The following is a 553,379-nucleotide window of genomic DNA, read 5'->3' on the forward strand; positions in this document are numbered from 1 at the left end:
TGACTAAATAGTGTGTACTTTACTTTGATGAGGAGCTTAACTTTATATGTGGAATCATGCTCTCACCACCGACGCATATTATCTTGCTTTGAGAGGTTCAAACTCACAGTAAATTGGAAAAGATTTGATTTCCGCTTTACGGTGCCGGCGGCATCTTCAATGAGACACGAAAACCCTTCTGGGAATACTTACAGTAAGAGTCTTAGATCATGGTGTGGTCTTCAACCCTAGTGTTCAGCTATATGTGATGTCTTTTGGTTGCTTGTGTTGTGGGTTTGAGTGAATGAGCAAGAGTGAGTGAATGTTTATTAGTAATTCTGAGTGGTTATTGAATACGTCTTTAATGCTTATGTTTATCATGTTTGTTCTGGGTCTCATGCCATGGCTGCGATATTACCCTTTTGCGGGTAAACCTTTGGTTTGTTCATTCCATTGTGTGATGCACAGTATGTAATGAGGCTATTGTAATGCGTAGTTCTGAGCCCCTGTGCACCATTTGCATTGTGGATATTTATTCATGCCTCTGTCTGTGTGTTTATGTCCCTTCCCAACACCGGAATAGTGGATTAGTAGAAATTTTATTGTATGTTTTTTTACCACTAGAGAAAAAAATAACACTCCAGAATATACAACAGTTATGATCAGTCCAGCATTATGCAACGTGAAGAAGTGGTGCCTAATTTTAATATTGCGATTAGCATTGAGATATACAGTATATAGTCCATGTGGAGATCCCAACCTTGATAGCCTGCGGTGGAACTGTCACTTCGCCCATCAAAAGAAGAGCCACAGATGCGGAAGCCGGAACACTGTGTACCATAACATATCGACTGTTGAAGCTTTTGTTCGGACTGTTATGGAGGCAATGCACCGCTAGCATGGGGGTGCATAAAGAACCTGCTGATGGGCTGTCCAATTTGGATGGATTCAAAGAATATTCAGGATATACTCAAGGAAAAAATATCAGACACTAACGGGTAATATGTATGTTTTTCGGCAGTCTCCGTTTGAACAGGGAATATTCTACAGTCATATCTGGGTTGCGGTTGTCTTGAGTTCTATATTTATGAGACACTGCAGCCCTCTGCTGGCTTGTTGGAGCAACAAGCCACGCTTAACTGATTTGTCAACATCCCGAACATAAGTGTGCGCCACGGCAAAATCTCTTATGTCTATATTGATTTGTCACTGACCGTAGTCATTTGATGCTCTCAGCTGCCTTTGGAGCTCAGCTTTCCGTCTCTCCAGGTGACAGATGTCTCTGGACATTTGCCTGCAAAGATCAGGGATAGACATTTCTTCAGGAGGCCATCAGTTAAACCCCACTTCATCACTGATAGACAAAGACAATAGAGTGGAACTCTGCCATTCGCACGGGATGAGACTGGGACTGGGACTGGGACTGGGACGGATAAACCCCCGACCACCTCCAATTTGCATTTTCGATGAAAACCAGTTGTGAAGTAGGGAGCCAAAAAGAGAAAACTAAATCCATGACCAGGTGAAATTGAACCAGTATAGGCCTACATGTTTCATTTGATACAACATGTGCTTTATTGACCTTTTCTACATGTCACATGTACTTTCCGGACAGGAGTTGTCACTGATGTTTCCACTATTTAACTAGCCTTTGTTTACACAAAATATGAAAGGGTCTATTAATGAGTCCTTACCTGTGGGCAGCCTGGGCCTTGCTGATTTGACAGTGAAGATTCTTGCTGATGGCTTCAAATTGCTTGTTTTGTTCCTAAGGCAGTGCGTTTGGAACATTGAATACACATTGATTCGCCTTGAAAATGTAATTTGCCATACCTCAATGTCTTCCTTTATCAGGCCGTGGGTCTTCAACTCTATCTGAAGATTTTTCCATTTCTGCACTGTATTTTTCATAGTCTCTCTGATCTCCCCAGTCAGGCCATCAATCTCTCTCTGTAGAAATAAAATCTAGTCTTTTGTACCTCTGTGTGGAACTTGGTGGTCAAGACACGGAATTTACCCATTTACCTTTGCCAACTGGAAATTGAATCCATGTGGTCTTTTTAAATCCTCCTTCAGCCTCTCCTTGTCAATCCTCAGCTTGTGAACAAGTGCCCTCTTCTCCTTACAAGCATCTGTCTGGACGACCATGCTTGAAACCGCCTGTCTGTGGCTCTCCATTTTTCTTCGATACATGTCGAACTGAGCACGTGAGATGCAGGCCTTCTCTTCCTCCTCTCTTATTTGCTTCAGGAGTTTTAGATTGTCCACTGTGATGGAGGTGCACTGGTCATATCCATCATGTATTTGCTGCTTTAAAAGTATCATGTCACCCCACATGATAAGAAAGTCTCTGTTTTTGTGCCTTAGCTGTTTCTCAGCCTCATTGCTGCTCTTCATCACACCCAATAGAGTCATCTAATAAAGGCGTTGATTGATTTAAGTACTGTACATCCATATAGATACTTTCATTGAAACTACTAAAATTAGTAATTACTATGATGAGATTAATACAAATATTTAGGGGAGTAAAAAAAAGTTTAATATTTTATAAAAAAAAATAAATAAATAAAAGGCGAACCTGCAGGGAGCTGAGGGTCTTCTGGTATTTTTGTAGTGTTTCAGTCTCAGTGTTGTCATGTTGTCTAACGTTTTCCAAGGCTCGGCTTACTGATGATTCATTCACATCGCCTGAAAGTCCCGAACAAAAGAGCAAATTCGTTGTAAATTGAAACAAAATGGACAACTTTACTCCCGTCAAACAGCCTTGTAATTAGAGGGAACCTGTTCGCGCTCGATAGCGATGTTAGCATTGAAAACCTAGTTATAAGAGGAATATTGTTAACATGCTCAAAATGTGTATGTCAACGTGTTATTGTTCAACCTACCAGTACAAGCAGGGGGATTTGACATTTTCCAACCAGCTAAGTGATTTTTTTTTTTCTTTCGGTGAATTATATGAGCTCAAAAGTCAGAAATTGCCGATGACGTGTACTGTCCGCAAGATAATGAACGACTCTCGTAATAAAACTACAACTCCCAGAGTGCTTGGCGAGAGCATCGCACTGATCCTTGGAAACCACTTCCGGGTTTCAAACTACAGTATGTTGTGGAGGTTATTTCCCAGGCCGTAGGTTGTTTTGATTTTACTCATCGATTTAATCTGATAATGTACATTATCAAATGTTTTCTTGTAGTTTGTTTCGCTTGCGTATCGTCCTTCCCTGCGTGGTTTACAACAACCTAAAACTTGGACGGTGGAGTATATTTTCGGAACAGACTGGTGCAGAGCATGCGACAATACCACTGGCACAACGCCGTGGTACATTGGCCTTAAGCCGCCTCCTTCACAGTGATTCTGAAGGCTTGTACAAAAATGATTCAGTCCAAAAATACCTTCTGCAGCTCATGGACAATCACAAAGCTCTTGGTCAGAAGTTGCACCGTTCAAACCTGAGCGAAGCTGACAGGAAAGTGATAGTTAAGAAATACAGTGAGTTGTTGCCTTTGGCAAATGTGTTTTATAATGTTGAACAGGCGCTGAAAGATCTTGATGAAGTTCAGTCCATTTTGCGTTGTAAGTATATTTTCTCTTTTTACCGTTTTGGACAGTCTGTTAATGTTTGCCTATTGAACCACATTCATCTCATTCTAATGCCTATGCCTGTCAGGAATCTTACTAGTTGACGTTTATTTTACAGGGGTGTCAAACTCATTTTAGCTTAGGGGCCGCATGGAGGAAAATGTGTTCTCAAGTGGGCCAGCCTGGAAAAAAAAAAACCAAACAAACCAAAAAAACATCCCCAACTATACATGTATCTTAAAAAGAATTAGTGTCACTTACTGTATATGCAGAGCGGTGGTCAACTATCAAAACACAGTGATGCATCGCTACTTCACGCCTCCCCTATCGTGCCATCAGTGCATCGCGGATTTATGTTTACATTAAAAATAAGCTATACCGTATTGCAGAGGAACGTGCTGTGAAGGTTTCCTGCATGCTAGACAGACGAGTTAACTATAAATGCACTCGCCATTGGCACTCCTCGTTGAACTACTGCAGTCCACATCTTTACCTAAATCTTAAATGATTAAACCTTATACACTAACTGTACTGTTGTCCCTTCCCATTCTTTTGGCTGTAATCTCACGACGACCTGCGGTTATATTAGCGGCACTTGGAAGTCTAATTAGAGTGATGCCTGTAGACCAAACATTCAAATTTCAAATATACTTCAAATGCTCTGCTGCGGCGTGCTCTCTTCTGCTCTCCCTTTGCATCTACAGCGTCTATGAGTTTCATAAGGGAGACGGGTCTCATACAAGACACGTGGTTGGCTCCCAGCATGACCATTGACCAATGAGGGCAGGAGTTGTAATCTACTCCCGCCCTGGATTTGTATCTACTCCTGCCTTCATTCGTGGCTGATGGTCCCTACAAGGTCCATCCTTTCCCTTGTAGTAGGAAAAAATAAAAATTGTAATTCCCCAAATACAGGACACGCCTGTGTATAGGACGGACCCTTAATTTTAGGGGCACGTTTTCTATGTTACCGTGTATAGGACGCACCAACAGTTTATGACAATGTAAAAACTAGCAAAACAATAAATGTCAAATTTGTCAATTCTTCATATTTTCTTGTGTTTAAGTCTGTAAGTTATATATTTATGGTTTCAGTGAGTTTCAGAGTTCCCACATTGTAAGCGGTCGGTGAACGTCGCGCTAGTGCAATATTGAATGTGCTCAACGCAGTTGTTTTTTTTCTTTTCATGACGGTAGCCCCAGCTGGCTCGACAGAAGAAGATGAACAGTTTGCTCAGTTGCTGAAAGAAGAGGAAATGCTTATCACAGACAGGATTTCAGTCTTAAAGAAAGAGGTAAAGATGCAGCATGACCAATGTATCGTCGAATATTCTCTCTCTGTATTTCTTTCCTTCTCTCATTCCCTTTTCTCTCTCTCTCTCTCTAGTTAATCAAAGCTCTCTTGCCGACTGACCCCCTGGACTCTAGTAATGTTCTTTTGGAGCTTGTTTCAGGACGGACAACAGGAGGTTTGTCAATTTTAGCGAAGTCTTATCTGCATTAAACATGTATACACTTGAGAGAAGACTTTAAGGGCATCTGAGTTTTTGGTGGAAACATTTTAGGTGTGTCTTGGAATTTCACCCAAAACCTGAATACAGTATTCTTAACATGTTTGGAGTGGCTTTTATTGATTTATATTCTGTATTTTTTTAGGTGATATATGTCAGCAATTCACCAGAGAAATGTTTGACATGTACCAGGGTTTTGCCACTTACAAGAACTGGGATTTTGAGATTTTGAACTACACTCCTGCCGAATATGGTTTGTGTGTATTCTGCATGCTAAGATACGATGGAGCTTTGAGCTTTTTCTCATATTCTTCTCAGGGGGTTTGCATCACGCGGCCGTGCGGATAGCCGGGGAGAATGTCTACAGGAATCTGAAAAATGAGAGCGGAACTCACCGGGTGCAGAGAATACCTGAAGTGGGCCTTTCTTCCAGGATGCAGCGCATCCACACTGGAACCATGACTGTGATCATCCTGGCTCAACCTGCTGAGGCAACTCTTCAACAGCTCTCTATTTCAATTACTGCTGTCCATTCATATACAGTAAATTGAGTTGAGTGCTAATGGTGTGCTCTATAGGTGAATTTCAGCATCGACCCTAAAGAATTGCGCGTTGACACATTCAGATCTCGAGGTGCTGGGGGTCAAAGTGTCAACACAACCGATAGCGCAGTGCGCATTGTTCACCTTCCCACAGGTATCAATTTCCAACAGCTGTCAAGCTTCTCCAGACTTTCACTTACTCCTGTTGTAACAGCGATATTTCCCTCTCAGGGATCTCGGCAGAGTGTCAACAAACCCGCTCTCAACTGCAGAACAGAGAGACGGCCATGCGTATGCTAAAGGCCCGCCTCTACCAGAGCGTGACGAGTAAAGAGATTGAGCAGAAGAATTTGGCGCGTAAGCAGCAGGTAAGCCGCCTGACCGGGGGGTGGGGCAATTTGACATTTTCATACTTTTGGGTCTGTGGGAGGAAACTGGAGAAAACCTATGCAGGCATGGGCAGAACATGCAGTAAAGGAAGGCTGGAACCGTAAGCGAAACAGCCACCTCTGCACCGGGAGGCAGACGTGCTAACCAATCTGCCCAACGTGGCGCGCTAAAAATATAGTATCGGAAAAAAAACAACGATACTCTTTAGCCACCAACTTGTGCTGTCATCAAATGGCAGCCCTGCAACATGGCCCCTTTCAAGTTTGTGCTACCAAAGCTGATGGCATTTTTTTTTGACACTGGTTTTAGAGACCTGCTGATACAGAGTCCTGATCCGATACCTGGACAATTAAAAAACAAACATTCCATTGGTCTAGGAATTCTCAAATCAACATAGAAATGTGCATACAGATGTCATGAGGGTTCATAAATTTATGTTGTTGTATCTGTTTTCGTTTCTGTATAATGAGTCAATGCAACAAACAGTGCCAATTGCTTTTGCTTTCAAAATGAACTGATGTTCTACTTTTTTAAGCTCTAAAATTAATGAACACTTTGATCAACTCAAATGTGCAGTGTCAGTCTTGGACATGCTTTATGTTAGTGGATTTTTAACATAAAAGTAGCAATTTTTGAACGACTGCATAACCATGACATTTATACTAAAATAATGCTCATAATGGCAATACAGTGGTACCTCGGTACTCGACCATAATCCGTTCTGAGGTGGTGGTCGAGCACCGATTTGTTCGAACACCGAAAGCAATTTTCCCATAAGTAATAATGGAAAGTATGTGTGCACAAGTAAATGTGCACAAGCAGTACATGATAAAGATAAAGATAAATAAAGCATTATAAACCATTTTGTATAATTTACTTACGTTTTGGAGAGTGGTTGATGGCATACAGGAATGGATGTGGAGAGGACGGGAGGGAGTTACTCCTTCCATGATGACGCTAGCTAACTGCGACGCGAGGTACACCGCGTTCATATTTTGCTATAATTTCCTTCTTGGGTTCAATAGTGGTCCTCATTGTTTTCCTCTTTGCCTTCCCCTTATCACTGTCTTTCTTTGGACCCATTATTAAGGGCTAGAGCAACACGAAAAAGTTTAAATCCGGGAAGAAATACTCGAACAAACGTCTTACTCCGCTGGCGGTCTGAGTTGAACTGGCGCTTACCCGCTGGCCGAGAAGGGCCGAGGAGCGCGTTCGGGTCGGCTCGGCTCGGCTCGGCTAGGCTCGGCTAGTCGAGCACCGAAAATCTGATCGAGGTCCGATGCATTACCTACTTGATTTTTTTGGTCGAGCACCGATTTGGTCGAGTATAGAGGCGTTCGAGGACCGAGGTACCACTGTAATGGCAAAAACTTGGCTTACAGGGCAACACAGCTAACTTACTTGAGTGCAAACCAATGAAGATAATGAACCCAAGTTCGAACGAAGCAGATTATTTACTTTTAAGCAAATTTGAATCGATGAGCAGTCAACATTTCATTTTCTGTCATTTCAAACAATGTATTCCAATTTTTTGCCGGATTTTACGAAATGGGTCTCAAATGACAGCTACATTGTATATATTATAGGAATCAGGTAAGAAACTCAACGCCAATTCACACTGGTAAATAATAAATGAGGACGGGAAAAGCTGACGGGTTGTGGGAAACATTGCCCCCTTGCGGTAGGATGACAGTGCTTGATTTGACTTGTAATCAAAAAAGGTCCTTGCCTTTTTAAAGTGATGATCATGGTGTGTTTTCAGTGCCCGTGGCATGGGCATCTTACACATCTGTGATGGCATGATCAATGCTGAAAGCTACATTGAGGTTTTGGAAGAACACATGCTGCCATCCAAACAATGTTTTTCCCCACATCCTTGTTCATTTCAGCAAGTCAATGCCAAGCCACGTTGTGCATGTTACAACATTGTGCTTTCACAGTAAGAGTGCAGGTACCAGACTGGCTGGCCTGCAGTCCAGACCTGTCCCATTCCGAATGTGTGCCGCATTAAAAACTGCAAAATCTGACAATGACCCTGGACTGTTGAATAACTGAATGTACAATACATTAGGCAGGAATGGGAAAGAGTTCCACCTACAGTATGAATCTTCAACAACTAGCGAGTGTCCTTAGTTCCCGAAACACTATTTGAGTTTGTGTCATGAGGAAAAGGTGATGTAACCAACTTGTCCTCTTTCCAACTTCATCGGAACGCGTTGCAGGAATCAAATTCAAAATAAGTGAACATTTGCCAAAAACATTCACATTTATCCACGAATCGTGCTTGTTTATTTCCATTTTACACAACGTCCCGACTTCATTGGAAATGGGATCGTAAAAGGCAATTGTAAGTTGTTTATTCCGATCAATTCCTTTGGAAAGTTCCCAACATTTTGAAGGAATTTCGAAAGGTTTTATGAAGATCCAGCCGTTTCTCTTCACGCCAGGTTGGAACACGTGCTCAGTCGGAGAGGATTCGCACCTACAACTTCAGCCAAGATCGCATCACAGACCACCGAAATGGCCACATTTGCAGAGATATTAAGGTTAGCTCCTGAAACGGAATTCTAAAAGTGAGCCAAGCTAGCCTACGGCATCTGTCACGCTTACGTATGTTCTTTTAATCCATGTCAGGAGTTTATGCGAGGAGGGGAGGCGCTGGATGATCTTATTACTGGTGTACTTGAACACACGGAAAAGGCGGCGCTTCTGGACCTTGTGGAGAACAACAGAAGCCGTGTGGACTGACTCTCTCCACAGCTGACTGTCAAATTTGTGGTATGCTAGTTCTCGCCAACAGTATGGGAATAGTGGAGGTGAGACTTGTCACAGTGCAAATATTTGTTACCTAGCAATTGCAGGTTTTGCTTGTGTGAATATTTCTCGTGTTATTTGCCCTTTACTGTACAATCACTATATTTGCCTTGTCTTTTTTACTATTGACAAGAAACGTTTTTTTCTCCCTCAATAAACATTGAAAACTGATCTTTGGGAACCACTCTAGAGACTGTTTAAAAAGTACCTCATTTATTGGATCATGACATGACATAAGTCTGTGAGGGCACCTATTGGCTTTATTTTCACACATTAGCACCAGCTGGGCACAAGCTGCCAGCTGATCATTAACATCCTGTACATGTTCAATAACAATAGTAATTGGGGGAAATAAACATGGCTAGTCATCATTGTCTCTCTGTCGAAGGCTTCTGGATTTTCCGTTGTGTGTTTTGCTTTTCTTGAACGAAGTGCATCCGCCTCCCACTCCCAGTGAGGTGATGATGCGCTCCTTGAACTTGGGTTTCGGTTCAGGCGGCAACTCCGTCAGAGCAACCTCTTCGTCTACTACTTGGGGCAACTGTAGGTCCACGTTGGCGCTGAGGAGCAAAAGACAAGACGTGTCACTGAAACGAGTTATCTCAAAGTTGAACATCTCCAGCTGCCGCATGTATGAGGGGCTCACGTACTATGGATCTTTCTCCTCCTTGATCTGTTCCCAAGCCCCATACGGGTTCAGTGATTTTGGCCTCTTAGCTTTCGCCACCTCCTGTTTTCTCACTTCAGGTTCAGCGGTTATGCTTTGGACGTCATCCTTAACATCATCTTGACGCAGACCGTTGCTTGATATGTCTTCTTCATCCGCTTTCCTTTTCTGAAACAGTCCATTTGGAAGTTTGAATACAGGAGTAAGGCGATTGAACTCATTCCCTGCCATAGATGGCTATAGATGCCAAAAATCCATTTGAACGCGTCTCAATTGTGCTTACGCTTGAGCCATTCTCTGGGACAACAGAGGGCAGGCTCGATTGTCCGGACATTTCTGGACCCCGTGACAACCGAGTCCCATCGCCGCCGTTGTCTCCTCCTGAAGTCTGCTTCTCCGGAAGTGCTGTCTCATTGCCAGATGCCAAGCTGGATTTAGGGGCTTCGTTGGTGGGTATGCCGGTTGGCTTTTCCCACCGGGACTCTGACCAATAAGGCGAATGTGACTTGAGATGACAACGAACAAGACTGCTTGCCAAGACGACAAGATGTGAAATGTGTGTTTGCCTATCATAAGAGATCGAACCTCCCGTTTCTGCGTTGTACCAATACGCATATCCTTCCGGGCTGACAGCTTCCATCCAAGCGCTACCTGAAGACTTTTAGGTTAAAAAGAAAGCCAGTTCAGGTAGAGTTGCACTATTTGAAGCGAATATCATACCGGATAGAAACCTTGTGCTGTTCGGACTGTACAAAGTCTGAGACACCCTGGAAGCCTTCAGGTTTGTCCCACCGAGATTCTGCGTCAAACAATATACGGATGGAAGTGGTGACTTTGTCAGAGATGTTGCGGCGATACAACTTTTGAGTTGTCTCACCTCCGGTTACTGTGTTGTAATAGTATGTGTGTCCATCGCCCGTCCATCCTTCAACCCAAGACGGAGTCTGGTTTTTGTTTTGTTTCCCAGATGACTTCTTATGTTTCTCTGTTTTCTTTGGATATTTGCAGTGTGGCGGTGGCTCGCACAATACCAGAGGTGGTGGTTTAGGTTGTGGCAGTACTGCGGTTTGGCCACAAGGACCAGTTCCTAACACAAGGAAACGAATAGAGATGAGAAAAGAGAGAAGTCTGAATTTGCAACGTCACATTGCCACACACACACTTACCCGATTCCATTTCCATCCTTTTCAGGTCTTCCTGATATGCCTTCAGCGCAGCCTCCTCCATTGCCGCAAATTGTTTTGACATACGGTCCTCTTGCTTTGCTTTTTGGACGCTCTTCTTTTTGATCTGTGGGGACCGACAGATAATGTGACGAATGACAACCGCGGGTAGCCAATAAGACGTTCGACCACTCGAGTCTGATTTTTATGTCTCGTCTCGGTGTTGCTCTTCAACTGGCTCCCGATTCCGGATGCGGGTTGGATTGTTGACATGTTTGTGTTTCCTGACAGGTAATTGTTGACGTGTCGAACTGTTCGTCAATAAACACGTACAACAAAGCGACTCCTTTTTCATGAATGAAAATAACGTTGCTCGTGAACTTACTCTAGTCCAGTTGTCTCAAAGTGGTGTTAGCGGACCTGCGGGGGTTCGTGGCCTGACATAATTTGAGTGTTTTGGAATTGATTTACCATAGTTTATCTTCTAATCGTATCACAAATGGGTGCCTAGTTTGGCTTAGTCTGTTTTTTGGCGCCGCCTCCCGGCCGCTGTTGATGGTGCACTATGTCTACCTACAGTAGGTATAAGCCATTGTAACATCTGGGAAGGACAGAACATTGGTTCATCAATCAAAAACAGGTACTGTATATGTTAGTTTCATTTTATATTCAATTGTGAAAGTATTTATGACTCTCAAAAAGGAACCAATTCAACCATTTTAATATATTTTTTAAAAATGTAATAATTGTTTTAATTTGTCGAAATGCATTTTGTGTCTACAATTGCTTGCTAAAGGGGCGATGAAGCCAGCAAAGCTAATGCTGTTTTTGACTAAATAATTGGCAGCAACCTTTGTGGGTGAAACTGACCTGGTTTCATACAAGGAAGCGTGCAATTTGCAATTTTTATTTTCCAAACTTCAGTATAGCTGAAAAGTAACAAACATACTTATAAAATTGAATATGTTGCCGAATGAAAAGAGCATTTATGATTGGCCCAAATGCTTTTTTTTCTTCAAACATTTGCAATGGGGTCCCTGGAAAATTTGCTTTCCAAAAGGGGTTCCTGATTCCAAAATGTTTGCGAACCCACGGGCTAGTCCACTCATTGTTCCATGTGATTATGAATGTGGTGTGATTATGTGTTTTTTTTGTTGTTTTTTTACATTAATTCTTTTGCATGTATGCATACTTGTAAAAGGGCCATCTTAGAATTTGGCGCATAAGGGTCTGGGTGTGACATATGAATTTGAATTGACGTGAATACAGGACGGTAGCAGTGTGGCAGACTGGTTAGCATGTCTGCCTCACAGGTCCCGGATTAAATTCCAACACACCGCACCATTCTGTGTGGACTTTACATGTTCTCCTCGAGCTTGACTCCGGGCACTCTGGCCTCATTCCGCATTCCAAAAACATGCATGGCAGGTGTATTGGACATACAAAATTGCGTTTAGTAGTGATTGTGAGTGGTTGTTTGTTTCTGTGTGCCGTTCAATTGGCTGGCAACCAGTCCAGGGTGTCCCCCATCTACCACCCAAAGACAGCTGGGATAGGCACCAGCAAGTCAGCGATCCTCGTGAGAATAAGCGGGTATAGAAAACGAATGGACGTTGAATACAGAATAATCTGAACCCTGTCAAATTGCTTCTGAGAACCCCGTTAACATGAACGCATTCAAAAAGAGCACCAGATTAAATTGAGCAATTGTGCCCTTGCCAATGTATCTGTTTTCGTTTTTCAGGTATTGTTTTGGAGCATAGAAAACGTGCTCCCGAGTAGAGTAGTGGTTAACGCGGCCGATTCTACTCCTGCTCATGACAAGTATTTTTTTTTTTAAATCAGTTTTGTTGTTGAACATTCCTTACAATCGGGAGTTTAAAAGGAGCTGCTTTGTTTCGCGTGTAAGTATTTTTTTTTATCAGTTTTGTTGTTGAACATTTCTTACAATCGGGAGTTTAAAAGGAGCTGCTTTGTTTCGCGTGTTAAACAATGAATAGTACAGTTCAACAATGTCCTTTAGTTTTGTGAAGAATATGCAGTCAGGAACCAAAAACATGTCAATAATCGACCCACGTCTGGAATCGAGAGGTAGTTAATCATATAGCCAGTTCAACTGCAACATTAGTATGGAAAGTGATGCCACAATATATGTATTTTTCTTAGCCGTAAGTAGGCTAACAAGTTAACGCGTGAGTAATATATTGATCCAGTTATTTCTACAATACAAGAAGAAAAAGTAATACCTCGGATATTTTGGCTGCCACATTTTCTTTGTGATTCTTCCCTCTTTCGTGAAATTCGATGCTCTGTAAAGCAAACAAACACGAAGGCTTGTAAGAATAACTCGGACACGTACTACGGCATAATAGATCTTACTCACGGGTTTATTATCTGCAATCCAACACTTGCAGTATTGGCAGAATTTTCTCGGTTGGGACTTCCAGTAGTCCGCCCTGAAATGAAAAAGAAAATGATTACTAACTAATGCGCTGTGGTACCATTGACAGCGATGTAGCAATTCGGTAAGCTTATTGGCGAGTATGCTTCGCTGAAAAGTACACCTAACCCAGTGAAAATTTTTTTATACATGTCAGGTATTGAAGCGTACGTACTTACATTTCTTGTTTTTGAATATGATAAGGATGAGTTAAAACGAAGAAAACCAGACCTGGGCTGCCCACATTACAGTAACAAAATACTGTCCATTTTTGATGACGTAATCACATTGACGCATGCATCCCTATTTAAACAGTAACGCAGTGGATAAATAAAACACAATAGTAATGTCTTTTCTTTTTAAATTTTGCAGAGCACATGGAAACATTATGGTCCCTTTTCCCATATGGTTTGGTGGTTAAGATTCCTGGTTTGCACGCCCCAAGTGGACGTGCCCGAACCATCGCGATAAAAGAAGACATCGCGAGAGGAAGTTTGCCCCCCCCCCCCCTTTTTTTTTTAAGGCCTAATTTGAATTCCTAACGACGGGTTAATAAATGTCACGCCCGAAGTGTTCCCATGGTGATCACTGAACATTCTAAATTCAATTAAGGAAGGAATCGAAGTCGTAAAGTGACCAAAGTGGTCTTGTTTTTGTATCTAATATTTTGTAATAATCTTACCATCCATGAAAGTCATTGGAAATCTAAAGGAGTAATTTTCATTATACAATGTTTGCATTTATTGTTAGGGTGTTCGAGGGTTAAATTACCCCCCCCCCCCCCCCCCTTCCAAATCCAGTCCTTTCAGTGGATTTGAATGTTATTAAAACCCTAGAACACTTTCGCTATAAAAAGTAACACCATCACTCTTGCCGGGTAATTTTTACCCGATATTATATACCCCCAAAACACTTCTTGTTGTAAAAAAATAAATTGAAAACATGATAAATTAGAGTGGTTTTCTTTAATTTTCAACTAAAGTATGAGTAGCAAAATGGAACAGGAAAACACAGGAACAACCTAAAAACATGCTCCAAAATTGCTGAAAAATTAGACGTTTTAGGTTAAAAAATTCCTAAAAAAACAAAAAACAAACAAAAAAATTGAAACATGGTCTTTGCTCCACCCATTCCTGGGACCTGTGAGACTTCCCTTCCCTGGTGAAGGCACAGACTCCTAGACATACCTACAGCTGCAGGAGAGAGGCACAGAAAACACCTTTTTTTTAGTAAGTAAAAATGACCAATTGACTAAAATATTGTCTTCCCCATAAGAATTACCTTTGAAATCAACCTTGATAAATTAAGTACATCTAAAGAAAAAGTAGTATACACATCCAGAGCCACTCTTGCTTGCCTATTATTTAAATGCAATCAGTACACAGGGTAGTAATGGCGTAAAACACCAGTCGATGGCAGACAAGATACCTGTGTCGTGTCTGAGCCTGTGGGGCAGTCAGCACACCTTTAAGGGGCTTTTGCCTTCTGCTATCACTGGTCCTGCCTCATTTGGAAGCGTGCCAGGGCTAGGGATGTCAAACACACTACAGATCAGGACTCTGAGTTGATGTGAGAGATTTGAAAAAGAAAGTCTCTGCTCTGCCCATGGTTTGATGAGTGCCAGTGCCAAAGCCTGCATATAAGGCCTCCTCTGCATTGGGTTGGCACCTCTCTTCATCAAACTCATTGTGAATGATCCTGAAGTTAATCAAACCAGCATTGATCATTCCATAGTGGCCATCTCTGGTTATCCTTCTGCAGCCATAGTGACCACACATTTGGTCAAAAGTGAATGTTGTCACCCTTGACATGCATCAGGATTGCCTGATTTTATACACTAAGACTATCCCTGGGTGAAATCCACCCAAAACACACTTTACCTTATTTCACTATTGCCGAGAGAAAATCACCCGAAAACATGCCTGTAGGAAAAAGTGGGCATTGGGGTAGGCAAATGGCCACACCTTCAAAGATGTCTAAAAGATTGGTGAAGCTACCCAGGGACCCATGATAATCAGAAAAATGCAACATATTGAAAATCATGTAAGGATGTTTGCTCGGGTGAAAATCACCCGGCGATAGTGCTCTAGGGTTAAATCTGTTATATCTTGCTTTCATTAGGCCTTAGTCAAATTAATAGACTTTATTTGAGGGTTTGTTGTAATTAATAGCATATATGTCGGACTCTATTGCATTTAGTGTAATTAATGTCCATCCATCCATTGCCCTTTTCTATTTAGTGTAATAAATTTCCATACATCCATTTTCTAGAAGTTATCCTAAGCCGTAGTGCCCGGAGAGAGCCCACGCGGGCTCGGGGAGATCATGCAAACTCCACACAGGAAGGCCTGAGCCAGCTGAATTCAAACTCAGGTCTCTTTAACTGTGAGTCGGACGTGCTATTCACTGCTCCACTGCCTGTATTTAATGTAACACTGTAAAAAGTAAACAGATAGTAAAGTATGTACTTCATATTTAAATGCATCTTTATTCACACAGAACAGTCACTAAATCTTCAGAGGTTAAAAAAAGATAAAGATGTTAAGTTTAAAAATATATCCACAACTTGCAAAGGCAGTCGTTTTATTAAAAAAAATGACACCTTCATATTGAGAATGAACAGGAACAATAGTAGAACAATACAATACAATCCAATTAAAAAGGAAAATCTCACCCATACAGAATGCACAGTATTATGCGCACAATATTTTACATTAATGTCCAGGACCGCTACACGACGTCTCGGCTGGGCTAGCACAAGTTTCATGAAAAAATTCAATGTCTAAAATTTTTGATACCAAATGTTTTCACTTGAGTTTCTTTCAATTCAATGGCTCAAATCTGGATAGATCTTGCTACATTTCTTGTGTGAGTGTGTGCGCGTGTACAGTATGTCTGGGTATTTTTTATTTTTATTTTTTTTACAGACGGACTGCTGTAAGGGGAGGGAGTGAGTGACAGCTGTGAGTGAGACGACCTGTGAAGAAGATGGCTTCACAGTGCTGACAGCAGCAGCAATACCAGGAGTTGCAAGGATATCAGCGACAACAAAAGGATCTCAACTGCAGATGCCCTGCCAGATATCATTATAAAGTTTGTGTATATAAACATCTTTTTGAAACTAGTTTAGATGTTATATACGTGCACACAGACAAGCTAGGGTATTGATAAACATGGATGTGATTCTACATATTTTTAAAAATTTCGTTTTAAAAAATAGTTGACAATCACACCCAAAATAGAAGACTGTCAAGTCACAAATGTAGATGTCGTACCGCCACAACTGATAGACATTGTTAAGTATATGAATACTAACCCTTTAGAATAAGCACTCATGCGATCCAAAACACAGGCTGAAATTTCAAAAGAGTCGCGGGCTCAGCCTACAGACGTAGAGGATTATCAACTCATGATATCATCACAATCACTAACCGCACAACCTAGTGTGGAGGGTGCCTTATCATTCCTCAGATACAATTGTGCAAAGGGGGACGGAAGGTATCAAAAAGAAAACCAATTTCAACAATATCAAAATCAGGAGACATTTAAACAATTCGCTGCCAGAGGGCAGAAAAGATTTTGCTGCTTTTTACACATCCATCGAAAATAATATCAACAAAGTGGTTCGTGTGGTAATCCGAATGTCAACCAGAGCCGAAACAGAGCATAACCGTCAAAAGGTTAGGGAAGACCCCTCTGTTATCGCGAATATCAGGTAGCCCAATCCAACATGCAAGCCTTGACCAATGTCAGCCTCACGCTCGTTGTACAAATTGTATCTGATATCAACAGGAGTGGTGTAGGAATCAGGTGTAAAGTAACCACAGTCACAAATGCTAAGACGGTACGCTGACAATGGATCAAGCCAAACAGAGAGCTATCCATTTCCAAGAACGTGTCGGGCTGAGCTGTCAAACGCCAGTCAGCTGGAGGGACATAGACACATTCGAAAAGCTAAATCGAACACAAAATTGTGATTGTGTACAGATCGGATGAAGATCAACCCATGTAATATTTTTGAAACACACTACACCAAAATATCTTACCTGTTGTTGGTCACTATTACGGGATAAAAACGATCAGCACATTTTTCAATTTCACCTACTTCTGTAAATATTGTTACAGAGGGCACAAACAAACAATGGGACACCGGTCCTGGGCATTGTTCCATATGCCTAGATCCTACATGCAGACAACAGCCTTTAACATGAATTTGTTGTTAAGACTGTAACAAAGTATGTCAGAATGAGACCTGCTTCGCAAAGCATAAAGGGGGTGACTGACATTCCAAACAGAAACTGTGAGACATACTAAAAAAAGGTGCAGATTGCCATTTGTCCCCGGGCTCCTGCCCGAAGCCAGCTGAGATAGGCGCCAGCAAGCTTGCGACCCTTGTGAGGACAAGCGGCTCCAGAAAATGGATGGATGGATGGGATTGTCCTTAGGGGTGATTTAGTGTGTGAATAGTTGTTCTTCTCTGTGTGCTTTGTGATTGGTTTGCAACCAATTCGGGGTGTCCAAAGCCCAAAGTCAGCTGGGATAGGCACCAGCAAGCCTGCGACCTTTGTGAGGATAGGCCCCTTTAGAAAATGGATGGATGGATGAATGTTTGAAAAAAAAAGACCTTACATTCAATTCTTGATAGTTACAAAGAGAATCAGAAGACGTCAGAACGTCAATTGAAGTACTAACTCAATGCACCAAACAGCAATGACTTATTTGAACGTGTTGTGTTGCGGGGGTCACGTGGAAACATTTGCTTATTTTTTGACAGAGCAAATTCAGACAAACCACATGTCAATTAGTTGCAGGGGCCGGATCCAAATTTTACAACACGGGCCCAACAATGGGACCAAGCAAAAAGGTCGGATCATTGCAAGTGCATTGGCCAGTTTAGCGCTGTCGAATCGTCATTCAAGATATGAATTTAGCATAAGCTGAATTCATAATATAATCACCCATCACGGGACTGACTCGTGATTACATTTGCTACAAATAGTTCCCGGTGAAAATTCATTGCATGTTTCAGTACCCATGTTTTCATGTTGGAAACAGGAAATGGAATCTGCTCACGCCAGTTAATACCCTTATGATGTGTTATTGAGTGGACATTACTTCTCTAAGTGTCGTCCGGCCAAAACAACAACAAAAAATAATTACATTGCTCTTTGGTGTGGAGCAATAACATCATCCTGGCTTTCAGTATACAGTAGTTCATATGGAAAACAAGACAGCTATTGATTTGTCCGCTGGGGAAACAAGTATTGCCTCATGTGTTGTTGCGTTATCTTCACACCTCTGATTGCAAGCGACTGTCATCATCACATACTAATGGGCCAAGGTGTCAAAAACATGGCTGACTGAAAGCTCCAAGGACCTCCCTCCGGGGACATGCCCGGTTTATTTGAAAATCCTTTTTTCAGAGTGGCATAAATCAATGATATCTCAAAGATTTAAATGGATTACAAAATGTTTGATAAGCTAAACGCTTGACCAAGAAGCTACCTGGGAGCGTACGGGACCAGCGCATCCTGGAACGTCGGCCCACTCGGGAACTGTCAAATCGACGTGCCATGTTTGTGACTAGGTCATGGCTGGCAGGCCTTCGAAGTGGAAATTGATAAGAATTTATAAATTTCGACTCCATTGTCGATTTCGCATAATCTTTCGGATGTTTATTGATTCTCTTAACAATTCTTCCAAGGAAAAACAATGGGAGAATAAAGAGGTAGACGGGATCCACTTTGTTTCATGACTGTGATTTAGAGCAACCCGCCCGTGTTGATTGATTCAGTTTGCTATCAAAAGCATACTGGACATCTGCCCTATATGTACGGTGGCCAGTCTAGCCGTGACTTTATCTGTACATTAAGATACACGTTCATAAGCAACATAATGTTACAAACCCAAACGTAAGGTCTGAAGGCTGTTAGTATCAATTGATCAAAGCAGCATTTGAGTTTATGCAACAAATTTGATGCGCATAGAACTCACTGAAACCCGTAGTATGTATTCCTGTGTTGCTGTTGGTCTGTTCAGGAGGAAATCATGTCATTTGGAAATTGTAGTTTACAGAGGTGGGCAGTCTATGGGAACGACGGACTTTCCTGCGGTCTCTCGCCGACAGATCGCCCCAATGACAAGAAACCTTACAGAAAGGGTGAACTAAGGCTGACAGATTTCTGAGAAATGTTAGGGCTGTGTTATACTGTAATTGAGAGTGTGGGAGAATTAAACTGTCACAAGCTAACAAACATGCACCCAGGAATAACTGGCGAGTACTGAAGCGAAAGAATACCGCAGGTTCAGTTTCGAAAGAAACGGACAAAAATTCATTGCCGTGGGCACTACAACATCAAACGGTGCTACACATATTAGTTGCCAGCGACTAATGGTGGGGACAAGCAGCTAGTGGACATGCTGAAGTTTTTGTTGCATTATTAAGGACTGTTTGCTTTCTGTTCTATATCATTATTTGTTCCTGCTTAGTGCATTGAATTCAACACCATCACAAGCAACACCACAAAGAGGGATAACAGTTGGCTTGTATTTCCATCGGCAAAAGGGGGGCGTCAGGCCGACGGAGATTTGACGGAATGTCTATCCTGATTACAACAATGGACGAAACTCACCCGTTCAAACATTCTTATTCTGTCATTTTATAGCGTTTCTGCAAGTCATTGGTTTGATGACAAAACAGGAGTCTGTCAGTGACTGAGAGCAAACAGTCCGTTGGTGCCGATGGACTGCCCACCTGTCCAAAAATGAGCGTGGCAAAATGATTTTGCACATTCGGTCTGAACGTAGCAATGAAAAGAGAAAGACTGACAACAGCATCGTGAATAAAACTGCTGTGTGTTTTAACTGCAAACAAACTGTATGTTCAAGCGGTGGAATGACCAATTTGACAACACACATGCAACGTCACCATCCAACTAAGGATGCATGAAAAGCATATATGAAGGTAGGGTCCAGCAAGGCAGACCATGTATGAAAATGAAAAAACGTGCTACACAGTCAGCCATTCATAATTGACTTGTTTTAAAACAACTTAACAAACAAGTATGATTGCACGCCAGCAAAAGCCCTGGAGCTGATTGACAAGGTAAACAAAATTATACGTTCCATAGTCTCTCATATCTATCCATCTGTGTGTGTGTATATATATATATATATATATATATATATATATATATATATATATATATATATATATATATATATATATATATATATATATATATATATACTTGCCATAGAAGGGTTTATTTACTTTCTTTATATTACAAACTATGCCCGTTACATTGCAACTCGTATTGCATTATTACTTTGCTATAGCGAAGCTTATCTCAATACGCTGTCAAGCCACAATACCCAGCACTAAATGTGTTTTTTCAGCATCCTCTATATGCAATTGAGTGATTCTTGAACGGTGGTGTGTTGTGAGTAGGTATGCAATGTGATGGCAATATTTTGGGGAAAAGGAATCATGAGGACGTGTTAGGCGAATCAGAACGCAACAACCGTTCTGAGGAAAAACTTCAAAATGAGAAACTGATACGGCTATTGCATTGACATCACCACGGCTGGAAAAAATCATTTACACACATAGCACACATATGCATAATTCGGCGTTGCATCACCATAATCATGTACAATACAGGTTATTTTTGAGAGCATTTAAAATCAACAAACCCCCATCAGCAATTCAAATGTACCACTACACATGAAAAGTGATATCCATTGATTGAATATGAATGAAATAAAATGCAAACAATGTATTAAACTTAAAATAATTCATAAAATGCTTGCACTCACCAAAAGGGCTATCCCCTAAAACACATATATCAACACAAAAAGCATTCTTTTTTTTTCAGTATACATGGCAAAACACTAACTAAACGCGAAAGCATTCCAATGAATGCCCTCACGGGGACGGACGCTAACCCTAAACCCAAAATGGGCCCTCTTGTTGATATCAATGATATGGGAATGAAAGCATTGGTGTTTAATGTGATACAAGGTGAGCTATCTACTAGCTATCTACTACGTTTGTATTAATGTTGATAATTACCATAGTTGTCATGATGATGTCATACTTGGGCAACTTTGTCAAACTTTGATCCAATAGAAATTTCTTGTGGGAGGAACCAGAACACTTAAATGAAGCGGTCAACCGAGAGGTTTAGACAGACTGCTGTCTTAGCTCCTGCCTCCTTGATGGAATCAGAGCTCTGCTTTCCACAGCTGGTCAACCTCTCCTGCAGGAAGTCCTCATCTGGTGGTCGTATTTCTACATTTGTTTCAGGTTTTCTGCTGCCTCTCGCCTGTATCCTCACTGTGCTGCTCAACATGCTAGTCATCATAGCGATCTCCCACTTTAGGTACATGTTCTTCTCTCTTGCTTTGCAGCTCCAATTCATAGATCGGTGTTCTGCGATTATGATGTCGTTAAGGTCTACCTTCTTTTTTGTTTGGTCCTGGATGCCATGCATCATGCACCATGTTGCCTTTTTTTCCCCTTTCTTGTGCCCAGGCAGCTTCATACTCCCACCAACTTCCTCCTCCTCTCTCTGGCTGTAGCTGACTTACTTGTAGGTCTGCTGATGATGCCCGTGCAGCTCTACATTTCAGCATCGTGCTGGATGCATGGTGACATTCTGTGTTCTCTCTTTATTCTTATGTTTACCAATGTGTCATATGCCTCAGTAGGACACATGGTGCTGATATCCTCTGATCGTTATATGGCAATATGTGATCCTTTGCATTATAATGTCAAAGTCACTGTGAAAAGAATGAAGATGTGTATTTATCTCTGTTGGTTATCATCTCTTCTCTTTTCTTGCGTCATTTTGAACGAACAGCTGATGTATCCAGGAAAGTTCAATTCCTGCTATGGGGAGTGTGTCGTCTTTATTGACTTAACTATGTCTGTCATTGACTTGATTGTGACTTTCTGCAGTCCTCTCTGCATCATTGTCGCTCTCTACACAAGAGTGTTTGTGGTAGCTTTGTCTCAGGGGCGAGCCTTGCGCGCTCATGTGAAAGGTGTCCAAATGAATAACTGTGTTCCTAAGAGAGCAAAAAAATCCGAGTTGAAGGCGGCCCGGACCCTTGGTGTTCTTGTTCTCGTCTTCCTTGCATGCTTCTGTCCATATTACAGCATCTCTCTCACTAATAAAAGCCAAATAATGTCTCCATTTAGGATTTATGTTATTTCTTTACTAGCTTTCAATTCATGTGTAAACCCCTTGATTTATGCCATGTTTTACCCGTGGTTTCGAAGAGCCATTCGACGCATTGCCACTCTGCACATACTGCAGCCTGGCTCCCAAGAGCTCAGCATGCAATAGAGCAATGAGTCTAACAACTGTATACACATGTACTGTTTTCTTTTCTTCTTTTTTTCAGGAATCATTAAAAGGCAAAAAGCAATCATTGATGATGGGATTACGAACAACCTTCTGGGGGTTCTTCTGGTTCATGTTATATGCTTTTTCATGTTGTGTTAGGTTTGACAAATTTATCCTGTTAATGTTGATTGTGAAGAAGAGGAAACAACACGTCTCAAGCAGCTGCAAGAAAGAGACAGGCCCACTACCCGACCATCTGGGGTTTTGTGACTCGACCCGTCGCGCATCCCGTTCCTGAGGAAGAAGATAACAGCACAAACACTGCATAAACTGCATTCCTCACCATCATAAACCAATTGTTTACATTATTGCCAAATGACTCTCCCAATCTTTCTGGGCAGCAACGACTTTTGTATCTAGGGCTAATCCAAATGAATAAAAGAGGGACAGACAGAATTTGTAACTGGACTGGAAGGAGGTTTTTTGTCTTCTCTTTGCTTTGTTGCTCATTAAATGTTTTAGATTACTTGAATCTCACATTATTTTGGTCCTTCAAGTCGGAAGCCAAGATACCTGAGTATTCCAACAGGTGTGGCAGACACCAAAAACACCGTGGACACAGCAGGCTACCTAGAGTGAGCCTAAGATCCTTTTCCAGGACTGGACCTCAGCCTCTCAGCTGAGATCTGATGGTTAATGGCATTCCGCCCCCTTATCTGCAAACAAGTACAGAGGAATAGGTACATTAGGTTTATCTACTCCACCTCCAGCGTTGCTGGGGAAGACCCCGGCAATCTGGCGGCTCAGAGGCAATTGGCGTGGCAGAAGGAACTCCCAATTAATAATCGTGGTCTTAGTTCAATCTATCTTCGGATTATGTAACATAAAACCATGGGAGTCCTAGAACCACTGGGGTGCAATGCGAGGGCATACCAAGAAAACTGATGTCCTCTCTGTGGTTCCCTGAAAGGAGGAGGGAGAGAACCCCAGTCTGGTGGGTAGACAATGCTAGGGGTCGCCCGTCCAAGTCACCGGTTTGCTCAGGATCTGGTAAAGTCTCAAGCGGACACCCGAGACCGCACTATCAAAAAAATTGTCGTCGGCCCCAGAGTCAACGAGTGCATTGACAATAACGTGCTTAACCCCGTAACTGACCTCCCCCGTGAAATGGAGCCTCTTGCATGGTGATAGTTGAGAGTTGTACCCCAGGTTTCTTCTCCCCAGAGAAGCACTCACGTTCATTGTCTGAGTTCTGGACGGAAGCCGCCCGTCGGTCGGGGGGGGGGGGGGGGGGGGGGGGGTGGTCTGGCGAGCTTGGCCCTGAGTCGGACGTGCCTGGCAGGCAGCTATCCTGTGTCCGGCCAGTCCACTTTACAAGTAGAGCCCCAGTCTCATGTGCTTCTCGCGCTCAGTGGGGATCAGCTTGCCCCCCTCAATTTGCATTGGCCCACCTCGACTTGGTGATGCTGGGACAGTGTGGGCTGGCGACGAATCAGCTTTTGTGGTGATTGGTTGGTGCGTGAAAAGCTGCAGCCTGGGTTGCTGTTCCCCGGCGCGCTCCCTCCCCCGCTCTCTCAACTGGTTATCCAGCCGGATGGCCATGCTAATGAGCTCTTCCAACAAGGAAGTCTTGTCCTTGGCCGCCAACTCGTGTTTGATGCGTGGGTGTAGACTTTCAGCGACCAGGATGCAAAAGGGGTCCGAATATTCAGCCACTGACTGGTAGGCCTGCTTGCTGTCCAGCAATCTGTCCCTAGCCTCTTGGCCTCAGAAAGGATGATCGAAAACGTTCTTCATCTCCCGGATAAAATGTGAGCCGCGAAGACGGGGGTTCAATGTCCTCACAGCCGTGGCCCGTGCGGCGGCCTTGTCCGCCAGGAGGCTCTTAATGAATGCAATCTTCGATCGTTCGTTTCGGTATGCTAGAGGCTGTTGCTCGAACACCAGTGTGCACTGACGGATAAATTGGCCGCTGGTGCCGAGGTTTTCTGCGTAACGGGAAGGATGCGGAATTTGGGGTTTCCAAAAAGATGACCCCGGACCTCCCCGTGATGCCCACTCCTGGTCCGCTTGCTCGATGCTGGTTGACGCAGCCGCACAACCCGCTGTGTCCACACGAGTGGTCAGCTGCTCCACTGCGATTACCGGTGTGGCTACTGCACCCATGACCTCCTTCGGAGACTACTCATGCTCGCACACAAACTGTCATTGGCTGGCCATTGCCGAGCACAGCCGTTCAGGGTCCACAGGGTTCATGTAAAGCCGGATTATTCTGTCACGGCGCGTGACTCGGACGAGCAAGAAGTGAACCCTGGAACACCCTGAGAATGGCTCGGGTGGGACATAATGGTTTATAACACGTGAAGTAACAATGGAAATTCTTCAAAGTACAACACAAAGGTGAAAAAGGTACAAAAGTACAAATAAAGAGGACAATGCAAAAAGGCATGTAACTCACTAGACTCGGGGGCAGAACCAGCAGGAGGACGTGTCAGAGATGTCGACATGTCGATTTTAATGTTCCTATAAACAACATTTTCATATATGTAGTAACGACATGCCCCAGCCTGTTGCAGCCGTCTTACCCTTTGCAAGCTAAACCGTCAACAAAAACAACTTCTCCAGTGGGGAGAGGGGTGTCAGTCAGGTCAGGTCATGAGGAAATTTGGACGTGGCTTCCCCAGTCGTGGGGGGTTCCGTCTACAGGTGTGGGCAAAAAGTGTCGCTGGGTTCAATGCTCCACATCTAACAATTACAATGTATCCCTGTGATAAAAGTAACGCGGTGCAATATAAATGTCATGCAGGCGATAAGAGTGTCATTTTTTTTGTTTCCAACAACAAAACAAATACGTAGGCAATCCTCAACGTGAGGGAGTGAAACAACACAACCTCCACTGAAGCCTCCACAGCCAATGCTGCGGCCAGCACCACCTAAACACATTCAAGGGTTGCCCCAGCAACTGCATCCAATTCCTTTGAATAAAATTCGACTGGCCTCCATTTCCCGCCATGCTTCTGCAACAAGACTGATGTTGTGAATCCCTGTTTAGTTGTCACTCTTTGCTCAAATGCTTCGCTGTAATCAGGTATTGCCAATACGGATGAATTAATCAATTCCTATTTCACACTTTCAAATGCATCATCAGCTTTTTTATTATTTATTTATTTATTTATTTTATGATATCCAACAGTGACCTAGTCATTATGGTAGATAATGGAAAACACACAGTTAATCAATTCAGCTGGTCAATCCAAAATAATTTTGGAATCCATGCGCTACAATCATTGCACAGCCTCGAAATGACATCATTTGTCTTTTGGTCTATGATTTTCGGGCCTTTCTGCCAACCTTCTTCCATTTGTTTTCACTTGCCCAAAATCTTTCTTGCCACAACGCCAACATTCTTATGCATTCAATTTTGTCTTTCAACTCTCTCTTACATCCTTCTTTTCCGCTACCACAATTCCTGTTTCCAACACAATTCACTTCCTCTTCTCCATCACACCAGAATGCCTGCTTTCTTCCCTACATTCTTCTACCTTTTTTCTACTACTCTACTCTCAGCTGAATAGTGAATTTATCTAATCTCTGAGTGTTGGATTTCACTCACGTCCACACTTTTATGTTTATTGTTCACTGCTTCCTAGTGAACTATGCAGTGTAGGAACATTATCTCTTGAGCATTCCGATGTTTTTCCTGTCAGATTTGGTGATCCATTTGTGATAACGTTGACGAGCATACTCCAAGGTAACTTGCACCTTGACCATTGATACATTGTTAAGATGTCCTTGTTTTCCCAGGGGATTCCATATCCAAAAAGTCCTCCATTATCCAAACAATTTTGCTTGCTATGGGATACACCTGCTAAATGGGGTTTCTTACCTAGGTGGAAGATAAAACCAATGAGAATATAGACATTTGTAAAAAATAATAAATAAAAAAAGTTAGCTAACCCTTTGCCATTATCTTTATTAGCGTAGCTAGCTAACATTAGCCACATTGCTAACGTATCCAAGCTTGCTAGCGAATAACCAACGTTATAACGGCACATCATTTAGGTCACTTACCTCATTGTGGTTTCTGAGATTTGATGGAGAGTTCGTGGAGGCAAACACGCAAAGATGTTTTGGCTTGCAGAGTAAAAGATATAATCCGTGCAAAGATGCTGAAAGAAAAGTCACAAGGCCTTTTATGGTGATTTTTTTTTTTTTTTAATCTATCAAGTAAAAAGTATGATACAGTATTTGTGGTTTAAATGTAGGCAGTAAAATTTAAAAAATCAGAAAAAATACTTCTAAAAGTACAAAGTACAGGCAAAATTTACTTACGTACAGTAACAAAGTATTTGTACTTCGTTACTTCCTATCACTGCTGTAGGGTGGGCGCGGATGAGCCCAAGGAAATGGCTTTGTTTTTGTCAAGTGAAGTAATTGGAATAAGATAACAGCAAATTAGTATACAAGTAATTGACTGTATGAGCTCGTAACTTTCTAAAATGGCGACAATCAACAAAAGGAGGAAATTTGACTGTGAGGGCCGACAGTACACGGATGAGTGGAAATTGGACTATTTCTTCACTGAAATACGGAACAACTGTGTCTGCTTCATTTGTAAAGAGACAGCAGCTGTTTTTAAAGTGTTCAATGTGAAGCGACATTACCAAACAAAACATGTTGACGCAAATGGCAAGATCACAGGTAATGAACGCAGCGAGAAACTGAAACATCTTGAAGCTAATTTAATCTCACAGCAGCAATATTTTACAACTTTTTCCAACAGCTGGATAAGGACAGGTTCCGAGAGATTCGACGTATTTGTGTGAGAAGACATTCTCGGTTATGAACTTAAATAAGCCGTGTGAGGACACGGCTATCGGGCTCTCACTTACAAGACACTTGGTGCATCCAGACTACTGCCAAAGAGCCACACCTGGCCTTTGGCCCGCACTCCAGATCTCACTTTCACCCATCACACTCATGCGGACAAGTCATTTTTCCTTCACGATCATTCTGAAAACGTTTTGTTTTTCAAGTTTTCACTCCAGAATAATAACCCTTTAAAAATCCAATTAACATTTATAATTACCGATGTCATATTTTAAATGAGCCCTGCACTTGTTGATATGACTATTACTTGTTCATTTCTCTGTTATTGTGTTTAAATTTTTCATAAATATTAAACTGCCATGGTGAGATATATGTTCTTGTTTCAAATGTAATTTGCACCCAAGAGTACAATTACTTCTGGTCAACTGTTACAAAAAAGTTGAAGTGTCAAAAAAAAAGCTAAGTGGATATTCAATTTCAATATTTAATGTCAATTCAATTTTGATATGCACGTTTCAAATGAACCAAAACACATGCTTAAGATAGCTGAAATTAAAATAAAAAAGCAAATGTGAAATACAGAACGGCTCACTGAAATATATTTAAATTAATTGCTGTTATATGTAAAGAACGCCCGCCAAGGTTGGCCCCCCTACATTTTTAACACAAATCTGGCCCCCTTTGCAAAACGTTTGGATCCCCCTGTGATACGCAGAAGAAAATTCGTACCTTAATTATTGTTCAATGTGTTCTTGCTACACAGTAAACCGCTGCCATTGTTTGAATATTCAAAGGATCTCTTACAGAACAGTGCAATGGTGGCCTGCAGACTACTGATGTGGCCCTTGGAGGCTCCCAGCTGCCACGGGCACTATATTGGCGACCCCTGGCCTGATAGCTCAGACCCCAAGCCAATCAGCAACCCTGCCCCCTCAGGTCTTCAAGCTGGCTGTCGCAAGTTTGCATGAAACCCCAGTGGTACGCTTGGTACGTTCCCGAAACATACCAAGGAACCTTGTGAGCATTAGAATCCATTAGTACAGTATCCAATTGGATGGGATGGAGATTAACGCGTGCTGCATGGACGAAGTGTTTACTGTTGTCCCCAACATGAGGAGGCAGCGCATTTATGACAAGCATTTTTGTCAGATACAGTATTTGATGGATTCGGATCCAAGCAAGCAGTTGCTGACAGCGATACCTCAGAGCCATCAAATAGAGCAAGGTGACTTGTCATTCAACATTCAACACGAACCTGGCACCTTTGCAATATTTGTAAGATATACTCAGCACAAACCCAAACTGGGCCCTCTTGTTGACTTTGAATAAGATAAAGATTTTGGAATGATAACACTAAGATTTATTTCGTATAATGTAAGCTGCTCTATGTATATTCATATTAGTGTTGAGAGATAATAGTTGTCATAGTTGCGATGATGTCATACTTGGAGGACTTTGGCTAACTTTGAGCCAATGGCTTTTCTTGGGGGAGGAACCAGACCACATAAATGAGGCGGTCAACAGAGACGTTTGGACAGACTGCTGTCTCAGCTCCTTGATGGAATCAGAGCTGTGCTTTCCACATCTGGGCAACCTCTCCTGCAGGAAAACCTCATCTGATAGTCTTGTGTTGAGAGTTCTTACAGATGTGCTGCTGCCCTTCGCCTGCACCCTCGCTCTGCTGCTTAACTTGGTTGTCATCGTAGCAATCTCCCATTTCAGGCACATTTTCTTTTTCCATCCTCGCGCCTCCATTTCACATCAACGCTCTGTGATTCTGATGTGATGAATGTTTTTATATTTTTGGTTCAGTTTGCTACATCTTGTATCATGATGTTGTTTTTTTCTTTCTTGTGTGCAGGCAGCTCCACTCTCCCACAAACCTCCTCCTCCTCTCTCTGGCTGTAGCAGACTTTCTTGTAGGTCTCATGATGATACCTGGACAGCTCTACATATTAGCAACCTGCTGGATGCTTGGCGACACTCAGTGTTCTCTCTTTGCTCTAATTTTTACCATTGTGTCTTACACCTCAGTAGGAAATATGGTGCTGATATCGGTTGAACGTCATGCGGCAATTTGTGACCCTCTGCGTTATGTCGACAGAGTCACTGTGAAAAGAATGAGGATGTGTATTTGTCTCTGTTGGTTCTCATCGCTATGCTACGCTTGCATCATTTTGAACAAACAGCTGATGCATCCAAGAAAGTTGCATTCTTGCTATGGACAGTGTCCAATCATTACTGAATCAGGCACAGCTATTATCGATTTGGTTGTGACATTCTGCATTCCTCTCTGTATGATCGTGTGACTGTACTCTAGGGTCTTTGTAGTCGCTGTGTCCCAAGTGCGAGCCATGCGCTCACATGCGAAGCGTGCCCAATTACAACGTTGCGTACCTTCAAGAGCAAAGAAATCAGAATTGAAGGCGGCCAGGACTCTTGGTGTTCTCGTTCTAGTCTTCCTCATGTGCTTCTGTCCGTATTATGGAGTCTCGCTCACTAATGACAGCCAAATGTCTCCACTTAGGATCTATGTCATGTTTTTTTTTTCTTTCAACTCGTGTGTGAACCCCTTGATATATGCCTTGTTTTATCCCTGGTTTCAAAGAGCCGTTCGACACATTGTCACTCTGCGCATACTGGAGCCCGGCTCCAGGGATTTCCGCATGCAGTAGCAAGATGACTGTGTACAGGTGTGTTTTTGTTCTCAGAAATATTCAAAAGGGATTGTAAACGATGATGGTATGAGGAATATTGTTCCGAAAGTTCTTCTGTGCAATGTCATATTCTTGTTCACGTTGCCTCCATGACAATGTCCATTATGTATGTCCACTATACTAAACATATGGGCTTGACTTGATTTTTTTTTTTCCCACAGAATTGAGCCAACATATTTGAAGAAAAATGACAACCTGTTTACATTTAATGTGGATGTTTTTTTTAAATCAACTCAAAAAAGAGTGATTCCCCCTACAAATCCAGATATGTTTTAATGTTTTACTCTTCTTTCACAGCCAGTCAAGAAATTATCCATCCATCCATCCATCCATCCATCCATCCATCCATCCATCCATCCATCCATCGGCGCGGGTGCAGCAGCTTGAGCAGGGAAGCCCAGACTTCCCTCTCCTCAGCCATTTTGTCCAGCTCTCCGGGAGGGTCCCCTGGCATTCCCAGGCCTGCCGAGCGAGGTAGTCCTGGGTCGTCCTCGGGACCTCTTTCCTGTGGGACATGCACGGAACACTTCACCAGGGATAAGGCCGGGTCAAGAAATAATAAATATATATGATTTTATATATAATAATAATAATAATAATAATAATAATAATAATAATAATAATAATAATAATAATAATAATAATAATAATAAAATATTTTAAATATATGTAAATGTTTTTAGGAAATGGTTTATTCCATAAGTTTTGAGAATGAAAAAAAAATACATGGCTTTTTATGTTTGTACCACTTAAAACAATATGACGATAATGTAGTTATTTGGTCAAAGTGATCAATCATGTTGAAAAACAGAAACAGCACGTAAAAATGCAAACAATATAAAAAAAATCTTAAGAAAGCCAGGAATAAGTCAAAGTCTGGCTTCCAAAAAATGTTTGGATTATCCATCCATCCATTTTTTATAACCGCTTATACTCATTAAAAAAAAAATGTTATTGAAATGTGTTATCTGAATGTTATTGAAAAAAATAGGGTTAGGTATTCAATGTAAGGTTTCAATCTTGGGTGAGGGTTTCAAAGTTGGGTTTTAAACTAGTAGTTAGGATTTTAATAACAGTTTTTATACAAGGTGAGCGTTTTATAGAAAGTTAGGGCATGGGTGCCCGTCGGTGGCTGCTGGAGTTGCGCCGCCCGAGCTTGGATGAATAATGCCCACTGGAGTTGCGTCACCTGAGCGTGCGCAGATGGCAGCCACAGGGCCTCCAAACCAGAGTTTGGTCAGAAGGCAGACACTGGACCTGTGCCGCTCAAGCAAGGATGGGAGGCAGCTGCTGGACTTGTGCCGCCGGGGTTAGGACAGGAGGTGGCTGTTGGACTCGGCTGCTAGACGATTATTATTATTATTATTATTATTATTATTATTATTATTATTATTATTATTATTATTATTATTATTATTATTATTTTATTATTATTATTATTATTATTATTATTATCCATCCATCTTTTACTGCTGGGTTCCGGGGTTGGGTCGTGGGGACAGCAGCTTGAGCAAGGAAGCCCAGACTTCCCTCTCCTCGGCCACTACATTCAGTTCCGCCGAAAGGCTCCCCAGGCCCTCCCAAGCCAGCTGAGAGACATAGTACCCCCAGCGTGTCCTGGGTCGTCCCCGTTCCCGAAACGCCTCACCAGGGAGGTGTCCAGGGGACATCTTAACCAGATGCCTGAACCACCTCAACTAGCTCCCCTAACAGCGAAGGAGCAGCGGCTCGACTCTGAGCCCCTCCCGGATGACTGAGCTTCTCACCCTATCTCTAAGGGAGAGCCCAGACACCCTGCGGACGAAATTCATTTCGGCCGCTTGTATCCAGGATCTTGTTCTTTCGGTCACGACCCACAGCTCATGGCTATAGGTGGGGGAAGGAATGTAGATCGACTGGTAAATAGAGAGCTTCGCCCTTCGGCTCAGCTCTTTCTTCACCACGACAGACCGGTGCAGAGTCCGCATTACAGCAAATGCCGCACTGAGTCGCCTGCTGATCTCACGTTCTGTCCTACCCTCACTCGTGAACAAGATCCCAAGATACTTGAACTCCTCCACTTGGGGCAGGACCTCATACTGTACCTGACCTTGAGAGGGCATTCCACCCTTTTCCGACTGAGGACCATGGTCTCAGATTTGGAAGTGCTGATCTTCATCCCAGCCGCTTCACACTCGGCTGCGAACCGTTCCAGTGAGAGTTGGAGGTCACAGCCTGTAGAAGCCATCAGCACCACATCAATCGCAAAAAGCAAAGATGCAATGCTGAGGCTCCCAAACCGGACCCCCTCAACGCTCTGTCCATGAAGGTAATGAACAGAATCAGTGACATAGGGCAGCCTTGGCAGAGTCCAAGCCTCACTGGAAATGATTTCGACTTACTGCCGGCAATGGGAACCAAACTCTGACATCATTGGTACAGGGACCGAACAGCCCGTATCCCACCCCATACTCCCAGAGCACCCCCCCCCCCCCCCCCCCACAGACCTCCCCGAGGGACACGATCGAACACCTTCTGGAAGTCTACAAAGCACATGTAGACTAGTTGGGCAAACTCCCATGCACCCTTGAGGACCCTGCCGAGGGTGTAAGGCTGGTCCACTTTTCCATGGCCGGTACGACACCGCTCCTGAATCCGAGATTCGACTTCCTGACTGACCCTCCTCTCCAGCACCCCTGAATGGACCTTACTGGGAGGCTGAGCAGCGTGATTCCTCTGTAGTTTGAACACACCTTCTTAAGAAGAGGGACCACCAACCCAGTCTGCCAATCCAGGGGCACTGTCCCCGATTTCCATGCGATGTTGCAGGGCCGTGTCAGCCAAGACAGCCTTTAATAACCAGAGCCTTCAGGAACTCCGGGCGGATCTCATCCACCCCCGGGGCCTTGCCACCAAGGAGTTTTTTGACCACCTCGGTGACTTCAGCCCCAGAGATGGGAAAGTGCACTTCGGAGCCCGAAGACTCTGTTTCCTCAGAGGAAGACGTGCCGGTGGGATTGAGGAGGTCTTTGAAGTATTCTGCCCACCGGTTTATAACGTTCCGAGTTGAGGTCAGCAGTGCCCCATCTCCACTGTGTACACTGTGTTAATGGTGCACTGCTTCCTCCTTCTGAGACGCCGGATGGTGGACCACAATTTCCTCGAAGCCGTCCGGATGTCGCTTTCCATAGCCTCACCAAATTCCTCCCACATTTAAGTTTTTGCTTTGGCGACAGCTGAAGCTGCATTCCGCTTGGCCAGCCGGTACCTGTAAGCTGCCTCTGGAGTCCCACAGGCCAAAAAGGCCCAATAGGACTCCTTGTTCAGCTTGACGGCATCCCTTCGGGGATTGCTGCCACAACAGGCACCGACCACCTTACCGCCACAACTCCGATCAGCTGCCTCGACAATGGAGGCAAGGAACATGGTCCACTTGGACTCAATGTCCTCGTCTCCCCCGGGACGTGGGAGAAATTCTGCCGCAGGTGGGAGTTGAAATTCCTTGTGAAAGGGGTTGGACTTTCCCAGCAGACCCTCACGATACGTTTGGTCTGCCAGGTCTGGCCAGCATCCTCCCCCACCATCGGAGCCAACACACCACTAGATGGTGATCAGTTGACAGCTCTGCCCCTCTCTTCACCCGAGTGTCCAAAACATGCGGCCACAAATCCGATGATAGAACCACAAAGTGGTTTGTGGTGTTCGTTATGGACAATCCGTGAAGTCCAATAAAAAAGCACCACTTGGGTTCAGATCGTGGGGGGGGGGGGGGGCGTTCCTCCCAATCACGGCCTTCCAGGTCTCACTGTCATTTCCCACGTGAGCATTAAAATCCCCCAGCAGAACGAGGGAGTCCTCGGAGGGAGCGCTCTCCAGCACACCCTCCAAGGACTCCAAAAAGAGTGGGTACTCTGAACTGCTGTTTGGTGCATAGGCACAAACAATTGTCAGGACCCGTCCCCCCACCCGAAGGTGGAGGAAGGCTACCCTCTCGTCCACTGGGTTAAACACCAATATACAGGCGCTGAGCTGGGGGGCAATAAAAATGTCCACACCTGCTCTGCGCCTCTCACCGCGGGCAACTCCAGAGTGGAAGAGAGCCCAACCCCTTCCGAGAGCACAGGTACCAGAGCCCAAGCTGTGTGTGGAGGCGAGGCCGACTATATCTAGTCGGAACTTCTCGGCCTCGCACACCAGCTCAGACTCCTTCCCCGCCAGAGAGGTGACATTCCATGTCCCAAGAGCTAGCTTCTATAGCTGGGGTTTGGTGCGCCAAGGTCCTCTCCTTTGGCCGCCACCCAGCTCACTTCTCACCCGACCTCTATGGCCCCTCCCACAGGTGGTGAGCCCATGGGAGGGGGGACCCACGACATTCCTTCGGGCTAAGCCGGGCCGGGCTCCATGGATGCAGGCGTGCAGTGGGTGGGTGACATCCTGAACTGTTTGATAGTCAACCGCAGGGCACATAGGGATTAACAACCATTCACATTTAAAGACAATTTAGTGAGTCCAATACTCCTTTGTGGAGTGTGGGAGGAAGCCGGAATGCCCATAGAGAACCCATACGGGCTTGGGGAGAGCATGCAAACTCTTCACAGGAAGGCCAGAGGCTGCTGGAATTGAACTCGGGTCGCTCAGCTGTGAGGCGGACGTGCTAACCCATAGGTGTCAAACTCCAGTCCTCGAGGGCCGCAAACCTGCATGTTTTCCATACTGCTCTCTTAAACACACCTGATTCAAATGATTAGGATCATTTTCAAGCTCCTGCAGAGCTAATAATTTGATTCAGGTGAGTTAATGACAAGAAGCATCAAAAACATGCAGGATTGCGGCCCTCAAGGACTGGAGTTTGACACCTATGTCAGCTAACCAATCTACCACCGAGCCACCCAAATTGGAATGTGAATGTTGGTATACAAATTCACAGTACACATCAGGGGTTACAAAGGATATAAAAGCCAAATAAAATAAAGTCTGTGCTAACTGCTACGTTTTTTTTCTTCCAATAATTCCAAGAGAGTAACAAATGTATGAACTCTGAACAATAAGCAAGCAATACTGTAATGAGAACGTATCAAAGAATAATGCAGAGACAATGAATAAAAAACATAAAAAAATAAAAAAAATATTAAAATAAATAAATACATATGCTAAGGGTGTAAGATTTTTTTAACATTAGAAGGTCCAGCATTTCGCTCTACTACCTATCCCTGGTGCTGAATGGCACCAAGGTTTTAATGAACACCCTAAATGACCTGTGAACGGCTAACTGTGTTTTGTAAATTGAACAAAAGAGAAGTTGCACACTCACTTTATCTTGTTGGGGGAGCATCAGACATGCAAATATAGTCATTATGTGGGAGTGGAAGAGCTTGCATGGACCCATCTTTTGAAAACTTCATTTAAGATAAGAAAGGCTGATGTTTCAACACAATTTTATCTTGCTCAAATAGGAACACTTGAGTTTTTCAGCAGTCCACTCAGCAGTCATTCACAATCCAGTCGACCAGGGTTGTGCCATCTGATGCAGTTGGTGACAAATGACCCCCACACATTAGAATTTGCAGCAAACATATTCGTTTTTGCTCGTTCACTGGGGCGGACATGTCATTAAATTGTGGATGTTGCATGATCTGTGGATTTCCAAAGTTTGCTGACCAACAGTAATTTAGTGATGGTACCCTCGTGACTCGCAAGAGTCCTCCCCCATAAACAAAATGGAGGCTGCAAGAAGGCCTAAAACTCTTTACATGGTGCTAAGCAAACAAATAAACAAGTTAAAAAAAAAACAACAACTGAAAAACACTCTACTTTTCCTTTTTTGCATTTTTCACCTTGTTGGAAAAGAAATATGAAAAAGGGAATCATATGAAACAGAATCTTACCTGAAGACAGTAGAAGGTTTATGTCTTCTCCATCTGAGTCACTGTGATTTACTTCACTCAAGATCAGTTCCAATGCCTGTTGAGCATTGAGTCTGCATGTTTGTTCTTTAGGGGTTTGCACTCCATAGAATTCTTGAGAATTCCCAATAGTAATGCAATTTGCATCCAAAAGGCCATTTCAATAGATAGGTCAATTTGCATTGTTTACACCTGGTTGCAAATGTGAACAAGTCGTCTGCTTGTTACATGAACAACCCCCAACAATCTTGTTTTTATGTCTCTTACTGTGCCACAGTTAGTCTCAAGCAAGGGGAATCTGCATTTGTACAAACATATGGAATGATAATGGGAATCATTCTAGCATCATACAAAGGCAACCTTATCCAGATGCAAACATGACCTAAAACAAAAGTCACTAAGAGAATTTTTTTATTGAATCTGCATCTATGCTATTTATGGATGTTTATGACACATTGTGATTGAAACCACGTTTGCCTGGGTGTGTGGATTTGAAAAAGCCTCATTGGCTTCTGACACACCCATGCACATTTTTTTTTACTGCTTTTGTTTTTTGTTTTTCTACTCATGCATTATTTTACATCTCGTGTATTTGTAACGAACTGGATGTTTTGTGTACAATAAACTAAATAAATCTTATCTTGAATGAAGTTTTCAAAAGAGAGGTCTGTGCAAGCTCTTCATCCGCCAATCAAAAACACATCTCAGAAACCCCACACAGGATGCTCCAGATAACGACCATATTTGGATGCGTGATGCTCCCCCCAGCAAGATAAAGTTGGGGTGCAACTTCTCTTCTGTTCAATTTACATTCAAAGTTAGCCATTCACAGGCGATTCAGGATGCGAGCTATTATCTTTGGTGCCATTTGCCACTCCGGTGGTCTCTATAGGTAGAAGTTCCAAATGGCACCTCTCTGGTCTTTCTAGAGTTAATAAATACAGTGGGCCCCCGTGTTACGAACTTAATCCGTTCAGCGGCTATGCTCGTACCTCGAATTGCTCGTATGACGGGCAGTCCAAAGCTATGTTAATTGGTGAATGCGCGCAACGCGTGCAAAAACCTTAGGTAAAAACATCACGACTTTATACACATATTAAAAATTAGTAAAATAATCTGCTGTACAGTTAAATTAAATAACATGAATATAGAAAGGAAAAATGACATCCACCTTTGGGGCGACGTGACTTGAGCTGGTGGTGGGTGGAGGCGGAGGGAAGCAGAGACCAACCCGCAGAATTTACTCATTTTTTTCTTAAACGAGAACTGTTCTCAAACGAGAACATGTCACCGCCGATCTCCTTCTCTTTAATCCATAATAGAAGAAGCCTCTCCATTTTGTTGTTGACCGACGTCGTCCCCTGGCAAGGAAAGTCTTGCCCTTAGAAGATTGCCGAGCGGTTACGGCCATACTTACTAGCAAGGTTAACTATGCGTGCGCCTCCTCCGTATTTTTTTATTATCTCCTGCTTGGTTTCTATTGTCATCATCCTCTTACTTCTCCCTTTACCGCCACTTGCAATTTTAGAAGCCATGTCTAACAGATAAAGTTTGCAAAGTCGTCACAACACACTGACCGGCTGTGCCATCAAGCTAGATGAAGGCGTTCGGCCAATAGCATATCGGCATTTCTGTGATTGACGTGACGCCGGCCAATAGCATATCCGCATGTCCGTGACTGAGACCGTGACTGTGGCCTTAATCGACCAATAGCATATCGGCATCTCCGTGACTGAGACCATGACTGAGACCGTGACTGTGACCTTATATAACCAATAGCATATCGGCGTTTCTGTGACATACGAGAATAGTTATTTTTGTTGATGCAGCAAAGCGAAAAAAATAGTGCGGACACACTGACCGGCATCTTGGATTGTTCGTAAGACGAAGCGTTTGTGCGTAAGAGGGGGACAAAAAAACGCCGCGGTCCACGTTCGTAAGATGAAAAATACGTAAAACAGGGAGTTTGTAAACCGGGGACCCACTGTACATCAAATCACTTTTTTTCCAAAGAACATTGGTTTACAACTTGGTATACCATGAAATTGCTTGTTATGTTCACCCCGGGTGAAGCAAGCAATCTCATTGGATACTAAGCTGTCAATCAATGTAGGGTAACTTGTGAGCAGAACTGAGCTCACGCAGAGAGCTGGCTGTTGACCAAACGCAATGTTGAGCGAGCGAGGGAGGGAGGAGTAAAAAGGAATTTTGAGCGAGCAACTTCTTTTCAATCTTTTTTTTTCCTGCGCTCAAAATCTGTTTTCGCTCGCTCAGTTTTATTTGCTCCGCTCAAATATTTTTTTTCGCCCTCGCAATCAGATAATCATAACATCTATACAATGAAGCAAACTGATACGCTGAGCTGTGCGGACTCATACGTCATCAGCAAGCGCCCATTAGAACACGTGTACGCACAAAATAAGCGCCTGACATCGCGCACTGCTTTCTCCCTATCTTGTTTGAAATTTCTTGTAGTTGCAACTGGTTTTTCACCCAACGGTGCTGCGGGGCTCCCCATGATCAGCGCCATGGCTGGGTCCTCACACCACGTAACGCTCGGGCCACTGGTTGCTGCCATCGACCAGGGCACCAGCTCCACACGATTCTTGGTGAGACGCAGCGGTCAATACTTGCGAACTAGCACTGTTTTTGTGCTCGCATTAGCCATTTCTAAATCTTGTCCATACCAGCCGTCACTTGAAAGTCTCTAAAGCTATATCCGTCTAGTCTTCGCATTGACCCAAGTTCATTCAATGTCATACAAATATGATAAAATACTGTAATTAAACACGATGGGACGTTTCTGAGGGATCCTACACAGAACATGATGGAACAAAATTATGACGCCCTCACACTCAACTCAGTAATCATCAACCTTTTTGTAACTATATGAGGTACTTGGGTACTGATTAATGTGAACAACCACTACATACCTGCTGCACTTTATATTTCTTCATCTCTGCCAGCGTTCACGTTTTCAAACGACCACGTCTACATGCAAAAGTCACAGAGAATCACAGACTCCCATCGCTGGTGAAGTCGTTTTAGAACAAGCCCGTCTGCTGCTCATGTGGCGCTTGGAAACTACTACTTGTTGCAGGCGGGCGCGCCAAGATGCTATGACGCTTTGAGACTGATTTTGTCCGTTCTTATAAAAGATAACTTTAAAAGTGTTCCTGTTTACACAAAATTTGAGCAGTTGAGCATTTTTTTCCCATTGTACTGGAATCAATGTTATCCACACTTAAGCGCAACCACAACGAGCTACAATACAGCCCATCGTGAAAACAAATTTGATGCTCGTACATGTGATTTGCAGTATACATTCATGCAACATGTAACTTGCTTTTTTGTTAGGTGTTCAATTCCAAAACGGCTGAACTCCTCAGCCATCACCAGGTGGAAATAAAACAGAGCTTCCCCAAAGAAGGGTCAGTGTGTGGTTAGGTTATTCGCGTATGTAAATTCCACCTGCTGTGCAAGATCTGATTTGTGTTTTGCGTCTCTCAGATGGGTGGAAGAGGATCCCAAAGAAATCTTGCAATCTGTTTATGAGTGCATGGAGCGCACCTGTGAAAAACTCACACAACTCAATATTGATATTGCGAATATTAAAGGTAGGGAACATTGAGATATTTGCTTTTATCTTTTATGCGTTTCTTGAGGTTTTTAATGTGTTACTTTCCAGCAATTGGAGTGACCAACCAAAGGGAAACTACTCTTGTTTGGGACAAAGAAACCGGGGAGCCGCTGTACAATGCTATAGGTAATTTTTCTGTTGTGACTGTAACGTGTGCCCTTAACAAGAAAACATATTTCCATCTTTTTTTCCAGTTTGGCTTGATCTGCGGACTCAATCCACCGTTGAGAGTCTGATCAACAAAACTCCAGGGAGGAATAAAAACCACTTGAAGGTGAAACACTCATTGATTTTGCAACATTTTCTCTACCGGTTTCCTTTTTGCGATCGGGCAGAGAGGCCGTGCATGCATTTCAATAAAGTAACAATTCAACAGACTTGTTTGACCCTGTGGGCTTTCACACCTGGAAAGGTTAAATACCGCGACCCGAAATGACTCCTTGCACCCTTTTTAAAAATAATCAGCATAAAACAGGCCTCCCCATCAGCACTTACTTCAGTGCAGTGAAACTTCGCTGGTTGATGGACAATGTGGACGAGGTTCACAAAGCCGTTCTTTCGCACCGCGCCATGTTTGGCACCGTGGACTCTTGGCTCATTTGGGTAAGACGTCTGTTACCGGTTGACTTTTTTTTTTTTCTGGTTAAAAGAGGTTATGCATGACTGGTTGAAAATATTCTCCAGTGTTTAACAGGGGGGAAGTCTGGAGGGGTCCACTGTACAGATGTGACCAATGCCAGTCGAACCATGTTGTTCAACATTCACACCATGGACTGGGACCCCGAGCTCTGCAAGTATGGCATCTAGCCGTCACGCGATCACATTCCCGACGGGCTAATGCTTTTTGTTGATCACAATCAGATACTTTGGGATTCCGATGGAGATTCTGCCCCGAGTGAGAAGTTCTTCTGAGATCTACGGACTTATGGTAAGTGCTGGTTACTAATCTTTTTTTTTAAATGATGCCATGCCGCTTCAAAAATACCCAAAGCTTTTCTGAGTGCATGCACATTGACAGAGAAACTCTTTTAGGCATTATTTTGTGTGCCATTGTGTCTCCTCTCTCACGGGTAGAAAATAAGTTCTAGCTGGGTAAGTCACATTGTAACTCGCCTCTTTCCTCATCGCGCTCAAGTTACCCACCCCGCTTCTTCTGTGTGATTGCTCATACTTTTTTCAACAAGCTCATTTCCAACTTCTTAAGCGGAGTTGTTCAGTGACTGAGCTAGTTTGACAATATTGCGAAATATACAAAAACACAATATTCCATTTGGACACACTCTATTGCTTTTACACATACGTAGAGTCGATATGCTGTCATTTGGAAATGGGCTGGTTGGCTCTGCTTTTCATGTGACTTTGCACTTATCAGCTTCTGCTCCACCGATCGCACGAAAGCCTCGAAATCTCTTCACTCCTTGCGCACACCTTCAATATTCTCGCAAAGGAGTGAAGTTATCGTCCAAACAAATACTGGTGTATCTTAAACAATTTTTATCTATGTAATTTGATGTTTTGCCTACTGAGTTTATATATTTGTCAATTTTGTTAAAATTGAACATTGTAGTGTATGTATAGAAAGCCAGAGCCCATATCACCTTCACTGTTTTAGTCACCATAACTATAAGGTGCTTTAGGACTTTCCTAATTCAGCAGAACAAAAAACAAGCAACCAAAAAATTATTATATAATATTATTACACTATTGAACGTGGTTTCCATTCTGCAAAGTATGTCTTATGTCGTTCTCCCTCAAAATATAATTAAAGTGGCCCTATCATTAAAAGTCAACTTTTGGAGCTTTTAACTCATTCGATGCCAGTGACATAGTTCTTTAAAAGCCCAGACATTCAATCCCAGATAAGTCAGTAACTTGTTTTAAGTATCTGGGATTGAATGTCTGAACTCTTAAAAAAAAAAAGTTCAAATACGTCCCTGGCATTGAACGTCGATGTCTCAGCCTCAACACCTCCAAAGTGTTATTTGATTTAATTTCACGGCATTTCTAGGGGTTCCTTGCTTATTCTCACACCAGCCCCGCCCAAGCAAATAAATCAGATGAATCAAGAGCAACTGGGGGTTCATTGTCTTGTCGGGAATCGAACCCAGAGTTATGACTGAGTGATTCTGATGAGAACACCTAGGCACCTTATAGTAATATTAACGTGTTTAGTATTGCTAGGTCACAGCTGTTATTTGACTTTAAATAGTCAAATAATGTTTCCGTTGTAATCTGGGCAAAGTGTTTCACATAAGTGCTATAGTTTTATGTTTTACTTGTTCAGCATTGATTTTACCTGGGTGGTTCGGTCGACATAATATCGATTGCGGTTTACTATATCATTAGTGACCAATTTCAATAAATGGCAGTCCAATAAATAAACTCATGTGCTCATTTGGCAGAAATCAGGAGCACTCTCTGGGATTCCCATTTCTGGGGTAAGTATTGATCATTTTATCGGGTGATTTAAATTGCTGCATAGCCAACGCTTGTGCATTTTCTCCTTTCTTCAGTGTCTTGGAGATCAGTCGGCAGCGTTAGTTGGACAGATGTGTTTCCAGGATGGGCAAGCCAAAAACACGTAAGTGCGTGCATGCCCTGTGGCCGGGCGGGGAAAAAAAAAAAGCTTAGTCAAGTAGTAGACTGTCACTAATCCTTGTTTTGTTTTTCAGTTATGGAACAGGCTGCTTTTTGCTGCGCAACACTGGACCCAAGGTGCTGCCGCTGTTCTGCTTGTGACTGGAGCTTGTAACGTTTCCCCAATAGTTAACTGCTGTTGTCTTTTACAGCCAGTCATGTCTGACCATGGGCTTCTGACCACTGTGGCCTATAAACTGGGCCGAGACAAACCACCCTGCTATGCATTAGAGGTACAGCACCAGGAATAGAATTTTTATCTTTGCATAGAACTTGTCCAACACTGGGTTTTCGCCAGGGTTCTGTGGCCATCGCGGGAGCTGTGGTCCGTTGGCTGCAGGACAATCTTGGAATTATCGCAACTTCCGAAGAGCTTGGTACGGCACGCGATCTCATATGAACGCTCAAAATCTCCGATAATTTACCCTCATATCCGTGTGTTCTTTTTCTTGACAGAGAAGTTGGCCGCATCAGTCGGGACATCCTATGGTTGCTATTTTGTTCCTGCCTTTTCGGGTCTTTATGCACCATACTGGGAGCCCAGCGCGAGAGGGTAGGAGGCGGTTAGGAATGCATTGTGACCGGACAGGTACTTTTGACGGCTGCTTTCTTTGTGTCAAAGGGTCATTTGCGGGTTGACGCAGTTTACCAACAAGAGTCACCTTGCATTTGCTGCGTTAGAAGCGGTCTGCTTCCAGACGCGAGAGGTACTCGCTCGCTCGCTCGCTCGCTCGCTCACTCACTCACTCACTCACTCACTCACTCACTCACTCACTCACTCACTCACTCACTCACTCACTCACTCACTCACTCTCAGTCAGACTCATACACGCAGACACACATTCTTTCCTGTAGTGCAAAGTTGAGCTTGAAATTTGTGCTTTGTTTGCAGATCCTGGATGCCATGAATCAGGATAGCGGCATTCCACTCACTCAGCTTCAGGTGGACGGCGGTATGACATCCAACAGGTTGCTAATGCAGCTGCAGGCAGACATACTGTGCATCCCTGTTGGTAGGCCTTCTTTTCACTTTCTTCACTTGCGTTTTTTGATGGCATCCATGTATGTCACGTTGTTTTTTTTGTAGGATACTGTTAAAAAACAGTATCCTACAAAAAAAAACAACAATGTGACAATTTTTTGTTGGATACTGTTTTTTGGTTGTTTTTTTTTTTAAGCATTTTACAAGCAGCATTAAAATACACAACAAAGAACATTGTCAGACAAACTTTCATCATCACCCAGTCTATGATAAATGACAAAGTGGCATGCAATGTTTTTTTATTTTTTTTTTTTTTAGCGACAGACACCATTTAGACCACAGGTGTCAAAGTCAAGGCCCGGGGGCCAGATCCGGCCTGCCACCTCACTTTTTGTGGCCCTTGAAATGCTGATGTGACTTCAGGTTTCTGACTAAAAGACCAAAATTGCAAGTTGTCTTTAACTTTTAAAAATTTGGGGGAAGAAAAACAAACATTTTCTTATTCTCCAAATCTCTTTTGAACAGTTTTTGCCAGCTTCTGAGATCAAATCTTGGTAAATGTGTGATCAACACATTTAAAATGTATTTGAATTCACAGTCATTCCAGCAGAATTTCTGACAGAAACTATCACTACAATGCGGCCCAAAATAAAAATTTGTTTGACACCACTGTTTAGACCATGAGACAAAAGATCATTATAATAGCATTACACCGTATGTTAAAGAGTTCATTCTAATTGTACCATATGTTTATTTGATAGGTTTAGAACTACAGTATTATTCTAGGTTCCTACCAGATACAAAATATGAAGTAGCTTCCTTTTTTATGGGGGGGTTCGAAATCCTCCCCAGAACACCAAACCTCGACAGAATTTTGGGCAGTCGCTTTTCTGAAAGAAGTTGTCAAGAGAATTGTTATGGTTCGGGTTTGTCGCTGTTGGATTTGTTTACAGTTATATTTGTTGATATTTTGTTGTTTCCCTGTGTTACGGATCAATGACTCTCTTTTCGTTTGACATACCCATGCCCACTTAGCCCACACTTAACCCACGCAGGACCCAGTTTTAACCTATAACCGCTCACCCAGCCCGTATTCAGCCCACATGAGACCCAGACGTGAAGGGCTAGTTCTAACCCATACCCACTGAGTTTTATACTATATTTTTAAAACTCATTTTGAACACATTCTTTGATTCTTTTCAGTTCTATTTTATAGTTGTTCCAAAAATTCACACCTCGAACAGATACTCACATTTGTTTTACCAGTGGATTGTTTGCCGCTAGGTCCAGTAAAATATGGTATACACATACCAGTTAAACAAGTCTGTATCTTTTCGAATGCATATTGTGTGAAGGAAGGTCGGAAATGTCTCTTCTCCTCATTTTCCTCAGTGAAACCGTCCATGCCAGAGACCACCGCATTGGGGGCAGCGATGGCTGCCGGCGCAGCAGAGGGGGTGAGCGTGTGGAGTTTGAACCCGGACGACCTGAGTGAAGTGACCTCAGAGAAGTTTGAGCCTCAGATCAACCCAGAAGGTATATTTGAAATGGCCCACTCCACTTTGCGCTCGTCTGATTTTCTCTGGGTGTCTGACAGAGAGCGAGTTCAGATATGCCCGGTGGAAGAAAGCCGTTCAGAAGTCAATGAATTGGGAGACCACGGAGCAGGCTTCTAATGGAAATGGTAGGCTGCTTCAATTTGATTATTAATCTCGAATCTCCTCTCTCGGGCTTGAAATGTTTTGATTTGGGATCAGGTGAAAGCAGCATCTTCTGCAGTGTCCCACTGGGCTTCTACATCATGGGCAGCATGCTGATGCTGATCGGAGCCAATTATATTGCAGGTTGGTGTTTGCCTGACTGATGACGAGGGGACTGAAATAGTCTGTGAAATTCACAAAGACTTGTTTTGTGTCACCTCAAGGTCACAGCTAGTGTCTTGGCAGCCTCCAATGAGAAAACGTCTTTTCTGGCCTCCGATACGTCATTCCAGAGGACCAAAGACTGATTGAACTGACGATTTTTGGGACCTTCCCTTCTGATTAATTGGTCTTGATAAACATGAACTATAGCAGGGATATCAATGCCGTGTCAAAATTTTGTATTGATATATGAACCTTACTGTGAGGTTGTAGTGATCTTTGAGTGAGTTTTTGTACATAGTGCTCTATGCTTCTTCGTTGTTACCCTTCCCGAAAATCTCACATTACTGGAAGTTCCTTTTGGTGCACTTTCTATGGTTTATTACTTTATGGGTACTGAAAATATTTTCTTCTCTTGGGGAAAAAAAAGGAAACGATCCAAGAACATACATCGATGTGCAATCCCGATACGGCACGCATTTGCTTTCGTGATCGTAATCCAAGATTGGGGAAGAAATTAGTTCATTTGCAGACCAAGAATCCAAATAGAAAGCACTTCTTGTATTAATAGGTCAATATTTATTGTTCTGTTTGTGTACCTCAAAGCAAAACCTAAACACTGTATTCTGGGCCCAAATATTGGTCAGATTTCAGACGAAAGCAACCTGTCCTGGGGAGGTTCACAGTGTAGTTCTTTGCCACTTTTCATTTTTTCCACCCTGTGCTCCTAAATAATAAATTTGGCTCTGCCATACCTTCTTTCCCTTAAATCTTGTCTGTCTCATGTCAAGTCAGTTGGTCAGAGAACTATCACAGGTAAATAAAATCATATTCAGAAAAAAATGGATGTCTTTTAAAAATTATACACACCCGTGAAGAACAAAGTGTCTTAATGTAATCGTGACTTTTGTTTGCTTTTGTTTTTCTTCAAAATACAATCCATTTTCCTATGTGATTATCCTGCACGTCATCATTTGCATCCATGTAATTGTCCGGGCCGAGATAGGCATCGGCTCACTTGCGACCCCGAACAAGTGAAACCGTACAAAATCATGATTGGATGGACGGATTCCTCAAACGCACAGTCAACTCCAAGTTGCGATGTCTGTCGATCATTTGCATGAACCGGAAATGAGTTACTAATTAGTTACTAACTTGCTTATGTATTGGCCTCAGACAAATGCTGTACACTTCTTTCGCCACTTGAAAAACATAAAACAAAAAAGAACCTAGTGACTTCAGTACCAATGGCGCAGGAAGTGATGCTTTTTTTTTTGAGAGAGATAAAATGTTTAATCAAATGGACAGATTGAAAACCTTTCGTTACTTAAAAAAAAAAACTTCTGCATACCATGGGTGTAATATTGCTGGGCTGCACATGCAGGCAGTGGGCTACTGAGAGACGTTTACAGTACAATGTTGAGAAAAGGCTTTATTTTTGTCATGTGAAGTATAATTGCAATAAAATAAGATTTTTCTTTTTCCAGACACTTTAATACACATGGTCATTTTGTTGTAACCTGTATAAATGCTGCAACAAATAATTAACAGTTCTTTAAAGCTTTATATTGCCTTTTTTTCTTTTGCTAATGTTCAAAAGGACACCCGTTTTGGGGGGGAGGGTGCTAATAGAATGGAATTGAGAAGCACTGGACTAGGCTCATGTTCCTTCAAAAACCGAAACAGGGCAGCAATTCGTGAGTACGAGACAAAACAGGATTGGCCCTGTTTTGTGGCTGGGCACTTGCACTTGGAACTCGCCCAGAGCATTCATAAACAAGGAAGTTTAGCCTGGTGTGGCTTACTTTTAAGGTAGTTCCTCATTTCTTGTCTCATTGTGACCTGGGATAGACACAAGGGACTGCTTGACCGCAAGGTAGGCACAGAAGGGGGAAAAAAAAAATCAATTTTGTGTCTCAATTGTGTACATTATCTTTATATTCATGTTTATTTTGTTTTGGTTGGTAAGGAAGCTTCCAGGTTAGTTTGCCAGAGAGCTGCAGATGAGTAACCAACTCAGTCAGGTACTTCCACGCAATCTACACTGCTATTTTTTTTTTTTTTAACATTACATTTATTGATTTTCGGTGAAATACTGTCTTGTAAAATTGAATTACTAATCGCAATTTTCTTGTTTTGAAATATACAATTTGTGTTCATTAAAGTACTTTTTGGAGGAATTTGACATTTATTCACATTTATACACACTGCTATTGTTTTGCATATTTATTTTGAAACTTTTTCATCGGCAGCTTTCTATAGAGCAATATTTTACAATATTTCGCAGGCTTTTTTAAAAAACTTTAAACCAGCCACCAAGAAGTACCAAAAAAGAGGCACAAGGAGGCCAGATTGAATTTATTATGTCAAATAACTGATACGGTAATAGCAACAGATACAAATATCTAATCCGGGAACTCTTGGATACAATTACATGAATAAATTCCTAAAACGACAAACACATCTGGTCAACCTTTACCAAGGTTGCAAAACATCTGACAAAGATTCTTCAAACTTACTATTTTAGGTAGGAAATCCCCCCTATGTGGTGTCTGGGGCTCACCTCCAGAAGAGGAAACGTTTGCCGGATGAAAGCCCTGACAATACAGCTGAGATGCTTCCTTATGCATACCTGCCTGGTTCTGAGTCACGCCCAGCCCCGGAGTGTACCTTCACATTATTTCAGTGGCAAATCGAACAGGAAGGCCGTAGGTATGAAGGTGTTGCCCCCGAGTTGCTGAAACTGCAAGACGTAGACGGTGACACGTAAGTATCAAGGACAAGTTTCCTTCCACTTAAAAAACAAAAAGACACAATGACCAATATCACCAAACACAAATGTCACAAAAATAAATATACAGTACAGTATGTGTTTCTTTACATGCTCTACAGAGACCAGTTTTATCCCATGTCAGACATGCTTGTAACACATTTAAACCTAAAACACAATCTTAAATCCATTCTAACAGCAAAAAAATCAAATTGCAAGGATGAAATGTATCGAATAATAATGATGAATGGAAAGATAATGTCTTGACCTGCTTATGCCTTTAAGAGGCGGGGCCTGGTTTGGTGCTGTGCAGGTTCCGTGCAAGTATGACCCTTACTCTGCTTGCACATGCTCTGATACATAAAGTCAAACAAAAGAGAATTAAACATAACGACCAACGTGTTCAACTAACACCAAATATTTGTTATTTTTTAGTCTACCACCAATACTGTAGTTCCCCAAATACAAAACGCACCTGTGTGTAGGACACATCCTTAATTTTAGGGTGAACATCTGTCATCTACGTTAATGTGTGTAAGGCGCACCAAACTTTGGCAACGATGGAAGAACTATAGCAAAATAAATAAATCTCATCTTTATAAATTCTTCATGTTGTGTTTATATCCATAAATTATATATTTGTTGGGGGTTAAATTAAGTGTTCTTCCCACATTGTGAGCGATCAGTGAACGCAGCGCCGGTGTAAGGAGCTCCAAGCTGTTGTTTTTCCTTTTCCTCGAACGCAGTTTATTTTGTCATAAATATTCGAAGTTGCGGGCCGTCCTTGTTCCATTAAGTTCATGATTGTGTGTATATGCCAAAAGACCACGATTAATAAATGAGTCAAATGGAATGTTCACTTAACCCAGTTTTTCTCAGCTATATTTTGCCAGGCCCCCTCCTGGAAAAGAGAAAACTCCCCCCCGCCCCTCAGTCGATGAATATAAATAAGATTATTATTGATGAAAATTGTTTATGTCTACCTACACATGTATCCTTTTTAACATTAACAACAGAAAAACTCAATATAAATCAACTTTCAACAACTGTTGATTATTTTTATCGTGTTAATACGGGTTATAGCTTAGTCTAAAACGGAAAAAAAGAGAAGCAAGTGCACCAAAGTGCCCGAAACAAAAAGAAAATGATGAAAATTATTACTGTATTGCAATTACATTCCACATTACAAAAACAAAGCCTTTTTCCTGGGATCATCCGCGCGCCCCCTGGCATCACCTCGCGCCCCCCCAGGGGGGCCCGCCCCACTATTTTAGAAGCACCGGCTTTACCGGAGGACTCTTCTCCAGCTGGTTCAATTAGTGGCAGGGTATGGAGACGTCATGCATTTTACATGGTCCTCTCCGTTTTAGTAGTTTTCCTGTGCGTTAACAAGGTTGGTTCAGTTCCCTAGCTTTTTTTTTTAAAAAAATGCCCTAACAACCTCAGCTAACACGAGCTGCTCTTAACGGCAACAGGCACTAGCTGCTAACAGCCACCTGACATCCGCCCTCTAGCTTGTCCCATTATGGTAATTATTGTAAGTAAGAATACGGCTGATATAAAAATGCACGTGGTACACGGACTTTCACTGATATAGTGCTTTTCTACCTTGAGTACTCAAAACGCTTACACTAACTAGTCATTCACCCAATGACGACGCAGTATCAGGAGCAATTAGGGGTTCAGTGTGTTGCTCAAGGACACTTCGACATGGTCTTGATGGTCAGGGGATCAAACCAACAGCCTCTCGGCTGGGAGATGACCACTCTTTCACCAAGCCATGCCCTATCACCCACATCTATGCCTCAAAACTCAGCTCATATGTGGATGACATATCAATCTTCCTTGAATGGTGTTGAATAATAGTTTGTGTTACTGTTTATGTAATGCACCCATAATTCCGGCCTTCATTTTTGGGAAAAAGTGAGTCTTTTTTGGGGGAATCACGGTAAATAATTTGAACTACCCTAAACGGGCTAACACAAGTTAGCATAAACTGCATAAACTTAGTATAAACTGCTACTTTGGCAGACTTTTAAACAGAGCATACAGTGGCAACACTCGTGTGCATATGCTGTATTCCAGTGGTGGACCCAAGGCCAGCAAGGCCCTCTCTGCTGGCCTGAACATACTCAGAAACACACATTTATTCATAAATATTTTTAAATAAAATTGTTCTCCATGGTCTGTATGACATATTTGCCTTTTTGCACTCTGTCCAGTGTTATACATTATACTAGAGATTTTCCATTTCAAAAGTTGGGTAATAATATTTTATCCAATCATATTTCAGTGAGTTAGTGTCAGGCTCCCCGAAATCTGCCAGAGCCTTCAGACTGAAAAGAGAAGGCCCTGCCCACGCCGAGTGAATGGACCAAAGCCTTTTAAGTTTACAATGCTTGAACCAATCAAGGCAAGGTAGCTAGGCTCACATAGAAAGCTAAATGTAGGTGTCCTTGAATGAATAAGCTCTCCCAGGGGACCGATAGTGTAGTTTTTCTGCTCCAATGCTGTGAATTTGAACCAGGAAACTTAATTGTCCTGACACATTTTTTTAATTAATTCTTTTAATCTCTCCAACAGATGTCTTCACATTGCTGTGGCTCAAGGCAAAAGAGCTCTGGTCTACATGCTTGCTTCCAAGTTATCAAACTATGGGGCTTTAGAAGTGAAGGAGCATAATGGACAGGTAGCAGAGCTCTCCTTTGTTTGCATGGTGACCATCAACTCACGTTTCATATGAACAAATGCATAGCTTTTCCTAAACAAATGAACACACTGTTCAACTTGTTTCGGGGGGGGGGGCTGACATTACTGACATTTATGGCAACAATGTTAGCATAGCAGAGTAAGCAGGTTATTTACTCCAACACACTTTGCTGGGTTGATATTATAAATATCTTAAAGTTGGGAATAAAAAGGGAAACTCAAGTTTGTCGCTTGGAATTCAGTTCTTTTTTTTAACGATGCTGAGTGAACAAAGTACAAAAGAACAAGTATCATTTTTTTTTTTTAGATATGAGGACTAAATCCAATCAAGCTCTCAACTTTTATGTATAAATTAACCAACTTAAAAAAAACAAAACTAAAATTGTTTAGCTGATTGCCTTATTTGAGGAAAACCGTATTGTATGTACTATGTAAGTTATGTACAGTATGTATGTAGGCTTGTGCATGTTACATACGCCACCTTGATTTCTGATTCCCGTCCCCTTGTGTACAGACGCCGCTTCAGATCGCCGTGGCGGCCAATCAGCACCTAATTGTAGGCGACCTCCTCCTGCATGGAGCGAACATCAACACCACAGACGCGTGGGGCCGCTCGCCTCTACATGTGTGTGCAGAGAAAGGATTCTACCTCTGTCTACAGGTTGGGAGATGACATATTTGTTTCTTTGCTGGAGTCAAAACAGCCACGTTATTATAGTTAGCAAACTCTAGCGAAAGGTCTAAAAGTAAAACTGAAAGAAAGAAAAAGATTTTCATTCATGAAATAAGATCACGATTAAAATACTTTTTGAAGCATGAAGACGAACAGAAACCACGTCTTGCAGAGCCAAGCAATCTGTCGCCAAAGCGATGAGCCGCTGATGGAGCTCTGCGTTTTCAGCACGTGCTACTCGTCACTTTTGCCGAAGGATTGCCCAGCTCGCTTACATTTGTAAAACTAACCATAATTGTCGCAAAAGGCCTCTGTTTTTTTAAGTTTTAAAGACTGACTTAAATGTACTCTTGTATCACTGATTTAAAAATGCAACGGGCTCCTTCCAACAAGACGTTCCGTGCCGTGATATGTCAGTCATCTGGGGGTGGCACCTGAGGGGTCCAATCAGATTTCAGTTCAGGTGCATCCCTTGCTACAGAAATTGATTGTTCGAGAACTGTAGTGGACTGCACAACCCTTGGTGAGCTTTTAATTTGAAATAGCACTCAACCAATACTTTACATATTAAAAAAAATGTAAAACTAGTATTAATCCTAATTTCTAAAACTAATCAAATCCAAACTAAACCAAAGCATTAAAACAAGAACTAACAAAAGTAACAAACCTTTACTCTAAAAACAAATGAAATATAACTGAATGAAAAAGTAATGGGGAAAAAAAAGCTGTCATTAAAAGTTAAAAACCTGTGTTCAGGTGAATTGACGACCACGAAAAGCACTACAAAAATGTTTGCTTTCCTCATTAGACTGGAATGCACAGCCAAAATATTATTTGTTAATTTGTTATCAAGTTTTAGAAGTTTATTTTCTTGAATTGATGATTCATTCAACGTTGTCATTCAGTTTGTTTTCATAATTGTGATATTGTTTGCACATTATGACGGTTGGGGACATGTTTCGGCATTGCACTTCCTGTTTTTGTCGCACGATAGTCAGGTGCTGAAGTGAAGGAAAAGCAAGTGGCAGCCGGCTCTTTTGGCAAAGCTGCTCATTGGACATCAACCTATTTTTGACTGGAAGTGACTTTGTGATGATGTTTGGACTTAGATCCCCCAAGAATTTGTATGCAATCATCGAGTTTGACGGCAGCGAATTAATAAACGTCAGCTATGCATGAAAGTATGGTAGCGTTGCGATTGAACGGGAGGAAATGACACTGAAACAGATTAAGAATGCTTGTATTGATATTGTCATGCAGTGGCATATGGAGGATTGAAAGTGCCAAAATTAAATGTTTCATAAGAGTGTCAATAATTAACTGTTTTATTATTTATTTATGGAATTAAATAATGTCATTTAATGTCTCGTCGTTTAATTGAGTTAGCATTGATTATATATATATATATATATATATATATATATATATATATATATATATATATATATATATATATATTGTGGCGAACACTAGGACCATGTCTCTCACCCAGTAGGCATGTCGCTCTGATCCTTTGATGCTTTGAACCTGTTGGCTTTGTCTTTGCTGTTTTGGACTTTGTTGTATCAGTTTTGTGATGGCATGCGAAGAGTAAAGATCTCCACTAGCACAGCAACGTGTGGTTTCTTCGCCTCGCCACAATATATATATATATATATATATATATATATATATATATATATATATATATATATATATATATATATATATATATATATATATATATATAATTATTTTGTGGTCCACTTTTGCGGTTAATTAATTTTATCTGTCAAACTCGCTCATCAAAGTTAGTGGGCGGGGCCAAAGCCTGTTAAACTAAAATATTGTCCAATCCATTGCTATTAACTGTAAGTGGTTGTAAACATGATGGTGACAATGACCTTCATGAGCTTTCAAGAAAGTTAGGTAGAGATATTTTAGATCTTGCTGAGTACATGGCACCAGGGCCTATAGAATACGGTTATACAAAGTATGTGAAGTGATTGGAGTCCTTTCCGCACTTTGCAATCACATTGACCCATTGGTTACCATAATCTGGCTTGCCTTGAAAAGCAGGGTAACAATTCAGGTCCAAGGACCCGCCCATCAAACTTTGACTCGAGAGTGGACCAGAATTTCCTTGAAACCTTCCTGGAGTCGTTTTCCATAGCCTCACCGAACTCATCCCACAGTTTTTTTTTCCCCTCCAATTTATGAAATTGTTTAAAGGGACATTTAAATTCTGGAATCTTGACTTTGTTTTACCCTTAGAACACAAAACAAGTTACCTATTTTTGATACTTGGTGTCCCCACAGAGCATCTGGAACACTTTCTCAGGAAGTTTACAGATGATTAACACAGAGGTGTTCAATTTTGACGGTAGGTGCCTTAGTTTTCACCACTTTGCTTGAACAGTACAAGTGTACGCTTCAAATATAACTTTCTTCCTTGAGGTCTAACTCCCCTTCACGTTGCGGTGCTGTCTCACAATGCGGCTGAAAATGAGTGGAGAAATCTGGCGCATGATTGCACCAGGGACCAGCATCAGTTCCAGTACCAGCAAAGGGAGCTACTTGAGAGAAAGCAAATTTATGTTAAGTGTGTGGAGGCTCTTTTGCGGATGGGCGCCTCCTGTGGGACACAGGTAATAACTACAACCCTCACTTGAGTCGCGTGGCACCGGGTAGCAATAAAGCAAATTATTAAAGTTTCACTTGCGTGTACATACTTCCTTTTGTTGCTAGCAGCGTGGGCACTCATGACTGACTTATTTTGCGGGGCGGTAAATGCAACGTGTCATTTAATCAGCGCTGTCCCATGAAAGGATGATCTTGTTCAAGTCAATACACGGGCCATTTCCCTTCCTGCAGGACTTAAAAAGCGGACGGACATGCTTGCACATGGCGGCTGAGGAGGCCAACTGTCAGCTGTTGAACATCTGCCTCAAGCTGCCTTCTGCATGGAGCAGTGTTAACCGCAAGGTGACAGGAGAAAATATGAGAGCGCCACAAAATGTGACGAGTATGAGTAGCCAAAATTATGCATGTTGCAGACATTCAGCGGAAACACGGCCTTGCACATTGTCAGCTCCTTACAAAAGCGTCCCTCTCACCTTGAAGCGGTGAAGATGCTGATGGCAGGAGGAGCCGATCCCACGGCCAGAAACTTGGACAACGAGCTCCCCTGGCAACTAGCACCCGGAGGACCCACTGGTGAGAGGGTAAGGTTGAGGGTGAAAAAATATGAAACATATTCGGGCTCGTGTCTGATCTGCAATTTCAATAGTTGGGCACGTTTATGCCAATCAGCACCGAGCCCCCATTTTCTGATATGTTTGTTATCAGGCACAAAACAGATTCATGTCAAAACTATGTTGCGCTCATGCCTTCATTCCAGCTCAATTCTGTTCTTTGATTTTCTATGTCAAACTCCAGGTGCGTCAGATCCTGAGAGGCCAATTTGTTGATGGTTAAAAGTATTCCAGAACAGAACGCTGTCAGTTAGACAGCCTATCATGGAGATATTTGCCTGCCCTGTCAGGCAGATGTTTGTCGTTTCAATGAAACAAACCATTGTGATGTAATACTCAATGAGCAAACATACAGACCAACGCGCGCGGGCCAACGTGTGTGTGTGTGTGTGTGTGTGTATATATATATATATATATATATATATATATATATATATATATATATATATATACAGTGGGCCCCCGGGTTACGAACTTAATCCGTTCAGCGGCTACGCTCGTATCTCGAATTGCTCGTATAGCGGGCAATCCAAACCCATGTTAATTCGTGAGTGCGTGCAACGCGCGCAGAAGCCTTAGGTAAAATCATCACGCTGTATACATAAATTAATATTAAGTGACACAATCTACTGTACAGTTGCATTAAATAACAAATACAAAGGATAAATGACTTTTACCTTTGGAAAGACGTGACTTGTGCTGAGATAAGCAGAGATGAGCAGAGATGAATGCTCTAAGTCAATACGGTAAATCAGATATGCTATTGGTCTTACAGTGTCAAAGTAACTTTTTCAGTCAGGGTTTTCTCTACTTCCTTCCATCCCAACCAGCTGTGCCATCAAGCTAGATAAAGGCGTTCGGCCAATAGCATATCGGCACTTCTGTGATTGACGTGTGACACCGGCCAATAGCATCTCCGTGAGTGAGACCGGGTGACCTTAATCGACCAATAGCATATTGGCGTCTCCTTGACTGACTGATAATTATTTGCACTTTTTTTTTAAACGGTTGGAATGTATTGACATCTTATTGATTAAAACACATTTAAATCTGTGACGATTTTTTGTCCTGCAATCGGCACACTTAATTTCATGTCAACTGATTTTCCCGACGTGAATTGAGCACGGTGGAAGCGGAGAGGTGGTTGTGTGTGTTGCATTTACTAGGCAGCACACTTATGGCTTGTTCGAGCGTCAGTTCACCTTTGGTTACAACTCACAAAATTGCAACAATGACGCTGTCCCAATGCATATTGGAAGATCGCCGATTAACCTGACATGCAATCTTGTCAGGTAACCATTATATGGCGCTGTAAAATCACCCGTAATAGGGTGCAGAGATTAACCTCTTGAGTTAATACGGCAACGCATATAGGCTATTGGTCTTACAGTGTTACAGTAACTCTTTCAGTCATGGTGCAAATCACGGAGATACTAAAACATCATCCTCTTATTTCTTCCTTTACCGCTGCTAGTAATTTTAGAAGCTATGTCTAACAGATAAAGTTTGCAAAGTCTTCAAAACATTCCGTTTTTCACTCATTTTGTCTACTTCCTTCCATCCTGTCCCATCAAGCTAGATAAAGGCGTTCGGCCAATAGCATATCGGCATTTCTGTGATTGACGTGTGACGCCGGCCAATAGCATCTCCGTGAGTGAGACCGGGTGACCTTAATCGACCAATAGCATATTGGCGTCTCCTTGACTGACTGATAATTATTTGCACTTTTTTTTAAACGGTTGGAATGTATTGACAATTAATTAAAAAAAAAACACACATTTAAACCAATGACAATTCTTTGTCCTGCAATCGGCACATTTAATTTCATGTCAGCTGTTTTTCCCTTTAGCTGTACAAACACTACACTTAAATGGTAATATATTTAGACACCGTGAGTGAGACAGTCAGTGTGAGATTGTAAGACCAATAGCGTTCACGTTACCGCCATAAGTATCTATTAATGATTGTAGATGGCGCAACTGCTGAATATATTGACGCAGTTAGGCGAGAACATTTCTACATACTCAATGGCTGGTTTGTCGGAATGCTCGCAAGACGAGAGCAAGGTTTGCTCGTAAGCGGAGGACAAAATTCTCCCTGATCCACGCTCGTAAGGCGGAATGTTCGCAAATCGGGATGCTCGTAAGCAGGGGGCTGACTGTATATATACACATACACATACATACACATACATACAAGCTCCCATTTTGTTCCAATGATTGATTATGATGTAATTCTGGTAGTTTATGCATGTGCATAACCCCATATGAATTTTAGGTCAATAATGCTGAATTATTATTATCTAAAAGTCCACATAAAGTCATCAGGATACATTTGCAATGTATTTACTTGTACTGTATATTTGTTGTACATACATTAAAAGTCAATGACACAAATATTGCTTGGTCTTAGGCCAGAACAAGAAACACATACCAATTGTGGCAATACACATCTGAAGTTGCAAAAAGGAATCGGACAATGACAGTGGTTGGTTCGTTGGACATACTGTATGGCACTATCCTAATATTTATGGTTCTGAGGTATTTTACTGCACTCTCAATAAAGCTATCTTGACATTGACTGTTTTTTTTCCATTAAGGCATGAAACGAGCAATGACTACTACTACAACAGACAACAGTGACACACCTGTTACATAAATATTCAATATTTCAAAATAAAATTGTATATTATTGATCATACTTAAATAAAAAGCTGTCGTATAACAGCCTCCATTAAACTTACCCTCAGATTTTCTTTATATTATCGTAGATTTTCTGATATAGTTTGTGAATGCAGTAGCAAAAGCTCTGCCAAAATGTACATTCACTTATACAAGAGTAGAATAGCACGTGACTGCCACAGTGCTCTGGAGCAGAGGTCCTCAACTGCAGGTCTGCTGCCCCCCCAGTAAAATTCTCAAGCATTGACCGGCCCGTGGTGGGGATCCCTGCTCTCGTGCGACGCCTATGTGGAATTCAATAGTTTTTCTGTAATGTTTGAAACGTGTGGTTATTGACCTGTTAAATGCGGAAAGTAGTTTGCAGTCACTGAAAACCGGGGATGTGTAAAATCGAAATTGACTTCACACGTGTGACTCATCGGAGTCCAGGTCAACGGGGCAAAGGGGAAGAGGTCTGTGAGGTGAATGCCGAGGTGAGGATGCTGAGAGGAGCGGGGTGAGGAGGGGGTTTTCGGTGCCCTCGTCCTCGCTGAGTTGCAGCAGCTTGTTGCTTTGCGGCAGGAGAGCGGCGGTGTCCGCGTCCCCGGGGCTCTCTTGGATGCGGGACGCTGTTGGCGGAGGAACTACTGGGCTTGATGGGAGGGCGTGTGGGTGCGGCGGAAGAGCCGGGCCGGGGCCTGGTGTTGCACCCAGCACCGGGAGAGGCGGGGGAAGGGGCGAGGAAGTGCGGGACAAAGGGGAGTTGGTTCTGGAGAGGGTTAGAGGTGAGCAGGGGTGGGGAGGCGGTGGTGGGGTGGAGGTGCGGGAGATGGAGGGAGGTGGCGAAAGGCTGCTGCGGAGGCCCCACTGCTCTCGTTTCTCCTTGGTACTCATGGTAGGAGCAACCTACGGACAAATACGTTTCATAAGTATCTATCTGTCCAACCATCCATGAGTGCACGCTGTGTGGCATCTACGGACAATTGAAGTGGGTTAGCGGAAAAAAAAAACACGGAGGATTGAGAGTGGTGGTAAAACAAAGCAGGCAAAATTAGCGATCTCTCCTGCAGGGATGCCCCTTCGACCTCAAGAGGTTAGAAGACTCGCGGCGCAGTACGTCAAACGTAGAAGATATACTGCTGCTTTACACAGTGGCTTGCCAACATTTCGAGACCTTGTCAGCGAGATCTCTGTCGCAAGTAACAATAATGACAAGGTAAGCTAACACTAATTTTCACTGTACAGTTGCTAATAATAATACTTGTTAAATAGTTCTGGTCAATGTGTATCAAGATGAAGCATACAAAAACTCATGTTAAACACAATAACGGTGTAGGCCGGCTGCTAATGTAAGCCTCACTCAAATCATGTACTTTGGACATGTCTGTCCCTAACCTAGCCGACTGAATTTCTATTTGAATATTACCATTGAAATTGTGGAATGCACTAACTGTTTCTGCCTAAAGCATAAATAATGCATCACTGCTGCGAAGCTACGTAATAAAGGGATTAAAAAAATATTTTGTTTCTCATCTTTAAATGTTTACAACACAACGCAGATTAAATGATTGGTACTGTTTTTAGGCTGAAGCCAACCATCCCCTGGATGTGTAATGAGCGTATTGAGCTACATTTAGAATGGCAAATCCATATTTCCAGTTACGTTGGTGAGAGTAATATTAAAGTAATGCAGTATAATAGTAATAGTAACAATGCCTTACCTTTCAAATACAGTAATATTATAATGTAACTAATTACTTTGAACTGACTGTAATAAGAAGTAAATAATGCATTACAGTTTTGAAGTAACTTGCCCAACATTGATCAGTTCACAGCCATGTTGTTAGTGGAAGCAGTACAGTACACAGCTACTGGTAACATTGGGTAATCATTCAATTCATTTGAATTTGATTCTTTCTTTTGTGAAACGTGTTGTTGAATTGTTTTAAATTGGAAAACAAACAAACCTGATGCTAGAAATTATCGCTGGTCCTTGGACCCCTAATTTGAGAACCCCCCCAAAAAAGTAGAGGCATTGTCACCTGTGTTTTTGCTGGGGTGTGCAGATCGGCCATAATGGTGGCTGACGAAGCATGGGGCACTTCCAGCGTCGGGGGCCTGAACGCGGCATGATCGGTCTTCCTGTCCTCAGTGGGAACATCGGCGCCGCTGGGACTCAAAGCCTTGCTGCCTCCCACGGACGTTTGCTCCCCTTGTATTTCCGTGAAGGTGACTGACCTCTTTTGGTCTCCTTGCGCTGCTAATGGTACACAAGCATTTGTACAAGGTCAAGATCTTGAAAGTCTTCCGACAGTCAAGAACATCAGCATCACTAAAGGAGGCAGGGGCGGTAGGCGGGGACTTCGGAAGGGGTGCAAGACAGACATGCAGAGCGCCCTACTGGGTGAGGTTGCAGAGAGAGGGGTGAGCCATTGCGGGGTGGAGAGAAAAGGTTAAGGGGGGCGTCTCACCTTCACAGTCCACTAAAGTTTCTTTATTTTGAAACAAAAAAGCATGGGACAGAACAGAGTGAGAATGTCAGTTTGGTAACCGGGGATACATGAAACATTGGAACAGACACGGGGTGTGAAAGGGAAGACAGGAGTGCCCACTGTGGCTATGTTCACACCGCGGCCTTAAGTGACCCAATTAGGTTTTTTTTGCCCCTATCCGACCTGTATTTAAATTTTGATGGCAGATCTGACACAGATCTGGTTTTTTTCAACTGCGACCCAGGCCACTTGGGTATGTGGTACTAAATCCCATACGTATCCCATATTTTGACATGCGCTTTCAGTCTGAACGGCCAGGTCGCATTCATCCGACTTGCACATAACAAACAAGAAACAAATGTCAAAATTGTGACCTAAAAAAGGCAATGTGTGTTTTGTCTCTTTCCCGCTCTCGTTCTTACCCGCTCGGAGCGAGCAAATTTAACAGATTGAAAATATTCTGTCTCCGCTATGACAGCCATTTCAACATCGCCAGGCTTGCAGTGCGGGAAACTTTTAGGCTGTTTTGCCTTCAAACACTGGACACATACAGGTCACATTTATTGCCAAATGTGAACAACCTCACACCAACAAACAAACGGAATTGAGCATTAAGCCCTGCAGTGTGAACCTAGCCACATGATACCTATTCAAATTTGGGCCACAGTAAGTTTGACCACTAATTTGAGCTGATTCATTGCCTCTGTACAGCGTTTACCTCTGGAGAGGGGTGCTCTTACCCAGTGGTTTATTTTTGGGTTGGATGCTCCTGCGAGTTGTAGAGAGACGAGCCCCAGACCGACCACGGGGTTCATTCTTTGGAATGGACAACAGGGGGCGCCGCAACTAGAAGATATAACGAGAAAAAGAAAAGGCTATCGTAGCAAAGTGCAACAGGTGATCACATCACACCTCCTTTGCCATGCAAAGGGTTCGAATGAGTCATAGGTCCAACGATTAAGCCTTGTTTGAAAGAATCGGTTGAAATTTTACTGGAAAACTTTGACCTAGACTAAATTCCTTAAGAGGCAGTTAAAGCTGCAAAGAGTTCTGTCCTTGCCTCATTTGTCTAACATGGAGCTTTGAATCCATCCGATCCAAAACACGCCTTTCCAGAAATATCTGCATACTCTTGCCAAACACCGCCACTATTTACAACAACACCATGTTATGTTGGTGTTGCTGGAGCACCTGAGCATGATTTTGCTTTTACAGTCAAACCATCTGCTCCTCCGCTATCGCCGTAAGCAACAAGAGGAAATGCAAAACACTGCGTTAAAAAGCTTTTATCCAAATCCTTCCCACGGAACAATGAGCAGGGTAAATTTGACCAATCAATTTTTAGAGCAAACCCCCCAAAAGTTTCAAAACTGTTTACCTGTCTCAGGCCTCGCTTCCTCCCCAGCGGAGGCTGGATGAGTAGGTTTTGCTGACCGGGCTCACTCTGGACACTGGCAACCCTAGTAACAAACGTAACACACACATGCACACACGTATAACACGCGTGTGACTGACATGCAATCAGAGCAAAAACAAACAAATAAAGAAACAAACCAACAAACAAACAGCGCCCGGCCACCTTTGCAGCAACTCTCGTCAGCCGCTATTCTACTCAGACACTACACGACACACATAGTTTGCTATGATTCAAACACAACAGGGGAGGGAGGGGGGCTGAAGTAGCAACCTCATATGCACTTGACCTAATGAATAAGGAAATAGTTCAAATAAAAAGAGAAAAAGGCCAACACGTGCTGGGGTTGCTACCGCAGTTCGCCCCCTTGCCCCGACAGATTGGTATCCACAGCTGGACGCCCAATTTGATCAGCGGGAAGCCTGATAGACATGTAAACAATGTGACACAACATGGCACCGATGATGGCTCGAAAGACCCACAGCTTAACAGAAAAAGGAAAAGAGCACCTTGACCCCAGGCCAGGACCCGCAAACGTTAGGATTGTATTTGGTGGGGGAGGGGAAGCCTGGTTAGAATAGCGCAGCCGATGAGCCGAGAAGATGAGGGTCAGTGCAGAGCTCGGGGATTTGGGGTGAAGGGACAAGGGACAGAGACAAACTCACACTTTACCGACAGAGAAAGAAACGGGTAAGTGGGCGGGAGGAGTGTGACGGGCCGAGGTGACTGGATTGGATGTGCATGAGTGATCGAACGGAAAGGCAGCCAATAGAGGAGGGCCGTCTGGAGGCCAAGACCCTCCCACTGCTGGACAGATGAACCGGACACACACAGAAAGAGGGTGGGGGGGGCACTGTACCTAGAGAGGTTACCCTCTTGAAGAAGACCCTGGGACTCATCTAGCACATTGGGTTCACTGTAAAAAGGGGGAGGCGGAGGGGGAGAGCGGGAGTTGACGTTGTTAAGTCCACATCCATCAGCACCCACATCACCTCCTGGTGGCTAGGGAGACCTGTAGCTTTTTAACCCCTGGGGGAAATTATGACCCAACTCGGGCTTTTAAATGTTTTTGATGTGTGATACCAAAGGAAAAACATACCAAAAAAACAAACAAAACAAAAACACTCGGAGGCTAAAATATTGCATAGATTGTCAAAACATGTCTACTTTCAATATGCCGTCCTGCTGTCCCTTCTAAATGCTTGCAAACGGAAGGTCGAGAGGTACACCTTATAGGTGTCAAATTTAGGGCTCATTTACTGCCATTCAAAATTGGAAATATTGTCCGTTTTGGATATGTTGAAATCCTGATGTCTTATCTTGCATTTTTCCTTTGAGCCTTTCAATGGCAACTCGCGAACAGGGCGCAATGGAAATGTTTGTGTTGAGACCCTCAAACCACCGGAGGGCGCTAGTGGACAACTTATAACTTTTGCAAGCCTTTCAATTACTTTATTGAATGGCTTAGCCTGACTTCCACCTGACTACTACTTTTTTTTTTTTTTTTTTTTTTTTATAATATAGGCTGGCTGGTCCTGCAATTTCTACTCAGGTTGCTGGCTGGTCCTGCAATTTCTACTCAGGTTGTACCAATTAAAATTACTGTAGAGCTTGGACTGGCACAAAAACTCCCTGCTCCCGATGTAGTGTTCTGAAATTCCTTCATTTGCCCAAACAACTCTCTGAGCGTGCATGTGTTCGGAATGACTTTCCTAGTGTGCACTATTTCACTCCAGAAACTCTGAGAGTTGTTCTAATGTTCAGTTATTCAGAGTGTTCCAAAATGACGTAGTTCAGCGCAACAGGCAGGACTAGGTGAGCTGTTGATCGCTTCATTATAAGAAAGGTCGCATTTGGAAAATAATGCAACAAACGCACCCAAAATGAGGATGAGGATTTGGAGGGGATGAGCTTTATAGTTCTTAGTCTTGTATTTTTGTGTAATAAAAGCCAACCTCGGGCGCGAAACTGACTTAAAACACCCGACCCGATATTATTTTTTCCCCCACTTTCATAATACTGTATAAGTTTTGACTGTTCCGACTGATAATAGGGAATGATTCATATTCCCAGCTTGTTTTTTTTTTTTCTCCACTTTTATATACTGGTAATTACAGGATAGGCTATATACAGTATATATATATATATATATATATATATATATATATATATATATATATATATATATATATATATTTTTTTTTTTTTCAAACGCTCCTTTTTTACTTAAATACACAATGTAAGTTCTTCATCTAAGTCTGACCGACTCGGCCTCTACAACAGCACAAGATTCATTCCAATTGTTACCTGTGGCTGGGCAGCATGGTGCTCCGAGGAGCCTCAGGTTGCAGAGCGGCCGAGCCAGTGGCATGGCTGGAAAATCGGCGCTCTGATATAAGCCTTGGCAAGAAGGCCTCATGCTCACTCACGACACTGGGGATACTTATGGAATCGTCTGGAGGGAGAGCATACCAGAGGTCAAGCCATACGTGCGTGCAGTGAGACCTACGGCACTAACAAGTGTAATACTGAATATGCAATTAAAGGTCAAATGTCTCCGACTTTCTTCATCGTCCTCATCAGTGCGGCTGAGCGTGTCCTGCGAAGGCTGGCGGGAGGGTTGGCTGTCCTGCTCCCAAACAGTGCCCGTGCCTGTGTTGGAGCGCGACATCGTGGCCAAACTGAGGCGGTAGGCCGACGTGGAGGTGCCCACTGTGCTGATAGACGTTTTGCCCTGGTATGCTACGGGAACACGGCATGAGTTGGATTTATGCTCAGAGAATACCAGTCGAACCATTGCGGTGAAAGATTCTGACCAGAGCCGCTATGGACAGCCTCCTTGAGGATTTTGAGTTCATTGTTGAATTCGGCAAAAAGGGAGCTCTTGCAAAGAGGGCGCGGGATAAAACGCCGCTCAAGCTGGTCGGCGATGTGGTGACGTGCTGTGATCTCTTCCTGGGAGTCAGCGGGTTGCGTCAGTAACTAGAAAGAATAGGATATAAGACCGCGGGGACATGCGAGTGTCTGAAACGAATGAAGGAAATCCGGCAGTGGTCCTTCACCTTGCACTGTATGAAGGGCCTCAACAGGACAAAGATGGGGATGCGGGTTCGCACAATAAAGTCAATGAAGTCCCAGAAGGCAAGGCCGCCCACCTTCCTGAGGGCCATTTCTTTCACCTGCAGGCTCAGCCGATACCACTGGTTCCCAAGAGTGCGCTCGAAGCACACCAATACGACTTTCAGAGCTGTGGATAAAAGAAAGGGGGATGAAGACTACAAACACGCTATACCGGAGGTTCTCAAATTTCTAAATAAATGATACCAAATCGTTTCATATGCATATCCACAAATTGATAGACCTAAGATATATAAGTGCCGGGCATACGAGAACTATTAATACATCAATGAAAAAAAAAAAAAGAAATTGTGACACTCTTTCTAAAAATGTCTTTGTGGATGATCATTCAAGTGCGTCATTATCATCCATAAAGATACAGACAAATGGACTGATTTTTTTCTAAACTCTTGTTTTCAAAAACTGGTCAACTACAACCAAGTAACGGTGCTATTATGCTGATTGTAGTTTTTGGCCAATCAAAAGCTATATTTTTCTAAAATAGTCAAAAACAAAAAAGAATGGTCCCCCCCAAATTATACTCCCCCTCCCAAAAATAAAGACATTCTTAAAGAACTATAGCGAACTATTACAAGAATACCGTTTTTCACTGTCACTAGATAAAATATGACCCCCTCCACTCCCTAAACATCAACTTTAACCCCTGGGTGTCCAGGAAATTTTCACTAGCCTGGCCTTATTATCACCCAAATTGGGCTGACTTAGAAAGCCTCATAACATTGTTAAAAAAAAAAAAAAAAAAAAATATATATATATATATATATATATATATATATATATATATATATATATATATATATATATATATATATATATATATATATATATATATATATTTTTTTTTTTTTTTTTTAATTTTTGTTCTTTTTAACGTGAACTGACTTTTGAAGACTTTTGCATTATGGGAGTCCAGGCTAAGCCAATCATCAAAGTCATTGAAAGACTTGCAAATGTCATAAGTTGGCCGTTAGCGCTGCCTGGTGATTTTGGGGTGTCAACACAAAAAATTCTATTGTGCCCCATTCACGAGACGCCGTTGAAAGAATTGATGCAAAAATCGGGGGAAACATATAATAAAACATTGGGTTTTGAATATGTCCAAAATTGACAATACAGTATTTCAAATTTTGAATGGCCGTAAATGAGCCCTAAATTTTACACTTATAGGATGTACCGCAAGACCTCCCGTTTGCAAGCATTTATAAGGGAAGGCAGCGTGGCATATTGAAAGTCATCATGTTTTGACAATCTATGCCTTATTTTAGCCTCCGAGTGTTTTTTTTGTATGCTTTTCCTTTGAAATCACAAGTCAAAAAGCCAGAGTAGGGTCAAAATTTCCCTCAGGGGTTAATATCATATTATTACTCATATTTTTGAATAATAATATGTTTTTTCTTTAAATATATTCATCGGTTATTGTGATTTTTTTTTTTTTGTTTCAACTGAGATGGCTGCGTTATGTTTAATGGCTAGAAGAATTATTGAAGGCCCTTAGGACAATATTTCCTTGCTAAACACAGAGAACCGGTGCAATACACCATCAGTCAACAAGTACCCAGATACGCCGCTTGGCTAGTGGACTCAGCCAAACCCTCTCTACGGAGATCCTTCCCTGTGTCACCAGGGGTGGAGCAGTGAGCCGGTGAAGCGTCTAACATGAAGTTCTTGGTGCGAGACGTGGAGATAATGCGAGGTGGTAGAAGAATATTGATAACTGTCTGCAGGAGCAGGAATATCTCCGGCTGCTCAAGGTGGGGGCTGTCTATAAAGAACACGTTTACATTTTGAATAGACTCATCATTTTTCTGTTGTAGGGTATTGACAAATTGCGAAATTAAGAATTATGAAAACAAAGATGATGAGAAAATTATACCTTTGCTTCCAGACCCAACAGTGAGCACAAAAGGAATCAGCAAGTTTAGTAACATCCCCTCTCGTCTCTCCTGATTGGTAAATGGTGAGATCACATGGCCCAGAGGGAAGTCTTCCTTCAATGCCTGTGCAGAAAACCAAAACCAAGAGCTGCTTTAAAATCTCTAGTTTAAGAGAGCATGAGTCACAATGACACCACTGAGAGTTAAGCTATATTACCTTTATGATCCTTATGACTAAGAAAATCACAATTGTTCTCATTTTTAAACCTATTCTTGGGGATAAAACCCAAAACAACAATAAAAACCACAATAACAAATCAAATGACTCGATTTGGTGCGTTGGTAGAAAAAAGGAAACCACCTAGCCTTGAACTCAACGACTATGCACCGAAAGATCAGTCTCTCACATGTAAATATGTGAAACAAAAACAATGATGTTTAAACATTGAGATTTAGGTTCACAATGCTTTCTCCGCATTTACATGCCGGTACTAGTCTGAGGGCTACAAGGGGGGAGAGACTTGAAAACTTCCAAAGCTGGGTGAGACAGGGTTAGCTAGCTAAAGTTTACTAAATCATTTTTAAAGGTGTATCCTCAAATTATAATGTGATACATGTGAAAACTGTTTAGAAGCTGCAACGATAAACAGGCTTGATTAGTTAGCAACCAGCGAGCAGTTGTAGCCACTACCCTCATAGTATCAATTTAGTCTACGGTTTAGTTGGTCTTCCCTATGAATGCAGGCCTAAATTATCAGGGCGTCCTCCTTTTATGCACAAACACATGCAACTGAGAGCTGCTTGCTGGTGTGCACCATGCATTGATTGAACACATTTTGAGGCAAGTGATGATGGTCGTGCAAGACTTATTTTGGAAAAAATCTTGTTTATATAGCTCTGTTTGTATTCAATATGGATTGAACACTAAAATGTATCATTCAACTTTATGCAATCTGTAACAATCTTATTTTCCGTCTTTGTAGAATCATCATTTGTACTATTAATCATTATCTAACTGAGGAGGGCAACTTACATTTTTTTTTTTTTTTTTTGCTGTTGCGACATTCTTCATTCGTCCCCTTTCCGTCACCGTCGGTCTGTCATTATTAGTCAGAAAAAATTGTAATCGTCCATCCGTAAGTCCATCGGTGTATTCTTACCCAACCTTTCGCCACCACTAGAGGACATTTGATTTTTGTTTTTTTCTGGTCCGTCATTCGTCAGGTGCTGCTATACTTCTGTCTGCACTCATATCAATTTGTTTTTCTCTAGTACTTACACATAAAGTTAACATTATGTCTATGGTTTTGCATTTGAAACAAAACACAGTAATATAAGTGTAACACGAAAGCAAAGCCAGCTAAGGGGTTTAACCATGGACTATAATACACCATCATGTTTAATGCAGGGCACGAGAGTACAACTGCCCTAACAGCAAAAAAAGACAGTTTCATTAACATTTGAGTAAATTTGTTGTTAAAGTTTCATCTGTCACATACACTACAAAAACAAGACTAACCCTAAGCAAACCCTTACGAAAAAATGTCTTTCATTAGTTGAGTTAGTTTATTAAAAAACTTCAATCTTGCTTTTCCTGGCCAAGAGCCAATCAGAGAAAGAATGCAAATTTGTTCTGCATTCATGGGTTATTTGAAACCCATCCCAGGATGCTCTTAGCAGTAAGAAACCTGAAACCGGGACTAAGATTGGGAGCAAATACAAACACTGTAAATCTCAGATAAAGTCAGCTGTGTATGACAAGTAGTGAACTGAACTAACCCAGTTTAATCACCCAATTGAATATATTTCTCCACTGCTTAGTGATACAGTAAAGTGAATATTGTCACATTGACCGTATGTTGATTGCAGTTTGCACTATAAAGGTGCAGCAATACAGCAGATAAATATCAGTTAAGTAAAAAGGGACGTGGTAAACTGACGGACAGATATCTGATGTAATGTGTATTGCGACAATTATGACGATGGATGAAAATTGCAATGCAGACATTTTAAATTTGCCATTTTTTTTAGCATTCCTGTCATTCGTCGGTCCGTCGGCAAACCGAGCAATACATCTGGCAACTTTGCTCAAACTTATATCTTGTGTGTTATGTGTACGTTGCGAACCCTACCTGGATTTGTAAGGCGACCAACCGCACCACCGCTGTACTGAAAGGGAGTGGCGGGGAGAGATAAGGGCTGAGGTGGAGCAGAGGTAAGCCATCTGCAACACTGGATGGGCCCACCACCCCCATAACCTGTACGCAAGAATCCAAATGCTCGTCATTGTAGTTCAGGGGCCAGGCCAGTAAGAACATGATATACTCAATGTACTGTTAATAACACCGAGTTGGATGTTTTTCCATTAACATGTTCATTGCCAGCCCAGTAAAGATTGATTTTATTTATTTTATTTTTTTTTTTACATCTTTCGCCATTGATGGCAGTTAATGTGGCAAATTAGAAGTAACTTATTTTGAACTGAAAATCACGGTAAAAAGAAAGCAAGAAGAATTATTGTTACCCCATTTTCTACATGTACATAATAATTCTCAAAGCCTAAATACACTCTTGAGCGTTGACCTGTACAAAATAAATTGAGAATGATTTAAAATGTAAAAATAAGAAAGTCAACTTCTGCCTTGAACTGCACGAACTTTAAAAGATCAAAATAAATACAGTATAAGTCATGTTTATTTGTATAGGCCTGAATGACCACAGTCTGAAAGGGCTTCACAGGTGAAGAAAAATCAAAGGTATTGTAAAGACATATAAAGTACCGCATATCAAAATGTATAAAGACGTGATAGCATCACACAGAAGTATGTATACGTATCAGGTACGTAGATTCAGCCTATACACATTCATGGCCTCAAAGGCAGTGTGAAATGTTCAACTTATGGACACAACTGATAAGCAAAGTTACTAATATGTTTTCACATCAAATACATCCTGCAAGCCAGAGCTATATCCCCCCAAAAAACGACAACAGGAATAAAAAAAACGCCTAGTGCTTTTCATACCAGGTTGACACAGACGTTGATGAGTGAACGGAGGTGAGGGAGGAAAGAGATGATTGGCTGTCGCTGGAGTGTAAGGCAAATGCCCTCAATCAGGTTGCTGGCCGCTTCCCACTCCACCTGTCTCCTGGAAACCACAGAAGCAAGCAGCACAGGCCGCCACAATCCCCACCACCCACCATACACATAGTCAGGCCAGACAAATGCTGAAAGATGCTCACCGATTCCAAAATTCCCTCTCACAATCCAATTCACACTGGCGGCATAGACTGAAAAGCTCACAAATGTAGCGCACAGTGCAGCAACAGGCCCTGATGTGATGCACACGACATGTGGGTCTAGTCTCAGTCATGGAACTGTACTGGTAGCCATCTCAAATTTTGCGTTTTAGTATGTTCCTCCTCTTTTACGTCTTTGTTCGCGCAGCTGCCAAGGGAAGCTATGCCACGGATTTGAACAACTGAACCAAGTCATCAAAGTACTTTTGTGTGTCATATTGTTAATTGTCAATTATTGTTAATTGTGTCATATCAGATAATTGATCATAATATACTGTCCAACGTATTGGAAAGTTGGGTGGGATTCAATAGGACAGTCCTAAAATCTTTCAGGTCCTATTAAAAGGAAAGAAGTTAGTTTGTCTCCATTCATTTACAAATTTTGAATCTGATCAAATGGTCATGACATGCAGAGTCTTCGGAAGCCTTTTGTTCAATCCGTACTTGTTACCTTAGAGTCAGTTGCTTTAGAATGCCCGTCATGGTTATGCAAATACCACTGTTCCTTCTAATTTTCGATACGTCTGAGCATTCACACAAACTCCCTGAGCAGCATCACACATACACCTAGAGCTGCATGATTATGGCCAAAATAATAATCAGGATTATTTTGGTCAATATTGAAATCATAATTATTAATCACGGTTAATCGTCATGTTATTCATCAACATGTCTATTTAGTGCCGTTTTTAAAACAAGCAGTATATAAACAAGGCTTTCTAGGCTTGACACTTACAAATATAATAATAATAAACTCAAATAAATAAATAAAAGTAAGTCAAAAGACATGATTAAAAACTTGGCACACAGGGCAACACAGCTAACTTACTTGAGTGCAAACCAATGAAAAGAATGAAGCCTACTTAAAACCAAGCACATTATTTACTTTTAAGCAAATTTGAATCAATTAGCTGTCAAAATGTCATTTTCGGTCATTTCAAAGCAAATTTATTCCGATTTTTCACCAATGGGATATTTCAAAAGGGGGCTCAATATACAGCTATAATCTATTAGGGTGAGAAAAGTAGATTCTTTTGTCATGGAAACATGTGGAGAACATTGCCCCCTAGTGGTAGGATGCCAAAGTGCTTGATTTGACTTGTAATCAGAAGTGCTTGACTTTTTAAATGTTAATATTGCCGAGCATCAGCTTAAATAATCGTGGCAGCCTATATCGTGATCGCGATTAAAATTCGATCAAATGTACAGCCCTACATACACCTGTAACCAAACCAGTATCACACCGAAGATCATAATGAGTTACATAATGTAATTACAACTACAAAATAAAACAATCAAACCTTCTAAAACTGCATGCATATCAAAACAGAACGGTTAGATATGTACCATGAAGAAAATATGAGCTGAAAATTAGACCAGCCAGTTTTGGAACTATGATTGTGTAACTTTGTATGTTGCAGACTTTAATGGTCTAGTCAACAATATATGTAAATAAAACCTAATAATGCTTAAATAAATAAGGGCTTCAGTTTTTGCTTCTTTATAATACAAAGTAGACCTAAATGAAGTGCAAAGTGACACGAGTGATGCTTTTCATCAACAATATATGAATATAAAAATAGTTGAACACTTAAAACTATAATAAATGTTCTATTATGTTCTTAATTATTGTAAAAGTGTTACGATGCTTCACTTGCCAGATAATAATCCCCCCCAAAAGATTGTAAAGTCAGTGTGTATTCCAGGTCTTTGGTGATGAACTAATTTGAACTGGCAGATGATTGTAACAGATTTAAAAAGCAGCACATTTGTGACCTAAATTGCACAACTCACAATTTGTCAAAAACCGGATGCAGCTGACGTTAGTACGAACCAGAAAATGATTGCGGAAAACAAGCAAATATGAAATAATATAGTAAAGTTTGGACGGGGGTAAGCAAACCAGGCACAACCTGCACAATCTAATAACGTCCATTCCAAATACGCATATTTATTATCACGGTTGTTGCTAAGTGGGTTCAGCTCTACATATTACTGAAAGCTGTCACAAATAGTTGAACTCCTCACGGAGCTAAATAGGGAGACCAAAAAACCTAGACGAGCTGTAAACTGTAGGCGTACTTAATATCGTGCCGGACGTTGTTTATTCCTGCTGCCGTGTTGCGTATGGGCTCCTTTTGTAAAGCAAGTTAACCACCCCTGATCAAAATTGGTAATCTGGTCAAAATGCGCTGTGGTCTAGTTAGTTTCATGGCGGAAGACTTGACCCGGGTGGCTAACACATATGGGACAACGCATACGGGACAGCACCCACGGAGGCAGCGCAACAAGGCAAGTGCCAAGAAGCCGCATACTGTATCTACTGTACACACCACGGCACTGGCACAGCACGATACACTCACGTGGAGACAGAGAGAGTAAAAGTAGGATTGAACAGACCTGGTGCATAATGCCTGTGGGCGAGCGCACCTGAGCGTGGGCATTTTGTGGATTTTGTTGAACATGCGGTCGAGCCTCTTGAGGATGAGGATGAGAGCGGGACGCACGGCTTCAGAAGACCAGTCGGTGATGGGAAGCATCTCCATGATGTAGCGGCGTAGGCCTCGGCTCTCCATGGTCAGGGTGTCGTATGGCGCCAGCTTCAGTAGGGCGTGGCCGATCTCGGCCAGCCTGGGAAGGATACGCATAAGTTAAGTGCTTTTTTTTCTTTACATATGTTGCACAAATTCTTGACAGAAGTTATCTTCATTTCTACAGAAGAAAGCCGGCTCTGTGTCTTCCTTTGGGGTTTGGGGTTGAGATGGAGACGCTAGCCGGACAGAGTAGATAGAAAAAGGTACACAGAAAGAGGGGAGCGACGCATGTAGATGGATGTAATTATCATAAGCGTATATTTTATTATGACTATATGATGCATTTTAATAGGGAAAGCTGACTTGAGATATGATTGTCTTGACTTGTGTGAGTGGTCCTCTCCGGTGATTAAATTGTATCTTAAAGGCAGTGGTTCTCAAAAGGGAGTAAGTGTACCACTGGAGGTACATGGAGGCAGACCCGGTGTTACGTGAGATTTTAACATGGTTTAACATGGTATCAGCAATTGAATTGAGTGTGTTTTAATACCATGCCAGGAAGAGTACATTTTTTATTCTCATTTTAAGAGTAAATGAACTGGAACATCGAGTAACTTACAGTGTTGCTAAATTGTGTTGTAGTGACTTTTGCCAAAATGTGTCTGCTTTTCTTTCATTAAGCTGTAATTGAGTTAGGCGGTACTTGGCTGAAAAAACATTTCACATTATTGAATAAGAGTTGAGAACCACTATCTCAAAGCACTGCAGTAATCTCAAGATGAAATCAACTGGCCTCACCGCTGACAATCAAAGACACCGCATAGGGAGACAGCACCAATCCCACACAGAGCAAGCACTCAATCAAAAAGTTTCTAAATTTCATTATGGGAGTTGGGGTCCTCATCACCTCATATGGGACTTGATGTCAAGCAGCTCCAGCGCCGTCACCCGCGGCTCACCAGCTACATTCTGCAGGATTTTCAGACGCGGCCCGCAGTGCTTGTAGAATTCCGTGCAAATGTTTAGGAGGGACTCTCGAGGTCGGCGGAACTCCTCCCTTGCGATTCGCTCATCAAGCTCCTCCCTCGGCATGCCCTGGCCCTCCTCCAGCAGGTGGAGATTGTCCCTGAGCGAAAGCCAATGTACAAGACCACACTCCTCAATAAATGTTTCCCTTTTGTGCATCTTTGTCCACACATTTAGCAGCTTCTACAGCTTTTGACATTAGTCAACTGCTTTAAATGAGTTTGACGCCCGTGGCTGACATTACAACCTTTATTGACTCCTTTTGGACCACTACTGTACATACCACAGAAGATTGCTTTGCCAACTTGATCACACGCACACCCTATTCATTTTCTATCATTAAATTAATTACTTGTTCTCACAACTCACTCTCCACAAGAGTAGAAAAAGATCAAATGGAAAAAACGGAGCCCAAAAAAATCATGACATTAACTTTTCAAAACAGATGGGGAGCAGATTTATAGCTTGTGACAACAATCTAGGGGCAGGGAGGCTGAAGCTAAATTGCATGTCTTTTTTTTTTTTCTTCTGCTTTCCACGCAAAGCAAAACAATCACAGCACAACAAGGTCCTTATATCTTACAAAGTCTGTAGATTGTGGCACTTATTGGTCACAGTACCGCCCTAATTAACATACAAACAAACAGCTTCTGACCTTGTGTTGACTCCTCCTGACATGGTATGGTTGGCAGCAGTTCCGCTTTTATGGCCTTGGTCACAGCGAGACATCTGAGGTGCAGTCATGGGCCTGTGAACGCACGTAACATTAATTAAACGAGGGACTAAGTCATACAAACCACGGGTCTTAACCTTTTTCAAGCAAGTCCCAAGTGACTGTGCCAAACCGGTCAAGTCCAGTCCTCATTGAATTTCAAGCCAATTGAGTCAAGACATCACTTACTGTAAGTCAAATGATTTGTAAATCAAGAAACACAATTCACATTTTTTTTTTTTTCACAAAACAAGCATCCATTTATCTTTTTTTTCATATAGTTTGATTCGGTCACGTGAATCCCAAGACAATTTAAGTCATCTTTCACAATTGTTGGCCAAGACACCCTAAAATTGACTGCTTAAGTCCGACTCCAGCCAAGTCATGACATTCAAGTGCGGCACCTTGTCAGGGCCTCTGAGCTGTAGAGCAGGGCCTGCAGGGATGTGGCCAGAGCGGCAATGGCTGCGATCTCATCCCTGGCGGCAGATGCTGACTCCATGGTCATTGTGTTACTTTTTAGCTTTTGGAGGTAACACGGAACCAGGGCCTCCAACACCATCAGCATTTGCAGGCTAGGCAAAAGCAGACATTCGAGTCAGAGATTAAGTGATATAAACAACCGGAATATTCAACAGGGCGGAATGCTTTACCTTCTGAAGGACTCGGGCGCATAGGCTACCACAGTAACGCACAGCTTGATGGCTTCACTAATAGAAAAGGCCAAATCCTCATTGCCGTAGCAGAAATCTGCAACAAAACATACACTGGTAGTAGTACAATAAAACTATTTCCACTCAATGATCAAATGTGACTAAAAAAATACAACGAAGTGATGACATTTACATTTTAATGTTTGAATGTTGTTAACTTTCGTCATGGATCAATGTGCATTGAAATACAATGCCCATCCATCCATCCATCCATCCATCCATCCATCCATCCATCCAGTTATCATTAGCATCCATCCAGTATCCATCCATTCGAGTCCCAGTTTACCCAGAGAACGCAGTGGTTTCTCAGCCCTGACCAGCTCCAATGCATCTAGGGCATCCTGAGTCTCGCCTTCCAGAGACACCAAAAGGTCAAACAGACACTGAGCTGATACTCCCTTGGAAAGGCCACTACTGGTGCTAGTCTAGAGTCAGGAAAGTTGTATTAAGATATCCGATATTCGAAAGTATTCAGAAGCATTTGTTTTGGACTCAGGTCGCCCGTGGTCTTACAGTGAATTCTAGCAGAGGCGCCACACTGGCAAACAACTGGAGGATGAAAGGCTTGCGGTGGAGGATGTAGAACTGACGGCAGCAGAACTCGATTCCCTGCCTCAGTAGAGGGTTGCCTTCATAGTCCGCATAAACCTGCCACGATAGAAATAACACATTTGAATTGATTTCAAACCATTATTACAATTTCGTGAGGGTAGTCCCTTACTTTCAACGATGTCAAGAGGAGCAAACATTACTCAAAACAGTTAAAAAAAAAGTTTGTGATTTTTTTTTATTGAAACTATTCTTGGTAACAACTCTGTTGAGTTTGAATGGTTGAATGGTTGTTGAAGACTCAGTTTTTGTACGGGGTACTTTGCGCAGTACACATTCACATTGTGGCTTCGTTTAGTGGTTATGACACTTCATCACGTCAAGATTTGTTGAGCGGTAGGTAGCATGTTGCCTTTTAAGGCTGCAAACCTAGACAAGCCATTACATACAGTATCTAATCGAACAAATAAAGGTGCCCATTCCACCTTCTGTTTTAAAAGGCAATTTTGGGAGAAGTATCATTTACTGTTACTGAATCCAAGCGCAGTGTACTCGCTGTTTTCGTGTCGTTGCCTTTGGTCTACTTTGTGAGTGTGCCAATGATTTTTACATGCACGTTTTGGTATAACCAGATTCACAGATGTATCTCGTCCATGTCCGTTGTAGTTGTGTTTTCAGATTTCCGTTCCATCACGTCAGACTCGCATACCTGTAGCATGGTTGGTAGAATCCATTGATAGCCGCTCAGTGAGAACAGGTGATTAAAATGCACCGCAGTGTTGATGGCGGTCGCCGTGTGCTGCCTGAGAAGAGCACTATCCTCCGGGTGTAGTAGCAATGCCCCGTTATAAACATTGAGGAACAGCATCATCTCATCCCCCCATGGGTATTCGCTGGGCATTCCCAGAAACATCTCCTCAAGGAGTTTGATCCACAGCACCTTGTGAAGGGTGTCTAATCCAAATAGCTCCTTACCTGGCAGATAAAGAGACAGATGGTACAAACACTCCATTTTATGGCACACTAATGATAAAAAACAAACAAAAACAAAAAATCATTTTGCTTTTAACCCATTCAACCATTCCTCAGCTATACACACAAAAACACTCCTCACTAATTCTCATTCTTTCTGCGCTTTTCTGTAAGATGCCAGAAGATGGCACCAACGCCCCGACTGAATAAGACAGTCATTGCTGTCGATTGGTAAGAGGTTGTGGAAGTGGTTAAATTAAGTCCACTACGATCTTTGTATATCTGGAGGAGCTATAATTATCCTGGATTCTTAGCGGATGTAATGGAGCCAAATGTATTTTTGTTCTGCTCAGAATCATTGCCTAAGTACAGTTCAGTTGTATTTAACTTCAATTTCAATGCATTTGCATTTCATCCCCAAGAATTGGTTCATGCAGTTTTAATAGTATATATAAATTAATCAATTATTATTGAAATATTATTATTATATTATATATAATATATTATTATTATATATATTATTATTGAAACCCTATTTCAAACTTTCAACAATTAACAATAGGCATGGGTTTATGATTATACGTCAGATTTGGTGCAATGGCTATACAATTTCTTATGAAATATGAATTATTTTTGCTGCCATATTTCTGAAAGGTGGCTCCTTTAAACCCTGCCGCTGTGTGTGCAGCTTTCTTTTCAAATAATGTGCAGGGGCGGTACTCAGTTGTTGACGTAACAAAGTGAGGACTCTGTTGTTTTCTCTGATCAGGGCGGGGCTGCTACAGAGAGTGGAGCAAGAGATGGGTGAAAGGAGGGAAAAAAAAGTTTTTTTCTTTTTTGGGTGAGGAAATAGCATTCTAACATAGTTAAAAGCTCCAAAAGGTATAACTTGTTTGATACAGGCCCTTCAAGTGCGGCTTCAAGTTGCATGTTTCATTGGCTTCCTTAAATGTAAACTTTAGGACACCACGGTATTTCAAGACTTAGCCATTACGGTGGTTCTTTTTGTGTAATTGTGAAGTTATTGGATGGGATTTTTGTAAGTAGATTATTGGGGAGTAACTGTTTGAGAACCACAGACATAGGGACTTAAAGTACTGTAATTACAAGGCAGGCATTACATGTACCCTGTGGCTCATTAAACAGAGAGAACTCAGCATCAATGGCGGTCCTCGGAAAGGATGGTAGGCGGAGCAAGTCTTCCTGGAGTAGTGAGACATGGGACTGCTTGTGCACAGCGGGCATGTGCTGAGTGAGGGAAATGAGGAAGAGCACACGGCCGACCTCCTCCAGTTTGCGGGAAAACACCTTAAAAACAGTCGACGGAGATGGACCAGGATAAGAGGAAGTCAGTGGGAAGACTCCCCAATGAAGTCAATTCACGGATGTCTCACTGAACCTGTTTCTGGATCAGCTCCTGTCCTTTCTCGGGCAGCATGTGGACAAGGTTTAGCTGCGGTGAGACCGACCTCCGAAAGGGGTAAATGTCTCTTACATATGTCTGGAAGAGATTCAAATGACATATGAGCACACTGAAAGAATACCCAAATCAAATTCTAATATAATTAACAAAAGATCTGCAGTTGTTAATGGCATTTCTGCGGTACCTTGGAATAATGGATGAGGTTCCACCGCTTGTCCATCAGGAAATAATGAGCCGATCTGGCTTCTGGAATGTTGAAAAACTCCAAACATTCCTAGTGGGCAGGAGGAAGATGAATGTATTTTGAAAACTGCTCATCATCTGGGGCAGTCTGGCTTCAAAGTCATACCTTAAGTAGTGCTTCGAACTGTGTGTCTTCATGGACCGGTAGCTGTGTTGGGATGTCACACTCGTTTTGCCCATGCACCACGAGGGTCTTGGTTCCTGCACCAAAAATGTCAAAAGGCTTTGGCTTTATTGGAATTATTGGAATTGCTCCATGTCGCTTCTCTGCGTCTCACCTGGCATAGACGCTGTGACCAACAGCTTAACCTCACACTGCTCTTTCTTCATTGTCTGCTTAAGATCTTTGAAGAATAGTCCTTCTACATAGCCCACCACCTCCCACAAGAAGGTGAGTGTCGCCGAAATAGCATCCATCCCCCACTCGCACGGGGTCCGGACAAAATACATGATCAGGCCCACCTGGAAGAAAATGCTCGACTAGAAAGAAGCCGAAAATCAATGATAGCCGCATTTATCCACTCACCAGGTAGTTGAAAAGGATGTGTGAAGTCTGCGCCGGAAGGTCTCCAATATTAAGTAGCAGCTTCCTCAACATGTACATCAACTCATCCTGGTGAAGGAAAAGGAGCAGTCATACCTGGCGGCTGTCACACCTGAAAAGATGTGTCTTGTAAGGCTGCTGTCGTACCTGCCGGTTGCTCACAGTGAGTTTCTCAAGGAAATGGCGCAGGACAAGGGCAGGATCCTCGATCAAGCAGTTCCACAAAATTTGCTGGGCGACTGCACTCACTGATGCCCCCCAAAAAATAAATAAATAAAAATAAAAATATTACAGTGAACACTGGCACACTTGTGGTTTAGCATATGCAAATTTGCACATTTGCATATTTTTTTTCAATATTTTTATATTTCAACATATTTTTAAATGTTTTTTTTCAAGTCTCCCACCATTTTTAGCAGACAATTTTTTCAGAGAAAAATTTGCATTTAAAAAAAAGGTATACGGTATTTATTTTCCATAATGCAATGGGCCTCAATTATGTTGAGCAGGGCATGTTCCTCTTTCCAGAGGGCATATACAAAGTGAATAACTGATGGCCCCACAAAGGATATTTAGAATAAATTACTTTTAATAGCTATGAACTTGGGTCCCTAACATTTAACCCTTTACTGGGCACAGCGGACGCTTTTGGTTGATAGTCTAAACAGGCAAAACGTCTGAAAGCGTCAAGAGAGCCATTGTTATAATTCTAACGTACCCCTAAATTTCTCTAAAATGCTGAAAATTCTTGCCTGTTTAGGACTTAGAAATAGAAAAACGGGTGCCTAATAAAGGCCGTTTTTGCCTGTTTAGACTATCGGCCAAAAGCGCTCGCCTAAGGGTTAAAGTTCTGAGGTCTGCTATTGGCAGCCTTACTTAACAATACTTTCTTCACACACTTCCTATGCCAAGGCCATCTTAGGGTGCTACAGAAAGAGCACAAAAATAAGCAAATTATTTCTTTACTCAGCAAATGGCTGAGGATAGGTTTTACTGAAAAAAGAGATGCACTGTACCTGCGATATAGAAAGCAAGTGACAGAACAAGAGGGCTCACCTGCTACGCCATCCTCTCGAACTTCCCCGTCTTCCATGAGATGCACGATGGGCAGCACGGCAGCACAGATGCACGCTGGGAATACCGCTTGTGGTGGCTGTAGCATATGGTGTGTGGGTGTGTGTTCTGTCGTGTTCTCTTCATCTGGAAAAATAAAACACCATGTACAAAGTCAACTGACTGGTCAGTCACAGTGATTTTACACAAAAAAACTCAGCTGTGAAGTTTTTCCAATGCATATGTGCCTTGGGCCTATGAAGGTACCATATTTCTCTAAGTACAGGTCGAGTTTTTACTCCTCATTTTCAACTCCCATATTCGAGGGGTCGACTTAGAACCTCATTACTCCAAACATACCAATTTTTTTCTAATATCTGAAAAGATGACTAACATTAATTCAAATGAAAAAAAAAAGAGTAATATCATGCCATTTACAAGGATTAAAATGATTATATATACCACTAATACGATATAGTATGCATCCATTTTAGACTGCAATTTCAAACTCATTGCCTCTGTTGTCAACAATGAGGCTGCGCTGACTTTGACACATTATGAAAAGGAAAAGATGACTTGACTTGTCTCCTTCAGCCCTTGGACGTCTACTCTAATAAGCCGGCATGAATGTCGGCTGGTGAGCGGGTGGGGGTGGGCGGGGCAGTGAAGGTTAACGATCCACGCTCTGATCTCACAACAGTTGTCACTTGGATAAAGAAAAGTTGGGATAATATCCCAAGTAAGATGATCAGCAAATCTGAAGACCGAAGACCTCTTTTTAAACAAATTGGACGGGTTCGAAGATAATTACCCGCGGAAGACTAACGAGGATGTTTGAAATAATGACGTCTGGTAGTTAAATGGGAGAAGTTATTTGGCGTGTAAGACAGTGATGATGACTTTTAGGGCTGGTAGATAATTTGCTGTGTCCAAAAAAATAAAGCATTGAAACTTCAAATTATTTTGTTGTTGACACAGTAGTTTCAGCATTTGCGTCCAGGTGCACACATACATTCCCTCACAGTCTTGTCTGTTTCTGCCTCACCCCCTTTCCCCATAACCGCAACAATGTTACTTGATATACAATGCTGAGATGCCTCTAAATATAATTTAATTTCATCATCTTAATAACACACGTCATGCCTTTTAATTAGACAGCTGTAATCTATGTAACCAGTAAAGTCAGGGGTAGACTTGTACTCATGTTTTTGTAAAATTCATCCAATTTGCACTACAAAGGGGGGGGGGGTCGTTAAAATGTGTCCACACTGTACTTCCAAAACACAGTGCACGTTGTAAGTAAGCCATACCTTCAGCGCTAGCTAATGAGCGGACTGACCACACAGATCCTCGGCGGAAAGAATAATTCCTGTGGGAGTTACTGGAGGCGCAGGACGGACTAACGGACAGACGACGAGATGCCAGGTTCACCACTTCTTCTGCTGGCAGCATCAAAGTCAAATATGGACCGGTTAGCAGCGAGGAAAAAAACCTAGCAGATTAATCTTGCAGCGCAGCAAGCGTATCCGACAAATGCCCCACCTTCTTCCTCTTGCTCGGACGGAGGGCTGCACGTGGGTTCATAGCACGCCTCCTGAGCCACAGGGATGGCAGTGATGATGCTGGCCTCACGGCCCAGACGTCGTTTCTCTTCCTCCTGCTGCAAGTTCTTCAGGATGTGCTCAGCTCGCTGATGAGAGCGTGACACTGCCCGTGCTGAGAAGGATTTCTGGGGGGGGGGGGGGGGGGGGGGGGGGAGGGGGGGGGGCAGGATTGTGCCACTTGGATTTGCTACTAGTGTACATATCTCGACAATGGCTCAGTCGCGCTCTGTGGTGATCCCGGGCAGAAATAGAAAAACTTGCTGCATATCATAGCATTGGCACACGTGCTCGTCCACATACATGAAAACATACATGGCAAAGTTTGTCTCACCATGACCATGCATACACAGCACAACACAATGTCTGATGCATGCTGTTGTTTTCCCAAAGCTAGTTCTCATTTCTGATCAAGATGCAACTGCCCCAATTCTGGAAATCTCTGGAAAAAAGTTCATTACAGTTGACCCCAATCGACTAACAATTGTTTTTATTTCCTGACATTTATGACTTAAAGGTGAAAAAAAAGATGCATCAGCACAAAGATCTCGACAGAAAACTTACTATGGCATGGACTGACTGAATTAATGCAGGGAACTAAAAACAAAGACAGATAAAATGGTAGAGGAAGGTCTTCATCAAAATCTGTAACACTTAAAATAACCATGCAAAATAACTATCATGAAGAGAACAGTCCAAGTGAAAATAAATGCAGATTTTATTACACTAAAATAAAGAAGAAGATGGTCATAATCTGCCATTGTTTTTTTTTTTCTATGGAAACTGTTCATTCTGAATTTTTGCTCACATGTACGTCTACACCTTCAAAACACTACAAAGTGTGTTTCAATTCTTCAACCATATTATGGCAACTCGTGCAATAATATGGTGAACTCGTTCCCGAGAAATTTGAAAAAAAAAGATGAAATTTCATTAAGTTTGGGGATTTCATCCATTCCTAATGTACTTTGTCTCTGTGAAATGATTTGCAAGAAACTGAAGCCAAGGACAACCATACTGTGAACACACCTATGAGAAACTTGACGACGGATTGGCTTGCGAAACCAAATCGAAAATACCTATAAGAAAATCTTTTTGAAAATGTGCAGGTAAGTGATAACCTAACGTGTGTGTGTGTGTGTGTGCACGTGCGTATTGAAATCACAGCCGTAGCAATTGATTATCGGTATGTAAAGATTTCTGTGGTAAACTTAAAGAAAGTCCTTGAATAATTTTAGTTCTCACCCATGCGATGATTTTGTATTCATTTGGAAGATGAGGCTTCAAATTGCATGTCATTTACTTTACTTGGGGGAAAGAGGCACTCTTCATTATATGAAAAAAAGAAAAAAGGGCATTGTAAATGAATTCTCTCAAATTTCACGGTAACGAAAAAGAAAATAAGTACATTTTCATATGGATAGTGAGGACTGTTCACTGCATGCTCATGAGGGAATTACTTCTGATGCACGCACACTTTTATCTTGTCAGCTATCCATCCACAATTAAATACAGAATATCAACCAGCTAGATGAACTACCACATAATAATACCATTATTTTTACCATTATTACCAAAAAGTATTCATGTAATAAAATGAACATTTCGGTCAAACCAAAATAATACCTCATGTGAACTTAGTTTTTAGAATATTGAATTCCAGTCTATATTTCAGAAATGTAGCTAGTGGTAACCAATTTAAACTGACATCTGAACGATCCTTAAAAAATAAGAAAATATCCTTCTCTTATGTATTTGCAAGAATTTAAAAGGATGATTTTGAAAGCTTCAAAACCCTTTGAGAGAGAAAACCCTGAAAAGGACGTGTGTAAAATTGACTGTGCCAATGACCATTTGGGGCCAATTTAATTCTTGTAACACATATTTTCCACTTGAAATAAATTTGCATAATACCCTCGGTATTTGAACTTTAGTATGTAACATTGAAAGAGCTATTACTATACAGCGTTGACACAAAACAACAAATACAGCATAGAGTAGTATGCATGCACTTACAGACTGGTCCTCATTGATAGGGTCTTGGACACTTCCGGTGTTCTGAGGAACCCATGGGGGATCAAAAATAGGGACACAAGGCATGCCCAGTATTGGAGATGGCAGGGTGAAATTTATGCTGGGCGGAGGAATCTACGAGAAACGTAAGTGAAGTCACACCCCTCCTCGCGTTCAAAAGTGCCTTTACGTTTGCTTGAAAAAAAGAAAAAAAGAAAAAAAAAAGCGTACTTTGAAGATCTGCTGGGCTCCTTCCTCCATGCGAGGCCACACCTGGTAGCGGAAACGCCAAAGTGTGTAAAACTTGAGGATGGAATTGATGCGCTGGCAGGCCTCGTGATGCTGGAACTCAGCCATCATCATCTCAGTCACGGCATCGGGGACCTTCACAGCACACAGGAGGAACATGGCAGCTGGGGGCAAAGAAGAGCACAAAGGAGAAGAATATAATTGAGTTAAAATTATTCAATGCTGTCATCGGGCCTCTTTTTCATAGGACAATTTATGTCTTGAGTAAATCATGGTCATGCTGAGAAAACGAGTAACAATAGCTAACGTAAGAGTTGTTTCCATCTACTATACCGCCTGTAGTGTCAAAGATTTTTCCTGATTTGGTAATATAGCTAAAATGAACATTAGCATGGTTCGTTGAACATTTTTCTTGAAAACAGAACCACGTAAGCTGCAAGTACAAAGCTTTCACCGGCAGCAGCTGCCATGTGCTCATCCACACTGAGCAGCAGCTCCCAGGCTGCAGGCTGAATGTCTCCATACATGTCATCAGTCAAAATGGGAGCAGCTTTGATGAGCAGCGACAAGGGAGCCGGCGACAAGCTCATCACCTGCGGGAGACAAAGGTCCAATGTGAATTCCACCTGCAAATGCACCGAGTAAAAGGCAAAGTACAGAAACCGTTAAAAAAAATCAACTCAAGTCATAAAACGTTTATACTTTATAACATCCCACTACTAGCGCAATTAGCAATAGAACCAAATGCCATACCTGGTTTCTGATGTACTTTAACATTCCAGTGTCTTTCTTCCCTTCTGCGTTGCTGTCATTGGGCCTCTTTTTCATGGACGGCGTCCTCAGACACGACTTGTCAGAGCACTGAAGACAAACAGACTGTCAGAGAATAAAATGTTATAATAGTCAAGGTTATGAACCCTACCTCCTTGCTCTTCTGAGCGCGAGCGCTGATGACGCCGGTGGCGGTGGCCGCGCTGTCCTCTCTCAGGCTGTCCACCGTCTCGCCGTAGACGAGCTTGATGGCGCGCACCAGACGGGCACAAGAGCGGTTGTGGTGCTGGTAGCATCGCGGGTGGCAGAAGTCAATGTGAGTGCAGATGAAACTCTGCTGGTTGCACAGCAAGATCATGATCTGGGCCCGGAAGGAGGAGGCACGTCAGAGCGAACACACAAAACATTTGCACTCCAAGTACTTATGGTCTGAACTGTATACAGTTTCTTCTCATTCTAGTTGGCGTACATGAAGCCAAGACATGTTGCGGTGGTAGTTGTCCTCTGTTCCACTTGAGCTTTGGCCTTCAGGCTCTATGCTGGGTTCACTGGTACTGCAAGGACTACCTTTATGAGGCAAAAAAACAAAGAAAAAAAAACAAATAGAATTGTAGATATATGGCGTCAGAAGACCATGTTGTACCTTCGATTGGTAAGTGTTCACCAATAATGAGGCATGTGGAAACGTGAACTACAGTCTTTTAAACAAGGTCAGAAAAAACTGACCTCTTAAAACTGAAAGTCAGCCTCCCAAAATGTTTTAATATATTTTAAACGGCCCCACTATTTTAATCACAGTATTGTGATTAGTATCGCATTTGCGGAACATGAAATTGACAGCAAAATCCACCTGTTTTTAGCCATCTCTGGGGGAAGCCATTTTGTCACTCGCTGTCGACTCAAGGCGACATCACAGTTGCTCAGGACTCCGGTATTAACCAAATACTACTCAGCTTGCAAACATCACACGAGCAAACTCAGAAAAGAGGGTGAGCCGTGATTGGTCGTTACCCAAGCCACAGGTAACTGTGACGTCATATTCATTTGACGGCAAGTGGAAACATCCTGTTCCGCCTCAACCGTAAAGTGTTCCGCAGTCGTGCTCGTAGCTACAAATCCAGTGCGGCGCCTGAGGGTCCCATGGAAATATTCATTGTAAAAACGGCACGTCGTCTTGGACTTACCGATATCTGTGACAGTATCTCTGCTGTTCGTTTGTGACAGTACCCCCTCTTCGTTCTCAGACTCTGAATCCTGTCTGGACAGTTTGGTGCTCTTCAGGCTGCCTGCCCTCCGTATAGAAGACAAAGACCCCCCTTTTTTTACGCGGAAACTGCGGGCTCCTTTGATCTGAAGCAGCCGTGAACCGCCGATACGAATCTTCCGTATGGGTGCTGGAAAGATGTTGTCAGGGGGTAAATGAATAAAGAGGAAAAAAGGACGGTAAGCAATGAACCCATTCCAACAACAGCTCACCTGCGGCCTCCTGCGCCTTCTTGTCGTCACACACGGTGTCCGACTTCAGGGTGTGGCTGCTACTGTTAAGAGAGTCATGGCCATCCTCATCGTCCAGGATGCCTGCGAAACTGATTTTCCTCTCGTAGCGATGTCGGCCAAGCTCAGGATCCAGACGCAGGCGGCAGCTTTCCAAATCCTACAAATGATGAAATAAAACATCCCGTCAGGACTAGCACACATTTCTCTAACACCAAAGTCGATGTTCCACCGTACGTATTATTTTATTGCAATTACATTTCACGTGACATTAGACAAAGCCTTTTTCCTGGGGTCATCTGCATCCCCCCGGCATCAATTCGCACCCTCCCAGGGGAAACACTAATTTAACTATTAACTCACTATTAGTTGCTGATAGAGGATTATTACTATTGCTGTACATAAAAGGGGTATAGTTTACTTGAATGCCCTCACAAGAATAACAAAGATGTATAATAATATGGATGGAAAAAATTGAATAAAGACAAAAAGGGGCCAACAGAAATGTACATTTTGTACACAGTCAACCGTTAGAACTTTTGGGAGAAGAGCAACAATCTGACTAGATGTGCTTGGTGAAAGCAGACAAAAATCATCCATAAAAGTACCACAAGTGGTTCTGTGCGTGGTCGTGGCAAACAAGGGAATGTCTCGCGCAGAAAGGTGGTGATTTCCAACAGCAGCTGGCAAGCAGCCATCTTGAGAGCAAATGGGCAGCCGCATTTCGTTGGATTGACTGTGTCTTGGGGGAAAGAAAAGGGCGAGTAAGAGATAAAAAAAAAACAAAAAAAAAACTCAGGAACCAGCATCTGACTTACTGTCATCTAAATAGTCCTCTTCTTCATCCTCCTTCCTCATTCTTCGTTTAGCCTCTTCGTCGTAGATGTACCCCAGAATGTTGGCAGGACTCTCACTGTCGCAGTGGCACAGTTCACTCAGCCGCGTGCCAATCGCCTAGTTTGAGAAACACGAGGGCGTACAGTGGCACTTTTGGGATACATAATATACAGTAGCTATGTTTTATTGATGTTACGATTATTTGGGGGTGTTTGTAAAAACCTCTCCCCACTAAAGGAACACCAAGCGGACCCAAGTTATTTTAGAATCCCGGATTTAGTCACCTTGAACATGAACCTAAACAGACAGAACCAACTCACATCCCCCCACTGGCAGAAATATTTGGCTGCATTCCACTGGAGTTTCTGATTCCTTTTATTGCCTACTATAGGCGATCGTCCCCTGGACAGGCCTCTCTTGGTGATGTTAACGTGGTGGCCCTTCATCCACTCTGGCCAGTTGCCACGGTTACAGCGATGGACAAATCGAGCGCATTCAAGAAAGAGGGATGCCCGGGCCACGATGGGTGCTTCCTGAGAAGCGCAGAGGACAAAAAAGTCAAACGGGAAGATGGGTAAAAGAGATGCACGAGGGGACTGATGGCGAGTACCAGGTCCAGAGCAGCAGCAAGGATAGAAGCGTCAGGTATGGTCCCCGGCTCGCAGCAGTTGAGTAGAAACTGGAAGCGTTTCATGCCCTGTCGAATTGCACCTAAATTGACCACATTTTTGTTTTTGATGGCTTCCTGACTAGCAGCAAGACGCTCCTGGAAACCATGAGGACCTGGACAAAACAGGACATGGATTTTTGATAATAGGATGCACTTGTGTCTATGTCCCAGCGCACGCTTGATAGCCACTGACAAATGATGCAGATATGCAAAGTGGGCGCTGGCGGTAGTAAATTGTTGACATTCATTGTGTGATCACTGCATTAAAATGCTTCAGAGGCAATTTTCTTTACAACAGCACTCTCACAGAGAAAAGCTGACCCTTTTGCATTTGAGACTGCCACTAAATATATCAGCAAGTATATACATCTGAAGCAAAAAATGTACTAAAAGCAACATGTATGAACCACACCACAGCAGAAAGATGGTTGAAAGATACCAAGAAGAAGAAAGAACTCCAAACTACAGTAACCAGCAAATGAGGAAGGGTTGGGGTGTTTTTTGATGGCATGGGACATGCAACAAAACATCACACAACACAACACAACACATATTTACAGGAGCAACCTGAAAAAGAGCCCTTCCTAAAAAGACACTAAGAGAAGAGTGCAGGAGATACCAGATGAAATGTCATATAAGATATAAGGTGCGCGCAGACAGAGTAGGGGTTGGAAGGGGGTCGGGGGGTTAGTATGAAGGCAGCGAGCAGGCGAGGGGCAGCCAGGATTTTGGGGGAGGTCTACCATCTTTCTCTTCTGTGTGGTGAAGCTTGGATGGATTCCTCCTGCCAGACCTCCATTTACCGAGCCGCTTGAAGAAATTCTCTTCCTCATCTCTGCTGTATTCTGGTCCAGTGGCAACCCCCTCTGACAGCTTGACTGCGCTGGTGAACTTCACCTATTCAAGCATGGCCAAATACAACATCAGCTAATGTAAGACTTTGTTGATTCCAAAACAGGAAAATTCATGTTACAGCAGAAAAAAAAAAGTCAAGTGCAGGAGATTTCAAAGACATACTACAAGGGTCGGCAACCTTTAACTTTTAACCAGCCATTTTGACCCGGTTTTCTTGGATAAGAAACACTGGGAGCCGCAAACACTTTGTTACATCTGAAATGAAGATGTACATTAATATATACCGTATTTTTCGAACTATAAGCCTCATGATTCCTCGTTTTCCTCCTGATTTGAGCACTGCGGCTTATCTGTTGTTGTTTTTTGTTCGTTTGTTTTGTTTTTTTACTAGCCACCAACAAGCAAATGTGTGTCACATGTGTCTGTTTGAGGTTTCAATTTATGGAACAACTATGAAATAGAACTGAAAAGATGTGAATCAAAAAGAGTTTTAAAAATGTATTATTAAAAAAATAGATGTCTAAATTGAATAAGAGAATTAATACAATACTGGGTAAATTTGTGACGTGTAAATTTTATATACAGTACACAGGATATATATGATTTTATTTATGTATTTATGATTGTATATATGAATTATGTGCAATATGTTTTTATGCACTAAACTAATTGATCAAAAAAAATATGCTATTGAAGAATTGATTTCGATTTTGAACTGCTATTTAACTAACAGTGTTCTGTTAGAGTTGAAAATATCCGTCCGTCCATCCATTTTCTATGTTGGGACTAAACATGCAGGCATGTTCAGTCTGTTAAAAAGAGGATGTTGCTGTTGGCAGACAATTACCAAAAAAAAAAAAAAAAATTATAAACTTCCATGTATCATCTTTTTGCAGAAATATCACATTTTATTACCAGTGCCTCATAGTCGGCTTATCCGTGACAAAAAAAACCATTTTTTTTCTTGTATTTTGCTGCTGTGGCTTATATACCGGTGCGGCTTATAGTCCGGAAAATACGGTATGTATATCAAATGTACTGTATACTTACGATAATGGAGCGAACGGGAGGGGGCAAGAGGACGGAAACAGTCGGATAGCAGCCAGAGGAGCTGCTTACAGCAGCTTTTGTTAACCAAGGTTGCACCACATTGTTTTCATTAAAAGAAGGAAGCAGACCGAACCTACGTCTGAATCCATGCGTGTTCACAAACAGGGGCATTGAGATGGGATTTAGTCTATGTCAAGAATTCTTCAAGTGCTCCAGTTTGTATTGTACCTGTCTTGAGAAAATAACTGCTTTTAATCTGGAAGGCCGCGCTGTATTTCCAGTTTACATTCTCCATTTGTCATTTCTCTCTCAATGGTGTTCGTGTTAACAAAGGTTGTTACATTCTTGGTTTCAAGAAAATAACTAGCAGACTGAACCTACATTTGAGTCCATCTTTGCTCACACCCAGGGGTATTTTGTGTTAAGAATTCTTCTAGTGTTTTAGTTTTTAATGTTCAGTTATATCTTCCTCTGAAAATATAATAAGAAAGAAGCAGTATCAACCCTCCTGACCTTCGAACTCTGTCGTATAAAGGAGAGTCGATCTACAGAACTGATATCCAACAAGTCCTCCACACCATCAGTAAGACCAGAGAGAGAGGAACGTTTCAGCCAGTTGCCTGGAAACAGCATTGATAAAGTATATTCACACACCAATGAGAGAGGGCAGGTGGAACTGAGAAAGCAGACATGTTGGGTTACACAGGCGGTAGCGACAAACCGGGGAGACAAACTGGACAGCATTCATTCACAACAATGTGCAAGCAAGTAAATGTAGAAAAGGAAGATGTCACATACATGAAATCAAACTAGTGAAGTCCTTCTGAATTCCGGCATCATTGGCAAAATAGCCTAGTTGACGTAAGTAATCGATTAATTGACAATTGATGTTGAAAGGTGGATGTCGGTTCTCATTTATAACAGCCTGGCCTACAACTATAGGAGACGGTTTCAGTAACGTGTCTCTTATCTGTCACATACACTTCAAGTAAAACAAAGTGTTGCTGAGGTTGAATTGACTAAAAACGTCTCTAATTAGGGAAAATTTCATCTTGCATTTCCTGGTCAAGGGCCAATCCGAGAAAGAATGCAAATTTGTTCTGCACCCATTGGTTACTTGAAAGAGTGACCGCCGCGCAGTAGAAATACTACTCGATGCTCAACAAGGCTCCAATTTGTGTCTAAGATGTCCACAGCAAACCTCCTACATATTGTCTTGTGCATCTTGCAAATCACAACTGGAGCGCAGTCAGTGCATGCACAACAGGAGGGGCGATGCAACACAAACACAGAAGACAGGAAGATGAGAACATGAAGATGGATCCACTTTCACATACGTAAGACAGAGAAGGTGAGTGGTAGGTGAGCGGTCCTGCGGTATGCTGAAGTGCAAAAACGGAACAGATAAGGTGGGAGGATGCAGTGAAGTACAAGGACGTGGAGCGATATTACTGGATCTGATGTGAAATGTGAGGATTTGGTATTTCTTAAACACTGAGAAACAGAGGAGGCAGGATTGTTGGGACAGCTATACATGGGGACTTCGTTTCTAAGTTAACTTTCTTTCCTGAAAATTGCTGGGTGGCTGCGCTTACCTATGGGCAGTTTTAGTTTCTTGCGAAGTGAAATACGGCGGGATCTGGATCGGGAGCGACGGTCCGTGGTGGTCCCAGAATGGGCGGTGGTGCATTCTGAGGTGTCCTGCTCAGACTGGCTGCTGGTGTCACTGGCAGCACTCTGCGACTTAAACATCTTCCTCCAAAAGTCTTTCCTGCCCAGCAGAGCTCCTGGGATCTGCTCCTCGCTGGGGACACAGACACATAGAGTAGTGGATATACAGTATAATTAAACTTCCAAAAGAGAAATTCTTCCTCTATTCATAGCAGAGAGATGGCGGCCAGCGTGACATGGATGAGACACAACAGTGGAGATGTGATGATGTGAAGACTCACTGTTCGGGGGTCTGGGGGGGTCTGCTGGAAATGTAACTGCGACACTCATCTGCAGCACTGGACACCTGACCCTTCTCCCCGGACACACCCGCCTCTGACCTGCACGCACACACCCCGATGAACAAACAGCGCCTGGGCTGCTCATCCATTTGAAAAGGCTAATAACTGGTATACAAGCAGTGCTACCGCCTGCGATGCTAGCATCCAGGGGAAGGATTAGCGCTCCCTTGGCTGGGCACTCCTCTCCATTCAGTTTTGAGCCTTTTTAACTCTGACTGAGGTGCAGTTCTTCGTCCGCGTGTTTGGAAGTGGCGGAACACACCAAAAAGTCTGAGTCTGCATCTTTAACGAGTCACATCATGTTTGGAGAATAGTGCATCACTTTTTCACATACACTATTGCAAATTTTAGCCTATGGCAAATACTGACACGACAGAACCCGGAAAATAGTGTCAAGGTGCCCATTACACCTTTACTTCTTTGAATTCATTAGTCATTAGTCTGAGCAAAGGGTTCTACTGCCTCTCCTTATTTTTTTGCTGCATATTATTACTTTCACCAGGAGAAATACTTCACACAGATCACTAGAACTGTGCATTTCTCAAAAGGCCTCAGATAAATTACTAATGAATGAAATACTTCTGTGACTTGACAAGGACAAATACACAAACATGTCGCCCCACAAAGTGTCACTTGATCTCATGCAAGGAGGAACAAATGCAAACAACATGGAAAACAAAGTGATGGGATGCTCAGGAGTGGATGAGAGATTTTTACAAATTTTTCTGTAGATTTAAGACAACTAATATCTAAAGATTAGTCCCGACAAAGAATTTCTTTCCAGTACCTTCTTGGACCTTGCAGTTTGGTCTCTTCTTTCTCATCAGGTTTTTTGGTGGCTGTGACCTTCTCAGCGCTGTCCAGAAGTGCGCTCAGAGCCACTCGACGAAAAACATTTCCGTGGGCTTCCTTGATGAACTGCACCAGCTGGCGGATGTCACAGTACAGGCCCTGTGAAGGAGGGTGACAAGCGCAGATGGGCAACTTACAGTTCTTTGCTGGTCTGACAGTCCTCAGTGCCCCGAACCCTCCCCGTCACCGTCGGCTGCCATTTTGTCACGTTGAAAATTGTAATGGTCAGACAACGGCCGGTCCATCGCAAACTTCTGTCGCCTGCGGTCTACCGGTCGACCGCCTAGCAATTTAAGAAGCCCGCATGGCATTGCAGAAAAAAACCCCTAAAAAATTAACATCAATCAAGAATTTTTTTTAAAGCGTCAGTTGAAAAAAAAAAAAAGTCATCCATCGCCGGATTGTTGTTTTTTTTAGTGCCCTGAGAGTTTGAACTTCATTTAATATACACATTTACAGTATATATATATATATATATATATATATATATATATATATATATATATATATATATATATATATATATATATATATATACACACACACACATTACCTAGCCCCAATTTTCCAAATAGATTTCCTATAAGACCTTACAGTATTTATCAGTATTTAAAATGCTTTTTCTTATTTATATTCTTCGTAGAAGTGAAAGGAAACTTGCAAAGACAGCATTTCATTGCTTACTACAGCTGTTGAGTTTTTACGTAATGTCAGGGGCGTATCCAAGAATTTTTCAGTGGGGAGGCCAAGGTGACACAACAACCCAGTGAGGGGTGCCTGCGTGTGTTTCCATCGTTCCTTATTATACAATTCAAAACCAAACAAATTACTCTTGTTTGCATTCGAATTATCCACCCATCCATCCATCCATCCATCCATCCATCCATCCATCCATCCATCCATCCCTAAGTGATGTCAGTAGTCTCAGCTCATCTATTGAGAACAATTAGTTAAATTGGAGTTACCCCACGGTTTTTACATGCAACAAAACATGCAATAAAATGTCAAACTAATGACCAAACTATATTTGTAGACACAGTCTATTAGCCCCCCAAAACGTTTATTGAACTCTATTGGAAAAATAAAATTTAAGGGGTTAAAGCTTTTGATTTAGATGCAAAGATTTGTGAAACCAATTAAGGCAGACTAAATTACAAGCACCCACCAAGTTCTCAGGACTGTGAAGCTCATGTGTTGTGGAGGCACAGCGTGTGATCAGCGACTTGAACATGCAACCCACCACCACCGCCTCCATGTTTTGCGCAAGGGACTTGTTGTCCCCGGTGGTGAAATTGTTCCCGAAGCCAGCTTTGTCTGGACAAAAAAATTAGGGAAGGCGCAAAGACCACGGATCACACGGGGTTGGTTTAGTCAGCAGAACATTACAAGAAAACAGTTATGCCGTACAAGACGTTGGTGTAAATGGGGGCAAAGAAAACAGGTCTGTGTAGCATATGGGGGGAGGGGGAGGGGGGGGGGGGGCAAACTGAAAAGGATTCTGGGGAGGGAACAAGGAATACATGCAAGTGACTAAGGCCTGCTTTTGAACTGCATTGAGGTAATCATTATTTTGGCCTAAAGAATACAGATTCGTAAATCTGCAGCTGCAGGCGAGGATTGGACAGAGCGAGAGGGGTGGCGATGGAAGCAGTGCCTAAGGTGGGTCCTGCTCTGTGGGTAAGTTGATCACATCTCTAATATAAAGGTTCTATTGATTATACATCATGTGTATCTACCGATGTTTCGTTTTTTCGCCCTCCTGGACCTCTCACCTGCACTGCCGTACTCTGCAAGAGAAAAGAGGCGGGGCACAGGTTGTGATTGACATCAGGCCAGCACAGACATGTACGTGGTTTCAGGAAAGGACCTCCTCAGAGAGGTTAACCCAAGAAACACACATAGGCAAAAGTAACACACATATACACACACACACACGTTTATAAAGGAAAATTTGCAAGGCTTTCATCATCAAAACACTCATCAGTTCGATCACTTGCCATGATATTTTGCTCAATTTTGTACAACGTCATAAAGCAGAGACAAAAACGATGCCAGTGCAACACTGAATTGGCATGTAGAGCACGGCTCAAATCTCAGCAGCAGAGCCAGAGACTGAACAGAGATGTAACGGGCAAAGCTTTGGATTGGCAAGTGTACGAAAATGGATGAGCGAGAAAGGGAAGAAGGAAGGATGCAAGGAGGGACTGAAGGGAGGATGCCATGTTATGCTGTCGGAGGAGGAGGAAGTGTGGAAGAACGGAGAGAAGCAGGAAGGCTGTGACAGACAGGGACGAGCAGGGTTGGGAGGGAAACCAACTGGTAGAAATAGAAAGCACTGGAAGGGAAAAATATTCTGTTCCATCGACCACACATTCCAGATTCTTCACACACTAGACAGTGGTGTCTTGATGGATAACCCAGAGCAAAGTTTGCAGCAATAGTATTTGCAAAATGGATGAATACATAGATAAATAAATTCCTGGTCAAACTAATTTGATTGTGGCCTTTACAATGGTTGTCTGTTTTTTGTTTTTTTTTAAACTCTTATACAATTACTACTAAATTAAATACTTAGCTCTCCAATTAAATACTTAGTTCTCCAAGTACCACCAACATAGCCAATTAAATACAGGAGCATAGTGAGCCTAAATGCTTATCGATTAAGAGACATTTATTATTTCTATTTGTTTTTCACACAAAAGTTAAATAAAAATTGTGCTTAGGTACCGCCAGAGCAAATTTTTCATGCCCCTACCACTAGACGCACTGACTATAAATAAGAATATTAGCAATACAAATTCAAAAGAAAAAAAGCAATATAAATCAACTTTCAACAACTGTTAATTTTTCTTTTTTTTTTTTACAGCGTTTATACGAGTTACAGCTTATTCTAAAACTGATAAAAATAACCAAGTGCATCAAAGTGCCTGAAATTTAGAAAAAAATATACATTCTTATTTTATTCTGATGACACTTTAGATGACAAAAACAAAGCCGTTTCTATGGGGTCATCTGCACCTCCCCCCTAGCATCACCTCACGCCCCCCAACTCACCTTGAATTTAAGTTACTTTTTTTTGGTGGGGGGTGCACAATTAAAAAAAGAAAACAAATTAGAAAATAATTAAATTGAAAAAAAATGGCTGGTTGACTGAAAATATGTCCTCCACTTGCAGCTCTCACACACTATCCTGAGCATGTCTGTGGCAGCCTCACATGAAGGCACATACTCACTGTCTGTGATAGGCTCCATGCAGAAGCCCAGCAGAGCGTGGAGGAAGTCCACAATGTTATTCAGGGAATCTTTGTTGACATAGTCTCGCATTGTTTGGCGAAACTGCAGCTTATCCAGCTTGTAAAGGTTGGTGAGGCAGTTTTGGGCCTGACAGGGCACAGGTGTAAAATATTGCAACATAACCATAGCAACATAAAGGCCATTATGGTCAAATAAATAAAGAAATGAATAAATAAAAAGGTCCATTTTGCTGGATTGTAAGAAAAGTAAGTTAGAAAAGAGGTGTTTCTTACCTGCATCCTCAGGCGATCTCCTGAAAGGCCACGGTGCCCCTCACCACATCCATAAGCACAGCCCAGAGACTTTACAATCTTGATAAGCATGGAAAGGGCCAGGCGATGAGTGGTGAGGGAATAACTCTCCTCCTGTTTATTATATTAAAAAAAAAATATATATATATATATGAACACATTTAAAAAATGTATGAACCAATGTGCTTAACATGCTGAGAGAGCAATGCTGTAAAGGTTTACCATTTGATTTGAAGCAGCATTATAAACAAAAGAAGTTTGAACATTGCATTTCTTTCTGTCTTTTTTCAAACTACATTATACTCCTTTTCAGACAGGCCATAGATAATGTTTCAGTTATTTATACTGAAGATTTTTTTATGCAGCCATCCATTTCCAAGAGTCTCACAAGGGTCGCAAGCTAGGTGGGGGACACCCTGAATTGGTTACCAGCCGATCACAAGGCAAACAAAAACAAACAACCATTCACACATCCGATACACCTGCCGTGCATGTTTTTGGAGTGTGGGAGGAAGCCGGAGTGCCCAGACAGAACCCATGTCATTACCTGCAATATAAGGCAATGAAATTTTGAGCTCTAACTGTCCAAGATACATTCAACACAATTTACTGCTAGAGGAAGACATGAAAATTGTTACATAAGGAAAAGTAAATGGGGGGGGAATAAAATAACTAAATAAATAAATAAATAAGAAAAGAAACGAGTCTTCGGCCATGCCCCAAAATGAAGACCATGGCTAAAGTCCTGGCAAAAAAAAAAAAAAAAAATCCCCCATGTGCGGCAACAGAACAGGACACAGCGACATATCTCGCACAACAAGAGGACAAGGACATGGGACAGTCGAGGGCCGTGACGCGGCCGGCTGGAAGCAGCCAGTGATCCCAGCGCATTTGCAGCAAAGTCATGTCACATGGGTGGAAATTATAACCATCGGCGACATTGAAAAGTAGGGGAGTCTGCGTTTGATATTTGTGAATGTGTGTGTAAAAGAGTGTCTTTGAGCTGCCGGTCCAACCAAAAGTCTTAAGGCCACCTGATAGGGGGGAGAGGAAAGTGTATCTTGAGAACTCCTTGTCCTCCTTGAGCAAGCTGGATTTGAACTCAGGACTCTGAACAGTGAGGTGGGCATGCTAACCGCTCTTCCACCAAGCCACCCAAGATTTTTTATTTCTTAGTTTTTATATCCTGTCCATTCAAAATGAAAGGTTTAATCTATAAAACCAAACTAACCTTTTTGTCATTGTCTTTGTTATTCTTCACGTCATCCTTGCTCCCTTGTCCACTTCCTCCGCCGCTACCACCACCGCCACCACCCCCACTGCCACCATCTCCGCCACCTCCACCACCACCTCCTCCCCCTCCAAGGCTGTGGCCAACTGTGTCTTTGGCTCGCACCTCTTCATTCTCCTTGTTGTCAGGCTTGGACAGCTTTTTGCCCATCCCAGGCACCACGCCCAGCTGCAGCAGGCACTCGATGATGTTAAGGGCCACATCACAGATCCTGGAGCTGATGTCATGGCTGAGGACTGCGTAGAGGGCACGCAGCACAGCCTGACACAGTCAGAGGAGGACTATGTCAAAAACGAGCGAGATTCTCTTTGATGAAATAAAAGAAATGGTTAGTAAATTTGCTGGTGTTGAGTTTAAACAAACATGTATTCTCACAAATAAGCATTCATTCCCAAATTCGCATGACTTCTGCAATCTTAGGTGTCACTCACTGTTAAGTCTAACATTCCACTCTTCAGCACAAAATTATTAGTGCCTTCAATGTTGTCGCCCTCCTCCTGGCAGGAGTAGTTGATGCAGGAATCAGTCAGGCTGCGAGGAAGGTTGGCACAGGCCAGCGGCTCTACGGGCATCTCCGGGACGACTACGGGGTTGCAGAGTCTTTTCATATGCTCGGTGAAGAAGTCGGCATAGCCCACATTAAAGGAAGCTACAGTTGTGTTGAACGCGGCCATGGTGATTGTGGAGATCTGGGATCGAACTGTAGTTAAAAGAAGAAAAGTCTATTACTCTCAAAACACTCTTTTCCCTCATTTGTTATTCAATGATGCCACCAGAGATGAGCACGTTCTCAGCGCTGATGAACTGTCCGTCAGTCCGTCGCCGACGGCTGCGCGTTTTGCAGACGGACCAACAAATGAGGGGAATTCTAAAAAAATAATGGTGAATTACAAATGTCTGTCGTAATAATCATCGGGATAAACATTACGTCAGACGACTGTTAGACGTCCGCCAGTCCGCCACGCTCCTTTTTGTTTGCTGTAATATAATTCAACTGACTTAGATCGTTATCTGCTATATTACTGCATCTTTACAGTACAAACTGCAATCAGACTGCAGTCAATGTGACAATAGTCAGAGCATTGGAGAAATGGAGTGGAGAAATATGGATGAATGCAGACAGGAGTAGACCAGCGCCTGACGAATGACGGACGAGAAAAAAAATAAAATAAATCAAAGGTCGGCCTCTAGTGGTGGCGGAGGTATTTTCAAAAACACACAGATGGACTGACAGACTGATGATTACAATTTTGTACGGCTTGAAAAAATGAAAGGGATTCACAAGTCAAAAAAAGGTCATACAGAACATAAATAGACAACAGCATCTTTTAAACAAAGCTCCCAGAAGGAAAACTCCGACCCGGGGAAAATATGAAACCGTCAGAAGGGACTGCAGGTGGGAAGAGCCAATGCTTATTTTTTTTTTTTTTTGGTCTCATTTTAGCACTGCATTCCCATTTCCATTAAAATAAAAATACAAAACAAAAAACAAAACAAAACAGCAGCATTTTAAACAAACTCTAAGAACTTGACCTTCAGGACTTGAGTTCTGCTGAAATGCACTAAACACCCTTCAAAGTCGTTTGGGGGGATGACAGTCATTATACATTATTAAATGATTATATTAATGTTACATACTTATACATTGTAATATTAAATATACATTATATTGTGGCGGACACTAGGACCATGTCTCTCACCCAGTAGGCATGTTGCTATGATCCTTTGATGCTTTGAACCTGTTGGCTTTGTCTTTGCTGTTTTGGACTTTGTTGTATCAGTTTTGTGATGGCATGCGAAGAGTAAAGATCTCCACTAGCACAGCAACGTGTGGTTTCTTCGCTTCGCCACAATATATTATATAATATCTTTGTATATAAATGAATGAGAGACATTATTGACCAAACAAAAAACGTAATGTATGTCATACGAAAACAAACAAAAAAAAAAAGCTCGATTTCAGATGTTGAGCACATGGCACACAAGGTCCTTACCCTCTTTGACAGTGTTCTCACTGTGACTGTTGGAGTGGTCGGGCATGTCTCGCAAAAGCGAATGGTGGGAATGCGAGTGCTTGGTGCTCAAGCTGTCGGCATCTGTGGCTGTGTCTGTGCTGCCCCGACGCGTGAATTTACCTGCAACACGGAGGCCATATTACTGTATTTATGTTTTTAAAAAATTCTGGTAAATTCTTGTCGGAAGGAGAGCAATCTCCTTTGGGTGATTCATCCTATCAGAAATACAATGACTATCAATGAATAATCATTAAATGTTTGTTTGTTTTTTTAATTTAAGTGGCTATTTTTATTGCACATCCATGCACACATTTTAGGACAATTAGACAAGTACATGTAGAACACAATAAAATTCGGCTCAGTTCTGGACAAATTGTATAAATAAGAACCAAATGTTGGTGCAATGTGTGATATTATTGGTGATAGTAAATACCGTATTTTTTTTTACTAGAAGCCGCGACTTTTTCCTCATGTCTTGAGCCCTGCGGCTTATAGTCCAGTGTTATTTATCTGTGTTATTTATTTATTTTTGCTAGGCACCAGCAAGCAAATGTGTGTATCTGTTCGAGGTGTCAATTTATGGAACAACTATCAAATAGAACTGAAAAGATGTGAATCAATGGCTGTGTTTATAAAGAGTTAAAACAATATATTATGAAGAAAATATATATATCTAAATTGAATAAGAGAATGTATAAAATTTTGGTTAAATTTGTGATGTGTAAATTTTATATATAGTACACAGTATATGTGATTTTATTTACATATGTAAATGAATTATGTAGATTGTGTTATGTTCACTAAAATAAACTATCAAACAAAGGGGAGACAAAAAAGAGATGCTGTAAGATATCCATCCATCCATCCATTTTCTATAAATAAGTTGGGACTAAACATGCAGGCATGTTCAGTCTGTTAAAGCGAGGATGTCGCTGTTGGCAGACAATTACTAAAAAATTAAATAACTAAAATAAATTATAAACTTCACATACTATCTTTTTTAAGTAAAGATATGATGTTATTGCCCGCGGCTTAGAGTCCAGCGCGGCTTATCCGTGACAAAAATTGTTTTTTTGCTCATATTTTGCGGCTGCGGCGTATATAACAGTGCACTTTTAGTCCGGAAAATACGTTAAATGAAATTTTGATTGTCCATTGAGCAGGTGGTAGAAATGTCTCAGTGCTCCTTTTTTTCGACAGAGTGAAACAATTTTCGGGGGGTCAAAACCTTTGAGACTGGAGTGAATATTTGACAACAGTTTGAGGCTGACGAGGGCTTGAGATGCTGAGGTTGAGGATTTTACATTCTCTGTTCAATTGTATTCCACTGTCAATATTAAGAGCTCCATATACCCATGATGGTGGCTTGCCAGCCCCCGCGGTCCAGAGTACGCCGATCATCACCCAGGCCAGAGAAGCTCCCGAAGGAGAATGTGCTCCTAGTGGGTGAGACATCGAGGTGATCCTCATGGAGCAGAAAGGGGACGCCCATGCGACGCTGGCGCTTCTTTCCTGTGTGATGGAAGGGGATGGATCCCTTCCTTTCACGGTCCTCGCGTCGGTTCTTAAACTGAAAAAGATGGATGTCCTACTAAGTGCCACTCTTGATTTTTTTTTTTGCTGGGATTGATTAAAAGTTAAACTCGCCGCTTGCCTGACCTTTTTAAAGATGTTCATGCCAAGGTCAGAAGAAAGGTCAGGTACAGCTTGGCGCCGAAGGTTTGTTAGGGAAACCTTTGTGAACGTCTCAGTGCTCAGAGATTTGCCCTCCTCATTGCATTTTAGAGTCATATCCTGCCAATGTGAAACATACTACACATTTGAAAACTTACTTTGAATGTTCCCATGGGAGAATGCACAAGGACTTTGTTTATATATACAGTACAATATATACATACAGTATAAGCATATATATTTAAATAGAAAGACAACTGTATGCATGAATTACATTAGTTTATTTATATTAACGTTTTGTGATGTGAAACAATATTAGTATCTCAGTAAATAGAGTACAAGAAGTTGGACTAGATACGGTTTATACTTCTTCCTACTTCCTTTTGAACATACGCAGCAAATCTAATTGAACTGAACATATTCCGGACTGACAATTTCTTTTATCTGCTTCTTTTTTGTGTTTTTTTGCTCCCAATTTTTTTTTTTTTAAATGTGTTTATGTGAAGGGAATCATATATTAGGTTGTTATCATTAAGTGCGTATTTCTTGTCTAGAATAGTGTGCATTGCTATCCATGTGTGCAGTCCGAGTTCATCTCGCCCCAGTCCTTAGATAAAGCTGTTGACGCAGGAAAGCGTGAGCTGGGACCTTGGCCCAGCTGTTGGTGGCGCCCGACTGGCTCTTTTTGTTATGTCTTGTAATCTGCAATGCTTTGCTGAATTCATAAAAAGCAGGCAGGGACGCTTGAGCGATGAAAAGGTGCTATTAGCAACGCATGAGTACGTACTCCAAGCTCTTCTCCCTTTGCCTGGGCAGAGAAAAGTCAATCTTGGCTGGTCTGACTTACTCTTTTTGCTGCTTAGCAGCTCGGCTTGTCCTAGTCTTCTTTTAGAGATTTCTCTGACAGTTTATTATTCAATCAATAAATAAGTTAGCTAACCATATTCCTTTGCTGTACAAGCTTGGTCATTGCTACTGTGTTAACCCCACTTATACAATGCACACATTGCAAATTAATATTGTTTGTTTTTTAAATAATGTTACAATTTTGACTGATAGTTCTGTCATATGCTCAGAGATGAACAAACTGACACAGGTTTCATGCTTTGCACACACAATTTAGCTCCTCACTTGAAAACATTTATTTTCATCTCTCGTTTGTCATAAATGTAGAAATATTCATAGTTTTAATATGGGCAACAGTTTTTCACATAACATTTGTTGTAAATGTATCTTGTTCTACCTTTTTTAAAAAAAATGTGTTTCATATTTTTTTAATAATATAACATCTTGTATAGTTTATATCTAGCTTCAAAGCGGTTAACCACTAGGTTGCTCACATGTTATTTGGGGGGGAAATAGGCATGTTACAAATAAAAACTTAGTAAATGTAAAAAAAAACAAAAAAAAAAACAAAACCTGTTTTCCTTTTTTACTCTGTCTTGCAAAGCAGACTGGTTGTATGATGATTCCTTGCAAGTCTATATATTCAAGCAGAATTTTTTTTTTTTATTGAATCAAATCAATTTGAATCGGAGACCCCAAAATTGGAATCTAAGCGTGAAACAGTCAAAGATTCCCACCCACAATTTTTGGGACAAACATTTCTGGGACAAACATTTCTGATGGAACCCCTAGTTTTTTTAGTATTGCGAGTTCCGGGAACCCAACACTTTTCAGAGGTAAAATGAGCACTGTGAATGCTCCTTTTTTACCCTATCAGGACATTCAACTGTTTCCAAATAATCTGTCAGTGGAATGTTCCAAAGACCTGTTCTTTGCGCATTTATCAACGTTCCTCTTCTTATGTTGCCCCTGTCCCAGTTTTTTTTTTAACCATGTTGCAGGCATCTATTTATAAATTTGCAACTATTTGCCCCAAACAATAATACTCATCATTTTAATCATTTAATCGCCCCTGCTATAAACTAATGACAACAATGCCAAATTTGGATGTGTTTTTTTCCAGTAGATCATTTATTTGTTGAAAAGTGTAAATGTCGATAAAAGTTAAGTGTGTGTTTTTTTTTCCTTTTTCAAGAATTGCTGGATGCATAAAATGTACAATGTTTGAGTTTGCATATTTTATTTTTACTTTGAAGAACTTTTTGACTCCCCTCCATAGAAAAACAATGTAGCTACTTACAAACAGACATTAAATTAAATGATGCCTTGAGAACAACACAGTGTGGATGGGAATGGCAGGAGACATCTATTTTTGGCTCTATTACCTGGGATTTGTGAGTATTGACCAGCGAGGGTGTGGCAGCCACCATGGAGCTGCTGCGCGGGCGTGGCAGAGGAGCGACCAGTGGTTCAGGGACACGTTCAGGCCTTTCCTCCAGAATCTGTCTCAACCGCTGAAGGTAGTACATCAGTGCCCAGTGCACGCCCTCCTCTGTCCAGTGGGGCTGCAGAAGGCAACGCAGCACCGCAACATCAAAATAGGTGGCATAGCGAGCTCGCTGAGACACGGAGGCTGGCACGCCGGCGGGGGCTGACGTCCTGGAGATAAAGCAATTAGAAGAGAAAAATGGAATTTATTAGAACCTTCATGGATGTAAGCGAGGCAAGCGACTTGCTGCATCCGTTTCTCTGCAGTTTTTCAATTTACAACATAACCGGTGCCTTCGATTCATTATTTTCTCACTATACTTAAAACACAAAACATCTCCACATCATATTAATCACACAAAGCAGAGCAAAAGGCATCACTGGTTCATCACATTCCATTATTTAATCGAATTTTAATCGCGATCATGATATTGGCTCGCCATGATTAATTAAGCTGAGCCTCTGCGATATCAACATTTAAAAAGCCGGCTAAACATGTCAAATCAAGCATTTTTTCATTGTAGCGCTAGAGGGCAATATTTTCCACATTTGCATGAGAAAAGTCTCTGCTTTTCTCACCCTAACATATTATTTGCCAGTGTAAAATGGCGTTGAGTTTTTCACCTGATTCCTAACATATACTGTGCTAACTGTCAATTGGGACCCAAAATTGGAATACATTTGGTTTGAAATGACTGAAATGACATTTTGAATGCGATTTGATTAAAATTTGCATAATGTAGGCTTCATTTTCTTCAGAGGTTTGCACTCAGCAAGTAAGTTAGCTGTGTTGCCCTGTGTGCCAAGTTTTTGCCATGTCTTGGGTACATTTCTTTCAATTCTTATTTACTTTATGTATTTATTTTAGTTTATTATTATTATTTGAAGGTATCACACCTTGTTTATATACTGCTTGTTTAAAAAAAAGGGCAATAAATAGACATGTTTGACCAAACATGATGAATAATCCTGATTTCAATGTTGATCAAAATAATCGTGATTATTATGTTGGACATAATCATGCAGCCCGAGATCATAGATTTTGAAAGGCCAAAGCATTAGGTTGAAAAAAAAAAAATCACACTGATGCATAATTTAACAATAATGATTTCATTAATTGCTCTGTGATACACTCTTCTCCAAAAGTAGCTAAGACATGACAGAGTCATCGTGTCTCTTACTGTATGTGCTGGAGATGTCATGTACAAGCATAGAGAAGTATACACAAGTATACACCCACAGATGTGAACCAAGTGTTCAAAAGGAAATCCAGCGGTGAATTTTGAGACATGGTTCAAAAACCATCTTATGGTTGAATGAGATAAAGATACTTTTTTTCAAAGGAGATGAAATGGCTGAAACTTCAAAGGATTTTCTTATGATGCCAAACACACAGGTAATATCATGCCTTGGCTTTACTTTAGATGGGCATACTATTCTTCATTGGTGTAACACACGCAGGCAGCAAAATGACCACGTTACATTTGTCCACCAATTTAAATAAACACCTAATTCTACCTGATAAAGAGAATACTGAAGCGAGAACCCTCCCCAGAGCAAACAACTGAAAAAGAATGTGGTGAAAGCATGAAAACGCATCACAAAAGAAGATGTGTGAGGTCCAGTGATGTCAGCGGGCCACAGACGTAATGCAAAGTCTGGCAAGTCACGCCACTAAGCTTGTCTCTTTCACTAATAAATAAAATCTACAAAATAATAAAATAAACCATAAAGCGCATCAGTGGAACTTTGACGAGGCACCATGTTAATCCACAGAAGTTTCTTGTTTTAGCCCATTGTCAGAGCATTTATAGGAAAATAATACATTACTGGAGGATTTTAAATAAGAGCCAACCTCCCTCCAGCATCATCAGTTCAACCTACGTGAGTCGTTTATTAATAAGCCAAGATGAAGGTCAGCAGTCGGTGAGCTGCAAGGCGTACTGAGAATCGCTCACTGAGGCCAAACATATTGATATCATGAGAAGGAGGCCGAAAGATGGAGGATGGCGTTTAATCTTGCCGGGTACGATAAATGGAGCGGACAGAAATGGTCGATATCTACATGAATCACTTTAGGAGCAGACAGCGGAAGGAGCCTGCGTCATGTTTCACCGTCTGGCCCACTGCTGTGTGCTGGGTTGCCAGGGAAACATGTTGTCAACACCCACCCCGCGGGCCCACTTGAGACACAAGAACAGTCCCCGATTTGGTGCAAGCAAAAGCAGTGCGTCAGCCTCAGGTTGCCATGGAAACTGCCTCAGCATCAGCAGGCACTCTGCGCGAGAGATGTGTGGTGCTGCATTAATCACAGGGGCTGCGATGACGGCACAGCACAGAGGTGCGTGCATAAATGTGTGCATGGCACGTACAAAAAATATTCTCTTTTGGTTTTCATCCCAAAAAGTCCTGGGTAGACCTATAGTGTAAACATGTTGGTAATTCATTCATTTGTTGACTTCAGTTAAGCTGTGTTTTTCATGTAGAATCAATCCTCAGCGATTAACTGCACCAAGATGCTTACATTGGTGACAAGCAGCTGTTGATGTATGCAGAAAGATCGCCGTCAACAAGACGTATGCACGTTGACTAATGGCGACGCGGATGAGTTGCAGAACAACTGACTTTGCCTGGTAGCCGTGAGTATCGTAACAACAAACATTCTGCAAATCTCCTGCGCATCGTAGCGGCACACTTATTCAACGGGAGCTCGACGTCCGGGTAACCAGGGAGAAGCTATCAAATCTTTCAACTCTCTTTCAGCTATTTTGCTATTCCTTGTCTGAAGTTAGTTGCCGTTTTTGATGCCGAGCAAAAATTGCCTAACAAGAAAGCCTACGTATTGCCAGGCTTGCCGTGGACGGTCCAAACCAAGTCAAACGGGCGACACTGCCAGCGCGTTACTTCAGCATAATTGCCCCGGTTATGTGGGCAAATACTCCCTCAAGCCAAGGCCATGTGACACGAGGAGCCAGCGTGGCTCGGAGCGACAACCTTACACGGCCCTCTGTGTGGCCGTGTGGGCTGAGCCGTGCGCTTTGCAGACATATCTGTGGGGCTAAACGCTCAGCCACCAGCGAGATGATGGCACCGGCTCGGGGTTGGCGCGGGTCGCTGCATCTCCCGGAGGAGTCATTCATCTTGACAGCATCCGTGCACGGAAATAATAAGGAACATGCAGTATGTTTTCGTTGGATGGATTCACAATGCAATGGTGCAATGGTGGGAGCATGAACAAATCACATACTGATTGTGGGTGATATCATGTGAGCCTGAGAAGATTAGCCCTTGTGCAGTATTTTGACCATTTTGGGGTAATTTTCTTCCACATCATCCTCACAGTATTTTAGCCAATGGATGGTTTCATCACTGGTAATGTGATAATTAAGTGGTCATGCCATACTGAACTTTGAAATTTCAGCCCCCTGGTGTCTTCTTTCAATGTTTTCCCCTTGATGTGAAATGCCTTGAATGTAAAGATAAAAAAAAAAAAAAAAAAAAAAAAAAATCACAGAAAAATACTAAACATAAAGTGGCCTCTTTTGGGGATACAGTAGAGATTTTTTCACAAAAATGAGTCATTAACTTAATTATTAATATTTCTCTAAAAAAAAGTAATCTACAAAGTGTCAGACCTGTTCTCCAAAAGAAATAGCTATGAATAAATATCTGTCCACAGAAAAATATTCAACTTTTGGGGCTCATAGTAGAGATGTGTTCACAAAATAAATAAAAAAAATCATTAAGTTGACCGGTAACGCGAGGTGGCACGTGACATGTTGTGCAAGTTGTGTCAAAGCATTCCAGTATGGGGTAGAATCTGTCTTTTTAAAATAAGGAAATTGAATGACCTACTGAACATAAAATTTCTTTTATGAATGTATATTTTCCTTAACCATTTATTTAATTCAATAATTATCTTGAAAGGATTTTTGCATGTTTGTTTGTTTTGTTTAAAATAAGTATCCCCGGATTTCCTTCAAGTACCCCCAGGGGTACCCATCCCCCCATTTGAGAACCACATCGCAGAAGAGGACTTGGTTATTTGTATCCCAAAGGATATTTGTCGCCATGGCATTTTTTTGGCATCAACTGAATATTTTGCAGCGCCCTTAAATTTTTTAAGCCTCGTTCATTGTGAGTGAATTATTGCTTCCTAAAAAAATTGCATGTTTGAACGTTAACTTATGTAAAATTTTGATGGAGGTACAGGGCTCCATCTTTGTTGTTGAAATGGCACTCACTTTTTCTTGCACGGTCCTTTGAGCGGTGGGGGTTGCTGGGAGGGTCCGCCTTTCTCCACAGAGTTACCGCGGCGACAGCTGCGCTCTCCTGCAGCCGGTGAGGAGGAAGAATCGGAATGGCCAGCCTCACAAACCACCTGAAAGCCCTGTTGGAGGCACAGGAAGGCTGAGATGGAGAGACAAGCAGTCGTGGATGATTAAGGGCCCTGAGGTTCTTGCTTTGACCCCGGCTAACAACGTTAATGTTCCCAGATGCTCGGACATTATGACTATCAGCCACCATGACTGGACAATACAGCCCAGATGTCATATCCCTCTATGTTTTGGCTGAAGGACCAACACAAAATACAGCAGGGCTGACTGACCTTTTTAAAACCGCTTCTTGGATACTGATCATTGACAAGGGTTATCCGTTTGATTGCTACACCCTTCTGAAGTCATGAATTTGCTCAAATGACCTTCGCTTGATTGGTTATGAAAATGTTTTCCCTAAGCGCTATTTTGAGAACAGATCCACTGATATCATGTTAGTGGCCCAAGAGGTACTGTATCGTATAACCTGGTGTGTTTCCAAAGTTAAAAATGATCAAATTTGACATCAAATCAGAATGCAAGCTGTCACACAAAAAAACTTGACAGTTTCTTTTATTTATACTGTGCTGCTTTTGCTTTTACAAAAAAAAAAAAAAAGAGTCCAGGGAAAATTCATAAAATATGCAACTTTGCATCAACTCAAAAAGGGAATAATATTGAAAAGTAGAATTAAATTGTTTTTTTTTCTTTCCCGAAAAAGAAATTGAAGTAAAAAAAGTGAAAACTTACCAAAAACGAAAAACAAAGCCCAGAGTGTTAGAAAATAACAAATAAATAAATAAAAATGGCCTACCAATGTTGACAGTTTTGATCCTTTGACCCTTATATATTTTATTTGGTTGGTAATAGGATTAATGGAAAAGTCCACAAGGACCAAATTAAAATTTGAAACGCAAAACTAAATTCTACTTGCACTGTCTCATCCTTGGTCACATGGAAAAATGTGAGCTACCATTGTGCATGGCATGGTAACATATTTTTCTGGATGATATATGTATATTCCAAAATGATAAACAATAATAAAAAAAATGATGCCACTGATAAAGTGTATTAAAGCAAATACTTTTTAGGTGGGATTATCTTTCAATTGTTCATTGCGCAGAAATGGACCATTTGGGAAACTCATGAAATTCCAACATGCCTCTGTTCACAACAGGGAGGAAGCAGAACAACCGAATGTTAAAAACGTCATCGTAATCGACAAACGAATGATTTATCGAGCCGGAAAAAGAAATGATTGTATCAATTTTCAGTCTCCGAGCGACAGGTCAATATACAGCAGTGTTTATCATATAATCCTCATCGTGGCAAAGAGAGGAAACCTTTTCCTTTTGAAGCATCTTTCCTGAACCCTTTCAACAAACACAGGAGCGATGTACATTCAAACAAGATTTGTGTTGAAAACTGACCATGGGACCAGGATTTCCAGACCCGCGGGGGCTGCACTGGTTGATGACCGGGGAGTTCCGCTTTGCTAGTGGAGCACACAAGGAAAATTTAAAAAAAAAAAAACACACACAACCCTTCTGTCATCTCCAGAACTAAAAGGCAGTTTCTGTTCACCTGTTGCAATGTTTCGCACCGGTTTGATGAGAGCAGTGAAGGCGGGGATATCAGGCTGGCGGTGCTCCCACATCGGCTGCCAAATAATTAGACCGCTAACGAGGCGGAAGGTCAAGTCTGACTCCTTCACAAGAAATTGCATCATATATTTCAATAGCACATTCCCTCAAAAGCGTACTGTTCTATGTACTGAGCCCAGTAGGGAAAAACGTAAATAAGGATGTGAAATGACCTTGATTCGGTGAATGAGCGGAGCGAAGAGGAAGACAAACAGCTCCACGGTGGCCATGCTCTTGTGGAACAACTTGGCGTGAGCGTTCTCATCCTCGTCGAGCTGGGAACTGCCGTGGTGTGGGCCCGATCCTCCGAAGGCGGAGCTGGAGCAGGAGCCGGGCGCACCTGGAGATGAGCCCTGGTTTCCAACAGGCTGGAGGAAGGCGCCGCCGCTGCCGGCAGACCAACCGTGACCAAGGCTGGGCTCGTGGTTGCACTCCTGGGCGGCATCCAACAGCATCCAGTGCAGCGTGTGGAGCAGTTTGGTCTCAGCCACGCCTAGTTTGTCTTGATGACCTGCAGGGGGTCAAAACAAATTTTGCAACTGCGATGAATGGGGCTAAAATGTTTTAAAAATTCAGCATTTGTTCATGTGTATCGGTGGAGCTATGCAGCTAAAAAAATTAATTAAAATATATAAAAACTACATTAAAACCACCATATTTTCCACACTATAAGGCGCACCGGATTATAAGGCGCACCCTCAATTAATGACATATATTAAAACTTTTTCCATATATGGGGTGCACCAGATTATGAGGCGCACCCTCAATTAATAATAAATTTTAAAACTTTTTCCAATCACAATATAGTAATACTCAAAGTAATAACAATAACTCAAATAATAACTCTAAACTCTCAATAGCACAATAACTCAATGTCAATATGAGCAACCTTGTTCAACTGTAAACACACAAAAGAAACAGGTAAAGCTTACTTTATCACTTCATTCCCCATCTACGAATCCCAATCTCAATATTGATCCATATATAAGGCGCACCTGATTATAAGGCGCACCATCAGCTTTTTTTTTAAAAAAAAAAGAGGCTTTTAGGTGCGCCTTATAGTGCGGAAAATACGGTACTTTTATTAAAGTAAGATCAAAACAGTTCTATGAAATTATTTGCCGAAACAACGTGCACAGCCGTACGTGACACGACTTTATTTGTGTCAAGTACAACACGTTTGTCTTTCATTTTTTAGAAAAGTTTGTTTTCAAAAATGATATGTAGTATTTTCACTTAAATAAGATGCATCCAGTACATTCTGAATTCTGTATCATTGTACATAACCCCCAATATTAAGTTCATTTTGCATAATGTTACAGCGAATACATTCATTCAGTGCTTTTCTAATAAATTTTGAAAAATTAGGAAAGAGTAAACATTTTGCCCACTCTCCACGACAACTATAAATAAGCTAATGATCAATAAAACATTGTGTAAGTATACCCAAAACGGTGTCATTTTTCACATTAGCAAAAGAAATAAGCAATATATATTTATTTTCAACAACTATTCACTACTTTTCACAGTGTTTATAAAGGTTGCAGGTTAGTCTAAAATTGAAAAAAAAAAAAAAAAAAAACAAGTGCATCAAAGTGAATGAAAAAAAAAGCCAATCCTTCTTTTAAAGTAATTACACTTCACATGGCAAAAGCAAAGCCATTTCCCTGAGGATGAGCCCCTCCTGGCATCGCCTCAAGCCCCCGCTATTTGAGAAGGACTTCATTATTTGGACCTGATATTTTACCTCATTTGTGATGAACCCTTGGGCCTATTTCTGTGGCTATGATAATTATAATTATCATGGAGATTACCTGGTGGTACTTGATTTCATTCTTTTTAGAACTACTGACAGGATATTTTAAACCATTCTAAGATGGTAGCAGTTATCACTTTTTAGGAGATTTTACTGTATTTCAGTATTTCAGAATACAAATAGATACCCATTTTTTATGCTGCATTTATTTCTCAAGATAATTGGAGCAGTCACATTGGAAGACTCGGTATAAGGCAGGGTATCCTCACCCAGTTTGTTCCTATTGGACAGTAAGATGGAAGTGCAATGGAGAACATGGGGCAGGGCAGCTTGGACCAGGTCCCAGCGGGAGATGCTCTGGATGGCCTCGGACAGGGCCGGTGACAAGCCGTGGAGCTTATTCTCCACCAGGACTCGCTCAAAGGACTGGAGTGGCGGCCAGGGAGAAGCACAGGAGACACATAAGACACAAACCAAAGGGTCTTTCTTTGACCGTGTGCGCCATGGTCTCAAGTGAGGCGGGGCCCACAGGGAGACAGTGGCAGCTCTGTGTGGATCCAAGGGGATCTGGCCAGGCATCATTATGGATATGAGTTCTGGCTCCTGAGTAATGGGAGGAAGCGAGCTGGCAAAACTAATTTGCTAAATGGAAAATGAAGAGTGCACTTGATTTGCAGGTGAATTCAAGCAAAATAGATTATCTGCTTATTTGGTCATACGGCAATATTAAAACGACTTACCACGCAAGACGCTTCATATTGTTTCCCCAACTTTGGACGCAAGAATGCACTGAAATGAGAGGAGAAAGAAAAACGATGATATTCCTATAGTTCAGACGGAACGACGGGCTTTTGCACGCCGAGGCAGTTCACGTTCGACGTTCCGTTTCGTTTCCAGCTGTGACATCAGCGGCGCCCATCACCATTAACAACATTTTCTCCGCTTCATTTAAGCCCTTAGCTAACAAACGGCTCCAATCAGTCTGTTGGAACTAGAACGAAGACAAACACCTGTTATCAGTCAAGGCTAACCTAGTCTGTCGCCACAGGAAGGTCTGGATGGGGAACGGGATTCCTTTCCCGCACTCCGGCTCGTTGTCATCCAAGCTTTTCCTCTTCACCATGTTGGCGAGTCCTCGCCGCCTGTCCTCCCCCCCGTCCTAGTCCTCCCGCCTGCGTGCGACCACCCGGTGGCGGCGGCTGCTGCTGCTGCTGCTGCTGCTGCTGGCTCAGGTGAGCGGCAAGCTTTTCTCACGACATGATTGGATTCGTGCTGCGTAAAATGGCTGCAAGTGTCCGTCACCGTGCGGAGGGAGGGAGGTAGGGGGGGGGGGGGGTGGGGGGGGGGTGGTGAATGGAGGGAGGGAGAGAAAACGAGGAGGAAGGGGAGAAGGGAGGGAGAAAGCTGCCGGGGAGGAGGCGATGGGATTTTGCAGCCGCCCATCAACAGCGGCAACGAAAATGTCATTGAAAGACGGTGTGTGCGTGCGTGCGTGCGCGCGCGCGTGCCCGTGCGCGTGCGTCCGCGGCTCGGCAGATATGGTGTATTATGAGTTTCAATTTGAATGTTCAAGTTTGAATCGGATTTATTTGTGTGTGCGTGTGAACCTTGCAGAACGTTGGGTGAGTTTAAAGATTCGATGACTTCTCCTTGGTTACCCGGATGTTGACAAACACTATGTTCCGTATGAATTAAAAAAAAAAACCCACAAAAAACAGAAATGTCATTTTGAATTATGTCTGAACTAGCGAGTTTAAATTTGAATTTTTTTGCCAGTGCAATTTGTCAATATATCATTATATCTATACTGATAATAACTACAATGTGAAACTCTGGTATGACATGCATCCCTCCATTTTCTACACTGCTTATTCTCATTATGTTTATGGTGAGCACGGAGGTTCCATTGGACTTCAATATATTGTTCAGGTGTAGTTGAAAATATCCTGTAAGACGCATCCCAAACACGGATTGTAGCCGCAGTTGATAAAATATCAAGTAAGCATCAAGTAAGTTCAGTGTTCTTTATTTCCCTTGCCATTGTTTTCCATTTGAGCATTTACTCATGACAACATCGCAAACAACATTTTAAATACACTTACACAGGTGGAGATAAACACCGGAGGGCAGGTACCAGACATTAGGGTGGACATTAACAACAGTGAGCGGAGAACACATTAGAAAAGTTCTCAACTTATGATAGCCGCACGTCAAGCGTTCCATGCACTCTTCATTTCTGTAAAACAAACAGGTTCAATCACATAAACTCTTAATTGGAACGGTTTTATACACAAGAGCACTCGTTCGTTTTCCCTTTGTTGCACAGTAAAGCCCCCCAGGGATTGAGAGGTCTTTAAACTCAGCGTTACAAACAGATCTGTTGAATACTCAAATATGCCTATTTAAAATCAGACAACCAGAATTCATTCTTCATTTGCAGGAGAAAAAACCTATTTGAGGACTGCAGCCAAAGCCACCGTACAAAACGACAGTGAAATATAAAAACACAAAGCACAATTTATCCGACGGGTCATCACATATCATAAAACCACTACAAATCATCTTTTTTTTTCCTTTCAATGCCACTTTTTTTTTAACAGACATGCTCATCACTCTCGTATTAGACGCTAGTAGTTCTCTTGTCACAGTTTTAAACCGAGTTTTAAATTGAGTTCACTTTAGGAGTGGTCCCCATGCAAGAGCAGTGTAGCAATGCGTTAAAAAAAAAAAAAAAAATCACTGTCCAATCCGATAGTCCAATCTTTCGCACGAGTACACAAAAGTCCAATGCAGGAAGAAAACAGTAACTTGTGTAGTGAGTGATTGAACAATACCCGGGAGATTCTCTTTTTAAATCCCTTTGAAAAGTAGAACCATGGAGGTGGAGGGTCTGGAGAGGACCGTGGGAAAACACTGGATGCTTTTGACTACATGAAACTGCGAGGGACGATCGGACCGGATGCCTCAAAGGGGGCTGCTTCATAAGCCCTGCTTGGCCAGTGCGGCGGTGACATCTTGCGCCAGTGTGGAGAGCTGCGGTGACTCCAGGAGGTTGACGCTGCCGGCGGAGGACAAGTGGGGCGAGGTGCCACCCATCTCCAGCCCGGGGGACTGGGTGACAACAATTTCTGCGCCGTGGTCCACCCGAGCTTTGGCGGACTCACGGAAGGTCAGCTTGTGGCTTTCGATCTGATGAGGAGATGATGGCAAGAGTTCAGAGCAAAACACGAAGAAATATTAACGCTGTATTATCCACATTCTCTCCTTTCTCTCAGTCCCCTCAGGTGGAGTCCTCACAACTTTTCAAAAAGAGTAAAAACCCCTTTGAGGTTGACTTACCAACACGCAATGCCTCAACTTTGTATTATACATTAAATTGGTATCATTTTCAGTGGTGCACTCTCAACACCACCCTGATATTCTATTCAGTCTGTAATTGAACTCGTATGAAGAATATGCAAACGTAATATGCTGTCTCAGATTAAAATCACACACACAGAGCTGCCAGCCTTCTCCAACTGCACAAAGAGGCTTTAAAAATGAACAAGAATAAGTACAATGAAAAAGGTTACACTACCTAAACAGTGCGATTGCCCAATCTCAATCTGCATAAAAGCTTACCTTCAAGGCTCCCTTGTGTTCACAAGCATTATATTTGCCACGGCTTGTTCTAAACAATTTTAAACTTTAAATTGGTTAGTAGTGTTTAAAAATAGCAGATGACCCAGAAAAACTAATAGCATCAGTTTCTGAACAACGAAGACATTGTGTAAAAGGGTTTTAGGTTAAAATTAAAAAAAAAAGAAGAAGGTGGCGAGGGTTATTTTTTACACACGGGCAAATGGATGTCCAATTGAAAGCAGCATTTTTTACCATCACATTCCCGCCTCCTGGCATGTGGCTGGCATTGTCCAGGGAGCCGACCTTGGATTGAGCTTTGTCTTTGAAGTCCAGCTTCACATTCTCAATCCGGATGTTGCCTCCGCCTGGGAAAGGCAAAGTGAGCAGGACGGTTACAAAGTTATTTTGATCTCTTTTCCGCATACTGGTTTGGACATGTGCCTCTACCTGGCTTGTGGCGGATGTTGGACATGGAGCCACATTTGGAGGTGATGTGGCTCAAGTCGATTTTGTTGGTCTGGATTTGGACCTGTGGGAAGCAGTGGCGTGTCCGTGTCATTCTGTGTTTACAGCGAGGACAAGAGCTGCAGAATGATACCGGGATGATCTCTGAATAAGCATGGGGTGGCACGGCATGCATGCGGATAAATTCAGATTAATATGTACTCAACTGAGACAAGAGGTGGCGATGCCAGCACATGAAAGCACAACTATAAATGAACACTGACACCAAAGCTGCGGTGCATTATTTGAAACCTCAAGGAATTCATGTACATTTTATGGGGCTACATTATAAATGATGAGTGACATAACCCCTTTGCCATGTTTGTTAACTCTTTCAGTGCCACGAACAAGGAAACTCGTCTTTGAAAATACTTAAGTTGTGTGCCAATGACGAGAATTCTTGTCAAATTTGCTTTTGTATTTTCTTAATGATGAATAACAACTGTTTTTTTTTCAGACTTTAAGCAAGCAACATTCTATCGTCAACAGACTGAACATGCCTGCATGTTTCGCAATAACAGATTTATCGACAACGGATGAATGAATCGATGGATTTTTTTCAAGATAACAAGTCTCTTCTGTCTCCTTTTGGTTAATTGATTGATTATTTTAGGCAACATATACCATATTACACCTACAAAATATATATATATATATATATATATATATATATATATATATATATATATATATATATATATATATATATATATATATATATATATATACACACACATTAGATATATATAATTACATGTCACAAACTTTTAAAGAAGACATTATTCAATTTATTTTACACATTTGCTATACTGGTTGTTTGTTTCAAAAGATAAATAAACACCTGCAGAAAAGCAGAATCGGACTATAAGCTGCAGAACTTAAATCATGGGAAAACACTGTGGTTTATAGTTTGAAAAATGTTACTTTACTAAAGAACGGAATAAGCTAGGAACCTAATTTTTTTATGATTGAAGAATAGAATCGAATAGTTCGCAAGGTACCAGGCAAGTTTCCATAGACAAAACATCCAATATTTTATTGTCTTAAAAGACGAGCGAAAATGCTCAAAATCGGCTCAAAATCGGCTGGCATTCTAGGGGTTGCCGTTTCCCAAAACACTTGGCACTGAAAGAGTTAATGCAATTAAAACAATAACTCTGTTCTGGACTCAAATGTATTGTATAAAACAACAATGTTTAACACCAATGTTCTACAAACCCAGAACAGCTTTGTGATTACAAATCAACATTTTTTTGTTTGTTGTATTTTTTTCATCATCAAGTCAACTCACGTTTCCTCCGCCAGGGGCGTGCTGGAGTTTGTTCAGGGAGCCGCATTTAGCCTGGACGTGGCTATAGTCCAGTTTAACGCTCGGGATCATGACCTGGGAATGACAAGGAACTATTTGTGTTGTAAACAAACAAATGACAGAGAGATGGGCCACTTGAGTGATAAGATATGGGCTTCCAGAGAAGCCCCTCGTCCCTTTAAAATGACACTTCATATAAAACGTCATTGCCGTTCTTACCATCCCGGTGTTGCCGTTTGAGCTCATTCAAGCCACACTTGTTTCAATAAAGCATTTTAAAATGCAACCCGCGCAACGTGCAGCCCACTAAGAAATTATAGTGGGAGGGAAGCAGCCAAAAAAAAGGAGAGATGGAAGGGATCAGGAAAAGATAAAGCCGTACATACATTGCCTCCTTTGGGCGTGTGCTTCAGATTATCCTTGGAGCCGCACTTTGACTGAACATGACTGAAGTCCACCTTCTCATTTAAAATTTGCACCTAGATCAAAAAGAAATAATAGGAAAAAAACCTGTGCCTTATCAGTGAGGTTTTAAATTTATGTTTAACATGTATTTAGAGTGTTTTTTCTTCATAGCTTATCAATAGCATACACTTCAAAAATGTGTTATCAGTCGAAGGAAACTGAAAAAAATAAAAATACATAAATAAATTAAAAAAAACCTGCCCCAGCACATGAAAGCACAACTATAAATGAACACTGACACCAGTGTTCGCTGGACAAGCGAAACTCATATAACAGGTTTCCCTCAGATGCTCCTTGTCAATATTGAAACAGAATGTACGGTCTATTTTAGTGGATGAATATTGCTTGATGTATTGCTGCTATCAAATTATACTCGCACTTGAAATCAAACATTATGGAAAATGGTGGCATGCAAATACTGTACTTAAGAAAAGTACAACCTTGAGTTATGAACTCGTGGGCCTATTTGTAACCCAAAACATTTCTAGCTTGAGCGAATATAATAAAATGAAATGAAATGAAATGCATGTAAACTGTTCCATATATTTTTTACCAGTGAATGTGTGAAATAAATACATTGTATGATGTAAAACGTATGATTATAAACCAATTAAAACACTAATTAAAACCATCTCTTCTTCTTTAAATATAACTTGTGAGGATGAAAAAGAATCTCCTTCCATCATAATATGGGAAGTTTTTTTTTTTAATTGTGTCCTAACTCATTGTTTGATTTTAGTATATCATACCAGGGAAATTAGTCCATTTCGATAAAAAAAAAAGAAGTGTGACATCACATTGCCATTTAAGATTATTTTACTATACATTTCTTTCTGTCATTTTTATATATTTTTTTTTAATTGCCTTCCTCACAGTATCACCAATGAGCGACCCTTATTTCTCAGTTTTTAAATTGATCTGTACATCTATACAGTAACTGTCTGTCTTCTGCCCCCAGGAAGTCATGCACACCCACAAAACATACAATACGACGACTTTATCATGATGCACAAACTATTACGATGCCATTTTCCTTATTAGAAAACAAATTCTAAACATGATTGCTATTTTGAGAAAGCTGCAACAGATTGATAGCATTTAAATTCATTTCAATGGCCACAGAATGAGTGACACCCGTGTGCCTCATGAAATGCATGACCACTTGAGGTCTATATTGAAAAATCAGACTTAAACTGTCCACATTATGCACCTATAATTCGCTTTAATTCCTTTCATGACGTTCAGGAACGTAGAAACAAGAAGAAGGAGAAGTTGGAAGCAAGGTCAGAGATGAGCTATATTTGTTTGAAAAAAAAAACCCCATCCAAAAATCAGCCAGGAGAAGAAGAAACCATTTTCCACTCAACTTCAAACGAAATTCATTATAAATGTAGTAGCGGCAAAATTACCTGTCCACCTTTGGGTTGATGTTTAAGATTGGAGGTGGATCCAATCTTTGACTTGACATTCTTGAGGTCAGGCAGGGGCTGGTTGAGAACCTTCAACTGACGCTGGGCTGAAGACGGGGACTTGGGAGGGGTGCGGATTATCGCAACCTTCTTCTCTTGGAGAACGCTGAACGACTTGGGCGTGTGGCTGCCGGGGGTGCGTGAGCCAGGCGTGCGGGAGTAACTGGGGGGGGTCCCAGGCGTAACCGCGGAGGATCCCGGGGTAGAAGTGCCGCTGCGGGCTGACCAGGAACGCCCAGAGTCAGTGCCTGTCGTGGTAGAAAGTAATAGGCACGTTATTGACATCATGCAGTAAAAGGTGCTAAATAGGTCATATAAAACACATGAATAGTTATGAACACAATGTGCGAGTGAATGAATTTAAAGGGAGGCTGCGAAAAGGCTAAAGAGGATCGCTACCTGCCATACTAGGGCCCCTCCCAGACCTGCTGTCGGCCTTGCCCTCAGTGTTGATGGCTAAAGGAGAAGGAAGGTGGGGGGATGGTGGGACGGGTACATATGGTGAGTTATCACTTCGACAAGTTTCCCCAACTTTGAACCTTAGCAACTTTCATAAATTGTGAAACATCTCACGTAGGGCTACACGGTTATGCTCAAAATACAAATCACGATTATGTTGGTCAATATTGAAATCAAGGTCATTAATCACTATTATTTATTTAATGTCCTTGTTTTTAAACAAGCAGTATATAAACAAGGCTTTGAGACTTGATACTTCACGATGATAATAAGCTCAAATTAATAAATAAAAGAAATAATACACAAACCAATGAAAAAAATGAAGCCTACTGAGAACCAAGCACGTTGTGTGCTTTTAAGCAAATTTGACTCAATTAGCAGTCAAAATGTCATCTTCGGTCACGTCAAAGCGAATGTATTCAAATTATTTGCAATTTTTCAAAATGGTCTCAGTTGACAGCTAGCACTGCATATATTAGGAATCAGGTGAGACACCTAACGCCATGTCACACTGGTAAATAATATACTGTATTAGGGTGAGAAACGCAGAAGCTTTTGTCATGCAAACATGTGGGAAACATTGCTCCCTGGTGGTACGATGACAAAGTGCTTGATTTGACATATCGGCTTTTTAAATGTTAATATTGCAGAGGATCATCTTAATCGTGGCAGCCAGTATCGTGATCGCGATCAAAATTCGATCAATTGCGCAGCCCGAATCTCACAGCAACCCATCTAAACATAAATGGCAAACAAAGTACAGTACTGTTTTCATAATGAAAAACTGTCCACAGTTCACAGATTCCCAATCACTCTGCAATGGAAATTATGTGTGGGAAATGATCATACTGTCCATAATTCGCCAGAGAGTTCATAATTAAGAGCGGTGTGTGTCTTTTTGTAATTTCGGGCAAGTTTATCAGGTTTGTTTTTAATCAAAAAGGCTCACATTTGCTCCAAAGTTTTTCGAATAAATTGAGAGGAAATCCCCCGTTTTAGTGTCTTGAATCTTTTGACATTCTGTTTGGTGATGCGCCTTATAATTTTTTTTCTCATGTAAAATGTGTGCGGTATGATTTTTCTAATGCGATGATGTATCAATAAGAGTAGCGAAACCCTGGTGCAGCTTACAAGTTGGCCTGCAGGAAGTGCTGTTGTCTTCTTGTTCCGCAGCAGGAAGGTGGCGGGTCAATGACTTGGACGGCCTGGGGAGAGACGACCTCTTCTCTGGACTGCGGTATGCTCTCTCCTGGCAAAATAAATAAATATAGAAACATATACATATAGTCTCTGATATTAAGTAAATGTGGTTGCTCCGTTTGCATACTTTTTTTTAATGAACTTTCTCTACCTGTGTGCTTTTCTGAGGGGGAGTGCGAGAGCATGCAGAGGGCCGGGCCTCACTGAGCACTGCCTCCACCTGGGGGCTCCGTTTAAGACTACATGCAGAGTCAGGCCGTGGGGGCTGCTGATCAGAACACTGACTCTGCACTGCCATTTTTAACAGAGCAGGTCGGGTCGGGCTCTGGTTGGCGGCCACAACAAGATGGTGCGAAGCATGCCAGAAAGATGGTGATGTGGCAGACAGACAGATGGAGAAATTATGACATAGCGTGGGATGCAGTGGACATGAAATGTGTCTATTTATATTTTTTCGTATAATAAATTAAGCTGAATTTTTTGTATACAGTTTACTGTAGATGCACTTTACTGTAACTTAATAGGAAACATTTTCCTATCTATCTATCTATCTATCTATCTATCTATCTATCTATCTATCTATCTATCTATCTATCTATCTATCTATCTATCTATCTATCTATCTATCTATCTATCTATCTATCTATCCATCCATCCATCCATCCATCCATCCATCCATCCATCCATCCATCCTTCCTTTCTATTTTCAGGAAGTAGGCAGGGTATACTCTGGACAGGTTAACAGCTAATCGCAGGTAATTTTAATAAAATATTTTTCATAGTTGTTCCAAATATTGACGCCTTGAATCGATGCAAAGCAAGTGGATCATCCCGTGGAGGCTAACATAAACCATAAATAAGCATAGGCAATCCATAGTCCTCTAACCAGAGTCAGCATTACTGGGGATCTCATTGTTTGTGCAACCTTTCTGAGTCATAGTTTCATGATCCGAAATGCATACGGTGGTACACAGTCGTACCCAGCAGGGCTATTTATACAGACGTAAACATGAAAGGGAAAGCTTAGAAAGAAGTGTTAAAAGATTTTTTTGGTTGTTTTTAAATTGTATTTGTTTCAAGACATTGCTTTCCCATAGTTTAGCAAGCATTCTGGGATTTTTTTTTGTCAAATCAATTTCAGGAAAACCTGGCTTTTTATTTGTAGCGTATGTTACAGATGACGTTTAGACTAACGTTGAAACCGTCACCCATAATGGTTGTTCGGGCCGTTAAAATTGGATGGCTTGGTAGATGTACCTGCAAAGGTTAAATATAATCTAAAGCAGTGGTGTCAAACAAATTTTGATTTTGGGCCGCATTATAGTGATAGTTTCTGTCAGAGGGCCAGAATGACTGTGAATTCAAATACATTTTAAGTGTGTTGATCACACGTTCACCAAGATTTAATATCAGAAGTCGGCAAAAACTGTTCAAAAGAAATTTGGAGAGTAGGAAAATGTTTGTTTTTCTTACCCCAAATTTTTAAAATTTAAAGACAACTTGCAATTTTGGTCTTTTAGTCAGAAACCTGAAGTCAAATCAGCATTTCAAGGGCCACAAAAAGTGAGGTGGCGGGCCGGATCTGGCCCCCGGGCCTTGACTTTGACATCTGTGCATGCTATTGGCATGACTGCCAATTGTATTCTAGTTCTGACTGCACACACATAGATACATCCTAGCAGACATAATGGCTTGTTGCATTAATCAGGGGGATAGTTCATTTTGATCTGCATGCTTATGTGGTAAATTACTTAGGTTGAAAATACTACTGCATATTTTAACTTGTTCCAGGCCAAACTATAGAGGATGCTGTGCAATGATATTGTATTACTTTTAAGTGTTAGTAGAACAATGTACTTAGAAAAATTTGGGTTTGTCTGATGGACCAGCGACGACCGACAATGACGGTAGCAGGGCGGTGCACCACCGACTGACGGACCAGTACAAAAAAAAAATAAAAAAAAGAAAGAGGCCCTTCACTGCTATTTCCAAGTCCCTTCATCAGTCATGGAACATACGACCTGTGATTATTTTAATTTCTCTGACTGTGTACAAGAAAAAAACAAATACATAATAAAGACATCCTGTATGAAAATGGACGCGTGGCACACATACGTTTTACAACAATTTCTATACTTACAGGTTTCCTCTGTCGAGACAGATTTAAAGAGAGAGGCTGGCATGCAAGACACAATGAGAGACACAAATGCAACCATGCAGAATGAAATTAAAAAGGTCTTTTCATGCAATACCCATATCAAAAAAGGCAGGGGGTTACTTACAGTGGGTCTCTCCCTGGACTGATGGACACTTAAAGGCTGAGAGCTTTCTACACCTGTGAAGAAACAAAAAGTGATGCTTTAATGACTGATGTCAAACAGCAAAAAGTCACTTGTGAGTGTCCCTTTTCATCTTACAGATTTTCTCAGTCACATTGGTACATTTCCAAGATCGTAGTTGAAATTTGAATGTACCATTTTCAAAACAACTCGTAAAAACAGCAAAACATCATAGTCAGGGGCATTGTCAGGGCTTTTTCTGCGTGGTGACCAGGCTGATACAACACCACACTGTGGGGTGGCCGTGCATGCATGCATGTGTACATAATTCTTTATCATGCCATTTACAGTCAGGGTTCCATGAATTAAATATTCAATGTATTCTATAAGCTTTATAACACAGATAATATCAATAGATGGTGGCAGAGTATTGAGGGTGTAAGAAGACTGCATTTATGTAAAAATGGCAGAAACATCACAAATGCCAATTTTGCCGCTGGGTGTAGGGGTGTCCAAAAGGTGACAATGGGTGGGCATGGCCTACCTTGGGCACCATGCAACTTTGTCCTTGATCATGCTTCCTTTGCGAAAGCTATCTTCTTTCTCCAAATGATGAATAAGTCTCTCAAAATTAACATGTCAATGGTGAACTTTGGAGGATTTTTTCCAAATTTAAAACTACAACTTATTCTAAATGTAAGATTTATTGCAAGGGAATGGGTAAGAGCACTGTCATTTGCAGATGCAAACAGATGATGGGACACACACTGTCCATCGGTTCATCTGGCGTTTTGTCGACGGATGGCCAAATGATGAAAACGTTTTCAAAATAACAGACTAAAACCGACAAGACGATAGATTCTTCTGTGATTGTTACCATTTGTGTCACCTGTCACCGTTGCCAACCATTTGTCACCCTTACCCACTTTAACTCAAAACAAACAAGCGTATACAAATGACCATATTTCTCAGATTACAAGTTGACTTCACTTAAAAGCCGACCACCCCCCCCCCCCACCCTCTTTTTTAAACTCAATATGGGTGAATTTTACAAAAATGCGATTATAAGTCTACCCCTGTATGTAGTGGTTACATAGATCATGGCTGTCCAATAATAACACATGGTGTGTCTTATTAAAATGACGAAATTGCAGTATTTTTTTAGACACATTTCTTCATCGTATATTGAATAACATACTGTTACGATTATTGGGGGAAGGGGTGGGGCAGAAAAGAGACAATTGCGTTAGTTGCATTTTCCGCGGGCAGAAGAGCATGGGAAGCAGACGTGCAAAGTATTGCGAACATATTGCAGTTGCTGTGATGTCGGACTGATGTTGTGACACATTAAATAAACACAAAATGAGACATTACCCCACTTGGTAATTCTTCATTTGACCAAAGTACTGAAGTTGTGCGAGCCGTTACCGTCATAAGATATCAAAGCTGAAGACGTAACAGTTCAAATGACACACAGTCGAAACGCCAAACCAGCGAACCACTTTCTAAATTAATCACTTTGTATGTTGGTTCATGAAGGTTCGAATGTTACATTGTTACTCAACTCACACTTGGAAGTCTCTGTTCATTTCACCCATCATTATTAAATAGGTAAGCATACATACATGCACCTGGGAATAACTAGCTGAGTGCTAAAGTATTGATGTGCAGAAGCTACTGTTAAGCAATGTACTTAGCAATGAAGGCAGTCATTATGGTGGGGATATCAATATTTGCACTCTCTTTGGTTCATGGTTTCATGAACTGAAATTTATACTGTACATAATCTTGCTCTTTGTACAGGTCTAAAATCAAAAGCAATGTTTAGAATTAAGTATTAAGAAATGTCTGTACGATTTTGCTTTTCAAATATCATTTGAATGCATAAATCGCGTGCACATTGTTAAGGAGACAGCATTCAAGTACCCAATCAACCAGCAAATGTAAGATAGAGGTTTTAAAATTCATTCATTCAAATCCATTATCATTAGGATAACTGAGTGTGTAAGGAAAGGGTATAAAGTTTAGCTTTTGTGATTTGGTTAATGTTTGTTGTTATGAATGGCAAAGTTTGTTATTTTTCTTGGGGCCATGGATTGTGAAGATACAATGAACTAATGGCAAAATATTGCTGAATGTGAGACACATCAACAGAATCTCAGCATAATGGTACATCAATATGACAAAAGCAACTGATAATGTCAGGAATAAATCATTTGCTTGGGTGCAGCAAAGCATTTGATGAGCACAAATGGAAAAAAAAAAAGATTTCAGAAATTAAATTCTGACCTGAGAAATGTACCAAAATACAGAGCAAAACTGTGTGTGTGATGCCACAGGAAGAATCCATAAGGTCCTGATCAGTCTCTTTTCATAATGACCAGATATGGGAAATACACGTCCAGAAATTAAAAACTCTCCCAGAGTTTGGCACAGTTCTACTTAACCGGCAGGTAAACAAGCCTGACTGATAGAAGCACCTGTGGCTAAGGCCGAACTGTGGTAGAGTTTTTACTTTCTAGACCAGAATTTTCCATCGCTGATGACAAAAGCAAAACAGCCCAAAAAAATAGAACATTATTGCACATACCAGCAAAACAAAACATTGCAATATACTAAGACAGCATAGCTTGGATATGAGGCAGAACCAGAGAGGGTTCGGAGGTTGAAAAAAAATAAATAAAAGGACAACAACTGGTTTTCATCACGATGGTGTGCACTACATTATGTTTGCCAGCCTCACAAACAACTGCTTCTAACAAAACTGAAAGCCGCCAGTAGAGAGAGAGCAGATATCAATATTGCCATGACCTTAATTATGTACACATTGTTCAGGCTTCATGGTTGGAACGCCGTATCATCACCTCCTAAGCCCATTTTAAACAAATCCACTGCTATTTAGTGTAGTTGCACTCTCTCAATCCATGAAGCAAAATCCTGACAGCAAGCGTTCACCTGCAGCTTTGCGTCTAGCAGAACAGTGACGCAGAGCTGGCCGAGGATGTCTGGCCACAGCTTTGGCTACAATTTTGCGAGTCTGGAAGGCCGAGACCTTATTGTGGTCCGCCCTCCGCATGATGCTTACTAGCAGAGAGGAGAGACAAGATTAACCACATTGCGAAACTCACATTCAAATGTGGTTGTCGCTGTGTCATGGATACAAATTAAGGGCATTCAAACAAATTTGGGGGATTTGAAACCTTTTTTTTTCTTCATTTCTTCTTTTGGGCGAAAGCCGGGGCCTTTGCGTGACACATTACTTCCTCTGCCAGGGATTCGTTTAGAGGGCGTGTCCGACCCAAGTACGAGGTGGGTTGAAGGAAGGGCTTGGATGTGCTTTGCCATGATAGTTTTGTCATCATCTGCAGTGGAGAGGCATCAAATGAGGAACCAATTCTCCGTGTTCCATTTATTACACATACATATACAATGGAACCTCTCAAGCCAAATGGTTTGAGTACTTTTTCCTCCAAATATCACAGTTTGAATAGCCCTTGTGAATGATGTCAGTGTACTACATATTCACATTAAGCACACTTTTGTTATTTTAATGGTTCATTAACGTGTATAACGTATTCTTGGAGGAAACAAGAGAGGTTATGAGCACATCTGCCTCAAACGTCTCAAGGTGGGTGACAAAATTTGGACCCCATCTCCACTGACGTTATCTACCTTACCCTCTGCTCTACTAGACAAAATCAGTTTCCACTGAGGAAAAAAAAAAGTAGCCTGGTTACATAACGTGACGTATATATTTTGGAGGCCATTAATTGGTGAGACACGTTTGAATATGTGGCTTGTAAAAGCAGACAGGGAAAACAACCACCATTAAGGACAGAGAGGAAAAACAATGAAAAAACTTTGGCTTGCCCAAACTTCCTTTGATGGACTTCAAACGGATATTGTCATCTGCTTGATGTTATTCCAAAATAGCCAACCTTCCAAGCACCAAGTACAAAAATCTTCCATTGTTCCGTTGTTTTACTTGCTTATTTTACACACGCTCACTACCATCGCCATGAACATACTTCATTGGCGGAGGCGATGGAGACGCAATGTTTTTTAGTGTAGAGCGGAGTCGAGTAGCGCAGGGTAGAAACCGACAGTGGAGATGGGGTTTGGGCTCAGACATTATTTTACGTGTTTTATTTCATTTTGTGCAATAAAATAAGTGCTGTTTTTTTTACAGTTATTTGCTGATATTGTACAAGTGATCTAACAACTACAGAATACAATATTTACAGCTCTTTACAGTAGTATTTACCGTACTAATTGGGGTGTGAGCTTAGAGGTTCCACTGTCTGTCATAAAAATGGAATCCTGGGTACCTTTTGAACCAATGCAGCTACTGTTCGTGTCACACATGGAGACGTCTGCTGCATCAGTTGGAGGTTGGCAGGTGTCTTCTAACTTTTGACCTGTCTCCACTGATGACCTGTCATCCTGCACACCAGTCTTCTTCTCCTCTTTGATTTCAATTTGATCACATTGACTAACCTTTTCCTCCATGTGACCTATGTGTTGCTGTTTGACATTGTCAGGGCATGCAACGTCGCTGAGAAAATCACTATTTGATTTCCCAAAACTGCTGTTTCCATGGAGCACCTGACCCACTTTCTGTGGCTTGTTCAAATCCACTTTGAAGATCATATGCCCATCAGCATCAAATATCGTCTCTTCAACAACCTCTATGTCAGCCTCTTCTTCCACTTGCGCTTGAGGTATAATTATGAGTGGAGAGGGAAATTGTGGCTTCAGAGAGCCGTCCTGTAAGTAGAGTGTAGTCACTCCATCAGAGGGCTTTAGGGCTTTGGGGATCTCTTCCTTTTCTCCTGTTTCCGACCTTGCAGGTCTCTTGGGATTATCTAGCAACTTCTTGCAATCTTTTACTTGTTCAGGTTTCTCTTTCTGTTCTCTGTTAATCTTGCCAGGCTCGCTAGTTGTCACGGTCTCAGATGAGTTATCTTTTGCCTTCTCTCCAAAAAGCCCTGTTTCTTGTGACATACTATCTAGGATTGTGGATGAGGTGACAGTCAGGGGGGCAATGCTTTCATTTTCTGTTGATGTAAATAAGAAGGAAACGTCGGGTGGAATAGGAGAGGCTTCTCTTGAAGGGTCTTTTTCAATGTCTACTTCAGGAATCGTTTGTATTTTCATGTCAGTGGGGAGATGGCTACCCGAACTAAACTCCGTCCGTCTATCTTTTGGACGAGGGATTCTGAGGCGATCCGGTTTCATTCCGCATGTCACAGCTTTTTCCAGTACCTTTGGCTGTGAAAGTAACTTTTGTGATTTTCTATGTTTAGCTTCTTTACTATGTTGGAGGTTGTGATCATCTTCAACTTCAGCAGCTTCAAGGTTGTCTACTTGGAAATCCATCATAGGGAGACAAGGGTAAGAACAGTCCTCAGGACTGGCTTTGTCAGCAGGAGAAGGCATAGGTCCAGAGGACTCATTAAAACCACAGTAACCCGGGTCCCCCTGCTGTCTTTCTTCATCTACTACTATTAAAGTCTGCTCGCCAAGGGTGAGCTTGGATAAAGATCTGCTCACCAGAAAAGCCACATTGGAGGGTGCAGTCTTCGGGTTAATGTCAACAGAATCCACCTTCTGGAAGGCAGGTTGAGGGAGGACACTTGCCTGGTTCACCGTTTCCCAGTTGGTGCAGGATTGCTCAGAACGTAAATATTTGTCTTTATCAGGTAATGTTGTGATGGAGACAGATGAAAGCATCACAGACGAGCACCTCTCTACAGACTTGTCCAAGATTTCAGAGACTGGGCCCGAGCTTTCAAAAAAGGTCCTTGACTTCTGTCCCTTCACTTCCCCTGCACTTTCTTCTGTTTTTGATGTGTTGTCAAACTCAAAATAGGTTTTTATGCCCGGATCCATAAATGGATCAGCCTTTACCTTTGTACCAGATTTCGAAATTGATTCGATGACTAAGGCAGTTTTCTCTTGTTTTTTTTCTTCCGCCTCATTTCTTGCATACCCACAGCACTCCGTCCTGGTCTTTTCTCCGGGTTGGGCTGCAAGTTTGTAGAACACTGTACAGCTTTGTGTGGAGTCACATTAACTAAAAGCAGCATCCATAAAAGCTGGGCAACAACAGCCAAGCCAAAGCCTTGTTCACACAGAAGCCGTAGCTCTTCAAACACACGTTGCGCTGCAACGGGAAGGTCACAGCAGCTACGCTTACGTGCTGAAATGAAGGCATGAGTTGCATGATGTTAGGTGACAAAAACTCTAATGAAGGTTGGTTCAGCAAAAGTGCAATTATTCGCTCAAATATGCAGCAATATTTCCCCCCAAAATGAAACTGGTGGCATGGGTATTTGAAAAATAATACAAGTCTATCCACATCTATTGTCTAATAAATGCACATCCATCTGAAAAAACACCTACTGTGCTAGCTGACGAGAAAGCTTCAATCTTTTGATAAACAATGGTCGATCAATAACCTCCTTAGTGTTTTATCGCTAAAAAAAAACATCCAACAAGTACTTCTGTCATCCTCTAGTCTACATTGGGCAACTTACACATCATATGTCATGAATCGGTTTTAGACATATGCTCACACTACCATTCCTCCTTCCACTTGCAACACCATTCGACTCACTCGTTTACTTCCAAATTACAGGCACCTTCAGGGCCTCACAGACAATTGGATCTTACAAAACTCTTCAGCATTCCATGTAACCCGTCTCCCTACATTACATTATTGCCAAGAATCCTTAACAGATGTAATTAAAAAGAAAAAAAAATCCTTGCATCCGATACCTACATACTGTAGCACAGCTAGTGGTGACCCTGCAGTTGTACTACATGAATTACCATAAGTTTTATCCGTTTCGACTATGTATAACACCACGTATGCATCGCAATGGGATTGCATTAGCAAGTGTCTTACGGTGAGGTGTGGTGAGCGTGTTAAGCTTGTGTTTGAAGACCCGCACAAAGAATGAACATTAAAGACTAACCCCCCCCCCCCCCCCCCCCCCCCCCCCCATACAATAGGACAATAGGAAGATGCAATTACCCAATGCCTTATGGTGTAATGAATATAGTGATATATTTCAAAGCAAAAACAAGGAAAAAAAACCTACATGAGACATTGTTCCTGGAGAGCACAATATTCCAAACAATCACACATTTACAGTGTGATAAATATCAATTGCATTTGCAATGTATCTGGCAACAGAGCGTACAGTCATTGTCCGCAAACGCATGGGTGATTCATGGGTGATACTAGAGTCCAACAACAGTCATGTAAAAGCAAATTGTGGAAAAGCACAAAATAATCAGGACGGATAAGCTTTACGATTTAAGAGCAACAAAGCTGCAAGAAGCAAGACATTATGCGCAAGGACATCTCCTGATGTACTTTTACAATCACACACATGCACTCAGACTCACACGCTCATACTGAAAGAGACAGCGCTTTGCACGTTGCACCCTAACAAACCTTTTGTGGAAGGACTGTCCTCCCTGGGATGACTTCCTCCATTGAGCACCTCAGGTGTTTGGGCTTGCTCACCACCCAAAACCTGTACTTCTGTTACCAAATCTTTCTCCTCCGCCTCATTCCGCTGTTTCTCCTCCGCAGAGTAAGCACTGACAGGCTTTACTTTATCTTCTCAAACAAGGGATTTGGGGCAGGTGGGCAAGACATGGATGGAACTGGGGTTACATGGGTTCACAACACTTTTGGACATATGATGGAGATGCATGTGATACAATCAACAAATACTCCTTTCAGTTCCTACTAGTGAATACTGAGAAAATCCTGGGTAGGAGGAGGAAGAGAAGGTGTTGCACAGTTTACTTTTTACCACCTAAATGCGTGTAAAATGAAGTTTAAAAAAACATTATTGTAGAATGATAAAATTAAAGTAGACATTTGCCATTTTGCAGCTCAGTTTGAATCTGTTCTTTGAACGTCTCCTCTATGAACGTTGCATATCATCTCTGCGCTTGTATGGGTTTTCTCTCTGTAGTTCAGCTTTCTCACACGTTTTTTTGTATTTATATACAAAAAAATAATATCTTTTCTATCATTTATACCTATCTATGAATAAATATGTTGTTATGCTGATGTGGTAAGAGCAATAGTTCTGACAAAAATTTGCCGAAGTCCTGATAGTACAATGTCTGTGACATTCAGATTCTGCCCTTATACTACAATTGAATCCGATGCCTTTAGATACTTCTTTTCAGTGTGTCGTGGGTAGCTTTAAACTATTCACAGAATAGCAGATCTGGATGATTGCATGGCACCGTGCAATAACGACATGCTCAGAAATATGTCTTTCGAGATACCCGTAAAGGTGTCACATGAGGAAAGCTCCCTAACGAGTGTAAAAAAATCGACCCAAGTGAAAACATCTTGGGGTTGACATGGTGCAGATGACACAGCATGTCGGTCAAAGATAAGACCAAAGGGGAGTCGTGGCTGACATAATTGGCGTTCTTCTGTTTAATCTCACCACCGTTCACGCAATCACGCGGGTGGTCCGAGTAGCCTAAAAGCGTGCATTAGGTGTACCTTGTGCCGCTGGCCCCATCTGCTCAGCGGATGGAGAGGGAGGAGGGGAGGGAGGCAAATTGGCTGAGTCATCCACTGTGGAGGGAGAGAGAGACACACACTGACAAGACATGGGCGGGAGGAATTCAAGAAAAAGGCTGTGCTAAGGTGCGCATCTTCAAATTCTCTCGATGTCCGCGAGCGGATGACACTTAACACATCACACACATAGACATGTGCATAGCTCCACCGGAAGATACCAAACACAACACTTTCATACCTGTTGTACTCGGATGCGCGGCTGCCCCCCCATGGAATCCATTCTCCTGGTAGCTGTAGGCTGAGTAGCCATTCTCGCCATTCTCTTGGCCGTTGGAGGCCCAGTGCTCCTCTGGCTGCCGACTGTCTGCCATGCCTGCCTGCCTGCCTGCCTGCCTGCTGGGACACCGGGGAGGGGATGGTCCACCTAGAAAATGAATGAATGCAGTAGGTCACATTGAGAGGTAAAGATACAGAAATGGAAAGGCTCATCTAATTAGGAAATAACAAAGACAATATTAAGTTAAAAAGGCAATTGTACCAATGTGGCCACATGAGTGACTGGTATCTCACAGTACTACGGGGAAGATTCAACAGCAGCACAATGATATGACTCTGAGGAGCATTCAAACATCATATGAATCCAAACATTAGATTCCTCTTGTCTATTCTTCCTCTTTAGTTTCTAACTCTCCTAGCTCCCCATCTACGAATCCCAATCTCAATATTGGTCCACATATAAGGCGCATCTGATTATAAGGCGCACCATCAGCTTTTTCAAAAAATTAAGGCTTTTAGGTGCGCCTTATTGTGCGGAAAATAAGGTCATTTCTTTCTGTATACAGGGGTAACCAAAGTAGGCAGCACTATGGTTCGGTTGCCATTTTAAATGCAAACAATAAAAAGGATCTAAATATTAAAAGTACTTAAAATATGAACAGCGAGGCTGTTGAAAACTCACGAGTGGTGAGGTTTGCCATAAGCTTTGATTTCTCTGTAGCGTAAACAAACAGGGCAACGCTCCATACAAAGAATAACATTGCGAGCAAGGAGGAAAACGGCTGGGTATAAGGACATTTATATATGTGCATGAATATACAGTAATGTGTTTTATGAACAGAGGAATGTAATTAGCGGAAATGATATCTACGTTATCTGTACGTGACACTTTCGATCTGGTTAGCAAATTTAACTTGTTGACCTTCATGAAAGCCAAATCTAAAGTGAGATATTTTGTTAGAGATATGGCAAAATGTTGACATAGCTTGAACCCGAATATTGATTGAATTAACAAAGCCAGTGTAGGTTAAATACCCATAGCTATTTTTCAGTAAATAGGACATTCTGTGTTCCCAAATTGCAAAAGCAACAACATGACACTCGGAGGAGTCGTAGTACGACTAACTTTAAGATGAAACTTAACAAACGATGATGGCTTACCCGTGGGCAAAAATTCCCACAGATGCACTGCAAGATTTTGCAGTCCCATTTGGTTTCATGACAAAGTGACAATTCAATGTCATTGTGTGGAGCAGAAACATTGAAATTAGGGTGGGACAGCAAGTTTATGTTATCCATACATAATTCCTTTCACGGTCGTGGAGAGGTTTGTCATTCAGAATAGTTTTGAGAATCTAAAAATTAATAATGACATACTAAATGTAAACTATACAAACAAGACTAAGTCAAGGAAAATAGTGTGTGAAAAAATATTTTAGCCGTCGGCATAGAAGAAAGAAAAAGGGTCCGCTAATCTGACCTGAGCTCAGGCGTCATTAGAAAAAGCATCAAGTTCAAATAAGCTTTAAACCTGATTCAGTCGACAGGCTGGTGTCCTCTTTTGGTTTCTGCACGTGCATGCCTCCCCATCACCCCTGCTGTGCGCAACCTTACCTTCCAGCCCCGCCATATCCCTAATCCAGCCTCACCTCCCTCCCCCTCAACTCCGCCCCGATCTGGGTCACTCGTCATGCCGCCACAAAGTGCTGCCGACATTGGAATGTCACCATCTATTTAGCAGGGAATCTCTGGCGGTGTGTCTCAGTAGGCCAACCTTGCTTTAATCCTGTGAGTGTGTGTGTGTGTGTGTGTGTGTGTGTGGGGGGGGGGGGGGGGGGTATGTGTGTGTGCGCGCGGGCGCATGCGTGTGTGAAGCAGCTTGGTCTGGGATTTCAGGAGTCTTTTTGACTTGTTTCCTTAGCCATGTGCTCATTTTATTTCACATGTTGATTGTTGCCTTTTTTTGATGACCCGCTGCTATGGACAGCCTGTAGATATAATGGCATTTTAGCCTAGGATAGCTCTCTCCTTTGCCGCAGCTTCTTTTGGACAATTGAGTTACATGTCGTTATGCACCATCATGAATCATGACTATTAAATCATCTTTAATAATATAATTTGATCACGTAAAAGTGGTACAGTAACTAAAGTCACTCCTATCATCTTTACATGTAAATGTACTGTATGTCATCTGCGATCAAAGTTTACAAAAAAGTATAGATTATTTTTCCTTTTGTGGGTTAGGGTAAGTTAGTTTTGTGCAAATCAATAAAGTTAAATGACATATTTTGGAAGTGGGACTGATTTGGAATTAGATCACATTTTGGTTAAGAAGGTTTAGAAGCATCCAAACAGCCAAATTAGAAATAAACAGGGATTGGTGTGCGGCCTGGTGGATTCTGCCTGCAGCTCCTTCCAGGCACTTATTAGCCCCACCCACGCTGATGTCAGCGTTCCCATGGCGATGTGCTCCATCAGGAGAGGAGGGGCTGTTGTGGTCAGTAGGAGATGCTGGCAATCGAGAGTGATCTTTCACCATGTTATGGATACTGAAATAGGTCACTGGATGCTCCAGGCCTCTTTGCTGACAAATTCCAGGCTATCTATTTAAAGCCATCAATAAATAAATTGATTGATGGTTGGATCTTTATGTTGGTGGTAAAGCATTTACTGTATATTTGTCACGTATCATTGATTATGTTAAAATTGATATTTGACTGTTCGCTAAAGACAATGTTGAGATTATTTTTTCACATGTAGCACATTAACGTTCATCTCATTTTGACCGGCTCGTTCTGCAGTATTTTTTCATCTTTGAAACTTCATCTGATGTCTTCAAACAAAAGTATCTTAATCATCATGATCATTGATGCCGACTGTTTGCATTGCACACTGCAGCCTCATACAGTATTTCTGCAGGCCTTTAATTGATGCCCCTGAAATTCATGCGCAAAGCCAAACCCACAGGGACTGTCAGGCTGCGAGCAAACACATTGTTAGCATGTTAATTATAGCCAAAAAGAGTAGAACTTTCAGAGGCATGGCTGCCTTTAGCCACTTGCACGTGTACGTACTTTCCTGCCGTGCAGCTAAAACAAAAGCCTAACGTTATTAGACTGCAGGAAACAACCACTTTCTGTCGGTCATAAATATCTCCTTGTTCTCCAAGCAGGAGCCCCCAACTTCCCGTCTTCGTGAATGGCAGGACTGATCTGGCAGCCACTTAAATGAGTCATGGGAAAAGCGAGTGTGAAATGTCTTGGGTCCAAGTCGTGCAACGTATACCGTCTGGCAGCAAGCCAGACTCTTCCATTTTTTTCTCCCGTGCAGTCGTTGGTCCTGACCAAAATAACTTCAACTACGGGACAAAGTGCCAGGCGAGCTCGTCCGAGACTTGCAGGCTCCTGCGAGCACTACGAGGAGGTTGCCATCCTAATGACTAACAGATGCATTTCCTTGACAACAAAAGGGAATCCCGTCATGACAAAGCGTACGAAAATGTACACAACAAGTCATTCATATGCCCTCAAAAAGACACAAACATTGTAATTACACCTATTAAAACAAGAAGGCATCAACGGACCACTTATTCATCTAAAGCACCTCCTCAATACACAAAAAGGTGAACCTGTAATTACAATGAGAGACGCAAGCAGTCACATTTTATCCAAAACAACTGAAAAGAAGCATGAGCTTACCAGACTCGAAGAGCTGCCTGCACTGATGATGCTGAATCGTCTGCTTGGATGTGCTCTAAAAGTAGAATGGGAAAAGCAGGAAATGCGTGTTAGCAAAACCCAATGAATTGTTGCAAGCTCTCATCCGTACGAGGACCTAATAAAAACAGCTGGTGAGTGTTTTTGTTTTGTTGTTGTGCAATGTGGCATGGTTAAGAGCGCTGACTTCACAAACACACAAAATGTTTCCAACTAAATACCTTAAACATGCTGTCGATTTGACAGCGTCGTGTTTTTATTCATCAATGAGAAATAAAAAATGTTTAGATTTACAGCTGCCAACAACTAAACAGACCAGACTATTTATAGCGGCCAAAACTATCTACACATTCAGCATATTTCGATCTGGATCTGGCCCCCGGGCCTTGTGTTTGACACCAGTGCCTTATGCAGGCAAAAATAATTTGACAATTATTTGATTATAGAGTGATGGAATGATTGTACGTAGATAAAGATCCCTTTAAAAGGGAAATGACAGCTCGCTTCGCTCTGGCCTACTTTAATGTTAATCGATCACGTTATAGCTGAAAGAATTTTCTGGGAAACTTCTACGACTATAAAAAGATTTTTTGGTTGTATGAATAAATAGCCAACCGTTTACCCAATGAATACAAGCGCCATCATACGGTCGGTCGGCCCACTCCTTAGAATTCACTGTACAGTTGTTTTGATGATTTGTAAAGTTCTTGGAAGTGCCCTCAGCGGCTGATTTAAAGCTTAAGACGCATTTGTGCATTGCCCCTCTTCGGGGATTGTCAGGATGTTGTGCACAGAGTATCCTGCTGCGGTTAACAGAGTGAATAGAAACAGTGACTGAAGAGTAAATAGTTTGGATTTGACTTTTCATGCTTCTGTGGCAAAGAGAAAAGGATGTCCAAAAGGAAGCACTAAATCATTCTAATGTACTGCAAATACAACAGAAATAGAAACATGATACAGTACTCTTAAAAATGCCATATTTTAAACTTTTTCTAGCACGTCATTTGTGAGCAAAATTTTTGATTGCCCGTTTGTTAGCCAATACTGATAATGCCTAATCAGCTCCTCATTAACTCCAAAGCACATCTTTCAAGTGTCTCCATTTAAAACTGCATGACACAAGGTTAAACAAACACACGCTTCCTCTCGAATCCCTGGGAAGAGAGATTGCTGATTTTTGCTCCTTGTCTTGACATCATTCTTGACCTCCTGGAGCAAAGCGCGCGAGGATATGGGGGCAACTTGCGGCGAGGTGGGGCGGGTTAAGGGGTGGATTTTCAGGAACTGGCCTAATCCTCAGATTTGACTTGATCATCGGAGACACAGGAAATGAATCTGAGCAGCTTGATAAGCATCGCCTGCCAACGGGCAGGATCTGTGAGTGTTTTGTGGTGAAGCTTTTGATTTGAGCTGTGCTCCAAATCCTCGTTTAAAATCAAACATGCTGTATATGTGTGACGATAGAAAGAATGACTTCAAACACGAAAAACAAAGGCGTGAACTTAGGTAGAAAAACAGATACATGTAGGAACAAAAAAGTGCTGATTCAATTCCTTGAGTTAAAAACGAAAACCACTGTCCCCATGTACTTAAGGACAAGAGTACAATATACAGCAACATTTTTCATAACGTGAAAATATACAGCAACATTTTTCATAACGTGACAAAAAACCTCGATACAAAAAACACAGGAATTTTCTTTGAATAGCGCAAAGAAATTACTGAAATGATTAAACATGTTACAAAACATTTGCCAATGTTTTGAACTGACTACCAAAAATATACACCTTTAAATTAGCTAACTCCAGAGAAGTTTGTTTTTGCAGTACAAAGTGTAATTGCAATTTGATTTCAGGCACTTTGATGCATTTTTTTCAGTTTTAGACTAACCTGTAATGTGTGTAAAGGCTGTAAAAACGTAGTTAACAATTACTGAAAGTTGATTAATTTTCTTTTTTAATGTTAAAAAGAATTTTAGGTATACTTAAACAACTTTTAAGGATCATAATAATATTCAGTCTCTGAGCAGCGAGTGAGGGGGCAAAGAGTTTTCCTTTTTTCCCTTTTTAAACCAACTTGTAACCTGTATCAACGCTGTAAAAAGTAAAAAAACAGTTGTCAAAAGAAGGTTTAATCCGGATGATTTTACTTTCCACCACTGATGACCCCTCGCTTGTACGTACAGTCACTTTTCGTGACACATGTCATTGACAAGGCAAGCCGCCATTCTCCCTCACCTCAAACCTTGGCTCACTTAAATTGCCAATGCTCTGACAGCCATGAAGAATAACCCTTCAAACAACACATTGCAAGCGGTCACCGTTCGGATGCACTTTAGCACAGCAGCGTAAAGTGTTAATGTTAAACATTAATCATGCTCTGCACACGCAATGAGAGTAGTTCCGCTTTTATCACTTTAACTTGTGGGCTGGTGCGCTGTGTAAATATTAAACAATGAAACGTTGCAGTGAGAGGGAGAGGTGGAGGAATAGAGGCACGTGAAAGACTTAAAATCAATTTTGGGACTAGAGACTTTATTAACATTATTTGAGCTTAATGTTTGTCTCAAATCCAATTATTGAGACAATAAAACAACGGGCAGAATGGGGACTGGCTTGGGTGCTTTAAAAAAATAAAATCAAACAATGTGGTTGTGAATGTGATATTACAACTACCGAATACAAGTGCAAAGAGGCTACCGTGCGAACATAATGTATGTTTGGACTGAACAAGATTGTGTGACTCGCTTAACCCAAATAGTGGCTTGCAGATGTGACTTAGTCCCACCCATGAAGAGGTTCTACCAGCAACACCTGCATTCAACTTTCTAATTCGAATAGGATACTGACTGACAGGAACAAGGAGCAATGTTGACTCCAAAACAACATTGCGCCCTTGAGCCAGCTTCGCTCGGTGACAGCCCCGCTTGAATCGCCGTCACTACCACCGGGAGCCTGGAAGCAATCTGCTGCTACCCGCCAACAGCCCGCATGCAATCATCAACCTCTTACAACGACATTGTCGCCATTCTAAATGCTGCATGCAGTAAAGACTGTTGAGTCAATGACATGGTTAAAATGTGCATATTATATGCCTCATTTTGTATGTTGAAATAGACATAGACTGCTGCATACTAAGTCAGGTGTCTGACACTGTTTTACACCAATGTGATCCAGCTGCGTTACATTAATTTCTAATTAGACTTGGGGTATCTTTTCATTCTCACTCTACTGGTAAAAAGATAAATATGTCGATAAATGGGTTTGTCCTGAAATATTTGTCATGCTGCTCAAAAAGTCAAGTCCTAAAAGAATGGAACGTCTTTGCAAGTTGTGATAGTGAAATATGGAATCAGTTTGAATCTGTTCAAAGAGGATTTGCTTAAACAGAATTTATTGTGCTCTCGTTGTGAACTTTTACCTAGTATCTATCATTGGTATTATCAGGTAATGCTCCCTTATTTTAGCACTTGAGAGCAGCGGGGGGAAGGAAAATGAAAACAATGCAAATGTGAAGCGCAAACACAAATGGCTGCACAACCGGTATCGGGGGATGGGAACTACAGTACGTCAAAAGCAGTATGTTAATGAAACGCATCAATTCATCCTAGCCAAGATAAAGCTATCCAAGAATTTCAACGAGCAGTTGATCGTATGCATAGGATTTTGAGCGTTGGCAGTAAATGTTTAATATGACTTGGAACATTTTCCGATGGTAGTGAGTGCAGCATTTCAGTGTAAGAAGGAATGCTGAAGAATTGCCCTGTCCTGAAGCTCATTGGCTGTCACAGGCCACTGTGGCGATGCTGGTGAGACAAAGGCAAAGAGGGAAGAAGTGGGGTGAGGGAAGCCTCAAAATCATGCGTGGAGGCCTCGTCCAATGCTTTTTACTCGCACAGGAAATTATTATATTAACTGACTTAAGCTGTCAGCGGAACCTTTCTGAAAATAAAGAGGCTGGAAATAAACACACAAGTGGGGCAATATCAATTTCTGGCGGTGTGATAACCTTGAGAAAACGTATCACAAATTACAGTTGTAAAAATGATCATTTTAAATATTTTTTGGTAAATAGAAACTTTTTTACATTATAAAAACCAGTTTTATTTTGAAGCAAAGTACTGTATTTAATATAGCATGTGTTTAATAACAAACATTTACCATGCTACCATGAAAATACATCTGTAAATAAAATCAAAACTGCTTTTGCGCATCAATAAACATGTACATGAATTATTTCTGATTGAACACATCCAAATGAAACAAAAATATGGGCACTTTGTATAAAATAATTATAATATTTTACAAATGATGAAACAAAGCATGTGGATTCTGTCATTTTATATTGACAATTTCCTCCACACATCATACAAAACTAATCTGCCGAAAACTTCAACTTCGTTGGCTCGGATGTGGGAAAGAGTTTGATTGGTTTGTCTTCTTGACCCACACTTTAGCTAGATAGACAGCTCGCATCTTACCTCAAGCCATATCGCATACAACGCTCCGTGAAAGTAGCATAAGATAACATGCTAGCCACAATACCCACAGTAATTAGCTGCAGTAGCAAACTTACAACAAACCAGGCACTGTGATTGCCTCACATATGATACAGGGTTACAAGAGCAACGGCACGAGGTCAAAGGTGAAAATGAGCAAAACATTACATTACTGCAAGTCAATATGATCTATGTCAGTGTTTCACAAACTTATATGAGGCAAAAAACATGCAATCTCTTGGCACACTAAAAAAGCTCTCTATTTATGGAGTAAGATTACTGTCAAAAAGACGTATGCGTGTTTCAACATTCGTATGAGTACAACTCTAGCGAGACATGCGTGGTTCACCATTCATATGAGTACGACTCTCACTAGACAAAAGTTCACGTCTTTGCATGGAACTCTCCTTTGGATTCGCGAATGTCTCCTTTAGATTCGTGGATCTGATTTGCATTTGTGGATCTAAGTCTTTAGTCGAATATGCAAATTGAGATGACGTCACACCAAGCTACCAGCCAAAGTCAGTCGATCTGCAATTCGCGCATGCGTAAAGCAGAAAAAAATGGCCGGATTGAAAGCTGAACAGAAGCTTTCAATAGCTCATCAGGCTTCAATCTTATGGATATTAGTCAAATTAGGCTTTTGTGGCCCTTTACAGACAATTTATTGGAAAACGGCGTCATTTTTCGAAACTTCGGTAATAGCTAATGAACTCTGCTGGCAGAACTAAGCTCTGCAGTTGACATGGAAAAACCTTTTGAATTGAATTGCACACACAAGTGGAAGTGGAATCCTATTACGAAATAAAGATTAACTACTAATAAAGATTTTGATATTATTTAGTGTTTACGTATTTATTGTTGTGGTTACGTGGCGGTTAATCTCTTAAAAACATTGTGATGAACCAATTTGTAATTTATATAAATTTTTTTAAAACAATATATGGTGTTGGAGACACAGGTCATTAGCTTTGAAAGCTACAGTCTTAAACCTGTCAGTCCAATTTCATTATATAATCGTTGAATAAATTGGACATTCACGTTGCAGACTATCAGCTGTTGATGTATGGGGTAAGATCGCTGTCAAAAAGACGTATGCGTACGTGACTAATGGCGGCGCGGATGGAGAGATTCATGCAAAGACGTGAAGTCGTGCCTCGCAATTCATAGTCGTACTCATACGTCATTATGACAGCGTTCTCACGCCAATTACACCTCTTACTTACAAATTGACTACCTCAGTGTCAAATCCGGGCCTGTTTTGTTGAATACAAAGCTCTTATTGATAGTGGTGATGTAACCAGTCAGTAACTTTTTAGGGAATACTGGGTGACAGGCTGAAGGAGAGGAGACAGGAACGGTCCCGGGAGGTGACAAGACTCTCGTCATCAGCAGTGAGCCTCTGCTATAGGCTACATGCTGACAAGTCACACGAAGTCATTTCTCCTACAAGTCATTTTCTGTTTGGAAGTACTGACACTGATCAGCGTCACAATGTTGAAGCCAAATAAGAATTTGGTTTGGTTCTATGCATACATTTTCTAATCCTCATTTGTTTGATGTGTCAGTTTTATTGTAAACTTTTCCTGAGAGTGATAAATAAACAACTTGAAAAGAGAACAAGTCGGCTCTCATTTGGAGAACTGCACGAAACTACAGTATATAAAAATGTCCTGTACCCTGACAGAAAGACGAAGAAAGTATGAAGTGGGTTTTAATAAGGAGAGGGTAAAATTGGAATTTTCACATCTGAAAAAAGGGGCTCACTGTACACTCAATTTGTCGAGTCAGACACGTCCAGGTGTCAAATACATCTTCGACATCATCAAAGTTGTTTCATTTCTTTTTCCACAAAATATACAATATGTGCGTTGTAATTCACTCTCACATAACCATGCTATCATTAATACAAATTTTTCATGCTGTACTATTAACATGAGGTAACATAATAACATTTGTAAGACTGGTGACAAGAAAGGCTAGCTTAATAATGCATCAAAATTTTGAAAAAATTGAAAGACAATCCTGAAACAAATTTTTGTTCCACTTTACAAGTTCTGTATGCCCATCTGTACTGCAATCTTGTTTATATTCAGAGATATAAGTGCTACTGGCAAGACTTTGACCTTGCAATCGGCTGTCCTGGCAGACGTTTGAGAATAACAGAAAGGCAACTGAGCCAAGAACCTTCTTAGTTCATGCAGCCTATTCATTCTTGTTTCATTTAAAAAAAAAAAGGCAATTAAATTATAAAAAATCGAAAGTTTGATTGGTTAAAAAAGAATTAATAAATAAATAAATGAATATATATATATATATATATATATATATATATATATATATATATATATATATATATATATATATATATATATATATATATTCATTTATTTATTTATTTATTCCAAAGGCATTAAGATTGACTCATAACAGGCTAACAGGTATTCTTCTGGCTCAGTAAATAATTGTCTTAAGGACAACAATGCACAAGGTATTCTTCCAGAAATTGTCGCGTCAAGTATTGTTTCAAAGCTATGATGTCTAACATGGATGTCACACAAAGACATCGTGAAGTGTCATTAAGAGCCACCAAAATGTAATCCAAAATGAAGACACGGGCCAGACATATAATCATATATAACATCAAAAGCATCCAATGTCCAATACTTTCAATGTCCTATCCTATCCATCCAACCCTGGAAAAAGAAGCTCACTTGATCATATTTGGTATGTTCATTTTTGCAAATAAATTCTTTGAATGCTCTGAATGCCACAGCGTGTAGCCTTGCATTCTAAACCCACCCTATGCCGAACTCAAACACAACTACTGTATGGCACTGTTAGAAAAAATAAAAATAAAAAAAAATCATGACTCCCAAGGAACACTACGTCTCTGTCACCTCAAGTTACACCTCTTGGTTCTGTTTTTGGACCTCCCTGTGAATAAATAATACAGTAATTCAACCAGATTGTTGCCAAATCCTAAAGCTCATGGTGCTTGACCAGCAAGGATGGCCTCCATGCCTGTGAGAAATCTGCACAAAACCTGTGGAGATTTGGACATCAGCAATTAGATGTTTGAGTCTGCAGCCATGATGACCGGTGGCTACCTAGTCTGAACTGGTTGCCAGCCAATTGCCGGCACACAGAGACGGACTCCCATTCACCCACCCAATCACATCTAAGGACAATTTAGTATGTCCACTACACCTGCCATGCATTATTTTGGAGTGTGGGAGGAAGCCGGAACACCCGGAGTGAGCCAACATGGGCTCGGGGAGAACATGTAAACTCCACACAGGAAGGCCGGTGCCAGCTGGAATTCAAATCGGGTCAATCAAGGTCAAGATCAGTAAGTTAAGTGTGAAAGCAGTCGATTTCATATTATATAAAGAGGTCTGTATTCCCGGGACACCGTATTTTAATGGCATCAACACCAAATGCATTGCATCTTATCTATATGCACAGGAAGCACCTACAGTAAGTGCAATTCGCCTAAGTGATGCTGCAGTAGACAGCTGAAGCCTGCATGGCAAGCTGCTGGAGGCGAATAAGGGATGTCAGGGGTTTTTTTTTTTTTTTTCCTGGGGGCTCTCTCGTCATTAAGCGGGCTGTGTCTTGGCAAGTTATGGAGAGTATGCCGCAGAGTGGCTACGAGCTTTAATGACCAGAGTGTTTTCATGGCGACGATTACTTCCTGAACTGGGACAGGGCTCTGGAGTGAGATCATGCTTCATTATGTTGTTAAATGCTTAGTGTTTTCCTGTGATGTACAGTGAATTTATTCATGCTATCACATTTTACTATAAACCTCCTTCATATAAATGTAACCACAAAGAAGCAAACAACCATTCACACTTAAATGCACAGCTATGGGTGATTAGTCTTCAATGAAGTCTAATGGGAGTGCTTTTGGAGAGTTAGACGAGGGTACCAAGAGAAAGTGAATGCAAGTGAACGCAAGTGAACGCAAGCGCAAGGGGCACAAGCAAATGCCATACAGCAAAAGCGAATCCTGGATTTGAACCCAAGTGGACGTGCACAACACTTGTTCAGACAGTACCGCACAGTAAAATTGAACATGAATTGATTTTAAAACAAGTTTGTAAAAGTACTAAAACATTAACTACCACTGAACAATAATTGAGCTGTACATTAGTGGCCTGTATATCACTATTGGTAACCAGGCCACACCATATTGCTAGATCTACTGCTTAAATGGAATAGAAAGCAAAAAGAAAGAAAAATGTCTTCAGTGGCAGCTTGTGGTGTTCTTTTTTGACCGTTGTGTTTTTTGTTTCTTTCATGCCTTGGGTTTGTGTTGGTTTGTGTTCCTTTTATGTTCCAGGTTTGCAATTGTTTTGTTCTTAGTTTATGTCAGTCTTGTTAGAGTGATTCCGTCCACCGGTCCTCATTAACCTGCTTGCCTTGTGTTTGCCAATTAGCCCCCTGCTCCAATTGTGTCTTGCCCAGGTGTTCCTTGTAGTTTCGTTTGTTTTGCGTGTATTTAGTTTCCTGTTTCCTTTCAGTTCTTGTTAGGTCATCTATGTTGTTCTCCTGTTTGGCTTATGCTTGACGCCTGAACGCTCCGCACGGAATCTAACTGGCACGCGTTTTGCAGCACTGTGTACTCCGTGCGTCTTTCCCCTCAGTCAGCCAATATTCTCCCATACTATAGGTGGCAGTAAATGCAGTCTACAGCGTACAAACAATATGCTTCTATAACAAAGGTTGAGAATCCTAGTTGAGTCAAATGATCGAAATTCTTCCAAGCTTTTATTAACAGATTCCTCATCTCTCCCCAGCTTGCAGCTTGCCAGGAGCTGTTTACGATATTTTGGTCAAGATATTTATCTTCAGACGAATCATAAAGGTGTTTGCATCGGCGAACTTCCATAAGCAATCGATAGAGAAATTCCGAAAGGTACAGGCTGCGGAAAATCTGGTCGGCGCGGACTCCACACAGAGGGGCGTGGTGCCAAAATTAAGTCACTTTGACGCGTGGAGCTGTGTGGCGGTCGTGGACGCGACGAACATAAACCAATCTTAAGTCTTCATGAGTTTTTTCCTTTGAGTCTGTTGTTCAACGGTTTTTGTAGTGAGTTTATTTCTAGGTTTTTTTTTTTGTTTCTTTGTATGCAGTTCTTCTCGTTTATTTTTCACGCACTTTATATTGAATCCTTTTTTTTTTTAATACACCCTGTATTTTGGGTCTACACCTTCCACAATCCTCCCCACCATGCCTAATCACAGCTGCAGTGCTCCAAACATCACACCCGAGTTAACTACGGGTCCCCTTACAACACGTTCAGCTTTGCCAAAACTCACCTGATTATGTCATTGAGGAACCGCACGTCCCATTCATATATGGGCGCATACGTTTGGGGGGGTTGTGTGTAAATCACCTTTGCTTTCATTGATCAGCACTCAGGCGGAATATGTGCTCTATTGTGCCAAGCTCATTTGCATTTTGATGGAGAGTTTACTTTTTTAGGTGAGTGACCCAAGAAGGAAGAACTCCAGAGAGTGAGAGAGGCAGTTTGTATGTATATGTGAAAAGGTCATTCTCAGGGTGCCAGGCCCTCAAGGGATATCGCGGCATCATGCATCCTTCCCCTGGGGTCGAAGGCAGATGGCAGGGGATTAGCATGCAGGGCCAGCAGGGGGTCCCTTTACTCCTGCTTCTACTCAGGACACTGCAAGGGGACAGAAATCAATAATTGGCGAATGCCACGGTGTCGACAGAAAAAGTGTGACTTTGCAACAGACTGTTGTGTAGTGAGGTACAAATAGGCCCGCACACGGTAGGGGGAGATAACTATCACGCGCTCGTAGACATGACGGTGGAAAAAGATAACATCGAGCTACGGCTCAAATTTTTGAAAGGGATGTCTGTTGTGCCTCCATGTCCTAAAACAGCCAATCAGGGCTAACACAGGTTAAAAGTACATCTTTGGAATGATGTGCGCTCTGAAATGAAATGGAAGATAAACATCTATCTGAAAAAAGAAGTCATAACAATCATACGGTGAATGGTTTTAGATTTGGCGCTTCAGCATTTACTTTTGACATTTTCGCCGAGTGGGGGTGTAACCCTGGTTAAGACGGACCTTCCAAAGTAAAAGTCTATTAATAAAATAGTCATAAATTACTTCCTGGTAAACACAAAATAGATTAGCATGACTGAAAAGCGTGTTAAAAGATTAAAACATTCCAAATATAATTTGGTATTATTATTTTTATGGTCAATTTAAATGATTAAATGACCCTTAATTTTTATTTTGAACGTCGCGTAGCAGGATGGGCACGTGACCATGATTGCGCACTTGATTTTTTTTTTTTTCCGTTCTGGCTGTTGGAGAAGTCGCGGTTGTATTTATATCACAGCGAGAAGTTTTGAGAAAACACAGAGAAAAAAAAGTCAATGGAACTCTTTTGTTAATTCTTTTTGCCACGACAAAGGATTTTTGTCCGGTTCACAACTTGTCTTCCACGTCTTTAAATCGGTTCAAACCCACTGAACGATATAGTCTTGACGGTGGACTTCCAAGTTGTGCGATTCAAGATGGCGAGCTACCCTTGAGCTCCGCGGATCGTGCCTCGTGCGGGAGCAACAGAACTTGGACACAACTGAACATTGCCACGAACCTGGTAGGATTGATCCATTTTTCCCTTCACCACTGTGGATTACAGTTATAAGGATCGAACATTCAGGACGTCCAGAAGAACTATAAATCGGGATTTAATCTTGGAACCTCAGACAACGAGCATTTGACGTTACGCATTCGCGAATTGTTGGACTTGAACGTTGTCACTTGTATTCCCATGGAAATGCTGTGAAGTATTATTCTTTTGTAAAACAACAATAATACTAAATGGTTGAAATTAGAGTGTACTCAAAACAGATTAAAGACATAAAATTCGAATTAAAAATATAACAACCCGGGTTGAGAAAGAAGTCAATTTAAACTAAATAAGTTAAAATAGACAAGGTAGATAACCAAAATCAACAGAAGAGGGAAATAGTCTTGTATTTTCTCACTCTCATGTTGAATTCTATGTTTATCTGTGTGTATGTTGCTGTATGTTAATTGTGTGTTTTCTTTTCAACTAAAATAAGCCGGCTGTTAAACTTATTTTCCCTGGTCCGTGATCATTTATTTGGTTTTTATTTAATCACTTCTCTAGTAGACGAACTTAGCACTAGTCCAATTATTAGAAATTACTGTAAGCACTTGGAAAGTGTTACAGAAGTGGCGAGCTAGCCAGGAGAAGTGATTGGACCAAATAACTTTCCGTGTCCCAGGTTTAAAAAATAGGCCCAGCCACAAAAGAAAAATGGACATAGTTGATAAAGAAGATGTAAAAATTCCAAATTCGGTTATAGTTACTGGCATAACTGACACCGAAGTTGATGAAGAGTTAACAGACTTTCTGAATAGATATGGCCGAATTGCAAGAACATTTAAAATCGATGAACCTCATTCTCCTTACCACAAAAATGCCATTGTGGAGTATGAGCGTGAATCTGCCGTGACAGCTCTTGAATCATTACTGCCTTACACACTTGAGTGCTCGAACAAAGTAACCTATGAGATCCGAACTCTGTCAGCAGAGTATATTTCAGCTGTTACAAATAGTGCCACCCACAGTCTGTTCAGTGAACTGCAGAAAATTTCCAAAGTAAGTGGCAAGTCATTTGAAGCTATTTTGCAAGAGCATCTTTCTCAATGTTCCCAATCTGTTGCAAGCAACCCAGAAACATCTGAAAATTTGAGTTCTATCTCTGAAAGACAAAGTGAACCGACTACAACTGCTGATCGACCGGTAGAACAAAAATTAAATGACCCATCACAAGATGATGTTCCATCCAATATACCAACAAGCTTTATAACTCATCCCGAGGTGCAAAAGGTTGTTGTTGAACACATAGTCCGAAGTGAAGCTCCTGTGTTGCAGATGAGTACTTCTTTCCGACTCCGACAGTTTTCTGGAAAAATACCTTGTCCTAGTCATGAGGTTGATTTTGATACATGGCGTCACAGTGTTGAACTCATACTTCAAGATCCTGATCTATCAGATTTACACCGTTCAAGGAAGATTTTGGACAGTCTTGTGGCACCTGCTGCAAATGTCGTGAAACCTCTTGGGCCTAATGCCTTACCATCATCCTACCTTGAACTCTTGAACTCAGCCTTTGGAATAGTAGAGGATGGTGATGAACTTTTTGCCAGATTCCTTAACACACTTCAAGACCCAGGTGAAAAGCCCTCACACTATCTTCATCGGTTGCAAACAGTTCTTTCCAAAGCCCTGAATAGAGGTGGTGTAGAACCTAGTGAAGCTGATCGTCACCTTTTGCGTCAGTTCTGTCGCGGATGTTGGGATAATACCCTATTGGCAGATCTTCAGCTGGAAAAAATGAAAGATAAACCACCTACGTTCACCAATCTCCTGCTACAGTTGAGAATAGAAGAAGACAAACAAACAGCAAAAGAAAGTCGAATGAAAAAACATTTTGCTGCTACCAGACCAAAATTAGCATCTCAAACTATTGCAACTGATGATAATGTCTCTGATTCTCTCAAACAAACTGATCTTGCTGAATTGCAAACTCAAATAACTGAGCTACAAGGTCAACTTGCAAGATTTAAACCTAAGAAAAGACAACCAACGGCAATTCCTCAAGACGGCATTATCACAGAACTAAGAGCTCAGATCACACAACTCCAGAGCCATATCACTCAGCTAAAGCCACAAAGCTATAAGAAAGGATCCAGTCAAACTGCCAAGAGCAAGACCAAAGCTGAACCCAAAGAACCTGAACCAGCCACCTTGTCAACTCAAGCTGCAATTAAAAGACCCAAGCCTTGGTATTGTTTTCAATGTGGAGAAGATGGTCACATCATATCTTCATGCTCAAATGAACCTAATCCATCTTTAGTTGCTGACAAGAGAAAACAATTGAAAGACAAGCAGTCACTTTGGGATAAGAAAAACAAAACCCAATCTTTAAACTAAAACTAGCACTCATGGAGGGACAAATGAGTGCTGAAATTGAGACTAGTCCCACCGAACGTTCACAAAAACCCAAGAAGAGGTTCTTGACTAGCCGATTCACTACTGAGAAGATACCTAAAGGATTGATTGGAGCAAAGTACACTGCTCAGGTTAAAATCAATGAAACCACATGCAATTGTCTTCTTGATACTGGTTCGCAAGTGACCACAGTGTCTCAGTCCTTCTATGAAAAATATCTCCCACACCTGGAAATCCATCCAATTCAAGATCTGTTGGAAGTCGAAGCCGCAAATGGTGGAAATGTTCCATATTCAGGCTACATTGGTGTTGATATTACCTTTCCAAAGGATTGTTTTGGGACTGAACTCACTGTGTCTTCCCTTGCATTAATTGTTCCAGATACACGCTCTAGTGTCCAATCCTCTCTTTTGATTGGCACTAACACGCTTGACCCTCTTTTTGAAGGTCTTCTTTTGACTGACACAGATTTAAGTGTTCTTCCACATGGATACAGAGTGGTGCTAAGCGTGTTACAACAAAGACAAAAAATGGAAGACAACGGCAGTCTTGGGCTTGTCACTCTGTCTGGAAAAGAGCCTGAAATTCTTCCTGCAGGCCAAAGTCGAGTCTTGGAAGGCAATGTACATGTAAACCTTGAAGCGCCAGGGAAGTGGATAGTGGTCGAGTCTCCCTCCACATCCTCCTTGCCCGGTGGTGTTATGGTCACCAATTGTTTACTAAGTCTTCCTGAAAAGCGCTCACAAAAGCTTGCAGTGGTCTTGAGAAATGAAAGTGAACATGACATATGCATTCCTGCAAAAAGTGTCATTGCAGAAATGTACCCTGTGCACGGGATAGTGCAACCCAATCAACAATCTAACTTGAAAGCCACTAACCTGAATCTAAACTTTTCAAATTCTCCAGTTCCTGCCGAATGGAAGGAGCGGATTACAGAAAAGTTGAGTTCTATGCCTGAAGTGTTTGCACTACATGACACAGATTTTGGATGCACCAGCAAAGTTAAGCACCAAATAAAATTAAGTGATGAAAGTCCTTTCAAACACAGACCTCGTCCAATAAGACCGCAAGATCTTGATGCTGTACGCCAGCACTTGAAAGAGCTGAGTGAAGCAGGAATAATACGTGAGTCTGAATCACCATTTTCCTCGCCAATAGTTGTGGTAAGGAAGAAGAATGGAGATGTAAGACTTTGTGTTGATTACCGAAAGCTGAATTTGAACACAATCAAGGATGCCTACGCACTTCCCAAGTTGGAGGAAGCCTTTTCGACTCTCACAGGATCTAAGTGGTTCTCAGTCCTTGATCTCAAGAGCGGATACTATCAAATTGAAGTTGAAGAGACAGATAAGCACAAAACAGCTTTCACTTGCCCACTGGGATTCTATGAATTCAACAGAATGCCTCAGGGTGTTACGAATGCTCCCAGTACATTTCAACGATTGATGGAGAAATGTATGGGTGACCTCAACCTACGAGAAGTCCTCGTTTTTCTAGATGACCTCATCATATTTTCAGATACGCTTGAAGAACATGAGGCTCGTCTTTTCCATGTGCTCAATCGTCTCAAAGAATATGGTCTGAAGTTATCACTTGAAAAATGTATGTTCTTCCAGACTTCTGTGAAGTATTTGGGCCATATTGTTTCCCAACGCGGTGTTGAGACGGACCCTGAAAAGGTTGCATCTTTAAGAACATGGCCAACTCCCAAGAATTTGAAAGAGCTCCGTTCCTTTTTGGGATTTGCCGGTTATTACCGACGGTTTATAAAAGACTTTTCTAAAATTGTTAAACCTCTTACCAATCTTACTGCTGGATATCCACCGCTGAGGAAGAGCAATGAGTCCAAGTCCAAGGATCTGCAGTATTATCAGCCGAAGTCCCCTTTTGGCGAAAGATGGACAGAAAGTTGCCAGCAAGCGTTTGAAACCATAATAAACAAACTGACTTCTGCCCCAGTTTTGGGATTTGCCAACCCCAAGTTGCCCTATGTACTACATACAGATGCCAGTACGACCGGGCTGGGGGCAGCCCTTTATCAAGAACAGGATGGAGAAATGCGAGTAATTGCATACGCGAGCAGAGGACTATCAAGGAGTGAAAGCCGTTACCCTGCTCACAAACTTGAATTTCTTGCTCTCAAATGGGCTGTAACCGAAAAATTCTGCGATTACTTGTATGGCAGTCCTTTTACTGTAGTAACTGACAGTAATCCTCTAACTTATATTTTGACCACCGCTAAGTTAGATGCAACAAGTTATCGCTGGTTATCTGCCCTTTCATCCTTCGATTTCCATCTTCGATACCGAGCAGGAAAACAGAATGCTGATGCAGATGGTTTATCCCGTCGTCCTCACCCCGAACCAGTCAACGATAGTGTTTCAATAAAAGAGCAAGAGAGAATTCATCAATTTGTACAACATCATCTACCTGGTTCAGACCCTTTCACTGACATTCCTCCTCAGACAGTCAGAGCAATCTGTGAAAAACATCTGGTCTTCCAGTCTTTTGACTCCAACTGCGATGTTCTCACCTGCCCACTTGTAATGTCTTTGTCTATGTCTGCTGATGCTATTCCTGATGAGTTTGGTCAGCGTGATGCCCTTTCTGTCATCCCAAGCATGTCAGAAGAGGATTTAAGACAGAGTCAAAGAAATGACCCTTCAATAAATGAAATCATACACCAACTCGAAACAGGTGAAACCTGTTCTCCTACAGTACGGAATGAACTTCCCCAACTTTCCATGTATCTACGTGAGCTAAACAAGCTTGAGCTGCAGAATGGTATTCTGTACCGGAAGAGGAACCTAGGTGAAACTCAGTATCAACTCATTCTTCCTGAAAGCCTGAGACCTATGGTATTGAGAAGTCTACATGATGACATGGGCCATCTTGGTTTTGACCGTACTCTTGATCTGGCCAGAACCAGATTCTTCTGGCCAAAAATGGCTTCAGACATAGAGAAAAAAATCAAAGGTTGTCACAGGTGTGTTTGTCGAAAAACACTGCCAGAAAAAGCTGCACCCCTGGTAAACATACAGGTTACCAGACCTCTCGAATTGGTGTGCATTGACTTTTTGTCCATTGAACCAGACCGCAGTGCCACAAAGAATGTCCTTGTAATCACAGACTTTTTCACCAAGTATGCTGTTGGGATCCCTACACCAAACCAAAAGGCTCGAACTGTAGCCAAGGCTCTGTGGGAAAATTTTATCATCCACTATGGTTTTCCAGAGAAACTACACAGTGACCAAGGGACGGACTTTGAATCAAAAACTATTAAAGAACTCTGTGACCTAGCTGGAATACAGAAAGTTAGAACTTCACCCTATCATCCCAGAGGAAACCCTGTGGAAAGATTCAATAGGACGTTACTAAACATGCTGGGTACCCTGAAAGATGAAGACAAGAGTCATTGGCGTGACTTTGTAAAGCCACTTGTCCATGCCTATAACTGTACCAAACATGACAGTACAGGGTTTACTCCTTATGAGCTAATGTTTGGTAGACAGCCTCGACTACCAATAGACCTTGCCTTTAATCTTCCGTTGAACCAGCAACTGCGACAATCACATTCACAGTATGTCAAAGCTCTCAAATCTCACCTGCAAGAGAGTTACCAACTGGCTATCAAAAGTGCAACTAAAGCCGCTGAACGCAATAAAACCAGATATGACAAAAACATAACTGAATCTGTCTTAAATATTGGTGACCGTGTGCTTGTGAAGAACGTCCGACTTCGGGGTAAACACAAGCTGGCTGATAGATGGGAGTCTGTTGTCCATGTGGTGATGAGTCAAAAGGATAACCTGCCTGTGTATGTAGTAAGTCCAGAGCATCAGAATGGTCCTACGAGAACTCTTCACAGAGACCTTTTGTTACCATGTGGATTTTTGCCAACTGCTCCTATGACTCCTCCTGCAATACCAGAGAAGCTCAGTCGACCAAGCACACGGCGACGCCCAATGCCTGATTGTGACTATCCTGAATTTGACCATAATTCTGAGGAAGAGGACAACTACCCCCTGTATCACCCTTCGGGTCCTCCACGGGAGATTTTTAGGTCGCTTGAGGAATACAAGGTAGTGCTTCCCAGGACACATCCTAACAATTCTGATGAAAGTTCTGAATCAGATGTTCCTGATATATCAAACAACTTACACGAAACTGACAAATCACCTGAAATTGATAGATTGCCTGAAATGAAAAAGTCTTCAGAACTAGAGAATGTACTGACACTTGAAGCCGAAAGAGAACCTAATACTAAGTCGAAGGAAATGGGCAATGATCCAAATTCAAAGACTGATAAAGAGACAAACCGAACTGAAGAAGATGACACAAAAGCTTTGAAAGATAATGATGAAGAAACTAATTCTGAAACAAACCAAGTTGTCAGAAGATCTTCAAGAGAAAGAGCGAAACCCAAACAATTGACCTATCCCCAATTAGGGAATCCACTTATTAGTATAGTTCAATCTTTGTTCCAGAGCTTAAGTGAAGCTGTTACTGGTTCTATTGAAACTCACGAAATAAAAGTCATTTAACCTGTGCATTCCTGTGCATTATGCAAAAGGGACTTGCATAGATTTAAGTGGGGAGGGTGTAACCCTGGTTAAGACGGACCTTCCAAAGTAAAAGTCTATTAATAAAATAGTCATAAATTACTTCCTGGTAAACACAAAATAGATTAGCATGACTGAAAAGCGTGTTAAAAGATTAAAACATTCCAAATATAATTTGGTATTATTATTTTTATGGTCAATTTAAATGATTAAATGACCCTTAATTTTTATTTTGAACGTCGCGTAGCAGGATGGGCACGTGACCATGATTGCGCACTTGATTTTTTTTTTTTTCCGTTCTGGCTGTTGGAGAAGTCGCGGTTGTATTTATATCACAGCGAGAAGTTTTGAGAAAACACAGAGAAAAAAAAGTCAATGGAACTCTTTTGTTAATTCTTTTTGCCACGACAAAGGATTTTTGTCCGGTTCACAACTTGTCTTCCACGTCTTTAAATCGGTTCAAACCCACTGAACGATATAGTCTTGACGGTGGACTTCCAAGTTGTGCGATTCAAGATGGCGAGCTACCCTTGAGCTCCGCGGATCGTGCCTCGTGCGGGAGCAACAGAACTTGGACACAACTGAACATTGCCACGAACCTGGTAGGATTGATCCATTTTTCCCTTCACCACTGTGGATTACAGTTATAAGGATCGAACATTCAGGACGTCCAGAAGAACTATAAATCGGGATTTAATCTTGGAACCTCAGACAACGAGCATTTGACGTTACGCATTCGCGAATTGTTGGACTTGAACGTTGTCACTTGTATTCCCATGGAAATGCTGTGAAGTATTATTCTTTTGTAAAACAACAATAATACTAAATGGTTGAAATTAGAGTGTACTCAAAACAGATTAAAGACATAAAATTCGAATTAAAAATATAACAACCCGGGTTGAGAAAGAAGTCAATTTAAACTAAATAAGTTAAAATAGACAAGGTAGATAACCAAAATCAACAGAAGAGGGAAATAGTCTTGTATTTTCTCACTCTCATGTTGAATTCTATGTTTATCTGTGTGTATGTTGCTGTATGTTAATTGTGTGTTTTCTTTTCAACTAAAATAAGCCGGCTGTTAAACTTATTTTCCCTGGTCCGTGATCATTTATTTGGTTTTTATTTAATCACTTCTCTAGTAGACGAACTTAGCACTAGTCCAATTATTAGAAATTACTGTAAGCACTTGGAAAGTGTTACAGGGGGACAGAGACACAGCGCTTCTTTGGAGGTCACACATCTGTCGATGCTGTAAAACAATGCCAGTGGCAGCTTCTTTGACCAGGATTTATGAGGAGACATAATGTGCCAAGCAGAAACCGTCAAGTCCCGTCAGACACCCACAAAACCCCCACCATCACTGTTCTGTGACATTAGTCTGAAAGAGACTGAAGGAAAAAAAGGGACTGAACACAGCCCACACTTGTTGGCTCGAGAACAGACAATTATCACCATGGTAACGCCAATTACTGTGCTGGGCTCAGGTCAAAGGTTCGGCCCCACTTGAGGGATTCCCAAAAGCAAAATGAAAATCTGCTTTTTGGGTTGTCCACTGCTCAGTAGTCTGCAGGTGAGAAGGACAGGCTCCGGCTCAAGGAACTGTTGCTTCATGAGGGGCATTCCGTTGAGGGGCTGGTTTCCATGGCGGGGGTTGCCTTGGAGAGGGGGGCCCTGCGTACACTCTGAGGGCAGTGGTAAACAACACAGTCGGAGAACGGGGGGGTGTATGGGAGGTGCTTGGCAAATTCACAGATGAGCACTGAAAACTGCCGCAAAGTGGATTCTTGAAAAATAACTGCAAATGGAAAACTACTGTAAGAACGTTGTTTTGGGGTTCTCAAGAGATTTTCATGAAAAACTAAAATCCAACACCAAACTGAGTTACTGTTCTCAATGTCTCAAACAGGAAATGAAGACCATCATTAAACAGTTCAATTGTTCCTGCAGGGTGGATAGGATGCTTTTGGTTGGGTGTTACGACCCGCGGGTCATAGGTTGTTTTTGTATGTGTTCTGCTGTGTTCTCTCCTTGGTTCGCGTGCGTGTGTGTGTGCCTTTTGGTTGGAGTGAGTCAATTGTGTGCAGGTGGTGTCCTCCCATTGGCTGGCTCTCCTAATTGCTGTCGTACTTAAACAGCCCGCAGACAGAGCTCTGTCTCTCTCCGGTAATCCGGCCGCCAGAAAACGCCACGTTTCAGGGACTGTTACGAATAGTGTGAATTAGTGTTGTTCGCTGTGTTTGTTAGGTGTAAATAATGTGTAAATAGAGCAGTGGTAGGAGGGAGACGCCATTTCTGTTTAACCCTTTTTCTCCTGTTTTTGCGTTAGGTAGATAGTTGAGCCAATTGTCATTCGTTTCCTTTTTGTTTGGCTAGCTAGTTAGGGATTTAGGAGATTGTTTTTGTTTTTGTTATTTTGTTTGTTTGCTCTCCCTCTGAATACAATGAAAACTGCTGTTTTTGTTCAATACTCTTTACTTTCACGGGTCTTTTCTGGTGGTGAGAGTGTGGACGGGGGAGCACACGCATGTTATGCCCCAGTTCCCCGAGACTGGGTGTAACATCGGGGTACTTGTACACACTCAGCTGCTGTGTTCACATTGCACCACCATTGCCTGTGGTTTTGTGTCACACTGGCTTGACAGCGCTACTGTGAGACCTGTAAATGGATCTGGGGTGGGAATGGACAACAAATGATGGAGGGGCCCACAGTTTCTCATCAGTGCTATTCGGATAACTCGCGATTTGCCCACAATGTCACATTATCGCTATTGAAACTAACTATTCCGTAATTGCGTGCTGTGCAATGACGTCATCGCGCAGGTTCTGGAAAGTAAAGCAGTGAGCCGCATTCACTATGCCGTTTCACTATGCAGCGAACAAACGCACCTCCCAATCACGTTTAAGCTGTGATTAATATTTCCTACTAAATAGAATCTATTTAGTTGGAAGGCGACTAATAATAGATGAACACCACCACCACGACTTTCCTCGCTCTTTCGTATTATTTAAATGAGCTAACCAGGAACAAATATTCATACAAAAGAGAAAGCAAATGGTCCGTAATCGACACAACACAAATCTTCCGAATGTCCACTAAATAAAACAGAACAAACCAAAATGAAATACAAATTAATGTAAGCAACCTCCACATTAATTCCCGCGCACACATTACTCCCATACATGTTAGTGAATGACAATATTGTCTATAATATACTGTACTAAATAATGCTACAATTGTGACTGATAATGCTCCCGGTATGCATAGAGTGTGGTAGCAAACTACACCCCTGATCTGAGAGTTCCACTCAGCCTCCCTTCGATTGGCTATTTCCCTGCATCCGCACATGCAGAAACAGCCCACGTCAATCTGTGAGATGCTTAAAATGTGTCAGGCCCTAAGAGTTCATTTGCTCGAACTCCTCTGAGACGTGCCCCGACGGTATTACATTCCGACCCATCTCCCTAATGCACAGAGTGGAAACATTCTAATAGAGAGATGTAAAAACATAAAAGCTTTGATGAACCAGATACGGAGTGAATATTTCAACAATTGAGCTCATTCATTCCTCCGAGCAGACCAGCCAGCGTTGAACGCCAGAGGACAAGAAGCAAACTTTCATGCCGTTTAGCCACCACATCTGGAAGTCATAATGGCCCAGTGTAGTGTCGCGGAGACACTAAACATCAGGCTAACTGAGGTCTCTTCTCAGAGATGAGCCTGCAACTTTACTTTGGATGTTTGTCAGAAAGAATGGATCAGTTAAGCAATGAAAAAGATTACGCTGTGGTAGGTTGACTTTAAAACAGTTAAAAGATGGGTGATTTACTTGTTCGGCAGTCACTTTTTTTGTTGCTGTATATTTGTCTCGGTTCTCCTTCCTAAATTCTGTGAGTAAAAAAAAAAAAAAAAAAAAAAAAAAGATGTTTACACAGTGTATTCAATATACTCCAAACAAGTTGGGAATGCACAAAAGGTTCTGCAAGCATGAGCTGCATGATAGAGCTAAGTTCACACAGCTGGTCATATATAGAATCAGGCGGAAGCCATAACATTACCCAGAAGACGTCAATGGCACAGCTGCCAAAATTCTTCTCTAGTAATTGGGTGTGCAAAGCCTCTGAGAAAAAAAAAAACTGTCTACATGTCATCAGTCTGTATGTTAGCACTCACACACATACTGTACATACCATCACAGAATCCCAATTTCTTTACATATTTCAAGAGCTTTGTTCTATTGAAAAGTATAAAGCAAGCAGATATTTTTTTCTTTCTGACAAAGAAAAAAAACAAAAAAACATTCCTAGCTGGTCAGCCAGAAAACCCAGATTTTTAGATGCCAATTTCCGAGGAAGAATGCCCCGGATGAGTGTCCTCTCTGTTGAGGGGCATCGCCCGTGAGGAATGGAATGTGACACTGGCTGTCAGGGCTCGTTTGAGTGGCCGCCTGCGAGCCGGCCCATGACTTGCTATTATGCGGGTGTCAGGGTCCTCGAACCTTCGAAGATTTCTGCAGCAAACGAGCTTCCGATATGGACTTTGATACGTGACAATGACCTTAAACATATAAACATAACAGTCACATTGAAGCATCTTTGCTGAATAGACAATTCCCATGACTGTCAACCTTCTACTTGACAAACTAAACAATTTGGTTAGTGATATACAGAAGAGAGTTCCTATGCAGGTCAGTAGGTTGCATTCCTGTGACGTATATGGATTAGGGACTTTTCCCAACCTTAATCATGGAAAAAAAAAATCGCCCTGCCAGCTTGCATTAGACACCGATAGAGTGAAAAGAATGGCAGAGACAACCAACAGAAACCAATCTAAGCCATCAAACAGCCTCAATGCGGAGCTACAATACACCTACCAACTCAATTACACCTGGCCATTTTCATTGGAGCAACCCCTCTGATTATCAACTGTTTCACTGATCTTGCAAGGCATATCGTGTTCCAGCTTTCTTTTTTCAATTGGAAAAAAAATAAATAATAATAATATATATATATATATATATATATATATATATATATATATATATATATATATATATATATATATATATGTGTGTGTGTGTGTGTGTGTGTGTGTGTGTGTTTTCACACACACACACACACACACACACACTCTCTCTCTCTCTCTCGAATTTAAATATATATGTATATATACGGGTCTTGTGTAATAAGTGGCTCAAAGGATTTACTAAATAAAGTGAAAAAAAAAACATTTCTTTTTCTGCAAAGCAGCAGAACTAAATCAAAGTGTCATTCTATGAAAGATCGCTTTCATCTGGTCCAAATGACGGCTCGGCTGCCAAGAAGTCTCAACTGCTGAGTGCAGGGATAGATGTTTCGATTGGTTGAAAGCTTCAAAGCCCAAAACTCATATTTTAAATACTTCTTTGAGGCAAAAAAAAAAAAAAAAATCAGGTGTGTCAGGGGTAATTTTCTTTACCTTGCCAGTGATTAGTCTCAATATGCTCTCAAATGGGTGTGTCCTTATAGGAGAAGTGACAAGTCAATGGCAGCACACATGCAGGAAATACCTCTTTAAAAGGAGGTAATACTGGGAGGAGTTAATGCTTCTGGGCTTTTCCTTGCCAGACGTACTGTACAGTTTGCACCATACAACACATCCATTCATATGAACGGTTTGGTGTCATCTGTTCTCAGTTGTAAAGTTGACCCTGAAATGAACCATATCTACAAGCCAGCTGCACTACAAGTACAACACCCCATGCAAGGGAATGCATCATTTCCCTCAATATCTAGGAATGTCAGCACGTATTTATTCTCATTATGGAATATTTTCAATTGAAATCTACAGTTGTGCACGTTTGGTGGCAGGGAGGGAGGACATATACATTCAGCTTGTCAGTTCATCACAAGTGGGAAAAAGAAATCCACATCGTCATAATCATTTTCACTTCACTGACGATTAAAATAATCCAAAACTGAAATATGATGTTGTTGTATCTTCACCTATATTTAGGTGTGGAGAATCACTACCAATGGCTGCAAGGACATTCAGATGCGACAGGCCAGCTATAGTCTGAATGAGCTCAATACATGCTCACCCCATGAACCATAAAGACACAAATTGTAGATCAAGTTGAAATGAAATGACGTGCACATTCGCATTTTCAAGCTTGCGCGGCAGTGATTGTCTGGGAGACACGCCGATTTCAGCACCTCACAGGCGTGGACCAGAACAAAAGGCGCCGGCCGGCTGCGGACTGTCGCGACTGCGCAAAAAGCGCACCAGCACTCAGAAAGCAAGACAGGTATTCACAGGGAGATCAACGGAAAGGGGCATTTGAAAAATGGCCACCCCTAATTTATATTAATAGCGTGACACTGCTGCAACTTCAAACCCATCCCGGCTCCTTAACACATTGTTGCACATGTCGAGCACACAGGATTAGGGACAGCGACGCCACCAGCATTCTCATGAGGTCTCCCTCCTATTCATGAAAATTCGCGAAACTTTCGCCTTTCTCTACAGCTGCAACAGAATACCCGAAACGATATTTTAGAAGTCAACGCAAGGAACTCAAACGGGTTTTGGGGCGTTTCTTACCTGCCGGTTCGAGAAGCAGTGCTGTGCAAGCGGCGCTTAGGTACAAGGAGAATCAGACAGTGGAGAGAACTGCGGCTTACAATGAGCGCTGTTGTTGGGCCCTGTGAACCCTCCCACCGCAAAAGAAGCTACCGTAAGTGCGGCAGTATTGGGGCAAGGTAATCGCACTGAGGGCGCGCCGGAGGAGCAAAACTGGCGATCGAATGTGATGCTATTAAATTCGCAAAAAGGAAGTATAGCATGTGAGCATGCACCAAAGGAGAAAAGCACTTGCGGGCCGAGCGCTAAGCAGGTGCCAAGCGGTGCTGAAGCATCAGGGTGTGGCTGTTGCTGAGGGAAGGGAAGCAAAAAGCAAGGGAGTGAGAGAGGGAGCGTTGAAGGGAGCAGAAGCAAAAGACAGGTACTTGATTGGAGGGCGACACTGCAATGTTTTACATTCATTTTTAACAGTCGCAATAAATACTAAGACGCGGGGGGCATTACAAAGGCCTTGCTTGTTCTTACACGATAGATACATTTTGAATTACAATTTAAAGGTCCAAAAAAATGATGGAAGGGTAGATGGATTGGTCTCTTGAGTTTGGCCACGATTCTGCTGCTATCTAGCGATGGAAGTGAAAGTTGCACGCATCCTTGAAAATGCTTGCCGAGTTGTCAAATGAATCCGTCAGTGGTTTGCGTTTTGGGGTATCGAATAATAACAGTTTGTAACAAACCAACAACACCCATAAAGATTTCAGCACGAGTATTCCATTAAACATTATTATAACAAGATGGAATAATATTTCTTCAAAATCCACCCGGCTATCTTTAATTCCATTGGATGAAGAAAAAAATCTATTCTATGTATGTATGTATGTCTGAACGTACATATGTATGTATGTACGTGCGTATGCAAATTTGACTAGTAGGTTTATTTAATAAGCCTCGCATGACAACTTTATTATTGGGATGAGCAACAAAACTTATTTTTGTCCTAGAACAATTGGCACAGTTCTCCAGCTTTCTTAAAATTCTATATTGTTGGGGTCAATTCCAGGTTCTGTCTTTATTATATTCAATTTGTATTTTTCAGGAAAAAAAAACAACAACAAACAAACAAGACTTTAAGTCCTTAATAGGGTAAGAAGAAGGTGTCTCATTTCTGGCTGACGATGCTTCGAGCAATGAGCTCTTTCATGATCTCGTTGGTTCCTCCATAGATTGGCTGAACACGAGAGTCCACAAATGCCCTGTGAAGACAAACATACAATTCAGAAATTCTCACGGGCACGGGCTGGACTTTGAGCCGCTTAATTTGTTTTGTGACCATCCTCAAAACATTTGTAGGCTGGCTCAAATCATCTTTCTAAATCGAAATGAAGAAAACATAATGCCATTAATCTGTGCTTGTTCTGGCTTAGTCAGCCAACAAGAGGCAGTATATACAAATAAAGAACAGTTTCACAAGAGTGGCCGAGTAAGCTGAAAGAAATCTTTTTTTTTTTTTATAGAGGATAAAGAATACATGCCCTGTGCGTAGTTATATGGCATCAACGTGTTGTTGCACTGTTTTGTTTTAAATACACATGCAATTGTCAGTTTAGTTTTGGACACCCCTGCTTTCTGGGCTAAGTGGATGTGTAAAGACGTCTACTGAGTGCTTTACTTAGCAATGGGGTACTCCCACATGTAGCCCCAGCCACCATGGAGCTGCAGGCACTGCGAGGCCACCTTGTTCTGCAGGTCAGACGCCCTGAAGAAAGACACCGTTAGCACACACACAACAGTGAGGAGCAACATTGACAGGAGAGGAAACCTGCGTTCTCACCAGTACTTGGCCATGGAAGCGGTTGCAGGGTCAAGTCGCTTCTCAGCATGGAGCTGTAAGCAGCTGTCAAGGAATGCGCGGCCCACGCAGATTTCGGTCTTAAGCTCTGCCAGTTTGTGCTGCACGGTCTGCGCAGGATGTTATCAGAAGTCATTAAAGCCGACGGGCTGCTGGAAAATGACAAAACATCAAATACACACCTGCAGGTGAGCCACTGTCTTTCCGAATGCTTTTCTCTGCAACACGTAGCTCCTGGTTTCCTCAAACATGAATTCGCAGCTCGCGATGGCCATGTCGGCGATCACCAGACGCTCCTGAACAAAAACCACATTACAAATGAAGCCAACATGCACACTTAAGCGCGCGACTTGCCTGCGGCAGCTCGTTCATCAAGTAGTAGAAACCCTTGTTGGGTCCCCCCAATAGCGCTTCTGCTGGGAGTCGCACATCTTCGAAGAAAAGTTCAGCGGTGTCCTTCGGGAAGATGATAATAAAAAAAGAAAAAAAAGTGGTGCCATTTCGAAGCAGAACATCTTCCTCGTCAAACGTGCCGTCTTGAGTACCTGTGCCTTTAGGCCAATCTTTTCCAACTTGCGGCCTTTATGGAAGCCTCTCATGCCATCCTCCACCAGAAAGAGACTGATGCCGTGGGCTGCTGTCTTGGCCTCGCGGTCGGTCACGGCCACAACCACCACCAGGTCGGCCATCCAGCCATTGGTGATGAATACCTGCATGGGTTTACAAGTGTTCTGAAATGCCACGCATCTACGGAGTATGATTGCTGTCCAAAAGACGTCAGCGCATGTAACCCCAGTAAAAATTACGCGCGTTTCACCATTCCAATGAGTACGGCTCTCGCGAGGCACGACTTCATGTCTTTGCATCGATCTCTCCTTTGAATTCGTGAAGCTGATCCTTTGCATTCATGGATCTGGATATGCAAATTAAGATGACGTCTCGCCAAGCTACCGGGCAAAGTCAGTCCATCTGCGAGTCATTTGCCCCGCGCATTGCGTAAAGCAGAAAAAATGGCCGAATGCGAACTCAGTGCTAAACAGAAGCTTTCAATTGCTCATTGCTTATCTTAAGTGTAATGTACGCAGATTTTTAGCAATGCTCAAATGAAGCTTTTGTGGGCCAATTCGGGGCCAATTTATCGGAAAATTGCATCATTTTGAGAAAGCTCTGTTAAAGCTAGTGACATCTGCTGGCAAACACAAGTACTGCAGCTGATTCGGAAAAACCCTTTCCTTTGAATTGCACACACAAACACTGTAGTGGAATCCTACTACGAAATAAAGATGAATAAACTACAAATAAAGATTTTTATATTACTTTTTACTCATGTACTGCTGTGGTTATTTGGCTGTTAAAAACATCATGATGGACCAATTTATAATTTGTATTAATGGTTTTCAAACAATATAAGGATTTAGGGGGCATGACTCATTAGCTTGCAGGTTACGGTCGTAAGCCTGTCAATCCATTAACCTTAAATAATTTATTATTACATTGGGCATTCACATTGCAAGCTATTAGCTGTTGATGTACAGGGTAAGATCGCAGTCAAAAAGACGTATGCACACGTATGCAAAGGAGAGATTCATGCAGACGTGATGCGGTGTCTCACGTGGTCATAGTCGTGCAAACGAGAGTTGAATTCAAAATACCTTGCAATTGCAAGTTTTCAATTCGTAAACTCAGCAAAATTCAAAATCAAACCAAGCAACACAATTTAGAGTCCCACTCATACGAATTGTTAAACACGCATCCATCTTTTTGAGAGCGATCTTACTCCATATACGTCAAACACATAGGCTAGCTCAAGCAGTTTGATGCTATTCTAACCGGGTCCAAAATCAATCCTTCTCCATTCTCTACACTGATTATCCCCCATTAGTGTCAAATTTGAAGTTGAACCTATTCCAGGTGAATTGAGGCAAGCGCCGGGGTTCCCAAGATTCCACAAGGTTGCAATACAATGGGATCCTTTCCGTTGGAGATTTAAGGTGGGCAATTTTGGAAATTTCCAAATTGGAAACTTTGATTTTTTTTTTTCCTATTGGGAATAATTTATAATGCAAACATACTTTACTCAGGCACAGGAATTTTGTTTTGACATAATAAGCAGTCAAGTGTGCAAAAAAAAAAAAAGGGTTGGGAGGATGAGTCCCGTAAGGACTCGACTTTCATGTTTTTGTTCCTCAATTATGTGAAAATGTATGTTTTACTTTTAGATGAATCTGTTGAAATGGCTTGATTTTAACTGGATCAAGTCACGCAGATGTCTGTATTTATGCTTTTTATTTCCAAAATGCAACAGCCTAACATACCACAGACTATAACTAAGAAAGCTTTCCAAAATGTACTAGAAATACCATTTGGACTTTTGTCCAGATTGAACTGAGAAAAGAAATGTTTCCGGGCCTTTGCCCTCTGTGGGGGCATGTTTACCTTGTTTCCATTAAGGATCCAATCGCTACCATCGCGCTTGGCGTATGTCCGCACACCTTGAAGGTCACTGAAAAGGTCACAAAATCAATGTCAAAATGGCACCAGGCAAGCCATTTTGGATTTTAAAACCCTTGTGCAGTACAATATTTAGACCGTTCTGGTAGTGTGCTAACTAAGTGGACTCATGCCATGTTGAAATTTGACAGGTTATCACCACCTGGGTGAAATTTCAGCTCCCTTCTTTCAATGCTATCCTCTGGTGTGAAATGGCTTTGATTAAAAAAAAAAAAAAACTGCACAAGGTTTAAACCAGAGTACGTGTTGCTCACGAACTACAGATGGTATGCGAGCTCTCTCTCGCAGAATGTGGGAGAATCACAACATTAAATATTAAAACTCGCACGTTGTCCACCAGTCCTCACCTGCCCGCTCCTGGCTCAGTCATGGCGATGGCACAGATGCATTTCCCAGCACTCAATTTAGGAATAAAGCGTTCAATCTGCTCCTTGGTGCCATAGTTAATTATGTAAGGCATCACAATGTCGGAGTGAAGTGCAAAGCCTGGTCCTGAACAGTTTGAGTACATTCTAATGAATGAAAACAAAGAGAACACATGAGAAACATGCAACTTTCATCAAATGCCATCATTTTTTGTAGTTTTTTTTTTTCCTCTCACTGTTCCTCCCACGTGACAGCAGCTGAGAGCAGGTCTCCGCCAATGCCGCCGTAGTCCTCCGGCGTCATAACTCCCAGGAGGCCTTGCTCGCCGGCCTTTTCCCACACTTCTCTGCTCACTTGTCCGGCCTTCTCCCACTCTTTGTGATGTGGCACTACCTCCTCTTGGAAAAAGCGGCGTACACTCTGCCTGAAGATGTCATGGTCACCGTTGAAAATCCGACGAGTCCCGATGTCCATCAGGTTCTTTGCTTTGGATGTCTCTGGACGAGAGGAGGCGGCCGGTTGACCAATTTCCTGGGCATCATTGTGCTGCAATCTGGTCTCGAAAAAAAAAAAAGGAAAAGAAAACTTGAATGCGACACCGGGCATCCTCAAATTGTGTAAGATTCTGTATGAATAACACCATATGGATTCAACAAACGTGATTCGCTTTTTTCGGACATCTGTGCATAGACCAGTCTCATCTTTATCTGTATCTTATATGTGTTGAGAAACGTCTGTGTTTGTTCAAGTTTTTTATCGTTCGCCTACTCACGTACTACAGTATCTGAGGATGTAACATGAGATGTGCCAAACTTCAGATGTAGTTGTCGACAACATTAGTCAACATTACTGTGCTTTGTAATGTCATGGAACACTTCAGAAATTGCCGCAAACGTCCTTGTTAAGTTTTACTTGAGTCCACATTACAGTGGCAGGAGAGTTGGAGCGATGAAAGAAACATCAATATATTGTTGTGTTTGTTTTGCAACGTAAGGTGAAAGTCGAGGCAGCAAATGCCAAACAAAGGTAACCTTGACAGGTTGGCAAGGCGGTGTGACCAAGGATAGATATGGAAAGGCACTGACTGTTGCCAGGGGTGTGATGAGAAGACAGAAAAAAGTATATAAAGAGTGGATGAGAGAAGATGAGAGAGAGAACGAAGAGCAGAGGATGAAAAGTAGAAAGGAACTCGCCTGTAGCGGTATGCAAGTATGTACTAGAGTTTCTGACAGGGTTGTTTAACAGGAACTTAGTGAGAATATGCCTGAGGAATGGAGGAGAAGCATGCTCGTACCCATTTCTAAGAACAAAAGAGATGTGTGGGGTTGTGGTAACTACAGACGAATAAAGTTGATGTGCCATTCAATGAAGCTATGGGCAAGAGTAATTGAAGCTAGACAAGGGCAGGATTAAGCATTCGTGAGCAGCTATATGGTTTTATGTCAAAAAAGAGCACTACAGAAGCAGTCAGAAGGTCAGCGGGAGCTGCATGGTGTTATTTGTAGATTTGGGAAAAGTTTATGAAACGGTACCCAGGGAGGAACTGTGGTGTTGTTTGAAGTCTGGAGTGGCAGAGAAGTATGTTAGGGCAGTGCGAGACATGTGCGAGTACAGCAAGACAGTGCTGACACGCGCTGTAGAGGGTGACAGAAGAGTTGAACGTGGAGGTGAGACTGCATCAAGCATTATCTCTGAGCCCTTCTTGCTTGCTATGGTGACAGACAGGCGTACAGACGAGGTTAGAGAGGAATTTCCATGGACTGTGATGTTTGCAGTTGATATTGTGATCCGTGGCGAAAGTAGGCAACGGATGGAGGAGAAGCTAGAGTGGTGGAGGATGGCCCTGGAAAAGAGAGGAATGATGGTTAGTCGCAGCAAGACGGGATACACGTGTGTGAATGGGAGGGACCCAGGGAGAAGAGATAGGAGAAGAAAAAGAAGAACAGGCTGGGAAGGGTGGAGGAAAGTGTCAGGTGTGATGAGCGATAAAAGAGTTTCAGCAAAAATGAAAGGAAAGCTGTACAAGACTGTGGTGTTGGCCTGGAGACAGTGCTACTGAGGAAAAGACAGGAGGCAGAGCTGGAGGTAGCAGAGGTGAAGATGGTGACGTTCACTTTGGGGGTGACACAGGATGGATAGGGTCAGGAATGAATACATATGATGGAAAGTACATGTTCAAGGTGAAGATGAAGCCAGAGGCCAGACTGAGATAGTTTGGACCTGTCCGGGGGAGAAATTGTTCATTTATACACTTGTTCTCAAAATTATTCATACCCTCGTGAATTTCAAAGTTTTTTTGTGTGTCTACGACAAACTGTTTTTTTTCCTTAGCTTCTTTGTGAGTCATATGTGACCAACAAACAAATGAATGAAAACAATACATTATTCAAGAGTTTTTTTATTTCAATGTGATATTATTGATTGATGTCCATAAAGTGTTATGTTCAAAATTATTTATACGCCTGTCAATTTCTCAGTGAAAATGTCCCAAATGTTGTGATGCTAAATGCTATTTCAAGATGTCACCAGGTGAATAAACACATGCTTTAAAACAAATGTTGAAAAATTGAACAAAAAATAATTTTTTAGAAGCGTATAAATGAAAAAAAAAAAGTCTCCCAGTTAAACTGGGCTTCTGAACATCATGGTCAAAGAAAAAAGACCGGCGGGTGGACCTGTGTTAGAATCTTGTGTGTGCCCGCAGCAAGGGAAAGGGTTACTAGACCATTTCCAAGCGGTTTGATATCTCTGTGGCGACCGTCAAGAGCATCATGAACAACCACATGAGGTTAAAAACCTCATGACAAGAAATGTAAGGTGTCACTCAAACCTGCCAGCAAAGTATCCTGAGAGGTTAACGTCAACCCTCAGACCCCAACTAGGGCCCTAATAGAAAGACTTGAGCAGGCAGGGACGACTGTCTCAAGGTCTAGCAATGAGTGGCCTAGGAAGACAACCCTGCTCAAGAAAAAGCACGCTGATGCTTGCCTGACTTTTGCCAGAGGTCATCTCCAGACTGATGAGACAAAGTTAGAGTTATTTGGGCCTATGAATGTTTAGTAAGTCCGGAGGGAAAAAAAAGGAGACGCTTAGAAGCCAAAGAACACCATCCCTACTAACAGGCATGGAAGTGACAACATAGTTTTATGGGAACATTTCTCCTCCAGTGGCACAGGGAACATTGTCAAGATTGAGGAAATTATAAAGGAAGGTGGATGAAGGAGTCTGCTGAGAAACTCCAGCTCAGCCACAACTGAATGGACCAGAAAGACAATTATCCGAAACAAACTGCAAAGGAGCAAAGGGAAGAAATGGACAAGGACAATAAAGTGAATGAATGAAAATGGTCATGTCAGAGTCCTGAGCTGAATCCGATCAAAAATTGAAGTGAAACTTGAAGATGAGAAAGGTGGCTTGGAAACCCACCAACTTGACCCATCTTGAGGAATGGTCTGCGGGTAGTTTAAAAAACAAACAAAAGCGGTGCTATTTGATGATTAATTAAGACATTGCACTAGGGTATGAATAATTTTGAACATAGCATTTTTTCCATTAATAACATACCATCAATAACATAGATTCTGCGTTTCTTCAATTGTTTGTTGGGATTGCTTGATTTATTTACTTGTCACACACAACTCATGAAGAAACTTGCATAAATGAAAAGGTTTTGTCACAAACGAGACAGGCTGGAGACAATTGATTGCCTGCGACCCCTAAAGAGAAAAGCCGAAAGGAGAAGTTTTGTTTGTTTGGTTGGTTGGTTGTTTTGTTTAAAAAAAAAAGTGGTTTTAACTTGGGAATCGAAATTCACGTTCAATCAGTATTGCTGAAACTAGTTCAAGAAGTTGTCAGGAACTCTTACGTAATGTGTGTTAAAGGTCGTAGTGACCTACACAAAAACAGAGACACAATAGACGAAAAAGATGAAGCGCACGGGTTACAAATGCACTATGGACTATAATCGATAGCTGATTTTGGCTTGATAGGATACATTTCTTATGTATTGCATTGTTTACGTGTGGAAAGAAACGCAATTTCTCAACATTCACCTCGCTGCAGCTGTCGGCAGAATCTGTAGAGACCGGGAGATTTGTTTACCGTCGCAACGAAATAGTTTGATTGCATTCCTTACAAACATAATGGAAAAAGCTACGGGATAGTAGAATGGTTTAACATAACCCAAGCGCCGTTTGATCGTATATAAACGTAAGGTACATCACTCTGTCTTGTTACCCTCCAACAAGGTTTTACCCAAAATAATATAAAACCATATCCGTTCTGTTTTCATTTTTTATTTTCACTATTTATTGCCTCAATTTTAACAGACTGTATATGTAATGTAGTTTTACTAATTGCTATATTGAGGAAGTTCTGTCTCGTAAAACATCAGAGTGGGACTGCTGTTATCGAGAGACAATTTTCTTCTTTTGAGAGTGCAAAGCTTTGGGTTCTAAGTTAAACTGCCATCTAGTGGTACAAAACAGCATCACCTCACAGTTCAGCCTGTAAAAACATGTAGTCTAGCATTAACAAACCAGGAAACCTTTAAATATACTGTACCAAGGAAAAAGTATGGAATGGGTTCATAATTGTTGCAAAAGTATTCACAAATGCATATTTCACTCTAGAAATAAAAAGAATCCATATCCGTGACCAAAGTCACAAATGAGTAATAGACACAAATGTGCAACAAAATCCACAAATTCGCGCTGAGGTCATAAATGCGTAATGCGAGTCACAAAAGCGTACATTGGTTTGTTGCGTAAACACATAGTTGAACGCGGACATTGATCTGTATTCAGGGCGAGCTGTAAACATTTGGCCTCCTGTATTGGCTGTGTACTTTACATATGACTTTTGCTACAGTCAATCTCACGGGAGTCACAAGTGCGTCACAAATACTAGAGCAGGGGTTCTCAAACCTTTTTGGGTAAGGGACCCCTTCGAGAAAGCAAATTTTCCAAGAACCGAAACGAAACAAAAAAAATTAAAATAATTCAAGCTCTTTTTATTCACCACCAGATTCAGTTTGACAAGTAGCCTATGTTTCAGCTATACTGAAGGTTAGAAAATAAAAAATGCAAATTGCACGTCTCCTTATAACAAAACCGGCTCAATTTCCCAGAAACAGGTTGCTGTCGCCTTGTTAGCAAACAATTGTAGACACAAAATGCATTTTGACAAATTCAAAATTATTACATTTTTTAACATATTAAACTGGTTGAATTGATTGCTTAGATAGATAGATAGATAGATAGATAGATAGATAGATAGATAGATAGATAGATAGATAGATAGATAGATAGATAGATAGATAGATAGATAGATAGATAGATAGATACAGACCCTCTGCAGTCAGGTCACAGAACCCCTGGGGGCCGCGGACCCCACTTTGAGAACCACTGCCCTAGAGTTGTGTATGTGAGCAACTCATTCAGACCACCGGGAGACGCTACTGGTACCACTAAAAGTGCTTACATTGGCAGCCGTCTATTTGACCTTGCAATTGAACATGTTTGTTTTTTTGTTTTTCGTTCAAAAAAAAAAACAATCAAAACATGGAAGCATGTTTACAAACATTTGTAACCTGTCTTTTGACCGTCTAACAGGAAAATGTTAAAACATGATTTCAATTCATTGAAAAGAAGAGAAACATTTAATTACTGATCACAGACCAATGACATTATCGTTCAATATTTCTTGAAAAAATATATTTACATGGCCTTGATAGTTTTATTGAGAAGTACAATCTCATACGTAAAAGCCAATTAATGACTTGAAGAGTGGTTTGCACTTCTGCCTCACAGTTCAGAATCCAGAGTTCAATTCCAGCTCACTCTGGCCTCCCTGTGTGGAGTTTGCATGTTCTCCCCGTGCCCGCTTGGGTTCCCTCCGCGCACTCTGGCACTTCCTCCCACTTTCCAAACACATGCATGGCAGATGTTATTGGACACTCTAAATTGTCCTCAGGTGTGAGTGTGAATGGTTGTTAGCCTCCGTGTGCCCTGTAATTGGCTGGCAACCAGTTCAGTTATTGGTAAGCCATTTAATGTCTTTCTCTCTGAGCCACACAGGTACACATTAAATAATGATTACATTATTGCACATAAAAGTTATACAACGTCTACACTAAGTTATAAGTTGTGCACCCACTCTCCTGCTCGGAATAACCTGATTTGATGTAGTTATGTAGTCATTTTTTCACTGCTTTCTTCCATTTGTTGCTAGCGGGTGCTTTACCTTTCTTTTCAAGTATGTTGTCTAATTTCCTGTACGATTGAATATCAAAAATAAGAATACTGTGGGATGTTCAATAAAGGCCTATTACCTGTATTCTGTTCAAATAGTGAAACCCATAGCCAATATTATATAGACTTACTGCACACGGTAAAACATTTTGTGATGTAATAGAAAAATACTATAGCTGGCACAAAAACAATCATCATCGATTTTTTCAAGCGATTGTCCTAATGTCCTGGACCTTGTTATGCTTCAAAAGCTTACAAGATGCCCTCCCTCATGCTGATTCACATTTTAGCCGCTTTACTTCAGTCCACAAAGACATATTCTTTACTTTTTCTTTTCAAATACATTAGGTTAAAAAGGTGAGAGACATTGCCCATAAAGTAATACATTCTCTACTCTACTCTAAATATGTAATGATGCCTTTTTTTTAAACCATCTTTCAGGATTATAGTTCAGTTAAACACACACTCACACACACGCACATTCACCCATTTTCTCAAGTAGTTGTCCTGGTTCGGGACAAATTTCACCGTTGCAAGAAATTCAAACATAACGTAGAACTAATAAAAGCCATTTTTACTGTCAAATAGATTGAGAGTGAAGTATTTTTCTATATAGAAATGCATTTGACTTTATGATGTGAACTGCTGAAATAAGTGTCGATTTTATACTGCGTTCTACATGACTGAAATGCACCTGCTGTATAAATGACTGTGTATTACGTGTTGACATTTCCATGCGTGACAACTTATTCCTTGCTTTGAAAGTGCGAACGAAAGATCAAAAAGAGACCGAGCTGGGATGTACTTTGGAAAAGTTTATTCTGCAGTGAACAGAATGAAAATAAATAACGGTTTTCAGGGAGGCGGGAGACTTCGGCGGTCAGTCCACTGCCGTTCTCCAGGACCTTTGGCGCTGCTGGGCCAGTGATGGCTCGACTAAATGAGGTGGCGGTGGGAAGGGAGGGGTCGGCCCTCACTTGATGAGCGGTCACCCCCGCTCCCCCGTTTCCTCACCTCATGCGGCGAGTGGAGACGCGCCCCCGGTGGGATGTGAGTGATGTGGTCTACGATGGAAAGGGGATGTCCCGAGAGAGGAGGGTCGAAACGGAAAGAAAAACAAAATAAACAAGTTGGGTTCGCTTCAACATCCCGTGAACAAAGTCCTTGTCTTTTCTTGTTGGTCTTCTTAACAGTGCACGATGTCCAGAACGCGCTCCTGCTGCACGTTGCTTACACAGACATGATGTGCTTGACGAAAGCTGCAAATACATTAGCGAGACAAGTTATAAAAGAAGAAAAAGAAGAATAAAGGACACATAGGAAGTTAGAACAAACCCTCGTAGTGTACACTGCCGTTCTCATCCTCCTGGCCGGCCATGAGGGCATCAATCTCAGGCTCGCTCATCTTCTCTCCTGTTGGTCGAGAGAGCTTCACGTCACGGACAAGTCGGCGATTTGGTCTTTATTTGAAGTGTGACTCACCCAGGGTGGACAGCACAATACGCAGCTCAGCACCCATGACAGTGCCGTTGCCCTCCTTGTCGAAGACACGCAGACCCTCGACGTAGTCGTCATAGGTACCCTTGGGCAGAGCGTCCACCTGTTTCAGCATGGGGAGGAAGGTGTCAAAGTTGATCCTCTTGTTGGCCATCTCTGTAAGTGGTCACAAGTGAAAGGCTGTTAAAAACACGCGCTGGCTTGTCTGGCAAGACATTCATGAAGGGCCGAGGGCTTACCTTCTGCGCTGGGGTTGCCCAGGATTTTGACCACGTCCTTGTTGGTAGGGTTCTGGCCCAGAGCGCGCATAATGTCGGCCACCTGGTTGTAGGCCACCTGGCTGTCACCAATTCTGTCAAAGAGACCGAAGGCCTCCTTGAAGTCTGAGCAGGAGAGAACACGGGATTTCTTTTACAGCCACTAAGATAAATGTAAAAAAGATTATATATATATATATATATATATATATATATATATATATATATATATATATATGATTAATTTGAGCCTGAAGTTTGAAACCACAGCAGTTATGTGGAGCTATGCTGGCCAAGAGGAAGCGGAGGTTATCTATTTTTGTCCATCATACCATCTGAACGGATGACGCTTTTATGTTATTTTGCTGCTAGCAGGGATCGCAACAGCTGTAGCGCACAGCAAACCCACCCTCCTTCATTGCGCCCCAAGGGGAGAGTGTGCAAACTGATACCCCCCCCTCAACAGTTGCCATATAGAGGCATGGCGACACCTGTGGTAAACCTAAAATGCTGACTGGGAAGTTTAGGGTGCTTGTAAGTAAATTAAGGCTACAAAACGCTGCCATCTTTTTTCCCCTAAACAATTACCATGTTATTGAATGAAACCTAGGGCAAGGTTTCAATGGCAGGGAGGATCACGATTTGGATTCCTGACTGTACGGTGACCTTGCTCATCAATTCGGCTACTAAACTTTGTCTCCGGGTGTTAACTGTGCGGCTCACGGGAAAAGGCTGGGTCAGCTTAGAATAGACATAACTAACATACCCATGGCAACTGGGGCAGATTACAATTAATGGGGGCCGTGACATCTGTGAACTCATGAACAATGGAGTAGTGGATCTTTCTATTGAATGGCAATGGAAGAATCTTTCTCACTTACCCTCAATTTGATCCGCGGTGAACTCGGTCTGTCACGAAAATTCAAACAAACAGGCAACAAAGAATATCAAAAGAATGGAACCATTAGAAAACAAACACCAGATGGAATAAACTGAATCTGTATCACTGAACTTTTAAAACTATTTACTTTTGATTTTCACATTTTTAGCTACAATGTTGACATCATAATCAGGCAGATCTTTCAAACAATTTCTAGCCTGCACCCAAAATTGATATTAAAACATCCAACGCTAACTGTATCGGTAACGCTGCCACGCCCGCAAAGATTCACCACACAACTGAGTACACACCATTTTAAAGAGCTGGAGACGCAGGAGAGGAAAGGAAAAAAGAGGCCAAAGTCCCGAGACAGAGTGGTCCTGAGCCTTGGCTGGAGCGCCCTCTTATTCATTTCTGTCCAGTGACGTCAAAAATGCTAATGAGGCGACTCAGATGACACACTGGGACGTCTTTAACTTTCTTAGGGCAAACAGCGAGGTGAGCGGTGCGGTCAGGCCGTGGTAGCGGCAATGGAAGGGGCAGAGCTATTTTTAGGATAAAGATATTGAGTCCTAGTATTGCAAAGCATTTTAAACTGCAGTTTTTTAAATCACAAATGTCTTCCACTGTGTTTACCCCAGTCTCATTTCAAAGACGTACACAGACTTTCATGGAGAAAAAGTGATGAACCAGTGCAGCCGAGTGACCCTCTTCAGAAGGCACCCCAACCCGGACAGATCATTTACACCTTTTATTAACCTCAGGGACATAGATCCTCTTCTTACAGTGAATTAGGAGAAGGATAACCGCGCTGAAGACTGCAGCTTAACCTTACGTTTACATAACTTTCTCAGAGTGATATACTGTAAGTCCCGCAGGTTCATGAAAAGAAGTCGTAGTCACGATAACCAAGTTAAACGACTTGCGGCAGTTCCAGTCAACCCGCCTGCGCTCTCCATGGTGCTGAGAGCCAGCCAAGGCTGCGGGAACAACCTGCTACCGTGGGTTAATTGTGTATAATCTGTCGCTTGATGACAATAAAATCGGATTGAAGAAGGTGCTGAATGCTGGCACGCTGTTGAGTTGGAGAACAAATGGGACACGCAGTGTGATGTGTAGTAAGGTGGACGATGCCTTGCCATTGGATGCGTATCATACATGTAACCCAAAGAGAAATGTGTCTGTACGAAAGGGTAAACGCAGTTAGGACACACCCCTGCACAGATGAACTCTATTTTTAACCATTCCTGCCTGAGGTGTTTTGTTTCTTAGATGGGAGGGAGAGCAAACGCTCCTCTTGCTTCTCAGGCTCGGCCCCTTCCCACCCGGGACGCGCACAAGCCCCCCAACTCGTGTGTCACGGAGAAGGACCAAGGATTAAAAAAAGCGTGGTGGCATTGTGTCGTGGCGTGGTATTTGGGGGAGTCTAAAGTGTGAGCCTTATTTGGAAAGGACTGTCGAGCCTTACTGTATGTTGCACTGGAGAAGCGATGTAAAAGACGAGACCTGACCCGCTTGCCGATGATTTCTTGGATGAAAGCGCTATCGCTCTCTGACCTAAATTCAAACATAGTCAGTATTATCCTACGTTTGAATCAAGGGTGATCAACTCTAAATCTCATCAAAAATCGAGCAACTTGAAGAATGCAAAAAAAATAAACTTCTTCCAATGGGGAACGTTGCTGCCACCCTGTGGTGTTTTATGCCACTGCACAAGCACGACAAGAGTTACTGTGAGAAATAACTCATTTATTAATCAGACAGTGCAAAGGATCCATTTATGAGGGCATAGATAGCAATCGGAGAACAATCTTTACAATTTGTTGTGAACATGAGCTGGAAAATGCAGAAAGGACACATCGGTTGTGTCATAGCAGGACATCTACCTGTTGGCTTGAGGTTGGAGAGGGCGTATTTGGGGAAAATCACAACTCAAAGGCTGGGAACCGTGCTTGCATTGGCTGCAGGAGGTCGGCCAAAAAGTAGATGGTACCTGCCATGCCTGGAATTAGTGACACAAGGTAGCGCAACATCAGTGTACTCAGTGTTGGGAGTAATGCATTACAACAGTGTAATCACAAAAATGTAATTATTGTAAAGCATGACTTTTTATACAGTGACGCCTTGAAAAATGTTTAAGTTGTTCTGTGATCACACTTTCTGGTGCAACTTGGCTCCCACAGGGAGTACAATAATGTCAAGCAGTCAGAAACAATATGTTTTTTGAGTTCCACTACTGGGGGCCATGTACTGTATGTATTCCATTTGATCAATTGAATTATTTTATTTTATCTTCCTGTAATTGCTCTCGCATTTTAAAAAGGTAAAAAAATTTTTTTTTTGAAGATATCAATACTGAAATTAAACATTGTATATTGTAAACCATCTTTCTGCTGCTTAAGAAATCATTTAATCCTTATAACAACTGGTAAATTTGACTTTCATTGTTGAGTTTACCTCTTAGCAAGTATAATACGATGAAATGTAATGACCTAAAATTCTGCCGTTTATCACAAGGTCCTTATTTTCAGTATTAAGTAAAAAAAAAAAAAAAAAATGCTGAGTATCCCTCTCGACCAAAGTGAAATGCTTCTTTTGCGATACTGCACTTTTCAGCCATATCGCCTAGCTCTAGCCTGCAATCGCTCTCTTTTTAATATACCATTGATGCAGCTTGATGCGGTGTGGGGCACCACTGTTTTCATTTAAGACAATTTTACCAACTCATACCTTCAAAAAGCGAGAATGGGGTATCTGGTGTTCTGCAGCCATGTGAACCATAGTTCATGCACCAGTCTGCAAACTGAACAGCAAAAGACAACATTTCAGTGTAGAATATCCAGCAGAGAGTGCCCTGTGCCTTACTGTCTTTTTGAGGAAGCGGCTCAGTCTGAATTGTGTGTACAAACCATGCAAGCTCTGTAAAGGTGCTTGAGGTCCTGCGTTTGACGGTACAAAGCCAGGAAGGCGTAGGCATTGCCCGCCGCGCCATGACACAGCCCGTAGCCTTTCTTCAGCAATCCCCAGCGCCACACAACATCACCACACTGCAGAGCATCCTCCAGGTACTGACAATCACCAAACACCTGCAATGTCCAAAATTCACTCATTAAGCCTTACCAATAGATGTCGATAAAGCAAGGAGGATATTCTACTTTTTATATTCTATATTGTGGAAGGACATGCACGCATACTGTATGATAGTTTGCAATATTAATGGCCCCAACTACTTCCCCGTTTCTAAGGTCAAACCATTTCCACTTCAAAATAGCCACCAGATTCAGCACATTGTGATGAAGTTTCACGTTTCAAAAGTGAACACTTTCTTCCATATTTTGCAACGTTTTCGACCAATTCTAACGAGCGAAGGGACGTTTGACACTAGGATTCCGGAGCACGTCTCAGACGAATGAGACAGACTACGTGAAACGGCGCTGCAAAAGGCTTGCTCAAATCTCCTGGATCACGTGATATTGCAGATTCGAAATGGTCAACTCATTCAGCATACTGCATCTGCAGAGCTATTTAAAAGGCCTAAAATTTCCCATTTTTATAATATTCCCAAAAGTAAAAAATATTTGAAACATTTAGGTCCTGTGCAAATTCCTCAGCCAATTTGCAAACCATTCAAACTTCATACTGTTCAACTCTCCCAATTTTCCACAAAGGAATACAGGATATTTTCAAAAATGTTCTCCTTCTTTCATATTTTTTGATCCATTCAAACAAATCCAATCGCAATTCTCAAATGTCAATCACGTAATGAATTTCACAGCATTTCAGTTCAGCTACAGCCCCTCAGCATTCCCGGCAATATCTACAAAACCGCATTGCGTAATTTCGGATACAAGTCCAACTCAGCATTGACCTTGTGTGCCTCCAGGAGCATGTAGATGACCCCTGGGGATCCATGGCACCAGTGCACCAGCAGGTCACGACCATCTCCGATGCAGGGAGGGTAGTTCCCAGAGGGGAACTTGAGAAAGCGCACATAGTCGACGCTGGGTTTAACCACCCTGCGAACGTTCTCCTCAGCCGCAACCAAGCCAGGCTGCTCGAGTCAGAAAAGGTAAGAGTAAGGTAAGGTAAGGCGGTTCTTGCTATCCTAAAAGCAGAATGATGGTTCCTTTACCTGCATGAGGAAGTAATAGATGCCGGCCAATCCGTGGGCAGCACCGACATATTGTTCATTGTACCATTCATACATTAAGGGGCTTCGATTCTGGACTTGAAGTTTTCTACTGAGGTGCTCGCCTGACGCCAAGATGGCCTCACTGATCTGAGGGAGAATATGCAACACGCCTGCTAATGAAGGAACTATTAGAAAAAGAGCATATAAAGGTGAACAATAATAATTTAGCACCTGCTGGATGTGCTGCAATGGAATTCTGTCTGTCCCGAGCTGTTGGTTGATGAAGATGAGAGAATAGAGGTAACCCACTCGACCGTAGAGGAGTTCGTCAGGCATCTCTCCTGAACCCTTCACAACAGTCTGGTGATACTGCAGCAGTCTGCAAGAGATAGACATGTGAAAAACGCTCCTTGAAAAAAATAATCGTTTTGCAAATAATGATGGATGGAGTTACCATTTCAAAGTCTAACTGAAAAAATCTGAACTGATTTACTGAGGTAATAATTAAAATGTTGTAATGCAGAATCTGAGACTTTGGGCGATGTTAAAGAAGGGGAGTGGGAAATGGGAATAGTTCCCCAAATAATTTGAATGAGCTGAATGTTACCAGGGTGGAATGCATTCAATCCGCCAATAAATGGAGAAGAAACAAACCGTTTCTCAAATTAATAACTCTTTTTTCGAATAATTGATTCATTGTTATGTGACAGGGTTTAATATTAAAGGGCCTGTCATAATAGTTTTAATTTGCCAAAGTGAGATATATGCATATAAATTACATCTGACACGTTGGCGATTTATCTATCCTTTTTTTTATAGCCGCTTATCCTCACTAGGGTCGGTGGCTTGCTCATAATATAGCTCTATGGTACCGATATTCCTAACCAGGAAGTGAAACGTCACGTTTAACCCTTTAACTTCCGTTGGGACAATGTGTCCCACAGCTTTTCAAAAACTGGCAGTGTGTATAGGAATGGTAGCAATAACATTAAAAGGAGTCTCATTAGTTACACACCTATCTACAAATTCTAGTGGCATTTAGCAACTTTTCCATACACAACAAGCCAGTGCTGGGCCCACTATCAACAAGGTTGCTTGCGGAATATAATTCCTCTTCAATTAACCATCTAATTTTGCAGAAATATACAAATAATATGTGTTATATATGTGTGTTACTATAGATTGCATTGATTACCATGTGTTGTAGGAGTTTGGTGATCATTTTCACTTCTCTGGCATGTTTCTATGATTAATAATATAAAACACCAATGGGATAAAAAAAAAAATCCCATGGTCTGTAACATAATCTATGGAAGTGGGAATTTTTTAAACTAATTTTCCAAATATCCTCGACTTATAAACAAGTAATATATTCCGTAAGTTTTATTTAAAAAAAAAATCTGCAGTGAAAGGGTTAAAGAAGCCTTTGTGCATCTCACCATGTGGCTGCCTCACCTCCTTCATGACGTTGTTTAATGGTAAGTGGTAAATGGACTTTCACTTATATAGCGCTTTTCTACCTTGGGTACTCAAAGCGCTTAACACTAACTCGTCATTTACCTACTGATGATGCAGCATCAGGAGCAACTGGGGGTTAAGGACACTTGGATATGGTCTTGATGGTTGGGGGATCAAACCCACAGCCTCTCAGCTGGGAGAACCACTCTACCACCGAGCCATGCCGCCCCGGCCGGTCAGGAAACATCCATCGATCATCTAAGACCGCTCATCCTCACAAGGGTCATAGGTGCTGGAGCCTATCCCAGCAGTGTGAATAAAGGGGCCAATAACAGCCGCCGTACTGACATAACCTACAATACACTGCTCTCAATCACACTCATTTCTCCTATCAAATCGGTCGCTGTGGACATATAGCATTCATAACAATAGTTTCGCTCAGGGCTGAATTATTTACTCCCGACGTCTGGCTGTATACTGTGTTAAGAGTGTGATTCGGGAAATGTGTAGTTTGTTGGATGGTTCCCAGAAATTAAAATAGGGTTTGGAACATTTTTGTTCAACATCATGAGGACACACTCTGTGAACTAAGTAAAAAGAATGTCAAGTAACACAAAAGTGATTCTTCTTAGTTTTGGTTACTTCACAGTATTAAGTTTTCAATTAGTTTTAATCACTTCAGAAAGCAGGACCGACCTTCGGATGCATTCGTCAGCCTCTCCCGGCTTTTGCATCTGGTGGTACACTACAGCAGCCACGGCCAGTGGTCCTGCATCACCGCAAAGGAAAGTGACATCGTGGCGGCGGGTCAGGCACTTCAGACTGCGGCTGACATATTCCAGAGCCTTCTGGAGGAACGGCGGTTGCTTGAAAATACGGTGAAGGTGCAGGTAGAGCAATGCAATGCCTTTATAAAAAACAGAAAGACCAAATAGGCAACCAGCCTCAGTGAATGTACATTTTGATTTGGGTTTTGTCCAAAAATAAATAATAACACAGATTTTTCACTATGTTTGGAGATTGAAGCTGAAAACATAAGTTTTTGTCATAGTTTAGTCAAAGTCAGTGGTAGTTGATAGCTATTTTGTTCCTGTAAATGACCCGGTCTTGAATGTCACAAACCCATTTATCTTCATCAACGCCTGTCTGACTTTGGGCGAGAGGCAGTCTACACTTTGACTTGTCCCTAGCCAATTGCAAAAGACATTTAGCCAAACATCCACTCACATTCACAACTAAAGACAAGAGTCAGTCAGGAAACCTTAAGCCCAGATGCCTTCGCAGAAATTCTCGTCCACCATCCGGCATCTCAGAAGGGAGTAGCAGTGCACTATTAATACTGTGTACATTGGCGATGGGGTGCTGCAGACTTTAACTTGGGACGCTGTGAGCCGGTGTAAAGGATACTTTGAAGACCTCCTGAATTCCACTGACACACCTTCCTTTCAGGAAAAAAAATAAATAAATCCTTGGTGGCACAGTCCCCGGGGTGGATGAGATCCCCCTGGAATTCCTATAAGCTCTAGTTGTCCTAGTTGACACGCCTCTACAACGTTGTGTAGACGTTGGGGACAGTGCCTCCGGATTGGCACACCGGATGGAGTTCCCCCTCCTGGTATGGATGCCACCTGAAAGCCTCCCTGGTGAGGTGTGATCAACATGGGCCTTCGGGAGAGGGCCCCAGGGACAACCCAGGACACAATGGAGAGACTGTGTCTCTCGGCTGGCGTAGGAATGCCTGGCGCCTCCCCAGAAGAGCTGGACTAACTGACAGGGGAAAGGAAAACCTGGGCTTCCTTGTTAAAGCTGCTGCCCCCAAGAACCTACTCCGAATGAGCAGTAGAAAATGGCTGGTTGAGGAAGCCCATCTGGGGGAGGACATATGCACTCCACACAATAAGGTCAGAATCTGGATTTTAACCTTGAATCTGACAACTCTGATTTATGCCCTTAAACTATTTTCAGGTATTATTTAAGGTATTATCATAATTGCGATTATAATTGTAATATGATAAAGCCTCAATGCCTTCTCACTTTCCGTCGTCACTACCTGCCCAACCGGTGTAAGTGGTGCAGTCTTTTGGGTCGGCAGACTTGAGGCCGTTCTCCATGACTGCTAAAAGCTCGTCGATCTTGCTGCTCAGGCGCTGGGAAAACGCAGACGTCAGCTACAAAAGATATACCACGTCTGATTAACTCGGCCAAAGAGAAAGACGAAAACCCACACACACGCACACAAACAAAGCTATGTTTCCACAATGAGTGAATTACCTTGCCATGGCAGTCAAAGAGCGACTGCGGGTGCTCGGGGCACCCGGCATAGTCGGGATAGGGATTCTTCAAAGCTCTAGTGTCCATTTCTCTTTCGATTTTTCTTTAAAACCTTTAAATGTGAAGATAAACTGTCACGAACGAAGGGCGGTGAAATTGGACGGAGGCTAAATATAACGATGAGAAACACACCCACCTAAAAGCTAAAGCAGATTAGGCGCTAGCTTGCAAGCAAACGAAATGTATTAAAATGCGCAATAACTTGATTTAGAATAAGAAATTAAACCAAGTCAATATTTTCAACGCAATCAATAATTAATTCTGCAATTGCAGAGTAAAGGAAATCGATACCACGCAGTATCCACTGTTTATGTTTACGTCCAATCTTCCTCACCGGTAAATCCCAGAGCGGATCGGATCTTAGTGGAACTCTGCTGCCACCCATGTGGAAGGGAAGAACCACTACACTTAACAGATAATGTAGCTAACTCGCGAGGTCAGACGGTTAGAACGAAATAGAATGCGACAGAACATAAACCGTGGTCCAGAAATACATAGAAATGCAAGTTCTGTGCGTAATGCCTACCATGTTATTCAAAACAAATGTGATTTTTGTGTTTATTGCTGACAACAATATTGATCAGAGTTCGTTTCCCTTTTCAGAGCTTCTGATTTGAATTTTACTCCAACCACTGGTCCGCGGACCGGTACCGGCCCAACTGGTACCAGGCCGTGTGGGCTGCACCCGAAATGTTTTGGAAATGATTTAGTTTAACAGTTCATACGTTTGTGCTTGAGGTTTGCTTTTTTGGTGCCGCATCCGGCCGCTGTTGATATTACATACATAGGGAGAAGGATGATGTGGTTTTTAGAGCAGCTCGCATCCCCACCCGGTCCGCGGCGTTGACTAGTCCGTGGTGATAAAAAGGGTGGGGACCACTGATGATTATATATATATATATATATATATATATATATATATATATATATATATATATATATATATATATATATATATATATATATATATATATATATATGTATATATATATGTATATATATATATATATATATATATATATATATATATATATATATATATATATATATATATATATATATATATATATATATATATATATATATATATATATAAATGCACTAAAAATTACAATTATTTGGAGAAATCCAGACAACCTGTTGGATACCGGCCCTTGGGGAGTTGGACACCTATGCTCTTAGGTAGGATTGTGAGTGTGTATTGTTTGTCTTTGTGTGCCCCGTGATTGGCTGGCTCGCCTACTGTCCGACGACAGCTCAGATAGGCACTGGCACACTAGCAACTCAGGTGAAAAGCTGCTATAGAAGATGGATGGATGGATGAATCAAATCTGTTTATTATTTTTATTTTATTTTATTTTTTATAACCTTTAGCCAACTCACTCTTCTCTAAGATGGAGCATATGCTCATATAAACAACACTTGAATGCCCACAAGCAGAAACGGACACCTTAAAGATATACCAGAACTAATGATGATTAGTTTGGATTTTTTGCCCAATGTTCACATGACAATATGATTTGCTGCTATGAGTTAAGGAAGACCAAGTGCAGCCCTTTCGAATAAATGTACAGCTGTGTCGGTATTCCACATGGCTTCTGGCTTCTGTTTGATGGTTAGTCTTATTTCGGTTTTGAGTTCATACGTGTTGTTAATTTTTGTCTTACATCTTACGTGCACTTTTTGTGATTAACCACCATATTTTTTATGCTTGTGTGCAGTATGAAATGCAATCAAACATATTTAAATGCAGATTGAAACATTTTTGGCATGTTTTAAAGCTATTTTGGTGTAATGCAGTGCAGTGCAAAACATTTTTACGTACAATTGATTCATGGGCAAATCCAATTTATTTTCATGTACTGGTAATCTTAGAAAACATATTGCTTTGTTAAAAACAAACAGGTTTAATTACAGTTTTTTTTTTAGTTTTGTCATACATTTTATTGAATAAAGTAAATTTGTAAAATATGTACATAACTATGCTCATATCTTTAAGAACAATATTCATATTTAAAGCGTGTATAATGCTATAGTGGCTTACGTTAAATCTATAAAACCCCGACTTTTAAAAGAACACGTGAACATATATCTTTACTTCATTTAACCCCTGTGAGAAATATTGACCCAACTCTGTCTTTTTGATGTGTGATAGGAAAAGGACATAAAAAAAAACACTAGGAGGCTAAAATATTGTATAGATTGTCAAAACCTGACGACTTTCAATATGCCACGGTGCCGCCCCTTTTAAAATGCTTGCAAACGGGAGGTTGAGAGATACACCCCATACGTATTAAATTTAGCCCATTTAGGACTCACTTACTGCCATTCAAACCCATGTTTGATCATGCATTTCCCCCGATTTTTGCATTAATCCTTCCAACGGTCACTTGTGAACGGGGCACAATTGAAATGTTTGTGTTAAAACCCCAAAACCACCAGGTGGTGCTAGCAGCCAATTTTTGCAAGCCTTTCAATGACTCTGATGATTGGTTTAGCCTGGACTCCCATAATGCAAACATTTTCAAAAGTTATAATATTCTAATTATGACATAAGTAATATTCGTTTTTCACTTTCATAAATAAAAACCATAGTTACTTCTGCGATGATCACATTTTTACCATTTTTGTACCTAAAGGGGGTGTACCCCCCCCCCCCCCAAAAAAAAAAAAAAATATATGTGACAATGTTATGACCCTTTCAAAGTCAGCCCAAGTTGGGTGATATTAAGGCCTGGCTAGTGAAAAATCTCCAGACACCCAGGGGTTAATATTGTTGATTATAGTGGTACTTGGAGACTTGGAGTTATTTTTTGAGGCGTGTCTTGGTGTAAAACGTTTGAATGCAATTCATTCATTAATGTCGACTCCTGAGCTAGCCTTGCAACCCTAGTGTATATTTTGCCTGCAGTTGGCCCCATGAAGTGTGCAACACAAAACATAAAAATAAATATCACAATCAAGCATTGTTTCACTGGTTGGGTTGAGGGGTGCACCAATTAATTTTTGAGCCGCGTGCAGAAAATTCTCCTGATACCTTGTGCAACCTTGTCTTTCAAAAATGCAAACAAAGCCAGCAGTTTGACCAGCACCAGATTTGCAAGTCATCATGGTCAGTCGTCTGATTTTCTGTTTACCTCTGTTTTTTACCGCTCCCGCCTGTCATTTCCATATCAAACGAGTGGACTGCCAGTGGGCGAAGGTGTAATCATGCTCTGCTCATATACCCTGGGACAATTTTACCTTGCCTTGGGAGACAGGGGATGGAAATGAGGTCAAAACTGTGACAATATTCAGAAAAGGACCTTCAGACTTGATTAGAGCATTTTACTTAAAAATCCACTCCTGAAATGAGTGACCTATTGAGCCGGTGGGAAGACCACCATAAGGGTAAAATATCAGTTGGAGGCAATATTCATCACCATTTACACGCAGACTCTCAGGCTTCATCTTAAAGTGTTTCTGTGACAAACAATGAGTTGTTTAAGGCTGTTTAGCAGCCACATAGTATTGTTGTTGTTCTCAATCACAGCTGCTTACTTGGTTGCTGTGTAGTTAATATTAGCATGGGAAGCACATGTGCTTTCAAAGGAGTCTCATTCAACACAAAATACAAGACTGACTATTTGACTGCCAAGCTGTAGCCTCCAGCATATTCACTGACTCTTTTTGCAAAAAAAAAACAGAAAAAACAAAACCCTAGTTGGAGTCTGGCTCCTCACACTTGGAATATACAAAGTTTTCTTTTGAGGGTAAAAGAAAACAAACATGTAAACATGGGAGTATTTGAAATTCTTCAACTTTAATTATTAAACACAGTTGTAGCTTTTTACGACATTACTCATTTGAAGCTAAATGTCGATACAGAATTAAGATTTACTTAATTAAAAGGGATGTGCATATAACATTTTACTCCGTAGGGTAATGGTATTGCGTTGATTTTGAACATTGTTCTTTCAAACTGGACAAAACATTATTCTCTTGTGCATACAGCTGTATGAAGAGGAATAAAGAGTGAAAGATGTTAATGATACCTGTGATATTTTGTTTGCAATTTGGAGTAAAGAAAGAAAAAGAAAAGACAGTTGGTGACTCCCGTCCACTTTGCAAGACAGACACTTACAAATAGTTCCCGAAAAAACTAAAACCAATCGATTAAGTCAAAACTAGTAAAACAATTTGTTTAGGATTTTTCTAGATTTTGGGATGGCCTTCTATCCCACTATTTAAAAAAAAAAGATCTGCCCCTGCACTGAACAAATCTTATTCGGAACCAAAAGAAGTACAATACCTGAAACACCAACATTTTAAAGCAGTTCAAGGGCCAGTTAAATGATGTGTTCAGGTTTCTTTTCAACAGTTTGTTGTAAATAGTTTCTTTTCTTCTTCATCAGCATTTTATCATTATCAGTAGCAGTCATAGTAGTTAGTAGGCACCAGATCAATCCCTGCCAAATAGGACACGGTGCAATGGTGGTGGAATTGGGGTGTGTGGGGAATGTATTCTAATTAATGTGACTTAGAAAAACTGGCACGATGTTCTCTACCACTTTCTTCTGGTTAAAATGCTTAATACATTTGTGTATGTTCCAGGTCAATTTATTCTTTTTTTCCTAGAATGAAACAGTTCAGTTAGTCAAAAATATTTCAAGTTTAAATAAGGATCGACAATTTTTTTTTCATATTTCAGGCACTTTGATGCACTTTAAGCTTTTTTTTCAGATTCAGAAAAAGTGATAACCTGTATAAACCTTGCCAAAGAAAAGTTATCTTTGCCGAAAGTGATTTAAATGACTTTTTTTCCTTTGTTGTGTTAAAAAGGTTAGGCTTACACATTTTTCATCGGTAATGAATTATACTCACCGCAGAGAGTGGGGATTGGGCGCAAACAGTTTTGTCCTTCTTTGAGGGACTATGCAAAAAATAATTGAGAAGCACTGCCCAAGGGAGATTTGAGGATCACAACACTCATATTCTTTGACACTCACATTCTTTGCACATTGCTACCCCTCTCCACCTCAATAAAACAGCATTGTAAGTCATGTCAAATTATAGGTCTTTTTTCTCATTTTAGACCCTGACTCTTTAGTGCGGAAGTTAGGAGTCAATCTAATTGTCCAGATTAAACCTGTGACCAAAAACATCAGCCTTTCCAGGACACTGACAAATGGTTTTGCCCTTAATGTGACTCCTACTTACTACCACAGAGGAAATGACTCAGCAGCAATGGGCATTGTATCTTCGCACCCCTCCATCTGCATCGCCAAGTTATTGAACTGTCGCAAAAAGACAGAATTAAAAGCTCATCATCTGTACCAACCCCTCACAAGTGGATGATATCTATCTTGCTGTTAGGAAAAAGGCCTGACAGCTGAGATAAAGAACATTCTGGCCTCTTACAAGCTGCCATGGCCCCATCTGCGGCTGTGCTAAAAATACATACAGCCCCGTATAATGGTCAACTGCAATCTTGGGGTTAGAGGCTACAGCAAAGGGAGAGACAAGAGTGAAGAAGCACAGATTAAAATAATCATACAAAAACTAATCATGTACAATGTGTTATCCATGATTCATTTTTCATGGTTGAGATCGTGAATGCATTGCGGTTTAGTAGTTCGCACATTCACTTCACACAAATCAGAGTCTGTGCTTGGAACCTTCATGGCTAGAGCTGTTGGGACACCTAATTCACAGAGTAATATCTTGTCTTTGTTAGTTAGACAATACGAATGTAATCAGAAGGTTATTTGTAGTGCTTGATATAAGATTATTTTTTTCACATTTGTGTGTTGCAGTGTAGACAGCGTTAACACATGCTGACATCGCTGGAAGTGGAAACTCCATCCAAAAGGGGGCAACAGAGGACAAAGAACCCTTTGGAGCGGAAAGAAGCAAAAGGGGCATTCTTCAGAATGACAAGCTCCTTTTTGAAATGACAACATTTTAGAAATTAGTCTTTTAAACTACTGTAATTAGACTACAATAATTTGTAAGGAATAATTACTTGGCGGTGTTGCTGATGCGATACACATGTGCGTCTGTGATGATTACTGAAATCATGAACGAATGCGCAGGAATCTTTTCATCAAGGTGTTAAGTGATGCTACTTTGTGGTTTTTCATTTATCGCGACGGAGACGGGGTTCCGGTCCCCTTTAACCACAAAAAACGAGGGATCACTCTACCATGAAAAAAAGCTTCTAAAAGTACCGTAATTTTAATAACACACATCGTGTGTTACGATTGGACAGCCATGATCTATGGAACAACTAAAGTTAGCGGTAGATTTATAATCGCCTTATAATCCCAATTCCCAATTTGAAGTAAAAAAAAAAGGGGGGGGGGGTCGATTTCTAAGTATGGTCGATTTATACTAACACACTGTATTTGTCTTGTTGTTTTTGTATTTTTTTTTCTTTGTTGTTGGAAAAGTAAGCTACACATTTTTGTCTTAGTGTAATTATTATACTTAGAAACCTTCTGCACATGTGAGGCACATCATGCATATGGCCATTTAGCCAAAGTTGCATAGTTGCAAAGTTGCAAGTCCAAGGTTTTTACTTTCCAACTTCCTTGGCTGCAAGTTTAATATCGTTTTAAACAGCAAAATTCTCAATGCTGCATTTTTTTCATTCAACAGAACCAACACAGTTACACAATTTGATGACCTATTGTACTGTTCCAATCCTGCAAATTTCACACGCTTGTAATGAGCGCTTTCAAACACTTCTTCTATGTATCCACTTGAATGTGGACAGTAGAGTGTCGGTGTGAGTATTAGGATTGGGCATGGGCATCTAAGAAGCAGTGAATTGTCCTGTTTGCACTGTTTCTGCATGATGATTGGATGATGTGTCTAAGGAGCAATCCCTCTTTGATTGACAGTGAAGTGAGACAATCAGTGATTTGATTGAAGTATAAATCATCCTCCGGAGCATTTTGTCAGGTTTCCATTCCTTGGTTCAGAACTGATCTTGATACTAAACCACTTCCCAGCAACAATAGCACATAATGTTGTGTTTCGTGATTCTCTTCTGCCCCTCTGCAGTTTCTTTTCACAATGAACAAGAGAGGAGAGGATGCGTTTGCCAAACTTGCTGATTGCCAGATCATTTGAATCATGTGTGTTGCGGCAGGGGCGCCATACAAAACACCCAAGACGCAAGTCCTGGCGGACCAGGATTGAAAGCCCTTGGTTTAGGGTCTCAAGTTAGGGTTTCACACAGTGCCAAAGGTTTTAAATTAGGTCTTTGCTTTTTGCGACCAAATATTCAAATTTCTTTGAATTAATTTACTCATATCCCTGGCACTAGAGGTAACCAATGGATTAGCGCGGCTGCGTTTACAAACTAAATCATCTCTGTCCGCTAGATGGCCACATTGGCTTTATTATTGTGATGGAACCGCACAGCCAGTTTTGCTTGGAGGAGGAAGTGTCCTCCCCTCCACCCCAAAACTGAGTTGACTGATTTGGATGCTCAAAGTTTGGGCTACATCGGCACCTTCCTCCTTTCCTGCAGCCCCTTCCTTTTCTCCTATGTGGCTAATCCCTCCAAACAGTTAGCACTCGGCTTCTTTCCTTGAACGGTCGATTCTGAGCAACTGGGACTGTTTAGCTTCCCTAATTGGAGAGCAAACGCTAAACGTTTGGGCAGCCTCCCTGAGTAGATTTCATAAAAAGGCACCTCATTAAAAGTAAGCAAAATTTTGATGAGACCTTGCACAGATTGGAAGAAGGTAAAATAAAATATGGTGTGTGTGTGTGAGTGTGCGTGCGTGCGCGCGCGTGCGTGTAAATGCGCGCGCGTGTGTGTGTTAGGGGGAAATTAGGATTCCGTTCCGGTCCACAAACACTCTCATACATTACCTGCAAGATGGTGAGCAAAGAGAGAATTCTTCCATCTAGGTCTTACTAATGCTTGTCCTCATTAAAGTTACGGGTGAACTGGCGTATATACAGTACCAGTGGACTACAGTTGGACGTCAATTGCAGGGCACATACGGAAATAACAAACAATCTTTCACATCCATACCTATCGACAATCTATCGTTAGCCCAACTATGGACTAAGGCATATGATATTATTATTATTATTATTATTATTATTATTATTATTATTATTATTATTATTACGCCTTTATTTAACCAGGAAGAGGCCCATTGAGATTTACATCACTTTTGCAAAGATATCCCTGAGAAGAGTTTAAAGAAAGCAGAATTTGACACAAATTCAAAGAAAATAATAATAATAAGAGAATAAAGAAATAATAATAATGGCATTAAAAATATTAATAAAAGCAGCAATTAATGATTGAAGACGCAAGTGTTGTTTGCCAACATAAAGGCTTGTTATTTATTTTCTACAAGACGTAGTAAAGGAGGAGGAAAGAATAAGACAAGAAAGTGTTCGTTTTTATCTCTCACTTCCTTGATTTCCACATAACACATCACTTGGCCTCGCAATCCCAACTGTTTGCTACAGTCTGCTCCTTGCCAAGGTCATCATAGTTTTCAGGTCAGAACATGGTTCATTTATGTGATTCTGCTGCTCCTCAGGAAAGTGAGACGATCTGGTGTACTGAGGGGACACAGGGCAGTACTGACAGCCCAAAAATCATGACATCCTTTTTGCGTCATCGTCTGACTCTTTTTTTTCTTTGTGAATTTGTATGCAAACAAAAACCCATCCGTCCGTCCATTTTCTGTAGCTGCTTCTCCTCACTAGGGTTGTTGTCTAGCTGGTGCCTATTCCATCTGTCTACGCGCAGTAGGCGGAGAACACCCTGAATCGGTTGCCTGAACCAGTTGCAGGACATAGGGAGACAAACAACCATTCATGCACCCAAGGGCAATTTGGCGTGTCCAATACACCTGCCATGCATGTTTTTGGAATGTGGAGAGCGAATGTGGAGAGAGGGAGATAACTCACATGGGCACAGGGAGAACATGCAAACTCCACACAGGGAGGCCGGAGCCAGCTTGAATTGAACTTTGGACTCTGAACTGTGAGGCGGATGTGCTAACCACTCTTCCACCTAGCCCACCAAAGACCTTTTCAAATAATATTTTTCAATAGGTTAAATGGAACTCTATGAAGTTGGCTTTTACAAAATATTTTACTGCATTAGGTGCATTAAATTGTGCACCGTGAATTCATTTGCAACCCCTTCTGGTGCGTGCAATGTGGCAAGAGAAGGCAGTACAATACAGTTATGAAGACACAATTATAGAGGTCCGACCTAACTACTTTAGGGGTTTGGAGGTGCATTCTCCTGTGTGCTTAAAGGTACAGTGTGTAGAAACTGTTTCGTAATTCATTTTAAAAACCCACTATGAATTTCAATGACATGCAAATGCATGGAGTAAGATCACTATCAAAAAGAGCGTTAACCATTCGTTTACGTAAAAGTTATAGCTTGTGAGTACGGCTCTAAATTGTGCGTTTGAATTGTTTTGTGACTTTTTTGCGACTCTTAATTGTGTGTGTTTGAAGTTTTTTTCCTGTGACTGCAAATCGAAAACCCGCAAAGCGCAAAGTCTTTTGAATACAATTCTCACTTGTATGACTGCAGCTCTTGACGAGACACGCCTTCACTTGTGTGCTCAAATCTCTTGTGGGGATTGCCGCCTGTTGATACAACTCTCTTTTCTCTGCATAAATCTCTCATGTGGCTTGCCGCCCGTGGGTATAAATATATTTTCTTTTGGTGTGAGTTACAAAATGCAAATTGAGATAACTAGACTAGATTGAGGAGCTACGAGGGAAAGTACTATAAGTGAAAGTGGAAAGAAAGCATAAATCCTTTTATGAAATTGGATTGACAGCCTTACGACCGTTGCTCGCAAGCTGTGACTCCAAATCCATATATTTGATCAACATTAATATTAAATAAATTATAAATCCCCCATGACTACAATAATAGATCGACAATAAAAATACATGCAAGCACAAGAAAATCAGGTCATCTTCACATATATCCCAATCCGAACCGCTATTTCAGTGCATTCGTATGTCCATTTTTTTAGTTTTCATTCGTTCACAAAGTTTTTCATTTACAGACATTCACATTTTAGAACCCGAGTAATTTCTCCCGAGTTCAAGAAGAACTTGTTCAAACTGAGGCAAACGTGCCACCCACTATGTTGGCAAAGAGAAAGAGTAGACAAGAAGGAAATCTTCCCATGCCTTTCAAAGGCGCTCGACATGTGTAAAATCACTTGTGTATAACAACCTTCACGTCACAAAGGAGACTAAACATCAGCCACCCATTGCTCAAAAGCCGCTTGCATGCACACAGAAACACACCATTGGTACGCTGAGTCACACGCTAACAAACTTCCCATCTGGAGAGCCTGATGACATGATTGGAAGGCGGCGCACGATTCTAATTCGGGCCGGCACTGCCTTGAGCCCTTCCCCCGTGGAGTCAGAGATGTAGCCTCACAACAGGGGCGCCCATCCCGACAGTTAGGCGAGACATCACAGACGAAGAACATCGCTGTAAAGGAGAGGAAAAGATTATATTGCTGGCAGAACTTTCACTTTGTGTTTCTGTGATAACAATATGGATCAAGCCGTGATTATTCTCAAATCAGAGTGCATGACAGTGAATGGAATCTCGGACGAGTGATGAAAGATGGGAGGAGGTAAACAAGTGAAACGACATTGTAGCTTTATGGTGACTTAAGCATAGGTCTTAAAGTCCAGTCCTCGAGGGCCGCAATCCTGCATATTTTCGATGCTTCTTTCATAAACACACCTGATTCAAATGATAAGCTCATCAGCAAGCTCCGTGGGACCTTCAAAATTATCCTAATAATTTGAATCAAGTGTGATTAAGAGAGCAGCATCGAAAACATGCAGGTTTGCGACCCTTGAGGACTGGTGTTTGAGACCTTTGTAACTAAAGGGTGTCCCCGAAATGGCCTGCCAATTACACACACATGCACACACATTAGTGGTGCTCCGTGCATTTTGCAGTTACGCCTTCAGTGATGTCCGACTCGACTAAATACCCCTCATACTACCATCATTTATGACACCATGGCTCGAGAAATCATGCACAGAAAAACACGTAATCACAATGTACAACACATGCTATTTTCCCGAGCATTTAGACATCAATAAGCCCGCATCAGCAATGAAAACATCGCTATGAGTGATACTGTCAAAAATTTAAATATAAATAAGGAATTTAAAATTATTTGTCCACAAATTTTTATTAAGTCTACCAAGAGCAGGCAAGCTTTAACAATATTGTAGGCTAAATTACAAATTACAGTTCAATATAAGAAGAACATCATTTTATTTGTATACCATTAATTGAATATTAAATAAAATTACAAAAACATATAAAAAGGAAAAATGTCACAAACAAAATGCTTGCACTCACCAAAACGGCTGTCTCCCAAAACACAAAATCCATGCCTCTTTCATTCCCCCAGAAGACTTCAATGACTTGCTTGTACTGTGCGTTTCAGTTCCAACAAGAAATTCTTTTTTTTCATATATTTTAATTTGCTTTTATTCAGCCAGAGAATGACTGCTCTACAGAAGCACAGGACACAGGGACTGTTACAGTCAAACTGACCAGCTTGGTTGACCTGCATGGCGCTGCCTGGATACAGAGTATCCAATCAAACAGCGTGTACATGTCACGTTCAACATGAGGCTTTCTAGCTGGCCTTACTGTCGCCACCTCGTGATCTGATTGGCTATTGCAACTATCTATTAACTCTATGTGCACATTCACTCACAGTGCACAGACTTCCACAACTGTTGATTGTAAAGAGTTCGGGCCGATTTCATAGAGCCCTGGCCACACAAGTTAGCTGAATTCTAATTGGATGAAAACCTAACCTAAAATGACACTAACTAACACTGGAAGGAGCGTAACCAAATGTATGTATGTATGTATGTATGTATATACATATATATATATATATATATATATATATATATATATAATTTTTTTTTTTTTTAATATATGTTCAAAATGAAATTGACTTGTATTATAATTATGATAATGATGTCAGGTTATGTTAGGCCCGTAGAAGGCCTTGCTGGATCTGAATGTTTTTTGGATCTTCAAAGAGAGGAACATTTTCATAAAATGCTCCTGGGTGTACAACAATGTCTCAGGAGTGCAATGTTAATTTAGAATATTGTTTATAGGGATCTACAAATAAAATGCACCCTTGCTGGCATTTGAGAAGTTTGAACCAGATGGAACTGTTCAAAAAACTGCACAAATATGAGCTCAATTCAAGTCTTTGAGAGAACATCATGAATCTGTCTTACCATTAGACAGGAAAAAAAAATGGATGTGACTCATCATCGGTAAATTCTAAAGCTGCAGCCGTGCTCTTTGGCCCCTACCACAGGTACACCGAAATGCATTAAACTCCCATCAGGGGACCCTTGGTTTGTATTTTCACCCCTGCCACGTTCAGCTAATGGGAGAAGCAGAATAGAAAAAATCCGTCAAGGTTTAGCCGCACCAATGACGTTCATGCTTTGGCCGAGGCAAAAGAGGGCCTCTGCTTTGCTCAAAGTCTCCTATTGATCTGCGAGAGGCTGCAAATCACAAGAACGTGTCGAGAATCATAATGAAGTACGACGCTTGCTGTCGCTCCAGATGCAAGTTTAGTTTCAGGTTTCACATATGTATTGGTAACACGCACAGACATATTTTAGAGAAATAATCGCAACCGTCACTGTTTATAGAAGAAGATCATCTGCGAAGCAATCCAATTATTGCCATTCAGGAGAGAGATGCAATCTTGACAATGACTGTAATCAACATTAAAGTAATTTCAAGTTAACCCTAGGAAATAAACACCACTTTTCGTTCCCCTCTTTAAGTGCACTAAATTTGTCATTGTTTTGCTGATCAGCTATTTCTTTTGTGCACTGATTTTTCTTTGGAAGAGACGTATGTGATCACTCGTAATTGCATATTTTGCAGATATCATTACGAAAGCATATTTCCACTTCCACAAGGTGCATCTTTTTTTGCTACTGGGCCGCTCTCCTCCAGATAGCACTAAGTGATTCTGCCGAGGAGGTGGTTAGGCTCCCACGGGCCCTCTGTGATTATCTGACCTCACGCTGGGTCTGCTGATAGCAAGAGAACCCCCGTCCGTCCTGACCTTGCTTACCTTCAGTGTATCCTCTTGTGCCACCCCGGCGCGGTGCCGTACTGATGATCCCACACTGAGTCGCTTCCTGTCAGCGTTGGCGTCAGGTGGTAAAGATACTGCCAGGAATCTCTCAACGTATTTATTTTTTGGAAGCGTGGCTTCTGCAACTCAATCCTTGATTTAAGAGCAAGACAGCAACCATGGGTTCTGAGCAGGTAGACCTGCTGTGTGGACAAGATGTGGGGGGTGATGGGGCGCTTGGGGCAGTGACAATTGTGTGCGTTAAGTTTCAGCAGTCAGACCAACCAGAATGATTAAAGCACTGTAAACACGACTTTTTGTTTTTTCATTTCAAAATGTGCGTCTCTAAATATATTATATGTTTGAACATTATTGCTTAGAACATTAGCAAAGACAGACAGCTACAGTATGTAGTACTCACGTGGAAATACAGGGACTTATTTTGGCAGAATGGTGTCCGTGTGCTCTGCGTAAATATGGATGCAACTTCATTTGGGTGCCAGCGGAAGCCTTGTTTACCATGGTTGCTTTCCGGGCATTCCGTCGCACATGGGTCGCCTTGCCCTCGCTGCAAGATTTGCCCTGTGGCGCAAATGCTAATTACAAAAAGTAGACTAGTTTTTAGACTGTCTACAAGGTGGCCCTTTTTTTTTTTTTTTTTGCAGGTGATGTAACATGATTTCGGTGGACTTAACTGGACAGAAGCACAAGGAGACCGTTTTTGCGCTCCACGATGTATGTAGTGGAAGTCGTCATATTTTTTTCTTGAATGTGACAATAGCACGGGACAGACAATCTCAGTTATTGTGGAACCGTGTCAATGAATGAATAATAATCATTATGCTCTTAAATATATTTTAATAGCACCCTTGTGACAGGTGGTAGGCAGTTGAGAGTTAGGGAGTGAATCACACACAAGTGGGGTTGTTAAAAGACTTACTGCCAAAGGCGGCCTCTCCACTTGATTAGATGCGCTGTATAATTCCCCTAAATAATTGTACCACTGAAATGAAGCAAATGGTAAACATTATCATTCCACATTTTTCTTTTAATTAATATTTGGATACTGCCTGGCACCACTGGGGTAAACGAGGTACAGTCGGAGTTGGTTTTTATGACAACTATGTGTGAAAATCACCCTGAATTATTGCAAATTACTGAGAAAAATTTAGCGATCAAATTATAATCATAAATTGATGGTTGGATCATTTCAAAAATACTTTTATTGAATTAATATTTCTATAGATTGGTGATAGATTTGCGTGGTCACTGAACACATCTGAGTTCACTACTTGATTTTTTGGGGGACTGTTTCCCCAGCAGCTATCAGTTGTTGAATACGAACATTTCAGTTTTCGCAATATTGGTCACAAAACCATTTAAAAACACACACATACACACAAGTGAGTTCTTCATGTCTTCAGATGAAAAGAAAACACTAACTCAGACCGAATAGTCTGCTATGGCACTTTTAAGTGCCTTGTAGCAGTCGTGAGTGCATTTAATAAAAAAGGCGGAAGAGAGAGGAGGGTAAAAACATAACTGAAAATATCAATGTGACACCCATGCTGTAGTTGTGTGCAGAAACAATGATATTTGATTTGTTTTAAGTCTAAGTTGTGCCTTTAAATGATCCAATTGACTGCCGAGCTCAGGCATGAAACCCTTTGCTGTTTTTGGCTTTTGTTTTAATCACTTAAATGTAGGAGTTTTGTTAACAAGCTTTTCTGTGGTGTGTCAAATATGCAATGTTTTATAAACATATTATGTTTTAATATTTCTGATAATTATAGTTTGAGTGACAACAAGTCGGTTGGTTTCTTGGCCTCCAAGTCTTCACCTTTGTTTTGACGCATCACTCAGCTTTATAGCTGTGCAATCGTTGAAGACTTAATAATGCCCTTTCCTTTCCATCCCATCAAGACTTCTGTCTGTGTAATTGCTGTAGAATTATTTTGACAGACAGTTTTACATGAGCTATAAAACCTAATGGATTATGGACAGAACTGACAGACGATTGACCTTTCCTTGTATATGGACACTATTTGAAATAGTGTTCCCTCGTTTTTGGCGGTTAATGGGGACCGATAAACTCCAGCAAAAAGGGAAATCAGCGACGCAGGACCCCCCCCCGGAATTTTCATTAATGTTTATGTGGGTACCAGGATTTTTGTATTCATGCTTTACATATGAAAAAAAGATTACCACAGTCTCGCTATTTACTTAAATCTTAAATTAATAAACCTTATACATTTACTGTCCTGTTTCCATCCCTTGGCTGTAGTTGGGGAATACGAATTGCCCTGGAGTTGCCCTCAGATGTCAAATTAGTTACTCTGTTATCTATAAGAGACACTCCTATAAGACATGTGATTGGCTCCTGGCGCGACGTGGATCGGGCAGGAGTGGTAATCAATTCTTGCTTTCATTGGTCAATGGTTGTGTCAGGAGCCAATCACATGTCTTATAGGAGTGCTCGTGAGCAGATTGACGCATTGCCTGGCCAGTCAGGTGAGGATAATCCGTTTTATTTATTCATTTATTTTTGGGAGGACAGAGCCTTGTCTGAGTGAAGTTCACACACGCGGCTGAAAGGAGAGCGTTGAGAACAAAAGCTTTGGGAAGCTCTTACCTTCTGTAATAATCCAGGGGGGTTGTCATCTTTTTGTCAAATGGAGATTGTCTGCGACCGTGCATAATCGGCTAAACTGCTTGCATTGACCTGCACATTCACCTTAAAGGAACATAAGAGTTTGAGCTTAAAGTAGTTCATTAGATGTTGCTACATCCTGTATATGAGAGTGTGAAACTGTAAAGTGCTGGGCGTGTGACTGGTGGAAGAAGACAGAATGTGTGTTGCAAGGGGGTGCAAGAGTGGAATGTTGCAGAACAAGCGGTGGTGGTCGCAAGGAAGATGCAGTGACGAGATAACCCCGAGGCAGCTGTTGGAAAACTACAACCAGGAGGAGCAAGCAAGCGATTCCGCAGGGGAAGAAAGACCAATGAGAGCAAGCTAAAGTTAACTGCAGTATACACATAGCCAATAAAATAATGCCAGGATGCCTTTGTTCATGTGCCATTTGCATATTGTGTAGTATAACTCATTGCTGGGCAACTCGGATGAGAGTACGTCTGCTGGTGGCAACAGCGGCGTACAGGGCTGTATTGAGAGGGACCCGAGACCCAGGTGCTTGTATTAGATCTGCGTGTTAGGAATAAATCCACTCGTGTGTGAAAATGCCGGCTTCCTGATACCTTTCTATTGCAGAACGAGCGCGCAAATTGTTGGATGAGTGGCAGTTGGGTAAGGTCACAAATTGGAGTCAGATTACTAACTTGAGTTTATGTTGATTTAGAAATAAAATTCCAACAACCTCCTTGACCGCCTTAAGGGCTATCTCAGCTTGGCTGATTATGGACCATATGTATCATAAGACTAATTGTAAGAGTCATAGCATACATTGTGACTACTCTGACCTGGAGCACAGGAGGAACCTATAAGAAAGTTGTGCACAGAACAATCTGAGTGGAACCACTTGCCCTGACAGTACAGTATTTGGCAGAGTTGGGCACTTTGATAACTGTGATGGATAACATTTGGCCGTCGGACCACCGAATGACATACGTTTTACAAAACAATGAACTAAGACAGACAAAGTAGAAGATCTGCTCTGTCAATTTTGCTGAAATCATCACTACCTGTATCACCTGTAATGGTTTGTCACCTCACTTCCAACCTTTTGTGAAATGTTTAAACTGCCATATAGTTGGGAGTATGGAGGTGTAAACACATTTTAAAGAGGCCAAGAAGAACTGGCTGAGTGCTAGAGCATTAGTATTCACCAGCGACGACCATGAGAGAAAGTGCCTTTAATGTGAGCGATACTGGCTGGGGACGTCAATGTTTGTGCTGGTTTTGTCAGACTGCCTCAATGATATGCCTCCTCAAATATTAAAATATTGTACATTAATATAATATTTTTATATTATCTCCTTAGACAAAAACAAAACAGAGAAATTTTATTTGGCCAACAAAATCTCCTGGATGGCTACGACCCTTGGGACCCTTAGCTCTCATTGTCATCCTTCTGTAAAGGGGGTGGGGAACACAATAACGCCATTCTACTAAGTCAACGACCACATCAAAGAGCTCCCCATGATATCATTACAACATCTATAATGGCTTTTGCTTAATTTGGGGAAAGTTTTATTCCTATTCAACATTTATAACCTACAATTTGCAGACGGTCCCTGTGGACATCCATTCCTGCTGCACATCTTTTCAACAAAGATGACGGTTTATGTAAACTGGGTGGACGGTTTAGTAAACTAAAATTTACCGAACCGAGTGAATGGTATAGGAAACAGAGCAAACGGATTACTAACCTGAGAGAGCGGTCGAGTGCGAATGTATATATATTTTTTTCATACCCTGGCATCAGAGGGGCTCTGTAGGTTTGCACTGTCAGTAGCATTGATCATTTTCACCATTGATCACTTTTAAAACAGACAAGTTATGGCCCGTGGGGGCACATCCAGCTCATCTGCTGTCTCTGACCGGCCCATGCAGTGTTCATGAAGTCAAAATGAAATGTAAACCTGATGGTGCTTTTAATTACCGCGCAGTGGAGGAAAGATCAAGGATCATTGGGATTTGCCAGATAATACACATTATCGTCGTTTCGTACAAAAGTGCATAGAGGGTGTAATATATATTCATTTACACGTAATATGTATATCACTTTCAATACTATTAGAAACCACTCCATTTATTTACAGTACATCCATTTCTGTGTCGTCACTCCAACCAGACTCGTCTGCTGCTACCTCAACAACAAACACCGGATTACAGGTGATCTGAAAGTCCTCCTCAATCAAAAGAAAAGAGCCGTCAGATGGAGTTAAAGAGGATTGAGCAAACATTTAAAAAGGAGATTATTGAGAGACAGCCAAGTCCTTTTATAGTCGGAAATTGGGGCCGAAACTTTACCAGAATTATATCTGAGGTGCGGTGTTGAATGAAAACAAATTCAAAGGCACAGGATCTGGTTGACACCATGGGGAATGCAAATAGTCTAACCTATTCCTCAAGGCTCTGATGTAGAAACAATTATGTGCACAACCTATTGTGGGACACTAAAAGCCGCACTGAGCTATTTGTTATAGCAGCTTATATTTCTTGGAGAGGTATGTTTGATTATTTTTCTTTAATTTCCTTTTCTAAATGCTTGTAAGCCATATATATATAGCATTTAAAGATGTCTTGCAGAGTTTGAACATGTTACGCTGTTGGCGGTTGAACTAAACTGAAAAAGTTGAAGCTGTTGCATCATGGACCAATGTTTTGAACATGAACTCCGGACGAAGGAGAATCTTGTTGTGCAAATCATTACGGTTTCCAGCACCCACCAGGGCATGAGGAACACAGAAGGATCTTGATTTAATATCACCTAAACTTTATCACTTGTGTGCTCCTTTCATTTTGTGGACAACCGTTTAATTATTTATTCTCAATACACATTTAATATTTTTGATATTATTCTGCATCAGGATTTTCCTTGCTTCCCTGCTTAATCTGCCGCAAACTGACCCTGGATAAAGCAATTGTAATGTAGGAATTTTCAATAGTTTGTCATAATAAAAAAAAAGAATAACTTCCTTCCTGTCATGTTATATTTGATGGCTGTGTGTGTTGATGCTAGTAAAAAAATAAAAAATAAAAGACTCCCAATAACAAACGTGGTAGGAAATGGATGGATGAATAACTGACTTGACTTTTGAGCCTGCCTTTCAGACGCTATATTTAAAGAGACAAATTCTGCCATCTTAATTGGTCTGAGGTTTTATACATTACATAAAGCAAACCTAGAGTTAAGATCCTATATGTTTTGTCAAGGGGGACCAGCGGCAAAGATGTGTCACTACGTTATGCTAGGATTGTTATACGCCCCATGTAGTGTGAAAATGTATGCATGTGCATGCATGTTTGTACATGCACAGAGGAACATGAACACACTCAGACACTTTTTATTTTTAATTACTATTATTATTGTTTTTAACTTTTTGCTCTTTACTTAAGTTCACGTGCACCCTTGTCTGCATGCAAGGCCAAACATAGTAACACACCCGCACTGTACACACACACACAACCTAGTCTCGCGTCTATAGTTTCTTGTATAATCCGAATGCAGCTCCAGTTGCTGTGCACATTTTGCCCTGCGGGTGCACTCTCACTTCAAAACCTGCGGAAGCGTCACTTTCCAGACTCGTACTGAAGGGTCCAAGGGGCATTTTGGAGTACAGTGGCATGTATTTAAATGAGACATGCTTTTTAATTAGTTTGTCCCAGCGACACTTCCTACCTGAGGGGCAATCACTTCCTTGCTGAGGTTGCATTTTACATAATTCCCTATCATAAAAAAAAACAAAAAACAGAACACATTGACTGATAGCTTTAATAATTCAGGATGACTATGTCAAATCTATACAGTGCAACGTGTGAATATTATTGGAGGTGTGATGAGGTCAGGTCAAGGCTGCAAACAAAGAAATGTTTCATACTTGATGTTCTTTTTAGCCTCAAGGTATTCTCTCCTTTCTTGTCCTTGGGGAGCTAATGAGACATTCTGGTTAAATCTGCACAGCAAAACTGAGAGTGAAAGTTTCAGTGTGTCCCTTAATTCTCGATCATCTTTTTTCGAAACACTGCATCTTACTTTGGCTAGTCACACTGAATCCAAATCTACACATCTACTCATCTCACAATTTTCCAGAATTATTCCTGATGGATTGGAGGACTTTTCATCAGTAGATGGATTGAAGATTCTTTCATCAGTATTGACTCTGGAAAATTGTGAGACTTAGTCAGATTTGCCAGACTATGAGCAAGCTGATGCAGAGTAGTGACTGGGAGACAAAGAATCCAAGCCAATGACGCTGTGTCAGATCTTCGCCCCATGCTGGAAAGTACGGTTGTCAGAATGTCGCCTTGGCAGAATTTCCCCAGTGCTTATAAGCATGCTTAAATGCAACCAGCGAAACCGAAAAGGCTTTCGGATTTCTTGATAAACAGTATGTTTCCTTCTCAGCACATAACTTAAACACGAAAAGAATACAGTCAGAAATGTGTTCAAATTGAACCACTAGGTAATGTATATCTTAAACCCGCACTTTGCTGGACTGCTCACTAGTCAATTACAAATCACACACTGTGCAGGGACAAAGAAACACTAGACGCTGGCATTCAGCTCAACACCAAGTGAAAATTAAAACCGTACTGTTTGCACAGAAGTCAGAAAACTGACTACTACTACTTCTGTGATTTGCAATACTGTGGCACTTGAATATTTTGGATCACTGCCCTGCCCTCTAAAACCCGTTGGCTGTAAAAGTGAGCATTTGCTATTGGAATTGGTTTTAAGGCGGAACCGCACCAAAATGCCCTTGATATTAGGCAGCCGAGCCACACCTTTAAATTTAAAAATGAATGAAGACGTAAAGATATTAGAGGTTTGTGTTTTGCTTTTATGTAGACATATAATGGATCCTCACCTCTGGTCACGATATTCCACCCGGCATTGTGTATTCAGGACAAATAAAGATTTCTGAGCACACAGTGGGCCAAATAACCATGCTCTGATATGCTGTATACCCCCATATATACACACACATACGGATTGTATTGGTGGTTCACATGTATCCACAACACATTTCCAGCGTTCTGATGAATTTCTTTAAAACCTACCATGTCTGAGACCAATTGAAAAGATTACAATGGCTCCTGTTTCTACATTCATTGAGGACATTGGCCAACATGACCGTGTCTGCAGATGAATGCGAGTGAGTGCTGCACGTTGGATGCCGAGAAGGATCGAGGACAAACCCGCACATGGACGCCAGAAGTGATTCTCTCAAGATTGCCTCAAAGTAGGCCTGATGAAATAAAGATGAGTTTTTTTTGTTTTGTTTTGCAGCCAGATAATTAACTGTCACCACAAGATGGCTACAATCAGAGCTGTTAACAAATGAAAGTAAATGAAGATTTCCTAACGTAGCAAAGTGCAGTATTGGTTTTTTTATTGTTTAGATTGTTATGTTATAGTATCAGTGTCGATTAATTTTACATGCCACTTGAGGCCAAATGGTACCACCTGACGTTGTGAAAAAACCTCTGACAATTCCGGACGTAGCTAAGCACTGAAGTCTCTGTATCTCTGTCAAAGTATTCACTGTCTAATAACGCTATTATCTCCGTCATCATTCCATTACGCTGCATGCTGGTCGATATTGCCGGAGTCGACATTTGCCCTCCAGAATGGTTCGTTTATTTGCCTCTCTCCGATGGCGGCGGCGCTTGAAAAAACTGCCATGCGTATTTGGAGACACGCAACAAGTTATTGTGACAGCCAGCCGCCTAATTGTTCATTTGAGGTAATCACTCGACAAGTCAGAGCAATTTCCAGCACAATGCCGGAGATTAATAGAGATGGACGTGCTCCCTTGATGAGGTCAGCATCACAGGGCCGCCTGCCTGCTAAGTGCCAGGGACCCCCGAGGGGGCACCTTCCTTGAGACTCAGTAAATTATCTGCACCTTTATAGCACTGCTTATATGTTAATAATACTACTATCTACAACACTAAAAGAACTTGTCCTCTTTTCTTAAACTGGCAAGGGAAAAATATGAAGCGGCAGAGAGAACGCAAATACTGCATATCTTCGATGCTGGAGAAAGGAGACGGGGGCTGAGCGGGCTACTCGCAATGCTGAAAATGTATTTTCACACTGCAGTCAAGATGTGCTGTGGTGGAGCCGCCAGCATCTGTGCAAGCCATCTCTGTGTTTATTATGTGTGCTGCACGTGATGGATGACCGTGCAGTGCTTGGGCGCATTCGGTCTAATTGTAATGTCAGCGCATGTCTGCGGTGGCAACTTCCAATGAGCAGAGATAGACGGCTACTATTGCGTGTGTGTGTGTGTGTGTGTGTCTGTGTGTGTAAGATGTGAAGAGACACATGGGTTTTCAAGCGAGTGCCTGGACTCCCGCGGACTCTCTAGGGACGAGTTTGTTGGAGCTGTCAGAGTGACAGTGAAAGTGTCAGATTTTTCTTTTTTTTAACAACTTGGAGCAAGTGCCATGGAGAGGGAAACAAACCAAAGACGCTGCCTCCTTGAGATGCATGTGTATTTTCAGAACCGATACCACCTAAAATTGTTGCATAACAATGTCAGCGAAGTGCATTTTCACATTAGGTCGTCCAAACACGCCAGTACAGTTCTACCGAGTCTCTTCAAGCATCTCCTTCGATGTGTGTTTGTGTGTGGCTTCATTTATACAGGCGCTAGCAGTTCCTTCAAAATATCTGCAAGAGACGCTATTGGACTTGAACCATTCAATCACTGCACTGCTCAGGTTCAAATTGACAATGCATATTACATTACAAGTAGACGTGTTTAACGAGAGGAGGTGTGGGGGAATCATTATCCACGCTCAAGCCTTACTAGGAATTAAATGATTTAAGAAAATATTGTAGTCTGAAACAATGCATTTGATTTATTTAATCTAAGGCAATTAAGTAGTTACACTTTCATTTGCCCAAGGTGCCACGCAAATACTGCATTTGCATTTGTTCAGCGATTTGAAAATTCCAAAAGCAACGCAATAAATTCTGTTACGTACACACATTTTAATAGCTGAAAATCACCAAAAGGTAAACGTGTTCAAATAAGGCGCTGCATATTACCACCCATCTATGCATTCCGCTCAGGTTCGCAAATCCAGGAGTCATGCTGTTTGTGAGAAAGCGAGCGCCAGTTGCGTCTCGAGAGACAGAGTTTGAGTGAACACAGCGAGGAGTTCTTCAGGGGGAATATGTAATGAGGAACATGCATACTGCTGCTGCAGCTTCTGCTGCTTTCTCTGGGCTAAGCGGTTCCATTAAAGACAAGCGACAGGGCAGGTAGAGAACTGACCAGCTGTCAGTCACTCTACATATCCGTTTGATAATGCACCGTTGAAAAAAAAAAAAATCGAACTTTGGAGGGAATGCTCGGTCATTGCAAAAACCCTCAGCGGCCATTGTCCTTCATTCTGATTCGTGCAGTGCACAGACTCAGATCAGCATCACTTGAAAACAACTCATGATTGACACAGAATCAGTCTCTTCGTCCAAGAGACCAACACATCGCAAGAATGACGCCATCATAATGCAGATTCTTCTCTGTTGATGCACCGTGCTGAAAGCAGAGAATTGGGCATGTAATCTTTTGCGAGGATAACGGCACAGCAAAAAACCTTTGCCGTTACCCGTGATAAATTAAGTCCAAAAAGGTTTGGCACCATGTTCAGACTAGGAATTAAATATGTACAAACGCTCAGTGACTTTGGGAGAGAATTCCCAGAAAAAATAGCATCTGCTTCAACTCCATCGCAATGCCTTTTTGGTTCAGATTTCTATCTATTTGTTTAAAAGTTCCAGAGGAGCAATGTGTGTAATAGGAACCCTAGCAACCCCCTGCATGGTGTTTGAAACCCGAGCATGAAAGACCACGGCATGTATCCTTTTCGTGTATTTGCTTTCCTACCACAAGTTCGGGTTCAATTTCTCGAGCCACTGACTTGATTTTGGGAGATTTTCAACACAAGGGTGTAAATTGTTGGCAGGTTAGGCCTTGAACTTTGTGGTAAGAGATATAGTGCAGCAAATGTTGAATCTTTCTGTTTGGGAGACCCTTGTTGGCATCACATTCCTGCCCACAGTTCTGCCTCACAGTTCCTGGGCCTGTAGAAGCTGCCTGACACTGGTCATTGAGTGGGCACCGGGGATGCAAATGTGACACACCATCTGTCCCACTCTCCACTTCACTTTGCAAACATGCAGCAAGACAATACGCTTCCAGGCTGTTTGTGAATGTATTTGTTTTTTTCAATCATGCACATTTGGCAGAGTGATTCACAAAACTCTATGATCAAATATACAGACACTTTAACATACTTTCAAACTCTTATTGGGCTCTGCAAAATTTATTGTTTTTATTCATTTTTCATTTCTGATTGATGGTGGAAAAGGGCACTGTGCGTTTACCTATCGGTACTGTTTCCTCACCCTTTAACAAGGACTTCTTTCAACTTCTTGTATTTGTCAGCTCATGGTTTGCCTTTTATTTCTTCAGTGTTTGGTTTTTCAACGTTCACAGTTTCTTTCCGGCTTTACTTTGCAATTAGGGTTAGGGTTATACACAGACAGATAGATAGATAGATAGATAGATAGATAGATAGATAGATAGATAGATAGATAGATAGATAGATAGATAGATAGATAGATAGATAGATAGATAGATAGATTCACATTGTACCTCGGACTTCCTGGTCGCGAATGTTCTGCGTCTGCCATTTTTCAATCAATCAATCAATCAATCAATCAATCAATCAATCAATCACATTTTATTTGTATAGGCTTAAATCACTGAAGTCTCAAAGGGCTTCACAGATGAAAAGAGGTCAGGTGGAGACTTCTTTCGAAAAAAGAAGTCATACAGAGACATTTTTTCGGTGTAAGGTACACAACAGCATCCCCTGTCAAAGCTCCCAGAAGGGGAAGGAAAAACTCAAAAACCCCAACAGGGGAAAATCAGAAACCTCCAGAAGGGACCATAGGTGGGAGGAGCCCCCTTCCAGGCCCACAGGTTGAAGTGGATGCTGCCTGTACCAAAAACAGACAAATAGATACACATTTTTAGTCTGTTGTCGCCAAGTTTGCATCCACACCCAGCAACAGTGTATTCAAATTTGACTGATGACATGAGGCGGCGGGGAACTGTACTCCCCCTCCTGTCTAACAAGTGGCGCTAACCAAAAAGTCTGTTCCAGAGCAACCATACACCTAAGAATTTTTTTCTTCTCCCATTATTTCCAAAGATTAGTCGCATAATGGTGGCTGCTGATACCTAAATACGGTAGCACACCTCCAAGTTCAACTAACCAATCAGCGTATGTTAATTCAACATGATCACCTCGAGCTACCAGGGTAGGTAGCCAAGAACCTAGTCGAGACTAGGTGCTTAGATAGTTCCTGGTAGATGCTTGGGGGAACTCAAACTACCTGGGTACAGCAGACATTTCCAGATAAAGTTTATGTGGCGTGAAAGGGGCTAATGTGTTTCTTTTGTAATATGTTGACAGCCATTTAAAAAAAAATGGTGACGTCAAAGAATTTGTATTTCTTGTGACAAAATCCTCTAATCTAATCTAATCATAATCTATTTTACCACACACGCACATGCACCCCCCCTCCCCCCCACACACACAGAATGTAAAATTAAGTTGTCTTTTTCAGGGTTTACACACTTTTGTGTTTCTGCCTTGGAGTGGTGCTGGAAATGGACTAAGAATGAGAATGATCAAGCGCAGGTATACGTAGAAAACTTGACACTCAGAAAATTGGCAGTATAAGGCATAAATTATTCAATAGAACCCCCCCCAATGGAAGTCCAATTTATTTATTCATTTTTTTAATCCACTTCTTCTGCTAATTAGCAGAACTAAACAATCAAATTTGAGTTAGTGGAGCATGAAGCGGTCCTTGAATTAATCTACAAACGTTTGAGCGGGGCGAGTCGCGGCCGCTCTGCTGAACTTGGCTAGGTTTCAGCTGAATGTGGGCGAGGATGAAGGCCTGCGCCGCAACCTTTTTCACAGGGGGTCAAACAAAGGACCTGTAATCCGCTCCATGCACTTCTGATGTGAGGATGGGTGCATGTTGAAGTGAGCCGCCTACATGGCTATCAATGAAGACAGGAGATAACATCCACAAAGCATTCACAGATTTTTGTATTAGTTTTAGACAGTCACAATTGAATGATATTAGTACACAAAATATTGACATTTTAGAAAAAAAAAAAAAAAAAAAACTTGTATAACCTTGTGCAGTATTTTGATCATGTTTTGGGTCAGTTTCTTTCACATCATTCACGCTGTAATTTAGCCAAGGGTTGGCACACTCCCGGACTGTGGTAACGAATTGGTTGTGCCATGTTGAGCTTTGACATCTTGTCACCATCTGGGTGAAATTTCAGCTAGTTCAGCTTGGTTAAGTCTGTTTTCAATGCTTTTGCCTGTGTGAAAAGCCTTTGATGTCAAAATCAAAGGATTGGACGAAATACTGCGCAAAGGTAAAGAATGGCACAGCAAATAAAAATACACATTTTAAATGCGAGATCGCTTGTAGAACTACTCTGCCCGCTGTCTCTAATGAGGATGACAGTCGAGGAAGGAGGATGTCTTGAATGATCCATCTCAGGCTCAAGACAGTGAAAAGTTTATTATCTCAGCACAATGCAATACAACTTTGTTTACAAAGTTGTAAAACATTGGCTTGCTGATGAGCTAGAGCAGAATGGAAAACATGCAGGTTTGCGGCCCTCCAGGACTGGAGTTTGAGACCCAGGTTGTAAAACAATGCAGCTGAAACAAAGTCTTGTACAGTCAATATAAATTGACCGTGAAAAAAGTAAGACAGAGACTGGTTTTGCCAGGGATGGACCAAAAGTTTTGTTTTGCAAAGAAGATGCAAAGAACATTTACCTTTCGAGGAAATGGCTAACAAAACCCTGAAATAGCATCTCAAGTGAACCGGAGCCGATGCAAAAGTTGATTTAACTTTCTCATCCTAAACAGGAGTACAGCATTTTGTATTAACAAGATAGTTTTAATCCTAGACAAGGGAAAACCGGGTTATTGTAAGTAACACTGGCACAAACACACCCGTTCCATCAAGACCATGGGACAGAGTTACAAAGGAGAAGACCTTATGATGAAGGCAAGTGCTGCAATTTCCATAGTTCCATAGCTTGGCAGCATCAGGTTCCAGAAAGTCTTTTCATTTTTTCTCATTTGTAAACATCAACTATTTTTGTTTTTAATATATGACTAATAATGTGCTATAATAATTTCCAAAATCAAACATGAACTAAGAGCAGCGTGTGTGCTATGATGTCACCTTTTTTCATTCCAAAGCTCAATTTCATTCCAAGCTCAATTGCCAAGGAAAATTTCAAGTTTACCACTCATTAAAAATACCTCATGAAATACTGCAGCGGGATTATTTTTTCTTTTCATTTTCCACGTTTTTGTCATTTACAGTGTATACGTTTCATCTGCAGACATGTCTCCTAGAGCAGTGTTTCTCAAATGGTGGTACCAGTACCCTTGGGGGTACGGGAAGGAACTTCAGGGGCTACCCGAGATTTTAAATAAAACAAACAAACAAAAAACAAACATGAGTGAATTCATGTTTCAGGAAAATATAAGTTCATAAAACACATTTTGTGTTCAATTGGGTATTTAATTTCATTAATGTAACAACTCTGATTCACGTGCCACCTCTCGTTACTTGTCAAGTTAATTATTTATTTTCGATTGAAAAAGAGGGCACTTTAAGTTCAATATTTTTCTGTGGACAAATATCTATAAATATTTCTTTTTGAGAACAGGTGTGACTATGTTGATTATTTTTTTCAGGATAAATATTTATTAATACCTAAGTTAACGATTTATTTTTTGCGAATATATATCTACTGTAATTCAAAACCAAGATGCTTTATGTTCAATATTTTTTCAGTGGACAAATATTCAGTCATAGTCAGAGCGGCGGTGACACTTTATTTTGATTATTTTTTTGTGGACAAATATTTATTATTGATTAAGTTAATGATTTATTTTTGTGAAAAGATATCTACTGTAACTCCAAAAAGGGAGCTTTATTTTCAAGATTTTTTTTTTTTTTTTTTGAGAACAGGTCCGGCACTTTATAACGATTATTTTTTTTGTGGACAAATATTTATTAATAATTATTTCTTTTTGATAACATGTTTCGTCTATGACCCAAAAGAGGACACTTTAGGTTGATTATTTTTTGTGGACCAATACAAATGAAGCTTGAAAGGGTCTAAAGTTCAATAAGTTTAATAATGATGGCATGTTTGTTTTTTGTTTTTTTCTTTTAAACCCCCAAATGCTTTGCACAGGTCAAGGGGTACTGAAAATATTGTTCACATGGGGTTCATCACTGAAAAAAGCTTGAGAACCACTGCCCTAGAGGCACCCCAAACAAGACATCACAAACAGAATTTGAGCGCCTTCACCTTTCGGTAATTTCTGACCTCTCTGTAAAAACCGCTTCCTCAGGTGCCAACCGTGGCAGCACTAATGATACTTTGTATGTGGTGATTGAGGCCTCAGGGAAATGCCATGCTGCTGTTTGTGTATGTGTGCAGTTGGCAAGATGACTGCCAAAGGCTTTTATATTATATACTTTGCAGAGTGGTGTAATGTTTTCCTGCCAGACATGACTACTACTAACGCTGAAAGCTATCCAAAGCAAAAACCAATGCCAAACAACTCACAATTGATACTAAATCAACAACTCTGTCCAAGAGTCTACAGTGTGATGCTCCGTCTGCTTAAAAAAGCAGATGGTCTGAGTTAGCAAGGGCTATAAAATAAAAAGAGCGAAAATCCGATGTTTTAGCACAGTACTTCCCAATCCAAGGGCCGGCGATGAAAGACTCTTTGGGCTGCGCCATGAAAAGCTCCAATTTCACTTAATTCAACTGAAAATGATGTATTCATTACTAATGTATCTTTGTTCATCCTTCTACATGAGTAGCATAAATTGAAAGACTGCTCAATGAAGCGCTCTGATGCCAGAGGGTACAATAAAGCTATACTTGGATCATTTGTCATTGATTAAGCAGAAAAAAAGTGACGTTCACACTGCAGCATGTGATGTAAAATTCAGAATTTCATGTCCAAAAACAAATGTGATTTCTAATGTGAACATAATACGCCTTGGAAGTGACACACATGCACATAAAACACCCTGTCATGTGGCGCAGTGCTTGTGGAAAAAAAATACGGCCCCTCAAGTCAGCCTGACGTATTGGTGGCTTTTTCAAGGATTTTCTGCAACCAGAGCCAACTTTTTCCCGGCTGAATAATTTCATGTCATCATCTTGACACCACTGCTTTTCTCTTGAATAATATTGATGTTTGCCGCCTTTGACGACATCAAACAAGTGCGACTTGAGCATCTGGGCCTCGGTTCCTTTGGACGCATATCCGATTTACAACCTCACACAAGAGAGACCTGGGTCGGATTTGAAAAAATAATAAATTAATTAAGAAAAAAAAAAGAATTGTACTGTTCGCATTAAGATGAATAATAATTAAAAAAAAACAAACAACTTATCCAAGATATGTGCCACAAATCTGATTTGACCAGTAGCATGAACTTAGCCTATGTTATGACTTCTAATGGGGATACGTCAGTTTTATGTTTAATTTGACAGGCCCACAGTGTGACTAAATTCTTTTGTGAGTTAATTGAAATGAGATCGTCCTTTATTCAGTATATTAATTTTTCCTTGGTGGTGTTGCATGAAATTTTTGTGAGTACCGCGCGGCTCGGTGGCACAGTGAACAGCACATCAGTTAAATGGACCGGAGTTCAAATTCCCTTTTTTTTTTTCATTTTTCTTTAGCACATCCCGTCTGAACTTCTGCCTGGTGTTCCCGTTCCCCTTCATTTAAGTCCCAATGGCACATGCAAACGACAGAATCAGATTGCTGTGTTTATGGGCAATCACAACAATCCCTTGTCATTGGCCTTTAAGAAGTGATACCTGACCACAAACCTCCTTGAACACAATTTCCAGACTAAATTGAGGCCCGTGCTTGTCTCAGCAGTTACTCCATTTTTCCAGTTACCCTCTGGAGTCTTTCAATCGTCAGACCGCGGCTCATCCCGAGCCCCAACCTTCAACACGCTGCAATGTAATTGCTTGTCGAAGCTGTCTGTGTGCCTGTTCCACATCTCGCCGACACATATCTGACAAGAAACGCATATACAAGCACAAACATGAAATTACAAACAATGGCTCGAGACGCGAGAGCTGCAACCGAGTCGTCCGAGTCGATGAAGGCTCCTTGCCTTTGCCTCTTTATCAAATTGGGAAATAAGGAGAGTAAAATGCGGCGGATCAATTGAAGAAAAACTGACAATTCACTGTCATTTGTTTGCAAACCACAATCCTGCAGTCCAGATGTTTTGCATTTTAAACATATTTGTGGAAATGAACACTCACTTTTGTTTGTTTTAAACATGTTTCTATGATAGATTGTGTTGTCGAACAAGGTGTGATAGGACAAACTGTAAACCACTTTATAGCGGATGTTTATATACAGTATGGTACAAGAAGAATCTGTTAGCCGGGAAACGTTTGTGGGGAAGGATATGGAGAGGAAGCCGATGATTGATATTCCCATTAGCCATTCGACAAGAAGAAAACAAGGCTCCCAAAATGAATTGTGACACATTAATGAGCTCGTCTAGTGCCCAAAATACTCAATCAGCTTGCTCCATGCTCCTCCTGTGGCAGCAAAGAAATAACGTTTTATATATATATATATATATATATATATATATATATATATATATATATATATATATATATATATATATATATAATATATATATATATATATATAGAGAGAGAGAGAGAGAGAGAGAGAGAGAGAGAGAGAGAGAGAGAGAGAGCAATAGAGATAGATAGATAGATAGATAGATAGATAGATAGAAAGAAAATATTAAAAATAGTAAAAAAAAGTCAGGAAAATGATTTTTTAAATGAAATATGCAATCAGATCAATATGCTGGACAATGCTGAGCATATATAAAAATAGTCTTTTTAATATAATCATGATGCATCATTTAAATAATCATCATGCATTTATACATTTTACTTCCTGTGTACATAAATTGCATCAATTCAGTTGAATGGCCCCTAAAACATTCCGTAATTGGTGGCTTAGACTACATGTAATCATCCCTAAATCTGAAACCCTGAACATCTGCCATTTGGTAGATGTAACGCTTTGGTGTTGGTGCTTGTCATGACCTATCCTCATGAGTGTTGTGTGCTGTTGCATTTACTACATGCCTGATATTTGGTAGGGGCAACTCCGGGTTGCTCCCTTTGCGTTGACGCAGAATGTTATTTTTGTTCCGTAAATTGCCATGTTCATCAGCGTTTCGATCAGCAGCCCTTTCGGCAGGATACATTGGTTAATGGAAGCAATTAGGTTCCAAACATTCGCTGGGTTCACGACTACGCATGTTCTGATGGGTTTAACCTACTGCCATTGATAGGCAGTCCTTTGTTCCTATCTTCAGTTATTTCACCGGCAAGTAGGCGGAAACACGCTGTAGCATGCTGACTACAAAAACATCGACTAATCAACTTTTCTCATTCACAATGTCTACAATTTTCAATGTTGTTCTGCTGGTAGAGAAAAAAAAAGGAGGCTATTTGGGGAAATCTCAGAACTTAATGTAGTTATGGAATTTGCTCGAAACTGTGTTTAGCCCGAGCGGGTCACATACGATCAAGTTACAGTAAAATGCATTTTAACAGTCTTGCGCTAATTTCAACAAAAAGGTCACAACACACTTTATGTATTGTGGCGCTTTTTGATTTATCATTGCAATCCTTGCGTTTAGCAAGCCTTGTGAAAAGCCTCTTTTAACATCTCTTTTCACACTATTGAAATGCCCATGAAGTGACGCATGTCATGTACCATTGGGAAGATGTCTGAGAAAACTCAAGAATAAATAATTGATAACGAATTCATTAATTAAAGCAACATTAAAGATACACGTGCCCTCCTCAACTTTTGCTCACTGGTCCGAGGAAATGGTCATGGTTTCATATCACACTCGTGTTAGTACTATCTACAGAGGCCTATTTTGCAGTAATCAATCGATTTCCTGGCTGTATACTGAGGCTTCGCGTCGACTGCTTAGGACTAATGACGTGTTTTCTGCACATGATATTAACATCATTTTCCGACACCTTCCCGGTCAAGCAAGCGGTGCGCTGATGTTTATGCAAATTCGCGTGGGCGTATCGATTTCAAAACCTTCACCCCCTCCCGGTTGGTTGGGACGTCAGCCACCCAAGCGCGCTCCCGGGGGAGCTCATTAGAATCAGCCAAGAGGAGAGGCCCCCAGACAGGGTCAGGACAAACAACGGCACACGTGCTGCATAGTGATGCTTTCCGCTCCGTCTTCATGTCTCTTTGCTTTTAGCTACATGTCAGTTCATGCGGGCTGACAGCATATGAGCGATTGGACTGCACAGGCACTTGACAACCAGCGCAAACATTCACACGTGCACACAAAAAGCCAAACGCACACATCCATCCAGTGGTACTCTCAAATAGTTCTCCAATAGAGAAGTGTGATCAGGGAGTTGTCACCGTCCTGTCAGACGCTTTTTGTGTGATGTGTGATAATAGGGAGAGGGTCACGCACACCCACAGCCACCCACAAGAGTCTCATTAAAAGCCCATTAATCTTTTGTGGATGTGCTAACTTTGCCCGGTATGCGCTCTTTAGATTGATTTTGCAGCCATGGGCAACAGTTGTCTGAGAAAGATGAACTCTACCCCACCCTGAATATTTAGTAATTGGGTGTGACACCTTTGAGTCATCTTCATTTCTTGGATGGAAAAAGTCAGAATCTTACTTTCACCCTGAATTCAGCAATGCCATTATTGCTCTATAAAGCGTTAATCATTTGGCCTGACACAGCATTGTCCATGAAGAGTTGGTATAAGGGAATGGGAAATTTGGGCTTCCCTGGTAAAGTTGCAGCTTTTATGGAAAAGTAGGGGAAAATTGATGGATGGATAGATGGAGATCATCTGGAGGTCAAATGCTCCTTCGGTGTGAATGAACACATTACAACTACTTCACCTCGTAATCATTTTTTTTTTGCTGGTCATGGAAGAAAAAAAATATACAATGACTACGCTAAGAAACAGTAACTAAACAGTCTCAGTCAATCAAAGTTGATCACAGTGTGTAGACAGACCATAAAATCTTTCATCCATCCCTGTAATTGGAATCTGCTTTGGGAGCTGAAACACAACGCGCCGTTGGATGAACGGACCAGATATGACAGCAGGATATCAGCCGATGAGAAGCAACCTGAACAGTTTTGTTGCTCTGAAACGGCCGCACACTCCATCGCCGTGCAGTTAGGTGGCCCAAGAAATGACTGGTTGTCACCCCTGGTGGTGGCACTCCACTGTCTGAATGTCACCACTGGCTGAGAAGAACATTCTAATATGGCAAGGCGCTGCTGTGACAAATGCTGACACATTTACACAGACATGAGAGTGAAGGCAACGCGCTGATACACACACTCTTGATTCATACACTCTTGATTCATCACAGAGGTAATGTCAGCATTGCCCTAGGTGCTTCTGATAATTAAAATCCAGTTTTACAGCACATAAAAGTGACTGCCGCCTATTGAGGCTTTTCTCACTTGCTCTGAAAGGAAACATAACCCCCTGGATGAAAGAGGGTACAGGTAGGGAGCAGGGCCACGCTCTAGTCACTCCAGTCAGACAAATCAAATTGGCATCTTGCCCCTTGACGCTTAAACAAGTGTCAAGGGGTAAAATGCCAAGCTAACCTTTTCTTCTTGATTATCCTGCCAGCAACATCAGAGGGAGATTTTGCTTATTTGATTTTTCCTTATACCTACATATTCTGAAATTAAGTACATGAGCTGCATCAAAAGTTGGGTCTTAGTGTAAATTTAAACTTGACTTTATAATATTCATTGCTATCAATTGATCACACTATAGATTATGACATGATGTCAGGTTCAGGCAACCTAGAACATTGAATAATAAAAAAAAAAGCAGAAGGTAGACAACAAACCTTTTCTCACGAGGAGGGAAGACAGGAACCAGATTTTCTCAGATGTCCGTCCGGTATGGTTACAAATTCTGCCAGTCCTGCTTTTATTCATTAGGGTTGGCCCTAGTTGCAAAACCACTCGCTGCACTTAAAGGTTAGGGCAGACAATATGACAGAAAGGCAACAATCGGTTTCTGATAGTGGGGGGATGTATATGGAAGTCTGTATTCTTTCAGTCCATGCAATCACTGCTGTCTTCTTTACCAGGAACATGGTGACAGACCCCATACTGTTTCATCCTATGATTAGGTCATCATGCCTGTGTTCATATCCTTAGGTCATCGTGCCTGTGACTGATTACAGCTGCAGGAGACATGACAATTCCAAAAGAAAATATCTCCCAGGTCTTTACATGTTGCAGCAAGTCATATGGGATAACTTACATACGCTGTTTGCATTGTTCTTTGAGTAAGCGAAAATGGAGTCTTAACATTGAATCTTTGGAGTCTCATGTATAGCATATGTCATTGAAAAACAAATTACATATGACATATTATTGTACATGATCATTTTCACCTATTTTATTCTACATTTCTCGAATATACTGTATGTTCTGGTTTTTTGTTTTGTTTGGAAGCAGTACCTAAAGCTCTTTAACGGTGTCTGTCATCATGCTCAATTAAGCATCATTTGGTTGACAAATTACCGCAATTCCCCTATTATAAGATGCAACTGTGTATAGGATGGACGGTGAATTGGGGGATCAAATTTCCAGTGTATAAGACGCACCAGCAACTCTAGCAAAACGGAATGAATCTCATCTTCCTAAACTCCTCATATTTCCTTGAGTTCATATCTGTAAATTATATATTTGTTGTGGATTAAGTGTTTCAGGTTTCCTTCCTTCAGATTTCCTCAGTGTGTGTGTGTGTATAACGCAAATTCGCTCAAAGCAGTTATCCTTCTCATCGCAACGCAGCACGAGTTCATTTTTTCATAAATACCCGCCAAGCTAAAGATTGTGCGTATATGCCAAAAGACCACAATTAATAAACGAGTCAAATGGAATACCTTTCAGTGTTCTCAAACTTGTGCACACGGGGTCCATTCCTTGCAAGTCTTCATTGAATCAGCTGGATCCTCTCCATTTTAGAAATATTCCTATGTGCAGTCTTCTGTTCACTGCGCCACTGAGCTGCCGTGGATTCGAGTGACCTCGCAGTGATGTCAGAAGGCGCATGCAACTGGAGAAAAGCAAGCAGTGGGATTCATAATGCTAACAGAAAAAGCCTCCCTGCCTCCCGATTATTTCCAGGTTGGCGTTTCCGCAAGTACTTCCAAATGTACGCAAGCATGCAAATGACATTTTTTTTCGCCTTACGACATAAAAAAAGATGACTTCTTCTCAAACATGGCGGCCAGTGCGCGCGCGTGACTCATACTGAATCACAGAAACCTACCACATTTACCCAAGTCGGTATATTCAACAATGAAGATCGTTTGTTGTTCCTTTTGTTTTGACCACATCGCAGCACATAATTGTCTTTGTTTGCCCAACGCTTAGGATGCTGGAACATTGCATTTGTTATCATCTCCTTATAGTTCCATGCCTTTTACTTTTCAATGCCCCAAAATCTCTTGCTCTTGAGAAAGCCTCTTCACACTGCACTTAACAGAGCACAGTATCCTTGTACGGGGACACCGTTGTCCGTGCGCCGCAGTTTGACTTGAGTGGCTGTGAACGCCAAGAAAAGGAATGCAGGGTGTAGTGTGAAAACAGCTTCACTATGAAATCACTCTCACAACCTGCCCAATAGGGTGTCACAGCATTTGTAGTCACAGCATCGTTGACACAGAGTTTCATTATCATGACACAGCACCACAAACACAACGAACGGGTTGGATCATGGCACAGTGATTTTCACCAAGTGCAGTATGAAAATGCTTTTAGTGTTCACTATGCCTCCAAGACTTTGTTAAAGCCTCAGTTGTGGCATGAGTGTTCCACGAGCTTTGACTTTAGTCAGTGAAAAAAAAAAAAAAAAAACTCAACAAACTGATCAAACCGCAAAACAGCCTGCATGTCATGAAAACTGAATAATTCATGACTGAAATAGTGCTTCAGTCGATAATGTAGGCCTTTTAGAAATTTCACACAATTTGGAGGAAAACTGTTTACTATACTGTACACAGAAGAAATGCATATGACTTAGATGGTGTTGCTTTCTCTGCACTCTCGAATATTAGTGATGTGATTTACATGTTACACATCCATCCATTTTCTAGAGTTGCTTATCCTCACAAGGATCGCAGGCTTGCTGCTACTTATCCCAGCTGACTTCGGGCAGTAGGCGGGGGACACCCTGAACTGGTTGCCAGCCAATCGCAGAGCACAAAGAGACAAACAACCATTCACACACTCAATCACAGCTAGAGACAATTTAGCATATCCAATACACCTGCCGTGCATGTTTTTGGATAGTGGGAGGAAGCCCGAGTGCCCGGAGAAAAGCCACGCGCGCTGGTGGAGAACATGCAACGTCCACACGGGAAGGCTGGAGCCAGGTGGATTTGAACTCGGGGCCCTGGACAGCGAGGCAGACGTACTAACCACTGTTCCGTCGAGCGGCCAGGATTTATGAATTAGTTTTATGTAATTATTATTGTTTTGCAGCCTAAGATAGGCCGACTGGCACATACTCGATTTATCAACGGACCAAGGCACGCCAGGTGAACAGCGACCAAATGGTATGAAACGAGTGATTGATGCCGCACATTTTTCACATATTATGGAAGCGGCATGGTGGATCCAACTGAATTTTCATTACATAACACATAAGTGCATTTAGTTGTCATTGGAATCTAACAACTACATGTAAAGTATATTGATGTATTATTTCATAACACATTCAGTCAACAATGCAGAATACATGGTGTAGTTTGAGTAAGATTTAACATCAATTTCAAATTCAATAAAGAAAACAAAAGAATGTCCTGGTGACATTTGTAAATTTGTAATTAAAAGCAGCCATCCTGCAGGCATGTCACGCCATGGACGTAATTTGGAGGAGCATCCTCCAGATCACGGTTTTGGGCGTAGATGATTATGTCTTGTTGGCAAGAGTTTCATTTTCTTCAGCAATCTTTTTACGATACCAGGAAGGGATCCTGAAGTAAAGGCTCTTTCCTGTGGCAAATGGGAAACTTTGTGATAGTGATTAAAGCTGGCAGGCCTAATATGGATTTGGAATAAGTAGATATATGTGAGCAAAATTGCAGGGAGCTTCGCTCTAAACTAGGTTTGAACTAGAAATTCAATGCGTCTGCTAATTGAATCTTGGCAATCCAGCGAGGGAAACTAATGGAGAGAAAGAGGAAGAGGAGAAAGATTCCTGTTCATAAACAGTGTTTACTTAAAGCACTCCGCTGCCTTATTAGTATTAATAGCAGTGACTTCAGAAGGCTCATATTCAGCCATTGGACAGTACTGGATAATTTATGAGTAGAATGAAAGCCTGCGAGTGTAGTGCAGCGTTGTACCGCATTGCAAAACAATGTTGCCCATGCCCGTTTACATAAGCAGCACTTGGGGTAAACAGTGGATTCAGCGTGTGGGGAAAAACGTGAGCAATGCCTTGTATCCTCGCATTAGCCATTTGGAGATGCAAGAGTGCTGCAGACCGAGCGTTTGATGCACTTGGTCTTCATCTGCAAGTCCTTTTGAGCACGCAACATCTCGCCCCAAGCAAAACTTCTACATCCCCAGAAGTTGGGTCAAGATACAGTATATGCAACGCCATTTTAGACGCTCTTAATTAAAGACACCATCTGTTAAATTTGATTATTAAAGTGCTTCGCGTAATTGCATACTTTCATTTTCTGCTCTATTTGCAATCAGCGGGGTGGCACGCAAAGCGAGGAAACGACGCATCAGGTTTCGGGCTTCGAGACCATCCCCGACCGGGAAGAATCTCTGCTGGAGATGCGGCGTCCCCGATGTTCGGTGTTGTCCGCATGTATTTCTTCTTTGCCAAAGCAAACACCGACAAAAGCCCTCGCAATACATACGGAATCCATCTTTATTCATATTAAATTAAAAATATACTTTTGACAGATTCATGTATAGCAAACATGAGGAACATTGCATTTATGATAGAAAGCTTTGGGTATAATCTGCAAAGAACACACAGAGGATAAAGGGACAAAGCTAAGTTCTTGGCGGAGGCCTCTGAGCACCGTCCACGCTTGAAGCATGCAGAACACAAGTTGTGCTGGGCCATTCAAAAGAAGATGATGTGGGATTTGGCTCAGAAACGATTGGGAGGGCCAGTTTGTGTTGGTCCGCTGGCGGCTCACTTTTTCAGTTTAACAGGAGAAACCCCGCTCACAAGAAGGGGTTAACAAGCACATTAAATATTACCCCTATTTGTCAAAAGGTATATTCACATGAAGCAAATGTGTATAAACATTCGCCTTTCTGTGCGCACACTAGGTATAAGCAGATGGAGACCGCAGAAGAAGAAACAGAATATAACGCCAAAGCAACACCCTCTATTTACAATTTTCCATTGTCCATCATTATTTCAGTGCTTTTATAAAAATACTATTCACAATTGAAATGCGTTAGGTACCCCAAAGATTCTGTACAGTAATAGTTTGAACCGGAACATGAAATTAACAGCAGTGATTTGTGCAATTACCGTTCAAACAACAAATACTGAACACTAATTAATTAGCAGACCCCCTCCCCTCCAAAACAAAAAACAAAAAAAAACAAGAAGCCAAAAACATCCAAAATAACAGATGAGTCAAGATTATACATATATGGTATCAGCGGCAAGAAATTAAGGGTTTTCAGTCTGCGCTATAACAACATTTTTGATAAAAATACTTATTCGGACTGTAACATCATAGAAGATACGAAAGTAAGTTGAAGGTTTATGTTGGCACATAGCTACAGATTGGCATTTACAGGAAAACCATCGGTGTGAAGGAAATAGGAAATCTCACATGAAGGAAACAAAAAGAAATGACATCTTGAAAAAAAAGACGCAGATAGATGTTATAAAGGAACCATGGAAATGGATCGTATGGTGTGAATGATAGAGGGACGAGGACTACATTTAGTTAACGGAACATGAAAGATCACATGTAAAGAGAAGAACAGAAAAATACCACATACAATAGAAAAGCTGCTCACTTGGGCTTACCATGGAACCATGGAAGGAGATCACATAACATATAAGAAAGATCGATTATATGGTATAAACAAAACAGAGCAGGACGATGTTTGAGTCAGCCCAGCAATGACTGAAGCAGGGCCGAAAACGAGAAATGTGCGGGAGAGGAAATTATTGCTTCCATGAAGAGATGTGGTTAGTTGAAGAAGTTGAAAGTTTCTCAGACGGCAGAGAAAGAAGGTGAGGCCAGCAGTGCCCCCAATCTCACTCTTGATTCTAACATCGACATTGTGCAATGATTTAGGGCAAACGTACATAAATCTGCCTTTAAAAAAAAATAAATCTGCATCTCCCCTTTTTCTCATTCCTTGAAACCCACATTTGGCAGTTACTTCCACTGTGCCGTATAAACAAGCTCAAACGCACTATAAATATTTCACACTCGACATTAAATACTGTCTCCATTTCAATGAGTTGCAGCTCCAAACGGGATTACAAAATACTCCTTCATTAAATAATCATGGCACCATCAAAGAAAGATTATGACTACTGTTGGGAACAAACACACACACACACACACACACACACACTACATAGACGAGATCCGTGAAGCCGATCACCCCCACCAAAAGCGTTTCACTCATGAACCCTTGGCCGACGTAGTGCCACTGATCTTTACTAACGCTCCTTGTTCTGAGGTGGTGAAGGCGCAGATAAACAAGTTGGGTATTTCTGTAAGAAATATCTTTCCACCCACATCGTTGATTAAAGCGCTTCGTGGGGAGGTTCACACTTGAACGCACACGTTTGAAAAAAGAACACAAAATAAACAACCTTAGAAAAAAGCTGCAGTTGGGAGCCGGAGATGATGATGAGTTGATTCAGCGAAGAAGTTGATGCACAAAAGGGGAAAGTAACACAACGCTCTAACTTGGCAAGCTTGACACCTGTTCTCGTGTCGTTTTGTATCATTTGGCAGAAGAAAGATTAATTCATGGCTGTATAATTGAGCACCATTAAGTGCCCGGATACAAATACTGTTTATTGACTGTAAATAAGTGTAAACTGTTAAATGTTTCGGCCGTTCATCCTTATTTTGGTCAGTCAAAAACACAAACATTGAAACCAGGTCTCAGGTGGTAATTATTATGGTAAGCGTTTGTGAAAATAGAACAAATGTTTCCACATTTACGAGTGCAAGACAATCCCCGTTTCGGACAAGGGTGGAAGGACAAGGTCTTATTTTGCGTGGGCTTTCTTTCCAGGGTAGCACTACCACTTGGCGTATTTCTCTGTGTACAAGTCGACCTCTGGCATAAGCCGACCCCCCCTTTTTTACTTCATTTTGGTGAATTTTACAACAACGACTTTTGTGGTTCCATGTGGTTACCATGGCTACCCAGTTAACACGTGCGTGTTATTAAAATTATGAAATTACGCGCACGCGTAGACGCGAATGCTGAAACTATTGCCGCAACAATAAAACGATTTGAAGTTTCAACGCGTTTTTCTTTTTGACACAGCTGAAAATGTATTTGTCAAAAAAAAAAAACAAAACTAAAAGTCATCATCACTATCTGACAAGCCAAATAGCTCCTGCAATCGAAATCCCGGACGTCCTTTTCTTCCTGCTCGTCATTTACGCAAACATCCTCGTTACTCTTCCGCAGGTAGTGATGTCCGGACCCGTCTGGACATGAAATGTAGGTCTCCAGAAACGCTTTGTTGTGGGCCTCTTTACCCAAGTGACGCCTGTGGCGAGATCAGAGCGTGGATCGCTTGCTCTTTGCTGTGTTTCTCCGCCCGCCTGCTGACATCCAAGGCGTACCATGCCACTTCTCTCTCATTTTTGTCTTGCACAAGTCACGCTGCCTTTTCCTTTTTATAATGGGTCAAAGTCAACCGGAAAAGTTATCCACGCAGCCTCGTTGTTGACCACCAAGAGGCAACAAAACAGCTCTTGACGAAAGTGCATTTTTTTGACGTTTTGTGCAAATGCACACTATATCAAATTAGAGGTATATAGAATTATTTTAAGCCTTGTAAAGGACATATTATTTCACCTTCGAATTAATGTTATTAAAACAGATACGTGGGGAAAATTGGCTTGGTTTTTTGAGTTACGCGGGTTTAAATCCACCCCTCCCAAAAATGAGAAAAAAAAAAAAAACCCTCGACTTGTGCACGGAGAATAACGGTACTGGTGAATTACAGCAAATCAACCAATGCATTTGGCGCTGTCACCTCTACATAAAACTTTTCGAAATGTGCCCTATATTTTTCTGCAGTCGAGACGTTCTAATTCACAATGTGGCATATTGTCCCATGTGCTTAAGTCAGGAGGGGCATGCTGCTTCACACCATTTTGCTTCACCGATTCTTCCATTGTCTTATGCACCTTTGTGAAACGTAGGCACTCTGGGTGACCTTCTAATTAGGGCGCTCCCAGAGAAATCTGTCAGTGCGCGCATTCTGCCAGACGCTTAAGTGTCTTTTAATTCAGAGGCTGTACAAAAGTCTAGCGCCGCTTGAAGCCAAAACATGAAATTGCACATTTTTTAAGCCTTTCACAGCCCTGTGGGTGTGGCTTATTGACTACCCAAGGGCTGCACATGTGTTACTACTGCATTACAAAGAACAACAATGTTATATCAGTCAGGCAAAAAAAAAAAAAAGATCAGCGCCAATAGAGTTTTCAAATTTTCAAGAGCCAATCACTTGCAGTAACTGTAACGATTAGATTTATTTATTGATGCCAACCAGTGTACCTTCTCCTAAGCATTGTGTTTGAGCATTGTAATCTGAATAAATTGCTTGTCCTGGATTTATTCAAAAGTGGATGCACGAAACATACGCCTTCAAAATAGCCTTTCAATGAGGTGCATACACATTTTTGACAATAATTTTCCCATTCATGATGCAAGCTAATTGCTCAGTCATAGAGGAACATATTTCCAAAGCGAGTCTCTTCTGGAAACTCTGCAACCTGGAAATTTGAACCACTCTCCTGGATGCACCTGGATTTCCAAGTTACGCATTATGGGTGTGTAAAATGTGAGACCAGATAATTGTAGCGAGAGATTTTATGAGAAATGTGCTTAAGACATTGACTTAAATGCAAACAGAAGAATATGCACCATTGTGATAATGCACCGTTGTGGTCGGATAAATTTTTTTAAGGACTTCTTTCAGAAAGAGACTTCAATTATTAATATATATATATATATATATATATATATATATATATATATATATATATATATATATATATATATATATATATATATATATATATATATGTTTTACTTTGTTACCCCTTTGTCATTCATCAATGACATCTTTTAAATTCTAACTTTCTCAACATTAAAAGACCTTTTGTTGTTGACCTGGGTTATACAGTATTTGATGATATTGATGTGTAAAATTATCTGAAATTAGTATTTTGCCTTCCTGTCAGGCTAAGATAAGCGGTTCAATTACCTTGGAGTAAGGCATTGTATTTCAAATACCAACTTAATCCTTATTCTTTCAAGGCTGAAAAAGTCTAAATGATTTATGAAAATAATATGCCCTCACCCTACCTTTTCAGGAATCATGACTGCACAATGTTTTCGTGTAAAAAATATCCTGCGGTATTTCAGTGTAGCGTGTCTTGCATGGTCATAGACTGTCTGGTCTTTACAGCATAGGTGTCGAACTCCAGTCCTCGAGGGCCGGCATCCTGCATGTTTTCCAGTTTTCTTTCCCCAACACACCTGATTCAAATGATTAGCTCATTAGCAGGCTCTGCAAGAGCTTTAAAATGATCCCAATCATTTGAATCAGGTGTTTTTGAGGGAAAAGATTTGAAAAGATGTAGGATACCGGCCCTCGAGGACTGGAGTTCGACACCTGTGCAGTTTACAGGATCAAAAATACAGTACAGTACTTTATTTTTCTTGTACAGATTTACTCTAAATTCACATTAGAAAACTGGTCTTTAAATTTCCATGACACAGCTTTGGCCAGCACAGACTGCAGACATCTTTGAGTCCCTTTGCGCGTCTTTACTGTTGCTTTAGGGATGGTTGGACAAGATGTCACTATGTGGCCTTATGTTTTGGGGAAAGGATATGCTTAAATGTAATTCGAGCTTTTCACCTCCCTGATGACCAGTCTTCATTACGTTAATTAATATAGCACCCAAAGATATGAGCGTATGACTGATCAGCTGTTGTTTCCTCCATTTCTTTCACCATCTTCTACGCAAGTAAAAGCTTGTTTCCAGTCCTTCTTAGGTTAGTTAGTGTCAAACACTTGTAGGCGCATGAACATAATTATTAATTAGGGAAAAACTAAAAGAAAATAAAGGAAACGTTCCGCTTTTCCAACGGACACAGCGAATTTGCTGGCAGTGGGTTTTTGCGAGAACAGACCATAACTCCCGCTACAGTGTGATACTTGCTCCACAATCCCCGTGCCTCAGATCACAGTCTGTATCTACAAGACAGATTGATATTGGTCTGTTGTTGCTACAGTCTTGAGTGGATGGGGCGCTGTTTGGGGAACCGAAGAGGTTTCTAGAGACTGGAGTCGTATAGAGGCTAAATTTAGACCACGGTATTCCTTTGCCGATAGGGAGGGGGTGGCAGAACCGGGCCGGATTTCAGGGAAAACTCAGACATGTATTCAGGGTTTTCAGCTACGGCTGGCCGTATGTGTCCGTTCTGCTTGTAGTAGAGCTTAGCATTGGCGGACCCAATCTGGGTGCCGTCAGATGGTTTGGGCGGCAAGCTGTGCTGCCAGTATTCTGGATTGTCAAAGGTTACCTTCAGCTTCTTCCCAGCGGCTTTACCTGCTGTCTGCCCACCGTGTTTCAGCAGGCTGGCAGGCTGCAAGGCTGTGTGGCTCTGGTAGGCTGGCTGGTTGCCGTGCCCAATGGGGGCTGCGGTGGTTAGGACACCTGACTGGCACACAGAAGCCAGGGCAGTAGTTCCTGTTTGGCTCTGACTGGAGGAAACGCCACTGGGAAAGCCAGGCTGCCCTGCAGGTTTGACGGTGTGGTGGGCGTGGAGGATGTGGGTCAATGTACCGTGGTGGCAGGACATACCAGATGGAGAGGGCTGAGCTGTGGGGAGAGGGTAGTGGGGCAGGCTGGTCTGGATGCTAAGCGGGAACTGGGACCCTGAGGTGGTGAGTGAGATAGAAGAGGGAGGCTGGGAGGAAAGCGGCAGTCCGTTTCTTCGCAGGGTCTCTGCGGCGCTATGGAAGGTGTTGAAGTAGAGGGGCTCGTTGATGTACTCGTCCTCTCCTTTGGGCTGACTGCTAGGTGTGCTGTGGTAGCCCGGGTTGTCCAACGCATGGACCTCCCCGTTTTTATGCCGTGATACAAAGGGGTTTTCCTCAATTGGATTCAGGTATTCTGTAGCACATATCAGAAAAGGGGAAAGGAGGAAAGAAATAAAGGAGAGGTTTACAAAGGTTGATTAACTAGTAAAATTGTCAGAAATGAAAATGAGGATAAAAGGAAACAGAAGCTGAAAGAAACGAGTACTAAACAGAGAGAATAAGAGAGCTCGGGAGAAAGAGCTAAAGGGAGATGGATATAGAGACTGATGCTAGTTAGGTCACTTGCTAATGAGCAAAGAAGATGGAAGGGGACATGATAATGGTGATAATGGGAGCCACTCAGGACCAGACAGGCAACTTGCCAGAAGTTCTTTGGCACTGCAAACTCCATCTGCCGGGGGCTGAAATGCCAACAAACGACCTATCTTCGCTGCTTCCAAGCGCTATTATAGCGGGGTGTGAAACCTATTGATTTTGCCCACTCTTCCGCTCTTTGACATTGTATCAGATGCATAATGCTTCAGGCATTGTTATATTTGGAGAAGCTCAAAAATCAAAGGCATCTGCACGAGAGTAGTATTTAGGGGCTGATTTAAGACCGGAGGCTGACTTGCACCACCGTCAGTTTTATTCACTGTACGTAAATAAAAATTCAAAAAAGATTGATGAATATACAAAAGCCCACCTTTACAGTCGCCTGTTGTGAGAGGTGTTAAGTTTACAATTCCTCAGCCTGCTTGGTTCAGGTGTACATCTTTTTCAAGAGATGTTGCGAATTTCCATAACTCTCTTAAAATGTTTCTCACGATCTCGTTTTTCTAACCAACGACTCTCGGCAGATGATCAGTCGTTCTTTCATTTTGATACTGAAGAGAGGCTGCCCAGTTGGCTGTCAGTGACGTCTGTCTCTTTTTTGAAGCATTTGGTGTCTGCCCTGTACACTTAAAATAAATTGAGTCTTTCAAAGACTTGGATCACATGACCTTTCGCCACGCTTGGCTGTGTTTTTATGTGGGCGGTGCCTCCTTTACTTTGGAAAGCTGATCTGACTCTTGGCAAGAAGACCGAAATGTCATCCTCTTTGTGTGTTTTTTGTCTCTGTACCTGAAGAACTCTTGTCTTTCATGGGAGTCATGTATCCGTCCTCATCTTCATCCCTGGAAACCCTCTCCCCGAGGAAGACGGTGGGGTCAGCGCTGTACCTCTGTCCTCCGCTGTCTTCACCACCTGCTTGGTTGAGATTCTTCTTATGCAAGTTCCCATTGCAGCGCTGCTCCTCAATAGTGGAACCCTGGCTTCCGGCGGCTTCCTGTTTTACACTGGTCTGGGCCCCTGACAGTGGACCGTCTGATGGTTTTGGCCCTCCTTCCCTATAGCCAAACTTGTTCTGGAGAAGACAGGCAGTTAGGCAGTTAGACATGCAGGTATAATATAACAACGTTAGTATCGTGTGAGTCTTTTAATCTGTGCACCTAGCAGCTGAAAGTAAAATTCTGTGAAATGTTCTGTGGGTGGAGTCATCGGCCCCTGGATACAGTGAGGGGCAGCCAGATATTGCAACAATTCACACACCTGAGCTTCGGAAAAGAACCGAAAACCCCACAAGAAAACAAAACATGCCATGCAAAGCACAGGGTTTCCTGTGGATCTGTGTTATCTTGCTGCAGGCTATGTGGCCCCGGCCCACTCCTCTGCACTCACGCCAACTGCACGTGCTACAGCAGTAATTACAGGAAGTGCAAGTACAAACACATGGAAGGAAACATTCCGGGGTTACGCCGCTCTATCACTTTTTTCTCCTCCCCCTTAGCGGTCTTTGCTTTGTTCTTTGAAAAACTGTTTCAGACTCAATGCACGTTTAAAATTGGATCATATCCACTAACTTAAAAAAAAAAAAAAAGTCATGCGGCACTTTCAGACAAATCACAAACACGAATCCTTCAACCAACACTTAACTTGGAGGCCGAAACACAATTGAAACACGAGATAAGCAGAGCGGGAAACGACCAGTGTGGTAAACGTACGACGAAAGACAGCCCAAAAACGACCCCACTCCCCGGATTAGCAGATTTTGGGGCAATACAAGCGAACATGTAGTGACAGTTCAGTCATATACGAAGGTCTCAATTTAATTTGTCTGTTGAACGTTAGCTCAAATTTAGGACTGAGATGCCCATGCTGCTCAATATCATGCATAGTACCTTCTGCAGTACAAACATAACACAATAACCCAGTCCAGCATTGTTTTTGTAAATGTTGTCATTGAGAACCAGTCAAGACCCTATCTGGGATCCCACCATGATCTGAGGTGCGTATGCGCCAAAGGCCAGCCATCTTGGATCGCTAACGTCCAAGCAAAATCATGCTATGTTTGTAATGTGGTGTGCATTCATTGAAGATGATTTAATATAAGTAACAAAATACATTAAGTAATAACAACATTTTTCTTTTCATTATCCTCACAAATTAGGTTTTATTGAGTACACAATAATTTGAGCATGAATGAGCATGCAATAGCTAACTCTAACCATATTATAGACAGTAGAGAAAACATTTTAAAATGTTCAATAAAACGTTAAATAATATCTACTGTAGCTTCTTAATGATTTTGTTTTGCTCTAATGGAATTTAATAATTAAACAGTCATGTGCACTTTCCGACTATATATGTGCAGCAAATCAACTATCCTTGACCGCTAATATACACAAAAACACTAAGACAAAATGGAACAAATTTGTAAAACCACTTATATAATAGTAGGTAAGACATAAGTAGCACTTTCACATCATTTTGCTCTTTTACTTTTTACTCATTTAACCACAGTAATCTATTACTATATATCCATCCATCATGATAGTTTCTTTGTTTTCTTTGTTTTTTTTTTGCTGCAAGTTTAATAGATGATTTCTTTTATAATCATCATACTCCAGAAATCAGAAAAACACTATTCGATGAAGCATAAAAAATATGAGCAAACACCTAATATGCCCCCCATACACACAAAAAATAAAAAAAGAGGAGCAGTAACAAAGTACTCGTGAACATAAGAGAAATAAAACGAAAATTGGTTTTCACATAATTAACAAAGTCACTTTTTATAGTTTTCATAACCTTTTTATGACTGCAGTCATAAAAAAAAACGAATGGAGAATTTAGTCTTAGCGATAGTCTGTAAAGGTAGGTACGTAATGTATGTGTCATGTACCAATATTTTATGATGAAAACATTAACCCCTAAAATTTTGGCAACTATGTTCATTGTCTAAACTCTTTAGGCACCTGGCTTTTTACAACAAAATATTCAGTTTTCGTGGCACTATTTCAAAGGTTGTAGCTTGAAAATGTAATGTTGAAAATAAGGGGATACTGTAAAAGTTGCTTGGTGCAATATCTTTGGCGCTTAAAGGGTTAATATCCCAGTTTGGATGACTTACAGTCCTTTTCCGATAGCCAATGCTGAAAGACCTAAATGATTTTACGTTATGCACAATATTAAAGACACGTTCTAAGGTCAGCATATCATATTTAAAATATATACAGGTATGGTATAAGCATATTTTTTGTGTACCGACCCGCGTGCATTGTGGCTGTCGTTACGTTAATGATGGGAGCTTGCCAAAGTTCTACAAATGCGCTTCCCAGATCACGCACCGCTCATTGATTGTGTTTTGACAACCTCGCCATCTCAGGAAAGACAAGTACTTGATTGACTTTAGTCAGAGCTTTGTCTAGTGGACAAAGGAAACAGAGACACCATTCTGAGTGAATCTCAGACTCAACAGTATTCATTTTTTCATGAGAAATCAGAACATCCTGGCGTGTTTTTTTTTTTTTTTTAAATAATAAATATGACCATTTCAAGAAGGACCTAATATCTTTAGCTTTTTGATGAAAAGCAAAGCATTAGATTTGCAAAACCCATAAAATAAAACTGTAAAACGGGTAAAGGAAATACCGTTTTGGTTTTATGTAACCGGTCAAGTTATGCAAATTGAGCGATTTTGGTGTTCAGATTTTTTTCCCCAGCAAAACCTGGGTGACGGGATCACTCTGAATTTTAATCGAGTATTCCTGCATTATGTGGTCAAAAACGAGTACGTATTTAAAACTGGCTTTATGTGCGTAAGTAGTTTGAGATCAGAAAGGATTTGAAGCAGGCCGTACAGTCTGTGTTTAAGGTGCGGGCTTACTCTGTTTGAGTCAACACGAGGTCTTGGCGGGTATGATGGATGCGCTGCATCAAAACCACGAGGCACTAGGTACTCCTCGGCATCCATCAGGTCATCCAGATCCTCCTCATCCAAGAGGCTCTGGAAGAACTTGCTGTCGTTGGGACTGGGCAGCTTCATCCGATCATCTCCCTGAAAAATTCCCCAAAAGATTGCCACACCGATTTCATCCCCGTGAAGTATTATCTACAATCAGTAATCATGCCGTTCGATTCCATGTGATTTCCGTCCACGCAAACCTACTTGGATGACCAAGTATCTTTGCGGGTCCCGGGCCATCCTGCAGAACTCGGCAGCCAGCTCCTTAAATTTGGGCCGACTGTCTGCATCAATCATCCAGCCTGGAAAGGACAAATATGAAACCAGAGGGAAGAAAAGAGAGCTGATTGTTTACCCTGATTATTTTCCAACACCAAATGGGCTGAACGTTCGGGCTGGTGGCAGCCCATCTGGTCATAGCCGGAAATGCCGGCTTGAGCCCGATTACGGGCCTCACTCAAGGGCAACTCAAAGTGGTAAATTAACTAAGAGAGAAGTGGGGTTTGTGGAGTGGGTGCTCGGCCCACTTTTTCCTGTATCCACAGCAGTGTCCACAGCTGGTTTACACAAAGCAAACCCCTGAAGGTGAAGCGAACGGCCAGGTGGTGTGTCGGTTCTCATTAGGCAGGAAGCACATACAGTTACTGACACGGTTGGTTGTGTCTTAGTTACGTCTGAGGGAAATGCGATTGGAAAATGAGGTTCAGAGTGCTGCTGGCAGATACACTCAATTGTTAAATTTCAAATGTATTTACCAGAATGAGGTCAGATTAGATGTTACAGATCCAACCCTAAGGAAATCCCGTTGATGGTGGACAAATGCAGACCCGTCCTCTTTGAGGTTAAGCAAATCTCTTTGACCTGACAATAAAATGGGCCCGGACATGCATGCTCATTACTTTTTAGTCTGCACAGGCAGGCAGGGAGGGAGTAGGGGTCCGTTGGCATTGCCGCAAGGCTAAAAGGCTGCAGTTAAATGTTGCTTCTGAGCTGGCATAAGCCGATGGTGCCGCTTTTGCATTTGCTGAATAAACATTAGATAGCATGACATTTCAATTGAATTAACATTTTCATCTTGGGAATATGTTTTGATGTCATGCTCTGAGAGTCATATCAATTTTCTGTTGGTATTTCAAGTATGAGAATAGAGAGTCATTGGAGAGAAAAGTTCATGACAGGTAATTGCTGCCAAGAGAAAAGTCATTCCAGTATTGTTCATGTACGCGGCCACCAGGCTAGCGCTAAGTGAAGGACGGCCAAGCTGCTAATAGCTGGCAGGGCCCAAATCTTGGACTGGCTTTTGTAAATGTCTGACGGCCTCCTGGAAATCTGGCTGGCAGATCCCTCCGAAGTCATGGACACCATCTCCCATGTTCTGCATTAAGCCGTGGGAGTTTGTGGGCCAAAAGAAGCAATGGATGGTTTGGATGAAGAAAGGACTTGAGTGTGCAGTACAAACAGAAAACAAAATGAGCTTGCATGAAATTAGCTTTGTGCTTGCATCTGATCATTTTTATCACCTCATCTGACTTTTCTCATGTCTTTCATCTTCAATGTCAACATTCATTTTCAATACACCCCCTTTAAGTGAATGCCTGGGTTCTCACAGTATAAAAACAGACATGTTAAATTTTGTCCAAGTAATAGTTCATTAGGGTGTAGAGTCTCACCTAAATTTAATTAGAACATGCCTCTAAGAACATCTATGCCACGAAACCTAGCTCAGGGGCCTCTTGATAGTAGTCTGGAAGCAGACAGGTTTCATTCTATTTTGTCTGAACTGTCACCCTCTGCTCCTTACCAAAGGTTTTTACATGATACGTGATGCTGTCCACGATGTGTTCTTACATTTGACCATGACCATGTAGACATCAATCGTGCAAATGGGTGGCTGGGGCAGGCGCTCTCCTTTTTCTAGGATGTCTGGGATCTCCCTGGTTGATATGCCATCATACGGTTTGCCTCCAAACGTCATTAGCTCCCAGATGGTCACTCCTGATAAAGGCAGGGTCGATAAAAGGCTCACCAATATGACTTGCAAGAGCAAATACGAACCGCAAAAAGCGAGCAAACCGGATTTCAGGGTTATTTCACCAACAGGTGTGAGTATATAGAAAACGGTCATGAATATAGATGAATAATCCATTTAGTGTCCTTGCACTCACCGTAACTCCACACATCACTCTGATGAGTGAACTTCCTGTAGTGGATGCACTCGAGAGCCATCCATTTAACAGGCATCTTTGGAGGGGAAGAGAGGTTTAAATGTGAGATTCACAAAATAGTTGGCCTTTATACAACGTGATTATTTCTTCTTGAATTGCAGTTGATCTCCGCTTTAGCAACAACCGCCTGATCCTTTGAGGTGCTGTTTGTGAACTATTGACATATTGATAAGGTTTTCAGGTAGTGCTGCTTTGCTCTGCCCATTAATCTCAAGAGTGGAGCGCGATTAGCTCCCGCCCGAACCAGCAATTGTCAATTGTGTGTGTGCTTTTTAAGGTGCTAAATGAGATGGTATTGGTCATTTGACAAACATGATCTGAACAGATGGCCTGTTTACAGCAACTGTATCACTTCAAGGTGAATACTATGTGCTATTTTTTTCCTTAAGATTCTTGTTTTCTCACTCAAAACCAAGTGTTCTGTGATATAATTTTAACGTTTGTCAAATATTTGCTGTGACGTGTGCGGAAATGTGTGGATAAGGGTAAACACAGCAGACTTACACTGACCTTGCCCCCGTCTGCGTTGTACTCCTTCTCGTCAGCATCCAGCAGCCGGGCCAGGCCAAAGTCGGTGATCTTGATGTGATTTGGTGACTTCACTAGGACATTGCGGGCAGCCAAGTCCCTGTGGACCAGTCGTCTTTCTTCCAGGTACATCATTCCCTGATGGATAAGAAGAAGACAAAATAATATGTCTCATGGCTAGATTTAGGGTTCACCTGCAGGTAAACTGAAACTCTGCCTTGCCCTAAAAAATGCCTATTACTCAACACACCCATAACGTTTATGAAAGTTTAGAATCTATTCAATATCATTCATTTATTTCCTTTATTTAACGAGGTGGGGGAAAAAACTCATTGGGATTAAACAGCTCTCTTCCAAGGACATGGCCACAAGGGACAGCGTACACAAATACAAAACAAAAAAAAAGGCACACAATATACAGTATATTGTATACAAAACGGTAATCATAATATCAACACAAATGCAATTAAGAACAAACATGTACATTTGACCTTAAATGGGTGACCTCAAATAGGAAGCTTTCACCATGAATCAGCAAGCACAAAATAATTTCCAAAAGGTTCACATGGACGTTGCGTCATGCAAAGCTTGTTTATAGAAGAAAGAACAAAAGCAACATAGCTTTGCAGCCTCCATTTGTCGCTCAATGGGCTGTATGAAAGAGGGACACACAAAGAGCATTTTGCAGCGCAAACAACCACACGCGCCATCGTAGACGGGAAAATACACGCATGCCTGACACATACTCCTCCATGTGCTCATGGCTGAAGAAATCAGAGAGTGCAGCCAGGCGAGGCCAACTGGGCCAATTGAAGTGTTGGAGCCAAGATGTTAACAAGTTGAAGCCACTTTGCAGGTGGATCAATAAAAACACCTTGGCGAGGAGGAAGGTGGGAGACAGTCATTGTGCTCTTCAGACAATAAACACAATCAACTACGCCTCTATTGGCACGGGAGCCTCATCACCGACGGGGAAAAGACGGCATACGTCTGCGTACATGTCAAGCCGTGTTGTGTTGAGATGCCCGGCGTGGCGCGCGAGCTCACGCTGACTCCTCCCCAGACAAATGTGAGGATAAAATCGATCGCCGACTGGATGAAGCCTCATCCATCATCTGCCCGAGCTTGCCGAGACGGACATACTGACAGGGACCACCTATACTCCAAAGAAAGATATATTTCACGGCTTTCCTATTTCCCGTTTGGCCGCTCAAAATTATGTAGCCTTTTTCTTCACCAAAATGCACCACTATTACCGAAAGTGGATTTAAAATAAATTACGCAAACGGAGCTCAGGCAAGCGATCAATAACCATGTTGATTAAAATAAGCCGGAAGACGCCTGTGCCCGGCGATATTTATCCCCGATGCAGACATTGTGAGGAATTAGGAATCAATGGACCACACAGTGCATTAATACACTTCGACTGAACGCGATGGGGCAATGAGGGGAGGCCATGGCACTGACAGCACAATGTACGGCAGCTCAAGAAGCCAATTAACTTTTAGCCACTCTGGGCGGTAAACAGCAGCGTCCCAATAGGTGATGGGGAGGGGCGGCCCAAACCAAGGGCCTACTGGCACTATCACATCCTCTCAAAGGCAGAATGGATTGTTCCTGATCATCTATCCAAGTGACTGCACATGACACAGGAATCTGTGAATCTTTTAGATTCCTTACAAATAAGCTCAGTTGTTCTCTGTGTGTGTATGTGTATATATATATATATATATATATATATATATATATATATATATATATATATATATATATATATATATATATATATATATATATAAATGGGATTCATCACCTTGCAGTGATTGTTTAAATTCAGTTGATATCAGGATTAAAGTCGATTCAATGACGCAATTTACGTTTCAGAATATCGAGCTATGCTAACTGCTGTGTTACCCCGAATGAAATTTCAATGTTTGGTTAACGTGGTGCCGCAAATGGATATCTGTCAGAATAATTGTAAAACTAGCGATTACACATTTGTTACAATCTATATTATTGCTTGCAATGAAGAAATGCTTTGCTGTGAGAATGGATGCACTGCTTGCAGTGAATCAATGTGTTCTATGAGAAGGTGGCCATGAGAAGGTTGCGGTCTGGAACTTTTCAGTGGGAAGGACAGCCCTGACCAGCAAGTTCAAGCTTAACCACAGACAGATATCGCTTCACTTGTTATCTCCAGAAAATATCTTGCAGAATGTCTTGACACACAGAATGCTTTACCACACATGTACCATGTATCATACAAACGGGTACACTGGGTTTCTGCAATGTTTTTTTTTTTCTTTCTAATTCATGTAATTCATGCAATTTCTACTTTCAATAAAACAGATAATATCAATAACAAGATCACAGAAATAAACTAATGAGTTTCCTCTTTGCTCCAAATATGTTCAAAGGCTGGTACCACACAAGGTCATGAATGACGAGCAACCCACTGGCACCTTCCCTCCGGTGCAGAGCAAAATTGGAAAGTTGAGTCAAGCTTAGGTTATTGGCGTAGGGGTGGGGGTGACAGGATAAAAGCATCACTGGAAACCAAGTGGAACACCAGGTAGAGAGATGCTCTATAATAAACAATGTTTTTGGAACAATAGTTTTGAATTGGACTCAGAAGTGATTTTAGTTTTTGATCAAAAAATGAATGGATGCATGATTTTGGACGCGGGAGTAAGCCACATTTCTCTTACAATGATGAGTTTGCTGCTGAAGAATTAACTTGCAAAACCTTCATTCTAACACACTGATAACACACCGTACTTTTTGATGCATGGCTTTGGCTAGGCAGGATCCATGAAAGGCTGGATGCTCAGTTTCAAACCAAGAGACGAGGCTCTGGTTTCACCATCCATCTTCCTTTCAACCCCCTCCCTCTTCTGTGAGCTCAAACAATGTGAGCCATATGAGCCCGTCTGCACGCCGAGGACTGGGACCAGTGTGATAAGCAATGTGCACAATGGGACCGCCCAGGTGTCCCAGGTGGTCGTCTGTCATGTCCTGAGTGCTTCGCCTGTAATAGAACGGAAGGCAAGCCCACAGGCAGTCTGCGTCACATTAGTAATGCTAATTGTACTGCAAAAATACTATTATGAAAAATGCACAAACATAACAATTGCAAATCACACGAGACCCATTTTCTGAACATTAGTGGGGATAAAAAAGTTCAGAGGAGCTTACAGCCGCACTGCCCTGCGAAAGCTATGCAGGATCAGACCTGGTGAGAACTTGGATGGGAGACCGCCTGGGATTACCAGCTGCTGTAAACTTCAGGATGGAATCCCCCTTAGGTTTTCAGACTTCTGTCTGCGGAGACAAGACTTTGGGTGTACTGGGCAAGCCATCTCATCGCCTTAAAACCCAAATAGTTACGTAAACAGAGATAGAAGCAACAGCGACTATCTCCGCCCAATACCTCACCCGTGGCACTAATGAAATAGGTTTAGTGAATGTATTCTGCTTCCTGGTACTATTTCTCTGAGCTGCGAAACACCGACTAGTTAATGAACAGTAGGTGAATTTGCAATGAATCTACAATGAAGGTTTCCGACCATTTGGTTGGCAGTCAACTGAACTTGCGTCTGTTCAACTGACATTGTATGCGTGTTTTTTCTGTCATTCCAGAGTTAAATACCAGCTCGCTCTGGCCTTCCTGTGTGGCATTTGCATGCTCTCCCTGTGCCCGCATGGGTCCTCTCTGGGCACCTCGACTTACTGCCACATTGCAAATACATGCATGTTAGGTGTTTTGGACTGTCTAAATTGTCGTTAGGTGTGATTGGGTTGCTGGGAAACATTTCAGGGCGTGCCCCGCCTACTGCCCGTAAATAGCTGGGATAGGCACCAGCAAGCCAGTGACCCTGATTAGAATAGGCGACTCCAAGAAATTGGTGGATGGATTATTTTTACAGCAACACTTGTCTTGACTCCCCTTTATTTACTTGAATACTTATCTAATCCGCTTGAGCAGTGTGTCAAGACGAAACGTGATAAGGTTGGTAATTTTCTAGACGCTTGTGAACTTAATTGTAATTGCCCTTGTTGGTCGATCAGAGGCTTTGGATCCAAGCATTAATTAACAGAACTCCCCTCAGATCCCTAGAGGCTGCAGCTAGCCACCAGTGATAGGGACCAAAATGACGGGTTTCACAGACAGCTCAGCATCCTCTCAGCTCCAAGGGGGGAGGAGAAGGGACTTATCATTGGAATCAGCAAAGCATCATCAGGTTGCTGTCTTCATCGTAGTTGGTAATGCCTATAATTTATCTGCTCCCTACTTAATCGCCTCGTCTAGTTTTCGCTGTGAGACAAGAGGAGGGATTGATACTTATTTTTCAGTTTTGTTGATTTCATCTGCCATGAGTGACTGGCACAAGGGGGGAGGGACATAAAGCGGGGCTGTGATGGATGATGGTTCTAATTCATAACAAATGATTCTTAATTACCGTATGTGGTATACAATAGAAAGAGAACACATCCCCTTTTTAACGTAAAAGATTCATTATTTGATAAATATTTTTTGAAAAATCATATCATGTACGTGTGCAACGGTTTCAGGCATTTTAGGAATCATTTGTGTCCATCCTTCACATGGTACTTCAGCTATTCCAAATTTGCATGCTTCTTGAGGCTTTGTGGCTTGTTAATATGCATTTTGTTGGCAAGTTATAGTCTTAGCTTTAGGTTCCGTGACCAATGGAGCCACAAAGAAGCAATCCAACAAATCCGTCCATGTTTGTGTTAAAGGCAAATCTAATAGTGAGCAGATTTAAAAAAAAAAAAAAAAAAAAAAAAAAGTAATAGCGGGAGACTGTCTTAAAATTCAGCCGCCACAATTCATCTGCATGCGCGCATAGGCCTGTGTCTAATGAGCCTCGGCTGCAGGCACCATCAGTAATGGCTGTGCAGGGAGAGGGGTGACCGATCCAATCAGGCATTCTTACCCAGTGGATCTGGCAGTCAAATCCCTCCCCTTACGCATCCTTGAGCACTGCTGATCCTTACAGATAATTAGAAATGCCCAGGGGGCTTATCCCTCCTCAGCCCGCTCTCCCCATCACCTCTCCCTGAGCCCACTTCCTCCATTTTGTTGCATCAGCAGGGACACATACTCCTGGGGACCGCTATATTGCGGGTATTGGTCTCTACGACGTAGGTTGCACTGTTTGCTATGCGTTCCCTGACAGACCCACTGCTGCAAAAAAAATGTGTGAGTGCATCATAATGAAAAGTGGGGAAAATTAATCGCTGAACATCAATACCGTATGGCTCCTTAAATTCATCTATCCAACCATCCATTAGTTTACAGTTGGATAACGTGACCTACAGCCTCAGCAGGGAATCCCAGACTTACCTCTCCCCGGTCACCTTGTCCAGCTCCTACAGGAGGATCCTCTGTTTTTCCCAGGCTAGCCAAGAGACTTAGTTTCTCCAGCGTGCTCTGAATCATCCATGTGGCCTCCTCCCAGTGGATCATACCCTGAACACCTCACCAGGGAGGCATCCGGGCGGCATCCTTACCAGATGCCCAAGCCACCTTAACTGACTGCTCTCAACGCAGAGCAGCAGCCGCTCAACAGTGAGTCCTTCCTGGATAGGGTGAGAAAAGAATAGGACCTATCCCTTTGGCTTAGCTCTTACTTCACCGGAACAGACCGGTACAGCGTACACATCACAGCTGACGCTGTACCGATCCTTTTGCCGATCTCCTGTTCCATTCTACCCTCACTTGTGAAGAAGAACCCAAGATACCTGAACTCCTCCACTTGGGGCAGGACCTCCTTTCTGAACGGGAGAGGGAATTCCACCGTTTTCCGACCGAGGACCATGGTCTCAGATATGGGGGTGCCGATCTTCATCCCAGGCACTTCACACTTGGCTGCCACCCGCTTAAGTGAGAGTTGGAGGTCACATCCTGAAGAAGGCATAGCAGAGATGCCATGCTGAGACCCTCAAACCTGATCCCCTCAACAGTTCAACTGTGCCTAGAAATGTTCTGCATAAAGATAGTGAAAAGAATCCGTGACAAAGGGCAGCCTTGGTGGAGTCAGACCGTCACAGGAGAGAAACTGACTTACTGATGGCAATGTGGATGAAACGCTGTACTCAATGGGCAGGGACTGAAAGGCCCGAACCAAGGGATTCAGAAACCCGTACTTACGAAGCACCCCTCGCAGGACTCCCTGAAGGACAAGGTCCAACATCTCTTCCAACTGCAGACAACACATGTAGGCAGGTTTGGTGAACTTCCATGCACCCTCGAGGATCATGCCAAGGGTCTAGAGCTGGTCCACTGTTCCACAGCCGGAACGAAAACCACACTGAATCTTAGGTTCGACTTCTTGACGGACCCTCCTTTCCAGCACTCACGAATAGACTTTACCTGACAGGCTGTGGTGTGTGATCCTTCTATAGTAGGAAAAAAATGGCATACCACTACCTCGGTCATGGGCATTGTTCCCCTTGTCTACGTGATGATGTATAGGCGTGTCAACAAGGAAAGACCTACAACATCCAGGTTGGGTACTCTGAACTGCTGTTTGGTGCATAACCACAGTCAGGACCAGTACACCCACCCTCAGGTGAAGAAAGCTACCCTCTCATCTACTGAGGTGAACCCCGACATACAGGCTCTGAGCCGGGAGGCAAAAAGTATGCCCACAACTGCTCTGTGCCTCTCAGCGCAGGCAACTCCAGAGAGGACTGGTACCAGAGCTCAAGCTGTCTTTGTAGGTGAGTCCAACTATATCTAGTTGGAACTTTTCCACCTGATACACCAGCTCAGGCTCTTTTGCTGCCGAAGAGGTGACATTCCAAGAGCTAGCTCCCGAAGCCGGAGATTGGAGCACAAACGTCCCTGCCTTTGGCTGCCACAGCTCACACTGCACCCGGCCCTTTTAGGTCTTAAATTCTGCCCTATAAATAACAAGTAGTATGAAAAAGGGTTAAAAAAATGCATTTTACAATCTTGTTTTAGCCAATAAATCGAGAGTTGCTGTAAATTGTCAGCGTACACTCCATTAAGATAACAAATGATTTAGTTCACAAGGTTTGATGTCGTGGAACGTCTCATTATTTTTTTGTTCAGGAAGAATTCGTAGTAGCAAGTATTTTTTTTCTCACAACTCAGACCCATTCAGCAATTACTCATACCTCAACAACATGTACTGTATGGTCGCTGCAGACACAAGTCATGTTGCTCTCCACTTAACTAATCATAATACAACATAATCATACTACAGCATGTATTATTTATAGTCACAATGCAACGGGGCTGCTGTCATGAAGGTGTAGTCTGAAATATTTATGTTTGTTTACATGTATATATATATGCTGAGAAAAGAGGAGCAAATCAGAATCAGTACTTGCTTGAAGGCCTCCAGGCATGTTAAATGACAAATCTTCGAAGCTGCTCTTAAACCTTGTAAAGGCGCTTAATCATTTTTAATCATTAATTTATTTTCGGGCCCCACATATCTTAATTGGACCACCCAAAAACCTAAAGTTGGTCAGGCTTTATTACTCATAGTCCAGTAATGCCCGCCTGAATGGGTTTGTGCAACACATTGCAGCAGGGAAGTAGCAAGAAAGTAAAATGACACCAGTTGAACTGGACTAAAATCTGGCGAGACTGGATCTCCTGACCGGGGAGAGGGTCCTTGCAGGTACAAGAGAAATGGCGGCTGGAGATGTGCAAAGTTCACAGCAGCTCAACTCAAGCATACCTGCGTGGAGTAAGAAAACATTTTACCCACTAAGAGGAAGTGGAAAGACGATGGTGATTTTTTTATTTTTATCATTTCGGCACAGCCTGAACACATGCAAAGTAAATCAAAATCGTCACATCATTGCTTATGCAGCCTCTCATTAATATTTCACTACAATGCAGTGCTGGACTGCATCAGGCTCGCCTCAGAGAAGGTCAATATTTGGCACCATCATTAGCACTGTCAATCAGAAAAACGCCACCCAGAATCTGGCAGCTCTGCTTGACAATAGTGGGTGGGGACAACGGGATTCCTGTAGGGCATATCGTGCACCTCAGCTAGCCACTGGGAGAGACTCATAGAATTCTGGGCAGCAAATTGAATCAGATCATCTTCATAACAAGTCTGATTTTAGGTTTTTAAGCCAGACAGGTTTTGAGAGGGAAATGACTCCTCCGCCCTTTGGTCCCATCAGCCCATATTCCACGTTTGATGCATGACCTGATATGTTCATTAAAACACTTGGTAGACCTGATTATTTAATTCCTAATCCTAAACCGAATGAAAAAGGTCTTGAAGACTCAGCAAATAACTAATGGCTATTTCTATTTTATAGACTGACAAATTGTAAGGCACCCCCATCTCCCACCATACACACGCGCGCGCGCACACGCACACATACAATACACACTTGATGAGTGTATCTCAGGTAATGTTTAAAGGGCAAACTTTGACATATTTCAAATGGATCAGGGCCTCAGTGGGAAAAGAGATAGAAGATGTGTGTTTACAGGTGAGGAAAGAAAAGAACAAACTCATAAATTAAATTATTGAAAGCAACTGAGCTGTACTACATAATGTGTATGTGTTGATGCAAGTGTCAGTCAGTGTGGGAGTGTGTGCAAGTGTGGAAGCGAGGCAGCTCTGAGTGTGGCTGTAGATTAATGACAGCCATTATCTCAATGCCCAAAACACTCAGTGATAGAGAGTCAGTGCCTGACAACGGGCCGTAGCCAATCTATTTGTGGCACAGCGGTCACCTGCCCGGGTCAGAGCCCACATAAGGCTGGTGTTTGTGCTGTTGTCGTGGTGTTGGCTGCGGGAGTAGGGGTGGCCGCTGGGACAAAAAAAAAAAAAAAAAAAAAAAAAAAAAAAAAAAAAAAAAAAAAAGGGAAAGCAATGTCCTTAAAATTTCTTTAAATTGTTTCATAACATTTTAGTTCGAATAGTCCCTTTTGAAAACTGCAAAAGGAGCAGTGGTCTGCAATTATTTTTGTTTTGACATGGTAAATATACAGTATTTTCATATGATCATCTGGGATTTAATGGTTTTGTAATCTAAACACATGCAGCTAGAATATGTGCATTACAGACTGAATGGTTGTCAGTCTTGAGCCCTGTGAATGACTGGTGGTAAGTCTAGGGCGAGTCAGCCATCCACTAAGCCTGAAGAGGATATGAAGCATAGAGAACGAATGAGTGAACGATCGTCGATGTACATTGCTACACTGAACGAGAAGTCAAGTGGTTCTGACCAAAGCACATTCTTGTCCTGTATGTAATAGCCAGTTAACTAATTTGCTGATACTACAATGGCTTTCCGAGGCAAAAAAGACAAGGAGCCATACCCCTTCCACTGGCTCGATGATTTAATTTGTCCAATAAAAAGTCATTCAAGTCCAATCAGTCAAGCAGTGCAGGGAATCTTCATGCACATCAAGTCACAAAAATGAGTTGCGATCAAGCGCTGGACCATCTCACGAGCCCACTATGGCCCATCACAGCAGGCACAATCGAATCCAATTACAGCAGTAAGTACCTGCTTAAGTAACCTGCTCTTCAGACACTTAGACTCATTTGTTGTGAGGGGAATAAAGGGTTAAGCCCTCCCACACAGACCTCATCAAACCCATCCTCTGATTACTGATTCGGGAGAACCCACATGTCCGACCCAACAAAGATGGCAAAATCAATTCCAGCAGTCTTGACTGATGAAGTACTTGGTGGAACGGCTTTGGATACCAGAAATGATTCTCTATCTTTCAGCCCTTTAGTAGTAGTTCTTCACCTGGCCTTGTGATGTGAGTCGGAACAATAAATGAGCTGGCTTTTACGCACTGAGGGCCGACTCCACAAAGAATTTATGTCGGCTGCTGATAGCCCTTAATTGCCCTTCCTTTGAGCCTGCAGTTTACTCCGTTTAACGTCCTATTCAAAAAGGTTGTTGCGCTAACGATGCACCAAGAATGCCCACAAAGTTTGAACCCGTTTTTCCCCGATTGCCACATATATGACAAAGACAACTGCTAGCCTTTGGCTGCTGGAACATTGTGATAGAACCATGGCAGTTAGAAATAGCATCTTTCACGCAATTCAAATAAAGTCTTTTATCTCTTTTCACATTGCCGTGTCTCTGTTTTTCTACATTTACTGAGGATTTTAGACTGGTCCAATACGGTTCTCTAACACAAGTAAAGCTTCCTTGAAAGCACCAATCTTACACCAGCTTTCTATAGATGATATTTGCCTCACTCTCATTTTGGCTATTAGCGTTGTGGTTAGTAAATTAGGCATTGTTTCATCCATGAGGCTAATTAGCATAGTGGTAGGCAATTTCTTTGCCAAACAATCTATGCATTATTACCTCATTTAAATGAGCGAATATCAATGAGATGCATTTTCCATGGCATTTCTGTTAGGGGTGCACTTCACCATCTGCATGCGCTTTGTGAGTTAGATGCTATCTGATTGCTGCATGTTTACTTGTTAGCACTGCTAAAGACGTGCAAACCTTTAAGGAATCCAGCCCTGACAGTGCATAGATGTACATCGATGTCTGCTAACCATAGCAGTATAGTCATTGAACACATTTGATCTCCTGTGCAGGTAGCATGGGATCAGTTACCAGTCAATGACTGTGTGAAAGTAAAAGTAGTGGAGTAGTCAGGCTTATTACTTTTGCTGAACACAAACAAAATTGTGGTTTGATATCAAAAGATCAAGGGATCAACTCCAGCTCTTTTTTGTCCATAGGTATTTACAACTGAATATGAATCACGACTTAGAACACATTACTTGCCATCCCTGTCTTTTCATGTGAGCTTAAGTAAGACAAGCTAAGCTAATTTTCTTGATGATAAATGCGTTTGTGGAAGATGAATGAAACAGCTAATTCCACCTGTGCTTATCAGAGAGGGTAGCCATTTTGCTGCTTGTCGACAAAATTATTTCACCACTTTTCTGAGCTTGCTCATGTCACATTCAGTGTCACATTCACAATTAATAGCTAGATTAACCTCCACACTTGCATGCCTTGCCATGTGCTGGGTAAAGAGGACACAGAAGGCAATGGAAGGCCCTTCAAAAAGAAGGAACCAATGGGTGGTGCAATACTGATCATTTTTTACACATCTTTGACAAATGCAGACGCACACGCAAACCAACCACTTTAGTGAGCGGATTCCCTCTGGATCGCAGTCACCCACCTTAGCGATTTGGACGCACCAGTTGAGCAGCAGCTGCGACCCAATGTTGTCCTTGTGCTCGTGCACATAGTCGAGGAGGCAGCCGTGCGGCATGAGCTGGGTGACCAGCTGGATGGTGGGGCTCAGGCAGACTCCCAGTAGGCGCACCAGGTGGGGGTGCTCCATGCTGGCCATGATCAACGCCTCCTGGGTGAAAGACATAATGGAACTAAGAGGGCTGGAGCTCCATCTGGAACACAGGGAGGCACTCCGATCCCACTCACAGGTTGTAGTTTTCGAGACCCGACATGTTGTTTCAGTCGTAACGTCTATTTGTCAACAAATATCAGCTTCTGTTTTTATAGTAGAACTCAGTGCCTGTCCGTGTAGCTATTATTTATGAATACTTGTGGACTACATTCCAAGTGGAGGTGGAGATGGATACATAAATGAAGACAGGCTGCTGACTAAATTTGCATGCAGTATCTGCCCGTGGAGCTTTCTCACAGTTCAAGAAAACACTGCAGAAAGCCTCTTCAAAGACACAGACACAACCTTTTCCATCTAAATTTCACAAAGAGTTTCATTAATGTTGCACCAGCACAATTAAATGTAGGCCATGGCAGATCTGAATGAGACTCACACACCTTTCACCTCACTGTTGCGCACGCGTAAATGAGCTGACACTTTAAATATAGAAGCCTAGAGGGAACTTGGCGGCAATGAGGGAGGCAGTAGATTGATTCTAAACAGCAGGGGCGCCATAGGCCAAAGGATCACCTTGATTTAAAAGTGCTACCCCTCCACAGAACCATCTGCTTCCTCCCAAACATTTTGCAGCTCCAAGCACCTCCATATCAGACACATTTCAGGGAAGAAAATGAATAGTTGTGTGAGTGAAAGAAGAAAAAAAAACAAATGTAGGGCTTTTTATCAAAGGTTCATAGAGTTGTACATTATTCAAGACTAAATTCTTGCTTTCTACCCTTGCTTGTGTGTGCGTGCGCGCATCTCTGAGAGCGTGTGAGTATGAAGGAGTGCCCAGGAGTGCAGCGCTGCGTTTTGCTTCCTCTACCGTCTTCCTGAACATTGACCTCCATTATAGCCAGATGACCCGCCTTTCCCATCGACTGTAACTCCTTTGCCACATACGCAATCATTTTACGTATGCCAGCATCCAAACACATTTACATAATGTGTACTATTAGGGCACTATATGTACAATTTTGCTTTTACAATTATAAACCTGGTCACTCACATTCGCATATCTGCCAACACCGGCAAATCATGCTACCAGTGCTGCCTTCACCTGGGGAGCATTTTGTTGTTATTGTGGTGTGTGCATGTGCGCGTGTGTGCGCACGAGGGAGCGTGAGTACTTGGAGCTGGCACTCCAGTGGCTGGCTTCTTAGTGGCGAAGCGTGAGCCTGCCTTTAGATTGCTGTTTAACAAGCCGACAGAGCGAGCATATTGGCTCTGGATGGACGCAAAATCCCGCTGAGAGAAACAGGAGAAAAGGAGAGACAGAGGGTAAAAGCGAAGGGAGGCAGGAGGTGAAGAGAACACTAGACTCCGAAATGGGCGCAGTGAAATCAAGAGAGTGTGAAGAGAAAAATTGGTAAAAGCGAGAGGAAAAGAGAGAGGAAAGGAGCGATAAAAAACAAAAAGTTCTCGAGCCTGGCGGGACTCCAGAGAAACCACATATCATAAACAAGTGGTGTTTTTAATAGTCTCATCCAGTCTTGGCAGTTCATTTTTATCCCTGAGATGCTACTTTCATAAAAATTTACAGCCAAGTGTGCAACTCAACAAAGTGGCAGGCGACAGGAATACGCACGTCCATGAACTCCACATTGGCTTTGGGGCCCGTGGTCTCATTTAGGATTTTAATAGCCACTGGGATCTTCACCGTCTCACCTTCCGGGACCCAGATGCCCTAGAAAATAAAGCAATTATTATAAATCTAAGACTGCACACAAATCAACTGCTTTGATGTAAATTTGGACGCTTGGCTCACTTACCTTGTAGACGGTTCCAAACGCCCCTGAGCCCAAAATCTTGACCCGCTTCAACTCTGTTTCCTTCAGTATGCGCAGCTGAGCTTGGTTGGGGGCTGTTCCACTGGGGGTCAGCGGCTCGACCAGCTGACAAAACAAACACATGGTGTAAAGTCCAACTATTTATCATGCGGCAACAGTACAGTCTTCATGTTGAAATGCTGCCGTTTTTAGCTTCCGGTCAAGAACCTTCCACTTGCGCCCTGAATGCAAACCAACACATTTCGAGCCACTGGAAGCATGCGGCATTATGAGGGCTGCTACGTTGTGCGTTATAAGCTGTGCAGCAATGATTTGTGCCAATTAAGGGAAAACAACATTGAAGCACTGTGACTGTCGCATCCCGATACGGGAGATTTTGGAGCTCATGTATGAATTCCACACACATTCTGGAGTACAAATATTTCTGGGGTGGAACACTTCCGACACCGGTGGGAGCATGCACACGCTGAACAAATCTGTCCCGTGTCAGCTGCTGGCACAGCAGACCAAGAATCGTATCTCACCAGCTGCGCACATAGAAAACCATTCAGTGCCAATATTTATGACGAGCTCCCCAGGCTCCACCTGACATCCAGTGAAAGCTGACACTGAGCCTCCTTCCAACAGCTGGCCAGCCACAAGACCCCAGCCTCTTAATCTAAAGAAGCAGTGCTTCACCTGTAACTGAGCTGAGCGAGGGATGTAAGAGCCAGACGCATATCCGACCAGACAGCAAATAGGACATCCTTTCTCACAAATATTGGCAAAGTCATATCGACATCTAGGGGCCACCCAAACGGAAGCTCATATCGAAGCGCAAAACACACAACCCTGCACACAAGAAGTCAATGCGCCTGATCGATGTGCGTCTTAATGAGCCTATCGAAGCCCGGGTGTGCTGCGGTTTATCAGCGGCATAATCACGCCGCTCAACCACGGCCATCAAACAATATAATGAGACCATACATCAGCTGGTCAGTGGCTCAAACACTCACTTGACGTGACATAAAACCATCACCGCAATAAGAGTTGTGAAAACGCCTGCTGCCTGCCAGCTGCACAAGATAGATGACTTCGCCGGCGGCCTGCCGGTGATGTGTTGCCTCATGGATTCGGACCCTGAAGCAGAGACCCACTGTGATGTCACCGCATGAAGTAGGTTAATAGGCCCAGCTGTGAGAAAACATCTATAATTAATTTAATTAATCTATTTGGAGTAGGAATACACCTTGAATTAGAATTCTTCCTCTTTTGAGAATTAGAATAAGCCGCAGGCACTGTATAGACACTCAAAGTTTGAATGTATGGACATTTTATATGCAATTGAAATCAGTGCGAAACATATATACATATAAACATATATATACACATACACATATACATATATATATTATATATATATATTATATATATATACACATATACATATATATATACACACATATATATATATATATATATATATATTATATATATATACACATATACATATATATATATATTATATATATAAACATATACATATATATATATATATATATATATATATATACACACATATACATATACATATATATATATATACACATATACATATATATATATATATATATACACATATACATATATATATATATATATATACACATATACATATATATATATATATATATACACATATACATATATATATATTTATATATATATACACATATACATATATATATATATACACATATACATATATATATATATATATATACACATATACATATATATATATATACACATATACATATATATATATATATATATACACATATACATATATATATATATATATATATATATATATATATATATATATATGTGAGATGCGATTTTAAGGTGCTGTTAATTACTTATAACATTTTACATGGTTTAGCTCCTTCGCATCTCGTTGACTTAGTATCACCATATGTCCCGTCCCGACAACTTCGATCACAAAATGCCGGTTTGCTATCGACCCCACGGGCTAAAAAAGAAGTCCGCGGGATCAAGCGCATTTTCCATTCGCGCGCCAGTACTATGGAATGCCCTACCTATGGAAGTTGGCGCAGCCACCTCAGTAGAAATCTTTAAATCCCGACTAAAAACACATTTATATTCAAAAGCGTTTAGTTAATTGAGCCTGTCTGCAGCTTTCTTCTTTTTTCCTGCCCCCCTCTTCCGACTGCGAGAGGGGCTAGCTAGATGGTGAGGGTTGACTTGACCGCCTCAATTAGGTCCTGCGCTGATCGACCATCGCGGGTTAGGAGATGGGGCGTCTGCGGTCCACCTGGTTGGAATGTGGGATGGTTCCTGCCCAATGGCTTTGCCTGGTGTCAAGACATCACTTCACTATATAGCACAATAAGTTTTCTGTAATTTATATTGTTTATGTGTATGTCTATTTGGTACATGCAGCATCCACTTCAACCTGTGGGCCTGGAAGGGGGCTCCTCCCACCTGTGGTCCCTTCTGGAGGTTTCTGATTTTCCCCTAATTGGGGTTTTTGAGTTTTTCCTTCCCCTTCCTGGAGCTTTGACAGGGGAGGCTGTTGTGTACCATACACTGAAAAGATGTCCCTGTAAGACTTCTTTTTTCGAAAGAGGTCTCCACATGACCTCTTCATCTGTGAAGCCCTTTGAGACTTCGGTGATTTAGGGCTATACAAATAAAATTTGATTGTATGATATATATATATATATATATATATATATATATATATATATATATATATATATATATATATATATATATATATATATATATATATATATATATTTTTTTTTTTTTTTTTTTTTTTTTTTTTCAGGGAGACGCCCTGTAAAGGTTTTCTCTGAAATGGGAGCGGTGAAATCAAGAGAGTCTGAAGAGAAAAATTTACAAGCCTATTTCGCTCCTCACGGGCAACTATCCACAATGGAAAATACTGTCGTGCTGTTACCTTCCACGTGTGATGGCGAAGCGTGGGTGGACAGAGTCACACGACAAACGTTCCTCCTTTGTGCACTTTGCCTCCAATACGCACACAAGTTACAATCACGAGTGAACGTTCTTTAAGTTATACTCTACGTTGTTCTTGGCCTCTAGCTCGGGCACAGACAGCGCTTAGCAGTATCCGTGCAGTGAGCCGTGAGTACCAAACAACAACCATAGAACAACAGCTCGTCTCGCGATGACAACCGCTAATTGGATACGAATGTCGCATTCAAAGACCAAACTTGGCTCGGAAAACTAATACAAGAAATTGATACACAACTATAGATCGTCAACATCTTAACTGCCTTACAATACATACAGAAGAGAAAGCAAATGGTCCGTAATGAACACAACACAAAACTTTGTTCGTGCCCTTCACCTGTGGTCACGAGCTGCGTGTCTTGACCGAAAGAATGAGATCCTAAAAACAAGTGGCAGAAATGAGTTTCTTCTGTGTCTGGTGTCCATGCTCTCCCGCTGAGATAGTTTGAGAAGCTATGTCGGACTGTTAACGCCAGTAGCGTCTTTAATTAAATGTAAACTACAATTACGGAATGTTAAAAAGCATAATGTACAGTATGTGCAGCCATCATTTTGTCAAAAAAAAGAAGGAAGGAACACAAGTTATTGTTTTAAATTGTGAGGACAAATTATCTCACTACTTTTAGGGCTTTTTAAAACAGAAATAAAGGTCTGTACAGTTCAAAAAAGACTTTCAAATAATTCAATTTACATTTACAATTTAATGGGCAAACCTATTCCAATTCAACCTTCAAGGTTTTCACAATACAAAGTTTTGTTCGAAGGGTTTCTATTATTTAATAACAGGGACCCGGAAATGTGAAATATAGATGGGAAGAGTTTTGTCCGGGCTGGTTATCATCCATCAAACCCACATGGTATTTGGGAAAAGAGCATTATTAGCATCCACATGTTTGATCACACAGGGCACGTGTAACAAGAAAGCAAGAGAGATGGAGGGAGGCTAGAGGGAGGCCGCACTGAGTCGACACCGTGATGAAGCTGTAATCAGAACAAATAGCGACAGGCCGTAGCTGTTATTGTTTCATTAGGGCGCGGCTGGATGGTAGCCACAAGGAGGGCTGACAAGAGAGCTACAGGACTGAGCTGGCAAATAGGATGCACGCCCATGGCCGTAAATGAGATTCTCTCCACCTCTTCTTACCTTACACTGTTGCCGTGCTACTTTATTTACTTGTTAATAACACTGTGTCGGGGCTAAATGAGCTTTACTGGTTCCGCAATGAAGATGCAATGAGTTTTGCAGGACAAATAAGCTTCGTGTTCAATCGTGAAAACAAGAATAGGCTTGACAAAAATAATCATCTTCACGAATTGATGAACACACAGGTGTACATTTTCACTGCTCACTGGATGATTTCTCGGGAAACGAAATTAGGCTTTGGAATTAGAGAGTGAAATTAGAGTCCGGTCTTCAAGAAAATACTCTCATATTCCTACAGTATAATAACGCAGTCACAATACTGGGCGCTTTGATTTTATAATACCTGTTAGACAATTATAATACAAAACATAAATAAAAAATGTGAATATGTGTATGTAATATGCTTAATATAACATTTATACTCTGGAATACAAGGTAGTGTTAACTCTTTATTAGCATAGCACGTAGTCGTAACAAAAGGCGGTACCCTACTGGGGTTACGCATCGTGCGTTGCGTGACAAAATTATGGGTAACATTACAAGTCGAAATACACCAAATACACCACATGAAGGGTTTGTCTTAATCTCATTTCTTAATTTCAACAGTCCTTGCGCTTGGTAGTCAGAAGTTGATTTCTCGCCACCATATTAAGGAGCTTCTCAATTGTCTTAGGTGATTAACTCAAAGTGCGAGCAATGAGGAGCTACCAGTGGTTAAAGGTTAGTTCAAATTGAGGGACGTCTGATGTATCCTCTGCAGAAGTCTTTGAGCTCATGATGGTGATGTAAAACGGGCATTTACCAATTTAAATGAGATTAGAGTTCAAATTAAAGTTGTAATCCATGTTTGTGTCATCTCTTGATTGAGTTTGCTAACGAACGGGCTGTCTTTGCATGTGTAAAGTCTTTGGATCTACAAAATTTAGAAGCAGTGCTGATATTTGACTTCATGTTAATCCCACTTGAAACATACAGCATAAAATGGACATTTGTGGAGAAGGTAAAACTGCTTAGACAGTGTCATCTTTAGCAGACGTCTTTATCAAATGATGACATTGCCTCATCTTCCCAAAAACAATGATACTACCTCTTTCGTTACTCCTTTGTTTATCTCCTCAAACCTTGATGGAAATTCTGGTTGGAGGTACAAGCATATAAATAGCGGTGCGAGGAGCGAACACCTTGGAACATGCAATTAATATTGCTTGCTTGGATATGTCAGTTCCACTTTCGCCACAAGGAAAAGCCTCTGAGAATGCTTTGCTCAGCTATGTGCAAGTGACCCATTGGTTTAAATCACTCCTAAAAAGCACAATAATACAAAAATCTTTTGATACTTAATTCTAAACATGGCTCTTTACTTTAGGCTTGTTTCCACCTGTACAATGAATGTGTAGAGCAAGATTGCGTACATGTATGCATTTCATTTCATGAAACCATGATTGTGGACCCACACAACAATGAGGTCCGAGCCAATCGTTATATGTTTATCGTTAACTTATATCAATCGTTACATGTTGAAAGTAGGTCATGACATTTTTTTGGCTTTTTGGCCATTGTTAGAATTGTTTTGTATATGATGGTGTAAATACTGGACAAGAAAACGCTGAAGAGATCTATAAGGAAGAGGAAACTGTGGAAACTTGTCACCAGAGTGAATTTGAGTTCCCAGAAAATCCACGGGTGGAGACGGGCGTTGAAAGCATTCTAGAGGTCAACTACGTACACATTCTTAAGGGTTACCTCGGTAGCTGAGAAAGGTATAAACAATCTTCTTGGATAATCGTAAACATAGTGTGAAAATTGGCTCTTTCACGGCATTACTTAATGCATGTGACCACAAACCAGTGCGTCACAACATGGTGGGATGCTGGGATCCTCCGCAATAATTTGCACTGTGTATTAAAAAATGTTGTTTCTTCATTTGGTTTGGCCTGAAAAAATGGCATACCGACGATAACGGAAGCGACTGACGGCTGAAAAATGTAAGATGCCCACCTCTGTTTTTAGCATTATGTGTGTAGTGCAAATATGGCAACACAAACCAACTATCAACCACACATAGAAAGAGGCGGTTTAGAGTGTTATGGTGCGTCAAAATGAATTCATGATGTCTACACAATGGAAGCTTACCATAGGAAACAACATTTTTTTGGAATCCGCACAAACTCTGAATCTGACCTTTTTTTCCAAGCCCACTTTTGCTCGAGAAATACTCCGAAGTCCCGCTTCATTCGGCCAATCACTCCTGTCGACTGCTCATTACCATGACAGACAAAACCTTTGGACGAAAATTCCATCATCCGTCTAGTTTGTAGTTTTAAAAAGGTTTCGGATGCAATGCTGCAAAACAGGTGTTCATCAGTAACGGGCAGACAGACAGTTCTTTGGTACAGATGAACACACACATTAACAGTACTACAACTCTCAGGTAAAGGTCCTTGTTTCGGCCGCTACCCAAATAAGTATGATTATCATTATCCCATAGGATCGTGTATTAAAAAAACTCCGAAAGATGAAAGACAATATTTATGCTATAATTGTAGTTTTGAATTTTCGTGATCTAATTTTTGTTAACTACAGGACCATACCTTGGTCCCAGGGCACATGCAGTAAAAATCATTAAAAGTCAAACGATATCGTCATTGAGAGGGAATTGAACCTGCATCGCCTGCGTCAAAGTCAGGCAAATTTACCAGCAAACCATTTAATAGCAAAATAAGTTGTAATATAAACTTCAGTGTTGCTAAATTGTAAAGCAAATAAATATAGAAAATAAAAAGTTGTGGTTATGGTTTTCTGTTTTGGCATGTGTATGCAGTGCGGGCATTTTCGATCATTCGTTCTTAATGAGGTCATAGGTGAAATGAGATCTTTCTTGAGGAATGGGGCAAAAATGTTGGCAACATAAACACTATTCACTAAATTTGGATGCATGTAATAGCCCAAAATGCCATAATTCAGAGACTCACAAATAATGCATCAAACTATTTCCTCTGCTTACACAAGTTACCCTTATTAACATACAACGGGCGTCTGTAGCCCTCACTGTAAGTTTGACACTTTTCCAAGGCGCTTTTTGCCTGATGAAATTGGACATCGATCCTCAATTCAAACAAATAACAGACCTTGACAACTGAGATCAAGAGTGTCTGGATGAAGGCTATGGACTCGTGTCCATGCCGTTGACTTTGTGTGTGTGTGTGTGTGTGTGTGGGGGGGGGGGGGGGGGGGGGGGGGGGTGCATAGAAGGTGAAACAGAGAGCTCACTTCTTGTGTCAGTTGAGAAAAAGATGCCTCCAGTACACGCTGTCAAACTGGGATCTGAGGACGTAGCCGCCATTTCAATATCAAGCATGCTGTGAAGACTGTTGACTTGCAAAGCACACTTATTTCATTCCTTTGTTTTGCTATTCACTGTCTTTTCTTGCTGTATCTCCTCTTTTTTTCTAGGTTTTGATCTGTGAACCCATTTTTATATCTCCCCTGTGACTTTTTCTTCTTTTAACTCAGCCTTTCCCCTATCCTCACCTTGAAAGGAGTATCCATTGATGATGTATATTTCAAACATGTCTGGTGGTTTTTGAAGCCCCTGAAACCAAACCATTTTTGCACGATGCTTTAACACAGGAGTTTGGGAAAGGTCCTTTTTTTCTACGCCAAACACTCGATCACGATTGAATGAGTATTGGTTGGTTGAACTTGAACGTGACATTAACACCATCAAACACCGCATGGTGAACTAGAATACACATTGCCGGTCAAATCCCAAAGACACACACACCATCTAAGCTTTTTAAGCAAGATGTCCCAATACATGTCACTACATTACAGTATATGAGTCAGGAATGTACTATATTTCAGTTGTTCTCCTTATGGTCATATTACGAAGAAAATTAAGGGGTAAGACTTCTCTTGGTAGGCGGCTCGGTGGAACAGTAGCACGTCTGCCTCACAGTTAAGAGACCTGAGTTCACTTCCAGCTGGCTCTGGCCTTCCCGTGAGGGGTTTGCGTGTTGTCCCCGAGCCTGCGTGGGTTCTGTACGGGCACTCCGGCTCCCTCCCACACTCCAAAAACATGCACGGGAGGTGTATTGGACACACTAAATTGTCCGTTGTGTGTGTGTGTGTGAATTTTTGTATGCCTCTGTGTGCCCTGCAATTGGCTGGCGAGCAGTTCAGAGTGTCCCCCCTCCTACTGGCCAAAGCCAGCTGGGATAGGCATCAGCAAGCCAGCGACTTTTGTGAAAATAAGCGCCTCTAGAAAATGGATGGATGGACTTCTCTGGTTGGTTAGCACGTTCTCCTCAGTTTGGCATCCAAAATGGGGTCCCAGCCTTCCTCTGTATAAAGTATAAATGTTCCCCCCTTTCTAGTGTGGATTTACTCTGGGTAACCAAGACACTAAATCAGAGCGAGGCCAAAATACAGCCGCTGATTGGTCCTTTCATAGACAATGAAGTAAAAGAAAACTGTAAAACAGGTCATGCTTTTATTCTTTAAGTTGAACTTTTATTGCATTTGCAAAAGTGCGGATTTTCATTTTGTCATATTATTATCCTTCCTAGTTCCAGTTGGTGCATAACTTAAATTTTGTAAGTTTTGAAGTGTAACAATATCATTTGGATTGCTTATAATTTTATTTTATGATTTTCATTGCCTTTTACAACAACACATACCAATATCTATGCACCCAGCATTTTATTAAAACAAGACTACACAAAACATGTTTTTTTCCCAAATAAATTGAAAATAAAATTGACCAAGTAGAACTTAACATTTTGGCCCAGCCTTTGGCAAGCTATTCAGTTTCTAATGTAGTAGTTTTGCAAAATTAATTTCCCGCCCATTGAGAGTCAATTTCTACAGTTAAAGGGTAAAATTCACCCTGATGTCATTTAATCTCTTCCAAATTTACTTTTATATTTTGCTCAGTCAAATTAAAGGATGGATGGACGGATTTTATGTTCTTTAAAGTTGTTTAGATTTTGACCAGATGAAGTCTTTTCAGGGGAAAATGTCCTTAATGAAATTTACTGTATGCTCCAAATTTTCCCATTGTATAGGTTGAGACAAGTGCTTGAATAATTAAAGTAGTGTATGTGGATTTTAAAAAAAGCGAAACAAACATTCTGGTTGGTTAGCTGCTGACTTGGTGAGCACGCGGTCGTCAGTAGGTTTGCATTGTTGGGAGGACAGCCAAGCAATTACATTAACAAGTGTTACGCTGACTGTAACACACAGTCATATATTCCATCAGAAAACTCGATTATTTGAAAGAATTTTCAACAAAGAATTCAATAGCTGCAGCCCTACGTTTATTTGGCAGATTAACAGTTCAGATGTGTCTTTTGCCCAATGAGGTATTAAAAAAAAATGGGATGGATGGACTTTATTAGTTTGGTTGGATGTTTCATCACCACTGTGTTAATGTACCTGGATGTATTAATGTCCAACTCATGTCCAGTGGGTGTCGCAAGCTGATTATAAAGGGTGAGTGGGGATGGGAATAGGTAGAAAGCTCCTGCGACTGCACTCCTCTGTTTCCTGCCTGCAGCCTGGCAGCTTCCTACAAGATGCTGCGTCCACCTTAAAATGATCCAAACGTGAAATGACAAGCGGAATGCTGCGAGCAAGTCGCAGGGCCTGTAGCGATGCCGCAGCTGAAACTGACCATGAGGTTTGCGCTTGAACGGCAACACAGGGGTGATCCGCTGAATTCATGCGAGGAGATCGCTCTTTGAGGAAAATTTAAATAACGCACAAAACCTGGCTTAAAAAATTAGCACAGAACTAGGGTATAAGATTCTACTGAGAAGCTTTAGGACACAAAGCAAGGAAATGAAGGATCAAAAGAATTGCGCTTCATTTTCACCTATGTAACTGTTTGTTAACTATTGTTCACACTGCAATCTTTGTCGAAAGAAAGTAGATAAACAGCTGTGGTTTTGTATTAGTTGCATGCTGTTCGTTTTATTTGTACTAAAAAAGACTTGCATGCTTCTTTGAAATTTGACCTGATTCCAAAACTAATATGACTGAAGATATGTGTGATGGTAACAATCTGTAAATAAAGTAAAGCATCCATTTGAAAATGGCTCGCCTGTTCTGTTCACACTGTGTGAGTTGATGACTGACAAATGGAGCAACACATCTCAAAAATGAGCACTGCAATGATGCCCAATACACAATCACACAGAGACACATTCACACAAGCAGTCCCCACCTCTGTCTCCAGGAAGCGACGCAAAGCCCTTTTCTTCTTGATGCTTTTTCGCCTAACATAGACGGCAACACTGAGCGCCACAATGACGATGACGAAGAGGCCACCGATGATTCCCGCAGCGATCAGGGGCGTCCTGCAAACAGGAAATGTGGGTTGGGATGTGCTGTTATTTGTACTGCTCACAGTGACTTGGAACTAAAATATAACTATTAAATAACTGCAAGGAGAATGAAAAAGAGGTTTTCTAAAACACAAGACTGTGTTCACATGTCAAAAGCTGCACCTGCTTGGTATTTACATACACGGTGCTGTCATGTGCTGCGCGATGCTTGCTCTCTTTTCAGCACCTTCTTTTTGTTCCTAGATTGTAATCCATGGCCCTCGTCAGAATCATCATTGGAAAAAGGACCAATTCAGCATTTAAAAAATAAGAAAACAATCGAAAACACCAGAACTAAACTGTTGAAAACGGCCATTAGGGGTTACTTCTCAAGACTGCCCTAAAAAATATGACATTATTGTATGACCTTATACAAAGGCGTGCTGTGCACATTGATTCTATGAAAACTAAAAAAAAAAAAAAAAAAAAAGTATAAAAAAAGTAAAACACCTGCTGCTACCTCATGCTTGACGTTCAAAACTCTTTGTTGCAGAAGCCATTAGCGACTAATGGAAATTTCGTGTAGCACGGCGCTACGGCGGCGACATGAGGTGCTGTATTGATTGTGGGGGACCTAAATAGGGAAGCATGGAGGGGTGATGCTTGAAATTTACAAAGAGGCTTTAGGTTTCAACATAATGAGATATACAGCCATGTTGTGAATAGTAATGCGGCAGTTTGAAACGATTAGGTCGACGAGGGTAGAGAAGCAAGGAGACACAGAAAGAATTGAGAGGAGGTGAAGAGGACACGGAAGAAGCAGAAAAAAAAACACTAGTGAAAAAAGGGGAGCGAGAAGACAAAAAGGACTCGGAACTAAAAGAAATAGCAAAAAGGCAGGGTCATGCAACTAGAAAGAAGACAGCAGAAGGGTGAGAAGCAGACAGTCAGACAGCACAAGGTGAGACAATGGGAAGGACTTCTCTAATTAGGAGGAGAGGATTTACAGGCGAAGAGGAGACTCGGGGTCATCGCCAGATAAAACGCGGCAACATCGGCACCATTATCTGAGCAGTGAAGCCCCCAGAGGCAAGTACAAGTGCTCGTTTGTACTTTAATGGATACCAACTTACTGCTGCGCTCTTTTGGCTCAACTCTAATGAGTCACATTTGCTGTAATTGTTAAAATAACTTCTTTTTATGTGCACGCTAATAGAGTTGTTGTGTGCCACACTGTCCACTGTACTCTTGATTGTTTTTACTTGGCATAATTCTGGAGAGTTGGTGAGGTCAGCAAGAAGCTGACCTTTACAACACACTGTTGATAATCAAGGGATGTTTTCTGTCCACTGATCCAGACGAGCGTTTAAGTCACGCGAACCCTTGATTGATTATTGAGATACAGTATGTCTCAAAAATGTTGTCTACTGAATGTTCTGCACTCTGTTCGTGTTTGCGCATTTGGACAGTGGCGGCAAATCTGTTTCCCAGTCCAACATGATAAATGTTTTCAGAGATCCCTTACCTGTCCATCATCCCAACACAATCTTGGAGTCTTGGCCCGACGCACCTGCAGGGCAGAGAAAGCAGAGACGTCGTCCATTAAAGCGCGGACAGGTTATGAGTAAACCTCTGCTTGTCTTTCTCCAGCGTCACTCAGCTGTCACCAAGCACGTAATGAAATCCCCAGCGTGGCTGACCACTCATCACGATATGACAGGAGGGGGAGCCGTGTTGTTGCTTGTTTCAGGTCAAAGAAACGCTGTTGGGGGATGTAAAACAATTTTGATCTGTGAGCGCGTGAAGAACGCCGCTCTGTTTAACAACGGTGACCCCGTACGATTCCTTTTAGTCTGATTGTGCTTTGTTGCCCTTTAGGTGCTGATCAGCCTTAATTGTGAACCCTGAGAAAATATCCTGAAGCTGATATCAGATACTCAGTGGCTCTAAAGAGGCCAATTAGTTTTACTGTGCTGACCTGTGACCCCTGCTATGTTTTAACTCGGTGTTTTGATGTAAATCCAAAAGACCGCACCCCGAGGAGAAGAAACAGGCATGATACAGCTGTTGTCATGATGACAGAGTTGTGCCAGCGCCTGGAGTCTTCTCCCCCCCTTTTTCTTTGCTATTTTTCATGTTCTTGCTTTAAGAGATATGATTCATAAAATAAAACAGGGTAAGGGCTGTGTTGACGCTAGCAATAAGCAGGCTTGGCATCACAGCGAGATGGAGATCTTTCTTACCCCTGGGTGCAGTTGGCGTGGCAGGGATGACACTCGTTGTTGGCCTTGGCGTACTTAAAGATGAAACTGTTGGTTCCCTGCAGGCCGTCGGGGCACTTCTCCACACAGTTGGGCCCGTCTTTGAAGTGGAGGCACTTCACACACTGGTCTGGACCCTAGATGGGCCGCCCAGAGATAAATTGAGAGGGGAATAAAACGATTAAAAAGAGCTAAAACAAAGCGATGGCCACAGAGGTGAAAGAAACAGGATATTAAAGTGTCAACGCAGAAAATAATGAATAAAAGTAGCATATGACAGAATCAAATTGAAACCTGGCAAATCCTGTTAACGTGCTCACTTCCTGCCGCGGCTAACGTGGCTGGCGGGCTTGGTGATTTATAACATGTCGAGCGCAAATTGCCTGCAGTGTATTCCAGCACACCTCTATGTTGAAGGCGGCAATCAACAAAATCAGGTCATGTCAAGGTAGCGCACCGGGATGGCAATGGCAAAGATGACAGGTGGGAAGGCGCACACTCAGATGCGGCGGGCTCATGAATAAATGAGACCTGTGTGTCTGAACTGACAAAATAACAGCTGTAATGTGCATTTGTGGCGTTGGATAGTCCTTATGGACACGTGTCATCTTTGGCATGTTCAGCCACATGTTATTACTTTGAAATTTGTTGTTTGCATGCTTTATCATCAGATGTCCTGAATGCATTCGGATGTTTAAAAAGACGTGTGGAAAATTGCCTGAGGGTTTGTTCGGCAATTGATAGCAACATCTCTCATTCCTAATTGTGTGGGTTTTTTTGGGGTATCTAATCCAACAAAGCTATTCTGACTCCCCTTTCAGTCATCTGTCATTACCAGATTCGCCCACCTATAGTCCCAGAGCAAAGTCAATGGCAAATGATTCTTACCTGACCGAGACATGTCACGGCATTACTCTCCATCCTCTCGCACTGGCTGTCACACTCCAAACACACGGATCCGTTGGCAAATTCGCGCACTTCCCTGATTGAGAGAAAAGGGAGGTTCCGATGTATTTATAATGGATTTGAAAGCGTGTTGAAATATTGATCTAAGCATACTGAGTGAGGGTTTTCAAGTACACTGTGTGCACATGAGCACAAGTCGTACATAGGAGCCTTTTGATTTAAACCAACATGCCATGACGCATCCAGATAGCACAGATCAACCTTCTTTTACCCACGCTCGTCTCCCAGACTTTTAATTGCGACGGCTGCCAGGGAGGGCGGCAATCCGCCACTGACTATTTGATCAAGTTAAAGGCGCAAGATGGTCAATAGGCTGACAGAGAAAGGCCTATGAATAATGAACAGCTTTTTAAATCGCAGCAAACACAAAGCGATGCACTGGGGGAGGCAGTCGAGCTGGTGGGAGGATATGAGCGTACGGGGAAGACACCGGGGAGCGGGCAGTGTTTGATTAGGATAGGGTGAAAGAGAAGGAAATGGTGTGCACAAGTACAGATGATTTTCTTTTGTTTGCAGCTTCTGAAGTGGTAGGAGTTGAGGCACTTTACAGAGATGCAGTTCATAATAATGGTTTTGTTTTTTCCATTTCTCAAGGCAAATATTGGGTTTATACACCGTAATTACAACAGCAGGGGCTGCGGCACATTTCGGGCCGTGCCGCTGACTACTGCTATGTGCGCATATATGCCGGATCCATGAATGCCTCCGTTGTTTGAGTCCAACCCACCGAATTATCCTCCCTTTTTTTTTTTTTTTTTTTCCAAACGTGGCTTCTCCGGCGAGGTGAGGGCTGCAGCTGTCAATAACAACCACACTGATCAAAAACACTTTTCCCATCAGAGCAATCAATAAGTTGATGGACACCCTGTGAAGAAGGCTCACGGAGCTGCAAACAAACAGTCCCTCTCACAGCAGATGGCTGATTAAAACACCATTGTCGGACAGAATAGGAACTCAATGAAATACTTATATGTGATCTCGACAATTTTGGTGTACTGATGGCTCTCAGATAAAGAACTACACATGAGCTCAACTGTATCCCATTAAAGAGTCGTTAAAGTGAAAATGAAATCCGTGCTTTCCCTTTGGCTAAATCAAAGTATTTTTTATGAGATCATTCTAATGGTTCGTTACAATTGCTTGTGAAAGTGCCCCCTCCAAAAACATCTTTCCTACCAAGTCCAACACACCTCCCATTCCTCACTTTACGTTATTCTCCCAGGTCTTTCTTTCCCTTGTTCCAGTGTAATCATATTTCTCTTTTGGACGCTGCATCCCGGGGAATTCTTTAGAAAAGACCCAGGCGGTGGAGTGATGGCGCTTTTGTTAAATGTAGCTGGAAATGACACAGAGGAGAATGACAAAGACCCTCAGCAGACGTGTTCACTCCAGTTATTCCTATTCAGTCCGAATCGTCCTCCTGATTGGCCCCTTCATGGCCGCACCATATCCCCACTGGGGGTTAGGCTGATTAGGGATTAGTCCTGCATTAGACTGTGCCCCCCCAAGAAAAAAAAAAAAAAACAGCCAACCCACCAGAGCAACTTTTTTAATTAAACACATTCAACGGCAGCCTAATCCACCCAGCAACCCTCAATGGACACCATCAGGCATTTCCCTCCTTGAGTGCCTTCTCTCTTTTGTTCTGTCTTTGTTTTATTCAACAGAGATAGAAACTAATGGGAATAAGTTTCTTTCCTCATTAACAATGGAAAAGTGCAACACGGGCTAGCTGAGACCCAGGTTGAAAACCAATACAGGAATATGGGACCAGCTCCGGCAAAAGGGACTGCATGTCAGTGCAACAAAACAACCCAAAAAACAACAAATACAAATGCGCAGTGCTTCGAAAAAAAGAGATCCCCTTCCTGATTCCTGTGTTTTTTGCATATTTATTACACGCAAAGGTTTTATTGCATCAAACCAATTTTAATATAACCCAGACGACCAAGAATAAATGCAGTTTCTAAATAATTTTATGAACCAAGGAACAAAACAAATACTAACCTACACGGCTTCATGTGAAAAAGTGTTGCGTAAAGCTGATTTCCATTTCACAGGCCACATCAAAACCTGATTGTCACCACTTTTTCTGAATCAAGAAATCACTCCAATAGAATCTGATAGATGAAGTGAGGTTGGTCACAAAATCCCAAGAACAAATGCATTACAAGTATTGAGATGAGTCAAAAAGCCTAAAAAAATGTTATGTTTGCCATTTCCAAGGGTATGGGGCTCCAGTGAAGCAATGCCAGATTATCCACAAATGGCGAAAACTGGGAACTGTTGCAAACCGTTTTGAGAACTAGTCGATCAACAAAGATTACTCCATCCCAGAGGTCTCAAGAGAACCTAGAAAGACTTCCAAAGAACCGCAGGAGTAGCCTCATATAAGGTCAGTATTCATGACTTCACTATGACACTGGCCATTAATGGTATCCATGGGAGGTGGAAACCACTGTTGTCAAAAAAGAACACAAAGGCTCGTCTCACATTTGCGAAAAAGCTTGACGATTCTCAAGACTTTTGGAGGAATGTTATGTGGACTCATGAGTCAAAAAATGAGGTTTTTGGGAGGTGTGAAGCCTGATGCATCTGATGTAAAAATGGCACGGCCTTTGATAAAAAGATGAAGAAGAAGACATGATGCCAAGAGTAAAGCGTGGTGGCAGTGTGATTCTTTGGGGCTGCTTTGCTTCCTCATTACTAGGATGAATTATTATGATCGAAGGAAAAATGAGACGGATGGCCAGCCATGAATTTGTGCCCTCAAACCTGTTCTTGTGCTTTTGGATCATGCAGCAAGACAATGGTTTGAAACATACTTGCAACTTCACCACAGAACGGATACAAAAAAAAGAAAAAGTTTTGCCGTGGCCAAAGCCAAAGTTCGAATTCAAATTTAACTGAGATGCAGTATTGTGATCTTAAACAGGCAGTTCATGCTACATAACTTTCCGATATGGCAAAATTGAAACAATTCTGTAAAGTAGAGTGCTCCAAACTTCCTCAGTAGCGGTGTGAAAGACTCATCACGGATTATCGAAAATTTGCAGCCAAACGTGGCAACACTTGCTATTAGGTTCAGGACCGCTGGGCAATTACTTTTCATCAGTGTTGGGAGTAACGCATGATAAAAGTACTGTCATTATTGTAATGCATTACTGCTATACGTCTATTGTTGTTTCATGGAAAAGTCTGGAAAACTGTGGCCAAGTGGAGATTTGTCAAATTCACCAACTCATCGTTCATCGCTCTACTCTATTTCCTGCCAAAAACGCAGACGCCGGGGACATTGAGACAGGAGTTCTTGCTTGTTGGACAAATCTGGCGACACTACTGCTACCTAGTGTCATTTCTCGCACATTTGCAAGAACCTCGGCTACGTGCGGACTATGCCTGACTATGTCTGGACTCTGAACGTATAAATATGTCTAGCATTGAATGAATTAGTAACGCATTACATTATTTATTGCCAATGAGAAATTATTTTGACATGACACACCATAAAAGAATGGTCCACACGGGAAAGGGAAAATGTTTGCGTGACCTAAAGAGAATCACTAGAAGTCCTGGTTTGGTGCCTTGCTCAAGGGTGCCGGAACGTTATAAAGCTATTATCAGAAAATAATGGATTTTGACCGATCAATTCATCCTATTTATTACTGTACTTTGAGAACTTTGTGCTGATGAATCATTTCTTTAATGCCATTTTGGTTACACACTTGAGAATGAAGAAATCAAACACTGTGATGCTTGGCCCTGACTGTTTTTACAGTACAAGGAGCTCCTGCCACGAGTCTCTCCCTCACCAGTCTCCTTCAAAGCTTTGGCACAGAGCTGTTTTTCCTAACAACTTCAAAGCTTCCCTCCCACAAATGGCGCCGGAGAAGCACCGGCAACAAGTAAACATGACCGAGGGTTTGCTTGCTCTCAAGCGCCAAACCTTGTGTGCAAAAGTGAGGCGATTCCTACGCCTCCCATGGGTGACACACTTGACATGACCACTTTCAACAAAGTTATCTCGTTGCAGACATAGCTGGGATTGTCTTATTTCAGACAGATCCTTTCAAGTGCTGTGATTCACTACATCTCCTGGTTCATTCACAGAGAAAATTCCGGAAACCACATCTACAAAGATGCCATTCTCAGGTGAGTTGCCGCTCATCCGTTTGATGTGCCTCCTGGCAGCATCGAGCAATGACCTAAGTGGAATTATTCATGCAGCAGCATAAAATCAAATGTGGCCTTTGCCAGTCATTTGGGGAAAATTCTAATGCAATATCGTAATTCAGCAATATATTTGAGGAAAAGTGCCACAACGGCCAGTCCGCTGTGGACATGACCTACTCAGCGCAAAATTTCTTATTGGTTCATCTCATTACATTCACAGTAAATGGCAATTAGACTCTCCTTCTGAGCCCTTGAGGACAGTTTGAGTTCATTCTCATACATCAAAGCTGCTTAAATTGATTTTATTTCCTCTGCTTGTCATGTGCGCCTGTTTGCAAGGGAATTCATGTCTTCAGGAACCGTAAAAGATCTGGTCTTGTGGAAGAGGCTTTTGCCTGTCTACAACTTGTGAACATTTAACCTGAATCATAAAGTATGTTTACATCCATTACGTACCCATAAAAAAGTTTGCAGGATTCAATACAGGTGCGGCCTCTTCTGAAGTAGCGGCAGGAGAGACACTGGTCTGGCCCTGGGCCCCAGCAGCCTTCGTCAGAGCACATCCGATCGCAGGACATGTGATTCTGGGCTGTCGGGGAATACGAATAGATTCAAAACGCGACGTAAACTTTCCATGCTCATTTTTTAATGTGTTGGAGATATCGTTCATCAGCGAGTGTGTGATGTCGTGTGAGCACGTATTGTTCCCCCCCCCCCCGTAACCACAGTGAAACTGAATAATCAATGCTGTTCATCCAATGTCCCCCCATCAATGAATCTCCAAATACAAATCTCATTTATTTACCTGCCTCTTAGCAAGGGGTTTACAATGTGTAATGTTTTCACTGATCACTCTAGTTGATTTTTGGCATGTTTTGGCATCTCAAGATAAAAACCATAAACCTTCTCACATTTCAACATTTTAACCACACTAATACGGCACAGTTGACTAATGCTGATCGTATTTGCCGCTCACAGAGAGTTGACACTTAATAGAATATTATGATGAGAAGGTGCCATTTAAAATGTATCACAACAGAAAAAAATGGTCTTTTGCTTCACTTGTGCTATTGATGCATAACGTCTGCACTCAATTGCTCTTTTAGCTTCTTTAACTGCTCAATAGTCTTTCTAATCTTCGATGAGATACACGCATTCAAGCTGCAATCATGTCATGCTATTGACATTACTGTCACCCAATCAATATTAACCGATTCAAAGCCTATCATGCCGAACCAACCTGATCTGTATTGCTGGGTGCAAACAAGACAATAAAGTAAAGTATACTTTGGGATGGTCCGGTCACATGAGTTTTTGTGAGAACAAACACACACAATAAACCCGACGCTACTCACTGCATTCCTTCGGGTCACGGTTGTTGCGGATTACTACTTTCTGGGTTGAAGTCCGGAACAGCGAAGTCCAGTTGACAGTATTGTAGAAGCAGAGGCGGCTATTGTTTAAAATGTAGACACTGCCGGCGCTGATCTCAGCCAGCGACTGGAACTGCAGAGAGGAGATCCAGCGCTGTTTCAAAATCAGCAGGGAGATACCGCTTCCACTGTAAGGGGTGACACATAGAGAAATGTGACATCAGGAATGTGCAAATGAGGTGAGGAAAGTGGGGATCTCGTTAAACAAAGACTGTCTTAATAAAACACTTCAGCATGTCTTCTGTAAATGTGACAAAAAGAATACTAAAATAGATATAATAGCTTGGCGAAATAGGCAAAGCTGTTATAAATGCGCACTTTATATCAGTATGCTTAAATATTTTTCCAATGCCAATGCATTCATACCTGTAGAGGGATCTCCCTCCTATGGTTGCCAGGTTGGAAAAAACACTCAGATCGGTCATGTTCTCAGGCCACGATTGAATGTTGAGGTAACCTAAAGAAATCATGAACAAACCCTATCTTTAGCAAGTGCGCATGCTCATCGCGAAATGATGAGCACATGCATGAGGTTACAGAGGGTACACATTATGAAAGAACAATTAGAATCTAAATTGTTTTATGAGTTTTGGTCCATACACGAGTTTGAGCAAGTGGTAATTCTTTGGAGGAAATGGATAATATACACTAATTAAAAGACTAGATTTAATATACTTCACCATTTATCGAACTGCATTTGGTATTAATGACAGATAATAAGGCATCAGCATGTGTGGAAATGACATTAAAGTGAGGAGGCTGAGCAGGACTGAGGCTGGGAAGCCATTGCTCTTTCTTATTGCTTGGCTTTTCATTATGAAAATGCAGTTTCGCTCCATTAGCTGTTTGGCTCAACTGCAAGACACACTTTAATATGACAAAGGGTTTGTATACGAGGCATCGCTCATCCCTTTAGGGCCTCTGCTTGCTAATGGACACACACGTGCTCATGCACAGACACACACACACACACACACACACACACACGCACACGCACACACACACACACACACACATGCAAACACACGCCATTTTCATGATACTCAGCCATTATTTCCAAAGTCACTCATTCACCTGTGATCTCTTTTACAGTCCGGAACACGTTGAGGCGTTCAGGATCCAATGGTCCAATACCGTGGTACATGTCCCTAAAATACAGACACATGGAGAATTCAACACTAATCTTCAACATACTGTGCGAGGTTATCTCCAGAGATGAGCATTTCGTCGGTGACGGACTGACGTTTTGCAGACTTACCGGTGAATGACAAAAAGCTTTTAAAAAAGACGGACTTAGACCAAGAAAACAGTAGATTTCATCTGTATGTATGTTCTCTAGATGATGCGGTTTAGTAATTGCAGTCTAGTCTTGATGACACACATTGAACATACATGCTGTTTGATGTGTATGCTCCCTTGTGCAAATGATTGCTTATTTCAGTTGCTGAGGGAACACACACTACACATTGTGGTCTGTAATTAGGTTATTTTGTCTTAAACTTGTCTACTTAATTTGGATGATTCAAGTGAAGAGTGTAAAGTTTAGCTTTTGCTTTTTGTTTGAGTACAAGTTGTACTGCTTAATCGTGCATTTTTTTCTGCAATTTACTGTGATTTCTGGACTATAAACCGCACTTGTATATAAGATGCAGCAGCAAAATATGAGCAAAAAAATGTATTTTTGTCACAGATAAGCCGGACTGGACTATAAGCCGCAGGCAACATCAGACCTTTATGCAAAAGATGGTATGTAACTATAATTTTTTTGTAGGTTTTTTTTTTTTTTTTTTTTTTTAATTTTCTGCCAACATCCTCCCTTTAACAGACTGAACCCAACATATTAATAGAAAATGGATGGATGGATATTTTCAACGCTAACAGAATACTGTTAGTTAAATATTTGTAATACTCTGTAAAACTCTTTTTGATCACAGCCATTGATTCACATCTTTTCAGTTTTATTTCATAGTTGTTTCCTAAATTGACACCTCGAACAGATTCACACATTTGCTTGCTGGTGGGTAGCAAAAAAAAAAAAAAAAACTGGACTGTAAGCCGCAGGGCTCAAATCATGAGGAAAAAGTCGTGGCTAATAGTCCCAAAAACACGGTAATTATTTTCATTTTAAAGTAAGATGATGGAGCTTTCTTTTTTAGGGGGGTGGGGGGGGGTGATGACAGGAATGAGTGATGGACCGATCGCCTGACAGCGACGAAGATTCCAATTTTTGCTTGAAAAAATGGTAGGTCGATAATGACGGAAGGGGGTTTGGGGCCGGGGCATGGACGACAGACGGAACAACAAAAAAAAACAAAAAACAAAAAAAAAAATTAAAATGCCACATCTGGTAATCTTGTTTGTGAGGGCAACACTTGGGGACACATGTTCTTCTACCAAAGTCCTCTGACGTAACATTCAGTGCGACTTCCATTGGTACCTATCGGTCCATTTGGAGAGCTTCAGGTCACTGTGACAGCACTGATAGATAGCTATGGGAATATTTCTCACTAACCTCCCCCACAACTGGATTTCCACAAAAGAAATATGCTCACCTTGTTTGCGGCCCTATTCCATCAAGCAATGGGGCTGCTTTCAAACAAGTACAAATGGTTCTTTTGCACATGCTTACACAGGTCTGCAAATGAATACATCTCGGCTAACAATACAGCAAATTTCTGAAATCAGTTTAAACGTTTTCTACAAAGTCGTAAGGCTATATCATACTTTGTGTAAAAAGTGTGTGGTTTGAAGCTCACCCTTTGATGCCGGTAATGAGGAAGATGAGGTTGCCATTGATTTTAGTGCAGTTGACGAATTTATCAATATTGCTGGCATCCACTGTTTGATCGGTCTGCAGGGTGCCCGTCCCAATGCCGTCACACACTAGCAAGATAAACACAAATCAATGTGTTATTCTGTATGGTCCTAGGATTGCCAAGTGATGAAGTAGGCGTGACTTTAGTTCAAATGACACATTGCAGTAAGTCCACACATTGAAATTCTTCTGAGGAAAGCCAATAACTCCACATAATAAATTCATTACATTTACATTAATTACAATTGCTGTGTGTGTCTGAGCAAGGCGAGGAATGGCGATGATGAATAAGGCTGGTATTAAGCACTGTAACCCCTTTTTGATAGTGATTTATACCAGCCAATTTCATATCTGAAATGTTAATTTGTTATCATTTCCCACAGTTCCTTTGGCTGTCCCTCATTAACCTCTCACTGCTGCATGACGAAAGACCCAGCGATATTAACCCTTGAGAGGTACTGGAGCCCATTTTTGGAACTGAGAGGAATTTTTCCATTGAATGTTCCTCTTTAGGAAAAACGTAGGAGTTTTTTCATCTAATGATTTGATCTACTGTGAAGTGATCCAGATATAAAGACTTATGCTTATGTTTTATCATTTCAACAGGATAAACTGCATTATACAAATACGCAAAACCATTCTCAACATACCATATTTCTTCGTGTACAAGTCCACCTCGTGCATAAGTTGACCCCCGCTTTTTTACTTCAATTTGGATGAATTTGACAAAAACGGAAGTATAAATCCACTTTAGTGGTTGATAAACACTGGTTACACATATCATGACCGTCCAATTAAAACACACTGTCCGTGTTATTAAAATGAATGTCTGTGTTATTAAAATGACGAAATTGCAGTACTTTTAGACACATTTCTTCATTGTATATCGTATAACATACTGTTGTGCTCATGCGGCAATGTACACGAATGTAGACGCCAATGCTGAAACTAATGTGGCAACAATAAAACGATTTGAAGTTTCAATGCTTTATGTTTTTGGCACAGCTGAAAATAAATGCGTCGAATAGCCCTCAACATCCCTGTCGGACAAGCCAAATAGCTCTTCCCATTTCTATCCTGGACCTCCTCTCCTTCCTGCTCCTCATTTGCGCAAACATAATCATAACTTCAGTGGGTAGTCCTCTTCCGATCTATCCAAATTGTTTGAAATAGAGGTCTTCAGAAATGTTTTGCAGAAGCCTTCATTACCCAAGTGACGACCGTGGCAAGATCAAAGTGTGGATCGGTTGTTCTTCGCTGTATATCCCCCACCTGCTGACATCCACGCGAGCCATGTCACTGCTCTCGCATTTTTGTCTTGAACGGACAAGTCAATTCACCTTTCTTTTCAAAATGAATCAAAGCCCACCAGAAAAATTATCTAAGCAACAACAGGTAATAAGGCTGCGCTTGACAAAAGCGCATCTGAAAGTGCAAATGCGCAGAAACAGATGCAAACCGTATTGAATTAGAGGTGAACATGTAATCATTTTAAGCCTTATGAATGACATATTACTTATTTCGCATTCAAATTTAAGTTATACAAACACATATGTGGAGAAAATTGGTCTGGATTTGAGTTAAGTGGGTATACGTCCACCCCCCAATATGGGGGTTGAAAATGAGGAGAAACACGGTACATGGAGAAATACGGTATTCCATTTTTTTTTTTCAAGGCAGCGCTCAAAATGTAGAACAGAATCAACCTGTAGTCAAAGAGCACCAACATATCTAACCGTTGGACTCCAAGCCTGGTTCATTCATATAGAATATTGTGGCTCTCTCATGTCATGCTCCGGCTTGAGGCCGTGAGCTTTCTTGAAGAGGGAGCAGAGTCACCGGCCACACACCTGGCACTCGTCGGTCATCATCGGGGCTTTCAAAGTTATTCTCAGTACTGATACGATATCATAAATCTATTAAACTGAATCGGCGCAGCTGCTTAAGCTGTTTACTAGCGGACAAATGCAGAAGATTGGGTGGGGCTGCGGAAGAATGTGCATAAAATATTTTGTCCTGAGACAGAATTGATGCAGACACCACTTGGTCCATTTTGTCTAGTTTCATCAAACTGGAAGTGTCCAACGCTTACATTTACAGTCTTTACATTGTTGCAACTGGACCAGAGATGGGCAAACTATGGCCCGCATGCCTGATCCGGCCCGTTGGTCTTTTTAATCCTGCCCGCCTATGATGGCACAGACTTAAGGTTTGGTTTGAATGATTGTAGCAAATGCGAACACAAGTTATTTACTGCCAATCAAATTAGCAAAAGCCAGCAAGCCTTTCCTAGAGGAGGAGTTTCTTAAAGACCTCAAGTATTTGATGTCCTGAGAGCAAGAACTAATTTAAGAAAAACAAAACAAAACAAAAAGAACAACTCACGCAGGTCAGTGACTCGTCGTATTGAAGTAATTGACGAACACTTAACTAGCAAGCTAAAAAATAAAGCGGCATCATTTTCATTATATTCTTTGGTACTGGACAAAAGCAACGACTGATATAAAGGAAACTGCTCATTTTGAAATAATGGAGGACTTTTTGGATCTGAAATCCCTGGAAGGACTTATTTAACAACGTATCAAAAGTCATACAGAGGTGCAAGTAACCTTGGAGTATGCTCGTCAACGTTATCACAGATGGCTCACCATATCTGACAGGAAACTCATCGGGATGCTCAAGAGATAATGTTCCTACACTGCATAATTCACTAGGAAGCAGTGTGTAAAACCGTGTTGCAGGTTGACCACGTTGCAAAACCTGTTAACTTTAATCGAGCGAGGGGACTTGGCCATCACCAGTTTGTTCATTTTGTCAAAGATACAAATGCTGATCACACAAAGATACTGTACCATTCTAATGTCCGCTGGTTACGTTGGTTACGAAAAGTAAGACAACATGTCTGGGAGCTCAAACGGGAGACAATTTCATTTTTGGAGCTACAGTACTTGAAAATACTGACAATTTTCCAGCGCGGAATGACACAGGTTGGCTTTGAGTGTGTTATGAGTGATGAACACCTCAGATCTGTTCTGAGAATTGCCACAACAAGATTTTTTTTCCGCACTATAAGGCGCACCTAAAAGCCTCATTATTTAAAAAAAGCTGATGGTGCGCCTTATAATTCGGTGCGCCTTATATATGGATCAATATTGAGATTGGGATTCATAAATGGGGAATGAAGTGATAAAGTAAGCTTTACCTGTTTCTTTTGTGCGCTTACAGTTGAACAAGGTTGCTCATATTGACATTGAGTTATTATGCTATTGAGAGTTTAGCGTTATTATTTGACTTATTGTTATTACTTTGAGTATTACTATATTGTGATTGCACTGGAGGAAAAGTTTGCTGATATAAATGTTGCACTACATGTTACACCTTGCTGTTAAAAGATAAGCTGTCACGCAAATATTAATAAAATAAAACAAGAGACAGTTGTTTATTCATTTTGGGAGTGAATGGAGTTGTCAGAAGGCTGGTTTGTAATCTATGAATAAAGTTTGACTGCTTCTAATGTTGCACCTTATAATGCGGTGCGCCTTATAAATAGAAAAAGATTTAAAATGTCATTAATTGAGGGTGCGCCTTATAATTCGGTGCGCCTTACAGTGCGGAAAATACGGTACCTAATGACTTTGATGCAATGGCTAAAATGTTCTCAATCAAAAGTATATGTTATTACATTAAAAGTTTTGCTATGTTTATGTTTGATATGTACTGTTTACAAATGCATTTTTTTTAAATATGTCTCGTATCTTTTCTATTCCGGCCTGGCTGTCAATTTCAAAAGTCAATGTGGCCCTGAGCCAAAAAGTTTGCCCATCCCTGAACTAAGCCTTTACCTTTCGAGGAAAGCTCTCTTGTGTAGGAGGTACAGGATCTGTTTAGAGGTTTGGATGGAGGAGGGTGTGAGCATGAGTTTGTTAACGACATTTTTACAAACCGAAATTGCCATCAGTTCAAAGGTCTTGTATTTTTACAAAACGTACCATTATCGTGGGATGATCGAAGTTGCCCTTTTCTCCAGGCACATGAAAAGAAATATTATTTATTGTGTTATTGTTAGAATAATTATTGTTAGAATAGTTGTTTATGTCTGACAAATGAACCTGACAGTTATTTTAACTGTTTGGCCTCCTGTAACTGTGTTGTGACTGTGTTTAGGTATTTTATGTAGTTATTTGCATCTATTTTGTTGCAGGGTTGGCTGTGGCCCTGGTTGTTCAGTCACACCTTACCAAGAACCTTTAGAGCCAAATCCACAAAAAAACATATTGCGTCAGATGATAGCACTTTTAATTATACTTCATTTGCACCAGCAGTTTGCCTCGTCTTAACAGGGCTATTCACAAAAGATTTTCACTGGCTGCTGCAGGCAGGCGAGCTAATGGGCCCTCTTCCCTCACCTTCTCTCCCCCAGCCATCTACATGTTGTGCAAGATATGTTGGAGTGTATATTTGTTGGCGTATATACAGGGAATTTTTATTTTTTTTCCCAGACGTGAGCCATGCCCTTTGTTTGGGGCATTTTTAGGTCGTCCTTTCAAGAAGAAGAAGAAGAAGAGTCTGCCACAAGGTTTGGGCTGACAGGCTAACTGCCCTCACATGATGAACGAAAGTGGAGACCATAGCCAATCAAAGAAGGAGGTAGGATTTCCTTTTATTTCAGCACTCTGAGTGAAAATCTCACTAACGCTCTCTTCTGCACTCAAATGCTCCTCATGCTGTGCGGAGCCTCCTGGCTCCCTAGCTCGCTCACTTACTCACCTGCAAGCCACACAGTTGTCAGCAGGCACCATACCCGCAAGAAATATATACATTACAAATTTATATATGATGAAATTTTAAAGATGAGATTTATTCTACAGTATCTAGCTAAAGTTTTTACACTGTCGCCAACATTTTGGTGCGTCCTATACACTGTTTACGTAAACATGCTATTAGTTCTCATTGCTATGCTGATGATACCCAAACTTTATATGCCCTTAGAAATAACGGATCCGTGCAAGAGCAGTAAACTGGAGGCCTGCCTTGCCGAGATTAAACAATGGATGTCTTCCAATTTTCTGCTACTCAACCCTAGTAAAACTGAGATGTTATTTATTGGCCCTGCTCAACATCAGCACTTGCTTAAGAATACAGGGGACGGTGTTGACAGGGGATGCTGTTGTGTACCTTACATTGAAAAGATGTCTCTGTATGACCTCTTTTCATTCTGTGAAGCCCTTTGAGACTTCGGTGATTTAGGGCTATATAAATAAAATTTGATTGATTGATTGATTGAATACCATGTTGAACCTGGAAAACTGTATTATTTCCCAAAGTAGTTTTGCAAAAAATCTCGGCGTGATATTTGACTCAACTCTCTCCTTTCGGATACATATTAAGAACATGACAAGAACGGCGTTTCTTCACCTCCGCAATATAGCTAAGATTCGCCCTATTCTTTCTCTTAGTGATGCAGAAACATTAATTCATGCATTTGTCACATCGCGCCTAGACTATTGTAACGTTTCGTTTTCTGGACTTCCCATGTCCTACATTAAAAGCCTGCAGTCTGTACAGAATGCAGCAGTGAGACTATTGACAAGGACGAGAAAGTTGAATCATATTACTCCGATTCTAGCTGACCTGCATTGGCTTCCAATACGCGTGAGATGCGGTTTTAAGGTGCTGTTAATTACTTATAAAATTTGACACGGTTTAGCTCCCTCCTATCTCGTCGACTTAGTATCACCTTATGTCCCGTCCCGACAACTTCGATCGCAAAATGCCGGTTTGCTATCGACCCCACGGGCTAAAAAGAAGTCTGCGGGATCTAGGGCATTTTCCATTCGCGCGCCAGTACTATGGAATGCCCTACCTATGGAAGTTGGCGCAGCCACCTCAGTAGAAATCTTTAAATCCCGACTAAAAACACATTTATATTCAAAAGCGTTTAGTTAATTGAGCCTGTCTGCAGCTTTCTTCTTTTTTCCTGCCCCCCTCTTCCGGCTGGGAGAGGGGGCTAGCTAGATGGTGAGGGTTGACTTGACCGCCTCCAATGGGCCCTGCGCTGATCGACCATCGCGGGTTAGGAGATGGGGCGTCTGCGGTCCACCTGGTTGGAATGTGGGATGGTTCCTGCCCAATGGCTTTGCCTGGTGTCAAGACATCACTGCACTATATAGCACAATAAGTTTTCTGTAATTTATATTGTTTATGTGTATGTCTGTGTTTGGTACATGCAGCATCCACTTCAACCTGTGGGCCTGGAAGGGGGCTCCTCCCACCTGTGGTCCCTTCTGGAGGTTTCTGATTTTCCCCTAATTGGGGTTTTTGAGTTTTTCCTTCCCCCTCTGGGAGCTTTGACAGGGGATGCTGTTGTGTACCTTACACTGAAAGGCATCTGTGAAGCCCTTTGAGACTTCTGTGATTTAGGGTTATACAAATAAAATTTGATTGATTGATTGATTGTAACATAGATAATACCAGAATCCTACCCTAAAATTAACGGTGCATCATATACATCAGGGGCGCCTTGTATTTTAGCAAATACGGTATGTTATATGCAATCGGTCATTCATTCGTTGAAAGTCCATAGAATACAAAATATCAATGTGATTCTTTTGCAATTTTCAAAGATGGATGTGGACAAGAAATGTGAATTTTCATAACGAATTGTCGTTGCTTTTTGGCATGCGCCGCAATGTGTTTTTTATTTTTTATTTTTTACATGAAGCGTTTTAAGATGTCACGACGCAGTCCCCTCGCGAGCACACTCATCAAAACAAAACACATCAGCCCATAATATACTACACATTTGACTTCCAATCCAACGCAGGACAAAGACACCGATTTATAATGGCATGATAGCTTCTTTGTTTTTCTAACTCTGCAGGAAATCAATATGCTATCCATATAAAACATGATCCTCCTTTGGATTACCTTTGGGGCAGATGTCTCTGCAGGGAATGCACATTTTGATGTGGTTCTCCTCCACTTCCATCTTGTTGCTAGGACACGCTCGGACACATGAGCTATGGTCCACCACAAAGTTATCTGACATAAGCACACAGAAGATGTTCGCATATATTATCATTCAGACGTAAGGATGCCTTAATAGTGCAATGATGGTATTTTAATTATATTTGCAATAAGATCCAAGATATGCAGTATGTCACTGTAAGGAAGTGAACGCTAATTTGGTCATCATTTGGTCTCAGCTGTTGACATTCATTTAAGCCAACTTTCCTCCCCATTCTGCATATTCCATGCAGAAGGATTTGTTTTGCTCAGTTTCATGTGATTGAAAGACACACGGTATGACACATGTATCAAGTCATGAAAATAGTGTTGATATGAAGAAAGAGGGAGAATACACATTTGCCTTGATGTCCATCATCCTCTCTTCAAATCACTTCATTATAGAACAACTTGGATTTTTTTCTTTATCCGGTTTCTGTTTATACGTTTTTCAGGCGTCATCACAGTTCACCTTCCGTTGCTTGGAATAGGCTTAACTACGAATCCGAACAGGGTGAATGACTCAGATGCCTTCACTGAGTGTGTGAATCTACCAGGATGACAGCTCCTCTAAATTTGAGGCCATGGTACTGTTTGAAACACAGGGATTTCAGAGGCAGGGAGTCAGGTTAAGCATTCCTGCATTTTGTTCTCAAGTGGATTTGTAAGAATAATGGTGGGGAGGGGGGCAAAATGAGTCTAAAGGCAATATTCTCAATTCACCAGATGAACGAGGTTCTCGCTCTCATTTATCGTAACAAGCTCTGGGAAGACACTGAAAGGACAAGGTCGCAGATACAAGTGACAAAAATGAGAAATGAAAGGTTGGTTTGGGTTTACCAACAAAGACGGATGGAGAGATTTGCCAGATGAAACGAATCTTTCACATTGAGAGGAGCAAGGGGAGATTTTCTAGACTTGACCTCCCAGAAAGCAAGAGAAGGCAGGTCATGATGCAGCTTGGGAAACCTCACACCATCTCTTAGTGTAATTAAAGTTAGTGGCTGAGTACAGCAAAGTCTTAGATGCCCAGTTTAGTGTCCAACAAGGGGACAACAGTTTTTTGTCATAATTTTACAGAGTAAGAAAAAAACCCCTACATCAATTTTAATATGTATTTTAATATCTCTTAATAACCCTCAAATCCGCACTTGATGCTCGGCATGCAGTGAGTACAATTTAACACAGTCATTTAAGTGTTGTCATATTTCTTCAGATATTTTATTCTGCAATGCTTGGTTTCTTTGCCTTGGTTCACAAAAGTTTGTTTCTGGATGATTTTTTTAAATCCTCAGTTATTAAGGTCCAAGGCGAGAAGCATTTGTTCACTTATTTTGTTGCTGAGAGCTCAGAGACCAGTCGGTGACTCCAATTCGACATTAAAGCTGATGTAGAGATAGAAAATGAACATACGCGGGCATTTCTTGACGCAGAAGGCTCCGTAGGTATACTTTGCTCTTGGATTGTGCTCCAGTTGGAAGGAGGTGGATTGATATACAAATGGCTGAGGGCACTGGGTCACACATGCACCGCTGTCATTGAAATTGGTGCAAGCCTGTGAAAAGAGAAGGAAAAAAAAATGCATAAGCTTGGGAGCGGAGGATGCAAGTGAGACCTCCCATGTGGGGCAGGGGAGTTATGGAGGCCATTGGAAGGTCATAATTCTCTCACATAAGCTGTTGTGAATGAAAAACTATTGCAGCTGCATTTCATTTCTTTCGCAACGTGTGAATCACGCTACCAGCTGCAAATGGGAGACAAATTGGAGCCATTCATCCACTGCCACCATGTAAATGCTGAAATGTTTTGCCATAAAGCCTTTAAGTGTTTTGTCGTCGGTGGCCACCGTCTGAAACGGCAGTAATTGAATTGGATGAGCCTTTCTGTGAAGTACAGCTACAATATCGCACCTTTGAGTGCACACTAAGCAACGGTGGTCCAAACAGGACCAACTCTTGGTGATAAGAGGGATATTAATTGGAACAATGAATCACCAATTTGCTCTTTGAAGAGCGCCGGCGCAGCAGACTCTTACCGCCTTGTGAAATGACAAACAATGCATCACCAAGTAAACAAAGTAAATCATTCTCGAAAATGACAGGGTTGTTGTGCACGAGAGGACACGCGGAAGGACGGGCGGGCTGGAGGTGCATGCCGGGATGTAAGCAGGTTTTGCGCACGTACGAAGCAGTCTGTGTCCTTGGGTCCCGAGCAGCCGCCGGCGCACTCGCGGTGGCAGCAGTCGCTGACGTACGGCCCAAAGCATCGACCGTCACACTGCTCTGCGCACACCGTCTTCGTCACTGCCCGCAAAGAGAAGAGCTTTAAAGGTCTGCCGCACATACACACTCACACAAAAAAAAGACAATATCACCACCCTCGACACACTCATGCTGTAATAATATGAATTTCAGGCAGATACAAATTAGAGGCTTCGCAAGCAAAAGGTCAGTCTGGTCCATTGATGACCGAAAGACTTGACTAAAACTTTAAATCGTTGAAGTTTTGCCTTGTCCTTGAACAAGACACTTATCTTCTGGAAAATATGGTTGGGCTCTGAAGCTACTGCTTCAAACGTGCTGCAGCATGGAGCGTTACCAAATTTCAGGTGTGATGGACCCCTGCTGATCCAACATATAGATGTGTGTAAAAAAAATAAAAGGAAAAAAAAGGCTTTTTGTCTGAAGATTAATATCTAACTGTGTAGTTCATTCCTTCATTATGTGCTAATTGTCACTTGTCCCCGATTCCTGTGACGATTACTTGTTCAAAACAAAAATAATACCCTTATGCTAATTAAAAGATCTTTAGAATATACTCTTTAAAATACTGAAGTAGCATGCTAGGTATCCAATCAGTAAAAGTTCCTGTATATTAGATTAACACATGTGTTTGTAAATATCCCCTATAAAATGAGACAAACAAATGTAAAATTTACATCATTAGGTTCTACACATCATTTTGTAGTATGAATATCTTACTGAGAATTTAATATGGTATCAGCACAATCAATGAATGACTTTCTGAATGAAAGGGATGGATGGCCTAATTATTCACGATTATGACGGCTCGTTTGAAATATTTGGTGATTTTTCTTTCATTTTGGCATGACATTTTGTTTCATGGGCATTCTAAACCCAGAATACAAAAATAAATACAACAAAAAAAGAGACGATTGCAAATTGTAAATTAATAGCCACATCTAAAATGGCTCCTTACTCCTTTAAATTTAATCCTTTCATCACTGATTGTTTTCTTTTTTTTTTTCTTTTTCAAAGAAACATTTGTCAAGTATTACTTGATTATAAGTCTTGGATACTTGGGAAAAAAAAAACCCACTTCCATAGATTAGATACAGGCCCTGGAATTTTTTGTCCCATCTGCATTTTATAATGAATAATAATAATATTAATAATAATAATAATGATATAAACGTGCCAGAGAAGGGAAAATGATCACCAAACGCCTACAATAAATAGTAAACAGTGTAATCTATAGTAACCCACATATATAGCACGTATGATCAATATGTATTTCAAGCTGCCTTGTTGACAGTGGGCCCAGCACTGGCTTGATGAGTATGGAAACGTTGCTAGTAGCCACTAGAATGTGTAGATAGGTGTGTAATGAACTGCTGGGATGCCATTTCATCTTATTGCTATATATTAAAAACTGTGGGACGCGTTGTCTCGACGGGAGTGAAAGAGTTAAGGGGTGCTTTGAGAACGGTGAAAACAAAGTGTTTACGTTTGTCTGCCTCTGATTATCATCGGGTGAATACTCCCACCAAATGTATTTGATATGGTTGTATACTCACAGGTTTGACACTGATCCTCTTGGTGACCCCAGCACCGTCCGTTACAAGAGCGATGACATCGTCGACCTATAAAACACGGACGCACACATGCGCACGCACAAACACAAAAGAAGAAAAAAATACACTTACAGTCACGCCTGTAAAACTTCCACAGCAAGCAACGCACTGAAAGTCTCTATGGGGGTGACCCGGCCCTGCTCGTTCATGGTTCCGTTGGCAAGTTGGACTCCGCATCTGCCATCATCAACACTTGAATGACAGGCGTTAATAACAGTGTAAGGAGAACAACGCGGGCTGACTGTCACCATGCTCACTTCCAATGCAATGCTACAAACGTACATTCTAAACATTGCCTGCCAAGGTTCCCCAATTTGGCAACCTCAACTCCCACATGTTCCATTGTCATTTGCCCACCCACTCTAGTCTTTGTTGCCTGTCTTCATCGTCCTCCTTCATTAGTGACTCTCATCAATTTAAATCTTTTCTTATTTTTTGTCACACTATCAAAGTGTCTCCTTGGCAAGTGCCCATTTTTAAAAATAACAAGTATGCTTAAAACAAAAGGTTGTCATCAAGTTCAAGTAAACTCACGACCCTTGTCGCATGCTCAGTGTTTACCACTGCAGCTGTCCTTCCTGCTCATCTTGACAGATTTGATGTTAGATCAAATCCGTCACTTCTTCCCTTGAAATGAGCACAAGGGCTCATCCCAAAAATGTGCCATAAGGAACCACTTCTTGTGACATTGAATGACCGCCAGACACTAATGCCTGCTGTGTGTAAAGTAGAATGACCAGGGGACTTGAGGGCCTGCAGACACGGAGCAGCATCACCAGCAGAACCTTCACGAGCAGCTGTCAGATTGGCTGAGACTTAAAAAGAGCACAGTGAGACAGCGGCTCCATGGGCCTCGCTGCAGAGAGGCCACAGCACCGACGCAAACGTTCACACGCTGATTTAACACCATGTGATTGTGCCCCTAGTTGAGCGGTAGGCAAACACAATGACTAAACAGTTATGGGCCTATCGTGGCTTGACATGTGGATCACCTCCAAAAAGTGTCACTCCTATCCTCTGGCTTCCGCATTTGTGCAATACTCACATCCCAAATTGCTATTGTTGGACGGCACCACCAGTAGCTCTGCCTGGGGGTTCTTGATGATGTCACGCCAATGGATGCTATCGGCATGGCACAAGAATTTGTTCTGGTCGACGTAAACGCCCCCATTTAGGATCTCTGCAAGGAGAGAAAAGCAAGGGATGGACATGAACACACGCCCATGAATATCTAAGCGTAGTATTCAATGGCAGGAAATCAATAGATCAAGGTTAACCACAATAATCTCAGAGTACCGGCATACAGCGCTCACCAAAGTGCATCTAAGCGTGAAGATAAATGCTATTGACAGAGCAATTCAATGCCACAGTGATTTCATAAGTCCTCCAAAAAAAAAGAATTTTACGGAGAAAAACCATACAAACACACACAGGAAATATTATTTTCAGATGTTCTATTCATTTCGTTTACCTGCTGTTATCTGGGAGATAAGCAAACATATTGTAAATAGAAAACTCTTGCAAGAATTTAACAATTGACAAATGCATTATGTAACATCTGAAAGACAACGGTCAAAAAGGTCCTACCAAAAATATAAAAAAATACAGTGGACCCCCGTGTTACAACCTCCCTGATTTACGTTATTTTTATGTTGCGCCCTGGAATACTGAGTTTTTTCATCCCCTCTTAATGAAATTTTCCCGCTTTGCGACAAAAACAACTGTCATGACCTCAGGGGGTTGGCTGTATTTGTGTTGTTTTACCTCCATCTGCTGGCGTTTCTAGGTAGTTGCACTTATTTACTATTGCCGTCTAAATGCTTCCATGCAACAACTACAATGCTGGTCTGCATTTGGTCGGCGTCTCCTCACAAACATGCTGGTCTGCTCTTGGTGTTTTGCATGTGTAAATAAAGAAAGGTAATAATGAGATCATTTAGCTTAATGTGCCTTAGATTATGTCAATTGTTTCGACGTGACAATGTTGGGTAATGTTCAATTTACATACAGTATTCCTATTCTACATTTTTTTTTATTTGACATCCATGCCCTACTTAAAAAAAAAGAAAAAATCAAATCAGACGAGACTGATTACAAGTCAATCAAGTGAAACAAGTCAATCAGGACATTACTGTTTTTCTTTTTTTTCTTTTCACTGAATCGTTGAACTTAAGTGAGGATTTTTCAATCCAGTTATTTAATTTGAAAGTAACTGCAAACTGTAACACTCAGACAATCAATGGAGGAATGTTAACATTAAAATATCAACATAAAGCATTGGATGTTTCATAAAACGAAACCGCATATCACAGAGAGTGGTAAAAATTATTGTTATTGAATTGCAGCCATAATGAACTCATCTTTTTTCATTGGACCATTATCCTAAGCAATTCTATTCTTAAATCAGTGTTTGGCACCCTTTGTTAAATTATGTTATGTCATTACAGACATTTCAACCTGTTAAAAAAAAAAGAAGAAAAAAATCATGTTCTTGAAAGTGTGGCCTTGGCGCAGTAGTCTGAGATGTCACACAATTAATATTATGAATCAATGTTTACTGCAGTGACAAAAAAAAATTCAAACTGAATCATTCTGCACTGTGGTTGAATTATCACTTAAGACCTTATACAGAAACATGTTACTCAACAGGCAAAGAGTGGGCAAAAAGCACAAAGTGATAACATCCGATAAGTGCTCACATCACTTTTGACCCACTTCACCTCTCTGAGTCCAATGAAGCGGTATTGTAGTTAGAGTAAAGTCTCCTCCTCATGCTCCTTGTGCTTGATAGCAAAACCGATCCTGTCGGGGAGCCGTCTCCTTTAATAGATGCCTACATGGAGTATGGTAATGAATCCTAATCCCTCTCCTTGTTACTATTAGAGATTTTTGAGAGTGATGAAATGATGCCTTAGTAATCCCTTCCCCCCGTTGCGAGCGGTGACCCGTACGAGAAGGAGACACAACATCAGTGTCCTTCTCAGACCGTTTTTTAACCTAGTTTCAGGATTTAGATGCAATCACCTCTCATCCTCTACTTCTAGAATATGAAATCCTGCCAAATTTTACACCTACACACACACACGCATAATGTCCTGATGAATTAAATTTCATTTAAAATGTAACAATGTGCTATAGATTAGAGCTGGATTATCTGCGGGTATTATCTCCCTGGTCTGATTATTAACACCAAGAGAGTTGGGTGCACGACACACACACAGGAAGCTAATCATCACTATCCAACATCATGATTAAGGAAGCGGGCCCTAGTGAAGGCACGGACATCTATTCAAAACCCTTTTAGAGGTGACGAGTCACTTTGTCTGCGCACTGAACGACCCACAGCCGCGGCACCGTATAATCATGTTCCTGTCAAAACGGACGATTTATCAGGGGACTGTTTTACATTCGTGGAAGGCTCAGCTTTACTCTAATCAGACACACACAGTTCACATGCATTAATGACAGTTACTTTCATCATGAAATAAGCAAGCGACCATATCGGAAGTATGACTAATGTCCAAGTAGTTCATTTCTTTTTACATTTACAACTGTCATATTAACAACATCAATACATTATATTAACAATAAAAAATGGAACAACAATCATATTTGTTCAAACAAGAATAATTCGTTAAAAAAAAAAAAAACAGTAAAAGGTAGGGAATTAAAGACCTTTACAATCGCATAAACAATAACGAAATAAAAACAGGCAGCTAGGGCCTTCAAACTGAAGAATTACAAATAAGGAAGACCACCTCCTGGGTGTTGATGCCCATAATGATAATGCAAGCTGACAAGCCTTTTTGTACCATTGTGTCTTTCATTACTCCTTAGCACAGCACCACATTTATTGAGAACTGACGTCCAGACAAACAAACAAAAAAAAAAACATTGCAGACCACCAAATACAACAGTGGACAAATAGGTTAATTACGTCCTGCACCTATTACTTAGTGAAAGAACATTTTTCAGTTCTGCCAGCTTAAAAAAATATCTGGCGTAGACAAATGAACCAAGATATGTTACTTGCTGTAAATCAATAAACGTTTTCAGACTAATTAAGTGAAATTAGATTCCCACGGCACATCTGATGAGCTCTCGCCGCACGGTGACTGGGACTCACAGGCTTAGATTCCAACGCCCAAACCCCCACACTGCCTACAAGCTCATGCCCGCCTGCCGAGCTTCGATCTTACCGTCAGGCTGGGAGATCTACACCCAGCCACCCGCTTTCTGCAATGTCCCTCACTTCCATTACCACCTCACCCCATCATCATCCACACTCTTGTGATTCACAAGGCGACCATAAAAGTGTAGGAGAGATGAGGAAGAGGAGGGGTGAACACAGAGAGGGAACACTGATATGAGGAGCGGTGAAAGTAAAAAGAAAAAACGGTAAGGAAAGGAGTTATTGCTCAAGCTCTGAAAATCAATCCTGATAAGAAATTGTGTGTTTAAAGTAATAAACCTTCACCACACTGAATTTTACTCGTACGATTTTGTGACGGCGAGGTCAGATGGATAGTTCAGAAGGTCTGTGCGTTGCAGTGCTGCATGTTAAATGCAGCCGCTGGTATTTTGCAAATAAACGGGAAATCAAACCAGTAGCCTTTGTAAATTGTCAGTTGTGGCTATGAGTACCATCTGTAAATTGAATCATATTTTCTGCGGCCCATGATAGTCATGAGAATTGTTATTTCACACCATTGCGGTCATTATAATCGAAATAGGAAGAAGAGTTTGTGATAGGCTAATGACTGGCAAATAAGAAGTGACTTGGCACAAAGGTGTGATATTTATCGGGTCTTGTACGCTACAAAAGACATGAGTCCAGTACATTGTCCTCATTTGTGTGGTAAAAAAAAAACGATGATCCTGTCAGATATAGCAACAGAAGATTGTAGCAAACGTGCTGTATGCTGCTGCTAACATCTTCCTCCTTTGATCTGTGATCTGCGAAACGATTCTAAGCCGGGTTGATTTGAAAGTGGAACGATTCAATCCAGTCGTCTTGTAGGAGTCATGACAGCTTGCGAGGGAATGATGATGCTTTTTTGTTATTGTTCATACATACAAAGTTTTCAATATAATTAATGTGACATTGCCTTCAAAGTAGCTCTCCAATAAAATACGGTTCCGTAGGTATCGCAATATACAGTATTTTGAAGTAGAATAGTTCAATTTGGTTTGATTTGATGCAATCCCACCTAAAAAAAAATCTAGTTCAAACTGGTTTTTGTTACACCCCTAGTCGGAGGATATCAGCAACACCTGGCTTCATTCCGTTTGCTGCAGATGGTATCGCTGTTGTTGTGCAGCACCACAGAATACAGAACAGATACCGTCTCTAGAGCCATTAAAAAAAAATAAAATAAAAAAGCAGTCCAAACCACAAGTAGAATAGATTACTGACTAGTGAGAAATATAGATAAAAATCAACATTTGCCTTTATTAATGATTTAAACTGTGACTTCACATGCACTATGATACCAAAATTACATGATTTCACTTTAAACATATTTTACAACATAATCTTTTCAAATGAATAGTTTACAGATTTACCGTATTTCTCAGAGTACAAGTCAAATTTCTTCCCCTCATTTTCAACCCCCATATTAGGAGGGTTGATTTATTTGAATACTATTGATTTGTATGTGAAATGAGTACGATAGTGACATTTACCAGGCTTAAAATGGTTATACATACCTCTAATTGAATATAGTATGCATCGGTTTTAGAGCGTTTACTCAGAACGTCGCAAGTTGCACTTAAGTCATGTGCAGCCTTATTGCCTCTTTATTGTCAACGAGGATGCGTGAATAATTTTTCCTGCAAACTTTGACGCATTTTGAAAAGGAAAAGACGACTTGACTTGTGTCCTTCAGCACTTAGACGTGTGCTTGAAGTCGGCATGGATGTTGGCAGGTGGGGGGAGAAACAGCGAAGCGCAACTTCCACGTTCTGATCTCACAACAGTCATCACTTGGGTAAAGAACATCCCAAGTAAGATGATCAGCAAATCATCTCAAAAGACCTCCATTTCAAACACATTGGATGGGTCCGAAGAAGACGACCAGCGGAAGAGTAACGAGGATGTTAAAACAATTGACGAGGAGAAAGGAGAAAAATGTCCGAGGTGTCGCCCAAACACACAAACTGCATTCACTGTAATTCAAACGCCTCGCTTGTTACGCCACCTGTCGTCAGTCTGAGCCAATCATTATTTATTTTATGCAGAGCGGCAACGTAATGATGAAAGAGGCGAAGCGGTTCTGGAGCCTCCGGTTGCCTAAACCCGACTTAAGGCGTTGGAGGTAAAGCAAACCAGGCCAAGCAGAGATATAAAACACATACTTTAAATTAAACCCTATAAAACAAATACAAAACAATATGCTTTTTTTTTTCTACATCAGAAAAAGTATAAGAGGTAATATAGCAACACCATTTTAGGATAGAGTTTGAGAATAGAATATTAAGGTAGCAGTAATAACCTCCTCCAACAAATTCTATTCTTTAGTTAATTATGCTCATTTTACGCATATTCAGAGGCGCAAAGAGCTGCTGTTCTGAAGTCGTATATGAACGATGATTTAGCCGGCATCAGCCAGGAACCATGATGCTCTGCAGGGAGCCTGCTGATGAGCTTTCATCAGTGCTGCTAGCCACTTGTCCCACATCCCTTCCTCGGCCTAATTATGCTGATGAATAAAGCCGTGATAGCGATCCCTCCTCGGCTGATGAGTCCACGTATTTTACGCTTGCTGGCAATGTGTGACACGTAGTCGAGCATCCGGGGATTATGTGGAGAACAAAGTAAGGGAGTTAAGCATCTATTCTTTATTTGGGGAGGTGGGGGGGGATACAAAACCAGGTACCGTATACACCTCAAGCCAGTCTGGATTGCATCAAGTGTGAACCTCTGCAAAAAAAAAATTCACTGATTGTCCTCTTTTCATGATGGATTTTGCTCGGATGTTGAGACAAAGAGTACATTTGTTGACAAAGAATTTAGGATTTAAACGCCAATTATTAATGCCAAATGATTTTGATTTCTGGGTTGAGGAAAGCACCTTGTAGTTTTTGCATGAAAAAAGAGGAGTGCCGTTTCTTTAACAAATTGTGTGTGTGCGTGTGTGTGTGTGTGTGTGTGGGGGGGGGGGGGGGTCTTATACTTCTTTGGAAAATCAGACACTGAAAGATCCTTTACAAACAATGACTCAATAATGAAGTGGGAGGGGGTGCATGGAACTCAGTTTAGTAGAGGAAAATTTTATTGGGGCCGAATAGAAAATGTCCAACAAATCTCAGTCATTTAATACAAATAGGGCACACCTTGCCTTGCTATGAACCATTTGGCATCCATCACTCCAGAACTGAGGGCGGGAGTCAGGCAAGGTTTCACCTTGGAATGATCACCAGTCTACAGCTGGCATCCATTTTTCTGGTTTTCTACTCTGAACCTTGCACATGTGATGCAACAAAAGAACAAGAGGAATGAGAGAATGTTGTGTGCCATCTCTGTTCTAAAAATCTTTTTCATCCTCCTTTTGGAATGGGCACTATGATTAGGTTAGTATTCCAGATGGAAGGAAAACGAAGGTGATACCTGCATTTGGAATTGCAAATAAATGCCATATACTATTTTGAGTAAATATCCACACTGATATGTAACATCATTATTTGCAATGCACATTGTATTTGTTAGATGTAGAGAGCATGGATTTCAAGATATATAACTTAGATGTAACCATTAGAACGTTACAGCCAACAAGATTCAACAAAGAAACACATTTGTTGTCTGCAAATGCACACTTTGATATACATATGTATGGAATTTACAATATACTTATGAGTTGAGCAACACTGGACTACTTACTGTATTAGGAAACATTAATCATATAAAGGTGAAATCAAGTCAAAAATATTCCTGAAAGTAATATGCTCAATGACACTCCCAATGGTCTAAACGCAACAATTTAATTCAAATTGTGTTTGTGTGATAGAAACTAAGCTGAAAAACGCACCCGTTTTCATCTCAGGGGGGCAGCCAGTGTCTAAGGATTCAGGTAATTGCCAGTCCCAGCTGCCCTGTTTCTCTGAGTTTGGTTATGTGATATTTGGAAACAGGGCCCTTAGGCACTGTGATGTCATTGACAGTTGACGTGGCTGCCACTGAGATGGCTGAAAACCAATGGACTTTGTTGCTCAATTCATATTTACAAAGATGCAATATCAATATATTGAAAATAATTTAACTGTCCTTCCCATCAATTTTGAAACAGACTTTGTAGATATTAGGTACGATTTTTTTTTTTTTTTTAAATCCCTGATTTCTGTAATGTACATTTAGGAAGACTAGACAAGTATATAGGAAAAAAATAAAAAGCATGAGTGCAGCCCAAGTGGTGTGTCTCAGAGGAAGCAATGTGTGGAACTGTGTGAAGCACTCCACTGTACGATGCCTTCGAGCGTGTTTGCTCAGATGAACAGAGGGGAAAAAAAAACGGTTGCGAAAGAAAGCAGATGATGTGAAAATGACTTCTCTGATCTTATGAATCACAGTTTTGACAGCAGACCACGCATAAGCTGCCAGCAGACAATGCAAAAACTCCAATCAGAAAGTGACGAATCAGCAAAATGGGCCAAGAGCAGACCGGGGCCAAATGAACTGTCAACCTCCTGCATTCCCACATTTTCAACTGAGTGTGGTGTGTTTTTATAAATGTCACCATCTTTGCGCGTGGAGAGCCGAGAAAAACTTATCTGATCTTCACAGAGAGAAGGTGAGTCTCCTGAGTCCTATTTCCTCACTTCTCCATTATTAGCTCTGCCAGCCAAAGAGATATTGTGCTCAGTGACAAATGGGAGAGGAGCTGCGAGGCACAGACAGCGCGGGGGTGGTCCCTTTCACGACACCTCCCTTATCCGCCAATCCACAGCGCCACCACTACCTCCCTGATAATTGTGTTTTAAACCCCCTGATTAAATTTTGCAGTCTACAATGATATTGTTTTTGCCACGAATCCTTATGAAAAATGCTCTGTGCACCGAAGAGTCCGTGTAGGAGGGAAGAGATGACACTTTGTGTACACGCCAAGCCTTCAATGGACGCTAAATCTTGCCATCACTCTCACCACTATCCTCTGCCCACTTCTTCCCAATCACTCTTGAAAAAACTGTGAGATGTAAACGCTCCCAATTTTGTAGCCCTTTGCCCTCCACAACACACCCACAGGCAAAGGCAATATTCATTCTCTTATATTTGGGGAAGCTGACAAATACGTCAGTTAACCCATTCATTTTGTATGCAGATTCAGGCACTTGAATACACTTGGTTATCTTTTTCAGTTTTAGACTAAGCTGTAACCCATATGAACGCTGTTGTTATAAGTTGATTTTTATTGCTTTTTTTCTTGTATTAATGTTAAGACGAGTACCGGTTTAGATATAATCTTACCATTTTTATAGATAATAATCTTATTGATAGTCAGAGTGTTGAGTGGGGGGAGGCGTGAAACGTTTTCCCTTTCCTACCGCGGGCTTGGCAAAATATAATTGAGGAGCACTGAATTAACCTCATATGATTTGGATGTTGGGAGGACGCCAGATTATCAGGAGCAAACTCACACAAGTACAGAAAAAAAAAATCACACTCACACAAACACACACACACACACACACTCTCACCCACGCAGGATGGCCTGAGCCCAGATTTGAACTACCAACCTGAGAACGTTGAGGCAGATGTGCTAACAATTAGCCTACTGTGCTTTCCCTGAAAAATGTAACTGGATGCTGCCGAAATTGGTGTGAGGGGCTTAAAGCCGAATAAGTACTCTTCTGTCTCCGCTTCTCTGAATCCAAATCAAGTCACGGCCCCCCTCAATCAGCACGAGCCAAACAAAGACCGAGCCAAAGAACGCTCAAGAAGACGAATACTAATTGTGTTAATAAGCGAAGATGGCTCACCAGTGTGTTGTCCCAGTGAGAATTTCAGTAACCTCACCAAAATGACTTTGTAAATGCAGAAGTATCTAAAAAGCTTCAAGTCAAGCCCTGTTTTAGATTGTGTTGTAAATAGTGGAACAAACATCTTTGTGCTAAAAGAGGAGTTCGGAAGGCACAGATATTATGAGAAAATGATGATCAGCCCTGCTAACGTGGTGAAAGCAGTGCTTTTTTTAAATTTTTTTTTTTAATGTTTTAACTTTTTTTTTTTTTTAAATGATTGACGAGCACTGTGTCAAAAAAGCCAATGGAAAATAACATTTCTCTTTTGAGTAACCCTGTTGACTTTGTATTTGACTTTAATTTTACCCATCCTGTAACATTACGCAGAAGGGTGAAATGTGTTTCTGCCAAGCATACCCTTCATTTATTACTATATACCTTTAGAAGGTATCAACGAGACCAAAAGCATCTTCTCAAATTCCCCCAAATATTTCTTTCTTCTGGCATCATTTCTCTGTTGATATAAGTTGATCAAAAAAATAAAAGAATGCCATGTAATGTCATCTTTTGCATACCACATCACAAACACATTCCATTCACATAGATATGGGACTCAGAAGTGTGCAAATGCAAACAAAAAAGGGGAATTGTAGCGAAACCATTATGGGGTGGGGGGCTGGGGGGGTAAAATGTGGAACGACATAAGCATGGTTTGCATGTCAATGAACGCCAGCCTGCATTTAATAGAGTCACTGTGTTATCACTTGTAGCTAATTTGGCTACATTTCCTGCATAAGACACCTTGAGAGGAGAGAGGCAAGGCATACTAGTCTTTACACAATACCGTGTGCTTCTTATTCACGTAAAAAAAAAAAATGTTGACCAACTTAGTGAAAAGGTCCAAGGGAAAAAAAAACACGTATATTTAACAAGCAGTGAGAAGTTTTTCGATGTCTTGCAAACAGCAGCAATTTCTGTGGGAAGCAAAGCAACTTTTGAGGCGATGGTATTTTTCTTAATGATCAGCCCCTTAATGATGACACAAGCTCCATTATTAATGTTTTTCAGCATTCTATTTCTCTCACTCATTATAGGCATTCTTTTTTGGGGTCAAAGCTTTTGTCTGTGTAAGGCGGAAGGCGGGAGGATATTCTTCAACAACGAAAAATAAGTAAAAAGTTGAAAAAAAAAAGCGCAAACTCATTTTTACCCCTGAAAGTTAATGTTGGTTCTCAATGGTTCCCAAACTTTTTTCAGAGCCCCTGTGAAATATGTTTTTTAGCCATGTAACCCTTAACCAGTGTAAGGCAAAACAAACAAAAAAAAACAACATAAAGTGTCCCCTTTTGGATCATAGAAGAGATTTGCTATAAAAAAGAAACAACTCACCGACGCCACATGGCCGCAAATGTGGATGCAAAGGTTCACGGCGCTGCGAACAAATGGAGTTTAACAGTCACCGATCTGCTGATGGTGTAAGCATTCAAATTGTCTTTTCCTTACCGTGGGCCCTTCATCATGTTGAAGCCGTGATCAAGATTTATGTTGTCCTCCTGCTAAATGGATCAACGACAGGTTCAACTTTTTCCCTCATCACATTGCACATTCTTTTCACACTAATGCACTTGTCTCTCTCTCTCTCTCTCTCAAGCATGTGAATTAAATAAGCTAACCCAAAACAAATATACAAAACACAAAGCCCGTAATGAACACAACACAAAACTTCAGCATGTCCACAAAATGAATGAAATTATGGTCTTTGGTAAATAATATGTAACACTTGTGACTGATAATGATTCCAATGTGCTTGCTGGTACACACACCGGCAGACGTTTCATGCTATGCCTGTACTCTCCTGTAACCATAAAAAAGATTCTTATTTACAAAAATGGTATACCTACAACTGTATCCTTTTTTTAACAGTGACACAAGGAAAAAGCAATATAAAAATAATAATAATAAAAAAAAAAAAAATCAACAGCGACTTATTTACAGCATTTTTACAGGTTTTTTTTAAAGGATTGTCTGTGTCAAAGGTATAATACATACAGCCCGGTGGCCGCTTCTGGCCCGCAAATGGGTTTAATCCGGCCGGCGAGATGATTTTGTAAATCTAAAAATGAGTTGAATTTTTTTAATCGATGAAAAACTTGAAAAGTTATATAATTACTTGTAATCTTAATGTATTATGATTAATAGTGATGTTGTGCTTTTACTATTTTGGACAGTAATAAAAAATACTGAGAAATTTGAAGTTCTTGTTTCAAAGTTATATAGACAAATGCCACCATTTTATTGGTCCTGCCCACTTGTGAATGGATTTTCCTCCATAAGGCAGAAAAAACCCTAAGTGCATCAAAGTGACTGGGGGAAAAAAAGACGCCATTCTTTATTTCATCACAATTACACTTCACAAGGCATAAACAAATCCTTTTCCCTGGGGTAACCCGCACCCCCCTTGGCATCGCCTCGTGCTCCCCCACAAGGGTCCACCCAGGTATTTAAGAAACCGTGGGTTAGGAGATGGGCAGAGGAAAGATAAGGAGGATTTTACTTAAGACATTTCATGCACTTCATTTATGCACATACAATGTCTGTGGCGGTAGGATGGACAATCCTGATTCACAGAATTCATTTATATTCACAATGAAGTATTACACATTAAAAAAAAAAAAAATCCAGGGTACACGCAAACAGCATCTGGACAAGCAGCAGCTAACAAGAAAAGCTGTTGAAAGGAACCACATGCTTTTACTGCTGTTGCAAATGTAAACCAAAAGTTAAATGTGACCGAATCTTGGTTTCTTCCAAACAGCCCTTGGGAGATATTTGAGCTTTTATGAGATATTCACACTGATCTATTGGTGTAAAGTTACAGCCAACAAACAGATCAACGTTCATGAAAAAGTTTTTCCTCCCTTGGGCTTTACAGAGGCAACAAATGAGGTGAAGGTGATTCAGCAGTTTGTTGAAATGGGAGGTGTGGATTCTGTAAAATGGATGCTAGTGTGACTGCAAATATGATTACTGTATCTAGTTCCCTTGTATCCAGAAAAAAAAGGCTTGAATTAAACTATGCTTTTATTATTATTTCAGGTTATATCCACGAGCTCAGAGGTCTGTGCTCTTTAAGTGTACCCCTGAGTGTTGTCTCAATAAAAGATCTCTTTCCCTTCTTTTCTTTTGAGTCTTTCTTCCAAAAAAGAAAGTATATATGTGTGTGTGTGTGTGTTCTTTATTTCGTTTTTTTTGCCAGCTGGGTAGCTACAACCTACATTAGTTTGAAGATAGCACTTGAACATCTACAACATCTTTCCATGCTGCATATAACAAAACCATGAAAACAATCAAATACCGTAATCCTCCAAATGTAAGAAGCACCTGTTTGTAGGGTACATCCTTAATTTCGGGGTCAAATTCTGGTATTTTCTACGTTACCATGTATAAGACCCCCCTACCGTTTGGCAATGATGTAAATACTGAAAAAAAATCAGATATTTTGTCAGCGCTTTATATTTTCTTGTGTCCGTACCCTTTACTTATGTATTTGTTGCAGGTTAAGTTAAACGTGTTTCAGATTTCCTACATTTATGAGTGGTCGGGGACACTTCGCCAGTGTTAAATGCGCCCAAAGCAGTTGTTTTTCTTTTTCCTCAAGTTCTTTTCACCATAATACATGAAGTTGCACAGCATCCATTTTTCACAAAGGTTATGATTGTACGAATATGCAAAAAGAACCACAATTGGTAAACGTGTCAAAAGGAATACATTCCCATGTTCTCTAACCGGAGCACTCAGCTACATACCTTGCCACTCTTAATTGAATCAGTTGCAGGCATCATAATTTTGACATGATCCTCCCCATTTGATTAATATTCCTGCATGTGACCATGGATGGACCTTGACAGTGGTTCAGTCTGCTCGCTTTTTTAATTGAAAATAATGCCGTAACAACCTCAGCTAACACGGAATTCCTTCAGAATGTTGTTCAATTTGTGGGATAGCATTGTCATGCCTCCTATACAGAGAATCTTGAACAAACAGACTTGAAATTGGCCCAGGCAAAAGAAGCTCATAATACGGCTGCAAACTCATTTAGTCTGCTCATGCCCGGTGCATGCCCAACTGCATTAGAGAATCATTAAAATGAATCCTGAAGTATAAACTCTGACCAACGCGCCAACTCGTTTATTAATGTGGGGGAAAAAAAAAAAAAAAAAAAACATCTGGACATCCATGCTACAAAAAGGCAGCCCTCCTCATTTCCCAGTTGCACTCTGTGATTAACATCCCCACACAGTAAGATTGATTTTTACCCACCTGAAAATCAAAATATAATACTGTTTAGGAGCTTATGTGTAAATAGTCCTTTTTGTTTTTGTCTTCCATTTGGAAGTTGCCACAATTAGTGTGGCTCCATTCTTGCAGCTTTTCCAACAATTTGCTGAGATTTCTGGCAGCTTTGTAGTACATTTTTGTTCCTTGGCAGTACGGTGGAGGACATGCATGCTGGAAGTAAATTTTCCATTGGCCATCGCTAGGCACTTGAGGATGTCGTTCTTTTCTTACTGGAGGAACACCACAACAGATTTTAGTCAATTGTCCCAAAAGCCTGTTGCAATTGATGCCAAAGAGCAACTTTTTGTTTGCATACTCCATACAATCTGAAGCTTGTTGATTAGATTTACACAGAAATTCTCTATCCCCTGTATGGAAAGTATAATAAAAGAGCACACCTCTAGTTTTCCTCAGATTACACGTAATCCTCAGTCGTCACTGTGAAAGCGAGCGATAATCGCACCAGGATGCCCAAAGCACAACTTTGACTCACTCACTGCCAGATGCTGCTTTGAGGCCCAATGGCTTACTCAGTGTCTAAAGGTGAAAATGAGGAAATTAGTCACTGCTGAAAAGAATTTCTTGAGAAGCCCCAATGCAAAATCTATGATGAATGACAATGTTTACTTGCACTATATGTGTAGGTGATGAACTGTTTGCAAGGCAATGATCACAAATGAGAGAGGAGAAAAAGTGCAAATCCAATCAAAACAAACACATGAGTCTGTGTACAAGGATAGTAACCCCGAAACAGCAATTTATAGGCTCACTCAACAAGGGAATCAATTTTGAGTGCATAAACAGAAATATAATTAAAGGGGAAAATAAGTATTTCATTTATTTGATCTTTCAATATATCAACACAAAATGAATTTGGTAGCAGTAATGCAGAGCCCTAATTTTGTGCCTATTAAAAATGCAAGTCAAACACAAACGGGAAATTTGGACATTTTCCAAAAGAGCACAACAAAAATATATTTTTAATGTGACGGGAACATGAATCGGTAAAGGAGATTACAAAAGTTACAACATCTGGCATGCTCCTCCTGTAAGGTGTCAGTGATTCATCGAAATAATTGATACGTTACCCATTATAACCATAGAATTTTGTTTTGACTGGCATGGATTTGTTTGCAACTTTTGTGCAACTGCATAATCACAAATTCTAACACATTCTCCATGGATGTTTGCAGAACATTCGCATGCTTGATGAGAGGTTGAAATGTCAACAATGACATGTACATAACATTTTGTAGTACTTGAAAGTTTAATGACAATATCTGGCAATTCCAATACCACCAAGCTGAATGAAGATCATTTGCGAAGTTGATAACGGTGTATGTGCCCTTAAAGTGCACTTTTCTTCTACAGTATTTCCAAAGCATGTAACCAGTGAAGCATCAATACAATAAACTATCAATTACCGGTGAGGTTGCGTAGACCCAGCTGCCTCAATCCGTAGTATCCATCCCGCCTGTAGTTGAGGAAGATAGCGAGCGCATAGCGGCCTTCGTACAGCTTGGTTCCTCTGATGATTCGAAGATTCTCCAGTGGTAGGTAGTCAAACTGGTTGAGAGCCACCAGCACATAGCCTGTCACTTCTCTGATTGACTGCAAAAAAGATAGAAGGATCCAGTTGTTGATTGTTGTTGGAATCGATTAGCGTTGCCTATTCCTCTACCATATACAGTAATTGTATTTATTTTTAGTGACATGTCAGATGGAAAAATAATTAAATATTGTAACCTTATAATTGAATTATCTGATTATAATTTCAAAGGAATACTGAAAGGAAGCTCATATCTTTGCTCAAAACATGGAAGATACCAAAAAATTAAAGGGAAACTCTTAAAAAGATTTTAGAAAATATGAAATGGAATAGTCAATCACAATGTAAACATTTGGGTTATATCAGTCAGTATTTTACTGATGACTTACATCAGCTTAAAAAGACACTCAAAAATGTCCGGAAGCACAAAATAAAAGGCCTGATTTTAAATTGATACTGTAAATGAAAGTCAAGATCAGTTCATAGCATTGAAGCCCTAACCTAACAACCGATAGGCACACATTTACATCCTGGAGAGAGAAAATTATTGTCCTGAAATAATAGTAAATACAATAGTTTCTCTAGTCCAAAATAATAAGGCAACAAATCAAGAAACAATTGAGAGGAAATCAGTTCAGAAAACAATGGGCTAAAAAACAAAATGATTTTCGCGAAAACGTTCAAAATTGTTTTATTGATATGTACTAATTATTACTAACACCTTTCCTTTACATCAGAGGATTAAGGTACTTACCCATGTCTTAACCTAGTCCTTCTAAAATAGTGGGGCGGGCACCTCTTTTGGGGTGTGTGCCGGGGAGGGGCAAATAACCCCAAGGAAAAGGCTTTGCTTTGGACATGTGAAGTGTAATGGTGCCAAGTGCCACTTTTACACTGCAGGAACTCTTCTGCTATACCCAGGGAGCTTGAGTTTCCCTTTTCTGTTCACACCAAAAATAAAAGAGACTATGCATTTGTCCTTTTGTTTTGTGCTATTTAGTAGGAAGGCAGGAGAAATAGGAATCCCAGAAGCTTCCTCGTTCCCCTTCTCAAATTTACAGATTACACAGCTAGAATCATGTATATGAATGTATTAGTATCAAGTTAACAGCCGCAAATAAAGAAAAAACTAATTAAGGTCCATTCCCATGCAGTATGTGGCAGCTTCTTTAGTTCTTCATCCTGATTGTTATTCACCTTTTAGTGACAAGAGAGGGAGTGGAGGGGGAGTGGAGTGCCCCCCCCCCACACACACACACACACGCACACACACACAGTCAGGACCCGTCCCCCCACCTAAAGGCGGAGGAAGGCTACCCTCTCGTCCACTGGGGTAAACCCTGATGTACAGGTGCTGAGCCGGTGGGCAATAAGTATGCCCACACCTGCTCAGCGCCTCTCACCGTGGCGCTCCCAGAGCGGAAGAGTCCAAACCCTCTCGACAGGACTGGTACCAGAACCCGAGCTGTGTGTGGAGGCTGCTCTGACTATACATTGCCTAGTCGGAGCTTCTCAGCCTCACAAACCAGTTCAGACTCCTTCCCCGCCAGAGAGGTGAATGTCCCAAGAGCTTGCTTATACTGCCGGGGATCGGAGCGCCACGGTGCCCGCCTTTGGCCGCTGTCCAGCTCACACTGCACCTGAACCCTAAGGACCCTCTTACAGGTGGTGAGCCTATGGGAAGTGGGACCCGTGTTACGGCTTCAGGCTGAGCACATGATAAAATGACGGCCCACAGAGGGTTAGATTAGATTGTGACATTTAAAAAAAAAAAGAACTTCATAAGAACTTTATTTGGTAAGTCAGTATTTGCCTACAGGGCAAATAAAGAGTGGAATTCAGTTCCACAAATGATAAGAAAGTCCATCTCTTCCAGTTCATTTAAACTTAAATTGAACAAATAGAAAGTTGACAGCCACATTTGTAATTGTTAATACCGGTAGGGGTTATTAGCAGTGAGTGTTCTTTTACTGTTTAAAGATGTATTGTGTCTGCGTTTTGATTACATGTGTTTTTATGTTAAATCGTTTTTATTGTCATTGTTCCCCTTATAGCTATTAGCCAATTTCTTCATGGCAGAGGCATTGCTGATCAAATTTAGCCTTTTGTTCTTTAATGTACATTGTTCTGCTACAACAAATAAATGGCGGCAATACAAATGCAATAGATATGTCCACTGACATCTTTACAAAAAATATATTTAATCAGTGGGAACCAGATGTTTGGTAAAAGGTAAATGATTACCACTGGCTTCAGACTTTCCATCTCAGTGTCAAGCCCCTAGATTTGGATTTGGATGCATGGCCCAAAACAAAAAAAATGTCAAGCAATATACATACTGATTGCACATTTCTCTTTAATTCCAGCTTCCTAAAGCTTATAATTTTACATAAGGAAGTTGTAAATCAAACAGAAACACATTTTTAAGAAATGGGCACAATTAAAACCATTTGTTAAGTTAGATTTGTTTTTCAGGGATTAGTATTCTGCCCTAAAACTGTTTCTGTTGCCCCTTCGGCTAGAATTATGCACTTCATCAACGGAGCTGTTGCTTTGGCATAATGTAGGCCAATGGTTGGCAACCATTGGCCCTTGGGTCAAAATATGTCCTCCGTAAATTATATTTGGTCTGCCATGGCATTGATTGAGGAAAACAACAAACACATTCATAATTAGTGAGGCATACAATATTGTCAACACTTCCAAAGCCAAAGTTTATAGTTCAGCTGTACTGTACATTTGTTTAATGTAATCTCCTCGCACTAGACTGCTATAGGCAACCGTGGGCACTACAGAGCATTATTTTGTTTCAGATAGGCAACGTTATCTCTTTGGTAATCTTGAGCAAAAATATCACGGTATTGACATTATAGCTCTGAATTATATCATTTTAAAGTCTATTTGGGTGAATAGTCATTTTCCTATGTGATAAAAACAGATTTGGATTAATTATACAGCACAGCATTTGTGATAATAAACAATTACCATGCTAAATTACAACTCTGCTACAACGAAACCTGAATGTGCAAAAATACCCATCAGTGTGAGAAAAAAAAATCACGCCTTGAAAACTTTCCCTTTTTCTTACTTCCCCAAACAATGAAAAATCCCCGTTCCATCATACAAAATGTTTTTTTCTGCATTTGTGAAAACAAGCCTGCAGCGAAAGTCGAGCTAGGTTTATGCTTGACACACCGGCACACATTATCAGCACTTTATACTCGGTACGGCTCTCACCTGCAGTCAGACGATATTCTCCCATACTATAGGTGGCAGTAAATGGAGTCTACTTCACACAAACAACACTTTTCTATAAAAGAGGTAGAGGATTCTCATAGATTCAAATATGAGAAGAGTTATTACAGTATATACTGGATCACAGAGAGCCGCAGTTGCTCGTGCATTAACGATGCCCGGAAGTTGAACTAGAGTGAATACTATTGCTGATAAAACATGATAACAAGTCGTATTTACACTTGAAAGTCCAATTCATTACAAAAGAAATCTAGGTGTAAGAAATTTACAATGCTCCTTTTTGTGGCCACTGCTCTCTCGCTGCTCCTTCCGCATGTCACTCTCCGTGTGTGAGTTTTATGAGAAGACGGCACAGCCAATCTGTCAATCAGCTCACATGCACTCCTACAAGACACGTGACCACCCCCTTTGCCCGCATCCCAGAGTGCTTTGCTCAACTATGTGAAAGTAATTTAGTCATTCAAATCATATTTAAAAGGCAAAATAACGCAAAAATATCTTAACAACTCTGCTTTCTAATTCAGGCCTGTACAAATAACGCTTTGAGCAATTTTGTGTACAATATCCATTTTGGTTAATGAAATAATTTTTCTGAAATGCAACGAAAACATTGACATCCCAGCTGGCTTACCTTCAATGCGGAGAAAGTGTTGTTCTACCTAAAGGTCGTTTTCTCTCTTAATAGTAGCTACTGCATACTAATGTTCCAGCACTCAGCCAGTAATTTCTGGGCGGATGTATGAATGGATGCTTGCTGCCTATTTAGACTGTGTTTATACTTCCATGCTCCCAATTATCCCACTATCAATCGGTGTTTAGTCTGTGCATTGTTAAATCTTTTGCTCAAATAGCATAAAAAATGTTGACATATGCATTAAAATGTCAGCCAAACTCACTCATCATTCTACATAGTTGAAGGAAATTGGCAATAGATGTCCTCGTCCCCGTAAATACTAAGAGAGGATAAATAATAAGAGAGCCTGTTCCAGATCATACATTAAGTTTTCGCTCCTCCCATTATTTCAAAATATTAAACTGACCACAACAGTGAAAGCAATAGATGAGTGGCTGCTGTTGCTATTGTGAAAAGAGCACACCTACCAAAGCAGCACATCCAGCACAACCATGATTGGTTCAACTAACCAATCAGCGTTTATTAGCGCAGCAGACTCAGTTCCAATTACTCATAGGTACAAGAAGACCCTAGTTCAGGGGTTGGACTTTGGAAAACCCTGGTTGAAGACCCAGAATGATTTTTGTGTGTGAAAGAGGGGCGTTCTCAAACTACCGGGGTACATCAGGAAGCTCTGAACTGGATCTTTCGGCCAGGAATGCACTCTTGTAGGCATAGGAGCAGTCTATCAGCACTATGTCCTCCACCCTGCTCAATGAAATCCTCCATTGTTGTTCCAGTAACACATTTCTCAACAGTATGTCAAGATTTCCCAAAAAGTGCCACAGAACTTTTTGACCCCGACAATATCTGAGCGAGTCCCAGAATCAAGGTGGCAGACCTTTGTAGGTAGTTGAGAGCCATGTCAAGACCCTGTGGGACTTTGAGATCCATCCAGATTGGCAAACTGGTGATAGCCAACCAGTCTAACATAGTAGTGGAGGACAAACGACAGAAGACAGCAGTTGTGATAAATGAAGCATTTGCAAATCATGGCAACGTCTGGAAAAAGAACAAAGGAAAGCTGGAAAATTACAATGGGCTGAAGGAATGGTAAATGGACTTTCACTTATATAGCGCTTTTCTACCTTAGGTACTCAAAGCGCTTTACACTAACTAGTCATTTACCTACTGATGACGCAGCATCAGGAGCAACTGGGGGTTCAGTGTCTTGCTCAAGGACACTTAGACATGGTCTTGATGGTCGGGGGATCGAACCCACGGCCTTTCGGTTGGGAGACGACCACTCTACCACTAAGCCATGCCGCCCCGAAGAAAACTGAACTGAAGAAAAGGTGGAGTGTTAAGGCAACCATGGTGCAACTAGATATGGGGCCACTGGGAGTGTATACGCCCAAGATGGATGGCTCCAGCAGATACTATGAACAAAATCTGACATCTTAGTGCCTTATTAGAAACAGCTAAGATCCTGTACAGAACTTCAATCACTTATCAGCGTTCTCTGGTTGAGAACACGAGGTTGAAGCAGATACCACCTTACAAAACTTAATATTGAACAACTTAATTATATAGTATATATGTGATGTGTTTTCCCAAAAGCAAGCTTATGTCTATGAAAATAAAAATTAAGCAATTCAAGGTACATTTTTATTATACACTTGATTCCCATTAGAATGATAAAGAATACATTGCGGTTGCTCAAAAACTGACAGTTAAAGCAGTTTGAATGTTTCTAAATGGAAATCTGTACTTTTGGGGGAAAACACACACACACACACACACACACGCACACAAACGAAAAAATAACATCTAAAGTTTAGGCACATAACATCTTTCAAATTTTCAGAGCAACAAGTACCTTCGGAAAAAGATATTCACCTGAAATTTTCAGAAAGTACTGAATGACCACTTGAAAATAAACTCCAGCAAGGACATAACCTGAGAAAGTTTGACATGGCAAAAATGGTTTGTTCACCTCAATCCACAAATGTTCCCAATAAGATTCATTCTCTGAGGCATCATATGATAAAGTGTGCTTGTTGTTTTTTAATGTCAAATTAACATAATGGAAATCTCAATTTAAGATGTCTGTGTCATTTAAAAGATGATTCACCTTGGGTGTGGCATAGCTATGCCAAAAAAGTTTGATCATGGATATCATATCTCAGATGCATTTCGCCACATAAAGAAAATACACCTTTGATGACATTTTGATGCTTCAATGCATTTTTCCCCCTCAACATACTAAACAAGTAAGACAACACTATTCAATATTTATAAGTCACTTCAAATATGTGCATCATGCCACGGGGAGACAGGCTATGCAAAGACCATCACAATCATCTTTTCAACCTCAGGTTTCATACTTCATAGCTCACATTTGATTCACAATTCATCTCTATCAAAAAGTAGACATTTGTGGTTGTAGCGCTACCAAGTTGCAGACTGATGACGTACAGCACGTGATGTGCCATCAGTAGGTTGTGAGAATGAGAACTGAGGAAAGATCAAAACATTACACTATTTATATGGCCAATTAGAGTTTATGATTACGCAAAAGGAATTTCAGAATGTTTACCTTTTTCAGTGCTCCAATTTGCCTGTGTCCCAGACGCATAATTTTTGACGGGGACACATACTTTCAAATCAATGTGCATCAAAATTGATCACTATCCATCTACTCTTTATTCATTCAACAAAACTTGACATCTTACGAACATTTTTGACAACTTCGTCCCCCATGTTTGTTTTGATCTTGTGGAAAAAAAGGATGTTAACCAAGAAAAAGAGCTTTGTTAATTAAATGCTGCTCACTCATGTAAGCCAATGATGATCAAGTACATGACAACTAGGTCATTGTCATGAGCATGCTTCAAGGAATAATTTCAAATGTAAATTGTTCCAATGTTTCATACTTTACTTGATACGTTTTATTTTGAAGCATTTTATGACTTCCTTTCCCAAAGTTCACCAATAAAAACATTTCATTGCGCACAAGCCACATACAGTGGACCCCGTGTTACAGCGTCCCTGGCTTACCTTTTTTCATGTTGCTATGTGGAATACTGAGTTTTTCCATCCCCTCATTAAGGTATTTTCCCTGCTTTGCGACTAAAACAACTGTCATGACCCTAGGAGGTTGACAGTATTTGTGTTCTTTTGTCTCTATCTGCAGACATTTTTGGGTAATTGTACTTATTTTCTGTTGCCAAACTGCCTCTAGGCAACGCGTCACTACAATGCTGGTCTGCTATTGGTCGGTGTCTCCTCACAAAGATGCTGGTCTGCTATTGGTCAGGCTCAATTGTTTCAAAATGGCAGAATGGTAAAGCTTTGTTCAATCGCGAGTAGTTACAAAACCATATTTATAGTGCATTTTACTGCTTAATTCAAAATTGAATGGGTGAGCCATGTGTCCCAAGATTGCTAGGGATGTTAAAGGTAGAAGTAGTACGATGAGAGAAGTAGGAACATTATTTATATGGAAACAAAGCTAGCCTAGCCTAGCCTCAGGAACTTGAGCATAACAAGCGCCACCCAAAAGTAATTACATTCTTACTATATTTTTTATGTATGATGTTTTCTTATCGTATACATGCATATTATATATACGTAGCACTTACTATACTATTTTGGGACCAATTTTTAATATGTATCTAAAATTTTGATGTTTTTACCTGGGGTTCTATACACATTAGCTATTTTAACATAGGTTTGGATTGCCGGCTATATGGCGAATTCGCCTGTCACATTACACTGAGGAGGGACATACAGTAAAACATTAGTTGACTACTTAAGAGCTTTCAGAACCCATTATTGTGCATGTAAAATTAAGTTACATTTTCTTTTTATTCTTTTTGCTACAACTTCCCCATTAAACCAGGTGGATCATTCTAAGTGATAATTCTGCGCATCCACAATATTGGATGAGGCCATTGTATTCACCATAAAATTAGCTATTTTCTTAAGATGGAGTTACAATGACACACACAATACAATTAAAATCACTGATTCAGTATTAATACAGTGAATTATTGCATTCATCTTCAAGAAAAAAGTGCTTGAGGCATTTTCACATACATGCTGGATGTAATACGGCAGCGGCAACAATGTATTCAAGATGGCGTCTGTATATGTACGGTATATGTAAACGCTGTTCATGATCATATTCGCCAACAGCACTTCAAGACTATTGGCTGGATGCACAGTGGTCAATGAATACAATAAATCCAAATTTATTGAGCAAAATAAGTTATGTCTGTATGGTATTAATAATAAGAGTACCCCCAGCTTGCAAGTGCTCCTCAAAAGTGATGCAACCTGTGCCATATTTTTCTGATGGCTTTCAATGACATTCAAAAGTCTCACAATGCCTTTGTGACGATGGCGCACAAATTCCTATTGTTTCTAATGGTGGGTTTGTCAGAAGTGTGGCCAGGAAAAGGCGCACAGCTGAGAAGTGTGCAAATGCTGTAGACTGATAGTTAGGACTTTGGGGATAATAGCAGGTGTCTGATACAAGCCTCTACAATGCGGTGCACATCCAAGCCCGGCTATTGTTGCACAAACACAATGGAACCTAAACAAAAAGTGGAGGTGCTTATTAGCAAGATTACAGTGTGTGAGTCGTCGAGAGTGAGAGAACAACATAATGAAAGAGCAGCATTCATATCAGTGAAGACTTTGATTAGCATACTTAATACAAAATGGATGCCCATTGTGAGGACCACCAGGGAATCCTGGTTAAAAAAAAGTTTGCCAAAGAACAAAAAAAGTTGTTTTACTTGGAGTCTCGGCCTCTGTTATAAAACTATGAAAACAAATAAAATGCATTATTGCCGGCTATCCTTGATTCCGCCCCCTGGTTGGAAGTCATTCGCTCCCATCACTTTGACCCCCACTGTGGCCTTGTGTTCACCGCTGGGGGTTTGCTGAGCTCACCAGGCTATCATTAACTCAGCGGTAAGCCCTGGGTGCCCACCGAGGGTGCGTCGCCACCCGACCCTGCTGCTGGCTGGCGCACTCGATGCTGCTCCCACTGTGCCCCCATCTCTAAGGCAGCCCCCAGTCCAGATTGTACTAAAAAAGACAAACATACAACAGTTTCCTGTTTCCTAGCAACATTTGGAAAAAATCTTCAAGTGGGAGCAAGGGAAAGAAAAAACAAATAGGAAGAAAAGATTCAGATAATTCAATGAAAGGACAATTCAATCCCGTCCCGATCATTTCCATTTAATGTGCTCTTAATTATATTAAATACACATGTACTATATATGTACATATGTTAAAGGTTCCTGGAATATTTATCCTGGAATATTTATTGTGGTTGCAGGAAATATAATGGTAAAGAACCTACAGTGAGCGCCATTTCACTCCTACCGCATGATATATACTCTCATGTTGCTGACAAAAGTTAAAATAAAACAGTCCGAAGCATGACCTTGACCTTATCATTTATACTCTACATATTAAACGAGGCTAGCGGTAGACTTGATGAGCAAGGTACCTGCCTCATCGCCACTCACTTTACCGCATGCACACATGCACAAATCTTGCACAGTGCAAGAAAGCTGCTAACTCCATAATATTTTGCACTATCGTCCTCATATGTATATAGTTTCTTCCACTCCATCTACCCCATTATATTTTCAGAAATTTATTCTCACTGCCCTTATTGACCTATTACTGTGCTTTTATTGCCTACTTTATTATTTGCTCTATTGACTGGAATGTAAGTCTGCTCGGGGAAATGATCACAATACGAATTTCAGTGTGTAGTGTTACTATGCATATGACGATAAAACCCTTGAATTGAATCTTGAATTCATCTAAAATGGCTCTCTGTGGTTGTCTCTTTGCAGAAGTTGTATAATTTCTATCTTAGTTCTTTTTAGGCATCAATGTTTTTCCACTCGTGAACATCTCTGCCAAGCTGCCCTGCACGTGCTTGAAAAATCTGCAACTATCAGGGCTGTTGCGTGGCTAAGAGCAGACTTTGCAGACACAGGTCAGCAACCCATGAAGCAATGCAAGTTATGTTTCCATCTCACTATCTCCGTAAATGTAGTGACCTATTGTGAAGCAAGTCTTTCCAGTTGACCTTTCCGCTGTAGATCAACCATCATGTGGGTAAATAAAGGCCCGATACGAAGAGTGAATCAAGTTGAATTTATTCATAAACATGCAGAAGGCCCTGGATAATAAGAGGCGGGTGTCGGACTTGAAACTCTCTGTGTATGTTGTCATCAAACACTTGGTGGCTGTATAATTTCCCTACGTTAGATGTGATAGGACTATGATACACAGTACTCAAAAGTGGAATTTCTGAAGTGAATCTCAAGCAACCATACGTCTGTATTTCCGGTTGCCATCACCTCTACAGCGTTCTGTTAAGATTTTTCAAAACGCCATCTGCTACGCAACCCTAAGGAAAATGAAAAAGTTTAATCTTCAGCAAACAAGACGCACCACTGCCAAACATTGCAGTATGGCTTTCCGAAGAAGTGTACAGCATTCTTTATTAGAGCCTGAGAAGCCACCACTGTGATTTCTCTTTTTTTGGGATTTTTTTTTTTCTTTCAAAAAGATTTTCGGGGACCTAAATATGCACGTAACCACAAAATTTCGCGCTTTTATCAGGCCAGGTGAAATATTTGATATTTTACAAGTATGCCAAAAATAATTTTAGAAAATGCCTCGGTAGTGCAACATGCATCCACTCAAACTCTCAAACACATGTAAGGGCAATTTGGAGTTTCCGATACACGCAGCATTCATGTTTTCGGGAGATAATGCAAACTCCACACAGGAAGGCCAGAGGCAAAATTGAACCTGGGAGCTTTGAATTGTGAGGCAGGTGTACAAACCAGTCTTTCATCGCACCTTTGTGCAACCTAGTGTGGAGAGAAAAAAAAAAACAAAAAAAAACAATCCTGGTACGTTCGAACCTGCCCTATAAAAATTGGTAAGCACATGTAGCACCGTAAGATGTCCCAAAACATCCAGTGCAGCCATACGGTAGGATATACAGAATATGAGCTATGTTTTTTAATGATCAATTTTGGCCCATTTTTGCACATTTACAGAGGTCATACTTCTTTCACCATTTTCTCTTGGTGGTTCGTTCAATCAATTTCACATTTAGGCTGTTACCATACACAAGGAAAACTTTAGCATAATAAATACCATATTGAGTGGGATGTGCAGTCAGCATTTTATGAAAGAAAGCATACCATCATTGAAACTGGTGTTTGGAACAAACGACCATTTGTCAATGAAGAGACCAAAGACCGCACAGACGCATCTGGCCAAAACAATGTCTTCCTGACTAATGACGAAACCCCTTTTAAGAAAAGAATATTTATATTTGGTCCAGATGTCTTGTTTTGTGTCTTCGGTCAATGACAGTTTTTTTCTTTAACCAGTAAGGACAAATTCATTTATCATGCGTGAAATGCACAAAATGAATGCGTCTAATATTACTTTAAATTCTATGATACAAAATTGCGGAGATGCAGGAGAATTTTGGCACTTTGTAAATTATCATGTTAATTCAGCCTAAATACACAGAATCTAATTTGACACAGAGCTGGAAGACTTTGTCTTTCCTAGCAGCTGCCATGTCTAAATTTTCTTAATGTGACTCACTTTGTTCAGCCCAATTTCTGTTTCTGCGTGGAGCGATCTCTGCTCAAAAGCCAGTCGTTTTGCTTGTAGATAGATACATGTACAAACCAAGCAGGCTAAATTTTGGACTAAGGAAGCTATGCCGTCAGTATAGTTTGCCTCACAGGAATTCATAAACCTTCAAGAGAAATTAGCATAAATAACATATGCAAGTACATTGAAAGAAAATGGGCATTTCTGGCGAATTGCCTAGACAACCACTTTTTTCAGGCAGCTTTGTAGGCAACTCGCCAGTAAATATGCAAAGAAATGTCTGACTTATCTTTGAAGGAACTGCCTCAGGATAGCACTCAAGGTTTTGACAAAAAAAAATCCTGAATAACATCATTTCAAAAGGATTTTGCAAAACTACAATATGCTCACAGGTGATACGTTAATGATTGGCATATTCATGCAAGTAGGTGTTGCCTATTGAGAGAGAAAGCTTCATGTCAGTAATGGGGATGTTGGCGATCATCTACAGTTGATCTTCTCTCACTCTTATATTACTTGAGACACAAGAGCAAGTGGAAAAGGAGGAGATACTCAAGACCAGCTTAGTACAACAGTGCGACAGCAGCAAGAAACATTTTGATAGCTGATAATAAGATGGTGGTGGTGAATTTGTTTCTTCGTCAAGTCAAAAGAAAGAGGCAACTTTATTCGCAGGAGGTGTAGTGAGGGAAAATTCTATACAAACAGAAGCATAGATTTTATGCTTAAATAATTGGACAATCACTGCTTCTGTCACCAGGATGCGTGGAAAAGTAAACACGGAGAATTGCACAAAGGGAAAATGGAAAAGTCTGAGAAAACCCGGAGGAGAGAGTGAATCTTGATGGACAAAGGGCAAAAAGGCATCAAGATGGGGAAAATATAATAACATGGTTACTATACAAGAGATGGGACACACATTATAGTGATTCCGACTCATTTCCATACATATAGAGCACTCTGCCAATGAGTCAAGGAGAGTGCAGTGGCGCATGTCAGCGGAGACTCACAGCAGTCTGAGCCGACTTGATTGGCGGTGGCGGGTGGTGCAATCGGAATCGTCCACGATGTGGCAAAGTCAATGGGCGGGCGGGGACCTGTTTACCAATTTGCATCAACGGGCCGTGTAAGGGTGGCATGCACCTCTTCACCTCACGGGGGCTATTCGACTGGTAAGTACGCTGAGAGCACTCAGGCATGACATTCAAGATTTGGAGGAAGCTGGTCAAAAAAATAAATAAAAGAAATCACATGGCTTTGAGAGGGCCATTGACTTTAAAATAGATGGAAACACAGTCCAGGAATGTCACTGCGAAGATAAATGTTCAACTGTGGGTATATTCTGAAATCCTCCTTAACCTACGGTTTAAATTGTGGTATTGCTTTTTGGTTGGTGGTAAGTACTTAATTGGAGAGCAAGTACTGTATTAAAACTATGGAGACTATGTTTCTTTGTTTTTGTTTTTAAAGGCCAAACCGATGAAGAATACCTGGGCTGGGACCCTCGGGTGCTCGTTTGGGGGTAAGTATTATCCCAGGGAAAAGGCTTTGTGAAGTGCAAACGCAAAAAAATAAGGCCTGGGATCACTTTTTATTTCAGGCATTTTGATGCACTTGGTTATTTCTTTCAGTTTTCGGCCTACCTGTAACCTGTATAAACGCTGTAAAAATAGTTAAGTTGTTGAAAGTTGACTTACATTGCTTTTTTCGTTTTTCATGTTAAAAAGGATACTATTACCATCAGTTTTATTGATAATAATCTTATTTAAAGTCGGTGAATGAGAAATGTAAATGAGAAGCACTGCTCAAGACTGATGAAGACACCTATACATACCTATATGTTTTTAATTAGGAGTTCATTGTAGTGTTTGCACATCCAGAAGATGGAAATACTCAGTTTGTCCTAACCACTATTGTAACAAAATTTGACCGCAGTGTAGTGCATAGTAAAAAGTAGTGGTGTGCCAAAAAATCAATTCACATAAGAGCTGTGATTCTCATTTAATATGACTTAAATTGATTTCACGTGTCCCAAAATTGATATAATAGACAAAAAGAAATTGATCTGCTTCCTGTCGGCTTCCGTACTATGTCGGAGGGGTGCTGTGCCATGACGTCACCTTCGCGGCCTTTTCTGGAAAGTCAAGCCTGCGCAGAAATTCAACCGCCCTGTCCTCTTGTCGCGTTTTGCAAACGTGTGTGACGCATGGAAGCCACAATGTAAATGCAACGTTTCACTCCACTGCTAACAAATGGAGTTTGACAATCACAGATTTGCTGAGTATTAAAAGTGGCTTTTTCTGATTATGTTGAAGACCTGATCAATATTCCTCCTGCCTTCCTACTAAATTGATCACCACCAACAACAGGAATTCCGTCATGTCTTTTTACTCTTTCCCTGCTCACAGGCGACTCTCATTCTGTTGCACTTTTATCTCGTGCACGCATGTAAATTGACCACACCGACTAGCACTAAATATCCATACAGAACAGAATGCAAACGGTCCACAATCAACACAAAACTTCATCTTGTCCACAAAACATAGTCAAACACAAACCATGACGGAATGAGTTCAAACTGAATCCAAATGAATTCAAACTCCAAATGAATGCACAAACACTAATTGTACATGTATCTGATACATGTAAATGAATGAAAATATTGTTTATAATGTACTAAATATTATGTTACAATTGTGACCCTGGGGCCAGATGCGAATGCAGATTTCACGTCAGGTTTTTGGCTAAAATACCGAACTTGCAAATAGCCTTCAACGGCCTTTGATTTTGAAATTAGGTAAGAGTGTGACAAACATACTTAAAATTGATTTGACTTTACAGTCCTAACGGCCATCTGACAGAAACTATAACTACAATGTGGTCCACGCCAAAAATGAATTTGACACCCCTGACTTAGAGACACATGTAAGATACAAAATAGAAAATAAACGGTTTTTGGTCTACTTTCAAAAACTGCACTAACATGTAGTGTAAGCTGCTTTTGTGCACTGTAAATATAAAATAAATACGGTAAAAGCACAACAGCACTGCATAAAGCACAGCCCTGATTTGTTAAAAGTTCAAATTATTTGATATACTTCCTTTCTAAAGCGTAATTACTACAACAGGGGTCACCAACATGGTGCCCGCTGGCACCAGGTAGCCCTCAAAGATCACACGAGTAGCTTGCAGGCCTGTTTTGCAAATAGCTTACAAGCTAGAACATTGGTCATTTCCGATATTTACTACAGCTGATCCTTAGTCATTGTAAAAAATCATTAACATGATCGGCGTCTTCACATAAACGGATAGCCCTTCTTATTACTCAGTACCAAAAAGGTAGCTCTCACTTTCAGAAAGGTTGGTGACCCCTAACTACAAGCTGAATCAAATCAGGGCTGAATATTGCTCAGTATGTGTGCCTTTAAGAGGTACTAAAGCAAATCTCAAACGTTAGTTGGACGGAAATGGATCATCCTGTTTTTATTCCTATTACTACCGAGTACTTATCAAATGTTCTTCTTTTCTACCGCGCAATACAGACACTCGTGTGTCCCTCTAATCTCCTACACTATGCCCAAAGTGGTAGTCAGACCATGTTCTGACACGCACATATTTAATCAAATTTTGGGACTCTGACTTTGGGTTGGTGATGATGTGTTTACAAGCGGATGGGCCTCAAGAAGCAGTTGAGTTTCTAACTCCCGGGTGCTGATACTTATTGTGTCAGACAGGCTGACCATTACGCAGAAGATTGTTTTATAAGTGGCTTCTGCGAGGCATCTTGCCTGTCAAGACACATTTACTGTAAAAACTTCCAGCTCACCACAAGGAACTGTGTGTGATAGGCATCATCACACTCCGGCAAACTGTGACACTGTGGCAAAACCTTGTGGACATACAGAACTCACTAAGTGAAGCTCGAGTAGCAGTTCCGGTCACACAAGTGAGACAATGTCCAATGTGGAAAAACAAACCCCGCAAGTTACAAATGAAGAATTCCTAAGACTACCACAGGAGAAGAAGCCACGTATATCGAAGTGGCATGGCAGTCGTCTCAGAGGGTACGTTCGGAGCCAACTGACCATGTCCTTAACAGCTCCATCGAGGCTTTGTAAACTGCAAACCAATTTGGGCTGGATTACCAAGCAGCTGTGATGTGAATTAAAACAGTGTCACATTTGATAAGTTTGCTATCTCGGCGCAGTGTGTGTACATGCATGCGAGTGTGTGCGCGTGTTTGCGATTAGGCTGGCCGTTTTTGTCATGTACAGGTAGTTGTGACACACAGCACGTTGCACCGCTGAGCTGCTTCATTACCCCTGAATCAAATCCTAATCACTGATGGATGTCCTGATCTGCAGCGACACAAGGTATGTGTCTTTTTTCGCGCTCTTGTGTGTTTGACTGCACGCTTGTGTGTAGGTGTAAAATCAGTTAGCCAGGCTGGTGCTCCAATTAGACAAATGAAATCTAAAATAATGTGTCACAGTTAAAGGAAGGATTCTTTTATTGTCACATACCGTCTGATGATTGTAAAGCAAAGCTCCAATCTGCAGTGACAGAATGTACAATATCGTGTATAATAACTTTGACAACTGTGAAAAGTGCTTCCATGAGTGAAACTCATTCCCTGGATTGAAACCTTGTGCATGCTCATGTCTCTGTCAAATGTTTGACAGAGACATGTCATCTACAAAAACGAGAAGACATGCTGTCTACAAAAACAAGAAGAGAAAAAAAAAGAGTGAACAAGCAGCAAATTGCTGAATGTTGCTGCAAACTGAAGGTATTGTAAATGTTTGAAAGTGCAGTGCATTTTGCTAAAGTTTTGGCGGAAACCTCAATTTGTTAAATTTGTCGTATTTTTTTCAAAAGTCCATATCTTCGGTCAGTCCACACGTGGGTGTAATGTCAGCCAGTCCAAGCCGCTTCAGTAAACAAACAAATACCCTCGGAACAGGAAAACATGAGAGGCATGTGTTCAGCTTTGTGAAAGGCAAGGAGAAAACTATGACATAGGGATTGCGTTCTTGCACTTTATCCTGCAACCGAGCAAAAGGGCGATTAGCTATTGCCACTAATAGCACTTCAGCGAGCCTGCGTCGCCCCACATGGTGAAGCAGTGGTTCCGATTAGTGTCTTTTCTGCAAGAAGGCAATTTAATTACAATATTCTTGGCTGTATCAATATTTGAACATTGCTGGATGCGACAGCGTTAGACGACGGTCAGCAGTTAGCTGTGCAAGTTTAGTTAGCTGTGGGCAAAGAAGCCGAAGTGCTGGCTGTCTGTAGTAAAAAAAAAAAAAAAAAAAGTGTCCTTAAATGTCTAACACTTAAAACCAACAGCCACCAAATTTCACACACACATTTCTACTCTCATCCACTTTGTAAAAATATAAACATGATCATCTTAATATTTTTATATTGTCACCTGATTAATTTTTCCACATCACAGCTGACATTTAGAGTCAATAAAATTCAAACTAGTGTGCAGATCATTTTTGCAACGTTGAAGTGGACAAGAGTAGGAATGTGTGAATTTTGGTGGCGGTTTCTCACCATTTTAGATCACAGGTGAATGTGACAAATCAAGTTCTCTATTCTGTGAGGTTTTCTGGAATCAAGAGGCGCCTACCAATTTTTGGGCATCCAAAAATTTGTTGAAAGCAGACACAAAAATACCTAAAATCGCTTTTGAATATTTATGGAGGGAGAGTTTGACAAATAACATATATTTTTACATTCAAATCTACTATATAGGCGCCAATGTTCTTCTTTAAAAAAAGTGACCCATTAAAGAGAATGTGAGAAAGATGTACAAACTAAAAGGTTAAAAGTGCCCCCCCCGATCATTGAAGATCGTGATCCATGAACCATAATCACTTGATGACCCCTTTGAAATAAATAAATAAATCACATGGAGCCAGGTCAGGTGAAAATGGAAGTTGCTTCACAGCGTTGTTTATCTCCACCAGGAACAGTTCAAGGCATTTTGAGCAGGCACATTGCTACGATGAAACAGTTATAAGTTGAACAAAGCAAACGCCTCAAGTTTCTGGTTGTAACACCAAATTTGGAAGTTTTCTGAGACCTTCATAATGCTTCATTCCAAATTGTTCGCTTGCAAAAACAACTTTCAACCAGTGACATCAAAGCAGGGTGGAGATTTGAATGGGAGACCCCCTGAGAATACAAGGAGCTGTAATCTTCCAAGTGGAGCCCACCTCAGAACTTCAGTCTACGAGGACCTTAGGCGCCAGACCTTTGACGCATTGTGCCAACCGCACAATCGCCTTAAGCCCCAAATGGTTATGGAACTAACAGCAACTAGCTTTACCTTGTGTCTCACTCGAGGCAAAGAGGATCAACAACAACAGTGCACACAGTGCGGTGCGTCGTCCTGTGAAAACGTTAAGTGCTGAGCAGTGTTCTCCTTTCCCGAACCACTGAAACGCTGAACATTAGTTATCTACCAAGCGAAACCGCTCCCTTTTGCCAACGCTCGAGAATGCATTCCCATGGTGCGTCTTTTGCTTGACTCCCACTTTATGGACAGCAAACAAAGTGAGGCGCCACACTTACTCCGCAGTTGATGGGGATCTAGCAAATGACCTTCCACTTTTGCCCATGGTGAATTCCTTTGTTTTTTGGCAGTTAGCTTCATTTTGCTACAAAATCATAAATATTGGGTTTTCATGTTCATTTAAACTTGCGAACAAGTCATTTTTAACATCCAAGTTCATTTTGCTGCGACCGCCAAGATACTTACCCCACCAGAAAATGTCTGCAAGCCCCTATGACATTAACCCTAAGTTTCAAAGGTTAGCTCACATGTTTGGTATCGTGAACTGATCCTCTCTTTTACAAAACTGAGCCATCTGATCCCTTTGGTGAAGGTTGATTTAATCAGTCCGTGAAAATTAGCCACACATTTCGAATGCTTGTTGCTTAGCTTTTTGACCAAAATAGTGTTGCAAACAATAAAGTGTGATCAGGCTTGGAGAGCAGTGAAATGCTTGCGGTGCAATTACGCATTCAGTGTTAAAGATTACAGGTATAGTTGTTAAAAAATTTCAGGGTTATTTTTTTATGCGGCAATCTCTCGCTTTCAAACTGATTGGTCATACAGTTTTTTTTCCCGGAGTTTCGTGAATAGCCGCTCCCGGGTTTCCTCAATGAACTGCTAATGTTCATTCCACGCAAAATTTTTGCTGGCCAAAAGGCAAATGACACAAGTGGCTGGCTACATGAGCATTTCTTCAAAAAATACTCAAAGGGAAAGGCTGGTGACTGTTATATGTCATCATAACTGGAGAAATCCCTCAATTCCAATTACGTTTACAATGAAATGTGTGACCCGTCCAAATCAGATGAACTGCTGGTTTTCATGGACGAGCACTAAAGAGCTGAAGTCAACCTGCCTGATGTCATATTTGCACATTTAGAAATTCCAAAAGGTCTCACTGCTGTGGCCAATATTCATGCAATGACTGATTTGTTTTTTCCACGTTGACGGGTTGCTTCTCTTTTGCCCAAGGGCAGCGCTCTATTTTTCATGTTTGTTATATGCCTGTTCTGATAAGCCAAACCCTCGGCACCCAAACACGCCCGTCGGTCACATGTTCCTATAATTTCGCATGAAGAAATGGGTGGCTTTAGACAGAAGGAGCCAAATTGCATCAGTATCAGACCTAGTTGTAAATACCTGGAAATGAAGTTTGAAATGTTCAGCTCTTGTCTTACGGTCATCTTTTGATGTCACGTTGAAATGTCAGTCTATAGCAAAAATAAAGGAATTGGCCTCGTTTTTTGGATGGGAGCGTATGTCTTGAGAGTTTATGCTCCTTTATAGAATACACAGCTTCAATATATAATCCCTTTAGAGAATTCCCTCTTCAAGAAATGCGCATCACAAGCTAAGTATCCTGCGGCTAAGATTCGCACCATCTGAGCTCCAGTCAGGGAGTATATGCACTAAACGGGATTGGATGATAGGTTTAAACATCCCTATTGGCGGCGCACATCTGCTGCCATCATTTGTTGGAATGTCGCTGTCCCAGCAGGCCACTCGGCACTGTGCTGAACGATTCCGAATTGATTTAGTGCATTAATTAGGGCCCTGTTACGAGGTGTCATGGACAATATTTTACAATTTGATAAGCAAAAGACGCGCCATGGGATCATCTTGATGACTTGTGAGGGTTTGATCGTGGCGTCTTTTCATGGCCATACCTTTTAATTTAATGGAAATCGCTTTGCCCCCTGAGTGGCACCGACGCTGTAAGACTTTCATTCCACCCCTGAGACCAACTGTGTGCCACGTCTGCTTTCATCATCCTGACAAAGAAGCAATCGTGACAGCGCGCCGATGAATGAACAAGCCGAGATAAACGCACACATCTTGATTCCATGTATGTTTTTGCACCTCTCTCTGACACAGGGAAGAGACCACCTGCCATCAAACCACAAAATGATTTTAGGCATGGTGAGGAGGGTACTATAACACTCGTTGTTATGTTTAGTTTGACTGATTACTTTGGTGCTGCAGCTATCAACAACAATGTTTTTTCAGCACCTACTGAGCGACATGATTGTCAATCAATCAATCAATCAATCAAATTTTATTTATATAGCCCTAAATCACCGAAGTCTCAAAGGGCTTCACAGAATGAAAAGAGGTCATACAGAGACATCTTTTCAATGTAAGGTACACAACAGCATCCCCTGTCAAAGCTCCCAGAAGGGGAAGGAAAAACTCAAAAACCCCAATTTGGGGAAAATCAGAAACCTCCAGAAGGGACCACAGGTGGGAGGAGCCCCCTTCCAGGCCCACAGGTTGAAGTGGATGCTGCATGTACCGAACACAGAAACAATATAAATTACAGAAAACATATTGTGCTATATAGTGCAGTGATGTCTTGACAGCAGGCAAAGCCATTGGGCAGGAACCATCCCGCATTCCAGCCAGGTGGACCGCAGACGGCTAGACTCCTAACCCGTGATGGTCGACCAGCGCAGGACCCAATGGAGGCGGTCAAGTCAACCCTCACCATCTAGCTAGCCCCCTCTCCCGGCCGGAAGAGGGGGGCAGGAAAAAAGAAGAAGGCTGCAGACAGGCTAATTTAACTAAATGCTTTTGAGTATAGATGTGTTTTTAGTCGGGATTTAAAGATTTCTACCGAGGTGGCTGCGCGAACTTCCATAGGTAGGGCATTCCATAGTACTGGCGCACGAATGGAAAATGCCCTTGATCCCGCAGACTTCTTTTTAGCCCGTGGGGTCGATAGCAAACCGGCATTTTGTGATCGAAGTTGTCGGGACGGAACATAAGGTGATACTAAGTCGACGAGATAGGAAGGAGCTAAACCGTGTAAAATTTTATAAGTAATTAACAACACCTTAAAATCACATCTCACGTGTATTGGAAGCCAATGCAGGTCAGCTAGAATCGGAGTAATATGATCAAACTTTCTCGTCCTTGTCAATAGTCTCGCCGCCGCATTCTGTACACACTGCAGGCTTTTAATGTGAGACATGGGAAGGCCAGAAAACAAAATGTTGCAATAGTCTAGGCGCGACGTAACAAATGCATGAATTAATGTTTCTGCATCGCTAAGAGAAAGAATAGGGCGAATTTTAGCTATATTGCGGAGGTGAAAAAACGCCGTTCTTGTCATGTTATTAATATGTGTTCGAAAGGAGAGAGTTGAGTCAAATATCACGCCGAGATTTTTTGCAGAACTACTTTGGGAAATAATACAGTTTTCTAGGTTCAGCGTGGTATTCTTAAGCAGGTGCTGATGATGAGCAGGGCCAATAAATAACATCTCAGTTTTATTAGGGTTGAGAAGCAGAAAATTGGAAGACATCCATTGTTTAATCTCGGCGAGGCAAGCCTCCAGTTTACTGCACTTGCACGGATCCGTTATTTCTAAGGGCATATAGAGTTGGGTATCATCAGCATAGCAATGAAAACTAATAGCATGTTTACGTATAATATCGCCGAGAGGAATCATGTAGATGTTGAACAGTAAGGGGCCAAGTACTGACCCCTGCGGGACACCACATGAGACGGAGAAAGACTCAGAGATTGCGTCGCCATAAGAGACACTATGCGTCCTTCCCAGGATGTAAGATCTGAACCAAGAAAGTGCTGATCCCGAGATACCAACACATGATCTAAGACGTTCTATAAGAATATGATGATCAATAGTGTCAAATGCGGCACTAAGATCAAGCAGTAATAATATTGATGAGATGTTGGAATCCGAGGCTAAGAGAAGATCATTCGTCACTTTTACTAGGGCTGTCTCAGTTGAGTGGTTGGCCCTAAAACCTGACTGAAGGAGTTCAAATCTATTGTTGTCTATCATAAAATCACTAAGCTGTTGTGTTACAACTTTCTCGAGAATTTTGGCGATAAACGGAAGGTGTGACACTGGCCTATAGTTAGCGAGATCTTCAGGATCTAGGTGTGGTTTCTTAAGTAATGGTTGAATGACGGCCGTCTTAAAAGCTTCAGGTACAATGCCAGAGGAGAGTGACAGGTTGATAATATTCAAGACAGACGACCCCAAGATCGGGAACAACTCTTTGACGAGTTTGCCTGGAAGCGGGTCGAGCATGCAGGACGTCGGCTTTGCTGCATTAACCAGTTGTGTAAGACACTCCAGGGATACTAAATCAAACTGGGACAGGGTAGCCAGACTTTCATGAACCTGATTGTCCGAACTAGCATCAACAATCACAGTTGAGGTGGTGAGCGGCGCTGCCTTTTTTATTTCTTCCCTTATTAGCTGAATCCGCTGAGTAAAGGATTGCATGAAATCGTGTGCTGAATGGAGGGAATTTTGATTAACCTGCTGCTGCTGTGTTAGCTGCGCTACCGTCTCAAATAAATACTTTGGGTTGTTTTTATTAAGACTAATCATTTTGGAAAAGTGATTAGTTTTTGCTAGCCTAAGAGCCTCTTTATATTTCAGCAAGCTATCGCACCAGGCCTGACGGAAAACCTCAAGTTTAGTTGTTCGCCATTTACGCTCAAGTTGTCTACTTAACAGTTTACACGTACGCGTTTCCTCCGTAAACCACGGAGTGCGCCGCTTCGGACGAGTTTTAAGTTTCAGCGGCGCAATAGAGTTTAGGGAATTTAGAAGAACCGAATTAAAATCATTCGCGAGCTTATCGACTGAGCCAGTGAAGGACGGAAAGGCAGCTGTTGCGGAAGGCAGTAATTCAGAAAGTGCAGCAGTCGTTGAAGAATTAATATCACGGCTCTTAAAGCCTTGGTTGTGGACAACAAGACCACACTGAGCTAGGACTTCAAATGTTATAAGATAATGATCAGACATAACGTTAGTATGTGGCAGAATTATGACGTTTGAGGCAGTTAGGCCACGGGTTAGCACTAAGTCTAAGATATTACCATTCCGGTGTGTTGCTGCTTTTATTATTTGTGTAAAACCAAATGCATCGATTATTGCTTGAAAAGCTACAGTAAGTGGCTCTGATGGGGAGTTCATATGAATATTGAAGTCACCCATAATTAATATATTATCTGTGTGAGTTATTAAGTCAGCCATAAGTTCAGGGAATTCATCTAAGAATCCAGAGTATGGGCCAGGAGGACGGTAAATAACTACCACATAAAATGGTGGTGAGGAGCTCGATCGCATAACGAGAGCCTCAAATGTCTTGAAAGTGTGACTCGTGCTCGTGCTAAGCCTAAGATCAGATTCCGAAATTAGGGCGACACCCCCCCCTTTTTTACAAGGACGGGCAACATGTGAGCCCACAAAGTTTGCGGGTGAGGCCTCATTTAATGGTAAGAATTCATTTGGTTTTAGCCAGGTTTCGCAGAGACCAAGCACGTTAAGATTTTGATCTGTAATAAGATCATTTACAAGAAGGGCTTTTGAAGCGAGTGACCTAATATTTATGAAGCCGAATTTAAACTGGGACATTTTTCCCGGACTATTCTGAGTCCTCGTGTTGGTAGTACTAATACCAACAAGATTTTTATGGCTGGGGCTTGCTCTATATTTTGAGTAATTAAAACCTCGTCGCGATGTTAGTAAAGTAGGAATTCGATTGTCGACGACTACAGCGCGCATATTGATATTAATATTTCGCCTAGGCACTTTGTCACTAGTCTTACTGATTAAAGAGGCAGGGCTGTTTTCCTTAATCAACACCACCTCAGCAGAAATCTTATCATTGGGGCATTCAGCATTGCTGATGCAACTTGACATTAGGTAGGGAAAAGCATACTTTACACGTAGCTGGGGTTTCATGCTATACATGTGAAAATAAATCTCTTTGAATCTTTGAAGCTATATGGGGGCAGATGTTTTTTAAAAAAAAAAAGGGGGGGGGGTTAGGATACGTGTAGACTAGGCTTAATTGTTCAAGTCACTTTATAAACGTGAATGCTTTTGGTTCATGCCAGGTAATGCCACAATATTTGTGTTGGCAGAGTTGTTTAACTGTGAAGGAATCATAATTTGCTATGAATAAATACAATAAACATGATTTTTTTTCTCCATTAAGATGTCTTGTTCAGACCAGTGTTTTGGGATATTTTACAAAAGTCGAAGATTAAACACACATACTACATATACTCTGATGCAAAGTGAATTGAAATCAAGATTACGCGTAAAACGGCAGCTCAAGCAACGTTTTGTGCAACTTAAAATGTCTATGGCAGTGTTTTTCAAAGTCATTCAGATCAAAGTTTTATCAAAAGTAATCAAAATAAATACTGCTGAAAACCCCTTATATCTTGTCTCAAAATATTTTGCTGCCACCTATTGACAAAGAGTATTTTTTACCTGATTATGCCACAACACAATACTCTCACAGTTGACAAGCTGCGATGCAATAGAAACCAGCCATCTTCTTTTATTTCCATCCTTTTTTTTTGTTTTCCTTTTTGTAAGTTTCCAAAAATTACACACACAAAAATGTGTCCTGAAAAATTTACCACATCACCCCTGATTATATCTCGCAGAACACTACTGCGCCAGTTCTTCCAAGATTGGGGTAAAATTCAATAATAACCCTAACCCGACTTCAGAGATTCCTCTGTAGCTTTTTTACAGTGTCAAAATGTGGCACACTGAACCTTCATAAACAGCAGTGGTGAAAAATGCCGTTTTGGCATCCACTTTGTAATGACATTAGTGCCAATAATAGTATCACACTATCACACGCCTGTTTTTTTTTTTTTTTTTCTCAGAATGATTTTGTCTTGATGGAGGTCTGCTCCTATGGCAAATGCCATTCTATTTAACTTAATTGATGACATTTGCTTGAGACCAATGGTTTTCTGCAGCTTTCCAGCTGCAAAATATTGGACCATTTCAGAACGAGTAGAAGTAGCAATTGTTTTTTCTACAAGCCCACAATTACAACGGCACCAGAACCGCACTATGGCTGGAGCAAGCAGGGGGCTAATTTTGCTGCCAAGAAGAGCTATAATAATGTCAAATGCTGTTTTGATTACCGCCAATAGTCCCAACCTTTTCTAAGACTCCCAACTGGTTCAGAGTCTAAAGACAGTATACGATTTGAACGGTGAATTTGCAACTAAAACGGCCCCATTGCAACTACAGGTCACAATGAAGTTATGAGTATTGAATGACAAGATCATGAGACAGCCATTGAGGCCTTCTCCTCAAGTGTTTTACCCTATCGTCGTAAATGCTTCTATTGAGAAGGACGAGTATTTATTATTGAGTGTCACAAAACAGGTGTTCTAGGACATGATCATACAAATATTCATAAAAATCTCCAGCTTCAGCGTGGACTGAAAGGACACAGGGAGGGGATCAGGATTAGATAAGCGATGAATAACAACACATCCCTCAAATGCACTAATCTCGACAAGCACAACGACTTGTATGAGTCCATGAAACATTTCGTTTTTTTGGCAGCAGTTTATGGTCACACACTAGTGAGAAACAGAGGACTGTGAATGGTTGAGATAGTCCTGGGATTGACTGGTGATCATCCATCCATTTTCTCTAGCCACTTATCGTCACTAAGGTCGCTGGCTGGCTGTTACCTATCCCAGCTGTCTCCTGGCAGTAGGCGGGGGACATCCTGAACTGGTTAGAAGCCAATTGCAGGGCACACAGGGATGGACAATCATTCACGCATCCAATCACACGTAACGGCTGGTGATCAGTCCGGGCTAAAGTATCGTGTCAGGATCTGTACCTGTGTATTCCAGTCTCCTAGCTATCTTAGGGTGTGATGTGGATGATGAAGACGACGACGTTCCTGTGACCAAGAACAGGTTAAGAGACATACAACATGGATAGATATGCGGTAAACCTACACTGCCACCAGTCTCATGGGAAGGAAACAAAACAAATTACAAAAAAAAAAAAATCCTCATTTGCAGCCCAAAGATTTTTTTGCATTTAGTACGAAGACATTTCCCTGACGGGTTCGCCTCTTATGAAAAGTGCACAGACATGAGACCGTCATCCGTCTGGCTGTGTCACTCTCGGCCGGTGGTTGCTGCAGATAAGACGGCTGAAAAGTGTTGCTGTCTCCATGCGACACCCTGCGCACCTCTGTGACTGTGTCCTTCATCCCTCTTTTGGACTGGAGCTCATGTGCATGTGTATGGGAGCATGAGAAGGGGCGGGGATGATATTGTGCGCATAAGTATGTGTGTGTTTGTTGTAATCCATGGACATGCACAGTCCCAGGACTCTCGAAAGACAACCTTGGCATCCTGCCTTGAGCTTGGTAACTCTAGCTGCCATATTGATCCAACTTAATGAAGAGTCCATCAGCATAGGTGACACCATTAGATGCTCGGGGGCCACTTGGGGCCACTTGGCACAGCTCCCTGATTCACTTCTGGGAAAACGGGTCATTCTGAGTGACAGGCAGCAAGTGGCCAACTAACATCCAGGGTGATGCCAAGCAAAGGCTTGGTGATCCTTTTTCAACATTGGTAACCTTTATTGCATCTGGTAGTGACACATCAATTTTATCACAATGACTGAGCTCATTTTTCCTAAATGTAGTGAACGCAAATTTCAAAATATCTCAGGCGGAATACCTTATCCTCATAGTGCAGTGGTGCCAGGAGTAACCTGACATACAAGTTTTTAGAAATACAGGACATTGTCCGATTTTTTTTCCCCCTTTGACTTGTGAGAAAAACTTTGGCATATGATGTCAGTAAACAACTTGAAACCCTCTGGGCACATTGTGACTAAATTCTCCCCCCAAAATTTTCAGGCTGCCATCGCTCTCCAAATACAGTATATGACGCACCTATGTATAAGACCCACTTTTAATTTTAAGGTCAAACACTGGTGTTTTCTATTCAGTTTGCCAAAAATGTAAAAACTAAAGCAGCACAAAAAAAAAAACCTCATCTTTTTGAATTCTTCACATTTGTTGTTTTCATTTCTTTAAATTATATATTTGTTGCGGATTAATTGTGTTTCAGATTTCCCACATTGTGAGCTCTAGCATTGCCCTCTATTGGTTGAGTTGCACACAGTAGGAGTCCCATCGATTAGGCATGATGCACACAATGTTTATGTTTTAACATTACATTGACCACAGCATGGCTGAGTGGTAAGTGTGGTCATCTTCCAAAGGAGAGGCGATGGGTTCGAACCCCTATCACTGTGAACATTTCAAGTGTCCTTGAGCAAGGCACTGAACCACCAGTTGCTTATGAGGCTGTGCCATCAGTAGGCAAATGAGTAGTCAATGTAAAGCCCTTTGCTTACTTCAGGTAGCAGTACTTCGCGTTTTTTTCAAGGAAAAATAAAAAAATATTTCAAAATAAAAAAAATCATTTAATAAATGTGCAAAAATTTAAAAAAATTGAATTAAGCAAAAAAATGCAATATACAGTGCTGTATTCATCAAATCAAGAAATAATATTAGTGAATAACTATGTTAAGAATTCTTCAAGCGTTAGCGTTTGTGAAGTTTTTTATCTTATTTTGAAATGTATGCTTTTAATTTGTCGGGTCGCGTTGCATTTCCTGTTTTACGTTTTCTGTGCGTCATTCGGCTCGTTACGGTGACTTAGTAAATGACAACGTAAGCTCATATTTCTAGTTTATTATCATTTATATTGATAACACACGCTACTGCATATGTTTAGTAAGCGATGAGTGTTTATTCTGTTTATGTGTTCGTTTGTGTAGATGTTGCACTTTATAGTTAGTAGTTGTTAGTTGTTGCTAACCCGCTAATGTCGGCTAAAAATACAGTAAATTGATAGATTAGCAAGTGTTTATATGTTAGTTTACTGACTTTAAGATTGTTGTTGATTTATTATTCAACAGATACTACATGATACACCATACATGAGCCAAAATAAATGTGAAGTTCAACGTGATGACTTGCGAACTCTTTCACCGGAGTCTTGGTGCAGATAACCAGTCCTGAGAACAAATTTTCAACACACTAAGTAATATTTAGTTATTTAATGAATATGCAATAATGTTATAAGTATAATGTAATGTTAAATAATATGAGAAAGGAAATAAAATAGGCAAAAAATACCCCCCCCAAAAAAAGGATTGTTTATGGTTACTGCGGCTATATTGGGGCGTACATAGAAATCTAGGAACTGATACCCTACTTTGCGGGTTTCAGACTTCGCGGGGGGTTGACAGCCCCCATAAACCGCGAAGTAGGGGGTATCGCTGTATATTCTTACAAAGTATTTTTTTCAAAATCATGTACCATGTTACTATTATTTTTTTTTTCCTATCAAAATCTTTCGTTAAGTTTTTCAGAGAGGTTGAAATGGATTTTTAAGATAATTTGAGATATGAATGTTTACACAAAATACCGTATTTTTCCGACTATAAGCTGATGATTTGAGTCTGCAGTTCATAGTCCAGTGTGGCTTATCTGTTGTTTGTTTTTTGTTTTTTTGCTATCCACCAGCAAGCAAATGTATATATCTGTTTGAGGTTTTGAATTTACAACATGTAAAAACTATGAAATAGAACTGAAAAGATGTTAATCAACGGCTGTGCTCAAAGAGTTCTAAAAATATATGATTAAAAAGTAAATATGTCTAAATTGAATAAGAGAATGTATACAATTTTGGTTAAATCTGTGACGTACATTTTATATACAGTACACGGTATACATGATTTTATTTAAGTATTTAGGATTGTAGATATGAATTGAATTATGTGCAATGTATTCTTATGGTCACTAAAATAATCGAGCAAACAAAGAGAGATTTAAAAAAAAAACAGGCTATTGACGTAATGATTTCGATTTCAAACTGCTACTTAACTAACAGTATTCTGTTAGTGTTGAAAATATCCATCCATTCATTTTCTACAAATATGTTGGGACTAAACATGCAGGCATGTTCAGTCTGTTATAGAGAGTATGTTGCTGTTGTTATAAAAAAATTAATAACAACAAAAAAAGATAAACTTCCACATACCATCTTTTGCGTAACTATCATGTTATTACCTGCGGCATATAGTCCAGTGCGACTTATCCGTGACAAAAATATTTTTTTTTGCTGCTGCAGCTTGTATACCGGTGCGGCTTATAGTCCGGAAAATACGGTATATTAAACGCCTATTTTAAGCCACTATGCACAGTACCAAGTTAAATATTGTACTTTATTTGAACTAAAGGGAAATCCAATGATTTGTTTACATGATTTGCTGCTTTTTCTCTTGCATTTTTAGGACAACACAACTTGCAGTGTTGATCATGTTCTATGCCACCTTGTCGTCCAGTGTTTCAAGATACAGGACAGTTTGCACATAGAGCAAGACTTCAGGATGAGCGCCTGAGAAAGATTTATGTATTACCTCAGCGGATGACGGGGAATTAAAATGAATGTGTAGACGGGGAGTATGGGAAAGTCAGAGATCCACTTTGAACCCGGAGTGGTCGCTGAGCCATCCCATCTATCTAACTGTCAGCGTTTGTCCCATCCATCGCTCTCACACGCTCCGTCACTGTGACAGAAGCAACCACCGCAAAACACACACACATTCGCAAACAATCCCAAGATTGTAATTTTAGCACAGCTGCCGCTTTTGTCTGCAGTAAAATTGACACCCTAGTAACTCCTACCGCCCCGGCCCTTCATTTGAGGCTCCACTCTCACTGTCATCTGAATGTTTATGTGCTGACTGTGTCTATAAAAGGAATACAGCACTCATTAATTTAGTAGAAAATGTAACAAATGGTGCACAATTTTACTGTGAAACTAAGTGTTTGGACAAAAGTGTTTGAACAAAAGTGTTTCATTAGCTGTAACACTCAACATATGTGAGATCAGTTTCTATAATAAGCCATAGCAAGTAATTGCACATTCTTTTTCAGTGTGAGTGCATTTGCAGGGGAAAAAAAATCTTGAACATTTCCACCTGGCTCATTGAATTAGAAGAGCATAATGTGCTGGGCAATAGTTTTCTCCATCTGCTGACCTAAACAACAGACCATCTAACTAAGTCATGTACAAACAACTGGAACTAATAATTATGACTCCAGACAAAGATTTCTCCTAATAATCCAAAATCAAATGGTATTAAAAAGATTTTATTTAAAAAAAAAAAAAAACAGGTGAGCATCAAACTGTGTTAGGGTCTCTGCGACAAATAGTTCCCATAGTAACCACCTAAACTCGAGAGACCTGACCTCTCTCACATCCACTTAACAATCCCCAGATGTCTAATTGTTTCCCTAATGATGCTGAGCCTAATGGGACTGTTTATGGTGTTCATTTTATAGTGCTGGCCCAGTAATTAGACTGCACGCACTTCATTAAACAGCACAAAGTGGATGCCGCACACATTTATCTGTCCATGGTGCTGAGCTTTGTGATTCACACACACACGCACGCACGCGCACACACACATGGCACACGGTGCCTCTGTCCACGGTGTTGAAAGAACAGGACCCTTATCTTGAACTTTCCAAGCCATCGTTGTGATTTATAAGCACACACTGCTCGTTGAAAAGTGCATACTTTTACGTAACCTGAACCATTTAATATCGACATTCATCGGTAACATTCAAACAAGCAGTACGTTAGAACTTGCGGTCACAAAATCAAACAATGTGTATAGCACTTTTTACACAATGTAAACAACATAGGTTTTCAGTCTTTAAAAATAATATAATAAAATAATTAATTACAAGTAATTACATTAATCAAATACACTGGTTTTTGATTTATGAGTTGAACTCGTTCGCCAACTACACTCTTAGGTCAATGCTCTCGTACCGTTGGTCCCAAAAATCTAGAGTGAGTTTTTTAATAATCACATTGCAATGTTAAAATTCTATTGCACTGTATACAAATTACATTGATAACACACAATAAATATATATAAATACATAAATCACATCCTCAGAATCAAACACTTTAAGATCATATTTCTTATGATTTAGTTCAATGGCCTTAAGGTGGGCACAAATTAGCCACTAGAGAACGGTATATAACATATGTATATTACAGTTAACCAACATCACTATTAATATTTAATAGTTTGCTGTCCATCCATCCGTTATCTGTAGCCGCTTATCCTCACTCGTGGTGCCTATCCCAGCAGTCTTCGGGCAGCGGCTGGGGAACACCTTAGACTGATAGCCAGCCAATCGCAGGGCAGATAGTTTGTTTTGTATTCCTATGAAGATCCCGATGTGGACTTTCAGAAAAGAAAGTGAGGTGGTTTCGTTAATACGCTCTCTCGGTTTTATGTTTAGTTCTATAGGCAGTGCCAATGAACAGCTTGAAGCAAGAACTTGGTCTCGTATTTGAAGTATTGTTTACTATCAGTCCAACTGCTGCCTGTTGTGAAGTTCTCAGCTGCCATTGACCTGTCACATCCCAAATCACTCATCATAACATAAGGCGGAAAAAAAATACTCATAAAAAAAAGGGTCATTCAAAGTCTGGTGCCACTGTGGAATCCCTGTGGAATGCCACTCGCGGATGCTCTGCCAATTTACGCACAAAGCAGAAGCAGGGTGGGTTTGTTGTCAAGCAAAATAAATAAATAAACAAAGAATGAAAAAGAAAAAATCTGGCACTATTGCTTCAGTAAAAACAACAAAAAAAGTTGGCGGAATTGGTTGACAAATGTTCTGATTAATTTGTTGTTTTTACAATTCCCCCTTGCCTATTTTGAGAATATTTTTTATCATACTTATTTTATGTTATAAAAATATATCTCAGTACTTTAACCACTTATCCTCACAGGGATCACAGGCATTCTGTAGCCTATCACAGCAGTATGATATTCTAATGTATCTATCATACCAGTTCACCAAAAGTAAAAATAACTGAATTCATGTCATCACTGATTATGAAAGGTTAACATCTCAACAGATCAAATTAGGGCTGCACAATTATGGCCAAAGTAGTAATCACAATTATTTTGGTCGATAAAGCGATCACAATTATTAATCATGATTATTCATCATGTTTGGTCAAACATGTCTATTTATTGTACTTTTTTAAACAAGCACTGTCTACTGTATGAACAAGGCTTGACACTTAAAAATAAAAATGATAATAAAGTAAAATAAATGAAGTGAATCTTAATTATGGCAAAAACTTGTGCAAACCATTGAAAAAAATTAAGCTGACTTAGAACCAAGCACAACAGACCTGTATGGACACCTACAGCGTTTTTTGTTTTTTGCAAGAAAAAAAAAAAAAAAAACAGTACACAAATACCAGAATCACTCGAAGTGGCTATCGGCTTAGCAGTGGAAATGTCATTTTTGGTCATTTCAAACCCAATTTATTCAAATTTTTGCCAATGGGATTTTCCAAAATGGGTCTCAATTGACATCTAGTTCAGTATAGTACTAGGGGCTGATGAAAGCAGAGGCTTTTGGCATGCAAACATGTGAGAAACATTGTCACCTAAAGGCTTTTAACCGTGAAAGTAACTTCAGTGCAGTGATCGCTTCCCACTCTTGACGCAGCTGAGTCTACAGCATACAAACTACACTAGCGGATTGTAGTAATTTAGTAATTTAGTAACTAGTATTTTTTTTTTTTATTTTAAATCAGACTCATTACCTCTGTGTGCATGCTCGCCAGGAGTGGCGAAATCCTATAAGCCGACATGTTATACGCCCTGCGCTTCCACGAGGTAAAGACATTCCAGAAGATGTGCGTTGCGGAAAATCGGGCTAGCGTGACACCGCGGGAAGTGGCGTGGTTGTCCAAAAAACGTCATTTTGACCCATGGTGTCACGTCGAACTCGCGGGCGTCATCAAGCATAAACCAAGCTGCGAACTTTCCTCCAGGATTTGCTCGCTTGCTATTTCTTAAGCCTAATGATGTCTTAACCTTGTGTTTGCACCCCTGGTGGTAGGATGACTAAAAGTGCTTGATTTGACATGTACTGGAAGGTGGGTTGTCAAATGTTAATATTGACGATTTTCATCTTAATTAATCGTGGCCGCCAATATCGTGATCGCAATTAAAATTCGATTAATCGTGCAGCCCTAGATCAAATCAGGCAAAAACAGTTTTTTTTTGTTGTTGTTTTTTTTGCTTTAACCTCACAACGTTCTTATTAGGTTTACAATTAATTCCTGAGCCATCACCTGCAAAGTTTGCTTCTTTTAATGCTGTGTGTGTGTGTGTGTGCGCGCGCGTGTGTCTGTGTAAATGTTTAACGTCAAATTATCGCAATGGGAAGTTTAAGATCTTTGTGTCATTGAAATCAATGTTTATCATTTGGTGTGGTCTTATAGTGACCAGAAATGTTCTATCATTGGCATTACATCTGAAATTCAGTTGGGTACATTTAGGAAAAAAAAAAAAAAATGATGCCATTTTAATGGTTCAACAACGTTTTTTTTTTCCTTTTCTCAGAATTACATGATGTCTCTTCAAAAAACTGCTTAAATTAACGCACGGGGACAGGATTTCAAAAGGAGGTTTGTGCTGATAGCTCGATCATGTCTGACTTTTTGGTCATAGACATGAAGACTCTTTAAAGAAAGAGACGCTGGAACTGACAATGAATTACATTTGAATTTTTCCTTGACGGATTTCATGGTGATATGCTTCGAGGTAAGGAAGCGCATGTACAGTTATGTCTTATATTCCACATTCAGTCGTGTTAATATATTTCACGTTGACTCATTAGTATAATGACATTCGAGACGAAGAACTCCGGCTTCACAGTTAATAATGTCTACTCTACAGGAATGATGCGTGTAAGTCAACAAAGCACTAACTTTCATACAGTACAATTGATTACAATTTGAATTCTTCGGCTGCTCTGAAATGAAAGTAGAGACTCTGAGGATGGACATGTATGTACAACGTGCATTTGTGACAGTAAATCAAAACTAATATCCCTGGCCTGCGCTTGGTATTGTCAAAACACTTCACAAACATACATGTGAGGATTTTTAGATCACCTGTTTGTATGTTCTAATTTTGTGCATAAATATACATTATTTGAATAAATATGACTCTTGGAACTCTAAGCTAACTTTTTGCGTATTTTTTTGGTGATCTTATTTTTATAGTGAACTCCCCCTGAAGAGCTTGAAGTCCTCAGGAAGGACAGGATAACAAACACTTCACACCGTGCAGCGAATGAATTGTTTTTCTTTCATTATAATGTATGAATCAAAAGTAAATCACAATAACATTAATTACTTGCCCAGCCCAACTCGCCAATGAGAACTCATTTTTGGAAATTATTTTCTCTGCTGTGGTGAAGTTCCACAGAGGAAAGGCTCATCGATATGGATATACATTCCTACGCTACTTTTCATTGAGCATGGATGTAAAAGTGAAGGATATAATAAGGGAGACCAAGCTGAGTAATGTTTCCCAGTGCATTCTCAATTGTATCTTTTGCCTGGTTTTGAAACTTTGAAACATGTTGGTTTCTTCTGGTTATTTTCCTCTAGGGGCATTGACAGTTGCCGCAATCAAGATATCATGATCAAAAATCGGTTTCCTACCTTGAGGAAGGAGAGGTTTCGATTCCGATCAATGCTGGTTATCTCCAGGTTTCCCATGACGACTTCACAGTTCTCGTAGACCTTCTTCAGGGTGTGATACTGCTGGTCCAGGTCTGAAAGGGTGCTCAGCTTGTTTTCTGTGCCGGCACAAACTGGAGACAAGAAGATGTGCAAATGAGATAAAAAATGACAGTCACAGTACTTGTCTGTGCCTTCATACCACAATTGCATTATATATAAAAAACAGATCTGGTGTGATCTGTTCAACATCAGCAGCTTTACATATGAAAAATACATCTTGAGAAAAAAAAAATCTGAGAAGAAACAAAGGTGGATAGACTGTTGCATCGTTGAACTTGCTCTGATTTCCACCAACACCCATAGCTCATAAACTCTTATATTGCTTTATAGATCGTTTACTCCGCAAAGATTAGTGTGCTGCCCTTTCTTCATTTGGTGATGCTCCATATTGCTGTGGGTTCTCGGAGTACACTCGGAATGGCAGTGAGGGGACCTGAGCTACAGTGATAAATGAGATTTGCTGACCATGTGCGCTGATGAGTTATTAGAGGGGATGATTTCAGATCAGCTACAAGGAAAGTCACGGAGAGGAAATCAAATGGGTGCGATCAATGAGAATGTGTGTGTGTGTATGTGTGTGAGTGAGTGAAAGGTGAGCAGGCGTGTGTAATAATCTCTTATTGGAACCCACTTTCTTGTGTGCGCGTGCGAGTGTGTGTGTACGTATATTTGTGTGCGCTTGGGGATCAAGAAGAGGTGAAAATTGAGGTGGAAACAACCCTCAAAAGAAAATCTCAGCCACCTGTAAATGTGCCAACACACAAACTTCCGTTCAGTGAGCACAATCAATGCCCCAAGTTTATTTTGATTTTTCTTCTGCATTTCCACCTTTAGCTTTCATACCATTATGTCCTGGTCGCCGGATGATGACCTCATAATTACGGGTTGATTGGTGATCAACCCATTCATCTAGCCAGATCGCCTAGTACTTTTCTATAACTCCATCCTTTTCATTTTCCCATTTCACTGCGGTGCCGTTGCGATCGCGCTGTCCTCACGCTTGCTTCTCGACACGTCTGAAAGGCTGACACAGCAAGCAGGATGGGAAATGAAGGAGAAACATAAAAGGTGGTGACCTCACTGGGTTTGAGCTGTAGAAGCTAATTGAGTAGGCGAAAGGCAGCTGCTGAGGTCAGACAAGCAGCATGTACATAACCCTCACGAAAAGCAGTGATGTTTCAAAGCTGTGGATCAAGGTCAGAGGGCATGTTCATGAAAAAAAATATACTTTAGCCACCAAACATGGACATTTTGGGTTGTCACCACTGAACTCATGCACACAGATTTGTGATCGTCTTCTATATACACACTCACAGCCTGGACCACATTCTGGTACTTCGTACCCTAATCTGATATCTTCAACAGCCTCCTCATTATTGTCTCCTCTAATTGTCCAAAAGAGATGCTGATGAGCCATCTTATATCACCTCACTAAGGCAACATTTCATTGCCAAATTAGGTAAGAAAAAAAATACTTGATGACACAAATTAGACTTGTGCGCTTGTTTCATAAGAGGCACTTTCAGCTGATGGAACAGTAAAAGTTTTATCATGAATGTTAACTTTTGATGGTCTATGCCTTTTTTAGTAGAGTTCACTGCTTTTAGCTGGTAGTGGTGATAAAGCTGCGCACTAAATATAGTCTGCGAATGTGACCCTTTACAAGCGCTTTTATATGGTAGTATTTAAAGATTCTATGCATATTTAGAGAATATGACTCATTTTAATGCGAGTCCATCTTAGCAGCTTTCCAACAAAATGAAGGAAGTGGACTTTTTGGGCTGAGGGGAGAGGGGCACTGACCCATGCCCGCAGGCTTTTACACTCAAGCCAAGGCTCTGCACTTCTTTATATGCACTTGTTCTGCAAACTTTCCGCCACAATACACAACCGGGACTATGTCAAATGGAAAGTATAAGGAGAACAGTGTCATGTGGAGGTGAGGTCTTCAGATTGTGTAACTTTTCCTCACTTTCTCCAAAAAAGGGTGTCCCAGATTCCCCCCGGAATCGGGGTTAAATAATCCCTGACAGGCCCGGGCAGCTGATATGTAGCCAGCAAGGTTCAGAGGCATCCCTCAGCCAGCCTTTCTCTTCATCCTCACTGACTGTGACCCTTACCTCCTAACTTTGAGTGTCTTTGTCCTTCTGATAGGGATAACATCTTACGGTTATTTCTTGTTTCCATGATTTCACTCTTGACCTCAGTGCCTAACACATAACTTCTCCTTCCACATTCTGTCACTTCTGCCTCCGGATCGCATCCCTCTTGTGATAGAGCAAACATCAACGCTTCTCAGTTTTTTACAGCTCACCCTGATTTTTGCTTTGTATTCCAAGTTTCAAGTTATAAGGTTTGCTCGCGAGTTTTAAGCAGTAATTCTTTTGTAATGTCCTCTTCTCACAATATGTCTAAAGACATCGCATCTTGGGAAAGGAGAGTCATGCATGCAGAATCACATGACCGAGGTGACCTGACCTGATGTTGAGTGATGAATGACAGATAAGCATAGGTCCTCTCAAATGATTCTGATGACTTTCCTGAAAAATCTCCATCGATGATACTTGAGTGCTTTCGAATGTCTTTCCGAAGTGGTCCAGGTTTATGACAGTTTCCTAACTTGTGATTGGACGTATGTCTTCATGTTGGGCTTCTGTTTTAGCCTTTAAATTTTTGACTCCTTGTTTTTTTTTCTCACCATTTGAAAAAAGTTGAACACTTGCCATGAATGTGACGCTGTATTTGAATTTACAAATTGTGGGAGTGTTTATGTTTCTGTGTCTTCTGACTAAGAACGGCTTCAATGGGATGACTTCAATGAGTGAATTTTGGTCTGGCAACACAAAGAGCGGTTGTTGTTGGTAGAAGGTAACAAAATGAACGATTGACTCAAAAGTTTTTTTCTGGAGGCGCCTTTGATTCTCCGCTCTTTCTGAATGAAGCAAATATACATGACAAAATCGGTAGTGTCTGTCAAGCATTTATATGCACTGCTCTTCGCTCTTGTGATGGCAGCGTTCAGTGATGTAGTCAATGAGGTGTCAGACACTCAGAGATACATTTGCGAATCCCTTGAACTCTTTCTTTGGCAAAAGAGTTTGCTGGTGATGACAAGGCCTCTTTTACTTCATCGCTTGCAGACGGAGGACTCACAATGATGGAATTTCTTATTATTCTGCTTCTGGTTTAACTGCTTGGTGTCAAGCCATCTGAACGCAATGCTCCAGCCACAAAAAGTTTTTTTTCGGCCTCAGTCTATGGGCTTAATGACTGAGTGTAATGCCCACCGCCTATGTGTCAGCTTTACAGTCTTGCCCCACCATCAACTTATTGTCTGCCGTAGAGCTTTCACCAGGATATAGCATGTATACATTTACTTTCTGGCTGACATGGGAGAACCCACAGCCACCACTCGCTTCTTGAATGGATGACATACATCCAATAGTCTGGACTCCATGTAGCCTGGAGACATTATTCCAGTGTTGCAGTGACACCATTCATATGTAAAGTTCTTTGTATCACACTTTGTTTAGAACCTCAACTTTGAGCTTTATGCAGTTCAAGTTGACGGCAATGCACACCTTTATACACAAAGACCAGGTGGCAATCCAGGTAGAACACCCATCCATGTATTCACTACCCACACACACAAAATCCATTTGTTTAAATCAAAAGACATTCATTTCTAAGTGCCTGCTATGCAATGTGTGGTGGGTAGGGTGGTGCTATGTAAAAAAGAAAAAAAAAACTGCATGTGGGCATGGGAATCTGTACACATTTGTGCATGTGTGAATTTAATGAGTTGTCAGAGCGTATTCTAATTGCAACTCTTTGTGGAGAAATGAGGTTTGTAGTTAATGTACCACAGGAAGACTGCCTGAGATTGTGTGTGTGTGTGTGTGTGTGTGTGTGTGTGTGTGTGTGTGTGTGTGCATTGCTCGGTTGATGGGACAAGATCACAATAAAGGAAAATGAATGGTTTTGTGTGTCAATATGTCTGCAATTGGCTGGCAACCAGTCCAGAGCTTCACCCGCTTGCTGCACCAACACATCTGGAATAGGCCCAAACAATCCAGTGACCCTAATGAGGATGAACAGCTCTAGAAAAAGGATGGATGTATCAATATGTGAGCAAAGAAGAGATATGCACAGAATGTTCATGTATGTGTTTATGCATGTATGCATGTGGGTTTAGTATCAGCCTCAGATTCTAAATCACATCAGCTTCACTAACTTTCCAATCTGCTGCAGGCTTTTAGCGCACACAAGCGCATATATATATATATATATATATATATATATATATATATATATATATATATATATATATATATATATATATATACACACACACACACACACACACACACACACACAAACACGCATGCACACAGCAGTGGTATGGGGTGGGGGAGTGGTTTCCCACAGGAGGATATAAGTTTGAGTTGAATGTAATGAGCAAGCAAAAGGCAAACGAGCCCTTCAGTCTGACGACTGCTATCTAGACATAGACAGGATGTGCCAAGGGAAACACGTTATTGCAGAAAGAATCCAAAATGCTGTTCACTCCAACCGTTTGCCAGTCCCCATCTGCCATTTTTACACTACTTGTCTAAGTATTCCTGATCTTTGCTTTTTTCACCCAACAACACACCCTTTTCTGTATCTTAACTTCTTCCCCCCGTCCAACAATGAGCCGAAGTAACTTTGTTGTCCTAGTTGCAGTGTTGGTAATAACATCATTTAAACTAATGAGAAGGTGATACTGTTGGTACAAATTCATACTGAAGAGTATTCTTGCTACTATGTAGTGACAACTTTATAGCAGATTTCTGAGATGGAAATCTGCAAGAGCAACAAGGTTTGAGAGCTTGCACTGAACTTTAGTTTGTAAGTCTCCCTTTCCATGTTTCTACACACACATATACATATATGCATATATACATATATATCACAACTGCATATATCTTTAACAACTTTGAAGATACCATTACGCATACAATATCATCTGTTGAATGAATTAATTTGACAAGTTTGTCAATGAATAAAAGATGAAACAAAATACCACGGTGACAAAAAATAGTCAGGAGAAGTAATCAGGAGAAAAATGCCACTCAAAAAAAAAATAAAAATCAAATAGTCATGACTTAGTGAAAAATGAATCAACCCGAGGTTGACCAGTCATCTACCATATTTCTCCGAGTACAAGCCAACCTCGTTTTTACCCCCCCCCCTTTTTTTATTTCAATATGTTCGAATTATAGAAAAACGCAGTTATAAGTCTATTAATATCTTCTGACATACGAACCGTTTAGCCTGAGTGAGAAACAATAATTTGAGGGTGCCATTCATGACACTGGAAGAGAAACATTGCTTTGAAATTCGAAGCGATCTAATCTGCGGGTGTGAGTTGCGTTCGGCCTCACAGGTACCACACGATCCTCAATTAACACGCAGCTTCCTCTCATGGCCACAGTCATCCATCTCAAGTTGAATCAATAACCCTTCTCAGGCGTATGGGTGTTGAGGGATGTAAATAGCAAAAATCTGACATTTGTCACAAATAAAACAAAAGGTCTTCGATATAAACAGATGCAATAGTGGCGCCATTTCTCAAACAATCCATAGCCCTATTAAAAAGGGCCAATAATTTAGTGGCTGAAGTGCAAATAGCATGCCCGTGTGAGATGAGTTAGGTATTGGATGTGTGACAGGGATGTATTTCCCTCTCCCGTCGTAAAGAAACATTATAGCAGATATATTTGTATCGACTAAATTATTGCAATGATTAACATGACATCAAACAGACCGAATGCGAAAATATCTTTTCAGCTGGAATTTATCAAACATGTCTTATTGCAAAGTGACCCGAGTCTGAATCCAGCCGACTCCGGTGGCCTTCCTGTGTGGAGTTTGCATGTTCTCCCAGAGCTTGCGTGGGATCTCTCCGGCTTCCTCCCACCTTCCAAAAACAAGCATGGCTGGCGAATTGGACATACTAAACTGTGCATACGTGTGACTGAGTGCATGAACGGTTGTTTGTCTCTGTGTGCCCTGCGATTAGCTGGCAACCACCCGGCGCCTCAAAGGAGGCCAGTGACGCTCACTTTCACAAATCCAAGATCCAAGATCCTTTCGTTTTCCTTAATTTTTTGAGCTTTGTGAGAACTTGACACCCAGCAAATAGGTTAACGAAAGCGTTACGCTCTTCCTGCCAATGTTGTCAGGTTCACACATTGTTAGGTTTGGGTGGATCTAAAAGGGGCTAAAATGACAAAATAATCCTAACAACACCACAGTGCCATTTTGTAGGGGTTATTTCATATTACAATGTCACTTTAGGTACAGAACAGCAAATTAAGTACCAAACCTTTGTTTCATTCCCGAAGTAGTTTTTAGCAAAATGAGATAAAAGCACGTCAATTTCCTCTTTAGACTTTGACCTGCAGCTGCATTCATTAATGCGAGACTCGGGGATTCTTAGGATCCCAGAGTCCCAAGAAGTCAAACATAGTCACACCACTGGAGCTTAATTAAATTTGTGATCATTAAACTTTCTTTGAATGCTTTCCTTCCTGACCGACCGAGAAATGGACAATGCATGAATATTTTATGTTTCCAGCATTTTAGATGGCGTTGACTCTTGGACATTAGTGATTAAATTCTTTTAAGTTACTGCAGAATTACTGCTAGTGGTATGTCCTTCCTTTAGACATACTGTGTATGCAAACACACGTATGCACACACAAACATGCCTTCGCATACACGCACGCATGTGCACACACACTTACACGCGCACTCTGATTGACTTGTAATAGGCCCATGCCTCAGCCCTGCAGCGTAGCCGCGACGCTTTTTTTCCCCTTTCAAATCTGTACTTTAAGTGACAAAGCCCCAAGTTGCCTTCTCAATTATGTTGTACAGGTGCAGTCAGCTATAGCAAGTAATTGCATTGGGTGTTTGGAGCTCCCCAAGAAGGACTGGAAGCTCATGGCAGTGCTGTCAGAGGCTCCTGAAGGATACAGCAGCATGCTATGTGTGCACTATGGTCACACAAAAGCAGGAATAACAACTCACTTTTCATGGCCCACAATTTTGTTTAAATGTATATACTACATGTTTTAAATGTATATACTTAATTGATTTTCCATGTTTCTACACATTTTCCACATTGGGTTTTGAACCTGTAAAAACTCACGTGATCAGACTGAGATACTGGCATCGGCCAGGAACATAACATCTTCGCGACCGGCCCTGGTGCATTCTTTTCATCCTCAGAACCCAACCCTCAACAGTGTATGCGCACACACACACACACACACACACACACACAAGTAAGGCCACTTCAGAATCACTACTTGTCATGAAGGATTTTTGCAGGGCCACTATTCTTAATGTTATCATTTCTGTTATGAAAACTATCACAAAAAATGTTCCACTGTATTATATTCGGTTTTTCCAACCTTTAAATCTGTTTGAATATATGCAAAATTCCCACCAAGATAACAATTCAGGGCTTTGCCATACAGCTTTAAATCACACGTGTTCCTCTTCATGAAAAAAAGTTACTGTACTGTATATTAAAAGCTCATTTTGCAGGCCTTGTGCCCAGAAAAGTCATTTACAAATCTGTAACAGGGCAACTAGCGGGCATAGCCAAATCGGCCAAATTCCTCCCTTGTGGCTGTGCAAGTGGCAGGTATGACTACTTTCGACAACCCCGGAGGGATTGTAGCTTCTGTGCTCAAACTAGCTGGAAGGTTGCAACTTGACTCTGGAACCGCATTGGCGGGACACTACATTTTGCCTGGTCTTGGCTCAAAAACACATCTGTAGATATTAGCCTTAGTTTCCCCATTTTTTGTCTTCATTTTTGCACACCATTTTGAGTTTGCTGCGCTTTACAATAACGACACTTAATTACTTACTGACCGAATGTGTGCTGGCACATTTGAAGTTGCAACCTTTAGGCACTTTTTCACATTACGCTTGGCTGAATTTGAACTTTTGGTGTGAGCAAATTGGCAACAGCCAATCGGCGACATTGCTAACTCAACTCACTGTTGCAATAGACACCCACTGTGCAGGTAAATGTGCTGTAATGGTGAATAATGCAGTTCGGATGGGATACCAAGCGCTGTACGACACAGCAAGCAAGGTGTACGAGGACCGAGCCGGAGAAAGGTTGGTCTGGAAGAAGGAGGTTGTCATTATCAGATGAGTTTGTTTACTTACCTGTTTAGGTGGGAAACAAGCTAGCTTGCAAAACAGCAGAAGGAGACCTTGTTGTTGTTTGTAAATAGGACTCAGAAACGGGGAAGAGGAAAGCTACTCCTCTTCTCCATTGTCATGTGGCACCAGCACATCCCCGGTAACACAGGAGGACTATCCGTATATTGCACTAGTTCATACTCAGTAAGCAACAACCACTCGCTATCCACTTTTTTTTTTGAACTCATTGCATATCAAAACGACGCACTGTGACTGACCGTCCTCAAGGTCGGGTGATTGGAGAAATCCTCATATCCTCCTCCCAAAGCAGCCGCACACCACGACTGACCCACATTGAGCTATTCAATTGATTGAATAATTCTGGATGTTTTTAATGTTTTTTTGTTCTGTTTTGTTAATGGTCATTCCACAGTCTAAGGGACCATGTTGCAACATTCATATTTACGCCACTGCCATCAGCTGCAAATACCCATTAGAAACATCATATGCACCTCCTGGGAACATTTTACATGCATGGCTCCCGAGAGTTTTGTTATACTTAATGCATGTCAGAGCACCCAGGGGGCTTTTCGAAGGAATGCAGATCGAGGCTCCAATCGTAAAATATTTAAAGCCACAGTACCACAGCTTGAGATTTGAGTCGAGAATAAACGGGACATGCCTATATGCGCAGACGGCCTTGCTGTTGTCAATGTTTAATGGAGCACACACACATTGGCAGAGAGGCAAATTTCCGCCGGCACCGCCATCACCTGGTCCAGATGCAAAATAAAGCACAGATGTGGTAGTTTAATTAGCCTTGCCAGAGGTGCTGCAGCGTTATTACCCTGCTCCGCCTGAAGAGCGTGCCTGCCGTGGCATCGGTGTGTGAGGGCGATGTGACAGCAGCGTAAATGGAGGGGTGATCGTAATGCCTTTTCTTTGTAGTGGAACGGATCCGACAGTGATGCGCAATGATTATTATTTGGGGGTATAAAACAGGAGAACAATGGCTTGCGCGCACGGGTGTGATCACACCTCAGCCGAAAGTGCAGGCTTCTCCGTTTGCCAAGTAAACCTGAATGACCTAGTTGGACGTGAAATTGAGAACTGATGGACATGGGGGAACATGGCGCTAATGACACGGTTACAGCCACTTCCTCATACCCCCTCCTAATGAAGCTCATGCGCCACAAACACACACCTTTGATGAATTTCAGCATCGAGAAGGAACACGTCGTTCCGAGCACATCTTCACATTGCTCTCTAAAGGCACCCCGTCAAGATCAAACATGTGAATCAGTGCACAAGAAGTTCAAGAGGACGTCAGCTTCTGGTAAAGTGATGGAATGTCAAGTGGGTCGTGGCGCTCGGGTCCATCTTTAAGCTTCTGGGCTTGCCTTGTCATCATGGAGTCTCTTTGTGGGGAAGCCTAGCTCCGGCTAAGATAACGTCTGCCAGATTACATGATGACAAGCAAACTGTTACCAACTGCAGTAATACTTCCGCAGTTGTATCTTCCTGTCTGCTGCTCTGCGGTAATGTGAAAAGGACCGGGCGGGAGATAGTTTAGTCGCGAGCCCAGGGGACCGCAAACAGTCACTGGGGAAATAATGACAAAACGATGCATTATTTATAGCTTTGTGGTATTCGCCAACACTGTACAGGAAACTGTCAACACACAAATCACAGGTTTAAGCGAAAGGTAAAAGCCTGCATCACTTTTCACCCGTAATTGCCTGTCAAAAATGTGCACAAGATTATTACCTACTTTGTCCTCCGTACAGCGGTGTTCAAATATGTTAGAGGTTAGTTGGAGGTTCTGGGTTTGATGTTTTGTTATGGCATTGATTTCTCTTGGCCTCCAGCTTCCTCACTCATTCGAAATACATGCATTAGTTAGGTTCGTTGAGGGTGAAGTCAGGGTCTTCCCATCCTCCCCACACTGGACCATGCAGCTGAACAAGAGGAAAATGGACAAATGCTAAAAATCCGGTAAGCGGCTCCACTGAGCAAACTCCCAACTCAATACGACGAGATGTGACCTTTCACATTGCTTACAGAAATCATCATTTATAGTAACATATTTACTGTACCGTATATACTTGCATTGAAACACAAGTAACGTGGCGCAATCGACACAGAGAAAGCAGAAGGTCCTGCCATGTATTCATTACTTTAACTGTCCATCCAAAGAGAACCTCATCATCTTCATCTCTGTAACCTCCAGCTCTGCTTCCTATCTTTTTCTCAGTGGCACTGTCTCCAGTTCAAACAGCATTGCCGGTCTCACTACAGTCTTGTACACATTTCCTTTTATTATAGCTGAAACTCCTCTATCACACATCACACCTCACCCGTTCCAACCTGCCTGCACAGACCGTTTTTTTCACCTCTTTTCAACACTCTTTATTGCTGTAGACAGTTGACCCTAAATACATTTCTCCACCTTCTTCATTTCTTCTCACTCTATTCTCATTCTCCCACTTGCATTGCTTCCCTCTCATTCACACATGTTTGCCTCTAGGGCAAACCTCCACCCCTCTAGCTCCTCCTCCACCTGTTCCCTCCTCTCATTACAGATCACAATACGGGAGAACTCCTCTACAACAACATCATATTTGATCATATATTTGACTATTTGATCATCATATTTGACTAGGAGCTAGTGCTGCAAAACATGTGCCGGCGCGTTGAGTATAAACCAAGCGAGACTTTTCCTGCAGGCTTGTTTTCCTCGTAGTGAATTTCAGTTTCAATCATACTATGCAATATAGGAATTTTTCCTTATACAAGAAAGTAAGAAAGAGGGAGAGGCTTTAATCCATGGTCTTTTTTTCACACGAGGATTTTTTATTTTTTTTTTTGTACATGCAGGTTTCGTTGTGGAGGAGTTTTCTGTATCATTTGCAAACATCGTATTCCATGGAGATTTTCTTGTCTGACCTCATCTGTCAGCCTGACCATCACCATAGCGAGCAAGAAGGGGCTTTAAAACCTCAGTGTGTAATATTTCAAGCAGGGGTGTCCAGGTTTCCTTCCCCGGCACACCTGATTCAAATGATCAACTTATCAACTCGCTCAGCAGAAGCCTGATAATGATCCTGATTATTTGAATCAGGTGTGTGAGGGAAAGAAACCTGGAAAACATGAACATACATCAACACACCCCTGATTTAGAGAGTTATTGATTTATTGAGTTATTGAGTTATTAAAGACTCACTGTAAATTTCAATAACATGCAAATAAATGTTTTCTATCACATCAACATTTTATTTTACTTTTTTTTTATATATATATATGATCGTAGATCTAGTATAGCTAATTATATTACATGGGGAGCGGTGCTCAGATCATCATGCTTTTTTAGCCACGCAAAGCAAAGCAAAGCAAAGCAAAGGAGGATAACTTTTACAACGTAATTCAAATCGCGTTTGGATGCCGGATTGTGTCTTGCGTGCAGACAAGCAAGTTTCTGGCTTGTTTGCCAATCACCAAAAAGAAATGTATGTCAATCAATCATAATTATAAAGAAGAGAACGTGAAGAAAGGGGATACCCCCCTTCCTTGCAGTACACAGGTCTCACTCTCACAACAACTGAGCTGATGATCGGGTTGAGACTTTACCCTCATGTGTCTGGTAAGTTTGCATTGGTTTTTACATTTACAAAAAGTGTGGAAAGAGTTGGATTTTTGCTATGGAGTCCGTATTGTGCAGAGCTTGTGTCAGACGTCATTCATTGGCGCCCTGCGGCCATGGACTGCACACTCTAGCTGCTGCTTCTTTATTCATGTGCACCCAAAAAAAGTATGCAAGGTGTTTTTTTTTGTTTGTTTTTTTCACATTTTATTACAACAAAACAAGTGAAGATGGAAGTGTCCTTAATATTTTACTGACAAAGCAACGAACTGACCATTACAGTTTATGTCAGCTTAGTAAAAAGATGGACTGACAGAGACAGAAGTAGGTCCGATGGGTCCATGGTACCAATGGACTGCAAAAAAAAAAAATCAAAAAGCAAAAAAAAAATGTAAACTACCCCCCTTAGTTAGTATTAATCGTATGGCAAGTTTAGACTAATCAGGATGCAAAGAACCATAACAAATGTTTTAAAATGCATTTGTATTTTGTTTAAAATGACGCTTGTGAATCATAAATTATGCAGTAAAATCCACCCTTTTTTTTTATTCATCTCATGGGCCAGGTATTTAGTCACCGACTATTGCGTGAAAATGACATAGCTGCTTAGGGCTCAAGTAACCAATCAAGGCTGAGTTTGGTCATGTGACGAGAGCAATACCAGTGACCAAAGTGACTTGGAATATGACTTGGAATAGGCCCTTAGTGCGCAGAGCACATTCATGGCCACTGAAGCCAAGTGAAGGAAAAAGTCAAATAAATGCTGAACTTAGTTTGGGATTTCTTCTAGCATCAAAATTAAAAGTTAGCGTCTTTGAAAGAAGAAACACTTTGAAAAGCGTCTCGAATGCCTGACACGTTTTTAAGATGAAGACCCTGAAAACTAGGCCAGTCGACAATAATAAAAACAGCGACAGTGTCATAATCCCAAAATGAATGGGGGTGTTTGTCTATTTTCAAGTAGGGGTTTTGATGAAATGGCCCCATAAAGCATAAAGAACAGGGTCTCCAAAGCGTCTGCGTGAGCACAATCGCACTGTGTGGCTAAATTAATTTCCTCCAGTCTGGGCTGGCGGCTCGTGTGGATGCCAAAACAAAAGAAGTCGCTGGTGTGTGGCGGCACGGCTCTGACTTACAGCCTTTAATATTGCAGACAGAAATCAATAGCAGATCTGTCATCTAACACATGTATGAGACTTTAAACTTTATTGATCTGACAGGACGCTGCTGAAATACAGATAGCGATAGAAGCAGAGGAAGCCTCTCAGGACCGTAAATCAATAGAGTAAGAGTCCTTCGGGGGCCGCAAGGACTGAATGAAATCACAGTTTATCTCATAACGGCCGCATTTGATTTGCATGCAGACTTATTTCACGGCAGTAAACTGCATCCATTTTATCTCGACTTAAACTGATAATTACACACACGATTCCAATCTGGATATGAAAATAAATATTAGAGAATTTCAAAACCTGCAAGCCTCCAACACGGGCAGAATAGTCCGTCTACTCATATTCAATAACAATAACAACATCCATGCATTTACGGTACACATGATTGGCTCTAGCGCAGGGATATCAAAATCATTTTAATCATGGGCCACAAAAGAAAAACAACACAAAGTGGCTACGTTTCACAATTACAGTATGTTCAAACTTATGGGTTAAAAGCGTTCAAATGACTGTGACTACATTGAAATGACTTAGCATTACATTCCAACCACATTACCCGGTCAAAAATGTTTATGCAACAATTTTCGAATCCATGAATCCATACACGTGAAGAGAGAGTTTCTTTTATTTAAGGATACACAGAAGTATAGTTCCAGTCCTTTAATATTGCCTAAGAATGGTCCGTTGAAACTGAAATCCCCCTTGATTATTATTCAAGATTTGCTCACCAATGGTATCCTTCCAGCTTGACGGTACATGTTGAGCATTTTATGAAATAATTTTAAAAGCATATTTTTGAAACGAGACTTAAATTGGAGATACGTGCCAACAGAAAAGTTTGTTCGCCTAAAAAGTTCACTTTTTGTCTTTCACCCTCCTTGAGTGTATCACTGCCGCACGATTAACGAGCCCCCTGCCGCCATTCATTTAGAGACCTGATCTTGTCATAAAGCATGTGGTAGGCTGCTATTGGGCCACGGCAGCGGGCAGACGCCAATTTATGAGCACGGTCTGTGTAGACAGAATCACAGCTCTGTGATTTAAGTGCATTCACTGCTTCTTTGTTCCTTTTTTTGAGGAGATGGAGGGAGGTTGAGAAGTAGCGAGGCCACCTGACCTTCACCAAAGTAATCTGCTCTGCGCCCTCTCATCTCACGTCTGTGTTCGTGTCCAGGCCTCGCAGGCCTGCCTGCGCTTGTGTCATTTCACCGAACTGCAGCAAGACGAGAGGAACGCACGGGAAGTAAAATGGTAGTTCATTTGAATTCAGCGGAGGGCAAATTAACTTTCAAAGCCCAATGAGGAGATGTCAATAGGTCAAGAGTCTTTTTAATTTTATGTTTGGCTGATCTGACCTGTCAAAGGAGGCGTGAAAACTATAAGCTGCTATACCTTGAATGAAAACAAACTCAACTGAGCGTGAAAGGTCATTGATGACCTTGAAATAGGATTTTCAACGAAATCTCATTGCTTTCATTAGCATGTTGAGGTAGCACCCTAGTTATGAAGTGAAATTGACTGTGACCAAGTGATCGACCAATGTAAATTACAAAAGTGATTGCATGCATTTATTATTATTGTGATGATGATTAATATTATTAGTCGTAGCAGTAATAATACGATGATTTTTACCTTTATTCCAACTAGACGATTTGCAGTGCGATGAAGCAACACATTTCATCAACCACCCCCACCCCCCTGAATTTTTTTAAAACAGTTTACATATCTTCTTCATTGTAAATGCTGCTCAGTCAGTGGTTCACGGTTGTTGTAACATTCCAAAAACAACAACTACACTGATACCATAACATGACTCTGCAGATGAGTGTGTAAGATCAACTTGCAATTCTCCACTAAATTATTCAATGGCATTTACACCTCAAACTATTTGATTTGCTGTTTTAATATTGGTGTTTTTGGTGTCCAAGAACAGGGGTTACCATTGTGTTTGGTATGCACCCTTTTTCTAATTAAAAACAGTCTTCCTCGATGCCCTTCTCTGTGTCGCTCCCAAATTACCAGCAGCACCATCTGTGGGCATACAGTGATCAACTTTGCGGCTGTTATTCTAGCCTACGTTTTCAAAAAGTTTCACCAAATTATGGTTTGCGCAGGTTGCTTGGGGACCCAATGTAATTAGTCCAAGTAAGTCAGAAGTAAATTCTCCAAGACGGTAAATTGATCCACCGTCAACAATTTCCTTCAAGAGAATGATACGCAGCCTCGAGAGCCAATCTCAGCCGCTTCAGTAATCAGATATCCTCAGTATAGGAAGACATGGGATGTGCATGCTTGGCTTTATGAAAAGTGAGGAGAAACTATTACAGAGTTTATGTTGTTGCTGCAGTTTGTCTCTCCACCTAGCGCTATTGCTTGTCAAAATGCTTGTTCGTTAGCAATTAGTTTGGCTACAATTAGTTTTTTGACCTTGTGATAAAAACACTTGTTTTGTCTGCTCGCTAAGGACATGTGTGGTAAATCTTGCATCGCATTTAAAGGATCTAGATGATGATATAGTTACACTTTCCACAGCAAAATACAGCATATGCATAGAAATTAAATTTAGAACATTGGTGTTTTAATTTCTTATTAAATATGAGTTTCACGGCATTGACACTTGTAATCAGGAAGTGAAAAAGGTTGTGCTTCTCGTCGTGTGGCTGCCGCGCTCCCTTTATGATGTTGTTCTATGCCGCCTGCTACAAAACTTCAATCCGGCAATCATCGAGGCTGGTTATCCTCATGAGGTTCGCAGAGTGAATGAAGGAGTCAAAAACAGGCGTTTTACTGACATTAAAATGCAAAACAGTGTCTCTATAGATCATACTCACTGACACACGTTCCTCCTATCAAGTCAGTCCCGTGGGAACCCAGTGTTCATGAATTCCTCCCACGGAGGCCTGACACTGACTGTCCAGCTATGTGCTCCGAAACACAATTTTTTGCCATTTCGGCATTTAAAATAAAATGTAGCAACTAATAAATGAAACGTCGCTGTTTACTTGGTTAATAAATGAAACTAAAAGACGTGGATGAGGTCGGTGTGTATTTTGTCTAGCACAAGGTTGTAATAGGAGGTACAAAATGCGTATCTCATCATGAGTTTTCTTCAAGTCATATTTAACTGCTGGGGTGGGGCTAGCGTGAGAGCTCAGAATCAACAGGGGATGTTTCAAGCATCAATGAAGGAAAATAAGACGTGAGGGGTGTTTGGGAAAAGAAATCAACATTGTAGCATGGCTAAAAGCTCCAAAATGTTGGCTTTTGATGATAGGAGTGTGCTTCAAGCCTCAGCACATCTCGGAGACACTTTTCACCCAAAAAATAAATGAATAAATAAATACATTATAAAAACAAACAAACAAACAAAAACACTTGTTCAGCTCAGGCTCAGTTGTCATGGATGAAAGTAGGTAGGTACGCAAATGCGCAAAGTGAAGCATACGAAGTTATCCATCAGGGATTTCTGCCGCACATGCATACTTTCGTACCAGTTAGGTGCACTCTCGTCCAAGATTTTTTTTTGCCCTTGGGTAGTAGGTAGTAGGACTTTATCAGATTTTAGGATCAACATTTTGCGAGGTCTTCTGCCTACATGTTCATCACTTCATCAATCCAATGTCAATTTTTATTTCATGCAATCTATCCCAAGTGACTAAGGGAGTGAGTGTCAGGCTGCACCCTGGACTGCCCTCGAGTCTGTCAAAGTCAATGTGAATAGGGTATTGACTCGGAATTGAGCACAGGTAAACTGTGTAAAAATCATCTATAGGAAGAACAATACCTCCTTCTGCACAAACGGCCTGTATAACTCCACCTCCTGTTAAAACACTTTTGTGTTACACTTGCAGCAATTGGGAGGGAGGTCACAGGAGTGGAAATCAATCTACTTCCTCGAAAACACAAAAAGTGGCTTCCACTTTCAACCTCAGCAGGAAAACAACACAATTCCACTCTTTTTTATGTGATCTCCCTCTTTTCTTTTATTTTTCCTGTGTTTTCTCTGAACCTTGGCATTACATTTTGTTTCCGCACACACTGGTGTGTGCCTTCACTATGAACACACCCAACCTTTATACTCACTGCTGAGTCAAATTTACCTCAGGGTGCATTTTAATCCCTTATAGGAAGTTAAAAAAAAAAAAAAGTAAGAATCCCTGTCATGCTGCTTTCTTTTGCATTTAGAAGGTTGTAAAGAGAGTCCTTTATATCACATAATTATACAGTATCCAATCAATTGGATTTTGCAAGAGTAAAAATTAGATAAAAAAAGTGAAGCTAGCCCCTCTCTGGTTTTTAAAACCCTTTGGCATGACATAGACATTTTTGATTCTGACGTTGAGGATTTTAACCATTTATTTTCATGTGAGAAACCTGATTTCAGATTTTAAACTACTGTGTTCCGAGCGCTCTCATAGTGTGAGGTGTACTCGACGCCCGACACAGCACACCACAAGCTTAACCATATCCTTGCCAATAATCCAGTTTTGTCCGACAAAGCAGATCCGGCGCACTACTGCCCTGTAAGAGGCAGCATGAGAGAATCGCCGTAGAGGATTGCCCTTAACTTCAAGAAAATCCCAAGAAGAAGGAGTCATGGCGTAAGAAGCTGAATAAGCTAGGCTAACAATTATCTGGTATCTACAATGCATTGGCAAACTCTTTTCATTGCGCGTTATTGTGCTGCAAGGCCCTGGGGGCACTCCAGATTATCACTCAACTATCGACTACATTCAACTATTCGACTATCATAACCATTCGCTCCTCTACTTGTGTCCAGAAACAGCACAACTTTCAGATTGCTGTCTGATTTATTGGTTATCTTTTTCGTTCACTACTATTTTTCGTCACAGCACGGTTGTGATTGAGGATTGGCTGATTATTTCCCACAATTTTTCGTTTTTCGTTTGCTTTTAAATCATCCCTTCCCAAAATAATACGACACTGGGATAATACATTTGGAAAGGCTAACCTTCACAGACATCTGACATCTGAGCATTAAACCTATTCTTACTTTTGTCAGATGGGACTTGCGAGGGCTAGGGTTAGGGTGTGGGTTAGGGTTTGGGTTAACCCTCACACAAAATCAGCCTCACTACATATGTGAATAAGGGTCTTAGGCCAACCCCGCTATGATTATTTCGGCAATTAAGTGTGCACCTTTGTAAACCACACGGGAACCGAAGGGATCTACGGCATCAACTGATAAAAGCATACTTTTCACTCAAACTCTGTAAGGACCAGAATTGTAGTATTGCAGATAACAAAGCAATTATTAGATTTCCACAGTAATGTTAGCGGCGACATCAACAATGACACGCAGAGTCAAGCATGCAAACTGAACGGTGAGGCAGGTAAGGTTGTGATCCATGCACTCAGGCAACAGCTAATTAAATGACAGAAAAGCCCATCAAGCTTGAAAGCAGAAATATACAAGAAACAGACTTGGCAATAATAAAGTGAGCCAAATTGTTCACTGAACGTGAAAGGGCTACAAGATTCGATTTGCGCTGGAAAAATAGTGATTTCACAGCCCAATAACCTGACTGAATTGTCATTTTCTTTGCCTTAATTAATGCAGCCTGACAAATTATTGTTCATCCAAACAATTTCATAGCTTTTACGCGAGTGGTGTGTGTGTGAGCATACGTGTATGTGCATGCAGGTGTATGTATTTACAGTATGCATGTTTTTAATTAATTACCTTTCATGATCTCACTCGCTTTACAGGACATTCCATATGACGCAAAAAAAATAAAATAAAACTGCTTTGCTCTTAAAGAGACTAAGAAGAAGGCTAAAAGATCAGAACAAAATGCAGCTTTTTTATTTTTTTTATTTTGCTCTTTTACTTCGACACAGCACAGATAAGTCATCCAAGTCCTCCTATCATTCAGCCGTGTTTTGAAGGCAGCTTTAAACACCATTACCGGAGCTTTTAAAAATATACATGAGGAGGGAAGATGTTTTTCTCTTCGTTTTTATTTTTTTTAAGAGATTGTCAGAGATTGAAGACGGTAAAGCCTTCCTTGTTCTCGGGTCAAAGCAGGAAAGGGTGAGGGAGGCAGGGCCGTTATGTTCAAGGACGGCCACGGTCCATACCTGTTTATAAGCCTGAGCTTACAGATCAGGCCAGTTCCACACAGCTTAACTGAACTGGCATTGTAGGTCAGCAACGAGCAAAATAAGACCAAATTGGTTCACCCTCATGTTCAAAAACTTAAAGCGAAGATATTCATCACAGATTTGAGGCTGGTTATCAGGGGGCCTGGCCCCACAAGATAATGCTAGCGGAGCGCAGCAGGATCATCTCTTTAGAGCCTAATAATCCATAAATCATATCCTTAATATTAATATCCATGATTATGACTACCAATTTTGTTACAAAGGCAATTTCATTGTAAAACATTTCGCAAAATCCAAAGGCTTTGTCAAAGCCAAACACAATTTCTCTAACTGCAACGCAAACAGGGCCGGCCTGTGAGCGTTTGTTTAATTGACGAGCCGCCAAAACCGCTCTCCGTAGACAGTCTTAGGGAGCCCAAGGTCGAAAACAGCCAATTGAAACATTGGAGTGACTTACGTCAGACTCGAGACATAACAAACTTTTTGAGTTTTAGTGGATACCTGCAGCAAGATAGCTCGCTTTTCATTGTAACCTAAAGCCTAATAAAAGCAATTCATCAATATGAATCATGTAGATGCTTTAATAAAGACTGAATTAAGCACTTTGCCACTTGAGCAAAAAATTCAAATGAAACGTTTAGGACAGCATTAGCCGGTGGATTTTAACATCGTTTAAGCAGGAAAGGACATAACCCAAAACCTCAACCAATTGGTTCAAGAGGAACATGGCAATCCCTGTAATTAGGAAATCGCTGTACGCTGCATGGACTACAATGGGATTCAACGTTGGAAAAAGTGGATGACATCTTTCAAGATAGAGATACAGCACTGGAGTTACAGAGGAAAACAAATACTGCAGCAATTATGAATGAAACTTGTGATACCTCGGTTTGCTTAACAGGAGAGATTTTACAAAAGTGATCACCTTACAGCGCTACAACTTATGGACAGCACACTTTTCAATAAAGTTCAGCAAATCATTTCTAAGTGCTGAATTTGAATGTGACTAAAATCCGCTGTACAGTCACTCAGAGTTGTATCCTGTTGCACAGTTGATGATGTTGCATGATCAGAAACTTTGTCACTGCTCAAAACTATCATCACAACTTCAATGACAGACACTGAGTCAGAAAAAAAAATATTCAACGTTAAAAAGGATCAAGACATTTTCAAGAATGGGCCAGCAGAGATTAAATGCATTAGCGACTGTGTTTGTTGTCCACTGAAAATGAAGTCATTCATGGATTATTTGACTTTGTGAAATCTGTTTATGACAAGTTTGCCTCGGAGAAAATTGACGCGCATCCTTTCTATTCAAGATGTGAACAACTCTGGTGAGTGATACTTTAATTTGGAATATTTTACAACTTTTATTCCTATGCTTAATTTGTAAAGCAATCATTAAAAAGAATTGTGCTCTTGAATTGAAATTCAATTGAATTGAAATGTTTGAAATGAGGGTTAATTATGAAGGTTTTGCTGCTCCTGCCCACTCTGGTGTCTCATGCTAGAGACGCCACTGCTGGTTACTAAAAGCGTGTTCCTTTCACATTAGCCAATTTCAGTTTACCACACGTAGGCATGGCTTTTTCTTATGTGTTTTTCTCCTTTCTTCTTTTGGAGTTCATCTGAGTTGGAAAGCTTTGTTCATTTGCACTTTGTACTAAAAAAAAATAAATAAATAAACAATGGTGTGCCTTATAATCCAGTGCGCCTTACAGTGCGGAAAGTACAGTATTTATTTTAGTTGATTATGTTTAAGTATCAAGCCTTGACGCCTTGTTTATATACTGCTTGTTTGAAAAAAAAAGTACAATAGACACGTTTGACCAAACATAACAAATAATCATGATGTCAATAATGACCAAAATAATTGTGATGCACATAAAGGTACAGCCCTACTTTCAGGTAAATGAAAGCGTAAAAGTGGTTGCAAGGTATGGCCGCAATGTAATAGAATTTAGAGTGCATGTGCACATTCTACAAAGAGAAGTCAAGGTTTTACAATAAAATCACAAAGTTATAGAATAGAGATGAAAAAAGTGTATTGATCATAAAACGCTGGTGAAGGGGAGTGGAGGGAGGAAAGCAGAAGACTATGAAGGCACAAAGGGGAAGCAGTTTGCCCTACCAAGGGTGTAAAGACCAGCCATATCGTCACAGTATGGTCTGTGACCTTGAGAGGACAAGGGGTGGCAGGTAAGTGAGGATGTGGAACGGTCTTGTCAAAAAAAGACGCATCCAGGCACTTGCACTCACACAATGAAACACATGGTCTCGTGCCAAATAATTAATGACGTTGCGATGATGGAAGACAAGCAAAAGGTAACCAAAGCCTTGTGCGCACACGCACACACCCACACACACACTGGTAACAGAACAGATGAGAAGTTGTCACACTGCTTTATCCCTCTGGACACTTCACCCAGTTTGTTTACGCAAACACAACAGAGGCGGTTGTGTGCGAGACCATGTTCTCTGCTTGTATCAGCTTGTAGAATATAACCATTGCATGTGTCAAATGCCAACTTGTTGATGAAAGTCCGGTGTAGTTCTGAAGAAAACCCAAAACAGGATACAATCACGGTAAACCTTTCACGATAAGGACTCGTTTTATGTTCGCCCACACAAGACGTTTCACACAGTTGTAAAGCACTCCACTGCGTGACATCATTTGCAAACATGAGTTGCTCGCGGCCACACACATGCTGACGCTCTCCTGGCTGAAGGTGCTCACATTAGCTTTTCATTATAATAAGTAATGGGAGTGGTTCCCCACCCTTAAAATGCCATTAGCTCCAGCTTCCTCCCTACTCCCATCCCCGTCGTCTCTCCCCTCTTTGCCCTTCCCGGTTCTGAAGCTGAGAGCAGTGATTAGCTTTATGGGGCGAAGGCTGCAAGTGGACAGAAAAACGCTACAAATGATATTACCCTGAGCCTGAATAAGCACACGACACCTGACATTATCCTCTCAGTGGCAAGGTCCAAACAGATTTCCCCTCCCCCACAACACCAAACAAGGGCCTACGCTTTCATCTTGAGATTCGGAGGAGAAACCTATAGGATGGGCCCCCTCATTTTACTGAACTTGTCCATCTCCTAGGAATTACCAGAGTAAAGTAAGCATCTGGACTGTATTGTCTCCTTCACTGATAATTAAGCCGACTAACGAGCAAAGCATGTCTGTTAAGATGGAAGCGAAGAAAGTGGATAGGGGAGGTGAAGGCATGGGACAGATGGTTGACGAAAAGTTTTCATCGGAGCATCCGTGTCTCCGTCGAGTTTGAATGAGGAAGAGCGTTCACGTGTGTGCGTGTATGTGCGTGTGTGTCAAGGCCAGATGCCTACATCTAACAGCCCATCTGCGAGACGAGGCCTGCCAGACCACTAATCAGGCAATCCATCACCTCCTTACCTGCCGTCGCCCATTAAACGTGAGCCAGTCTCGTGTGCACGCAAACACACGTGCAGGACCGCGCGGTCATTTATACATATGATAACTGTTGTTGCCTTTAAGGCTGATTCAACAAAATATGGCAATTGTTTCAAATCATGCAAATAAAATAGTTTCCGTATTGTTAAAAAATGATCAGTAAGTGGTGTGGTGGGTGATTATTGCTTTTTTTGCGTGTGAAGGAAAGGTTTTACCGCTAAAGTACGTACGGGTTTACCGATGACGTGTTTCCCTTTCCGGGTTTGATTGTGTGCGAAAATGCAGATCGCCACGCTCAACCAACAGCGTGGTATCACTATCTAGCGCCATCCCTCTTTAATTATCAGGCAGGAATGCCATACGATTCCTTTTATTGTCTATTACACATATGAGTATTGATAGTAAGGTATATTTTCGTCGAATTGTTTTCATAACAAGATCGATGCGCTTTTGGTTTGTAATTACAGCTTTCACCACGTGTGATCAATGAAGGCAAAGACGAGCCAAGAGTCTTCATTTTGTGGTTTAGCTCGGTGTCACCAACACTTATGTTGAAAACACTGCAGCTGCAAAAAAAAAAAAAAAAAAAAAACAATCTTTATGCTGATGGTCAATCAACTCAACTGCAACATATTGAGATGAAGCAGTTTTTTTGTCCCTGTGAGATCAAGCAATCTGGATTCCAACCAATATTTAGAGGAAAACACCGCACTATCCCTCAGTTCAGGATATAACTGTTTACTTTAAATACGCAGAAGCTCACCTTTGGATAATTTAGGAACAAACCCGCAATTCCAAAAGTATTCTGAAGACTGAAATAAAAACGAATAAACAAATAACTGACCACACTGATTTAAGACTGAAGGGAGCACGGTAATTCACAATTGTTCTTGCTTTGACAGAGTTGCTCATCTGTCTTCATGATTACTTCTGTGTGAACACATTACTGGAAATGGGTTGGGTGACTCACTGTTGCATTCATAATTTGAAGGTAGGCACGCCACCACGTCATTGTCGCTGTCATTCTTTGGGTAATTGTCTGTGTCCTCATCTGTTCGTTTGCATTCAGTCATTCACACACTGTGCAATGAGGGCTGCCACGAATGTGGAGGGAAGGGTGCGGGGACAGCTTAATGAGATCAGAAAACACACAAACAGGAACATGCGCTGGTACACACAAGACACACACAGGTGTGTTAGCCTGCGGCGATGACTACATGATAAGCTGTCAAATTACTGATGCGGGGATAGGAAGGATTTTATTTGGCTTCAAATGAAACGCTTGGGCAACTAAAGGCAGTAGGCTAGCAACACACGCATGCTTACACACTCACACCATTCACTCACAATCGTGACGTGCACTATTGGCTTAATGAGGTCAAACAGTTTTCTGTCTTTTTTAACACTGTCCAACATCACTTATTAGTAGTCTGTGTGTATGGAATGGTTTTAATTCTGGTCCAAAGTCCAGTTTGGTTCCAATTTGCATGGGTAGAGAGTATCGCCAGTAAAAACACGGTACAAGGTGTTGTCATCCTTCAAAAAGACACGCATACACACTCTTCATCTATTGCCAAACGCGAGGGACCAATGCAATAACTAGCAGCGATAGAGTGTAATATAGCATACATGTCAGCCAGTGTGTTTGCATTTGTGTGAATGTGTGTCACAGGCCTCAGAGGGAGCCACAAGGAGACGTTATAATTATTGCCATCTGTTTTGCAGTGTGACAATTAGAACTCTGTCCGAGGAACACAAGCCAAATTTGCAACATTCTGTCTGACACACTCATACACACATTGACACCGGCACACGGACACGCACGAGCATGCAAACAACTCCCGCCCGTGCCTCTCGTGTGACTCTCGATCGATGGCGTGCCTTGTCTTCCCCTCTCTTGCTCACTGCGCTGCTCCGTAAATCACAAAGATAAGCCAAGACCTATAAAGCACAGAACTTGTAGGCCTCCTGAGCACACACACACGCGCACACACATGAAGGATGGACTGGCTTCCAAAAGAAGGGGGGATTGGCACGTGGTGGAAAACAGAAAAAGGTACCTGAGGCACTTATAGTAAAGTCTCCTACCAACACACACACACGCACACACACACATTTATTACATCACTGTGTCTGCAGCAACGGGGTTCTGATACGATTACACTATTTTGTCAGAGTTGCCAACATCGGCAATTACTATTGTACAATTGCAGTTCAAAAGGTCATTGTAAGTATAAGCCTTACCAATCGATTGCGATTCACATCACAACGTTTCTTAAACCGGGGTGGGACAAGAAGTTGAAATTGACATATTCGAGGAAAATATAAGTAAAAAGCAAGAGCTTGTGGAGTAACGAGTGCCACAGAGAATGAAGGAAACCTGGCGATGGAACGGCCGGGCTGCTCTTGCCCAGTAGAGCAGCAGCGGGAGCAGCTTGCGAGGCAGCAGGACGACTGTCGCTGCCGCCTGCCAACAATGTACACCTGTCACTCAAAGGCTTGTTTGTCTTACATCCAGGCTGAGTAGATGGGCTTTCACGATGCTCATATGAGACATCCTATGTGTTTCTGTCATGTTTTTTTTTTTTTTTGGGGGGGGGGGGGGGGGGGTAATCACATTAGTGCTTCACACATGATCAATATCAATATAAAAAGCAATATAATATCCTTCAAAAAAATGTTCAATAGAAAAAAAACCCAATGAAAATTCCATCCTTGGCTTTCTTCATGCTCTTGAGCGTGGCTAAAAATTACAAGCAGATAAGAGGAAAGGAGGAGCACAAAAGTGTGTTTGGGGCGCAGCTGAGTCATTGACTGCTCATCTATTGAGTACACTGACACAAGGAAAAAGCAATTGAACCAACGAAGAAGTGCATGCATGCTCATGACTTATATATGCCAATCCAAAGTGTGGCTTAGGTTTGTTCAAATGACCAGTCATCTCGGTACAACTTGTATTAAGATTGTATTTTGCAAACTAACACCTCCGAATGGATACAAGTAGAAGAAGTCAATCAGTTCCCTGTCTTTGACAAGCCCGATCAAGGGTCGGCAACCTGCGGCTGTAGAGCCGTATGAGGCTCTTTGGCGCTATCCCAGTGGCTTTTTTTTTTTTTTGTCAAAATGTATGAACACAGAGAAAGACGGGGGAATATCTTTTTTTGTTTTAATATGGGTTACAAAGATGACACAAACATCACTAATGTTTGACAAAGCTGTAAAAATGTGAATAATTAATATAACATTTCAATATTTCTATCAATGGAAATTTGCATCTTAGCCTGCAATGTGGTCCGTGGTGCCAGGCAGGTGGCTATTGGGAAAAAAAGGTGGCTGTTTGATGGGCTTCCCAAAGCCATAGCCACCCATATTTCCCAAAGCGAAATAGAGAAACAGAGAACAGTTCTTGGACCCAAGCATTTGCTTTCATTGTCAAATAGCACCTTCAAATAGCATGGTTATGCTATTTCACAATTTCTCATTGTATCTTACATGCCCAATGTTGAGAAGCTGTCCAGTGATGCCCAAAAACAGAAGTCTGATTAAACAGGTAAGAAAACAATCCTGTCACAGGCACGTATTTAATAAGACGTGGCTGTTTTTATAAAGTACGGTAACTTCAGATTTTTGTCCGTACTTTGAATAACACCTAGAGATCTTATTGTGTTTTGTTGCTGGGGTCCAAAGATAGCATTCCAGTTTGTTGTTTTTTGTTTAGGGCCTAAACAAAAATGACAGCAACAATCTTCTTAATTGCATTTCTATCAAATCATCAATGTAATTAAAAATAATACATTTTTATCTAAATGGAAGTTCAACTTAAAAAAAAAAAAAAAAAAAACATTGTATAGCAGCGCGGCCATGTGGTCCATCATTCTTTCCAGGATGCATTTGAGGAAAAATCCTGTATACATCTAATCATGACACTATTGGAGCCTACTTAGTCATTTTGATAGTAGGCTAATGTAGCTAATGTAGACACATACAGAATGCATTGTCTTTATTATAAGGCTTTCAATTTTGATGCGCCTTCAAGCAGATTTGTTTTTGGTTCATTATGTTTTTTTTAACATTTTAAGTTGCTGACTCCTTAGCTGGACATTTAATATTGCCATGTAGGAATAATGAGGTGACACAATAAAATGGGCAATTGCAAGCCCGCTAATAGACCAAACTAGACATCAGGGGGTTGGTCGACTGTAACACTCCAAGAGAATATTCGCTCGCTGCACTTAACATTTGGTGAACAACAAGTAAAGGTTAATGAAAGTGTATCAACAATGGGGTATAGCGTCTTCTCCAAGTAATGTGTTAAATCGCCACTTCTATCATGCTATACTTTTCAATGATTTCACCCATATCAAATAATTTGCAGTAGGACACCAAGATAAATAGGACGCCGATTCTCCATGCTTAGCAGTGTAATGCATGAACTGGAGATAGGTGACGTACAGCAACAAAACTCACCATAATTAGCCCATCAGAAGACATAGTCAAGCCTGTCAGGCTGTTAACGCACACTAATGGTGGAATGTGTGGATGTGTGTGCGCGGCAAGGGGTGCCATTCTCACAGCCTGTTCTGACCGCCTTACCATCTGCAGGCATGCAGGGTGCCCAACTGTTGGACCTCCTGTGCCAGGAACTTTGACGTGGTTGCATGGTAACAGGTCTGAGAGGATGGACTGAAGTTGCGGTTGCCAAATCATTTCACGAGAACACTGACTGAGTCTTTAGGTAACAACTCAACGTGCATGTGTGACAGGGAGAACAGTGGAACGTGTGGTTAGCACGAGAGGTGGGTGGGCGGCAAGAGTCTCATGACTTGACTTGAGTCAGACTTAAGGCACTCATTTTCAAGAATGTATCTTAAGCCAAAATCAATCTAAAATATTTGCAATGCAACGTGCGTTCAAAAAGTCATCGAGTACTTTCGTTGTGATGTGCATGTATTGGCCGAACGGGCAAATGAGAGAAATTACTTCTGTCTTATGTGTTGCCAACTTAGCCAACATGTCACTATGTTTAGCAACTTCTGTTGCCTACTATTTCTTTTTAAATAAGCAAAACATGCTAAACATTTGCCCTGGTAGTTTCCCAGGGTTTCCTAAAAATGATAAGTGGTAGAGAAAGGAAGGAAGGAAAGATGTTTCAATGGCACATTTAAGAATTTAACAAATACAAGAACAATACTTCATCCTTAAGAAAAACGGGGTGGAGTGTTGGGGGTTGAAACATTCCTGGGGGAAACCTTTACAGTAAGACGCTTTGACCGTCAAGAAAGCAAAATTCTTGCTATCTTGTCAGCACATCACATAGAAAATGTCGCATGACACACAAACACAAAACCTAATGTCAATCATTGCCCCCTACAGTCTAACAATCAGACTGTATTAGTGTGGCGTAAAAACAAACAAACAAACAAACAAAAAAACAACTATAAATATATCTGTTTTCATCTAAAACTGACTCTCCAAACTCTCCAAACCAAACAAGAAACTACCGAAACAGTTAACATCCTGCCTTAAGCCTCATGAAATGTTACACTTGACATTTCAGCAAATACATGAAAGGTGGTATCCTCCAGAACTGGTTTTGTGAGTGAGCACAAATATTGTCTGCAATCTGAAAACTTTTTTGGCAGCTTCTTTCCAAAATCCATTACTTTTATAAATGAACAGTGAATTAAATTTGGGAGTGTAAATACCACATTTGCTTTTGTGAAGCAAACCAGCAGAAAGACAAATTCATATTCAAACGTAATGAAACTCAAGTGCTTTGATACACATACACACATGCGCACACTCGTTTGCACCCCGGCAGCTGCCTGAAAATAAAGTAAGATAGCGAGGCATTGGCTCAATCATCCGTGACTCCATTTCACTCGGAGGCGCCGCGAGAAAATTAATTGCACTAATTGAGTCACAGTGTTCATCAAACTGCTGTTCTCATTTTGCACATTCATTAGGGCCTCGCTTTGTGAGAGCATCCCCGAGGTGACACTGTGTGTCACAGCTGACGAGCGCGGAGGGTCGGCGAGACTGCTGGTAGGAGCGAATGAGACATTCGCCGCCAAATGCACTCATGACATTTTTCCACATGCTCTGTTGCTGCATAATAATGCAGTGCATAAATACATTAATGTGCTGTCTGCTTTCTCGCCCAGGATTTCCAAGCAATGTTTTTTTTTTTTTTTTTTTCCCACGAGTGCAGTGTGTTGATCCTTGCGCACACATGTGGGTGACACAGCAGCAGGCAACTGAATTACAAATCCAACAGCGAATAATGAGACACAAAATAAACAAGGGCTTTCCCCACTGGTGTTTGCAAGTGTGAAAATCTGGAGGCGATTATGTCTGTCTTTTTCTTTTTTTTTGGTATTGCTAAACTGTGCCGATGCACAAGGTAAACTGCACGCCTCCGCCAAAGCTGCGGGACGAGAAGAGGATAGGAGTCGCCAAGCACACTCGGCACCTTATTGTCTTATAATCGCTAATAATAATGGCAACCGTGGTTGTCAGTTAGCTGCGCGACTCTGGCGAGCAAATTTCCTGTCACTTTTCAGACTGACTTGCTTTGCCTTACCTCCACTGCTGGGAAAAAGATTTGAGATGAACAGTGTGATCAAATGAATCGTCCGTCAAAATCGTGCCACTTGAATCATTCAAAGGAAAAGGTTTAAAACAGTCCAAGAAGTTCACATGGAACATTACATGGATTTTTGTTCATTTACAAATTGGAGCACTTGGTGTCTAAAACCACTTATGTTTTACACCATAATCTCTAGTGCAAAAACACTTTTGGTTACAGGGAGTATGTGCAATTTTTCCCATGCGCCCATGGCAGCTTTAGGGGCATTATGGTAAATGCAGCAAAACACACTCTTCCTGCTGTTCATAGCTATAACAGACATGGCGAGTTCCGGAGGAGCGTCACCCCCGTGTAATATGTTCTAATGACAACGTCGTTATGGAAACATTTACTTCAAAGTTTTTGAAATTCATTATTATCAAATTCATTCATTTTGAAAGAAGTAGGGTCTAAATCTTGACTCAACTAAATTGCTTCTACTTACTGTGATGCAGTGATAGCATTAATTCACGGCTATTTTCATTATGGCGATGTACTGATCTGAAATGTAACTACCATGGTGAGTTGGTCATCTCATATATGCGATGTTATACTTATTTATTTCGTCCTGTGATACAGACCATTTATAGTTTATAGCTACCATTTTTACTTTAGGTAGCAATAAAATACCGCTGACCAAAACACAAAGTCAAAAGTAATGTTTGGAATTAAGTGTGAAGAGATTTTTTTTGTGTTATTTTGCTTTTTAAAAATGTTTAAGAAATAACTTGTTGGTAAAATAGGGAATTCTGGGATTAAGCCGAGCTAAAAGGCTCAGTGAGGACATCTGGTGGTCATTATATATATATTATGTGTGTGCGTGTGTGTGTGTATATATAAGATACAACATACATATATAATATGACTATATTAACAATAATAATACTTTCTAGTCAATACATTGGTCTGGTGACAAATTGGCACAAACTTTATGCAGTTTGCCATAAGACAACTACATTTCCCATGAAGCTTGTTGTACCAGGAAGTCATTTGACAGGGTTTAATTTGTGATAAAACTTGCGATAAACGAAGCTAATGAAACGATCCAAGTGCGTAGCATATACCAAAACACGTTACATAATAGCAAGTATACCCACACATCACTCTGGCACTTGCAAATGAATGTATCAAAAAAGACTGGAAGCTATGCAGTCTGTGACATGCTATGAAAAGATGACAAAAGACAGTTGGAAAAAAATATTGCCATTTTATTTTAGTAGTTTCTAAGATTCTGATAGTGTTTGGGCCTGCGGAGAAAGCCTCCGAGGCCCTGATGGCACATCAATGCACGACAAAAGCATGTTACAGAGATATTAAGATACGCACCTAAGTTTATGATTATATCCTTTAACAACTTAATATGTGTGCAGAAAGTTGTCATTTATTGTATGAGCACAGATTCTAAAAAGGCTTCCAAAATATATTTTCAAGACAAAATAAGGCAACTTTCAGAGAAAGACTATTAGTAAATATTTACAAAAGGCGTAGAACTTATCTGAATGAGCCTTTTGATAGCTGAACACAATGGGAGAGAATGACCTTGCAAGAGATCGGGTCCAAACAAGAAAGGGGGCGATTATGTGGCATGTGAATGCCTCGGCTGTTGCAGTGTGGATGAGGCTGTAGGAGGGAGGAAGGGGAGGATGATGATGATTCGGACAAAAACTGGGAAACAGGGAGATCATTACTCTCGAGCTTGCCTGTGAAGAAATTGAGTGTTGCACGGCAAAGAGAAGAAAGGGAGGGGAGGATGGAGGAAAGAGTATAGAACAGCAAGTGAATGGCAACAAGCAGCGGTAGCAAGTTAGAGGGTGGAAAGAGGCAGGGCAAGGATGGCGAGGGGAGTTTAGCCAGGGGAGGATGGCTAGGAAAGGACGGAGGGCATCAAAGGTATATCCCATCAACGGAGGATGGTGCAATAAGGAAGGTGAGTGAAAGATATAAAGAAAGTTCGGTGACGACAGGGCAGCAAATATCGACTGAGTTTGGGCAGGAAAAGGGAACGAGGAGAGGATGGTGTGGAGAAGACAGAAAAGAAGAAAGGAGCTCCTCTACTTCCTTGGAGAGAGGGTGTGAAAAGCTGCTGCACAAACCGATGAAAGCCTCCCGTCACTGGCATGCCATTATTGAGCCGCTGCCAAGCATTTTAACTATAGCTGAGAATAACCTCAACAGACACATTCAAACGTCCTCGAGTGTGTCAGACCCCAGTGAGCACTCTTATGAAGCGTGAGGTTTTACAAGAAGGGACGTCTTTATCATGGCCTACTATCAAGGGACACAGTTGGTGTGGCAGTCACGCCATGTGGATGGGTACACTTGATCTTTTTCTACTGGCCCCAGCGGCACTGTGGAATATGCTTTTGAAATTGTAGTTTTAACGGGAACCTTGAAATCTACCTTTAACCCCTCGGAGTCTGTGGTCATCCAGGTCCCTTGCATTAAACTTGCCGTAAAAAAAAAAAAAAAAAAAAAAAATCCCATTGGCAAACCTTTAGGAATGAGCGCATGGGTTTTGAGCCTCTACCTGTTTTGATATCGGTCAAAACAGTTAGAGGTTAAAGGACAGCCCTCAAACAACTGCAATTGATTATATCAGATTACATCCAAAATCTCAGAAACAGGCAGTCCATTCCAGCCTCAGCTCCTGCTTTTTGATCCAGCAGCATCTGGAACTAGCCCATTATTATTGTGAATATAGCAATTTCTCATACCTCCTGTCTTTTGTCTTGATTTGAATACTATCACTACAGTAAATGGAGCCTCTTCAAACACTTCATACTCACAAATTAAAACAAAGTGTGTCTTATTCCTGCTGATATGCGTATCGGTTAGTAATTTAGAGTGCAATATCGGTATTCTATCATGAATTGAAAAGTTTGTTCAAGACACACCTCATCTCCCGTTTTAACAAATGAAAAAGCCATTAATTGGGTACATTCTTCCCTAAAAAAACAACAAAAGGTGACATGTTTATTCATGAGGAAAAGGAGAACCTTATAATACTGTACTTTTGAAAAACACACTAGTGACGTGATAGTCAACATTTATCTATACTGGCCACCTTGGGGAAAGTATACTGGATACTGCTATAATGGACGTCTCAACTCTTCTCTGATGATCACGACAGCACTTATTTTTGGCGTTTCACAGAGGATCAAGAAGATGAATGAGTGTCGTTATATCTTGTCAACTTGTGCTCCTGCGCAGTTTGTATTCAATTTAACATCAGTCAATTTCTGGAGATGGGGCCAAACATTGCACAGCGCCCATACAGGAGGAGACCCGTTGCCTTCTTGGGCACGAATTGATGTCTATAAAGACATGCTCGGAAGAGTTATCTGAGGAATATTCTGAGAGCCTTGATTACCACCCTATTAGCCGCCTTAAGAATGGAGAAAGGGTCACATAACCCAGCATCACTGACCCCCATGAAATTCCTTGGAGAAGAATGGACGCTATTAAAACTGCAAAAGGGGAGACCCATATTTATTTCAGTCTTCCGCTCCTCCCGGTGAAGAGTTCGTTGGTCCACGTCGTGTACTAAGAACGGAAATTAAAAAGCAAAGTATAATCTTTCAGAGCAAATTGAATGACAGCATTAAATTCTCTTTCAGTTCTGGGCTTGATGCCATTAATGAACTCAAACCAACCTTCTGGTGGCCCTTGTTTTTTACGTTGTGGTCTTTTTTTTTCAATAAGGTTAACAACAAACTGACCTCAAAATGTCAGGGAGAAGACATACAGTACAAGCGGCTGCCAAAAAACCTTCATTGAGTGGAGATTGCCGGAAATGTAAGATTCTAAATGAATTTAGGGAGAATGCACGAAAATCTCTACGCAGCCCACTGCTCGCCTGGACTAACAATGTGCTCTATGGTGCATGAAAACACGCACTTATGGCCAGTGCAGTATAGAATGAAAAGATCTTTGAGACGAATTAAAACACCGCTGGGAGTTTAGAAAATATGTGATAAACCTAAAAGGAAATGTGACAAATGATGATCACTGCTTGAGAGACTCAGAGCCAAGAACCTGTCAGACTGCAACTTAGTGCCTCATTAACTCCACAAATGCTGTGGTGAGCGTGCACCTTTAACAGGAAATATGGGCGCCGCCGCTGTCACTGCCCGCAGGCGTGATCTTTACTGCTAAAGAGAATAGGAAGCGCACAGCTAAATGGATTTAATGGAGTATTGATGGCGGCCGCAGAGGCCCTGCTTGGCGGGAGCTGTGTGCCAAGCCACTGCTTAATGCCACATTGCTAATCACCACCAAGTGGCACCATTATGAACCTTTGTGCATGAAAGGTGGAATTACAACTATTATTCATGCTCATTCTAAACCTCTACGAGACGTCTGTCGACACTTTGAGCAAAAAATAAATACATAAATATATACATGAAGTGGATTTTAAGAATTGTAATGCAATTGACAGTTACAATAACAGCAAAGAAAACGTTAAAATATTGCTGAAAACATGCTTTCACCGTCATACCTGTCTAAATATGAACCAAGAACATAATTTACTAAGTGAAATCATTCATTGGTCTTGGCTTCCCTGCTAGAAGCTCTACTGCTCCAAATAAAATGTTGGTTGGACGGATGGATGGATGGACAGGCGGATGAAAAAATCAATTTAATTATTATTTCATCATAACACACCTGGACAAAACAGGGATTACACAGAACTAAAAAACAAACCAAAACTGATAAAGAATATGTTTTAAAATATGGAATAGCTAAATGAACAGGCCAATCTTTAAGTGCCGTACCACAGGCATGTGGGTGATTAGTTTGCCACCTAGTGAGACTAATGTGTGTAGGTGATTAAAAAAATAGTTCTGTGTTTTATTTTAAACCTGCTCAATAAATGACGGAAAGTACAATAGTGACAGATTAAGATATTATAGAACCTAATTGCTGGATTTGACCCCACTTCACGCAGCTGTCTGAAGTTTGTTCAAGTTAAAATTTTGGCCCACAACAGATTGAAAACATATACCTTAACGCTCATTTACTTAATAGCAAAAGCATCCATCCATGCATCCATTTTCTAGAGCCGGTTATCCGCGGAAGGGTTGCAGGCCTGCTGGTGCCTATCCCAGCTGTCTTCGGCGGCAGGCGGGGGACACCCTGAACTGGTTGCCAGCCATTTGTAAGGCAAAGAGACAAACAACCATCCTTGCACCCAATCATACTTAAGTACGTACATACTTTAGTACGTCCAATACACCTGCCCTGCATGTTTTTGGAGTGTGGGAGCAAGCCGGAGTGCCCGGAGATAACCTACGCGGGCTCTGAGAAAATATGAAAACTCAACAGAGGAAGGCCAGCTCGAGGCGGATTTGAACTCGAGTCACTGAACTGAGGTGGCCGTGCTAGCCACTACTAACCAAATTGAGGGATGAATCGCAGCAGTGTGATAAAAATTTGGGCTTGGAACCTAAGGAGCAAGTTTGTATTTTGTTAAGTGACTGAATTGGGATCATAAGACATCTACGAATAATAAAACAAGTAGCAAAAACACTTTTTTTTCCCCCCCGAAAGGAAGACAACAACACAGGTTTCAGACTTTTTCTAAGGACTCTGCAAATCCTGATACAGACCATTTCCCGGAGGCCACAATCAATGATAGTGCTGGGACCTTCAGTCTCACTCCCTCCAGTGGGGTCAAATTACAGAACTCCTTTAGATGGTCATTAGAAATGGAAGAGGAGCTTAATTCCCCGTTCTGGGGTAAGGTCCCGAACCAATTAGCTGTTTTCGGGAGTGTCGCTTTCTGAAGGGATTTATGCTTCATTAACAATTTCTTGTGAGCCGAAAAAGATGGAGGAGAAAGAGCCCAGGCCAGCTCAAAGGACTTACAAAGACAATTGGTATTCCGTTGACTAGATTGGATTTTACTGAAAGATACCAGACATTTTTAATAGTCTAGTCAGGTAGAGGGATGCACAATCCCCAGGTAAGGCAACGGATGGTTAGGTAGACCTAGCAAATTGGACTGCACCCTCATTAGGTGCCACCTTGCAACCACTGAGAGGGAATCGCTGCCAGACTTATTTCACTTTATGAGATGAAAGATTTATCTGTGAAGGGAGAACACGGCTGCCCAATCTTTGGCCATCTTGGGAGAATATTGCTGTTGGATTTAGACAATATCAGCCAGAACATCAGGAGCATTTTCATATGTGCTGCATCAACTAGCTGGATGGCCATAACTGAGATAAAAGACAATGTTATTTATTTTTCTTCTCCAAACTAATAGAAGAGATCAACGTGCAGGTCATTGGTAAAACAAAGGTAAAAAAATTGTCTAGATAGGGGAGAAAGGGTGAGTTCAATAGCAGTTTGATCAACAACAGCTTACTTGGTAAATATTCTTGGGAAGTTGCAATGTAGCATGTGTCTTCCCCCAAAAAAGCAAAATACCATATATACAAATAATAATTTAGATTGCCAAGCTGTTCATTTGGTAAATGACTGCTGGACTTAGCGTTGAACAGGAAAGACGTCCAAAGGGAAGGGCTAGAAGGCATTATGAAATAAAAATAATGTCTTCAGAAGCAGCAGCTTGGTATTCTTCCAAACTTGGAAGCTGCTCTTGTACAATTTGAACTTCAAGGCCGTAACCCTATTTTAAAATTCCAAACGGAAGGTAAACAAGGTAGTGGCAGGTAAACCTCACTAATGATGTGAATGTTTACTTAATAAATGCTCAAGGTATACAGTTGGTCTGAAATGCCATCAAAGCATAATTGCAACAGATCTCCCTGATGCATGAGTGGAGATGTCAAAGTTTGTCTAATTAAGAAAGCTGTGATCAGCTCAAGGTCTGTTTTATCTCTCCTCTGTCATTTCATCTTGTTCATTTTGCTTCATCACATGGGCAATTTGCAGCAGCATCTTTGCCGTACGCAGGCAATCCACCTGAAGGTAGAGAAGGTGCCCTTGAGAGACGTGTGTGTGTGTGTGTGTGTGTGTGTGTGTGTGTGTGTGTAAGCTAAAGATGCAGTTTTTTTTTTGTCTCCCACATGGAAAACCATGATTAACACAAGTTTTACAGATCTGAGCAGCGCACACAAACGCAGAGTCAGTTTCCAAGGCAAGCCAAAAGGAAAATGGGCAGCAAAAATCCATGCTTGTGCAACCCATTGCTTCTCACTTGACAACAATTGGAGTGCAATGATACAAATCTTATACAAGAGCAGTGCTGCTCGTTCAAAAACCTGCAAATGACGCATCTCATGAACGCAGGCCCAAGGGGGGACGGGGTTTCAGGGCCATGCGCCGCACTTTTTAACCAAAGCCAAATGAGTCGGACTAAAATGCTGCTGCCTAAGCCTCCCATCTCCCACTTGTGTGTTTGAACCGTGGAATGATCGGAGACACTGTGGCGGTCATGAGATTTCATTACAAAGGCAACTAATGTGAGAAAAGCAATTATTCCACTACCATAATGCACTCCTCCAGCACAACGGTGACCTTTTCCGTTTGCGATTGTTCATTTTCAAAGTGTGCTCAATGCCGTGAATATACATGAGTATCAACATTGAGGAAAAATGGCCAAGAACAGAAATTAAAGTACTTTCAATCCCTCTATCCAAGTTCTATTGCCCCTGATCATCACAAGGGCCGCAGGCTTTCTCGTGTCTATACCGGCTGAGATCAAGCAGTACGCGGTGCATTCATGCACCCAATCACACCTAAGGACATTTTTTTTATGTCCAATACACCTGCCATGCATGTTTTTGGAACGAGGGAGGAAGCCGGAGTGCCAGGAGAGAACCTAGGCGGGCTCGGGGAGAGCATGCAAACTCCACACAAGAAGGCCGGAGCAAGGATGGATTTGAACTCGGGTCCCTGAACCACTGCCCCAGCAAGCCGCCCAATACTTTCAATAGCTTTTACAACGCCGTTTTTCTCTGACGGTTTGTGTTTTTCACTCCTAAATGGGTGGGATAGTAGATGTCTTGATTATTCCCATGTGGCGAGATATGTCTTGCGGCTTTGTTTCATGATCGTCAATCACTGCAAAAGTGCTGGTTTGCATTTCAATTTCTAAGATTGCAAATGTTTGTTTTATTCAAGGCAAAAAGAAGCAACGCCATTAAAGCGTCTCTGTTGAACCAGTAAATCATGGCAAGATGAAATCTAGATGCCCCTCTGCGTTTGTGCTGTCCCCATGCTGCGCAACCTCCTTTCCTTGAAGCCCCACATTCTTTGTTTGTGCTCTCTAAGCTTGTCATCGCGGCCCAACTTGTCCAAGAGACTCCCAGTCATTAAATATTCATCCGTTCTCATCAATTGATCCCCGGTTCTTTTGGAGAAAGGAGACGGGTTAGTGGGGGTAGTGGGAAAGTTGTGTGAATGACACTGAATTATTCAGCGGCCCATTAAGGTCTATTCCTGGCAATTGCCTTGACTTGGAGCAAGCCAATGTGTTTGTATGTTTTGATGTGGCGACTCGGTTAACTCCCCGTTCATCCTCCACTGTCATAATTACACAGATTACACCATTAAGCAGGGGTCAGCACATGCATCCTGTCCACCCAGCGCAATTACACATCAAGCAACATGGCCACCAGATAAATAGCTGCCTATTCTTCCACCACAGATAGACAGAAAAGACGCCCAAATGAAAGCTGTCCTATATGGTACCCATGTTATGCAAATCTGAGCATGAGAAGAGCAAAGCTGGTTTGATCTAGTTGAGAGCGACTGCAGATACGCTTTCAAACAGAAGTTTTGCGTTTCATAAAATCTTTGTGAGAGTTAGACTACAAATCAACATCCTCCCAAAGAACATTATGTCTCTAAAACCTCATCAGAAATGGACATGTTTTTCTTTCTACTGCCACAGAGCCAGATTCCCCTCGAAGGAAGTGTGCAGAAAAAACGTATCCAAATCGGGAAGGACTTTCCATGCAGAGGGGGGAGACGGTCTTACTTCCATGTCTAAAGATGGATCTGAGAATCTGGCCAACTCGAGTGTCTTTTGCAGATTAGAACATTGAGCCGTGTGCTCATTATTCTGAGACGATAAAAGTGACTGGCCATGCATGTAGTTAAAACTGCTGTACATGAGAGGGGCAGGTGACAATTAAATTGCAATTAAATTGCAGTGTTACGTTCATACTGCATATACAGTAAAATATATTCGGATAGAATACTGATTGTTCACCTCTTTTCAATGATGAACCACTGCGAAATCAATATTTCTCAGCCAGGTTCCCCCAAACCAAAGCAAAGCATTTTTTGGATGACAAAAAAACAAAACAAAACAAAACAAAAAAAACCTTAAACAAAGCTCAAAACAGTGCTGTGACATATATCTGATTTATTTCACTTTGAAACGATATGTGTAGTTTAATTTCCAGCACATTTAATTCAGTAACTTTGAACAACAAAGATGATGTAGCAGCATCTGTTAAATATCTGGCAGCTCTGCTGAAAAACAAGTAATTAATGGCAATGCCAACCTGTATAAAACTTGACCAAATTAATGAATACATTGATTTGCAAAATAAAATTCACTACAACACTATTTAGCAGTAAGTTATTTCACCTTCCAATGAATTTGCTCATACTTCAAAAAAAGATACTGTTCCTGTCACAGCATTAAACAACATCATATTAGATTTGCTGATACCAACAAAAACCCTGATAAAAAAAACAAAACAAAAAACAGTGTCTTCATGTACCCACAAACCCCCATTTGAGAGCAGCTGAGACAGAAACCCACGATGGCCACTAAGGTTATAAATGTCAATATTTACCAACAGTTATAAAGGGAAGAAAATGAGAGCAAACACATGCCAACAGATTACTGAATGGAAGTGAATTTATTTAAGTCGTACTGGAAGGAACAGAGCCCTTTCAGATCTGACCCGGTAAAAGATTCTGCTAAAGCGCTTCAAGGTCTCTTGTAGCATTTGGCCATTAGACGGACATCAGTTTAACTGTTCATTTCTGCTGCAGTAAATCAATTTGGGGGTCAAACAACCCACAGAAGTCAAACGTTCTCAACAGCTCACAGGAGCTGCTGAAACTCTAAAACTAGGTCCAGAAAACTGCCCTCCAGCCCCGTTGAAAAATCTCATGTAATGAAAACAATCAACAAGCCTAATTAGCTCTCTAAATCAGCACTCAACACGTCAGCCATTGATTTGATAGAGTACCTGAGTTACGAGCTACTCACAAGTGAACGGCACACCGCATAAAATTTACTGTGGGCTGACTGAGCCTGACAACCTCTCACCAGTAATAACCCAAAATAAATCTCAAGAATATGCGTACAGGCGGGAAGCGCTGTCATCAAATGGAAAAGGTCCTTGGGGGGAAGGGGGGTCGGAAGGGCGCACACATCTGGTGGCATGCTGGCGTTCAAGTGCTTAAGATAATTACCTCCGTTTAATGGGCTAATCACTCAGTTTGGACTCATCGGAGACATCCACCGCGGCTGCATACCATAAAGTATAGATTCCCATTCATGATGTACACAGGTACTTACGGTAAGAAGTCTCCTGGCACCAATATTAGCTTATCGTGCTGATTGTCATGTAACTGCCTTCCAAGCAAACGAGCTTTGTTTTATTCAAGCTGGTTTCTTAAGCCCCAAGCACAAGATAAAACTGAGTTTTTTCTTTCTTTTTTTATTGTGTGTTTTGGAACAATATAAAAGAACGAGGAGTTTAGGAGTCAAGGAGAGACAAAGGAGGACATGCCGAACGGGCAGCATCTTGGAGCACTAGCAGGGGAATGTTAACCAGACTGCACTTTGGAATAACAATAGCCGGCGCTGGCAGGCAGATAGCCGGTGACAAAGCCTCCCCTGACGGAGGCAAGCCGGCCGGAATGGGAAAAAAAAAAAAAAAAAAAAGAGCAGCTGGAAAACAAATAACACAGATAGCAACACGCTTAAAGGACTTTGCTCTTTCTTTTGTTGGACTTCACGCAGGTAACTGCTTTGGGAGAGGTACATCATGCAAAAAAAAAAAAAACTTGCAATCTTGCAAGTCTGAAATATTAGGAGATGTGTGTGACATTTATTTTCCTACACGGAGTAATACTGAGGACAATTTTCTTTTGTAACTTGTTTTCCCTACAACGTAAGTTAACCACCAAAGTCATATTTTCACGCCATGGGGCAGCTCTATTATGCTGGCCAGGTAGAGCAGTTGAGAGTAGTAATTATTGTTCGTTTTTATTGTTAACTGTTCATTCTGGAAGGCTTGTGTCAGCTTTGTCAACGGTGTCAAATTGTTGCAATGCAATTCATTTTTAAAAAGGTAACAACCGAGGACTTTCCCTTTTTGTGTTCTGGCACACTTTGCTTAATCAGCAGTGGAGAGGAGGAATTGCTCGTGTGCTAACAAGCTCACGGCGTAAGTGGCTGGATTTGATAGATGTGATAGCGTTTGTCAAAATATTTCAAATGAGTGAACATGTGTGCTAGCAAATGTGTGGAAAGTGTTGTGCGTATTTTTGATTTTTATATACCTATATATTTATCTCAGAGAATAAGAATGGAATGTTTTAATGAATTCAACATTTCCACATGTCAAAATCAAGCAATGTTTGGCAACATGCCTGATGTACTCACAAGTTCACATATTTTAGAATTAGACGATATCTAATGTCCCATCACTTAAACGCTTAAAGTATGACATGACTAACCCCAGTGTTTTTATGAGTAAACATTTTTAGAAAAATATAGAAGAACCAACCATTTAAATGGCTCTTTTTACTGAAATGTTAGTGCGTGAACGGCCCCCTTGAAAGCGATTTAAGTCCCATTGCTACATCGGCAGTATGTAGCCCCAATGGAAAGGTTTCTGACAGCGTTTGCGATCGGCTGTTTTCCTTAATCGTTTTGTTTTTTTGTTTTTTTTTCCATCAAGAATGCCCAAAAAATATCCTGTGTCAAACTCAAATGTATTCCAAACCCTTTCACCACATTCCCATCACAGCAGCAACTCGCCTTGTTTGTGACAGGCTGCAGGTGCCAGGAACACAATCTACTGGCCGCCACCCTCCATATCCGTGAGACACTGAAACAGTGCCCGATAAGGGGCAACTAAAGATTGTGTCTGTCCTTGTCACAAGGCATCAGTGAGTGGGAGGGGGTAGTAGTGCCAGCGACATGCGTGCGCTCTTTATCAAAGGTGGCTGACGTAGACTTTTGATTTATAGTGACATTTTTTTTTTACCCTGAGCTGGTTCCACCCTTTTTGACTGATGGATGGCATGCAGCTTTGATTTGTGAGTCAAATGGTGTTGTTCAACAGCATGTGTACCTTCTTATTATGATGATCCGATACAAGAGCTGCATTAAATAGTGCGCCTTCACAAAGATAAAGATGTTCAGTGTCTGTTCACATGTCTGTTTGTCTCTCTCAGCTGCGCAGAGCATTAAGCGCAATACAATGGGACGTGGTTTGAAATGGTGTCATTCATTCTTTCTTCATTCTCCGTCTGTACTATCGCAAACCGCAACCAGAGTAATGAACATTGCTTGATCGATAACTCCGGTTTGTCAATAAAACTGTCATTGAACACGTTACTGTTATGTTACAATACTTTTGTATTGGAAATCACCGTATTCTGCAAGCGATCATATAGTTGTAGTCGATTAATATTGCAGTATCTGATCATACCTACTCCAATCTGCGAGTTTTGCACCTTTTTCATTTAACTCGGGTAGAACGTGTAAAAATAAGCCCTGTAACTCCACAACAACGTTACTGATGAGGGAAGGTCTTGGGCTCTGAGGCCTGACAATCACAGTGAAAGCACCACTGGGTAAAATGTAAAAATGACAACTCGCTGTTGGAGAGACGCAAGGCCGAGACAACAAGCAAACACAGTAGAAAAAAAAAAAAAACACTCAGCAACAGACAGTCGTGGCAACATCTCAAAAGCTTATCTTACATTTTTGTTGCTTCACTGTCTTAATTTCATAAGGCTATTTGCTTGCTATGTGCATACACATGCACACAAACACGCGCATTCACACGGACACATGCACGCTCTTATGCAGCTGCAACCTTGAAGTGAAAGGTTGAAATATTTGAAAAATGCCTCATGTTTTATTGTTACAAGGTTTGTTTTTCCTCTATCCTTCATCCAATTTTAAATGAACACAAGGGCAATGGGCCTCTCAAAATTAGTCCACCTTATCACATGGGTGATATAACTCTATGGCTTCAAATTGTTAGTTGCTGGAAGAACAGCAATGGAGAAAATCTTTTTGGCTCATTGATATAGAAGAAAGCACATCTGTCATGTACTGCAACGAATTTTGCTGCGGTGATTGATGCTGGGAGATACAGTAAATAAAGTAAAGGTCTTGAAAGCAGAGGGTGCTGGTGGACAAGGCTGCTGCAATATGAACCTGATTTTTGTTTTGCGCCAAAGAAGAGAGCACTGACAAAAGACCCATACTTAACAAACCAAAATTAGTTGCTTACATCAAAAAGTACAGCATTTTTTTATGCTGTGTGCAAAGCATCGTCATCTTTTTCTCTAAGCCCCAATCCCTGCCTTTATCCCTGCCTTAGCTAGCCACCACCTGACTGAGTGCAGCAGGTGGTCTATGGCATTTGCGGGATCCCGAATATGTGTGGTTAAAAATAACATGACCCCAACCCTGGCCTACGTGCTCCTTGCATTGCACTGACAGCCCAACTGCCCCCCCACCCCCCACTCACGCGTTTCCACAGCCACCCACCCAATAGTGCTATGTCAATGCCAGACCCTGCTTCAAGCACAGCACTTTGTATTTAACCAATGTTGAATAACATTTCTCCAGTTTGAAAATCTTTTTTTTTTTGTTTCACGTTTAACGCATGTTTATGTTCGTTTAAAACAATTCCTCTGATACAACAGTCTTCTACCTTTTTTGCACAACAGACCAGTTTCACGTTAAGCAATGTTTTAGAAGCATGAAAGATGTTAAAACACAACATTGAAACGTGTAGGCTTGCATTTTTTTAAATATTTGGATATCCCTAATTTTCAAAATAAATCAATGTTTTTCCAGATTTTGATGACAAATAAAAAGACAGTGTTTGGGAACAGCTATTTCAAAACACAGCCTAAAATTGGTAAAGAGACAAACACAAAAGGTTGGCAGGCCTGCCTTTAGAAATGGGCTTGCCTGTGTACTGAAACCCAGAGGCCAACAGTGGGATTATAATGGAAAGAAAAAAAAAAGCATATTCGTTGATATTGATTCCTGTTAATCACTTTACATTGTTGCTATGGGTTGATCAACATGCTGGCAAATCTGTGCAGTGTGATGGCCATAAAGTGCATGTGCCATGAGAGGGCCTATAATAAGTCCATGTCGCCACATAAGGAACTATCTATCAATCTAGCTATCAATCACTTCATCGTTGCACTAGTTCATTAATCCCTCCTTGAATGGCAGTGACTGCATGATGATAAACAGCTTGTAGTTTGGGCACTGAGAATCGGGAGAGGAACCAGGACCATCATTTGGGTTCTCTAGACCAGTGGTCCCCAACCTTTTGATCACCGCGGCCCGGTCAACGCCTTAAATTTAGACTGGGGGGGGCTGACTGCTTTAAAAACCACATCACAAACGTATGGACGGGTATGGTATGGACTTTTTGTCCACTTTCTTTTTAATCGCGAGAGGAGAGGGGAGGGGAGCGAGCTTGCTGTGCACTTCACGGTAGATCCGGAAAAAAGAGCATTGCTGAGAACTTTCACTTTTCTGGGATGTGACAGAGCCAATATTTTCACCGACAGCACCTTTATTCTTTGCGGCAATACTCGCCTGCCAAAAAATAAAAGTTTCAATGTCGCAATCGAGTGGCCGAGACAGTGCTAAATATTGTGCTGACATTGCTGCGCTATCGTTAGCTTAGCACAGTAACTACGGTTCAACAGCTGATAAGTGAAGCAAACGCTGCACATACCCATTGTCCCAAGTTCTCGCTTCCGCCTTTCGAGAAGCCAGGTGAGGGCTCTTGCTTGGCCCTGTTTCGTATTGAACGCTCAGCTGGCCGTGTTGGATCGCTCCCGGTGATCGCAAAGCGGCCGCCATGATTCATTCCTGCCCCCTGCGTGAGCCGTTGAATGTTCCCGAAGTTGATTGGCTGTGGCGACTCAAAACGCGGAAAAAGTAAATAAATAAATAACTTCACTCGAAAGGCGCTTCTCGTGACCGCGCGCGGCCATTTGCGTCGCTCCATTTGCGTCCATCGCGTCGCCTGACGTGCATTCACGCCCAGTCACGCGAGCTCCATTGACTACAATACAAAACGCTCCGCTTGTTCGCCTCGTTCGCGTTCAGTGCACGCATACCATTAAACTAAATCATCTCCAAAACATTATTTCGTGTGCAGCACACGCGGCCCGGCACCAGTTGATCCACGGACCGGTACCGGTCCGCGGACCGAGGGTTGGGGACCACTGCTCTAGATAATTACTCGGATTTTAAAATTTTGATAACTAGTTACAAACACGGAAGAAGCACAGGAAAACCGACAGAAATTTGTTTCTGCTGCCTGTCCCGTGCCTCGGGGCCCATCGGCAGATTAAGACAGTCCTGAGAATTGGGCTTGCAAACCCAACCACAACCAACACCAACCGCACAGTCCAGTTTTGCAGGAAGCGGCAATCAATGTCTGCTTTAACACCTCATGATAGGCAAGCCAGCACCATCGCTCTATCTTAGTCTGACGGGTCGACAACATGCGGTAGACACAGGAAGACGAGGCAACCGGGCCCAAGCCAAGTATTTCTACATGGAGGACACTTGTCACTGACGCAGAGTGCATGAAAGAAACTGTCTGAAACATGACATAACAAACGATCCTCACTTTTTTTCACCCTTTGTCTCTTTTTTCCCCGGTGAGATAAAAAGAACCCAGACAAAGAAAGGACATAAAGATTTGTCACTGTGTAGAGACTTGTGACGCAAAAAAAAAAAGTGATATTTGAAATTCAATATAACCAGACAGTGTAATAATCTCGAGGACAAGTTGGGCATCCAGGGAGTTCATGTCTCCTATAATAGCATAAACATACCGTACAATGTGGATTCCAGATATGAATGCCGATGCATGTTGCAGATGATTAATATATGCAAACAGATACAGCAAGGCTGCAAACAAATAAGGTGTCAAGATGCCCAAGACACTTCCCTAAATTTCTTACTCCGAAGAAAGGACACATACAGGAGGGTGAATCCACAGATAGTGACTCACCCCACAGCTAAAACATTGTTTTGTAGTCAAGTGTTTTCACAGATTCTTGCCACAGGGTTTTACAATGTTATCCCTCTGCTGTGGTTGGGGTATATTCCAACAATTCGTGGGAACTGAGAGGTTTGCAATCAATTTTGTTTCTGCCACAGAAAAATATTTAAGATGCTGAGCAGGTAGTTGGCTGAAAAAATACATTCAAAGTGGGTATGTCATTAAAAAAAGTTGAGAACCACTGGTCTAATTAGTGTTGCGAAACAGATTGTGTTCAAATTAAGAAGCTGCACTGTAATTTAATAACATGCTCTTCTTCTATACCCGTTTGTCAGTCAAACTGACCACAATGGCCAATGTGGAGTGGGCGTGTGTGTGTGTGTGTGTGTGTGTTCAGGTCAGTGCTGGGACATGGCACGAAACAGGGAGTGCCACCATGCGGCGCCTATGCCGTGGGGTCCCATCCATCTGGCTGCGTTGGCCAGGACAGGTGCTACCTGTCACATCAGTGGTTGGGAGAACGGGGTCCATCTGAAAGCAGCTGCACTCCTACTCTGACACACATTCACACACACGCACACAGACACACACATCATTGCAGCATTGCTGTCAATCAGACGGATTTTCTGGCGATTCGCAGTAATGTGGGAAGTAGACAGATGGCTAGAGCTTAGTAAGCTTATCTCAAAAGAAAAACTGGACAGGAAATTGCCAATCAGCAGCAACATCACGCTCTCAATGCACCTGGACACCCGCTCTCTCACCTGTGCTAATGTGAGCATCACCAGAATAATGTTGACAGTCATCATCTTGCTCACGCCATTATTTCACGAATAGAAAAACAATCTGCTCAACACAATGCTTTGCAGGTACATGGCAGCAATCATGTATTTTTTCGTAGCTGCTCATCTTTCCGGGCTAGTTCAAGAAATGCGTCAAACTGCGCCCTAGTTGGTAAGGTTTGTGCTGTGAATACATTTGTTGGGCAGAGATTTGCCAAACGCTTTGCAAAAGGCATTGTTCCCGAGCTGCGCGGAAGCGCTTCCACTCAATCTTTCTTGCGGGGAACTGAAAGAGACACACCGCTATCAGCGTGTATCATTTCTACTTCACATCCATCAGCGAGCTGCTGTTTGCGGACCGCCAGGGAGTGCCCTGAGAGAGCACCTCCACTTGTGCGCGGCCGCACGGCAATTTGCCTCTGATTGTTTCCCCGTGTTCCCTGGGCGGCGTGCTTGGATGCGGGCTGCGGCCCGTAATCGGGGTGGGGGGGTGCGATTGTAGGGGTGAGAATGGCTAAACGGAACATGCACACGGCGACAGCACAAGCCAAGGCCATGTGTCGCGAGGCCACTTTTCATCGATAATACGACCAAGTGAAGAGCTTAACGCTGACACGACCGACCCCTACAGCACGCTTCTGTTACCGAGTGTGTGTGTGTGTGCGACTTAGCTCTTGTTGTTTGACGTCACCATCAAAATCACAAAGCGGGCGATCAGATCAACAACATTGTGTAGCCACACACCTCGCCTTACTGACTTATCCATTGCATGACAGATGACAAAAACAAACTTCTGGGTCACGGAGAATGCCATTTGAATAGACCCACAGTACTGTACTTGATCCCTATAAATTTGGGCTGAGACACAATCAATTTCTCACTTTGAATTTGTATTCCAGGGTGCAGCGTCACCGCATGTGTTCTAGACCACCTTTCATGGAAACCTACAAAATTATAACCGAAAAGGTTTAGCTCAGGTTTAATGTTTAACATGAGTCCACTCTGGTTCAGAATCTTATACACCAATGACCTGATGTTCCTCTACAGGCAGCTCTGCTATTTACAAGACTAATCCGCTCATTAATTCATAACAGAGTCCATAAGTGCTTATCAGAGGATTAACCTGAAGCAGCTCCCGCTATGCAGACATCAAATAGGAGCCGCAGTCAGTCCAAGTTCAAAGCACTGGACGCAAGATAAGCAATAACAATGTGGGCTAAATATAAGACAGTGGCCAGTCCAACTATGACCTCTAATAACCCACTAGGGAGGAAACAAAGCCCCTGGCATTAATTGTTAGCGGGACTACGAACTCAAGTGGGGATTTTTGTTCTCTCGTTGTGGGCCAAAATCATACTTTGTTGTCCTGATAAACACAAATGTTGCCAGGTGTATTAAATGGTGCCATATGGGTGGGTGCTCCTAAATGTGTGTATATGTGTGTGTTTGTCTGTATGCAGGCATGTGTGTGTGTGTTATCCCAGCAAGATGCTTTCAAAGTTAGCAGCCAAATAAAGTTAACGGCAGTTAAATGGTGATAGGGCCCAGCCGCTAGAGGTCACGCTACGTTACATGATAATATCCCTGCCAAATGGACCCGAAACAGGAGAGGCTCCTCCTTTCCTGCATCACAGCCGCCAGTTTGAAATAAAACCAGTGCCTTACATGGTGAAAAAACCAAAAGTTATTTTCATCTGGTGTGCCTGCAGATTCTTGCTGATTAGTGACGTGAGGCTCACTTGTAAAAATGTCAGCGTGGGATTAAAGCATTGCAAGGAGATGCAAAAAAAAAAAAAAAAAAAAGCTGTTATGCAATTAGGAACCATCTTTCTACAATATCATACTGTTAAAAAAAAAAAAAAAACTAACACAATTCAATTAGATAAATGTCAAATTTATCATGCCTTCTTCATCAATGCTTCAATTTTGCGGTTCAATCTAGTTTGCGCACCTTGACCACAAAATATAAAAATATAAAATAAAAATAAAAAATATAAAAATATAAGACCAACATATTAGTCCCAGCTCAGCTCTCTGGTTCTCAGTGTAGCAGTTAATATTCCAGTAGTCATTCTTCACAACTGTTGAAAAATATTTCCCTCATTACTGTTATGTAGATCTGTGTGCTGTGGCACTGTTTGTGATAAGATTTGTTTGTTTGTGTTCACGTATTTGTTGCACTAAGGGAAATAACACAATAATTGTTGTTAGCCATTTTTTAAACTGTTTAGCTTGTCTGCCAGTATATTTCTTTTTCATGTTTCAGTAATACATTTAAAACACATTTCCTCTACTTGCTAGTGACTGTAAATGACACCACATGTGCTCAAGACTTAGGTTATGACCAATCATGGCTCAGCTTGTAAAAGACGTGAGCCCTGTGTTGACAGCAAGTGGAAAAACATGTTTTAAGTGTTTTAATCGTTAATTCGTTAAAAATAATGTAGTTATCAGATTATTTGTGGACAAAATATATTTTTACTGCTCAAAATGGCTCAGTAACTTTACTATCCCTTTAAAATAATGTGTCTACAGAGAAGACATTAACTCCAAACCTGGAGAGGGGGCTTTCCAGAGTAGATTTGTTCAAAACATCTTAGAAAGATGGCATATTCCAGATTCAGGTTGTTGTGATGTAACTGATTACCTGAAATCTGGTGTCAAGCTTAACGCCCAGGGGCCAAATATGGAGCGGCACATCATTGTACATAGAACGTAAAAGCAAATCATTTTGTCGACTTCTTGTTTCTTGCTAATATATAGCAATTCTTGCGAATTGTCTTCATAATACCACTAAGATTGCTATTATGCAAGCATCCTATTTCACAATCTCATCTTAAATTGAGTAGTTGAACCAATATTTTTTTTTCTTCTTGCATCTTATTTTAGAGGTAGTTAACCATCAATCGATTGTATGTCACAGTATTGTAACATGAGACCATCATACATTTATATGCATTCCCCAACCCTGCAAAGGAAAACATAATCAATATGTGGCCAGTGACTAAAATGCGTTTCTCTCTTTATATGTCTGTCCATATGTGAAGACCGCGTTAAAGTTCAGTCACCCAATAGTGGTGCGAGATCATTCAACTCTCCACGTTACAAGTGGGCAAATAGAAACCTCAATGAAGCTTTTAATAATTTATTAGCCAGATATTGATCGATTCTGTTGTGTTTTCCCTAAACCCTGCACAGAAGATGTTAGAGCAGCGCAACCCAGCATGGTAATTGGTCAACAGGGGTGAGTGCCAAGCATGACTCGCCGAAATCCTGAGCAAAAAACAGTTTTCCCTGCATTTTCCCCTTGCTGTATTTCGGGTGCAAGAAGCGTCTCCGCACAAATTCCTCCAGGTGCAGCAGAACGTCTGCTTCTGAAGCCAGAGAATGGAAATACATGAGTTACAACGGTCAGGTGGAAGTCTCAGTGGAGTATCAAATTCAGAAAGGGCTTCATATCAGTAAAACATCAAAAGATATTGTCAAAAATAATAAGACTGCTGCAACGGAAATCGATGGCAAAACCTTGAAATGTTTCCGCAGATACACCTGAATGGTGATGAATTACAAGTGGCTGCAAACAGAGTGAACAAACGTAGGAGGGAGTGTGTGTCACATTTCATAAGATGGAGCAGAGACAAAAGCAGACTCGCAGATGAAGAACGAGTGAATGTAGACCAAACATATCCATGGCGACCAGACGTCTCCCGAGATAGCAGAAGGATAAACGTATAAAAACAAGTAAGCGAAAACAGGATGACAGGTGCTCAGTGTTCTGTTAAATTTTAATATTTATTTTCCGAGCATTGCTAATAGCTTCTTTCTTCCTTGTCGTCCATCTCGTCTACATCTCTTGGTCCCTCATCTCTCGTCCTCCACCATGGACCCAAGAGGACTTGAACATTACAAATGCGTGTGTGTATTTGCCCACCAGAAAAAGTCCCTAAAAAAAAAAAGTGTACAAATATGTTGGCCAGAAAAATGCCCCAGGGTCAAAGCCCAGCAGGGGAGCTGCCAGGGGGCAAGCTTTTGTCAAGAAATAGAGCCCCAGGGTGGACAAACAACAAGCCAAACCCAAAGAAAGCCCAAACCATTCATCTTGTTAATGGCCCTGTCACATTCCATAATAGATTTTAATTCAGCTATGTACGGCGCAAGTAGGAAAGGAGTCCTTGGTGGGAAGTCCCCCCAAAATGTTGACATTTCCCTGCAAGGCACATTTAATGCCATAAGATAGAGTGGAGGTGGAGAAACCGTTATAATAATAATTGTCTTTGCCAAGGCTGAACAGGCAAAATATGATTTTGTAACTGTTATTATTGTTAAAACCTAAAAGTAAGAAGACCAATAACAGCCAAAAATGGTGGAAGGCTGTGAACCTGAACGGTGGGTCAAATCAATGTCCAGACAGCAATCAAACACATGCAAAATAGGAGTGCATGGCAACATTCCTTTCCTTAACCGTTGGTTCTGATCTAGGCTGGCCCAAATCTGGCTACAACATCCGAACCATGTCACCAACGGCAGTGGGAAGACCAGCATTAGCTGCAAATCCATTGATGAGAAGCAAAACCCTCAGCAAAGGTAGATGACATTGAAACGGCAGGCTTCTTACCGATGTGAATGGCATATTAAATAAAGGAATGCATTAAATCAGACCGATACATTTAAAGAACTGATGTGTTCTGGATGCGAGAGAGAACTTTCCGATTCTAAGTGTGCGTACGCTGACAACTGAAGTGTTGTAACGAAATGTAAGATGACAACGGCATGTCAGCTGGCCCGTGGAACGCGGTGCTTCTATTTGTGGTGTCTTTGTGGTATCAACATAGCAAGGGGGGGGGGGGGGGGGGTATTGGCAGGAGGAGGGCGAGGAGTTCAACTATTTTAAAAGGGGAGTCCTGATTCCCGGCATTGAATCGCATGTGTAGATATTTTCCATGTGTGTTGTCTTAAGTGTGAAGGCCAGCAAAGCATATAGAACTCCCAACCACAGTGGTTTAACCTTGGGAATGGTGTTCCGCTCAATGGGCCACATTAACATTGTTTACTAAAAGACAAATGAAGTCGTTATCTTTTCCAAACTTCAGATTCTTGGAAGAAAAGGACGTTAATGACCTCGTAGCAGCTAACAGACAACTTCACTTCATGTTTATCCATCCATCTATCCACCCGTTAGAATATATTTTTTCAAGTGAGACGATTAATTGAGAGTATGGGCAAAGATTCGAGATTCAAGAAATTTATTGTCACATGTATAGTTGGACCACACAATAAAATTCTTATTCTGTTCACGTCTCCGAGTAGGAGACTACATTCCACAATCGAGCAATAAAGCGTGAAACGTGCTAGTTTGTTCATCTCTGAGCATACCAGGAGCATTTTCAGTCACGATTGACAAGTCACAACATATAGTCACAAGTCAAAATATAATTAGTACATTAAGACAGCATTTTGATTCATTTGCACGTATATGAGTCAAACGTGTTTGTGAATAAACTTGGTGTTCGAACATTGTTTTGTATTTTGTTTTGTTTTACTTGGTTTTGTGGACATGCTGAAGTTTTATGTGTTGTCAATGAGGGACCATTTGCTTTCTGTTCTGTATGAATATTTGTTCCTGGTTAGCTCGGAGCGAAAGAGGAAGAATAAAAACACATGACTGAGCGCTGTTCATGTTCATTCGTTATTGATCTATTTAGTAGGAAGGCATCAGAAATATTTTTCACGGCTTCGATGTGATAGGGACCGGTGATAGTGGAAAGTCTCTCATAATGCTTACGCAATCACCAGATCCGTGACGGTCAAACTCCCTTCGTTAATGGCGGAGTAAAACATTGCCCGTACGTTCGCAGCCGTGCGGCTTTCACGCATCACACAAGTTTGCAAAACGCAACAAGACTGCTTTCAATGATGACAGAGTAGTTGAGTTTCCACCGTTGACTGTTTTTGCGCGTCCTGCCCACGCAGGCTTGACTTTCCAGAACACTTTGCATGGTGATAACCCATTATGGCACAGCGCAACTATGACCTAGTACAGACGCCGACAGGAAGCATGTAGATTTCTTTATAGATTGAATATTAATTTTGGGCACATTTTAATACGATTCCCTATTAGAATCCCTATTCTCATGAATCTTGCGAATAGACTTTTTTGTCACAACGTTAGTAAACATTACAAAGTGTTGGAAGAATTCATAATATGGAATACATCTGAACTTACAGTACACGAACACTGCTAAGAGCCTAATGACGAACGGACAACGTAAAAAGGAAAAGGAAACACAGTTTAATCTCGATTTAAACCACATATTTCAAAATTAGAGTTACAGGTAAGTAAGAATTCTTAACACAGAAGAAATCTCATCCCAATGGCCCTGTGTGTGAACAAGGATGGACTCAGATATTGGATCTGAGGTCTTCTTTGACTAAACAAAAGAATTCGATTCGGTGACAACCTTAGTTAACACAAGCTGCTGTAAGCACCTCACGCTCTGGCTGCTAACACCCGTCTGACTTCATCCCCCCAACCCCCAGCCCCACTTTGATTGTGTTCATATTTAATTAAAGGTAAATAAAAACCAATTACATACTTAAAAAAATTTTTTTAAAATACATACAATCTTGCTAAACTGTGCCTCCTATTGGTGGGCTTAATAAATTTTTGTGGACAAATAATTATATAAAAGTATATAAATAAAAAGGTATATCAAAGGTGTCTGCAGCTCCCAGTATTGTTTTTTTTCCCCTTTAAAACCAGGTTAAAATGGGTTTTTTTAGTGTTCAACTTACCTATCATGCATGTTTTTGGAGTGCAGAAGAAAATCAGAGTACCAAGAGGAAACTCACACAGGCATGGGGAGATCATGCAACCTAGACACGGAAGGCTAGAGAGAGAGCAAAACCTTCGACCTTTGAACTATGAAGCAGACGTGCAAACCAGTTGTACAAAGCACCTGCACTTTACTCATGGAAAGTTGTTGAAGCATTGTCTGTAAGTGACTTTAAGGATACCAGTACATGTGAAACATACATATAAAAAATAAATAAATAAATAAATCAAATATTTGCCCTCTTTCTGATTTCTGCAGGGGATGGGGGGTTTCCTATTTATCGCTTGCAAATTATTCTTTTCATCAAAGAAATCTTACTATCACACTGAGCCAAACCAAATAAGAGCCACTCAATTAAGAATCAATGACAAAATGTATTTGAAAAAGATTCAGTAGAGATAGCCCCCGGTGGAGTTTGAATATTCCCTTGATCATGTGTTTGTGTAAACATACGTGAGCATTTCCTTGAATACCTTACATCACAACTGAGAATTAGTGGAAGGCTCTCCCACAATACTGCCTATGAGCGTATAGCCAATGTTTTCTTCAAGCACGTGAAATCTTCTCAGACAACAGGGAAGCTCTTCTGGCAGCACACATCAAACAACGGAAGCCTGTCACTATTGAGTATGGCAGCTTTGTTCTCCACTTCGTCCACCTTCAAGGACTTTTACAAAATCAAGATAAGACAACGGCCGAACTAAGAGACGGAAGTCTGTATTGTCCATGACATGGGATCGTGACAGGCATCGATCGACGGGTTCGTGCAAACACACGTTGCGAATTAGACCTTGGCCAGGGCCAGTGTCCACGACAGGCAATTCCATTACTCACAGTAAGGGTTAAAGGTCAGGGAGCGATCGATGCGTGGAGGATGGAGACACAGGAATAGTGGTTCAGACAAAAAGAGCTCCCGCTGTGACTTTGACCTGCCTACAAAGGGTTTGAAAGAGGCAAGTGAACGCACTTTGACTATAGGGAGTCCAGGCAGAAGAACATACAATAAATCACTTTGAAGGCGGGTAGGAGGAAGTTCTCTATAGGCAACAGGCAATCAGCTATTTAAGATGAATCAATTCTCTGCTTATAATTTTTTTTTTTGCTAAATACAGTAGATACAGTGTGAGGCTTTTTTTAAAATAAAGTGAGAAGTATGCACTTGTATCCATTGTTTGTTCATAAAAAATATGAAATGAGGAATCAGTGAGGGATGGAATTGCAAGCTTTCCCCATTTGTTGCAGTGACTCTCGACCCCACACATTTCTTTTAAAAAGGAATACAATGTGGCACATTGTCCTCCATCTCTAGCCAAAGTCCATCCCCTCACCTACTGTCATGGCAACGTGTAATTCATTTAGAACGAAACGCAAACAAAATTACAGAAATAGATGAAGAATCAAGGCACACTGACTCGTGTTGCAGTGAGTTTCCGAGCTATTGGACATTCACAGCACCCATCTCACTTTTCAATGACCAGCAGTAAATCAAAGAAAAAACGGAAGCCTTTAACCACCTTGCTCATGTACACAAATCTCTCAACTGGCTCTACTTATTCTATGGCTTGATTGAAGTCTACCCATTTGCAATCCATTTTTTTATTGTTTCCTGTAGACTCAACTCTCAAAGTGTATGCTGATATTTTACAACAATTAGTTACTGACCTTTAATATCTCTGCATACATCAGTCCACTCTTCATTATGCAAATGAGGTTGGGCCAGCATGGCCCTGTGACAAGTGCTGAGGAAGCTCTTTTGTTGGCAAAAACTGAGCTCAGCTGTTTCATAAAACAGCAAATGCCAAAAGAAAAAATGGCAGATGTCTGTCATCATGCCAGTGATAAAGGAGACATATTGTTGTCAACAGTTCCAAGGAGTCTTAATTGCATGTCATTAACATGCTTTCCATTTCATCAGTGCAATTAAGCTTGAGAGTGCAAACACGTTATTTTACAAACTTGATATCTCGCTGAAATCAGTCAGTTTGGGAAGAAAGCCCTGCCTGACCCAAGTGAGTCAATCCTCATCCTGCCTCATATACCGCTGGGTCATTGGCAAAGTTAGTATTTAGTGAGACCTTTGGAACCACAGAGGCTTTACCTACTAGGGTATTTCTGCATGATAGCGTTTCAATCAGGGTAGTCTGGCAACCAGACACCAGGAAGTAGATATCATCTCGATCAAGGAGAAACCTCGTGTCTTCAAATTCAGTAAATATTTTCATGAATTGATATTCATAAGCAGTACCCATGTGGTTTGCTATTTTTTCAAAAAATTAAAGTATACCTCTGGAGGTCCCGAAGTGAGGTCTAGATGAATGTTGTAAAAGTTGTTAAAGTGATAAAGTGTTCCAACTTTTGACTCTAGACTGTATTTGCCAAAACAAATAGCTTGCGCCCGTCACTTGCTGTCAGTGGGCATTGTTGTCATTGCTAAAGGGGAGCATTTTGACCAAAGTCAAGAAGAAACAGGCCAACACGGATATTTATTTGAGCCAGAAAGGGTCTCTGATTCGAAATCCATCGGGGAAAATGGAAAGCGATTCTTCAGATTCAGAAAAAGCTACGTTCCATTGGAGAGATGTGGCGGAGATGGAAGCTGCTGCTTTGATCAGAAACCAAAGATTGATATTGAGTGCTCTTGTTGCAATGAACACGAACTTGCCATGGATAAACTGGACTAAATGTCTTAATTGAAGGCTGATTGACCCACGTGTCGCCCACAAACCATTGCACGAACTCATGCAATCATGATCATGTAGCTTGAGCAAGAAGTGTGTGCGTATCCTCTCAATAGCTGTTGAGAGGTGTGTGAGTATCCTCTCAATAGCTGTTTAAGTAGTAAGTTTTTCAACAGCACACAACTGCCCTGCAATTTTGCTGTTCAAAGATTAATATTCTCTGCTTTAACATGCTTCTAGCCAGACTTGTGTGAAAAGTTAAAGCAATCAACCCTTTTTTCTTTTTTTTTTTACCCAAGCTCCTGTCATGTGCTAAATGCGCTAGCTAGGTTATCTTAGCATGATGAGCTATGTCTGCTCTCGTCATACCTTCTATGTCTTGGTGTTAATTATGTATCATTAGGTGCAGAATATACATTTTTATCTGCAAAAAGCAAATACTAACCACTTTTTTTGAGCCTTTTGAGCTCGCGTGTCAGCATCGTCCCCCAACCGTCTCGCGCACAAACACCTACACACACACTTACACGCACGCACAAAACACATAATGGATTTGTGCTTTGGACTGCACAATTATATGGGTTTCATAGACTTGAATCCTGTGTGAGCTGGTGCTGTCAGCAACAAGCAATGGCAATTAAGACTTGCCTATCAATGGCTCTACGGCACAGCTCCACACACAGGAGCTAAGATGAAGCAAATTTGGGTGGCAAAAAGTTTCTGTGAGCGATTCTACGCTTGCTTTAATAAAACCAAGGCAACTTAAATATGATTGGACGCCATTTTTACTCCTGAACCATATATCGTATTCCTTCCGAGCTCTGGGGGTACACTTTAAGCAATATAAACTGTTTTTTGCTTATTTGTTTGTTTTTCAATATACAATGAGAACAACAATTCACTGTGGGATACATTGGCTGTCTTCCCCAACTTAGCGGGAACTTGACAGCATTATAACACCACAAGATTGAAGTTAATAATGAGTAACACATCTCTGACTGCAAATAGTTACAGAAGACAAATTTCTGGACATGTGTTGTAATTCCCTAATGGAAAGAGAATTCAGCCACAAAGTTAAGATTGCAGATTTCTTTCCACCAAATCAACTTATTATTTCGTCCTCCATCTCTCATTGCTATTAAAATTTTAAAATTATGAAAGTAAAGATCTTGATTATGTCAAAATATATAGTGGCTCACCTAGAGACTGATTTGCAGAAATGGGCAGATATCTAAAGATTTACTTGGATCTGTAATTTCACGCTTGATGAGCAGGCGGGGACACCAGAGGCACAGCTATTATACTTGTATGTATACAAACAATATAAAGTAAGCTTTCCAAACTGTTCTCTTGAATTGTGACATAGCAGCGGTCTGTTTGGAAAATCCTCCGAAGCAATTGGCCTGATGAGAAAGCGCTTTGAAGGACATGATGTGGATTTATTGGATTTGGAAAAGCTGCTTTCACACTACATACCTGCTAAATTGGCACATCAGAGGCGTAACAGTCAAGCCAATATGTATTTGTCTGTCCCTTTCAGACACAACTCACGAGAGCAGGACAATGCTATGGCCACGGGGCAAAGTCACGCAGCCATTGAGGTTTTACACGTGATAATAATCAAGGTGAGGTAAAAAATATAATTGCTTTCAACACAAAAGGATGCGCGCAGTAAGTACGAGGTATTAAATCCTTCTCACACTGTCAGTCCGTAGTGAAATTCCATGACTTTTTTAACAGCAGATGAACCGTTGATGATGTGGACATGCATCAACGACCATGAAATTAATTGTCGTAGTTTTGCCGGTGCTTGTGTCTGGCGCTATCCAAGTATGGCAGACGCCACACTTTTGCAGAGCTTTTCTAATGCTTTGAAGTACATAATAGAGGAGGAGTGGGCAGCACGAGAGCAGAAAATACAATAGAATGGAACTGAATCTGAACTGAAGTCAGATCAGTGGGTGCTACTTGACAAACGTGTGCTATCATTGAAGCCATATGAACATCTTACTGTTATTCTTACAGGAGAGGCCAAGCGGCTTGATCCTGTATTCAACAAGTGGTCAAACACTTGTAATGGTCCACTCAGAAAACACCTTTTAAGACAAGCCAAGGAAAACTTTTCATGGTTAGAATAAGAAAAAGGTTTGTTGATAGAAGGAGGAATCTGAACACCGTGTTAGTAGGTGTTAAAAGCTGAAGGTTATCACATGATGGCACAATGTGGCAAAACACAAGCAGAACCCTTGCCATCCAACAGAAATGAGATACATGGCTGTCAACCTCCAAGGGGGATGCTTGGGTGCAAAAAGGAAACTAGATTCCCCTGTATCTATCTAGCTGGATAGACACAGAAAGACACAGAAATGAAGTTCGGATGCACATTGCAGAGCCAGCACCAACTGAAATGAAACCCCTCGAATGCAGCCACAGTGATTGTAAATTGTTTTACCACTCAGTCAAGGATAGCACAAACAAACAAAGCAAATCTTTCTGGAGCAGGGAATATTTGCTCTCTGAAGAGAGTTCGCTTCACCCGAGACTAAATAGAAATGCTGAATTTCCTCTGCATAATAAACTGTGGGATCCAACTTGACTCTGTAGACCTCATGCTGTTAGGCATAACATGAGCTTTTGTCCAGGGACAAGTCATTTATATTTTTTCTACCTGCTGCTACTTTGGCCAGCAAAAACTGTCTGCAACCTGTGTACAGAATATGCCCTACATATTGCTGCATCAAACAAAATCGTATATACAAATATGAGTACATGCTTATACAAAAAATATAATGATGCGAATGCCTTGGTTGTTTTGGTTTGAAGTATTTCCTGGAACGGTGTTGAGGCAATGACTAACCAGACTCAGACTGTTGCTACAGGAGTCGCGAGTCATCTCAAAATTATTCTACCTGAAATCGTGTTAATTTACTAATTTGCGGCGCGGAACAATGACCTAACTATGCTGACAATGGCTCCTGTTGCTAGCGTTTAATGCGGCATCTAGCATAAATTAGCCGCTAGTTAGAGTGCTCCATATCGTCTGGCGAGGTCAGTTGGATTACCTTCCAAAAGCAGTTTAATAGCCGCGCTTTGATGCTGACGGCCTGACAGTTGCCACTCATACTGCTCACTGCTGAACAAACCAGGCTGACTCAAATGTGTGTTCTGTGGTCATCGCTTCATCTCATTGAGCATTGTTCGCGGTGAAAATGTATGAAATCTCAGTTTATTTTCACGTAAAATAAAGAAATGTTTGTCAAAAAAAATAAAAAAATCAGTGTATATGTGTTATTTGGAGCAGCAAGGTGAAAGACTGGTTAGCACGTCCACCTCACAGTTCAGACTTCCCTGATTCACTTTCGGCTCCGGCCTTCACGTTTGTATTTTGCATGTTATCCGCGTGCCTTTGTGGGTTTTCTCCTGGTACTCCTCTTTCCTCCCACATTCCCAAAAAGGTGCATATTAGGCATACTGGCCACTCCAAATTAAGTGTTTTTGTGAGTGTGAATGGTTCTTTGTCTTGTCTTGCTGCGTGCCTTGCGGTTGGCTGGCAACCAGTTGACGAGTGTACCTCGCCGACTGCCCGAAGAGAGCTGAGCTATGCTCCATTTATGGGATATGGATATCCACTTGTTTTTGATGCGCAGGTTTCAAAACAATTGAAGGATGCTTCAATTTCAAAGAGGAACAATTCTCTTCGGTTCGAATGGTGGTGGTTGGAGTGGGATTGCTTTCAAAAATACATACAGCGCATATACAGTACATATATAGTTTTATATATTTTAGGTTATAGTGTGTTGCACACTGTCATTTTTCTTATAAATTCAATATAATGCATGCACACGCATGCACACACACACGTATTTGAAGTGCTTGCAAATCAATACAAAGCACCTGGCTATAAATGTCATTGGTCTATGCAATAAACTATAAAGTCAAGCCCACAAGCTGAGTAAAATAGCTTCAGTGACAGAGAAATCATTTAGTATGTGTGTACGGACAGCAAAACACCATTCTCTCATGGACGCAGCATGTCTCATCCATCTCGTTGCATGAGGATGAGCGAAAAGGCCTGAGCGTTCACGCTGCCGGCCCTGAGATTTAATTATTGCACCAGTAAATCCTCAAAATAGCCACAAGCTCTACTTTTCCCCTCCGCTTCATGACCTCCTTACACGTGTGTTTAGGGTGGCAAAACCGAACCCACTCGCATTAATCGTCCATCACGACAATTGTGCCAACACCTGCGCTCCCTCAGGGCAGCGCTTATTGCGGCCGTTCACGAGTGTGAAAGGACAATGAGTTGAGCTCTCCTCACAACCACATTAAAAATATTCACCTTTACTAACACATATTTAAAGGTTGAAAATGAAGGTTATAACTCAAGTCTGTAAAGTTCATCTCATGTAAGTCATCACAGATTTACAAGCGGACACCAGCGAGAAAAAGTAAAGGTTCTCTTTGAATACAGTGCAGAAAATAAATGGCGGCAAATATTTATAAAAAAAAGACTAAATTGTCATGCCGCAATGTATGATACTGAGGAAAACAAAAGCTTACCAAAGCCAACTGTGCAGCAGTAGGTTTGACGTGATGAATTAGTTGACAAGTTCAACATGTCTGCCGCCTGAAGATAGACAGGAAGGTACATAAGACTCCGAGAGCTTTGCTGTAACTGTCACTTCCCTCCTGTGGAGGTGGCACCCAACCAGCTGGACACCTGCTTGGCACTCGTTCGCCTCAGTTAGCTTGCTTGCCACAGGCAAATCATAAAAAATGCTTGTCATAACAAGCATCAGTAGAAATTCTTGAAGCCATCAAAGCCCCCCGGAAAAAATAACTATTGATCTATCAGGTCAAACAGGAAACCGTCCAAAGATTGTGCTCGGACTTTTTGGTCCAGAGAAAAAAGTAATACCATTCTTGCCTTATTTATTCATATATTTACAAGAAACTTTAAAAAGCAAAGCCTTGGGAGTCTCTCAACTGTACAAAGAAAGAAAAGTGACAACAATTTCCTAAAATGAGCATCAGTCTCAGGAGTGCTCCCAAACAAAAAAAAAAATGAAAGCAAACTTATACTGACCCCACCTCCCCCAACACACATACACACACACGCACACGCACACACACTTTGATGGCGCTTTCTCTGCCTCCATCATTTCTTCCTTTGCACCATCTCATTCTTTCAATCGGCATCTGCGGAGGACGGTTTCTAATTAATCCGTCGTCACCGGGGAGCGGTTTGCTTGTTTACTCTTATTGAAATTAGCACGTCGCTTCTCCCCTGAGATACTGCGTCACAGGCGCAATTAGCTAGCGCTGAGCTAATTAGGACACGGTGCTAATGATGGCACTGAGGCTACAAGAAGTGCCTGCAAAGAGGTGAGCAGATGCCGCGAAAAAATAAGCAGCAAGAATGTTCAACCTCTCACGCGTTTCCTGCAGTCGTGCTCAACGCTTTAGCAAACAGCTGCTATTTCTACCATTAGCTGGATTATCACCCCTGTCAATCACAGTCTGTCCCCCTCAGGGAATTCAAGGTGGCCAATTAACAAAGGGAACAGAGGTTCTAGAGTTAAGGGAAGTGGATATCATCCATGGGCAAGAAGTTCTAACACGAGCAGTGAATCACATGGGAAAATGTTATTCTCTCACTAATTCACACTGCGTGCGGTGAAAATTAAGTGATGGCAGTAAATAATCTCTGCACAGTTGGAACTGTGCAATATGGAGGCAGTGGCCTTCTAGGTCGTGTTCAATTTATCACAGAATGAACACACACAGGAGCTTCATCAACAGGAAAGCGATCAAGTGATTCCGGTTTGCCGCAAATCATGTAGCTTATCCAAGTGCATCGAGATAGCAGCAGTCAATTGATCGTGAAGATCATCCACAAATACCGGCATGTTCATCTATTTTTTACATGTAACCTACTCAGCAGTGGGGATTTTAGAGCACAGCCTCGCTGTTTTTCTGAAAAACTGAATGAAACATGATATTCGAGGTTAAGAGAAGCTGTGTAAATCCCCTTCCCTGGCTCCCTGAGTGCAGCTTGGCAGGTCTTCCCCAAGACTGAATGTCAAACATTATTCCCAAATGGTCCCATCCTTTAAAAAAAAAAAAAAATCCCCATTAGTGAAGCACCGACTATGTCGCTGTTTTACTGTCCCAAACTGTGTAAAGATTAAATGAAAGCGTTTTAGACCTTCCGATGGGATTCCCAAACATCACATTGATGGCCGGTTTGGGGAATTTATGTAAAATTATAGGACCCCAAAACAGCCTTAATAGAGTTTAATCACTTCTTCATAAAAGCTGCAACTGAGTCCGATCTTTAAAGAAATATCTGAGCACTTGTAGAGGTGCTAGCTTTAAATAATTCACAGCAAATGTGTTCATCATTCCACACACTCACGTACACAGAGCACTGTAAGCACCTTTCAAAAGGAAGATCCTTGATGTTTCAAAATTGCACATATCTTAGGCCGTATAACATTAGGACTAAAAAAAAAAATTGCAAGTGATTTTGAAATCCATTTAGAAACCTTCTTGAGCTAAGCTACCTCTCAGGAAATTCTACCTCTGAGCTTCGGAGAAAAATAAATTGTGAATACCATCTTTCCTGGACACATACCAACGCTAGTAGAATATCGTAAATTGCACCTTGCGTGAGTGACGGAGATCGCCATGCAGAAAAATGGAGTTGAACGTGAACGAAAAAGAACAGAGCGTGAAGACCAATGGGTAGAGTAAGGGTGGGAATTCATGTCAAAAGCCATGGTCGAAACATTTACTTGTACCTATGCACCCACAAAAGCCGAAGATAGCCTTCACCATATGCCTTTGAATTGTGTGTGCGCATGCTTGTGTGCAGGTCCCGGGTGAATTTCAAGGCAGCTGTGTCCGTTCCTGCGTGAGGCTGATGAATGAGGCCCCACAGCAGACTGGACGCTCCCATTTAACACATTGCAGCCCAACAAAACTCCACTGACACAGACAGCAGCTAGGGAATATACAAAAAGTAACACACATTTAAAAATGTTAGCATCAGAGACCGCCGAGTCTCCGGTGGAAGCTCAAAGTTTTCTCTTCATAGAGAATAAAGTATATACAGTATGTCTGTGAATTTGTTTTATTTATTATTATTAACTACTATGAACTCTCTACATGTGTTCAAATATCAGCAGCCTAAATCAGCTGTTCAACATTTTTTAGTGGTGTACCTCCTTGCGAAATACCTTTTCAACCCCTTAACCAGTGCAAAGCTTTTTGGGGAAAAAAAAACAAAACTTAAAACATGCCATCGGTGTCTGGTTTATTCAACTTTAGACCCTTTAAAAGTCCATTTGTATTGGCCCACAGAAAAATAATCAACCCAAAGTCTCCTCTTTTAGATCATACTGTAGAAGAAATCTCTTATAAGTACAGTCTAAAAATAATAATAATAATAATAACTTATTTATTAATAATAGTATTCCACAAAAGAAATTCATCAATATAAAGTGTTAGACCTGTTATAAAAAATAAAACTTGTAAATACATATTTGTCCTCAGAAAACTATTAAACTTAAAGCGTCCTCTTTTGGGGTTAAAACAGCGCTCTCTTTCCAAAAATTAAATTAATTATTAATGAATATTTGTCCCCCAAAATATAATCAACATAAAGAGTCACACCTGTTCTCAAAAAAATAATTATATATAAACAATTGTCCACTGAAAAATGTTCAACTTTTGGGATCAGAGAAATAAATCATTAACTTGACAGGTAATGAGAGGTGGCGCGTGACAATACTGAAATTGAATAACCTTGTTTTATGAAATTATACTTTCCTGAAAATTAATTGAATAATTATTTTTAAAGTATTTTTAAGCCCCCTTTTGAGCCCCCTTTTTTCAAAAAGTACTGAAATTGAATAACCTCGTGAACATAAAATTTGTTTTATGAAATTATACTTTCCTGAAAATTAATTGATTGAAGAATTATTTTTAAGGTATTTTTAAGCCCCCTTTTGAGCCCCCTTTTTTCAAAAAGTGATCATCATCTGCTAGATTTGAATTGGATTTCGGATGAGGTTAGGTTAAGGCAGTGCTTCTCAGTGGGGCTGGAGGGAGGGGGGAGTTAATGCCAGGGGGGTACGGATGACCCCAAGGGAAAATAATTTGTTTTGCCATGTGTAATTGTTATAAAATAAGGATTGGAAAATACAATACAAAAATGCTGTATGTCAATGGCGCACCCCCCCCCGCGCGTGTGTACGTATATGTGTGTGCATGTGGGCACATTTGTGTGTGTGTGTGCATGCATGTGTGTTGTTGTTGCTACATATTTAATTAGGAGTCAAACATGTGGTGTTTAAATAGCAAATTAGCAGTGCTGGAAAGTGGCTGTGCTGGTCCAAGCTGTGACAGAGTGCACGGTGATCAGCTAAATAACAAACCCCTACCCCCTCCATCCACCTCCATCACCAACACACACACACACACACGCACACACACACACACACACACACACACACTTAATCATGTTCTTAATTAGGTCTGGAACAGGAGAACACCATGCAGAGGTACAAGGCAAAGCAAATGTGAAAATTAATAATTTTTCATAGTAGTGTGTGTGCGCATTTGTGTGTGTGTGTGTGTGTGCATGTGTGTGTGTTTGTGTATGCGTGCTTGTTGATAACTAATTAACGTCCATGTTTCATTTGCTGATGTCCATTTGGGAGTCTTTGAACAAATGAATAGTTTTTGGTCATGCAGCTTTGCTTGCATGTTAGAAAGGCAGCAAGCCACAAAGACTCTGTTATGGTAGGGAGCAATTCTAATTCCTTTTATAGCAGGGAACAATTCCATTTGAAAAAAAAAAAAACAAACACAAATAAAAATTGTCCTACACCAACTTGTCAGCAGTCAAAGGGTTACTTGCATATATTCTCTGCATGACTTCAGTACCAGCGTGAAATTTGGAGGCACACGCTATGTTGCTGCTTTCCTTGCCTTTTCTATATAACCACTTTCAGCACAACAGCTTCCTAATTGAATCTTTTGATCTGTGGCTAATTCCACTAATTAGAAGCACTATTTTCCCAGCAGAATGTTTTCTTCAAACACACACACAGGCATTTGTAGTTTAGTTGCTACTTAGCTGGTAAGCCAATGGTGGGATGGGTGGGCTTCCAAAACAGGCAGGTGCACTGTTACAAGTAATCCTACATTAAACACACACACACACACACACACACACACACACACACACACACAGCACAGATGCTCATTATACTGGCACAGGCAGCCAAATGAGCAGTAAGTGCGTAATGCAGCAATTCAATTTTATATTCATTGTGTTCATGGCCTCAGAGAATGGAAACAGTAAATTTGACATGGATGCAGCTGCAGTCTGTTACTGAAGGCACCTCAAACACTCACTACTAATGTGACAATTACTTTTAATTTGTACCCACATTGAGTGAGTTACATGCCTATGATGGATAAGCTCACACTCCATCACTTACACCTCCTGAACAGCAGAGCAACATTTTCGTATATTACAGTATACCATATCATATCATAGTTTATTATCATTTATGTTGATAACGCACGCTACTGCATATGTTTAGTAAGCGATGAGTGTTTATTCTCTTTATGTGTTCGTTTGTGTAGAGGTTGCACTTTAAAGTTAGTAGTTGTTGCTAACCCGCTAATGTCGGCTAAAAATACAGTAAATTCATAGATTAAAGTTCGGCAAGTGTTTATATGTTAGGTGACTGACTTTAACATTGTTGTTGATTTATTATTCAACAGATACTACATGATACACCATACATGAGCCAAAATAAATGTGAAGTTCAACGTGATGACTTGCGTACTCTTTCACAGAGTCTTGGTGCAGATAACCAGTCCTGAGAACAAATTCTCAACACACTAAGTAATATTAGTTATTTAATGAATATACAATAATGCTAATAAGCATAATGTAATGTTAAATAATAGGAGAAAGGAAATAAAATAGGCAAAAAATACAAAAATAAAAGGATTGTTTACTGCGGCTATATTGGGGCGTACATAGAAATCTAGGAACTGATACCCTACTTTGCGGGTTTCAGACTTCGCGGGGGGTTGGCACCCCCCATTAACCGCGAAGTAGGGGGGATCACTGTAGTTAGAGTTCAGGAAGGCTTTACTTGGTGTCAGCATGAGTCTGGAATCAAGGTGCCTCCCCATGTTGAACAAATGCCTTCAGTGGAGGGGAGTTAATGGTTTGCTGCTGGAAATTAAGTACCCTCAGAATTTTGGCATCACAAATCGGCTCCAAAGAGGCAACAGTGTGACAATATGTAAAAGGGTTAGTATTTGGACAGTGAAAAGTTGTACTGTACAGCGAAACCCCACAATTCACAAAGGAAAGGAAACAAGCCTGAACACATATACCAATGGGCTGTGATTAATTGCTTCACCGCTAATGATGATTATATTTGCCTTTTAGTTTAGACCACAGGTGTCGAACTCCAGTCCTCGAGGGCCGATATCCTACATGTTTTCAAACCTTTTCCCTCAAAAACACCTGATTCAAATGATTGGGATCATTTTGAAGCTCCTGCAGAGCTTGCTAATGAGCTAATCATTTGAATCGGGTGTGTTGGGGAAAGAAAACCGGAAAACATGCAGGATGCCGGCCCTCGAGGACTGGAGTTCGACACCTATGGTTTAGACCACAGGTGTCAAACTCAAGGCCCGGGGGCCAGATCCGGCCCGCCGCATCGTTTCACGCGGCCCGCAAGACGCCCGTTCCAATTCAAGTTTCCAGTCGAAATATCACATTTGTAAGTCAATTTGAAATTGTTTGGGGGGGGGTGGGTGGGGGGGGGGGGGGGGGGGGGGGGTCAAGCGCTTTTTGCCCTCACCCTCTCTCTGATTTCAAAACTAGTTGGAAGTGTGACAAATACACCCAAAATGTATTTTATCAGTCATGCCGGCCCTCTGACAGAAACCGTAACGGCATAATGGCCCTCGATAAGAATGAGTTTGACACCCCTGGTTTAGACCATGAATATACCTCGGGCTAATTTCCCCCAAATAATCATGATGTACCCTCATAATAAAGTTCAGTAAATATCTTTCAGCGCTGCTGCAAGCATAGACACAGTATGCACACAGTATATTGTATGTATACATGTATGTATATACAATATATATACAATGTATATATATATATATATATATATATATATATATATATATATATATATATATATATATATATATATATACATATACATATACATATATATATATATATATGTGTGTGTGTGTGTATGTACAGTATTACAAGTCGAGTTTATGAGTTAATTATTGATCTGTTCTGTGGACACATGCATGATCAATAACAGCTACACTACACTAAATATAACTATTGTATTTCTCTGTGTGCAAGAATTTTCATCCCCATATTAAGAGTTGACTTATACCCGCATAACTCAAAGCCAGACCAAGTTTCTCTTCATCTCTGCATTTGAATACCATTAATTTGAATGCAAAATGAGAATTATGTCATTTACGATTTGATATGGTATGCATCCGTTTTAGTGCGTTAGCACTTTCAAATACACTTTCGTCAAGCGCAGCCTTATTGCAGCCGTATAGTATATGTTTTAAAAGGTGCTTAAGACAACTTAAGTGGCAAATCGGAATGATTTCCTTGGTGGACTAAGAAAAAAAAAGAGAGAGAAAAAGCACCATACTTGAAAAAAAAACAAAAAAACATAAAAATGAATAAACAATACTTTGGTTACCCTAAATGTGCACATTTTGCTGAGGGGTTAGTCAGGGAAATTATTTATTTGAAATGATTTTTAATTATACTGTTTTATGGTTGCTTTTAAATGAGTAAAAAGGAATGTAATTAGAGTGTCATGTCCTCGAACGCATTTAGCCACATTATGAAAATCAAATCCATTTGCTGAGTCTATACTCTTGTTGCATTCAATGTTTTTTTTTTTTTTTTTTACATGTTTCGTGTTTGAAATAATAAAAATGTTTCACAAGGTATTCTTCAGGGTAACAAGCTACTGTACATGCAGACGATACTGCATGAATTAAATTGACTTTGTGTGAGCATGTGCTGTGATAGTAGTGATTGGTGTTGTGATTTGAGATTTACATTTTCCTTAAATGATTGCCATTTCATGATGTAATAAGAAAAAAGAGAATGTGAAAATTTAACGTAATAATTTTTAAAGAACGGAAGCTGTTGCCCCATGTGGGTTTTCTCCATGCACTCCAGTTTCCTCCCACATTGCAAAAACATGCATGGTAGTTTTTTTGAGCACTCTAAATGCTTGCGTTGTCACCAAAGCATCAAGGGCTCAAGGCCGTTCAAGTTCCTCATGGTTTAGACTTGATTGCCATTTTCGAGTCTCACAATCTTGCAAAACTTTGACAAACCGCAAAAAATATGTCAAAAACTTCCTCTCATTTGAATCTCATTTGTAATGAGTATTATTGACGTTGTGTGATAGAAAAATGTATAAAAAGTGATAGATCATCTTAATATTTTCTGATAGGAAACACTGTGACGTTCAGATATTTGACCCATCCCTTATTGAGAAATGTATTACAACCTGAGATGTGCTTTGCTATTATGGTTATTTGCCAATGCCAATAATGAATTCATAAGAATTACAATCTGTTTCTAGCTCAAGTGCCCAACTCCATGCTTTAGAAAAGGTTTACAATTTGCAACATGTTGGATCATTATGGCTTGTGGGGAACCGTTATGGTAAAACGTTGAAAATATCATTTGCGCTAGTTACAGCCATGGTAAGAGTTGTGCGGAGCTGCACTGGCATGTGCATAAACCAACAGACAGGTCTCTGGCGACTGTTTAGTCAAGTCTGTACACTGAAGCAGCAGCTAGCATCACCTGCTCATGCCACTCACAACACGACCTGCCAACACGCCAAAACACATGCATGCATCCAAACTGTTACGCGCCTTAGTTGCATGCCTGCTCATATGAGAGCAAGCACATATGAGCGCGACATAGACATCAAAAGGCCTCAGGATGTTCTAATTGATAACGTGGATGAAGAAAAGAGAGTGGATTTAAAATTGCAAGTTCTTCAGCATCCGCCTGGGTTTAAAAGTAAAAAGCTGCACGTGTGTTTCAAAAACACCAATGTGTTGTGCAGCAGTGTAAATGCTATGATTTCATTTTGCATGACTGTAAATACACTTTGCACTGAGGACAATTATATCAAGTTAAATTAAGACACAGTCAGAAACAGCATTTTGTTAGGTACTGTATTTTTTCAGCATTTGTCAACTTCTGCATTTTTTTCTACAGCAGATCAGTCACATCATTTTGGTAGACAAATTTTTAAACTGTTTCGAAAATTATCCATTTTTGATTACAATTTACATTTCGTTCATCTACCTATGGCATATAATAATAAAATGCCCTATCCTCACATGGCAGAAGGTACAAAATGCATATATAGTACAGCCGGCCCCCGTGTTAAGAGATTAATCTGTTCCGCGGTTGAGCTCATAAGGCGAATATGACGCCTTAGCTCCATATAACGGGCAATCCAAACCTATGTTAAATGGCTAATGCGTTTAGAACCCCAAGTAAAAACATCAAAATTGTACATGCATATTAAAAATTGGTACCAGAATAGTATAGTGCTACGTATATATAACATGCATGTATACAATCAGAAAACATCATAAATAAAAAAATATACAAAGGATTTATTTACCTTTGAGTGGCGCTTGTTATGCCCCTATTCCCTTGTAAGGTTAGCCTAGGCTAGGCTAGCTTTGTATTTGTTGATTATCTCAAGCATTGTTTCCATATAAATCAACTTCTTACTTCTCTCTTTAACATCACTAGCAATCTTGGGACCCATGGCTAACCCATTCAAGTTTGAATTAAGTAAAAGTAAAATGCACAACAAATACGGTTTTGTAATCACTCATGATTAGAACAAAGCTTTACCGTTCCGCCATTTTGAAAGGAATGAGGCAGACCATGTGACGGCGACAGAAAATAAGTGCAATTACCTAAAAACGCCTGCAGATGGAGACAAAACAACACAAATACAGCCACCCACCTAGGGACATGACAGTTGTTTTTTGTTGCAAAGCCAGGAAAATACCGTAAAGGGGGTACAAAGAAACTTAGTATTCCACATCGCAACATGAAAAAAACGGAAGTCAGGGACGCTGTAACACGGGGGTCCACTGTACCGGTTTTCGTGCATACAGTAGAAAACTGTATCTTGGCTTCTTGCACTGCAGATGACGCCCACTTATTAGTTTGATTAAACAGGACTACGTCTCACATTCACATTGTCTCACATTATTTCTCATTGTCAGTATTCATAGGTTTATGAATTTTGTAATTTTGTTTGGATTGTGCCATATATATGCTTGATAAAGTCGAAGAGGAGCTAGAAACATAAAAATACACATAAGAGTAGATTTTTTTTTTTTGGTGAATGTTTAATCGGGTATTTGTTTGATCAAAGGCAAAGACAAAGATAACCAGGTACAGACAGACAGAGACAGACAGAAAAATCATTTTGCGTGAAAATAATTGTCTGAATGGAAAGATATTCAATTTTATTCAGCCGCTGTATTTTTGTCTGGTCCCAATTGAAAGCTGCCATTTATTTTTTTTTAATTTATTGTAAAATTAAGCCAATGAGTATCCATAGTCTCCAAAGTCTATTTGACTTTAAATGCAATTTTATGACTAGATTGCATACTGGGCTTTTATAATGAATAGGACATTGAGTGAAAATTGTAGAGCTGTGTTCTGCACCTTTTTTTCTGTATCAACTCAATCAACAAACAAATTGGCCATTGGTCTCAATGGAAAGAGGAATAAACAAGGCAACAAGCAGGTAGTGATCGTGCAAATAGAGATTTTCGAGACATGATGAAATTGGAAGGTATTTCAGTGCCAGAAAATAGTCCGCACGCCTTGTCCTTGATGCTAAGTAAAATATTGCAAATAGAGGAATGAACCTGCACTAACAAAACGAGTGGTTCATGTTTTAAAACAACTCAGCTGTATAATGCAAATTTGTCACAGTCAAGCACCATCGAAGTTACAGGTGAGTAGACAGTTTGGGTTTATGTTACATTGTATGGCAATAAAAGCATCCTCTTGTACAATGGACTTTCATTTTTGTGGAGCTTTTCTACCTTAGGTACTCAAAGCAATGTATTATCAGCAGTTCATTTGTTTAAAGGGGACCTATCAAGAAAGGTTTTGGAGCTTTTAACCATGTTACAATATTTATTTTCTTTCCTGATGCATTTCTAAGCATTCCTTGCTTTTTCCGCACTCCAAGACCGGCCCGGCTCGAGCAGATAAACAAGACTTCAAGAACTTATGACAACAGAAGAATGTCGTACCTTTCCCATCGCCATCGTCGACCCTAGAGTAAATACACATCGACTCGATCCACGCTTTTTAGTTTTGTTTTGGTTCAGGAGCTGAGGAGGGGAGATTTTGCACAGAGTCGGCCAAGTAAACAACATATTTCATTTATTAGTTAAGATTTTACGGTAAAAAAAAATACTGAAGTGGCGGAAATGTGCCTTTGGGAGCGCGCAGCCGGACAATCAACTTCAGTAGTAGATAATTCACCCGCAGATGGAACAATTGTAATGAATACTGGGTTCCCATTGGGATTGATTTCATAGGAGTGAGAGCAGTATATTGACGCTGTTTTGCATTGTAATGCCAGTAAAACGCTTGTTTTTGGCTCCCTTATTGATGCGATTGGAAAAGTCCCCATCACCCGTGAGCCCCGTGAGGATTAGCGGTCAACATGATGAATCGATGGACATTTTGTGGGCTGGCATGGACTGACGTCATTGACGGGAGCGAGGCTGCCACACGGTTTAAGAGGTGTGGCCCCTGCAAACAAAGCGTTTCATTTCCTGGTTAGAAACACTGGTACCAAAATACTCAATAAGAAATTAAGTCGGCAATATGCCAAATGTAATTTATATGCACATATTACACTGTGGAAAGTAGGAAAATACCATGATCTATAGGCCCTTTAAACTCTAAAGACAGTCTGGAATTTGACCTTGTTTAGACCAAAATCTTTGGCTTTGCACTTACATATTATGCTTTTAAAAATGTGGTTTGAATGAGGGAATTAATATTTCATAGCTGGAGTATCATTTGGAAAATGTCATCAGCGGTAAATTTGATGTGTTTATATGATCTTGAATGTCGATAACATGACACATTTTACATGTATTCCGATTTTGTGCCTGTAAAACCCAAATGCAAACAGTTCATTAGCTAAAGAGCTTGTGTAACAGAAACCCATTAAACAAGCCAATGTGAAGGTTACACCATACGATACAAGGAACATTATATCGGGAAACAGTTTCAGCACTGGTCCTTCAATATTTCAGCGAGTTGCTGTTTCCCCCCGCATTAGCGATCATGAAGCTTGCCCGTGAAAGATAAGGCCAAGAAGTTCTAAGTGTTTGCGCATCAAGGAACCGTCACCAAGCTCATTATTTACTGCATTTCTGATAAATCAAAGAATGAAAAACTTTTTGCAATACAATGCTCATATGTTGTGTGGAATGAGTAAATGTTATTGAATTAAGCAGCCATGAATGGTCTCATGCAGCATTCAAACAGTAGTGAAAAATATAACCAAAAGGCATGCGCGCTAACACGAACACACACACACACACCCACACACGCACACACACTTGAATGGGGCCTCGGATTGATTAATTGGAACGTTTAGTGGCAATGATAGCTGCACCCTTCAGAAGCAGCACATTGTCTCACTCTGTCCACCTTAACCCCACACATACACGAGATTAAATTGGATCACCTCTTTTGTTTTCTTGGGCATTTTACAGAGGACCCCACGATCAGCCTGCTTCACCTTGCCAAAAGCGATCTCGAGTTGCTTTCCGGGCCAAAACGCAGGGGAGAGCAGGCGTTTGGCCACTACACGCAAATGAACAAAGTAAGCAACAAAAACCATGCTCATGCACAAAAGACATTTTAACAGGTTTTGCAGCTTCCATTTTTCTTGCCAACTAAAGGTGACTCTCCTCTTCATGCTCACACAACCACAGAAAAGCCAGGCCCAAGGTCCCTCCACACACACACACACACACACACACACACACACACGCGCGCACGCACACCAACACGCGCTCACATAAGTTTTATGTACCTCTAAAGCCGCCGGAGGGGCGGCCATATTTCTGTTGGACTGCAAGGTCACTTCAGCGAAACAAAGAGCGGCAAAGAGTTGGGGCTGGGGTGCAGCTGATGAGGATAAGAAACATGGGGACTACTCTGTCTGATGCACAATTATACTGGACTCGCATCCCATAATTCTCATGCTCATCGACCATCTCTTTCACCCATTTCAAGCACCTCCCGCCTGTCAGCGTGGTCCCGTTGCCCACTTTGTCACCGGACAGCTGGCAAGGCTGCCCCTGTCTGGTTGCTGCCACTTTCTTTCTCATTCATTACGGGCCGACTTAAAGTGAAGATCTGCAAGGATACCATCCCCTGACTGGACTTCTCCACCGACAAAAATATCAACTATAAACACGAGGCACGTATACATGCGCACACTTTGAAGAGATACACACTTGGCTGTTATTTTGTGTGCATAACCGCTCGTGCCAATTTTACCCATCACTCTCATTTCACACAAACAAACTCTAATTAAGAACAGCTGACACAAGCCAAATTAAAATTTAAAAAAAAACTCAGGAGAGGAGGACGATACTTCCCCAGAGCTTGTCTTCTCAGGCACTCCTAACCGCACTGAAATTAACTTCCTGACAAAACGAGAAGCTCTTTGCAAGCGGCCATTTAAAATGCTGCATAGGGGTCTAATTTTACTGTCACTCACATGCGCCTTTATTGAAATTAAAATAGCATTTCCCTAGGGCTAACGGAATTTAGCTTGAAAAAGGTTAAGGAAACATTGGCATTCAGTTTACATGTTTTTTTATTTCTCAGCGATTTGCAACTCAGCTTTTGGGATTGTCGTCCTCTCGACTAGGGTTGCACAATTAAGCGAATTTCAATCACGATCACGATATTGGCTGCCACGATTAATTGAGCTGATCCTCGGCAATATTAACATTTAAAAAGTCAAGTATGTTTTTAGATCACAAGACAAATTGAGCACTTTGCCATCCTACCAATAGGGGGCATTGTTTCCTACAAGTTTGCAAGAGCGTGCAGTTTCTCACCTGATTCCTAAAATAAAGAGTGCTCGCTATCAATTGAGGCTCATGTTGAAAAACCCGACTGGCAAAAAATTGGAATGAATTTGGTTTGAAAAGACCGAAATTGACATTTTGACGTATTGATTCAAATTTGCTTGAGAGTAAATCATGTGCTTGGTTCTAAGTAGGTTTATTTTTTTCAATGGTTTGCACTCAGCAAGAGAGTTAGCTGTGTTGCCCCGCGGGTCAATTTTTGCCATGTCTTTGGTGGTGAATTTGTTTTTAATATTATTTACTTTATTTATTAATTTTAGTTTATTATTATTTTTTGTAAGTACCAAGCCTTGAAGCCAAGTTTAAATATTGCTTGTTTAAAAAAGGGCAATAAATAGACATGTTTGATAATCGTGATTAATAAATGTGATTTCAATACTGACCGATATAATGGTGATTATTATTTGGCCGTAATCGTGCTGCCCTAGTCTCGACAGCTAGTCTCGACTTAAGCAGTTGTAGAAGGAGCCAAATGCGACTGACTTGTTAAGCAGATCGATATGTCTTTGTGCCCTCCCAATGATCCACGATATTATGAACGCCCTATATTACATTTCAGTGCTTTTGGAGAGTGGTCTTTCTCTGTCGTGGTGACGGCTGAGCAAAACAATCATCTCTTCCACTGTGGCAAATATTCAATAAGGAGCTGAGGAAGGCAGACACTGACGGTCGCTGTCAGAAATTGTCTGATAGAAATAAATGGGCGCATGCTCCGGCATACAGAATATCAATCACACAAACACACGCACACACACTTATGAACACAAAATAACGCACTCTGCGTGCCAGGCAGAGTTAGGGCCTGATTAAGGCGGCTGTCGCATGAAAGCCTCGGAACAGTAAATATCCTTAATTTGTAGTGTAATGAAACAGATTAGGTGTCTTGAATATTTTAGTGGGGATTAACGCACACACACATACACACGTGCACAAACAAATACGTACTGGGAAGCATCCAAGGTAACTGGGTTGAGATGGATGTGTGTAAGACATGCTGGAAAAGCGTATTGACACGCGCTCGCACACACTAGCGTTCAGAGGTCAGCGATCTTTTTCCCTTGCTTTAAAACAGCTTTGTCAGGGTTATGGGGCAAAAACCAAAAACAAAGCTTTCGCGGTTGTGATAGGCCCCGTCGAACCGAGCTGAGAGCAGACAGGGAGCAGGCGATGCCAGCGGAGGATGGCAACTCAAAGAAAAAGCCCAGACTTGTTTTGAAAGAGTCGGGGCTGCCTCGCCAAAGCGACACTGTCAGTCAAAAGAAGCTGAACGACATCCCACTTCCTGCGCTGGCCCTGTGCCGGAGTACATGCGCGCGAGTCTCAACTCAAAGCCAACGTTTGTTTACAGAAGTCTGAATGCATGGGGAATGCTGGAAATCAGATACTTTGCTTAGGGTTTCAGATGTCTCATCTCGAAACAAATTCATGACTTTTGTCTTGTGTCCTCTCACAATGGGTAAGATTCCGAGGAATCCACCCCCACCTCTGACAATATTCCTGAAGCACAGCCAGCTTTTTGGGGGTGCGTGTGTAATATCCTTTTGGCCCAGGATCAAATTAAAAATTAGGAAATTAATAAACTAGACCGCGAACGGATACACGTTGCAAGAAATAGGGAGGATGAAAAGAAAGTGCATGGCACCTGCGTGTACATGTGTGTTTGTATCAGCCACAGAAGGCGTTTGTCTCTGAGCAGAATTACAAGTGGTGGGCTGAACAAACCCTCCAGTGCTTGAGAGGAAAAAGAATGGGGAGAATTTGTGTGAGAAACACTGGAAGCAGCAAAACATGGATTTGTGATGTCTAATTAAGTACAACAGTTCAGACTGCCCTTTTCACCCTTTTTGACCTTGCCCCGTGCCACTGCCCTCAATGAGAGTGCGGGAACACTGCCCATCACTGGACGCCATCGGCAGTAGATGTTGCAGCTGCTTGCTCTGCTTCTGCATACGGACAGTAGGTCGAGTCCCAAACTCCAAAGTTTCCTAAACTTTATCAAGCACATCACTTGACAGTATAAAGTATGTGAATATGTACATTAAGAATGTGAATTCCATACACACATATACTATATATATATATATATATATATATATATATATATATATATATATATATATATAGCATACAGTGATCCCTCGCTATTTTTTAGGGGGAGAAAAAAAAATTATATTGCGTGCCAGATAGGCAAGTTATCTATAAATGCGCTTGTCACTGGCACTTCCTGGAAGTCAAACTACTACTCCAATACACATATTTACTTTAATCTTAAATGATTAAACCTCATACCGTAAATCTCTCTTTTCCGTGTCTAGTCACATGCCTATACGTTTAGCATTTCCACGGACGTCCGACTAGAGCAGAAGTGTCAAACTCATTTTTGTCGTGGGCCATTTTGTAGCGGCAACTTTCTTCATTGGGCTGATATGTTGAGGAAACCAAGTTCATTTTAAATTGTCTCACAGTATTAATACTGTACACAGCAAATTGATGGCTTAGTTGTTTTGAAATCAGGAGTAAAGCAGTCTAGTTTGTTCATTTATTGTTTACATTACTGGAACAGAGCAAACCAAAAAATCTCAACTTTATTTTTCATTATAAAGTTTTGGAACAGAGTTTAGCAAGGGTCATGGAAACTTAAATGATTTGCTTTCGCAGGCCACATAAAATGACGTGGCGGGCTGGATTAGGCCCCCGGGCCTTGAGTTTGACACCTGTGGACTAGAGCGAGTAACAAGAATCTTACGGAATATGATTAAAACGCAGAGTTTACACTTTAAATTCCAATTCATTAAAAAAGGCAAGAGGATCCAAAAGCTTGCTTTTGTCTCTCCTGTAACCGCCCGTGTGCGCTCAGCTCAGCACACAAGCACACGTTACGAACGTGCTAGTAAGCACATTGATTGACAGTCTGGTCTCTGGGAGCCGATCACGTGACGCGTAGGCATGCCGACAGCAAACGCACACACACGTCCGTGTGCCTACATAGACAGCAATGGAGAAATACACAGCTTTGGAAATTTGACTTTTACCTAGATTTCTTTTGCAATAAATTTAAATTTCAAGTGTATTGTTATGATATACGAGGCTTCACTTTAATTCGTTATATTGCGGCTTTCACTTATTGCGGGGGGGTTCCGGACCCAATTAACTGCAAGAAACAAGGGATCACTGTGTGTGTATATATATATATATATATATATATATATATATATATATATATATATATATATATATATATATATATATATATATTTATAGCAAGATGGCTTATGTGTTTTAGCTTGTAAAGAGGCAATAAATTACAGTGCTCTCCCCAAAATCCCATTTAACTCAAACTAGTATCGTTTTGGGGCCTTTTCTTGTCCCTTCTAGATCTACTTACAGAGACATATCCTTAGTAACTATATCATATGAGCAAAAAGCTCATGTGGGTCACAGAGCACAGATATTAAAGTATGATAGCAATGTTGACTAATTTGGAGCATGATAGAATACCCCCTAGCCTTGCCCTCATCCGTTATTCTGTCACATAAAGGTCTAGACAGTCTAGACTGATGCTATCAAGAAAAAAAAAAAAACTTAATTAGCTTGTAATAAATTCACATTTCTGCCAGTCGTCTACAATGTGTTGGGCAGCTCCATGTGGACCAGCTGACAACTCCACAGTAATTTGAAACTGGCATTCACCAAGCGCACCCCCAAACGCCACACAACCCCCCTTCCCAGGCCACTACACAAGTGTCTTCAAATGTCACCCAAGCACGCACATGCCAAAGCTGCATTTGTTCCTCTTGCTCTCTCTCTCACCACACCCCCCCCACACACACACATACACACACACACACACACACACACACACACAGATACAAATATACACAGTAAATAAATTATCCAAAGAAAATGTGCACCAAATGTGATTTTAATAATTGTCAAATTATGCAATAAATACTCAATAAAGACACCCTTGAAATTCTTAATGAACCATCACCTTGGTGATAATGAAGTGCTGAGGAAAAATTTAAAGCATTTTACATCAGAATACAATCTTAATGTTGCAAACCACCACTACTTTATATCATGATGCAATGCTCTCTAATAGACAAATAACAGTCTTACTGGCAAAACATTGTGTTTACATGAGATTTGGCCTTTTGGATATTTAAGTCGCTGAGTAATAATATAGTGATTTATGGATTTTAAAAAAATCTATAATATCATACATGTGAAATAAATCTTTTTTAAAAAAAACTTCTATGAACTTCTGTTCACACAGAGAAGAGTGAGCAAACACACTGATTTATTTTTTTTTTTTTTTAACATTTTACATTGAAATCCTCTTCACATACTTCATCATGACAAGGAAAATAATGAATTTAGCAGTCATCAAACACCAAGCCTCATTAACACCCACAAAGTTCCCAGGCGGTAAAGCTCGGGTTATTTGCATTACAAATACCCTGGCTGGACGTGCATGTGTAACAATATAGTGATATTGTCTTTTTTTTTTTCTCCACACGCACACGCGGCCGGCATCCATCCATTGATGCATTTGTCACATAAGCGGCATTCAGCTGCTTTCAGCGGCCCGCGCGGGAGTGTGTGTGTGTGTGTGTGTGTGTGTGTGTGCATCTGAAAACTTGAACGCTCCTGGTGGGTCACTCGATGAAATCAAATACATTGTCTCTACTGCTTACCATATTATGTTTAATAATGTAATTCAATTGCATCGTCAAAATTTGATTGAAACGCTTTGGAACCACTCGTGAGAACCAAAAATCCACGAAGAGACCAAAAACAGACTGCTAAGTGATTGAGGTTTCGGAGAAAAAAGAAGAAAGCTCGGCAAGACTAATATTAAAGGCTCCAAAGCTGTTGTTGTTTAGCAAGCCTCATTTAGTGGCATACAAACATCCTGCAGAATTCGAAGGAAGTAAAAGGTCCTTAATAGAGTGGAGAGAATATTTAGCAGGGGACTGCTGCAGGAACATCAAGAACATGCCTTACGACATCGTGACCATCAGTATAGTTACAGCATGATAAAGACCAGCTATTTCAATGTTTAAAATACCCAACGGAAAATTCCAACAATAAACTAGTTCAAAGTGCTGGGCAATAGGCGAAATATCCTCAATCAACCACTGGATGCCGTAAATCTTAATATAATTGAATACCGGCCGGTTCACAGGTGCAGTTTTAGAAACATTCTACGAAGAAGAGGCGGCAGTGTGAGCTGTGAAGCGTCACAGTGAAGTTGAGCAAGTTTCTTTTCAACGCCAATGATTCGACAATGAGCCAATAAGAACACCGAGTGTGTGATTAAAGGTGTTTGGGCGCCAGTCCAAGCAGAAAACACTTACCTGACTGCGCTGCACTGGAACCGACGAGCAGGAAAGTGGCGAGAGCGCAAGCGAGGAACTTCATCTTGGAAGAGAGGGTTGCTGATAGTCTTGTTTAACTCCCGCAACTCACATGTCCAATTAAGGTATCCCGCTCTTGTCTCAGGCGTGCAATAATCAAGAAAAGCGGAGCGGGGCTCCTGTTGTAATCGCTTGGTCGCGCAAACCCTGCGCAGCGCACAAGTCTTTACGCACCGCTCGGCTCTGTTTGTTTACTAGTTCCTTGGCTGCAGCTCGGATCGCTTTCTACTGTAGATACTGTGAGACAGTTCGACCGCACGCTGACACGGTGTTGGTGGCTTGGCGCGCGCGCGCGTCCGTACGTACGTGCGTGAGAGATTGTGAGCTCTGGCTATGAACACGCCTCCGCAATGTGACAGACATTTCACGCAGCCTATTACAGCGACTAATAGACATTTGAGGAACAGCTGGCCTTGTTTGAAGGTCCGCCTACGTCACGGATCATTTTCAGGAGCGTTTCGATAATGCACCTGTGACCTCGACACCTGCAGCCGAAAGGCCACCTGAGCCCATACACACCTTTTGCATTGAAAAAGTTCTCAATTATTAGAAAACAGTTAAGACAATAGAAACTCCAAACAGGAAAGCCTTAGGCAGATTTTAACGCTGGACCAATGCACTGTGAACGTTGCTATTAATGCATTCATGCACACCATGTTCACCAGCTAAGTAAATATTGAACTTTATGTCAGACTATGACAATAAAAAAGAAGGGGAAAATGAACAAGTAATCGCGAACGTGTTTTTCCCATGTATTTTCATTTAAAGAGTAGCCCATTTATGAACTCTCAATGTAACGTCAGGCAGCACAATAATGTTCAGAGGTGATGAATGGAAAAGGACAGAGGCTGCGTGGGTAAAGTGAAAAAGTAAGCTTGAGATGTTGATAGACCGCGCAGGCACCACAAATGTAATTCATGTCCTTTACTCTGCTGCCATCTAGCGAAGCATGCCCAAATTAAGCCTTCGTATCCATCTTGTACAGAAGCGAGTGCTCTAATAGTGAATGAAAATATCCACAATGCTCTTCTGTCATTAGAACTACCGCGCCTAACTGAGAAAATGCACCAATTATGTATATTACAGAAATAACGCGGCACACCACCAAATAAATAAGTCACAAATTTTGAATGCTAAAATAATGGTGACTCCTGAAATAATTTACTCAGGGTGAAATACAGCACGAAACTGGTGCACTCCTGGAAACCAAAACGTATTTGATTGTAAGACAAGACAAGACTTTCTACTGAAAGGGGAGTTTACTGCGTCTCACCACATTAAAAGAAGATAGGCATATATTGTTGTAGTGAAGAACAAACCCATTTCAGACATTTACATATATATATATCAATTTCTGACCAATTATGGTAATTCGAACAATTTTCCATGGAACCTAAATTACGTTGTAGTTTAACGGTCCGTTGTTTAATTTCCATTGCGGGACAGTTTACAATGTGGCACAGACTACAACTATTTAGTTTAAAACTATCTACACACTTGTTTATTTATTTATTCAAAACTATTCTTGGGTATAAGGATTAGTTCAATATCTTCATAACCAAAGCGTTACAAGTTCAGGAATTAGATAAATGGATAGTCGACTCTACCAAATAGTGACTTTGTCAAGTGTGAGAGCCCACAAATCAAGCATAAACATTGCCGTGCCAGTCATTTTCAACTATCTCATTGAGAAGAAGGTTTTGCTCAGGACAATGCATTAGAGCAGTGGTTCTCAAACCTTTTGGGAGTCAGGGACTAAAAAATATATTAAACTGGTTGACCAGGTCCGTGGACCCCTCTTTGACAACCACTGCATTTCAGACACTTTCTCTTTTTGTAATTGCTGCTGCATATTTATACTCTAACACCCAGTCAGTTATTCCTGGGTGAATGAATGTACTTCCGTGCTCACAAGTATATAGCCGCTCAAACACTTCTCAGAAATTCGGAAGATTTAACTGGGTGATGAACCGTTAACAACAGCGACGGATTATAAAAAGATACGTACGCAAGCCTGACGGCAAAACTGCCACCTGTCCGTCAGAGACCAAAGGACAACCGTCAGTACTAAGAGACTGCCCTCTTTTGGATCCTACGTGATAGGCAAGGGGGAAATGTAGATAGGAGAGTGTTTGCTGCAAGGTCATATGTACATATAAAATAAGGTACATCGCATACACCACCAAGCCTCTGAGATAAACTCCAACAGATATCACAGCATGATGTGACAATCCCACATCAGAGAGAGCGAGCAAAGCAAGGCCTACCCTCTTGCCCTAGCACCAAAACAAAAGATTGTATGAGGTTAATATTTACATAGATATTATCCGTGCAAAAAAATGTATGTTTCTAAGAATATTTATGGGGAATGGCACACAGATTCAACAGATTGAGGCAGCACAGACGACCTCTTAAACATTAAAACTCGCAGTGGAACAATAACTTTCATCTTTCCAAAATGGCAAACACTCCTGGCTGAGTGAACATGTAGAAAATACCTTCTTTGTCCAACAGCATCGCTTACAGAAAAAAAGGCGGAACTGGAATTCCTCATGAACATGAACTATAAAAGACATTTCAAAGTGACTATCATTGACTTAGCATCTTAGTCGGCAATGACTGTCATGTCACACGACTAATTTGGGTTTCTGACTTTGTTGTTGTGTCCCCTGAGAGCAGCTCCGGGGGAAGGCAGCTGCCCAAGGAATCAAATGACTGTGAGAGCTGCAATGATTGGGGATGGGTTCCCACTGTGGAAGGTCAAGGCACTCTTTGTGGTTTGGTTACCGTCTCTTGTTGAGCGCACAGCCATGAGATACAGTTCATTCGTGCGGTTATCTTGATCTTGGGTCATTTTTTTTTTTCACTCTGCAGTACATTAGAAAAAAAACGAAAGGGAAGGAAATATGCACTGCTGATCTAACACCGGTAAAAGAAGCGCACGTTGGAGTTTGCTAATACTGTTTTGATCATGGAGGGGACAATGCTCCTGAAGGCAGTTTGCGGTTTGTTGTTAATCACAGGTGAGATTTGATGAAAAAATGTTCCTTATACATTATTTAAATGTGCTGATGTTGCATTTAATCACTTCTGTCTGGTTTCATTTTGGTCGACTGTCTGCTTGTCTGTCTGAATGCCAGAAGGATCGTCTGGAGCATTCAATAAGTGTGTGTGCGGTTAATGCATATAAAACATATTGTTAACATTTCTGATGACAGCTTAAACAGCACTGGTGAGTCAAACTTGGACTTGAGAGAAACAGTTATATGCGGCGCTACAAGTGAGTGCAGTTGAAATGGAGAGAGTCACAACCTATCTTTCCCCATCCATCATCCATCCATTCATTGTATACTTCTTATTCGGGTTAGGATTCGTATTGCGGCGACAACTGCTTTAGCAGGGAACCCCATACTTCCTTCTTGGTAGCCACTTCTTCCAACTCCCCGGGACTAATCCCAGCGAATTCCCAGGCCAGCGGGTCTCTCCAGTGTCTCCTAGGTCATCCTTGGGGCCTCCTATCATTGTAACTTTCCCTGAACACCTGAGGAATAACGATTGAAAGGACCACAAAGTTGATCACTGAATTGGTGCCAAGTGTGTCCTGATGCCAAGTATATGGACATACTTAAGTTTAAATATGGCGTTTGTTAAAAGGTGGCAATGATTTCAGTGGCACTCTACCTGACAGGTAAGAAAACGTCAGACAGGAAAAACAAACAAACAAACAAAAAACAGGACGTGACCAGTCACAAATCAAAAATGGATAAATTGGACGCATCATCATTTTGCCTCCCGCGCTGCAGCCTGCGTGTCTGGCTGCAACAGAGGAAGCTACGAGAGAGTCATCGACGACATCTGCCTGACAAAGTTCAAGTCTGAAATGGGAGCAGTGGATAAAAGTCTGTGGTGCAGTTGGTCGCACACCACACAGTGAGTTCACCTCGCTTGACACACTCAAAATGACTGTACAGTGCGCTTAATCATTTTAATGGTTACAAACAAGGAGCTGCTTTTGGAGGCCTTGTTGAATTCCGTAAAACAGGTTTTATGTGGCTCGATAAAGCAAACGATGCTTTTCTAACCAACGTTTCTTGCTTACTGGATTATAGTCTTTTAATTAAGAAAATCTTTCATTAAAAATCAGAACCAACATGTCAACTTTTCTTAGCCTTTAAAAGAATTGTCCCCTATTTTAATAAATTAAGCAATAGTTCAATACTTACAGGAGTCAAGTCCAGAATGTTCTTTACGGACATAAATTCTGTGTACCCCCACTAATCTAAATGCTAAATGCAGCAGATCAATATTATGTTTGTGGAGTATGAAAATCAAACAAAATTCACTTGTTTTTATCTACCTACAAGGGCAGCCATTTTGCCACAGGATTTCGTGTTCCAAAAACATTTTTAGACTCGTATCCTTCTTATTAATATTGGACTGTTGCTATTTTCCATGACCGCTGATTTCAAATTAAATTTTTTAACTGTAAATACCGTGTCCCTTGAGCAGACTCACTGATAGTATATATAGACAAAGAGAATAGGTTCAATTAAATTGGAGAGCTTTTAATATAAAGCTGAGTCTGAGGATTCACTACTCAACCTACCTGAAACAGCTTGAAGTTATAATTAATCAAATAAAATAAATAAACCACAAGTTTACAGTTAGTTTGGCTTAAACTGTGGTAATGGTTGTTGCTCAATGAATGTACTGCATAGCACTTGGTGAATGTTGTTTGTTGTGTTCAAAGTCATTATAGTCAGCCCATGGCTATATAGCAGCCTCTCGCGTACTCAAGCATGTTTTCTTCTGTTAAATATGTAGACAAAATCAGAAAAGAAATGGGTGTGCGGCTAAACTGAAACACACACACACAGCACACACACACACACACACACACACACACACACACACACACACACGCACACACACACACACACACACACACACAGCCTGTTCTTCAACCGCTAAGTCTTTATTAATTTTACCTGATTGCTGTCTATATTTGCCATCATATTTTTTATGTTATTACAAATAATGCTAATGACTTTTAAAAGTATTTGTAATCATTTTACACAACCGGTGCCGGAATGGTATAGAGTACTGAGTATTTTGCTGGACATGGATATCGATTTGAAAACGTTATTATTGCGACAACCCTGATATCTACTTCTGACATCATGGAAAGTACCCACTCAGAACACTGCCATGTTGTTTGGTTTCTTCCTGCCCCCAAACATCTAGCAGCTATATTTAGCAGTGTCAAGACCAAATGCTTCTCTGGTGTCACTCTCAAGGGTCCATAGAGGGTATATATTGCAAACTAATGGTGAAAGTACACTTTTCGATTCTTGCCTTCTTTTCAGGGGGGTTTATAGACAGTTTGAGTCACCAGGAAAGAAGTAGCATGAGGGAACCTTGGACAACCAACTAAAAAAAATAAAAAAGCCTGCTATTGCCCCCTGTTGACCATTGGCATCTATTATCATGTTCCATGCAGGATCTACGAGGGGCTGACGAACTGCACCTACCAGGTGGCATTGAGGATGGATTGCTTCTGGCCCGATCAGATAGTTGACCGTTTTTTTGTGAGGATCCACAAAAACTACTTTCAGGACTGCCAGCTGACTGGCCGGCTCATCCACGACCCGCCGGCCAGTGCCCTTGCTCCATTCATTGGTGTGCCGGTGTTGGTCACCCTGCTTGTGACAGCCATGGTGGTGTGGAGGAGTAAACACACGCAGGGTGTTCCATAAGAGACACATTTTGCAAGCATGTGGACTCTTTCATTTTCCAACCGAGCCATACATTGGAGCTTGCCACAATACTGTTTGGAAAGTGTAAATACTTATTCCGTCTGTCAGATCTTTTTCTGCACCAAGGGAACATTTGGACATTTGGAATGGACTATGTACTGTAAAAAAAACAGTGCACCATACCATCCCTGTCCTTCTCGGTGGGCTCATCAAATGTGCCATTTTGCACATTATAAACTGTTGCCTTCTCATGCTCATCTCATGTAAAAATCAAGGTTAGAAAAAGAGCAAATAATACACTTAAATATTATTATTTTACTTGTGTGTGTGCGTTTGTGTGTGGAGGACCTTTAGTAAAGCCATTTTCATCACTGCAAAAGAATATTAAGCAAAGATTTTAGCATCCATTGGGTCTGGTACACAGATAAAGACAATTACTGGCATGTTGTGTATTTGTCCTGATAATCATATCCAAAACCAACAATCTTAAATAAAGAATGTTTTCAATATTTAGAACAAAACATTTTTATATATGATGGGGAGCTGAAGTCTCCTGAACCATTGACTACTCACATTGTGATGTGACTGAACAGAGCCAATAAAAGAAGCACTTTGACAAACCAGGTTTGTCGGTTTAAAATGAAAAGGTATTTATTTATTTTTATTCTAATTTCAGGTGGACAAAACATCACCTTATGTTCTCACACTTGAGGCATGGCTTTCCCTGTCGTGTTTGGTTGGTAGGCTGGCTACTTTTCTTTTAGTATTGACCTGTTTGCTACTCGAAAAGCCTTTATATGAGTCAGGCTTATTACTCCCAGTTTGATGTAAACAGTGTTACACAGTAACTGCTTGCATTAGTCCACTTTTTTTTTTAATCAGTTATACACTTAAAAAAATGTGAGAATGCCAATTCAAGCCAAATCATTAGTGCATTAGGAGAGGATGACAAAAAAAACAAAACGAAACAAAACATTGTGACATTCTGAACTCTCACTTCGAACGTAAGGCAATGAGCAATCTCAAAATGACTGAGGCATGTACAATGATCCCTCGCTACTTTGCGGCTCATTTATCCTGCCGTCAGTGCATCGCGGCTTTTTTTTTTGGAGGGGGTGGGGGGGGGACTTTATTGTGGAGAGACATGCTGTGATGATGTCCTGCATGCCAGACAGACAAAGTAAATATAATTGCCCTTGCCACGGACATGGAACTACTGCAATGCACATATTTACTTAAATCTTAAGTTATTAAACCATATACAGTAACTAAACAATTTCCCCTTTCCACCCTTTGAAGTCTCGCGGCAGCCGCGGTCATATTACCAGCGCCCAGAAGTTGAATGAGAGCGTACCGTTGAAATAGTATTTTATTATAAAATAAATCTAGGTAAGAGATTTCAAACGGTCCGGTGAAGGACTTTGCTTCTCTGTCTTGGAGGAGCAACAGTCTGTTTTAGGAATGAGACCGACCAGCGCGTCCAGGTGTGAATGACGAGCGGGAGTTGGGGAGGGAGTAGATTACCCGCTCCGGCCCTCATTGGTCGATGGTCGCGCCGGGGGCCAATTGCGCGTGTCTTATAGAAGTGCCAATCTCCCTCTTGAAATCAACTTTGAGTGTCTTGCAGGTCACTATAAGGTCTTCTAATAAGATAGGACAAAGGCAATTTGTAAACACAGCAAAAAAAAAAAACACCAGCTGCATGCATTATTTAAACCATACTATATTAGATGCAGCTGAAAAATGCGTCCGTAACGAAAGTGGCTCTTCATTTTATGTTCACATTTGCATGCTAATTTTCCTGCAGTTTGCTTCATAAAAAAATGTTTTGAAAACTGGAAAATGTCTAATTATTATTTTCTATTAAAATTTAGCAAAAATCTTATTCTCACAATTCAATAGACACTGAGCATATTTGGGACTTGCACAGTGTGCTGCAGTTGCTGCCAGTACCAGCAACTTGACAGCCATTGAAGAAGAGTGGACCAATATTCCACAGGCCACAATCAACACCCTGATCGGCTGTATGCGAAGGAGATGTATTGCATTGCATGAGGCGAGCCCACATGATACTGATTGATATTTATAAGACGCCTGAACACCAAAATAAGGTGAAACGCAGTGAGGTTCCTTCCTCACTTATGTATTTAGACGCAAGTGTGAATATTTCTGGTTCTGCACGACTTGACCTTGGATGTATAAAAGGTTGAATGAATATGTAGAGCTTTTGGAAGCCGAAGTCTGACATCAACAAGATTGTCAGTCATGCTTATGGGAAATGACCCAACAAAACAAGGGTTCCAACTGCTGAGGCTCAAGATGTAAAGGCAGATTTGAAGTGGAGCTAATCCAGTCCACGGAGTATTTAGTATTCAATTGGAGGCACGCTTGTTGGGTGTTGGGTGGAATACAAATTGCAAATTATTATATAACGTATTTTAAGCGCTATAAGGCCCACCTAAAAGCTTTATTTTTTTTTAAAAAGATGATGGTGCGCCTCATATATGGATCAATACCGAGATTGGGATTCGTAGATCTAGATTGAACTGATAAAGTAAGCTTTACCTGTTTCTTTTGTGTATTTACAGTTCAACAAGGTTGCTCGTATTGACATTGAGTTATTATAGTATTGAGAGTTTAGAGTTATTTATTTATTTATTTATTTTCTGCTGGCCTAACACAACCTGACATTATCATAACTATAATGAACTATAATAATTATAATAACTTTAGTGAATTTATTGACTAGATAGTTGTTGAAAGTTGGTTAATATTGATTTTTCCTTTGGCCAATGTTAAAAATGATACGGTTTTATGTATACTTATACATTTTTACATAGATAAATATGCATAGATAGATAATTATAGTTGAGAAGCGCCAGTTTCTGTCAAGACAAAAATACAGTAGACGGTGCACACAGTTTGTGTTTTACATCACCATTAAAACCTTTTTACAATTTTTTATGTTCAGTACCATGGATGAAACAGTGCCACCAGCGGTCCTTTATTCTGAATGAGGATCGCAGTATCATTCATTAGGCTGCTCCTCCTAGCTCTTCTGTGCGTGGTGCTCTCCGGTGGCCTCCTAAAATTAGCTTCCATCCAAATAAGTGAAAACCGGATATGGCACATCTTTGTTCCATAACTAATGTATGAAGAATAAAAAAAAATGTCTCAAGACAATTTTGAGGTTTGAACGGGGCTTAGCAAAAGTATGTGGTACATATGTCTTGCTCTTTTTTAAAGTCAGCTCACCAATCACAACCGTCCTGTTATATACTGTATGTTGCATTAATTTGACGCCTTGCTCCGGAAAGTAATTAGTCCCAGTAACACTAAAAACATATCTGATAGGCAAAGGTTTAATTTGCCAGAACTTATTAACAGCAGTGAATAGTTCAATCTGGCCAGCATTCAGTCAGATCTTAACAGAGTTATATGAACCACCAAATTGGGAAATCCCAATTAACATTCACAAGCAAATTACTTAGATTTAAACCTAGCCCACTTAAAACAATTTCACCCTCCTGTGATATGTAAAACTGTGACATATTTGATTGTTATTCTCCCTCTCAAATGGGGTATGTGTATTCCTGGGAGTACGGGAAGGCACGTTAGTATGTATGAGAGATTCTAAGTTTCCGCAGGTGTCAGCATATCTAAAATACAGTAATGCCATAACAAGAACAGTACATTCTTTTTTTTTCTAATGAAGAGCATATTAATAGAAAGAAGAATTTTGTTAAATATTGCTAAGTTGTGTTATCGTGACTCCTTTGCAAAATGTTGAATGCCTTTATTAGATTTTATTTGGTTGCATGTTGTCATTAGAGTCAATTCTTTTGCAAACAAGTCAGGAAAAATACAGATGATGTTACATGAGCAATCCTCTGGATTTGCTGAATAAATACAATGAGAGGTACACATGTAGTTCATTTAAAAGGTTTAATTAAAAGGACAAGGATGACACAGTGATCTGGTTGAAGTAATTTTTCTTTTCATCCAAATTGTTCTGGACTCGTTAGGTGGTACTTGGCTGAAAAAATATTTCACGGTGGTATATCATATCCAAAAAAAAAAACAAAAAACAAAAACAAAAAAAACAATGTGTGTGTATGTGAATATATATATATATATATATATATATATATATATATATATATATATATATATATATATATATATATATATATATATAAATATATATATAAATATATATATATATATATATATATATATATATATATATATATATATATATATATATATATAAATATATATATATAAATATATATAATTAATTAATATAATTAATATATATAATAAAAATATATATATAACACATTGCACATAATTCATATATACAGTCGGACCCCCAGTTTACGAACACCCTCTTTTACGAACATTCCGACTTACGAGCGTGGACCACAGAGTATTCTGTCCCCCACTTACGCACAAACCTTCCGTCTTACGAACAATACGACATGCCGGCCATTGTATTCGTACATTTACTTTCGCTTTGCTTCGTCAACTTCGTCAAGAGTATGATGACAATAGAAACCAAGCAGGAGATAATAAAAAAATTCGAAGGAGGCGCATGCATAGTTAACCTTGCTCGTGAGTATGGACGTAACCTCTCGGCAATCTTCTAAGGGCAAGACTTTCCTTGCCGGGGGACGGACCTCGCTCGACAACAAAATGGAGAGGCTTCTTCTATTATGGATTAAAGAGAAGGAAATCGCTGGTGATATGTTTTAGTTTGAGAAAAGTTCTTGTTTAAGAAAATAAATAAATAAATTCTGCGGGTTGGTCTCTGCTCAGCTCCGTCTCCACTCAGCTCAAGTCACGTCGCCCCAGAGGAAAATGTCATTTATCCTTTGTATATCCATGTTAATTAATTTAACTGTACAGTAGATTACGGTACTACAATTAAATGCGTATGTAAATTTGTGATGGTTTTAACTATGATTTCACCACACGTTGCAAGTTAATGATTACGTACAATTGACTTCGCTTTGCTACATCAACGAAATCATCTGCTCACACAAGACACGGTAACGTTGATATGCTATTGCTCTTACAATGTCACAGTCACTGTTTCAGTCACGGTGTCAGTCACGGAGATGCCGATATGCTATTGGTCGAACGCCTTCATCTAGCTTGATGGCACAGCTGGTCGGGACGGAACAAAGGAGAGAAAATCAGTCAAAAACGGAAGGAAGGAATGTTGTGAAGACTTTGCAAACTTTATCTGTTAGACATGGCTTCTAAAATTGCAAGTGGCGGTAAAGGAAGAAGTAAGAGGATGATGACAATAGAAACCAAGCAGGACATAAAAAAATACGAAGGAGGCGCACGCATGGCTCGTGAGTATGGCCGTAACCGCTCGGCAATCTTCTAAGGGCAAGACTTTCCTTGCCGGGGGACGGACCTCGATCGACAACAAAATTGAGAGGCTTCTTCTATTGTGGATTAAAGAGAAGGAAATCGCCGGTGATATGTTCTAGTTTGAGAAAAGTTCCCGTTTAAGAAAATAAATCAATAAATTCTGCGTGTTGGTCTCTGCTCCCCTCCGCCTCCACCCAGCTCAAGTCACGTCGCCCCAAAGGTAAATGTCATTTTTCCTTTGTATATGTTATTTAATTTAACAGTACAGTAGATTATGTTACTCATTTTTAATATGTGTATCAAGTCGTGATGTTTTTACCTAAGGTTTTTGCACGCGTTGCACGCATTCACTAATTAACATAGGTTTGGATTGCCCGTCATACGAGCAGTTCGAGTTACGAGCGTAGCCGCTGAACGGATTAAGTTCGTAACACGGGGGCCCACTGTGTGTATATATATATATATATATATATATATATATATTTATACAATCATATCTCAAATTACATGTCACAAACTTTTCTCCGATACATGTACAAGATTTTTATCTCTTCAAAACTATATTTTTAAAACTCTTTTGGAACACAGCCATTGATTCAAATCTTTTCAGCACTATTTCATAATGTTCCACAAAATGACAGAGACACACAAATTTGTTTTACTGGTGGACTGCCTGCCAGTGGCGAGGGAAAAAAAAAAAAGAAAACTGCATTTCAGCCTCACTGGCCTATAAACCGCAGGGCTCAAATCACGAGAAAAAAAGTGGCGCTTTATAATCCGAAAAATACGGTATTGTCTTTACGAAATCAACTCGTTGGAAAAACTACAGTGTAAACAAACTTATCAATGTCACTTATTGTTATCTTCACATCATTGATAACTGCTATAATTAACTGTTAGTCAACAAATTAGTTCTTTTCCAGTTGCACAAGTTTCAGATTATAGAAATTTGCTAAGGATCTTCTATCCAGTTCAACTATCATATGCAAGCAATACTTATAAGTTCTTTATAAGAACTTTACATAATTTATCTATTTCCTTTCTATATATCCCAATTAGGTCTATCTTGAGCTACCATTAGTTCGCGAAGGGAGTGTCCGTATTGATATTATTGATATCCATGATATTACCTTTTTGCCAATAGTGGACTCTACATAACTCTTGTCCTTGGTGGACACAGGACTTCAAATGAACAGATAGTGTGTGTGTGTTTTAGTACAACCAGAATAGAGATGGTTGGTTTATTAACATCCGACAGAAGGATCAAGGTTTTCGAGCCAGCATGTAGAAATACTTGGTGACCATGGTGAGCTCCGTGTCTGGCGAGGACACTTGCATGGCAGCGAGCAACCTAAAGGGAAGATTCAAGTTTATTGCGGTTGTCGAGAACAGAGGAGTATTTATCAGGGAGCCTTGCTTGTTTTCTTTTCTTAGGGTTCATGGGAAAGGCATTTTTTCATCACTTTTACTTTGTCAAAATGAGAGCTGGATAAGGAAAACAACAAAGCTATCAGCTTTTTCCACGCTTACTGTTGAGTCACACAGTGTGCCGAGTTTCGAATAAATTATCAGTAACAATTATTAACAAATGTTTTGAATAAATAATATTGCTAAATACTAAATTGCAATTATAGTGGAGAGCGGCCGTTTGAACTGGCCTTAAGAATGCTGTTTATTATCCCAGAACCTTGGTCCTTCTCTAAATACGTTTTTGTTTTTTCTTTACACGTCAATGAGTGTTCCCTATCTTATCTCAGACTTCAAAAGTGGTGAACTTATCATTAGTAAAAGGGCAGATTTATAGGATACAAGCACTGGAAAGTTAGTTGCTGATTTGTGGTATGGAGATCAATGTTCACTGGCAGGCTAACTGAGGCGAGTTGAAGATTGCTCATTAATGTCTCACTTGTTCCTGATGTCATCGGAAAGACGCTTGGCCGCGGCGGCATCCTGGCTCCTCAGTTTCTGATAGCTCGTAAATGTCTCTACAACACCAATGTAACGGTTTACCGTCACTGTCCTGTAAATCTTTTGACTGCCATTCCTGGACACATAAAGGCAAAAGGTAGCGAAAGAACAATTCAAAGGGTCCTTTTGTGGAAATTTAAAATGGCTTAAAATGATTATATATACCTCTAACTCCATATGGTATGCATCCGTTTTAGAGTGTTTGCAAAGAACGTCTTAAAAATGCACTTTCGTCAAGCGCCACCTAATTGCCTTTGTTGTCAACGAGGCTGCGCGACTATTTTTTCACAGCAGCCTTTGACGCATTATGAAAAGGAAAAGACGACCTGACGTCTCCTTCAGCCCTTAGATGTGTGCTTGAAGAAGCCGGCATGGATGATTTGAATGTTGCAACATTAATTTCAGCATTTATGTCTATGCGGACATGCAAATTACCTCGCACTTGTCTCGTTTCGGCCCCATCCCCTCCCCTGATAATTGCAACAGAAAGTTATTCAATATATGCTGAAGAAATGCATCTAACGTATTTTCGTCATATTAATAACACACACCATGTGTTATAATTGGACAGCCATGATCCATCTAACCACGAAAGTCAAGCGTAGACTTCTAATCGCGTGTTTGTCAAATTGGTCGAAATCGAAGCCCAAAACAGAGGAGGGAGGGTCGACTTATAAGCGAGGTCGACTTGTACTCGAAAAATGCGGTAGTTTAGGGGCAATACAATATTGGTTCTCTATAAATTTGGATCCTGGAAGTATGTTGATAAAACATGATTTTAAGACAAAAAGGGAGAGATTTACAATTGTGATGAAGATGTTTAGGATTAGAACCCTAACCCTATTAAGGAATCAGAAAGATGGTATACTCACCACTCTTTGTCCGGATAGGGGCAGGAGTCAAACATTTGTAAATATATTTGGGAGGAACTGGAGCCAAGACAAGGGTTTCTGAAGGGGAGCAGAGCTGCATAAAACTAATCACAAACAATAATTGAAGACAGTAAAAAAAAACATGCTGGTAAAAAAGGACTTGCATCCTTTCTTTTAATTGATACGCAACGTCACAATTGCTCTGAGCCACTCATATGAGCTACCGAGCAAGTCATTTGTAATGTAAAGAAATACCAAAATAATCCACGTTAAATGTGGCACATTTGACGGGCATCAGCGTCTTATTCTGAAAGAAAAATTCAGAAACAACGGCATTGGCGCCACAACGCCGATGCGCTGTCTCCATAAATAAACCTCTAGAGCTTAAGGGGGCTCACATAGATTGTGCTTCAAAAAAAAAAAATCTCCCGCGTCAACTGCCTTATTGGGCAACTGCAGCGTGCAACACTCATTGTAAATAATACGCGAGTCCTCCTCTGCTGCAGCAGCTAATCACATTGTCCACTTCCCAGTTTGCTAATGCTGCTAACTACGGCGGCAAACATGTTACCGTATGCTACTTTTCAATCCAAATTGTACTAATAATTGATACACAGTCGTTGAATGATTGATTGACTACAGCTAGTTTTCTTCCAATTGATCATCTTTTCATATTGTTGTGCTATATTCATATATGTATATATAAAACATGTAATATAACATGTACTTGCATCATTTTTCAGTTTAAATTGAATGTGTTCAATCAGAAAAAAAATCATGTACGTTTGTTGGTGAGCAAAAACCCACTTTCCTTACACATTTTAATTTAGCAAGATAAATTCTTATTGGAACAAATGTATGATCATATATTTTGATGGAAAAATGTAAACTTTTTATAATGTAAAAAAATGGCTTTTTAGAAAAAAATAATTTTAAAATTAGAAACTTCAGAGCTGTCATTTCTATATTGGGATACCATGGTAATGTGATATTTTTGCTCCAGGTTCTGATACCGTCAGAATCTGATATGATCCCATGCCTACACCTCACTGTATGAGCAATGCTGTCAGGGCCATTCCCATTCATTTATGAATGCAGCTTACTTTCCTAGTACTGCCTGTCCTACATACATTTATTGGCTTGGCTGACTGAGAACATTACCAATAAAAGGCTCATAATAGCAAGGCAAAACTAGTAATATGGTCACATATGAAAAACCGCAATAGACTAAAGCTGCACGAATCAAACAATGAAGTAAGGTGGAAACACTGTATATTAAAATTGAAAAAAGGGGGCTTTTGATTTGCAGGAATTTCACCCAGGTGCTATTTTTTTTTAATTGCGGAAACTTGATTTGTATTTATTTTTTAAATCCCTAGATAATGTTCGCGGCAGCAAGAAGACCTTTCCTGTGGGGAGGGTGTCACTGGTGCAACCTGCACTACATTTTTTTTTTAAATTATGAATTGAATAATTCCTCATCGCATTTTAATTGACTCTCCACACCCACTGCTGTTTTGAAATTCCTTGTGTTTCAGCGCCCTAATAAATATCCACCCCAGTGGGTGAACGTTTCAAGTGACACTTGGAAATCAGATGGCAGAATGATTTTGGTGAGCAAAAGTCTCAAGACGGTTTCATGTCACCTCTTTGCAGATGTTGTTGAGTTCACCGGTGGCATTGCCGTACTCCAGCTCCATGTCCATCGTGTAGCTCAGCAGGGCCAGGCAGCCATTAGGCTTCAGTACCCGCTCAGCTTCCTTCAGGAAGCGCGGGCGGTCAAACCAGTGCGCCGCCGTCATGGCTACTACAAGGTCCACCTGTCCGGACTCAAACGGCAGTTCTTCTGCAGGACACTCCCTGCATGTCGGAGGCAGCCGTGAAGAGCGGAAGAAAGGTGAGAGGTGAAAGGTGACCACATATGTCATGCTCTACTTTACAAGTTAGCTCGCAGGAGTCCTAGAATATTTGTCACATGAATGTGGCTCTTGGAGCCAGATATTGGTGAAATAAAATGTCAATTTTATTTTATTGTAATTGTATGACTGCTGCAGTATTTGGTGAGCTGCCAATTTTTGAACAAGTGTCTTTTTAGAGATGTGTTCACTGCATTGGCCAATGATCCTCATATTTAATGCTAAATAGTAAATGGTAACAGTACTGCACTTACAAGCTATAGAGCCACCTATGCGGCAATCAAAATGCTTCACGCCGACTACTCATTCAAGTACTGAACGGCGAGCAACTGGACGTTTTGTATCTTGTTCACGGATACTTTGATACAGTATGATTGCGACGGCCAGGAGTTTGAACCAACGACATATTTGTTGATGCGAGACCACTACTCACTCTACAACGGAGGTTTTAAGAGACAGGACAAGCTCCTCAAAACAAAATAACCAGGCTAAAACGGAAGCTGGAATTCTTGGTGCATAGACTAGTTGGACGGAAGGCTGTTACTAAGGTATAATTAAAACACCTGGATAGTGTGTTGATCTGGAAATGCTCATTTAATCTCACCTGTATGAGACATTCTGGCAAATGCAATGGGTTCGGGCCAACTCCAGTTGAGCGGGGCTAATGTCTGTCCCAACAACTTGTTTGAAGAACGGAGCCAAGAGTACAGTTCCCTTTCCGTTACCACAGCCGACATCCACTGCGAGGTTGAACTGGCTTTGCATCTAAAAGAAACATTTCCAACATTCACGTTCTCCGTTAACGATGACTGTAATTTACACTTAAAAAAAGATGCAAAACGCAAACTATATGTAGTTTGACTGATTGTATAAAACAATCTGAACGATTGCAGTCTGCTCAAGTAGCCTACTTCAAATATAGGCCTACCTTTGGCCCCATAAAGACCATAATCTTGTTAATCAATTCTTGAGGGGTCACTCGATACTGCAGATAGGCAGCAACGTGGTCGTTCTCCTCATAGAGCCTAAAGGCCATGACTTCCCCTCGCACTGATCTCGAGAAGATCACTGCTCCACGTCGACCACTTGACTGTTCACTCCTGGTTTGGATTATTCGTATTTTTTTTTACCCATTTTAATTCTGCATTTGCCTTATCAAAACAGTAGAGAGCAGCATTGGAACATGCATCATTCCGTACGCGAGGGCAAAGCTTGACCGCGTGTGTGAGAGATCGTCGTCCTTATTTACTGGCGTTACACTAACGATGGGAACAAGTGAAATGATTTGAATAATAGCTAATTGAGCGCAATGCCATATTTCGATTAAACACATGGTAGAAAATGTTACCAGGCTACTATGTCTCTACATCATTGGTTCTCAACCTTTTTTCATTGACGACGTTCCCCCTTGTGAAATATCTTTTCAGCCGAGAAACCCTTAACAAATGCAAAGCATTTTGCTTAAAAAAAAAAAAAAAGACTTAAAAAAATGCCATCATTTAGATTTATTAAACTTTAGACCCTGTCATTTGTATTGGTCATTTGTATTTTGTCAAAAAAGAAATAACTTCATTATTAATACATATTTTTTCACAAATAAATAATCAATATTAAGTGTCATACAGTCATAAAGTGTCATACCTAAAAATGATAACAAATAAATATTTTACACAGAAAACTACTAACCTTTAACCTTTATCTAAAAAGTGTCCTGTTTTTGGATTACATTAGAGATCTCTCCACAAAAATAAATCATTAACTCAATTATGAATAAATATTTGTTCCCCCAAAATAGTCAACCTAAAATGTCAGACCTGTTCTCAAAAAGAAATAATTATAAATAAGTATTTGTCAACAGAAAAATATTCAACTTAAAGTATTGTCTTTTGAGATCAGTTTTTCGTTAAAACACACACACACACACACGCACACACACACACACACACTTTTTTTTTTTTTTACAAAAATACAAGTAAATAGCTTACTGAACATAAAATGTGTTTTATGAACGTATATTTTCCTTAAACAATCAATTGATTCAAGAATTATTTTCTGAGGATTTCTTTGCATGTGTTTTTTTGTAAACTCTTGAGTACCCCTGAAGTTCCTTCAAGTACCCCCAGGGGTACTCGTACCCCCATTTGAGAACCACTGGTCTACATATTACACTGAATGGCGCACTTGTACACTGTTACAAAATTCAGGAGCTTTTTGAATGGGTCTTTTTTCTGATCCTTCTATATCATTTTTGAGGGATGCTCAAGTTATTCAGGATTTGCTAGGATTGCAGCAACTCGGGTCCTGCATATGCAACAATACCGTGTGTCTATCAGTCAACTGGATTTGATCAAAGCTTTCAGCAAGACTCAACATTTATGTCTGTGAGTAAATGTGTAAACGACTTAAGAAACGTCGACAAAGAAAAAAAGCCAACCATTAAATATGATCAACAAAGGTCGCAAGGGTGAATTCTCCCAAAAAGGAATCTTGGAAGTTAAAATAATAAGGAATGAGAATACCATTTACTCAAAGCATCGGAAGGTTAATAGCAGTGTGAATCTGAGTTAAATTGTCAGAAAACACTTCATTTAATGCGAAAAGAGTGTATGCATTGTAAACTGCATCTTAAAACATACCGACACTTGTAAAGATGATTTTCCTCAACAGTTTAACAACATGAGTATTGAGACATTCAATGGCGGTGGTAGAAGTGAATGATATTGAGTATCAAAGCCCTTTGTGAAGATTTATCAGGTGAGCATGCACTGCAGCTGCTCAGTTAAATGAATGAATATCAGAAAATTGCGTGGTGCTTTTTTTTTTTCTCTGAGTTCATTATTGGGCTTTGTTGCCAAACACGCCGCCTCAATCCCATGACCCATTAACCCTTTATTTGAGGTGCAAATTTAAAGGAGAGGCCAGTAATCCCACTCAGAGAGAAAAAGGTATTTGGCTTGGACGATAGAAATGGATTAAACAGCTTACATTAAAGGCCACTTTAATTGAACCAATCAATCCTGACTCTGCTGCCATAAGATAACCGATGAAGGCTACAGATAGTGTATATAGGTCACGGATGGAGGTGGCTAATGGAGTCGGTTTGTTGGACACTCAAGCAAAAGCACTACTGAATCCAAACCAAACACATTTTCTTCTTCGGTCACGTTCTGTGCGGGACAATTTTATCCGTAAGTTTATCCGACAATTTTATCCGTAAGTTTCAGTCCAAAATCAGCAGCATCCGTAATTCCTAAAATAATTGTTTATGCCGCATGTATGCTGGCTTTGCGCTTCATAGGTTTCGCTCTGCCATTCCTGTGTGGCTGGTGCTTCGGAATCAAACTTGCATCAGCCATCATCAGTTTTTTTCATGACCTCCATGTACACCTGTCTTCCCTTGCTGCACTCATTATTGACAGCGTTCCGTTGAAAACAAGCGTGATAGCCGTGACCTTTCCGTTCAACCTGTTAGCAACGTGAGCTCGTTAAACTGGGCTGTTTAATTAGCAGTGGGATGGCAATCAAGAAGGAGTCTGGGACCTCTGCGGGCATAGACATGGATCAATGGCCACCGGGGAGCTTTTAGGTGCTGCAGCACGCGTCTTTTGCGTGCTCGGAATGCAGAAGAAAACACAATGGTCTCACATAAACTCTTCTACTGAAACATGCGTCTCTTGATACCACACTCATCATACACACGGAAGCTAAATTTACGGGATGTAGGACTTTTAAAGGTAGTGCGCGCACACCTCAGGGCTGGAATAATGGCTAGCTAAGGTGCCTTAGCACTTTGGAATCACGCGTATTTTAACTTGCCCACAAGCAATCATGCAGACAAAACAAAGGCAACACCCGCTAAGCTCCAAGTGGAAGCAAGAAGCAGAAAAAAAACCAACCTGAATGCTCAAGTCTGTTAGACTATTTTTGCAGCAGGCGTGCGAAACCTGTAAATGCATTATGCATGCCTGGTCTGTGGAGCGCTGAAGACTTCGTGGTCCACCATAACCCCTGGTAGCTGTCCTGATTCCCAAACCTTATTAGTGTGCATGCAGGCTTTACTCAGCTCCAGTTCTGATCACCTGGTTTTGTTAGCCTAAGGAGTGGCTGGAAGCATATCCAAGCCAGGCTAGTGATTAGACTTGTTTTGATCAAGAAACTGTTAACGTAATGCACTTGTCAAATTAAGGCCTGGGGGCCAGATCCGGCCCGCCACATCATTTTACGAGGCCCGTGAAATGTTGATTTGATGTCACGTTTCTGGCTAAAATACCAACCTGTCATCTACGTTTAAAATTTTAGGGGGGAAACCACAAGCATTTTTGTAAACACCATCTCTCTTTTGAACTTTTTTTGCCAGCCTCTGATTTCAAAAACTAGGTAAATGTGTGACAAACGCACTTAACATCAGTCATACTCAACATTGTAGCCCACAAAAAAAATGAGTTTGACGCCCCTGATGAAATCTCCTTACTACTGCAACACACGCACACAAAACCCGCTCACAAAACAAACCATCACAGGCCTACTAAATGACACTAGAATCCAGCAGCTCAACCAAAATGCATTAAAATATCCCAATGATATAAAAGGATCTCTCACACAACAAATTATATCACGACAACATACAGTGCCTCATCGGAGCTGAAACGTCACTCAAAGTGGCATGGAGATGGAAGCCTGATGCAGATGCTTCTCTGCAACCACTAGTGTGATTAGGGTTTAATTACAGAGGGCCATGGTGACACATTCCCTGTAATTGTAACTATTGACGCGCTCGGCTGCTGGTAGCACAAAATCAAAAGAACCCACCCCCACTCCTAAAACCTCCCGATTGCTTGTTGATGTTAATGGCCTCTCGTTGATGAAACGGTGCCTCAGACATTTCTCGAAAAGCACTGCATGAATCTTGATGAGAGTTTAGCTCAGGCATTTGCAGGAATTTTGTGTGACATTTGGTGTTTATACAAAGTATGGAGGTACTTTTTTCTTGAGGTTGGCAACTTTGTAGGACTTTTCTACATGATTTTAACATCATTGCTGTTAAGCGTTAAAATTCATTATACCTTGATATATAGGTCTTTCGTAAAGTTTCTGGTGCATATGTTTCTTTCTGAATATTTGTGGCCATCAAAAAAAGCAAATAATATTCTCAAGGAGAAAATAAAGTAATGTCTAATCTTTAGGTGATTAGTTATGAGTTATTGATGACAAAACAAATTTTCAACAAAGATGTCCACATTGCAATTTCTTCAAAACAACCTCCTTAAAGTCTCACTTTCATTACCCAGCTGGTTCAAATCTCTATCAAAGAATATGAAAAGAAGGAATTAGTAGACAATGTGCACCATTGAACAATGAATGTGGTAACATTTTTAATGAATTTTTCTCAAAACTTCAGCTTGGAAACATTCAATTTGCTGCAGCTTTGTCAATTTTTGATCTACCTCCATGTGTTGTATATTATTTTCAAGGGAATTAAGTTTAAAATTGGAATATAGCGATGTCAACTTTCATTTTAATGACAATAAATTATAAGCTTACACACACACACACACACACACACACACACGCAGGTGGGCCCATTTGCAGACGGACCGACAAATGACGGTAATGCTAAAACAACGGCAAATTAAAAATGTCCGAAGTGCAATTTTCATCTGTCGGTGTAATCGTTGGGATAGACATCACATCAGATGTCCGTCAGCCCACCATGCTCATTTTTGCTCACTTAAATATAGTTTAAGTGAGCAAAAAGGGGCGTGGTGGGCTGATGGACATCTTAAATATTATTCAACTGCATGATTATGATATGCTGCTGCATCTTTAGAGTGCAAACTATAAACTGCAATCAGCCTACAGTCAAAGTGATAATCACTTTACAGCACCACAAGTGTACACACATGTTCAGTTGAATGAATAAACCACGTTTGTTCAAATCTCTTCTTATCATTTACGGCTGTAACACTGTTTATTTTATCGAAGATTTATTTTTTTAGTTGCGCTCTATTTTATTCCTGGTTTCAAAAAAACAAAACTCATACTGTACACAAGCTCGCTGATGAAAAGTTAAAAGTAATTTTTAGAATTAAGTGTTAAAAGATTTTTTGTGTTATTTTGCTTATTGAATATGTTTTACATTCACAAATTGCCTGCTGATAAGAGCATTCTGGGATGTGTTTCCACTGCAGGCGGTCACTCTATCAAGCAACCAATGGCCTGCACCCAATTTGCATGTTTTCTCTGCTCTTTGCCTGGAAATGCAAATCAAAAGATTTTAGAGTCCCAGAGATTTTTTTTTTAAACTAAATCAACCTTAGCAGAACTTTGTTTTACTTGTAGTGTATATGACAGATGAAATTTAGACAAATTTAGACACATATTAATGAAACCAATTTCTATAGTTATAGAGCAGGCAGTCATGAGAACTGCCATCTACACTTCGAATTTCATGTGACAAAATAGAAATAGAATAATAAATAGTAAGAATGCAGGCTGTAGTAGACCTGACGAATGATGAACATAAATAAATAAATAAATAAATTTCGCCCTCTAGTGGTGGCTGAAGGTTGGGTAAAAATACACCGACGGATTGACGATTACAATTTGGACTGGCTTGAAAAAATGACATACTATACATCAGCGGCGCACGCAGGCTGAAGACCGACTCCACCCCCGGTGAGCCTCACCGAAGTCTCGCCACAGGCTCGCGAACAGCTTGCTGAGCTCAGGAGGAGGTGCTGACAAAGTGTCGAGCTCTGTTGCAGAACTACGAAGTGAGATGGGTCGTTTCACTTGCCACCATGTGTTACACACAGGGAAGGCGCTGGTGCACGCGCTTGCTGTATCACGGGCGATGGAGGTCTATCTGGAGGAAGGCGAACTAATGGATCTGGCAGGGGTCCGGCATATTTACATTGAAATTTATATCATCAAATAGTTTCATAACACACTGACTGTGCATGCTACCACTAAAAAGAAGTATTATGACACCCCATTTAACCGTTTAGCTTTGCTTCTAAACAAGAAAATGTTGCAGTACACCAAGTTGAATTCAATAAATGAAAAGGTTGATAATATAAACATGACAAAACAATTTTAATAATGTCATATTGTCTTTTAGGAACCTAAACCTAAAAAATGATCAAGTTTCTATAGCTGCTTATATTCACAAGGGTTGCTGGCATGCTGGTGCCTTTCCCAGCCGTCTTCAAGCAGTAGGTGGGACACACTTTGAACTTGTTGACAGTCAATTTCAACCATTCAGACGCCCAGGTGCCCACTATACCTTCCATGCATGTTTTTGGAATGTGGGAGGAAGCAGGAGTTCCCGGAGGAAACCCATGAACTCATGGGGAGAACATGTAAACTCACACAGGAGGGCAGCATGAGCTGGAGCGGTGTAAAGATAAATCGATTTAAAATCTCTTATCTTGATCAAAATGCGCCATGAACAATCTAATGGCCCGGATTTAAGGCCACAAATTGTTTTCCTGAGTTTCCGGTAGCCAATATGTGCCACTGTTGTGCTCAGTCAAAGTGATGTGGCATGTTAGATTACCGTGTTGACCTTTTAACTGCTCAAGTGTGTCAGCTGTGAGTGGCGCGTTTGTGCAGAGCTACCTTTCAGAAAATGCAATAGAATTACACAGCGCTCCTCATCTAAAATGGAAAGTTTTGAAATTGTTTGGAATTTTTAAGCATAATGGAAAGACGGACAAAACCCTGGCCGTTTGCAAACTTTGTCGAGCGATCACCAAATACTTCAGAAGTACAGCCAGCATTAGTAATCGCCTGGCAAGTCAGGATGGCGTGACTGATTCGAATTAACGGGATGCTAATGCAGCTGGCATGGACAAGAATGGGCAGGACAAGGACAAATAAAAAAACACAACGGCCACAACTCAGCAAGGTCCCAGGGATTATAGCATCTATTGTTTTATTGCAAAATACTTCTGGTTGCATAGTATGAGGCTTTGGGTCCTTTCCCAACCAGTGAGAGTGGCAATCACCACAGATGCGTGGACTTCAGCGCCAACTCGTATGTGGCGATCATAGCGCATCATATTTCTCCAGACTGAGTATTAAGCAATCATGTCTCACAAAGAAGCGTCTTCACGTGCTGATTGGACATTTTTGGATAATGAACCCCAACCCTGTTTTATAACAACTATTATTTTTGATGTAATCTCAATTTCAGTTTTTGTTTTCTGAATTAATGTTAAATGTTCAGTAGGCCTTGTGTATTGTCTCACGGACACCGCATAAACCAAAGGATAGCATTTTAAGATGACATTTCGTATTTTGTTTTTTCCTTCTCGGTTACAAAAAACAAATGAATGAACATATACAATTATTTAACAAATAATTATCCATAAATTGGTATTGACTGTAAATGAACGGAATCAAATCTTACCGAATCGATAAATATATTATACATGGATATATATATATATATATGTAAAACAAAACACAAAAATAGTAGTTAAAGTAGCCTTTACAGAGGCAGTTTTGTGATGTACATAGGCCAGCCAGACACAGCGCGCCGCAGCTGAGCAACCAAACTGGACAATTTTGAACACATTGGGATTTGTGACCTGTGCACACTTCCAGATGATCTTGAACACACTGCAACAAAATTCCAATTCACCTTTTGTCTGTGATTGACAGTCAACCAGTGGAGTCTGCCCTAATTCATCAGGGATAAGCTTCAGATCCTGCTGTGACCCTGAGCAGGATAGGCTGTACAGAAAACGGAAGAAAGCGAACCACAGACAGGGGAGAGTTGTGTGTCTCTAACAGCATTGTATCAAGACGGATTTTCAATTATTTGCAGACTATTCCGCTTGGGATGTGAGGTGTAATAGCCGGATTTAAAAAGTGTGCTGTTGTCCTGCTGTGAAGCTTCCTTGCAATAGGAGTGTGCGCATTTGTGGTTGCGTCGTCACTCTGAACATGTTTAGGGAAGCACAGCCTTCACTGAAAAATGATTCCAGTATTTTTGGTAGATAGCTTTGTTGTAATTACTGATAAAAGGACATTAAGTTTAAGATAACACATAAGCTTCTTGATGAGGGTGAAAGTTTCAATTAGAGCGTATTAAACAAAACGGAGAGAAAAAAAGCTCTGATGGGAGCTCCTCTTTGCCAGACCCAAGGAGAATTAACACACTGTATAGGACCATTTAGCAGGGAGTAATTACTCCCTAATTAGTCATTACTTATTCGATTAGCCTTTTATCAGGTGGTCATGGTCAAAAAGCAAGAATAGCACAGAAGCCTTCTCACCTTGTTTACAAACAGATGTGATTACTCATTGCGAGCGGGTGTTTTTCAGCCTGCCTGTGAAGGACAGAATCAGAAATCATCACGCAAGGAGGAATAAGGGCAGACAATTCAATTATGCTACCACTTTGGCTGAAACTGCTAAGAAATGTCAGTGATGGAGCCTAAATACACCGCGGGCACTCATTGCGACGAAAGGGCTGATTCCGGGATTGAGTCTTAATAAGACGTCATTAACGCTAATGTAGGAAGATGTGACGGACAATGTGTGCATTTTGTCAATGAACAGACCAGCCAGGAAGCATGACTACTCCATGCCAAACTGTGTCTACCATTTATTACACATAGTTACATTCTTAAATTAAAACAAACAAACAAACAGTTCCTTGCATAGAGATATTACAATACCAATTTAAAAAAATGAATTATGAAACAAACCAGTAACAAAAATAAATCTTTCTCATTTTTCCATAATAAAGAACATCGTCATACCCATACATCATAATATACAAATGATAAATTTTAAATACTTTATGCAGTCAAAAGAAAGGGAGAAAGAACAAGAAAAACGGAGGAAGATGGGGGACAGAGGAGTTGAAAGGCTTGGTATCTTGTGGGAGGAGGGGGGAGGCGACAGGGGGGCACCAGTAGAAAAAGGGGTCTGATTTAAAATTCAGAAGATCAGCGATGCTGAGAGCTGCAGCCTGCACCTCAGACCGAGCCACCGTGTGTGTACGTGTGTGTGTTTGTGTGTGTGTGCGCGCGCACCCTTTTGTGAGCACTCGCATGAGTATGTGCGTGCATGCACAGAGGGCGTGCTTAAATGTATGTGCACAGGTTTCGTGTATAAAACGGTTACTGTACAGAGATGCAGTGGTGGTGTGATGTGCACAAGCGGACAGAAAACATCAGATATGTCACTTTTTTTTGTCTTACAAAATAGAGTGCAAATACAGACAAAAGAAATACACACAGGCACTGCATAATTGACAATCATTCATTAAAAGGACACATAAGTGAAGCACAAAAAACAAAATAAGTATAAAAAGTAAACATTCACATTTGAACTCCATGTTTTCCAGCGCACACTTCAGAGGAATCGGTTGAGTCGGTTTCAATTCGCTGCGTGTCTGTGCTCAGTCAAGGCTTGTCCATGAGAACAGTTAAAACAGCCACATTTTTGCAGTCATTCATGTCGAACATCAGAGTTGGAGTATTGAAAGACATACACAGAGCTGCCATTGATGGTGCAAACCACTTTTATTCATTTCATCTGTGTCCAAATCAGGACCGAACAATTGAACTGCCGGGGGTAAGAGCTGATCGGGTGCCTTTTGTATCATTTGTTAGGACAAAATGGATCATTTGTCCATGCCGTCCTGACAAAAGGCAGAGCTGGCGTCTGGGATTTAGGAGTCACAGCACCAAGAAGAACTGCATCCACATGTCTAAATGTCTTTGTTGCGTGTTGTTGTTTCTCTCTGTTCAAGTTTCAGGAGCTGAAAGGGCAGCTATCTTTGCGGAGTGTGCATTTCTTAACAGTGAGTAGATCTGATCCCTCCTCTCTTCCCCTTGACCATCTGTCGGCCACCCCATGGAAAACTGCACTCCTGATCCCCTGACGGACCACCAGAAAAAAGTTACACCAATCACCCGGCGTGACTTCCTAATTCAACGACGATGTGGAAAGGTGGGATTTCACAAGGAGTGACCATGCGCCATTCAAATTTTCTGCTGCACGTGTACAGACACATCAGAGATACATTCACATTGATCTGCCAGCCAATTGATTGGATTTGTTCTCCTACACGTTCCTTTCATGTCCTACAGGGGATAAATCTGTGGAATGTCCCTGGAGATGCATAGGGCCTGCTTTCGTGAAAAAGATTGCATTCTGAATGGAACTTGACTAAATTGGAACATTTGTGTATGGCAAGCATCGCCGTGGCTGGTCGGATGCCAATCCCTCTCCAAGGCCAAGAGAGATCGCTTCAGGCATCGACAGTTTCTATTTGGCTGTAACCATTCCCAAAGAGTTCTTGAGAATGGTATATTCCGAACAAATGCGAGCTCTTCGCTTAAAATGATACAGCCTTTAAATACAAAGTGGTCTTGTCTGATATGCGATCCCAGCTGCTTTCACTTGTGCATGGGGCCCAAGTCCCTCAAATTCTGACAAAGCGGGGATTTTCTCTGGACCCGAAGGCTTGCAAAGACTCCGTTGTGCAACAGCTTCAGTTATGGAATTCAGGCTCAAGCAGGAGATGGCCTCCCTTAGATCTCTTAGATTAGATGAGTTTAGAGCAAAGTCCGAATGAAAGATGTTTCAAGACCCCCGCAGCTATCTGGGGACCTCAGCAAAGAAAAACACAGCCATTTTCAAGTCCTCGGTCGCCATTCGTGCCATCAAACCAGAAGAATTTGGAAATGGATCCAGTTTGGAATTTTGAGAGGTCATACAGAAACGTAATGAGATTTGAGAGCCTTCAACTGATCGTCAACCCAGCAAGATGTTGTTTGGCTCAAAAAGCTCTACATAAAAGTGCTAACATGGCTGCTTGTGGGGCGATGCTGCTTGAACATGAGGCAAAAAGCGGACTGAAACCAATAGCTGCCAACTAAGGTCCCATTCGGGGAGGCAGATGACGCTTAATGGAATCATGTGAGACCCGTGTGTCGCCTGCCGGTTTTCAAGCCAAAGCGTGGCACATCTGCCTCCGCCTTTGAGAAGTGCCAAATCTGAGATTTGGTTCGTCTGAGATCCATGGTGATAATTTTGCTGCAAGTGATGCTTCTCTCTCTGCTTCCTTACTGCCTCCACTCCCCTTCTGACATATCTTGTGCTCCTTCAGATGTGCCTCTTCATGTGCAGCGCCAAATGATCCGACCGGGAGAAACACCTGCAAACAGCGGATGGGGAAACGCTCCATTAGTTTACAAACATGACATTGTAGAAAAAGGATTGTGTAGTCAATGCTGCTGTTAGCTAGTGCGCACTGAGCCCTGGGTGTTGAGACAATTAGTACTCATGTAGCTATTTCCTAATCAGCATTTGCAGTTGCAGCTTCTGATGATTTGAGTTGTCGTGCCACGAGCAACAGGCGACAACTTCGCGGAGCTGAAAAATCACAAGTGACGGATGATTAACTGAGGACATATAGTCACTTGATGGAGAACGCACATGTTTTAAATGTTTTTATTCCCAACACAATGGCCTCAAATGAAAATTACAGGGCTGGCGTTTTAATTATGCACGCTCGTGTGCACATCCAGCCATTTTATGACGGCATTCCCCCAATATGCATAGATTGACACCATTTTTGCTCTGTGTGAGAGAGAGAGAGAGAGAAGCTGTATGATCTCATGAATACTATGTTGGGAATATGTCAGACAGAGGTACACTAATACTTATGATTAACGTGATGATTGCAACATTGTTTTTTGTAAACTGAGTGTTCTATTTTCATCTGATTTCACAGCATGTGCCGTGTTTGCAAAACACCAGCTTTGTTTAAGTGAACACAAACACACAGAGCTGTAAAAAAATAAATAAAGTGACTGTATACCATTTTAAGCCGACAAACCTTAAAATGAGATGCTAGAAACTGGTGTTTATAGGTATTTCTGGAAGTCTTGATATGATTGTAAAAAGCACAGCAAATTACATTTTGCCCAAAACCGTTTTTTTTTTTTTTTTTATTTAATTGTTCTTTCTTGCAGTAGTCTAATTTTTCCAGAGCTGTGCAATATTTTAAAATAGAGATTTAGTTTCTGCGCAAATGCCTCCATGATCAGTCAAATGGATTTGTCAGAAGATTGAAATTTTCAGGAACCTCGAGTCAAATGCCCTGAGACAATGATTATGGATTAATGACATGATTATTTTTTTGAACGCATCTGAGTCCTTAATTTCAGTGGAGAGGCAACTGTCAGGATGAATCTGTGTTTGGCTGAGGGGCGGAGTTACACCGATGAGCCGCAAGTTGTAATGTCTTACAGTCACACCTGGAACCATGATGTGTGTATGTTTGTGTGACAGTTACTGTCTTCTGCCATCAGACAGCGTAGCAAACTCACGGGGTGAACGAAAGACCCGGGAGACACTCAAGCATGTTTTACGTGTAGGTTCAGCGAGACAGATGGCAACGTATGAGTCACAACTCGGGGGCACCACACCAGCTGGCACGCCGCAGGTCTCTCACCCCCTATCACCCCTCGTCTCCCAAAGCCTCCCTCACAAGCCTCCATCTTCCAGCCTGTCGTGCCCCGCCCCCCCCTCCTTCATCTCAGCGTGATCTGCGCTGGGCCTGAGGGGTCGGGCGCCATGTGACAGAGATGAGCCCGAATTAGGGAAGGCGCCTGCAGGGTAGCTGGAGATGGGGGAATTATGGAGGGAGAGTTTACTGTATTTACAGTGTGTCCAGCTGAGGCCTGCTGATGACAGATACTCTGATGGCTCAAGCAAGCTATCAGGTAATGCACACACAGAGGCAAAAGACACTACCGGTCTGCGTTATAGATACTCGTTATGCAGAACGGCGTATTTTAGTGTCATAATCGCAGCATATGAACATAATTTCTGTTGACTCGTCACACCTAACAACGCATTTACTTTTCAATTTAGTCACTGACGCTGACATATGGGTCAATATGGCCCCATAAAACTATGACGCCGCAGATGCTTTACAACTATCTCAGATTTATACTGTCGGCTGCGCCTTCCACAAGATCACAAAACTGACCTTTTCATCCCAGCAGCTATTCCCCAGAAGACAAAATTGCGGCGAGATCCCCGAGGTGTCAGCGAGGGTCGGATCACAGACAGAGGCTTGTAATTAAAACAGGGCTAAAGATTTTTGTGTCACAGTCAGCCTGATCTTTTTATAGGAAATAACGGCCTCTGAATGCTCGATGGTTTCACCAGTCGGGCTGCAAATTAACATTTTGCTTGTGTTTCATTATTAAACAGCGGGCCGCGCCGACTAATTAAGGTAGGGCGTCGAAAGCAAATTACATCACATAGCGGCACCGCTCAGTAAAGAGCTTGCTGCGTTTCGTATGGGAATATGCAGAGAAGGCTAAAGCTTGACCGCAGGGCCCCGATCCATCTGCCAAAGAATGAAATATTTAGACACTAAGATTTCGTGCGGAGCAAACTGCTTAGCTGGTCAGTTTACTCCGCTCAAGGACGCTTGGGATCAGAGCAGCAGTCACAAAACATCCTGGGAAGTAAGTGGGTCAGTATGAGGTTTTATTTACAGAAACACACTGACCTGTATTTGTACCATCCTCAGCTCAAGCGTCACCATACAAATTACAGTGACAAAATAGCGGAGGAGAAAGAGGCACATTGACAGACCTGTCGCAGTGGTTGCACTTGAAGGGTTTGGCTCCGGTGTGTTTGCGGTAGTGCCTCGTCAGCTCGTCGCTCCGGGCAAATCGCCATTCGCAGCCCTCCCACGAGCACTTGTATGGCTTCTCACCTGTATGGGGATAGGGATGGAAACACCTGTTTCAACAACAATAATACAGTGAGAAAAACACTTACCGTCATTGTCACTGATTATGTCCCAGTGGACTGTGATCATGCTGATAACACAGAAGAAAAATACGGCAGGAGGGGGATGTTTTTTGAGGGGTGTGCAAAGACTGGTTGTTTACGAAATTGAAGATTTCAATGATTTAAGATTGAAATTATAGGCTGCACTTCATGCATTTTCCGCAAGAAATAAGTAACATTAGAATAACCAACCGAACATCGATTTTGTATACTGCTTGTTTAATATATGTATAAAAGCACAAAGGTTGGTTGCGGAGTCCAATCTGATGAATGCTGAAAGCTTGATTGCTGCAGATCAACATGAATGACATGTTGGTCTTGTTTCTCCGGGCAGCGCCAAACCCTTTGCACATTTTCTATCATTTTCACATTGTTTTATCTTTATCTTATGACAACAGAGTGGCAATATTCACATGAAATCCAACTTGAGCAAAATGGATTGCAAACCCCATGGGGACCTGGTTTGAAATGTAACAGATGGTGGACACAATAAATCCGCGCTGGACAGTGTGAATATGCGAGGGTCTAGATCACGGGTGTCCAAAGCCAGTCCTCAAGGGTCGTTATCCCGCACGTTTTGGAGGTTTCTTTCCCCACACCTGATTCAAATGATCAGCTAATCAGCAAGATCAGCAGCATTATGCAAGAAATTTAGATTCCAACCAGTATGTTCTTTCTATGAGGAAACAGTGTTAGCTAACACGCCTCTGCCACCCCATTAATTAACAAAGAGTCTTGAATACAAAATAAAGTCATGATCAATGCAGACGCATATCATTAGTGCTCTGTTCTGGGTCCTGTATAGACTTCTTAATTTGACTGCTCCGCGACGACGTTGACAGCCTGGCGCTAATCGTGTTTTCAACTTAATGTGGAGGCAAATATATTTTCATATATATTCCATCACCACAGTTTGATGGAATTTGTCCTATGTTTCTTATATCACAGCTTTTTTTATGGGATGGATCCAAAGTAAAAGGGGGAAGAAAAGTCTGGCTCGAGCATTTTGAACAATGTTTTTACCTTTTCCTATCAAAGTGGAAAGCAAGTGGTTGATCGTTCCACTGCACATGAAAAGGCCTGTGATTTTTAAAATGATTTTGCCCAAAACGAAGACAAGTTTCTTGTTTTTCTGTGTTAGTTTCCTGGATGTCCCAAGATTTTTTATTTTTATTTTTTATACCATGAAGCAACAGCAAGCCAGTACTTTTTGTCTTCTGTAAGACGTCATGAGGGGAAAAGTCCGCATAAACCCAACTTTCATTACATAAGTGTTGACTTAAAAGAATCTGAACTCGTACAAAGCATACTTTGCATCCAGGTACATTTAGAAGAGCAGGTCCGGGCCAACCGGCTGTGTGGGCAACAACGCCCCAAGAGTCAGGAATGCCTGACTATGTTGCCTTGCAGTGGGGCCAAGAGAGGAGCCGTACGCGTTGATGCAGGGTGCATGCAACATGAGGCGGCAGTCGTCGGCCGGATCTGGCAACGGCACACTGCCATGCCACCGGCCAATTACCGGGCATGCCGGCAGAGCATGGAGGCAGTTGCCTAGCAACGGTAACTGTAGAGATGTACAGAGCAATGGGGGAGGGATAGTGAGAGGTGGTAGCGGTGGTGCCGCGAAAGGAAGGAGGAAGGGGGGCATTAGGAGACCAGTGCCTGCAGCAGTATTAACCACTCAGCTACCGAGTCCTCCAACGATATGCTGCCCCGTTGCCTGGAAACAGAATTCACCTCCCCCACCTTTTCTTTCTCATGATACCCTTACAAAACAGACAAGTCGACTCGACTCTTCAATCACGCACACGCACATGCGTGCTACACACACACACACATAAAAACACACTGCTTTCATTCAGTGGGAGTAAGTGTGACTGAAAAAATGGAAATCAGTTATCCAATCCACCAGATTAGCCCAAACTCATGTATAATCAAATTATGCTCTTGTTACTTTTGAAACATGTTGTGGATCATTTTCTTACATTAAAATTAATGCAAATTGTCTTGGCAGTTACATAAAATGTCCAGAAAACACCTATTCAGACATGTCACGCTGTGCAATGCACCCCCCCCCCCCCCCCCCCACACACACACACACACATACTCCCAAAATGCCTTTCAGAATAATCAAATCAAAAGAGAAATTAGACATTTACCTCCCTAATCTGATAACTGGGTGTTTCCTGAGTCACGGTAATCATATCATGTGTCATCTGTTACTTCTGATCATTCTCTCTAACACTCACACACACATGCATGCAGGGAATGCACTCCACAGCCATTCAGGTGCCAGTGTTGATCTTAATTGCATTTCCTCCATTAACTGGAGCCGGTACCGGGCATCTGGATCCCAGAGGTCATTAGGAAGCCTCTCCGAGAGTGCAGACCTGCAGTCGGCAGTTCAACCTTTGATACGAGAAAGCAGCATGGGGTTGGGGGCAATTGCATGAAGGTGGAAAGATTTGAGATGGAATAATGTGTTATGATGAAGAGAGCCTTGAGGTCAGCTCAAATATTCGTGTGTGTCAAAAGACATCTTTTCTCTCTTTTAAATGCTTTAAATATCAGTAAAAATACAGACGCTGCATGCTCACATCCTTTAGTTGATGACGGCATTCCCATGGATGCTGACAGTGAGCATGAGTATAATGACGGGAGTGTAACCCTGACCACCAAACTGGCAAGAGTAGGTTTAGGGTTGTGCCGTTTACTGCCACTTCCCACCATGTTACTACTCAACAGCCACATGGCATGCTTATGCATCAGTGTTGTCTTGAATAAGAGCTTCTTTGCGTTTGAAATGAAATTGTCCAATATTAATACGTGACAGTGGAGCAGCTACCACAGGAGTCAAACGAAAAGTGGAGTTCAAGGATTTTTGTGAAGAGGGACTCGGTAGAGGAGGGAGGAAGGCGATGAAGGATGTCGGACGAGCGACAGAGGAAGAATAACTCAAGCCGCCTTGTGTTTTAGTTCTTCCCTCAATGTGCTCCCTATCTAATTGTACCACTTCTTATCTGTCATAAGCCTATTCACAAAAAGCTCTACAGGGCACTGCTATTCCATGCCGACCCGTCTAATTCCAGATTAAATCGTCGCCTTTTCTCCGGCAGTAATTTATGGAAATAACAAGTAAGAAAAAGAGGATTTGAGTAATGACATCTTTAAACGTGTCAGGATAATAGTGCAATGACTGGGGGAGCCTGTGGTACAGCTGTTGCTTCGCAAATGAGGTCTTTCCCTTGTACAATTCTGGTTGGACACTTGTCTACACTCCACTTTTCTATGTGATTGAAACATTTGATTTATATGCTGTTTGACCTTCAAATCCTACTGTCTTGGGGTTAAGGTCAGAGTAGCTTGAAACTCAACTCAAGAATTTGTCAATGGTCTACCAATTTGACATCATTTTTACTCACAAGGATGATGAATACACTTCACAGGTGAAATTGCAGATTGTGTCCAGTTGTTTCAGTGTGGGTTAGTGTGGTCCTTTCAATAACACTGGGAATTTTCTTGCACTTCTCCAAACAACATGGAGTGCATACAAATCGGCTTTACTGATAAGCATTAGAACGCAAACGGAGATGTTGCACAGCTTTGGCAGTGGCATAGAGCAGTGCAAATCCATTGTTGTGAGCCGTGGGTTCACAATTCGTCTTCTGCTGTGCCTTTTTGACCCCTTAGGAGAGTGGCTGTCGCATCTTCGGACCTTCATGTTCCTTTCATAGAGGTTATAAAGCAGTCTTCTGATATAATATTGTCAAATAAAATAACAGATTAAGAGAGGCTGAACAACAAATGTCTAAAAGTAAATACTGTATTGATTTCAATTAAATATCACAGTTGTCCAGAGAATTCTCTTGTGTCTTTGCACAGAATGTTTTGTTTTAGGAAACTGAAACGTCAACAGTTTTTTTCCATGATTTATGATTAAAACAATGCAGACAAGGACCACCATAAGAGTTTCAAACGTTTAGATTATTATGCAAGAAAAGCAACACTTGATATGTGAGTGTCTTTTTCACTGTGAATTATTGTTGCATTTGCACTGTTGTGTTTGAACTCAAATTCACATAGCTCCAAGAGGACATCTGTAGCCAGAAGCGGAGTTGCCCTGCGTATGTTTATGGAGTTGGCACGTGGCAAAAGTACACTTCCTGTCTCTTTCCTAATAAATCCTGTATAGCAACTCGGTATCTTACAGAAGTGGGCTAAATAATAATAAATGCACATTTACACCTAAAGCAATCAGGTTTGTGTTGCATGCTTGTAAAAAAAAAAAAAAAATCTTTTTGGATCATTGCAATCTGGGACGCACACATATTACCGGTAAATACGTGCAGTATTTTACTGCACTCGAAGTCCTTTGTTAACCATGGAGTTCTACTCCTGGGGTAACACAAATTTGTGAGTAGGTGCGAAATTGCCATAATCTATCATCAACCTACCTTACTGCCGAGTTAAATACATAAATACCAAATATGAATGATTTAACCATTATTGAGAATTACTGCTTTCAGGGGGCCGTAACATGAAAAGTCTCTTTTTTGGAGCTTTTTTCCATGTTTCAACATTGATATCTCACCCTAAACACTCCCAAAGTATAATTTTCCTTCATTTATGCATTTCTTAGCATTCCTTGCTTATTTTGTGCTCTAGCACCAGCCCGCCCCTGAAAACAGCTTGAAGTGCGCTTATGACGACAGGAGCAAGACAGGAGCAATTTGTACCTCCCCAACACCTCCCTCTACCGCCCGTGGAAGAGAAAATGCAGGCCACATCTTTTAGTTTCGTTTTGGTTCCAGGACGAGGGGAGATTTCGCACCGAGTCGGGCAAAGTGAACAGCAACGAGTCATTTATTAGCTACAACGTTTTACTGTAGGAAATGCTGAAGTGGAAAAAATGTGTGTTTGGGAGCACACAGTCAGACAATCAAAATCAATAGTAAATAATTAACCAGCAGGCAGAATTATTGTTATGAATACTAGGTTCCCAAGGGGAATGATTTGATAAAAGGAATGCATGTTAGTAAAAGCGGTGTATTGATGCCGTTTTTGGCCCCGTTATTCATGCTGTTGGAATAGACTCAATCTGCCGCAAGCCTCGTGAGGACGAGTGGTCAGGATGATGGATGGATGCATGTTGCGTGGCCTGCCGGCATTGAGTGACAAGGGGGCAGGGCAGCCACACGGTAAGGGGTGGGATCTGTGCAAATGAGCCATTTTTCACCCTGGTTAGAAATATCTGTACCATAAAACTCATATTTAATGAGAAAGTAAATCGCAAATTTGCCATACGTAATTCATATGCACATATTATACTGGGGAAAGTATTCAAATATGTTATTACAGCCCCTTTAAGGTCTGTTCATGTTTGACAATACCATCCAGTTCAAATGAGTGAAGTGGAGGCTCGACCTGTAACAAGGAAAAAGTTCCTCCGACACAAATCTTTAGCTAGGTTCACACTGCAGGACTTAATCGTCAATTCAGGGGGATCTTGTGAATCCTTTTTTTTTTTTTGATTATGTCATTCGCATCTCTAAATAAATGTGACCTGTAATAAGACTTGTGTTTGAATGCTAAACAGCCCAAAAGTGCTCCGAATGCACATTGTGAATATCGGAACTTCAAGGACAGTGGGGGATCTTAACGTGTTTATGGAAATACCATGGCCATGTTGAAATGGCATCGGGGAGCCAGAATATTTTCAATCTGCTAAATTTAAGGAGTACATTTGTGCAGTACCAGCAACGTCTCTCTCCTTACTCCGAGTGAGCGGCTCACTCGCTCACTGAGCAAGAGCGAAAAAGAAAAGGACAATCCGGCTTCCTCCCACACTCCAAAAACATGCATGGCAGGTGTATAGAACATACTAAATTGGGTGTGATTGTGTGTGTGTGTGAGTTGTTGTTCCTCTCTGTGTGCCCTGCAATTGGTCGGCGACCGGTTCCCCGCCTACTGCCCAAAGTCAGCTGGGAGAGGCACCAGCAAGCCTGTGATCCTTTTGAGAATAAGCGGCACAAGAAACTAGATGGATGGCTGGATGGATGAAATAAGCATCAGAGTTTTAGCTCATTTCAAGCAACAACAACAAAAAATAGGCACGATTAAACAACTCATTGGAAAAAATAGTCTTAACATTATCCAGATCCTGGTTTTGAAAGATGTCTTTAGATGACGGCAATATCTGCCACAACATGAGACAGTATACGCCAATATGCCGTGACTTGCCTCCATAAATGTTGTCTGTAAATTATTTGTGGTTTCTTGATGATTGCCGCCACAGCAAAAGGAGACCTGTCACTGACCTAGACCTGCAGGATGCTGGAGTGCAGGAAAGGGGGTAGGGGCGTGGGGGCGCATATAGCTGGGAATGGCAGGCAGCCTATCCAGGTCAATCCATCCATCAGGAAGCAGTTACTCAGACGGAGGACAGCACCCAGACAAGGGTCTGAGTGGTTTGGGATGGAGATGGAGGAGTGAGAGAGTTATGGCAGTGTGAGCCTCCCCTTTCGATATAGTCAACAACCTTGTCACTGGAGACCAGGTTCAGATAGAGAAAGAGTGGAACGAGAGAATTGGTATTATGTCTTAAGTTTGCCAAAAAGATGGATGAACAGGGGAAATTGGTCAATATAAACAGAATGAATGAATAGCCGTTAGAAATTTCTACCAGCAAACCAGAGTTCTCACCTGTGTGTGTCCTCTGATGGGCCTTTAAGTGGGAGCTTTTAGTGTAAACCTTCCGACAGCCATTGAACTGGCAGCGATGGATCCTCTTCTTGTTCTCCGGAAGCTCGCCGAGCACACATGATACTCCCTCATCTTCCTCTTTTACCTGGACGGGAAGCGGGTGCGCCGCCACCAGCCGGGCAGCGCTGAGCCCCACCTTCCTGGCCACCAGCTTCAGGGTGAGCGTCCCATCGGCAGATGCTGTTAGGGAAGGGCTGGGTTTCACCAGGTGCCGGCCGAGTTCCGGCGATGAAGGGGGCGTTAGGGAAGTGACTGCACTTAGCTGTGCCTGGTGAACTCCTTCCAGACCATCTGTGTGTTCTGGTACCTTTGGTTCAGTTTTTATCGAAGTAGCGCAAGCTAAGTTCTTCCGTGCGGTGCAGAGTATTGCTGTTGGTGGGCTCGGGGGCTCATGTATGCTGGGGAGAACGTCAGCTAGCTCTTCCTCGCCATCCTCCTTCAGGTAGGCAGGGGTCAAGAGTCCATCCAAATCATGGTCGAAGAGCTCCGACAGACGCTTTGGCTCTGTCTGCAGATAACGCTCCAACTCGAGGCAGGTCTGGAAGAGATAAAAACAGGGGAACGCTCACTCTCCAATCCAACTTAATAAACATCCATCATTGGATATGCCATCATCCACTTATGGGTACTCTACTCACTTGGCTGTCACAAAAAGCACACACATTACCAGAAATCTGTGACAACGATTGTACAATGATGGACTGCGAGTGTAATTGGAGATGTCCTAAACTGCAAACAGTTTTTATCAAACCAACATTTCATTGTGCCGGAACAAACATGCGCGTGTCAGCTTCTAGCGAGCTAATATCGGAAGATTTACTTGTCCGTATTTATGGTCGGCTTCTACCCAATTACTCCACACACCTACTGTAATCATAGAGGCCAAATAAAAGACCCCTGATTTGTGCACACTGGTGTCCTGAGGAGTCAATTACTTTACACTGTGCTGTCAAGCTTCTATGAGGCCAGGGATCGTGGCGTCCAATGTCCAAGGATGAAGCTATTATTGCGGGCAGACGGCGCCAGTTTGATCCCTGGGATCGTTGTGTTACACTTGTAGCCACTAACCTGTTTTGACAGCTGAGATGGAGGCGAGCAGCTCTGGCGGGTGCGTACTACTACCCACTTCATTTGTGTGTAAATAGGCACTGACACACAGAGTAGCTGCTCCCATTATCAGAAATAAGGTTGTACAGACTGAACACATCAGAGATATTTACACCCCCACCCCACCGCCTCCTACCACAATTCCTCTTGCATCCTTCACTCAATATTTGCACGTTCTCAAAATAAAATCACACATTTTTCTTCTTTTTGGGAGGGCGGGGTCTGTTGCTATGGGAATGTGTCTTCCAGGAACAAAGGAGTACCTTTTTTTTTGTTTTGTTTTTTGCAATGGTTCCACAATATGCATACTGACATCAAATTCAAAGCTACTATTATTGTGGCGACTTCTTCACCCAAGGTGAGCTCTAATTATCCACCAAATCCAGCCACTCAGGGAGGAACTTCTTCAGTAAAGCGCTGAGGACTGCAAACCGAGGTGAGCTTGGGTGTTGTAGATAGTCCAAGGAGGCAGAAAAGAGGATAGAAGAGGATAAGTGGGAGGGAGAGGCAAGTGGAAAGTGAGTAGAGCAACAGCGGCGACTCGCTGAAAGAAGCCAAAGAGCTGAGGAAGGTCTTGACTTCATTTTCTCCGCAGGGGGAATGGGGGAGTGAATCCTTTTCGGAAGCGTCACATTTGGTGTAAGAGGATCCTGTCAGTGGTACCTCACACACGAACACACCCGCCTAAAAGGCGCTCACAAACGTACGCCAAATACAAGGTTACGATCCTTGGCGATGAGATGGCATGTTGGCAGTAACACGGGCATGCAACTTATGTGTATGTTGTGATCGCCACACTCGCTTTGCACACTTCCTTTCCCCTGTCACTCCATCAGAGGCAGCCACATCAACACGTCCCCCAGGTGGTGACATTAACATTGTTTGAGAGAAGGTCAGGTAGTTGATCAGCAGCTTGTGTTTGTTTATGGCTGTTAGGCATGGCTGGTGTTACGTTGTCTGAGTATAATTATGCTGCTCTGAGCGTAATTATTCAACGCGTGTGTTTTTGCCTGAATAACCACTGTAAGCTCATGCATAAACAAATCTTTGCTGATATGGTGCCCTAAAGTGTGCATGAGCGAGAGAGAGAGAGAGAGAGAGAGAGAGAGAGAGAGAGAGAGAAAGAGAGAGAGAGAGACAGAGACAGAGACAGAGACAGAGACAGAGACAGAGACAGACAGAGAGAGAGAGAGAGAGAGAGAGAGAGAGAGAGAGAGAGAGAGACTTGGCTGAGGGCCTGTCTGGAGTGCCGACATTTATTGGCTTTGCACAAAGCCAAGTTCCATTTTCCTAATGGGCTTTTTGGGATGATTCCCCTTACGTGAGTCTGGATGAGATGGAATGATCTGCTGGCTATTCCAGCTGCCAACCACTGAGCGAAAGGTTGTGACTGTGCATTGGTGGCAATACCATGACCAAGTAACCCACGTCATAAACTTTAGGCAAAATTATTGATTTTTTTTTTTTTGTAAAAAAAAAAAAAAAAAGTTTAGCTGTGTGGGTGAAAAGTCGTGGTGGGATAGTGGGCTGCAGGCATTACAAACAAACAAAAAAACACGTGAAAAATGTGTTTTATCTTTTGTTCTGATTAATTTGCGCCCAGTCCAGTCAGCTGCGATAGGTTCCAGATGTAACATTATGAAAACCCAGACACACTAAAATATCAGGCAACTAACAGTCAAGATACCATCGAGTAAAGAAATGCTATATGTATGCCAAATCAACTTGTACTCCTTGGAAAAAACATTCTTATTAAACACAATTCACCTTTACAGCATTTTGAAATAAGAACCAAAGCTCTTTTTGACACAATTTAACATTCACAGACAAATCATTTCAAGGACCAACGCCAAACAGAGGGTGCGTTTTGCCGATTTTACTTTGGCTCTGATGCACGCATCCACGTCCAGAGTGCAGCTTCTTTCAATTCTGTATCACACAGACGGGAACAAATTAGCTTTGTTGTCCCATTGATATGAACAATTGGAAGCCGCTTTGTTACATCTGAAGGTTCACCAGCTTAAGTATTCACTGCTATGCATGACTTGGCAGTCCTTACTTGGATGTTTGCACGAGTTGCTGCGCTTCGATTATAAGAATGCGACTCGATGGAACAGGTATTTGCTATACAAAAGGCAAATTAAAAAGGCATTTCTCTGCCTTTATGTTCGTTCATCTTATACGCGCTTAGTGCCGAGTAATGGCGCACTCTTGCAAAAGGCTTTCTTTTACAGAGATTAGCATAAGCATTTAATCTAGTTTACGAGCCCCTTTAGCTTCTTTTAAGCAAGGCTTCCTTAACACCGAATGTACCCAATGCTTCAGAAATGATTCAAAGGACCAATAGGCACATTGTCCATACGCAACTCCAGTTTTAAATACAGCCGGTGTAGAAACACCAGACAGGCTGCCCGCTTGCAAAGCAGGCAGAGCTCACCTCCCCTCTTTTGCGGGGCCCTCGGCCTGGCAGCTGATGCCCTCTCCCCCGTTGCCTCCCTCCACCAGCCTGCCATCGCCATCAAAGCTCAGGCTGCCTCCCAACTGTTAGCTCCCCGCTACGCCGCTAATAAAAAGCCTGGGTTATAAATATGAACAGAGGAGCGTGCATAATGCCCTAAAGGAGCACCCAAAACACCACTAAACAGATAAATGTAATGGGATGGATATGGCTCATTAATTTTAGCATGCTTAGTTTTTACAGATGCTGTGATAGAGACAAGGTGTTATGAATAATATAAAACGCGTCAAACTGCATTAAAATGCAAAGGAGGTTTACATGGGGTGTGAGGAGGAACCAATTCATCTGCTTTGTCCTTTTAGAGGCTGCACTATTGCTGAGTAATATGGATTTTTTTTTTTTTCCTGATGTAAATTCTTAGACACATCGATTCTGCATTATTTAGCATAACAAGCGACATCCTGTTAATGGCAGGGAACAGATCGATAAAATATTTAGAAAATAAACTGTGCTCCGGAGTCTTTTGGATGCAACAGAACTTGCTTTGCCGTTGATTTTCCTTGTCTTGTGACTTCACACTTGTGAAGGTTTTCCACAAATGCGGGGTAAAGAATGACTGTTAAAGCTGAGCACTGCCTTTTATTTATTAACGAAGTCAGGGTCAACTAAACTTTCTTATTCTTTTGATGCAGAGTCCTGCTGTGTGTGTCTCATCCCGGCGAGGTGCTACAGGCCTCCCATTGATCTTGGGCCGGGCCATCACTTTGAGGTGACAGCTAAATGACCTGCAGCCCTGGGCGCTGACCATCTCACCATCATGCTCTGTGTGTATGTGAGTGTGTGTGTTTGCATTGCGGCGACTAATCGATAGGGAATGATGCCTGCATAGAGCTCATCGGAGGTGGCAGTCGCTGCGGACAGACTGTAATCTATAGCTTGACTGAGCAATACTTAGACGCCGCAACCCCACCTGCATGCGCACGGAATCCAAAAAGAACTCCCCCTCCTCCCTTTTCCTGCTAAGCTCCCCTTTAGGCTGCTGGCCGTACACCCCCTGCAAGCTGCAGCCTCCTCAGAGAGCAGAACGGCGTCATCCTGGCAAAGCAGCCTGCAGGGCTCCAAGGGAGGCAACGCTTAATTTTGCTCAACCCCGACCTGAGCGCCCCTTGCATTACCCACCATTCTCAACAGGCTCATTGGCAGGGGTGCGCAGTTTGGCCAGGAGGGATCTTAGAGGCCCTGGTGGGGTTCAGCAGCATTGAAAAAGAGGAGGCACAAAGAGAAGGGAGCTACAAGGAAGAGAGGAAGCTCATTTATCTGTCTTCTGAGAGGTGACACGTTAAGGAATAAAGGAGGGTAACGCGAGGGGTGAAAGATCTCCCAACATTATGCTGCAGTTTAAAGTCAAAAAGATACTCCTGATCAACTAATGGCTCCATCTCTGCCAGCAATCACACCTTAGCTAGCTGCAGATAACGTGGCGGAAACAGCTTAATTACACACGGCCTTATCAGTAGACATTAGCCTGGTAGTGATAATCAGTGCTAGCGTCAGGGCTTTCCGTCAGTCTTGTGGCGCTTTCAAGATAGCCCGATAACACACATCACCACTTGTTAAATCACAATTTGCTGATGGGGATCGAGTGGATAATGCACCAGCACAGAAACCTGACTCCTCGTCTACTCTTCCAGTTGAGATGCATACGTACAGTATTTTGAATTCAGTAGAAGTGAAACAATTGATTCATCGACAAGCAAACAATTATGAAACAAACCAAAAGTTTTTGAGAATCTATTGTTTGGATGCCATTTTTCAATGAAAAATTGTTAAAGCCTTCAGAATCCCAGTAAATATGCTATTATAGTGCAAAATCAAAATTTGCTTTTACTTCAAAGACAATCTATCAATCTTTTTTGTTTTTACTCATATTACTTATATTATTTTACTCATATTAGTTTGTTATGGTTATGAGTATAACAACCTATAACTATATATACTATATTATTTTCCGCAATATCAGATGAATTAAAAATTGATTATTGATTGAAAAACAATAACTGGATATATTCTCAGTACTCTCCCTTCTGAAGCCCCAAAAGTGTGAGTATTCTAAGAAACACCACAGATGGATAATCCGCCTTTCGCATGACATGTAAACCGATTGAGCGCTTGAGGTTCTGCTAACTTTCGGATGCACACAGCAGCATTCATGAGGGCTTGGGTCACAACAAGTGCACAGCGCTTGAAGACCGAAGCCAATCTCTCTGAATGGTTTATGACATAGAGGGGAAAATGCCCTTTTGTTCTAGCACGAAGAACGATGATTTGAGAAGTGAGTGTGTAAGAGGATCGAGAGCTCAAGACAGAAGAGCGGCGATGGAGAGGATGGATGAAGACGTAACAGAGAGGAGAGTGACAAAGAGGATGGGGGGTTAATCCCAGTGACTCCAGCGCAGAGGAGGGAAGTCTCCTTAAATGGATTTGGGATAGCTGTTGTTTATCGGCGTACGATTGCTCAAGTATCCCCTCTTAGCTGTCAAAACCATCCTAATCTAATCACAAGACATTTCAGTCATTTGCCAACAACTTGCACGTGAGCATTGGGAGACGGGCACGCAGGGTGGTGGGCGACAACAGCGGTTTGACAGCTTGTGGTGGGATTTGGGGAGTCTGTGCTCCGGATGTAGGGGACCTCATTGTGTGGGGGGCGGGACTGGCTAATCTTCATTACCGCACACAATGGTGGGTCCAAAGAGCGAGTCCTCGGCTGCAAAAGGCACGAGGAAACAAAAGCGCGGAGAGCGGTGAATGAACGCCAGCAGGAAGGCGGGTCGACAATAACAGTGCGAGAGATAAAGGGAACAGTGAAGCGGAAAAACTCTTACTCATACAGCAAGCATCAGAAAAGGCCGCTCAGTGGCACAATCACGTCCCGACTGCAACTGTGGCGCTGTGCCACTACTGATAAGGTTCATTCATACATGCTGAATTAGGAAAGCATTTTAAGTGCTTTCACCATGGTGGCATTGTGCGGCGCAGACTGTCATCATCCCGACTATGGCAAAACTCTCATGAATGCAGGCGTGCGTCCAAAACCGGTCAGCGAGGATGGCACAAGGTGGATTAGCTCAGCTAAGTGGTGCTGTGCACTTTCGGTTTACACGGTGTTAATCTGGTTAGGATTGCAACAAGTCATTTATTCATCAACAATTAGTCGATTAAAAAGGTAATGGATAAAAGTTCTGATAGTTGATTGTTTTATTTGAATTTGTAAAAGGTCATGGAAGTTCAGATCCTCAAGACTATGTTTTTTTATAAAGGGCCCAAGATCAAAAGCTGCTTGTTTTATTCGGATTATTTGAAACAACAATCGACAGAGTCATCCATCCATTCATCCAGTGAGAGTTGAGAGCCTGTCCCAGCTGACTGTAGGCAGAGAGTACTAAAATTCTATATAGAGAATGCTTTGCAATAATCTATATTCAGCAAAAACTCATGGCAACATCAGAGCATGGACATCGCATAGGTGAAATTCTTTGTCATTTTGGGAAAAATGCATTTCAAAAGTAATGTAATTACTGTAATGCATTACTTTTTACTGAAATGGGGTAATGTAATATATTACACACACAAAAACTACACACGGAAAATAGTAATATTGTACTCATTACAAATGCGAATACAATGATGCATTACAATACATTTTAGCCTGAAAGTGGTGTCCCGCAGCAGACGACAGGTTGACTATAGACAATACATACACAAGATGGACATTACTTTCAGTTCATCAGAGATAAAAACAAGAAGAATAGAATTGTTAGGTTCACTTTGTGCGCAACACCTAAAGAGCTGTCTTCTTTGCCAAATAGCACCAGTAATTTGACAAACCATTTAGAACAGTGCCATTGTAACGTGAAGTTCGCGAAAAGAAAACATACGGAGGATGACGCCCCCCCACTGAGGGATGACACCATCACCTCAAGAAGTTAGGAGACTTGTGGTGAAGTACGTCATACATAGAAGACATGCCGCCGCTTCCCACAGTGGATTTACCAGCATCCCAAAACCTTATCAGCAAGATCTCGATCGCAACTATCAATAATGACAAGGTAAGCTAACACTAATTTTGCACAATAACAACGATGTAGGCTAGCTGCTAATATTAGCCCCATCTATTTTTGTTGTTTGCTGTTTCTGCCTGAAGCATGATCAATGCATCACTATGCTGTGAAGCTAAGTACCACAAAACGATTTTGTATCTTGTCTTTAAAGCTTTACAATAATATACATATTAAATGATTTGTTCTGGTTTTAGCCTTAAGCCAATCTTTCACTGGATGTGTAAAGAGCGTAATCAGCTACAACTAGAATGGCAAATCCATATTTCCAATGATAGTGGTGAGAGTAATACAAAAGTAATGCAATAGTAGTGTAATAAATTACATTTTATTTAAATTACAGTAATAAATTATGATTATATATATATATATATATATATATATATATATATATATATATATATATATATATATATATATATATATATATATATATATATATATATATATATATATATATTGAAAAAGAAGATTACTTGAAACAATTGCGGTGATGGAGTCAATTTTAAAGCTCACACTTTTAATTTGTTAGGGAAAACGACTCCCTACTCCTCAAGCCAAAGTAGCACACAGTAGTAACGTTGACATGTTGACTACTAACACAAGCAAGCATGCAGAGTTGTTACACAATACACAGTGACTACGTGCGCCTGTATGAGCAGGTGGGACACTGTCATTTGCTCTTTATTCCCACCACAGCAACACTTTTAAAACAAGCCCGAGTGGGAAAGATTAGCCCAAGCTACTTGAAATATTGAAAGACATCTCCTCGCCACCGGGCTCACCGCCAAGAGTGGTGAGAGAGCCCAGGAGTGAGTTGATGTTGCTCACGGATGGGCGGAAGTGGGCTGAACCCGGTCACCCCTCCGCTACCACAGTCCAAATGGCGTGCATCTCGAGTTCACCCTCAATGCCTCACAACAAAAGCTTGCTGGATGATCTGCATAGGTAGCGTGTCCTTTGACCTTTACATGGAACTGTGTGCCGTAAGATGTACGCACACGCAAACACAGACCTGGACAAAACACCACCTGCTACACAGGAGATTCAAAGGCAAACTAACAAATGCAAGAGAAGACTCTTATTGCTGTACACACACACGCACACACGTAAACCCAATAAACTCGTCCTGTGTCGCTTGTTCTCTCGCTGCGCCTTGCTTACACAAACACACACACACACACACACACCCATACACCAGTGAAAATTATTGATGTGCTCTCTTATAAAACAGTGGCTGGTCCCTGAAGTATTCCTGGCAACATCATGGGCTGAAAATAGCTGCCGACCCAAATAACTTTCCCCGACGGAACGGAGAAAGAGCCAGACCACAGCCACAGGCAACTGGCTTTACTAATTGGCATCGTTTTTACAATGAAATAATATCTGGGACGAAATAGTGGTAAACTAAAGAGCAAGACGATGTGCTGTCTAGCCATGCACATGACTGTGAGGTGCCGCTGGCTTGTAGATAACTTATTAGCAAAAACCTATTATGTAATACGTGCAGTACTGCATAAGTCTGTATTGGTTTGGAGGTAGCATATTTGGATGACTTTGGTGTGAAAGGACTTGAGATATCAAAAATTAGGACAGAGACCTAAGCGAGTGCTACCTGTGTATGCCTGCCACATTAGTGCCATGTGAAAGAGTATTCACAACTGCTGGGGACATGTTAACACCATCAAGCACATGCTTTGAATGAAAAAATGTTACGTTTTTTTTTTTTTTTTTTTTTAAGAAGGATGTTTCATGTGTGCTCAGAAATGTCAATGATATGTGGCTTCCGAAAATTTGTCTACTTTAGTTATGTCCGTTTTTTCATTTCAATATATATTCCAGATTTTTTTTTTTAAGCAAACATCGCCCAATATATTGCAATACGTGTCACAATACGCCTTTGTGTTTCGCAATATATTGCAATACACTTTTAAGACCCAGCCCTCCCAGCGACCCTAGTGAGGCTAAGTGGCTATGGATAATGGATGGATGGATGTTTCCACATAACCTCTACAATGGGCTCACAGACAAGTCATTTCAGTTTGGTGCACTGAATTAGTATGTCTGTCTATGTTGTGATCTACTACCTTGTGAGTTGTCATTGAATGCACCTGCACTCAACCGCATGAGCCAGTAGAGTACTCACTGATTTTTTTTTATGTTTTTTTTTTTTTTTTTCCAAAACTTTGTTCATAAAACTGCCAGTCAGTTGGCACAACATATCTTGTCGTCCCACACAGGGAACATGCTGCCAGAAAGCTCAGCTTGCTATGGTTTGACCTGATTTCTCAAGTTGCTTTGACACAGAGGTAGTCCTGGTTCCAGTATTCCGCGAATGTGAAGGTCAATTCCTTTTTAACTTGGTTTACTGAATGAATTGCTATGACAACTGAGAATGACGTGGGCCCAATTAAAAAATAAAAAAAAAAATAAAAAAATAAATAAAAAGGGAGGACGTCGGGACATGACCTACGTAAAATGGAGACAAAACAATCTTTTGGGAGTCACGAGACACTGATTTTCTAAGTTAAAACTATATATCTGGTAACTTGGAGGGGGGGGGGGTGTCAAATTTGAGCATGCAGAAAAACTGTGGTAGACAGTGGGCCAATCATAAAATCGAATTGTAAACCCCAGCCCACCGTGTGACAGCTCAGTGCTGTTTGTTCCCTTTGCTCTCTGTGTGGCGGACCTTAGCTTTAAACATGCACTGGTCTGCTTACATTATGCAAAATGAACAGAGGAAACATGTTCAATGTCATACTGATTAATGGCTCTTCCCACAGGTCTCATTAAATCACTGGAGGCCACTTGCCAGGCCCGTTGAAAACCAACCGTCATTCTAATTCGACACTTATACGACCTTTTTTTCCTCTCACCAAGGCTAAATGTCAGAATAAAATAACACCACATCTCACGCTCTGACATGTAGGCCAATCCCAATTTCATGTTGAATCCACCTGTTTTTTAGGTGGATGTCTCTCATTCAAGCGTCACGCACCTGCAGGATCATAGGAAAGAAAGTATGATGAGACCCACACTCATGGAGGGCCGAGTTCAAGTCTTTCCTTAATGTGTTTCCAAATGTAAGTCACACTCCACCTAGCGCTGAATTTCTTCCGCTCCAGACTAGACTTAAAAATAACAATCAGAAGATACGTAATGCCATGATGAGCACCGAGAAGAATGGAGTGAGGTAGGTGAAAAACACTTCAGATTTTCATGTGGTGCAGCCATGCAAAGCACACTCAAAGTGTCTTACATAAGGTTGAAAGCGCCTGCTCCACTGGCACGTCGCAACCTTGGGCCAGGATGAGATCACATCTGAGGAGAATTTAAAAGCATATGCATTATCGAGTCAAGATGCTTTGCCCTGCTTTCTAAACAAGTGGCTCCATGGCATGTCCTTGCCGGTGTCTGCAGGCTGTGATTGATGAGTGGCTTCACATGACAACAAACAGTGGCGTTTACACACTCAAATTGCCCTTGTCTCGCTGTGCCCCACATCTCTTTCCTCTTCCCTACGGGACAAGGTCTTCATGGCTGGACGTCTGTTTTGTGGGCGTCTCGTGCTCCCCCGGGATGGGATTATTCTCCCGTACGGAAACGAGCAAACAGGCAGAGAGAGAGTCCTTTCCATTGGCACTGCTTACCAAGGCTGCCTAGCAACAGGTAAGCGGTGAGATGGGATGCAGCGCCGTGCCTCGCCGTGCCAGGTATGGCCATAAAACGCCTCAACATCCTGCTGACATGTGTCTGTCGCTGACGACAGAGCGAGATGAGGTGGAAGGGAGAGGATCGTATCATTTTAAAGCATTTTTAGCGTCGTTTCTGGTCGTTTCACTTAAAAGGAAAAGTGTCTACTATGCTGCGGTACAACCGCTGCGTCACATCACCATCTCCAACACATGTCCGCATTGATCGTAAACACCGACAAACGCACAAAGCCTCTGAAGATGAGATTTTGTCAAGATCAAACAGAAACTGACATTAACTCAATCGTGTTCTTTAATTTTGAAGTCTCATCTCATCTCGATGCGCTTTTCACTACTAGTGTCGGTGTAGAGACGGCCTTGGTCTCTTAGAATCTTAACCCGTCTAGATTTGAAAATAAAACGAAAATCTCTTCCGTGTTTACTTTGAATGTTTAAAAGGAGTCAGAGTCGAGGCCTTAGTTCTGTTCCGGTCTTCTTTTTCCCTTGGTGTTTTCCACCTGCAAATTGCTTTTTTATTTGCAGAAAACATTAGAACATGAAAACAAGATGGCGTGTTGGCAGTGAGATCATTTTAATCATGTTCTTGCTTTATTAACTTTATATGGAAGCGTGATATCCTAAATTTACTTGACATCATGGGCTACAAGGGTACTTCCACCTTCCCTTTATTTATTCTGCATGATATTGTAGCTACAGTAAACTGGTAATACTGTTGGAGCTTATTGCGTCACTAGATACGGTACATTTGCATGCACGTGGCAGACTGTGAATGCGTCTTCTATGAAACATCCTTGTTGTGGTCAGAGATTTCCTCAACACGAGCCTTCTTTTGCTCTGTCTCTGTGACGAACCGGGCAGCCAAGCATGTCTGATCAGTGTAATGTTAGGACATGACGTGCGCGCAGCTATTGGGCTCAAATGATGAAAAGGTAATCTTCGAGCCGCACGCGTGTGTGTGAGGCAACAAAACAACGAGTGACTTCTCTGCTGGCTGTTAATCAAATCTGAGGTGGCAGAGCATTTGGGAAAGCTATACATAAAGATGTGCTTGCCCACAGCACTCGCCGGCCCCTCCCACTCCCCCTGACGGGCCAGGCAGCATTGTGTCAAGCAAATGAATACATCCACCGCCGCGCTCTCTTTCATCAACGCTTCCCGGCTTTTCATCAGCGGCCATGAAGCAGTAGCAGGCACCTATCACTGGCGGTAGCCTCTCAGCTGCCTGAATGATGAGAATGACATGGCAGAGTTCACCAAGAGCGCTCATAGCAGAATGGATGTTACTGGGTCAGGGGCTCACTTGCACATCTCATTACACAAACCTGCATGAAGAACCATCAGCAAGCGATAAACCTGAGCAAGCCATGATATGAACAAACACCGAGCGGCATGACTTGTTAACTGCGACTCCAAATAGTCCCAACAGTTACGCCTCATTGATCAGCTCGTTTTAATTGGATGAACTCTTCACTTGCTTTTCTGACGGCCATTTTTAACGCGTTTTTTTTTTTTTTTTTTTACACGTGTAAACAGACACGCTACCTCGCTCCACGTACATACGAGCTTTGAGGAAGAACCTTGCGCCTGGATTTTACAAAAGCTGTCTTTCATGGGACAGTCTGTGTCCAATGAGCTCACACGGACCAAGATCTCCTGACTGCTGTTTGGCTAGAGGCAAAAATCAGTCGTTTTAGCAATGACAGTATCATTAGATCACAAGAACTGTGCTCCTTTAATTCAATTTACAGACTCCAACAGGCTTTGCACAGGGAATTCCATATTAATGTGGAACAACGCGGGATGAGAAAGATCTGAGTGGAGGATTAGTACCCGCCATAGACCACTTAAACATGTCTACTTGGCGGATCTAATTATGGTTTGCCTAAAATAATACCAAATTGAGGGAAACAGTACTAAAGAAAACAATCAAACTGAGCTAAGGCTATAGGTGGAAAAGCGGAATATAGACAGGATCCAAAAGGCAAGAAAGAAAGGTGGTTGATATCGAGTCTTCGGTGTGTAAGAAAAGCAGCTGTGGGCCACTGTGGATTGCATAACTTTGCGAGACACATGGCTGGATACGCGCTCACACTTACGAACTCCGTTGTTTACTGATTGATAGCAGATGCCGCGCAATCTCTTTGCCTCTTTTGTTCTTCGAAACCGGAGGAGAGATCACCATAGGCGCGGAGTTCTTTTCACACTTTCCGGACTCTGTTTGCAGCCCCGCATCTTCATCTTCTCCTTTTTGTCTGCGGTAGCCTGTCGGTCCTTCGGGGTTCAGGCCTACCCGACTGTGACATGTGAAACCCTGCAGCGGCTGAGAATGTGCGTGCTCTGCAACTTCTTCCGCTGCCATGCTTGCAACGGCTCCCCTACCTTGCCCACACACAGCCGCTGAAATGTGCGCGCGAGTGAGCGCACGTATGCAAACGCCTCTGCTCACTGGTCACCCTGCTGCTTGTCGCTTTCATCCACATGTAGGGAGGGATGTCCACGTGTAGATGCCTACAATGCACCGCAGCAACATCTAGACATTTTACATGGGCGGGCATGATGCGTTTGCTTAGGATGCATGTGTGTGATTATGGGTGTGTGCGTGTGTTTGAGGGCACTGAGTAGGTCCTGGGGTCAATGACAATGCGCAGTCATTTATGGTGTCCTGTCGTCCATCAGGGTCAGATGCTACAGAACGAAGCTGCATCATCAGCCGAGTCTGAAGGCTGCATAATAATTATCAAAGATATTGATCGATGCGTGTCCACATGGCAAACGAGACTGTATCAATGCTGATGGCATTTTACAAAACACAAACCAGGTAGAACTTCAGGTGATAGAGGTTTTGAGTTGTGTTTGAGTTGTGTGTTTGAGGGGAAAAAATGACAAAGTCCCTCTTATTAATAGCTATTTGTTTCAGCTGTGAACGACCAACCATGCAGGGATTTGCTTGTAAGACATTTCGTCTCGGCTCTGCTAATGCAACAAATAACAGCCTCAAATGTACCATCTGCAGACCTCTAAAGCACTTTCGCCCATGTCTGCTCCTCATCCACACATTACAGCCTGAATCACGCCTCACAGACACTGATCGGGGACACAATTGCCGCTCTCACCATGGCAGCTCGGGAGCCATTTAGGTCAGAAAACAACGGCCTTCTATCTTGCCACACCAGTCTATACGGACATCATATTCTAAATTGCGGCTGGCGCAAAATCCTCAAACCTCAATTTTCAAACTCCTGCATCTCGGCAGACTTGGCATCTTCATGTTGCAGGAAGCATACAGCTTACAACAAAGTGCTTGTCAAAGCGCAAAGCCACTTTTGCTTTCCAATGGTAATAGGACTCAAAAACATTACTTGCGGTATTATTCAAATTAGTTAGAGTTGTATCTATATTCTGACAGACGAGCCATTTCAAGGGGGAAAGGGTCTAAAAATGCAGCAAATAATCAAAACACAGTAAACTTGAAATCATCATCTTGCAGCATTAAGAAAACCCAACACGGTGCTGCAAGTTGGAGAGTTCAAGAGCAATTTTGTTGGAGGCCATTGTTTTTCATTCCAAAATGAACGATGTCTCGCAAGCTGCAGGCAATCATCCCGGTCAAAGCAAACTGACATTTCCAGCCTCTCCAGATAAGAGCTCTCACACTCTCTTCCATTTGCATTAGGTATTGATTCAGAGATGCTGGCTGTGGGTGAGGTGCGGGAGCGCCATTTAAAAATCAACCGACAGTGGAGGCAGGGAGTTGGGAGCACGTTATGAAAAGATGCGTCGGTGGGTAACAGTGGGATGCCAATTAGGCTGCTTGGCCACAACAAACGGATGCCTCGTCACGCACTATTCCCCATCTTTTTTCTTAATCTCTAGGCATTGGGCAGAGCCGCCCGGAATACTTCATGTTACGTACATATATGTTTCTGCTTTTTCTCTTTGATTTCTCTCTGTCGAATGGAGCACGGTCAGCAGCATCATGACCAAAGGCAGCATTGCAGGTGGTGCAGAAGCTAAAATAAATAAATCAATACGTATAATGGCAGTCTGATTGCACGTGTTTTCATTTTCACCCAAAATGTCAAACTCATGAAACGACAGGAGAAAATCGAAAAATATACAAGAATAAATATGTGCATTTGTGGAGAAGCAGAAACATCACCATGTGACCACGTGCTCACCTCCACGGCCGTCCACTGAACTTGGATTCAAGGAAGTGAGAGGGGAAAAAAAGCGAGCGCGAATGTCGGGGGTACTCTTTTTCTCCAATGTTTCTGGAGTATTTATTTCGATATTATATCTAAAAGATGCAAAGACAGACATGTCGGGGTATCTATAATGGATAAGAGGAGAAGGCGGGTGAAGGGTTGTTGAGAGAAATGGGGAGCGAATCTCTTCGCGTGGGGGCTTGCAAACTCGGTAATGCGGATGTATAATTCACGACCAATTCTGTCTCGGTGATGGCCTGCGCATCTTCATCTTCCCAAATCGCACTTGACAGCTTTATTACGCGCCGGCGTGCGTCCGCATCCCAGCCAGCTCTGGGAAAAGTGTCACATGTACTGTATGAGTGATTGAGGCGAAAAAGAAGCAGCGTTTTCTGACTAGACCCCATACTACTTAGCTACAAAGTTGGCGTCTCGCTTTCCTGCGCGCAAAAGTGTTCAGCGTCAGCTCCGCGCGGTTTGGACACTTACCTGCTGCCAATTCTCTTCCAGCGAAGGCATGGCGGAGAAATAGCCCGTGTCGTGCACCAGCTGAAGTTCCTGAAATATACTGTGGTTCGCCAGGACGTCCATGCTGACACTCGCGTGCGGAATAGACTGATCCACGGGAAATGTGCCTCCTCTTTTTGCCGTGTCACGCCTCTATACGCACACGCTTGTCACATTAGTCCACAAGAGGATGGATTGCTCGGATCGTGATGATCAGGACCTGCGCGCATTACCGGCTCGGTGCGTAAAGGAGAGGGGAGGTGATGGAGGTTCCATGTGTATCCGTATTGCCAAAATAGACACTGATGGGAAGCCAAGGGAGGGGAGGGGCGAGGGTAAACGAAGAGGCGTGTCTTTATGTGTCAATCAACGCCCCTGTTTGTCCATGTAAGGTTGAGGGGCTATTTAAGCGGCAGTGGTGCGCGGGGAGGAGGGGCCAAGCAGGTAAGGCGAGCCGGATTGGCTCCAAGGATTTGTCACTCAAGGTCATTATGGGCAGGATAGGCGCGCTATTTATGGATGGCTATATTAGATTTGGAAGGTCTGCAAGACTAGTCTGCAAGCAGAAGCCGGAGTGCAAACATGTCCAGAACTGGCCGGTATTGTTTCACAGAGTAAATATTTAATTAGTGTGGGATACAGGATGTGATGCTTCGCATTACACCTGCTTTGTGGTAACGTATCGGGTGTTAAAACTCGAACATCAGTACACTTAGATGTATGCAATTAGTATTTATATTGACTTTGACTTATATATATATATATATATATATATATATATATATATATATATATATATATATATATATATATATATATATATATATATACATACAGTGTAAATGTGTGTGGATCGTTTTATTTCGTGAAAAGTGGAATTCTGCTATGCTGTGTTGTGAGCCATTCCAGAAATGGCTTTCTGTAGGCTTCTGGCGAAAAGTGCCCAACACCTAAGTGCAATGCTGCCATCTCTGCCTTTGATATGCTGACAATTTGTCTTGTATCATTTATTTGATCTTTTATCAGAAATCTATGCCGTTTTTCATGCGTACAGAAGATATTTTGATAAAATGACAGAATATGATTTTGTAAAATGGGCGTTGGTGTGAATGGGGATTCTCTCTGACACTGTAGTGGTGAAAAATACACACTGTGTATGTGTCTTGTTGCCAAATATTATTGTGACCTTCTGGCATGTTACGTATGTGCTGTAAGTTCTGGACTGGATGTGCTCGGAATAACAAAGATGAATCTCAACTGTGATTCAGATTATTCGCTCTTTCCGTGGATGAGCAAAACAGAATTCTTGAGGTTTGTAATCTCATTACTGTGTGGAAAGAGAGGGGGGCATGTGATTTGCGCATGGCATTTTGGGAGGGAGCGTTTGGTTCAGATGGACGACAAAGCTCCGTCTGACATTTATCCATCTGACACAACTCACTCCATCTCTCCTTCCTCTTCTTCTCACTGCTCTCCTTGGTATTTTTCTTTTATTCGCTCCTGTTGCTCTTTAAATCAGTTTTTATTCCTCATCCGTCTTTACTGCCAAGACCATCCAAAACTTAATCTAGCAACCACCTTCACCAACAATTTTACATTGCACTTGTATTTCACCATGTGTTCAGTAGAATGAGAAGAATAACATAAATGTGGACAATTTGCACCAGTGTCCTGGCTCATCTCCTTTGTTCTTCTTTATACACCACAATGGGAAAAGAAAAATAAACGGCATGTATTTTTCATAGGGGCAGATGACAAAAGGATCACTCCATTTGGTGCAACATGCACATCCATGGCCTTAAGAAAAGAGGCTTATGAGTCGCCATTTGTTGTGGCAGACTATAAACATCATGCATGTGCACGATCTGCAACAATGGATGTCACAAATGTGGACAAAATTGTTGGTGCTGCCATTATAGTCTTTTTGTGGTCCAACAGCCCAAAAAAATTAAAATAATCTCAGCACCTTTATCATAACGTAATGTTGTACAACCATTTGAGGCATTGCAATCAAACAGTGTTGGTATCCTGCTGGGTGACCATTGGCCAAGCTTTCTGACATTGGGAAACACATTTTCTCCAAAATGCCTCGAAAAGGCTGAAGTTTCATTGTACCCTGCACACTATGAAGATATCTTGTGCCAGGTGCAGCAAAGCAGGTACAAAATATAATCAAATCTCCTTCAATTTTATAGTTGGTAGAGTTTTCTTGTCTTCTAATGAAAATATACAATAGTGTATGAGTCAGTTATTTAGTTAGTTAGTTTAACTGCTGGGGGTAATTTTGACCCAACTTTGGCATTTGGATGTTTTTGGTTTGTGATATCAAAGGAAAAGCATACAAAAAAAAAAAAAAAAAACTAGGAGGCTGAGATATTGCATAGGATGTCAAAACGTCAACTTTCTATTCACCGTCCTGTCATCCCTTCTAAATGCTTACAAATGGAAGGTTGGGATAAAATGGAAGGTATACCCTGCAGATGACAAATTTAGCTCATGTTGGGCTCATTTACTGCATTTGAAAATTGGAAGTATTGTCAATTCTGAACAAATTGACCGTCCAATGTTCTGTCATGCATTTCTCCCTGATTTTTGCATAAATCCTTTCAATGGCAACTCGCTAACACCGGGGGAGCTAGCGGACAACTTATGACTTTTGCAAGCTTTTCAATGATTTCATTGAGTGGCTTAGCCTGACTCGTAGACTTGTAGTTGAAAAAAAAGGTTTATATCTAAGAACTAAGTGTTGCAGGAAAGCTTTTATTTTGCTGCAGGGAAGCGTTTTATGTCATGCAATGCATAACAGTATAAATATATTCCCGTGTATGATATCTGCAGCATTGACTGTTAGCGTTTTTTTTTTTTCTGAAAAACGAAACAGCCTTGAAAAAAAAGAAAAAAAATACATAGATAGATAGATAGATAGATAGATAGATAGATAGATAGATAGATAGATAGATAGATAGATAGATAGATAGATAGATAGATAGATAGATAGATAGATAGATAGATAGATAGATAGATAGATAGATAGATAGATAGATAGATATGGCTGATGCCACAAAACATTTTGAGGGGTTGGAAGTAAAAAAATATATTTAATTTATATTTAACGATGTTATGACCCTTTTAAAATCAGCCCAAGTTGGCCAGGTTAGTAATAACTTTCCGTAGACCCAGGGGTTAATCACATCATTTTCTTTCTCTTCATTTGCCCTTCCTGTATCAAGATTCCGACAGGCCAACAACAGCAGATAGCAAACAGAAGGGTGGACAAAAAAAAAAAAGCGAAACAAGTGAGGGCTATTATCCACGAGGCATGCAGCATTATATTGTGGATGCTGACATTGCTCTTACCTGGCAGCCCCTGCTTTTACTATATTAATAATGGAGCAGGCGCCATCCGTCATGGGGCTACGATGCTGCTAATCATGTCAGCCTTGTGCATATTCACCTGTCTCACCAGAAGATGGTGAGAGGTGGACAGGGACGACAGAGAGAAAAGTGAGCGATAAACAGTGACAGTAGTGGGAGAGATGGAGGAAAGAGAGAAGCAGAGAACGGGGGAGATGTAGGGGGACAATATCAATGTGCTGAAACACATGACAGATGCCCTTGGCCTTTTGCTGAATGGCTTCCCTGTTGGCAGGAGTTAACCAGTGTATTTAAACAGGACAAGACGAATGGGGCTTCTTCTCCCCCTGCTCACTGAACCAGCCCATTTCTATTCCTACTCACAGCCGTTCCCCATGTGGGAATGCTAATGCAGCTAGCTGACATTGCCAGGCTTACTGGAGATGCCGGTCCTTGAACTTTTTTCATTATTTCAACATGATTTTTCAAAATGTAAAGGTCCTGCCGTCTAAACTCGTCAAAGTGTCGTTAACCTGATTGCTGTATTATCAAAGTGCTTTCAAAGCGATGCCTGATTGCAGGCGCCAACGTTGATATTTGTCGCAATTAAAAGACCTTGAATGGTGTTTCAAATTCCCTCATTCGATGCAGTATATGCGTGCACGCTGGTGCCTCTAAACGTGCGCACGACGCATACCTTGTTTAAATCGCCTTTGTCGTGATCGTTACGGTTTGAGGAAATATTCTGTCCCCAATTACGCCATCGGCACAAAAAAGGGCATTTCCTCGAGATGAGCACTGCTAGCGAAAAATATAAAAGATAAAGTCGCAAGCTATATGTCAGAATTGTTTTTGGCTGGGAGCCTGGATACAGAGTAACTCTGACATCTTCATGCTTGTGGAAGAGCTGCGGAGAAGGTAAAGTTGGGGGCGTACGGTAAAGCTACTGGAGAGGAGAAGGAGTGAATTCTAGAGCGACAGTCTGACTCTGGAAAGTGATAATGAGCGCTCTGGGCTGTCTGGGGTGCAAACTCCTTCTCTCGCGAGGAACACAAAAGTGGGGGAGGAGGAAGTGATGGGAGAAAAGGGTGCAAGAGAAGGTGCACCCTCAGCTGGTTTGAGAAAGAGCATTGCGCCTTCATACACTCAGGCAAACTGGCAAAGGCACAAACATCAAGGTAGCCATTAGAGGCTGCTGTTAAGTGCCAATTAGGCTTTGAGTGGGAGACGGAAAATACCCATTTGCACTTCTGCAAGCAAGCAGGAAGTGAACCAAAAAGGGGCCCAAACCCTCTCAGGTTTCACAATCACTCTCTTGCTAACATCCTATCATCTTTCGGTGAGCCTAATCTATTCTGTAAAGGTCGTCACTTCACCTAAAAAGACAATGGCCAGCACAGGCATCCAATTCATGGGACAATTCATCCACACTATTATAGGACAACCCAATATTGATAACGTTGAAGGAGAAAATTGAGCTTAGTGCATTTTTCGGAATATCTGAATATGCTTGCATGACCATAGTTCTTTTCTTTTAAACAGCGATTGTCAACGAGGGCACCAGGGATGAATTGCTTTGTGAGGTGAATTGAGGGGTTTAAACAAAACAAAAGCAATAATGGCAGCTACAAGGCCAGGAATGACACAAGTCTTCTGTGAGGAAGCTATGGCAACCGTTGCCATACAAAGCAGCTGACCTTGCTCATGAAAGCCACTTACGTCATGTTGATACGAGCACCTCCATACAATCGCGCTAGAATATTTTCTCCTGCCTTGCGTCGCATCCAATCTTACAAGAATCCGAATTGCCGCGATAAGTTCACAATTATTTCAAAAAGAAACACGTCACTTGCAATACAGCAGCTATCAGTGAACAGCTGATGTCCAGGCTCTTTTTCGGCGTTGTTTCCGAGCAAGCCGCACTCCCGAGGCCTTGCTAATTTCCCAAGGCTGCCCTCGCTGTAGCGCTGTGTTGTATATTCATGTGTGTACCTTCCTATCTTAATCCTAGCTATTACACGCATGGCTGGCCATGTCAAGGGGAGATTTGCTCACTCGCGGTGAATGGGCCAATATTGACAGCACGCCCACCGCATCAGCGATTGGTGTAAGGGCTTAGCGCACGGTGCATTCACGGCAGGAACACTGAATGCAATCAGGAGGCAAGCCATCCTCACAGGGAATCCATGCAAATGCAAGTAATGATGATTCAAAGGCGCTGCTGTGTCTCGCAGACATTGCACAGTACATGTTTGGGTCCATAGAAAGTCGATGGTGTTTAATGTGCCATGACCCATGGTTCGTCAACACGAACTCAAAGCAGGCCTGAGGAACTGGTGGGTCGGTTCAATTCAGAAATCCTCTTTTTACTTGTCCGGTAGTCACTCCCTTTTAATCCATTAGTGCATGTCAGTGATTTTCCTCACAAAATGGGTGGAGAAATAGTGGCAAACCATTTTTTTAATCACTGAGTATGTTTAGGTTTATCACTACTACCAACTGACGACCTCCCCTCACTGACACAGAATAGAGCTGCGTTAACTACTTTTTGGTTACCTCATTTCTGGAAGGGGCTGTGCATTTGTTTACATTTTTCAAGGATTTGTATTTGAAAGATGTATAATTTAGGTTATTGGATCAAAGGTCAAGCCCACAATTTTGTTCATTTCCCGCATTTCTCTGCGTACAAGTCGAGATTTTTTTCCCTCACTTTCAACCCCCATATTTGGGGGGGATTGACTTATACACGCATAACTCTAAACCAGACCAGTTTTCTCCACATATCTGTGTTTGAATAACATGAATTCAAAAGCAAAACAAATAAGATCATGTCAATTACCTGGCTTAAAATGATTATTTATATACTTCAAATTCGATATAGTATGCATTCGTTTTAGCGCGTTTGCACTTTCAAGCGCACTTTGGTCGAGCGCCGCCCAAGTACCTCTTTGTTTTCAAGTACGAGGCTGCGTGGATAATTTTTCCATCTGACTTTGACCAATTGACCCAGATTTACTGATGACCATTTCCAAGGCAAGTAGGGCTTTCAATAGCACCACAAATAGTTCTAATACAGCGGGGTATTTAATGTCTTCCTCAAATGGCTCGGAAGTTGTGCGACGATCCACTAAAGACTGACATCAGTCCCAGTCATCAAATCTTCAAGACATTGTGCATAATTAAATCTGATTTGTGATGGACCATTTTAGAACACTGGATCAATACGCCATAAAAATACCACATAGGTTTGCATGTCTCCGCAGAGTCAGATGTTGTGACTTGCCGGAAAACTACAGCTTGGAGCCGCGCAAACTAACCCCGGGCCAGTCAAGCCAGCGTGGCTGCCTTGTGTCGCGAAGGCCTTTCAATAGTAACATTCAAGATGGCCCAATGTCGGGGTAATTGGATTTGATGCAGAACAACAACATGAGACACATGAGAGTCGGTGAGGCCATGTGCTGGTCATATGACGGTAATCTGAGATCGCGCCACAGTGAATGCTAGATACTGAAGCTTTTGTCGATGGTGGAACAGAGGAGGGTGTTTACAGCAAAAGCTAACTCTGCTCGCGCCCAAAATGTTCTGACGTCTCACCGGGTGATAAGGGGAGCGTGACAGCCGCTGTGGCCACACACAAACATAAACAAAGTCCTTGTTCTGAAAGACGCTCGTCTGTTTGTTTTGCAGAAGAGAACACGCCATTAACCGGAAAATTGGACATTGCGTCCGCAACATTAACAAGCTCGTCCTGCGTGATATGTCATTACAGCCATCTACATTGCCCCCGTGCCAAATCCCCCTTTTCAATTGCTTCATCCCCCTCCCGCTTCTCAGAGTACAGTGAGGCTCACACTTCAAACTGCTCCCAAAATGAGCTTGCTCTGCCAGGCCGGCATCTCGCCAGGCCAATCATCCATCCGCAATAATAGAAATCGTCTGGCTGATGACAGACTGAGGCAATCACTGGACGGGCTGAGTGGGCTCTTCAGCGCGGCCTCTGCACCCCCGCTGCTGGTTGATAGCAGGGGACGGCCGGGTGAGGCTGGCACTGTTATCTGGTAGGTAGGCCCACGAGCTTTGGCAGCCTGCGTGAATACACATGAAGAGGAGGGGTCGGAATAAACGCGGATTATGTTTCTAGTTTGCGCCTTTTAGCATTTTCTCTAGGGCGGCAACAACTTGTACTGCCATCATTATTTTACACCTCGCCCATCACATCTCGGCTAACTTGCGGAGGCTCCTTCTGGCTAATGCTGCATTTCCGGACTTCCACTTCAACCGCACTATGTTCCTTCATTCATCCCATCTCTGCGCCTCTCATTGCATTCATCTGCATAAGAGCGACTTGGTCCGCCCGGGGTAATTGGCTCTAATTGGAGTCATTCAGCAGGGGTTAATCAAGGATGACTTAAAACATTATGGCTGCAGTGCTGGGTGCAGCGATGGAGCGCCAACGTGGCCAAACACAAGCATATATTCCTCATCATCCTGAGGTGGCAGAGTAAATGGTGTTTGAAACTGTTTTTCAAGCAGCATTAGACCACATACAGCTTTTGGGGCATTTTCAACACTCTGTGACCACAAACGTACGAGATAGGAAAATATACATTAAAATCCAGCAGGTTTGACAGGAGTCAACATTACCTTGATTACACGATTAAGACGATGCAGCACCAAAAATTGACGGGAGCAGAACAGAGTGATATTATGCAGTCGGAAACAAAACACATCACAATTTTATTGAGAGTGGTGGTCAATCTCAACTGAAGCAGTAAAGGATAGGAGACGTTTGCAGTAGGAAAGGACGGGACAGGATTTTTTATTCTTTTTTTTTTTTTTTTTTTACTATGGTCTGGGGGTGTTTTTTTGTCTGTGTGAGAACCATGTGATAGGAGTGAAAATCCGCTTTCATGTAAACTTCTGTATAATAACTGTGTTTATTATGACACTTGTGTGATTAGAAAACACCACAAAAATGCTGACTAGTAAAAATGGCATGTATTTATAGTACTGTCCAAAAGTCTTGGGTTATACGCCACTAGCTTTGACATTTTGACGCGGTAAAAACGAAATATGAAACGATGCAATTCAAAGCACTTCAGAAAGTAATCAAATCAGACTTCCACAAAAAATGAGAGGTTTAGCTGACACATTTTAAACATAATTTCAATGAACAATTTATGGATTTCCTTTCCTCAGATCAGAAATTGCATAGCGGTCATATTAATGATAGATTTAACAATTGCATAAGGTCTTTATTTGTTCAATGTTATCATACACACAACTTTAAACGATGTAATTTGGGAAAGTGCTATTGAGGATCATCATTTGCTTAAATGTGCTTGGGAAGGAAAAAAAAACAAAAACAAAAAAATCATATAATAATCACTGTGTTGGCTGCGCTGTAGCATTGATTTGCTTCCTGTAAGTTTTTTTGAAGTGGATGTGAATACTAAACTAGGAATATTCTGATAATTGTGCATAGACTTTGCCCAACATGGAATGGCGTTTCAGACAAAAAAACAAAGATGACAAAAATACTACAGAGGATGCTATGAAAGACGGCCATTGTGTCATGAGTGGTTGATCCTATTTGAGATCCTATTCAATAGCGCTAAGATCGATTGTCAAGCTTAACAATCATTGTGTTTGGTATTTGTTGTATTGCATAACCTACTTGAAAAGAGAGCGAAATGAGTATTGATTGCCAGACTCACACAAGAGACACACACAGTGCAGAGTGACACAAAAGAAAGTAAACACAACGGTTGCATTTTGTGAGGAAATGACAATATTTATCAAAATTGGTGATCGATTTTGTGTAAACCACATACAATAGGAGCTAGAAAAACACATGCCGACTTTATCCTTGTTTGTAATGTTGGCAACCAAATGCTAAATAATGTGGTACAACAAATTGTGTACATTTTCAAGACATGAGAAATTCTTGTCAAGTTATCACATTACAGTTTCCTTTATATCACATATTAGAATGCAGAATATATTTTCTTCGACATAGAGATGAAGTTCAAGGAGTCACATTGTTAATAACTACATGGGCAGTTACGCTCCTCCAGATTGTAGCAGTAGAATTGACAAGAGAAAAAGAAACAGCACAAAACTCACAGCCACAATGCCTCCCTCTCACAGGTATTGTGCATGCAACAAAATTAATAACTAATGATAACTTCAGGATGCTGCATGAACTAGCCCTATTTATTGACTCCTTCTAGATGACCCTGTTCAATGTAAGGCTGAAAGCACAATGACTTGCCATTTCATAAACTATTTTTTGCTGTTGTTGTTGTCAAAAGTTGACAGTGCATAGAGTACCGGTAGTCAAAATTGAAAATTCACACAATTAAGGAAAAAGGTATCATTAAGACAAGCGGGTCCCCAACTTTTTTAACTACCGGTACTTCAAACTAAAGCATTTCCAAAAACATTATATATATATATATATATATATATATATATATATATATATATATATATATATATATATATATATATATACACACACACACACACACACACATATATATATATATATATATATATATATATATATATATATATATATATATATATATATACAGTATACATATACGTATACATATATATATATATATATATATATATATATATATATATATATATATATATATATATATATACACACACACACACACACACACATATATATATATATATATATATATATATATATATATATATACACACACACATATATATATATATATATATATATATATATATATATATATATATATATATATATATATATGTATATATATATATATATATTTTTTTTTTTTATTTATTTTTTTTTTTATTTGACCACATACAAAATTACAAATAAGAGGGAAAAAACACACCTTTAACAGAATCATTGCACCAATGAGAAGGCGAAACAAAACTTTTATTTGATGTCTCTTGATCACTGTTCATTTGCCAAGACAACTCTGAGTTTTCTAAACAATTGGGGGTGTAATTGAACGCAAAATGGAACAGTCACGTGACGCCGTCCTTCTGATAAAGATCTCGGTACAGTGTTTCTAATCAGACGTTCCGCCTGGGTTTGGGTACATACCAAAACACTGTTTCGAATTTGCCCTCACGAGTGTCGTGTTCCCTTTGTTGGTGTTTCATGAATTCCTTAACGAGTTCCCATTGACATGTTTGTTCATACTTTGATGTTGTGTACACTCTTTTTTTGTTGTTGATACTATCATGTTAGTATTCTTTCATGATTGTTTGTGTTGCTTTTGCCAGTGAAAGTCTAATTTTATTCCAGTGTGTTTTGGGGTTCTTGGTAAAATGAACTACTCGTCCTGCAACATTACTAAGCTGAGATGAATGCAGTAAAATGTATAGCTCAGTACTAGAGTACTAGAAATACAGCTAGTCTTAGTAAAAAGATGCCCATGATGAACAACTGCACAAATAGCAGATTTTTTTTATGATCTGATCAGCTAATGTGCATGAATTGATGACACCATGTAAGTTTAATTTACAAACTGGAGATCCTTGACATCATTAACCTAATGACCACCACCTTGCACACCTGCTGCTAATTAGACACGCTATCCCAAGCGTCTTACTAAAGCAGCTGCGTCCGGGGCATCACCTCATATCTCGCGCCTGATTACTTCATTTAAACCCTCCAATATTTATCATGAATGGTGCCTACACTCTGAAAGATGGCAAAGCAATTATTTGTTTCCTGTCTTTCAAGTCAAGGTAGCGTTGTACTTAGGTCTAAAACCATTTAGAGCTTTCGAAATTTATCTCCCAAAACTTTAACATCTGTGATTGCAGCTTAAATAGAAGCAGTAGCGCAGCATAAATAGTGCAAAAATTCAGAAATAACGAGCATGGTCTTGGCATAGTCTCAGCTGTATGAGATTTATGAGAGTGATATCAGTTCTAATATATTAATAGTGGCTGTCGAGGAGTCTGATGGCAGAGAGGAGGAAAGTGTTTGAGTCTACTAGTTCTGCATTTTATACTTTCGTACCTGTGCCCTGATGGTAGGAGAGTGAACAGTCTGTGTTGGTGATGGGTGGGGTCCTGGGCGATGGAGGGAGTGCTCCTATCGACTCTGAGCCAGTAAGTTACCATTCTACACAGTGATGCAGATGGTTAGGATGGACTCAAAAGCGCAGCTTAAGAAGCTGCTGAGGACCCGTGAAATACCAAAGATCCTGAGCCTTGGCAGAAAGTAAAGGCGCTGCTGAGCGTTCTTCACCAGTAGTGTAGTGGTAGGGATGGCATTAAAGACTCAAAGTCAGGCGAACGGTACTTATGGATCTTCCGCATGTTGACACAACACGAGTTGTTGATAAATACGCACACCACACGAGTTGTTGATAAATGCGCACACACCTCCCCCTCTATCGGTCATCTACTGTTCTGTCCCCGCTATGAGTAGAATTTGTGTGTTGTTGTATGGCAGACTCTCGGACGTTCTCTGTTGGGGCCTTTCTGGTCTTGGCCGGGGTGCTCGAGCGATCACACAATAACTTGTAGGTCCAAAGGTACAAGACCACTGATCTCATAGCTACGGCCGTTGGCAACGCTCATTACTGTCTAACTGTTATATGTTAGCAGTGCATGGCAACTGTGTGGTGAAAGGAATGCAAAAAACGCACAACACATTCGCCATGGGGGGTGAATTTACCTGCATCCTCATGTTCCGCTTAGCAATCATGAGTAGGACAATATTGCAGGACTCTTTATGGCCTTTTTGGCCTTCCTGTGGAAAGCTGTTTTTCTTCTAGATGCACACACAAACTCACGCACACACACCTATGCACACGCACACACGCACATTGGACAGAGAGTAATGGTCCAACTCTTACTGGTAATGGCTTGTGTGCGTGTGTGCACGAAGTCATCTGATCATGCTCCTACCAACACTATTTGATGTGACTAGTCCATTAGACTTTCAATGGGCTCCTACGATATAATCGTGAATACACTGAGGCTTTTTTTTCCCCTCTACATCCCCATCTCACCGCTGGGCTCCTCACTGGAACAGCGCTACAGATTGCTCCTGTCACCATTGAAGCAGACAAATTTGTCCCTCATATACGCTGCATATGGGATAGTATTGTCTCGTTATGGCTTTGTTACGTCCCCCTGTGGCAACATTAGCCAGCAGCTGTAAAAAGACCATTAGGGTCCAAATCATTGCGAAGGTGGAGCGGCGAAGAGAAGATGGTGAGGACTGATGGGAAATTGATGATGCAGAAAGCGTTACCGAAGGATTAGGTGGAGTGATCATGCACACAAAGAGGGTCTTTTTTCTATATGTAGACATCAAAATGTTTATTTACCTTCCCTGAGGGGGTAAAGTTTTCACTGTTTTGCCAATCCAAGTATGCAGAAATTACAGCCATTTTCTTTATTCTTTTTTTATTAGGGCCAGGCGCAAAGATCAACGGAGAACATGTGTGTGAACATGTGACTGAGGTGAACAGCATTGTTGCTGGACCAGTTTTTTCTTCTTTTTTTCTGGTTGCTTAAGCACATTTATGTAGCTATTGACAACTGATGCCAAACCATTCACACAGGAAGGGAAACCAACGAACCAAAACTGCAGAACTCTGCACTTCTCCTTCAAAAACAAACACAATTTGCTTAAGCCATCATACCTTTTTAAAAGAGACTGCACACTCTTTATTCAAGATCTTCACTGTATGTACTGTAAACACAACAAAACAAACAAGACAGTATTTTTCCAAGATAAAAAAAATAGCGCTAAAAAAATAAACGAAGAATTAAAACCTTAGTCTCGTACTCAGAAGGAACTTATACCCGCAACATCAACAACTGTTAAGTTACTTTTTACAATGTTTATATCCGCTGGCCCCTTGCATTGTCTCATGTTATTTTGAAAGGAAAGTGTTGATAATTTAGTAATTTGTGCGTAAGGCACTCACTTGAGTTCACACTCTGCTTTGTGTGTGACAAAATTTCAAATTTGGGCCGGATTTACTTCAGGCTTGCATGGCTTTTATGTGGTGCTAACCGGTAAAAATCGTGCAAACAGAGAGCATCTAAGTCAGAAAGCACATGCATGAAACATTATAACACACTTTATTTTAAAAAAAGTGCACCGTTGGTCAAGGTCAGAAAATGACAGCCAATCATTACGAAAATCACTTATACACCACTACGTATGTCCTTCAATCCCTGAAAATATAAAAAAGATCACTGCAATATTTGGGATTTACTAGCCGTTAAATGGATGAAGGAATGAGTGAGTGAAAGGATGAATAATTTAATTTATCATTGTTTATCTCTCCTAGATGCTTACATCATAAGAATGTCAAATGCCAAAATTTTAGCGCAATGTGAGCATGAGATGTTGATCTTAATTTTAGTGGTAATTTGCAGTTCTGTTTTCATCTCCAGTCAAGACCCATAACTCACATTGTGACAATTTCATTTAATAATTGTAATAATAAGAACAAGAATAATAATGCATTTTATTTCAAGGTGCCTTTCTTGACACTCAAAAACACCATACATACCCTAAATTGTTCAATAAGTCAACAATAAAAGGTGTAATGTGAGAAAATGCATCCAAAAAATGAAAAGCGGCAGAGTTGAGAAGGCAACTTTTAAACAGGTGGATCAAGTGGAAGGCTCTTTCTCACTGCCGTTCTTCTGCCTCAGTGTTAGTGCACAAACCAAGCATTTATTTTTTTTTCTTTGCCATATGTGGCAATGATGCAGAAACTGTGCAAACTGCACACAACCTGTCAAATGTTAGAGGTCGTTTGCACTCAACCAATATCCTTTTGAATCGTGTGCTAAGATGTAGGAGATCATAGGTGAGATCATGTGACAATTCAAGCTGTCGACCTCTGATTTGACAGACTAAATAAAATAGTTTTAATTTATTGAGAAGATAAACCCCTTGAGATAAACCATCTTGCTTTCTCCAATCCAGTTTATACAAACAGCAGTTATACATATTGGGGGATCAGGACTCAGGAGTATGAACAAGAGCCACTCCAGTTATGTTGGTGAGAGTAAATCAGTTCAAATAAAGTAATATTGTAATGTAACTAATGGCTTTGAAATGACAGTAATAAGTAATAAATAATGCATTACCGTTTCAAAGTAATTTGCCCAACACTGACTGTTGCCTCATGCAGGCATTGGTTTCATTCTCACTTCTTTTATCGTATTTTAATATCAGGCATATTTGGTGGACAGCTAAATGGTGTCATGGAGGGGATATGTGTTTGTGCATGGTCGATCCAGACGGGTGGGAGGCAGGACTAAGCTTTGCTGGCGTGGGTGGGTGTACGGCAGTGAGGGGTTACGCAAGGATGGTCTTCCGTGCTTCCTCAGAGGAATTGAAATTTAGCACTGACATTTTAAAATGTGAATGAGTCCGCGAGAACCGGAATTAGAGTCTTGGGTCCACTTGATTCCCAATTCTCAGTGACCGACCCTACTGGTGAAATCAGTGGGTGGTTGGGTCCAATATCCTTGCTTAGAAATATATATATATATATATATATATTTAAGGTGTGCATTACAATCAAACATAAACATCTGGGAATAAAATAGTCATCTTTTTATAAAAGCATTGAATACTGAAAACATGTCAACCAAAACTAGTTGTCATTTCAGATTATGGTACAGTATTGTAAAGAATTTCTACTTTTGTAAGCGTGTCTTTTGTCTAAGTTCATTTTGTTGATATTCTCCCCCTTTTAAGACACTCCCCCACCTCAAAAAGGTGAAAAACTGCATTGAATTCATTCACACTATCACTCTTTCTTCAGCCCCTAGTGTTTCACAAGCTGAAAATTGGAAATAACCCACAAATGTGTTTACTGGAAGCATCCAAAACCAAATTGAGGTGCCATTACACTGACGGGCAAATCACAGCACAAAGCTGAAAAATCTCTGCTGTCCTCCCTAGTGCTCAATGATTGTCTCATCAGCGGGAGTAATTTGGGTTCCTGGTTATCGCGTCATTTCTGATGCAGACGAGGGGAGGAAAATAGGGAGAGAAGTAATTACTTCTGTTGGCAGGCAGAGAAGAGATGAGGTATCGTCGAGTAATTAATAACTGGCCACTGAAGTAGATGCTACCGCCTCAGAGAGACTCCCATTTTGGACCAGCAACAGGCACCGCAAAAAGAGAGACGAGAGAGAAAGAAATCCGAGCGTAGGGTGAACGCGAAGGAGGCGGGGGTGGAAGATGAAGGAGTGATAGAGAAGAGGATGGAGACTGGGAATGCAGAGGGGATAAAATGGCCTCAGCGTTAATACATGTGGAGGGGAAAAAGATCCTATGCTAGTCGAGAAATCATTAACCAAAAAAAGCTCCTATAAAAGGCTATGAATCGGGCACTCCTCTGCTCATGTGGAAAACATTGAAATTCCCATCCACTTGTCATTTTTTTTTTTTCCGCCGATGTGTTTTCACAGTACCTCTATTGCTGACCTGTTCCTCGTATCCGTTCTCTCAATTGCACATGACTGCGGCCTTGGCGACATAGCTAGTCATGTGCAAGTCATAAGCAAGTCTCAAGTCATAGTCTCAAGCAAGTCCCAAGTTACCGCAAAAAAAATATCAAGTAAGTCACGTCGATTCACCAAATTTCAAACAACTCAAGTCATTACTTGGTTCAAGGAAGTCAGCACACCATTTCATGCAATTCTTTACTCAGCAGATTCAGCTAAAAAGGGACGAAGTAAAAAAGGCAGCGCCACTTACCCCCTCGGCTGTGATTGTTGATGCTAGTTCGGACAATCAGGTTCAAGAAAGTCTGGTTACCCTTTCCCAGTTTGATTACACACCTTACACGCCTGGCCGATGCAGCAAAGTCGACGTCCTGCATGCTCCACCCGCTTCCAGGCAAACTCGTTCAAGACTTATTCCCGGTCTTAGGGTCATCTGTCTTGAATATTATCAATCTGTCATTCTCCTCTGGCACTGTACCTGAAGCTTTTAAGACGGCCGTCATTCAACCATTACCATTACCATTACTATGCCTTTAGAAATAACAGATCCGCGCAAGTGCAGAAAACTGGAGGCCTGTCTTGCCGAGATAAACAATGGATGTCTTTCAATTGTCTGCTTCTTAACCCGAGTAAAACAGAGATGTTAATTATTGGCCCTGCTAATCATCAGCACTTGATTAAGAATACCACGTTGAACCTGGAAAACTGTACTATTTCCCAAAGTAGTTCTGCAAAAAATCTCGGTTTGATATTTGACTCAACTCTCTCCTTTCGAACACATATTAATAACATGACAAGAACGGCGTTTTTTCACCTTCGCATTATAGCTAAAATTTGCCCTATTCTTTCTCCTAGCGATGCAGAAATATTAATTCATGCATTTGTTATGTCGCGCCTAGACTATTGTAACATTTTATTTTCTGGACTTCCCATGTCCTACATCAAAAGCCTGCAGTCTGTGCAGAATGCAGCAGCGAGACTATTGACAAGGACGAGAAAGTTCGATCATATTACTCCGAGTCTAGCTGAACTGCATTGGCTTCCAATACACATGAGATGTGATTTTAAGGTGCTGTTAATTACTCATAAAATTCTACACGGTTTAGCTCCTTCCTATCTCGTCGACTTAGTATCACCATATGTCCCGTCCCGACAACTTCGATCACAAAATGCCGGTTTGCTATCGGCCCCACGGGCTAAAAAGAAGTCCGCGGGATCAAGGGCATTTTCCATTCGCGCGCCAGTACTGTACTATGGAATGCCCTACCTATGGAAGTTCGCGCAGCCACCTCAGTAGAATGGTTGGAATGTGGGATGGTTCCTGCCCAATGGCTTTGCCTGCTGTCAAGACATCATTGCACTATATAGCACAATATGTTTTCTGTAATCTATATTGTTTATGTGTATCTATTTGTCTGTATTTGATACATGCAGCATCCACTTCAACCTGTGGGCCTGGAAGGGGGCTCCTTCCCACCTGTGGTCCCTTCTGGAGGCTTCTGATTTTTCCCTAATTGGGGTTTTTGAGTTTTTCCCTCCCCTTCTGGGAGCTTTGATAGGGGATGCTGTTGTGTACCCTACACTGAAAAGATGTCTCTGTGCGACTTCTTTTTTCGAAAGAGGTCTCCACATGACCTCTTTTCATCTGGGAAGCCCTTTGAGACTTTGGTGATTTAGGGCTATACAAATAAAATTTGATTGATTGATAATCTTGCTCAGTAGCATCAAATACTGGGAAAGAAAGCACCAATCATAATACAAACTACAGAGCTGTGACCATACAGTGAGTTTCTCTCCAATACCACGCTCTCACTTTACTTAAATCATCTCAAAGTAAGAAAAAGTACTACTAAGATAAAAAAAAAATATGTAATAATTTTTGTCATACAATCACTACTGTCACTTTAAAGTCTTCTGTCGCTACTAGTCTATGACACTGAATTGTTGCATTCATTTTGCAGAAAAAATCAAATTCACAGTTTCGTGCACTGTTTTTGTTGCAACTCGTCTCAACAAAGCTCGACCTTAAGCGCAATATTTTCCACAGTTACAATGGGATGTTCACTTGCTTGCCTCATTGCGTTGTGAAATATGTGCAGTTTCATTAGGGGGCCAAGGATAAGGAACAGATTAGAATAAAACATTTGCTCATATTATATTTAAATGGCTCATCATTCTCTCCATTACTCAACCTCATTGTTAACAATCAAACAACAATACTCTTAAGATGCACTAAAATACACTAAGCTGTATCTATGCACTGACCTCTGATTGCGGTAAAAGCACAACCAGATAGGAAACAGAATCATAACATGTGTCGTACTGTAGCTACCGACCCTAGGGGACAATTGAGAAAAGAAATCCACCTGGTTTTCCTTCCGCTAGGGCCGCATCTGTTCCCCAACATGAGCTTGCTAGACTTTGTGCTGGGTTTACCAAAAGATTGTAGTGTACCACTGAGCTCAGTCATGGACTCAATAATCATTTCAGTTCTCAACACAGAAAAATACTTTGCTCCGCCACAATATTTTGGAACCATAAAAGTAGCCTGATTAATTTAGCTGTTGGCTTGGCGGTGCATTCTTTTAGTAGTGTAGAGTAGTGAGTTACTGTAAACGGAACCTCAAAGGCAGCACAATTCAGAACAATTCTTTCTGTTGGAAATTAGATGTGGAAGTTATACATTTAAGGGTCAATTTACCACTATCATAAAGACTCGGAAATGCTGGAGTAGAAGTGTACAGGCAATTTCTTAAGTAGAAATTCAAAAGTACAAAACAAAAAGAAAAAGAAAAAAAAGCTTTTGATATGTTAAGTCCGGCCAGTCCCCATCAGCGGCGGGAAAAGCATGTGTCCCTGTAGTCACCACAGGATGAATGGTTGAATGTACAGGGTGGATGAATGTAACTTAGACAAAAGTATCCATTTGGAAAAAAAAATGTTCAAGGCAAAAGCTGGAGAGAATAACCCTGATTCATTTGTTACTTTGTGACCACTGACAAGCTGTCTTTACACTATGTTCCTAATATGGCAGTTCAGAACCTTACTGCATTCAAGTGCTGCTAAGTTGTTTTCTTGGTCTGTCACGGTATTCGCGACGGCCCATTGGCGGAGGGGGTGCCCAAGCACCAGCGACTCATAGGCACTCAACGACTCGACTCGGGATTTATATTTGTATATTCCCCCTTGGCATACAACATTTTGTCTTTCCATAGATGAAACATGCTGGACTTGGGTCAAGTTAGTAAAACCACCTGAGTTGAATCAACCTCCCCCGCTGGACTGAGCTCCGGCGTCCGTGTCAGCGTGGGGGCCCATTCTAACTTTCACTCCATATATGTTTGATACTGTTAGATTTCAGTCAGCGAATGCACAAAGCCCCCTGGTCTCACAGCCATCCCGTTATGTCCACGGCGGTCACTGGGAACATAATGTAAATGCGGCCTTAACCAACACTTTTAACTTTCCATTCGTTCCTTCATCTCATTTCCCTTTTCTACTCGTAGCGACCTTGCGTATTACAACGTACCATTTATAGTTCTGGTATTAAAATTTACCCTTGCCACGTCTGTTCATCTTCCCATTTCTATTCCGCACCACTTCTCTCCCGTGCTTAATAAGATCTCTGAGGTGGCAAGCCGCCGCTGAGTGCTGTCTGCGAAAAGGATGATCGGTGCTGGTCAAAATGCAATCTTGAGTCTCAGGTGAAGTCAACAAGATGTTATCTTGACAGCAAAGATGAAGGAGCTGATGTCTTCCCGTCTGTTTAGAGTGTGATGCGCACGAACACCCGTATAGCATGATCAGTATCTGGCACGACCGCCTGCTCTTCGCCCAAATCACATGCAAGAACGTCCGCACGAGCATATGCGTTTATCATTCGACACGAGAACAGAGATGCAATCTTTCACGCTACTGCACAAAAACAAGTTGATAGCCGAGCCAGGTAGAGGGCCAGCGCACCCATCTTTGTGAGTTATGGTGCAGAATGCCGGGCGAGGCCTGCACTCTAATATGCAAAGACAATAAAGGCAGATAAAGGCGCAGCCGAAGAGGAACCGAAAGGTAAATGAGTGCACTGAAGAGCTGCATATTGTTACAAGCCAGTGCGAATCAATCACGCTCATCTCTCAGAGTTTATTAACAATTCAGCAAGCTGCCAGCGCCAGTTTGAGATTAATTGATTCCTGCTCAATTGCACCAAGACTATGCACCTCCGTAAAGTCCTACAACTCTTTTTTTTTTTTTTTTTTTTTTTTTTTACTTTAGCTTGTCATCACTTGATGGAACAAATGTGCAAAATAGTCACTGCTTCACTGACCAAAAACTCTTTTTTTTTCAATATACTGTTTACTTTTAGCCATGAATATCATTATCTTTTTGGACATAGAAGCAATCACGCTCTACATTTCCCTTTTGTCAGACCGCAAATTATCCCAAAGGTGATGCCAGCCGGTTGCTTGGCAACTTGTGAGCGGGTGAGCAGCCAGAGGCTTGAATTGTTGCCGAGTACAATACAAGGGCTGCCGAATCCAACAGGTACAACATGTTTGTCTATCTGCTGCCAACACCTGTGGAGGGCAGCTGGCTGTGTTGCAGGGTGCTTCACATCCTTACATGTGGAGGTGGCGGGGGTCTGGTGAAACCCAAAGGGTATTACAGGGGTGTTTCAACTTGTGACAACAGGAAACCCGTTGATGCAACTGCTCAAATGGAAGTGGAGTTAACAAACAAGAAAGAAAGCTTCTGGCCTTTAAAATGTTCAGCTGCATGCCGAGTCTAAAAACACAAATTTGATAAGGTGCACACAGGACTGAATTTGACACCTATATTTAGGTTAATTATTTGTTTGTGTAATGCATAAGTTGAGTAATTTTCCCGAAGCTTTTAAAACTACTCAGTTCTGCTAACCTGTTTTTCCATTTGTATTTTGGCATTGAACCTAAAATTGAAATATAAAAAAAAAAGAGTCTTTTTTGTGTTACATCAAGAACAACAAAATAATCATGAGCTATGACTTCAGAATGCTTATTGCATTGCATTGTATTGGAATGAATAGGACTTCATTAAAATATTCATATTCAACCCTCTTCGCGAGCGTTATTAAACTGCCATTGATTTCAGGGCAGCTAGCTCTTTGCGACAATGCGAGGGTTGAGCATGTCTCAAAGGTGGGTAAATCAAAGTTTGCAGCTTGTTATCAGGTTTCATATGCAGCTTGAGGATCATGGCTGTAATGCAATAAAACTGGAGCTCAGAGGAAAAGCATGGATGGTATTACTACTGGTGCACTGGGCAAAACATAAGCCTGGCAGCCTCGGGAACATAACTTATTTTCTTATTCGTGTATGCATGCAATCATAAAGTAGACAACGGGCAAACGGACTTACATAAACACCGCTTTGAATACAGGTAACCGTCTACTGGTGCAATCGTCATTAACTATGGCTTGCATTTTCAAACTTTCGATTCAGGTGAATTATAAAACTGTAAAATGTCATTCCACAATGGTGTGAGTGATGCAACGCAGTGACGGATACTACGTAAGCAGCACAACGTTTCATTAAGCCCGTTCCTGTTGTCATATCTGGAGAACAAAGACTTCCACGCGGCATCTCACCTTTGGGATAGTGGCGTCTTCAATAATTCAGCGGCTCCGGTCCTGCAGAGAGTACTTGCTAGTGACCGATGAGCACCGAGAGCAAGCTCAGTAACAGCCCATCTTACCCTAGTTAGTTGTCTGTCATGGAGGTCTAACTAAAGTATAGAACGAATACATACACATTTCCAAAACTGGCCTCCATTGATTGTTAATCTGTGGGCTCCCACTCATTCTGCAAATATTCCGGAATAATGAGATGAATGGTCACCATGAGTGCAATCAGTGCAATTGAAGGCCTGCCCTCACAAATATGTTATCATCTATGGCACAGATGTTTTTTACCCAACTCAAGAGCACTGATTAAGATCCAGTTAGTTCAGGATTTAAAAGAATAAAATAACCATTATTCACTGCACAGTCAATGTTTTAAGGAAAAGGTACAATTCTGAATGGGTTCACAATTGACACAAATTTCTGTTAATACTGCATACATAAAACATTTATGCTATAAGACACTTTTCAAACTGCCTTTTAACCTTCATGACCATTTAGTATTTGCCACAGAATATGATACCAATGGCGATCATACCCATTAGGGCCAAACGACTTTCCTTGTTTCAGCCTGGAAATAGCTGCATCAATTTCCTCCATCGTGGTTCGCTTTCTTAAGTTCTTATTACAAATATCCTCAATTTCCCATAGTAACCTTTTATTTTCCATTTTTGCTGTAAGATTTGGCTGAATTCCAGTTGTTTCAGTATCAATTCCTCCCGTGGGTCTGAAAAGTTGGTGCCCTTTGATGCCTTTGAGATGTGAAGTTATAGAGAATAGGTTACCCCTCAGATTTGAGCATGTCCCACAAAATGGTGGGTGGGACTTCTTCTATATCGTCAAGTTCCAGAAATACATTGTCTTCCTTTTTTTTTTCATAACAATAAGACGACGAGTATGTAAGAATTAAATCTCCACAACCTGTTACGCTTTTTCCGAGCAATCTGTATGATCAATGAGATAGGGCTACGATCAGATAAGCCGGTAAGTTTTGACCTTTCTCATGGGAGGGGGAATTTGGTTTTAATGTGTGTGTGGAGTTTAGCGTGGGATCGATCTTGAAGTCAAAATCTAACCCAAATACAACCATACTCTGGAAATCCATCATTAAATTTAAAACATTGCAATAAAAAAGCCAGTCACTCCTTGTTGATGCATGTACATTTGTAATTGATGATGCATGTACATTTGTAATTGTGATATCAGAAACTAATTTAAAAAAAAAAACTCCTGTGTTTTGTTTCATCTGATGACAAAAACACATATTTAATAGGTCCGTAACATAATATTTAAATACTTTCCACAGTATAATATGTGCATATAAACTGTTCTTATTGTGTAGGTGCCACGCCCCCTTGCCGCTCAATGCTGGAGCAATATGCACCCATCCATCTTCCTGACCTCTCATCCTCACGAGGCTCGCGACTGATTAAGACTACTCCGCCAGCGTGAATAACAGGCCAAAAACAGGCTTTTTACTAACATTAAAATGCTAAACGTCGTCTGTGCACCACTTTCACTAACACGCGTTCCGCCTATCAAACCAGTCCCCGTGGGAACACAGTATTTATAACAATAGTTCTGCCTGCGAGTGAATTATTTACTACTGCCGCAACTTGTCCGACTGTGCATTTTAGACAGTAAAACTGATTTTAGACAGTAAGACTGTGCATTTTAGACAGTAAAACGTCATAACTAATAAATGAAACACTGCTGTTCATGTGACTGACTGCATAATCTCTTCTCCTCAGTTCCGGAACCCAAAATGAATCGAATTGCTACTGTCTTGCTCCTGTTGCCAGTGGACTTCAAGTCGTTTTCTTCTGCATGGGTGGGGCCGGTTGGAGAGCGCAGAATAAGCAAGGAATGCTTAGAAATGCATCAATGAAGTAAAATAATTATTTGGGAGTGTTTAGTGTAAGTATAGTTCCTTGCCGAGTGTTGCCGGCGGTTTTATCCTTTTCACATGGAGCCCCCGTTTTGCCAAATCTGCTGTCGCTTCCTCCACTGTGTTGTAAGTCTTTGCTCTTTTGTCACAGAAAACCTTTGAGTGGGCTGGGTCATGTTAGAAGGAATCAGGTGCGGAAGGTGAGTTTCCCTCAAGGGGCGTAGCCTGCAAGGTTTGCGGTGAACTAAATTTGAACTCTTGACTACTGGTGGCCAGGATGAGAGACAGACACAGCGGGAATGGCTAAACCAAAACGAATGGCATTTGGAGCTTGGCCATTTAATGGCCCCTGGTGAGGAGCAAGTCCTCTAGGGTCTGGGATAATGTGTGAATTGGAGGTTGATGTGCATCCGTGGAGAAGTCACAGAAATGGCATCCAACCGATCAATGCACTGCTTGACAAATTTGAAAGAAAGAAATAAACTGTTGTTATTTGACTGTTTATGAAAGTCACTATTTTTTAAATGATATTATCTGTTCATTTTATTCATTCTTTATGAATGATTATTCCTGTCCTTTTTGTCACATTTTGTAAACTCCCAAGTCTCCTCCAGGGGAATTACCCCATATAAGTTTTACCTACCTGCCACCCGTTTAACAAAGTTCATGGCTAAAAAGCCTGGAAACTGGCAGGAGTCCGACGCGACACATCAGCCGCGTTGCTTCAGGCATCAGTGGCCAATTCCAGGGGGAGGGAGGGACATGGGAAAAGACAAATGAGGAGTGTATAAGGTAGACAAAGGAGCAGGATGGTAAGATAGAATAGAATAGAATGCCTTTAATGTCATTTTAGGTATACACAGGTATACAACAAATAAATAGAATAAAAAATAAGGAATTAATAGAATAGAATGGAAATCATCGCTTTATATGAGTGCAATCATTGTTATTTTTATTTTGTTCTAGTTTTGTTGTTATTGGAAGCATTAATAGCTCTGGGGAAAAAGCTTTGTACAAGTGCACAGGAACAATAATATTTATTTTCTTGATTATTTTGAGCATGTAAGTTTACTGAAGCTTAGTTTGGGGTCATGCAAAGTGCTTCATGTCTGATGTCATTGCTAAAGTGTTAATGATGTGCTATCAACCCGAACGTCAGACGTGACAGCCCAAAGTAGTATGTCACACATGTTTTTTCAAGTGAATATGTACAATATTAGCCGTAGCTAATGTCAATTTTATGTTTCTAAGGTCCACGCTGTAAATTGTTGGTGGGAATTGTGGATGAAACATAAAAGATCAAAGGTGAAACACTACAGTAAACATTAATGCAAAACACAGTTGTTTTTGTTGTGGCCAAGCCTGCATGTGAATAAAAAGGATCACAAAGCGTAACAAATTTGGTAGATATCACGGGTTGTGATAACGTGTAACATTACAGTCATGTTGGTGCGAGCGCTGCTGTGTTAGATCCCATATTATAGGCTAACAATGCTGCCTTTCGTATCTTGAATTTTCTGTCAGTACTATTTTTCCACCGATGCATTTTGTAAGCTGAATTTTTCTTAATAGGAGGCGTTCATACTGTAAGTGGAGGTAACACTGTATCTCCGACCAAAGGGCAACACCTTAAAAGCAGGATGACCAGGATGAGTTGTGCCTCTGACAATGTAAGCTATGCTCAAATAGTAAGATCTGGCAATGTCTTCCAGGCAGGGCAAAGAGCATCCAGTGATTTACTGGGTGATTTTGATCACTCTCTGCGGCGCTTTCTCATTGGCTGCAGTGCAAACCGCGTATCGCACCTTGATGCAATGTGCTAGGACGCGCTCAATGGTAGGAACCCACCAGCAGCTGCTCCTCAACGTGTTTTATCTGTACCACTCTCAGGAAGTGAAGTTGCCGGTGGGCTTTCTTCACTATTGTCATTGTGTTTATGGTCCAGGATTGGTCGTCCGAGATGTGAACTTCCACGAGTTTGAATGAGTGGATTCTTTCAATGCCTGTCAATGCAGTGTTCAGGGTAATAAAGCAATGACAGGACTTACAGCAAAAACTGTGATTAAATTACATTATCACTGCTGAGTTTCTAAAGAAAACATTGTGCTTTAACATTTGAGAAATGCGCTCAAGGTTATTTGAAAAAAGATCATGCCAGACAAGCATGACTTGTTACAATTGATCCTTTTAAAGTTTCAAGATCATTTGATGCAAGAGTTGGTATTATTGCTGAGAGGTTTTGTGTGCACCATTGGTGGCATGCGATTACGACTCATGTCTAGCACTTTCATGGGACTATGCCATATAAGTGTACACATGTGATAACCCTTTTCACTACGTTGTGCTCTCCTCTCAGGAGTCCGCCCCCCTGTACAGATCTGCATGAGACATAAAACAAGCAGAAGAGCTATTTTCTCCTTTGCTGTTGTCTCAGCAGAGAGCAAAGGAAGCAGCGTGTTCTAAATAGCTCATTAACTTTTGATGACCGGGTCCTTTGGCTGTAGATCTTGAAAGCAAACAGGAGCCAGAATCCTTATGGCTATTGATTCAGTACCCCCCCCCCCCCCACACACACACACACACACACACACACACACACACACACACACACGCACACCTCCACCCCACCGCAATCCTCGCATCCTGACAAGGGCTACTGACAACTTCAAATTATTCAGTGCCAAGCCAACTAAGCGTAAATGAAAGAATTGATGGAGCAAAGTGTCCAGTTCGGTTTGTAATTTTCAAATTGAACTTTACATTGTGTTAGACAAGACAAGACAAATATATATATATATATATATATATATATATATATATATATATATATATATATATATATATATATATATATATATATATTTTTTTATTTTTTTTTTTTTCTTTTTTTTTTCCAGAAACATTTTAGTTTACTTCTAGCTAGGAGCATTTGAGGGTTAAAACTGAAGTGGTATATGCAAATTGGTCTTAAGTGCATGTGAGCATGTGTTTTGTACATGAGCGTAAGACGAGACCTGGAGCCTGTGCAACCCATGGCTCAAGAGCCGATAGTGGCTCTTTCATCGTTGAATTTTGAAAAGTGAGTACTAACTAATTTTATATTACAGTCATTTGGTTTTCAAGATGTAATCGGAAATATGGAAATTATAAACCCCTTGTAACATTGAAATAAAAAGGTTTTATATATTCATCTCTGCAGTTTAAGGGTGTCAAACGTACGGCTCCACATGCCAGATCCAGACCGGCTCAATACAGAGGTTCCTCAGGTTACAACGGTCTCGACTTACGATGTTTCACGGTTACGAACACACGCAGTCAACAATTGGCCATCACCGTGGAAGTTAAATTAGATATTATTTAGGCAGACTAAAAAGGGTGAAAAACCAATGAAAAATTTGTTGTGCGCAAGAGAGACCGTTTGAGTGCTACGTTACATTTTTGCGTTTTGTTGATGAAATTAAATGTTGATCATTGACCCTGCGTCCCCTCGCCATTCTTGCCGGCCGCGGGCACAACTTGTTCGCCTACACCGCTTTTAACAGAATGCGCGAAAAAGGCACAAATGTTTTCAGTTGAACGGCCCTTCTATGTATGTCTGGCTTGGTGGCGGACTGGTTTGAGCTTTCACCTAACAGTTTAGGGATGTGGAGTTTACATGTTCTCCCCAAGCCTGTGTGAGCGCTCTCTCGGCACTCCGGATTGCTATACACTCCAAAACCATGCATGCCAGGTGTACTGGACATGCTAAATTGAGCTTGAGTGTGATTGGGTATGTGAATTGTTGTTGGTCTCCGTGTGCCTTGCAAGTCCAGCAAGCCTGCGACCTTCATGAGGAAAAGTTGAGAAACAGCTCTAAATGGATGTGTATATATATATATATATATATATATATATATATATATATATATATATGTATATATATATATATATATATATATATATTAGTCCATAATACTCTATTGCCCTTGCTGCATTGGTTAAAAGAACGACTTAGACTTGATCTGTCAGATCGCTACTTTGATTGAAAGAAAACAACGGTTAATAAAAGCGTCGTCCCAAGCTGCTGTCATGGGCGACACAAGCTCATGCTCGTTAACAATCAATTGCCTCCTTCAGTCCACCTCAGCATCATCTATTATGTAGCCCAGTATTACTGACAGTACAATACAAAAAAATTCTTACTTTCTACAACCATGCCCAGCTGGGCACTGCAACTTATAGGTGAAATTTACCAGTTGCGATGTTCATGCTAAATAGATTGCTAATTGAATAAGTGACAGAAAGTGGAACAATTTTCTAGCATTTATGTTCCAATTAGCATCTAGCCTCATCGTGTTACTGCTTCAATTGCTGCAAAGAGATTCCCAATAACCGGCGGTTGCAGTCTGTGCCCTTACCAGATATTGGGCTTAGCTCCTTGTTGTTGTTGCAGCGGTTTTATTGTAATGATCATTCTTGTGTTTCTTTTTAACTTTATTTAAGAGCTCACCAACATTTTTTTAAAATGTATATTTAGTTTTTCTTCATTAACTTTTCAACAATATATTAATAGCCAGTTATCAACAATGTATTGCTTTTTAGTAATGTTGACCAGGACAGCACAATTAAGAGAAATCTGATTGGAACATGATGCAACAAATTTTTTCTCGCGACTCCTATGCCAAATGTTGTGTGCCGATTATTTTGTTAAGGTTTTAAACAGATGTACATTGTCCTCAGTATTACGGTTGATGTGTACAAGTGATGCACTAACACAGGAAAGTTTCATGGAGATTGACTTTGTACTTGTTGTGGAATCTACATGTACTAAGTGCAGAGGCGCGTTGGCTGACTGGTCAGCATGTCCACCTCATGGTGCAGAGGTCGCTTCTGCCTCGTGCCTGCATGTTCTCGTTTTGCTTTCTCTTTTCCTCTTGATGTGGGAAGTTCATGTGTGTTAGCAAGGCAAATCATTGTCTATGACGGGCATGTCTGCGCGCCTAGGGAAAACACAGATCCTTCACTTTTAAAGTCGCTACTCGAACAGCTCAAAGGCCATCAAGCATCATGTCCATGCCTGATAGTGCCGCTGACTGACTCAGCCTATATCTGACATGGTGTTTCCAGCGTGGCGTTCCGCGCGGTGCCAGGAGAGAAAGGCAGCTACAGCAAGGACAGCACTGATAAGGTGGGGCTGCTCATGTCCAGAATCCGTGCGGCTGAGATAGGGCAATAGGAAGTGAAGTGTGACCACTTTTTTACTGTCTTCCTCCATCTTTGTGTCACAGGCCTCCAGCCCTCTACTCATTTTCAGCACAGTTGTATTATCTGCTACAATACTGACATATGCTGCTTGACTTGGCTTTCACTCGTGTTAAGTTACATACATGAATAGCGCCTTTGCCATCAGCATTGAGTTTGGATAAATGTTTAACTGGCCTGTTTGCCCATCGGGAAAACAAAGCAAAACAAAACAAGCATCGACATTAAATCGCTGCAGTGATCATCTGCCCCTCCTTGAATATAAATGTTTTTCTGTCCAACTTCTACCAATGTTCTGTCTGGCTATCACACTGAAGATCTCCCTCATCTTCCCTTCCTGTATCGGCAGGAGAGACCACAACATATGTCACCGAGCGGGAAGTTATTTTGATGCTCAAGAAGAGAATCTGGGTTCTCTCATCTTTCCCTTGCCAATCCGGTGGGGCGGAGGCCACTTACTGCACAACTCACTCATCTCCACTGGATGCTCTGATTCTCTGGCCCCTCACTGCTGATTTTGCATAATCACACCGTAATGAAGTTGGCGGCGGCCCCGGTGCACTGCATGCTAGCGCGCACTAATATGCTCTAAATGGCTGAGAGGAGTTTCCACTGGAAGGGTGGTAGGAGGTTGGGAAGTCGGAAAGGTGTTAAGTCCCCTACATGGCAGCCACATTTATTAGAAACACAATTACACAGGTGCACAGGGGCATACCGGACTCCACAATGATTTCTCCATTCTACAGTCAGTGGAGCGGCTAATTTCCTCAGCAGCTTAGTACTTATAGACTGTTCTGTCGGTGGCCCTACTTGAGTGAGGGTAATGTATTGCATGGTTGTTTCTGTACCATACAGTGCATTCAGAAAGCGTTTAGACTCCCTTTCAGTTTTGGTATGGTACAGCGATGTGCGATAAAATTTACCTTCTTTATTACCCCACTTTGAGACGCATTCAATAAACAGCGTTGACAAAGTGCAAGCAGCACAGGATTCAAATGCCACAGTGTTGTACTGAATTCTACCAGCATTTACCAACAATGCCTGTTTCACAATATCTTGGAGACATAGACATGGATATTTGACTGAAGCATACATCAAACCTCAGATCTAACCATCAGTGGTGTTGTCAGAAAATCTTCACTATGGAATGATCAGGGTGTGACAACACCTCAGTGAGGGGTGGTCAGGGGAGGCATTTACAGTCAGTGTTTCTAGAAACAAAGACAACAACAAATAAGTGTAAGTATGCATTAGATACAAGTAATTGGCGGGTATTGATGGTCTGAAGAACAGACATCAAAACTTTCCCATAAGTGTGGTAGTGGTCTGCAGGGTGGCCACCAAGTGACAAGGGCTGGCCAGCCTGTTGACAGTCTTGTGCTTTGTGTGACTTCTTTGTAGCATTTTATTCGAAAAAATGATAAATGGATTTTTACTTAAATCATGCCTTTCTACCTCAGATACTCAGTGCTTTATGGTGATTACTCATTTACCTACTGATGACGCAGCACCAGGAGCAACCGGAGGAAATGTCATTTACAAGGCTTAACATGATTATGTCTGGCTCTTAGTCGATACAGTATGCATTCATTCCGTGTCTTGCTCAAGGACACTACAGCATGGTCACAATGGTTGGGGATCAAACCCACAAACTTTGTTGAGGAACTGCCGCACTTCCATTGAGCCATGCTGCTTCTCTGAAGAAGTAGGGGGCTCAATAGGAGACGCATCCATCTCCACACATTTTTCTTTTCTTAATTGTTCCCTGGGTATATTTTGTACATGGGAAATTATGTCCAGTGGACTTATCGTATTTCTCCGAGTACAAGTCAAGTTATTTTTTCCCCCCCTCATTTTCAACCTCTATATTTTGGGGGGGGGTCGACTTCTAGCCACATAACTCAAAACAACATTTTTTTTTTTTACATATCTGTGTTTGAAAATCATGAATTTGAATGTGAAATAAATGTTATTTACAACGCTTAACATGATTATATATACCTCTAAGTCAATATAGTATGCATTCATTTTAGAGCATTTGCACGGAACATTGCAAAAATATACTTCCCCCTAATTGTCTCTTTGTTGTCAACAATGATGCTGCGTGGATAATTGAGATAGTGATGATGACTTTTAGGGCTTTTAGACTAATTAATATTCAGCTGTGTCAAAAAAATGAAGCTTTGAAACGTCAAATCATCTTATTGTTGCAACATTAGTTTCAGTATTTGTGCCTATGCACTCGCTCCCGCCACACTCCCCCGCGTAACCACAACAGTATGGTTCTCGATATATGATGTAGAAGTCAGGGGTAGACTTATTTTTAATCGTGCTTTTGTAAAATTCACCCAAATTGCAGAAAGAAATTGGGGGGTCGACTTATATACGAGGTCGCCTTGTACTCGAAGAGAAATACGGTACTTTGAAATTATGACCACCCTCACCATACACATTCTTTGTTATCAAAATTAGAGAGGTGTGGAGTTTAAACATTGTTTAAATGAGTTATTTTCAAACGTTTAAAACAGTAAAGAACATTCCAAATGAAGATGTAGGAGGTGAATTTGACCACATTTATCAACAATTAGAGGTTGGAATTATTTTGACTCTCTAGTTTTATTAGTAACTCAAATCTGAAAATTTACAAAATAAAATGCTTCTTACAATTGCATGTACCGTATTTTCCGCACTATAAGGCGCACCTAAAAGGCTTATTTTTTTTTTTTCAAACTGATGGTGCGCCCTATAATCATGTGTGACTTATATATGGATCAGTATTGAGATTCGTAGGATTCGTAGATGGGGAACAAACTGATAAAGTAAGGTTTACCTGTTTCTTTTGTGTGTTTACAAGGTTAGTCATATTGACATTGAGTTATTTTGCGATTGAGAGTTTAGAGTTATTGTTTGAGTTATTATTGTTATTACTTTGAGTATTGCTATATTGTGATTGAAAAAGTTTTAAAATATGTCATTGATTGAGGGTGCGCCTTATAATCCTGTGCGCCTTATATATGGAAAACGTTTTTAAAATGTCATTAATTGAGGGTGCGCCTTTTAATCCGGTGCACCTTATAGTGCGGAAAAGTCGGTACTTGTTTTTTACTGGTTTATATTATTTTTATTTTATTGTTTTCATCGACAACTAAAAAAAACTATAGAACATTGGCTTCTTATTCAATTAATTTTAGATACTCAAATAATATTTCATTAATTTTCATAAAATGCTCATCCTGCTGTGTTTCAATCAGATTGTGCCATTTGTCTAAAATGGATTGTGAAAGCAAATGCATAAACTGCGATTTTGTTTCTCATTTTTTATCCTTTTTTTAATTTGATCAAAACATGTATATATCTTTTATTAGATAAGGAGTCTTTCCAAAATATTTGTAAATAAAAAAAAAAAAAAACATGCTTTGAGAACTTTTGAGCCAACCACCACTGTTGGCAAAGGGGAATGATATGATACCTAAAAATTGGAGCCAATTCATTCATTCGTTTGCCCTCTGCCCTTTGATCATCTTCCCCCATAAATTGTGACATGCAGTATGTGATGCACATGCTGACCAAAGCTTAATTTATATTCATGTGTTGTTCGCGCACCTGTACGAAGAGATATCTTATGCAAGTGTGTGCTTGGTTGTATCTGTGTTGTGTGTTTGCACATTGCCACATGATAGCACCATTTACTTACTGCGCTGGTGAAAATAATCCATCTTCCTGTAGTTTGACTGTCAACATGCGCTCCATACATCTCATCATCATACGGTGTGTCGCAACATCTCCGATGAACACATCACACTGGGAGAAAATACTCCCTGTAGAGTGTTTTATTTATTTAATGGATACATTCTTGGGCAATACCAACATCCTAGGAGCCTGCAGTAATCCAACAAAATGTTTGGTCTCCAACAGCTAGCGGCTCACCATTTTTTTTTTTAATTCTTATCAACCTTTAGGTCTGTGTGGGCTCTTAATGAAAGCATCTTGCCTGAAGGTCTGTCTCAGTGCCATAATGTACGGTTGAGTGTTGAGGCCTATTTGCCGTTATAACACTCAAGTCTAATCAGAGGATGGGCCACTTTTAGAGTGTTTGGAGAAACCACTTGTGCCCACAGGCAATCAACACCTCATCACTCTTATGTGCAGAGAAGAGGGCACGAGGCATCGAGCAGTGAAGAGTGCAATTTCACCTACTTGTCTTCCCCCTTTGTTCTTGCTTTGGACCCCCTGTTCTGTTTTCTTCACGCCATATCGCACACTTCCCCTGCTAATTTAGTTTAGTTAAATAAAGCCACATTTCCACCAGAGAGTGGAAATCCTTTTGAGACTTTCCATTTAGAGCAGTCTCTACAAAATGTAACCTGTACCCTAACGATAAGGAATGAGACAGTGTATATTAATTGACAAAAGAACTTAGACGCAAGCTAAACGACAAGCGCAAATTGAAGACTTGGTTAGAAATAGGTAAAACGGTGGAAGAGCTGTTAGCACGTCCGCCTCACAGCGCAGAGGTCGTGGGTTGTACTAGTTCTACGGCCTTTCTGTGTGGAGTTTGCAATGTTCTCCTTGTGGTCTCCATGGTTTTTCTCCAGGTTGTCCGTTTTCCTCCCACATTCCCCAAAACAAGCCTGGTAGTTAAATTGGACACTCCAAATTGCCCTTAGGTGTGCTTGTGAATTTGAATGGTTGTTTGTCTTTTTGTACCCTGCGCTGTTGGCTGGCAACCTGTTCGAGGTGTACCCTGCCTACTGCCTGAATCATCTAGGATAGGCTCCAGCATGCCTGAGACCCTGGTGAGGATACTATGGATGGATAGATGGTTAAGAGTATCGCATCTACGAACGGAAATACAATCAATACCAACAGTAATGCAAGAGGGTCAACATACCAACGGAATGTAAATGATGGACTATAAATGACAGACCGGCACAAAGTATGTAAATGCACTTCTCTGTTCTGTTCTCTCTTCTGTCAATATATATATATATATATATATATATATATATATATATATATATATATATATATATATATATATATATATATATATATATATTACGGTTATTGTATGACTGTTCTGTAAAAAACAGTGTTTGCAACAATGGTTGTTTTAAAGTGCTCCATTATTAAAGCTGAATTGAGCTGACATAACAGTGTTGCATGTATGTTTTTTAATGTCAAATAATCTTCTCTTTGCTATGCATGAAAACAGATGGAAGGAAAGCAAAAATGGCAAATAACATACAGCAAGCCCAACAAAGGATTGGGGGTTGGGGTTATGGCGGGTAATGAGCAGCTGAATTGAATAACTGAATGAAATTTAAAAAAAAAAAAAGGAATGAAAAATTAAGATTTGCCTCCCTTTATAGATCACTACTTGGACTACCTTGCTGACCAAAAGTTTACCACACCTCATTTGTATGCTTAAATGTAGTAAAACTGGGGCCCAAACAATTTGGGTTTTTGAAGGCCAATGCCAATTATTTAGCAGAAAAAAAGGTCTCTGCACACACAGAGAAAACCCAGACAGGCACAGGGAGAACATGCAAACTCCAAGCAGAAGGGTCAGAGCTGTTAGCGAACCCATGGCATCCGCACTATCAAGCGGATGTGTAGCATTTTGTAAAGTACTGTTGTCATTGTGACACAATAGGGTTAGGGTTAGGGTTAGGGTTAAGGTTAGGGTGACTCCAACCCGCAGAGATCCATCCCAAGAACCTTCTGAGAACCACAAAGGTAAGCACTAACTCGCTCGCAAATGTACAGATAAATTTGGTGAAAAGTAGACAAGGAGTTTGATGCAGCAATGCATCTTGGACTAAGACTTCCATTCAGCTTGGTCCTACTACACTCCACAGGAAAGACTTGACTCATTCACCTGTTTGCCAGTACCTCCTGTTAAAGCAGGCGGTGAAAGAAGCCGTGGGAGTGAGTTGAAAAGAGACACAGGCAGGGATGCACTAACGAGCCTCAGGAGGAAGACGTTTGCGCGCTTCTGGGCTGCACAGTGTGCCTGTGTAGACTAGCACACCATGCTATCACAGCCTCTTCGTCACTGTCATGCGGCAAATATGGAGGAACGACTGCTTCCGAGATTTAGCACGAATCTCAAAACTTTCTGTTGCGCGAGGTTGTCAGGGAGTCTTTTTTGATGATAGAGAGAATCAACGTGAGATTTGATGATGCTTGTTTCATCAAAGTGGGATGAAGGAACGCAAACAAACTCGTCAATGTATGAAAGCACCATAAAGACAAGCCATAAAATACTGGATCAGCCAAGGTGGAAGTGAAAGCAATATGGCCACCAGGATTTTGTTCCTCATTGTAATAGATGAAGACGTTTTTCTGTGCTCGCTCCATTGAGCAGAACTTTACACCTACACAGCCTCACTTTTTACCTCACCCTTGACTGGCACATTAATCAAATGCGTACTCCACTGGTATAGTCAAGTGCCTCTTTGTGTCAAAAGCATCAATTTTATAGTTCAATAGTTGCTGAGCAAACAACCGTCTGCTCATGATGGGTCGGAACACATGCAAGACTTCTGTATTTGATCGGCTGACAAATTAGATGATGTTTTGGGTTTGTTTCCTCCCTTCGATCAGTGGTTCCCAACCTTGTTGGAAGTACTGAACCCTGCCATTTTCATAAACATGTTCACTGAACCGTTACGTTAAAAATAAAATGTGTTGTTTTTTTTGTTTGTTTGTTTCCCCCCCCCCAATTCAAGACACGGCTATATGTTGTTTTTTTTTTTTTTTTTAATTAGTGCACAAAATGAACCATGTATGAACATCACTTTATTTAAAGACCAAAACCAGAACAACTCACAAAAATCTGCAGGCCAGCAAATCAGTGTGGCTTCTGCTCTCGCCTTTACGAGACCAGCATTGACTGGCCAAACAATGTAACGTGATCATCTGCAGTCAGCGATGGCCAAGCGGGGCATGTCATCACAAAGTGACACGATGAGGCGAGTATGTCTAGACTTCCGCAGCCGAGGCTCTGTCGAACCCCTGAGAGCGAACTAACCCAGGTTAAGAACCACTGCCCTAGATGTAACCTCCGTGGTTTTACTCAAATATATTGCATTATTCAAACTGCGTCACATGAGGGAATACGATTCTTTATTGTTTTATGATCTGCACAAGAACAAAAACACCCCCTCTCCTCTAATTTTAAAGCCAACTCCACTCTTCCTTCATAATCAGTTTTTAGGAAGCACCCTTTTTTCCCCTCAGACCTGTCGGTCTCCAACTTCCCCATCACACAGGATTGAAAATATACTTTCCTTCGATACACCCCTCCAGTGGTAATCAGAGAAACCTTGCCATCAAATCAACATAGTGCATATGCAAAGTGTGTGGTGCATTTACCAGGACACGATATTTTGTATTCTTTTCTATGCTTAACACCTTTCTAGGTGTTTCTAGAGAATGCAGCTGTCTTTTTGATGCTTAACAAGTAATATAGAAGGTGTGTGGTGGTGGGGTTTGCTTTAGAGTTGTTAAACTAGAATTTTTTTTAAACGTGATCAACGGGTGCACTTATTAAGGATGATCTCACTCTTTTCTTCAACTGAGATTCACTGAACAAGTGGACCTTCATAATCATGACAGCGGGCGTTTTGCCTTAATGTGCGTAGTCGTACTGCCTGATCGGAATATGTGACAAGCGTAGTCTGAAAGGAGAGAAAGGTACTTGTACTTTGCATTATGTGCAAAGGCAGTGCTTCTCAAATACTGTATATTTTGCAGGTCAAATGTTTGTCTAAGCAGAAAAAAAAGTGCCTGAAAAAAAAGATGGCGCAATTATACTTCACATAGCAAAAACAAATCCTTTTCCCTGGGGTTACCCCTGGCATCCCCTCGTGCCCCCCCAGGGGAGCCCATCTAATAAAGTGGACAGCTACAAAAGCACAAAACCATGAAAAAAATGTGCAATGCCTGTGCATGTACAGAAAGTCACAACCATTTATGAATCGCAAATCATAGGGCTGTTGTTCTGAGCGTGTGTGTCGCACAAGAAATTTGCCCTTGCTAAATAAATGGGAGCATAATGCTGTTTCTTTTGTCATCCTACACACTTGTCAGTGTGAGAAGAGAAGGACCAATCACAATGTCATCATTCGTTGCTAATACTAAATTGAAACAAGTCTCTTTTTACTACACTCACCCCTCAGCAGATGTGTCTTGGTGTGATCACACTGCCCCCGTTCCCTGTTCTCTTCACTTATCCTTGCTTTGGCTTTATGACATGGCACTACACAGTATTCTTCTCCAGCTGTGGCATAAAAAAAAAAAATAAAAAAACCCGCCAGATTATGAAGTGGAAATACAAAAAAAAAAAAAATCTAATGGATGGACATGTTAAAAATTAGCATTTTGCAAACTAGCCAAATATGCAAAACTGCTCTTTAAAGCATTGTCACCTTTGCACTTGGATAGCATGCATGAGAATGCATGCACAAAAGGTGGCTCAGTAATGAAGCTGTGTGTTGCACCAAGTTTGCACAGTGGGGGTGGGCATAAAGTAGTAGTTTTGCAAGTGTCCTTGCATGTTCATCTGTGTCACAGCAGCACGCTATATGGCAGTGAGAGCCCTTACACACGCATACGAACATGAGACCACCAAGGTTTCCCTAAAATCATAAAAAAATCAATAGTTGTATATTAGTAAATGTCCAAAATTCTTCTACTGCCGAATTGAACCATTGACCGGTTCACTCCACTCTTGGTAGATGAGCAGGCACTCCAGAGACGAAACTATCTGTATACAAACGATGAAAATATTTTTTATCGCACTATATGTCCCCTTAACTCTTTGTCGATCGATTTTTTTCTCAAAAAACAAACAAACAAACAAACAACAACAAAAATCATTTTATGCCATACATTACTTGTTTATAAGTCTAGAATACTTGGAAAATGATTTTAAAAATACTCACTTCCATTTCCAACAAGAAAGACCACTTGGCTATATATCCCATAGACCATGATAGTTGTACAAAAACCGTGCCAGGAAAGTAAAAATGATCACCAACGCCTACAATGCTTAATACTGGAATCAGTGTAATCTATAGTAATGCACATATATGGCACATACCAGCAATTTATTTCCACAGTACAAGGTGGTTAATTCACGAGAGATTGCACAACACAACCGACTTTGTTGTGCAACGCAAGCTAGCTTGTTGACAGTGGGCCCAGCACTGGCTTGTTTGTGTATAGAAAAGTTGCTAGTAGCCACTATAATGTGTAGATAGCTGTGTTATGAACCGCCGGGATGCCATTTCATCTTATTGCCACTATTCCTATACCCACTGCCATGTTTTGAAAAGCTGTGGGATGCATTGTCCCGACGGGAGTGAAAGAGTTAAAGCAAAGATTTCACTTGCGTCACTTTTGGTGATAAATTTCCAGTATTGCTCCACATACCATAAGAAACATACTAGAAACGGTTAACTCAGATAGTATAACTCATCTCATAAATTCAAGCATGGTGGCCTTGATGCAGTCAAAAGAAGCCGTCTCTCATCATTGCTTACAAAGTTGTCACACACTTCAACACTTTCTCCAGCCCTGACATTGGTGGAGATACAGGTGCATGCAGACTGAATATTATGGGGTAATAAAACACTCAAATGTCACTAAATGTCCTTGCCACGGCATCCTATAAGGGAACCCTTGGAACTAAATATTGGACTGCTGGGAATTTCTCAGAAAAGATTTGGGAACAAGATTGCATGGCACCAGCTTGTTCAGGTGTGCAGAAATCGTCCCCTTATGGCTTTTTCTGCATACGATAGTGTCAATGATCACGGCAAGCTACAGTATACTGTATGGTCTGACATGAAATTTATGTTACTCTATTAAGTGGAACACAGGACGAGAAACTATAAAAATTAAAGTTATAACAGCAATATCATTCTCCTTTTTTAATCTCTGCTCCGACATCCCTGCGCGGCTGTTTTGTCCTCGCTCGTATAGCTTTCCTGCGCATGCCGTCTTTCGTGTGCTATTATGTTTACAAGGACATATACAGAAATTGTGACTTACTGCCAACAATTGCCTTTTGACTCCTGCCGCAGCATTTGCGCTGTTGCTGGCCTGAATGGCTTTTGTTTTACTGGGTGCCGGATAAATATTGATTGGAGTGGCCTGCGAGGAAACCTTCAATATCCTGCTGAACTTAGAATCTTTCGGTGACCGCACCCAAGGCAGAACAGCTTTGCCCCAACCAACCGCTTTCCTCGCCCAATGTGTGAGCGTCAGAGGGAAAGAGCTTAAGGGCTCTATCAGTGTTGTACATGATATTGTCTTCTTTTTAAGACTCATGTTCACCTCTGTCAACATGATGGATCATGTTTTAGGGTGTAATCTCTTAGGAGTCATCTGCTGTCTGCACTGTCAACTGTGCAGAAGTGAGAATGAGGAAGAGACAAGCGGACAGACTTGGAGCAGACACATTTCTCATTACAACTGAATCCTACAGGGGGTCAGTCAGAGTGAGAACTATTTGGAGTTAGCGGTTGAAAGACTCATCTCGCGCTACTATTCAAGGAAAAGCCGCACTCATGCAGTCACATGCAGTCAGCGTTTCTCTTGCCTCTGGGACTCATTATCTCCCCAGACACGGTCATGCTCAGAACACTGAGTCACTTGTGTGACATTGGGTGCAGAAATGTGTCGCACGGACACGCTCTGGTCTTAGAGCAGCCTTGGACTTTGTGTTACAGATCGTCACTTAAATATTCATCAAGAAACTCTTAGCGGCAACAAGTGTGGGTTTTGCAGGCGTCATGCAAGATTTTCTGTTGCTCAGGGTCACAGCCTTTTATTGTAGGCGTTCTAGCCGATATGAAAGGAGCAATTGTGAAAAAAAAAATGGCAAACGTGATATGTTCCAATGAAGTGTTACTAAATCTCCAAACCTCAGTAGAGGTCATAGAGTCATTCGTTTACCGCTGCATCATCTCAAAACCAGAGGAAAGGTCAATGACATAAACTAGATCAAATAGGGATATTGCTTTTCATCGATTCTTTTTTTCCTGGCTTCCTTCCAAGTGGGTGCATGCGTGTATGTATGTGTGTATGGGGGTTTGTGTGATTGTGTATGCTTCAACACATGAAGATGGAACAATTGGTTGTTCCAGTGTATGTTGACTAATGCCATCATCATTGCTGCAAATGGAAGTGTGATTCTTTCAAGATGTATACTAACCATGGGAGGGTAAAAGACAATAACTTAGAAGGTGTGGAATGTGTTACTGTATGTGCGCCCAGGTTCACACACACATATACACAAGCCACACAACTGCTCAGGTGTGCCTGATTAGATTTCCGTAGTCATTAAAAACCTGTTCACTGTCAAAGGGAAGGACCTCAGCAACTAGCAACACCCACCCACACACACATACACATACACACTCTTATTCAGCTACAAACCCATTTAGGGGCAAATAAACCATATTTTATGGACTATAAGGCCCACCTAAAAGCCTTACTTTTTTTTTAAAAGCTGATGGTGCGCCTTATGTATGGATCAATATTGAGATGAACTGATAAAGTAAGCTTCACCTGTTTCTTTTGTGTGTTTACAGTTGAACAAGGTTGTTCATTTTGACATTGAGTTATTATGCTATTGAGAGTTTAGAGTTATTATTGAATCATTATTGTTATTACTTTGAGTATTACTATATTGTGATTGAAAAAGTTTTAAAAGATGTCATGAATTGAGGGTGCGCCTTATAAGCCGGTGCGCCTTATATATGGATTTTTTTTTTTTTTTTTTTATGTCATTAAATGAGGGTGCGCCTTACAGTCCAATGCGCCTTATAGAGCGGAAAATGTGATACTTGATTTTAAACACCAACATAAACCCATGAAAAATAATTGCATTCAACAAAGCGGTTACAACTTAGTCAACAAATGTGGTTACATTTAACAGAATTAACCCTTTGATGCTAGCTGGATTACTAGCTGAACTACAGTACTGTAGTTAATAGGCTAGGTTAACACTGCAGGGCGTAAAGTTCCATTCAGATTTGTTTACAAAAATCAGATTTTTTTTTTTGTGACCTGTATGTCACCTGTGTGTGAATGATAAACGGGCCAACGCACATGTGCATTGAGGGCACCGTGCTGTCATACACAACAAGACAGCTTAACATTAGTTTACATGTTACAGTTGCTATGTGGGTAGTTTACATTAGGTTTTATCTACTTTCAGAGAAAGTCAAGATGATATCAATCCAATCTTTGGCAAAAAAAAAAAAAATGTCTGCTAAGGTTGCAACGTTTTCAGCTCTTATAGGATAGGGGTTCAATAGAACTTGTTACTTGCTAACTAGTACAAGCTAACTGTCACCATCAATGTGTCGGAAGATTTTGATAGCTTTCAGTTCACTGCACATAACAAAGTACTAACGCTTACATGTACTGAAAACTAATTGTCGTGTCAGGTTGACTTTAAAGTTAGATTAAGCCTACAGCATAACCCAAATTACATATATCATACTTCATGGTCACATAGGATAGTAGTAACAAAATATAATTGCAAAATATATCTATTTGGTAAAGTGCATTTCAAAACATACTTGTCTGACAGGTGGATAGGCAGATTCAGTTATCATGTCCTGGTAGATGGAGTAATTTTGTTTTACAATGTGTTTCTGGGTCTCTGGGGAGCAGTTAGACTTGATGTTTCATGCTGGAGCTGCAAACAGCTCAAAAGTCGTAGCGTGGACATACTTGTTGCTCCTCAGCTTTATACTGAGCTGCGAACAGCACCAAAGGCATGGACATACTTGCTTTGGCTCTGGTACCAAGTCTCTGGGGAGCAGTAAAACTCGATATTTCTCGCCAGAGCCGAGGACAGCACCAAATAGTCATGGACATACTTGTTGCCCCCCAGCTTCATACCTGTACTTTAGGGATCGAGAGGGTAGCATCTTTCAGCCTGTGTGTCAGGGGATGGAACTGGCTTGTTTGTGCCTTTGCACCAAACATTAGTTCAGAGTACTCACTCTAATTGGAGTCTTTGGGCGCTGGAGAGCGCTCCCTCTGGGGACACCCTTGTTCTTTTGGTAGACTTCAGTGGAGGGGCATGGTTGGGTGGATTGCCTCCCATTATCAGGAACTGAGCGGTGTTCCATTATTACAATGGGATTTCCATACCAAGCACTATGTTCAGTGGGCAAATAGAACTGTGGCCTACAATGGGCGGTCATGGTGGACATGGGATGCCATCAATCTAAAGACAACGTTTTTGGCCTGTGGAATTCAATGTACTGGCTATCCAACGGGCACGCAACTTTGGTGGTCACTGAGGCAAAAACTTGAGTGTGGGATGAGTTCATCAAAGTTATAGAGCGTGACTTTGGAGGGCTTTGAAAAAGTTCTAGCGAGTGACTTGGGAGGGGGAAGCAGTGCATTATTAACACATCAGTTTCCTCATACACCAAGGTTGTTGTTAATGTGTCGGGAAAGAATGGAGCAGGAGACCAACAACTGGTGACAGACAGCTTTCTGCTTAAGCTGCTACTCGACCCAGTATGAGATGGAGAATCGGCTGGCCGGATGGATGGCTTTCAGCTCACTTCCAACAGACACCTAGCAGGAAATAGTTTTGTCTTTGTTCTACTACCAGCAAAATTGTTTACCTATTACGCAAACTAAAAATGCGCCTTAGTGATTTGTCATCCAGAATCATCAGCAAAGCAAAGATGTCATCGTTGAAATCTATTCTTTTGAGAAGCTACATGTGCATGTTTTGTATGTTATTGTCTTTTTATTATGTCCGCATCATTATTCTCCACATCCCCTCACCAATTTGTGTTCATTGTCATTCAAACATTACCCCGCCTTCATTGTCCCCCCAACTCCATAACTTTCGATCAACATGCAAGCGTTTGAAAGGCAGGCTCTTGAGACCCGCTCTTATCTTCTGCCGCTTCCTACTTTTCTGCCTTGTCCACCCTTGGTACACACCTATTACCCACAGACAGCCCACATGCTGCTCCCCCATCCCTCTCTGCTTGGCTTGGCTGCTAACAAAGGGGACTTGAGAGTCATAATTGCAGTCCAAGTCTGGCCGGGCCCCAGAGGGCTGTGGCATATCGTCCCAGCCAATCTTAATGTACGTTTTCTGCAACAAATTGGCCAGTTCATGCTTAAGAGGCGGCTGTGGTCCATGAATATTTGATGGGGTGATGGTGACTGAGTGAGGCGATACAATGACGGTTGCTTATCTTATTATGGCAGACAGAGGGGGTCGCTACCTGTCCCGCTTCAGAAGACTGCACCGGTCTCCTGAGATTTGGGTTCCTGGCATTTTAAAAATAAAACTTTATTTTTTACATCCACTATGCCAAACTTTTTCAATTAAAAAAAAAAAAAGGAAAAGCTTTTTATTCAGAGGTGATGGAAAATGTCCAGATGGGAAGATTGTGTCATTTAAATGGATGAATACAAAGACCTTCATATCCCAGCCATACTTGAAATGACAAAGCAGAAATCACAATATTGAGTTGCAATGCCAAAAGCTGTGTCCCGCTCAAGTTACTGTGACGCACCATACAAATGTTCTCTTTGTGACAAAGTCTAGCGCGTGATACATTGATGGCAGGAGAGAAAACAACACAGGGATGGTTTGTAAAACTATCCCTCTCTTCTCTTCTCTCTCTGTGCCTCCTTCCTGTCCCTTTGGGCTTGTGTGATTTACAAAAAAAGGCTCCTCATATTGCCTTGGCGGTGATGGCGAGTCATACAGCAGCCTCCAAATCAATGGAGCCTGTCCTAGATTTCGCCGCGGTCTCAATTCTCTCTATAAAGGGATCTGGAGGGCACTCTATATTTTTATTAGCTGCAGAGAAATGGAGAGGCAGAGACCTGGATTTCATTACACACACACATACTGTACACACAGACACACTCACGCACAAGTGGACATGCAAACACAGAAGTTGCATACATATTGACAAGCATGTGTTATCCACTAACTTCACCCAAAACCTGCCGGTGGCTGGAGGAAAAGGAAATGAACACACACATACATGCAGACAAAACACAAGTATGACGCATTGCTGACACTGCACTTGAGAAGCTGTCGCGGGAAAGAATGCATGTCGCATGCAAAGGGACAGTAGACAGAATGCAGAATTAAGTTATGTTCCACTTGCATCCGGGCACTTTTACGTTGTCAGCAGGGACTAAACCTAAAATTTAAGGACAATTAAACTAATAAACCATCTATTTATGCAGCCCTTTTGTGTTCAGGATTACAGTAGATTTTCCCTAACATAAGGTAAAATTTGGAGGCAGAATACACTCTGGATGGATTATGAATTAATCACAGAACTGATACACATCTGAATCTTCGGTGAAACTAACAGATGTTCTTGGATTATGAAGGTTACTGAAGATGCTATTGGTCGGCGTCACAGAGTCACAAAGATGCTGATCTGCTATTGGTCGGTGTCACAGTGTCAAAATGGCGGCATGTTAAAGATTTGTTCTCATGTGAGTGCTGACAATTTCATATTTATTGGGCATTTTAGTGCTTAATTCAAACTGTAATTGGTTAGCCATGGGTTCTAAGATTGCTAGTGGTGTTAAAGAGAGAAGAAGATGATTAGTATGGAAACAAAGCTAGATATAATTAAGAAATACGAAGAAGGCTAGGCTAAGCTAGTCTACCCTCACTAGGGAATATGGCCATAACAAGCTTGTCACGTCTTTCAAAGGTGAATAAATCCATTATATGTTTTTCTATTTATGATGTTATTTAATTGTATACATGTATATTATATATAAGTAGCACATACTATACTATTTTGTTCTCAATTTCTAATATGTACATACAATTTTGATGACCAGGGGTTTTACATGATTTAGCTAATTAAGATAACGTAGGTTTGGATTGCCCGCCATATGGCAAAGTTGCATTACAATCCCAACCATGGAACGGATTAATCTCGTAAACAGGGCCCCCACTGTATAACGAAAAAAAAAAAAGCCCAAAAACGCTGAATTTTTCACAAGAATTGCTGCATTTATTTGGAATACATACAAAATGACACAATTCTGCTTAAATAAGATTCAGCACTTTGTGCTCTCATTGTTTTCACTGCTGCATCTACGAATGTTAGAAGTTTTAACATGCTACTGTGATAGTGTGTGATATTGAATTGCAAACCAACTGGATCGGTTGGGAAAAAAAGCACATGATCTATACTAAATACTAATCCAAACTCTCCCAAGGGGCGGAGACAGAAATCACACTTGCAGGTGAAAGCAAGGCTGACAGGTTAATAATGTCTTTGTCACATCACGAGTGGCTAAAACAGCACACCTGTCTGACATTTGTCGTATGATCTGTCAAAACTGTTTATGTAATGCAAACATGTCTGAGCGGAAAATAGCTGGTTTACCAACTCTTTCCAGCCTTAAGCATTCATTCCAAAAGCTAAAAGGATTTTGCAGATTCACGGCAAATCTTCTTTTGTTCGGCTGGACTGATGTCAGACTTAATTCGACACACTGAAGCAGTGCCTGCAAAGTGCATTCTCAGTCGTCCGCCACCCCGTTGACACTGGCAGGTCAGAGGCAACACGGCCCTGTGAGCATCCCGCTCACCGTCCGTCAGCTCAGCTGCCAGACAGGCAGGCTTCGTCAGCAGCTAATTAAATCTGCCGCTATTCATTTGCCCTTAATGTGCTTTTAATTGGATTATAGGCCTGGTGCCAGAGTAAGGGGGATTTCCACTTTCCAGGAAGGGGCAATGGGTAGGCCAGAGGTGAAGCGACAGGGGAGGATATCAATCTGAGTGGTGACTTTCCATTCCGACCAAACAGGAAATAGATCACATTGATGTATTTCTTTCATTCATTCACTCTCTCTTATATATATATATATATATATATATATATATATATATATATATATATATATATATATGTGCGTGTGTGTGTGTGTGTGTGTGTGTGTTACAACGTCCCTGATTTATTTCATGTTATTTTCATGTTGCGACCCTGAAAACTGAATTTTTTCAACCCCTTTTTTTGACATCTTCCTGGAGTTGCGACAAAACAACTGTCATGACCCTAGGGGGTTGGCTTTATTTGTGTTGTTTTGCCTCCGTCTGCTGGCGTTTTTAGGTAATTGCACCTATTGACTATTGCCGTCTGCTTCCATGTAACGCGTGACTAAAATGCTGCTCTGCTGTTGGTCGGCGTCTCCTCACGGGGATGGTGTTCTGCTATTGGTCGGCCTCACTCGTTTCCAAATGCCAGAACGGTAAAGCTTTGTTCGATTATGAGTGGTTACAGAATCGTAATTAAAGTGCATTCTACTGCTTAATTCAAAGTTGAAAGGGTTCGCCATGGTTCCCAAGATTGCTAGTGATGTTAAAAAGAGAAGTAAGAAGATGATTTATATGGAATCAATGCTGGAGATAACCCTTATTAGGGAATATGGGTATAGCAAGCGGCACTCAAAGGTAAATAAATTATTTCTATATTTTTTATTTATGATGTTTTCTGATTAGATACATGTATATTTTAAATACGTAGCTTTTACTATACTATTTTGGTACCAATTTTCAATATGTATGTACAATTTTGATGTTTTTAGAATACCACGCTGAACCTAGAAAACTGTATTATTTCCCAAAGTAGTTCTGCAAAAAATCTCGGCGTGATATTTGACTCCACTCTCTCCTTTCGAACACATATTAATAACATGACAAGAACGGCGTTTTTTCACCTCCGCAATATAGCTAAAATTCGCCCTATTTTTTCTCTTAGCGATGCAGAAACATTAATTCATGCATTTGTTACGTCGCGCTTAGACTATTGCAACATTTTGTTTTCTGGATTTCCCATGTCCTACATTAAAAGCCTGCAGTGTGTACAGAATGCAGCAGCGAGACTATTGACAATGACGAGAAAGTTTGATCATATTACTCCGATTCTAGCTGACCTGCATTGGCTTCCAATACACGTGAGATGTGATTTTAAGGTGCTGTTAATTACTTATAAAATTCTACACAGTTTAGCTCCTTCCTATCTCGTCGACTTAGTATCACCTTATGTTCCGCCCCGACAACTTCGATCGCAAAATGCCGGTTTGCTATCGACCCCACGGGCTAAAAAGAAGTCTGCGGGATCAAGGGCATTTTCCATTCACGCGCCAGTACTATGGAATGCCCTACCTATGGAAGTTTGCGCAGCCACCTCAGTAGAAATCTTTAAATCCCGACTAAAAACACATTTATATTCAAAAGCATTTTGTTAATTTAGCCTGTCTGTAGCCTTCTTCTTTTTTCTTTTTTCCTGCCCCCCTCTTCCGGCTGGGAGAGGGGGCTAGCTAGATGGTGAGGGTTGACTTGACCGCCTCCATTGGGTCCTGCTTTGCTCGACCATCACGGGTTAGGAGTTCGGCCGTCTGCAGTCCACCTGGCTGGAATGTGGGATGGTTCCTGCCCAATGGCCTTGCCTGCTGTCAAGACATCACTGCACTATATAGCACAATATGTTTTCTGTAATTTATGTCGTTTCTGTGTCTGGTACATGCAGCATCCACTTCAACCTGTGGGCCTGGAAGGGGGCTCCTCCCACCTGTGGTCCCTTCTGGAGGTTTCTGATTTTCCCCAAATTTGGGGTTTTTGAGTTTTTCCTTCCCCTTCTGGGAGCTTTGACAGGGGAATGCTGTTGTGTACCCTATACTGAAAAGATGTCTCTGTACGACCTCTTTTCATTCTGTGAAGCCCTTTGAGACTTCGGTGATTTAGGGCTATATAAATAAAATTTGATTGATTGATTGATTGATGTTTTTACCTGGGGTTCTAAACATATTAGCTATTAAACATAGGTTTGGATTGCCCGTCATACAACTAATTCACCTTACGACCCCAACCGCGGAACGGAGTAATGTCGTAACACAGGGGCCCAAATATATAGATTTTTTTTTTGTTTTGTTTTGTTTTGTTTTGTTTTGTGTTTTGTTTTGTTTTTTTAAATGGTCATCTACTGAATGAAAATTAGAACCGGCCTACAAAATGTATGTACTTATATACTGTACATGAGTTATGGCATCCCTGACTTATGTTTTTTTCACGTTACGATGTGGAATGTTGAGTTTTTTTGTGCCCTGTTTAAGGCATTTTTCCAGCTTTATGATTAACATCAACAATTGTCATTTTGTTGGTTTGCCTCCCTCTTAAGGCGTTTTTAGCTAATTGCTTTTATTTTCTGTGGTCGTCAAACTGCCTCAATGCTGGTCTGCTACTGGTCGGCGTCTCAACTCCCTAAGATACTGGTCTACTATTGGTCAGCGTGATGGGGTCACGAAGATGCTTGTCTGCAATTGGTTGTCCCGACCGGGATTCAAACCCGTGTCAGTCAGTGCACATCACCACGTGTTACACTTGTCTGAAATTAAATATCCTTGAAAATCTTCAATAATCTATTGTTGATCATGTTTCTGTGAGTAGACCATTCTGCACTGAAGACGATTTGCAAATCACTATATTTTTTTTTTTCAATGAACTCATTAAATCCCAAAGACGAATTTATACGTCTATTACTGTCCATACATTAAATCAAATTTAATCATTGAAAGTTTTTTTTTTCTTTTTTTCTAAAATAAGTTTGAAAGTAATTGGCACAAGATTAGTTAAACAAATTAGGGTTTGGAAAAGTAATGGTGTATAAGGACATAGTTGGTTACCACCCATCTCGTCGAACGGTGAAGTGTGTTGGCTGGTTCCCGGCCAAGCAGAATGGGTTCAGCTCCCAAGAAGCAACATTGTGAATGTGATTGTAAAATGTTGTGTTGGTGATTGACTGGTGACCAGGAGTACATGGAGAAGGAAGGTGAAAGTACAGGTGGCAAAGGCCAAACAAAGGGCTTATGATTATTTGTATGCTAGGTTGGACAATAGGGAGGGAGCGACTGACCAATTCAGGTGGGCAAGGCAGAGGACAGAGCAGCAAAATTAAATGAGCATCATGTGAGAGCGGTTAACTGTCTTAAGTGCTCTTTTAAAGCTTTTACACACATTCGATCACGTTTAGTATTCAAGTCATTATATGCTGCAAGATCAGAAGAAAGAGGAGGATTGGAGGCCAAAGTTTAATTTTTACAAGAATTGATAAATAAATTACAGTCAGATCAATAGACTTTTAATGTGTCACTCCTGAAAGGCGGCCAAGTCCGTCTCCTCTCACACTGCCGGTTTATGACTGCAAAGTTGTTTTCGAGCATGCCAAACCTGCCCTCTTGTTGCGCGTCCTCCTGCACGGTGTCTCAAAAGGGGACCTTAATTGCTTTGAAATGAGTAAAATGGACAATGATCTTTTAGTCTAACATATTTGTCACACTCCTCCCATTTGAAAAGGTGTATTTTCATGAAGAAGGCAATACATAAAGTAGGTTGCTCAAACTGGTAACAGCCAGTGACCCTTTGGCTTGGGATGCAAATGCAATGAAGTCTGTGCAATGTAAATCAATCATGCAATGATGTATGAATATTTAGAAGACTGAGCAAGTGTAATCTTATTTTACTCAATACTCAAGATCTAAAACTGTGTTTGAGTCATTCTCTATCCTAGTGGTTCTCAAATGGTGGTACTAGTACTTGAAGGAACTTCAAGGGGTACTCGAGATGTTAAATAAAACAAACAAAAAACATGCAAAAATCCTATAAAAATAATGATTGAATTAGTTACTTGTCAGTTCATAAAACAAATGTTATGTTCAGTAGTTTATTCAATGTCATTTTTGTAAAAACCCTGATTCTCCCCTACCCAAATTGTCATGCGCCACCTCTCATCACCTGTCTGTTAATGACGTGCTTTTGTGAACTGTTGGACTTCCGCTTTTCTACCTTGGGTACTCAAAGCACTTGACACTAACTACTCATTTACCTACTGATGACGCAGCATCAAGAGCTACCGGGGGTTCGGTGTCTTGCTCAAGGACACTTCGACATGGTCTTGATTGTCGGTTGATCGAACCCACATCCTCTCAGCTTGGAGACCACCACTCTACCACCGAGCTATGCCGCTCACAAGTCTATTTCTTAGTGAAAAGAGGACTGACACTTTATGTTGATTCTTTTTTTTTTTTTTGGGGGGGGGGGGGAATATGTATTAATAATTAAGTTGATGATTTATTTTTGTGAAGAGATCCCTACTGTAATCCCAAAACAGGATGCTAATTGTTGATTTGTTTTTGTCGACAAATATTTATTTATAATTATTCTTTTTTAGAAGGGGTCTGACACTTTATGTTGATTATTTGTGGTGGAAAAATATTTATTCATAATTATGTTAATGACTTATTTTTCTTTGAAAACAGGTCTTACACACAAATTATTTTTTGTGGAAAAATATTTATGAATAATTGAGTTCTATTTGATTACAAATTTCTTCTGTGATCCAAAAGAGAACACCTTGATTCACCATTATTATTATTATTATTATTATTATTATTATTATTATTTTTATTTATTTTTTGTGGACCAATACAAATAAAGTCTGAAAAAGCCTAAAGTTTAATAAATCAGACACTAATGGCACGTATTAAGTTTTTTTTTTTTTTGTGTATGTGTGATTTTGTTGTTGTTGTTTTTTTGGGGGGGTACCCCAAAATACTTTGCACTGGTTAAGGGGTACTTGGCTGAAAAGATATTTCACAGAGGGTACATCACTAAAAAAAGTTTGAGCTCTATCCCATACGGAGCAATAGTGGTAACGGATTAATCACCTCTATGTATTCACTTGCATTGAGCCACCAATACAAAAACTTAAGTATGTGCATTGATTTCTTCATTTCCAGTTGAATGGAGTCACTTCCAATACAAATGAAATGACTGTGAATTACTGAGTTACACAGTCCTGTTTGGCCAAATTAAAAGGGTCATCATCCATTATGTGATGAAATGCAGCAGGATGCACACACTGAGCTGGGCCAGCCCCCCCCTTTCTCGCAACTCTTACACATCGTTCAACATGAATGTCATCAGTTTACATCAGAATTGTCTTGTGTCACTCAGGGTGAGCTTTATTGAGGCCTGTTTTCACAAAGTGCTGCGCAAGGGGGGGTGTCATGCAATGCTACGGACTGTTTAAAAGGCGATGACAGCATGTTCTACAGATTACCCGCAGTAGTACAGAGGCTCTCGTTGAAGTTAGGTAAAAAAGCAAAAGGTTCCAGATCTTACCTCTTAGCAGCTCTAAAGGACTTCAGTTCAACTCCAGTGTTTCAGAAAAATGTCAGTGAACTGTTATGGAGAAATGGAAACAACATCCAAATCCCACAAAGGATCGCTCCCTGTCATTTTGGCCATGAGGGCTCAGGTTAACTTTAAAAAAGTTATGCTGATATGAAAAGCCCATCAGGATAAAGGTGAGTGATGTTAGAAACTGGCCATGTTAGGAATTTCGAAAGCAACCAGTTTAAAATAAACGCAGCGACAGAAGTTAGGAGCATATCTAACAGAGACCTTTTTATGTTTAAAAAGCATTCTCAAAGAAAAGTGTGGACTGCTCTATAAGAAGATACAAGAGAGCTGGTAAACTAGCACACCAAATTTATAGTTGATTGCTCATGGGAATAGGATTTCAAAATGTACTTCCTTGCTCAGTTCAGTGCCTCAGTTGTGCGTAACAAATGAGCGACAGAGCGGCCATATCCATCACCTGATCCAATTTAAGCAGTTGTATTGTTTTTATGGGTTCTTCATTTCACGAGCAGGTTTTGCTCTATGAGCTTGAGACCTGCGCCGATGCATTGGTGTTGCTGGACCCTTCACTAATATATATATATATATATATATATATATATATATATATATATATATATATATATATATATATATATATATATATATATATATATATAAAAAAGTGGGAGGTGAGTGTGGGAGGAAGCCACACAGGCTTGGGGAGAACATGCAAACTCCACACAGGAAGGATGGCGTGAGCTGGATTTTAAATTGGGTCTACAAACTACAAACTGTGAGACGGACGTGTAAAGCACTGCCCCACCTAGCCGCCCATATATATATATATATATATATATATATATATATATATATATATATATATATATATATATATATATATATATATGTTCACCAGGCATGGCATGTGTATTGGACACACTAAATTGTCCTTAGGTGCGGTTGTGAGCGTGAATGGTTCTTTGTCTTTGTGTGCCCTGCGATTGGCTGGCAACCAAATCAGGGTGTCCCCGCCTACTGGCCGAAGTCAGCTGGGATAGGCACAGGCCTGGTGAGGATAAGATTAAAATAAATATGTTACTAAAATCAAAACAAACTCTCAGAGTACAATGTGAGTACAATGTAGATCCTGTCATGTCGCGTTGACTATTTCCCCAACACACGCACGCATGCAGACAGAAACAAGATCCGTCAACAAGTAAAATACAAGCCGTTTTATTATATTTCCCATTTAAAAATGGCAGAAAAAAGTATTGAATAAAGATAGCAGTGTGACTTGCGCCATGGTAAATTTCACTCTGTTGATAAACTGTGTACCTTACATAGAATGTCTCTCTTGACTTCAAAGTGGCTCTAATTTTAACCCTGTTCTTTTTTAGTGGGTGATTTGGATGGGAAAAAAACTGACATGGGATTACTTTCTTGACCTCAGTAGCCCTTCAGGTCCGCTTCCACAAACAAAGTGACACTTTAGTGGCTCTGGTTTAAGAGGAAGACGCTAAAGCACATCCCAACCGAATGATGTCAAAATCAATACGGCAATGTCACCAGGCTTGCTGGGGGAATGATGACAGGGCCTGAGCGTGCTCCCAAGTCACGCACAGGCACGCACTTAAACACACCCACTTCATCATATCATCAAGCCCATCAGCAGGCTTAATGGGGGAGTGCTTGATACATCGCAGGGGTCGAGGCGAGCAAGGCCCGTGACACTCCTGCTAATGGCTGCTGTGAGCTGATGCTGCTTCACCTGTCGCCGTTTTCGGCCGGCCGCGGGAAGGCCATTGTGCTTATCACAGCGTCCCTTGTCCAAACCACCACCGGGGAGCGTTAACAGGCCGCAGGTCAATCCCTCCTGATGTTATGAAGTAATTAACTGGGGATCTTCTGAAATCTAGATTAGATTTTATTATTTGGATCATGTTCAGCCATCGCCTCAGCCTCGCTGCAGTCTGTTTATCATGCCAGAAAGAGAGTGGCAAAAACAAATTAGTCCACAGGAGAGGAAAATAGCCAGGGATATTGATTTCGCCTTTTCATGCCAGAGTGGAGCACAGAAAATATTGGGCTATAAAAGGGAAACAAGGATATAAAGCCATTACAGTGCACACTTAATTGATCCCTCTTCCCATAACAAATTAATTGAGCGGAAAATGGCAGATGGCTTTGATGAATGTCATAAAAAGGCTTGTCAGCAAAGCTGGTGTGTACGACCCTCTTGCACATATGCATAAAAATGGGGGTTCCTCAGCATCTGAGTGTGACTTTCCGCTTGTTGTTTACATCCCAGCCATGCTGATGTTAATCATGTTGACTTTTTGACATCATTGCTAATTGTCTGCTGTTTCATTTTTGCTCTTTCACCACTGCTTCAATGGTCACTCGATTTGCAAACAGTTGGCTGCATGCTGTGTGTATGTTTGTTTTAGGTTATACTTACTGACAGGTTGCTGCCCTCGTAGCAGAACAAATGCTAATTTAATCAATCGGCTATAAATCCTACTGGTCGCTGACTCATGCGTCTTCTGCCCAGGGGACTCTGACAAAAAAAAAAAAAAGGCCTGCCAGTGCAGTTTGTTCAGCACACTCGTGCCCATCCATGCACACACACACACACACACACACACACACACACACACACGCACGCACGTACACACCTTTCATCGGACACCTCTTCCATCATGCAACATCAATATCACCACCACAATTATATTGAAGAAAGCAGAGTGAACGCATATGTTGACTTAGGGCAGGGGTGTCAAATGTATGGCCCGCAAGGAGGTTTAATCGGAACCGCAAGACGATTTTGTGAATCATAAACAAAAATTAAACCAGAAAGAACCCATTAGCCCACTGGTCTTAATAAATACACAACAATTCTTACCTTTATAAGTAATGAGCACTGCAATTTACAAGGAGAATTGACCAGTTGCCAAAGTTCATGATGAATAGCTTGCAGATTGCTTGACAGAGTGAAAGACTATACTAGCGTGATATTAGCAATAGCATCTAGCTTTGTCAGTCTATTGCTTAGCACAGGTACTATTCTTAGAACGCTTCAAAGCAATTGACAACGCTTCAAAGCAGGGTCATCATCTGCTCAGAATTTGATGCGACATTATGACTTTTTCTCTGTGAGATTTCAACATCTTCTGCCAGTTCCAAAATGAGACACTCTAGCACAGTTGTATTGAGTCTAATTCTTTGCACTTCACTGTAATAATCATAATAATGCTTACATTTATATGGCACCTTTCTCAAAACCCAAGGCGCTTTACAAAGCACAGCAGTATCACACAGTAAGACCAGTGGTTACTACGTTGCATAGCCACAGCTGCCCTGGGACGAACTGACAGAGGTGACGATGCCATTGCGCACCATGCGGCCCCTCTGACTAACCACTGGAGGCTAAGGGGTGAAGCGTCTTGCCCAAGGACACAACAGCACGTGACTCTGACAGAGCGGGCATCGAACAGCCGACCCTAGGTTACTGGACGACCCCCTCTGCTGCCTGAGCCACGGCCGCCTGTACTCCTTGAAAAGAATACATACTCTGTCACTGGATATTTTTGTTTCATTTATTTATTTATTTGTTCGTTCATTCATTTTTAGTTCATCTTTGTTCTATACAAAATATGAATTTGAACAACAAAAGGACAAAGGGTCATAGAAAATTTCTGGTCATTTGATGCAATTTAATGCTGTAATGGGATATATAGTCTTCCCTTGCTACTTTGCGCGTCATCTTTCGCTCCTTCAGTGCTTTGCGTTTATTTCATTTAAAAAAAAAAAAAAAGAGCTGCGGTGCAGAGAGAGATGTGCTGTAAAGGTTTCCTGCATGCCAAACAGATGAGTTGACTGCGATCGCACATTCCACGAGCACTCCTCCAACATCAACCCAGAGTGGAGTCCAAAGCTGACCAAACATGATAACAGGGAAGCAGAGTTCAGATTTGAAATTCCAATCTATTACAATTTGTAACATGTTCCCAATGCTCTCTTTTGTCCTCCCCGTACTCCTTCAGTCGTGCGTTCTCACTTGCGCGTGAAATACACTCGGAGACAAGTACTGGGGGCACTGTAGTCAACAGTCAATAGCTTGGACAAGACCAGCAAGGCAATCCTTCAAGACACGTGATTGGCTCCCGACACAACATCGACCAATGAGGGCGTGAGGCATGAGTTGTAATCCGATACTGACTAAGATGTAATCCACTTTTTTTTTTTTTGTTGTTTACCATGATTTCGGCCCACATGGGAATACATTTTCCATCATGTATCCTTCCTCACTAAACTATAATGAGGTCTGGAACCCTTGACATAGTGGGATATTTTTTTTTCCCACATCCTCTAAATTCCCGCATCTGTGCAGACAGCTTGGAAGCTGCCGTGGGTAAACACACTCGGGTAGGCATCCATTTCTGGTAGCGCTCCTGCAACCCTCCTAACCACAGAATAATTTATTGAGAGCATATTCCCACACATGCTTTCACTGCACACACACACGCATAGACTTGCAGCTTCTTGGCGTCGAAATATCCAAATTGGCTAATGCTGCTGACAGCGACTTTAGGGAGCTTAGAGGCTTTTTGGGGGGCATGGGGAGGTGATGGAGTGACATAGAGGCAGCAAACTGGGATGCAGAAAGTATCTTGTGACAGAGCAAGAGAAGTGCCAGCGTGAGCAACAGCGTGATAAAGAAAAGTTGTAAAAAAAAAAAAAAAAAAGGTGACAAGGGAGAACCGGAGGAGCGGTTGTCTGCTGGCTACAGTTGGGCTCTGTTCAAATTTCTGTGAGGGCTCTGCGGCCCAAGTGTTCCCCATCAATCTCATGCTCCTATGGCAGCCGCCAGCAGCTGCATCTTAATCTGCTGGGGTCGGACGTGAGGACGGATAGGTCACCAGGGCCGAGCAGTAAATAACCCATCTCCTAAGTGCCGCAAATGCAGACATGCAAACAAACGTCTCCTGCAACTGGTCACACTGCTAAGAAAAAAATGTTTTTACATTTTACAACAGGCATTTTCTTTTTTACTACAATGCTCCACTCTTAGGACCCACACAAATCCTGAGCCCTAAATAATCTCAGTTGGTACAGTATATGACATTTTGAAACTTTGGTTTCTGTTTAAATTACATCTCCACCTTAATGTAAATGTAACGCTCTATTGGCCGGATATTTTTTTCGTCATTATTACGGTAAATGTTATTAATGGTAAATGGGTATTCACTGTGTACATATATAACACATGGCAGCAAAGATTACACTGCATACGGCAAGCGGAGCTCACCTAACATGGATTAGTGAAAGAAAGTCTTCACACTTACACCACTCAAAGAAATGCAACATTCAGCAGAAGCAGGCGAAACGCGGCAGCACAGTAAGGTGAAGGGGGGCAGTAGGCAGAAACTGTTTGTTATTCAAATATTTACTCTGATCTCAAACAGGGATGGGCACCTTAAATGCTGGAGTAGGCTGCCGTTTTTCATCAGTGCTACTCGGGGGCTACAAAGGACCATGCACTTTCTAGCCAGACGTATGTCGAAAACATTTCCGTTTTCTATAGTATGTGTTCGAAAGACAGAACGATGCAAACATTTGACAACCCACATGCTTTATCTGAGAAACCTGCAAGAATTACGGATTCAAACGTGACAATTATCCGGCACCAGTTTGGTATAAGGCCAGTCGGCTGCATTTACAATTCAAGGCAGCTCTGTTGCTTTAACCCCACTCATCTACATGCGTAAGACCTTTGCGAGTCAAAAGGTCAGCATATTCTCCACACCTACCAAGCCTGCTTACTCCTGTAGCCTCGGGAAGGAGAGGTTTGTGTTCCAAAGGGAAGCTGGTAACCATGGTAACCTTTGAGCTGTGAGAGAAGGTGTGGGATGAGTGAAAATGGACGGCAAGGTAAGATCACATAGATTGTGATTACAAGAAAAATCATGCAAAAGCAAAGTTTATGCTCATGCAAACAATAAAAGTGTGGATTCAAAGTTGACTAACCGATTTAGTCGACAGACGTTGTTTGCTGCTGGAAGAAGAGGTCTCGAAATATTATTTTGCCTAAGAAACTAGTGTAGAAGATATGTTTAAATTTGTAAACAAGAATGAGCAATATAAATCTATTGAGTACAAATCTGTAATTTTGTAAAAGTGTTGATTACTAGAACCAAAGTGGATATGCAAGTGAAGCACAATTCAAGTGTACTTGTAGTGCTAAGAAGATGGTTATATTGTTAATCTAGAAAACCTGTATCGGATTACAGTAGAATGATGAAAGTTTGGGTAACCTATTTGTTGAGACGATATGCACACAGCCATATTTGCCAGCAGGGAGCTGAAACATCATATTGCATTGTTGACAAGTCCATGCGATTTCCCATGCAATTGCTGTCATTTCCTTCGTCAGACTAAGAATCTATCAGTCTTGCAATTTTCCAGAGTCAATACTCACAGTCTTTCAATCCATCAGTATTGACTTTGACAAAAAAAAAAAAAAATCATTCGATCCATAAGTATTGACATTAAGAAAGGTCCTTCAATCCATCAGTATTGACTTGAAAATGGTGAGACTGACTCAGATTATCTCAGTTTCCGACCTGGAAAATCACGCATATTGAATGGGGGATAAATGGCAGCCAGACTATCAATGATGCCGTGTCATGTCTTTGCTCCTTGCTAGTTATTATGAGTGTGCGCATGCTGTCTCAAAAAAATTGGTTTCTCCTGCTTTTATACGATTGTTTTAATGCAAGCAGGAAAGAACTAATACATGTGTGGTTTCAGTTGTGTGAATTTTTCATTTTCAGCACCACAGGTCCACTTAAACATTTCTATCACGGGGTTTGGGGTATATTACCCAAGATAATGACAGGTAACTCCAAAAGCCAAGAGTGCACCTCAATACCAACTGACACCTTCCAATTTACGTTATGTCTTTGAGCCCAGCTTTAAACATGTCAGTGGATCATTTGGAAGATCAAGGCAAATTCCTATTTACTTCACAAATGTGTCGACATGAAATACTTATTTGAAATAAACTTCACTTCTGGATGTGTGGCAATATGAGGGTGGGGAAGGGGGGGTTGGCAAAGGCAAAAGTGGAAAGGGTTGAGTTGACACCTTGAAGAATTGATTAAAAGGGTCTTATGAACCGTGGTGCCTCTAGCACGGATTAACAGGAGGTCCAGGTCAACACAATCTCACCATGTAAGGATAACTTGGCTGCCTGGCGGCAGCGGCTCAGGCCTTGCTACGATATGACATCCCAACAAAATCCCATTTTTAGATTTGAGAATCTTGTTCAACTTTGAATGAGCCTGAATGTGTGCATATGTGTGTGTGTGTGTGAACGCTTATGTTTCTGGGGGCCTTGTAACCATGGCAACCCTCGCCAGGTGTTCAAATGAGTCTGATAATTCAACTTTTGATATAACACATGCATATAAGGTCAGCGGTATCCAAATGAGTCCAATTTCCCCCTTAGCCACACTCAAGACGTATCTTTGACTGCTATGACTGAGTGCCGGGAATTATACTTTCCACGCTACCAGATTTAAGACTGTTTTGTGATTTTTTTCTGCCCTCCAAGATTTAAGGCTGTTAAAATGTTGACACGTCGCATTCATATATCAACACACTCAATATTGTGTCGAGTGGAGGCGTTGCTGAAAATCACGGTCCACAAAGTGTAAGGGGTCAACTACTACTATTATGAATAAAAACACAAGTGAGAAGGAGAAGAAAACAGGAGAAACCACACGGTATGCAAAAATGTCCAAGAGCATGCTGTCAATGGGGTTTTGAGAGCTTGTGTTAAACCAAGAGACTTGACAGCTGGATTTAAGAAAAGGGCTATAGATTATAATGTTTAAGATTATATTCGCAACCTCCTCCCATGTCGTTTTTGGGGGTGTCTTGGACATCGGTGACTAGGCTGTTTGGGCCATGATTTACAGCCTGCTGCGGCACTCTGGTTGCCTTGAAAATCAGATTTTCTCTCGCAGCATCAGCAAGTGGAACCTAATTTAATGGCAAGGCACACTGACCATGGCAGTGCAGATAATGTGATGAAGAGATTAATAATTGATGGACATTACTATTGATTTTGTCAAAGTTTGATTTTTACAGGCAGACAGGAATGAAATCTTAATGTATGCCACTTTCAGGAAAAAAATTGGGCAATTGCAATCGGTTGACGATCATCTCTGTGTGTCCGCTTCCTCTCGCTTAAATGTAGCGAGATAGGCAGCACGCCCATGACCCTAGTGAGAAATAGTGGTTGAGAGGATGGATGGATGGATGGATGGATGGATGGATGGATGGATGGATGGATGGATGGATGGATGGATGGATGGATGGATGGATGGATGGATGGATGGATGGATGAATGGATGGATGGATGGATGGAGGAGTTATAGGCTGGACCGCACATTTTCTGCAATTTGCTTGATGGGTGCATATGTGTTCTCACTGCTTCCTTATGGTCCGTTTTGGGATGAGAAAAATAACTTCAACAACAGGTGCACTATTTATTGACAAAACTACATAGGCATGTTGCAAATATATGCGTTTGCACAGGCAATTTAAAGAAGGGATGCAGGCTGACCACAACTAACATACAGTAGCTGGTGGTCTTCATTAAGGAAAATCAATGTCTAATCAAGTCAACCACATACAGGAACAGATGTACAGGCAGCTTAGTGACAAACATTTATTACACACGCAATTTGTGCCTCATTTTGAATGGAAAAGTACAAAACTTTAAATCTTTGTAGAAGCCGTATCCTGCCATGCAGGTTTTATTGCAAAGGACGACGTTTAGGTCAGGAGTGTTTGCACCACTGGGATGTTCAATCACTCGCTAGGTATGTTTCACATGTGTACGTGTGGGTTGAAGAGCTGCTGTGTTGACCTCGCACATAGAGATGATGGTCATAAATTGGTCTGAAGTCTCATTTTCCCCGCAGGATTTTGACCAGCTGCCACAGCTTAGATCCCACTTTGCTACGGCAGCCCCCATTCGGCAAGTGACAGAGATAATGAGAACATTTTATGGCACCGGTTGATGACCTGGGAGAGGCAAGTGTATTGCGAATGCAAAAGCTGTAAATAGTACATAATAAGCACCACATGGCTGAAATCCACTGGCCTTCCATTAAAAAGTTAAGAAGATGCTAATTTCATCTATCACCCACAAGACAAACATGATGTACGGTAACACAAGGCACGTCACTGCTGACCAGGATGATGAAAAACACTAAAAGGGATCTAATGCCACCAAGTGGATGACAAGATACAGTGATACATTGTTGTGAGTGAACATATGGCTGCAAGAATTAAAACAGTTTATTTTTCAACCTCCCTTGCCAGTTAGTGTGTAATTACGCTGCATGTGTCAATATTATTGACCCAAGGAGAAAAGTCATCCACTCAGTGTTCTCCGTTAATCGAGATTTTTAAACAAGGATATAATTGTTACGTGCACGTATTGCCCTCCTACCTATTTTTTGTACGTCAAATACAAAAATCTGAAAAATATAGCATTCAACTTACAATACCACATTCAGTTTTGTTTTGTCAGTCGTTTGTTTTGTAACAACATCATGGAAAAATGTCAACAACAATGTGCAACAACAACAACAAAAATAAATGGGCTACCAGAAAAAAAACATTTTCTTAAGAAGTCTTCCACTGATACATTTTGTTGGAGTATTTACAATAATTACCATGGCTACATCGTATACATCAATTTAATTGTGATTTTAGCACTGTGGGCGGCTCGGGGTATGAGCGGTTAACACGTCCGTCTCACAGTTAAGGGACCCACGTTCAATTCTAGCTGGATTCGGCCTTCCTGTGTGCAGTTTGCATGTTCTCTCCGAGCTCGCGTAGGTTCTCTACGGCCAATCATCTTGACTGCTTATTCTCCCAATGGTCCTGGGTTGCTAGAGCCTAGCCCAGTAGAGCAAAAAAAGGGGCCAAAAGCAGGTGTTTTACATACATTAAAATGCAAAACAGTGCCAAGTGACAGCTCTTACTAACACCCATCCCTATGATCAAATCGGTCCCTATGCAGCAGATGAATTATTTACTACGGACATCGATTGTCCTACTCTGCCCTCCCAAACACACATGTTTGCCATTTCTACAGTACGCTTTTCGACAGTAAAACAGTTGTAACTCATAAAGGAAACATTGCTGTTTACATGGCCGACTCGGTGTAAAATCTCAACTCCTCAATTCCAGAACCAAACTGAAACTAAAAGAGAATAAAGTCCTGTTGCATTGGTTGTACGAGAGCTTGCTATCATTATCGGGCCTCTCACAAGTCATCTTTATCTGTTCGGGCAGGAAATGCTTTGAAACATATCAACAAAGGCAAATACAGGTAACTCTTCGGGGTGTTTATTGGGTGAAAAATCAACATTGCAACGTGCTTCAAATATCCTTGTTTTTTTTTTCCCCATGCTTTAAACATTGTAGCTTTCAATGAGAACGATGATTCATGATTCGAGCCGTTGTTAGATTTTCCCTCGTTGTTGTCACACCTGCTTATGAAATTAACCAAACACGTTACCGAAGACTAATTAAACTGTCCTGATCCATCCTCATACTGAATATTAATGAGCCAATTGCGCTCCTACAGAAGTGCAAGTGCATATGTGTCGAGGCAAATAAGCATCTTTAGTTGAGTTTATGATCATGACGAGAGACATAAAAACGATTTCTGCAGCATGACTCAGCCTTTGTTGTTTGCCACCTGACTGCGAATTTGCCCCGTGTTATATCGACTGAGAAAGTTACTAAGGCGCTTCTCACTGCCGGAATTTTACCACCATTCTTTGTGTTCACTTTACACAATAATTTCAAACGATAACAGCGTTTCAAATATGAGGATACTAAAGAGTAAGAAGTTATGTGGCGGCATGGCTTAGTGGTAGAGTGGTCGTCTCCCAGCCGAAAGGCCGTGGGTTCGATCCCCTGACCATCAAAGACCATGTCTAAGTGTCCTTGAACAAGACACTGAACCCCCAGTTGCTTCTGATGCTGCGTCATCAGTAGGTAAATGACTAGTTAGTGTAAAGCGCTTTGAGTACCTAAGGTAGAAAAGCGCTATATCAGTAAATGGTAAATGGACTTTTTAAGTGAAAGTCCATTCACCATTTACCATGTAACTCCACTGGTTTAGATGGCATTACCCCCAAACTGCTGCAGGTGCATCACATCCATATCCAATTTCATTTTTGAGTCATTAGTATGGCAGGGTGGAAGAGTATAGCGCCAAGTCAAGGTTGGCCAAGACAGACTACGGCCATTTTATTGTCATCAATGAATCCAAGTTTTATTGAGGGTGGATGGAAGCAATTAAAACCAGAAAGAGAACAATCAAGCAGTGAGAACAATCACACATATACCATTTATTTGAAACCAGAAAACTTAAGGGTTTAGTCGGCTAATTCTCAAGCAATTTGCCCTGAGAGAGCATCTGCGTACTGTAAGAAGTGTTCATATTTCACTCAATTAGTCTGACAATGTTTATTCATTATTTATTAAGAATGGTTCATTTACAATGCCAGTGACAGGCAGGGCATTTAAATACTCTTCCAAACGGAATAACTCATGGCTTTCACTGAATATACCAACTTTTTTTCCAACCACGCAGGCCCATTTCTTTCAACATGTATACATTTGCGAGTAAATTGAGTCCAGATCATTATTGTTTTGATATTCGTACTTTTTCAGATTTTTTTTCCTTTGGTTGGGTGCCGTGAGATTTTTTTCAATGTAAAATGGGTGCCTAATTTGCTCGATAAAGGTTAGGGAACAATGGTTTAGACAACAGTTGTGATAAAACATTGAAGATAAAAGGAGGACTGTTCTGAAGTCATGAAATTTGACCTCCTACAACCGTAACCTGTCTGTGTAAAACTTGTATGGGATGGAAATCAGACAGAACGTGGTTAAGAATTACATTGAACCCTCCCCCCATCCAAAACAATGAAAGAACAAACAAAAACATTCATTCAGCAGAAGCTACTGTTGTCGCTTAACAGCTGTACAGTACATTTTAAATATTTGGTTTATGTCAAGAGACTGACAGCATCAAATCCATGACCATGGCCATGAAAGACAACTGATGCCGGTACATGTTATCAAAACAACTCCAAACTGCGGTCGGGCGAACCTCAAATTTTGTATTAGACCCATGGTACACAGACGACCTCTAGTGGTAAAACCACGAATCAACGCGTAAAACGGTTCCGTTTGACACTGTAGCTGTCCGATATTTGCTCTTTCCAAACATGGGTCATTATTTTATATATGTTTTGTAAGCATTAATTTTTGATTGAGTAATTTTGGTAGATATTTTTGTTCTGTTTTTAAATCCTACAAGTTTAACATTTCTTTTCAGTGTTCAAATTGTAAAATGTTGGTGGTGAGGTACAGCATTATTTGGACATTGTCAAATATGTTGGCATTCTTACTGGAAAACCACAAGAGATTCGAAATAAACCAATCGCGTTAAGTGCAGACTCTTCGTTGACATTATAGAGTCCTGTCTTTCAAATTAGTAAAAACTATTTACCGCAATTTGATTGTAGATTGGGCCAACTTTAAATAGGCACAAGCAAGCCAGCGACTCCAGTGAGGAAAATCGGCTTTAGAAAATGGATGGATGGATAAATAAGAGGTCCTGCGACGATGGATGGGGCAAAAAGTTACATGCGGACTTTCCCCACAACCGTTTAATAAAATACACATTTGCTTAGCCTATGCCCTATTTTTGTTAAGGCGACCCTTCTTGCCTTGGCATATTTTTCAAGCCGCACCCTAAACACCGACGGGGACATGAGAATTAGCCTTTAGGCGCCAAAGTAGCAATTTTACACCAAACAACTTTTACAGTAATCCTTTATCATTACAGAATAACCATTTATCATGACAGAATCACATTTTCAAACTGCAACCTTTTTAAAAATTGATATGAAAACGAAATATTTTATTGGAAAAAAAACATGGTGAGTAAAGCGTTAATGGTGTCCTCTAAATTCGGTGTTTGTAAGAACCTTGTCAGAACCCAGATGGTCGCTAATGTAAACAATTCCTTGCACGCCAAGCACGCTTATAAAAAAAATAAAGAAAAAAAAAAGAGGAAGAAGCTTTCGGCCTTAGTCGTGAGTTTTCGGCTCATCGGCCTTCTTCGGCTCTTTCCGGACATCCGGTCGTTTTTTACCGAGTCTCGCTGTCGTCGTACCCCTCTTCCTCCTCTCCGTGTTGTTGTTCTCGGTGACGCGACGGAGGTGTAGCCTGACGCGGTCTCTTACGTGTCGGTCTGAATAAAAGTGGAGCTCCGTAGACCCGGGAGTGACGAAGCGAGTCTGTGTTGGTAAGAGGATACGCATCCGATCTTTGCTAGACAGTTAGATGGCTGCCCGCAACGTTTATTTGCAGCTTGTATCCGCACAACGTCAACAAAGAAATCATGGCGGCGGCGATGCAGAAGGCTCACTAAAATGAGTCGGTCGCTGCAATGCTTGCAAAAAGTCAGATTTAGATGAAGACTTTGGCTACGTTTAAAAAATGAAGAAGAAGAAAGAAATTTCCTAACACCGATGAACTAAGTCACAGAAGCAGTTTGTCCGAGACATTTTAGCAGATACATTGAAAATAAACCATGAGGAATATAAACTGTGGTACACATAGAATTTTCCCTCTCAAATCCTCAACGCCTGCAACTTTGCAGTATAAAATTAGGGCATGCTGAATTAATAAGCGGTGGCGCATTTAAATCTGATAACGAACATCTAACAGCGGGAATGCGAAAGAAATGGGGTAAAAAACGTCTAACGCGGAATAAAAGTTATTACAGTCCTATTAGCTTGTTAGCATGCTAACCAAGACATGTTGACCACAGCGGCTAGCGGCGTAGTGCGTCAAGCATTCTATCTAGACTTAAGCGTGGCACCAACAAAATAATATAAAGCAGAATACGATCCCGTTTGCTAACCCGGCTTATTGTCCTTGGTTTTTAATGCTCTATTTTGATTTTGTTAAAATGACATGCGCTCGCGTGTTAAAGCCACACCCTCCTTCGCGATGCCTCACAACAGACATCGCCACCCGTTTGTGAAACTGCTATTTATTTTTGGGGACTAATTAATGCTAAAACTGCCAGTTTGATACACACTTGAGAAAAAAAAATCAATTACCGTTGTTAATTTTGTTTTTGCATGTTATTAAATGTGTCATATCAAACATCAGTATGATGATGATGAGTTTCTATAAATCCAAGTTGGTATTTACCTTTTCAAATGTTCAGTTTAATAGCGCTCCTAGAAAATCAGATTGTGAAGGAGCAATTTTTGAAACAGGCCTGTAGGCTACTATGGGGGCCCAAGGGCTACCTGCTGCCCACCACCTTCGTGAACCCTGTCTTAGAGCTTGCTGAGGTAAATCAGCACATCTGAATGGCGGCTGTGTAAATTTACGTGAACATTATGATTAAATTCTCATGCACACTACACTGAATACTTTTCTTTCATTGTGCAGATTTTACATGACAATGGAAGCTACTGCAGATGCACAGCAAAGTGGTGACACGAGTGTAAAGCAGGAGTCTGAGATTGGCCTGGCCCAGGTAATCACTTTACACCGATATCTTAAAACGTTTAATCTATTAAGGAGCATACCATGTATTAGTAAGTTGGTTGTCTCTGTCTTAGGCCTCGATAGCATCGAGCCAGGTTTCGTCCAGCAGCCCCACAGTGGCTTTGGTCCAGCTGCCCAATGGCCAAACCGTCCAAGTGCACGGGGTGATCCAAGCGGCCCAGCCCTCGGTCATCCAGTCGCCTCAGGTCCAAGCAGTTCAGGTGGGGAACCGCACCAAATACCTGACGCTTATGTCACCAAAAGTAAACAGTAAAAATGTAAGATGACTTTGTTATGTTCCTGCAAAGATTTCAACGGTCGCTGAGAGCGAGGACTCTCAGGAGTCTGTGGACAGCGTCACAGATTCTCAGAAGAGGAGAGAGATTCTGTCCAGGCGACCTTCGTACAGGTTTGTTTGTTTTTGATTTTACCCTGAACCTTATTCCATCTACTACTTTGTTCGTTTGACTTGAATGTCCGAAACAAAAGAGGTCTTATACACTGCGGTACAGTGCCGTTGGAGCAAGTCTTAGGCTCTCTATGTGTACTATGTTGAAAAGTAAATCTTTAGTTGATGTAGTGTTTAGAAGAACTGCAAATATGTTTTTGTTTTTTTTTATTCAATTAAAATATAGAAAGTTGAAGAAATAAAGCCACAAAATTTTATGTGAAATAGTGTGGTTATTTGACTTATTTATGGCACATTTGTTTAGTAGAATCTTTTGAAGTTGTTGACAGGAATGCTTTAACACTTTTTCTACCAATTCTTTTATTCTTTTTTTTTTTTTTTGGGGGGGGGGGGGGGGGGGTCGGACTTGGCATATATTACTTGTTTATAAGTCTAGGATCACATATTTTCAATATATTTCCGCAGTACTAGATGGTTAATTCACAAGAAATTGTGCAACGCAAGCTAGCTTGTTGACAGTGGGCCCAGCACTGGCTTGTTTGTGGATAGAAAAGTTGCTAGTAGCCACTAGAATGTGCAGATAGCTGTGTAATGAACCGCTGGGATGCCATTTCATCTAATTGCCACCATTTCTATACCCACTGCCGTTTTATGAAAAGCCGCGGGATGCATTGGTCCAACGGGAGTGAAAGGATTAAAGACTGCAAGTCGAATTGTTTAATAAATAACAACTCCAGTTGAAGCAGGTAGATTACCTGTCTTTTATATTTATTCATAGTTGGTTTGCCTTTGTTTTAACACCACCCTAACCTAAGAGACCAATCATGTACGTACTACTGTATAAGAAATAACAAATCAGATATCGTTTATTGTACTGCATATTATTGTGTCGCCTGTTTGCTTTTTCAATAAAAAAGAAAAAACATCATAGGACCTTTAAAAATCATGGCAAATGAGATTGCAATTGTTCTGAAATAATTTTTTCAAACTTGTTCAGCCCTCTACTCAATCACATACTGTACTTGATTATTTCTGCCTTTCACTTCAGGAAAATCCTAAATGACTTATCATCAGACGCTCCAGCAGTTCCGTGCATCGAAGAAGAAAAGTCAGAAGACGACACGGCCCCGGCCATCGCCACCGTCACCATGCCCACACCCATCTATCAAACCACCAGTGGCCAGTACAGTATGTTCGTTGCCCACTGCCATCTTGCAATCCTGGTTTGAATTATTTTCAAGGCTGACGATTTACAATAATCTCCCCCTGCAGTCGCCATCACCCAGGGAGGCGCCATTCAATTGGCCAATAATGGGACAGATGGCGTTCAGGGCCTGCAGGCACTCACCATGGCCAATGCTGCGGCAGCGCAACCTGGCACCACCATCCTGCAATACGCCCAGACGAGTGATGGGCAGCAAATCCTGTTGCCAAGCAACCAGGTGGTTGTACAAGGTATGGAAAGATGGCAAAGTTTCTTTGAATTACATCTTAGTTACCATTTACCTGCAACCCTTCAGCCGCCTCTGGAGATGTTCAAGCCTATCAGATCCGCACAGCGCCAACCAGCGCTATCACCCCTGGGGTTGTCATGGCGACCTCACCTGCATTGGGTACAGGGACTGGAACAGAGGAGGTCACGCGCAAAAGAGAGGTCCGCCTTATGAAAAACAGGTATGTTGCTGATAACGCTGTATGATAAAAGTCCCACGACCAAAGACAATTATCAAGACCTCTTTTCTTTTCTTTTCATCCAGGGAGGCTGCCCGAGAGTGTCGCAGGAAAAAAAAGGAGTATGTCAAATGCTTGGAGAACCGTGTAGCAGTTCTGGAGAACCAGAACAAAACCCTCATCGAGGAACTTAAAGCCCTCAAAGACTTGTACTGCCACAAATCTGAGTAGGCTCACCTTCAACTGCCCGTCGGGGTCGCACTCATGTACAGAGACTCAGCAAAAGAGCCATGCAAAATGGATGCCACTCAGCGTTTTCTAATTGTTTTGCTTTCTTAAAAAAAAACAAAAACATAAAAAAGCAAACATTTTATGTGGCCCACTAGGCAAGTTAACTGCCTTTTCAAAGTTAGCATTCTGTTCCCTTGACACTGGTGAATTTGTCCTCAAGAGGAGCGCTCACGAATGAAGTGACCAAAAGGAAGTTTATTTTGTCACTCTCAGTTTGAGCTGAAGATGTCATTGACACAACTGATTGGACGATTCCCCCTCCCTGGAGGTGCCCGGCTCACATGGAGATCTCCATCATGGAAACCGTGCTATAACATGAGTTGCTTCATAATAGTTCCATAGTGTACCTGAATTTGCAAAACGAGCTGTGTTTTATGATGTTCTGCTCCTCGATTGGCTTGTGTTGCCTTGCTACGTGAACAAAAAATGCTTATCGTTTGAATTTTCATATTTAATGCAGCAGAAAACAAGCAATCTTTGGATATTTTTTTTAATTGACATTTTGCCTCTACCCCTATTACTGCAGGGTCATTATTTTTGGGTTTTTTTTTTCTTTTACTGGTCTGCACCATTTTTTTAAACAGGAAAAAACTGTTCCACACATCTGAGTTTGCAATAAATTCGGACTTTACCTGGAGACCTGGATTATAAAAAGATAGGGGGAAACGTGGAGATGCTTGACACAAAGCATGTGCGATACAACTAGTATAAAATGCTTTTTGTATTGTATTCTAATCATTTCTGATGTCACCTTTTTAATAAAAACCAAAAATAATGAGCCCTGCTGACAACTTGTTATGCAAAAGCCCAGTCGCAGAAAGTCTGTGATGCTTTTAACTTCTCTGACAGGGAAATTCGAGGTGGTTTTATACATTATGCACTTTTCCTTGCTTAAACAATCCAGTTATACAATATGTGTAAGAGAGGTTCCAAGTCTGGTGTTTAGAAAAGATGTTTCAAATCCAAACTACAAGTTTTGGTCTTTGAAGTAAACCCATCAGAATTTAACGCGCTCTGCCATAACGAAGTGCTCGGTCGGGGGGAGTGGGAAGGTTGCTCTAATTCAAGCTGTGGTCAAGGGCAGGAAGTGTCCTCTGCTCAGCACATTGAAGGCACTTTTTCAAGTATCAGCGGCAGCCACAACTTGTCACAATTGCCTCTTCACGCGCTGAGTGAAGCAAACATCACAGGATGTTGTTTGAATGCGCTCATCCGGCCCACTTCGAGGGGGAAACATCAACTGCTTGTATGTAGTTTGGATTTGAAATACAGTATATATATATATATATTGTGGAACGCGTGTTTTACATTCAAACATGAAGCACTGGGGCAACTTAATAGCAGTACAAAATTGGCAGGTCTCGATTTGTCCTTCACAAAGATCATGCCGCATCTCAATTTAGTAAGGTGTGTTGCACATAATATTTGACTGTTGTTCACACATTTTGCTAAAGGATTGTAAAGTGCATCCACCCCTAGAAAGTTTATTAATGGATATCATTTTATTCTTTGGCGTTATGTAAAATGAGACTTTGTTACTGTATATTTAATGTGGCTTTTCATTTATTTTCTTAACGTCCGCACCAACTTGTATGATATTTTATGTTAGAGCTGTTACATTTTAGCAGCCGTTAATAAACGTATTTCTGATAAGCTTGGGTCTCAAAACCATACATTTATTTCAAAAGAAATCATAAGTCACTCCTGGGCAGTTTATGAGCTTTGTATATATGAATGTCCCTGTTTCTGTCATAGAAAACCTCCTCGACAGTGAACTGCTCCTTCAGCATGTTTAAAAAGTTGTTATCTCGTTCGTAGCGTATCCTGCACGCCATCAGCACCACCGAGGCATCGGCGCACAGGTGCTGAAGTGTCTGTATCAGCGGCGCAAATGTGTCCTCCAAGTAAACGATGTCTGCTCCCAAGACCAGGTCGAACCCCCCCGCCGGGAAGCGGGCTAAGTCCTGGCCCCAAGACAGCTCAGACACCGTCACAGATTCCCGGAGGTCAGAGGGCAGATTGGCTTTGACATTGTTAGACAGGAAGTCCAGAGCACACTTCCTGTCAGTGATGGTCACCTTGGCACCTGGAAAGTCAAAAAAGTCACAGTCACGTTTCAAGGGTGCAAACTGAAATGACATCTCCAACACGTCATCAGTGCCAGTTACCCAGAAGGGCTGCAACGATGCCCACCAGTCCAGTGCCCGCTCCCAGCTCGATGGACACTTTTCCCTTGAGATTGACATGACCCAGCTCCAAGTACATACACAAAACAACAGCCTGCAAAAAAAAAAAAAAAATGTATCAACGTATTTAATAAATTCAAGCGCATAATGCTAAAGCGCAACGTTGCTTTGAGTCACTGACCGCGTCCCACACAACCGCTGCAACTCCAAGCTTTCTCCAATCCTGAGCTATGATGATATCATGGCTAGCAAAATGAAAACGCGCTGACGAATTTTGAAGTTTAGCAAGGGCAGGTACCACATTCTCGGCGTACGGAACCACAGCCATGAGGACAGTAGAAACTAGTATAAACGCTAAAGACTGCTCTTTCCGTCCACATTTTCCAACTTCCGCTGACGTAGGCTAGTCGTCATCACCACACGCCATGCAATGCTGCATTACTACGGATTCTTTTTCACGCGTGTGAAACTATATTTGCATACATGAATTGTGCGCACATCGCAGTTATTCTAATAATGACACAACTGTGACGTCCGACGTAAAACAGGCTTTCCGCTTCGGAAAATATGCTATTTTGGCCAATAGCATTGCTCCAAAATGACCAACTTTTAAAGTGCGACGGTAGAAATACACCACTTCCGATTTCATTTACTATTCAAAATAAATCACGAACGACAGGGGTCAAAAACGATTATGTGCCGACTGTAAATGTGTTCATTAATATATACGTACATTAATTAAAACACGTGACCAACAACTGCACCACTTGCTTGATTATACTTCCACATCTTGTATGAAAATTATATTCTAAACGAAACTGGATTTTTTTTTTTTACGCTGTCAGTTATATTAGTCACCATTGAAACAAATTCCAGTGCACTACCCAAATTTTTCTGAGGTTTTTGTTTTTTTATTAATCACTTTAATATGTTCAATTTCATGTAAGCGGCATCGGTTGCATGCATATGCACCTACCCTTATAAATTTGTGCAGTTTTCAACTCCAGTGAATATTTAGTGAAGTCGTGAACACATGGGATGCCAAATGAAGCCCCGACTATCCATGGGGCGACAGAATCCCGTGATTATGATGTCCGCTATATTGACCACACATGTTTTCCACGAACACACACACATACACACACACCCTGACCATGTCAGCTGTTAAAAACATGTCTGGTTTGTTTGTCAAACATTTTAAATCCTTGTTATTTGAAGCAAAACCACCTTTCCACCTTACTATCTGTGCTGTAGTACCAAACAGTGACAGTGGTGCAAGCAATGTGGAACAAGCAGGTAAAGGTAAAATGACCAGTAGTGCGGTAACTTAACAGATCATAAAATGGAATGAAATAATTTAGTGCTGTGCTCATGTAATAAACATTCACAATCCAACATATCTGTTTGTAGCCACAGCTCTGTGTGGAGAATCTCTGAATGTTCAGGATAAGATTTTTCAACTCATTTGCTGTTGTGACATCCATTATCTACCTATTCAGCAGCAAGGTAGGTGAGCATCTTGCCTTACTGCTCATGCATGCAGGTTCTTTTCAGCTTGCCTCAGGTCTATCTTTGTTGATTTAGAAGTCAAGCTTAAGATCAACATGAATAGGAGATGGATGTATTCTTTTTGGAAAATATTTTTGTGGTTTGATGACTGATTTGGAATGATCCACTCACATAAGTGACTCTTATCCACCTCAGTACTCTTTTCCTAAATAGTTCAGTTTCCAGTAGATGTCCCCTGGCCTTCTGGCGAGAAAGTGCAGCTCCTGCTATACAATCCTTCCTAGATGACAGCACAGTCAGCCATCCCAACCTGAAAAATTGCTTTGTCGTCCACCAGGTATAATTTCCAAAGATGAATCTAATTTTTCTCGGAACTTTAAATGCATGTACAACTGTCAAATCTGTTGCTATGTTTTATCTACTATGCTGTACTTTACAGAGGAGGTGAAAAGCAAAATTCATACAAAGGGGATTTGTCCAAGATTTAACAAATACATGTCCAAGGACGTCCACTTTTATGCCTGTTTTTGACTGCTGCAACCTGTCAATTTCTCATATATGTGTCCATGTGCATTCATTACAATTTACATAATGTCAAGTTAAGGTCAGCTGTACATTTTCTAGTGCATTTTAGTTCTTTGGGTCGTATTGTGAGTAGTACTATGCACTGATTTAGGGGTGATTCTGCTGCCCTCTAAAGTCTGGGGTGACCAGGCATATCTCAAAGATATGCCTGCGGAGGGCATTTGAGTGTTGTTTGTAACCTGAGAAAAGCAGTCCAGGCACCATTGAACCTACTTGCAACTCAGATCTTTCAATTATTGTCATAATAAACACTTTTAAACGTTGACTCTCAAGGCAATATTTATTTATTTTTCTAATAGAGTATGTGTTTAAAAACTGGGGCATTTGATTTTTCTGGAGGTTGCCCTGTTTTCACTCAAATCCTTCCACACTTGCGCTTTTGCCTCAGCGACCTCAGAAGCTGCTGCACTCCGCTTGACCCGTTGGTAGCCATTACCTGCCTCCAGAGTTACACAGGCCAAAAAGGCAAGATATGATGACTCCTTCACCTTGAGAGCATCCATCATGTTTTGGGGATTGCCACCATGATAGGCGGCTTACTGTCACAGCTCCTGTCAGCTGCATTTACAATGAAGGCGCGAGCCATTGTCCACTCTGACTCAATGTCTCTTCGTCTCCACTGAGATGTGGGCAAATTCATGTTTAAAACTCCTTCAGTAACTCCGTTAGACATTCCCGTACATTTGACGTACATTTGAATCTGCCATTCGGAGCAGACGTCTTCCTCCTCCGTCAGCGCCGACAGACCAACAGGTTATGATCACTTGACAGCCCTCTTTTCTCCCCAGTGACCAAAACATGCGGCCACAAAAAGTGCACCTATGGATGCACTTATACTTGAAAATGGTGTTAGATATCGACAATATATAACAGGCGCAGAAGTCCAATACCAAAACATTCCTCGTGTTCTGATCAGGAGGGGCTTTTCCTCCCAATCTACCACTATAGCCCCTCTTAAAGGTGGCGAACTCATGGGAAAGGGCAGCCAAACACTATTTTGTCAGGCTGTGCCTGGCTGGACCCCATACGTGTAAGCCCCGGCATCAGACGCTTAACTTAGCGCCCCAGCTCCAGGGCTGACTTCAGAGAGAAGCCCAGTGTCCGGACAAAGAAAAACGTATTCCAGTGTTGGGTCATTGAGCCATCCTCCTGCTGGTTTTAGCCCCTAGGATGAATGGGACATACAAACCCTCCCACATCATCCTATTTCATTCATAAATGTGACAACAGCATGTATCAAACTATCATTATTACGTGTATCATCATTGTCTTTATTAACATTTTGCAGTCACCCATCTGGCTGTGGCACAGATATTGGGGGAGCTTGTCACACAAAAACACAAATGATTTTCAAGGCCCCAACTCAGAGTACTAGTCTGTGCGCCTTGGTAAATTTTGTATCACCTCCTGTTGGGTTCTGCTTTTAGTTCCTAATAAACATACTTTGCACGCTTCAAGATCTCCTGCGTTGATACCAGCTCAGTTTCACCAAGACTGGATGTGCACATGCCCACAACAAGGCAAACTGCCCTTTTGTAATTGTGCGCTTCAGCAAAAGTACAATCACCCATGCACACACCTAGACCATGCTCCGTACTTTGCACAAAAATAGAGCCCTTCATCCTAATTCTTGATTGTTTTTCTTTTTTATTGCACTTGCATCTTCAAGCTTTTAATATACAGTAGTTACAAATTTGACTCGACTAATCTGACACTGACCTGTCAAAACCAATATTGTTTGAATTTTCAGGAATGAGATGGTGCGTCACTTTCTGGAGTTACTCCAGTTGACATTTCAAAGTATTTTCCCAAACTTTCACCCTGTGGTGTTCCTTGCATGGAGACCAAAGAAACTTTGCTTTGTTTACAATGTAGGCTTACTTGACTGGAATGTACCAAACTAAAATAAAGTACAAAAATAACGGTTTTGGTGAGATGCCACTCAGCCACCACCACAGCCACCTAAAAAAATATACAAAAAGCAGGAAGATATGAAAACAGCCCAGAGAACATAAAGCCTACACCCAAAATTTGGTCAGAATGTATAAGAACTGCACTAAGTAATACTGAGAACTTATATATATATATATATATATATATATATATATATATATATATATATATATATATATATATATATATATATATATATATATATATATATATATATGAATTAATCTAAAAAATTATATGTAAGCAGATGAGCTCACCAGTTTTTGCATTTTTACTGTAATAGTTACAGTCAACGTTGGGAGTAATGCATCACAATGCATTCTTTTTTGCTGTAGCGCAATAGCGTAAAGCATTACACACCAAAAACTAGTGATATTTTACTTTGTACAAATGACAGTAGCGTGTGTTACAATGCATTATAATAAAGCCCCCCAAAACACTCCTTAACACTTTAAATTTTATAAATATGAATTGAAGCAACCGATAACATGAACGTATTTCACTTGGTTGCCTTGAGATGGCACTGGTGTATTGTTGGTATGGAGAGAACCTTGTTTAGGTCGTTTCCTTTGTATGTTTTTACTTTACATTTCCAGCAATCTAGGCATCATTTTCAAGTCCAAGGGAGCAATATATTTATTTTGAGCACATCATTTTACTTCAGTTTATTTTAAGATCATTCCCCTGGACGTTAAATGAGTGTAATGAGCAACATTACATTTGAAATGCCAAATCCATATTTCCGGGTATGTTATTAGTAATGCACAAGTGATGCAATGATAGTGTAATACCTTACAGTTCAAATACCGTAATATAGATTGTAGTGAAAGTGATTACTTTGGAATGACAGTAATAAGTAATGAATCATGCTTTACAGTTATGAAGTAACTTGTCCAACACTGGTTATAGAATACAAACAGCACACGCACACACTTTGAGGCATGTAATATATAAAATGGGGTATAATTATTCTACTCAGTAAGCAGAGAACTTTGTTTATTCAGTGCAATGTACTGAATATCTTCAACAATCTTGGTCAGCAGCATGGACCCAACAGATGTGTCCTCAACCCAAGCTACCACCACCACAAAATAAACAAAAAACATTCTCCTTTCGCACCACGGCATCCCGTTATCTGTCTGTTGTTCCGGCATTGCATGGCGTACTTACCCCCACAGGGAGGCAGCACCGCATCGCCTACAATAAGAGCACATTGAAGGCCCTGTCACGGACCCAAGTTAAGTGGCCACGTCGAAATGATGTAAATTCTTTAAATATGATTGCATCTTGATTTAGTTGTGCACCATGAACGCAAACTAATAGGGATAATGCACAACAAACTTCTGCATTCGGAAAAAATCGTCAATACGCTTCTTTCCGGCCCAATGCCTTTTGTTTTACATAATATATTTTTATGAGCCTGTAAATTAGGTGACCATAACCATTTGGTTTTGTGTTTATATCCAGCCTGGGGATCATTTACCATTTGTTTTCCGACAGGCAAAGGCAAACGTTAAATATTTTTGAAACAGCCTACAGGGCAAACTTGAAAAGGGATGCAAAAAAAAAAAAGTGCTACTTTTACGAAAATGTGTGATTTGTGCACTGAATAGGCATCTCGGTGGCACGTTGGTTAGCACTTCTTTCACAGTTACATGGAATCAACCATCTTCTGGCAACAGTCAACAGGTAGTTCTTATGAACGGCATTTTTTTTTTTTTTGTCAGCCCACAATTTTTCTTTGCGATTTAGGTCTGAAGATTGTGCTATCCACTCCATTAGTTGGATGCTATTTTTCTAGAACCATGATTTTGCTGGGGTCGTTGTCTTGTTGAATCATCCATTTCAAAGACGTCCTCGTCAGCATTGGTAACATAATTTCTTCCAGTCTCTTGATTTGCTCACACTGATCAAAGATCCCATGTATCCGATAAATAGCACCAACACTGTAAAACATCCCCATGCCATGTTTCCATCACCATTCTTAATGATCTTCACTGGGTACTGAGGCTTGAATTCTGTGTTTGCAGTACATCTGACCTACTGTGACCCTAAGATACCAATGGAAAAATATTTCTTTAATCAAACTACAAACTATTACACCATTTCTTTTCAGGGCAGTCAATGTGTTCTTTGGCGAATTGGAACTGCTTCAGCACATGTCTGTTTTTTTTTTTCTCTCTTTTTTGAACTAAGGGACTTTGCGGGGGCTTCTTGTTGGTAGACTGGCTTCACACGGATGCTGTCTGATTGTAACAGTTCTCACAGGCAAGTTTAGAACTTCCTCGACCCTTGTGTAGCTGATCATTGGCTGAGCCATTGCCAGCTTGGTTATTATCCGAGCCATTTGAGAAGTTATATTTATTCTTCTTCTTTGTCTTTCTGATTTTGGCTGCCATTTGCTGAATGATATCATTTTACACCCTATGATCTCTGCACTTCTTTGTAGGTTTTCCCCTCCTTCATTTATTTCTTGATTAAAAAAACACAATCAAAACAGGGTCTTGAGTATCCCATTTTATTCTGTTTTTCAGGAAAAATGCACAGCCAGCACATTCGATGTCAGATGCCACAATCCTTAAATGCGGACCAGTTGTTGTAGTATCTTTTTAATTCACAGAGTCAATGCTCTATCTAATTCAACTCACAACTGCTATTTTATTGAATACACTTATTTCAGTTTATCATTCAGTTCACAGAATCAAAAGCATACACAGCAGGCCCATTTTCCAGGTTTTGATACACAGTCCACCCAAGATTAACAATCTTTAAATTTTGAGCAAAATTATGTTGATTGATCTCCGTTATTTTGGGACAGAAGAGAATCACTTTTTGCCTATTTTCTAATACAGTTGGAATCAAACACTAAATCCAGCCAATCCAAAATGATTGCCAATGCAGAATTCATAAAATGAGAAGGAAATCTACCTCTGACAGATGTGCTCATCGTGTGAAGTAATACAAGGAAGTCCACTGTTTAATGTGACATTGGTGTGTGTTGTTTGTTCTGTGTTATATTCTATTGTATGACTCACAGTGCCAGGGTGGCTTCATTAATCTCTCAGCATTATGGGACCTGACTGAACTCATCCGATCTGCCCCGACAGCACCTTTGGGAATCTCACCATTTACCCTCTGCTCAGGTCACTCTCTTTAGAGAGAATGTGAGAGTTGTACTGTATACTTGTCAGGCTTCAAAGCAAGAAGCGGGTTGGTCACATTGTACATTCACTCAGCTCCAGTGACACAAAAGTACTAAATAACACAGCAAAGGATGTGGAATAACTGATAAACAAATAGTTTACCAGGCCAGATTTTGCCAATGTATTTAAAATGTGATGTGGTGAATTCAAAACTGCACAGGGTCACACCTGTGTCACGTACAGAAAAGATTTCAGATTTTTGTGTCAATTAAGACATGAAATTCCTGCCAAGTATTTGGTGTGGCCTTGTGGTGACCATATGGTTTATCATTAATATTAGTGTATATCTCAACTACATTTGGCCACATAAAGAAAATAAAATGTTGATGACACTCTAACCGTTCAACACTGTTTTGTTTTGACTTTTTTCGGTCAATGTAATCAGTAACACACAACACTGCAGGATTTAAAAATCTCTCATATACTGTATGCACTGCTTGCATTAATGCGCAGGGCGACTGGATTTGCTATGAAATATGAAATCGTCTTTTTAATCTCCAGGTTTCACATTTCATTCCTCATATTTGACTCACAGTTCATCCCAAATAATGAAGCGTAAAAGTGAAAATTTGTATGTAGTAGCACATATGTATGTACGTATGTGATGTGTCATCTTTAGTAGGTAAACATCAACAGAATGATGACATTGAAGAGGGAGCAAAATATTACGATATTCATTTTATTACAACATTATTAAAGAACATGAATACTCAATAGGCATTTCAAAACTTTTACCTCTGTTTTTCAACTTTCATTCTTTCCACAGTGGGAGGGGCATGCTCACCGTGTGAACAAAACATTGAACACAATTGTGACACAACTTGAATGAATGAACGCATTAAAATTGGAAATCGATTGGATACGGAAATATAATGTACAGCCATGTTGGTACAGTGTTGGTACTGCTGTGTGTCTGCCTGGCTTCTTTTCGATGTTGTGTTTCTAGGGGCACGTCATGGTGTCTTCGACTTTTTTTTGGTCTCTTTGTCCATTTAAGCAACTCACTTGTGAAAGGAAGTTTGAGAACTCTGGGTCGATCAGTGGGACACGCTAACAACCTTCACGGATTAAAAAGACCTCATAGCAACGACGCACATTGTTTTCTAAGGTCCTATTTTTATACAATTTAGTTACGTTTTTAATTTATTAGCTGCTGGGAAATCAAAGTTGAGACCTTAAATACTCATTATGTAGAGTTTAGAGTGTTTCGTGATTGCAGAACACACATTATAGAGAGACCATGCTTTGGAAACATGTGCCAAGCGAGTGAGAGAGTGGGAGTAAAGTCAACACAGTAGCAAAAAGTACTTATACGAAGAATCCCAAAAAGTACATACAGCGATAAAGGCATAGGCATTGTCCTTCTGTTTCCCGTCCACTTACTGTAAATATTCACCTTGATGACAAAATGTTTGCAGGTGTGCATCCGGGGTTTCTGCCTCACAGGGAAAAGAATCAGAAAGTTCTGCAGCAAACAGAAAGACCACAAGAGGGAGGTCAAGAGCCGACAAATGCCCCCTGGCGGTCTACTTGGCTTACCTGGGTGGGGAGAGCGAAAGTCAAGAACGGTCAAAGATCCAGGAGCAGTGGATCCACCAACCATTTTGACCCTGCCAGTCAATAAAGTCGGGGAGGCCAAGTCAGGTCATCGAGAGCCACACCCAGCCTATTTTCAGTGTTTCTCATCAACCAACACACCTGACTCAAATCAGCGTCGTTATCAGGATTCTGCAAAGCATACTAATGAGCTAATCATTTGAATCAGGTGTGGTAGTTGAAGGGACACATTAAAAACAGTCTGGATTGTAGCTCTCGAGGACCCGATTTGGCCAACCCTGAAATAAGGTATTTAACCCCTCCCCCTCCTTCTGCAGTTCAAAATCGCCTTCACAATGTCCTCGGACTGACCATCAACCTCACCCAGAGGAGGACGTGCCACTGGAGGGCTCAGAGGTCATGTGGCAACAAGGTTGAGCAGTGGGACATGGAACACTGGGTGGACCTTCTTGGATGGAGGAAGAGACATATTTCTTCGCAGCCTTCAGATTTACGATTGAGTTTGTGTTACAAACAAACATACAAATTTGGAACCCATATTGGACCACCACACTAAATACAGGTCCCGAGTGGCGAGCCACAGTTCCTGGCCCGGACGATAGGTCAGTGCAGCTGGCAATTATGCTCAGTCATATGAGGCACAGCCGCTCGGGTATCCCCCCTGAGCCAGTGATCCCACTTGAGATAAATCTGGATAGATGTTATGGAAACTCCTTCTTCGTGGAGGGGAAATAGTACCTAATGGCTGCGTAGCCTACCCCTGACAGAGGAGACAAGGAAATTATGTGGGTACTCCACTCATGGGAGGTGGGAGACCCAGGAGGAAGGATGTTGATGGCACACAATGAAGATCTGAGATCCTGATTAGCATGCTCCGTCTGTCCATTGAACGGCAGGTGATACCCCTTAGGACAGGCTACCCAAAGAACCTCTCTCCTTGCAAAAGGCCCTCCTTACACCCAAGAGATGAACTGGGGTCCTCTGTCCAACACCAGGTCCGAGGGGATGATTTGGACTTGAAACACATGCTGAACTGGCAATTTAGCAATCTCAAGGGATTCAATCTCGGAAGGGCCATTAAATGGACTGCCATCTATGAATAACAACAAAACAATAACACGTTAAAGAAATGTGCACTCTGTGAAACTGAGCATTTTATTCTATATTTATTCTTCACATGTATTTCATACACACCAAACCGAACAGCGTGCCCATTTTATTTGTATACAAGCTATAAAATGAGAATAAACACATTCTATTCTATCAAGGAGAATTTGTCTACTACTGTCAGAACCACTGATTTCCCCATAGATAATGGTAGTCCACTCACAAAGTCCAGAGCTATATGGGACAATGGCATGGATGGAATAGGAAGAGGGTGTAGAAAACTCGCTGGAGGTTGATTACGTGGCACTGGCCCGTACAGAGCAGTCAGTAACAAAATCCTTGATGTCCTTATGCGTAACTGGCCATCAGAACCTCTGGTTGATAATTAATGATGTGGCATTCATCTGAGGATGTCAAGCTATCTCGGAGCCATGAGCCCACTGCAGGATCATGGGACCTAGTGCCGCCAGAACAAATAGATTGGTTTCCAAGCATCTCTCAGGAGCCTCTGCCTTTCTTGCTACTTTGGTAATGTTCTCTTCCATCCATAATGAAGAACTCTATTCACCTGGCTTCCTGGCACAATCATCTTTAAGTTCGGTTCACTCGTCTGGGTATCGAAAACCCCAGACGGAGTATCTGGCTTGTCATTTGGAGCCTCGTCTGTAGGTCATGGAAAAGTAGGGTTAAGGTTAGGGGTCAGGGTTAGGGTTGAATCAGGATAGGAATAGAGTCCACTATGCCTGTCTGAAATTCTGTGTGCTGAATGGATGTGGGAGAGATTCAATTGTGTGAAACCTTTGAATGCGATACTTACGCCCTCTAGCCAATGATCCACTCCTGCAGCGCATAAACGATTGCCAACAACTTTCCTTAGTCCCACAATTGTAGGTTCTCTTCGCTATATTGAGGTGATGTGAGAAGAAGGAGCAAAGGGGGAGTTTCCAAATGACTGGTTAACACTGGGACAAAACTGCCAGGTTAGAGTGAATAGGACCAAGCACACAGGTCAACATTCTGATGCAATCACTGTGTAATAGTTTTCTTGTCTCCGTTCCTGCTCCCAAGCATGCACGTCCCATGTCGTCCTATTTATTTACCAAGGAAACTTTTACCGGCTGTCAGGACTGGGTATCATTCTCTTGAAGGTGTGACGGAGATCACTGTCACTTTACAATGACGGAGAATTTACCTGCTACTTCCTTTGGACTAAATAAACTGGGTCCCAAACAAATCGTGCAAACTGCGCGAACCTGATGAACTTATTAAGGATGCAGCCTTGAATAACGCGATGGTCGCTGTGCACACACAGACAGTGAGCGGTTAATGTGGAAGCTACAATGAGGTGGACATTGAGGAGGGTGGTTTTTAACTTAAAAAAAAATGGTGCGTACCAAACACTATGTATGTTCTGGAACTCATGTGACACACACAAAAGAAATATGAGCACGATAGAAGTATAGACCTTTACATGTTTGTAGATAAGAGGTAGGCGATAGAACGTCCTTCCTGGACATATTGATTCATTTTGGTTTTGCTCATGAAACAAAACAGACACAAGTGTGTTCTTCCCAACATATTTCATTGTTTTGTATTGTTTTGGCAATGCATACAAAAGTATGACACATCTGTCTCAGTCTTATTTGCTGTATCGAAGTGATGATGTCAACCATGCGTGTTGGATCTGTTCACATTATAGCATCCATTTTGGCTTTGACGCCCCACCGCGCTTCCTGCTGAGCTGGCACAAAAATGGCTGCTGACTGCTACCAGTTCTATTTGTCTTTTAATGAGCTTTGATCCCAAATTTTCCAAGCCGCCCTGGCAGCGGAGCAAAGTATTTGAAGGAACCAGATGTTGGGCAGACTCCCAAAAGGAAGCTTAGCTAAAGAGCGTCTGTTTATCTTTTGACCTACTACCTACAATAGCAGGGCGGGTCTTATGGCATCACAACAGCAGCCATAAGTTGGCTTGGCACTCATCATCGCAACACAAATTTGCCTGGCAACAGTAGACTGTAAAACCTGGGGTGCTCATTGTGTCGCTGGTGGTAGATGGGTCAACCACCAGGTTATTTTGGTCTGGCCACATGACATCACGCACACACACACACAAATCAGACGAAATAAACGACAATCAAGAAAAAAAAATATTTTTTAGTGCCTCGAATTGACAGTTTAACTACATTTCCATAATAACACCGTATGAGCATGATTTCGGAACATCACCATGTTTTTTTACTCTGCCTGCTCACTCTGGGAACCAAAGATTATCAAGTCGGTTGAGTGCTGTCGTGACGGTCCTTCTGAAAAGAAGTTCAAAATAAAAGCATAATAATGCCGTTCGTGTCATAGGTTACTCTCACCATAAGTAAGGATATTTTAAAGGATAGGCTGACTTCTGTACAACGTTTGACTTTGACTATGATTCAGTGCACGTGAGACAGGCAGCACTCAAATAGCACAAAAATATAAACAGATCACGTCCCAAGTTGGCTAATGATTCCATGCTGACTAGCTACAGCCGAAACCGTGTGAATAAAGACTTTTTAGTCATCTTCAGCCTTTTCTTTGACTTCTTCTTTATCTTTTTCGTATACTTCTGCATGTTTAAATGGCTAATGCTTACTTGCTAACAAGCCATAATCTAAAATGTTTGGATGAGAACATATCTTTGCGGTTTCGTTTTTATGTGTGCACTTTTTTCTTGTGCTCCTTTTTTCTTATGTGTTCTTTTTTCTCGCGTTGTATTTTTTCTCGCATGTTTTTTTCTTGCGTGTTCTTGTGTGCTTTTTTTATTGCGTCTTTTTCTCGAGTAAGGATATTTTTGGGGTGTGTGTGATGAACTTTTATGTTTGCTTAGTTCTTTGTGTGATTTGCACTTCACGGCCTGTTAAGGCTTGATGTCGGCTAACTATTTTCCTGGAATATTTTGCTGGGCATTTGTCAACGTTTGTGGTTGGACCCTATTGATAGCTACTGAAATTTTGGGAACTTTTCAAGCTGGAAAAGTGAGTTGCAACAAAATCCTTGGCATCATTCAAATATCAATAATTTTAGTTTTCTAACTGTATAATATTTACTATGGGCAACAGGACAGGAAAATGACATAAAAGCCCTTGGCTTGTTGTATATAGCAACTGCACTGCATTTGTTTGTACTACTATATTGATTGAAGTTCAAGCCACAGGAGACCAGCGGGCTTCTTACTGTGAACATATTATAATAAGATAGTCAATTCATACATTTAATTGTGCACAGTCAGCCACTTAACAATTCCATATTCTAGTCAATGGAAGCAAGCGATGCCGCAACAGGCAAGACATTTGACTTGTGCTTCCGTCGGCAAAAGGTGGGTGTCGTGTCGAAGAACATTTGACGGAAGGTCCACAACGGACAAAAAACACATTGTCCGAAATTCTTATTCTGCTGTTTTTTGAAGAGTTCCCGTCATTCGTTGGACCGTCCACAAAATGAGTGTCTGTCGGTGATGGACAGTCCTCTGCAATACACGGTGCATATAATTAAATGCCAGTATATACGTACTACATTTGGTATACTGTTTTCTATTTGATGTTTTAAAAATATATTTCATACAAAGAAAAGAAAGGGCCGATGAGCCCAATGGAGTGTTACATTTTGGTCCATTAAATGTCGGGCTTAAAAAGACTTGCTTTTCAATTTTGAATTCATACAAGAAAAAAAAGATGACTCGTTTGCCGTTATTTTTAGTACATACGTAAACACACACTCAAAGTAAATTGGATCGGTTTTCCTACGTCAAAAGGAAAAAAATAATGGTTGAAAATAAAGAAGCAAAGACTTGTGGCGGAGTCACATTGGAAGCTTTCACCCTTACAGGTATATGGAAATAATTTTCCCCACCGCTCATCCAACTTCAATATTGAAGGTTCTTTTTGTGAAAATGACCTTGAATCTCTGATCATATGTTCCCCTCCTTCCGAAGAAAGCAATTTGTCAGCTAGAATATACATTTTGGATCACACCTATAATTGCATTGTTCCTCCCCTTCAAGAAATCAAAGATCTGTTGATTGCTTATTATTGCTATGATTGCTATTATTTTAAGAGTCATGAAGTGCTCACCTTTTCCTCTGCTGCCAGTTCACAGGGAAGCAATGCGGCACTGGAGATGAACCTGATGATGATGCTCCCTTTGTGACCACTCCAATTATGTTCCTGTGTGTGTGGCGATTAGCTTTTGGATCACAGTAATGATGAGTTTAACAAAAATGTGTAGTTGTTCTGCATTACAACTATGGTTTATTTTTTTTATATTGCGCACAATACTAAAATGTCTGTATGGGATCTCATGCTGACCTTCACATGAAACCCCGCACAATTACTGTCGTCAGCCAAGAGACTGTAATAAAGCTAATGGAGCACAAGGCAGTTGCAAGAATGGGGGGTGGGGTTTGGCGGTGGGGGGGGGGGGGGCTGGACTGCATAGCTGTTTGTAAATCTGCCTCAAATTTCACTGAATATCAACCTCATAGTAGCAAGCATCACATTTGTCTATTACCAACAATCAGGTTTTGTGTTTTAATGTGTGATTGGGCAGAGGCTAATTTAGGATGCTGCAAATTAAATCAACATAAAACGGTCACAATTCATAGTGGGCGGTTCCAGAGCCAGCGAATGAGATGCAGTTTTATCTGTCTTGTTCTGGTTTCCCCCAATCAAATTTAAAATCTCTTTACTGCAATTCCCCAACATATTTTTGCCCTCTGCTAAATCACCAAGAGCAAGCAGACATTTTTTTAATTTTTTTTTTATGTGCGCCAATGCACCCCTGCTCTTGGGCACCCGCAGTGACGGTTAACAGGATTAGGCATGGCTTACATAAATGTCTCCCATGGCAACAGAGCAATGGCAGCAAAGAAACGGCAGGGATCAGTTAGTTTTGTACCTGCAATATATCATCGCAGGTTAGCGCATACAAGAACTTTTGATGATTCTTTCACCTTTAAAAAAACTAAAGTGACAAAAACTTGGCACCACAGGGCATTCAGAATAGCTCATTTCCCAGTAATTTCCTCATGACACATGCACGCTTCTCATGGTTTCGGCCATTTTTATTGAACGCTAGCAATACGTATAATATACAATACATATAATAAGCATTACAGCAACAATCATGAAATATAGCAAAATAGTATTCCATATTCCCTTATTGTAGTCTTGATATTAACTGTGCCCACTCCTTCTTTTCTCCCATCCCTATCTTGCGGGTGGCTACTGTGATTGGCCCGGTCCCAGAACCCATTCTTGACTGAGCTTTTTGAATCAACAGGATGACAACCGACTGTCACATTTACGTTGAAGTTTAGCATCACTAGGCATCCTAGTCCAAGGTTGTGATTGGTGATTAATGTTTAGAATTAGAGAGGATAGGTTGTTCGATAATATATATATATATATATATATATATATATATATATATATATATATATATATATATATATATATATATATATATATATATATATATATATATATATATATATATATTTTATATATATATTGGAATATATATATATATATATATATATATATATATATTTTTTTTTTTAGCCCATTTAGGGATTGAGGGCTTTGGAGATTTCTGAGCATGGCAGACGGAATGAGGTGATTCGTTCACCAATAGACATAGAACTCTCTCCATTCTCTTAGAACCAATTAAAGCTGAAATGCATCGCTGTGTTGTTTCTCTCTCAGTTGTTGGCGGCAACTTCCATGCATGATATGCTTTAACCTTGAGACGTCTCCCCTGGCGCTGGTGTGATTGTTGACCACAAGGGTGTCTTTAACCTACAAAGGTAGCAACATTAGCGGAGCTAAAAGCATGCCACAAACTCCACTGGAGGACAGCCAAGTCAGCAGCGGGATGCAAGCTAGCAGTCATGTTCGGCCACGCGGGGGAAGCGCGATCCTTTCGGCTTCGCCTCTCTTTCCAGGCTCGCGCATATTTTCCTGCCACTGCCTCTGAGGACTTATTTTTGTTTCACGCATCCCAAACGACGTGTCATGACATTGACTATGACCGTGACAGACCTAAGTCATTACATGTCTATGTTTGCATCACATTTCCTTACTACTTACCATGTCCAACATTGTGCTCCCAATCGCAGCGCAAGCTGCGGTATGTGAAAGATTTAGAGGTGTGGAGTTAAATTGGGGGTCGATATGAATTTGGCCCAGAGCTGCGGCTGATTGTGGCGATAACTGTTGAGGCGCATCACGTCGCTGTTGCCTGGCTGATGCCGGTTGGAGCTTATCAGGGGCATGTTCATTGCTGCTGATTACCTGAAGCTTTCTGCGGCTGCATCAAGATCAGTCATCCTCATCTGGCTCATTGAAGCAAGACATTTAAGGTGACAAAAAAGGACATATCGAGAATTATGATCAAGAGGCCTTTGGGACCTTGGAAATCAGGTCAATATACACATTCATCATTTGGGAGAAAATGTGATCGCTGACAATGTTGTCATTCTTTCGGCTAGCGTCTATGCCACCAGCAAGGTTCAGCTCTCGCTCAATGATGGTGTGAATGAAACTGAATAATGTTCTTAATTAGAAAACTTGTGAAACCACCCAAGAAATGTAACCCAATAAATCATGAGGATGCCTGCAAAAAAGACCAGCTTTACCAATGGGTTTGCCTGGGCTGGAAACCAAAGCCCGAAAGTTGTCGGTGGCCTATTGTAATTGAAAATAAAACAAAACAAACAAAAAAAACCCACAATAATGATATGTTGATTTTGTTTTTCCTATCACTTTATGTCGTGTGCATGGGGTGACTAACTTGCAAGTGAATCGGCAGCGTCATTGTCATGAATAAACCTCGGAAGACAAGTTGACAAGGGACCCCAAGCAGACCTGAAGCTCATGACGTTCAAACAAGGTTTAATAACAAAAGGCGCACGCTCAGTGTGGAAAAAAGTAACACAACAAAAAAGTACAACCAAAATACAAAGTTCAAAATGCAGTTCAAATAAGGGAGCAACACAAAAATTGTCAAAGAAAAAGCACACCACAAAGGTAAAAGTACGAATTCAAGCTAGACTCAAAAAACTGTCGGAACAAAAGAAAAACAAAACTATACAAAGGGGAGCGGAACAGAGAATAAGACAAAAGTAACAACTGAAAATCAACAGGGAAAAAAAATGGACACAAAAGTACAACCAAAAAACAACTGGGCAAACGGTCTAGTGATGGGTTGATGAGGTGTTATGGGGCTTATCGGCACACTGACACACCTGCTGGACGTTAACAATCCCTGCAGGCAACCCGCTTGACAAACTGAACCGAACTAGTGTTTACCATGGGCATCTCTAGACCTAATAAATTATGAGATATGACGGATAATTATAAAGATTTAAATATAATGAATGACCTTATGTCAAATTTAATAAACTGTTTTTAGGTAAATGTTTACAGTTAAATATCAATGCGTCCAATGTAAGTCGATAGGACTTTTTGGAAAAGAAAATGAGGATTTGTGGAAAAAAGATAAACAGATTATTAACAGATAAACAGATTATAAGATTATTATCTATAAAAATTGTGTAAGTATACCTAAAACTGTATCCTTTTCAACATTAACAAAAGAAAAGTACAATATAGATCAACTTTCAACAAATTAAACACTTTTTACAGTGTTTATACAGGTTAGAGGCTAATCTAAAGCTGAAAAAATCATTCGCCATCAAAGTGCTTGAAAAAAAAAAATGCCAATCCTTATTTTATTTCAATCACAGGGTTATCCGTGCCCCACTTGGCATTGTATCGCATATTTGAGAGAGACTGCAGAGGAAAAGCCAGTGTAATGTTCGCAGGATATCACAATGAAGCCTCGTAATCAGTATTTCTCGACCCTTACCCCTTCCCCAACTTGACATTGTGCCCAAATTAAACGCCATGCCATGAGCATTACTGACGTCTGAGGGTAGAAATCACACATAGTAGGGGTTCATTTCAAGGCTCTTAATATGAGTGGCTCAAGCGGCCACTCCGGCGAACGCACCCCACGCAAGCGTTTGCTCTGTTCGGCTCTGATGAGCATCACTTGTCAGTGCTTTATAGTTCCTTTGAAGAATACAATTTAATACCACTAACCTTTGCTGCGTCAGCACTTGAATGTTGCTGTAGGGAGTCAATGACGCTGGCTGGTTAGCTAGTTATATGTTCTAGCGAGTTAACTGTGATACTTAGCCTACAGGCTGGACAGCTGCTGGCTGTGGTTTTTTTTTTTTAAAAAAAAAGTAGGAATATGCATGAGTTTTGGTGGCAATTGCTCACTCTTTTAGATGATAACGGAACATGGCAAACCCAAGTGACGTCTCACCTCATGCTGACTTCTCCCAATTTCTTCGCATCTCATAATTTGTTGGGAGCCAATACAAACAAAAAAACAAAACAACGCAAATTTCGAGTGTGACCCTTTAAACGTTGCCCACTCACACGTCTTGGCGCACGCGCTCCGAGCGCATCTCATCTGTGGATTTCAGATTCTGCGTATGCCAAATAAAAACAAATGATCGAAAATCTAGCACGATTACAAAGACTATCGTTGTCATAAGCAGCCTTAGCCTAACAATGTCCACGGACCGATAGGATGTCGCTGTAGTGGAGTGGGCGGGGAGGCCCGGCCGGATAAGTGAGTTTACCTTGGCAGCCGGCCCTGGATGTGTCACCACTCATGGTCCTCTGCTTTAAGTGCATCTCCGTCCCCTCACATAATTTGGCCCCACTAAAGACAAAGCTGTCACCTGGAGGTTTATCCCAGCAGAGATGAGGCATGAGCCCGACTGGGGAGATCCCTCGTCCCGACCCACACTTTGCTTACATGTAACAACATAGTCATCATCAGCCTGCGACACGTGTGGCTCACACATATCCAATTATCTGGTTTCATCGAGTTTGCGATCAAAGCGCATTTGGCGAATAGACAAAACCATTGATTGCAGGCCTTTAGGGCCACCTCTGCCTCTGTGGTGCTTTCCCTTTGATCAGATGGGTGAAAATGTAATGTCGAAGGAGGTTTTTGCCACAAAACGGTTTTACGTTGTCGGGAGTTATTGCAGACAGAGGACTGCAGAAAAAGGCGCCATAGAGGAGATGCAGGGAAGAGAGCGAGAGAGAAAGAGAGAGAGAGAGAGAGAGAGAGAGAGAGAGAGAGAGAGAGAGAGAGAGGGAGAGAGAGAGAAAGAGAGAGAAGGGCATCCACAGAAGAGAAAAGGTTGGGATGAAATTTAAAAAGGAGAGAATGAGAGGATGAGCGGGAGAGCAGTGGAAGACGAATGAGTCAGCACATTAGTGAATGATGAGGTGTGTGATGGGACCTAATCTGGTGTCTGCTCCATACAGTACACACTGTGTGCCCTGAATGTGAATGGGATGCTGGTGCAGGAATAGAGAGGTGCGTGGGCTGGCTGTCACTCACAGCGCTGCCCAATCTGCAGTTAGAGGATAGATCATTCGAGTTTTGTTTTGTTTTTTTCTACATGCTTTTGTTTATTTTCACCTTTTTCAGTTTTTGTTGAACATTTTCAGAAAACGCTGATTTTGAATAGACATTATCTGCGGAGGTAAGGATAAGCTTGTTTTGCTCAACTCTGTTATGGAGAAGCATTTAAAAGAATGGGCAATGAATTAACAATACCGCAATGCCGAAACGTAGGATATTCTTGGTTTGGTTGAAAACTTTCTGACTGACCCTTTTTTAATTATGGTTAACCCAGGTGTTACGCTTATAATTTACTGTGGTGCGGGAAAAGAACATCACTCAAATTAGTTTCAAACATAACGCCCAAGACGACAATCTCCCCTCACATCAAAGCCAAACCTTAACCAAGATTTGAATCATAACCCAGTCTGCTCTAAAATCTTACATTTTTCTTTGCAAATGGGTAGAAAAATTCTCATCGAACCATGATTTCAATTCAATTCAAATGATGTGCCATCAAGCGATGACTTAGTCACAAACATTAGAGTGCTGGTTAGAAAAACACGGCAAAGCCATTTCGCTGTCTTTCGCTCTTGTTTTTGTGATTTTGACAGTCCGTTTTTCTGCAGGCTTTCCAATCTCATGGATGGGCAGTGTGACAAAACGGTCAATCGAAGTCAGCAGTGATTATGCAAGTTGCTTACGCTTAATGAGGATGATCAGCGCATTGCCAAGTGAGCAGAGGATACCTTGGTGATTTTGCGCCTGTGGATGTCCAGCGGTATGATGTGGGGCCAATTGCTTCTTCTTATTTAGAAATTGAAGGACGGACAGTCTATAGCGTTAAAGAATTGGTTCATTTTCTCACCACAATTCACCACAAGGTCCATAGTATTTGGGGACTGCCAGCATATTACTTATAGAGTGAAACAAAACGCAAACCTGAAATTGTAATTGGGTTCTTAAGTTCTTCTTGTCGAACCATGCCCTTTTCAACCTTGAAAAAATAACATCTGCCATCTTTGTAAGTTGAAGAATTTAAGAGGTCTTGTTCAACCTGTAAGTCTTTAATGAATTTAGAGGTGGATTCAGTGGTTCTCAAATGCCGGTACTAGTACCCCTGGGGGTACTTGAAGGAGCTGTAGGGGGTACTCGAGATTTTAAATAAACAAACAAACATGCAAAAATCCTTTAAAAATAATGTTCAAATCAATGAATTGTTTCAAGAAAATATGAGTTCATGAAACAAATTTTATGTTCATTAGGTTCTTCAATTTCATTAAAAGTAAAAACTCTGATTCTCCCCCATACTAAAATGGTTCAACCCAACTTGTTAGGTGTTACCTCTCGTTACCTGTCAAGTTAATGCTTTATTTTTGTGAACACATCTCTATGATTCTCTACGATTTATTTTTTGGCGCAGGTATTGATAAACAATTACTAATTACTAATTACTAAACAATTAATAAGAATGATAATTATTATTATTGTTATTTTTTAACCCATAAACGCTTTGCATTATTTAAGGGGTACTTGGCAGAAAAACTAAAAAATATTTCAGAGGTGGTACATCACTGAAAAAAGGTTGATAACCAATACCAGCACTACACCATAGGTTTCAAACCCAAGTCCCCGAGGGTATGGTTTTGATGCTACTCTCTATTTTCAAGCTCCTTAGCTTGCTGACGAGTTTGACACCTGTGATCTACACTCAAGGAGTCTGTCTATTCATTGTAACGTGTGGTAAAGGGCAGAGTATACAGTACATGAGTTTATGTCCTGTTGCTAATCCAACAATTAAAATCAGTTTGCAATTAGCAGTCACATTTTGACTGTTAATTGATTAAAATTTGCTGAAAAATAAATAATGTGCTTGGTTGTTAAGCTTCATTTTTGTTCATTTGGTTTGTACTCAGCAAGTAAGTTAGCTGTGTTGCCTGTGTGCCAAGTTTTTGCCATGCCTTGCTTGGACGGATGTTTTAATTATTGCTTTATTTATTTATTTTTGTTTATCATTATTATTGGTAAGTATCAAGCCTTTAAGCCTTGATTATATACTGCTTGCTTAAAAAAGGGCAATTAATAGACACGGTTGACCAAACAAAGCAGCCCTAATATATATATATATATATATATATATATATATATATATATATATATATATATATATATATATATATATATATATATATATATATATATATATATATATATACACACACACACACACACACACACACACACACACACACACACACACACACACTTTTTTCCATATGGGCTACCATTTTGCCCCAGTACTCAACCCACCTACGCATTTGGCGTCTCCCTGCAGGCAAGATGCGGTCCTCCATGCACTTGTGTATCTGCCTTGCTCACTGCTTTGATGTGTTGTGATTGCGTTGGTGTGGTGGTGGCGCCGGCGGTGGTGCACTGGGTCGGGCTGGAAAAGGGAGGAGAGAAAAGCGTTCTGCAGTGAAAATGTGCTCCTACTGAAGCGTAGAGAGACTGCAGCACCAGTGAACGAGCCTGTGCACCACCTGCAGTCCTTTGCACGTGTGTGTTTGTGTG

The 553,379-nt window shown here is 41.3% G+C and overlaps 17 protein-coding genes and 1 pseudogene across 43 annotated transcripts; 7 read left to right on the forward strand and 11 right to left on the reverse strand.

Annotated features, from left to right (window-relative positions):
• Positions 1–570: 570 nt before the first annotated feature.
• ccdc122 (coiled-coil domain containing 122) lies at positions 571–2,995 on the reverse strand. The gene is made up of 7 exons (XM_088440123.1): positions 2,865–2,995; positions 2,558–2,667; positions 2,005–2,394; positions 1,813–1,929; positions 1,674–1,747; positions 1,194–1,273; positions 571–809 (listed from the first exon to the last, which is right to left on the reverse strand). The coding sequence occupies exons 1-7, from the start codon at positions 2,887–2,889 to the stop codon at positions 775–777; spliced, it is 831 nt and encodes a 276-aa protein (XP_088296249.1). The 5' UTR covers positions 2,890–2,995; the 3' UTR covers positions 571–774.
• Positions 2,996–3,049: 54 nt separating this feature from the next.
• Positions 3,050–8,987, forward strand: mtrf1 (mitochondrial translational release factor 1). Its single transcript, XM_088440091.1, has 9 exons — positions 3,050–3,553; positions 4,757–4,854; positions 4,947–5,028; positions 5,216–5,323; positions 5,389–5,561; positions 5,649–5,766; positions 5,844–5,980; positions 8,450–8,548; positions 8,637–8,987. Exons 1-9 carry the CDS (start codon positions 3,160–3,162, stop codon positions 8,748–8,750), a joined length of 1,323 nt encoding a protein of 440 aa, XP_088296217.1. The 5' UTR covers positions 3,050–3,159; the 3' UTR covers positions 8,751–8,987.
• A 69-nt stretch (positions 8,988–9,056) lies between these two features.
• wbp4 (WW domain binding protein 4) lies at positions 9,057–13,560 on the reverse strand. Of its 2 annotated transcripts, XM_088440110.1 has the most exons (10): positions 13,266–13,557; positions 13,030–13,102; positions 12,893–12,955; positions 10,650–10,773; positions 10,361–10,570; positions 10,215–10,282; positions 10,069–10,141; positions 9,767–9,966; positions 9,467–9,651; positions 9,057–9,376 (listed from the first exon to the last, which is right to left on the reverse strand). In XM_088440110.1, coding segments are annotated over exons 1-10 (1,197 nt in total). In that variant the 5' UTR covers positions 13,268–13,557; the 3' UTR covers positions 9,057–9,177. The 2 variants fall into 2 exon arrangements, with proteins under 2 accessions (XP_088296236.1, XP_088296229.1); XM_088440103.1 differs by having other exon boundaries at positions 9,767–10,141; positions 13,266–13,560.
• A 7,554-nt stretch (positions 13,561–21,114) lies between these two features.
• On the forward strand, positions 21,115–22,901 carry LOC148427025 (trace amine-associated receptor 13c-like). Its single transcript, XM_088407388.1, has 2 exons — positions 21,115–21,470; positions 21,623–22,901. Exons 1-2 carry the CDS (start codon positions 21,250–21,252, stop codon positions 22,437–22,439), a joined length of 1,038 nt encoding a protein of 345 aa, XP_088263514.1. The 5' UTR covers positions 21,115–21,249; the 3' UTR covers positions 22,440–22,901.
• A 5,920-nt stretch (positions 22,902–28,821) lies between these two features.
• On the forward strand, positions 28,822–30,010 carry LOC148427026 (trace amine-associated receptor 13c-like; annotated as a pseudogene).
• Positions 30,011–38,276: 8,266 nt separating this feature from the next.
• On the forward strand, positions 38,277–45,759 carry LOC148427027 (glycerol kinase). 2 transcript variants are annotated; one of them, XM_088437168.1, is made up of 21 exons: positions 38,277–38,477; positions 39,226–39,299; positions 39,379–39,485; positions 39,557–39,634; positions 39,703–39,782; positions 39,974–40,111; positions 40,193–40,302; positions 40,370–40,436; positions 40,583–40,600; positions 41,911–41,946; positions 42,022–42,089; positions 42,181–42,223; positions 42,298–42,378; positions 42,444–42,522; positions 42,602–42,698; positions 42,768–42,852; positions 43,038–43,158; positions 44,520–44,663; positions 44,725–44,811; positions 44,885–44,971; positions 45,052–45,759. In XM_088437168.1, exons 1-21 carry the CDS (start codon positions 38,385–38,387, stop codon positions 45,060–45,062), a joined length of 1,704 nt encoding a protein of 567 aa, XP_088293294.1. In that variant the 5' UTR covers positions 38,277–38,384; the 3' UTR covers positions 45,063–45,759. The 2 variants fall into 2 exon arrangements, with proteins under 2 accessions (XP_088293294.1, XP_088293302.1); XM_088437176.1 differs by lacking the exon at positions 40,583–40,600.
• Positions 45,760–45,895: 136 nt separating this feature from the next.
• nfkbiz (nuclear factor of kappa light polypeptide gene enhancer in B-cells inhibitor, zeta) lies at positions 45,896–56,948 on the forward strand. 4 transcript variants are annotated; one of them, XM_088437205.1, is made up of 10 exons: positions 45,896–46,865; positions 46,959–47,013; positions 47,517–47,755; positions 50,343–50,448; positions 50,983–51,129; positions 53,440–53,503; positions 53,578–53,768; positions 53,995–54,105; positions 54,177–54,344; positions 54,559–56,948. In XM_088437205.1, the coding sequence occupies exons 2-10, from the start codon at positions 46,993–46,995 to the stop codon at positions 54,595–54,597; spliced, it is 1,086 nt and encodes a 361-aa protein (XP_088293331.1). In that variant the 5' UTR covers positions 45,896–46,865; positions 46,959–46,992; the 3' UTR covers positions 54,598–56,948. The 4 variants fall into 4 exon arrangements, with proteins under 4 accessions (XP_088293331.1, XP_088293338.1, XP_088293322.1 ...); XM_088437212.1 differs by having other exon boundaries at positions 54,177–54,336; XM_088437196.1 differs by having other exon boundaries at positions 53,995–54,145; positions 54,244–56,948.
• Positions 56,704–111,294, reverse strand: unc80 (unc-80 homolog (C. elegans)). 18 transcript variants are annotated; one of them, XM_088437101.1, is made up of 68 exons: positions 111,029–111,293; positions 110,738–110,786; positions 110,267–110,423; positions 108,645–108,752; positions 108,415–108,581; positions 108,183–108,306; positions 108,029–108,093; positions 106,527–106,672; positions 102,180–102,453; positions 99,934–100,068; positions 99,628–99,844; positions 98,254–98,394; positions 96,691–96,959; positions 96,200–96,520; positions 94,951–95,082; positions 94,657–94,804; positions 93,160–93,210; positions 92,589–92,737; positions 91,359–91,522; positions 90,512–90,610; positions 90,155–90,363; positions 89,073–89,179; positions 87,398–87,551; positions 86,595–86,767; positions 86,305–86,517; positions 85,966–86,101; positions 85,756–85,889; positions 85,130–85,307; positions 84,838–85,047; positions 84,123–84,220; positions 83,805–84,014; positions 83,636–83,743; positions 83,337–83,475; positions 82,865–83,046; positions 82,637–82,768; positions 81,185–81,217; positions 80,562–80,748; positions 80,330–80,461; positions 79,023–79,166; positions 78,114–78,214; positions 77,949–78,035; positions 77,701–77,884; positions 77,529–77,623; positions 77,364–77,453; positions 77,156–77,257; positions 76,884–77,064; positions 75,494–75,759; positions 74,749–74,883; positions 74,522–74,660; positions 74,176–74,272; positions 73,927–74,097; positions 73,466–73,558; positions 72,692–72,910; positions 71,651–71,881; positions 68,976–69,099; positions 68,085–68,210; positions 65,952–66,075; positions 65,634–65,840; positions 64,003–64,187; positions 63,757–63,922; positions 63,503–63,682; positions 63,248–63,395; positions 61,800–61,856; positions 60,905–60,986; positions 60,267–60,372; positions 59,506–59,526; positions 59,077–59,294; positions 56,704–57,940 (listed from the first exon to the last, which is right to left on the reverse strand). In XM_088437101.1, exons 1-68 carry the CDS (start codon positions 111,118–111,120, stop codon positions 57,458–57,460), a joined length of 10,305 nt encoding a protein of 3,434 aa, XP_088293227.1. In that variant the 5' UTR covers positions 111,121–111,293; the 3' UTR covers positions 56,704–57,457. The 18 variants fall into 18 exon arrangements, with proteins under 18 accessions (XP_088293227.1, XP_088293219.1, XP_088293139.1 ...); XM_088437093.1 differs by having other exon boundaries at positions 87,458–87,551; positions 108,415–108,752; XM_088437013.1 differs by having other exon boundaries at positions 80,330–80,458; positions 108,415–108,752.
• A 713-nt stretch (positions 111,295–112,007) lies between these two features.
• Positions 112,008–158,890, reverse strand: LOC148427030 (uncharacterized). Its single transcript, XM_088409075.1, has 19 exons — positions 158,541–158,890; positions 133,844–133,898; positions 130,108–130,293; positions 129,849–129,923; positions 128,769–128,936; positions 125,632–127,377; positions 124,504–124,665; positions 124,259–124,387; positions 121,307–121,359; positions 121,165–121,200; positions 119,176–119,349; positions 118,956–119,073; positions 117,765–117,821; positions 117,306–117,613; positions 115,818–115,910; positions 115,414–115,506; positions 114,066–114,147; positions 113,871–113,983; positions 112,008–113,186 (listed from the first exon to the last, which is right to left on the reverse strand). Exons 3-19 carry the CDS (start codon positions 130,238–130,240, stop codon positions 112,977–112,979), a joined length of 3,750 nt encoding a protein of 1,249 aa, XP_088265201.1. The 5' UTR covers positions 130,241–130,293; positions 133,844–133,898; positions 158,541–158,890; the 3' UTR covers positions 112,008–112,976.
• A 679-nt stretch (positions 158,891–159,569) lies between these two features.
• acadl (acyl-CoA dehydrogenase long chain) lies at positions 159,570–167,458 on the reverse strand. Of its 2 annotated transcripts, XM_088407608.1 has the most exons (11): positions 167,298–167,439; positions 164,778–165,088; positions 163,481–163,798; positions 163,227–163,391; positions 162,805–162,871; positions 160,914–161,078; positions 160,723–160,824; positions 160,551–160,664; positions 160,351–160,478; positions 160,189–160,275; positions 159,570–159,772 (listed from the first exon to the last, which is right to left on the reverse strand). In XM_088407608.1, the coding sequence occupies exons 3-11, from the start codon at positions 163,717–163,719 to the stop codon at positions 159,679–159,681; spliced, it is 1,161 nt and encodes a 386-aa protein (XP_088263734.1). In that variant the 5' UTR covers positions 163,720–163,798; positions 164,778–165,088; positions 167,298–167,439; the 3' UTR covers positions 159,570–159,678. The 2 variants fall into 2 exon arrangements, with proteins under 2 accessions (XP_088263734.1, XP_088263733.1); XM_088407607.1 differs by lacking the exon at positions 164,778–165,088 and having other exon boundaries at positions 167,298–167,458.
• Positions 167,459–170,298: 2,840 nt separating this feature from the next.
• Positions 170,299–172,902, reverse strand: mylz3 (myosin, light polypeptide 3, skeletal muscle). The gene is made up of 6 exons (XM_088403383.1): positions 172,442–172,902; positions 172,132–172,159; positions 171,233–171,376; positions 170,979–171,149; positions 170,832–170,909; positions 170,299–170,755 (listed from the first exon to the last, which is right to left on the reverse strand). The coding sequence occupies exons 1-6, from the start codon at positions 172,442–172,444 to the stop codon at positions 170,727–170,729; spliced, it is 453 nt and encodes a 150-aa protein (XP_088259509.1). The 5' UTR covers positions 172,445–172,902; the 3' UTR covers positions 170,299–170,726.
• A 960-nt stretch (positions 172,903–173,862) lies between these two features.
• lancl1 (LanC antibiotic synthetase component C-like 1 (bacterial)) lies at positions 173,863–180,381 on the reverse strand. The gene is made up of 9 exons (XM_088403371.1): positions 179,992–180,381; positions 179,771–179,888; positions 178,417–178,627; positions 176,494–176,641; positions 176,263–176,409; positions 175,999–176,181; positions 175,040–175,216; positions 174,861–174,933; positions 173,863–174,132 (listed from the first exon to the last, which is right to left on the reverse strand). The coding sequence occupies exons 1-9, from the start codon at positions 180,076–180,078 to the stop codon at positions 174,056–174,058; spliced, it is 1,221 nt and encodes a 406-aa protein (XP_088259497.1). The 5' UTR covers positions 180,079–180,381; the 3' UTR covers positions 173,863–174,055.
• Positions 180,382–204,721: 24,340 nt separating this feature from the next.
• LOC148427034 (receptor tyrosine-protein kinase erbB-4-like) lies at positions 204,722–407,956 on the reverse strand. Of its 3 annotated transcripts, none has more exons than XM_088402715.1 (27): positions 407,632–407,956; positions 328,156–328,307; positions 293,496–293,682; positions 278,825–278,959; positions 277,723–277,788; positions 276,090–276,208; positions 275,319–275,460; positions 273,828–273,941; positions 266,842–266,968; positions 265,160–265,233; positions 264,452–264,542; positions 264,008–264,213; positions 263,109–263,241; positions 258,402–258,495; positions 257,496–257,650; positions 256,778–256,822; positions 255,153–255,285; positions 244,720–244,842; positions 244,536–244,634; positions 242,720–242,905; positions 231,490–231,651; positions 230,926–231,001; positions 230,609–230,755; positions 228,965–229,062; positions 228,683–228,853; positions 225,598–225,880; positions 204,722–204,916 (listed from the first exon to the last, which is right to left on the reverse strand). In XM_088402715.1, the coding sequence occupies exons 1-27, from the start codon at positions 407,693–407,695 to the stop codon at positions 204,822–204,824; spliced, it is 3,477 nt and encodes a 1,158-aa protein (XP_088258841.1). In that variant the 5' UTR covers positions 407,696–407,956; the 3' UTR covers positions 204,722–204,821. The 3 variants fall into 3 exon arrangements, with proteins under 3 accessions (XP_088258841.1, XP_088258832.1, XP_088258826.1); XM_088402706.1 differs by lacking the exon at positions 204,722–204,916 and adding an exon at positions 223,082–224,566 and having other exon boundaries at positions 231,496–231,651; XM_088402700.1 differs by lacking the exon at positions 204,722–204,916 and adding an exon at positions 223,082–224,566.
• Positions 407,957–410,445: 2,489 nt separating this feature from the next.
• LOC148427035 (receptor activity-modifying protein 1-like) lies at positions 410,446–414,071 on the forward strand. 2 transcript variants are annotated; one of them, XM_088408063.1, is made up of 3 exons: positions 410,446–410,714; positions 411,495–411,621; positions 413,192–414,071. In XM_088408063.1, the coding sequence occupies exons 1-3, from the start codon at positions 410,663–410,665 to the stop codon at positions 413,445–413,447; spliced, it is 435 nt and encodes a 144-aa protein (XP_088264189.1). In that variant the 5' UTR covers positions 410,446–410,662; the 3' UTR covers positions 413,448–414,071. The 2 variants fall into 2 exon arrangements, with proteins under 2 accessions (XP_088264189.1, XP_088264190.1); XM_088408064.1 differs by lacking the exon at positions 410,446–410,714 and adding an exon at positions 410,741–411,379.
• A 5,970-nt stretch (positions 414,072–420,041) lies between these two features.
• On the reverse strand, positions 420,042–424,827 carry LOC148427036 (putative methyltransferase DDB_G0268948). Its single transcript, XM_088408899.1, has 6 exons — positions 424,520–424,827; positions 424,196–424,356; positions 423,322–423,535; positions 421,676–421,779; positions 420,742–420,879; positions 420,042–420,186 (listed from the first exon to the last, which is right to left on the reverse strand). The coding sequence occupies exons 1-6, from the start codon at positions 424,625–424,627 to the stop codon at positions 420,099–420,101; spliced, it is 813 nt and encodes a 270-aa protein (XP_088265025.1). The 5' UTR covers positions 424,628–424,827; the 3' UTR covers positions 420,042–420,098.
• An 8,367-nt stretch (positions 424,828–433,194) lies between these two features.
• On the reverse strand, positions 433,195–461,591 carry LOC148427037 (Krueppel-like factor 7). The gene is made up of 4 exons (XM_088408614.1): positions 461,288–461,591; positions 445,135–445,732; positions 438,232–438,355; positions 433,195–435,772 (listed from the first exon to the last, which is right to left on the reverse strand). The coding sequence occupies exons 1-4, from the start codon at positions 461,387–461,389 to the stop codon at positions 435,721–435,723; spliced, it is 876 nt and encodes a 291-aa protein (XP_088264740.1). The 5' UTR covers positions 461,390–461,591; the 3' UTR covers positions 433,195–435,720.
• Positions 461,592–525,464: 63,873 nt separating this feature from the next.
• Positions 525,465–530,894, forward strand: LOC148427038 (cyclic AMP-responsive element-binding protein 1-like). The gene is made up of 8 exons (XM_088408078.1): positions 525,465–525,608; positions 526,772–526,859; positions 526,945–527,091; positions 527,179–527,279; positions 528,328–528,467; positions 528,552–528,734; positions 528,800–528,953; positions 529,037–530,894. The coding sequence occupies exons 2-8, from the start codon at positions 526,779–526,781 to the stop codon at positions 529,179–529,181; spliced, it is 951 nt and encodes a 316-aa protein (XP_088264204.1). The 5' UTR covers positions 525,465–525,608; positions 526,772–526,778; the 3' UTR covers positions 529,182–530,894.
• A 2-nt stretch (positions 530,895–530,896) lies between these two features.
• mettl21a (methyltransferase 21A, HSPA lysine) lies at positions 530,897–531,912 on the reverse strand. The gene is made up of 3 exons (XM_088408079.1): positions 531,609–531,912; positions 531,410–531,521; positions 530,897–531,327 (listed from the first exon to the last, which is right to left on the reverse strand). Exons 1-3 carry the CDS (start codon positions 531,753–531,755, stop codon positions 530,933–530,935), a joined length of 654 nt encoding a protein of 217 aa, XP_088264205.1. The 5' UTR covers positions 531,756–531,912; the 3' UTR covers positions 530,897–530,932.
• Between the last annotated feature and the right edge of the window lie 21,467 nt (positions 531,913–553,379).

Source organism: Hippichthys cyanospilos, chromosome 2 (assembly GCF_059441005.1).
Source record: "Hippichthys cyanospilos isolate Australia breed blue-spotted pipefish chromosome 2, RoL_Hcya_1.0, whole genome shotgun sequence".
NCBI lineage: Eukaryota > Metazoa > Chordata > Actinopteri > Syngnathiformes > Syngnathidae > Hippichthys > Hippichthys cyanospilos.

Coding starts and splice junctions, on each gene's coding strand:
- acadl (XM_088407607.1), bottom strand. CDS start 167,386: ATGTTTGTAAGGAATGCAATCAAACTATTTCGTTGCGACGGTAAACAA. Junction 162,872..163,226: donor ACTGAGCCAGGAGCGGGCAG/GTGAGGACTGGT, acceptor TGACCTTTTCAG/TGACCTTCAAGGTGTGCGGA. Junction 160,665..160,722: donor TGATGAACGAGCTGCCGCAG/GCAAGTCGCGCG, acceptor GTTTTTGTTCAG/GAGCGTCTGGTGATCGCCGA.
- LOC148427027 (XM_088437168.1), top strand. CDS start 38,385: ATGATCAGCGCCATGGCTGGGTCCTCACACCACGTAACGCTCGGGCCA. Junction 38,478..39,225: donor CCAGCTCCACACGATTCTTG/GTGAGACGCAGC, acceptor CTTTTTTGTTAG/GTGTTCAATTCCAAAACGGC. Junction 39,486..39,556: donor TGATATTGCGAATATTAAAG/GTAGGGAACATT, acceptor GTTACTTTCCAG/CAATTGGAGTGACCAACCAA.
- LOC148427030 (XM_088409075.1), bottom strand. CDS start 130,240: ATGGCAGACAGTCGGCAGCCAGAGGAGCACTGGGCCTCCAACGGCCAA. Junction 121,360..124,258: donor TGCTAGACGCAAAGCTGCAG/GTGAACGCTTGC, acceptor GTTTCTTCACAG/GTGTAGAAAGCTCTCAGCCT. Junction 119,350..121,164: donor TGTCTCGACAGAGGAAACCT/GTAAGTATAGAA, acceptor GCCGCCAACCAG/AGCCCGACCCGACCTGCTCT.
- wbp4 (XM_088440103.1), bottom strand. Junction 10,774..12,892: donor TGGCAGCCAAAATATCCGAG/GTATTACTTTTT, acceptor CGGTCCCCACAG/ATCAAAAAGAAGAGCGTCCA. Junction 10,283..10,360: donor TTACAACACAGTAACCGGAG/GTGAGACAACTC, acceptor TGTTTGACGCAG/AATCTCGGTGGGACAAACCT.
- ccdc122 (XM_088440123.1), bottom strand. CDS start 2,889: ATGTCAAATCCCCCTGCTTGTACTG. Junction 2,395..2,557: donor AGACCCTCAGCTCCCTGCAG/GTTCGCCTTTTA, acceptor CGCCTTTATTAG/ATGACTCTATTGGGTGTGAT. Junction 1,274..1,673: donor AAGGCCCAGGCTGCCCACAG/GTAAGGACTCAT, acceptor TGATCTTTGCAG/GCAAATGTCCAGAGACATCT.
- nfkbiz (XM_088437187.1), top strand. CDS start 46,993: ATGAGTAACCAACTCAGTCAG. Junction 47,014..47,516: donor TGAGTAACCAACTCAGTCAG/GTACTTCCACGC, acceptor TTACTATTTTAG/GTAGGAAATCCCCCCTATGT. Junction 53,769..53,994: donor GCGCCTCCTGTGGGACACAG/GTAATAACTACA, acceptor CCCTTCCTGCAG/GACTTAAAAAGCGGACGGAC.
- LOC148427037 (XM_088408614.1), bottom strand. CDS start 461,389: ATGGACGTCCTGGCGAACCACAGTATATTTCAGGAACTTCAGCTGGTG. Junction 445,733..461,287: donor TGGAAGAGAATTGGCAGCAG/GTAAGTGTCCAA, acceptor TATCTCTTCCAG/ACCTGCCTCGAGTTGGAGCG. Junction 438,356..445,134: donor CCATCAGAGGACACACACAG/GTGAGAACTCTG, acceptor ATCCCCATACAG/GTGAGAAGCCATACAAGTGC.
- LOC148427025 (XM_088407388.1), top strand. CDS start 21,250: ATGAAGCGGTCAACCGAGAGGTTTAGACAGACTGCTGTCTTAGCTCCT. Junction 21,471..21,622: donor ATAGCGATCTCCCACTTTAG/GTACATGTTCTT, acceptor TCTTGTGCCCAG/GCAGCTTCATACTCCCACCA.
- lancl1 (XM_088403371.1), bottom strand. CDS start 180,078: ATGGACACTAGAGCTTTGAAGAATCCCTATCCCGACTATGCCGGGTGC. Junction 179,889..179,991: donor TCTTTGACTGCCATGGCAAG/GTAATTCACTCA, acceptor TATCTTTTGTAG/CTGACGTCTGCGTTTTCCCA. Junction 176,410..176,493: donor CATTGCAGCACATCCAGCAG/GTGCTAAATTAT, acceptor ATTCTCCCTCAG/ATCAGTGAGGCCATCTTGGC.
- unc80 (XM_088437004.1), bottom strand. CDS start 111,120: ATGGTGAAGAGGAAAAGCTTGGATGACAACGAGCCGGAGTGCGGGAAA. Junction 110,424..110,737: donor AATATGAAGCGTCTTGCGTG/GTAAGTCGTTTT, acceptor CCGCCACTCCAG/TCCTTTGAGCGAGTCCTGGT. Junction 86,102..86,304: donor ATTTCTGCCAGTGGGGGGAT/GTGAGTTGGTTC, acceptor TTCTCAAACTAG/GCGATTGGCACGCGGCTGAG.
- mtrf1 (XM_088440091.1), top strand. CDS start 3,160: ATGTTTTCTTGTAGTTTGTTTCGCTTGCGTATCGTCCTTCCCTGCGTG. Junction 5,324..5,388: donor CTACACTCCTGCCGAATATG/GTTTGTGTGTAT, acceptor TATTCTTCTCAG/GGGGTTTGCATCACGCGGCC. Junction 8,549..8,636: donor ACATTTGCAGAGATATTAAG/GTTAGCTCCTGA, acceptor AATCCATGTCAG/GAGTTTATGCGAGGAGGGGA.
- mettl21a (XM_088408079.1), bottom strand. CDS start 531,755: ATGGCTGTGGTTCCGTACGCCGAGAATGTGGTACCTGCCCTTGCTAAA. Junction 531,522..531,608: donor CAGCGGTTGTGTGGGACGCG/GTCAGTGACTCA, acceptor TTTTTTTTGCAG/GCTGTTGTTTTGTGTATGTA. Junction 531,328..531,409: donor CATCGTTGCAGCCCTTCTGG/GTAACTGGCACT, acceptor TTGACTTTCCAG/GTGCCAAGGTGACCATCACT.
- LOC148427035 (XM_088408063.1), top strand. CDS start 410,663: ATGGAGGGGACAATGCTCCTGAAGGCAGTTTGCGGTTTGTTGTTAATC. Junction 410,715..411,494: donor CGGTTTGTTGTTAATCACAG/GTGAGATTTGAT, acceptor CCCGCGCTGCAG/CCTGCGTGTCTGGCTGCAAC. Junction 411,622..413,191: donor AGTTGGTCGCACACCACACA/GTGAGTTCACCT, acceptor TGTTCCATGCAG/GATCTACGAGGGGCTGACGA.
- LOC148427038 (XM_088408078.1), top strand. CDS start 526,779: ATGACAATGGAAGCTACTGCAGATGCACAGCAAAGTGGTGACACGAGT. Junction 527,092..527,178: donor CTCAGGTCCAAGCAGTTCAG/GTGGGGAACCGC, acceptor GTTCCTGCAAAG/ATTTCAACGGTCGCTGAGAG. Junction 527,280..528,327: donor TCCAGGCGACCTTCGTACAG/GTTTGTTTGTTT, acceptor CTTTCACTTCAG/GAAAATCCTAAATGACTTAT.
- LOC148427036 (XM_088408899.1), bottom strand. CDS start 424,627: ATGGCCTTTAGGCTCTATGAGGAGAACGACCACGTTGCTGCCTATCTG. Junction 420,880..421,675: donor CCCTATCCGGACAAAGAGTG/GTGAGTATACCA, acceptor TTATGTGTCCAG/GAATGGCAGTCAAAAGATTT. Junction 420,187..420,741: donor TCCGATGACATCAGGAACAA/GTGAGACATTAA, acceptor TCTTCCCTTTAG/GTTGCTCGCTGCCATGCAAG.
- mylz3 (XM_088403383.1), bottom strand. Junction 170,910..170,978: donor TATTGTGCTGTCCACCCTGG/GTGAGTCACACT, acceptor CTCGACCAACAG/GAGAGAAGATGAGCGAGCCT. Junction 170,756..170,831: donor CGGCAGTGTACACTACGAGG/GTTTGTTCTAAC, acceptor ATGTATTTGCAG/CTTTCGTCAAGCACATCATG.
- LOC148427034 (XM_088402700.1), bottom strand. CDS start 407,695: ATGAAGTTCCTCGCTTGCGCTCTCGCCACTTTCCTGCTCGTCGGTTCC. Junction 328,308..407,631: donor TTCCAGTGCAGCGCAGTCAG/GTAAGTGTTTTC, acceptor TCTTGTCTCCAG/TTTGTGCCGGCACAGAAAAC. Junction 293,683..328,155: donor GAAACCTCTCCTTCCTCAAG/GTAGGAAACCGA, acceptor TCTTTTTTGCAG/TCAATCAGAGAAGTGACAGG.